This window comes from Desmodus rotundus, chromosome 6 (assembly GCF_022682495.2).
Source record: "Desmodus rotundus isolate HL8 chromosome 6, HLdesRot8A.1, whole genome shotgun sequence".
NCBI classification, from domain to species: Eukaryota; Metazoa; Chordata; class Mammalia; order Chiroptera; family Phyllostomidae; genus Desmodus; species Desmodus rotundus.
The window spans coordinates 107401156-107976204 of NC_071392.1; the positions used below are offsets into that span (position 1 = coordinate 107401156).

General features: G+C 46.7%; 6 protein-coding genes, 1 long non-coding RNA gene, 1 other non-coding gene and 1 pseudogene across 28 annotated transcripts; 6 read left to right on the plus strand and 3 right to left on the minus strand.

Annotated features, from left to right (window-relative positions):
* The first annotated feature begins 275 nt into the window (after nt 1-275).
* Nucleotides 276-171279, plus strand: CHD6 (chromodomain helicase DNA binding protein 6). Of its 8 annotated transcripts, XM_053927255.2 has the most exons (39): nt 342-429; nt 51122-51177; nt 58008-58528; nt 72025-72172; nt 74000-74149; nt 81861-81923; nt 82715-82773; nt 83502-83619; nt 87824-87910; nt 88092-88226; nt 88772-88893; nt 90099-90342; nt 91496-91672; nt 92295-92438; nt 95338-95593; nt 96399-96609; nt 108097-108292; nt 117633-117797; nt 119311-119490; nt 120483-120593; nt 122298-122500; nt 123147-123346; nt 124028-124187; nt 129302-129391; nt 131491-131594; nt 135925-136054; nt 137677-137737; nt 149893-149953; nt 150604-150820; nt 152260-152468; nt 153575-155158; nt 158067-158165; nt 158349-158500; nt 158886-159092; nt 160096-160311; nt 160393-160548; nt 162196-162387; nt 163338-163457; nt 169954-171279. In XM_053927255.2, exons 2-39 carry the CDS (start codon nt 51145-51147, stop codon nt 170848-170850), a joined length of 8178 nt encoding a protein of 2725 aa, XP_053783230.1. In that variant the 5' UTR covers nt 342-429; nt 51122-51144; the 3' UTR covers nt 170851-171279. The 8 variants fall into 8 exon arrangements, with proteins under 8 accessions (XP_024415363.2, XP_053783230.1, XP_053783223.1 ...); XM_053927248.2 differs by having other exon boundaries at nt 160096-160548; XM_053927253.2 differs by having other exon boundaries at nt 152260-152465; nt 160096-160548.
* Nucleotides 169495-169600, plus strand: LOC112304296 (U6 spliceosomal RNA). The gene has a single exon (XR_002974739.1). It is a non-coding gene; the product is annotated as a U6 spliceosomal RNA (small nuclear RNA).
* Nucleotides 171280-202436: 31157 nt separating the features above from the next.
* Nucleotides 202437-208250, plus strand: EMILIN3 (elastin microfibril interfacer 3). The gene is made up of 4 exons (XM_024559866.3): nt 202437-202750; nt 204100-204222; nt 205400-205623; nt 205899-208250. Exons 1-4 carry the CDS (start codon nt 202587-202589, stop codon nt 207683-207685), a joined length of 2298 nt encoding a protein of 765 aa, XP_024415634.2. The 5' UTR covers nt 202437-202586; the 3' UTR covers nt 207686-208250.
* Nucleotides 208242-224573, minus strand: LPIN3 (lipin 3). 10 transcript variants are annotated; one of them, XM_071221747.1, is made up of 21 exons: nt 224434-224573; nt 220762-220904; nt 220466-220665; nt 219326-219421; nt 218094-218359; nt 217795-217875; nt 217161-217281; nt 216713-216989; nt 215839-215938; nt 215533-215693; nt 215088-215181; nt 214916-214985; nt 213296-213388; nt 213175-213218; nt 212323-212461; nt 211240-211388; nt 210967-211053; nt 210349-210501; nt 210090-210204; nt 209911-210014; nt 208242-209728 (listed from the first exon to the last, which is right to left on the minus strand). In XM_071221747.1, the coding sequence occupies exons 3-21, from the start codon at nt 220655-220657 to the stop codon at nt 209584-209586; spliced, it is 2487 nt and encodes an 828-aa protein (XP_071077848.1). In that variant the 5' UTR covers nt 220658-220665; nt 220762-220904; nt 224434-224573; the 3' UTR covers nt 208242-209583. The 10 variants fall into 10 exon arrangements, with proteins under 10 accessions (XP_071077848.1, XP_071077846.1, XP_071077847.1 ...); XM_071221745.1 differs by having other exon boundaries at nt 212323-212506; XM_071221746.1 differs by having other exon boundaries at nt 217795-217878.
* A 17076-nt stretch (nt 224574-241649) lies between these two features.
* Nucleotides 241650-348655, plus strand: ZHX3 (zinc fingers and homeoboxes 3). 3 transcript variants are annotated; one of them, XM_053926198.1, is made up of 4 exons: nt 241650-241835; nt 282409-282527; nt 337371-340373; nt 342285-348655. In XM_053926198.1, the coding sequence occupies exons 3-4, from the start codon at nt 337520-337522 to the stop codon at nt 342293-342295; spliced, it is 2865 nt and encodes a 954-aa protein (XP_053782173.1). In that variant the 5' UTR covers nt 241650-241835; nt 282409-282527; nt 337371-337519; the 3' UTR covers nt 342296-348655. The 3 variants fall into 3 exon arrangements, with proteins under 3 accessions (XP_053782173.1, XP_053782176.1, XP_071077853.1); XM_053926201.1 differs by having other exon boundaries at nt 282409-282514; XM_071221752.1 differs by lacking the exon at nt 241650-241835 and adding an exon at nt 242281-242432.
* Nucleotides 313708-314357, plus strand: LOC112303787 (U6 snRNA-associated Sm-like protein LSm6 pseudogene; annotated as a pseudogene).
* A 4735-nt stretch (nt 348656-353390) lies between the features above and the next one.
* On the minus strand, nt 353391-388710 carry PLCG1 (phospholipase C gamma 1). 3 transcript variants are annotated; one of them, XM_053927050.1, is made up of 33 exons: nt 388634-388710; nt 387823-388168; nt 369081-369233; nt 368875-368968; nt 368679-368726; nt 366514-366598; nt 366338-366421; nt 366076-366110; nt 365812-365884; nt 365596-365697; nt 365254-365372; nt 365073-365158; nt 364879-364999; nt 364004-364172; nt 363731-363853; nt 363550-363651; nt 363268-363455; nt 362826-363026; nt 362632-362751; nt 362371-362551; nt 361515-361592; nt 360595-360698; nt 360333-360429; nt 360071-360140; nt 359453-359610; nt 358125-358221; nt 357742-357966; nt 357516-357664; nt 356642-356756; nt 356376-356537; nt 356201-356289; nt 355924-356111; nt 353391-355724 (listed from the first exon to the last, which is right to left on the minus strand). In XM_053927050.1, the coding sequence occupies exons 2-33, from the start codon at nt 388037-388039 to the stop codon at nt 355682-355684; spliced, it is 3876 nt and encodes a 1291-aa protein (XP_053783025.1). In that variant the 5' UTR covers nt 388040-388168; nt 388634-388710; the 3' UTR covers nt 353391-355681. The 3 variants fall into 3 exon arrangements, with proteins under 3 accessions (XP_053783025.1, XP_024415169.2, XP_024415171.2); XM_024559401.3 differs by having other exon boundaries at nt 355924-356108; nt 388544-388681; XM_024559403.3 differs by having other exon boundaries at nt 388544-388681.
* Nucleotides 388190-404833, plus strand: LOC123479608 (uncharacterized). The gene is made up of 4 exons (XR_006655269.3): nt 388190-388586; nt 389938-390053; nt 391925-392049; nt 404697-404833. It is a non-coding gene; the product is annotated as an uncharacterized lncRNA (long non-coding RNA).
* On the minus strand, nt 398588-474125 carry TOP1 (DNA topoisomerase I). The gene is made up of 21 exons (XM_024559818.3): nt 473842-474125; nt 473525-473549; nt 444158-444260; nt 433225-433348; nt 432121-432173; nt 429353-429448; nt 428300-428375; nt 425013-425119; nt 418443-418558; nt 414521-414642; nt 413653-413775; nt 411794-411981; nt 411384-411528; nt 408618-408761; nt 407490-407675; nt 406409-406477; nt 405789-405903; nt 404762-404889; nt 401398-401492; nt 401024-401173; nt 398588-399880 (listed from the first exon to the last, which is right to left on the minus strand). Exons 1-21 carry the CDS (start codon nt 473872-473874, stop codon nt 399778-399780), a joined length of 2301 nt encoding a protein of 766 aa, XP_024415586.1. The 5' UTR covers nt 473875-474125; the 3' UTR covers nt 398588-399777.
* Nucleotides 474126-575049: the final 100924 nt, after the last annotated feature.

Genomic DNA, 575049 nt, shown 5'->3' on the forward strand with positions numbered 1-575049 from the left:
CTATAGAGTGTAGGACCACGCCCCGCCCCCTAGGTCCCCTGGACCCCGGCCCCGCCCCTCCCCCGTGGCCCCGCCGCTCTGTCCCAGGGGGCGGGACCGCGCGCTGCAGCGTCTCCTAGGTGGGGGGGGGCGCGAGGCAGGGGGCGGGGCGTCCTCTGCGCTGGCCAATCGGTGCCGCGCTCACATCCATGCAAATATGAGCACAATGGAGCGAGCCCATCACTCGCCCCTGCAAGCAAGCTTGAAATGGGCTTCTACCTGAGCGGCAGCCAGACTGACCAATGACTCTATGTTTTGGGCTGGCGAAGCCCAATGACTTGGCAAGGAAGGCGGGCCCGAGCCGGGTTAGGGTGTCCTTGCAGGGTGTCTGAGCTAAACTTCACCAAATAATAGCTGTTTGTATTTTGGCTGCTGCAGGAGCCATTTTAGGTAAGTTCTTCTCTTAACTTTTTATTTTCCTCCCCGGCCTTGGGGGGCTGGCCTTGTCTGCGGGTCCTCGGCCCCGCCCCGCCGGCCGGGCTGGGGTGCCCCTATGAATGGAGTCGGGATGAGGGGCTGTGGTGGCGCCGAGGCCCGGCCGGGCCGGGGTCCGAGCGGGGCCGGCGGCGGGCGGCCTGGCGGAGGGCAGGCGGCGGCCTGAGGCCTGAGGAGAGGGGGCCGGGCGCCGCCGCCGCCGTCGCGCCTCGCTCGCGCTCGCTCTCGCTCTCAGGCCGCGCTCGGGCTGGGCGGCCGTCCTTGGGAGTGCGCCGCTGCGGACCGCGCGGAGGGGCGGGGGTCCGGGCAGCCCCCGACCCTAGGCCTGACGGGCGGGGGCGGGGCGAGCGGAGGACCCCACGGGACCGGTCGAGGAGGAACCCCCAGCGCGGCCGCGCCGCACCTTCGCGGGGGTGACCGCTATTCCGCCGCCGCCCCCGCGGAGAAGTTGCTCTATTGGCGTCCTGCGTCGGTTTGCAGGGGTGGAGGAGGGTGGGCTGGTGCCAGGCTGCTGCTCCGGGAGGGGGTGGGAGCCGCGGCGCGTCCTCGGAGCGCGCACCCCTCCGCCCCCTTCTTACGCACTAACGCCCTCTGGCCCCCAAAATTGGGACCCTGGGGGTGCCCAGCAACCCTGCAGCCAAGTTTTATACATTATTAGATTGCATGTTTGAGCTTAAAAAAAAAAAAAAAAGGAATCTGTCCCCTTCAGGCTATTTATTTCCTTTGCTGTTGAGAAGTAACGAGTCTTTGCTCCCAAATTTCCAGGGACATGCCTATCAGATGTGCAGAGGGTCGGCAGCGACTTGGTTGTTGAAAAGACGCTATTAGGAAATCCCCTCACTAGTGAGATAATTGAAATTTGAGTTTGTTTGCAGCTTCAGTTTTATTTGATCCAATTAAAAATACATAAGCAGGCACTTAACATTTGTGTACCTAAAGTATTCCTAGTTCCAGTTATGACTGATGGGACTGTGGTTTCGATAGTGTGGGATCTAATAAGGCAGTACAATTCAATTGTGAACTTCCAGGCCTGTGTGCTCCGTATTAGGGTTTATGGACCATTAGTAATCTCGGGAAGGTTTTTAGAGAATCCTTGACATCTCCAGGTATCTTTGAGGCTGTGTGTATGCATTATTCCTCACCCCCTCAAAACTGCCCATTTCTGGTGTAAACAGATCCATGATCAGAGGAAAATACACATTTAAAATATTTTTACAATTTCCAGAATGTCTGCACTACTGTCTGAGAGTTCATCGTTTCTCAAATAGCTTAGAGGAATAGCATCCTAGTAGGCCCCAAATTTTGACATACCTTGTAGAGACACACTTGTGGCCCTTGGAAAAGTCTTGACAGCAACCACTGGCTTGTGGTCCCAAGGCTAATTGTGAGTCGTCTTTCTTACTGAGGATTATACTTATTAATGGCACGTTGCGTTTGTTGGTAAGCCAAATCAGGTTGGCAGCCTCAGGGAGGTAGTTTTTGTGAACTTTGTGGCTCTCTGGCAATAAAAAGAAAGTTTGAGATCCATGTATGATAAAGTGATTAGGCATGAATTGTCAAGTAACATGGTTTATGCCAACCAGAACAGGTGGTTTCATGTAAGCCATGCATGACTGTAACTGCAGCCCTGGGAAAATGTGTAGTGATAAAATTATTAGTTTTGGACTTCTTTCTGTACCAGGGCAATTTCCAAGATGAATTATGATGAATTATTTAAACATTTTTCTTGATTAATGGACTAATAAAAGCTATCCTGTATAATTTTTTTTTCCATTTTGCGAACTTTGGAATCTCCCGTAGGGTAACCAGACTGTGACACTGTTCTTGCTGTAGGCTGGCCATGGGCAAAGTGGATCCAGACCTCGTGTGAAGTTAGCTGTGTCTCAGTGTGGTATCACAGTCTGCCTGGAGTCACATCTTTTATCCTGCAGTGATTTCTTTGCTTTCTACATTTGCCTCATTTTTGTTCTAGCACTGAGAACTCTTCCGATATAATCACTTTTACCACAACTTTTTAATATTGTATCTTTATGTTCATAATTTATCATTAATGTAGCTGGAAGTGCCCTGAACTCTTCAGTATGTGGGAACCACACAAGAAGTTGAAAGTCCAGTTGGAAGTGAAATGGGGAAGCCACGACTAACACTGCTGCACTCCTGGAAAATCCTTCGGCAGTTAGTGTTTTTGTATTTTGTGATTTACTTTTCTTATAACTATTTAAATGCCAAAGAAAATCTGAGGCAGAATTGCATCTCTTTAGAAACCAGATCTCATTTGTGACTGTTGCTGTTACATTACAAGAAACCTATCAGAAAAAAACAGGCCCTTGGGCTACAGTGTCTTAGAGTTCTCTGATTTATAGAAGTTTCACAGGAGTTTTTTGGCTTTCTTGAAAGTATGGTTTTGCCCCCAAGCAGAGTTTATGGTTATGTCCTCCTGTGCTAAACCCTGAGGGAAAGGGGTTTCACACCCTCAGCCTGCTTCTCACTGTAGGTGCCTATGTTTTTCAGCTGTCCTAGACAGATTGTATGGTTCTGACCCGGTGGAGTCCCATGTGGACCACTCATGTTCTGGACTCGTCTGGACAGGCTTTAGGATTCAGGGAGTCTGTGTGCAAAAGTACCTTTGGTATATGACAGTGACGGCATCTAGGACAGTGTCGCTTTCTAAATCGATTGAGGAGACTGTTCTCTCTCCTCTTCCCTTCCTCCCCAGTATAACAAGGTTTAAAATAGTTATATTTTTAATAATAGTGATTCTCTTTATACTTTCATTCCTTGTACAAAGTGTTAGTTTAATTTAGCTGAAGAGCTGCAGTGAATTTCATGGGAATGCCTGAATTCCCCCGTAGCAGGTTACTATGGTAGTCCCCCCTTATCCATGGGGTTACTTTCTAAGACCCCCAGTGGATGCCTGGAACCTCAAATAACACCAAACCCTATGTATGTAGTTGACCCTTGAACAACACAGGGGTTAGGGGTGCTCACCCCCTTGCAGCTGAAAATCCATGTAACACTTTGGACTCCCCCTAAACTTAATAGCCTACTGTTAACTGGAAGACTTACCGATAACATAGTCTATTAGCCCATATTTTGTATATTATATGTATTATATACTGTACTCTTACAGTAAAATAAGCTAGAGAAAAGGAGAAAAGTTAAAATCATAAGAAAATACCTATACAATATTTCTGGGAAAAAAAATCTGTATAAGTAGAACAGTGCAGTTCAAATCCATGTTTGAGTCAACTGTACTGTTTTTCCTGATACATACGTACCTGTGATAGTTTACTTGATAAAATTGGCATAGTTAGAGACTCACAACCATACTACGGTAGAGCAGTTACAGCGATATACTGTAATAAAAGTTATGTGAATGTGGTCTTTCAAAATATTTTAGTGTACTGTACTCACCCTTTTTTTTTTACTCTTTTTTTAAAAGATTTTATTTATTTATTTTAGAGAGGGGAAGGGAGGGAGGAAGAGAGAGAAACATCAATGTGTGGTTGCCTCTCATGCTCCCCCTACTGGGGACCTGGCCCGCAACCCACGCACGTGCCCTAGACAGGGAATCAAACCGGTGGCCGCTTGATTTGCAGGCTGGCCCTCAGTGCACTGAGCCACACCAGCCAGGGCTTTTTTTTTTACTCCTGATGACGTGCGATGGTACAGTGCTTATGTGATGAGACGAAGTGAGTTGAATGATGTGGGCGTTGTGACAGTGTTAGGCTACTATAAGGGTTACTTGTACACAAGCACTGCGAGATGGGGACAGTAGGTCTGATCATTCAGACAGCTAGGCTACTAAGTGACTAACAGGCAGGCAGCACAGGAGCGTAGTGTATAGAGCTCTTACATTGGATGAAGGGATGATTCACATCCCAGGTGGGACAGTGGGAGATTTTTATCACCCTGCTGAGAACAGTGTGCAATTTAAACTTATGAATTGTTTATTTCTGGAATTTTCCATTTAACATTTCGGACTGTGATTGACTACAGGTAACTTGAAACCACAGAAAGTGAAACTGTGGATAAGGAGGGACTGTGATACATTGCAAACTCTTTGAAATATGTAAAAGAATAGCTAGGGCTTAGATATCTGCTCTAGAGAACATCTTTGCAACAGAATGTGACATACTTGTGAGGAATGTAAAAAGAAGTAGCATTGAATGAGTGCCTGGTGTATGCGCAGCACTCAGCCAGGTACTGGGGCTGGAGATGAAAAACTATTCCTGTTTCCAGAGCCACTCCGTGAGGCTGGACTGCAGCTCAGAGAAATGAAGTAACTTATTCAAGGCCATGAAGCTAGTAAATGTTAGAGTCAAAATTTGAGGCCAGGTCATCAGGATGCAAAGGGAATATTCTTTTTATGAACAGCCTTCTCTATAAAGATTTTTTTTCCAAAGCTGGGTATGCGGTCATGTTTTAGGGGCACGGTGCTAGGTTAACTAACACGCTTTGCCTATATTCTTCTACACCACAACCATTTCTCCTTCATTTTAAGAATTTGTCACTGAAGAGGCTTACTGGAATAGAGTGAGGGCACCCTTTTCTCCCCTTGTCTCTCTCGTGCAGGAATGGTCCTCCTAGGACTTAGGGGTTCAGGCGTAGCTTGGTACGGTGATGAAGTGCAGAGGGAGAATGCCGTCACTTCGTTCTTACCAACACATTCTAGTTCATTTTGTGGAGGTACTGATACCCTCATGAGAAATTCCATTACTTCCATAAAAGTCCCAAAGGTAGTAAAATGATTATTTTAAAATATCTATCCCTGTTCTCATTTCTAAGTTAAATTATTGCATAAAATTTAGAAAAAAATATTTATTCTTGCTTGTAGTACCTATATTAGTTGGTTTTTATAGTTCGTAATAGGGATTCTTTACATCATCCTACATTTATTTCTTATGTCACTTGCCATTATTGAGACTTTCAGAATCTTTGATAATGTATATGGTATAAATAACTCCTGTTTTGAGGGATTTTAAAAAAATTGGTGAGCCCTTTTTTCTTCACAGTCATGATGGAGGACTTAAAATTTTTAGCAACGAAAAAGGCCTGATTTTTCAATAGACTTCCATGATGCATTTATCTGCTAGCTATTTCAGAAGAACTTAATGTACTGGTATGTAATTTCAAGAAAGTTGGAAAGTAGAATTTTAAGATAACTTCAGGAAACAAATCCAAACATAAGTACAGAGTGATGGATACATATTTGAATTTTTTAAGTAAGTAAAGGGTGAATTTTTAATTTTTCTACTCCTTTATTAAAGATGTTTCAACCCGTGGCTGGTGTGGCTCAATGGGTTGAGCACCAGCCTGCAAACTGCGAGGACGCCAGTTCAATTCCCAGTCAGGACACATGCCTGGGTTGCAGGCCAGGTCCCCATTTGGGGGCATGCAAGAGGCAACGGATTGATGTTTCTCTTGCCCATTGATATTTCTCTCCGGCTCTTTATCCCTCCCCCTCTCTTTAAAAAATGAAATCTTGAAAAGATTCTTCTAGAGAGTATTCACTGATCTAATATATTATTCTATCAGTAAATTTTTAGTATGTTTTGAATTATCTTATATATTATATGACCAAGGTATTTTATTTTTGGAATCTCTGTATTTTCTAATTCTAAGATTCTCTATATAAAAGGTCAGGCTTCGGATTAAAGGAAAGTCTTAACAACTGTGGTAACATTGACCATTAGTTCCCACCTAGTTAGGCTGAGACTTTCTATTCTATGCTTCGTGGACTCCTGGGAAGTCTCTACTCTGTAAACTCCTCCAAACAGTGTGCAGCATTTTGTGTGCGTTTTTATGGGAAGCAAACCCTTGCATTTTAGGATTCTTAAAGGGATGTGTTACCACTTTCCTCTCTTCCCACCATCTCTTCTCACCTGCATGCAAAAACAATATTGAGGATCATTGATTTAGGTCATTCCAAAACACTTGTTTTGTATGAGCAAAGTCTTTTTCCTGGAGGCTGACTTTTTTGGGCCTTGTTTTGCCCTTTAGCAGGTCCTGCGGTCTCAGTCTAGATCAGTGTTGCCTGGGCTGGGGAAGTACTTGTGCAGCCCTGCTGGGAGCATACAGCGAGAGTCCCCCGTCCCTGCCCCACCCCACCCCCCAATTGTCTTGCTTCGTTGTGCTTGGGAAGCTGTTCTACACCCTTGCCTGGGCAGCCTGATGAGTAAAGGTTGGAGCGGGAGGCATGGGGGCGATTGCAAGACAGTCTTAGAGGGTCCTGGGCCTCAGTTTCAGCCATCTGCCTCCGTAGATGGGACTGGAGGGATGCCGTGGCAAAAGCTCCTGACATCTTGCTTTGAACACTACTTGTTCATTGCTACTGCTTCATTCAATATGTTAGGAGGAAAAGGGTTTTCTTTAATATAAGAGGAACAATTAAAAAGAATTCTTCCATTTTTATATTTTCCAGACTTTATATGAGATGCCTTGTAACTTTTTTGTCAGTGTTGTGCATTTTAAGGGAATTTCTCTTAAAATAATGTTTGGTTGAATGTGTAACCTTATTTTACATGCATATATGTCAAGTTCTATTGAACCAGGTGTTACTATAGGAGAAAGGATCACATACCTAATTTCTCTGAGCCACATTTTCTAATTTACTCAGGTAAAAGCCAATCAAATTGGAAAAACAAATTCTAGAGTGGCAAGAAAATGCTGAGAGTGGTGTCTCTAGGAAGTGGCTGGACTTGAAGTTACCCTGAAGATTTTCATAGAAGTCCATTTGTGGGGCTAGAAGGGAAGTTGAAAATCTGTTTGTTTGGTTTGATATGTAAATTGGGGAAAACACCTAAGCTTTAGGCAGTTCTTTCCCTAAGTATAAAAAAAAAAGGACTCTTTACTTTGAGTTCACGGAAACCATCAGTATTCCAAGAAATCTTTTGCAAGATTATGCCCAGTAAGCCAGGTCCAGATCTTAGATTTTACTTACTGAAGTAAGTTGTCCATAACACAGAGACTTTATTAATGTTCATTGTGTATTTTGGTATGACACCCCTTGCAGTGGCCGCAGCCTACATTCCACCATGGGTTAGCCTGGAAACGGCAAGCTGTCGTGCTTGTTTACCGTGTGACAGACTTGGACCACATTATCACCGACGACACCAGCAGATTGCTTGTTTAAGCAGACCCTGTATGGTGGTGTTTCAAGGGACTCGGGTATTGTGCATAATGGAAATAACAGTTTTGCCCTGAGTTGTAAAAGTCCTCTGAGGAAATGATAGAGGCCATGAAAGAGATCATTAATGACCTGCTCCAGGCCTGCTCAAAGCTAGTCTGCAGGGCTGTGCAGGTCTGTGGACTGTTTGTGACCTGTCTGTTTGACAGGGTACGTCCAGAACTTCAAAGGAAGCATTTAGGCGCTTTTATAGATTTCTTTAAAAAAAAAAAGATTTGTCTATTGAATTTAATAATAAAGAATATAAGTTTATAGTGATCCTAGTTTTATCTTTATTTTTGTTCTTGTTTAAATTTTTTTCCTGGTAATTCATTTTTCAAGTATTTTCTAAAAGTATTGGCCTGTGATAGAGTGGGAAAACCACAAACTAGTCCTTTACCATTGAGAGCACTACTCAGGATGATAGGCAGCATCAGTGTTATCTTGGAGCTTGTTAGACACGGAAATTTTTGGCCCCCATCCCAGACCGACTGAAATAAACTACCTTGGTTGAGGACCCAATCATCTGTTATAACAAGCTATCCTGATGATTTTTGTGCACATTAAAATTTGAAAAAGTGTTCTTCTAGATCAGCACTGTCCAGCAGAACTTTGTGCTGTGGTAGAAAATGTCATATGTCTGTGTGGGACCTATTAGTCACATGTGGCTGTTGAGCCCTTAAAAGGTGGCTAGTGTGAGTGCGGGACAGAATTTTTAGTTTTATTTACTGTTAGTTGCATTTAAATAGCTCATGTGGCTAGTAGCATTGGCATTCGCCAGCAACGTTTTAGCCCATTTAGCTGCCCCAACCTCTTTTTTTTTTTCTAGGGGGAGGGATAGAATTTTTTCTTCATTTAGAAAGGAAAATATATTATGGGACATGGCTACCCTTTAGCCTAAAATGAGACTAAGCAAATCATTTAATAAAATTCAGCGTTGTTTGCCTATTTATATATTTACCTGCTTATTTTTTCATTGGAAAGTTAATTTGATGTTAAGAAAATAGTATGATCAGAAAATAAATTTAGATCTGTGTCTCATAAGGTTTTGCAAACTACAAGGTAGCTATTCCAGTGAGAGGCCTTATGCCCCTGCATGGCTGTGCCTAACGCGCATGTCGTCTTTCAGCACGACTTCTGAAGCTGTTTTCTGTCGTGTAAAGATTTGCGACAGGCAGATTTTCAGTGAATTGCTACAGGTTTTCAGTTCTCAGTATCAAAGGCTGGTTATTGAGAGTTCTCATTTCTTTAGTTAATGGATATTTTTCTATATAAAGTATTTCTAGTTTTTCATCCTCTAAAGGATGCTTTTTCAGTTTATAAAGGTAATCTTTGTTTTTAATAATAGTCACGAAGTCTCCTTGAAAGATTGAGACCTATTCTCTGTCCCCAATACATTTAAAAATTGATTTGACGAAAGGATTTCTTTTACTCACTCAGGGTTGTATATGCTTCCCTGCCTCCAGCACTTTCTACTTGTACTTCAGATTGTAAACTCTAAATCAAGGATAACATTGATTCTGATATTTTGATCAATATCCATTGCAGAAATGGAAATTATTTTATAATTGACAAGTAGAAGGACCATGGCTATAGAAGTATCCACGTGTATTGACAGAATCTTAGCTTTATAAAATGCGTAGTACAATGAATCTTTCTAATCGTACCGTAACTATTATTAAGCATATTTGGCAGGTTTTAGGTTTTCAAGCAGGATATTGTTAGTCATTTCAGCAGTGGCAGTAAGGGGTCCCAAGTGCTTTATACATTCATAGAGTGAGTCACAAGTCCTCTTAAAGATCATGGATGGGGCTGCAGTAGTAACAAAATTATTATTTATTATCATTATTTTAATCCTTACCCAAGATATGTTTGATGATTTTAGAGAGAGAGGAAGGTAGGGGGGAGAGAGAGAGAAACAGTGATTGGTTGCCTCCCATTCTGGGGATTGAACCCACAACCTAGGCATGTGCCCTAACCAGGAATCAAACCTGCGTTGCAACCTTTTGTCCTACGTCATGACCCAAATGAGCCACCTGGCCAGAGTGGAATAACAAATTTATTAATGGCGCAGTGTCCATTGCTTTGTTTATGGCATGAATTAATGTTATATTGTCTTTTCTTGGTGTGCATTGAAAACAGCACTGTTTTGCTTCAGTTCCGTGTCTACTGTGCTCAGACAAAGGGATAAAGCTGTTTTGGTAGGTTGTGTGAGCTTGTGAGCAGGGGCTTCTGTTTGGCTGAAAATGCCACAACTGGCACTGATCGGGGGGCTCCCTGTTCTGTAACACGCTTTGGGCTCCTTTGCCTTTCTCTGAAGGATTTCAAGTTACTGATTTATAGACATGTATTTGGATTACTGCTTTGGGTCTTTAAGGGCTTGGAAAACCCTGTCTGTTGGAATTGAGATCTGATAGTAGACAGATCCCACGCTTAGAAAGTATGGGAGTTCCTTGCTTCAAGTTTGTACCCATCACTGTCACTGGTTCCCACTGCTGCGCCTGGAGTGTGTAAGAGATGTTACTGATTTCATAAGCCATGCCCCAATACCAGTCTCCTTATTTGTGCACGATAGTCATACTCTATTCACTCTCAGCCGCTCTAACTGCAACGTTTCATGTTAGCGAGGCTCTCCCTGGGTACTCCCGGCTTTCTTCCACGTTCACTCTTGAACTAGGCTTTGTTGCTGCCATTATAACTGTGGTCATGGCAGTTATTTCTAGTTCAAGACTTAAGCATTATCAGGTTTCACACATTTCAGCATATTAACTAGGTTCTTCTAAACCAAGGCCTCTTTCTGGCATCTCAGAATTGAAGAAGAGTAGAGTTGGGACTCTGGAGGCCATCTGGTCCAAATTTTGTCATCTTATGGATGACGGAACAGAATCCTCGTTATGTAAATATGTTTTGAGGCCATAGAGCTGGTCTATGGCCAAGTTAGGATTAGAATTCACTTTTTATCTTAACTAAATAGGACTCTTTCCCTCCTGATGGGTAGGGCCCTGAAAACCCACATAGAAGAATTTCCCTTGAGAAGTTTTGGGGGAAAGATGGGAAAGGAGTGCTCTGAGATTAGAAGTGAATTTGGGAAAGTTTGCATACTCTTTTTTATTTTTTTAATGTTCTCCAAAATAAAATAAAGATAATTATCAGTGAAATTTTACGTGTCTTGAATAAGAATGAATGGTACTATTTTGGTAGCTCTTGTTTACTAGAAACATTTGGCATGTCCTTCCCTTTTGGTAACTCTGTTTACTATTTTTTGCTTACTAGGAACTTTTTGGCTTGTCCCTGTGTTATATCATGGTGAAATGATTGTAAATTCACCTTTGCTTTATTGTGAATAACATGCGTGATAGATTTTTTCACATCTACATTTGCATTTTAGCTTTATGACTTAGCGTTATTAGACTAGGTTTTTCCTAGACCCCCTCAATAATCATGATAATAACAATAGCAAGTATCAATCACTGAGTGCTTACTGTGTGCCAGGTGTGGTCCTAGGCTCTTTCATGGTGTGGGGGTCATTAGGGCTATTCACCAATATTCTGCGTGCATTGACTGATTGCATTTGTCCATCATCTTGAAGTTGAGCACTGCTGTGTGACTTGCTTTGGATATTGAAGTTTGAATGGAAGTGATGTGAGACACTTCTAGGCAGATAGCTTTAAATTTTTTCCTGAAAGAAATCTGCAGTGGTTACATAGTGTAAGCAAGTAAGCCAATGCTTTAAACCACTGAGTTTTTTAAATGGAGTTTTAACTGCAGCATAGCCAAGCCATCCGGATGAATATACATGGATTATTGTTGGTTCCGCTCATGGCTAAGTGCTGTTACTAAGCCCATTGTACAGTTTAGGAAATGAGACAGAGGAATCGCGTTGTCTATAATTGTAGAACTCGTAACCCAGGCAGTTTGAGCCCTGCATTCTTAAGCACTGTAGTTTGCTGCCATCCTCTATTCTGTGCTGTCTCAGTAGCCACTTTTAAATACAGACTGTGGGCTGTGCCCATGGTAACTTCATGCCAAAGCTTATGTTTACCTCTGTTTTATCCCTTCCTACAGCTGCCACTGAAGTTGTAGCTCCATGGGTGCTTGTCTCTTACCAGCATTTGTCCTTCCCACTGTGGTACTGCAGAAATCTCCATTCCTTTTCTGTCGTCTATTTTCTGTGTTTACTGCAGTCTGGAATTCGATCTTTCATTCATAAGGGAAGGTGTAATCATAAGATATTTAAAGGTTTGCTTTAAATATCTGCACATCTCTAATATTTTCTAAGTAAATTTCTCAGAAGGCCACTTTTAGCTTTATGAATAGGAGACTGCCCAGCAATCATAAAAGCACTGCAGCTAGTGGTTAAATGCATGGATTCTGCAGCCGGACCCTTGGGTTTGAATCCTAGGTCAGCCACTTACTGGCTGTGAGAACTTCTCCATGCCTAAGTTTGCTCATCTGCAAAATGGAGATACAGAATAATACCATTCTCATATGGTTGTTTTGAGGATTAAATTAGTTCATTTAGGTAAAGCCTTGGAATATACCTGGCACATTACAAGTAGGGTTTAAGTGTTGGATGATTTTATTTATTTATTTATTTATTTATTTATTTATTTATTAAGTGTTGGAGAGATGTGTGTGTGTATGTGTGTGTATTTTAATCCTCACTTGAGCATATACTTATTGATCTTAGAGAAGAGGCGGGGGGAGAGAAACATCTGTGTGAGAGAGAAACATTGATCGGTTTCCTCCTGTACATGCCTTGACCAGATTGAACCTGCAGCCCAGGTATGTGCCCTGACCGGGAATTGAACCCTCAACTTTTTGGTGTGTGGGACGATGCCCCAACCCACTGAACCACCTGGCCAGGGCTTAGTGTTGGATATTTTAAAGAATCAGATATCATAGAGTCAAGATGAATGGAGATAGGTCATTATTGATCTTAATCTTTCCGATGTTAATATTAAGATATTAAAGGTTTAATACTGCCTTTAATTAATCTTTCCTTTTATTCAATAGGGGTTACTGAAAAACTCTACAACGCACTATGCTCTGTAAGCCTGGAAGCTGCGGGGGGTGGGGGTGGTGGATGACCTGGAGCTTGCCCTCAAAGAATTTACAGTAAGAAGGGGGAGATAAGATATACTTGTACACAGATAATTGTGCTATTACAGTGCAGCCTGTAAAAAGTGTCGTAAGACAAGAATGATAAAGGCAGTTCAGAAGACGGAGAGATCGGGAGTCAGAAAAGGCTTAGAGTCGGACAGGACATGTATTAGGGTTTGGAAGGATAGGCAGGGTTTGGATGTGTGGAGACTGGGTGAGATTGGCAGGAAATCTCTAGGTGAAAGGAAGCGTTACAGCAGAAACCCTTAATAAAGATGTTCATTTACCCATTCAGCAAATATATTGGACATTTACCAAGTGCTAGGCACTGATATAAACCCTGGGCATACACAGTACACAAAATGAAGTTTTGCCCTGACCAGTGTGGCTCAGTTGTGCGTCATCCTGCAAAGTGAAAGGTCACAGGTTTGATTCAGGGTCAGGTCACATGTCTGGATTGCAGGTTCCGTCCCCAGTACGGTCATGTACAAGAGGCAACTGATAGATGTTTCTCTCCTTCTTTCTCTCTCCCTTACTCTCTCTAAAAATAAATAAATGAAAAATTAAAAAAAAAAACAAGACAAAAGCAAAGTTTCTGCTCTCATGGAGCTTATGTTCTAGTGAATATTTGAATATGCAAAACCATAATGTATCAAATGGTGGTAAAGCAGGATAATGAGACAGAATAGACTTATAAAACTAAGAAAAGCACAATTAATTTCTACAGTGTTTTTTAGGGTGTCTTTTGAGGAAACTCAAGGCAAAGCTAAATGGCTTTTTCCTTGACAAGGAGCCGTATCTGAGCTGTTATCCAGGCTCACAGTTCTCTGCCCCTTGCTCTTTGCTTCTCTGGATATTTTCCTTCTTTTGAGACTTGAGAACAAGTCCCAGTGTCTTCATGGGGCCTTCCCCGTACGTCTGCCGGAAACACTCTGTCCGCTCTACACTGCTGGGGTCAGATCTTGCCTGTATAACTAACTTGGCATTTCACGTTGAAGTGCCTTTCTCTTCTCATGTTGTTACTTGTTTACTCCACAGGGTACGATGGCCATTTATTTAGTAAACACTTTCTGAACTTTCATTTTGTTTCAGCCAAAACTAGGCACTGAGAACTTGAAGATAAATGCACCAGGCCTCTGTCCTTGAGGAATGCACAGTTTATTAGAAGGGATACAAATGTAAACTGCTACTACAAACATCATGATAAATGCCAAATTAGAGCTGTTTTGTTTGAATGCAAGAAGGAGCAAACGTCTGCCTGGGGTGGGGGTGGGGGTTGGTTAAGGCTTTGGAGAGGAAGAAACTTTTAAATTGTTTTTTTGAAAGTTGTTTTGGAGTTTCATATTTAGAGACTGGGACTGGTGTCAGAGTTTGGAGAGTTTATACATAGAAAGTGTCCGCAAAGAGATGGAGGCAAGTGGTAATTCATTGTGTGCTGGAGTGAGGTGGAGACCTGTGGAGTGGTGGTGGGCGATGGCGCTGGAGGACTGAGTGGGAGACAGTGCAGAGCTTGGAAGATCGTGGTAAGGAGTTCAGAGTTGTTTTGCCAGTGAAGATTCATCAGAGGTTTTAATGTAGGAGAGCAGCTTGTATGCTACACTTAGCCAGCAGGGGTTGGATTACAACAGTGGTGCTCAAACTTTGCTGCACGTTAGAATTCCCTGGAGAGCTTTAAAAACCCCCCAGTGCCCGGGCTGCACACAATAAAGTCACATTCTCTGGAGGAGAGAGCCAGGCGTTGGGTTTTTTGGTAACTCCCTCACGTGATTCCAGTGTGCACCCACGACTGAGGACCAGTGGTTCAGAGACGCCTGACGGTGGGCGGGTTAATGGATTCCGTGGCTGTTGCAGTGGCCCGCCCAGGATTTAACTTTTTGAACGGAAGTGTTGGGAGTGGGGACGAGGGAAGATGGAGCCAGCCATTATTCTTCCACTTTAATATTCTGTATGTTTGTCATTTCCAACAGGATTTTGACCCCCCAGGGGCACAAAGTTTAGTCTTTGTACAGTTCCTCATAGGAATTTGTATGTAGTACGTTCTCAATAAATATTTGTCGTGATTAAAGTCAGTTTTCTTTTGTTCAAGTATTCATAGTTGCATAGTTAGGGCATTTTTATTTCATTTGCTTCTTTCCTTTTTGTTATTAAATAGAAATTCCTTTGAGGATGATGTAGATGGAAGTGAAACTTTTTGGTTTTACTTCTTTATAATCCTGATTAAAGATTTAGGAAGTTAAAACTCAATAATTAAGACAGTAAGTCTGGGAATGAACTTGGTTTATCAATACTGTCTCTCCTAAGTAAGTTTTACTCTTAGCATTTGTGTAAAACCCATTAGTGCTAATGCACTGTTGATAAATAAGAATCCAGATTAAGTATCTAGATTCTTAAAGTATTATTAAGGTTTATTTTCCATAACATGTGGAAGGTTAACTTTAATAATAACACCTAGATTCTGTAATCTGTTAATCTATGTAGTACTACTCAGGAATTTGTTTTGTGGTGTAGAGACTGACTTGGTTTGTATACTTGAAATAATTTGTTTCTGCCAAATAAATTTATTTATTTGTGAATGGGGATAGTATTTAAAAATGCTGTGAAGCTTTTTGTGTGTGTCAACTCTTCAGTCTCTATTCTAATGAAGAGGAGTCGGAACATAGAGAAATTAAAACCTTTTTGTATTTGAAGGCATTTCTACCCCCCCAAGCCATTTTGTATCTTAAAAAACACCAAACCTACAGAAAGTTACGAGAATAATACCATATGCCCATCTCTTCTTTAACCTAGATTCACCAATTATTAACATTTTGCCAACTTGTTTGATAACTTTCTCTGTCTACATACATATACTGGTTTTTTTTTAAGCCATATCCTTTGAGAGTTCCTTTTGGACATTGTCACACTTCACACAAAATATTAAATACTTTTGCATCTTTATCCTGAGAGAAAGGCCACATAACTCCACTGTAGTTTATATTACTCAGGAAACTTGATATGAAACCACATGAAACATGTAGCCCATATTTAAATAGCTTTTTTATTTTTCCTGATCTAGAATTTAGTCAAGGATCATGCATTGTATTAAGTTGTCACATGGTCTTACCTTTTTGGTGTACAGGACAATGCTCCAACCAACTCAACCACATGGCTAGGGCTAGTTCATGGGTTTTACTTTTTAAAAAAAACTATTAAGGACCTCCCTACCTGTTAAACCCCTTTTAATATCCCCCTTAAATCCCCTTTTGGGCCTTGTCCTTCTTGCTTTATATTCCTTCCTTGGCAAACGACTTCTTTCCTGTTGTTTCAACTCTTGATGGGTCTAAAATCTTTATTTCTATCTCCACCCTCTTCTGTGCTCCAAACCCTCATTTGAAGCTGCATGCTTAGCAGCTTTACCTGCCTGTCCCACGTGTAAAACTTACCTTTTAGTGTAAACCTGAGCACTGGTTTGAGGATCTGGTGGGGTGTGAAGGAGACGGTGTTCTGTCAGGGCCTAGGAGCATTAGGCTCATGTCCTTTGCCAGCTCCTGCCCTTCCTGACGACCCCCCCACACCTGCCAAGGTGAACCCAAGGCAGTGAGGCCTTGCCAGCAACACCTTTTCTGGCTAAATATGGAGTCTTTGGAAGTTAGGCTTCATGAAAGAGGTTTTCTTCTCAACTTTTCCCCCCCAATTATTATATATTCCCCTGAGGAGCCTTTTTAGACTATATTTTTGCATTATTGCCCTTCTACCCATGAAATTTTAATACCGCAAATATAGTATATCAGTTTATGAGTGTATATCTGCTTAACATGTAAACAAGAGATTTTAACCCCCAAGAACCAGTTTTGTCTCCTTGGGGTTATACTGACCCGTTGAAAATGCATGTTTTAACCTAGAGACGAAGCAGGCCAGAGTCTGCTTGCTATCCCTCTTACTCACAGATAGCTCACGGAAGGCTCATATCTGACTGCTAAACTGGAGTTTTGTAATCTTGTTGTGACCGTATTATGTTGTGTGCAGTGTACATACATATGTGATGCAAGGGTTTTCATACTCAGTGTTCATTCTTCTACTTGTAACACACTTTATTTTATTCTGTATTTTAAAAAAATAGCTATTGAGATAATATGTATCATAACATTTACCTGTTTTATTGTATATGTTTTTTTAATTTAAAAAGAAATGCTGGGCCTAACTGACTTGTAAAAGCTTGACAGCCAGCGAGAAGAGCACTGCCTAGGCTTCGCTGGTGTAGAGCCTGCCCGCTGTCCACCTGAGAGGTGAAAAGAAAGAGGCGGGCAGGGTCCTCATCTTGAACCACTGTACTCACTGTGGTCATTGGGCTTTGTTTCAGTAATGCCCTTGAACTCTTGACCATACTGTCAGTTTTACTCCTCGGGATGGAATAAAGGATGGGGAGCTCATGGCAGTGAAGGTCTGCAGTGAGCTTTTTTTTGTTTTTAAAGATTTTATTTATTTACTTTTAGAGAGAGAGGAAGGGAGGGAGAGAAACATCACTGTGTGGTTGCCTCTCATGCTCCCCCTGCTTGGGACCTGGCCCACAACGCAGGCATGTGCCCTAGACCGGGAATCGAACTGGCCATCCTTTGCTTCCCAGTTTGGCACTCTATCCACTGAGCCACACCAGCCAGGGCTGCATTGAGCTTTTTAAGCCCACCAGTGAAACTGCTCTGGTGACTACCGAAGGGTGTGCCTTCCAGAAAGGTGAAATGGACATCCTCATTCTATGATTTGTAGTGCCAGCATCCCCTCTCCCTTTTGAAATAAGAAAGAAAGAGATTAGGAGCGGGGCGGGGTGGGGGGAGGGAAGATTGATCTAATGTTAAGACAGTAGAGCCGGAAATTCTTGAAATCCTCGTTGCTTAACTGGGTTTATCCATAAAAATATTTGAGAGAGTGACAATAGAGATCTGTGTATTTGATCAATTTACTGTCATTAATCTGTTCAAAGGGGAAAGCACTGAGGAAATGCAATAGGAAACTAAGTTTTCCCTAGGAAAACTGGTAGAGGGTCTTAAAAATGAGGTGCGGCTTTGCTTTGTTGGGGTGTATTCATGGTGAGAGGGAGGCCCTGCATATAGCTAGGGGAATTAGCCATGTGAAAATGAAAGCGTAGAAAGGCCCAGAGTGCCAGACAGGACAGGAATATGATAGGACCAGGTAAAGCCCAGGTATCCCCATCCCATTCTAGAGCCTCAGAATAATTAGAGCAAACATTTATTGAGTGGTTACTATATGCTAGGTACTAAGCATTTCATATTTAGTCTCTCATTTAATCCTTTAAAACTGTGTGAGATTGTAGGTTGTGTTATTGCTCCCTGCCCCCCATTTTACTGATGAGAAAACGGAAACTGAGGCACAGAGAGGTAAGGAACTTGTTCAGGATCGCACAATTACTTGTTCTCACATGTAATATCAATGCAGGACCTTGGAGACTCTGCCTTGAAGGGGATGAACCCCTGCTTCCAGGACCATGTCTGCTGCACTGTACCTCTCTCTCCAGAAGCAGGACCACAGGTTGTCTGGCAGTCCCATACTCTTCATTTAAGTCATTTAGTCTCCAGGTTGCCTCTGAAGTTCACTCTTAGAGGCTGGTGACTACCATACTAAAAATAACATTGTCCTAGAGAATATTTATAGTTTTTTTCACTCCCTCTTTTGAGTACAGACTGTGCCTTATCTGGGAATACCACTTATTTTAGGACTCTGTAATTGGACATTTAAATGGTAGGGCTTGTTTGGTGGTGGTCATATTTCAAGTCGGTTCAACAGACATTTGCATGCCTCCAAAGTACCCTGCCATGCCCTTGGTGCTGGGGAGAGAAATGTGATCACAGTCTAGATGTGTAAGAATGCCAAAATAGACGTGACCAATATTTAAACTGCAGTGAAACAAAGTAAGTGGAACAGTCGAAGGAACATAGAGGAGGGGGGAAGGTTCAGAAGTTCACAGAAGAGTTAACATCTGATTTTGGTTTTGAAGGATGAATAGGAGTTTGCCAGGTAGGTAGACAGTTGCAGAATAATTAAGTGGTACTTGCTACAGAGATGGACAGAGGTTTCCTTCTGATATTGTTGTCAGTGTTTCTAAATTCTTAATGTAGTAGAAAGAGCTTCAGTTGCAAAATTTCCTTTTTTCTCCTAGTCCCTTAAGATGCCATTGGGTTCCTGAGCCTGAACAGTAGGGCTGCTCACCTAGGGATTATGCTTGGGGCCAGTTTTAGGAGGGAAAAATCCCTCCCCGCTTAACACCTACAGGCACCCGGCCACTTGGGGCAGAAGTGAGTTTTATGCTTATGCCAGGGGATGATGGTGTTCCCTAGTCTAGCTTCAGCTTAAGACTTGGATTGCAATTGCTTGCTGAGACTTTTCTTGTATGAAAATAGTACACTGATTATTGTTACTCAAAAGTTGGGCATTCAAACACAACATTAATTGAGCACTGACTTTTTTGGATGGAGAGTGTGTTAGGACCATACATAGAAATAGGGTTTTTCTATATAACATGCATTCAGGAAAGTGTACGAGTCTCAAGTGTGCTGCTTGATGGATTTTTTACATGTGTATATATACCTATGTAACCACCACCTTCAAGATTAAGATAGAGAACATTTCCAGCATCCCAGAAGGTTCTCTCGTGCCCCTTCTCTGATAATACACATGTTCCCTTCCCACTTTCCCCCTGCAGTTTTCTGACTTCTGTCATTCAAGATTAGTTTTGCCTATTCTTGAACTTTATTTAAATGGAATCATACAGAATGTTATGTTTTGTATCTGGCTTATTTACTCAACTTTATGATTATGAGATTCCTCCAAATTGCCAGGAGCACTGATTGCCAGACACACTGTTAGGAAGAGCCCCGGAATGATCCCATATGAGTTATGCCATTGAAATTCAGTGTGAATTTATTGGTGGCATTCATTTACTCTGTACACATGTGCAAGTACCATATACCAGGTGCTTTGCAAGGGCCTGGGGCTCAAAGATGAGTAAGTTTCTGCCACCAAGACGCTTTCAGGCTTACGAAGGAAACATCACTTTGGGAAGAAACTTGGAGGAAAAGGTGGATGTGTAAGTTTGCGGTCTTAGGCTGGAGCCATGGGAGACGACCACTTGGGCGAATGGTTGTAATGTATCACTGTGGAGAAGGCAAGGAATGCAAGTGAATTTTGGTGGTGGTTGTGTAGCTAAGGAAAAAGCGGCCAGCGGTGCATTACTGTTGATGTTGTAGAAGACTTTTACGAGGTTAGATAAAACTGTAGAGATGCTTATTATGAATGTGGTATGTTTTTTCCCAATAATTGAGATGACTTCAGATGTCTCATTAAGCCATCAAAAATTCCCTAAGGGTAGCTTTAGATGCAGCATCTCTTCCTCAGTCAGGGGACTGTGTAGCAAAATGTGTTTCTGGTTGTATCGGTTTGCTGAGGCGGCTGTAATAAAATACCAGGGACTGGGTGGCTTACATAGGTATTTATTTTCTCACAATGCAGGAGGCTAGAGGTTTAGATCAAGGTGACAGGATTGGTTTCTTCTGAAGCCTCTCTCCTTGGCTTGCAGTCCTCCTCCTCACCATGCTCTCACTTGGCATTTTCTGTGTCCCAGTCTCTTCTTAAAAGGATACCGGCCATACTGGATTAGGGTTCACCCCTAAAGACCTCACTTTAACTTAGTCACCTCTCTAAAGGCCCTGTCTCCAAATACAGCCACATGCTGAACTACTGGGACTTGGAGTGTCACTGTAGCCTATGAATTTGGGGGCGACACAGTTCAGTTCATAGTAGCCATGTTTCAAACCTGCCATGACGTTGTTGGGCTGTCTGAGGGGCGTTACTGGAAAAAAGCAGGGGTCAGAACAGGGCCAAGAGGAGCAGGTGGCAATGCTGTAGACCAAAGTCTGGTGTGACCCTGTGGGGGCGGGGCTTGTGTGTTAAGTGCCATCTCTGAGTTCACACTATCTGGTCTGTGCACACACCCCCCTGAGCCTTGGGTGATCTCTTTCACTGCTGAGACGGTGTGATGTTCTATCAATTAATAAAGACTGAAAGTAAGAAGAACCTAAACCATAAACACTGCAAGAAAGATGATTTCCTGACTCTTAATAATCTGTCCCAGTGCCTAACAAACCATATCCACCTCTCTTGCCGTTTAACCCTTTTATTTGATTGGGGCAGGGTTAAACAGCCTTGGCATTCTGCTTATCAAAACATTTGAATACCAAAGAGCTGTTTCTAAGATCACATCAACCTTCCTCCTCCGTGTCTGTAGGGGATTGTTAGCTCTAGAAGGATTTTGTTTTGGCTTTTCTATTACGATGGACACCTACTGGGTAGAGGGTGGGGAGTTTTCCTTCTTTTAAGGGAGTCTTTTTTAAGGAAATGATTTTAGATTGTCTTAAACTTGTTTAATTAGAGACAGAAATCTCAGGAGGATGAATTTTGGAGGGGCTGCTTTTGTTTTAATCTGCACTGGAATTCTGTGGTAGCCGGTAAGGCTTGTATAGGTACCGGCAACTGGAAAACTTTGGTTTTCAGTGTTATGGTGTTTATTATAACGGTATATATCCTAGAGTCACTTTAAGGCCCTTTTCCAGAATTAGAACTTTAAAGCTGCTTGGCTAATAACATGCAGAACTCACGCAGAGTTGAATTAGATGGCGTTAGCCCCCACCCACTCATATTAGACCCAGCCTAATGTGGGCAGGGGCTCTTGGAAAGTCACAGCATGCACCTGTGTTTCACGGGGCACCTGTACAAATGCCTTCCCTTGCCGCCTCGTTCCTCTCTCAGCTGTGGGCTGGTTGGCTGTGAACTTGCCAGGATGGTCTGGGTCAGAAGTAAACATTTAAAAACCTTTGAACGACAGTCAGAGGTAGTGTGTGCTATGACTCTCATTTTTGTCTAAATTAGTGATGCCTGTGTTATCTTTGACTTGCCTGGCTGTTTACTGAGGGATGAAGTTCTTTTAACAGACACTACTGAGTCATCGTAAATTCTTTTAACAAGAGGTAAGTTCTCTGTTTGAAATGGTCACAGTTCAGAAGCACACCCAGAATTTTACTTCATTTTTGAAGAAACAAAACTGTCATTTTCAAAATTCTGTTTAGGACAGCAGTATTTCTTAGATCTCCAGCAAATTAAATGTTTTAACTTTATAAATTTTTCTGTTTTGGTTTCATTTTGTTTTCTACCATTTCATTCTATTCACCTTTAGATTTGACTTTATTCACTTTTTTTTTTTGTAATTCTTTACTTTTTTCTTTTTTATAAACCAGGTAGATAATACTATTCTAGAAAATTGTGTTTCAGCTATAAATATGCTGACAGAGCTCCAGATTTTGGGTGTAGAGACTGCGGCCTCTGGACCTGCAGCAGGCTGATCTGTGTACCCTGGTAGAGTGGTCTGGTGCTCGCTGGCACCGTCTCTCTGGGGAGACCGCTGACCAGCTCCTGCCACATTTTTAGACATGTCTTCTGACTTTCATAAATTCCCCCCTTTTATTTAATTAAAAATATTTCTTTTTATTTTTTTAAAATATATTTATTGATTATGCTATTACAGTTGTCCCATTCCCCCCCCCCTCACTCCACTCCATCCTGCCCACCCCCCTCCCTCCCACATTCCCCCCCTATAGTTCATGTCCATGGGTCATACTTGTAAGTTCTTTGACTTCTACATTTCCTACACTATTCTTACCCTCCCCCTGTCTATTTTCCACCTATCATCTATGCTACGTAATCTCTGTACCTTTCCCCCCCTCTCCCCCTCCCACTCCCCTATTGACAACCCTCCATGTGATCTCCATCTCTATGGTTCTGTTCCCGTTCTAGTTGTTTGCCTAGTTTGCTCTTGTTTTTGTTTTAGGTGTGGTCGTTAATAACTGTGAGTTTGCTGTCATTTTTACTGTTCATATTTTTGATCTTCTTTTTCTTAGGTAACTCCCTTTAACATTTCATATAATAAGGGCTTGGTGATGATGAACTTCTTTAACTTGACCTTATCTGAGAAGCTCTTTATCTTCCCTTCCCTTCTAAATGATAGCTTTGCTGGATACAGTAATCTTGGATGTAGGTCCTTGCCTTTCATGACTTGGAATACTTCTTGACAGCCCCTTCTTGCCTGTAAGGTCTCTTTGGAGAAATCAGTTGACAGTCTTATGGGAACTCCTTTGTAGATAACTGTCTCCTTTTCTCTTGCTGCTTCTGAGATTCTCTCCTTCTGTTTCATCTTGGGTAATGTAATTATGATGTGCCTTGGTGTGTTCCTCCTAGGGTCCAGCTTCTTTGGGACTCTCTGAGCTTCCTGGCCTTTCTGGAAGTCTTATTTCCTTTGCCAGATGAGGGAAGTTCTCCTTCATTATTTGTTCAAATAAATTTTCAATTTTTTGTTCTTCCTCTTCTCCTTCTGGCACCCCTATAATTCGGATGTTGGAACATTTCAAGATGTCCTGGAGGTTCCTAAGCCTCTCCTCATTTTTCCGAATTCTTGTTTCTTCATTCTTTTCTGGTTGGATGCTTCTTTCTTCCTTCTGATCCACACTGTTGATTTGAGTCCCAGTTTCCTTCGCATCACTATTGGTTCCCTGTACATTTTCCTTTGTTTCTCTTAGCATAGGCTTCATTTTTTCATCTGGTTTTCGAAAAGATTCAACCAATTCTGTGAGCATCTTGATAACCAGTGTTTTGAACTGTGCATCCGATAGGTTGGCTATCTCTTCCTCGCTTAGTTGTATTTTTTCTGGAGCTTTGAAGTGTTCTGTCATTTGGGCCTTTTTTTTTTTTTTTTTTTTTTTTTTTGGTCTTGGCACATCTGTTACTTTAAGGGGCAGAGCCTTAGGTGTTCACCGGGGGCGGGGTAACGCTGGTCGCTGTGCTGTGACGCTGTACATGGGGGAGGGGCCGAGAGGGAGCAATGGTGCCTGCTCCCCTCTCCACCGGGTTTCAGTCTTTCACTCTGCTACCCACAATCAAACTGGGCCCCTCTGGTGCTGGTTCCCGAGTGGGTGGGCTTGTGCATGCCCTAGGCCCCTGTGGGTCTCTCCAACGACCTCTCCTGTGAGGCTGGAGTCTCTCCTGCTGCCGCCCCAACCCCCATGGGCGTTTTCAATCAGAGGTTTGAGGCTTTATTTCCCTGCACTGGAGCCCTGGGTTGCACAGTCTGCTTTGCTCCCCGCCATTTGTCCGGTTTATCTGTGCGCGAATGTGGGGTCGCGGGGTGCTACCCGCCGCTCTGCCTGCCCCGTTCTCCGCCACTCTGAGTCCGGCCCTCTCAGTTTATCTGCGCAAATGTGGGGCTGAATGTCGGGCCGCAGGGTCTGCTAGTGGTCAGACTGCCTGCCCTGTTGGTCCCACACTCCGCCAGTCTCGGTCCCGCTGCGGCCACGCGAGTCCTCTCCTCCCCGGCTGCCCGTCTCCGCCCCTCCTACCGGTCTGGATGAATGTTTTATTTTTTACTTCCTTGGTATCGGACTTCTTTCCCGTTCGATTTTCTGTCAGTTCTGGTTGTGCGAGGAGGCGCAGTGTGTCTACCTACGCTGCCACCTTGGTTCGTAATTAGAAATATTTCAACAAAATAATTCGGATGGTATCCTACCTCTTGAGCAGAGAAGGGAGAGAGGGGATTCACAGGTCGCGTCGCATTGGAGAGTGTATTCTCCCAGTGTGGTGTGCCTTTGCTCCCAGAGACTTTTCTAATCCCTGTGTTTTCGTTAGAGTCTTTGAACTGCAAGGAACAGAAATTTAAGCCCAGTTAGTTTAGAAAAGTGGTGTAGAGTAGAGTGGTCTAGCACATTGAGTTAGTTATCGGCCCCAGTTCTTGACTCTCCTGTAGCAGTGTTTCACGTTCGTACCTTGCTGTGGTCCCATGGTAGATGGTATTATGTCCCTACCCCTTAATTTTGGGCTTGGCATATGTCTTGCTTTGGCCCAGCAGGATGTTAGCGGACATGATGAAAGAAGAGGTTTGCAGCACACTTGGGCTAATGGACGTGTCCTCCTGTGCTTTTGCGTTCACCTTGAGAAGGACCATGAGTGGCTGCAGCCTTTTCAAGGTGGGCCTCAGAGTGAGGCCATAGAGCAGAGCCACCACAGCAGACATGTGGCTTACAGTAGAGCCAGTCTAACTCAGACGCCTGAGGGAAATTGAATGCTTGTTGTTGAATGCCGCTGAGATTATGCGGTCTGTTGTTGCGTAGTAGTATTGTGGCACTCGATGACTAACAGAGCCATCTGCCGGATCCGGGGCAGCTCCAGGCCTTCAGTAGCAGGCTTTCTTGGATGGTCTGTACCAGTACTTTGCCATCATTTACATGATGCCCAGTGGCATCGGCCCCGCCCTTCTCTTCTCACCCTACATGTTGCTCTCTACTTTATAGCTTCTGCATACTTACATATCACGTTTTCCCTTAACTTTTCCATGTCAAGGGCCCCTTAAAGCTCCTCCAGGCTTTCTCAACCTCATGACTTTTCAGCTTCTACTCTTGTTGCTTAATGTCATTCTTTTGGTTCTTTCCATTTCAGATTTCTGAGAAAATCGATTTTGCCAAGCAGGGTTCCCCCCCCCCCTCAGAAATGTCATGTCCTCAGTTGTTGGCCTTTTATTAGGCAATGGCTGCCCTTGGGTTAGGGGCCCCCCTCTGGTCCAGTTAGATGTGTCTGGAGGTGTGCTGGGCAGAGGGACATGTCTTGAAAGACATGAGTGCATAGCCATATTAATAGAGGCTGTGGAAGTGTGGAAGGCTTAGTGATAAGACAGCTCTTACACACAGTGTTGTATTTCACCCAGGGATTTTAGTCTTAAAGGTTGTCAGTGTCTGGCTTTATCAGTTAACTAGAAGGGAAGCTTTTAACTTGGCTTTTACAAGCTTTCATTTTTCTGGGGCTGCATTCCATTTTTCTGTTTCCTAGTTCCAAGATACCAATCTTGCAGCACGAATTATCAGGATGAGGCTCTTATGAGGGAAAATGTGGGAGAAGGGGCCATCTACCGGAAGGAAAGCTTACTCATGCAAAACGTTCCAGTGAGTTGAGAAGAAAGTAAGTGGCTTACTCTGAAGATTTAGGCTATGTAGGCTTACAAGGTTGTGCTTAATTTTGATTTATCTCTTACGTATTTCATGTTTTAGAGTACTGTTATAAGTGGTACTTTTAAAAAATGTGAATTTATAGTTGTTCCTTGCTAGTATGTAAAAATAGAATTGACTTTTGTATATAGATCTTATATCCTATGACCTTATTAAAGTAATTTACTGGTTCTAGAAGCTTTCTTTTTGTAGATTCTTTGTGAATTTCTACATTGATAGTTATGTCAAATAGAGACAGTTTTACTTATTCCTGTTTAATGTGTGTGCCTTCTATTTCTTTTTCTTGTCTTATTACACTGGTGAGAACTCCAGTTGGATGTTGAATAAATGTGATGAGATTAGACATGCTTGCCTTGTCCCTGAGTTTAGGGGGAAATAATAGTCCCGTTAAACTGTATATATACACATTTTTTTGTCAGTGCCTTTTATCAGGTTGAGGAAGTGCCCTTTTATTCCAAGTTTGCTGAGAGTTTTTATTGTAAATGGACCTTAAAATTTGTCAGATACTTTCTGTGTATCGAGATGATGCATGTGGGTTTTTGCTTTAGTCTGTTGCATTACATTAATTGGTTTTTGAATGTTGACTCCCTCTTGCATACCCAAGATAAATCCCACGTGGTCTTGATATATTATTCTTTTTATATGTTGCTGGATTCAGTGTGATAGTATAGTTGACCCTTGAACAAAATAAGCTTAAACTGCCAAGGTACACTTACACACAGATTTTTTTTTTTCCGATAAATACAGGTATCCCTTTGTATCTGTGGGTTTTGAATCCACAGATTAAACCAACCACAGATCAGAAACAGTCTTTTCAGCCTGCAGTTGGGAATCCATGGATGTGGAGGGCCTGCTATGTGCATTATTCTATGCCATTTTGGGTAAGAGGCTTGAGCATGCAGATTTTGGCATTCACAGGATTTCTAGAATCAATCCTTACAGGTACTGAGGGCCAACCGTAGTTAAGTTCGGGGGCAGTCAAAAGTTATGTGCAGGTTTTTGACTGCATGGGGTTGGTGCCGCTAATGCCTGCATTGTTCAAGGGTATTTTGTTAGGGATTTTACTGTTTGTGTTTTGATCTTTGTCTTTAAACCATGGTTTCTTGTATTGCCATTCCTGGATTTGGTATTGGGCTAATGCTGGCCTCATTAAATGAGAGGGGAAGTGTTCCCTTCTCTTCTGTTTTCTGGAAGAATATATGCAAAATTGGTATAATTTTTTCCAGAAATAATTTGATGAAACTTGTTTGCACCTGGAGTTTTCGTTGTTGGAAGGTTTTTAACTCTACACTCACTGTCTTTAATAAATGAAGGGCTGTTCAGGTTCTTTTAAGTGAGCTGTGCTACTTTGTGTTTTTTGAGGAATTTACCCAATTCATCTAAGTTGTGCAAAATTACAGGCATAAAGTATTATCACTTTACTGTGTGTACAATAGCATTCCTAGAGATGTCTTTTTGAGTCCTCATATTGGTAATTTGTATGTTTTATTTCTTTTTCTTGATAACTCTGGCCAGAGTTTTATCAGTGTTACTGATCTTTTAAAAAATCTTTCAGTTTCATTAATTTTTGTCTTACTATTTTTTGTTCTCGATTTCATCAATTTTTGTTCTTTATGTTTTTTTCCCCCTTATCCGTGCTTTGGGTTTAATATAGTCTTACTTTTTAGTGTCTTAAGGTGGAAGCTTAATTCATAAGGAGGACTTTTTCTTATTTTCTAACAATAAACTTGAAGAAATTTTTTTTTAATTTAGAGAGGGGAAAGGAAGGGGAAAGGCAGGGAGAGAAACACCGAGAGAAACATCGATGTGTGAGAGATACATTGATTGGTTGCCTCTCAGTTGTCTCTTGCACACCCCCAACTGGGGCCTAGCCCACAACCCAGGCATGTGCCTTGACTGGGAATTGAATCAGCAACATCTCATTTTGCAGGGCGGCACTCAATCCACTGAGCCACACCAGCCAGGGCACTAATTAATAAGCTTTTAATTCTTTAAACATTCCTCTAAGCACCGCTAAAGCTGCATTCCATACATTTTCATGTGTTGTGTTTTAATGTCCATTCAATTAGAAATATTTTCTATTTTTTCTTGTTACTTCCTTTTTGACCCAAGGTTGTTTATAAGGGTGTTTTATTTCCAAATATTGTAGATTTTCCACATATTTTATTAATGATTTCAAATTTAATTACTTTATGATCAGAGAATATACTTGGGTGAGATTTCAGTTCTTTTAAATTTGCTGAGTTTTTCTTTTATGGCCAAGAATATAGGCTGTCTTGGTGAATGTCCCACGTGCACTTGAAAACAACGTGTAGTCTGCTGTTACAGGGTGGAGTGTTGTAGAAGTGTTAATTGTATCAAGTTGGTTGATAGTGTTACTTATATCTTCTGTATCCTTACAGGTTTTTTGTCTATTTGTTTTATGGATTACCAAAAGAGGGGTGTTGAGTCTTCAACTAATTCACTATACATTATATTAATTATATGTAAATGTATATATTTTATTTTGATTTCTGTCCTTTTTGGTTCATTTGCTTTGAGGCTCTGTTGTCAGGTGTATACATATTAAAGGCTATTATATCTTCGTAGTGAATTAACCCTTTTATCATTATGTGAATGGCTCTCTTTATCTCTCTTAGTATTTCTTCTGACATCTACTATGTCTAATATTAATGTAGCCTATCTGCCTTTCTTTTGATTAATATTTGTAAGGTATTTGTATATCTTTTCCATCATTTTATTTTTATGTTTTTAAAAACATTTTATTTATTTATATTTAGAGAGAGAGGAAGGGAGGGAGAAAGAGAGGGAGAGAAACATTGATGTGGGAGAGATAAATTAATTGGTTGCCTTTTGCACTCACCTCACTGGGGACCTGGTCTGCAACCCAGGCATGTACCCTGACTGATAATTGAACCAGCAACATTTCAGTTCGCAGGCCGGCACTCAATCCACTGAGCTATACCAGCCAGGACCATCATTTTACTTTTAATCTATGTCTTTAAAGGATTTCTTTTTTATTTTAGATATTTATTTATTTACTTATCTATTTATTTATTTGAGAGAAGGGGAGGTAGGGAGAAAGAGGAAGAGAAATATCAATTGGCTGCATCTTACATGTTCCTCAACCAGGGACCTGGTCTGCAGCCCAGGCATGTGCCCTGACCGGGAACCAAACTGGTGATGTTTTGCTCTGTGATACAACGCCCAACCAGCTGAGCCATGCCAGTCAGGGTTAAAGTGGATATCTTATAGAAAACATATAGCTGGGTCTTGTGATAAAATCTGCCTTTTAATTGGGATGTTTAGACTATTTTTATTAAATGTAATTATTGATATAGTTGGATTTACATCTATCATTTTGCTAGTTAATTTCTATTTGTACATTTGGTTTGCTTTCCCTTCCCTCTTTTTATTCCTCCTTTTAGATTGAGGGGGTTAAAAATTCCTTTTTACCTTCATTGGTATTTAGTTACACCTCTTTCAAAAAATTTAATGGTAGCTTTAGTACTTGTACACTGTATATCAGTCTACCTTCACGTACTAGTATACTTCACATTTCACATACAGTATAAGATTCTAATAACACAGTATGTATATTTCTAGTTTTTCCCTTCTATCCTGGGATATTATTTAATACATTTTACTTTTATATACTTTATATGCTGGATGATACACTTAAGATTTTTGCTTTCGATAGTTATCTTTTAGAAAGATTATTATTATTATTATTTTTAGAAATGTTATTTTTTGTCAACCTTGTTTCCATTAAGCTGTGGAAGAATAGCTTAAAGCCACTCAGTGGTGTTCCTCCCCATTCAGAGGCTTGTGCGGTGGGTGCTGCAGACCTGAATTCAGTGGCAGGCTGAGAGCTCCAGTCTTCAGTGGGAAAATGCTGAACGGGCACAGAGGACGCCCGCACGCCTTCATGCCAGTCTGCGACCTCAGGCTGAGCAGCGGTGAACTTGGGAGCTGGAGCCGCCCATCCACCTGAAAGGTCTTTCATACTCACTTCCATTTTTATCATTTCTGGAGCTATTAACTTCTTTGTGTAGATCATCATTTTTGTCTTGTGTCATATGCATTCTACTTTAAGAACTTCCTTTACCATTTTTGTAGGACTGGTGTGCTGACATTGAATTACTTCAGCTTTTGTTTGTCTGAAAAGCCATTATTTTGCCTTCATTTCTGAAAGATATTTTTGCCGACTACAGAGTTCTGGGTCGTGGAGTCTCTCTCCTGCCCCTTTCAGTACTTAAAAGATGTCACTCCATTATCTTTCGAATTTCATAAATTCTGTTGAGATTTTTATTTATTTTTTTGCCTCAGAAGATAATGTCTTTTTTTCTCTGGCTGTATTTAAGACGTTTTCTTTAAGTTTTAGCTATTTAACTAAAAAGTGTCTAGGTGTATGTTCTTTATTGTATTTATTTGTTTCCTTATTTGTTTATGTTTATTACGTAGCATTCTCTGAGTTTTGGAAAGTTCTCAGCCATTTTTTCATCAAATATATTTTTGTGCCTTATTCCCCTCCTCCCCTTTCTGGGACTCCAGTTACATGTCTGTGATACCATTCGATCACATCCCACAGCTCTTCAGTGTTCTTTCTGTCGTCCCCACCCCATGGAAGTCTTCCCCTCTCTCTTTGTGTTTCAGTTGGATAATTTCTAGAGACCTATCCTCCAGTTCATTGATTCCTTCCTTGATTGTGTTGAGTGTTCTGGTGAGTCCGTCAAAGGACTCTTTCCCCTACCACCCCCCTCAGGTTACATCCTGATTTTATTTCTTTTAATAGTTTTTTTATTTTATTTTATTTTTTCCATTACTATTTATCCCCCTTAGACCCTCTTTCACCTTCACCCACTCCCCACCCCTTCACAGGATATTTTTTAATCTCTGATCGCTGATCCCTTAAAGAGATAGCATTTCTATTTGCCTCTGTTGTATATTCCATCTTTCTGTTGAAATTTACCACCTGTTCATGCATATAGTCTACTAATTTTTTTTTACATAATACTCATTGTTATTTTAAATCCCCTAACTGATAGTCACAGCATCTGGGTCATCTCTCAGTCTGGTTCTATTGATTGCTTTGTCACTTCCTACCCTATCCCTTTGCTTTTTTTGTATGTTTTGTAATTTTTGATCAACTGCTGGACATTATTGTGGAATAACAGTGACTGAGGTAGACATTAAATACTGATGTTGAGACTACTGTTACATTCATACAAACGTAGAGGTAGGTTTTGAGGGGAGGGAAATCATATCTGCACATACAGAATATAGAACTAGGACTATTATTTTACTGTATTCAGTTATAAAATTTTTTATTTCTTTTAAGATTTTATTTATTTACTTTTAGAGGGGAAGGGAGGGGGAGAAAGAAAACATCGATGTGCGAGAAATACATCAATAGGTTGTCTCTTCATAGACCAATGGAACAGAACAGAGAGCCTAGAAATAAACTCAAGTCTTTTTTTGTTTTGTTTTTTTAATTGTTATTCAATTACAGTTGTGTGCCTTTTCTCCCCATCCCTCCACCCCACCCCAGCCAAACCCCCCTCCCTCCCCCACCTCCACCCTCCCCCTTGATTTTGTCCATCTGTCCATTATAAACTCAAGTCTTTACGGTCAGTTAATATTTGACAAAGGAGGCAGGAGCATAAAATGGAGCAAAAACAGCCTCTTCAACAGATGGTGTTGGGAGATCTGGACAGCTACGTGCAAAAAAATGAAACTCGATCACCAACTTACACCACACACAAAAATAAACTCAAGATGGATAAAAGACTTAAATATAAGTCGTAACACCATAAAAGTCCTAGAGGAAAACATTGGCAGGAAAATCTCAGACATTCCACGCAGCAACGTCCTCACAGACATGTCCCCTAAAGCAAGGGACATAAAAGAAAGAATAAACAAATGGAACCTAATGAAAATAAAAAGCTTCTGCATGGCTAAAGAAAACAGCACCAAATTACAAAGAGAACCAACAGTATGGGAAAACATATTTGCCAATGATACCTCAGACAAGGGCCTGATCTCCAAAATATATAAAGAACTCACACGACTCCACTCCAGGAAGACAAACAACCCAATTAAAAAATGGGCAAAGGACTTGAACAGATACTTCTCCAAGGAAGACATACAGAGGGCCCAGAGACATATGAAAAGATGCTCAGCATCACTAGCCATCAGAGAGATGCAAATTAAAACCACAATGAGGTACCATCTCATACCAGTCAGAGTGGCCAACATAAACAAATCCACAAACAAATGTTGGAGAGGATGCGGAGAAAAGGGAACCCTAGTGCACTGTTGGTGGGAATGCAGACTGGTGAGGCCACTGTGGAAAACAGTATGGAATTTCCTCAGAAAACTAAAAATGGAACTGCCCTTTGACCCAGCAATTCTGCTGCTGCGGTTATACCCCAAGAACCCTGAAACACCAATCCAAAAGAACCTGTGCACCCCAATGTTCATAGCAGCACAATTTACAATAGCCAAGTACTGGAAGCAACCTAAGTGCCCATCAGCAAACGAGTGGATCCAAAAACTATGGTATATCTACACAATGGAATTCTCCGCAGCAGAGAGAAAGAAGGAGCTTATACCCTTTGCAACAGCATGGATGGAACTGGAGAGCATTATGTTAAGTGAAATAAGCCAGGCGGTGATGGACAAATACCATATGATCTCACCTTTAACTGGAACATAATAAGTAGGAGAAAAAAAGGAAACAAAATATAACCAGAGACATTGAAGTTAAGAAAAATCTAACAGTGGGCAGGGGGGAGTGGGGAGGGGACAGTGAGGAGAGGGGATTACAGGAACTACTATAAAGGACACATGGACCAGATCAAGGGGGAGGGTGGAGGTGGGGGAGGGAGGGGGGTTCGGCTGGGATGGGGTGGAGGGATGGGGAGAAAAGGCACACAACTGTAATTGAATAACAATACAAAATTAAAATTAAAAAAAAATAGGTTGCCTCTTGTGTGCTCCCAGCTGGGGACCTGGCCCGTAACCCAGGCATGTGCCCTGACTGGGAATCGAACCCAGTGACCTCTCGTTTTGCAGGCCCGCACTCAATCCACTGAGCCACACCAGCCAGGGCTAAAATTTTTATTTATGAATCTTGTCGTCTTATAGCATCCCTAGAAGTCACTTTATCAGAACTTCCCCTTGTAGTTGCTTTCTCCTTTATTTCTGTTACTGCTGTATCTGAAACTTTTCATTAGTTTCCATTGGCTTTCACAGCAAATGACACTTGTTAGCAGGTTTGTCTTTTCTTGACTAGATGTGATTTCTTAAGAGTGGGTAGCCCTGGCTGCTGTGGCTCAGTGGGTTGAGTGCTGGCCTGCAAACCAAGGAGTCGCAGGTTTGATTCCCAGTCAGGGCATATGCCTGGGTTGTGGGCCAGGTTCCCAGTTGGGGGCGTGTGAGAGTTGTCAACCACACAGTTATTTCTCTCCCTCTCTTCCTCCCTCCCTTCCCCTCTCATTTAAAAGTAAAATAAATGTTTGAAAGAAAAGTAGGTAGCGTGTCTTACTCATATTTGGGTCTCTGTGGTCTTTTAATTACATTTGAGATAGGTCTTGTTCTGGTTAGAATTGAATGATTTTTTTATTCCTTAGCCATGAATCCACACTGTGCCCCCCATCCATCAGTTAGTTAGAAGACTGTCTTTATTTTTCCACAGTCAACTGTGACATATCTAAAAAATGCACAGGGGTGGGAAGTAAGGGCTGGCTATGGATGAATTTATGAAGAGGTAACTCTTACACAGGGAATATGCACATTTTCTCTGCTAGTTTAATATGTACATTTTTGTCTCCCTACCTTGACAGTAAGGTTTTAAGGGGAAATAGCTGTTTCCTGCTTTTCTAGTGTTTGTTAGTAATTCTTAGCACAATGTTGACCACACAGTAGATGCTCAGCAGGTATTTCTTCACAAGGTTTAATGACACTTAACAGATTTTGGAATAAGTCACTAATAGCTTTACTTCTGTTTATCCCTAAAAAATGTTGAGTAGGGATGGTGGTGATACTCCATTGCTTGCTAGCTCTGTTTTCTTTGGCAAATTACTTAACATCCCCGGACTTTGATGGCTTCATCTATACGATGGGAATGATAATGGGGCATGTCACATGCCATTATTATTTAGATGATTTAGAAAAATAGTACAATAAGTGTTAGTTGCTGCATTCCAGTTTATTATTATGGTGCATTTTAGAAAGGTAAATTCAGTTAAAACTTTTGAGAAGCTAAGTTCTTTCAATAGGAAAACTTTTAATATCCCAAACCCATCTATCTCAGTGTGGATAAATATAACTACTTCTATATTAATTAAGGAAGTAACCTGTGAATATTAACAGCAAAAAAGGAGCAGGGCTAATTAATTTCTACCTTGCTAGCAACAGTATAATATACCTTCTCTTGTGCCCCAGGAGCAATGTGCGCTATTCCCAGGGGACTAGGATCAATACAGAAGTAGATTTCCCAGATCAGACTTCCCTAGGACCAAAGGTACTTAATCTTACAGTTCTTTTTCAATTGTGTGTTAACTCTGCATTCCTCCTTACCTGTAGGCATTATTTGTTATTGTTTGTTTCTAAAGTGTCGCTTTTTTTTTTACGGCCATATTGACCAAACCATGTTCAAAGACATATAAAGCCCAGAGGGAATCGTGGAAAGGTGATAATGGTCTGGTAAGAGTTAATCAAAATATTTGGCAGACAGCTGTTGGGAAAATATTGTCAAGACTTCTAAGGTGCAATATTCTGGATTCACTGTTTTTCTTACCTAAGAAAGGATACAAAACACAGTGCTAGGTTAAAGAGAATTGTGTCTTCCATAGCTGTGCTGTGTGTATCACTGACCCCCTTCTTTGTTAGATTAGTGGTTATGACATTTGAACAGTACCCTCTTCTGTAAATGCAGTATACTGCTCTTTTATGTGGGATAGGGATAATTTTTCATGTATCTTTTTAAGTTTTGGAAAGAAGCAGGTAATATGTTTGATCTATAAATCTGTGGCATAATCAGTTAATGTTTTAAATACTCTGATACTAAGTATAAGGTGGTAATACCATAGCATGAATTATGTTAGGAGCCGTGGAAATGAAGAGGATAGAAGAAGGGAAGTTTAAATAACTTTATTATTATTTTTTAAAAGATTTTATTTATTTTTAGAGAAAGGGGAAGGGAGGGAGAAAAAGAAGGAGGGAAACATCAATATGTGGGTGCCTGCCATGTACCCCCTACTGGGTACCTGGCCTGCAACCCAGGTATGTGCCCTGGCTGGGATGCGAACCAGTGACCCTTTGGTTCACAGGCCGGCACTCAATCCACTGAGCCATACCAGCCAGGACTAAATAAACTTTTTTTTAACTACTTTTCTTTAACCATTTTTTTGTTGTTGTGCTAAAAATTATTTCTTGAACTTGTACAAAAGTATTTAGTTACAAATGTTGGAGAAGTGGAAAAGCATAGAGGCAAATTATTAAAAACTTAGAAATATATACAACCCATTAAAAATACATTTGGTAGTCAGTTTCCTTCACCAACTTTGCTCGTGCTAGAGCGGTTCAGTTTAGCATCAAGTCATCTAGTTTACACCTTGGTAATAGAACATGGCCTGATGGAAAGAAAGCACACTTCCACGAGAATGTTGTAGGAAGAATTCTGCTGACCCAAGAAATCTGCCCGAAGTATCTCACATACAGTCTTCAGAGGTCACTGCTGTCGGCTGTTTTGTGTGTGTTTTTTACATATAAGTTTCTGCAGTTTTTCATGCCTAATGGATGGTGGCCATGAATTCTGGTCTCTTCTTTCCCTTAGCCTTAATTTTTTCTTTTATTATAGAAAATTTCAAACATACACAAAAGTAGAATAATGACGAATCCTCGTGCCATTCTTGTTTTGTGTATCTCTTCTCACTTCCTTTTTGAGCTAGAGTATTTTAAAGAAAATCCCAGGCAACCTATCGTTGCACCTGTAAATATTTTAGTGTGCACATCTAGCAGATATGGACTTTATAAAAGTACATTATCATACCCAATAAGTTCCTTATAACTTTATTCCTTGATATCATCTAATGCTGAACCCCTTTCCTTTATTTGTTCAAAAATGACTTTTTATAATTAATTATTTAACTCTTGTACACCTAATGCATTTGATTGGTATATCTCTTTAATCTCTTTTAATCTATAATAATTTACCCTCCTATTTGTGGGGGGGTGTTAGACCATCTATTTTTTGAAGAAACTGGGTGAGTCCTGTTCCCCACATTATTGATTTTGCTGGCTGTATCCTTGGGTTGTGTAACGTTATTCTCTTTCCATATTACTTGTAAACAGGTAGTTAGAGGCTTAACTGTTTTTCATATTTTTGGTTACTCATTGGTGGTATGTTGAAGTACTGTTCACATTACAAGACCATACGCTTGGTTATCCCACTTTGTATACCAAGAATGATTGGTGGGTTTATTTTGACATAGCCCTTTGTTGTCAAGTAAAGTTTCCCCTATTTGACAAACAAAATCCATGGAGTGATATCCTGACGACCTGTGGATTCCCAGGTCAGTCCACCTTTCATGTAATGGTATTAATTAATTTAACATTCACTGATGATTGTTGCCTGAATCATTTATTTCACTACTGTTGCATTTTAAGAAGACTGTAGAAAAATGAAATAAAAATTTTTGATTAAGAATTCTTTTAAAAGACTACATGTAAACTCTGAGGTGTCTGGAAAATTCATTTATGCAAGGTATTTTTTCTCTGTGTCTTGTAAAAGAAGTATCATATAGAAAAGGATGTTTAAAAATTGTGTGTTTAGCTAAATTAAGTGTCCTTTTTTTTTTTTTTTAATGAGTTGTCTTCAAAAGGTTTTATGGGAACAGATTTGGAGTTATCACCCATTTGTGAAATACTTTTGTCTACAGTGGGGCTTGCTTTAAGGTTAATCAAGTCCTAAGATTACTCTGGTTGGGGATTATGGATCATGAATTCATACAAGTCACTCGAATCCACGTGGGTCATTTATTTTCACTGCTGTGACTGCACATTTTTCCTGTAATCCTACCTGGATGGCTATTGTATATATGCCAATAGTAATGTTTAACTTTATGTAGTACTTCTATATGCCAGACACTGTGCTTTGTAATTTGCATGTGCTGATTTATTTAACCCTCACATGATTATCATTCCTGTTCTCCATATGAGGAAACTGGGGTAAGAGGTTAAGTGATTTGCCCTAATCACACAGCTAATAAATGGCAAGCACTGGGATTTGGACACTAATTTAGTTGCAAAATCTCTGCTCTTAGCAGAAGGACAGAGTGGATTATGTAGTCTCTCTGTTACTAAAAGATACCTCAAGTGTACTGTTCTATTAGCCCTGGGGGATAATCTACTTATATTTGTATGTAAGTAGTCTACATATATATGTATTTTGTTTGCTTGTGTGTCTGTATATAGAGAGAGACATAGTCAAATATAATATGTGCACATGAGGAGTAAGTATGTAGGGTTTTCCCTCTAGGGGAGGTCGTCCTTATTCTAAAACCTTTTTTTGGATCTCCGAATTTGACCTTAGATAGAGGCAGAAACAGCCCCCAGACTCTACTAATACCATATTGTGTAGAGAGATTTATGTGAACAGAACAGATTGAAAGGTCACAAAGGAAACCCAGCAGACAGCTAGAGGTCACAGATTCATTCACATAGGCACAGGATAGTGTTCTGGGCTGTGGACCCTTTCTGCCTTGAAGATGAAGCTGCTTGCTCTCCTAAACAGCCACCCAGATCTTAACTACACAAACTAGTATTCAAGTACCATAAAAACAAAATTTTGAATTCTCCAAATCCGGATGAATAGCAGCCATAGGTTTTGCTTACAGAACCGGGAGTCAGGTTTACCTGTGCTGTCTCTTTGCTAAGTGATTTTTAAAAATTGAGGTAATGTCTCATTTTAACTATTAAGCAATTCTCTTCCTCTTCCCATCATTCTGTATTTATTATAGCAAGTGAATTTATTACTTCCATCAAATGTTAGTTCAGATGAGAATATTGAATAATTTTGAGGGGTCATGTTCTTTCATTAAAAAATCTCTCCATTTCTTTCTGTTTTCATATTTGAGTTTTGTTTGTTTTGTACTGCTCTGAAGAGGTTAAGCTGTGTGGATTAGAAAATGACTAGGTTCTCCAGAGTGTGAACATTGTTGCAATAATCTGAGGGTTTGTTTTGAATAGTTGGATATCATTGATTGGGATAAAAAGAAGCTTCCTCTGGTGAGGAGCTGAATGAGCTGGGTTTATCTAGTTGTCTTTGGTGGGTGTTTGACGCTTCAGGCCGTTCTTGTGTACCAGTGGTAAAACTTAACAGGGAAGTCATTGAAAGGATTGATTCTCTAGGTAGTGGATTCAAAGACAACATGTTTCTTTATTTCATTCTATTTACAGATTTAAATATTCACACTCTGTATAATTTTGGTAATCATTATTGCATGGTTAATTTTTCCCAATTTTAGAGAATTTCTTAAAGTACTTAAAACTTTTTTAATAAAGGAAAGCTGTTCATGTCTTCTAACAGAAACAGATTTTCTGAATCATCTTCCTGACTTCTGTGCAGCCCTTCTGTTTTAGTAAGTTTTTTTGAAGAAAAAAATGAATTTATTATCCTTCTGTATTAAAAAAAGTTTTCTTATTTATCTAGAGAATGGAGAACTCAGTAAAATAGGGAACATACTCATGTTTTTACGGAATTCCTAGTTTTGTGGGAGGTTTTGTACTGGAGTCATACATAGAATTATAGGATTTTAGGGCATGGGGTACTTGGGAAAGGATTTTTTAAATCTTAGGTCAAACATCCTCATTTTATAGTTGAAGAAACAGTCAGTTCTTTAGTTTCATTGGTTCTGCATATGTTCTCTTGTTGGCTGCTGAGGGAGGTGGCCAGCTCCTAAGATGTATGATAAACTGTAAAATGAGATGGAGAAATTTGAAAAGTCGGTGAATTTGGCGTAATAGAAATTCCAGGTGAATGCTTGTTGGGCACATACTAACACAATTCTCTAGAAAGTTCCTTTCCACAAAGCTATTGATGTTGCATAAATACTGTATTTTGCTGTGTACACCGTGCTTCTGTGTATAGTGTGCAATCATGTTTTTGGCCCAAACTTTCAGGGAGAAAATCTTCCGTTTTCATTTTTTTTTTAAAGATTTTATTTATTTTTAGAGAGAGGGGAAAGGAGGGAGAAAAACATCAATGTGTGGTTGCCTCTCTCATGCCCCCTACTGGGGACCTGGCCCTGAACCCAGGCATGTGCCCTGACTGGGAGTCTTAACTGGCGACCCTTTAGTTTGCAGGCTGGCACTCAATACACACTGAGTCACACCAGCCAGGGCTCGTTTTAATTTTTTGATTCAACTTTTTATTTATGTTTAGAAACAAAAACAATTACCATATTCCAGGGTATTATTTTGCTGTTACGGTTATCATTATTGCTTTCTAGAGTCACACTTCTAACGCATAAGCATAAACAAAAGAATTACAAACATTTATATAGATTCAGAATTAGTACTACCCATGTATAATACACATCCTTATTTTTCCCTCAAAAATTTGGGCAAAAAGGTGCACATTATACATGGTAAAATACAGTATATAATTTTTACTGACCATCTTTGAATTCTTTCTTGATTCTTACAGTTCTCAATTGTTTAAGGGCTTAGAAGAACAGTCACATCATATATACCGTATTTTTCAGACTATAAGATGCACTTCCCCCCAAATTTGGGAGGAAAATGGGGGTGCGTCTTATAGTTCAAATGTAGCTTGCCTGGCTCGGTGTGGGGGGAATTATTTATGTTATTAAATATTTTACCACATCTTTTGCTTCAAAATCGTTTTTTGCCTATTTTCCTCCTCTAAAACCTAGGCGCATCTTATAGTCCAAAAAATACCGTGAATAATAATTTTGTACCTTTTCGGTTTGTACATCTCATAATTTCCTCCTATATTCTCTAGGGTGTCCGGATCAATGATGGATAGATGGGGTCCTTGTCTTTCCAGACTTCTTAATAGGAGTGCCTTCAGCATCTGACCATAAGATTTGACTAGGTTTCAGTTGGCTATTTATAAGGGTCGATACCACTTACCAGATAGAGTGTCTTAGTTCAGGTCTTGACTTTGCAGATAAAGGAGGATGCTGAACATAGAAGGTTCAGGACAGAGCAGAAAATATGTGGAGTATTAAATAATAATATTAAATATCTTGGAATATATTATCCTACAGAAGGAAAAAAAAACCTATGGGATGATTTCATCATCCTCAAGTATAGGGAGGACCTATGCTGGCAAATTAACGCTTCCAGGTCATCTTTGAGAATGGTAAAAAAAAGTCTAATGCTCTGGGCTTGTGACTGGACTAGAGCACCACCATACATAGCTGTCTCTACATACTTCCTCTGGTGACCAGGGAGCAGGGGCTAAACCCGGCCAAAGCACTGCACTCTCAAACCTGAAAGACGAGTGTCCTTCCTCCTGCAGTGTCTCTCCAGTGCCCTCTACCGACGAGGCTTAACAGCATACCCTTGGTGTAGGAGAAATGCTTAAAGAGCCTAGTGCTTTACCACAGAGCAGGTACTGAAGGGTGAATTTGTAGATAAGTTAAAACAATTTCTTTGTTTATTGATTTTAGAGACAGGGTGGGGGTGAGGGAGGAAGAGAGAGAGGGAGGGAGAGAGAAACATTGATTTGTTCCATTTATTGGTTGACCTTATATGTGCCCTGACAAAGGGTCGAACCCACAGCCTTGGCATATCAGGATGATGCTCTAAGCAGCTGAGCCACCTGGCCAGGTCCTGAAGGGTGAATTTGGAGTTGAGAGGCAATAAATTGACAACTGGCGTAGAAGCCAAACAAGAATACATAATATGTAATTCCATTTTTATAAGGTACAGAAAAAAGCAAAACAAATCTGTACTATTAGAAGTCAGGCTAGTGGTTACCCTTGGAGGAAAGTGTTAATGACTAGAAAGGAACGTGAACAGGGCTTTCATCATGCTGATAATGTTCTGTTTCTGGATGTGGATGCTGGTTACGTGGATATGGTCAGTTTGTGAAGACCTGTACCTTCTTTGTAAATGCATATTACACTTCAGTAAAAGTTAGAATGCGGTACAGTCTGATTCCAAAAGTAAAACTGAAAAACAAGATTCTGTCTGTATTGGGGGAATACAAAATAATCCTTGATATCTCAGACGTTTTTTTATTTTTTGAAACCTGTTTGAGAGCTGTTCAGCTTAATGTCAGAAAACAAGTATCTCATTCATCCAGCACAATTATTAATTGCCAGAGTACCTTTCTTTTCATTTGGGATCAAATTGTTACTACTGAGGCCTTCTGTGGAGCAATTTACACCTCCTTTTGTCGCTGATCTTAGTCTTTAAACAGCAACTTCTAAGTTTTTTATTTTTAATGGACTTTCAGATACCTTTTTTCTTAGTCTAAATAAAATATCACTGCTCTCTGAAAGCATTATCTTTTCTTTTATCTTTGTCATGATGTACCCTTCTTCTTGTATCAGCTGACCAGATCTCCTTTTTCCAGAAATCACCAGATCTCCTTCCTAGCTAAGAGAGAGAGGAGCTCACAATGGTAATGCCCTTGTACGGGGTTAGTGATAATGGGAACCACGACATTTGGTTCAGGAATTGGTAGTGCTAGGAGAGACTCAGTGTGTGGTTTGAAAAAGCTGTGAGCTGAGGCAACTCAGTACTGTGATTTGTTCAGGAGTAGGTAACTCTGGGTGCAGAATCTAAGGAATCCATGATGTTGGGAGTTGAACCTGGACCTGGGAGATGGATATGGAATCTAGATAGGGAGTCTCATTTCCAGAAAGCAAGGGTTGCTAAACTACTGGCATTACACTGTAGATAGAATTAAGGGTGAATTTAAAAGTGGAGCCAGCTATTGAAAGCCCAATTGTTGTTAAATCAAATTGAAGTGAATAGCAGTAATAGATTTGGAATTACCTGCATTTGTAAACAGAGCTTAACATCTCCACATCTACAGGATACAAGGTTGCTTTTGAACTTTGAATGGCTCGTGGCTTTGGCCAGGGCAAGAGTTATCACAAACATTAACACAGAAAGCTTAGAACCTAGAGCGAGTCCCTCACAAGAGTTGTTTCCTTATATATTTTTTTACCCTTAAGCCATTTGAGAGTAAAGGGAAGAAACTAGTATTAGTGGTGAAACTAGCAAGTGGGTTTTTCATTTATAAATTCAATCCATGTACTCACACAACCAGAAATGGGTTATTTATTATATCGAAGGCCCTGTCCTGGGCATTGGAGCCCCAAGGTGAATCTGATGCCATCCCTTGGCCCTCTGGAGGGATATTATTTTATATTCTTCTCATTGAGGCTTGCCATTATTGTACTTGTCTGTACATGCAGTTTTGTCACCAGCTCCTTTAGGATTCTATTGAGCCTTCAAGAACTGGTCCTTGGATTTTATAACCAGGCTGAGGAGTTTCCCAACTTTATTTACTTCCTGTTATTACCAGCCTGGGTTTACACTGGGCCACCAACAAAGGACTTCATTTGCAAATGTAGCATCTTAAGGAAAGGGTGCCTGTGATTGCAGGTATGAATCTCATCCTCTGTCTGTATTCCAGAGTAGCAGTTTGGAAATTTGCTGTCTTCCAAACTGGTCATCTCTAACTAAGAACAGTCTTAAATTCCAGCACTGTAGTGGTTCTCAGTGCTTGTGCTGGTGCGGGAAAGGAGCATTGAAGCAGGTAATGCAAATGTAATGTAATGTAAGCTGGAGGTTGTAGGTATTAAGAAGTTAAGTTTGTATTTCAGGATGGTGGTCTGTTCATCTGGAAGTTGATCCTAATTATCAAGTAAACTAACTAGCTCTTCCCTGTGGTTCTATTGCTCATTCTGGGCTTGAATTGTGTCATCTGTCACACCAGTCTTTCTAAAATAGTGCCATACGCCAATCTGAAACCTTGCTGAGTTTTACTTCTAGTTAAGTTTATTTAGCTGTTAGAAGTCAGTAATTGTAACAATATGATGTTTGTTAATATGTTAGTTTAAAGTAGGCATGTTAGATGGACCACACACATAATGTAGATGGTATTAACAGACTTTAGCCAGTTGGCATAAATTTGCCAATGGTGGCCTCTTAAGTATTTTGCTTATTGCCTGCAGTTTCTGCTCTTGGTATAGTGCAACCAGACTCAGACAACCAGGGCCTTGTATTGGCAGGAGACTCCTCATTATTCAGCGGACTTGCGTAAGGAGAATGTTTTACTTCTCAGTCACATCATGCAGCATCTTGCTTTACGTTTCCCCCGACAGGCAGGTTCTGCATTTGTCACAGCATTCTCTTCCTTTTAGATTTCAGGGAAAGGGGAATTGAGGGTGTGAGAGGGTTAAGAACTGTTTCATTTTTTAAAAATCCAGAGCTTAAAAAATACTTCTCAATTTCTATTAAACAGAACGTCCTAGACCCTAAGGAAAATACAGGCGGTGCTAGAGCGGAACGGCTGAAATGACCCGGGAAGTCCATCAGGGTGCAGCATCCTCCTGGGTTTGCAGCAAGTGACTCGTAAGATGTGGACGTCAGGTTTCAGGATTTCGCCTTAAAACTTGATAGGAAGGAAATTTGTGTCAGATTCAGAATCCATTATTTGTCTGTCTTTAAACAATAGGGAAAAAACATTTTGGAAAAATCCTGGCTTTTTATTTTACTTGAGCAAAACAGAGTTGTAGAACTAGGGGGCAATACCATCTTCTTAGTGCTAGGAATTCCAGAAGTTTAGTTGATAAGATATTTTCAGATTGTACAGCGGTTTGCACTTGGGCTGGCTCTTCTGTTTCCTGTAGGATGAAGAGTGCAGAGTCTGGACGACAATAAATGTTTTTTTTCTTTTATTATTTATCCCAAATGAAGACTGCTGAGTGTTGCCCTTACTCCGATTCTGTTGATGTGTTTACTTTGTTTCCTGTTGTCTTGGATGGATGGCTGTCAGATGGACTTTGTTCCTAACTGTCAATTGCCCCCAAACAATTTTTTTCTAACAATTCAGAATTCAAATGGAAGTCTTTTTGAAAGCAGATAATTTAAACAGAATTACTTGCAATTATATCCCTAAAGGTTTTTTGTATGTGTATTACATGAGTAATTTGGATATTTTGTTCTCTTGTTTGTAATATTTGAAGGGTTCATCCATCTTGTCTAAAATGTGCTTAAAAGGCCTGCCATGAATGAAGCCGTTTTAACTGCGTCCTGTTTACCCTGTGGATGAATCATACCCTCCCTCTGCTACAGCCTGCTTGTTGGGGTTTTTTTTTTTAACCCCCATAAGGGATTCTTTATTTTTAAACTATTGTAATTTATCTACAGAGTAGCTTTCTAAGCTCTGCCCACTCTCTGAGTGGTTCAAATAGAGCATCTCCAAATCCTGGCTTCTCGCTCTATTTTCATTTGCTACAAGGCAGCTTGACGTAGTGCTAAGAGGGCAGAACTGGAACCCAGAAAATCTAATTTTAAATCTAATTGTATTCTTTGGGCTCTGACTCTTTAGTTTTGTTGTCTTTTTCTTTTCTTTAAGATTTTTATTTACAGAGAGGGGAAGAGGTGAGAAAGAGAGGGAGAGACACATGCAAGAGAGATACATAAATTGGTTGCCTCTCACACCCCCTCAACTGGGGACTTGACCCACGACCCAGGCACGGGCCCTGACTGGGAATTGAACCAGTGACCTTTCAATTTGCAGGATGGCACTCAATCCACTGAGCCACACCAGCCAGGGCATCATTATCTTAAGATGAAAGGATTGCATTCCCTGAACTTGTAAGTTCTTTCCCTTCACTATGTTGCAGTATTAATTGTTTCTTTAAACTTAGCCTGTCCAAAATAGAACTCTTCCATCTCCTCAACCAAAAGATGGTTTTTGCCCCTGTCCTACCAATGAAGAAACTGAGAGCCAGGGAGTTGGAATAAACTGTGTAACACTACCAGAGTGTTCAGAACTTAGATGTCTTCACTCCCTAGTCTACAGGTATTACTCTTCCTCCACAAAGGCATTAAAGTGTAACAACTCAAAAAGCTGTGTGTTACTGTTGAGATGGAATATGGAGTGTCACTTGTAAGCCTTTTGTCTTCCCACGTACCGACAGAGCTGCGTTTTCAGGTTCTGGTCCTTGAGTGGGCTGGACTGTCGGGAGATCCTTTTCTTCAGTCTTGTGTTCACTGATGTGATCGTCCCTGTTCTGGATCCGTTGACATTGTGGTATGTAGGATCTAGTGACAATTTTTAAAAAGTACAGTCAGGTTTTACTTTGTGATATATTTGATAGCTCTGGTAGTTCCTGGGTACTTGCTTCTACTGCCCTTAATAGTGATCTTATCAAGCAAGTTGATTTTTATCACCAGATTAGGAGTCAATTGATTTTCTCTGGTTGAAAAGATGAACTGGGATTTAGAGTTGATATTTCTTCTGTATTATGCAAATGCATCTCATTCATTATTAAAATCAAAGTGTTTGGCTACAGGAGACCAGAGGTCCCATTTATTTCAGATTCCATGAATGCAGCATTGTTGAAATGTTTCTAGTCAATAGAGAACTTTGTGAGTTTACACCTTTACACCATCTCAGGCACACCAGATTACAGGAAGGAATTATAGCAACACAAGACATTGAAGTCAGTAGTAATTAGTTTAAATAACCAGAGGAGATTCATTTAGTTAGTAAAAGCCTTGTTATTATGCAGTTGACCAATAGGAAGCCTTTCAAAATGGACTTTTCTGAAACTCTTGATCCAATAATGTGTTCACTAGATAGTTATTATTATTCTACTGCTTATATCTCTTCTCACAGACAAGAATTAAATCACTGCTCTTGATTTGTCTTTTGGCTTGCATCACCCACATACAGGGTAACAAAGCTTTTACTATAATATATTAAATGTTTAAAACACTTCTTTTGAGGAGCAAAGTATTTAAGTTAATGTTGCTGGTGGTAGTGTGCTTTCCAGCCAGCAAAGCAGAGCTGCCTCAGTTTGGAAGTTGACAGCACCGTGCCTTCTCACTGGTAATGTTTGGCAGATATTTCAATTTAGGCATTTACATTTTTGGAGAGAAAAGTTTTTAGTTCAGGCCTGGTATATTTCCCTCAAGCCAATGTGATCCTTCTCTTTTGACACCCCCCCCCATTGATAACTGTATGTGTAATATTAATATATTGAATTTATTCATCAAATATCGTACTAGGAATTAGCTGTATAGTGGTAGTCAACCTAGATGGGCCCCGGTCCTCACGGCCCTCTTGGTCTTGCAGCTGTGAGTGCCTTTGACGCGCGGCCCTGAGATGAAGACGGTGCGCTGTCTCCAGCCCGTAGCAGAGACAGCGGAGGTCAGCCTGAGCAGATTTTGCTCTAGGCCGAACCACACAGAAAAGATAACTTTTCATAGAAGTTGATCTAATTTACAAATTCTCTAGTTCCAAAAGAAACTTTCAGGTGCCAAAAAGAATTTATCATCTGTCTGTCTGTCTATCTTAATCCTCTGTATTTTGGTGCTTTGCCCCTTTAATGGAAAACTTCTCATCCAGAGCCTTGAAACTATAGGGAATCCTTAAAATTATTACAGACGCATTTTTCTCACACCAGTTTGAATGTTCTAGTTGTGTAGAAGTGTTTCCCCTGGATCACAGGGTCTTCTTTGAAAGGAAAGAGGGACTACTTGCCATTTGAATGACCTTCCATTGTCGGTTAGTTGGCATGAGCTTAGGAAACAAAAAAATAAAACATCAGAGTACCCTGCCCCCCCCCCAAAAGAATTATTGAATGTTAAAAATGTTAGTCATAAAAATAAAGAGGGGCTAGATGATAAAGTTTGGGAAGTCTCCTAGAAAACAAAACATGAAGAGATAAGTCATTTTTTTGAATGAGAGAAAATTAGAGGTATAGCCCAGAAGGGCCATCGTTTAAATGAGAACAGGACACCAGAGCTCAGCTCTGAAGGATGAGAGAAGGGAGGAGGGCGGTGGAAGCATTTCCCAGATGGAGGCATAGCCTTAACTAAGACCTGAGTGAACAGAGCTGGTTTCAGAGCCTGCAGGTGTTCTGCGTGGTGGGATGGTGAGTGGTGGAACATAACGTTAGAGCCGTAGACAAGGACCAGAGGCCAGTGTTGCTTATGCTGCGAGGCTCCGTGCTCTGAGCATTTCACATTTTGTTTATACTTTAGGATGAGGATAGAAGGCGTGAAGAGTAGAGGCTTGGCAACAGGTGGCATTCCCTAAGACCTCACTGCCTTCTAGAGTAACTCCTCCCAAATGAGATATTATTCCCCACGTCCCTTTCCTATTCCTTTCTAACATCCCCACCTTGTAATAATAAGGGATTGCCTTATTTGTGCCTGCTGATGTTAGAGTAGTTCTAGGAACCAACCTTGAGGTTGAGGGTGGGCATAAATAGACTATAAAAAAATACATGTTCATTGTGGAACATTTGAGATGTATCTGATTTTTACAGTTGCTTGCCACATACTCTTTGTCCCAAAAGGCCTGCCAGAGTGGAAGAGACAGGGGCCTGTTAACAGCAAAGGTCTCCATTCTTCCTGCCTTTGGTTGTGTCCTGTGTCTCTGAATATAAAGGACCATGGTGGTGGTCTGCTGTGTTGTGCACACTTCTCTGTGTGTGTGCAAACACACTTACTGTGAGACAGCTCCCTCAGACTGAGCAGGCATCGCTAGGATGGCAGAATTCTCAAGGTACAGTAAGTGTAAGTTTCTGTGGATGAATGGTGGAGTAGTCTGTACGTGATATTCTGTAATTTTTAAGTGTCTGTAACAGCACCGAGGAACTTGAAATGGCACACGCACTGCTGCAGAATTTTTGAAATGGAGAGAGATAGTAATAAAAATAACTTTCAAAGTGTTCACTTTGAAACGTGACACCCATTTTTCTTAATGGAAGCGTCATTAGGTGGGTGAGAGTAGGAAGGAATGGGCATTTTATACTGTTTTCTTTTCATGTTGTTCGCTTGCCTTCTTGTGAAGGTAGTTAAATGCTGTGTTCGAACAGAAGCACTGAATTGGGGCGGTGAGGAGAGCAGCAGCCCTGCTAGTTTCCATGTAATTCAGAAGCTGTGCACATCTTCCCCTGCTGACAGATCTCCTGGTTTGCCCACACAGTTAGGAGTTTCAGAGTCTGTCTGTATTATGTTTTTCATTCAGTTGTGGGATGTTGAAATTACTGTTTAATTTTTTCTTTATTGAGCCAAAAAGATTTAATCACAACTTTTGAGTGATGGCAGTGCAGCAGCAGAGGCTGTAAACCATCTCTAGAGTTGTTCAGAAGCATGTGCTTTAGGGTGCATCTGTTCATCTACTCCTGCTGCACAAAATTTAGCTTTGCGAAAAGGTGATATAGTTTGGAATTTTTTAAATGTGTACCATAAAAGAGATTAAAAAAGCTAAAGGTAATTTAACAGAGAGTACTCTGTAAATTATTAGGTACTATTTGGAGAGATAAGTCAGTAAATGCATATTCAGCACCTACTGATGTTGATAACATCTCTTACCCTGTGGGGTGGCAGCATGCTTGTGTGTGACAGTCCATCCAGGTGCTATAAATGTTTCACAGTCATAACATGAGGTTTGCCAAAGGTGGCTTTCAGTGAACCAGAGCAGTTACTCTTATAGTAGGGTCACTCCCACTTACCAGACTTGGAATTCACACACACACACACACACACACACACACACACACACACATGCGCATACTGTCTCTCTCTCTTAGATTATGGGGTAGGGTTATCTATTCAGCATGCATATCACTGAAGGTGCAGGTGGCAGCCTCTTACATGTGAACAAGTTGGGGGAAGGTATTTGTTTTTACCTATCTCTTTTCCTCCAAGCCTTCTCTCTTTGCTGAGTAATAGAATTCAAGCCCTACTTGAGAGTCAGCCCCACCCCTTTCCCAGTCTTTTCAGTCTGTGTTTATCTGCCTTCTCTGATCTTCTTGGGCCCTCTGATAACACAGGTCCAAGGAGTGTGGGCCTGCGTGACCTCTGTGGCCATCTCCAGTGTCCAGGCTCTGCTGGTAAGGCATTTTCACACTTCCCCTGCCTCATCCCTGATCACCCTCTCAGGCCCAGGTTCATGTCCTCCTGACTAGTGGAACTAGCAGGGAAAAGGACTGCAGTAGTTTACAGGTCGCGGGCACGTGGCCTGAGTGCTCTTCAGAAATCTGGAAGGAATTAAAAGTGCCACTAGCAGTGACAGACTGGACCTGGTTTCCCCATATTCCTGGTAGTGTTGTGGCCCTGCTTATTTGCTTGTTGGTTTGTGGTACTTCATTGGAAACTGAAAAAATGTTTTTGATGTCTTTACAGCATTATACTTCTTCTTTTATAATTGTAAAGTAAGTTTTTATTAGCATTAGTGGAATTTTTCTTTATTTTTTAAACGATTGGTTTCATTTTAGGGGGCAGAATTTTGAGTACATGTGTCTGATTATTGATAATATATATCCCTTTTTATTAGCTGGATTTATTTTTCATTCTTCATTTCAGAATTAGTGACAGTTCTTAACTTGAGAGTGTTGGTTTTCTGGGGTCTTACAATTTAAAAGTTGAGAAATAAAGGATATAAACTTGTACCGATATATTTTTATTTAGAACTTAGTCTACTATAGAGAAGATTGGGGGTAAAATTCATTTAACTGCCCTGGTTTAACAGCACTTATCATTTCTCTGGTATTTATAGTTTTCTTGAGGTGAATAATTGTTCCATCAATCGTTAATCCTCACAGTGATTCTTAGAAGCATCACTTACTAACCTGACTTTCCTTTTCCAGGTTCTTCTCTGCCCTCCTCCTCTTCCCTGGTCTAGGCTGTGGCTATGCCCACTTTGAAGCTCGTTAGTACCTCTCTGGCTGCTTTGCTATTTGCGGGTAGCAGTATCCTGGCAGCATTTTAGGGTCCTTTTTACAGAAAACGCCTCTTAACTGTTGGAGGAAAAAACCCTAAATTGACAGACATTAAACTGACAAACTGTGAGTGTGGCCCCAAGGAATCACATGTCCTTCATTTTTTTTAAGTTTGCATTCAACACACTGTGAACGGAGAAAATAGGGCCATCTCACTTTAATCTTAAAGTTCTTCTCAATTGCCTACATGGCACATTCATTTGGATACAAGAAATAATTATGAACATGAGGATAATTACGTGTCTCTGTGATGGTGTCCTGAGGGTGTGGTGATCTGTAGCTCTGTGGGATGTCTAGGAAGTCAAAGTAAGTCATCAATGTGAGGCAGTGTCTGTGTCTGGGCTAGAATGGGCAGCTGAGATTCTGTGATCCCGCCTTTGCTTGTATACGAGGAAGGTGAGAGCTTCAGACCAAGGCAGTCCCACTGGTTAGTGATTCGTGCAGCCCCAGATCCCCCGTTTCCTAGACGGGGGTTCTTTCTGTTCCCTGGGATGCTCAGTGTACTTCTAAGACCTCTGGAGCCATCGCTGGACTCTTATTTCTGTGGTGCTCCAGAAGTCATTTGTGATGAAAAGGTCATTGTCATCGAGGGCATTGTAATTGGAAATGGGGTCTTAAGTCCTGGGTAGCGTAAAAGCAGTCATTTAAAAAGTCATGAAATACTGGAATGGAACTTATTTTGTCAAGTAATGTATACACGTGATTTCCAACGTCAGATAATACAGGAGAGCATGTGATGAAATGCACGAGTGACTTGCTCTATCTCACACCAGTTCCTCTCTCATTTTTTCAAAAGAACTAATTTTAACTCTTAGCTCTCTTTTGTGTTGTGTGTATTTGTGTCTCCTGATTTGTCAATTGCTGACATCAATTTATTGATTTTCTTCCAAAGGAAACGAGGGCTTGGCTTATTTCTATACCCTTTCCTCCCCTGCTCTTAAGTCATGCCATTATTTTTGGTTTCTCTTCTGGTTTCCCTTGTAATTTAACATGCCAGCATCTTTTGTAACTCATCTACAGAGACAGTATCTTTTGGACCGCCGTACCCCATCTGCAGCAATAAATTAGGGTTTGGGGCGGGGTAGGCAGGGTCAGGGCTATACTTCGGGCTTGGGGGTTGCTGGGCTGGAAGACTGCTGGTGACAAATGTTATGTTGAAGTAATCCTTTATTTTGTGTGTTTTTCATCTGTCACAGCTAATCCTGAGATAATTTAAAATGTTTTATTTTGGATTTAACCAGAGTCTTTGCCTTTTTTATGTTTTACAGAAATAAATATCTTCCTTCAATAGATGATAATGAAAATACAGAAGAAAGAGAAGCAGGTGAGTGATCTCACGTATTTTTTAAGTGAACGCATCCAGCATACACTGGCGCTTTTCTTACAAGAGCAGAGCTGGCAGTCTTGGCCCGTCTCTTACTTGGCCTCTGGTAGTTACCCTGCTGTCTCTGCTTTCCATTCTCCATGTGGTAACTGAGAGGTTTGTTCTGAATGACTTAATACACAGATTTTTACTTAGGTTCGGGCCAGCTCTATAAGGGTAAATGTAATAGATCAGAATATTATTCAAAATTAACTATGTGGAAAAGAAACATCCTCCCCACCCACCCCAAACAGCTTTCTAAGTTTTTGTAAAGAGCAAGGTGATCAATTCTTTATATATTTATCATTTTGGATGTTTGGTTAAAATAAAAGGATTCTCACTTACAAAATTCTTATTTATGATGGTCTGTAGAAGTTTCCTCTTAGAGAAAATAGTGAACTAATTGAAAGGATGTGAGCATTAACTGTTTCTGCAAAAGGGCGGGGAGTTGATAGAAACATTTGGCCTGTCGTCGCATCCTCCAGGATCTTTCCCCTTAGGCGGTGGTTCTGTGCTCTAAGTGGTTACATGTTCAGAGGAACCCAGAGACCCCAATCAGTGTGGCTAAGGGGGTGAGATGGGAGACCTGCCCTGTCTCTTGGAAACAGGCTATTTCTGATGGGCTTGTTTTCCTTTTATAGCCTGGAATGATACCCTGGTTACCAGGGAGATCTGAATCCCTGCCCTTAACTGGCCCCCTGTGCAAATATGTTGGGTGGGACCAGCCAAGTTTCCTCTCCTTTCTGCTCCTAGGGAGCACTGACCAGTTAGATAAAGGTGACTTAGGGATTTGGTTACAAGGACTACTTTCTGGTTTGTCCCCAGTGGACAGTTCCTTTAATCCAGAACAGCCTGTTTGGGGAAATTAATGGACTCATCCGCTGCCAATTCTTAACAGGAAGAGCAGTGATTAAATACTATCTACACACTGATTTCTTCTTATCCTGGCCCTAAAAAGCCATCAGCTGGTAAACTAACACTATAGAGAACACAGTTCCATCTGTCCTATGGATATTGCTATGTAGAACATGCACTTTTTTGCCCAAATTTTTGAGGGAAGAATAAGGATGCACATTATACATGGTTAGTCTAATTCTGTACCTATATAGATATTTTTAATTCTTTTATTTATGCTTATGTGTTAAAAGTATAGCTCTAGAAAGCAATAATGATACCTATATGCAAAATAATACCCTGGATTATGATAATTGGTTTTGTTTCTAAATTTAAATAAATAAATGAATGAATTAAAAAGGTAAAACGAAAGATTTTTTTCCTGAGAGTTCGGGCAAAAACTGTGGGTACACATTACACGTGGCAAAATAAGGTGCTTACACAGGTATGTAGAACTGTATATGCATGGCTTTCATTGCTGCTTTGTTTAGAATAGCAAGACTGAGAAAGAACCACATGTCTGTTAAAAGGAGGACTATTTAAATCACAGCATATCCACCTAGTGGAATATTCTGCTGTTGTTAAAAAGATCACATTACTGAAGAGAACCCCAAATCCTCAAAACAGTCTGCATATTTAATTTTTAAGACATTCTTCAAGGTAGGCTTTTATTTTAATAGAAGCATTCTTTATCCAGATTATCCCAAAATGAATTCAAATTTCTTTCTTTTGAAATTTGAGTGGTTCATATTAAGACCTTTGATATGTCAGCCAGCTATTAAGTAGCCTCAGTTAAAGGGGTTTTCTTTTTCTTTTTCTTTTCTTTCTTTCTTTTTTTTTTTTTTTAAGATTTTATGTTTCGAAAGGGGAGGGGAGGGAGAAAGAGAAGGATGGAAATATCAGTGTATGGTTGCCTCTTGAGCACCCCCTACTGGGGACCTAGCCCACAACCAAGGCATGTATCCTGACTGGGAATCAAACCGGCAACCCTTTGGTTCGCAGGCTGGCACTCAATCCACTGAGCCACACCAGCCAGGGCAAAGGGGTTTTCATTTTAGACCTCACAGTAATGTTGATGACCAGGGCAGGGTTTTTATTTAAAGGCTAAAGAGGAACAAGTTAATTAAGTGACAACATTTTCAGGAGAAATGGATCCTGCTCTTCTGTATTTCTGATGATAGGCTGTACTGATGACTGAACCATAAGAAGTTGCAGAGCATGAAAACAGAAAATTGCGGTCATGCTAAAGCATTCTATAAACTTCAGGACTGAGCATGTGTGTAGGGAGCTCATTGCCTGACAGGGTGAGACCCACGTTCTGGAGTGAACTTGGGCTTTGATTCCAGTAGAACAGGATTGAAACTCTATAACTCTACCACTTAGCTTTGTGACTTTGGACAAGTTTTGCTTCATTATTTATCATTTAAATGGGAGTAGTCATACATGCCTCATATGGTATTGATAAAGATTAAGTAAGGTGTAATTCATCAAGTACTTGGCATTCAATATGTCATTGGCAGGAAATCTTTCAGTATAACAATAAAGTTAACCATCAAAGTGTGTCCTCTTATCATACCACAATTATAAGATGTTAGAAGTGGCAGCAAACAAAACATCCACTCTTTAAAACCCTCGTGACCCAAAAATATTAATATTTTTTTCCTCTTCTTTGGAGAGAATGACATTTAAATATATTATCTTGAAAATTCATCATTTCCTTGTCTAAAATCTTATCAAACTGAATTAAAATAAGGTGACAAATTTTTCAAGTTAATCAAAACTCAGTAATAACTATGCTGCTTATTTACCAGAAAGAGCGTAACAGGAGTAGTGTGCCAAGACAAAGAGTTCAGAAATTGGCTTTGTATTGCCTGAAGAAGTATTGCAAGAAAAAATGGACTTTACTAAAACATTTAAAAATGAATCACTGGCTATAGTCTTTGATCTATCTTAAATAAACTGCTGTCCTTTATGTGTGTATAAAAGATATATGTATACACACACGTATGAAACTTTAGTCTCTAAGATGACCAAGTAATATTAGGCAGAAAAAAAATTAGCTAGAGAAATAAAATATGAACTGTAGTCATTGAAAAACTTGTAGCGCTACAGGTATATATATAGTGCGGCTAATAATAATATCCTGATGTTACTGATGGAACAAACCTGTGGTACGGAAATACTGATTTTTATTTACCCCAACTCCTTGCTTGTTACTGAGAGAAGTACAAAGTGTGGTAATTTTTATGAGATACATGGTGGGGTTATGGTCCACAGGCAGACTCATTACCCTTAGAAACCTGAAACTGAGCTCTCCTCCTGGTTCTCACTCACTGTGGCTCAGTGAGGGGCCACGTCAGAATCACCGTTTTCAACGTGGTATTTCAATGTCCTTTTTGGTGGAAGTGGAAACAAATGCTTTATTTAGGCTCTTTGCCTTTTCCCCCACTTACTTTGAGACACATGGAAGAAAAATCTTTTGTCGTATATTTTTAATATTCTACAGATACCTTTTTCAAGCTCCCAGCAAGGTGTCTTAAAAATTTTAAAAAAAAAAATTTCTGGTCGATTATTGACAGATTATAATTTTATATTTTTATTACTAATATCTGCCTTTTGGGGAAAATCCCCCTTTTCATCACTGACTAATTGTGCTTCATTTCTTAGGTTTCCCTTCTCCCTGTAGGATGTCCCAGCTCTGCACTTCGTAGGAATGTAACCTTGACAACCTGCTTTATTTCTCTGAACTGATGATGGTCTTATCTGTAAAATGAGGGAGTAGAGTAGACCACTGTTGCGTATTCCTGGGAGTGGAATTGCTGGGACATCAGTTAGGTGTGTGAGGTCTGTCCAGAAGAATACCAGCCATTGTTGGTATACCAGCCAGTGTAACGAGAACAGTTCAATGATGACTTCACTGTACTAGTCTGTGGGGATGGTAGATGCTGTTGTGAGAGAGCACATGTACTATGTGGCCATCGCACTCGAGATGACTGAGCAAGTAGAGCAACGAATCTGCATCAGATTTCTCCGCGGAAACTGTTCAGATGATGCAGGAGGCTTTCAGGGTCGATGCAATGAGTGCAGCACAAATAAAAGTGTGGCACAAGTGCTTCAAAGATGGTCGAGAATCTGTTGAAAGTGATCCACGCTCTGGAAGGCCTGCGACAAGCAGAACCCCTGAGAATGTTGAATGTGTACGGGCTGCAGTCAACAAAGATCAGTGACTGACTGTGAGACTTAGAAGCTGATCTCGGGGTTCCAAAAACTACTGTGTCTGGGATTTTGACACAGGATCTTGGTATGAAACATGTTACGGCAAAATTTGTTCCGTGGCTTTTCCTACCAGAGCAGAAGGAACATCGTGCTGCATCTGCTAATGACCTGATTCAAACCGCTACCAACGAACCAGATTTCCTCAAGAAGATCGTAACTTTGAAGGGGGCCGAGGCGTCATTGTCCTATGTACAATGTTTCTTGTATTTTGTACCTTCCTCAATAAATGTCTCTATTTTTCTTAGCACGTGGCTGATTACTTTCTGGACAGACCTCGTATGTTTAGTTTTATGAAGAACTACCTGACCTTTTCCCAAAGTGGCTGTATACGCCATCGCACGTAACATTTCTAACTAGGTCTGACCATGCTGGTCTGGTGGTCCAGCCGTTGTTATGATTTCCTGGGATATCGTAAAATGCTCAATGAAACGGGCATTAGCTTTGGCCAGAGGATTCAGCCCCAAGCTCACTCACTAGTAGTGTGTGGCCTTGGGCACATCACTTAATGTCAGTAATCTCCCATTTCTCTATAGTACAAAATGGCACCTTTACACTAACCCTGTGGGATTGTTGAAGGATTAGAGATATCATGAAACATGCTTTGAATTATAATCCATAGTGATATGTGCCCAGTAAATGTTAGTTGCTGCTATCGTTACTGCCATTTCCCTTGAATTGAATATCCAGTTGCCTCTGCTGGAGAGCCCTGTCCTTCAGAAGAGAGAACTTGACAGGAGGTATGAGTTGAAGAGAGGGTTCCACTTGCACCTACAGAGAGCTGCCTCATTGGAATTCAGTCTTTAAAATGTGTTGTTTTTGAAAGCTCCCTTAGTAAACAAACCTGTATCTCTTGCATGTTAAGCAAAAACTTCCTTCCTGAGGACCAAGTGTCCCTGGCACAGAACTTAGTAATATACCAGGGATGGTTATGCACACACAGGATGCGAGCTTTAGCTGGGCACCTGTTTCTACACTGTTGGGCTTCTTGTTGCCTTGTATTTTCTTCTTCTTGTGGTAAAAAACATAACAAAATTTACCATTTTAAGCATTTTCTTGTATTTGATTTTTAAATTCCTTTTAAGTTTACTTAGCTGCTCCTTTTCCTAAGCCATCTCAAGAACTGAAATCAGCAGTGAGGTAGTCAAACTGAATTGTTTTTCTCTTTTTGTAAAGTAGCGAGTCCTGCCAGAATGACCAGTTTCCTCTGGATTTAGGGCTTGTTTATAAGGCTGGACTTTAGTTATACTAAAGATCCCCCCAAAATCCTTCTTTTCTTTCATCTTTTTTCTCTGGGGATTCTCAGTGTTATGTTTGGGAGTATCAGATGAGGGGAGGGAACTGTAAACAGCAGAAGGGGAAATCCGCAGCTGAAGTTTACACTCTCCATCACTCCCAGGGTAGGCCAGGAAGTCTGAGCACAGACTGGGTAACCAGAACACTGGAGGCGAACCTCCCCGCCTGGGCAAGTGTCTGCGCCCTTTCGCACGAGCCAGGCTGAGAAGGCTATGTGAGCTGTTCCTGAGCCTCCAAAGATCACTGTAACCATCTCCCTGGAAAGCCTGCTTGTCCCTCCCAGACTCTCCTTAAGTTAGTTTCTTTGTTCCTGACCCAAAATAAGTGACTTATTTTGGTTATTACAGGAGAGTGTGCTCCTCCGTGGAACTGGCAACCCCGTTATCTTCAGATCATTGCCAACCTTAGCCGGGTCATGAAATGACAAGTGTACTTTGTCATGCCGGACCTGAGAGTATGAGCTGTAACTAATGCTGCCAAGGGGATGTTTCCTTAGAAGTGTGACTTTAGGAGACTTCACCTTTATCTGATGATGCTCAAAACACAGCTTGGAAACTTCCCTGTTAGGGTTGTCTTCAGCACCTGTGACACGTTCTTTCTAATGGCATCCATCACCATAAAGCTTCCTTCTATATGGGTAGCTGGTTTTATAAGTGACCGAAGGCTGTTTGGTGCTGAGTCTGGTGAATAACTTAGGTGGTCATATAGCAGAACACCATTTTTAGTTAAAAATAAAAGGTGGAGTACTGAATGACCCAGATTTTCTTGTTGAAAATCAAACCAGCTGAATGTTAATGCTGCTTGATGATGTGTAAGAGCAAATATTTGGGGGACATAAAGCAACATACTGAGTTTGACCCTGCATCCTTATCACCCCAGTAATACCATCTTTATTCGTGAAGACATGTGAACAGAACTTCCTGAATTTTAGCATGATGAGTGCAATTCTCGGTGAGAACAGAGTGCCTAGGGTTTTGTGTCTGTTAGTGACATCTAAAGGTATTTTGTGGGAAACTGTCATTTCTGTTCTAGACGTGGAGCTTAAAAGGTGTTTCAGATTTCTGCACATAACATGGGAAATCCTTGAGGTTTTTACATATGAATGTCTTACATAATGTAACAACTTGGTATAGCTCTACCAGGGCGAGGGGAAGCATAAATTTGTGTCCTATTTGCCACCATATCCCCAAGGTCTAGCCCAAGAGGAACTAACACATAGTAGGAACTCAGTAAAATGTTGAACAAATCCATACCTTCAAGCTTAAAAATGCTCTTTTCATAAAGCATTCAGGAGAAGAGTAATACCGTTGTTTCTCTCTTTTTTACAGTTGTCACATTTAAAAGTTTTGAATCACTCCCCAATGTCTGATGCCTCTGTCAACTGTGACTGCAAATCCCCCTCCCCGTTTGAGCACAGCACTGATCAGGAAGAGAGAATTGAAGATGTGGCCAGTCACTGTCTGCCCCAGAAGGAACTGTATGCTGCTGAAGAGGAAGCTGAGACCCTTTTTCCTAGGAAAATGACATCTTATAATGGTATGGAGGACAGTGGAGGAGGAGGCACTGGAGTGAAGAAGAAACGGAAGAAAAAGGATCCAGGAGAGCAAGAGCAAGCAGCCAAGGGAAGCAAGGACAGGGAGCCCAAGCCAAAGAGGAAGCGAGAACCTAGAGAGCCAAAGGAACCCAGGAAGGCCAAGGAGCCCAGGAGGGCCAAGGAGCCCAAGGAACCCAAGCAGAAAGACGGAGCAAAGAAAGTGCGGAAGCCCCGGGAGGCCTCGGGCACCAAGGAGGCCAAAGAGAAGAGGAGCAGTGCTGACTCTACAGCCAGGACGAAGTCCAAGAAGGCCAGGTGCGTCCCTTTCTCCCTGCTCCGAGCACTTGGCTCTGTCTGCACAGAGCAGTTTGCCTTTGGGCTTAATCCAGCCCCCGGACACAACTGTACTACTTTCAGCCAAAATGAACCACTTTCTCACCTCCTAATGAGAGAAGGATCATCTAGTGCTGACCCTGCAATTTCTTGCCATTCCTTTTGAATTAAGAATTAGAGTATGTTGGCATGCACGGGGTGTAAGGGAAGGGATGCCATAGGTATGGTTCAGGGAGGGCAGTGGTTTTTGGAACAGCAGCAGTGTACAGTGGCAGAGGAGGGTGTACAGTCCTGGATTCAGTGGGGCAGGTGGCCTGGGAGAGCCATGGGTGTGCACAGATTCCAGACAGGAAAGGACTGCCAGGCTTCCCGAGGCTGTGAGCTCTCTAGTACATGAGTGTTCGCTCTGGTCTTTTCTCTTGTTCAGTGATTAACACAGTGCCTGACGCGTCCGTAGGTGCTTAGGAAATGGTGAGTAAATGAGACCAGAGGAGACCACAGTGGTTGCAGAGGGAGCTCAGGATGTGGGCACGGACTCAGTGCAGAGGGGAGTGATAACTGAGGGCCCTGGCTGTAGATCCTCTCAGCATCCAGAGACACTCTTGACTCAGGGAATTCAACATCTGTGATCTGTACGTAAGTGTAATGTTTTACGATTTGTGTCTTTCTCAATTTTTTGTGAAGAACATATTTTGAGGACATATAAAATAAAAAATATATATATCTTTTTGTGTATATTTAAGAGGAATTTAAGTTTCTAAAATCTAAGTGCAGAGGCAGAGTAGAGACTGGGGCACCCATACAAAGTACAGAGATGTGAACGCTAACAGAACATGCAGTAATAGGGCCATCAGACATGTATGGGATGAGGCATGAAGGAGGTAAGTTTGAAATAGAGACAGCATTGTAGGTGTTGTCCGCTGTGACTCAGAATTTGCTCTGTGGTTCAGTTCATTTTCAGAGGGACAGTTGGTTGGGACCAGATGGGTAATTCCATAATGCAAGTTAAGACTGTCTTATCATATTCATTCCCTTCTGCCTGGTGGGAGATTTCATCTTTTGTCTATCACAGTGGCTTGGGTGGGATCCTATGGATGTAGGACCAAAAATACCTTACAGAAGATCAAGAGAAAGAAGTAAAAATCAGGGTCTGACTAGTAAGAAATGTGTGGGCTCTGCTTCTCAGTGAACCCAGTTAGTATACTCTGATCTCTGATGCGCACAGGGCGGGCGGCAGAGTGAGTTTCTGTCTCTGCCAGTACCTTCCCTCTTCAAATTACTTTCGAGAAGCCGCAGTGGTTCTTAAGGGTAATAGCATGTGTGAAGGAGAATCAGATGTGAGCTAATGGAGTAATTTATTATTATTTTTTAAAGATTTTATTTATTTAGAGAGAGGGAAGGGAATGAGAAAGAGAGGGAGAGAAACATTGGTGTGTGAGAAACACATCGATTGATTGCCTCTTGCACGGCCCCAACCGGGGACCCAGCCTGCAACCCAGTCATGTGCCCCAACTGGGAATCAAACCGGTGACCTTTCGGTTTGCAGGCTGGCACTCAATCCACTGAGCTACACCAGCCAGGGCACAACTTACTATTTTTATCCTCACCCAAGGGCATGTTTATCGATTTTAGAGAGAGGGGAAGAGAGAGGGAGACAAACATCTATCAGTTGCCTCTTATATGCTCCCTGACCAGGGGACCAAACCCACAACCTAGGCATGTGCCGTGACCCGGAATCAAACCTGTGACCTTTCGATTTGTGGGACGATGCTCCAGCCAACTGAGCCACACCGGCCAGGCTGAAGTGACTTATTTTTATTACAAAAAACAAAGAGGAATCCTTGGAGATAATGTTTTAGATAAGGTCAAGTTAAAGAAGTTCATCATCACCAAGCCCTTATTATATGAAATGTTAAAGGGAGTTACCTAAGAAAAAGAAGATAAAAAATAGGAACAGTAAAAATGACAGCAAACTCATAGTTATTAACGACCACACCTAAAACAAAAACAAGAGCAAACTAGGCAAACAACTAGAACGGGAACAGAACCATAGAGATGGAGATCACATGGAGGGTTGTCAATAGGGGAGTGGGAGGGGGAGAGGCGGGGAAAGGTACAGAGATTAAGTAGCATAGATGATAGGTGGGAAATAGACAGGGGGAGGGTAAAAATAGTGTAGGAAATGTAGAAGCCAAAGAACTTACAAGTATGACCCATGGACATGAACTATAGGGGGGAATGTGGGAGGGAGGGGGTGGGCAGGATGGAGTGGAGTGGGGGGGATGGGACAACTGTAATAGCATAATCAATAAATATATTTAAAAAAAGAATTAGGGTAATTGGAGGAGAGTTTCACAGCTCTAATAAGGGGTTTATTTGGTCTGTGTGTAAGAAGGCAGTAGAAAGCCATAGATAGCTCAGCTCACTTTAGCTGCTGGTCACTGGTACTTACAATTTCCTTCTCTTTCTAAAAGGAATTCACATTTACTTTGTGTGTGATGCGAAACAAGTGATGAGTATACAGACAGTGCCATAAAGTCCACTTTGGGGCAAGAGGAGGCATTTCCCAAAGCAAGGATGGGTGTTAAATGTATGGTTAGCAATACTGAAGGAACCTGATTTTGATCTGATTAGTCTGAATAAAAGGTAAGTGAGTTGGTAGTGCTTGATAGTGTTTTCAAGGCCTGCTCACTTAGAAAACATAACTTCTTGGCCTGACTGGTGTGGCTCAGTTGGTTGGGCATTGTCCCACAACATGAAAGGTCACTGGTTCAGTTCCTGGTCAGGGTACATGCCTGGGTTGCGGGTTCGGTCCCCAGTTGGGGATGTACCAGAGGCCACCACTCGATGCTTCTCTCTCACATTGATGTTTTCTTCCTCTCTTTCTCCTTCCTTTCCCCTTTCTCTAAAATACATAAATAAATAAAAGAGAGAAAACAGAATCTTTTAAGGTTTAAAAATTCAGAAGACCTCCTTTGAGAGGATGCTGATGGGTAGATAGGGCTAGTTATTCCTTTAGAAATGTGGGCAAGTTACATGAGGTTTGACTTTTGGACTATGTAAGAGTGACTTGTAACATAACAGAATTCTTCTATGTAGCCCAAGAAGGGTTCTGGACTGGCAAGCCTTTTATTTCTTGTCCTTTATATATTTATAAAATTGTTATGGTTCCTTTAATTAATGACCCTACTGATCAGCAGAAGCAATTTTAGTTATGACAGGATGACATTATTAATTGGTACAAAAATATATGTTGGTAATTAAGTCCCAGTTTTTTGAGCTTTTCGATATATTCTCTTGCAGATTGGCTCAAGTACATGTTTTGACACGAGCATGTACTTGATTAGCCCCTGGCTAATGCTCAGTGGTTACAGTTACAGTGGAACATCTCTTATTCTGGTATTCGTCTCTGATCCTATCCTTTATATAAGACTCCTGAAGCCTTTGTAATTTCCTAAGTCATAAGAGCATTAGGAGCATCTTTTGTTCTAATGAGGTGACTCTGGGTGGGTTCCTGGGTGGCTCCTGGATGGGGGCTTGTCACCAAAGACCAAGCCATGATTAGAAGCTTGGTTTCAGCCATACCCCGCACCCCATCCTTCAGAGAGGGGAGAAGGGCTAGAAACAGTTAAAAATTGATCATGCCTACGTGATGAAGCCTCCATAAAATCCCAGTAGTAGGGGGTTGGGAGAGCTTTCAGGTTGGTGAACACATTAACGTGCCAGGAGGGTGATGCACCCCAGCTCCACAGGGACAGAAGCTCCTGTGCTTGGGACCCTCCTAGACCTCCCCGTGTAAGACATCCATCTGACTGTTCATCTGTATCCTGGATCATACCCTTTAGCAAGCTGATACACATCTGCTTGATGATACACGTTTCCCTGAGCTCTCTGAGCTGCGCTCGCAAACTGATTGAACCCAAGGAGGGCATCATTGGAATTCTAATTTATAGCTTGTTGGTCAGAAGCGTGGGTGAGAAGCTTGGCTTGTGAATGGCATTTGAAGTGGGGTGGGGGCAAGCCATCTTGTGGGACTGATCCCTTAACCTGTGGAATCTGATGCTATCTCTGGGTAGATGGTGTCACAATTGAGTTCAATGCTGGTGTCCGAGGAGGATTGCTTGTTGGCATTGGGGGGAACCTCCATATGATTGGTGATCAGAAGTGCCCAATATCAGTTGTTTTGTGTGAGTAGTACAGGAGACTCATCAGAGAGAAACATAGAGCAGGAAGGTGGAAAACTGAGTTTTTCCCAGTACAAGCACAGATTTCTGTGCCTCAGCTTTTTACTCCCATTTGTTTTCGATTTGTCAACTCAGAGCAGATTCTTCTCCCAAATCCAGTAAATTTAGTAACATCCTGAAAGAAAGGTTTTCCCTTTTCTGATTTTCTTCTTTGATGGTTGCTTCTAGAAAGCTAAGCCCCAGACCTTCTGAGTATAGAACCGCCTGAGCTGTGAGTCAGCCGATAACTGTGATGCAGGAGGAGTAAAAGTCCTTCAGCTCAGCTCTGCCTCCCTGTTTGAAGGTCAGTCAGCCTGCCTTGTTTAGAGTGCACATCTCTTTTGAGGTGGTCTTAGGCTCCCGAGCATCCATTGACCAGATTCTTTCCTCTGGGAGACTTGTTTTTGTATTCTAATCATTTATTAGAAGACAGAAGACAATGAATGGAGACCCTGTGCTTTGAACCCACTGGGCTTTGTTAAGTAGGGAAGGAATCTAAGTGATAATGGCCGAGGCCCACCTCTGAGGCTTCCAAGTAAGTCTCCACTCCAGTTTTCTAAGAGCCACTGGAGTGCTTGCTCTGTAACCCCCAGCATTTTCTAAATCAGGGTCCTGGTATATAGTGGGGTTTTACCTAATCTGTAAGGAAACAGTTACTAAATAATGCTTGATTTACTTATCCAGGACATTTTTAGTGCCTCCTGTGAGCTTTGCTTTGTTTACCAGTACCTTCATTGGGAGTGGGGTAATGGAGGAAGGAAGGTGTCACGGATGTTTCATCTCTGGGCCCTACCTTTGAGGGGCTGTCAGGAGTTAGAGAAACAGCCTTGCAAGTGTTCAAATAAAAAAACAGTCAAAAATACAAGTAAGCGAAAGAATCTAGTGTAACTGTATACAGAATAGCTGAACGATTTACAGGATTCTGGTTCTGGGAGTCCCTGGAAAGAGGTGAGTATTGAGCCAGGTATTAAAGGAATGTATTAATACATGAGAAAAGACAAATCAGAAGACCAAAATACATTTAAATAAATGTTCTTTGGGGGGGGCATTTTCAGTTTTAAGATGACAGACTGAGCATACTTTTATTTTCCCTTCACCAAATCTTATTGAGATGACTGGAAGAACAGAGGGGAGTACATTCTCCTAATATGAGCCGTGTTAGTGAACTTTCGGGACAAGGAAGGCCAGTGGTATCATACTGATGGGTAAATGCTATGGAGGGAGTCCCAGCTCGGAGCACGAGCAGGAGCTATGTTTGTAGCAGAGGTAGAAGTGCTTCCTCCTCACAGTGGACCTGGCAGCCTCGGAAAAGAGCTGGAGGCAGGCCAGAAGTGGAGGTGGCTGACGCGGGGTTTGTCAGCCCCAGGCTGAAGTCTGGCATTTACTCGAGTGATACTGAGCAGTTTTCTCTCGGGGAGGACCTAGGGCTCCAGGTGGAGACTGACATCCACAAAAAGAGAGCCTAGGGACACTAGCTTCTCTGCCTTTCCCTGCCCTTAGCCTAAAAGGGGGACAGAGGGACACTGCAGCCTGTGTATGCAATGCTGAGTCCCAGGCCAGGCCTCCCATTCAGAGGTGAGGCTTGTTGGAGAAAGCGACTTACTAGGCAGCAGAGAGCCTCACCAGCCGCCTGCATTGCCAGCCTCATTCACTTTAAATAGGGACAGTCCACCAAAGATCACAAGACTGCGGAGGAAAACAGGCAGCAGAGAAGAGGAAAAAGAGGAGTGAACAGAACAGCCATCTTCAGAAGAAACAAGGAATAGAACTTTTTAATAGAAGGTTTTAAGTTAGAATCCTCAGATTCAAGATGAAACTTTGTCTGCAAAACAGGAATAGGTTATGGAAAAGGAACAGTCTGGAAACAAGAAAAATTAATGAAAACTTAAAACACAGTTGCCTTGACTAAAAAGTTCAACAAAAATATTGAGTAGAGGAAGGAGCAGGGAGATAAATAAGATCTAAATTCATTAACTTTCATATCAGGATGTCAGTAGCTGTTGCTTAATGTGGATAGATAAAGAACTGGAGGCACGAACATAGTTGGAGGTAGGGAGGTGTCGGTGAAAGGCGGTTCTGTCTGGAAAGTGGGGTTTGGTGCAGGTAGGGATAACTCGCAAGTCTCATTCGAAACCTTCCTGTATTTTTTAATTTTTATTTTCATTTGCTTTTATCACTTTTCATAACATCTGTTAGAACTCTGCTTTTTCATTTTATAAGTAGATAATGTTTTTGCTTCAAGTTTTTTACTAGGGTAATGTGAACTTTGTAATCCTTGTTTTGATGAGGTTTTTTTAAAGATTTTATTTATTTATTTTTAGAGAAAGGGGAAGTGAGGGAGAAAGAGAGGGAAGGAAACATCAATGTGTGGTTGTGTCTTGCATGCCCCCAGCGAGGGACTTGGCGTGCAACCCAGGCGTGTGCCCTGACTGAGAATCACTGGTGACCCTTTGGTTCGCAGGCCGGCACTCAATACACTGAGCCACACCAGCCAGGGCATGTTTTGATGGTTAAAGGGACTGAGGACAGGGAGATTTGGTTCTCGTTTTGTCTATAGCTGACTATATCTTCATTAAAACAATTAGGGTTTTTGTGGGGGAGGGCTTGCATTTTTTAATTTTAACCAGTATCTTTAAAATCTGTGTGGCCCAACTCAGTTCTCCGGATATAGAGTATAGGCTGAACTGATGTGGACATTGAATAAAAGTTGAATTAAGTGTGTGAATGAACTCTTTAGGGGCTATATCCATGTTTTCAGAATTGTTCTCCTGGGTAGAGGATCAGAGCCTGTGGCGAGGCCTGGACTGGAAGCTCCTGGGCTCTAGGCTGGACGCCCCAGACCTGTGCGTGTCTGCAGGCAGCGGTTGGCATTGTGCGCTGTTTTCAGTCATTCTGAGTTTGGGCGTATGGCAGCTCGCTGTGGCAGTGACTGGTGCTTCCCTGCTGAGACTTTGATGGACCTGTTGTAAGCTTTAATTCTAAAGTGGGATGATGAGTCTTTTTGAAATAATGCTGTTTGTTTGATAAATACTTCAGCATCTGGCCTCCATGAGGGGAGGTAATTGGAAATCATTGTGGTGCAGTGCTGTGACACACACAGACCACTCTGCTTGTGCTCAGACCCAGCACCCAGCTTCTGTCTGCCAGCCCCAGCCAGGGGGCCTGGGGGCTGGAACTGGAGGGAGGCTTCGAGAAAGGTTCGGGAAGTCCGACTGTCTAGTGCTTTAATACCATTATGTAATCTCTCATTTGGAAGTCAAAAAAAGTACTTATTTGCCCAGTAAAAACTGCAGAGAGTGAAAACTGCATAGAATCTTGGTGAATGAAGCGGTGTGGAAGACAGGAGGAGAGACTAATAAATTGTTGTTGCTCATACCTGATAGTTGTCCTGCTGGGAGGGTGTAATTCCTATGTTGGAAGTTTTTTGCATGTCATAAGTACATGCTTTCTTTTCTTTAAAGTATGTATTTGTTTTATTATAAAGTCAAGTTTGATTTTGTTAATAAAAAAAAAATTCTTTGAGCCTAAAAAATCTTGTCTGCCACTTTTTCTGTCCTGCAAATTAGTCAGTTCTAACTCTGAAAGCTACAGAAGAGGATTATAAAAATAAGATTGCTTTGATCCAGCATCAGGTGCCATTAAGTGGTAAGGGTTTGGGCTTTTGTTGTATTCAGAACTCTCTTGGTTGCAAATGACATAAACCCAACTTGAATTAAGTTAACAAAAAATAAGAGAGGGTTTACTGGCTTAAGGAGTCAGGACCAGGAGTTGTAGTTGAGGGTCCCACCAGAGTTCTTTACCTGCAGTCCTTCCCCGTGTCTCTCTGGGTGTCGGTTCCATCCTTGCAACTACGTTGAATTGTGGCTGCCTGCAACAATAGACTCACAGCTTAACAGCTTTATAACCTAGGAGGAGCAAGATTTATTTTTCAACCCACTCCCAGAAAAATTTAACTTTTTTTTTTTTTTTTTAAGGACTCCCAAGTTGGCCTGGCTTGGGTCATTTGTCCATGTCTGGACCAGTCACTGTGGTAAAGGGAATAGGGTACCATGGCCTATCCTGGCCTTCTGCCCACTCTCGTAGTCCAGGGAATTCGTGTCGGGTTATCAGCAAAAAGGTGTTGAACAAACACAGTATCCATTTCAGCTGCGCAATGGGCATATATCAAAATAAGTTATATTTATTGTTTTTTTCCTGACCCATTTGATAGTAGGTTACATATATTAAGTCCTTTTATCCCTAAATACTACAGTGTGCCTTTTGTAAGAGTACGGTCATTTTCTTATAAAACCATTGTGTAGTTACTGCTTTTGCTCACTTGCAACTCATAAGCAATCTGTGGGGAGAAAATTTAAGATCATACAATAGCTTGCTCCTCTTCAAATTGTTCTCCCTGGATTTAGTGTTTCTTGGTGATTCTGAACGGTATTCATGTTTTCTATAGTAGTTACAAAGTGATTTCCTAACTTTACCACTCCTTCTGTGTTTACAGTTTGGATTCTGCAATAAGCAAGAGCTCTCCCTTGTCCCTCATTTATTCATTATCTCTGTTATTGGTATGGATTCCTATTGTTTATAACGACTTATAATTCATTACTGTCCTCAGTTACTTTAGTGCTTAAATGGTCCCTGTTTTGACCAAGGAGAGCTCTTCAAGCACAGTCCTATGCCTTTTTGACACGCTGCCTTCATTTTTTTGGAGCGCTTTCTTCAGATATAGCAAAATGTTTCCAATCCATCTTCATATCTTCCCTGCCTCAGCCTTGGAATCAGCCATTTCCCTGAGGAACTTTGGCATTGGAAACCAAGACCTGTGTGCTAGGTAGGCACATTGCTAATGAGGCATCTTGGCTTTTTTGGTTCTTTCAGTTGTCAAAGCTGGGGGTGGGGGGGAGTATACACAGTCATGCACATGTACATATGTGTGAACATTTATATGCACGTGTTTTAATACATACACTTATTTTAGAAAACATGAGTTCACATTGATGCTTCCAACTTAGACTCCTCCCACAGGATTGCCCGGGCCCTACAACATTTCGTATTTACATCTTCCCTCTTCCTCAGGGGGAGCCCAGCCCCTGGTGTCGGCACATTCACACGTTTGCGTAACCTTGGACCACATCTAAAGTGGCTTCAGCATTGCTTTATCTGTGTGTCTTCCAAAAAGGGGCCAGGATTTGTTTGCTGTTCTCCCCACTTCTCCCAAAAGCTGAGAGTATTTAATCAAATATTGTGTTCGTAAATTAGGTATTTTTTCCCTAGATTCAATGTTGTTATGTTATTTGTTTGAAACACACTTAGATTCATTTATTTCAGGTTGTTTTCATCTTAGTTTAAAAAAAAATTAATATGGAGAATTTTAACATGATTCCAAAAGTCAAATTCATGTAAAAAGATATCCTCAGAGAAGTGTCCCTCCCTGTACGGATCCTTTCCACCCCATTCTCTCCGCCTGTCCCTGGGGACAGTCACTGTGTTTTGGTTTATCTTTCCTGAGCTTCCTTCTGTAATATAAATAGACATATGCATATTTTATTTTTCTCTTTATTCTTTCACAAAAAGTCACATACTTTTTTGTACTTTCCATTTTTTACTTAATACTGTCTCTGAAACCATCCTATATCAGTTCATAGAATTCTTTCTTCATTGCTTTTATGGCTGCCTAGCACTCCATGATACGTAACCTGATTTATTCAATCACATACATTTGGACATTTAGGTAGTTTTCGTTATTTTGCAATAACCAAGTGCTGCAGGGAATAACCTCGTGTATGTAGATTAATATTTTGGGGGATGTTTTTAGAGTATATTTCTATAAATGGAATTGCTGGGTCAAAATGTATATGCATACATCATTTTGTTACCCATTATTTGGCCATTATTTTTGAAAAACCTGGAGCTTTAAGGATCAAACAAGCATTCATGGACCAAATCCATCTATGCACATAGCAATTTAGAGGTTAAAATATCTTCATTTGATAAAACTCTCAAACATAAGTTTTCAAAACTTACTCCAAAAAGGGAAAAAAACACGTTTTATTTAGTACTGGAGGATGAATTCAGGTGATTCTTGATGTCCTATTTGAAAATCCCATTTAGAAGCTTACACAGAGTTTTTTCTTCCTGACATTTGTCTTTATCAGAAGAGCTCCAGGAAGAACTTTTGGAACTCAAAATTGATTCTGTTGCCAAAAGTAACCTCCAGAAAATCACTTTGGAGATTTCCCAGGTGGAGTATCTTCTTATTTACCCCCAAATAAGTGAGTGGTCTCACCAGGCATTTTCCTGTTTTACTGACATGTATTTGAGGTGCTCACTCCACCTGCCCCAGCCTCTGGCTAGAAAAATCTAGTCATGCCTCAGACTTGACTTTGGAAGTGCCTCTCTTATGACTTCTTCTTACATCCATTACTTAATGGATTTCTGAAAACATGGAAGGCAAATATATACAAATCTGGTAGTAAAGTTTCATATTTTCAGGAGGTTCTATTCCTTAATTGTGGCTGGAGCTTATTTAGTATTGGGTATGACGTTTCACAGTGAAGCACACATGTCTAGCCTATGAAGATGAAACATGTATGGTCAAAGCTTTCTAATATGATGACGTTGTATTTATGAGATAGATGGAATTGACTTCAAATGTTGTGAGGAAGGATTTAAGATTTTACAGTTAAATGGAACCCCGAGCACATGATTATTATGGTGACTTTTGGCATATTAATCAGCTATCTTGAAATTTGTGTCCACAATTTAAGGACAAACCTGCTTTTGTTAAGAAGTCCATCAAATCCATCAGCAACTATAGATTTGTGCATTTGGGGTCATTGAAATGTTTTGTTGCTGATTCTTTTGGTCATTATTTTGAGTTTCAAATAATATTAAAGAAAATTTAAGGTTTTACATTTGTCAAAAGGGACTTGGGTTTAAAAAGGAGGATCAGGAGACAGGGCATGGTATGGAAAGCCCCAGGCTGTGAGCGTCAGACCCAGACTGGGGAGCTGAGGGCGGCCTCTGCTCTGCTGCTGACTTCGGGGCCTTTGCCGCTTTTGAACCTGTTTCTTCTCTGGGATATGAGATTCATCTGCTCTGGCTCCCTCATGGAGTCGTGGTTTTAACAGTCAAAGGAGACTTGGAACACAAAAGTGCTTTGTAGAATATAAATTGCTATACAGTTTTCTTAGTGAGAAGTCATATAACATGAGATAAATATTCCTGTGAAAATTTAGCAACTCTTAAATCTATGTCACTTGAGTCTCCAGTCCTGAACTGCTAAGTGGAAGAAGTTTGCTTTTTCCCCCTGCTTGAAAGTGCAAGCCTCTTATTAAAATGCATAGTTCTCTAATGTGGCAGGAACCCTTGAATGCCATTGCCTCAGGTTGGACCAAAATCATTTTCATAAAGAACTTTGCTGATAGGTAGGCCAGCCAGTCTTCAGCCTGGGGGGTTGGGAGTGGGCTAAGTTTGTGCTGACCTAATTGGGAATTCGTGATGGGTGAAGAGTGTTGAAGAGAGGCAGGCCGGTTCATCTTGGGCTGGTATTCCTGCCACAAGCTCATCACACTGGGTGTCCCTTCTCCAAACAAGGGCTTCTCCTCTGCCCCCCACACCTTCCAGTAACTCACCTGATGGAAAATACCAATAAGTTTGGCCCTTTCTTATCCTCCACATTCTGTCACTTGCCAAGAGTTACTGGTTCTGCGTCAGCTGGAACTTTAAAATCATTTTCATCTTTGAGTTTTCACAGATTACGTCTAGTCTTCTTTCCTTCTTGTGCGGGCCTGCCATCATAGCCTTCTCGCACAGAACGGGGTCTAAACTCTCTAGGCTGGTGCGCGCCTGGTTTCTTTCCAGTTCCATCACTTAGTACTTCTGTTCACTTCCCCGTCACAAAGCCACACAGGCTGTCTTTACTAAACGTGCCCTTAACACTCTTCCACTCCCCAAGAATGTCATGGTGGTTAAAAGCATGCCTGGGTTCAAGTCCTTTCTCTGCTGCTCATTAGCCATGTTGCCCTGGAAATCTACCTGAACCTCACTGTGCCTATTGATACAATGGGAATAATCAGACTGTCTGCCTTATAAGGTTGCTATGAGGGGTAAGGGAAGTGATCCGTGTGAAGGACTTAGAGAACTGTGCCTGCCTATGTTGTCATGTAAGTATTAGCTCTGAGGATGGTGATGGCACTTCCTGTCTTTCTGGCAGAATTCCATGTATATCCCCACTCAAAGGCATTTTCCCGTATCTCCCCAATGATAAGTAATCTAATCCACCAATTGACGTACCCATCTGCCTGTCTGTATTTAGTAAATATTTATTGAATACTTACTCTGTGTAAGGTATAAGACTGTTCACTGTGAGGAATACCAAACTTAATCAAGCGCATATTGTCCTCTAGGAAAAGTACAATATAAAATAGTCATTCATTCAGTAAATGTTTATTGAGCAACTGCAGAGGATCCAGGCACTATATTATTTGAGCCTGGTGTCATAGTTTAATGACTAACTTTGCAGACAAATGAGAGTTTGGATACCTTAAACAAAGAAAAGTTAAAGTGCTTTGGGAGTGTAGGGAAGAGATTCTGTCAGCTAGGGGGGTCAGGACACGGTTTTCAGAGGAGATGTTGAAAACACTAGCCATGAAAATGGCAGTCTTAGCAGGGTGGCGGGATGGGTGCACTGTGCCTGTCCCCACCTCTCAGGAAGCTTTCATCTACTTCTTTGGGCTGTAGCGCTACGTGGTCTTTGGCATTTTCATAACTGTAACTTCCTCAAGGGCAGGGACAGTGTCGTCTCCATTTTTGAGTTTTTAGTACTCATTTCAAGTCTTATACATAGACCGTTCTCAATAGAGGATGATGACAGATTAGGGAGATGTCACCTCCCATGTAACTTAAAAGGAGACTGAAATTTGATGATTTTCAATATCTGCAAAGCAATTACATCTCCTAGAGACGGCGTTTATATCAACTGAAAGCGAGTGTTTTGGCGGTGCTCATACTATTTTATTTCTTACCATGTTAATCGTAGCCATAGTAGTCGTGATAGGGCTGTAAAAAGTGAGTTGTGCATCAATTCATGTAGCTATTTCTTCCCACATTTTTGTGTATTTCTGGGAAGAAGCTTCTGTAGATTCTCCATTAAAGCCTACCCTGGTCCAGAAATTCCAGGGTGTGATATCATAACTTTCATCACATGAGAAATCTTAGTTTTAAAACTGCCCAACAGTTTTAATTCTGAATTTCTCCTTGTAGCAAGGAGCAAGGACCAACCCCAGTGGAGAAAAAGAAGAAAGGAAAAAGGAAAAGTGAAACCACAGTGGAGAGTTTAGAGCTGGATCAGGGCCTGCCGAACCCATCCCTGCGGAGTCCTGAGGAATCCACTGAGTCTACAGACAGCCAGGTACAGCTGTGGCCGGGAGCCCTGGCGGAGGTTATGGCTGCCAGGTGGGATCTTGCTGATGCTGATCCTGTCGCTCCTCTCTCCCTCTCTCAAGCCTGCATCCCTCGTGCACAGATCTGGGCTGGGCTTTCACTGTTTTGGTGGGTGAGCACCAAAAGACCACAGGCCTTTTCCCTAGCATAAAGTTCCCTGAACTTTAGTATAAGATTATTAGTATAAAACAATCTCCCAATTTTTCAGTGGTGCTTGCTTCCTTCTTGGAAAGCAGCATATTTGGCAATGAGAGTGTGAATGGGGAAAATGGGATTGTGAGCCAAGCTAGGTAAGGCTCAGGGCCCTGTTTTGCCATGTAGTTAATGCACTTGGGAAGGACTCAGAGCTGGGCCAGTCTTTGCACAAGGGCATTTTCATAATCTCAGATGCTGGGAAAGTCAGGGGTGTTTTATTGTGCCAAAACAGGAAGGAAAGTGTGTCCAAATGTGAACAAAAGGAGTTGCCCACCTAAATGGGATTCCTAAAAATGTGCCAAAGTATGCCTACAACATTGGTAGGAATGTTCTCCCTGTGTTTAAGCAGCCTCTCTTGGACGTGAGTTCTGGTGTTTGAAAGCGTTCTTTCCTGTGATATCCTCAGCAGTTTATCTGGGCTGTGCGGCTGTACGGGACCGCGTAGAATAAGACCAATTCACTGCACCTTCAAGTAACATCTGGACCCTCAGAGATGTCTAGGTGGTAGTCATTGCACGAAGGCGTCAGCTCCTGATGTCATAGTGGTAATAAGTTAGTAGTGTCTGGGGTGTCAGAGCCAAGACCCCGTCACTGCCTGTAAATTTGGGCTTGTGACTATTACATATCCTGATTGGCAGAGGCAGAAGCACATCGGGTTGCTGGTTGATGGCATTTGGTGGGGGGGTTAAGTGTTTCTAGGATGGCGATCTGTATGTGGGATTGGGGATCAGGTTTTTATGTCGGATCCCTCACGTGAAATTAAATGATACAGAGGTGACATAATAAAGAAATGGTAGGAACACTGAGAAAGGCCCAGGAAATGTCCTTTAAAAAAATAAGGGAGGTGGGGTTTTGCTTTTGTTTTTGTTTTTTTAAGGCTTAAGTATTTGAAAGTGAGCCAGCTGGTGACTGGCTCCCGGTGTGTTTCTGCTGCTGGGATGTGATGTGTACAGAGAGATGAACCGTGTGTTTTTCTGTTGGAGGAAAGCCACGGGGCTGCTTTGTTGCAGAATGTTGTCTGTAAAAGGTCATAAGCTTCTTAATTGTAGATGAGTCCTCAGATAGTGACTCATGAGTCTTGTTTGGTCACACTTAAGATGTCTCCCTGCATTTCAAGGGGTATTATGAGATTGTAATTAAATTGGTATTACTTAGTTTTTTAGGAGTTAGGTGGCAAATATCGTGAACTCAAACAAAACAGAAGTCAGTTCTCGTGCCATTGTCATAAAATCAGAGCTTCCGGCTGTGCTAGAAGGGACCTCAAAGATGATGGAGTTTTCCTCCCATTTCTGTTTTACTGGAATAGGAACCAGTTCTAGAAAGGAGGTGAGAAGTTACTGCCATTGATGAATAAAAGCACATCTCACTGGATTCTCAGGCTGTGCCTTCTCAGTTCCTGGTAGTTTGGATACCTTCCCTCAGCTAGGTCACATTTTGAGTGAATTTAGTTCTTAAAAGAGTTGTGTTTGAGGAAGATTCCTTTTGTAACATAAGAAAGGTCTCCTTTGCATGTTAGTGAGTGTAGTTGAGGGTATTCCTGCACAAAGTTTCGCCTCCGACTCACAGAGCTTCTCTCTCTGATGGTATCTTTGTCCTGCAGAAACGACGTTCTGGACGGCAGGTGAAGCGCAGAAAATACAACGAGGACCTGGATTTCAAAGTGGTGGATGACGACGGGGAAACAATCGCTGTTCTCGGAGCTGGCCGAACGTCCGCCCTCTCTGCTTCTACCCTGGCTTGGCAGGCGGAGGTATGGCCTTTGGGTGGGGTGCCGGCCTGTGTGATGGACTTGTTCTGTGGCTGTTTGCTAAAGCTTAAGTTACATCATTTAACTACTGCTGATAACCTTCGGATGGCTTCCTGTTGCATTTAGAATAAAATTCAGACCCTTACTGTGCCAAGCAGGATCCTGTACCATTGCGCTCTCTATTTCCCCCAAAACATTTTTCAGGTGAACAACTTTTCCTCAACTCTCTCATGACTCTTCAGCCAAAAGACTTGCCGTCTTTTAATGCCTGAATGAGCAGTTCTTTCCCATCCACTAGCCTTTGTATGTGTTGTTCCTTCTTCCTGGAATGCTCTTCATCACGTGCTTCACATTTTTACACGACTGGTTCGCCATCTTTTAGAGTAGGTCCCTGCCCCTCAGCCTAATGATTCTCTATTTCACTCCTTTGTGTTTGCTTCATAGTACTTACAACAACTTGTAATTTGGACTTAGGACTTCATTTTATTTGTATGTTTGTCGTTCTCGTTAGAATGGAATAGCCTGATACATGGTAAACAGTTGTTTGGTGAATAAAATTACATGAACTAGTGATTCCAATTGGAACTTGGATCACACAAATGTGTACTGAGAGTACACTGCAAGGGTAGGTCCTGGGCGCAAGGGTGAGCACCGAGGGACAGTCCCGCCTCCCAGGAGCTGTATCTAGGAGAAGGAGTGTATGGCAGTACTACTGCTACGGTGAGTGCAGCTCTAGATGAGTGTGCTGGGTACTGTAGCCACACAGAGGAGGCCTGGTCAGGAAAGGGAGGTCGGTCAGGGGTTTAAGAGGAGTAATTTCCAACATAAACTAAAGCCCCAGAGCCCGAGTGGTCCCGCAGGTTGTGACATGCCAGGTAGATGAGCTTGGCGGGATGTTGGGGTCTTAATTTAAGGAGCAGTGGGAGATAAGCCCTGAGTGGTAGGAAGTCACATAATGCAGATTCTTGAATGTCAGCTAAGGTATTTGGCTTGTATACTGTAGATCAGAGATGATAGGAGGCCTTGGTGAGTTCAAGCAGAGAAGCAGGATGGCCATATTTACATTTTAGGACTTTCCACTGGCAGCAGGATCAAGGAGGGACAGGACGGCATTAGGACCTGACGCCCAGATGCTAGAAAGGAAGAGCAGTAAATGACGAAAAGGAGGAAGTCTGTGCCAAGAAGCTCACCGAGGAGAAATGAGAAGCAAAAGGAGAGGCAGGCTGAGCATGTAGGAGGGGCATTACTGCCAGCAGCACGTTCTGGGACACAGGCGCCTGTTGTTACAGAGTCACCGTCGCTGACTTGGCAGAATCCAGGGCTCTGCATGTGCAGCAGCAGCACAAATACCTGTCCTTTCTCCTGGGCGCCAGTGTGGCTTACTGAGGCCGATAATACTTTATCTATTTAAACCACCTGGCCTCCGATTTGAAGCATTTTTACATGATATCACGTGTCCTTTCACTCTGTTGGCATGGAAGGGAGCTAGGAGCAGGGGTCGATGTCCCTTTAACAATAAAGAAAAAGGCACAGAATGATCGAGGTCATGGTTGTATAGTAGTGGTTGATTAGTGACTAGCACTAGGGGTTGATTTCATGTCTCTGTGCTAAGGGTTATCCAAATGATGCATATAAGACTTAATAGGAATAATAAGTGATGTATTCTCATTGCCGTGCTTTTCAAACAAATAGTGAAGAGTAGCCTTCTCAGACTGCCATGAGTTGATAGGATTATATTGCTTTCTAATGGGTTTTCCTTCCTTGGAGATTTTGTGGTTGGCTTGGTATTTTAAAAACTATAAGAGATTTTATTTTCTTCTACTAGCCATTTAGCCTAAGTCATTGAACATATTTCAGTTGTTGTTAAGACTTCTCCCCTGGCACCTGAAGGGCAGAATTAGCTGATCTGACAGAAACAATTCAGGACATTTTATGTACCTTAAGGCTCTTGTTATTCTTTTAAGGGTATAGCAAAGAGAGGGCTCTGAGTGTGTGTGTGTGTGTGTGTGTGTGTGCGCGCGCGCGCATGCGCACACATATATACATACACATATACATACATGTGGTGAAATACAAGGTAGAATCTGAATTTCCTTTAATCATGCCTCAAATATTGTTACTAAATAAGCAAGAAAGAGGCCTGATAATGTGGTTTTGGTGCTGATGTTTAGGAAACCAACTGGGCCCCAGGTCTGCCCAGCATGCAGGGCAAACCAGACAGCTTGTTGAGGGGTTGAATGGGTTTCAAAATCAGTTCTCCATGGAGCCCTAGCTGCTGCATAACCAAAACAGCTTCACTTTCATCTGTTGGGCTTCCTGGCGAGGTGTGAACAAAGATTTCCCAGGCTGATGTGAAGCTTGAAAGCCTTGGATCTCATCTTGGATTCCAGGCAATCCTCAAAACATGCAGTGGCACAGAAAATCAGTTGAATTAGGTGAGGCTTTTTTCCACCTTTCTCCCGAGGCCCTTGGAATGGGTGTGTGCTTGCTGGCTGGCTTTAGGTTTGGGCAGATAAGGGTCTGAAACAGGCATAAGAAAAGGCCCCGCTGGTACCTCTTTGCAGTTCTGAGCAGTGTCTTAACAGCATGCTCAGCCTGATTCTGTGACCGCTGGCCCCTGTCCCAGCCCCAAATTGCAATCTCAGCATTGGTTACCTAGTGGTGAGTTGCTAAAAACATCTTTACGCATGATTCATTCTAGCTCAAGACTGGCAGATTATCTCAGCCTACTTTAGAGTCCAGAAGACAGTCCCCTAACTAGGAGCTGGGATTCAGGGACTGGAAATGTTTCTGTTCTGACGGTAACTCCTTGCTTTGCTATTCTTTGTCTCGCTGTGTTGGTACCTGGAACAGAGGCAACTTTCACAGTTGTACATTTATAGTGTATAGCTTTTTACAAGGTTGTCTCAGTTTTTGCCTCCTACGATTTGTGTGGTGTGTATGATTTTACCTTTGGAACAACAGGAGTTGAATTTGAATGAGGATCAACCCCTGGTATTCTCTTGTGACTCACTCCTATGTCTTTGCAGACAGGACCCTCTGTTCTGTGTGGCCTTTTCCTGTGCCTGGCAGGCTGACCTCAGTTATTACCTCCCCCAAGAAGCTCCCTACTTACTCCCCCTGAGCTGGGGAAAAGTGCCCTTCTCCTGTGCTCCCACTGCCCTCCACTATGATTAACTTTTTCACTGTCCTTGTCTTTTGTTTCCTTCTAAACCATGAGCTACTTTAGGACAGGTTTTGTATCTTTTTTTCCTTCTTCTATCTCGCAGGCATGATAGAGTTTTAATAAAGTAAAATTAATATTTTACTAGGAACTATTCAGACAAAAACTCAGTTATCACACTTTTGCATCCTCTGTTTTGTAGTGTTAAGACTGTTGTTATCGGTATTTGTTATTCTCAAAGTCAGGAGTCAGCGTGTTCAGAGCCTGCAACTATTCCTATTTGTCAGTGCCTCTGACTATCACTCCCTTTTGTTCTTCCCTAAGAAAAAATGTTTAGTTGTGTGAGTCTCTGACATGAACGTGAATGAATTAAAATGGTCGTCTTTGAAGGATAATTTGAGAAAATTCCAGGCAGTTGAGAACAGATGGTTGTTATGGAAGTGTGTGTGGTAAGCAGATTTAGTTTATATCTGTGTGTATCTGTATACACTCAGTGTTTATACACATATGATCATGCTTTTATGCGCAATCTTTGTTTTGTTTAGGAAAAAAAAGTCTCAATTTTCCAGTTTCCTTCCTGTTTTGATATGGGAGATACGAACCAGTAGATGCAACATCAGGTCACCCCCAAGGAGGAAAAACACAAAAAGGGAAACCACACCTAGGCATGTGTCTTAAACTGCGGGAGACCAAAGACAGAAAGAACATCTCAAAAGCCTCTACATAAAAACTGACAGCTAATGTTATATTAAATGGTGTGATATTGAATACATTCCCTTGAACTTGGGAGTAAGGAGAAGATTCCACTATTATCGCCTATATTTAGAAATATTCTGGAGGTTCTGGCTACTGCAATAAGGAAAAAGAAGAAATAAAAAGTTTAAAGATGGAAAGGAAGAAGTAAGACTGTCATTAGTTGCAGATGACATGATCGTGTGTAGCAAATTCAACAAAAGGGACAAACCATTAGAATTAATAAATGTGAATTTAGCTAACTCGTTGGTTAGAAAGACAAAAAATCTATTTTTATAAACTAGCAAGATGAAATCAGGATACAAAAATTGTAAAATGTCATTTATAATAATATCAGTGTATTAGATACCCTGGAATAACTCTCAAAATATTATACAAGCTCTCTATAGGAAAAACATTGCTGAAAAATTAGAGAAGACATAAATAAGTGGAGTGATATATGACATATATGTATTCATAATTGTTAAGGTATCTGTAATTCAGTCCCAGCCAAAATCTAAGTAGGGCGTATTTGGGTGGAAATTGATAATTGAAATGCAACAGACCTAGAATATCCAAAGCAATCTTGAAAACGAACTAAGTTGGAAGACTTACTGTAATCGAGACTTTGTAACGAAGCTACAATAATGAAGTCAGGGTAGTGTTGTTATAGAACAAATAGACCAGTGGAACAAAATAGATCTGTGCTGCCCGGTATAGCTGTGACCAGCCATCTGTGGCTATTAAGTACTTGAAATATGGCCGGTGCAAATCGAAGTGTGCTTGCTGTAAGTGTAAAGTATGTACTGGATTTTAAAGACTTCATATGAAAAAATATATATATAAAATATTTTATTAATAATTCAATATGATTACATATTGAAGTGATAATATTTTGGATATATTGGTTTAAATAAGCAACATTAAAATCAATTTCATCTGTTTATTTCTACTTTTTCAGTGTGTCAGCAACAAAGTTTTGAATCACATATGTGGCTTAACAAATAACTAGTGGCAGCAAGTATTCCTTAAACAGGACATAAAAATATGTAAGAGAGAAGGTCGATAAGGTGGATTATATAGAGCTTTTGTTCACCAAAAGACACATTTACAGATCGAAAAGACCCATAGATTGGTAGAAAATGTTTATAATCTATATACCTGACAGAGAAATCTTATATAGAAATATATAAAGATCTCTTGCAAATCAAAACAGACGATAATTTTAAAAGTAGACAAATGACTTGAATAGGAGCTTCACAAAGACGATGGCTACATGGCCAGTAAGTACAGGAAAAGGTTTTCAGCATCCCTAGTTATCAAGGAAATGTGAATTAAAGAGGTAATACTACACATTGACTAGAATTGTTAAAATTTTAAAGACTGACAATATCAAGTCAACTGAACCACCCATGCGTGGCTGGTGGGTATAATGATTGCTACAGTCACTTCTGGAAGAGCTTTTGACAAGATGTGTTAAAACCAAACATATAACCAAACTCATAGTCTAGCAGTTCCACTGTATGTATGTATCCAGGGTAAATGAGTGCATTTGGGTAACAAAGGACGTGTATAAACATTGGAAGCAACCCAATATTCCTTGACAGTACAATGGATAAATAAGTGGTGGTGTATTAATACAACAAAATACTACACAGTAACACAGAAGAATGAACCACATAATTTTTGATTCAGTTTACACAAAGTTTAAAAAAAGGCAAAACTAATCAGTAGTGGTAGAAGTCTGCATAGTAGTCACTTCTCATGAGGGCATGAGGGTTTTCCAAACTGTTAGAAATGTTATATAACTTGATCTGGGCGGTACTTACACAAATGTGTACCTGTTTATGTAGAAATCCACCCATTGTACACTTGAGGCCATCAGTGGTATACTTGAGGCCTCTGTATGCTATAGCTCATTTATTTCTGTCAGACCAGTGCATAAACTTACGACACAATAAATAGTATGGAAGAGAATTAGGAAGGAAGTAGGAAGGGAGGAAATTGGTTTATTAGTCTAGTTTCTCTTAACCCAGCACCTGTTCCTTTGCTCACTTCCCACTTGCCGTAGAACGCTGTTGATTGGCTGCAAGTTGAGGGTAGTGATCTTTACTGCTTAAGAAAGTACACGGAGCTTTGGCCCTTTGCTGTTAGCCGTTCTGATAGGGTACAGTAGGTCCGAGTATATGGAGAAGGGGAGACTTGTTGGTTAAGTGATGCAGATTAAGACTAATAACTGTCTCAAGTCTGTGGTCCTGGTGAGTTTGATGCTTTATTTCCGTTTGTATTTCCTTCTCTTTCTCTCTTCCACTTGTTATTTAGTGTTCAGCAAACAGTTGTTGGTTACCCACTGTTGCATGGCCTTTTAGAGGCATCTAGCTCTGTCCAGCAGGTTTATCTCAAGTGGAAGAAGACAAGCAGTGAACAGTCAGCTCCCTCCTCCTTTCCTAGCTTGTGCTGAAGAATCAAGAAGAACAAATACTTAAATGGAAAACAAACGCTTTCTCCTAATGTATGGTAGGCACAGTGCACCCGTTTCTTGTTGAGCTGTGGGGAAAGACTTGTCATTTTAGATGAACTTCCGCATGGCCCCTAGCACAATGCCATGTGTCTAGGGGAATGTAATAAATATCTGTAACCTTTGGGGGCATCTGTCAGCGCCTGCTGATTTCCATACTTCTTTTCTACCATCTGTCATCTGCCCTCCTCGGTTGTTGTTTTTTTTAAACTATCCCTTTTCAGAGTAAAGCTTGATTTAAGATCCTAGAAGACATAATGTTTTCTCCAGTGGTATGGCTTTGTGATGGTTGAGCCCAGAATGGGTCGACGGAAGGCAGTGATGTGCAGAATAGACCATCCTTTCGGGAAGTTCCGATCAGGCATCCGTGTAGTTGTTTTGAGAGTTAGGATTGTTGTGATGAACGTTCTTTTTGTATACAGTTCTAAGTCTCATATCCTGATAAGTAATAGGTCAGGAAAGATCATATAGTGCATAGAAAACCACTGACATAAGACTACTTAAAGTACTGGAAAGAATGTTAAATGCAAGTGTGTTCTGACTCAATGCATCCTTTCTTTAAGTTTGTCATTTTTAATGCAGGTTTTTAAAAATCACATACTCTGTAGAAATATATTTCATGGAGATTAGAAGCCTAGCGATGGTGATGTGTATATAGGGAAGGAAAGGAAGGAATTAATTTGTTTTTGATTGGAATTTGAAGTCAAAAGTTCTTTAGTGAAACAGCCTTTTCCAGGTCCAGAGGGGAATGATGGTACAATTTAGAAGGGAGTAATTACACATTCATTTACATAGTGCTTACTCTCCAAAAATGTTTTCATGTGCCATTTTATCCTCTCAGTGACTCAGTGAGGTAAGAATTTTTAACTCCTATATTAATAGATTTGGAAACCATGAGGTGTTAGTTAATTGACTTGCCCAACGTCAATAGGTATTAAAATTGGGACCTGATTCTGAAGCCCCTCAGACTCATGTTACACCTTGCTGAAGATTGAGGCAACGTGTAGGCAGTTTTGGCGGAGGAGGGAAGTCCTAGGACCAATTTTAGTGTTGCTGAAGGCAGATCTGAAGAGAACACCTTCTCAGTGTGTATGTGTTGGAGAGTAGGGGGAATGGGGTTGTGCCCAGAAGTTAGAAGATTTTCTGTCTTTTGATCACTCTGTGGTCTGATAGGAGGGAGGCCTTGGTGTTCAAAGGTGAACTTCTGGATGCAGTAGTACCTGTTGTAGTATTTCTTAACAGAATTATTTCTTGGATTCTGTGGTGCCAGTGACTTTCTTTCTTTTTAACTTCCATCTCAGGAGCCTCCAGAGGATGACGCAAATATCATTGAGAAGATCCTGGCATCTAAGACCGTCCAGGAGGTCGGTGGCTTTTTTATATCATTGGCACTGATGATACCTTCTGTGGGGAGATGCTTGGTTAGAGAACCTGGAATGTTCATTCCTGGCTGGAGTGAGAACTAGACATGAACGTTGTCTGGCTACTCAATACTTACTTTTACCTCCACAGAAGATTTTAGGACATAAAATTTTCAAATATTTGAGAATGGCCCAAACTGATTTTTTTTCTTCCACTGTGATCCTAGCAAAAGATGTTTATCCCTTAGTTTCTGATGTAAACATTGTGGGGTCCTGTTCTCTAGGTATCCCAGGGCCGTTGTAGGGGTCCTCTAGAGAAAGGCCCTGAGGGAAAGGGTGTGTTGGTGCCAGTCAGAGCGGTACATACTTCCAGCATTTACGAAAGTAACCTTTCTTTCTTTGAGAGCGAACGCCATGGTGTTTTAGGGTGGTAGTCGAGGGGCTCCAGAGATAATACATGTTTTTACTTCTGCACCAGGCTCTGCTCCTCTCCTGATAGGTCTCAGAGCCCTGGGCCAGTTTGAGCTTACCAACTGAACATTGTCCCAGCCTGGACCTTGGAAGGACACCAGGAGTATCTTTTTTTTTTTTTTTTTTAATCTCTAGCTGTCTATTCAGCCTTGATAAACCTGCTTAATAGCTGTCAGAAAAAGACCTGGGGAAATGAACATATCCTTGAGAAATCTGTATTAAAACCAGGCAGAGGTGTTGATTTACCTGTTTTCTTTTGGCATGTAAAGATGATCTGCAGGGATCACCTTTACGTGGGTCAACTTGCTTGCTCTTGGTTACAGGTTCACCCAGGAGAACCCCCATTTGACTTGGAGCTATTCTACGTTAAGTATAGAAATTTGTACGTCTATTTAATGTATTATTTGTATTTGAATATTATATGCATAAAACTTACTTTCCCTATCACAGCATCATCCATATTTTCCAAGAATGGCCCCTAAGGCATGACTCATGGATGTTAGTGGACTCAAATTCGCCTTAGGTGGTGGTGCTCAACTTTGGCTACATACAGAACCACCCGAGAACTTTAAAATACTGGAGTCCCTGCTCCACTCAAGATCCGTTGACTCAGACCCTGAGAGTAGTCCCCCAAATTGTTTTTTCCCCTAAAACGTCCCATGTGATTTCTCATTTGCACCCAGGGCGGAGAACCACTATTCTTACAGCCTATACCTTTCCCCCTCATTTTCCTCTAGTTCTCCCCTATGTGCCCACTCTCACTAACACGTATTCCACAGTCATTGCTTCATCATTGTATGGGCCTTGACTGGGGACCAGATCTGTCGCCTTGGCTTATCGGGACGATCCTCTAACCAACTGGGCAACTGGGCCAGGACTCTGAGCCAATTTCTGTGGAAGCCACAGAGTGCTCCATTGCTTGGAATCGCTGTGCTGTGTCTTCTCTTTGGGCCCTCAAGGGCAAAGCCTTCTAGGCCCAGTCTCCAGCAGTTTCACAACAAACCACTCAGTTGCTTCTGTGTTAGATGTTTATCATGTATTGAAACACTTTAAAGCTTAGCGATAATGCCAGTTCTGTGCTTGTCTCACAATTTATGTGTCCTTGGCCAGCTCCTACTTACACTGTAAATGGGCCACAATGGAAGAGCTCGAAAAGGATCCTCGCATCGCACAGAAGATCAAGCGGTTCAGGAATAAACAAGCCCAGATGAAGCACATTTTCACTGAGGTGAAGCAATGTTTACTGACTAATTTGAGCACCGCTTTCCTTGCAGTGTTAAATACTGGGTGTAAGTTTCTTAAAATTGAAGTTTTGAGCAGATCTGTTGCTGTAGTCGAATTGCTAAGTGTGCACTAGATTTGTAGCAAAACTAGTCCAGACTTAAGCCAAAGAAAACAAATTATTCACCAAGGTATGGGGAGCAAATGTCACAAACGGACGGCCCGTAAGTGTGCATCTTGGTCGGAACAGCGGTAAACAGCTAGGGCTGAAGGAGTGTGCACACGATTCCTTCTTCCTCCCCCAGCCCCAGAAGGCAGTTCCAAAAGACCTAAAGTTTGAAGTGAAAAATAAACGCAAAGCCAAATGTTAGAAAATAAATAAATTTATATAAAATGGGAATTTATAAATATTGTGCCTATAGCAAGAGGAAGCAATGGTGGATTTGGATGTTAAACAAATCACTATCTATACATTAGAAAATACAAGCAAATCTTAAATATTAGGTATGTGTACATATTTCCTAATTGTGTGTGTATGTGTGTAGTATACATACGTACACAGTAATTAGAAAATAGGGATATGCATTATGCGTACATATTCTAATTATATATATACACATACACATACATAAACAGTATACATTTTTTATCTAGTGTGAGAACCTCCCTATTCATATTTTTACACGTACACACACATATACATATGACCAATAGTTTAATAAGAAATGCTCTTATAATTAAGAAAAATATAAAATCCCCCAAATAGAAAAAACAGACAAATTAACCATACAAAAATGTAGTTACTTTCACTAATAGTCAAGGAAACATAGATTAAGATGGGAATCTCACAGCTTTCCCTTATAAAATAAGTACCCTCATCCCTTGCTGATGAGGGTCTAGGGAAGGGCCATTCGCACAGCACTGGGTGGGAACGTAGCGTTGTGTGGCCTGTCAGAAGAACAGTGTGACAGCAGACAGCAGATATCTCAGAATTCGCATGTCGTCTGTCCCAGCAATTCAGTCTTTTATTTTAAGGAGACTGTCAAGTCTTTGTACAAAGATTTAACAATGATAAACAGTTGTTTATATTGATGAAAAATTGAAAACAAATGTTAGATAGTAGGTAATTGGTAAATTATGAGACATCCCACAGAATGGAGTACTGTGCAGCTAGTAAAAATGATAGTGGAAAATAATTACCAATGACCTAGAAAGTCTCTTTTCTGGCTGATGGGATTGTGGTAATTTTTATTTTCTTATTTTTTAATGTGTAATTTTTCAATATTATTTTGATCACTTTGGATGAAAAGCAGTAAAAGTTATTCTTAAAATGTAGTCACAAGTACTAGAATTTAAGTGTGCACTCAAATGCCGTCAAGTAATAGTAACTTGCTGCATGTACTCACCAAGTCACTCTTCATGTCGTACTCCTTTTTCTCAAGTGACAACAAATTATGTTGGGATAATGGCAGTAAGCATTCTTCTCCCAATGTGAGCGTCTTCCTCTTTAGCCTTAGTGTTTGGCCCCCGTCCTCTCCGTGGTTACCCTACAGCCTGCAAGAACTGTTTCCTGTGGCGTTGTTTCTCTGACAGAGCACTGGGGAGAGGAAGGCAGCGACGAGAGTTAGAAAACCATCTTGAAGCCCCGTTGGATACTTTCCCTCTGTTCTCGGAACATTTTTTCTCACCCCCCTTTTAGCACGTATTTGCAGTGTAGTGACTTGTGTACAGCATGTCTAGATCTTCCACTTGGAGCCCTGTGAGACAGACAGGGCCATGTCTTCCTCCCGTTTCTATTCCCGGCACTAGGCACAGGGACATGCTCAGGAATTATTTGGCTGGTCCCAGGTAAGTGAGGAAGGTTTGCCATATGCCGTTCGTTACCCTGCTCCAGAACCTTCAGCACTTCCCATTTTCCTGGAATAAAGTCCAAACTCCTTAATATAGCCTACAAAGCTGCATGTGTCTATTTCCTGATTTATTCCCAAGGGAATAAGTTCTCTTTGGTAGGGAGTAGGGAGAAGGAATTGTGTCAGGACTTAAAGAAATCATGTAACAGCACTATTGTGGGAAGGAAAGGCTCTGAGAAGACTGGAGGGCATTATGAAATTAGGGAGTGATAGTGGGGTGTAGTTCCTGTAACACTGTCTTTGGTCTTGACCTATTTAACATTTTTATTAATAATTTGGATAAGTGATATTCTTACAAAATACGTAACTTAGTTTTGGATCGAGCGTCTTCATATCCATTATTTCCCAGCTCTGTATGAGGTCACCAGGGGTGAGGGCAGCTGTGTGAAGGAGGCTCTGGCTCAAGGGACATCAAGTTCCCACATTCCAGGGGGGTGGAGGCCTTCTAACTGAAACCTGAGTTCTTTCCGAAAACGAGACCCAACTCTGGCAGAGTAAACAACAGAGTCAAAGTTCAGGTTTACCTGGACAGGTCAGGATGAATGAAGTGAAGTGGCAATAAAATGTAATGTCATGCAATTGTATTTAAAGATTTCTGCAATTTGGAGTGGGGAGAATGACTGGATAGGAGTCCTAGGGAGTAAAGGTATTTATTGCCAGTGTAATTGCAAGTTTACTATGAGTCAAGAGTAGGGTGTGGTTGCTTAAAAAGTAACATTAATCCTACACTGCACCAATGGCACAGTCGTGCTGCACCTTGCTGTTTTCATTCTTAAGTGTTACGTTTATTTTTGGGTACCAGGATTCAGTGAGGGGTGCTGCAAATCTGAGCGGCATAGCTGAGTGATTGAGAACGAAGGTGGAAGGAGGACTGCTCGGTGCTGGGAGCCTGGGCTCTGGAATAAGGACTCCCCCCCCCCCCCCCACACACACACACACAGCTGGGTGGACATGGGCCACTCGATAGCCTCCTGCAGACTCAGTAGCCTCATCTGTACTAAAACCAGAATTTCTAATAGTGTCAACCTCACAGAAAACCTTGGAGGATTGAATGACACAGTGTTTACAGAAGTGCTTAGCACAGTGCCTGGCCCATAGTCACTATTCCACATGCGTTAGCTCTGTGTCCTTAAGGGATCTGGAAACATGGCAGCTGAAGACCAGCTGGACACCGGTGGTTATTTAACCCAGATAGGGAGGAGACTGTTGGAGAGCCAACACAGAGAGGAGAGGATCAACTTGGTTACCGCTGCCATAGAGGAAGCAGTTCGCACCAGTGAGTCACAGTTACAGGATAGAAATTAGGCTGTAATTTAATAGTAATAACGATAAAGGTCATGCTGCCACTGCTGAGCAGGCAGAGGTAAAACTGTCTTGTGTAGAGTGCGGTATGTTCCTGAACATGGGAATAATTGAATCCGAGCGTGGATTTGCCGGGAATGCTGCAAAAAGTACTCCTGCATTGAGTAGAAGATGAAACTAGATAGCACGTAACATGCCTTCCAGCTTAAGGGGCAATGAGAACATTCCAGCAGTCGAGGAGGAGGGCTTCTGGGTAAGAAAGACCTGGTAAACACTCCAGTTCTCACAGCTCTGTGACCTTGGTCACGTTACCTAGCCTCTCTCAGTCAGTTTTCTCATCTGTAGAGTAATTATAGCACCTACCCCATAAAGTTATTTTGAGACTTAAATGGAAGCATTTAGCATAACTCCAGGCACATGTTAAGTATTTCTAAGTGCTGTTTATTATTGTTTTGTAAGTACCCATTTTTTTGAAGCATAATGTACATAAAGATAAACCCAGGGGCACATGGAGCTCAGTGAATTTTCACAGAATAAACACACCTGTGTAACCACCGCCTAGACCAGGAAATAGAACGTTATCTCTACCCCAGAAGCTCCCTCACTCCTCCTCCCAGTGTTAGCTGTTACTGCTGTTGGTATTAAGAAGAAAAAGAAACCGTAATTCTGAGTTTTCATGGGTGCTTTTTGGAACAGGGAGCAGTGAGAAAAGAGCGCCCTCTTTGTGCTAATTCTTGCATGCACTGCAGCGATCTACAGGAAAGCCTCGCCCTGGCAGAGGTGCAGCCCGTGCCATGTGGCTGGTTCCTTTCAATTTAGCCAAGGCGGTCAGGGTTTAGGGCGCGGGAAGAGTGCCTGTGAGGCGACTTCTGTTCTTTGGTGAACCATTTCATGTGTTTCCTGATTGGGCCGAGAATAGGGGGTCACTTAGAGATAAAACACTGCAAGTGGGATTTGGGGGCACGAGGCCACTTTTAAACTCTTCTCTGTTTGCATTAGCCTGATGAAGACTTGTTCAACCCAGACTATGTAGAAGTTGATCGCATCTTGGAGGTGGCCCACACCAAGGATGCAGAAACAGGCGAGGTGGGTGTTTTGCTGTGTTGACTCTCCGAAAGTGTTTTACTTGGTTTATTAACATGTGGTCTCTGTTTTAATGGCAGCAGTGTGTTGTGTTGTAGAGTGGTTTTCCACGGGTTGGCCAGAGTATGAACAACTCCTTTAATCTAATGGAAAGCACGAAAGCTTCTCTCCTGTTTCTCACCAGGAAGTGACGCATTATCTGGTGAAGTGGTGCTCACTGCCTTACGAAGAAAGCACGTGGGAGCTCGAGGAAGACGTGGACCCTGCGAAAGTTAAAGAATTCGAATCTCTTCAAGTCCTCCCTGAAATTAAGCATGTGGTAATCTGTCAGTTATATGTAGAAACTGGTGTTTCATATAGAAAGATAAAGTAGTAAGACTGTTATTGTGTTTATAGAGAATTTAAGGAATTTGCAATTTCGATTATACAGACTTTTTGTCTGATGTCCTGACTCCAGAAACTAATCAAAATATTTGACCCACTGTACTTTCCTGAGCTGATACCATAGGCACGAAGAAATAAAAATAAATTCTGTCTATAGAAACCAGAAACTAATGTTGGATTGAGGGGAAATTAAAATGTAGGTGGGGGTGACAGCTAAGAGTTTTAGTAAAACAATATAATGCAAGATCTAGGAGGGTCTGTTTCTCTTCTTCATTAATTGCTTACAAATTTTAGAGCGGTGTTCTTAGTTTAATCCAGTGAAACCTAGAAAACATAGGGCTTGCACGTTAGTCAGAAAAGAGTCACTGTGGTTTGAAGCCAGCTTTAGGGCAGTGTTTGGGATTTACCACCTTCCCCAATCTTGTTAGGCTTCTAGAAGATCATTCTCTACATATTGTGCTCTCTGCTTTTTCCCACTAGGAGCGTCCTGCTTCAGACTCCTGGCAGAAACTCGAGAAGTCTCGAGAATATAAGAACAGTAACCAGCTCCGGGAGTACCAGCTGGAGGGAATGAACTGGCTTCTTTTTAACTGGTATAACAGGTGAGGATCCAGAACCATTCCTCTGTTCATGGATGAATTTCTTACCAAACGCTCGCACCTGGAGGTGGGCAGCTGCCTTGGCCCACATGGAGTAGCAGCAGCAGAGCGCTGGGAGAGTGCAGCACAGCCAGTGATTGCAGCCAGAGTCTCGCACGTCAGTCATACCAGGACTTTGTTTTTATGCCAGTTATTTCTCCAACCAAAAGAAATGGTCTTTATACAGCATCGACTTTGTGCTCTTTGTTTTTCTTTGTCGGTGCATCCACAAGGTTAGGCTCTACCTAAGGCTATGCTCAAAAGATCCTTCAAATGTGTTTTCTATCTCTAAGTCTTTAGCAAAAACAGACTTTCAAGGGGGATAGATCTGGATTCTAGCCCCAACTCCGCTACTTGTTTGTGAGTCACAGATGTTCTGGACTTGTACTGTACTTCTCAGTTTGTACTCTTTGTGCCTTAGTTCCTATCAGAATCTGACGACACGGATGCAATTTGAGAAAGATGGGTTGAAACTTTCTTAACATTCTAGAATGTCTCTAGTGTTGATTTTAAAGACAGCATGTTGTCATGGAAAACACAGCAAGAGGGGACTCTGGAAACGTGTGTTCTGGTGTCGTCTCTGCCACTTTGTCACAGTGCCACTCGGAGCACGGCTCTGGGTGCCATCTGTACAGTGGAGGGTGGGACCGGATGGGACCACACCCTTTCAAATGTCCCAGCTCTGGGCAGTCTGTGATCCTGTGTCACTGGAAGAGACCAATATTTTTACTCTGATTGGGGGTTTATTGTGTGGGTTAAGCTTGATCTTTGCTAACACAAATGATAAACAATGAGAATCATGTCACTTACCATTTTATTTTGCTTTGGTTTCCATGAGGTTTGTTAGGTACAAAAACTGGCTTCGGTTTAAGGCATATTTTTGTTCTCTGTTATTTTAATTTTTAGTATTTTTAGTTTACATTTAAATGGACCCATTTCATGTATTTTCTCACAAGTTGCCATAGTTCCATTTTGGAAGAAGGCAGGGTATGAATAGTAATAATAATAAAAATGTGCCTCAGTTGCCTGTCTGGAAAATACTGGTAATGCCTTTACTGACGACCTTACATGTCAGGGTGTGCTTCTGAAGTATCTTTTTCGTTGTAATCAACCTCTACCTCTTCTACCTTGATGATGAATTACCTGTATTTTTTTCTTACTCTCTGCAGAAAAAACTGTATTTTGGCTGATGAGATGGGCCTGGGGAAGACCATCCAGTCCATCACATTCCTTTCAGAAATATTCCTCAGAGGAGTCCACGGCCCTTTTCTCATCATCGCCCCTCTCTCCACTATCACTAACTGGGAGCGGGAGTTCCGGACGTGGACAGAGATGAACGCCATTGTGTACCACGGCAGCCAGATCAGCAGGCAGATGATCCAGCAGTATGAAATGGTGTACAGAGATGCGCAGGTGAGCCCTCCACGAATCACGAAGACCCAGTGCCACCCTGATGTCTTCTGAAGGGGTAATGCTTTGTGCCTTGGGTTGCTGTTGACTGACTTTGTAGACTCCTTACTGAGGCAGACTTGTTCTTCCCTGGGAGTTTAATATATGAGAAAACACAAATTTACAGGGCTACTCTCAGAGATGTTCCAGAGGTTCTTTTTAGGACTCTGAAAACTTGGCTTCTTGGTTGGCTTATGAAGTTGCTTTTACATACAAAAATTTTATCTGTATTGTTATGTGCTCAGTGAAGAAAATGAGCAGAAAAGTCGTGTATAGAGAATGGGTATCCAGCCAGGGAGTTTGGAGAGGAGGTTAAGAGATCTGACAGGGAAGGATAGAGAGAAAACAGGATTCAGATTGTTAAAAGCACAATAGAATTTTTAAAAAGCTTTTGTTAAGTATAGGCACATTGCCGAGTATGCTTATATGATTGTCCTGGGCACAGGATTTTATAGTTGATCAAGGTGAAAACTAAATGGATCTAATCAGAGAAAAGCCTGCCAGGAGCTTCATAGACAGCGGGAGATACTTGGAAGAAATTGATAGTGTGCTTTATCTAACATGATGCAGCTCTGCTCTTTAACTGTGATGGCAGCGCTGAGACAGGCTGAAAGACAAAGATGTGCCCTGCCCGATAGCGGTTGTCCCAGGTGAATCAAGACCATTACTTTGAATATGTGCTAGAGCCCAAGTTAAAAGTTGAAATTAAGTATATCTGAAAAGTAGCAACAAAGGTTCCTCGGGCTTTCAAGCTGTGCATGGTTTAGACAGACTCATGACTGGGAATGTGTGAATCAACACCCATCTGCTTTCCTTATCTTGGCAATTAATAAATGAAAGCCTCCCTTGCTCTGCCTTCTGCACTGCTCATCTGTCTCACCTTTGTGAGGGCACTGCTCTCTTGCCTCTGTTTCATCGATGTGATGAGATCTGCCTCTTGTCTAAATAGTTGGTTCATTCTATGGTCTCTTTTCTCAAATGAGGAAGGGCAATGCTTATTGGCTTTTCCCCTAGGTCCTAGCAATTATGGTGCTGTCTCCTCTGGTCCAGCTGGTGCCCATTAGCTGAATTCTAGAGCCGTGGTGTAAAGCTTTGCCTGCTGTTGTATCATCCTCAGGGAAACCCCCTTTCAGGAGTCTTCAAGTTCCATGTCGTCATCACAACATTTGAGATGATCCTGGCAGACTGCCCGGAGCTGAAGAAGATTCACTGGAGCTGTGTGATCATTGACGAAGCCCACAGACTGAAAAATAGGAACTGCAAACTTCTGGAAGGTCTCAAGCTTATGGCCTTGGTGAGAGTTGCGAGCTCTTTGTATGAACAGAGGTTGCTTCTCTTCGCTGTGGAGAAAGCCTTCTTTAGCCATCTGCGGGTAGCTTACTGGTGCACAGTCTGTTTACTCCAGATTTTCTTTTTGCCCTCCATCGCCGACAGTGTAGGAACCAAATGTTTTTTAGTTACGAACTAGGTTAGCAGTTTGACGGTTGCCACAGATTGATTCCCAAAGGGACCTAGGGGAATCTTAAATACCATGTCATTTGTGATCTGGAAGTGTAAGGTGTTCTGGTTTGTTTCTAGGTCCCTGAATGATGTGGCACCAGAGATGATGGCCTTTTAACATTATTGTTTTGGCACAGTGTCCAATATGTGGTAGAAAGGCACTCAATAATATTGAATGAATGAAAGAATGAATGGTTGCCTTCATTAACATGAAATTGCTGCTGGAATTAGTAATGTGAAAAGAAGGTTGATCTCTCTTTTGACTGTACTCCCATGAAATGTTGACACCCGTCTTTTCATGAAAGCAAAATAGAATTGCTCACATTGAGCATAGAATGCCCTGGTTTCATTTTCCCGCCAAAACATACTGTGTGGGGAGCCCACCACCGCTCATTATGCAGTGTTCCTTTGTGCAGGAACACAAAGTGCTGCTCACTGGGACGCCCTTGCAGAACTCCGTGGAGGAGCTCTTCAGTTTGCTCAATTTTCTGGAGCCATCACAGTTCCCTTCAGAGACTGCTTTCTTGGAGGAGTTCGGAGATCTGAAAACAGAGGAACAGGTAAGCAGGGGCCTGAGGGATTGAGGGTTCATTGTGATGATTATCTTCACCATATGGAAAGAACAAGGAGTTAGCAAGTTCCGACTTCCTTTAGTTGATGTATTTGTTTGTTTATGTCGAGGAGAGTGAGCTGATTGTGAGCAATTTGTATTACTCCAAAGAATAAATGAACCAGCCTCTCAAATATCTTATGTTAACATATCAGGTCTCTAGCCATCAGTGATCTCATATGTAAGTTTGATGATTTTGCTCATAGCTCTGATTTTAGGACTGTGGTGCTTTCTTCTGCTTCTGTCATTCTTCATCCTTCCTCCTACATAATCTGCAACATAACTCCCAGGCTTATTTTTTGAGTACAACAGAATACTCATGAGCAGTGAGGAAAAGAAGGCAGTCATACACTGTAGTTGAGTAGTTGGTAAGTCCAGCTTTGTCCATATCGACTAAGTTTCCACAATTGTCAAAGATCTGGTCCTGAGCCTGGATTATTGGACTCAAAGCTGATTCAGAACAACCGACATTAATAAATAGCTATCTACTGTGGGAAGAAATCTCTACTAGGGATTACCGAAATAAGCCAGACAACTTCAAATGCCACAAGAGGAACAAAGAATAGAATCGGGGACTTCGTAGGAGAGAAGGTCACATCTGTCTGAGAGTCAGGAAAGACTTCATGAAGAGATGACAATTTGGAAGTAAACTTGGAAGAGCAGCTGAGGTTTCAGTAGGTAGAGAGAGGAGAGATGGTGACAACTTTTACATAGGAAAAACTGAAGTTTATTACTTAGTAAATGGGATTTGTTTGGGAGTAGTGAATCATCTGAGTAAGCTGGAAACCGGATGGAAGATTGGAGTATGAGGGCAGAGCGGTTTAGGATTCCAGTGTGGGAAGATCTGGGAAGACAGGATGGAGAATTCAGTAGGTATTAGGGAAGCAGTGCAAGGCTTTGATTGCAGGAGCGAACCAGATAATTAGTTCTGCTAAACTAATCTCGCAGTGGTGTGAGAGCGGGTTGGGGCAGAGAATTTGGGGACAGAGAAGGCTTGGGAATTTCACTAACAGATGTCAAGGGTACACTCTGTGGTTCCAATCTGTTTGTTTCTACTTCTGCGGCAAGTCAGACTTTGAGAGCAGTGACTAATCAAACTGAATTCCACATCTGAACACGTGCAATATCTATTGATCCTTCAAAAGCCGGCTCCAACCCTCTCCATTTTGGGACCATTAGAAATGCATCCTTTTCTCCCATTGCACTTGTTTTCTGGTGTGCATTTTTTTTTCTTCTTCCTAGACCATGACCTCCTTGAGGAAAAGGCCCACACCTTCTCCAAAGTTGTGTTTGTTGTGTTGACCAGCACAGTGTCTGGCACATAGTATACTCTAAATGATCCCAGGTACGAACCGAGTGAAGGGCAAAAGTTGAACCCAGCATGTGGCAGGCTGACATTTGGGCCTGTCCTTAACAATCACCTTGCTGTGTCTTTTCTCTTTGGGTTCTTACACAGTAATTCCTGGTCCATTTGGGGGGTTAGATTCCTAAGTGGTTGGTAAAATGAAAGTCTCATAAATGGGTTAGATTTAAGATTGGGGTTAGTTAGGAGAAAAAACACAAAAATGACATCAAATGTCTGTATTTTAAGTCACAGTAAATAAAAGTTCAAGAAAGCATCTGCCTCCAAATTAAAGCACATTTATCATTGTTTAAAACCTGCTCCAGTAAGTAACTCTTCTAAACCACTCTGTCTTCAGGAAGCATTGGCACAGTTCACAACTTCCTTATGCAGAATCTACCCCTTTTAAAATTTTTGAACAAACCTTTACGACTTGAAACTTGAACTTCTGCACTTCCATTTGCCCTTACTCTATTGTCCCACCAGGATTAGTCTTACTGCTAGAATGTTTTAGCTCAGGGTTAACGCAGGTGCTTTGACTGCGAATCCCGGCATCCCTTCTCTGTCATTATCTTCTTGGGAAAGGGAGCAAGTGTCCTGGCCAGTGCAGACCAGTGAGTGGAGAGCTGCTGTCCAGGCCCGGGCTGTTAGGAGAACAGAAAAGTCAGAGCAGAGAATACTGTCAGGCTCCAAGTGCCCCTGGTGTGACAGCTGCGTGGTGGAGTAGCACAGCCCTCCTACAGCATTAGCTTTCTGGGTACTGCTCCTCAAACGTGTTTTCTGTCGTCGTGTACCAGGTGCACAGAGAATCCGTTTCCAGATTGCTTCTACCTTTTTTACCTTGAGATATAATTGACCTGGTAGTTCCAGAGGTACGTCATAATGATTCGGTGTGTGTACATATTATGAAATGATCCCCACAGTAAGTCTAGTATAAACATCCCATCACCACACATGGTTACAAAATTCTTTCCTAGTGATGAGAACTTTAAAGATCTATTCTCAGCAACTTTCAGACACACAATACAGTATTATTAACTGTGGTCACCGTGCTGGACATCCTCAGGACTCAGTTTATAACTGAAAATTTGTACTTTTGACCACCTTCATCCATTTCACTCATCCCAGATTGCCTCTACTTCTTTGTTCTTTCAGCATCTAAATCGTCCCTTTATGTCACTTGTATCTGTTAACATGGCTTAAGTATTCCTCAGTTAATTGTTACATATGTGTGAATGTTAGAGGGAGAGAGAGGGAGGGGTTTGTTTTCTCTATGCTAGAGAATAGGGACTGTCTTCTGTATCTTTCTTTATATCTTACAAGGTTGCCACATAATTTCTGAGTAAATAAAAGTGAATGAAAACCAGATCCCTTTTTCCTTTCAGCCTCATGTTCAGGGATCAGTCACAATCTTTCATTTAGTCTGTTACCACAGTACCGTGCCCAAGAGATTGTAGCGAAGGTTGGAATACCCCAGTAATCATTAAATCAGGATTTCCCTGGACAGGTGAAGAAACTGCAATCTATCCTAAAACCAATGATGCTTCGGCGGCTGAAAGATGATGTGGAAAAGAACCTTGCCCCCAAACAGGAGACGATCATTGAAGTAGAGCTCACCAATATCCAGAAAAAGTACTACCGTGCCATCCTGGAGAAGAACTTCTCCTTCCTGACCAAGGGGGCAAATCAGCACAACATGCCCAATCTCATCAACACCATGATGGAGCTGAGGAAGTGCTGCAATCATCCCTACCTGATCAACGGTGAGCAGGGGAAGCTGGGAGCACCTCGGGCCTGCAGCGGGGCTCTGCCACAAGCAGATGATAACCAGAGACCTTAGGTATTGAGTTCCCATGAAATGCTAGGATGTATGTGTTCGTGCCTTTTCACAGGGTATTAAACTGAGGTTCAAAGTGGTTGACGGATCTTCCTAAGCAGTCTCACTATGCGTACACAGAGCCCCGAGTTTAGATCCTATCTGTCTATCAGAAGATGGGGATATTGCTCATCAGTCTGCTGACCCCTAACCTACTTGTGGTTTAGCCCGCACGTCCACTTTGGAGCAGGGGCATGCACTACCTCATTGAGTAAATGGTCATTATAACAATGAAACTAAAACTAAATAAGTGAGCAGTTGCCTGCACTAATAAGAGAACATGTTGTAACCTTTTTTTCCTACAATAAAATATTTTGATAACATTTTAAATCAATATGTGGCTTTTATTTGCTTATCACTAAGTTTTTATGACATTAAAAGATATGTCTTTTTGTCAACCTTCTGTGAAGGTTTGTTTACTTGCACGAGTCAGCTTGGTACCTCAGATCCTTTCTACCTGGGGAGACTTCCCAGGAGAGCAAAGCACCCGTTGCCACTGCAGAGCCCTCTGCTGAGGGCACGGACTAGGGGTGCACAGACTAGGGGTGCACACACAGCACTGCCTAGCCGGAAGGCCTGTGGGTCTGGGACCAAGGAGTTCACTTCATTTCCTCTAGGATCTGTAATGCAGAGAGCAGCTTTTAGCCGTAGAGTTTGTTCAAGGAATAGTTTTGTTCCTTTTTTCCCCCCAGGGGCAGAGGAGAAAATTTTGGAAGATTTCCGGAAAACCCACAGCTCTGATGCCCCCGACTTTCAGCTGCAGGCCATGATTCAGGCAGCAGGGAAGCTGGTGCTGATTGATAAGCTGCTCCCTAAGCTGATTGCAGGTGGCCACAAAGTACTCATCTTCTCCCAGATGGTGCGCTGTCTTGATATCCTGGAAGATTATCTCATCCAGAGAAGGTGAGACATGTCAAAGCTGTGTATCAGGTGCTGCAGGCACCTCCTTTTCTTTGGTACTTTTGTGACTCTTTCAAAGATTATGCTTTCACAACAACAAAGTATTTAAAAAGGGAGAAAAGGAATCTCTTCTTAAAGATCCCTAAAATTCAGAATTAAATATATGACCAAGTATATCCAAGTTTAACTCTCTAGCATGAATCTCACAGCCTATAATGTAGAGCCCTTGCTTTGCTTAAAATAAATATTCTACATGCTTATTTATATTCTCCCTAGTTGGAAGAAACAATTCAAACATCATTAGACAAGGTTAAGAAAATAATGTGTTTGCTTTTCTTGTTTTGCTTAATAATGATGAGACAAATACTTCTTGGAAGGCTTCCCTATGTATCAGACTACCAAAAGAGCATGGTCTGACAACTCACAGAAAAATAATTTGGAATTATTTTATGTCCTTTTCCAGCAAACCCTCCAGAGTTTTATGATACACTAGCTATTTATTTTCTTGTTCACACTCCTATAATTTCTTGAACTTAAATCCATTACTCATGAAGGTGAAAAGCCTACAGTATTACTTGGGTTCTGTTGTGGGTACTGCATTTATTATACATTATGTTCTGTGGGTTACATTCCCAGCCTTTGGGATACGTCAATGATCTGAAGAATATAAATGGATTTTTAAACCTCTTAATAATAAAAGACTTTTTAAGATCATAGAAACTTGTAGCCTAGTTATTGCTAAGTTTAAAGGAAATTTTTGTTTTCATAAAGTAAAATTTTAGCCATCTTAGTTGTCTTAAATATTCTTAGACCTTGAAGATTCTATTTGCTCTTATAACATGTAAATCTATAGAAAGTATTAAATAATGGATTTAGCTATGGGATATGCTGATATTTAATGTTACATAAATAATTCTCTGAAATCAGATTACACAATAAAAAAATTTCTCTGAGCCTAGGTTTTTTACATAAAGAATTAAGACGTATAATTACTTTTCCTTTGAGGAAGTTGTAATGAATAAATCAAAACTAGTAGTTTCATATTTTATAATTCACTTTGGATTAGGAATGCATTGTCAGAACACTTGCCTTTTTTTAAAAAAAGATTACTTATTTTTAGAGAGAGGGAAAGGGAAAGAGAGGGAGAGAAACATCATGTGTGGTTGCCTCTCGCACACCCGTTGCTGGGGACCTGGCCTGCAACCCAGGCATGTGCCCTGACTGGGAATCGAACTGCCACTATTTGGTTCACAAGCTGGTGCTCAATCCACTGAGCTACCCCAGCCGGGGCTAGAACAGTTGCTTCTCATAAATATATTATCTCTCTCTTCAAACTATACACAGCTCCTAATTGGCTGTTTTGTTTTTTTTTTAAAGAACCCCCCAAATTGACTAACACTATAATTAACACACTTTGACGAACTACAGGTGTCTTTATTTAGCTCCCTTTATGATATTTTTATTTATTATTTATTGCTTATTTTGTTTTCAAATTACTTAAGTGTTACAGTTTCTTTTGAAAATATGGGTACCTATAACACCACCAGCTGCAGACTTGGGTGTTTACCTTTTTAGTCCTTTTTTTCTTCGTTCATACATATATTTAGTTTTGTTGTTTATTTGTTTAAATAGCCTACACTCCACTTTGTAACCCACATTTTAATTTAATATATTATGACATTTTTTCTTTGTAATTATTTTCCTACAACACAGTTTTGGTGAACTACATGACATTCTGTCTTACAATTTGTTTTCAATTTTTCAGCATTTTAAGGAACTCTGAATATCTCTTTACATCCATTGTGAATATTTGCAGTTATTTCCTTAGGATAAATTCTAATGTACATTTTTAAAAGCATTTGGTACATGTTTTAAAAACTGCTGTAAAAAGATTCTTAAATTTTGGTCCCTTATTTTATAGTTCAGATTATTGAGCGTGAATATTTTCTCATATATATTATCTATTCATATTTCCTTTTTTGTGAGTTGTGTATCTGTGTTCTTCCTCCACTTTCTGGTGCTCTTTGTCTTTCTTGTTTATTACTGTATAAGAATTGTTTCCTTACTTAAGAATATATGGTGCATTGCTTCCCTAGTATTATTTTTGACTTTTTGCTTATGGTTGTGGGTTTTTGTATGTTTATTTTATTTTTAGAAGTTTTAAATTTTATAGTAGTCAAATATCTCAATCTTAAAATAGCATTTAAATAAATTGAAGTGCTTAAATTAATATGCTTAAAAGGCTTCTCTCACCTAACCATTGCAATCATATAAATATTGTGAAGTATTTTTTTTTATGGTTTCTTCACCCCAGTAGCATATAACAGTTCTTCTGGGCTTGATTATCATCATTACTTTTCAGTTTTTTATTTTCATTAAAGTTATGCATGCACAGAACTTAAGCAGCCACATTATTGTATTAGTCTTAGTGAAAAATTGAGTTTCCTAATTTACCTCTCCCTGATCCCTGAGTTTTCCCACTCCCAGAAACAATTAGTTTAAACTCTGTATCTATTTTGTTTGGTACTTATAGGCATATCTAAATATGTCAGTAGTTACAATTTACTTATTTATTTTTTCAGTTTTAGGTATTACCTATTTTTACTGTGGAAGATGAGTATTTGTCTGTGTTCCCCGTAAACACCCACCTGCCACTTCCTGTCCGGGAGTTCTGTGCCACATAACACTTAGGATTAGATTAATGTGTAGTGTTTGTTAGGACCTATGTAAATGCTAAATTTCAGCTTAGTCATGTAGTATCCTGTTATTTCTTCATTGCAGAATTTTAATTTTCCCTGAAACTAAAACTTATCTTTTTATTTCATTGCTTATTTTTCTGTGTAGTGGTTATAATTCAGCTCCAGAGTTTACCCTGGTTGTCTAAATCTCCTCTTGTTGCATTCCAGCACATCATTTCCATCTTCCCAGGGCCCCTCTCCTGGGGCCTTCTAACATGCTCCTCTCCGTCGGGTTGCCCTTCCCGCCTCGCACCCAGTGCCACCTGTGATCTCCCTCTCTTCGTCACGCTGCTGGCGAGTTTCTTTTCTTTCCACTTGAATCAAGTCTCCTTTTTGGTGGATCCCATGTACCTCTTCTAGGAGCTTCTGAGAAAGGGTGAATGATAAGTGAATTTTAAGACTTGGCGATGTTTGTAGTCTACTCTCATTCTTGAATAATAGTTTGGCTGGGTTTGAAATTCTAAGTTAGAAATCATTTTCCCACAGAATTTTGAAGTGTTAGTCCATTGTCTTCTAGTCTCCAGGTTTGCTGTTTAGAAGTTCAAAGCTTTTCTGATTCCCAGTCTGTATGTGTGACTTCTTTTTTTCCTGTTTAGAAGCTTTGATATATCCTCTTTGTCCCAGTGCTGTGTGTGAAGTTTTACAGTGAACTGGCTTTTTTGTATGGCATCGATCTAATTGGATACTATGTAGTTTTCATATCTGAAATGTAATTTCTTCAGCTCTGGGGAATTTTCTTGAATTCTATCTTTCATTGTTTTGTTTTGTTTTATCTTTGTAGAACTTGTGAAATGATAACCTGATTTTCTCTTTCCTCTTTATTTTCCATCTCATTATATTTTGCTATATCTTCTGATAGAATCTTTTTACTCTCTCTTCCAACTTTAACCCTAGTTTTTCTTTGTGTAGTTTTAATTTCCTAGACCATTTTCTTCTCAGATTTTCAATTCTTATGGCATTCAAATGGTTACTCGTTTTCATAGATGCAGTGTTTTCTTTTGTCTTTCTGAAATTAAGCATGGTAGATTTGGGTTTTTTTTCTTCTTGCAGTTTTCTCCCACTCAAAATTTTCTTTTTTGTTTGTTTATATCTCTGTTTTTTATATTATAAGTTGGCTTTCTCTTTTCTTTTTTTCAACACTTCAAAGTGTTATTCCACTATGTTCTGGCCCCCATGGGTTTTGATGGGAAGTTCTGTGGTCCTAAGTTGCTATTTCTTTGTGTATAATGTGTTGATTTACTCTATCTGTTGAGATACTCTTTTGATTTTTGATTCTCAGCAGTTCGACCAGGATGTGTAGAATTCATCCTACGCAGAGTTCGCTGAGCTTCTTGAATATGTAAACGTGTATCACCAAATTTGGGGGGATTTGGGTCACCGTTTCTTCTATTTCTTTTTTCCTTTTCCTCCAGCCTGTTTCTTTTTAAGACCCCAATTACCTGTGTGTTTGACCTTTTGATATTGTCCCACAGGTTCTTTTTTTTTTTTTTTTTTTCTTGTTTTTTTTTTTTTTTAAATATATTTATTGATTATGCTATTACAGTTGTCCCATTTCCCCCCACACTCCACTCCATCCTGCCCACCCCCGTCCCTCCCACATTCCCCCCCTATAATTCATGTCCATAGGTCATACTTATAAGTTCTTTGGCTTCTACATTTCCTACACTATTTTTACCCTCCCCCTGTCTATTTTCCACCTATCATCTATGCTACTTATTCTCTGTACCTTTCCCCCTCTCTCCCCCTCGCACTCCCTTAATGACAACCCTCATGTTCTAGTTGTTTGCCTAGTTTGCTCTCATTTTTGTTTTATGTGTGGCCATTAATAACTGTGAGTTTGCTGTCATTTTTACTGTTCCAATTTTTGATCTTCTTTTTCTTAGGTAACTCCCTTTAACATTTCATATAATAAGGGCTTGGTGATGATGAGCTTCTTTAACTTGACCTTATCTGAGAAGCACTTTATCTTCCCTTCCATTCTAAGTGATAGCTTTGCTGGATACAGTAATCTTGGATGTAGGTCCTTGCGTTTAATCTTAGGTAATGTAATTATGATGTGCCTTGGTGTGTTCCTCCTTGGGTCCAGCTTCTTTGGGACTCTCTGAGCTTCCTGGACTTCCCGGAAGTCTAGTTCCTTTGCCAGATTAGGGAAGTTCTCCTTCATTATTTGTTCAAATAAGTTTTCAATTTTTTGTTCTTCCTCTTCTCCTTCTGGCACCCCTATAATTCGGATGTGGGAACGTTTCAAGGCGTCCGGGAGGTTCCTAAGCCTCTCCTCATTTTTCCAAGTTCCTGTTTCTTCATTCTTTTCTGCTTGGATGTTTGTTTCTTCCTTCTGGTCCACACCATTGATTTGAGTCCCAGTTTCCTTCTCATCACTATTGGTTCCCTGTACATTTTCCTTCGTTTCTCTTAGCATAGGCTTCATTTTTTCATCTGTTTTTCGAATAGATTCAACCAAGTCTGTGAGCATATTGATAACCAGTGCTTTGAACTGTGCATCCGATAGGTTGGCTATCTCTTCGTCGCTTAGTTGTATTTTTTCTGGAGCTTTGAAGTGTTCTGTCATTTGGGCCATTTTTTTTTTTTTTTTTTTGTCTTGGCGCGTCTGTTACTTTAAGGGGCGGAGCCTTAGGTGTTCACCGGGGCGGGGTAATGCTGGTCGCTGCGCTGTGACGCTGTACGTGGGGGAGGGGCCGAGTGGGAGCAATGGCGCCCGCCTCACTCTCCTCCGGATTTCAATCTTTCACTCCGATACCCACAATCAAACTGGGCCCCTCTGGTGCTGGTTCCCGAGTAAGTGGGCCTGTGCACACTCTAGGCCCCTGTGGGTCTCTCCAACAACCTCTTCTGTGATGCTTGGAGTCTCTCCTGCTGCCGCCCCAACCCCCAGGGGCGCTTTCAATCAGAGATTTGAGGCTTTATTTCCCGGCGCTGGAGCCCTGGGTTGCACAGTCTGCTTTGTTGCCGGCCGTTCGTCAGGTTTATCTGTGGGCGAATTTGGTGCCGCGCGGGGTGCTACCCGCTGCTCTGCCTGCCCCGTTCTCCGCCACTCTGAGTCCGGCCCTCTGGGTTTATCTGTGCAAATGTGGGGCCGCAGGGTCTGCTAGTGCTCGGACTGCCTGCGCCATTTGTCCCACACTCCGCCAGTCTCAGTCCCGCCACAGCCGCGCGAGTCCTCTCCACCCCGGTGCCCGTCTCCGCCCCTCCTACCAGTCTGGATGAATGGTTATTTTCTATTTCCTTGGTGTTGGTCCCCCTTGTTGTTCGATTCTCTGTCAGTTCTGGTTGGGGGAGGAGGCGCAGTGTGTCTACCTACGCCGCCATCTTGGTTGTCCCACAGGTTCTTAAGCCATCTTCCTCTTTTCTCCCCCCAGTCCTTTTTCTTTTCTCTTGTTTTGATTTATCTGTTTCCAGGTTCTCTAATTCTTTTCTCTGTTCTTTCCTTCCTGCTTATTAAGCCCATCCAATACTTTCCTTTTATAGAGATTGTATTTTAGTTTTGAGATTTTCATTTGTTCCTTAGTTTGGTGTTTCTCTACTGTGATTTCCTGTATTTTCATTCACTGCATTCATTCCATCACTTCCTTGAGCATAATTATAATAGCTGTTTTGAAGTTCATGGCTGATAATTATAACATTGTGGATTTGACATCTGTTGATTTTTTCCCCCTGGACATTGGGAATATTTTGTTGTGGAGATTCAGGATTCTGTCATATTGCTGTGCAGGTGTTGATGGGGTTTTTTGGAGGCATTACAGGAGCTGGGACTCAAAGCGCAAATTCTGTCAGTGTCTCTGGTAGGTAGCAGCTCCAGTCTGCCCCGAGCATGTGTGAGGCAGGTCAGCTAGAGACTTAGGTGGAGTTTACAGCCAGAGTTTGGGGTGCACGCTCTCTGTCTTTATTTTCTGGAGATGTCTGCTCACCCTCTGGCAGTCCTGGTTGCCCCAGATCCCTTCCCCTTGTGCCTCTGGTTAGAAGACAGCAGCTTTTAATTAGATGGGTAGCTGCCCTGCACCTCTGCCACCATAACTGTGGCTTCTCCTTTGATCAAAACCACAAGTTTCTGTTCCTCTCCAAAATCTGCTTGCTTTCCTCAACTCTCTAGTGCCCTCCAAGAAGATTTTCTGTTCATTTATTTTGTTTTCTGTATTTCGTCTGGGCTTTGTGGTGTTATTTGCTGAGGATTGGTGTGTTAGCCCCTTGCCCCTCCATACTGGAAGCAGAACCTCTGTTTTAGATCCGAGGCTTTCCTCCAGCGCCTGGCCTGGTGCTGGAGGAAATCAGCACATGGTGGGCACCATCCAGCTGATTGGAAGCTCTGTGTATGTGGGCTAGGCTTGCAGGCTCTGGGCCTCACTGTTCTTGTGTAAACACTAGCCTTCTGGATGGACCATGTCATTGGGGAATCTCCTGTGTCCGTACTTTCGGGTGTTTCTCTTCCTGTCTCCAGCCTAAAGGATGGGAACTTGATTGTACCTGGAGCTGACTGTGGGGAAGCAAGTTGGAGAGAAGTAGGGAGGTCTCAGTATCTGTCTTTTCCCTTTTTTCAGACTAGTACTTCTATCTGTAACTGTGATTGGTACCCCATAGGGTAGAGAGAGGTACAGGTGGTGCCTCTGGTTTTGTTTTAACTCCCCAAGACTGGGGTGGTAATCTGTAGGCTGATATTCAACCAGTTCCCCTGGTTTTTAGACTCTTTGCATCCCCATTTTCAGGAGTACCTGGTGCCACCAACACCTGATCCCTGTGGGTATTCTGCAGTATTAAATTAGGTTGTTGCTCACGTGGGCTTCTGCTTTCTTTAAATTAAATACCACTTGGCTGATTTTCCAGCTCCCAGAATTTTGTTGTGACTTCTCCTGTTCTGTTTGTGGGTTTATTTGGGGGAGGGCATTATTATACATTAAAAAAAATCCTTTTCTGGTATAGGAAGATAAAAGAATTAAATATGCATGTTAATTCATAATCTTTAATTGGATTGCTTTGGGGTTTTGTGGGGGGGGTTGGTGAGATTTCAGTCTGCAATCCTGTAATTTTGATAAATAGTATATAATGGGCATCTAATTTAGTTTATTTCCAAGTATGTCTAATTTTTTATTTATTAAATAGTTCATCTTTTCCCCTACTCATCTAAAACACTATCCATAATACTGAGATATTATGTATGCTGGGTGTATCTCTAACCTTTCTGTTCTTTTGATCAATATTTCTATCCTTTTGCTCATATGTTATTGCAGATGAACTTCATACTTATTCTTTTTTAATCTATTTTTGACTACTTCAGTACCTCACTATAAAAAGTTTGTGTATATATATGTATGTGTATATATATATACACACAGACATACATATACACACATACACACACACACATTTGCCCACCTGTGTTTTATCTATATATACATATATCCATTTGTTGGGATTTTGATTGGCTTTTACACATTTAGTGTAAAGTAGTAGGATTGACATCTTTGTAAAGTTGAAGATCATTTATTCAGGTCTTTTATACGCACTGTTGATTATTTATAAAGTGCCTACCTTGGACTAGAACCTTTGTAGGTATTAGGGAGATGGTGACCAAACCAGCATGGCCGCCTGGTGTCATATTGCCAAGTCCTTCATATTTCTTACTGAGTTGAATCCTAAGTATTTCATGTGTTTATGGCTGTTGTGAATGGGAGTTTTTTCACTCTTTACATTTGCCAGCTGGTTATTGCTGGAAGACGAGAAAGCCATCCATTTTCCTTTAGGCTTGGTGAGAACATTTCCTATTGAGCCAGAACATGCCACTCCACCCCAGACAAAGCACACAGAGGTGTTCCAGAGTGCCACCTGCTTCTTGTTGATACTTGGCAGTGACTCAGAATTACAGTTTAATTACATTAACTCCTGGGGCTTTTGTTCAAAATAGATGCAGAGGGGCTAATTGCTACACTGATGTTTGGTGTGGAAAATTTTATAATGTCCGATTTCTTCATTCAGACTTACTAGCCCTTAGGATTTCCTTTGTTCTCGAGCCCCGTTGCCTCTCCAGCTGTCAGTTTGGTTTTCTTCCCGTTTAATTTCATGCCATACTCTCATCCAGGGGTGAGGGCCTAGCCAAAGGGTCTGGCTCAGAAGTGAGGGGGGTGAGAAACCATTTTAAAAGAACTGAAATAATTGGATTTTTATTTTAGTTTTGTGCTCTCTGAGAGCACTCCCTCAAAACTGAACAAGTGATGGAAATGAGAATTGATGTTCCAGTCATCCTGCTCAATTTCTAAAGCCGTTGTTATGTCATAGCTGGCAGTACACTATCTTAATTTTATGGAATTTTTTTCCCCTGGTTGATGGCCGAGCTATATCATTGGTATTCATTGATTTTTTTTTTTTTTTTCTTCCTCCCAAGGCCATGCTAATTCCCTGCCTCACTCAGATCCAAGGGCATCTCACTCCTCTCTGAGGGCTGGGGGTGTCTTGTCAAAGAACATTGAGTCCTCTGTGCCTGTGGTGTTAATCGTTGGCATGTGTGATGGTGGGGGTGGTAGCGGCAATTGTTGCATTGTATCAACCCTGCCTCCTGAGTGCAAAATCCGTGCTCCTTCCACCACATCACTTAAAACGGCCAGACTGCTGTGAGAACCCACCCAGACCAGACCTCGGTGCATTGATTTATCAAAATCACTTTGATACCTGTAGTTTCTTCTTTCATCTTCCACCAGAGCTACGGGTTTTCTAAGTTTACTGGTGTCTCTTATTTAACTTTCTCTCTGAAGTTCTCAGGGAAATCTTTCTGTCCTGCTGCATTGAAATGCAGGGTACAGTATGAAGGCCACGCAACAAACTGGTTAAGGGTGCAGATTTGAGTCAAACAGATCTGAGTTCAGTTCGTTTACCAGCTGGTGACTGAGCAAGTTATTTCGCTTGTACGGGTTTTATTGTTGTTCTTGTTCTTGTTCTTGTTGTGGAAGTCTCCCCAAGTATGAAGTGGGGACGATAGTAGCAAAACTGCCTCATAGGATTGTTGGGAGAGTTAAATATGATGATTACAATGCCTGGCACAGAAGTGGGCGGCACTTAAGTTGCTGCTAATGTTGCTGTGGCTGTTACTACTAATAATGATAATTATATCTAATTGCTTCATAGTTTTGTAGAATTCCGAATATAACCCTTAGCTTTTATCTCATGACACAGGGTATTCTTAGTCTGCTTTCATGGCATTCCTGTCTTCAGCAGTCTTTTGGTTTTTTTCCTACTGTAGTTTCATATGTTTCTCTTAAGTTTGTTACATTAAAGCAGAAGAAGAGAGGAAAACTCTACACCTGTAATTCCAGGACAGCAGCTGTCTAGGTTGCTATAGTATTTTAATTTTCTGTTAATTCACTGTAGCTTTATAAAATGTAGGCATGTTTTCGGACTTGGTTCTTTGCTGTCTCACGTGTCCCATATGAGCCTGAATGGGTCTGATTTCTTTACATGGACTTCTTTGGGTGGTTTCTTTAGTGGATTTTCCTTTTCCTCAAGGAAATCAGGGTCCTGTTGCCCAATTTGTTCTGCTGGAGTCGTTCCCACGCAGAGTCATCTAGTCATCTACTCTTAGACGGCCTGTCCTTACTCTCTTGCCAGTTATCTGAAGTTTTGGAGATCAGATTTCCAACCCTGGGCTACCGATCAGATTCTCATCAGGATTCACCTTCTTGGCTGTGTGACTTGGTCCTTTTCTCACGAGGTGGTTACTTCCACTTTACCAACCAGCTCTTACTCGGAGGTCAAATTAGGCCCAGGTTGGCGCATTCCCTTGTTAATTTGAGTTGTCAGGGGGTAAATAAGAAAAGAATAAGACTCTCAGCAGCTGTCTAGGGTGCTACAGCTTTTAACTCTCTGTTAATGACCTGATCACCACCATCGCAAAGGGACTGTACCGGCTGTGTTTTCTAATTGGATAGACAGATAGTAATTTAATCTCCTAGCAGTTTCATTTCTTGCTCTTCTTCCTTTTCCCCTCTCCTCCACTAGCTTTCCACCATTATTTCTTAACTTTCCACGCAGGTGTATGCCTTCTGAAGGATATTCAGCTTTACTTCCTCACTTTCTTTCAAAATTCTCTAGTTCCTCCTTACCCCCAACACAACACAAAACGTTTTCTGTGCTTTATCCCCACTTGCTTGGCAGTAAACTTCCCAGAAGACCTTGGTTCAGCTATAAACTTGGAGGTTTTGCTGTGCACCTCTAAAGCTTTGAGGAACTGTTAAGCCAGAAATGACCAGCCCAGGTGTAAAGGCCTGCCTGTCAGGATAGTCTTCTTCCCATTTTCACTTCACCAGACAGCAGCTACAGACTGATTTGAATTTGATTCCTTGTTATGAGCACTACTGAAAGTAGGTGGTTGAGGGTTTTATTTGCTTTTCCTGGTCTTATGATTAGATTCAATGCAAGTAAAAAGTAGGAAGTAACTTGAGAAGTTGCTTGGGCAGTGGGATTGATATTTTTTATATTTACAGTTCTTCTAGCCCTCCTTAGTTTGTGGCTGGTTTTTTGTTTTGGTTTGATTTTTGTTTGTATTTTGGGGGGGTGCATTTTGCAATGCAGTTTTAGGTATCTGCCCTGCTGCCTATGTAGAGGCTGGGTGCTCCTTCTAGACTGCTTATATTTAGTCCAAATTTAGAAGTGAGGATTTAAGGCCATCAGTCAACAGCTTCCTGCGTTGTTTGCTGTTCTCCATTGAAGTCATGATTAACACCTGGGCTTTCGTTCGTTTGGGTCCCCTCAGATACACCTATGAGCGAATTGATGGGCGAGTACGGGGAAACCTGCGCCAGGCAGCCATCGACCGGTTCTGTAAGCCAGACTCAGACCGCTTTGTCTTTCTTCTGTGCACCCGAGCGGGAGGCCTGGGGATCAATCTCACAGCTGCTGATACCTGCATCATATTTGATTCAGACTGGAACCCACAAAATGACTTGCAGGTAACCATTAGGATGATTGCTGTTTGCCTTAGCTGCCCCTGAATCCAAGAACGTCACGACCGGGCCTGGCTTGGCTATAGAGTGTCTGCCATGCTCCATGCCTTGGTGTCACCCAGGTGGCAGGCTTAGGGCCTCGGCCAAGGGGCAACTGAATGAAAAATAAATGTCACCCCTTTCCATTAATCAGAGATTGGTTCTTTCCTTTTACTTTAAATCAAATGGTATTTCACAGTAGTAGCCTCCAAATATAGATTAGAGCTACTTCCTTATTATTATTATTATTATCATTGTCAGACATAAAGTTAGTAAGCTTGACCAATCCTAGGTTCTGGAATGGTCAGCATTCGGCTTGTTCATGAAATGGTCATGTGGCATATACAGCTGGGGAGCTAACTCAAAGGGGTGGGACGGCTCCCTGGTGACAGAGGCGTCCTCACTACTTCGTTTGCTCTGCACTGAGTACAGAGTTTCTATGTGCCCTTTTAAGTGGATTTGCAGGTTATATTACCTAGTTTTGACCAAATGTTTGACTAAATAATGTTGGCTTTAAAAGATGATTGCAGAGACTGAAGTTATTACAGAACTGAAGTTAATACATTTAAAAAGCCAGCATAAGCAAACAAGAAAATGACAGAGCTAACATTTCTGGTTTGGAGTTCTTCATCAACTCTGTTTGAAAGTAAAAACAATGACCAGATTGGACAGTAAATCAGCCAGAGAGATTCTAACTTGTCAAGATCATTTAGAATATAGATTTACATCCATTGCCATTAACGATGAACTTCATGCTAAGTGTGTCTTGGGATATCTGCTGATACGCAAGTGTGAGTGGAGGGTCAGGAGAGTCTTAGCTGCCTCACAGCCTTTTCATAACACAGGGACGAATGAAGGTAGTTTGGAGGCTGCTAGTTCACAAAACTGAGGAGGTGCCCTGGGAGAAGGGAGGCAGGGAGAGGGAGCTAGGCTGATGAGGGTCGGGGCTTCTTCCTTGGCCACCACCTTACACAGAGTCATTCTGCTTTGTCTTTTTCATTTAATGAGTTCCCAAATAACATTTTATTTGAAGAAAGCACTCCCCTAGTTGAAAAGCCAGTCCTTCAAATTATTAAATTGGTGATAATTGACTAAAACTTGTGGGGGGCAGAAGTCATTGTAAACCAAATTGTGTGGCATTGTATCTGTAAACAAGGAAAAGTATATGAGTTACAGATAGCAATACTTAGTACAAAGAAATAAAACGGAGTAAGAGGATATGAATGATGGGCATTGGGTGCCCTGATTTAGAAAGTGGTCTGGGAAGCCTTTTTTGTTGTTCAGGATTCTTAGAAGGGAAGGGAGGGAGAAAGAGAGGAAGAGAAACATCGATGTGAGACAGAAACAATCTATTGCCTCTCCTAAGTGTCGTGACTGGGAATGGAACTGGAGATCTTTTGCTTTGTGGGCTGAGGCCCAACCAATTTAGCTACACCGGTCAGGGCTATGAAGCCTTCCTGAAAATAATGCCATCTGAGCAGAGACCTAAATGGTAGGGAAGGATCTTAAATAATAAGGTCAGCGGAAGAATGTTTCAGACAGAAGGAATAAACAGTGGAACTGCTTAGGGTGGGCATGAGCCTGAGCGCACCCTGCCGCAGGTGGGCCAGGCACTCACTGGGCAGCATCAGTCCCACACAGAGTGAGTCAGGTTTCTTTTGAATGCTCTCCTGCCTCTCTTTTTCACTCCCTGCTCCTTTTCTTATGCTGCCCAAAAGCATCCTTTTCCTTGTCATCTCCTCGCCTTCCTGTTCTCAGCCAGCTGTTGACTGACACATTGATGCATTTATTGAGCCCTAGACAGCTGGTCAGGCCCTGGGGAAGCAGAGGTGCTCAGGACTTTGGTTTGGGTGATTTTATGTCTGCGGGCACATATCTGTCCCGTTTCCCAAAGACATTTTACATTTCAAGAGGGGATGACACCTTTCCCCAAGGAATAAATCTGGAGGTAGAAATTTCAGATTCAGAACGTAGGTGTGCAAAAGGCAAGGCCACTTCTCGGTGCTCCCTGACTCATGCTGCAGAGAGCCCACTTCCTCTTCTGCATGAGAGGTGGCCTGCACAGGCAGACTTGCAGATGCACAGGAGAAATGTAGAAGTGCTGGGCCTGAAATAAAATGCTTGTGCATAGAGGCTGGACTGGGACATTATCCCGGCATGCTGAAAGTGGTTGGGTTCCAGTGGCACTGTAGTAATTTTTTTTAACCTCTCTGATTATGCAGATTTTTCATCAAGAAACAAGGAGTATTTTAAAGTATTAAAGAAAGTGTACTTTTTAAATGTAATAGAGCTAGTGATGTGAAACAGTAGCACAAGGGTCAGGAGAGGAATCAACATTATGCTTGGTGGTTTGTACCAGCTGTTGTGTTTTAGCATGATTGTACAGATACGGTGTGAGGTTTTGCCAAGTTCTGGACTTGAAAGTGACAGTAGTAAATTAAAGGCCTAAATTAGAAATCTCTCACCTTTTGGGCAGCTGCGTGCTCTACTCCTCCTTTCTCCCCACTGCAGTCACGGGGATCTGAACACCACTACTTCTCTTGGGCCTTTGTTCACCTCAAACATATTAAAAACTAAAGAATAAACTGGGCCTGCAAGTTGTGCTGGCGTGCGTTAGAGCTCCTTAACTTTCCCTGAGTGCGGGAGAAGCACCGCTGCCTCTGCTCGCTTACAGTCTGAGGTTCTGTATTTACACCCTGCTGGTGGGTCTTATTCAGACTTCATCTCAGTTGCTGCCCTAGTTCGGAATGTTTCTCTCTTGACTGCATTTTTTGTGTGTGAGTTCTGATTAGAAAAATTAGGAATATATGATTAACTATTTAAAACTTGACTGCAAAATGACAAGTCTTCTAAATGTGACAGGACCCATCTTGGTACTTTTCGGGTAAGTTACCTTGGGAGAGAGTGTGTTTATCTCCTGGTATCATTGAGCTGCTTGTGACAGTGGCCTCCAAAACAAAGGTTTGTTTTTTTTTTTCAGTTAACAAGAAGTCCAGAGATGTGTCGTCCAGGACTTGAGGTGGCTTCATAGTGGCATCAGAGTCCCAGGTTCCTTGTGTCTCTCTGCTCCACTATCCTCAGTGAATGTAGTTTACATCCTCTTGGTTCCAAAATGGACCCTTTATGTCCCAGGCAGGAAGGTGCGATGCTTTTTTCAGGAGAGCAGAACCTTCCCAGATGTCCCCAGTAGACTTCTGCTACATCTCACTGTCTGGAACTGAATTACCTTGCTGTCCCTGGGAGGCTGGAAGTGGTTTCAGCTGAACACATTGCTGCCCTCTGCAAGAATCAGGGTTCTGGTAGTGAGGAAGAAAGGGAATGTGGATACCAAAGAGGTAATTAATGATGTCTGCAGAGCTCCCCTTATTAGACCTTTGCCCAGAACATTTATTAAACTTCCTCTTGTAATTTACTCTCAATAGTAGATGAGCCAGAAAAAGAAACTCACTGTCAGCACTTACGGCCACATGTTGCTGTTTTAAGGATTCCATAAACCGTATATTACTAACCTTGATCCCTTCCTTTATTTACCAGAGTTATCCATCAAATCTTCCCCTAAGACTAAAGATACAGGAAGAAAGCATGGCAACTAATTGTCAGAGCCAAAGACTAAACAACTGAGTGGTCCAGTAATGGAAGACTGATTGGTTAAACCATAATATAAAAGAATGGGAAATACCGCTGCAGGCTCCTGAATATAGTGTTGGGTGGAAAAAAATAAGGTGGAAAAAGTGTGCATAGCATGCTAGCATTTATCTAAACAGGCTGTCTCTCCCCCACCCCCCAAGGGAAAAATAAAACAATCAAAACTTATTTTTAAGTGGTTACCTATAAAAGGAGTGAGGGAACAGGATGGAAGTAACGGATAGAAGCTAGTTTTCCAAATATGTCTTTTCGCCTATTTGCCTTTGGAACCATCCTAAGTATTTTATAGCATTATTCAACAAAATTAAGTCTGCAATCATTTTAAACTTTAAAGATGTTGCAGAGTAAGTGCAGAGTTCTAGGACTCCTCACCCAGCTTCCCTTAATGTGAATATTTCATATAACCATAATATAATTACTGAAACCAGGAAATTATCATTGATACAATACTCTATCTACAGACCTTCTTCATATTCCTTCAGTTTCCTGTGAGTTTTCCTTTTCTGGTCTGTGATTCTATCTAGGATCTTACATTGCCTTTAGAAGTCATGACTCCTTGGCCTTGGCCTGCTCCCATCTGTAACAGCTTCTGTCTTTCCTTGTCTTTCATGACCTTGACACTTCTGAAGGATACTGACTAGCTGTTTTCTAGAATGTCTCAAATTGTGTTTGCTCGATGTTTTCTTCTGATCAGATTTTGAAGTTATGCATTTTGGGCAAGACTATCGTAGAAGTGATGTTACAACCTTTTCTGTGTATATCGAGGGTACATGATGTCAGTATGTCTTATTTGTTGTGTTAACCTTTGATTTCTTGCTTGAGTGGAATCTGCTAGGTTTCTCCACTGTAAAGTATCTACTTTTACCTGTACAATTAATATCTTGGGCGGAGATAATTTGAGACTCTAAAGAACCTGTTTCTCATACTTTTGCCTGTTGATTTCATTAGCGTCCATCAATGGTTTTTGCCTTCAGTAATTATTACTATGGTGTTTGGCTAATGGTAATTTTCTGTTTCGGTCATTCCGTCTATATTTATTAATTGGGATTCTACTATAAAGAGCAGTTGACCTTTGCCTACCATTTCTTTATTTATATCAGTATGGACTCAAGGATACTCATTTTATTTCGTGGGTCATGATTCATTACTCTCATTATATATTTTAGTGCTCATATTTGGTCATTTAGAGGTCCTTCAAGTTGGCTCCCATGTCGTTTTAGAGGCTCCCATTGGTTTTTGAGCACTTTCTAGCACCACACGATGTTCAGGTTCATGTCCCGTTTTTCCTGCCATAGCCGTGGAATTGACCATTTCTCCAGGGGTCCCTGGTCCCTTTTATTCGAGAAAGGCATTTAGAAACTAAGACTTGGCTGCTAGGCATGCCCATTGCTACTGGAGTATTATTGCTTCTAGACTCTCGAGGCAGACAGAGCTGGGAAATGCATGTGTGTGTGCGAACACACACACTCGAATCACACATCTATACTTAATCCATTTCTATCCCCCCGTTGTGAGGTTTCTGATTCCAGTCCGACACCACACAATTCTTTCTAGTCTTCCCCTCCTCTTTACTTGTAACTCCTTTCCCTGGCCGTGAGAAGCCTGGATCTCATTATCATAACAAGCCATATTTACTCATGTTCAAACCTAGTAAACACATAAGAATACTAGTTTCAGAATTGCTAACCCACATTCTGTGAAAAGTAAATTTACCAACCTATAATATTGGACTTTTGTGTTTTTTGTGGTCATTAGTCTTAGAGTACATAATCAAAAGACCATTTTCCAAAGTTACTGGGTCTGGTTTTTTCCTTTCCCACCCCTTCATTGTGGTTAAATTAATGTAGGGATATTAGTGTTGCATTCTAAATAAAATATATGTTCAAATGAAAAAAAATGTAGGGAGAAATAAATTCCTGAAATTCTAAAGCAAAATGAAACAGTTGAATCTGTATATCAAGTAAACAGCATAATCCCAAGAGAGAGATTATTTCAAGTGTTTATATTTAATAATTTTTATATTGTCATTTTGATATAATTTCAGTTTGCAACTCCTGTACACCCTTTATCCATGTTCACCAACTGTTGACAGCTCGCCCCATTGACTTTTCTGGTTTTGCCCTTTTGGACCCTCTCCTCTGTCTCTGTCAGTGCACACACAGACGTGCACACACACACGCGCGCACACACCATTTTTTGTGTGAACCATTTGAGAGTAAGTTGCCCCTGAAGTGCTTTGGTGTGTGTGTGTGTGTCCCGAGTGCTAGGGGACATCCTCTTACATAAACACCGTTCAGTTCTCAGGATCAGGAAATGAGAATACTGTCCTCAGTCCACAGTCTGTATTCAAAGTTTGTCATTTCCCTCACTCTCCTGTATAGCTTTATCCCCCCTAAGATCCAGTCCAGGGTCACCCGTTGCATAAAGTTCTCATTTCTCTTTAGTTTCCTTTCTTGTGAATCAGTTCCTCAATTTTTCTTTTCCTTTTATAACCTTGATGTTTTTAAAGAGATACAGGCCTACTGTTTCATAGACTGTCCCTCGGTTTCCCTTTGTGTCCCCTCAGGATTGGATTTGGGTAGTGACATGCCCTTCTCAGTATATCACAGCAAGAGAAACATGTTGTCCAATAACACAGACTTTGGTCTCTTAGTTAAGTGGTGTCTGCCAGATTTCTCCACATAAGTTGCTATTTTTCCCTTTGAAACTAATAAGCAATTTTGGACAGATACTTCGAGACTATGTAAATGTCCTGTTCTTCATCAAAGTTTCATCCATTATTTTAGTTTCCATTGACTACTCTTGCCTGAATCAGTCGTCGCTATGATGGTTGCAAAGTGGTGTTTTCTGTCACCCTACATTTTGTTGGTTACATTCCACTATAAACAGGAGAGTTTTCCCTTTTCTCGCATTTCTTTATGTCAGTATGTCTCCACGGGTTCTCTTTTATTCAGTGGGTTATGTTACATTGCAGTGTGTATTTATTTTGATGTTGAATAGTCCTAGACCTAGCCAGGGGCAGCCTCCTTGAGTTTCAGTGTTATTTTGATATGTGTCCGTCATTCTTTGAGTACTTCCTTGCATTCTGACACAGTGATATGTTTCAGGTTCATCTTACACTTTGTCTACCCCAGCCCCAGAATTAACCATTTTTCTAACATGCCTTTGTTCTCTCTTATGAACACGGTATTTAGAGACGAAGGTCTGAGAATTCGTTGTGTTCTTTGCCACAGGTACGCCACTGCCTCTTGACCCTCTCAGTGCACATGGCTAGAACACATACACACGGAATATAAATGAACATACATACACAGCATGCTTTTATATGTATATGTGTGCACAGAAACTTAGGCATGAAGACACACATAGATCCACATCTGTTTCTATGTCTGTCTCTCTGTGCATGTTTATACACGCATGCATGCACGAAACCTTGAGTTAATACTGACACCTCCAAATCCAGTTTAACACCACAAAATCACTCTAGTTTTTCTTCATTTCATGTTCATAATTTCCCTTTCAACAATGAAAACACTGAGTCCTATTAATGTTAATACATGTACTAATTTGGTCAATCCTGGTGCACACAGAAAGTAGTTTTGAAATTGCTGACGGTGCCACTGTGAAAAAGAAACCTACCTGCAAGTGTGTGTTTTAAACACTGTAATATGAGTGTGCATGCTTAGTGGGATATAACCCTAAATGGGAGAAAACAAAAATTTTACATAGTTTTTGGTAATTGTGTTTTGGGAAGATTAATTGTGTTTTGGGTGCTGTTTTTCTGAGACTGTTGCCTATATTGTGGGATAACCTAATGAGTAATGATAACGTTGTGATCAAGAACTGAACTTTTAAACATTGTTAAAAAGAGATACAGATATATGGCAAATTAAATTTAAATCTCATAGTTCTAAATTTGAATTTAAAATATCAGTATGGTCTCATGATGTATTTTGTCTTAATACGTGCATACAGCTGTATATACTGTATACACACAAACACTTCCGGTTTTGCCCATTGAAAAGGCCTAGAAACAATGACTAACCTTGTAGCAGTGAGCACCTCTAGAGCATCCAGATTGTTGTCTCTAACTACCCTTTCCCAATAAAAGGAACTAGGACTCCTTGAAAACACGGCTGACTCCAGTTCTGGGTAGGAAATGTGCAAGGGGAGCATGACACATGTTGTCATACCAGAAAGCAGGGGAGCCGCCAGAGACTGCTGGCACTTGATACAGCACACAGACATAAACACAGACATGCCCATATCTTCTCCTTTGTCTGTATGTGTGTTTACACGCGCATACATCGTAACCATGAGCTCATCCTGTTCTAACACCAGAGTTTACTCTAGTGTTCCTCCTTTCCATAGTTGAGTGGATCATGTCAAAAGAACTCAGGAGGCAACTCGAAGAGGTTCTCCTGGGCCCTTTTTGAACAGCAATAAATATAGTGAGAACAGTGCAGTAAAACATTGTGTATATATTTAAATGCAACTTTATTGTGTTCCTTTGAAAAGTAAATAATAAAAATCTTCCTTGGTCACTTTTGGAGGATATTATTTTGGAAACTGATTAAATACAGAGGAAGAATTAAACATTTAGCTTGTTTCTCCTATATGAACTGTATGTCAGGGTAAACCAAAAATTTGATGAAGGGAATTGTAACCCCTAATGAATTAATCTAGGCAGTGCTCATCAATTCAAAATAAAGACAATCAGACATCATGTGCCTCTTGATGGAAATTCAACACTACCTATAAAATACACTTGCCAAAAATGACATCTTAGCCTGATTAAGTCTCAAGATACAATTTCTAGTTCAGTGGCGATAACAAGGAACTGAGGGACCTAGTCCACGACACAGCCAGAATGGAGATGGCATAGCGTAGACTTTGAGAAACTGTAAGACAGAGAGCTGATCTGTTCAAAAAACTAATTGCATTTGCATTTGAAAAAAAAAAGAGATCAAAAGCAGGGAGTATCAACCACTTACAATGTATGGTGTTTATTTGGATCCTGGTCCCAACAGGCAAGCTTTAAAAAATGTATGTGACATAAGCAGGGAAATTGGAACAGACTGAGTCTTAATTTTTTACAGTATGGCAGTGGTACTATGTTTTGTAGAAGTCCTGGTCTTTAGAAATGCATATTGAAATGTGTAAGGAAGAAACAGTACGCTGCCTCGGACTTGCTTCGTAATAATCTTGGAGGGGGGAGGCGTAATAAAGATGAAACGGGATTGTCCCTAAGAGGCTATTATACTTTTCTCTACGCTTGTCTGTGTGTGACATTTTCTATAGTAAAATGACAAAAATTAAAAAGTGGTGCTGCCAACTCTGAGGCAGTTCCCAAAAGAGCAGGACAGCACCTGGGATTGAGTGCCCCCACTAAGGTCACAGGCCAGGGAGGGGAGTGAACCGTGTTCTTCTCAGCACTTTACCCTGGCACATGGCAGTCACTCAATAAATAGTGGGTGACGAAATAAGTGACCTTGAAAGGACAGCTGACCTTTGGGTGAATTCTGTTCCTAAATCACTCCCGTGACTCATAACTGTGAGATCTGACCACTTATAGCACATGGAATTTAAGCATTTCCCTAATCTTTCGGCCACTGCCATTGTGTCTGGTGACATGATGTACATGACCCTCCTTCCTTCCCAGGCTCAGGCCCGATGTCACCGGATAGGCCAGAGTAAAGCCGTGAAGGTGTATCGCCTCATTACTCGGAACTCATACGAGCGAGAAATGTTTGACAAGGCCAGCCTGAAGCTGGGTCTGGACAAGGCTGTTCTTCAGGACATCAACCGAAAGGGTGGCACCAATGGGGTAAGTATGGCGGCACCTACTCTGGGGCCATAAGCAGTTGTCACACGGCTAGGGCCTTTAGATTCTTCCTTCCTACAGCTGTTTTAAGATTGACTTTCCTGGTTCCATTCCCAGTAAGGGCACATGCCTGGGTTGCAGTCCAGGTCCCCAGGTCTTGTGTGGGGCACACAAGAGGCAACCACACATTGATGTTTCTCTCTCTCTCTTTCTCTTTCCCTTCCCCTCTCTCTAAAAATAAAATAAATCTTAAAAAAAAAAAAAGAAGAAGAAGAAGAAGATTGACTTTCACTGAACTGAGTCAGGCCACACCACTTTGTTGGGTAATTCCCTACAGTGGAGGGTAATTCAGGATCAGCTCTCTGCATTTGATAAATTGATAAAGGAAATCTGCAGGGACAGTTATGTGGTAGGATTGCCCAACGTGCAGTAACATTTCAGTCAACAGAGTTTTTTACAGGGCCCATTGGAAGTCAGGAGATCTTAACACTCTTAACTCTGAATTCAATCTGTTGTCACCACACTTTATCTCATACTCCGGAATTTGCGCTCCTCTGGGGGTATGATGGAATGAATTTTATCTATATCCCCCAGGTCCCTAACAGTCCTTGGCATATTAAAGATACTCAATGCTTGATGGTCAGTGAATAAATGAATGAATAGCTTAGCATCTTGAAATACGGCTGTTACTAAAATCCTTTTTCCCCTTGGCGGGGGATAACAATCGCAGCTAAGATTCTTAAATTGTATTAAAGTACAGGCAAACAAAGTGGAACATCTCCTTACTCTGCGGGCTCAGGGCATCAAAGGTTGGGAATTAAAACCTTCTAAACGAGTTGTCTCTAGTCCAGATGGTCTGTGTCCTCTTAGCCGTGCACGTGTTGCTGAGTGTAACCCTTCACGTCACCAGTGCTGCGAGTCATGGAATTCCCTCTTGTGATTGATGTAAAGAGAACCAGATTCTTAATTAGAACCAGGAAAGGCTGTTTTGAACTCCCATTTCCTGTTTTCAACAAGCAATTGGGAAGATCACACTTGGCACAGGATCCTTTCTTCAGTTAAGAAATGACATCATTTCCAATACTAATGTATTTATTTAATAATGAAGAAATCATTATTCTTTAGCTTGTTTGGTACATCTGGAGGTTTTTAAAGATACAGACTCAAACTAAAATATAAAATAAACATTAGCTACATCCTCTTCAATGGTGCATAGTTTTAATGGCTTGTGACATTTGATAATAACCAATGTCCCAAAGAATGTCAGGCCACTGGGCCATGTGCTGGGTTTTGTTGTGGAGCTCCCTATACCGGATTGTCTGCCTGCCCTCTCCATAGTTCTCTTGAATGTCTTTTTCTGGGTTTTCATTTTCTAAAGCTTATTGTCCATGTCTTTATTCTTCTGACATGTGCAGTTAGTTGAGGAGCTGTGTACTGAGTCACAACAGCCAGATTTGAGGCTGTATTTTTCCTACGCATTTTCTACTTTTTGAGTAGCCTTTGGTGACCTGTCCAGGTACAACAGCTTTCAAAAATGGAGGTAGAGGACTTGCTCCGGAAAGGTGCTTATGGAGCGCTGATGGATGAGGAAGACGAAGGTTCCAAGTTCTGTGAAGAAGACATAGACCAGATTCTGCAGAGGCGAACGCACACTATCACCATCCAGTCTGAAGGGAAGGGGTCCACTTTTGCCAAGGTATAGGACCTTCTCTCCAGAGTTTGTGTTGGGGGAGCGAGAAGAAGATTGATTGTGCTCTGACCTTGTTATCCAGGCTTCTGATTCTCTAAATACAGACCATCGAGATTGTCTGGCTGCTCTTTTATTCTGTGTGACTGAAGATACAAGTTCTTAGAGCGTGTGTCAGTAGTGAGTCAGAAGCCACAGAAAGAAAGCACCACCCTCACCTCAGGGAGCTGGTGTCCAGTGGGCAGGATGCTCACCTTAGCTTTCAGTGCGCACTGTTCACTGTGCACAAGGACTGCTCTGAAACCCCTGACTTGACTCCTTTTCAGAGCACTCCCTGATCTGTATTCCAGTGAACACTCCAGTCCTCAGACTCCAGCAAGTGTTTGTTCATTTCATGAGAAGATAAGATTATACAAAAGAATCCCAGCTTCTAGTCTAGGCGCCTCTTTCCTGCGCCCTGCAGGTTGCTGGATTTAGAATCAGCTCATTAGACCGCCTGTCAGATCACTCTCTGAGTTTCCCTGACTGCAGGCTCCTTGAGTTTTGTGACCTGTCTGATTAAATCTGCTGTTTGGTCACTAATGTGGGTTGTTGTCAGTAGAACGTCTCGTGCTTTATAGCCTTTGCTTATCTTTGTCCACCTCATATTGCCCAGCCAGTGCCTTTTCTGTAGTAGACGTTTGGCAACTGGTGAACTGAAGGAAGTTTTAAGAATTTTAATTCTTTCACTGGGAACTAGGTGTCAAGTAACACATTTCCATGGTCTTCCAGGGCTTGTCTTCTGTCACCCAAGTTTTAAGTTCAAAAAAATGATCCTGTAGAATGAATTTGTAATTACCTCACCCAATCTTTTAAAAAAGGGGAACAACAACTTTGGGATTTTCACTCATGTTTTTTTTGGAGGCTGTGTTTGAGTTTCTGCTGCATTTAAAATCACATAGTAGTCTTACTAATTTGTACTTGGTTCAAGCACAGCGTTTTAACTCTTGTCTTCTTCACAGGCTAGCTTTGTGGCTTCAGGAAACAGAACAGATATTTCCTTAGATGACCCGAATTTTTGGCAGAAATGGGCTAAAATAGCTGAACTGGACACTGAAGCAAAGAATGAAAAGGTACAGCATTAAGAATGCTTTATTCCGTTGAACATTTCACTGATGTCTTACAGAACCGTAAATTCCTACAAAGCTCAAGTCATTATTTACTCCTGAGCCTTAATTCTTAAATGAGATGCTAGATGTGGTGCACTTAAAACACGCCTAGCACATAGACAGAGCTTCATAAATGTTAACTGCTGGAATTTAAAATGACCTAGTGGAACATACTGGGCACCTGGGAAATCAGACCAAGGCAGTCGGAACTGGAGCTGGCCACACAGGCCAGAGTTAGCCCTCGGACACCAGCCAGCATCCCATCCCTGGCGTGTGCCTGTTTTACCTCTGTTTCACCATTCCTATGGTAGAGACTACCTCTCATGGATCCCGGGAAGAGGAAAAGAGCATGACAAGGCAGGGTGTTGGCTTCACTTCCTGTATTTTAGTATCTTGAATTTTTCTATTTCTATACGTAAGGGAGAGAATGGTCTTGGAATAAAACCAGAGTTTGAATACTGGCTCTGCCCCTGACTGGATGTGTGCCTTTGGGCACAGTACCTGCCTTCACTGAAACAGGCGAGGAAAGGAGCTGGCAGTGCCTACTTTGCAGGGCTGGAGAAACAGTGGTGAATGTAACTGCCTAGCCCGTTGTGAGGCACCCTTACCTGTTAGTTTCCCTCCCTCCATCTCTGACCCTGCCCCCTCACTTGAGGGTGAGCATGCATCACTTTTTACTGGTCTTCGCAACTGAGTATTAAACTCTTGTGGACCCACAAACCCCAGAGACAGGTCCTGCTGGCGCCCGCCTGGTTCAGTAGCCAGCACCCAGCGTTAACACTTCTTCTGTAGGGTCACCACGGCCACTTAACTCAACTTCCTTTCTCCAGGTAGGAAGATCTGACAGTCCTTTGTCACCTGGGTTTTATAAGGTCACAACCAAGAAGTCACTCTGTATTCAGGACAGATGGCAAAGGGGGGAAGAAAAGGCTCATGCCCTATAGATAGGAAGAAGCAGTTGAAGCATTCCAAGGTGGGAAGGAAGGTGATTGAAGCAGGAACGACAGAGAAATTTATCTGGGCTGCATAGTTTAGTATTCAGGAGCTCCGCCTACCTTTGAGGAGAGGTATAAGGGGGAGGGGGGAGAACCATGAAGTGATGGAGACTAGAGAAGAAGTGATGGTTGTGGCCAAGGGGGCCACCAGAATGAATGAAACTCCCGAATATGTTCTCGGTGAAAGAGAAGGTTAGTATGTAGTGCCAGTGGAAGGCAGAAAACGGAGCAGCAGGAATGTGTGTTTGTCTTCAGAAAGTTGCTGAGCAGATGGAATTCTCCAACCCTGTCTCCAGAGTGCGGACTGCCTCTGCCTGCTGGGCAGAGCAGCTGGGGCACCACTCCAGCCTGTACTGTCAGGAGCAGACTGCCGCTCTGGGCACTGGGGGGCCTTGCCTGCCCATGCCCATTAGAGTGACTGCAGGGACAGCAGATGGTGGCGGACAGCTCTGGGGACCGGGGAACATGTCAACTTCAGCAGGGCCCAGAGAATCCCCTCTGCTTGTCGTGGGCACAGCAGGTGTGCTGGGGAGAGCCTTTCCTGCTGGAGGATGAAACCTGGGTGTGGTTCTTTCCCAAACGGGTCCTGAGTAGTGTCAACAGGATATGCTTGTGCCTTGTGATGGGGGCAGAGAGAAGCAGGGCTTTCTCCCCAGTGTCTCTCTGTTTCTAGGAAAGCTTAGTGATCGACCGGCCTCGCGTGAGAAAGCAGACCAAACACTACAATTCCTTTGAGGAGGATGAGCTCATGGAATTTTCAGAGTTAGACAGCGACTCTGACGAAAGGCCCACAAGGTCCAGGCGCCTCAATGACAAAACCAGACGCTACCTCCGAGCTGAATGCTTCCGGGTAGAGAAGAACCTGCTCATCTTTGGGTGGGTATCAGCTTTGCCTGTGTGTTGTTTCTCAGTCCATCTCAGTGTGCATCTCCAAATACCTGGAGTTACGGGCTGGTGGAGGCTCTGTTAGAGCAAGAGTGAACTGTGCTTTCTGCCCATGCCCCTTCCTGCCCTGCCCCCACCCCAGCATTGTCTGCTCCGCTGCCGTGTTGTAGACGTGCCATGATTTTCTCTCTGTGCGACTTATTTGCTGCCTGGTGCTAATTTCCTGGTGCTGTTTCACCCCAAGGATATATGAGGAGTCGGTGCAGCAGATGTTACTGCTGAGGCTCTCTGGCTCTGGAAGAAATAGGAGACTTAGCTTCTAGGAGCTCACCATTGTTTTTAAATACTGCAGCTGGACTCTTTTAATTTCAAATTTTTACTCCCCACTCCAAATATTTTTGTCCCTCTCTTCCTAACAACCTAGTGACCCTATAAAGCTCTCAGTGTCCAGGCCACCTTAGTGACATTTCGTATGCTACAGCACGCAGTCGTCCAAGGCCTTTCAGGACAAAGCCCTCCAGGTAATGAATACACCAAGCAGAGGACGAGAAGCTCTCCTGGCTCCTGTTTGTCCTGCAGTGTTGAGGGCATGCACGGCCCTTGCTCTCTCCAACACCCTCTGTATTTCCACTCTCAGCTGGGGCCGATGGAAGGACATCCTGACCCACGGGCGATTCAAGTGGCATCTGAATGAAAAGGACATGGAGATGATTTGCCGTGCCCTGCTGGTGTACTGTGTCAAGCATTACAAGGGGGACGAGAAGATCAAGAGTTTCATTTGGGAACTGATCACACCTACCAAAGATGGGCAGGCCCAGACCCTCCAGAACCACTCAGGTGAGAGGTGGGCTGAGAAGCACGAACTCTCCTGCACTCCCCTCCCTCTTCCTGTGTTGGTCCATGTTGCTGTGCTGTGAGGGGCTTCTCTTTCTTGCATATGTTTCAGAATGTTACCTGTGGGAAAAGATGATGATTCTTTAGTCCTCCCTCGGAGTCTTCTAGGGCTACCATGATGTTCTGTTTAAGGACTAAAACTGCCCAGGTGCCAGCCCTGCCCCTAACTTGAGCATCACAGGGGCTCCTCCTCTGAATAGGGGGCTCAGCTGTGTGTCCGTGGTTCATCTTTGCATTTCACAGTGCTGTCTCCGCTCCACCTCTGTCTGTGCCTTTTCTTGTGCTGTGCTTCTCCTTCCCTGTGCTTTGGCCATAGCTCACGTTTAGGTTTCAGACCTGTTTCAGGTTCCTGTTCCCTGGCTAGGTTGTAAGTTCTCAGAGGGCACAGGTTATGGTACACCTTTCTTGATCTTCACAGGGTGTTTGGTAAATTCTTACTGCCTGACTGAATGGTCCTGGGGTTTCCTAAGTGGGGACCAGGCACATCTCCACATACCATCACTGTTTGGTGCACTGAGGGCGCCACCACACAGCCTAGCTGCCTCTTTGCAAGCCCAGTGCAGCTCCAGTCTTAACACCCGTGTTTAAGTCGCCTTGTCTCATCGACCTGCCTTTCTGTTTCAGGGTTGTCTGCTCCAGTCCCCAGAGGGAGGAAGGGGAAGAAGACGAAGAACCAGCTGCTGCTCCCAGAGTTAAAGAATGCAGACTGGCTGGCCACCTGCAACCCGGAGGTTGTCTTGCATGATGATGGCTACAAGAAACACCTCAAACAACACTGCAACAAGTGAGTGTGTCCCTCTGCACCCCCTTCTGGCAGCTGTACCTACTGCCCAGGTCCTGGGACCCTGGAGGAGCACTTGATATTCCTATACTGCCATGCAAGGTCTGGAAAAGCAGAATATGGGGTCTCAGTTGGGTCATGATTCACTAGCTTTAAAGCCTCTCTAGTCCGTTTAACAGTCTTTCTTCTCCCCCAAAACCTAACCTCTCTATCAGTGCAGTTTGAACTTTGAGGGTTTTTTTAACCTGACTCTCAAAATTCACTTAGGACACTGGTGAATTCACCGGTCTCCTTTTCCTTTGCCTCCCTCTGCCCCTGAGGTCACATTAGCATGAGCAAAAAACTGACCCTGAGTATCCACTACTCTCAGCCCCCATGCCAAGTTACTTCCTCTTCTAACCAAGTTACTTCCTCTTCTAATTGGCTATTGCCATTCATGGTCTCCAGGAATTTGATAGACGTGCATTTGAGATAATGTTCTTATATCCCTAGGCTGGCATCTGGGATGGGGTAGGGAGAGACGGAGGAAAAAGTGATAGAAAATGAAACTCTATTCTTGTGGAGTTTGTTTTGGAGGACTTAAGCACTCAGCCTCAAAAACAACGACAAGTTTGCACATGGAATTTTGAATCACTGTACAGTGTATCTGTTAGAATTAAAAGAACCCTTGGAAACCTTATCCAGCTTCCTAGGTCGCACAAGAATTATATCCCAGGCATTCTGAAGGCAGTGAGAAGGCCTCTGCTTATATACCTCTGATTATAAAGAGTTTAGTACCTTAGCTCTGCCCGGTGTGTCTCAGCTGGTTGAACATCATCCTGCACAGTGAAAGGTGGCTGGTTCAGTTCCTGTTCAGGGCACATTCCTGGGTGGTGGGTTTGGTCCCCCATCAGGGCATGTATAAGAGGCAACTGATCGATGTTTCTCTCTCTCTCTTCCTCCCTCCCTCCTTCTCTCTTCAGAAGTAAATAAATAAAACCTTGTGTAAAAAAGAGTTTAATATCTTATAAATTAAGAGGTTTCCTTGGTTTTTCCTTCTTCCCAGTACCATAACATCAACGTAATGGTTCTGTAGTTGTTGTTGGGTTGCGTTTTTTTTTTTTTCTTACAACAGATGAAGTCCAGTCCTTTCCCTTCATTCTTCCAAATACTTGAAGATAGGTTTCATGCCCAATACTGTAATAAAACTACTATACACAAAAGTCCAAGTTCTTCGGGGACAGTCAGTCTTGATCTCAGACGTAAAGGTCACAGGCTGTTGATAGTAGAGCCTGACCAGTGCAGGATCCCCTGTCATGTCGATGTGACTGAGTCAGAGTCACCATGTGGGCGACAGGAGGCTGGCCAACCAAGAGGACTGCTGATGGCAGACCTGGAGAGGCAGGCTATCCGAGGATTCTGTTGTCAATATTAAGCAACCATTATTTCTTGAACAAGTGAGACGTCTGATATAAATATTGTATTTGGGGAGAAAAATTAATCTGGCAATAATTTGCAAGATGGAGCAGGTAAACCTAGAGCTGAATGGCCAACTGGAAGAGTTCTGTCATAACTTAAATGTCGATCGTAGGGACCTAGACCAGGGCGCTTAGAGTAGAATTGGGGAGAAAGGGTCAAAATGAGACACGTGACTAAGGGAGAATCCATGATGTGTGGGGAGGAGTACCAAAAGCAGCTAACTCCATAAAGCGTCAGCCCTAACGGCTGGGAGCCATGACGGAATGAGAATCGTTTTATTCACTAAAAGATGAAGAGCAAAACGAAGGACTCAGGCTTTGCCTTGTTAAGTTACAGCAGCAACATTTGGCTGTTATGTCCACAGCTATAGATGTGGGTCTGGAGCACTGAAAATAGGCTGAGCTGGAGAGGTTGACACAGAACTTGCCTCTGCGCCTGCAGAGATGATCACAGGTGACAACCAGAACCAGTTTCGGACTTCGAGGAGTTTCTTAACATTTCTCACCACCACCCCGCAAGACCTTTCCTGAGTGGATGCCTGACCCTGGGGGTCAAGAATAATGCAGTAAAGCACTTCTCCCAGCTCCAGTTTGAAGATGCTGACTGCTGTGTGTTATGCCGAATCTATTGGAAGCCACTGTCCTCTTTAGTTCTGGCCCAACAAGACCTAGAGACTCAGACTCAGGGTGGGAATTCTGTCAGAACGTCTTCCAGCCTCTGAGGAGCCTTCCTACTGATGGGAGCTTGCCATTTCTCAGCAAGGCTCATTTAATTACCAGTTGTTTCTAATTAATTATCCTTCCTTGTATTAAATTTAAAATCTGCTTCCTTGAAATTCCACCCCTTGATCTTGGTCTTAGTTCTATCCTGAGATGCAATGGAAAACAGGCAGAATTTCTCCAGCATAACAGGCCCTTGAGCTTCTAAGATTATGATTTGTCTTAATTAGCAAGTGTACTGCCACCCCAACAGCAGAAAAGGGTTAAGACAGGCTCTGGGGTCAGGACTGCCTGGATGTAAATCCTGACCCCATTGCTGACCAGCGGGTGAATTCTTTAACCTCTGTGTGCTTTGTCTTCACCTAGAAAATGGGATTCATAATAGTTCCTACCTCTTAGCATTATTGAGGATTAAGTGAGCTGATACTTGTTGGCACATAGTAAGTACTCAAAGCATTGTTTGTTATTCATTGTTTGGTATTGAGGGACATGAATTTATCGTCTAAAGAACTGTAAAAAGTTAAAAAGCAGCTGCTTCAAATCTCAGCTAAGTCGGGACAGTGATGATTCGTTCAGGGCTGGGGGTAGTGACTGGAGGGGTTCCCAGGGGCCTTCAGGGGAAATGCTCTGCTTCCTGATCTGGATACTACATGCACATGTGTGTTCAGTTCGTCAGAGTCCCATCAAGATTCAAGTTTATGCAGAGTGTACTTTGGGAAGTGTATTTCATATCAGCAAAAATTTTTTTTAAATAAAGAGATGAAAGAAAAAGCAATACTGTCCCCAAAATATTAATGGGTTTCATTTGGCTAAAGTAAGGGTGTTCCAAACCAGCTGCAACTGGGATTATCATCTCACACTGGGAGGAGGTGGCTCTCCAAGAGGAGGTGTCCATCTGCCCACTGAATTAAATTGCTTCTCGTGAGAAGTGAATACTATTGGCTTTAAATTCTCTTCTCTCGTGCTATAGATACAACTGAATATTCACACCTTGGCTTCTCTTTACTTAAATAGGGACAGGTCTGTGTATCTTACCTCTTCAGGAAAGCCTTACTCTGACTGAGGTAGGTATCAGCAGACAGGAATTCTCTACTTAACACCCTTGTTCTGGTTCCTCCTAAGGCTGCCAGCCAGGTGGAAAGATCAGTGATGGTTGTAAATTATGTTCTCTGAGTTTTTTTAAAAAGAAGAAAACTCAAAATTATTTGAGTTGATTGCCAGTTGAGGGTAAGGAATGGTGTACCAGAAAAGCAAGGTTTTTTCCAATCTAAAAGCTCACACTTATGTTGCCACCTAAAACTTGAGCCCACAGTGGCACTTTCTGCCTGCATCTAAGAACTTATGTTTTTAAATTTTTTTAGATCTTATTTATTTATATTTATTAAAATTTTTGGATTTCATTTATTTATTTATTTTTAGAGAGAAGGGAAGGGAGGTAGAAAAAGGAAAGAAACATCAATCAGCTGCCTCACGCATGCGCCTCAACCAAGGACTGGGCCTGCAAACCAGGCATGTGCCCTGACTGGGAATCAAACCGGCAACCTGTCGCTGAGCCACACCAGTCAAGGCAGAAATTACACTTTTTTAGAGGCCTCAGTCCTTTTATTATTAACATCTTTTGAATAGGTAATAAACAGATGTGTTAAAATTTTTCTCAAATGTTAGGTTTTCTGCTACCTCCAGTGCCCCCCTTTCCCTCTCCAGAGGCAACCACTGTTAACCCGACTCTCCCAGAGATACTCTGCGTGGGATAGCACAGGCGAGCGTAGTCTTCTTTATCTCCCCGAAAATAATACACTTTCCATATTATTTATTCCCGAAGATAGCACACTTTACATTTCCTTCCTTGCTTCCTTCTTTCTCTTTTCTTTTCTTTCTTTCTTCCTTTTTTCTTTCTTTCTAATTTTGAACAACTTATGTAGAGATCAGTTCCTATATCAGTATATGTAAATTGGCTTATTTTTTATTTTTAGCAGCTAGCCTTCATTCTTGACTGGTAGTGAGCGAGTTACAGGTATTCTTCCAGACCTCTTTGCAGCTCAGCTGTGAATATGAAGCATTTCCTGGGACGTGGCCAGCTTTTCTGTGCCCACCCTGACTTCCACCCTGACTTTGCGTCGGTGTACCTTTCCCTCCCTTGACCCCCTATCATCCTCCGTGCTCTGACTCTTCCTTGGTTGGTGTCATTTCACTCTCAGGCTGCTGTGGGCTCCTCAAGAGCAGGGTTAAGCCGTTTGCTCCTGTTACATGCCTCACGGTACCCAGCACCGTGCAGGGCACACAGTAGTTTCCCAGCAGATACTCCTTCGATGGCCTTGTCTTGGACATGTTTGGTGCCTGAGTGCAGCCCATGCAGAGTCAGTGAAGTGAGCATCTCAGGAGAAGACACTACTCTCTGACACTGTTGCCATGAGAAGGACTTTAAAATGTTCCTCTAACTATGTACAAGTGAAACTGTTTAAAAGCGTCATCACTTAAAATGACTCATCTTCAGTAAACTGGTAAACTGGCAACCCACCTCTTGGAAGGCAGCTCTGCCTAAGTGGCCATTGCAGCTATGAAGAAGGGATGAGTACTCTTAAGGACCAGGAGGAATGGTGTTTCTGCTTTCCCTCTGCCTCACGTGGCTCACGGGGTGACTTAACACAGGAGTCCCCAACCTCCGGGCCAAGTGTAATGCATTTGACTCATGCCGAAACCATCCCCCCTACCCTGGTGCATGGAAAAATTGTCTTCCACAAAACCAGTCCTGATGCCAGAAAGGTGGGGACCACTGATAACAGATGGCTAATGATACATTTTCTTGTGTAAAATGAGGAAATCATGTCACTAATTACATAGGAAAGCCCAGAACTTCCCTGTTTCAGTTGGAGGATGGCAGCACACAGGCAGCTGTTATGTTCTAATGTGTTTGCATTGTAATGTGTTCGCCTTTCATAGGGTACTTTTGCGAGTCCGGATGCTCTACTACCTAAAAGCAGAAATACTGGGAGAAGCAGCTGATAAAGCGTTTGAAGGAACTCCCGCCAGGTAAGATAAGTCAGTCCTAGCTCTCAGTGGTAAAGAGTTGCCGTAAAGTGCCCATTCCTGGAAATGGGCAAATATGCCTGTGCTTCCAGAGGCCTGTGTTGCCACCCACCCATAATTACCCAGGCGGGGGAGCAGGCAGAGATGGAGCAAGGACAGTTCCATCAGGTCAACTGCAGGAAACCAGGGAGAAAAACACTTCCTTGGAAACACAGTTTTGGGGGAGGTTTTAAGTTAATTTTTTGTCCCAGCAGTTGTTGTAAAATCTTTTTCAGAACAGTCATTTCACTACCTTAATTAATCATTGTAGAATGCATATTAATTACTTTGATATGCTTGATCTGATACGTATACACCAGAAGTTCTGCTCAGAATCCCATTCTTGGCCTTAGTACTCTTCTGCATGTGATGTTTCGCCTTTATTTGCTAATCTCTCATCTCCAACCTGGTTTGATCTCTTATACCTTGGTCTTGTAAAGTAGTGTTTCCGGAGCTATAGAATCTTGTGGGAACCTCCCAGCATTTGGGGGAATAAGGCAGCCAAACTCCCAGCTTCCAGTTGGTGAAGCTGTCTGATAGTCCCAGTCCATAGGTGGGATGGCCAGGCAGCCTCCTTCACCTGCCCCTCATGTGCAGTTTGCCCCAGCCCTGTGCAGAGCCCGTCATTCCCAAAGGACACCAGAAGTGTTGTGACTGAACTCTGCTTTGAGATTACCTGGGTAGGGCTGTGGTTTCTGGACACCTACAGTCCTGTCCACTGGGCAGTTTGTAATCCAGAGCCATCATCACAGTAACTGGTAGGACCTGCTCTGTTTTCTGTAGCTACTATAGTCACTTTTAGGAGAGGTGAGGAGGTTGAGTGTTTGGTAAAAAGGTTCAATTTGTGAGTCATAAATGCAGCAGAATTCAGTCCTGTCGTTTGTATTATGTGTTACCTGGCACAAGTCCACAGACACGTAGGTAGATGTAGAGAGGTGGAAACCAGGTAGAGCATGGAGAGTGTGAGTCCGTTGCACACACTCTTCCCTCCTTTCCTCTGCTTTCCTCAATCCTAGCTCTCCCTGGTCTCATTCAGTTTAATGTCTTATTGTAGAGAAGTTGCCAGTAGGAATGAATAATAGTTCATCCCAGGAAGTCATTTAGCCCACAGCACCATGCAGCAGTGCAGTGGGCCCTGCCGTTGAGCCAGACAGGGACCACTGCCTGGAGAGGTGGGGCCGGGGGATATCATCCCATAGGGGGAGCTGGGCCTGGCAAGGGACAGTCAGTCCTGTGTCACAGTAAGCAGAGCCCAATGGAACAAGAAACTTCAAATGCTACAGAGGAACCATCCCAGGAGCTGAGAGGTGGGAGAGAGGAGCCCTGCAGGTAGATGTTCTCCCCCTGTGTCCAGACAAATGAAGACAGTGAGCTGAGTGTCCGTGTGAGCTCTCAGAACATGGACAGAATTCAGAGAGGGGCTGATGGTACAGGCCTGCTAATCCCTTCGTGTCTACTCCATAGGGTGAGTTATTAGCCTTGCCTCGGCCAGGCACAGTGCAGTGTATGATCACGCTTGGCCCTACAGACATGTGGCCCCTGTTTTCTGAAGGGCTCTCCTCACGTCCCTGAATGTACCAAACCCACTCCCAGATCGTGCCTGACGACATCTCTACGTGGTGTGCCGAGATGATTTGGACACTTGTCTTTTCAGCACTTGGTCATGGATAAATTAAACCATTCGAGGGGTGTTCTCCCTTCACATAAATAATATATGGGTGGATTTTGCCATGGTTCTCAGCCGAAGGCACACATCAGAATTACCTTGTACATGCAGGTCCCAAGGCCCTACCCCAGGCCGACAGACAGTGAATTCTCCAAGAGGTGTGTCAGTCAGTCTAAGGTGGAGCCTAGAAGTGTCAAGCACGCGTGCGGGGATAGCTCACTGGGTGACAGAAAGCCCTGTTTAAGAAACCTTGGTCCAGGGCCTTCTGCATCCTTGTTACTTTGTGTCTAAGCATGTAACTAGGCATGTGGCTTAATGCCAGGGTCCAGCCAGTAGCTCTTAGGTTGTTTTCTGTCTGTGTTCAAGGAACCCTGAGTTTACACCCTTCCTTCCACAGGGAGCTGGAAGTGCCTCTGCCCGACATCGACTACGTGGAGATCCCGGTGGATTGGTGGGATGCTGAGGCCGATAAGTCTCTTCTGATTGGCGTGTTCAAACATGGTGTGTATTTCAGGGAACATCTCCCCTTTCCTGAAAACTCCACAGTCCTGTTGTAAGTCTCTTAGAAAGTAGACCCTTACCTCTGCCCTTTTGGAATTTCAACCAGGTGAATGTGAGCTATGAAATTGCAGTGAATGTTAATGTCATTGGGGAGCTTTGCGAGGGTTGCTGTGGCCGTAGAGACCTTGTGTCTTCCTTACACAGGTCTGTGTGCACCCTCGGGCCGGGACTGCCCTGTGTTCCTTTGCTCCTGGAGCCCCAGCTTCTGGCCAGGTGCCCGGCATGTGGTGGCACCTATTGTCTTCTTTCTTCTTCCTTTTAAATGGTGTCTTCTTGTTTATGCTATTACAGTTGTCCCTTCTTTTTCTCACTTGCACCTCATTTTTCTTGCAGGAAGGAATAAATGAGGGAAATGTTGAGGTTTTAGCATTTCATATGTACACAGAATTCTAAGGTCATTCCAGATAGCCTCCATATTTCTGGTTTGCCCTGTTGGGTATAAAATTTGAGACTTGAAGATGGTGTGGGCATCCTTTTCTTTCTTTTTTTTTTTTTTAATGTGGTAAGCAAGAGACTAAGGGGTCCGAGAAGTTTCTGAGCAGCTTTGAAGCTAAAGTAAGTGCCCCCTACTGTCACTTCCAGCACTGCTCTGAGCACCGGTCCTTGCTTGCAGCCAGCTGTTAAGCGAATAATGAAAGTGCCAGGTGACAGTCACTACTGTGTGCTTGGTACACACCTTCTCTGCCTGGTGAATTAACTGAAGTTTTAAACTGTATAGCAGGGTTTAAAGTAGGAAGGGTTCATTCCACCTGGCTTTTGCTGCCTGGCCTTGAGCACCTCATAAACATCTCTGATCGAATTGCTTACCTGTACAGAGGAATACCATCAAAACAACCGACCTGCAGAGTTGTTGGGAGATTAAGTAGGACACTATAGATAAGCTGCCCAGGACACTCGATGCCGTTCCACTGTGGCTTGTCACTCGCCTTTGGGATGTAAATGTTCCAGCACACGCCCTGTGAGTAGAATTCTTCAGCTCTGACAGGCCAACCAGTTGCATTTCTTCCGCTTCTGGGGGTTTCACTTTCGCAGATCCAACCAAACACAGATAAATATTTTTAAAACCCCCAGAAAGTTCCAAAAAGCAAAACTTGAATTTGCCATTCCAAGTACTACGCTGAATCCATGTGACTGCAGTGTTACTACGTAGGCTCCCCTGCTGTAGCAGTCTTTGCAAATATAGATTATACGCAAATACCATGCCATTTTAAACAAAGGACTTGAGTGTCTGTGGATTTGGGTATCCTCAGGAGTATCCTAGAACCAAGCTTCCCTGGATACAGAGGGATATTTTAATGAGGAATCCCCCCAAAACTTGGATTCTGGTGTTAAAAGTGCAGGCTTCAGGGTCCCGGACCAGTGCTGCCGAGAGCTCTTTGTCAGACCACTGGGGTTGGGCTAGAACAGTGCTACCACTGAACTACCTTGGATCGTGGAAATGTCTTTTTTCTTCACTGGAAGTCTGCTAGAGAGGAGGCTGTGGCTGTTGAGCACTCGAAATGCAACTAATAGAAATGAGTAACTGTACTTTTTATTTTTTGTAATTTTAATTAAAATAGCCATGTGTGGCTCCTCTGTTGGACAGTACAGGGCTAGAACTCAACTCTGAAGTGGGAAGAAGCCTCCCTACTAAGGACAAGGACTACAGTGTAACTAAAACCTGGTTCTAATTTTGGAAAGAACCTAGAAGTAGACAGGCTGCTGGAGGCAACCACATCCCAGAGCATCTACACTGGATGTGTGCAGGAAAGTCGACTGACCCTGCGTCTCATTTTAGTGATGACTTTGGAGCACGTTGCAAGATCTCTAATTGCGACAATGTGTCAAGGGATGTACCTGTAGTCCCAGCAGTATGGCAGACGGAATTTAGAAGCCTCTCCCTTCCCCAACCCAACACTGACGGCAGGCATATAGAAAGCCTAGGTGAATTGTGACAGTGTTACACTGCATAGCTGAACCTGAAAGAGATGAAAAAGGAAATCCCCAAATGGAGAGGTCACTTGAAGTGAGAGCTGAAAGCTCAGGAGCTGATAGGACAGCAGACCAGAGGGTCTGGGTGTTTAACACCCACACTGACACAGGAAACAAGCCCCTACAGGAAACGAGGGCAGGGAAAGGCTCTCTCACTTGCCCAGGGAAGCAGACTGGAAGAGCGTGTTTCTGAGAAATGAAGCAATGGGGACCTGAAAGAGAAGAGAAGGTGGAAGGTAGAATGAGATTGACATTGGAGGGGCGAAACCAGGTATTTCAGGCAAATACCAACAACCAAAACAAAGCGAAAACCTGGTACGGCAAAGCCACTATCGTACGATAAGTCTTTAAGGTAAAAAGCATAACTCAGAACACAAAGGGTCAATCCACAATGATGACAGGTACAATTCAGCAGGAAGATGTGACTTACAGTGTCGCTTCAGAATACGTAAAAGAGGGCGGGACTCCAAGGAGGCCCAAGACCCTTTCTCTCCTAGGAAAGGCAAGTTAATATTGGCACCACACCTGCAAGTTTCATATCCCTCCCTGATCAGGTTTTTGGGTAGTGAGATTAATCCATTTACCTCTCTTATCTCTTAGTCTCCTGTCAAAAATGGTGAAGGGTCAGCTAGATGATGTCTAAGGCCACTTCAAATTTAAAACTCTTCTGCTCTACAAAGCAGGGGTTTTGGTGGGGGTTGGAGGGAGTATAAGTTAATTCCTAGGATTTCCTGAGCATACCTGTGAGACCTTAAGATGATAACATCGCTCATTCCATTCATACTCTCCCAGACTGCTAGTTGAGGTGAACTTGGTATTCGAAGTCAAGGCCCAGGGGCAGATGCCAGGAAGGTGCTATGTGCAATGCCCTCAGTGCCCATTGTAGTATATGATGAGTTTAGCAGACACCCGCTAAAGATTGGGAAAACCCAGTGCTGTGGGCTGGTCCTGAGCCACACATGCATCCTAGCTCCCTCTTGGATAGGACTAGGCCTGTTTAGTTGGGCGGTACCTTTGAATCAGCCTAGACTTTGTTAGACAGATGCCTGTGTTTGGCTTCATGGGCCCATTCTCCTCCAGAGTCTAAATCAGACCCTCTCCTGGCTGGATGTTGCCCTTCGGGCAGCCTGTGATCATATTTCCGTAATAGCCTTATGGAATAAGTGACTAAAGAAGAACATAAAGCAGCCCACTGCCTCCTGTCATATGTCTCATGCAGGCAGCATCTGTCATCGAGATGGAACAGTCACTTGGATTAAAAGATGAGCACCATAACTCCTCAGAGAAAAAGTACCAGGTGCTGCCTACATGGTGAAGGATAGAGCTGCGTGGACAGTGATAGAACAAAAAACAATATAAAAATGACATCCAACAAAGTAAAATCAAGTCTGTTATTTCCACCCACCCAAGCTGGTTCTCTTGTAAGATACAGCATCTTCCAGCACGTGTGACGGTCTCTCTGTACATACTGTGGAGCTAGAAATTGGCTCTGTTTGCTAGGAGCAACAGGGGAAGGGCTTTGATGCTCATAAAGGGGTTCCTACCCAGGCTAATGCAGTAATGTAGATGTGGATCTTTTACATGACCAAATCCTGTCTCGGTGTAAGATTACATTAGATTCAATGAAATAATAAATTATCATGCATGGGCTTTGTCAAAATAAAAGTGTTATTTTTTTCATTGTTTTGCCTCCCTTTTGAGGTCTTTCAAAAACTTTCCATCTGTTTTGACTTTGAGGATGTGACGAGGGGCAATTCCAAAGCCCTGGCCAGTGGATTCAGGATTTTGTACTTAGGTGAATACAGAGGCAACAAACCCATTGTAATCTAATTAACAACCACAGTCCTCTTTATATTTCATCCCTTGCATCCATCACTATGTTCAGCTTCCCTTTTTTATGCATGGGATAAAATTAGACTGTAAGCAAACAAGGCTCATGCAGGAAGTAACAAGGTGTCCAGAATTGGGGGATGAGAGGAAGAAATTGTAAAACCAATTTGCCTGATTCCCTTTGCTGTCTGTCCAAAGAAGCAAGCGAGTGAGAATTGTATCCATACCTGTGTTTCAGACACACAGGATTAATACAAGCTTTCACTTTTGGTCAAGCACTACCCCGAAGTATCAACTTTAACTCAAGGATCTTCATCTGAGAGGATATCTTAAAAGATCCAGTTCATCTTAAATAAGTATTTTTGTTTTGTTTTTACTTAATAAGGGAAACGAAATGACTGTCTAGGGCCCAGGGCCGATTTTGTGAGTTCTGACCTGACTTCTGACATTTCGCATTGCTCCTGAGCAGGGTATGAGCGGTACAATGCCATGCGAGCCGACCCAGCACTCTGCTTCCTGGAGAAGGTCGGGATGCCAGATGAGAAGTCCCTGTCTGCAGAACAGGGTGTTGCGGATGGGACCGCAGACATCCCTGAGAGGTGAGAAGTTGCCTAGGCCCACTGGGATGTAACATGTCATGCCACGACTCTGTGACCCCTTCCACATGTGCCCAGCACACTGACAGTCTCTTTCTCACGGCTGGCTTCTCTGTTAAACCTTGCCATGCTGGGGCGGCCTTCCAGAGTGGCTGCTTTGGTTACACCCTGTTACACCTCAGGCCTGTTCTTTGACCTGAAGCACTTTGAACCAAGTACCAGTTCCTGTCTTTCATGGGTTCCCCAAGCTGCTCCTTATCCTCGTCTCTCGCCCGGTCAGAGGATTCTCAAAGGAGAACTCAGACCTGGTGGAAAGCTAAGAAGAGTCACGAACACAGGTGTCCTGACTCTGGAATTCCTCAGATGAAACCCCAGCACTATTTAAGGGTCGCATGGTCCGTAGCTAAGGTAGAGTTGGGAGCCACTGCCTGACAGCCACAACAGTTAAGCCTTATCCCTGAATTGGGTGTGAAAAAGTACAGAAGCCTCCTCTTTGCCTGAATTTTATTTATTATTGGCACAATCTCCAAATGTGTAAATTCATAGGAAAGCTAAATGAACAGCCAAAAACTGGTTCTTTTGCTTTCTGTTTGGTAAGCTGTTGACCTGATCTTCTCCCCCAAAGTGGCATATATTGCTTTTCATTGCCTGGGGCTGTGGCCAGGCCTGGACGTGATTGCCAGGGGCCCTTCACTACCTGCTAAGGCGGAGAAAAGAGTGAACTGCATTTTCCATCTGCTCTTAGCCCCTGCTTAACACTTTGGCTATGATAACATTCTCTACCCCAGAGGTGTTTCCTTTGGGCAGAGAATAAAGATGCAGCCCCAGAGATATTAACAAATACCCAGTGACCTGTGTTGTTGTTACATTTTCTGGGTCAGGGAAAGCATGCCTGAGTGAGGTACCTGAATGTGGCATAAGGTTCGTTTCTTTACGGGGTGGCTGTTCTTTCTGTGGTCAAGCAGTGAGAGAGGAGGTTCTCCTGCCTCCGTGGTCTGAGCAGCAAAGGTAAGAGCATTTGAGACAGGAATACTTCAAAGGCGATTTTTAGGAGGAGTTGTGAAGAGCAGGTAGACATCAGCAATAGTTAAGAATCTCACGAGAGAAGACATTAGGCATCTAACCTAGAGACAAGTGGTAGATGGCACAGAGGGCGAAATGTCCTTTCTTGGAAGTTTCGGCAGAGCTCCCTTTTGAGAAAGTGACCGCAGCCAAAAGTAAGTGATTCTGCAAGAAGATTCATCCTACTGTGACTTGGGGGTTGGCACCTTGGGACTGGCTCGCTTTGCACAGCCTTCGGTAGAGTCTTCTTTTATCAAAGCCACATATCCAGATGACCGTTGATGGGTAGTGATTACTTCTCTATGATAGAATCATTGTTGATTAGCTGGCTTCTCAACTTGACTGAGTCGAAGCTGAAGCCTCAGTTGAGTGGAGGTCCCTGCCCGTAGAAGTTAGGACATTGGAAAAACCAAGATTTTGAGGCCTGTGAGGAAAGGGATCTACTACTATTCTTTATGCTCTGTGATTTAGGGGGTTTTCTTACAAGCACCCTGGTTGCCAAAGACCTCCTAGGTGGTGTGTGATGCCTTTTTATTTATTCATTTATTTTTACTTTCATTTAGAGGCAACGTGGATAAAGAAGACAACTCTGAAGACAAAGTAGATGGCCTGCAGAAGCAAACAGTGAGTCAAATGTGCTGTCTCGTAGTCCCTACCATCGAGTCTGGAGAGAGAAAGCCCCATCTTAGCCCTGGTCTTGGGGAATTTGATTGCCTTTTCCACAGCATCTTGTACAAATTGTCAACATACAGACTGCATTGTGCTTTCATTCTGAAGAAACTTTTAACTTTGAGATAACTGTAGATTCTAGGTGTGATTGTAAGAGACAACACAGAGCGGTCCCTGTACCTTTTATATGCATTTCCCCACCTGGGAACCTCTCGTTGAAACTGGTGTACACTATCACAACCGGGAAGTTGACATTGATGAGAGCCCTGACGTTTCCATGACCACAGAGCTCCCTCATGTTGCCCTTTTAGAGCCGCCTCTCCTTCCCTCCTGCCTTCACCTCCTTCTTAACCCCTGGCAGCTACTAACCTGTTTTCCATTTCTGTAATTTTGATGTTTTAAGAATATTATATAAATGGAATCATCCAACATGTAATCTTTGGGTATTGGCTTTCATCATTAAGCATATTCCCCATAGGTTGTTGTCCGTAACAAAAATTCATTCTTTTTGAATACTGAGTAGTATTCTGTGGGTGGAGGCATCACAGTTTGTCTCACTGTTCATCCACTGAAGGACATGGAGTCGTTTCTGGTTTTCGACTGGTACCATACCGCTGTAAATATTTACACGCAGATTCTGAGTGGACGTGCATTTCTGTTTTCTGGGATAAATGCCAGGAGTGTAGTTGCTGGGTAATATGGCAGTACATGTTTAGCTTTTCACGGAACTGCCACACCGCCCTCCGGAGCGTCTGTTCCATGTTGCGTGCCCACCAGCAGTGTGCCGTCACTCTCACCAGCTTTTGTGTCGTCACCGTTCTCAGTTGGGCCGTCCACATAGGTACGTAGCGATAGCTCATGGTCTCGTTTTCATCTCCCAAGTGGCTCATGGGGTTTGATCTTCCTGTACGCTGAACTGCCGTGTGTATACCTCTTCAGTGCAGTGCTCCTTCATGTCCTTTGCCCATTTTCTAACTGCATTGTTTCTTTCTTTGTTTCACTGTTGATACTTGATAGTTCTTCACATATTCTAGATACTAGTCTTTTGTCAAATACATGGTTTACAGATATTTTCTTCCATCTGGTAGTTTGTCTTTTTATCCTGTTCACATTGTCGTTCATAGAACAAAAGTTGTTAATTTTGATGAAATCCAACTTTCAGTTTTTTCTCTTTATAGATCATGTTTTTGGTGTCAAATCTAAGAACTCTGCCGATATTTAGATGCTGAAGATTTTCTTCTATTTTTTTCTAAAAGTTTTTTAGTTTTACATGTAAGTCCATGATCCATTTCAAGTTAATTTTCATATAAAAGCAGAGTGCTGGATTGAGGTTCGTTTTCTTTCCCCATTGACACCAACTGCTGTGGAACCATTTGTTTCTAAAAGCTGTCTTTGCTCAGAGGAGTCGCGCTGGCACCTTGGCCGCAGAATCGGTGGGACATGGTTGTGCGGATCTGTTCTGGGCTCTCTGTTCTGTTCCTTTGATCTGTTTATTATAGATCAACAGCATATATATTGATTACTCTAGCTATGTATTAAGTTGGGTAGACTGATTCATCTCATTTCTTCATAAAAATTATTTTAGTTTTCTTGTTCCTTTGCCTTTCCATATAAGTTTTAGAATAATCTTACCTATATCTACAAAAATTCTTGATGCAATTTTGATAGGAATTGCATTAAACCCGTATCACTTTGGGGAAAATTTACACCTTTACTATATTGATTTTTTTTTTTTTACTATATTGAAGCTTTTACTACATATCTTCCCATTTATATGAATTCGAGGAGATTTTTGTAGGTCTCTTGAGATTCTCTATGTCAACAAACCTGTCACCTGCAAATAGGCAGTTACGTATTTTCCTTTCTGATCTATGTGCCGTGTATTTCTTTTCTTGCGTTACTGCACTGTCTGAAACACCCAGCATTGTGTGCAACCGGGGAGGATGAGAGCAGACACCCGGGCCCTGTTCTGGTGTTAGGAGTTAGGCATTCGGTTTTTCCGCATCGAGTGTAGTGATGGCTGCAAGGGTTTTGGAGATGTCCTGCACTGAAGATGAAGATACTCTCCCGTATTCCTGATTTTCTGGGATCATACACGGATGTTGGATTTTGTCAGGTACATTTTTTTGTACCAATTAATACGGTCATGTAACTTCTTATTTATTTAGCCTATTAATATGGTAGTTTACTTGGATTGATTTTCAAATATTGAACCAGCCTTACATCCCTGGATAAACTAGGATAAACTCCACTTGGTTATGGTGTATGGTTTTTGTTGTTGAATTCTATTTGCTAAGATATTCTTCGGGGTTTTTGCATCTCTATTCATGAAGGACATTGTTTCTGTGGTTGTCTTTTGGTACTGTCTTTGTGTGGTTTTGATCGAGGTAATGTTAGCCTCGGGAAGTGAAATGGATATGCCCTTTGCTCCTGTTTTCTGATGGAGGTTGTCTAGAATTGGTGTTAGTTATTTAAATGTTAGTTATTAAATGTTAGTTATTTAAATGTGTGAAAACATCTGGACCTGGAGAGCGCTTCTGGGGGAGTTTTTAAATTATAAATCCAGTTGTCTGTTTATATTGGATAAGTTGTGATAGTTGGTGATTTTCAAGTAATTGATCTCTTTCATCGGAGTTGTCAAATGTATGTGTATTGAGTTGTTCATCATACTCTGTTTTCCTTTTGATGTCTGCAGAATTCGTGGTGAAATTCCCTATTTCATTCCTGATATTGGCAGTTTTCCTTTATTTACCTTGCTAGAGATTTGTCTACTTTATCTTTTGAAAGAATCAACTCTTCGTTGCATTAATTTGCTCTATTGTTTTTGTTTTTTAAAGATTTTATTTATTAATTTTTAGAGAGAGGGGGAGGGAGGAAGAAAGAGAGGAAGAGAAACATAGATGTATGAGAGATACATCAATAGGTTGCCTCTTCACATCCCCAAGTGGGGACCCAGCCTGCAACCCAGGCATGTGCCCTGACTAGGAATCGAACCGGTGACCCTTTGGTTCACAGGCCGGCACTGAGTCCACTAAGCAATACCAGCCAGGGCTGTTTTTCTGTTTTTAATGTGACTGATTTCTGCTCTTTATTATTCCCTTCCTTCTGCTTGCTTTGGTTTTATTTTCTTCCTTACCCAGATTTTTGGGGTGGGCGCTTAGATTACTGATTTGATACTTTCTTGCTTGTTTAATGTATATATTCAGTGCTATACATTTCCCTCTCTGCATTGCTTTAGTTGTGTCCTGCAAATTTTACTATGTTGTGGTTCCATTTCCAGTTTATGCATTTCAAAAAAATTTCTGTTGAGGCTTCTTTTTTGAACTATGGGTTATTAGACATGTATAATTTACTTTCCAGTGGAGACTTACCCATTATTTTTCTGGTTTTGATTTCTAGGTTGATTACATTGTGTTCAGAGAGCATGCTCTGTATTGTTTCAGTTGTTTTACACTTGTTAAGGTTTTATGGCCCAGGATATGGTCTATCTGGTATGTTCTACGGGCACTTGAAAAAAATGTGTATCGTGCTGTTGTTCAGTGGAGTGTTGTATAAATGTCACTTTAGATTCTCTCGGTTGGTACTGTTGTTGAGGTCTGTATCCCGACTGATTTTCTGTCTAGTTGCTTCATCAGGCTTTGAGAGCAGAGTGTTGAAGTCTCCGACTGTAAGTATCGACTTGTCTGTTTCTCCCTTCCGTTCTGTCAGATTGATTTACATATTTTGCAGCTCTGTTTGGTGTATACACGTCTAGGATTTATGTCTTCTTGGTGGATTGACGCTGCTATCGTTATATGATGTCTCTGATAGCGTTTTATGCTCTGAAGTATACTTTATCTGATATTACAGCTACTCCTTGTTTCCTTGACTAATATTTGTATGATACCTTTTTCTGTCTTTTTACTTTCAACCTACTTGTATCATTATATTGGAAGTGTTACCTATAAACAGCATATAATCATGTCACATTTTTTAATGCGTTCTGCCAGTCTCTGTCTTCTGGTCGGTGTATTGGGCCATTTACAGTTAATGTAGTATTGATACCTATAGGCTGAAATCTGACATTTTGTTGTTTTCTCTGCTTTTTAATTTTTTGTTTTCTTTTTCCTGTCTTCCTCTGGGTTCCCTAAATATTTGTTTACGATTACTTTTTGATTTAGCTATAGCTTTTTAGTGATTATTCTAGGTATTATATATACATAATATATCACAGCCCACTAGTATCTTCAATTTTACCAATTCAAGTAAAGTGTAGCACCTTATTTGTAGTTTCTGTCTTTCACCCTTCCCAGTTTATAATATAACTGTGTTAAATATTTCTTCTGTATACATTTACAGTCATATCATTGTTTTAACTTTTGTTACAACTGTCAAATACAATTCAGAAAATGCTAGAGAAGTAAAGTCTACTTTATTTACCCGTATTTTTGTTCAGTATGTTCTTTCTTCTTCGTGATGTTCCAACTATTCTATTCAGAGAAATTCCCGGAGCCATTCTTTTAGGGTATTTCTGCTGGTGACAGTGATCTTAGTCTTCTTTATCTTAGATGTCTTAATATTCCCTTCATTCCTGAAGGATATTGGGTTGGCCAAAAAGTTCATTTTTTTTTTTTTCCCATGAGATGACTCTAGTAGTACTTAGTTGTCTCTAACTTCATTTGAAACAATTTTGTTAGATTGTGTTGTGACAGCTGTCATATCAGCATGCATTTAAAAAAATATATCAAAATTGGTAAATTTTTCCATAGCCATTTTAATATTGAAGATGGAAGAAAATACACAACATTTTTGGCATATTATGCTTTATTATTTCAAGAAAAATAAAAACAACTGAAACGCATAAAAAGGTTTGTGCGGTGTGTGGAGAAAGTGCTGTGACTGATGGAACATGGCATCAGTGATTTGCAGAGTTTCGTGCTGGAGATTCTTGCTGGACGATGCGCCACGGTTGGGTAGACCAGTTGAAGTTGATGGCGATCAAATGGAGCCATTAACTGAGAACAATCAATGTTATCCCACATGGGAGATAACCGACATAATCCAAATATCCAAATCAATAAGGTTATTGGTGAAAATGAAAAATGTGTCTTTTATTTTATGGAAAAAAACGGACTTTTTGGCCAGCCCAGAATTTTCACTGGATATAGGTAGGATTCTGGGTTGGCGGTTCTTTTTTTCAGCTCTTGAAAAACGTTGTGCCACTTCCTTCTGGCTGCCTTGGTTTCTGATGAGAAATCCACTGTCATTCAAGTTGTTTTTCCCCCACTGCTAAGGTGTCTTCTCTGTTGATGCTTGCAAGATTTTTTTGGTCTTTAGTTTTCAAGAAGTTTTACTGTAATGTTTTTGTGTAGATTTCTTTGAATTCATGTTACTTGGGTTTCCTCAGCTTCTTGAATCTGTAGGTGTACGTCTTTTGTCAAATTTGGGAAGTTTTCAGCCATTGTTTCTTCAAGCCGTTTTCCCTCCCCGTCTAGGTCTCTGATGATATGAGCATTAGGTCTCTTGTTATCGTCCCTTAGTCTTTCTCTCTGTTGTTCACATTGGGTGCTTTCTGTTTTTCTGTCTTCTAGCTTACTGATTCTTTTCTTTCTCCATTCTGCTGTTGAGCCTATCCATTCAGGGTTCTTTATTTTTTATTTATTTTTGGTTATTATACTTTTCCTATGTAAAACTTCACTTTGGTTCTTTGGATTTTATTTCTTTGCTGGAACTTTTTGTTTTCATTAGTGGTGAGTGTGCTCAGGGTTACTCATTGGTGACTGCTTTAAATTCTTCTGTCAGATAACTATAAAATCTCTGTCATTTCAGTGTTAGCATCTGTTGATTATCTTTTTTTATTCAGTTTGAGATCTTCCTGGTTCTTGGTATGGTAAGTGATTTTTGAGAGAAACCTAGACATTTTGGTTATTATATTGTGAGACTCAGGATCTTATTTAAAACTTTTGTTTTAGCCGACTACCTCTGACACCTCTCTTTCAGGGGAACAGTGAGTGGGTACCTCACTGCCTTGTTACCAACAGGTGGGAGCAGAAAAATTCGTGTTCGCAGTCAGCCCCTGAGGACACCCAAGGTGGGGGGTTTCTCATTACTGCTGGGCAGGAACGGAAGTTCAGCTCTCCGCGTAGTCTTTGCTGACATCATGAGTGGGGGTGGGCATCTCATTACTATCAGGGCTGAAAGTCCCACTCCCTGTTGGCTCTTTGACACCACCCCAGTAGGGGAATGGGGTTCTTTATTACAACCTGGTGAAGGTGAAGTCTAGATTCCTCACTCAGCCTTTGCTGGTGTGGGCATCCTGAGTCACAGCTTTTTCCTTGTCATTGGACTGGAATATAATGGGTATTGTCCTATACTTTGTGAATTTTTAACTTCCCCTTTCCCTGGTCCTTTGCTAGAGCGGGCTTCTTTGGAAGGCATTTTTTTGTTTGTTTTTGTTTTTGTCATTTGTCATTTGTCATTTCCAGGTAGCCAGCTTCTTTACCTCCAAATCTCAGATATATAATGCAATGAAGAAGACCCAGAGAACTCACCACTGTGTCATTCCTTGTGTCCCAAGCTCCCTACATGATCTGCCTTCTCTTTACCTTTCAGAGTTTTCTTAGGATGTTTGTTTTATGAATAGTGTTATAGTGTTCAGACACGTATAGTTGTGCTTCGAGTGAGGAATGAAGAAATGTGCATCTTCCCAGAAGCATAAGTCTGCATTGCATTTCACAAATGAGTTTGTGGGACTTTGCATAAGAGGACTGAGATCTTACCAGGCCTCAAGCACTATTTACTATATGTTCTCTGACTTTGAGGAGTGGAGCAAATGAATCTATCAGAATTTCACAGATTCCGGATCCCAGAGGTTACTACTGCGTTGTCCGCAGCTAAGCCCATTACCAAAGTAACCTTTGGTCTTCTCCTGGTCACCGCCTGAAACTTAGCAGCTCTGATTCCTGTAATAGTAATAATCACAGCACTTTTCCCAGAACAGGAAAATACTAATTTTCAAAGCTGTGTTTCCATATCTACCCCAAGGTTTGAGAAGCAGTGAATTGAAGCAAATGAGCATGGAGGTTCAGGCCCCGGACCAGAAGGAAATTGGGTTCTAGTCTTGACAGTTAACATCCCAAATTCTGCCATTTGGACCCCAACTAAGACTGTCACTTCTTTTCATCTGGAATTTGGTATATGTTTTCCCGTGGAAAACAACTTTAGTACCAAAGAAATGAAAGTAATACCTTGTATTCATATAGAACTTGACTCTTTCCAAAGCACTTTTTCCACTTCTTTCATTTGATTTTCATCTCAGCCATGTGAGGTTAACACTTCGGATGTCACCGCCCTCCTTTGAGAGCTGAGAACAGTTGGGCCCAGGAAGTGAAAAGAACTTTGCCAAATGCTCACAGCTACTAGATGTTAGAGTTCAAACTAGATGTGGCCTCAATATTCTGGCATTCTTTTTCCCAATCAAGTATTCTTTTCGTAATCACGGAAGTAGACAGCGTTTCAGCTGCACATACACGTGCCTTCCCCCAAGCAGCAGCTTCTACGAAAAGGCAGCCACCGGGCCAGCTGCAGGCCAGGCCCTGCCAAGAGCTGGTCCCAGTAAAGTCCTCCTGCTTAAGCACTCGGTCTTTGATCCTGGAGAGCTCAGGCACCCTGAGGGGGGCGGGGGGCGGGGGGAAGGGTTGCAACAGAGCTGATAGAATAACTTGTTTTCTTACAGTAAGGTAAAACTCCTCTGGAACCATGTTTTGGTTCACTTATAAAATTAATGCCTGTATTATTTATTTTGTTCTTCAAACTCCTGAAACCTGGGCTATAAATAGAATATAATCAAAAGCAGATTAAATGGAGAATGACTTCCCCCAGATTTTGAGGTGGACAGATTGTATAACAGATTAAGCTCGACTTATATAGAAGCACAGCCAACATCGGAAGCAGGCCTGTTGCCCTCTCACCCCATACCTCCTGCGCTGAAGACACTGGTTGGGTGTTTCCTTCTCCCATGTCTGTCCTCAGGCAGATTGTCAGGCAGGGTCAAAGAAGCCCAAAGAGCCTATCACCCATAACTAGGGTCATTTGTCTGAATTACACAGACATGGGCATGGAAGGATTAACAGCTAATAGAATGGAAGAATCTCAGCATTGCAAGGCGCCCTGGCACACGTCTGAGTAGCCTCCGAGTGTTCCAGCCCCTCCACAACTTCGCTGTCAGGGGTCAGGTACTTCCAGGAGTCCGTGGGAAAAAGAGGAGGAATGTGCTGCCTTCCAAGGAAGCCCATTTCGTTGTTGGCTGATACTTCCTTATGCTGACCCAGATATCTGGCTGCCAGTTGATTCTATAGATCGTGTCTAGTTTTCTTTGGTACTGCAAAGAATAAAACTCTTCTTTCTTCCCTCTCTGATAGTATTTTAAATTATTGAGGCCAGCTAGCAACCTTAATCTCTTTAAATGTCTTTGCAGGAAAAGTATCCCTAGTTCTCTGCCTTTCTTCATATCACATCGTCTCCAGACCCCTCACTGCTCTGGCGCCTTGCAGAGTACACTGTGACAGTTGTCTTCTTAAAATATGGCGGGCAGAGGATCATAGAACATTAGAGTTAAAAGGGACATTTGAGAAGATCTAGTCTCCTCCCTTTCCCCAGCCTCTCTCTGTTTCAATACCAAAAGAACTTTGGCAAACGGATTTCAGGCGCAGCTGGAGTCCATGAACTACAGAAAGCGCAAAGCAGTCTAAAAGTTTGCTTGTGTTTGGAATGGTTTGGAGCCTAGAATTATAAATGAAACTGTTCTCTACCAAACTGTGTATGTTGCGAGATTAACATGTCTTTGAACAGAAGTAGGAGCAAGTACTGGCACAACTTTCACTCATATAGTCGTGTAATAGTGCGTCTTGTCCTTGCTCCGTAGCTGTTCCGACTCGAGGTGCCTCTGAAGCAAGGTCTGTGTGAGTGGGGATGTTGTCATCGCACAGCGAGCTTGGGAAAACTCTTATGGAGAAATAGGCCTGAAATGGTCCGATCCCATTGTGAGGAAATTTCGGTTAGGAACTGAGAAATCACTCTTACGAGTCAAGAGTTTGAGGGTTCTCTGAACTCAAACAGTGGTTTTCGAATGTGGAGTACTTCACAAAGCATGTTTCCCCATCAGTTAGGCATTATTCTGATCCCTGTACTAGAAAAGAGGAAGCTCAGATAGTTATTTTATTTTATTTTTTAATCCTCACCCGAGGATATGTTTTTATTGATTTGAGAGACAGCATCAGTCGGTTGCCTCCTGTACACACCCCCACCGGGGATCGAACCTACAACCTAGGTATGTGCCCTGACTGGGAATCAAACCTGCAGCCTTTTGGTGCACAGGATGACTCTCCAGCCAACTGAGCCACACAGCCAGGATCTGAATAGTTTTAATCAGCCACCTTTGACGTGTTCCATCTTCCACAGCACCTTCTCCATACACTGCACAAATCATTTTGCATTTCAGTTGTGTTTTTACCTTTCTTGAAATAATAAAGCATAATATGCTGAAAATGTTACGTATTTTCTTCCATCTTCAATGTTATAATGACTAAACAAAAATTTACCAATTTTGATAAGTTTTTTAAATGCATGCTAATATGGCAGCTGTCACAATGTAATCTAACAAAATTGTTTCAAATGAAGTTAAAGACCACTCAGTGCTACTAAGAGCCATCTTACAGAAAAAAGACCAAATGAACTTTAGCCAACCCAGTAGTTGAAAATGGAAATACTAAGTGATTACCTAGGGGTTGGGGCTGCTCATTAGTATTTCCTCCGTCCCAGCTCCCATTTGTTGGACATTTGCTTTGTGCCAGCAGATCAAACACTTTACCTGATTGACTCATTTGCTCCTCACGGTCACCCTATAAAGTATTATTATCTCCACTTTACAAATACAGAAATGAGCTTGAGAGAGATCGAAACATCTTGTCCCAGGCCAGAGAGCAGTGGGCTGTCAGACTCCAAACCACATGTGTGCTCAAGATGGAGACGGTGCCTGTTGCAGTCAGTTTCCTTTGTTGTGACGTTCTTGTCACACTCTCTGGGACCCTTCCCTCTGAAATGGCTGGTTCATACCTCTTTGAAGGTGACGTTTCTTCCAGATTGCTTCACACAGACAGAACTTGCGATACCAAGTGTTGAACTACACACTCCGACCCCGGCCTTCGGTGTGCTCCTGTGGCCCTGGTCTGCCCCTGCTGTGCACTCCACACACCCCCACAAAGTGGTCGTTCACTAAGGTTAGGACATCTTTTTCACTGGGACTCCTGGTAAGCCAGCTAGCTCTTCTCCATTCTGTCATTTCTAGAGGGAGGAAGTGCCTCCAAGAGAGGGCAGGGTTCAGAAAAAGGGGCTTGATGTTTACTAACTGGGCACCAATAGAAACCTTTAGATGGACTGGAAGACAAAGCCGGATGCCTCACAGCAAGCTGGGAGCCAGCCCTGCGGGCTTGGGGCACGGATGCGCACGGCAGTGTCCCGTGTGCCATCACAGGCGGCATGACAGCTCTGGTGCCTGGCTCCCACATTTTATAGGCAGTAGGACATCTTCAGTCTGAAAGGGTATGTAATTACAAATTTCGGCATCCAAAGGATCTCCATAGACACTATAAGGATACTGAAAAATGTTCTGTGGCCGGAAAGGATATTAAGGCATGGTATGCTCAGTTATTTTTTGCTCTTTTTTTAGCCCCCTCTAAACAGTGGAAGGGGATGAGATGGCATGAGGTGTGCCTTCAAAATGGTGTGGCAGACCTTCTTGTGGTTCCCACTCCTCACAGACGTTAGATGGCAAGAAACAGTTTGGGCCAAGGCAGAGAGATTAAACTGGCCTTCTCCGATTCTAAGTACTCTTCTCCAGAACGGGTGTTCAGCCGGCCTCTCCCGTCACTCCTTTTTTCATAGCTGGTGGTTGAAAGTGTAGGCTCTCGTCTGACTGCTGTGTTGGAAACCCAGCTCTGCCACTTACTAGCTGTGTGACCTTGGGCAAGCTACAGAACCTTTCCATGGCTTGTGGGCTGTAAAATGTGGGTAGTGGTAGTTTCTACCTCGTGAAGCAGTCCTGAGAAATAAGTGAGACGTCACATACAGGGTTTCGTGTGGTGCTTAAGTAACACATAGTTGTCGGTAATGTCAGCTATTCTGGCAAGAAAGAGATGTCTTCAGAAAATGGGCCTCACTCCTCTTTGCCTTTTCAGGGTTTCCTCCTTCAGGTCCTTCCCCGGTATGAGGGGCCCAAGGGAGTGGTTTGAATTTTAACCATTGCCCGTTGTAGGTGTCCCTCCAGTCCTACCGTCCCTGGGGGACTGGTCCCTGTGCTTTGTGCTCATCCAGGAGGCCACAGACATTTTCTGTAAGGGACCAGAGAGTGACTGTCCTGGGCTGGGGGCCACACTCAGTCTGCCACACGTTCTTCTTTTAAAGTTCCATTGCTGAGACCAAGAAGGGGGTCGGGAAGGAACCTGTTAGAGCCAGTTTGACAAATGCTCCAACTTGGATAAGCCCATGCCTGTGATGTTACTCCAGTTTCATTTGGAGGCTTAGATTATGATTTTAATCTTAAATTCCCGGGATTTTGCACCATCAGGTCCCGTTCCTAGAGCAGTTGTGTTTTGGGAAGCGGCGTCTGTTGCTGTGAAGTGGCGTCTGTTGCTATGAAGTAAGCTAACCACAATGAACAGGAGCGTGATACTCTCCCACCACCAAATTGCGGGCACAGCCTTGTGAAATGGCTATTAAATTGCAAGTGACGGTGGTAAAGCACATATATAAATTCACAGCTAAAATAGCGCGTGTAAAATGTAATTGCCAGGGAGAACACTTCAAGTTCATCATTCTTTAAGCTGTAATTCTCTACAGGCAGAATCATTCCACACAGTTCCAGGAAATCATGCTTATTTTAAACAAACTGCTTTCTGGCTCTTTTCAAAATGTGCCTAAGTGACCTTTATTTCTCAGGGACCATTTTGGTCTTTGAGATGTTCATGGACAGGAGATACCCTCTTGTGCGTGTTAACTCCTTCTGTATAATGGCTGTCTGAGGTGGTTTCTTCCTGAGCTAGTTTTGCTGATGGCATGGCTTCCTTCATCCCTAGGAGAGTTCCAACGATGGAGGTGATGGCATTTTTGGTGAAAAGAAGGATGACAGCCAGGCAGGTGAGACTATGTCCTTCTGAAGGCAAAGAAGAGTAAGGTCCCAGTTCATAGTTATGGAGTTCATATACAGTCAAATGTTGTTTTTTAAGGAGGCTCTTTTAAAAAGCCAAGTAAGCTGACCTTCATCGAGCTCTCCTGGAGTCCTACGTGGAGCCGTATCATGGCTCTGGCAAGCTGCCTCCACCTGGCATTGAAATTCAAAAGGGAAACCCATGGTAACATCTGAAGTCAGGATGGAGTCTAAGAAAAACAAAGGAATCGTCGTTTCATTGATTTTTTTTTTAATTTAATTTTTTGGTGAGGGAGAAAAGATAGGGGGGTTTGGTTTGGTTTGGTTTTTTGGTTTGGTTTTCTGATTTCACACTTGAGTCTTTGGCAATGGGAAGGCCCGGCTACACAAAAGCCCATAGTCCTCTATGGAGAAGGCCACAAAGGGTCTGCTTGTGTCCGGCCTAGGGCAGGGTCCTCGAATCAGTTCTGCAGACAGACACGTTTGTATTTGAGAGATAGTAGCCAGCCATAGCCACGTGGTTTCTAAAGTGAAATGGTAGCCTTACCAGCTGTGCCTAGCTCCTGAGCTGATGAAGTTCTTGAGTCACCTCTGTTTTGGTTCCGTTTGTAAATACTAATGTCCTCACTGATGTTTGAAGCCCAGGATGGCTCCGACCCAGACAAATCGCCCTGGCCAGTTTCATCTGCACTGACAGCTCGCCTCAGGCGGCTGGTCACTATTTACCAGCGCTGCAACCGCAAGGAACTCTGCCGGCCTGAAATTCTGGGACCAGGTAACCAAGGATACTGGGTCCAGGAAGAGATGTTCAGGAGAACCTCAGAAATGGACCTCATCAACAAGGAAGCCCAAAAGAGGTAAAGCCAGTGGCCAAGAGGGTGTGCTAAGCTGCCCACTGGGTTAAGGGGACAAACGGGAAAGCCGGTAGCTGCAGGCCAAGTGTACTCCAGTATTAACTAGATCCAGCCTCCAAATGTTGTTGTTTCCTCTAACTGGGGAGTCCAGTGAGATCGAGGGCCCCCTCCGTTCACAGTTCCCAGACTTTTATGATTTTCCAACTTGACCCCCTTTCCTAAGTTGGACCCCATCTCTGAGGGTGGGGTTTAAGAACCCCATGCTGGGTAAAAGTGACAAAAGGTGTACATCAGACCCTGCTCTTTCAGCAGCAGGGTGAGTAGTGCGCATTGAAGCTGTCTTATAGCTACCAGTCCTTGTCAAGCCTCTGAGAACAATCAATACCATATAATGCCAGCCTAGAAGGAAGATATAAATTGCCAGGAATCACTTACCTGTGTGAAAATTAAGCTAAAATGGCTCAGAAGGCCAGCACAGGAATGACGCCACCCAAAAATTAGCGAAGCTTCAGTTCTGAGTCTATATATCTCTCCATCCTTCTGGTGTAGCATCCAGTGAATTAAAAACAACATCACGTAGCACATTCACGTACTTCTTTGCACGCCTTCTGGCTTTATGAGATTTGGTGGCCCAGGAAATATTTCCTCCCTCTTTCACAGCTCCAAAGAGAAGAGCCAGAGCCCCATCCTGCCTGCTTCCCACTCTTCCTCCGAACTCCTTGCCACAATACTCATGCCACTCCCTCGGGGGTGACGCGTGTGCTGCCCGGAGCCCCTTGTAAAAACTGGCGGAGTATAATCATGCAACTCCCTTAGGTCATTATCTTAGTCCTACAGGATATAAAAACCAGAGAACGTTTGCGCTCTAGAGAAAATAATGGATGTGGACAACCTGCCTGCGGAAGCAGGAAGAAAGCCGATGTGCGATAGGGGCCCAGGGAGGTGTGCTGCTGAGGGAGGCGCTTCCCTTCTCTGGACCAGTTTCCTCGTCTGTAAGATGAAGGAGGTGAATTTAATGGTCTGGAAGGTTCCTCCAGGATTCTGTAATTCTAGGATGTCATACAGGGGAGGAAAAATAATGTAAAATGTTTAACCATAAACAGTATTATAAAAACATCTCCCACAAGAGGAAATAAACTAGGAACTGTCTCAAGCTGATGAATCAGGAGATCACAGATGTGCAGGCGTGGTTTAGAAATTGTGAGGGAAATACCAGAAGAGAGCTGGAAAGTTCAAAACGCTGGTCAGATGATAGGCTGTTTTCATTATAAGCCTCTCAGCCCAATTTAACTTCAATAAAAACAAACGACAAAACAGACAAACTAGTCCTACCTGCTTTCTTAACTTCACAGGCACTTCTAGTAGGTATTTAGTAAGTTAGCTGTTGATTTTTCTAAAAAGAAGGAAAAACAGCTCCACTTTCCTTTCTGATTAAATCTCAGGTGGACAAGGAGGGAGCAAGCAGACTTCTACAGAACAGTGTCTTCCTTTGGTGTTGTTTTTGATCAAGAGAAGAAAGTGTTTGACTGGACACAATTCCGCATCATCTCCCGTTTGGACAAGAAATCTGACGAGAGCCTGGAGCACTATTTCTATAGTTTTGTGGCCATGTGCCGGCACGTCTGTCGTCTGCCTGCGTGGAAAGACGGTGGTGAGAAAACTCTCTGTCCCGATACCCCAGATGAGATAAGGAAAGACATGCTTATTTTCAAGGCTTAGAATTATTTTTGGTATAATTATAAAAGTGGAGTCTAGCTGAAAATTTCAGGTAAAGGCAAGTGAGTTTTCACAAATTTATGAACTCCAAATTGGGTCCACCTTCATAAAATAGAAGCCCTCTCCCAAAATGATGTAACTGCAACAGAAATGGGAATTCAGAGTAAAACCTCACAGAAATATTGGGACTCCTATGAATTACCCTTTCCAAAGTATCGTGGAGATTTATCCTTCTGTGAACTTTGCACCTTCCTTAGATTAAATCTTAATAACTTTGTTCTCTCATGTGTTGACTTGGAACTAGAGAAAGGGAGTGGCTGTCAGTGAAACATCCCCTGATCCTATGGAGGCCTTTTCTGAGAAATTTCTTCCTGGGTGGGATTCTTTGCAGCAGCCCCCTTCAAGGCCCTCTTCAGCCTCCTGCTCGTAGATAAACTTGCCCTGGGCCATGTGACTCTGTTTTAGGAAAGCTAAACCATACATTCAGCCCACCCAGCCTGGGTGCTGGGCTGTTGGCAGCATGCACAGATGTCCCAGCTTTTGCCCACGTGTGGCACAGTTAGTGTGTTTTCATTAAAGCCAGAGAGCTGGATAGATTGGGAAGATCTGGACCTTGGAGTCCCACTGACAGAACCTGGATTTGAATCCTGCTTCTGCCACCTGGAGCAGGTTAGCTTACCTGGCATCTTCCCTTATCCTTAAAACAGGACAGTGTCGGTGTGTCATAGAGTTTTTGTGAGAACGAAATAACGCGCAGAGAGTGCCTCGCGTAGAGCGCACGTAACGTGTGCTACTGACGGGGAACTCATCTCACTTCCACAGCGGAAGTTTGCGCGCTCTTCTCTGACCCTCACTGGGTCTGTCCTTGTTTCACAAAAACCTCCATTCTCTCAGCTTTTCATTTCAGCAGGGGCACGCACACCTGGTACTGCCGTGCTGAGGCGTCAGGGAGCTAAGCTGTTAGACCAAAGAGCAAGGACTTGGGGGCAGCCAGTGTCCGAGGGCTACCTGAAGTGACTGGCTCTTTGTCTGCCTTTCCAGGTGCCCCGGATCCCACCATCTATGTTGAGCCTATCACTGAGGAGCGGGCCGCAAAAACCCTGCACCGCATCGAACTGCTGCGGAAGGTCCGAGAGCAGGTGCTGACGTGCCCTCAGCTGCACGAGCGTCTCCAGCTCTGCAGGCCCAGCCTCTACCTCCCGGTGTGGTGGGAGTGTGGGAAGCACGATCGGGACCTGCTCGTCGGCACCGCCAAACACGGACTGAATCGCACTGACTATTACATCATGACCGACCCCCAGCTGTCCTTCCTGGACGCCTACAGAAACTATGCCCAGCATAAAAGACCTGACGCCCAGTCTCCAGAAAGTCTCTGTTGCCTTTACCAGACCAACTCCAAACTGTATGAATCTCTTACATATACACAAATGAGCAGGACTTCAGAGTCCCTTGAAAATGAACCTGAGAATCTAGGGAAAATAGAATGTAGAGAGGATCCCCTCGGTCCACCTGGGGGCAGCTTACCTGACATGACTTGTGAAAACTTTATTTCCAAAGTTCAGGATGTCATCTCCATCGGCCATGATGAAAGTCTGCTGCCTGAGTCCTTGGAGAGCATGATGTACGGTAAGACGGTGCTCAGCCGAGAGCCAGGCTCTCTGCAGGAGAGCCCAGGTACCAGTACAGAATCCAGGACAGATGCTGTTGCCATCTCAGCCAGCAAAGATGCCAACTGCCAGCCTGGTGGCCATGAGGGAGAAGGAGCTTCGGGCTCCTCCCTCATGGATAGTTTAGAAGCAGGAGTAGCTCAGATGAACATTAAAAATGGAAATCATCTGCCGATGTCTCTTGCAAGAGAAGAGGACCTCTGCTGCAGGGAGGCAGGGCAGAGACCTGAAAGTATCGGGCAGTTAGAAGCCAAGTGCTTGGCTTCCCCTTCCTTGGATCAAGGAAATGAAAGTGGGTTTGTTGATATGTGTAACCTTAGTGTCTATGACTCCAAAAGAAACCTGTCATCAGAGCAGCAATTAATTGATTTATTAGAAAACAAAAGTTTAGAAAGTAATTTGATTTTGAGTCGGAACCACAGTGATGAGGAGGAGGAAGAGGAGGAAAACGAAGAGGAAAACTTGGACATGGCAGCAGGCATGAGGGGAAGGCCAGGGGTTTTGCCTCTGACCCAGCCCACTGCTCATATGCCAAGTGAAAGGAGCCTAGGCTTCCATGTAGACGAAGCCAAGAAAGGCAGCCTGGAGGCTGTGAGCCAGAATGCCAGACTGCAGGGGGCTTTTCCTCAGGCATCCTGCCAGTGTCACTGCAAACACTTGCAGAGGTGGACCCGTGGCCTTGAGAATGATGAATTTGAAGTGGAGAAGCCTAAGGGTTATGACCCAGATCTGTACAGAAGCAAAACTAATAACATCACAGTGGAGCGGGAGCTCACTGCTCTTGCATCAGAGCCGTTTCAAGTGAAGCATGAACTTTTAAAAGAACCTTGGAAAGAAAGTGCAGAAGGGAAGAAGGGTTTCCTTACACGTCCTCCTGAAGGAAGCGAGCTCAAGTCAGAAGACATGGATTTTGAGAGTAAAGATGACTATGATAGAGATGGAAACTGCCATGGTCAAGGTACAGTATGGGGGACGTTGTATGTTTGGGATAAACCAGTTCTCACCTGGCAGGGAGGAGAAATGGGAGGGCAGTGCTGAGAGTTTTGCTGCTTCTGAAACAGACCTGCTCATACTCACCGTGTGTTTAAAACCAAAGGTCCGAGGTCTTGGTCTGAAACTGAGACAGAGTAGCTTAACTCTGGTCATTCCAGAAAAGTGAGGAGGGTTGTAGACAACCATTGCTACATCAGCCATGTGATTGGGGCGGGATGTGGGCTTTTTACGTGATATATGCTAGAAATGCCACTGTATACGGCACTTCAAACTATAAGCAGAACAACTGGGGAACCTCAGGAACTCCATAAAAAATACAAATAAATGTGATCCTTATTGCGATGAAGAAAGATAGCACCATTTATTCATGTCATTGTCAAAACCCTGTGACTTAATGTTGGTGCATTTGATTTAGAGTCCTTTTAGTAAGTCAGAAATTAAAATAAAATTATAAGTACCTCAACAAATACAGAAATAGATGTGATCTTTTTAAATAGGGAAATCTTAGATAAGGGTGCGAGTTAAAAGAAATTTTAAAACTTTTAAGAACCTACCCAACCTTTCGTTTTAATCACTGTGATAAGTGATTATTGTGGGAAGTCTGCTGAACCCAAATTACATTTGATGTACTAGCAAGGTTAAGGCCAGAGGAGCTGAACTGAAAGCAGCTTTTGCCCCAGCTGACTCAGGAGGAGCCAGTCTGTGACCCTACCCATCCTCCTCACTGCAGGCCACGAGGGATGGCTGCCGTGTGTTGAATTATAAAACCCACTTGGCTTATTTGAGCCCTGGCTGGTGTAGTTCAGTGGATTGTGCACAGACTGTGAATCAAAGGGTCGCCGGTTCAATTCCCAGTCAGGGCAGATGCCTAGGTTGTGGGCTGGGTCCCCAGTGGGGGACACATGAAAGGCAACCACACATTGATGTTTCTCTCCCTCTCTTTCTCCTTCCCTTCCCCTCTCAAAATAAATAAATAAAATCTTTAAAAAAATAAATAACCCACTTTGCTTTTTGAACCCTGGAGTGGAGAAGATCAAGAAGTAATCAGTGCTTGGAAACCCAGACAGTCAAACGAGGATGGGGTTTGGAAGAGTATGGTTTAGAGGAGAGCTGTCATGCACTGATGTTCTTTGGTGGCAGTGTCAGCCTTTCGAAGTTGAGGCAGAAGGTGGCAGTGGACTTGATAAGCTTTGGTGAGCTTGCACATATTCGTGAGTGGGAGCCCCTTGCACCAGTGCTTTTAAAAGTGCTTCTGCAACCCTCGGCAGGGGTTCTCCACACGTGTGCTACGTGGAATGGAATAGGTGAGGCAGGGAAGATTAGCCCTGCTTCTGAGACTGGAAATCGCAGCTGAAGGAGCGATAATTGGCACGGTTGTTAAAGCCAGCACCTCATCTCTTGGCTTCTTTTCCAGGGTTGCCTCACATCATTTTGCTTTTTCTGAAAACTTAAATCCAGCTCCTCTGCTTAAAACCATTCAGTGATGCTCCCCAAGGGATCTAGAATAAAAGTCGCATTTTATTTCATGGCCTACAGGACTCAGCGTAATCTAGAGGATTCTGCCCCTCTGGCCTCATCTTTGTACCTTTTTCCTGGATGCCTCTTAATTCCCCAGCTCATCCAGAGTGCCCTTCCCATTGCCGCCTCATCTTCTCGGGTGTTCTCTCCTTCGAGAGGCCCTCGCTACCAGCCTTCCCTCCCCCAGTAGGTCCTTCCCTCTTACTTCTGTCACGGTGCCTTGTTCCTTTCCCTTTATAGCACTCAGCAAGGCACATAACTGTTACTCATTTATTATTGCTACTTTTTTTGTATTTGCTGTTTTCCTTTCTTTCCCCGGGGAACTGTAAGATCTTACAGGCCAGGGCCACATTTCTCTTGTGGTTCCTTGGATCCACTGGCCTAGTAAGGCCCTATTCATGGTTAGGGGTCTCTGCACCTCCCCAAGAGACTCGTCCAGTCAAAAGTGAAATCAGTGTGGTGCCAGGTGGGTACTTGAAGTATCTGGGGAACCACTTGTAAAGTGTGTGACTGTCTCACCACTCTGCTGTCCACCTGAAACTACCACAAAACAATACTGACTGTAAACTGTAATTGAAAAATCACATGTTTTAAAAAGTTAAATCTCCACCTGTGAGAGGAGAGACGTTCCTTGTCATTTCACTGAGAAAAGAGCTTCCCAGCTTTTCCTGCCCCGGGCGTCTCGCTACCCTCCTTCATTCCTGTTGTTCCTGGTAAGCGGGCCTTTGAAGATCCACTGAAGCTTGAGAGAGTGAGTTGCATTTTCACTCCTTTCTGTCAATGAAATGAATGTTCTAGGTTTCTTTGCATCATTTTTACCTGAATCGCATCTGTTTTACCTTTGTTGTTCCATGACTTGTTATCCTTTTCGCTAATATCACAGTCTGTCCCTTCAAATGCATCAGAAGTGTCTCAGCGTTTACTTTCCTCTTACCCACTACCCCAGATGTGAAAGCCTCTGTGTGGTCCATCTCCGCTCACTCTTGGGCACACAGAAAAACATCCTTTCTCCTTTATTTTCTTGTTGTTTCTGTTCAGGTATGGATACAAACTCTTATCAGATGACCTGTATAGGTAGCCCTAGGGCAGCATCTACCTTTATGGCTTAACTGATACAGTTTTTCTGGAGATAGAAGGTATGGAGGTTAATATTCAAGGAGGATTGAACAAAAAGGGAAAAAGGACTCTCAGACATGGACAACCGTGTGGTGATTGCTGGTAGGAGGGAGGTATAAGGGGACTAAATAGTAATGGAAAAAAATGCAATAAAGATTAAATCAAAAAATAAAAGATAGATTAGCGTAGAATGGGAATTTGTCTTTATTTTTTAATGACTTTTATTTATTTATTTATAGAGAGAGAGGAAGGGAAGGAAAAAGAGAGAGAGAGAAACATCAATGTGTGGCTGCCTCTCACGTGGCCCCCACTGAAGACCTGGCCCACAACCCAGGCAGGTGTGTGCCCAGACTGGGAATTAAATCGGTGACCCTTTGGTTTGCAGGCCTGGCTCAATCCACTGAGCCACACCAGCAAGGGCCAGAATGGGAATTTTAAAAAGACAGATCAGATGTCCTGATCTTTCAAATCACTCTTAGCTCCCAAGTGTCTAATTAGTTTTTTTAAACCTTTCTGCCCAGATTATCCAGGGAAATTCTCTGAAGAGGAGAGCAAGAGCTCGACATCAGGCATCGCAGGAGACATTGGGGACGACCTTCAGGAAGCTCGGGCTCCCACCATCGCTCAGCTGCTCCAGGAGAAAACCCTCTATTCCTTCTCTGAGTGGCCAAAGGTATCTTCCAGTGCTTGCCTTTTTCACCCAAAACTTCTCAGCTTTAAGTCCTTTATTTTTACCTTTCAGAGTATTTCTGAGTAGCAGATTCAGAGGAATGTTTAATATCTTTAAAGGGTATTAGTATTGTAATGTTTGAACATTAAAAGTATATGCACTTGGCTAGTTAGACCATAAGACAAAAGTGTCAAATTGTCTTCATAGTTACAGCACCGTGGCTTTAATTTTTATAGTCCAGACTATGAAATTTATTTTAAGGCTTATAAAGTGAATGCTTTTTTCTAATTAGCTCATTCTGGTTAGAAAAGTCGATCTCACCAGATTTTGTGAATTTGGGTAAGTCGGTACCTATACCTCAGAGATTTTGTCTTTTTTTTTTTAACAGGATCGAGTGATAATCAACCGCCTAGATAACATCTGTCATGTAGTGTTAAACGGGAAGTGGCCCTCCAGCCAGCAGTATGAGCCCCCTGGCACACTGCCCGCCCCCATGTTAACCAGCAGCGCTGGATCTCGAAGCAGCGTCTCGGAGCCAGAAGCAGCAGAGCACAGCTTCAGCAGTGGCGCAGCACTGGTGGCCCAGATCCAGAAGGTGAGGCCACGAGATTGGTGTTGACCATGAAACGAAGAGCAGGGACGCTGCACTTCTCAACTGAGACATTCATTCAACAAATATTTGCTAAATGGATGGGCGGGGGTGTTGTTTGTTGTTTTGTTTTGCTTTCTGGTAGAGCCATTAGTGTAGGTCGAGGAATTTGGATTTTGTCCTGTAGGCAGCGAAGAGCTATTACAAGTCTTAGAGCAGGGGCATGCGTGATGAAAGCAGGGTTTTGCAGCTCAGCTGGAGTAGCGTGCAGGTTCATGGGCAGTGAGCCTCAGGAAAAGAGGAGTGCCTTGGAAGCCGGGGCGGGGGACACATGGGTGTCTGAAGAACAGATGAGGTTCTAGACTAGGCTGGCGGCAGAGTGGACAAAGACAGGTGAGGAAATTGGCAGGCATATAAGGAAAGGGCGGCATGGATGGATTCATGTGTTCAACACCTGGAGGACTGAGAGAATTATGGCACCTGATAGGAATTAGGGAAATCAAAGCAAGAATGAGTTTTATTTGAGTTTCATAAACTCAAACATAAAAGTCAAGTTGAGTTTGAGCTACACTGACAAGCACACTGGCCCTCATTCTTGACTGCACAGTGGAGTCCATTGGACTTTGAAAAGCTGCTGATTCTGATTTAATTGGTCTGGGGTATGGACTGAATATTGGAATTTTGTTTTTAACTATTTCGATATGCAGCCAAAGTTGAGATTCCCTAAATTACAATCTTCCATCTCTGTTGTTCATGGACAAGCAGCTTTAGCAGCATCTGTAAACCTGTTAGAAATGCAGAGTTTTAGGCCCACTGAACTGGAATCTGCATTTTAACAAGCTGTCCGGTTGATTTGGTGCTAAAGTTGGAGAAGTTTGAGTTAGAAGGACTTCCAAGAAGATGATTAGATGTAATACTGGGCCCATGGAGATCGGGCCTGGAGAAGCAGCTGGCGCTCAGCCGCAGAAGTGGCATTCAGACCTCTCTTTCCGCATGTGTGTGTTCACAGGACAGCTTCCTGGCTCCAGTATTGACAAAGGATGAGCAAAAGCACAGGCGTCCTTATGAGTTTGACCTAGAGAGGGACGCGAAGGCTCGGAACCTGGACCGGTTCTCCGCCCCCCATGGGCACCCCTCCATCGTCCTCAATGGCTGGCATGGGGAGTCAGCAATAGACCTCTCCTGCACATCTGAGGGGTCCCCAGGAGCCACATCCCCTTTTCCAGTGAGTGCTAGCACCCCTAAGATTGGAGCTCTCAGTTCACTTCAAGGAGCCCTCGGCATGGATTTGTCTGGAATTCTGCAGGCTGGCCTGATCCATCCAGTGACTGGGCAGATTGTCAACGGGAGCCTCAGAAGAGACGACGCCGCCACAAGGAGGCGGAGAGGGAGACGGAAAAATGTTGAAGGAGGGATGGACCTCATCTTTTTGAAGGAGCAGACACTTCAAGCAGGAATCTTGGTGGGTATATGAGGTCGTTAAATGAAAACATGGACCTTTCTACACTGAGCGGTAAACCCTTGTTGCCCAGACACAAAATTTTAGGCTTGTGGCTCTTCTCCCTATGTCAGTTGTCCTATTTATTTCCATTACGTTGTCATTATAAGTTGCCCTCAGTCTTTTCTAGAAATAGGGCCCTGAACTGGCAGGCAGCCTATAGAAGTGAGCCAGGATGTCTTGCCGGTTCAAATAGAAACCATACAAATCCTCCAGTGTTTCGGAAGAGCCGCTGGTGGAGCAGAGCCAGACAGCAGGGTCGAGTTCCTGGCAGGGTGGCTCCGGGTCAGCGGGAGCTGGGATGGGGAGGAAGACCAGGGGTCAGGACTTGGCGCCTGCTAATCCTGGCTCTACTCCTTGCCTTACCGGGCGACACTGGGCTCGTCAGTCAGGCTCACTTTGCTCCTCTGTAAGGTGGGGGTGACAGCACCTCTGACAGAGGGTCGCTGTGAGGGTTCACCAACGTGACACTAAGACATTCTAAACTCAGAGGAGACCATTGTAGACGACAGAAGGGTACAGCAGCCAAGGGCAATCCCCTTAGACTTTTGTTTAGTGTGACAAAGACCACTGACTTCTCTTGCTATTTTGGTTTTTCCCATTTATTGATTTTTGAGCTCCAAAACAGGAATCACGTTTCATGTTTTCTTGTCTTAAGAGGAATGATAATAACCAGTATTTGTTGAGAGCTTACTGTGTGCCAGGCACTGTGTTCAGGGTTTCATGTGATTGTCCTATGTGATCCTCACAACAGCCCTGTGAAGTTGGTGTTATTCCCATTTGATAGGTGAGAAAACTGCCTAAGATTATTCAACTAGTTTGTGCAGATCAGGGCACCAACCCAAAGACTTCGGTCTCGAGAGTGCACGAGCTTTGTTACTAAGCTGTATAGTTTGGGATGTGTCTTTCTCTTAGTCTTTCTGTATAATTTGGTAAGGGGAAGTGGCATGTTCTTTCCCTGACCAATCCTACAAACTTTTAAGATGGTTGTCTTTTCTTTTTTTTAGAGGTGCAAAGCCATAGTTTCCCTGTAGTGATGGTAGAATTCCAATGGAACAACTGATAAGATGTTTTCCTTGACTTCAGAGTATTTTTAAAATTTGTTAAGCAAACACTTATTTAGCATTGACATTGTACTTTATCAGCAGACCCAATTGTAGGCATTGGGAATACAGAGATGAGTAAGACAGGCATTTGAACGACAGAGGGAGAAATAGGTGAGTATATTGCAGTGAGCCATTTTCTGTTATGTGAAAAAACCTGTGAAGAGTGCTGAGGGGGTACAGGACGTAGAGTGGCCAGTGTTACCTGGGACTGCCAGTGACTGTGACCAAGGAGGTCACACTGATCCTGAGCAGACAGGATGGAATGAAAGTTAGCCTGGTAGACAAGACAGGGAGAGGCGTATTTGAGCGGAGAGAACACCCCATGCAGGCAGGAGCTTCTGTGTGGGTCAGTAGTGTTTAGGGTTCTTACTCAAGCACCCAGCAGAGGAATGTTCAGGTGGAGATAGATGGAAAGATTCAAAGAACACCTTACACGTTTTCCTTTTAGATACTAGTTTTTATTCTGCCAGGAATTACTGTACATACTTGTGTTTCCTTCATCCAGGAAGTCCATGAAGACCCGGGGCAGGCCCCTCTGAGCACCGCACACCCTGAAGGGCCCGTGCCTGCCACTTCGCCCCCTGAGCCAGCCCCACCAGCCGGCAGCCAGGCTGAGAAGGCCATTCCCAGCAAGAGTCTGCTCGACTGGCTGAGGCAGCAGGCTGACTACTCCTTAGACGTCCCTGGCTTTGGAGCAGTAAGTGTTTGTTGCTACTGCCTGAGATTGCTGTTTATTTTCTGCTAACTTGGTATTGTTTTGATAAGGAGTTTGCTAAGGGAGACCAGGAAGTTAGGGAGAAATCTCTGTCAACTGAGAACATCCTTTTAAAGTAAAAAAAAAATTATAACCCATGTTAGAATACCGTGCCAAGAGACAGGCACGCACGATCTTATGAGGACAGAATTAGCCTGAGCTCAGCCCCCTCCCCTCCTGGAGTGACCACACTATCGTCAGCTCATGGAGAAATCCTTAGGTTGCATAAACATTGCCAGTTCATGAAAGTGTTCCTGCCTACTCTTTCAAGTTAATACATTACCACTTTGCAGGAGGTGTGTCCATTCTTAGTTTTACAGTTACTGCGTGGGGACTTTTCTTCAAGTCCTCTTACTGCCTTTGCCCTCAATCCTCCAGATTAGAAATCTGTAGGGGAAGGTTACTGAGCACAGATGTCTTTTCTTGGTTTTTCCTTCCTAATGTGCTCATCTACCCACCACCGTCTTTGTTTTGGGTACATTTAGCTAATAAGAAACGGAGGTAGAGCACTCACAAGGAAAGGCAGGGAGTGCACTCACAGAGGCACACCTTCCAAGGGCAGGCAGAGCCTGCTGGGTAGGTAGCAGTGGAGAGAACCTGAGAAAGTGATGAGGAGGAAAGGGCTAGGGATTAAGCAGCACCTGGGAAACTGCCTGGACAGCCCAGGTGTTCTAGTCTGCAGGGCCAGGCTGCCCACACGGCCTGTTTGCCAGCTTGCTGTTGCTTCAGGAAGAGCCTAGGTGAGAGTCAGGTGGCTGTTTCCTTCAGCATAACCCAGCTGGGTTCTTGGCAGAGGGCCATTAATGAGAAAATAGCAAAACCAGGTGACAAGTACCACCCTCATCAGAATCTGTGACAACGTTTTGTAATGTTGATTTCCATTTGTCTCCTAGAATTTTTCAGACAAACCAAAGCAGAGGAGGCCACGCTGTAAGGAACCTGGAAAATTAGATATCAACTCTCTGAGCGGAGAAGAGAGGGTTCCTGCTGTCCCCAAGGAGCCAGGACTTGGGGTAAGGAAGAGGGACATGTCCCTGTAGAATCCAGCCTTGTGGACACGGAGAGAAGGGGAAGTGGGTGTCCCAGACGTTTTCCAGAGGATGTGGGACCAGCACAGGAAGTTTGTAGGTAGTGACAGGTGGTGCTGGGGTCATTTGTTTTCAACCTTAAAACTTTTAGTTTGCTTTTGTACTTAAACCATTACCGAAGCTTGGCGTTTTTTATGTGTAGAGTTCAGGGAAAAGGCACCCTAACTCGTCAGGAGCCTCTTTCCAGTGTTTCACAAACTTCATTACTGGAAATTTTCATTTTCTAATCTAAGCCTTTCTGGCTACCATTTAAGACAGTTCCTCCTGGTCCGTCCTCCCTGGCGATGAGAAACAGCTGACTGCTAGCGTGGCCCTTTTCCTGTTGTGGGATCATGCGCCTGGAAGAGACTTCACAGACATCTGCAAAATACTTCTAGTATAACAAATATGAGTTAATTATAGTTTACAGATGAGTACAAATTTGGAATAGAACATTTACAACCTCTAGAGGGCGGCAATATCATTTCAACCTGAAAACGCATTGAACTTAGGCAAATTATACATAAATGTGTTTCTAACGTTGTGAAGTGCCTTCTGCCCAAATGGGGAGCCTCTGAGGATCGTTGCAGGGCTCTACTCTTCCCTCGTGTCGCCTGAGCTCGCAGGCTTCCCCTGGGGCCTCCTCTGCAGGGCTCTGCCCGCTGCGGCCCTCCTGGGGTCCAAATTCCCTCTTAGTGAAATTGCCTGGATGTGATTTCCTTTTTTAGCTCCAAAAGACCACCCACCCGAGTCATTTCCTCCTCCTTGTACAGAAAGACGTTGTGACTTAATGTTCTCGAGGAGCTTGTTACTGATTTGTCACCTGCGCGCTTCCTCTTTCTAGCAACTCTTGCACACATGACCGCCGCGCTCATCTTCCCCCACTGCAGCCCCTCTGGCTGGCCCAGTCCCTGGGGGCCTGCTTGTTAGAAAGTTTGTCACATTGGAAAAGCAACCCTTTTTCCAGCTCTCTTGCTTTCTCCCCAGGAAAGGTCCCTCCCATCCCTTTTCTTAGACCTGCTTGTGTTGTGCGAGCTGATTCCGCTCCAATTCTTATCCCCTCTGCCTTTCTCCAGGCCTCACACTGCCCCCCTCCTCTGCCCCTAACCTGTTCTGCTCTCCGCGCAGTGTGGTCCTGTGGAGACCTCCAGTTCTTGCTTTGTTGTAGCTCAGAGCTCTTGGTGAAGAGACTTGTCAGAAAAACCATGTGGTTTCCTCCTTGGCCCTCTCATGTCTTTCTACATGTCGGACAATTTCCCTCATGTTCTCTGGAAATTAATGCTCACAACTCCCTACAGACACTGACCCCTTGCCAGAAAACCCATTTCTAAGCAGTTCCTGTAAGCCAGCCTCTTACCAGAGGTGCACTTTCGCTCCTTTGTTAAATAAACAGTCTCTGCTTCGGAGGCCCTTTTCCTGCAGTAAGGCAGGAACAGGAAGCATTCGTCCACCTGGTCCTGAGGGCCGTGTGGCCCCCCAATGGGGCAAAGCCGCCTGGGCCCTGACAGCAGCACTCTGCTTGGCTCCGGGACAGCCTGTTTCTCAACAGTGTCACCCGCAGCTCCTCCTGGGACAAGAGCCCTCAGGGGTTTGCTACACGCTTTCTCTCCCATAGAGACACTACCCCTTCTAGAAGCAGGCTCAGATCCCACAAGGGACTTCTCCCTTCCTTCAGCCCCTTCTGCTCTGTGCTGCGGTTGCGCCGCAGACCCAGTGTCGCCCATGCTGCTGTGAGGCCGGGGTTCGGCTCCCAGAAGGCCCCGTGTGCGGTGGCCGCTCATTAGACGTATGTGTGCACACATGCATGCTTCATGTGTTTGTGTGCAAGGTACATTTGTTCCACATTACACACATGGGGGGGGGGTTCTGTTTGTTTCTTGCTGAGCCATTCGACATGACACACCCCTAAATACTTCAGCGTGCGCCCCCTAAGAACGGTTTCCTGTGTAACTATTTCCATTATCGCACTGTGAATATCAATATCTAATATCTAGTCCATACTCAGATTTTTCCAGCTGCCCCAAAAATGTTTTTAGAGCTCGTTTTTGTTTTGTTTTATGTTGTTTTGTTTGTAGGAGTTTTAAAGTTGGGATCCACATACTGCATTTGGTCGTTAGGCCTCTTTCCTCTGGTGGATGTTTGTTGGCCGAACCTGCTAACCTTCCTGGGAGGAGTAGGGAAGTTTTGGTTACCACCTTCTTCTCCTCTACCCAGAATTAAAGTTTAGGGTTGGCGCACACAGGCTTTGTAATAAAGGCTACAGGTACTAACGAAGAAAGATGTTCTTCCTGCGTTGGAGCGCCCGTGTAGTCGTCTGCAGTGCAGCTTTGCCTCCAGTGTTGCATCCTGTCCGCCTCTCCTTCTTGCTCTCCTTGTCCTCTCCCCAGGCCTCCCCGGGAAGAGGAAGCAGGTTTGCTCCCAGGGTGTAATTACCAGGAGGGATCGCTGCCAAAGCCCGACTTGGCCGCTGTGTGTGGTCGCAGAGCTGCTGGGAGGGGCATCTGACGAGGGTGGGCAGCAGCTGGGTGGCGGGAGTGACTCTCCCTCCCACAGGAAGTGGTGAGAGCCGACTTCCTCTGCCGGCACGCCTCTTGCTTTGCTGTAGGTGAGGAACTGTTCTCCTCACGCCTGGGGCCTTTCTGCTGCTGCTCTCCAGTCTGAAGGGGAGAAGGTGACCAGGCCAGCCTGTGTCTTCTTGGCAAGTTCCCAGCTCTGAAAGGGCCCAGCATTCTCTCAGCATCAATGGTTTGTTACAAGGACAGGGAAGGGACATTTTTGGACATCCTGATGCCTGAGGAGTGCGACATGAACTTAGTGGGCAGGGCCAGAGAGACCACAGGGCCCACAGGATGCAGGCTGTTTTAAGGGCGCTGTCTGGTCCTACGTAAGCCCGGATGAGCTCAAAACCAAGTGTGTTAAAGTGCATCTGGTTTGTGGCAGGCTGTTTGAAAATAAGATGGAGGCATTATTAATTGAGGACTGGGTTTGTTTTCTTCCCCATGGAAAGGCTTCCCTCCAGAGAGTTACGAAGGAACACCTGTGGGTATGAAGGAAAAGGCACACCCCAGCACCTTTCCCTGGCTCTTACCGTGGGTGGGCTGTGATGGCCCTGGCCAGGGCCCTGGGCTATCCCCAAAAGGGACCTGAGACTTTGGTGTCGTCCAGAAAGAGGCAATTTTCCTTAATGGGCTCAAGATAGACTGGTGAGAAATTGTGCTTGTAGCCTGGACCCAATCCATCGAGTCCTACTAGCTTTGTGTAGAAATAGGAACCAGACAGGTGATGCTCTCCAAGCGATTGTCCCCAGAACCAGAGTAAGCAGCTTCCCAGCATGCCCCAGGACACAGCAGACATGCAAATCACAGGTAGCCACCTTTGGAGACAAGATACAGGTGTGGTGTGGTTCAAGCAAAGAGCCCTGGGCTGGGGCCACAAGGCCTGACCAGCTGTGCCCCCAGGGCCAAATCCCTGCCCCTCTCAATGTGTAAGAAAGAAGAGGGACAAAACCTGACAGTATCAGAGGTTTCTCCCTCTTCCACTGTTCCAAACCAAAGCCTTTGAGGAGAGCTTTCTCCTCAGTCAGACAGAGTTGACCATTATAATGCTTTTTGTCCGTGGCTAATGGTGACCTGGTTCTTCTTTAATATTCTTAGGGGAGCAGATGTGGGACTTCAAAACTAGCACTATGTGGAGGGCCTTCACGTGTCTGTGAGTTTGCAGACGCCCTGTAGAGTGGCCGTGATGACAGCACTGGCGCCAGAGGGTCGGTGTGATGAGTAACTGCACTCGTGCAGACGGAGCCCTTGGTGCAGCACCTGCCACCGGTTAAGTGCTCACTTAATGTGCTGTCACAGTGGACAGCACATCATCCCGTCACACCATCCTGTCACACCATCACGCCCCGCACAGCAACCCTGATGGCCAGTGTCCCTTGCTACTGATGGTCCTCACTGTGTGGGAATCAGCGCATCTCCGCTGCTTCTCGTTTTGGAGCCCCCGCTCATGTGTACCTGCAGCTCACTGAGAACCTGAACCAGTGCTGCTAACTCGCCGTCTCTAGGACTGCCCCTTACGCAGAGATCTGCTGGCTTTTCTAAGGGTTTGCCTTAACGGTTCAGGGAGAAGAGAGGCAGTGAGCCAGAGGGAAATGCCAGAGCAACTGGATCAAAGTTCAAAGTAGAGGTCCTTAGGCAGGTAAAGAGATTTCTCAACTGCTCTCAAGCCTGGTCACCAGACTCAGCCCTTTCGAGGGCCTTAGCTTCCCTGACTTCTTTCTCCACAGTCCCCAGGACTCCTGGCTATAACAGAAGGCTTTTCTGGCCTGTCTGGTATCTCTTGGTGAGACCTGTCCCTCCTTTCTTGCTCCAGCTGGGCTCCGCTGAGGAGTGCAACTGGGTCCCTGCCTTTGAGCCTCAAAGACAAGGAGGTACAGCTGTGAGCTGGTGTTCCCAGCTGCTTCTTGCCAAATCTCTGCTCCCCACTCACTCCAGAATTGGAGGAAAGAGGAGGAAAGGAGAATGCGGTGAAGGCAGCATGGGCTCCTCCGGCATCCCAGGAGCCAAGCCCAGTACACCCACTGTTGAGCCCCCCCACCTCCTGCCCTGTCTCTACACTTCAGCCCTAACCGTGCCCTGTTGTCCTTGGAGCGAAGCCAGGGTCACAGATCTCTGGAGGCCATGCTGAATGTTTCTAACCTCACCATTGCTGTGATCAAAGAGGAGGCTGTAGAAGAACACCAGCTTTGTGGCAGAAACCATGAGGAGGGAAAGCCAGGGCGGTTGGTTGGAGCTGCTTCCCTTCAGGGTGGCTAAGGAAGAGAGGATGGCTCCCCAGGGACCCCCAGGGGAAGGGCTTTTCCTTTACACTCCTCTGAACAAAGAAGACTGAGACTGTTTGACCACGGAAGTACAATTGGCCTTTAAAACAGTGTGCGTCCATCACCTTGATGCATGTAAAGATAGCAGTGAGGAGCGTGGGGTGTATACCAGGAGGGTATAGGCGTTTCAGATACTGAGTCCTGAAAGAAATGTCTCTCTTTTCTGTGGGGAAAACATTCCTCTCCCTTTGCTCCCAATGGGGATTGATCTGGCCATTTTTGGAACGCATTCAGAGTTAGTTACATTGGAATGGCAGTGGCTGGTTTAAGTCACTCTGCAAGGGGACTGTGAGCTGGGAGAGCAGGTTCTCACGCAGGTCCTTGCACCCTCTGCCATAGAGCTCCTGAGCCACGGTCACAGAAAGGGGCACATGCGGCTGTGGCGAGCCCTTCCCAAGCAGGCGCTTTCTTCCCCCATCTGCCTACCACTCACAGGTGCACTAGGGCAGTAGGTCCTCCTCTGTGCTTCTCCATGGCTAAATCACCCAGGCGTGTCATGGTGAAGGGTTCCGATGTGTGGTGCCAGGTGTCCTATGTGTAGGCATAGCTGTGAGTCCCAGGCGCAGTCACAGCTCAGTCCTTGGCGGGCAGAGTGCTTAAGCCTGGAGTTCTCCACTGGTGAGGAAACAAAGAGTAAACCTCTGAACAGGAAAGTAGATCATCTCCCTTAAGGGAGACCAGAGCATTGCTGCATTTTGACTCAGTTCACCAGTGATCACCAAGAATGCTTTTATTTTCTCAACAGACATGTGGGCATGTGGGCCACTGCCCTCCAGGAGCTCTTGATCCGGGGGGGGGGGGGGGGGGGGGCGGGCATGGGGCACACACAGAGCTAGTAGTGTCCCTTTAGCAGGGCTTCTCCCCGTGGGTTGGGCAATGTATTAAACGCTTCACCTTCAGTAACCCTGCAGGATGGGCGTCATGGTCCTTTCTCACCAGAATTCCGACAAGAACTGACTCAGCCAAGGGGTTGGAGAGCTAGGGTGGGGAGTCATGTCAGTCTTCTCTGAAACTCTGCTCTGTGGCTGTAACTGAAAACCTTCTGTGTCATGAGGAAGATAAATGTAGCGATCAGGACAAGGGGTCACAGCCACGACAGTCTTGACCGTGTTCACTCAGCAGCAGGTACACTAACATTGGGATGATTCCGAGGAGATTAGCATGGCCCCTGCACAAGAACAACGTGCGAATTCCTGGAGCGTTCCCTATGGTTTTTACATGGTACCACCAAACTAATTCAATGTTATATCCGTTACACCTCAATAAATTTTTTTTAAAGTCTTGACTAAGACCTTGGCATCTTTAGTACTGGTGTCTAGCTCCCAGCACACTGACGGCTTCGCCACCGGGCGACACTGCTTTTGCACAGTGAGCAGGTGGGAGGCACTGCTTGACGGGTGACAGGCTGTCAGCCTCTGAGGGAGGGAACTCTGGGAGCAGGTGCGCAGGAGGCGGTGCCATTGGGGAAGCCTTTGTGGTGCTGGGCAGGACAGCCTGGGCAGAGCCCCGATGATCTCCCATCATCCCGTGACCTTCAGCATCTTGTGTTTCCTTGTCCTTTTCCAGGGCTTTCTCCCAGAAAACCAGTTCAATCACACCCTGGCTGAGTCTGTTCTTCGAGATGCAGGCCCCCGCAGGAGGGGGAGGCGACCTCGGAGCGAGCTCCTGAAAGCTCCCGCCATGGTGGCAGACTCTCCCTCCGGAATGGGGCCACTGTTCATGAATGGACTGATTGCTGGGATGGACCTGGTGGGGCTTCAGAACATGAGGAACGTGCCGGGCATCCCCCTCACAGGGCTGCTGGGCTTCCCGGCCGGCTTTGCCACAATGCCCACAGGGGACGAGGTCAAGAGCACCTTGAGCATGCTGCCCATGATGCTGCCGGGGGTGGCCGCCGTGCCCCAGATGTTTGGGGTTGGGGGGCTCCTCAATGCCCCCATGGCGACGGCCTGCACTTCGACTGCCCCAGCATCTCTGTCAAGCACAACGAAAAGTGGTACATCGGCGACTGAACAGACTGTGGAAGACAAGCCAAGTACCCGTGATGTAAAAACGGACACTTTAGCCGAAGACAAGCCTGGTCCTAGTCCATATTCCGATCAGTCCGAACCCGCAATAACTTCGAGTAGTCCTGTGGCTTTTAACCCATTTCTCATCCCAGGAGTGTCTCCTGGACTCATTTACCCATCCATGTTCCTCTCCCCTGGCATGGGCATGGCTCTGCCAACCATGCAGCAGGGCAGACACTCTGAAATGGCAGGGCTGGAGAGCCAGAAGAGGAAGAAGAAGAAAACGAAAGGGGACCACCCGAACCCCAACCCCGAGTCTGCTCCCGGGTCAGACAGGGGGCTAGGCAGTGATCAGAACTTCCCCGAATCCAGGGCGCCTGTGCCCTCAGATAGCGAACATGTGGCGCAGTCTGGGGACGGGGGCCTCAAAGACTCCAACAGTGACACCAATTAGAACTTTTCTTTCATTTAAGAAATGATGTGACTTGTAAGTTTCTTATCCCATAAAGGTTTGTTACTTCCTTCCCTTCACCTTCATAAGAACCTGTGTTTCCATAAGTAATATTTACCTACCTGATTTCCTGTCCGAGAACTATGGTAACAGATGTTCATAGTTGCAGGGTCTTGCCACTTCATTAGCTAAGTGTCGTCGACCTAGTCTAGGAGGCACAGAATCTGCACTCTGTGATCCCGTTGTCCATTCCAGCAGTCGTAGTTAATGCAGTACCTGGTGACACGCCCTGCCCCCTTCTCTTCCGAGTTCCCGCTGACTGAGGAGGAATGCGGCCTGAAGCAGCTGTCTAGGGAGCGCCCCTTGAGGGGCTGGAGAACAGAGGCAGCAGCTCTTTTTGTCCAGGAGCCGGATTGAATGAGAGGAATGTAATGGGGAACCAAAAAGCACAGGAAAAGGAAGTGCCGGTGCACATTTTTTAGTTAAAATATTTCCCTATTTTATGATTACTAAATGAGTAGTATAGACAGAAGTATATAACTAATGGCTGAAAATGCATATATTCATTTCTTTATGAAACAGAAACCTTACTGGTAGTACATTAACTTCCCCCTTTGGGTTTTTCAGACACCTGCAGCAAGAAGAAATACTGACTAAGGCATTATTTCATAGACGTATGTTCTCTCCCGAGGTAAAGGATGATTCTCAGTATGAGGAAGCTTTACACACCTTGAGTGGTCACCGGTGACGGGGGTGGGCAAGGGGCTTGCCCCCCGTGGAGCCGCACGCTGCTCACAAGCACACGACCAGCACTCCGTTCCCCTCGTGCTGCAGAGCTGCTCTAGCCACCGCCAGCCTGGTGGGTTTTTACTCTGTGCTCTCGTTCACCATGAATCAGGAGCCTGCGAGAAAACAGTCACTCAGCACTTGACCCTTGCCTAGGTCCTTTTGTCAGCGTCATTTGAGGTTGTCAAAACACGGGTGTACCACCTTTTACATGACTGTGAAAAGGTTTTTTTCCTCCACTTTTTCTCTGTTCAGTTTTATATATTACAGTTGGACCCAGATTCCAAATCATCAGGTTAGTCAAGACTGTTGCAAATTAACTTCATTTTCCTTCGTCCTGCCTGAGCAGCACGTCGGCCCATTTCCTTTTCCCTTTCCACTCGTGTTCCACCACCACCCCAACCCCCCCACCCCCGACATCTCACTCTGTCGGCCGTCCACACTCTGAGACTTGAAGTGAGCTCGTGGTCCAGTACGCTGGGGGTGCCGGGCCGTGCGGGACCGCTGGGGATGTCGGAAGTGTTACTAGTACCAGTTTCACATTTTTGTTGTCACAATTTACTGTATTTTTTACTTTTTTCTGTTACCGTTTTTGCTAATTTATCAGAAGGTCCAAAAGTTTGACATAACTATTTCAGTTTGCATTATTTATTTATGATGGTTTTGTCATTGTCTTTTATACATTTGGGATTATAAATTATGTAAATGTTAAAATGAGCATCTCAAAGAAGTCTGTTAAATCGTGACCGGAAAAATTAATCAAGTGTATTTTCAAAAAGTGGAGTCCCAGTTTGTGAATCAGAGCTATAAATCAGAAAATCTATCACTGATCATAGAAGAAGGAAGAATCCGATGATTGAACAAATCCTATGTAATGACATCTTTATAGCATGGATGGTCTGTAGTGCTGACAACAGATTTCTTGGAAATGCTGCTCTCTCTATTTAACTAACATTTTGTTCAGTTTTGCCTCCAGTGGAAGCAGAAAGGGTTTTTTCAGCTGTTAAATCCTAAAAAATCAATATAATTTATTTATGTAAAAAAATCACTCGATCAATATATTTTTGAACCTTTTAAGTACTAATTTTCTTTTTATCAAGTAGAAAAAAAATGTATTTGCCCTAAATCCTTAAAATACAAATGCTATAAAAATTCCTGTATCTTGAAAGCCTTACTGCAAATGAGTATTATAGACGCCCAGCAGAGTCTGGGTGTTCTCTGTCGTCGTCGTCCTCGTGGTTTTGTATGGAAAATCTGCTTTCCCAGGTTCCACTTAGAACCTCCAGCAGGTCACAGGGTTCAGTATGGATTTGATTTAAAAACCCACCAGCATGCTCTATCCCTTGTTACAGCTTATCGAACCTGTATGTTAACTCTGGGTGTTCAGGCTTATATTTGACTGCTATTGTGTCCCTGTTTGCAAAATGAAAATGACACTTTGTGGATTACTTTCTCTGTAAGGCATAAGTGCTTCTTATGATTATTTTGACGTTTTCAAGAGCAAAAGCCAAATTTAAACTCTCTTCAGCCAACTTGAGCCTTTTCATCCAATTCCATGTCACACACAGCCATAACTTCCCTTGATCGTTCTTCACCCTATGTCTTACATAATAAATTGTCTGTGGTCTTGATCCTGGATTTAAAAAAAAAAAAGTTGAAAGTCAAATTTGTATGTGAGGACTTCAGTGGCACTTGGATGTCTCTTGCCGCCTGGGTTCTTTCTGAATGAATCGCTTGCACACAGGAATTCAGTCCTTCCCAGGTGCACCCTATAGGGGGCTTGCTCATATTCATTCAGAAGGGTGGACTTGACCTGTCTTCTGACCTCCCAGAGCACCTGGTTAGAAGGGGCGCGGCTCAGCTCCCCAGACTCAACCTGAATGCCTGGGCGAGCTACTTCCCTCCGCCAGTTCCAGAAGTCCCTCCTCCAGTCCAGTCACACAGATGGGATTCGGGGCACATCTAGACCTCCGTGGATTGGATCAGGTCCATGAAACAGGGATGCCACAGTAGCTGAAGCTTGTTAAGAACTTTACAGTCCTTAGTTCTGGGAAGCATCGCTTCTCCAGCCCCAGAAAGGCTGTGTCAGAAATTATCAACAAGGCTGGCAGGAAAGTATTGAAGTCTCAGTGAGACTGAGCAAGAGATGACTGACTCCCCCCTTTGTCCCCACCTCCCTTGCTGGGCCCCTACTAAGTACCAATAGATGGTGGATGAATAGCCTAGAGGGTGGGTGGGATGTTGTTTTATAAGGTCTGAGTGTCCTGCTACCATTTTCAAAGTGAAGATGTAGTACAGGCTTTGTAGATCCTGAGTCGAGACTTGGAAAGCTCGCCTTCTGGGTAGAGGAGTAATTCGTGCAGAATAAGTAGGAAAGAGTCTTGGTTGCATTCGTGGCCTCAAAGCCTGCTCCAATAAGTGCTACCTCCTTGGACAAGGGTGGAGGAGCCCAGGTAGCCCAGTACATTGGGTCAGTGTTTCAGTGTTTTGTGTGTGTGCTCCATAAGTGACCTTTGTCCTCACAGTATCTTGGTTGCTGGGTAGAGAGACACTGGCATGCAGTCTGCCTAATGAAAGCCAACAGAAGGCTGCAAAGCTCTCTCATCAATCACGGAGAACAGAGCTGGGGCCAGGCCCCTGTGCCCCACCAGCCCGAGGTTGAAACACTTTAGCCTTTGTAATAGCCAGTGGGCCCCCTCAATGTCAGAAACCAGCTCTGACCGAATCACACTCGGAAACACTGGCTCTGGGAAAAATGAAACAGTTGGGTAACACCTTCTGGAAAAGTTTGTACTTCATTCATTTACACCAGATTTCTTAAAGTGGTTTCTTGCAAGAATGACTGTTCATTTGGTCTGCAAATCCCAGAAGGATCTCTTTCTTAGGTCAGCCAAGGAGGACTTCACCCAGCTCTGCGACGAGCACCATGGCTTCTCAGGGTGCAGTCTCTGAGGTCCAGGAGCAAGAGGGCAGGTCCGCAGGACAGGCGGCTTATGCTGCCTTCAGGCCTCATCTTCCAGACTCGGCAGAGTGCCTGTGGGATGAGATAGGAAAGAAGGGAAAGGGGTAACTTAGGTAGGGGCTCCTACAAGGGGGGCTGTTCCATGAGATCGCTTTGGAAACGAAGACCCGAGGATGGTGGTGACCCAAGTGAAGTGGGTCTGTGCTCTGGCTCGGCCCTGGCCCAAGGCCCAGGGGGCGGAGGGGGCGATGGAGTGGTGAGGAGGGGAAAGGGCGGTGGGATCCTGGGGGCGGGGGGAGGGGGGGGGTGCCACAGCCCTACCTTCCACAAGCCTCAGTTCCCCCATCTGTAGAACAGGGATCATTATAACTTAGACCTACAGGGTGTTTGCGGGTCGCTTGAAGTGATCAATGTCAGGTGCTTTAAAGTCATATTTGATTTGTCTGTCTTTATTCCTTTCGAGTAGCTGGGGAGGTGAGGATTACCAGACTTCCGGAAAGATAAGGTAATCGAGCCACTGTTCTAGCAAGAAAGGATAAGGAAGCCCTTGCTCCCCGCACCAAGGTGAGTATAGAGTGGGTCTGGGAGTGGACTCAAAGCAGTGCAAGACACAGGCCTTCTGGCCTGGGTCTGTCCCCACAGCCCTTTGCACACGAGCCAGCTGGCCTTGAGTGAACTACGGGATGAGACTATTGTGTGGCTGGGAGCAGGGAGGCCCCAGACTGAGGCTTTCCTCAGTGTGCGGGAGCCAGATTTGGGGGGTTGAGGGAATGACACCTAGTTAGATTTGAATTTCCCATAAACTAATTTTCTTGGTGTAAGTACATCTATGCAATATTTAGTACGTAATTTCACTCAAAAAAGTTATTTTGTCTGAATTTAAATGTACGCATTCAGACGTTTTCTCTGGCGGCCTTACTCAGCGCACCAACACACGTACTAGGCCCAGCCTTGGTTGGGGCTGCTTCCGAGTGCCCTGTGGCCATGTTCTCTGTCCCCACGCAACTGCATGAAGTTATCGCCACTTCACAGGTGACAGGACCAAGGCACAAAGGGGCTAAATAACTTTCCCAATCTAGCTGCTAATGGTGGAGTGGGATCTGGGGACCCAGAGAGACTATTTTCAGAGCCATACACTGACCAGTAGGGCAGTCAGGGCAGGGCATCTGGTCTGAGGCCTGGGGCTGGCTACCCCTGTAAGGTACAGCTTTGTAAAATAGTCATGGAATGATGACCAAGAGGAGAAGGGCCCTCCGGGCCGTGCTGCCCCTGGGCTACGACTGCCAGCCCTGCAGCCAGAGCAGCAAGTCCCCAGGGGAGAAGGTGTTCCTTCCCATCCAGCTGCACAAGCCTAGGGACATTTTCAGTGTCTGGACTCACCAGCCCAGGTCTAAGGGGCCATGTGAGAAGCAGTGTCCAATCCTAGAAGGTGGAAAAGAAGATTTAGGGAGCGGGGGAAGCTGCCCACCTGAAAGGGCCCAGGGGAAGGGAGAGGGGAAGAAATCCCGTGGGTCTGAAAAGAGTCAAATTGTAGATGCTGTGAAGTGAGTCTCCCTGACAACAGGTCATCTCTAAAGGCCAGAGCCTCAAGTTTGAGTCATGACCCGGAAGCAGGACCAGGAATCCCAGTTGGAAGGGCTTCGGTCCAGCCTTTTGGTGTGAAAACGGCTCACCTCTCGCCCTAGATTGTTCATGGGTCACCCACCTACTGTACTAGGTGCCGCAGGGGCTGCCAGGAAGCAGGCAGCAGCAGGCCCTGGCCCAGACCTTCCTCCACGCCGTGTGGCTCAGCCACTGGGCCCAGCTCACTGTGACCAGCTCACTGTGCCCGGCCTCGACAGGTATGAGCTCATCCCACAGCATGTCCTCCAGGTGAGGACGAGGTTCCAGTAGATTGTCACTTGCCTTCAGTGGCACAGTTAGGGAGGAGAAGAACAAAAGTTTACAGGGGGGGTTGATCCCCAAAGCTGAGGCCAGCACTGTCTTCCTAGGCGGGCGTGGGTGAACCACGGCCCGTCGCCCGCCTTGGTGCAGCTTGCAAGCCAGGAATGGACGTCACATTTTCAAATAACGGGAAAATCAAAAGAAGATTTCATGACACATGAATATCGTACCAAATTCAAATTTCAGAGCTTTCACAAACGAAGCTTTGTTGGAGCCCCGCCACACACATTCCTGTGTGTGTGGTGTGTGGCCGCTTGCACACCAGAACAGCAGGGCTGCATAATTGTCACAGAGCCACGCGGCCTGCCTGCAAAGCCGGAAATGCTTACCGTCCGGCCCTTCACAGAAAACGTTTGCTGACCCCTGCTTTCCAGCGTCAGTTTTATTCATAGATTCAGTGCAGAAACTAAGTTATGTAAAATATTTGTATATTAAACATGGTTTTGTAGAAATAGGAGTCACAGACCAGGATAAGAGAGTGACATCTACTTTTAAGATGAAACAAACTTCAAAATGCCCTGTATTTCAGGCGTGCCCCTTGAGGGTCCACCTCCAGGTCCACGGGGCATCTTTCACTTCAGAGGAAAAGTTGGAGCCACCCTGCCCTCTCCTTGTCACCCCACATCCTGTTTTGGGTGAAGAAGGGGAGCCAGAGGACAGATGTGAAGCTGGTGAGAGAGGAGGGACAGCTTTTAGAAAGAAGACCCAAAAGGGGAAGGAGGTGAGTCTGGAAGACCCAGACAGGGGAGGTGCAGGACGTGGGTTTAGGGACCAGCAGGCAAAACCGCCCATTCCCTGGGAAGGGTCCAGAGAGTGAGTCTCGACCAGACAGGGACTGCGGGCTGGCTACCTGCAGATGAGCGGAAGGGGGCCTCCCAGGACACAGGCCCAGAGTATGAGCAGATGTTGGTCACTTTCCCACCTGGAGCTCCAGCAACAGGAAGGCCAGATGTGGGGGAGCTGAGTGCAAGGAAGCAGTGACTGGAGCCCAAGACGGGTGCCTTGGCCCAGGCAGGCTGGCAGCCATATCCTGGAGGCAGAGTTCAAAGGAAGACAGGAAAGAGCAGCTGGGACCAAGTCTCTGCAGGGAGAAGTGAGTTCCCATTGCATCCTGTCTCACTCCGGTAACCACGGGCAGCAGACACACCATCAGGCCCCTACCCACGGCCTCCCTAAGGCACTGAGCCCTTGGACACTCCCTCCTGCTGTGCTCCAAGCTGGGCTGTGCTCATGGAGAGAGATCAGACACCTCCCTGTCGGGGACCTCAGAGTCTAGTAGGGGGACATGACCAACCCACAGGACCACAAAATCTGAGGGACATTACCCTCTCCTGACGCAACACCGGACATTGAAGGGGTTGCTGTTTCACATTCGAGTCAAGATTGGGCCAAGGGTTTACCAAGAACAAGTCAAGCCAGACTCACCTCTATCCCCCTTTGCGGCAACTGGATGAGGAGAGCAGCCCTAGCTGTTTTTTATGGTGGTGGACAAAGTGGAGAGTTGTGGGATTTTGTTCCTGCCTGAATGGCCGTACAACCCACAGGGAACTGAGATGTGGGTCTGCACCCGCCTGGGCCCACCTCAGTGGCTCATGGCCCCTTTTCTCACTATAAGCAATGTTTGTGAACTCCCACGCCTGCCAGGTCAGGCAGCAACATGGGTCGGATTTAAGGCACTAAGAAGAGGTGGGGACGACGGACACTGGAAACCTCTTGCCCTCACTAAAAGGGTCAGCCGCCACCAGCTACAGCCAACTGGGGCCGTGCAGGAATGTGGCCCTGTGTTGCCTGACGCCCTGATGTTTTTTCCAACAGAGGATGGAAATTCAGGTATTTGTGTAAAATCCCCTGATTTTTTAATGTATGCAACCAATTCAACTTTTCCAGAAGTCCTCCAAGCAGACACATACCTGCAGGTTGGACCTAGCGAACGGAGCACGCAGTTGCTACCTGAGTGACTGGAGAGCCATGAGCCAGGGCAGGCTCCTGATGCCACCAGCAGGTGACGTGTGAGCACACAGAATCTTGTCCCCACCAGGATGTCCAGCCCAGCTCTCGGAAGCAGAACAGTAGGAGAGGTTCAGGCATTCAGGTCAGTGCAGCGCTGGCAGCCGGCGGCCCCCCACAGGGGTGAACCCTGCACCCCAGGACGGGGGTGTCCAGAGACGGATTGCAGTCCCACACGGGGCGTGAAGCTGGGCACTTGCCAATATCAGGTGGGAAGTGGGACTGAAGCAGCTTTGCAGAATCACCTTGGCCTAATCATTAGACCCCTTGACCCAACGGTCCTTGCTGTGTGTATACCTGTTGCACCCCTGCAGAAGGGCACTTGGGCCTCCCCCTTCTCTGTCCCCAGCACCTCGGGGTTCCCTGAGGATCCTTGTGGACTTCCAAAGTGTGAGTGGTCACACCTGCAGCCCCTCTGCAGGTCTGAGTGCGGGGAGGAGAGCAGGGTCTGAGAGGGGTCCCGGCTGAACAGGGCAGGCCGTGGCTCCGGGCTGCTGAGGTATTTAGCCTCTTTCCTGGCTCAGACCAAGAAGAAGCCAGAGCAGGAAAACTCAAGACTCCGCTCTCACCCACACCCCTGTCACCCCCATCCCCACTCCAGCTCTGATCCAGGCTTTTCCATCCACAGATCCCAAACTTTCCAGGCCAGCAAAGAGCCAGAGGGGCTGCCAAGGCCTGGGGAAATGCCTTCGGCGGGGGGTAGGGAACATGCAGGCCTGTCAGGTGGGTTACTGGGGGCTGAGGAAGGCCCCCATCCCCAGCCCCTGGGGCCTGCAGTTGGAAGACCCTCCTCTCCTCCCCAGTCCCTTGTGGAATTTCCCCAGCTGGAAGCAGGGTGTCTGTATATAAGGAACAGGGCCCTCAATTTGGATCCTCCTAGTGTGGGTGTGCATCTGAGAGAGGGAGCCGGGGACCATGGAACAGAGCAGTGGGTACTCTTGCTGGCTAAGCTCCTGCAGCCACTTCCTCCCTCTCCCCAGATCAGTTAGAGATAATTAGCATCCCGTTCAGGGAGGAGATGGAAAGGCACCCCCTGGACTGTATTTGGAGGCCCCTGCAACAGAACCCTCAGTGCACAACACAGCACCCAAAACAGGCCCAAGGGGTGGGGGCTGCATTCCACGGCCAGACCCCACCAGCCCAGCCGTCCAGCCTCTGTAAGGAGCAGGAGTTGGAAGTGATTAAACAGCCACTCAAAGGGGTGTTCTCTCTGGGGAGTCCGCTGCTCTGGCACAGGGTGCAGGAAACCCTGGCCCCGTGCGTTGCGGTTTTCAGTTATTCCTTGTGCCCTTTGGTGCCACCCCCTTCTGCACTATGCCATCAGCCAGGCTATGCTCATTTCTCAGGGACAACAAACACTGGAAAAAAAACCACAAGATTTTCTGCCTGGCTTTGGAGTTTCAAAAGAAGCCCGTGGCCTGGACACATGTGACAGGTAAGAGCAAAGCTTTCTGGTACCATCCTTCCCCCACCTAGAAAACAGTTCCTGGAAGGAAGAGGAGAGGGGGCGCCGGTGGGGGCTGGTGGGGTTGGAAGGGGCCAGCTCCCTGGAGCACATCCCGCTCAGCTCCGGCACCCACAGGGCCATGGGCCTGCCCTCCTCACGTGGCTGCAGACCTCCTTCAGAGCAGCTCCCAGGCCCTGTGGGCAGGCCGGTGCGAGTGGCTGCCACCTGTGCCCTGGACTTCACTCGGGATCAGATCTTCTTACCCCATGGCACAGCCCTCCTTCAAATACCCTAGGACACCTGTGAGACCCCTGTGCCATTAGGGGCAGAGCCCCAGACATCAGTGAGGAGAGAGCAATGCGGAAAGCCCACACCCCTGTGCTTCGGGGAGTGGGGGCTAGGAGAAACCAGCCGGAGGGCCCCACAGTCCCAAGGCAGGTGGGCGCTGGACAAAGCCCACCCCGTGACATCAGTGCCGTTCCAACATGGACTTCCTGCTCTGCAGTCTGGAGACTTGGGCTCTGAGCCGGCCAGGAGCCTTATGTGCAGCTGTGAGTGGGAACAGCACCCACTTCCCTGAGGATGGGCACACCCAGGGCTATCCACGGACGGGTCTCCAGGGCCAGGAACAGCAGGGTGCCCAAGAGGAGCTCAGCTCCCTGAATGGCCTGAAGCACCTCTGGGCCTCTCTTTGTGCTCAGTCCCTTCCAGCACTGTCACCCTGGGCATGAGACCCTGAGATGCTGTGTCCCCTCCTTGGGGGTGGGGGCTCCTCAGACTGAGCTCAGCCTGAGGGTGCAGAGCCCTTCCCTGGGGAAGCTCTGCTGACTAATGCTCCCATTTCATCTTGGGGCTTGGAACGGGGGTCCTGAACCCCCTCAACAGGGTCCCCACCTTCCCGTTAGGCTATCCCCCACAAGCCTTTTTGCAAAGAGCTCGGCTGAGAGCCAGGGAACTTTTGAAAAGTGTACAGGCCGAGCCAAGCTGTGCAAACCTGTGTTCCTGCCCAGGCTGACAGGGGCCAGGTTGTTCCCAGACGCATGCAGAGATGGGGGTGGGGTTAGAGAAGAAAGGGACAATTTCAGGAGGCCTCGCACACTGCCGAGCAGCAGCCAGGGGTGGCGAGGTGGGAGGAGGAACGGCCAGAGGCAGCAGAGGTGGGGGCCTGGTACCCGGTGTCTCATGTGGACACACAAGAAACACACACACACACCCAGAAGCACTTAGGTACAGAGGTAGCTACACAGATACACAGGTGTGCAAACCTGTAGGTGCATGCTAGTGTATACAGAGAGATGCGCAGGTTTATACATATACCTAGGCAGTCACACACACAGCTGCAGAGGCATGCTCACACATGGTCACACATACAGGCCCACTGACACGTGTGCACACGCATACACACCCAAAGACATATACATACAAAGGATGCAGACTCAGAAATGCTGGGCCAGACCCAGGAGGCAGGGAGAGGGCTTGACTGCCCTAATGACCCAGCTCCTTGGGACCCAGGGTGCAGACACATGCGTACACACGCACACACGCACACACCATGGGAGGGAACCACTTCCTTCATAGGAGCCTCTGGATCCAGGGCAACATGCAATCAGGACCTTGTGCTGGGAAAGAAAGTGCCTTTGCTGGGACCAGGGCTGCAGGTGCAGCTGCAGCCTCCTCCAGGACAAGGGCCAGGCCAGTTCCTCACCCCGGGGAGGAGGGTCAAGCGAGGCCAGGGATAGGGGGTGAGGGAGCTGGGGGCTCTGGCTGGCCCTGTCGCCACCCCCGGGACACTGTCTCCTGGCTGGCTGCACAGAGCCCAGGAAGCCAGCTGCTCCCAGTCCCTTGGCCCCCTGGCCGCGGTCTGGCCCTGTCCTCAGACTGACCCCCAGCCCTGGTGCTGCACTGACCTAGACTGAGGCCCAGCTCTTGCCTCAGGCTCCATGCCTGTCTTATGCCAGTGGCCTCGCTTTTTTTTAGCAGAGTGACAAAAGGTCAGGCTCTGGAGTCACAGAGATGTGAGATGGAGTCCTGCCCTGTCACTCACTAGCTGGGTGACTTTGAGAACAGACCTGACCTTTTGGAGCCTTACATTTGAGCCTGTAACACAGAGCTCAAAGGCCAGAGGAACCCCCCCCCCCCCGCCCCTTACTGAGCGCAGAGCACCATGGCCGCCTCTCTGTGCATGCATCACCCCGGGCCTGGCCCACTGGGCATCATCCTGCTGTCCAGGGAGGAGGGCCGCGCCCAGGCCCCGTCCGGGGGCTGCCACGTCTGGAGCTCCCTCCTCCCCTTTGCCCTTTCCCCACACCTCATGGTGCTTGCCTCGGCCCCACAGGTGCTGGTGCCCTCTGAACCGCCTCGTCACAGGCTGGCAGCACCCGCCCCTCCTCCCTGCCCCAAGCCCTGCCTGACCTCTGCTCTCCGTTTTCTAACGCAAGTGTTCAGCCCAGAGAGACCCTCCAGAGGCAACTTCAGCTCCTCCAGGCACTGCACTCAGACTGGTTGCAGTCTCTCAGCGAGCACATACTTACTGAAGGCCTACTGCGCACCGGATGCTTTTCCAGATGCTGGACACTGAGGGGTGAAGGCAGAGACAAAGCCCTCACCCTGTGGGCTCATGTCCTGGCTGCGTGGCTGGGGGTCTTCAATGTCACACATTCCCCTGCGTCTGCCCCAAGAGCTCTTACCGTCCTGCAGGCACATCACTTCCTTCTTCGTGTCACCACAAGACTTGGGAAGGTCGCTATCATAGCTCTTTCTGCCCCCGGAGAGGATGGGCATCTCAGGGGCAGGCACATGCTGGCACAGAGCCCAGTAGGAGGCAAGAGCGTCAGACCCAGCCACAGCTACCCACAGTTCAAGTGCACTCACATACCGCTGCCCCTTGCTGTGTTCCTGTCTTTTGTTCTTCTGTAACTTGGCACCACTCTTTCAATGTGTTTCTCAGAATGACGCAATAGCCAAATAACCTGTGTCCAATTGTTAATGAGAGTGTACGGTTTTCAGAAATAGCTTGATTGACCTGAAGCTTAAACAGCTAAGTGTCATTTCACGTGCCCTGCTCTGTCACCCACAGTACAATTTGTTTGTTTGTAAAGAATTAAATGAATTCTTGCCCCGTGCCAGACCTGAGTGGGGGAGGGAGCCCATGAAGACCCTGTCTAGAGAGGACCCCATCTAGCCAGGGAACCAAGTAAGCAACAAGTGCAGTCGGGTGAGGGAATGATGGGCAGGCCCTGCGGGGGCTTCCTCAGGGGACTGGGTGCGTCAAAGCTGGGGGTTGCAGAACGGGGGACATTTGAGCGAAGCCTTCAGGGAGCAGTTGGATCTTTTTCCAGGAAAGACGAGAGAGTGAGCCAGGCAGAGAGAGCCGCGTTTACAGAAGTCATGGAAATGGGAAGTGCCTGATGTGTGTGAAGCTGTGGGAAAATGTCAGATGTGCCCGGCCAGGCGTGTGTCGGGCTGGGCTGGAGAGGCTGGCACCACATAGGACCGGGGATGCCAGGGAGACTGGGGAACCCCTGCCACGCGCAGGGCACCAGCCTGGCCCTGGAGCTGCCCCACTGGGCTCTCCACTCCCACTTTGAGCCCTCCGGGCAGCCCCACCCCCAACCTCAGCTGCGCTAGGAAACTTGGGGCTCACAATGCTCAAATTCTCCTCTATCCTCAGCTTAGAAAAGAGATTAGGAGCAGGAATTTTTGTAAAAGCTCTTTATATGTCCAAGTTCTTGATTCTTCTTTATACAGGTCTCTTATCTGTCCCCTTTTTTCAGTCTGACCTTTATTTTGTTTTGGTGGAAAGGGGGAGCCTTATGTATTTTTGTTACCGAATCCATTGATCTGTTCATCTGAGATCTTCTCAGAAAATTGTTGCCTTCCTGAAATTGCATACATTTCAGGATTCTTCCATGGTTTTGCTTCTAACACTGAAATCTTTAAGCCATCAGAGGTTATTTAGGTGTAAGGTAGGAATCTAAGTTTATTTTCTCCAAATTGTTAGCCAGTTGTCCAGCCCATTTGGTGAGTAATCCATCATTTCTGCACTCGTTTGTTTATTTTGTTCAACATTCATTCCTCCTCTTTCTGGTTTTTAAAGTCGTACTTGGAATCAGAAAGGGAGAGAGGCAGAGACAGAGAGAATGGCAAGTGGTCCAAGCGTCATGGAAATACACGCGTAGAAGGTGAGAAACCTCCCCAGGGCCCACTTCCCCAAGATAACAGCTGCCGCCAGGCTGTTGTGTAGCCTTTATTATTAACGTTGTAACACCTATTAGGTTTCTCCTAAATGCAGAGAGGTAGGAAGGGGAAAACCCAAAGGCGATCAAAATCCCTAGGTAATACATTGCCATAAAAATAAGTTGATGTTTAAAAAAAGAGTAAACCTGGCTGGTGTGACTCAGTGGATTGAGTGTTGTCCTTCGAACCAAAGGGTTGCAGGTTCGACTCCCAGTCAGAGCACATGCCTGGGTTGTGAGCCAGGTCCTCAGGTGGGGGCACATGAGAGGCAACCACACATTGAGGTTTCTCTCCCTCTCTTTCTCCCTGTCTGTCTCCCTCCCTTCCCCTTTCTCTAGAAATAAATAAATAAAATTTATTTTTAAAAAATAAAAATAAAAATAAATTTTAAAAAGGGTAAAACATGAGATTGGAAAAGTCAAACATTCTGAAAATGAAAAATGAACCACCTCCCTCACTGCCCTCCCATACCTAGTCCTTCACCCCAAATGTAACCAGTTGACATTGCTATTTGCTTTGGTTTGAAATGATTTTCTGTACCACAATCCACATTCTCATCTGTAGAGGGGTCTATTTCTGGACCTTCATTTCTATGTGCCTTTTATTTCCCTGCTATTCTAGTGCTAGTACCATACTGTTTAAACTATTAGAGTTTTACAATATGTTTGAACAGCTGAGAGGGTAAGCCCTCCCTTATTGTTCTTCATTCACAAAGATGTCATGACCGGGTGACTTAAACAACAGAAATTCATTCCCCACAGTTCTGGAGGCTGGAAATCTGAGATCAGGGAGGTGGCATGGGCTCTGGTGAGGGCTCTCTTCCAGGTGGCCAACGGCCAGCCTCTCGCTGTGTCCTCACGTGGCAGAAGGAGGGCGAGAGAGCTCTCCGCGGCCTCTGCCACAAGGGCAGCAATCCCATTCCTGAGTCTGCTCTGATTGCCTCCCCAGGGCCTCACCTCCTGATACCATCACACTGGGCGGCAAAATTTCAGCATAGGAGTTTGGGGGAGGGGGGCGTTCAGTCCTTTACATTGACTATTCTATACTTATTTTTCATGTCGCCTTTATATTGTGCCCCCCCCTCCATTTGATTCGGAGTTGGTTGGAATTGCATTGTTTTTATGCAATAATCTGGGGACGTTATCTTCCTACCATAGTGAGCGTTCCTGTTGTGGATAAGAGCATGTCTGTCCCCTAGGATTAGATTCAGGTTCCGTGGTCTTTCCCATTCGAGACCCTGAACATCCTCCTCAGGGCTCCATCATCTGAATCCGTTGGAGGCTGTAGCTGCAGCCAGCTGAGGAAGAGGATGGGGAGACTTGGTCACTGTCTCCCGCCCCTGTGGGCCGGCAGGTGTGGAGGGAGCGGACGTGCTGCGCAAGGCTGCAGAGAGCAGTACTCCCACCAGCTGGGAGTCACCCAGGGGCTGAGCACGCCACCACTGGCGCCTTTCCCGTGTTCCAGGGGAAGTGTCGCCTCTGCTGCCCAGGGACTCCCTGGCCTGGTGGGGACAGTCGGGGGGTGATGGCTTACAAGGGCCCAGTCCTACTACTGACCAAAGGGGAAGGCCCGAGGTGCCCCAGTACCTCCTCTGTGACCCTCGCTTCACTCTTCACTGTGACCTGTAGAGGAAGAACGGTGTTAATCCGCTCCACCTCCGAGGACAGTGAGGATCAGCAAGGCCGAGAGACCTAACCAAGGTCACCCAGCAGCATTGAAGCAAGCGGATTACCGAGCACACGCCCCTCAGGCTGTCTTTCTGTGATTGTACCCTGGGAGGCCCTGCTCAGAGCCAGGACTGACCCACAGGAGGCCAGGACAACCCCCCACTCCCCCAGTAAGAGGACAGCTGCTGGGCAGGTGAGTGGCCCAGGGGGCAGCAGGGAGACCCCACCGGCTCCTCTCCCATGCCTGGGTCTACACGTATGTCTGCTCTCTCCCCAGGCCGCTCTCAGCTTGGCTCACAGTGTCCCCAGGGGGCCAATGGGCTTCTTGATTCCAGGCTGCACATCTGGAAGTTGACGCTATTAAAACAAACCCCATTATATAACAAACGGACATCTGGAACCTGTTAGCGCGGAGTTTTTAGAAAAAGAAATGGTTTTGGATGTGCTCTCTCCTAAAAATGTGGCAAGGCACCCTCACCCTGGCTCTCCAGGAACCCAGAGACCAGGCAGCCTCTCCTGGGACCATTTCTCAAGGTAACTCAGGCCAGGCCAGAGGCGGGCCTGGGCAGGGGCAGAGACAGACTCCCCCCAACCCCAACCCCTGGACAGGCAGCTTCACTGTCACCTGAGGATTCCATCCTGGGAAGGCCCCTTCCAATCCCATTAAATTCAGCGCTCGTGTGCCTACTATGTGCTGCCAGCCCCATGTCTTTCACATAGCCCCCAACCCCCCTCTGAGCCTAAATGGAGTCATTCTGGCTTTTGGACTGCGTGGGATTGTAAACCGCAATGTTCAAACAGTTCTGCACCGCGGCGTCCTCCAACTGAGCCTGCACACCTTGGCTCGTCCCAAGAACCCCCTGGAACCCTCTGACCTCTCTCTGAATCGCCCTCTTAGCCTTCCTCCCTAGACACCGGCGTCCTGGGCTAAGCACTGGGGGGGCACTGACCCACAGATGACTTGGCATGAGCCGTGGCCATTCCGTCCATGACTAGGCCTGGAGCGAACAATGAAGAGGCTCCGCGAGAAATGTCTGGCTGACATTCTGAAGTGGAAATTTTAGTTTTTTAAGTCTTTCCCCCCTAACATTTTATGATGAAAAATTTAAAACATAATGAAAAGTTGAAAGACTTGGACAATGAAACCCACGTAAACTCACCTCCTAGATTCTGCAGTTGTCGACATGCTGCTGTGTCTGTCCATCCAGTCACCCCCCGAGAAATTCCAAAGCCATTTTCAGATATCACTTCACTTCGCTCCTAAACACTGTGGGCGCGTAGCATTAACCGGAGCTCACGGTTTGTTTCTGGTGTTCCCAGAGGTGACACTGACGTCCGGTGAAACGCACAGGTCTTAAGTGTACTACTGCAGTAAGTTCCACCAACACAGACACCTGTGTAACCCAAATGACGTCACCGTATACAGTTTACCATCAATCCCAGAAAGGTCACTGTGGTCCTTCCCCGTCCATCTCTACCCCCCAATGCCCCCAGAGGCGACCACTGTTCTGGTTACGTTCACCATGGACTAGGCCTTACGGGCTGAACTGTGTTCGCTCAAAGCTCCCATGGTGAAGTCCTAACTCCAGGACCTCAGAATGTGACTGTATTTGGAGACAGGACCTTTAAAGAAGTCGTTCAGGTAAAATGAGGCCCTGTGGGTGGGCCCTAATCTAGCAGAGCCAGCGTCCTTATAAAAAGAGATTAGGACACAGACAAGTGGGCGCACAGGGGAAAGACCATGTGGAAACACGGAGAAGACAGACAGCCACCTACGAGCCGAGAGAGAGGCCTCAGAAGAAACCCACCCCGCCGTACTGTGATCGCGATCTGCCGGGCTCCAGAGTGGTGGGAAATTAATTTCTGTTGCTTACGCTCCGCGCCTACCCCCTCCCCAGTCTGTGTCAGCCAGTGCTAGCAAACTAATACACTAGGTTTCCTTCTCCAAAACGCTACACAGGCAAACTGTACACTATTTTTGTGTCTGTTTTATGTTACTTTGTTACACAAAGTTTCTGGGATTCATCGGTGTGGCTTCTATATGAATCAGCACTGTGCCCCTCCATCGCTGAGTACTATTCCATTGGATGTAGATCCCACCATTTGTTTAAGCAGGGTAATTTATCTTTTAATGACAGAGGGATGTTTTCATAATATTTCACTCTAATGTATGTCTTTTATGATATCCCAGCAACAGAGAAGATGTTCCACAGCCAGCGCCGCTCGGCAGAGAGCTTCAGAACTCTACACGAATGTCTCATCGTGCAGAAATGAATATAAAATGCATGATACCTCCCGAAATGCAAAGTTCTTAGAGATGAGATGTAAGTAGTAGCACCGTTTTATCTCCGCTGAGGCAGAAGACTCCAGGGTGTCACAGGGCCCCAGCTCTTTATCTGTTTGCTCACAGATAACATAGAGATTCTGCCGGCTCTGGTGTCTGGGGCTCTGGGCTTGAGACTTACTTGCTGTGTGACCTTTGGCAAGTCACTTAACCTCTCTGAGCCTCATTCTTCTCACTGGAGAAATGAGGCAGTAATCCCTTCCCCAAGGGTTACTTGCAGACGGAAGGGACTGATGAGTTCAGGGCATTCTAGTGGCTGGAAAAGGAAGGGCACCGGAAGCATTCACTGCTGCGATCTGTCCTGCTCGGCAGCCCTCGGAGTCAGAACCTCCCGCATGATAGGGCAGCAGAAGTGGATGTGCAGACCACGAGGGGTAGGAAATGAGCGTTCTGCCCCGCTGTCTGTCACAGCTGAGCCGGAGGACCGTGGTGGTGAGGACCGTGCTGGGTCAGCAGGCCGCTGGCCGTTAGACTGAGGCGGTCGCAGAGTGAGTGCCGTCGGCGTTTCGTAGCCCGCGCTCTGCGTTGTGGGGCCAAAGGTTGCTCGTTTGACCGTTTCTGTGTATTACTTCACTGCATCTGCGTGGGGCAGCCGAAACGTTTGTTTCACTTTGTCATCACTGTTTCTAAAAAGTGTAAATTTAAGTCGGACAACCTAGGAACCCATCCTATAGACGAGTTACTCACTTAGTACTTTTCTTCTGACAGAGCAAAAGAAATGCCTAATCCAAATTGCCATCATTTATTTTATTTCAGAAGTTCTTTTCTTTGGAAAGAAATATTTTTCAACTTTGAAGTCCTTAGGAATTGTTTTCTGGCGTCATTCACCCACTCTGTCCCAAGTGGCTTTGCAATGTTCATAATTTCTCTCAGATGACGATCCCTGTTGGCTTTTAAAGACAAAGAAAATGTCTATAGTTTCACTTTGAAGATCTTTAGAAAAAATTCCCATGACACTTACCATGTGGTAAAGAAATTTAAAACAAAAGATAAGTTCACATTTGGAAACGGCTATCAGGCGGACCACCGATCACCAGCAGGAGGAGAAGAATGCTTTCCTGCCGTTGCCCGAGGCCCAGCCGCACCCGGCCACGTCCTCACGGCTGCAGGTGTTTTCAGGAAGTCACCTTGCCTCCTCACACTTCACCTGCACCCGGCTTCCGAAGGTTTGGGAAGCTCTCTTAGTGGGTGCATCGTGTTGTGCCGAGAACAGAACTGGGAGCCTTGGAGGTCTTGTCCTCCCTCACAAAACTTCACTATCACAGCCAACAGTTATGCAGGCTCCTCACACTTCCATCAGTTGTATTCAAGTCAGTTCCCCTTTGCTGGGGTTTTTGGGTTTTGGTTTTTCTTTTGCTGATGTGTTTTTATAACGCTGCATGAGATGATTGATCCCATTCACCTCTTCAACCTCTGTGAAACCCGAGAACCTCTCCTTAAACCTCTGGGTGAGGGCTGCCCTGCTTCCCAGCACTAGGCGTGCTACTGTGGCAGAGCTGCAGGGTCGGCCAGCAGCAGGCCTGGCCACACAGGCAGGGCCTCCAAACCGAGAGGAGTGGCTGCCTCCCAGCCAGACAGTGGGGACTGGCAGCAAAGAGAGCCTTGGGTGACAATCGGATGCTTGGTTTCAGGAGAGAGGATGGTGTAGGAATTTATCAGAGAGCTGGGCTAGCAGCCTTCAGTGCTGCTGGGAGGACCCCAAGAACCCATTCCTGTCCATGGAAGATGGGGACCCAGAGCACTCCCTCCTGGGTCATCGCAAGGCACTAGCCAGCCTGCCAGCTGGACCTGCGCCCTGGGGATAAAAGCCACGTGAGAAGGGGAAAGGATCAGCTTCTCTTTCAGCGCTGCTTTTGCTGCATCCCATCAAGTGTTGATAGGTTGCGTTTTCATTTTTGTCTGTCTCGAGATATGTTTCAGTTTCCTTTCGATGTACTATTTGACCCGGTAGTTGTTCAAGACGTGTGCTGTTTACGTTCCACATCTTTGTGAGTCTGCCCACTTCCTTGCTGTTACTGATTTCCAGTGTCACTTCACTGCGGTCAGAAAAGGCACTTGGAATGACCGCAGATGAAGGGTCGGAGACAATGTGGGGCATGGGCACACACGATGGGATCTTGCCCAGCCTTTAGACAGAGGAAACCTTGCTTTTGGCAACAGTGTGAGTGGGCCCAGAAAACACTATGCTATGATAAAGAACCAAGCCAGGCACGGAAAGACAGACGCTGTGGGCTCTAAAATAGTCTCATTCATAGATGCAGAGAGCAGAATGGGGGTGGCCAAGGGCGGGGGCGGCGGGCGTGGGGGGAGACGTTCATCTAAGGGCAGGACGTTCCGCTAGTGAAGGACGGACGGGTCCTGAGATCTAACGTGCAGCAGGGGGCCAGTGTTACTAACGCACGTTATATACCTGACATTCGTTAAGAGGCCTTTTCTTGTCGTCACACGACAAAGTTAACTGTGAGGTGATGGATGTGTTAAGTAGCTTGATTTTGGCAATCACTTCACAATCTGTCGATGTAAACATCGCGTTGTACCTATTGGTTTTTAAGATTTTATTTTATTTATTTTTAGAGAGAAGGGAAGGGAGGGAGAAAGAGAGGGGGAGAAACATCACTGTGTGGTTGCCTCTCTCACGCCCCACACCAGGGACCCGGCCCGCAACCTAGGCGTGTGCCCTGACTGGGAATCGAACCAGTGACCCTTTGGTTCACAGACTGGTACTGAATCCACCGAGCTACACCAGCCAGGGCGCATACATCTTAAATAGATATAATTTTATCTGGTAATTATACCTCAATAAAGCTGGAAAAATTGGAACCTAATAATAAAATTTACATCGAGTTCTAAAAAAAACAAGAAAAGACAAAGCGAAGACAGTCAGCCCCGGAGGGAACTCAACAGTCAGGAGAGAGAGCCTGAAGTTCACCCTGAACTGCCAGTGACAAACCACAACCGGCACAACCACGGGAAAAAGAAGACAAAACAGTAAGAGAGAGCACTTCCGTGTTTTATCCTCACCCGAGGATATATTTATTGATTTGGGAGAGAGAGAGAGAAACGCTGATGATGTGAGAGAGAAACATCAATTGGTTGCCTCCCATATGCGCCCTGACCGGGGATCGAACCCAAAACCTAGATACCTGCCCTGACCAGAATCAAATTGCAGCCTTTTGGTGTATGGGACAAGGCTCCAAGCAATTGAGGCACCCGGCCAGGGCGAAAGAGCACTTTTAAAAAACCAGCACACAGAAAATACTTTCCTGAACTAGGAAATGTGATTTTACATTTAAAATGAATTGGAGGAGAGGGTGGAGTACTGGAAAACCAAGTAGAAGAGATAATGCAAAACCCTAAGCAAAAATAGAAGAATACAGAAATTGTGCGGAGAAAAGAACAGCCTAGGAGGGGAGAGACCCAGGAGACATATATGTGAATAATAAACCCAGAAGGAAAAAAGCAACAAATGGAGGAGAAGCAATATCTTTAAAACAAGAAAATGAAAAAGAAAAATTCCCGTGGTTTGAAGAAAGACTTGGGTTTGACGGGGTTCGTTGACTTTTAGGCAGGAATGATGGAAAAAAACGAACATCCAGGCAAAGCCTGGGAAGATTCCTAAATTCCATGATTAAAAGGAAAATTCTTACAACCTTCCCAAATGAACAAGTTACATGGAAAAAAGAGAGAGACAGAGAGAGAGAGAGAGAGAGAGAGAGAGAGAGAGAGAGAGAGAATAAGACTAGAACTGCACATCTCATTTGCCAGAAAAGAGCAAAGCATCCCATGCCAGCCAAGGTGTTACTCACCTACCCAGGAGAGAAAAAAATGCAAGGTTCCAGTGAATTCCCCTGTACAAGGAAACACCTGAGAAAGGAACCAAATCAGGCAATAAATGAATCAGAGTAGAGACAAGGGAGATGAAGAAAAGAGGAAGCCATGCCTGGCGAGCAGAGAACCTACCATTCATTATGTATTTAGCTCCTAATGGATAGTGATAGATTAGGTGGAATTTGTAATATAAACACTAAATAATTTTCTTAAACTGGGGATATGCAATCAGACCTATTGCTAGCCTACAACTAAAAGTGCTAAATGATCTTGGCAAAAGGTAGGACTTGAAGAGGGGAAGGGGAGCCAGCAAAAGCATTTTAAATATCTCTGCTGGGTGGGGGAGAAGGAAGAAGGGGAGGGAGCCCCTCAACGGGAGGAACTGATTGAGACCTTGTCGACAAGTAATAGAAAGGTTTTTCGTGATGAAAACCAGGCAGGGGCAGGTCGGCACGAGTGGAAGACAACAGAGAAGAGAGCTTCCAAAAGGAGAAGGGAAAGGAGGAATGACCAGCAGCGCTCGTCAGTTGTTCCACCCTTTTCCCTCTTTCTCTAACTCAGAAAACCTTGTATTATGGAAACTTCTCAGTACACGCTACAAGAGGGGGAGTAGCGCAAGGAATCTCCGTGGAACCAAGGCCAGGATTCCTTCCTCATTTTTTTGAAGGCTGGGGAAAACATTGATCGTCTCAAAATGCTGCAGCATTTCCATTTTTTGTTTGCCCAACAATTTATTCAGAATTGACACACTTTTGTAGAAATCGGCCCTCGTCCGCATTTATCAAAAGAGCTCTTCTCTTTTAGTTCCTATTCGGATCTCCAACAACTCCAAAAATACTCCTTCATAAAATGATTCACAAGTTATGCTCTTTTCCTGGCGAGCATTTTCGCTTCCCCACGGTTGACTTTTTAATGGCAGACAACTGGGAAAAAGTCACAAAATGCTAACTCTTTCTGATTCCCAAGACATTTTTCTTTTAAGATTTTATTTATTTACCTTTAGAGAGAGGGGGAGGGAGGGAAAGAAACACTGATGTGCAAGAGATACATCGATCAGTTGCCTCTCTCACGACCCCATCTGGGATCCTGGCCCGCATCCCATGCATGCGCCCTTGACTGGGAATCAAACCGGCCACCCTTTGTTTCTCAGGGCGGCATTCAGTCAACTGAGCCACACCAGCCAGGGCTGATTACCAAGACTGTTTAAAATCCCGCAGTTTGCACAGACCTCTGTGCTTCTTGATGGGCCGTGTCGACCAGCCCACCTTCTCTCCGTTTCACCTGCCTTGGAACGGTATCAGTCACTCCATTTTGATGCCAGATGTTAACCATTGTGGAAAACTCTGCACCATCACTTAATTCCCTGGGAAGCCTCTAGATTCTTGGTGATAAAAAAAAAAATGGCAATAGAGTGTGCTTAAATAATAACCATTACTGAGAAACCACAGCCAACTTTGTTCAAGACATGGAAAACTCCCGTAGGAAGTGTTCGCAGGTGGGCAGGCTGGTGACAGCGGGCCAGCGAGAAAAGGCACACGGGAATGCCAGCCTTAGCGGGACTGGCCCCAAACCTTCACAGTTTCCGTCCTGCTTTCTTTCCTTTCTCACTGCGAGAGTGTGCCTTGTTTTATCACCACACAGCAAACGGCGGAGCGCCGTGGAATCGTCCACAAACCTGGTTTCGGGCCATTTTAAGGCACTATCGTGTTTCTGCTGGCCCTGAATACGTTGTCCCCTGGGAACCTGAGTGAGGCCCGCCTGCTCTCTCCAGATCCGCACTAGAGAAGCCCTGGAGAAGCCCCAGAGGCCTCGTTCTGTGTTCTGTCCCCACTCTCAGCTGTCCAGCGAGGGCTCTGGTCAATGGGAAGTCCCTGGGGCCTGGCAGCCACCACACGCCCTGTGACCTAGTCTCTCCGAGGCCCTTTCCCTACAGCCTTTCCTCAGACCTGCACTTGGCCCCAGTCCTCTGGAGAAAACTTCCCCTGCCATTTAGCATGAGAAGCCCTGGCCATTAGAAGTCCTCCCTCCTGCCTCCCCCTCCGCCCTTTACCTACATGAGCTCTGTTCCCCAGGCCTTCCTGGCTCTGTGCATCCTCCCTTTCTCCTCCCTTGGGCCTGAGTGTAGTCCCTTTGGTGGGGGAGGGTGGGGACGGAGGGTTTCCCTCTCTCCATGTCTCCCTCTCTGCTCCTTCCCCTCTGCTTAGAAACATGCGCGGCTCCTCCCTCTCAGAACCCCAGCTTTCTGTGGGCGTCATCCACTCATCTGCCTTTGTCTTCCCCCCAGCTTCTCTCTGCCACAGTCTCTGTCTCTACTCCTCACCTCCTTCACCATCCTTCACCCTGTTTGGGCCTAGCTCAGTCCAGGTAAAGGCCTCTACTGCCTTCTCTCTGGGTTGGGAGATCCTGGGGTGGGAGGACTCCCTCACCTTTGGCTTCTCTGAGTCTTCTCTCTCTCCCCCTCTCATCACCGCCCCCCCTCCCCCTGACTGGTCTTCTCTGTTCCTCTGACCACATGTCTTCCACTGACTCTTCTTCCTTGTCGCTTTGAACATCCCCACCTTTCCTTTCACACCACCCAGGCCCCTTGGGAGGTCTCTTCACTCCCGGGTCTTAACTTTTGCCAGTGAGTTAACTTCTCTCCACTTGCAGACCCACCAGATGGGGCAGATTTTAAACCAACTTATTTTTTTATGCTAACTTTTTTTTGGTCTTTATCTCCCCCTTCATTAGGAGTCATCAGTGCATTCTGAGGTGGGTGACCCTCTCCAGGGTGGAGTGTAGACATCCCTCCTCCTGCTGGGAATGCCATGTGACCCGGCCCTTGGATGTCCAACCTCAGAGCCCTCCAGGTGGGGAAACCACTTCTTCTGTTGCTGACAGTTTGGGCTCTGGATACGATGGTTGATCATGCTTCTTCCTGATTATGGGGAAAGGAGAAGGATGAGGTTTGGGCGAAGAGAGAGGAGGGTGTCCGGGCAGGAAGCCCGGAGAGCCTGGGGAGATAGGGGACAGGATGGGACACACTGGGGACCCAAAGGTGAACGGTGGCTGGTGGTAGAGCAGCTGCTTGGGAGGTGCCCGGACAGTAGAGCAAGGGAAGGACCACCTTAGGCCAGCCGGGGTCCCAGTGCCTCACACAGCTGCCCACGTAGAGCCCTTCTGCCCTCCAAACAGGTGGCCTCGGCCAGCTGTCTCAGAGGAGTGAGGTCGCCAGGACCACAGGTTGGCCACTTCCCTATGGTTTCCATGGGAACGCTGGCTACCAGTGGGCTGGTGAGTGTGGGGTGAGTCTACTGGCCTCACCCTGGAGGGCTACACAGAGCACACCCCAGCCCCCCAAGCTGGGAAGGGGCAGTGGACAAATGGGACCCCTCAACTCCCTTCATATCCTGGCCACTCACCTCCTCCAGGGTATCTGCAGGTACCTCTGGTTTAATGTGGCTTCTCGGCACACGTGTGCCTCTCGTCTTTCCTTGTCACAGAGAAAAGGACCCCCAACCCAGAAATTTGGAGTCATCCTGTAGCCCTTCAAAAGTTACCAAGGCTTACTGGTTCTCCTGAGCTGTTAGATGCTTCCCACCCCTCCCACTTGCTACACTCCCGCCTGTGTAGCAGCAGTCTGGCCTGCACCCTCGGGCACCAGCACAGCCTTCCAACCAGCTGGCTGCCCGTTCCCTGTCCCCCTCCCATCACGCACCCAGGCACTCTGCTGTAGGTGGCTGAAGGGATAATGGGCCCTCACTCGAGGGTGGGGTGGGGGTGTGAGGGAAGGAGGAGCTGAGATTGCAGATGCAGTCAGCAGTGGGGTAGGGATGAGACACACTGGGGGTGGGGGGAGGATGCCCCAATCCCTGCTCAGCCATCCCTGGGGCGGGGGGAGGGGGAGGGATACAGTCCTACAGTGGGAGCCTCCTGCCTGCCCTTTCCCAAAGGAGCTGGGACCACCGGCCAATGCCAGTATAGCCAGGAATGGGGGAGTCACTGGCTGCAGAGACTCAACCTGGGGAAGGCCCCCTTGGGCAGATGGTGTGTGGCGAGAGCAAGTGGGTGGGCTGCTCTGGGGAGTCAGAGTGGTTGGGCCCTGGCAGGGAGCCCTTGGAATAGATGCCAAATATATCATCCAGCCCTCAGCATGAGATGGGCGGGGGAGACGGAGGCCTGGGGCCCTGCCGGGGTGTGGGCCCCATGACCCTGACCTTGGCCCTGACCCATCTCTCCAGCCAGCTCGTGGAAGTCTGGCCGCTCTCCCTCCTAACGCCTGCCCTCATTTCCAGCATCTCATGCCTGGACCCCGGCACCAGCCTCCGCAGCACACCATCCTCTTGACCACAGAGTGACCTGTCCAAACCCAGTTCACCCTGCCAGCAAACACCGGTGGCAGGTGGACTGTGCGTCAAGCAAGGACTGTCAGTCAGGAGGAGGCTCCATGTGGAAAGACCGTGACTGATGTAGGAAGTGGCAGGTGAGTGGATTCTCGGGGCAGAAGACCAAGTGCCTCTGTGTACTACCTCCCAAGGCCTCAGCCTGCACATGTCCCTCCCTGATCTGGCTACACCCTCTCCTCAGCCACCTCACTGTCACTGGAGCAGTCCCCCCACCAGGGAGTCTCCTGACCCCTCCTGGGCTATCTTCCAACTTGCGGCCACCTCTGCCCACCCCTAGTCTGTGCTCCTAGCACCAAGAAGGTGCCCAGCAGCCATCCTGGGGAATTAAGGAACTAAGGCAGAGCAGGCCTGAGATGAGGGCAGTGTCTGGGCGGAGGTCAGGTCCTGCCTATCCAAGCATGAGTTTCCATAGCAACCACCTGCCCCTACCCCCACCCCAGTGGAGGGTAGCCCCCGCCAGGCTTGGCTTCTCTGCCCCCACCCATCACATGCCTGCCTCCTCTGTCACCAGTGGTAATCCTGTGTGGTTTTTACTCCACTGCCCATGAATAGAAGAGTTAGAGGAGGGCAGGCATGAGCCCTTCCCAGGGCCTTATGCCCCTCCCCTCCAGCGTGGAGCAGCTCCCCCGGCCCCCTGGAATTGGGCCAGCTGTGCCACCCACTCTTGTCAGCAGCCGCCTTCCCTGAGGCCCCCGACTTGCGACAGCCTCCTCAGCCTGGCTGTGGCTGCCCTGGCTGTGGCTGGCACGGGGAGTGGAGGCCCTGCCCTGGCCCTCCTCTCTCCCCACACGTGGTCGCCCCTGTCCTGATGTTCCGTCTCCCCTCCTCCTGGCACCTCCCAGAATCCTTCCCACACTCAGTCCCCAGATCAGCCAGCAAGGCCTGTCAGCTCTCTGTTCTAAAAGCCTCTGGGATCTACTCCTGGGTGTCCCCCTCCATGCCGCGCCCCCCCCCAGCCTCCCCCCAAGCACTATCCCTGTCAGCAGCTGCTGCCTCCCTGGCACCTTCCCCCAGTGCTCTGTGCAGTGACAGCCAGGGCACATTTTTCAAGACAGTTCTGGATGCATCGTTCTGCTGTGCAGTCGGACTCTTCACCAGGGTATCCAAGGCCCCTCTTCCTGGGCCCGACCCCCCAGAGCTCCGCAGGGTTCCCCATGCACACTGGGCTGTCTCCTGCCTCCTGGCTTTGCACATGCTGTGCCCGCCCCCAGGGATGTTTGCTCCCCACAGGGGAGCTCCCCAGGCACCTCTTCCTCTGTGAGCCCACGCCTCCTGGACCTTAGTGCCACATGTATTGTCCCTCTCTGCTTGCTGCTGGAGTCTAGACGTGGCCTGATCCAGAGGAGCCTCAAACACACACCCCTGACGTGAGGAAGCCAGCCTTTGGTCTCTTGTGTCAGCCAGCCACCGGCTGTGGGGTGGGAGGGTTTGGGACTTCGCAGGGGAGGTGGCTCCCACCGTCTGAGGGCAGGTCACAGGAAGGGCAGCCCTGAGCATCCATAGTCATCACCCCCACAGCGAGGGGTGGTGGGCACACTGTCTGGTTTCAGGGGTCTGGCAGAGTCCCAGCAGCATCCGCCACACCGTGTTGAGTGGATCCTCTGGCAGATTTCTGAGTGAATGAGACGCATGGGGATACTTGGTTCATTAGCACTGGCCTTCCCCGAGCCCACAGCTGGGCGGCTGCCCCTGGAGGAGGTCCTGCCCACCGCAGTCAGCACTTCAGTGAGCGGAAAGAAGCCCAGACATCCACCCCTCGGAGAAGCACTCCGAGCCCCACCTGCTCACCTAGTATCCCTTTTTTGCCCAGCCGTGCAGATGGGACCATAAGCCCACGTTCTCATTTAGTCCTCATGGTGGCCATTTTACAGACAGAAAGAGGTTCAGGGCAGGGACATGACTGCATGAAGGTCATGTGGGTGTGAGAGAGGGGATTCAAACCCACGTCCAATGAACTCCCTGTCTGGTTCCTTCTCCCAGTGTGTGAATGGCCCCAGGGCGAAGCCCTTCTTGCCCATCAAAAGATACTGGAGAGTTCAAGGTCATCTCTGTGCCCCACAATAGGACTCAGCTAAAACTCAGGGTCCCCAAGGGCCACATCTGGCATTTGCAAAAGTTGGGAGGCCCGTGCATATGTTTTGCATACCATTTGCATAATGGTGGCATCTGGTTTGCATGTGTCCACATGGAGGGCCCATCAGCACTGCACAATTTTTAAGTGCCTTCTAAGCAACTCTCAATGGCAGTCCATCCTGGCTTTACAGAGTCCAGGGTCCACGATTTCTGGACTCTCCCAGGCGCTCACCTTGGGGCTGCACATCTACATCTCCAGGGACCTGGAGAAGCCATGCTTCTGCCCCATTGGAAGGGATCACTCCCAACCCCTGCCCCAGAAATGCGTGTGGATTTGACAGTAACGTTTTTTGAAGCCGTGGGGGTGTAATCAAAATGCCGGCTGGGCTTTGAGTGCGCTGATGTTTATGTTGAGGAGAGAGTGAGCCAGGCAAAGAGCCTCTCTGCACAGAATTTTCCAAGGTGGCCCCGTGTGCAGGGAGGTGGACTGCGCAGGCTCAAAAGAAAGGAAATAGGGTGGGGGTGGTGGGCAGGCACAAAGGGCTGGTGGAGCCTGGGCCCGTATCCTGGGGCCAGTGCCACCGACAGCTGGCTCTGGGGTGGATGAGTTTCCCCCTGGGGCAGGGGGCTCATCTGTGGTGGGAGAAACTTGTGCCAGAAAGCCGGCAGGGTCAGCGCTGTCTACTTCTGTCTCTTTTAGGAGAACTACATTCCGTAAAACTCTGTGAGGCTCTCACTGGGCTTATGTGGTGGGCCTTCACAAAGAGTGGAGAACACCCTTGGCGAGGTGGAAGGAGCCCGGAGAGGGGACAGGAACCTGGGAGTCTGAGAAACCCAGGGAGGCCTGCAAGGGCTCTGCCAGGTGAGCAGGACACCAGCAAGCCAGCCTGTCTCTCTGCCCCCAGCACCCCCTGGAGGAAGGAGGGGCAGTTCAGGGTCTGGCAGAGGCTCCTACTCAGGCCCCCCACCATGCCACTTACTGAGGGCCCTAAATGCAAGCCATTACACTCCCTGTCCAGGGTCATCTTGTCGTCCTGATAGCATCCTCTGTCACCAGGGGCCTGTGGGGTTGGGAAAGCATGCCTCTGCACATATGCATAGGGGATGGGGTGGATGGAGTGTGCTGGATGTGGCTGTGCAAGTCCCCATGACCCTGGGTGTGACCCCACAGCCTGCGTCCGTCCAGGTGTGGAAGGTCCAGTCTGCGTGTGTGTGGAGAGGTAGGGGGCATGACTGGCTGCCTCCCTTCCCTGCCTCTGGCCTGCATAGGTTTTCTGTCTGGCAGATGCAAAGTGGCCTCATCGTCTGCGGGGGAGACCCCAGCCTCTGGCTCGATCCAGCCAAGACCCTGAGCATCTCCCCCACGACGTCTTCTGCCCCCACCAAGAAGGGGCCTGGTGCTGGCTCCTGAAACTGTTCTAATTAAAGAGGGAACGTGGTGTTTGATGTCAGCCACCTGGGAGAGGGGGAAGTGGGTCCGACTGTCCTTCCAGCCCCTTGCTACGTGGACTTTTCCATGTTCAGACAGGACCTAGCCTCCTCCCTGTGAGTTGTGGGCCCCACATCCGGGCTGGGGAAGGAGTGAGAGGAAGAGGCGGGACCCCTCGGAAAAGGATCCTGGTTTCTGGGACGGGGAGGGGGTTTCTTCCAGAGCTGGCTGGGCAGTGTGCTGCCTGGCAGTCAGAACCCAGCCTGGGTCGAGGAGCAAGCTCTGTTCATCTCCCACTCAGGCGCTTCACACTTTCCAAGAAGTGGAAATTCAGCGGTGACTGGATCAAGAGCGTGTTATGGGTGGACACTGTGTACCTGCCCTCAGCAAAATGACTTATGACAGCCCTGTTAAAGGCTGGAGATCATGCTAGCACGCCCGGTGGATGTGTGGCGGAGGATGAAAGACTGCCCTAGACGGGCAACATTTGGTTGCCGGGGTTGGAAGCCCATTCCAGCCAGCTCGAGTGCAGTGAGTTACTCGGAACAGGCGGGAGAGTCATGAGACGGCGCTTCTCCCTGCGCTTCCCTGAGCGCCAGAGCCTCTCCACTCCGCCCGCTCTCCCGGTAGTCTCTCCCTCAGCCCCCGTGCCGCCTGCCCGCAGCGCCGTGGCTGCAGCATGCTGTGATTTGTCCTCTCACCGCCCCTCACAGCCCCTGCAGTGGGTCGAATAGTGTCTGTTCCCCAAAACGTACGTCCACCTACAACTTTACAGTGTGACCTTGTGTGGCAACAGCATCTTTGCAGGGTGAGTGCTTCCGATGAGGTCGTGCTGGGTTAGCCTCGGCCCTAAATTGAATGACCGGTGTCTTCATAAGAAGAGAGGAGACGGAGAACAGGCCACATGGAGAAGGCCACGTGGAGACGCAGGGAGGAGGACCCGTGAAGACAAATGCGGACACTGGCGTGACGCAGTCCCCAAGCCAGAGAACGGCAGCGATGGCCAGGAGCCCCCAGAAGCTGGATGAGGAAAGGCAGGGCCCTTCCCTAGAGTCTCTGCAAGGAGTAAGGCCCCGCACACACCTTGATTTCAGGTTTCTGGCCTCCAGGAGTGGGGGAGAATAGATTTGTGTTGTGTTAAGCCGAGAAGTTTGTGGTAATTTGTTATGGCAGCCCTAGGAAATTGATACAGTGCCCACCTTGAAGCTGGATCCCCTCAGCCTCTCTGTCCCAATCTCCAAGCCCAGGAGGCAGACCCACAAGCCACTGAGGCCGGGAGAGGACAGAGACATGATGCGGGCTTCAGAACTGCCCCCATTCTGGCCCCCATGGGATCATCGCTGTACCTGGAGGGTGTGGATTTTCACTTTGAAGTCAGGGTGGTGCGAGGTCTCTCCAGGTGTGCTTCAGAGTCCCTCACCTTCTGCACACTTACCGGCTCCCTGGGTGAAGACACAGAAGGCTGTGGTCACCTGTGAGGATGAGACAAAGCCAGGAAGAAGTGCCACACTGTGGACCCTGAATCGGGGTTCAAAACGCTTTTTGCAGGTCAGGATGTCAGCAAGACGATGCGGCCTGAGGGTGACTGCAAAGGCCGACGCCTGGGCTCCCAGAGGCAGTTTCACAAGGGACGTGTGGAGGAAGCCTGGCTTAACAGCAGCTCTTTGTGAGAAACTCCTAAAGCATTTCTTTGGCCAGACGCTAATAATGAGCCCGCGCCTGGTCCAGCGAGCTAGGAGCTTAGCTGCACGGAAAGCAGCAGGGCGCCCTTGGCTGGGCTGGCAAGGTGAGAGGCGTTTGGGGCTCAGGGCAGCCCCTACCTAAGAGACAGAAGTAACACGGGACCCCACCAGGAAACCAGAGACTCAGCCTAGCCACGGGACTGGGTTGCAGAGGCTTGGCGAGGAGGAATTAAGATGCCCAGGGAGGGGATAACAGTCAGCAGATCTCCTGGGCAATGCCAGGTACATGCAGGCAAAGTTAGCCAATGGGGTCGGTCTGGGACCCATTACAAGTAGGTGGCTGCGGAGGTGTTGCTGGCGCGCCTCAAAATACCATCCTCAGCTTCGGAGCCCTGGACCGCCGTCCCCAGGTGCACACCGGATTTTAAGACCAGTGTGTCGGGATGGTGGGTGGGTGGTTCCTGTATAGCCCAGCGCCCAGGCCAGCCCCAGGGGTTTGACTGGGCTTCAAGGAGGTGCACGCTGGACGCTGGCCCAGCGGTGGATGGGTGTGTTTGGGGAGTCTCCCAGGGCGCGACGGCCCGCGCCCCCACCACCCAGGGGCTGCTCCCTTCTTAACCTCTTGCTTTCGGGCGGCCCCTCGCACGTCAGCTCGGAGCCGGGGCGGGGGGCTGGAGGCAGAGAGGGGGCTGGCGGAGGAGAGCGGCGCGGCCCCAAGTTTATGCTAATCCGCGCAGAGCCCGCCTCCCGCCTCCCCTCCGCGGCCCTAGCCGCGAGCAGCGCTGGCCACTCCGCGGGACGCAGCCGCTGCAAAGCGCCAGACGGCGGGGCCAACAAGCTTCGGGAGCCATTAGCAGCAGCGGGACCCGGGCAGCGAGCGGCGGGGTGCCGAGGCGGGCGGACACCGGCGGGGCCCGGCGCGGGGCCAGGTGGGGACCCAGGGGCGGCGATGGGCCGCCGCCTACCGGTCTGGCTGTGCGCCGTCGCGGCGCTGCTCTCCGGGGTGCAGGCCAAGGGCACCCCGCTCCTCGCACGGCCCGCGCCGCCTGGTGCATCCCGCTACAGCCTATACACGACGGGATGGCGCCCGCGACTGCGCCCGGGGCCGCACAAGTAAGCGCGGGCCGCGCGGTGGGCGGGAAGTGAGAGGGATGGGCCCCGCGCCGCAGCTCCCACCTGCCCTGACCACGCATAGGGGAGGCAGGGTGCTGGCCACCGAGGCCTCGGCACGGAGGAGTTGGCTCCCGGGGGCCAAGCCTCTGCCGGCCGGGCGCCCCACGCCTCGGGAGGCTGCGGGACTGGCGAAGAAAAATAAGCTGAGGGGGCCTGGCGCGGCGGCGGGGATCCTGGCAGTGCCCGCGGAAACCTTTCCAGCGAAGTAACATTTTCCAGCTGCGCTGTGTGCAAACCCCGGGCGCGGCAGACCAGGTGGAGGGAGGAGGGAGGGCAGTCCGCACACGAGCACGCAGGGCTCTCCCACACACGGTGCCTGGGCCTCCTGTTGCTCCACTGCCCCACCAGATAAGAGATGGAGCCCTGCGCACAGCGGCCCGCCCTCTCCGTGGGTGAGCCTGGCCCCAGCAACTCCTTGGTAGCCCCAACGTGGCTGAGTCACAGAGGTGCTGGGGGTCCTGGGTCCTGGGTTCATGTTGTGGCTCCAGAGCCCAGCAGCAGTCCACAGGTAGCTGGTTTATGCCAGGCAACCGCCACCCTAACCCCTGTGGCGTGCCTCAGCTTCTGGTCCTTAGTAGGCAATGGCTTGTCAGCGGTCCTCCACCAGGTGAGATGGGGGCTCTGCCTGGGTTGTTAGCTGAGTTTGAACTCCAGCTGCATTTGGGAGGCCCCATAGGCAGAGAGTGTCCAGCCCATAGCTGACACTTAGTGGGCCTGGGCACGGTGGAGCAGGCTTCCTGGAGGAGGCAGTGGAAGAAGTGATCTGAGAATGAGGAACCAGGAACAGAGGCAAGGGTCAGAAAGCTACAAGGTGGGGTTCATTTCCCTAGGGGTCAGTCAGGGGAGGAAGAGAGAAATGTGGTCTCAAAGGTGCTGAGGCACTAAATCGAGACCTCAGAAGCCTCGAATGCTGAGATGAGGAGTTGAGAGCCGGCGACTGAGTCGGGAAAGGGTGGGAAATGTGGCAGGGCCCTTGATGGGGAATCCAGGGTGAGCTTCTCCTCCAGGCAGGGAGGGCAGAGGGCAGACCAAGGAAGGGCAGCTGCACCAGGCTCCTGGGTCAGTACAGGCTTAGCCCAGTGACCACTGGGGGAGGCTGGGATCAGAGAGACCAGTGGCAGGGCTGGACCCCAGGCAGAGGGCCCTGGCTCCCAGGCCCAAGGAGAAGTAGAGAAGAAAGGTGGGCGGTCACATCTCCTACTGAGGCCTACAGTTGGAGGCGGGGGTGTGGGAGCTCCAGTGGGCCCCACCCAAGCCAGGTGCTCCAAGGATGCCATTCTTCCCTGCAGGGCCCTCTGTGCCTACGTGGTGCACAGGAATGTGACCTGTGTCCTACAGGAGGGAGCAGAGAGCTACATAAAGGCTGAGTACCGGCAGTGTGGATGGGGACCCAAGTGCCCCGGGACAGTCACGTGAGTGCCCCTCCATCCCACCCACTCAGGATCCCTGGGCACACGCCCCAGGCCTGCCCTCAGCAGAGAGCAGCAGCCAGCTCTCCAAGGGCTGTAACTCCTTGGAGTCTATGGGAGGCGACTCCGGCCCCCACACCAGTGGGACGGAGGGGCCCAGGGAGGAGTCAGGGGCAGGATCCGGTCAGAGCCCCGCCTGCAGGGGGACCAGGAGAGAGTTTCTAGGGGGGAGAGAGGCAGCACCAGGCAAGGAAGAAGCAGTGGCAAGGGGTGTGGGGGACAGGGGAGAGCAGAGGGCCACACTGGCAGTGGCTGATGCCAGAGGGACCCTGGCAGACTCAAGCAGGGCTGTGGTGCCTGTGGAGAAGGCAGGCCGGGGTGAGGGGTGGGAGCCGGCCGGTGGGGCTCAGGCTGGACAGACGGGCCGTGAGAGGACGCGTGGTGTTGCTCCCACACAGGCGGGAGGCGCAGCCCTGTGCTTGGAGAGGTTCCGACACAGGTCTGAAAACAAACCTGTTTGCGCGGGACCCCTGGGCACATGCCCAGGCCTGCCTTCAGTAGGTGCACAGGTACATGCTGAACAGCTGAGGGAGTAGCCCCTGCTCTGCCTTCCCCCCTTGGCCCTTCCCCTCTGTGCTCAAAATCCAAGGTGCCCTCTCACCAGCCTCTGTGACCAGAGCTGTTTTCAGAGTAGGCTAGGGAGCAGTGAAAAGGACTGAGGGGAGCTGATGGGAGCCCAGAGTGCCCCTCGCCCAGCCAATGGGTGGTGCTGCTTGCCCCAGCTACAGGGCAGCACCCCTCACCCGCCCACAGGGGAGGGGCTAGGGCTTTGTCAGAATTCTTCCAGGTACCACCAAAGCCAGAGTGAGATTTCTGATGGCATATGAGCTCAAGGGGGTCCAGGGGGTCCTGCGGGCCTTCAGGCTAGATTCCTGCTTGCCCTCTGCCCTGACCCATCTCTGAGCCATGGCTAGGCCTGCTTCCACCCCATGGCCCTATCACCTTAAGCACAGAAAAAGGAGACTCTTGGGGGCGTTGTAGAGGTGGGAAGACATCTAGACCGTACCCACACATCCGAGAGTGGCCCTGAACACCAGCCAGGGGGTACGGTTACCTGCCAGCAGGCGGGCGCCCCAGCCTGCGGATACAGAGCTCTGCCCTCTCCCCATCCCTGGCCCAGGTACCGCACGTTGCTCAGACCCAAATACAAGGTCGGCTACAAGATGGTGACAGAGCTTTCCTGGCGTTGCTGCCCTGGGCTCAACGGAGAAGGCTGCCCTGAGCACCTCACAGACCACGGGGCTGCCCCACCCCAGCTGGAGCCTGAGCCTCAGATTCCCTCTGGGCAGCTGGGCCCAGGCCCCAGGCCCCCTCCTTCCAGCAGAGCCGTCCCTAGCCCTTACGGTGAGTCTGCCCATGGAGACCCCACCAATGTGGTTGGGTTTTGCAGGGAGGTGGGAATGCCACTGACCCAGGCCAGCAGAGCCTGGGCAGGGCTACGGAGGGTGCATCCCATGCTGGGCAAAAGGGTGAGTCCCCAGGCCCCCACCCAGAGCTGACGGAACTATGCCTGGCGAGGCTGGCTTAGAACAGAACATCTCTCGAGTGGCTTGGCAACAGGACATGCTGAGAGAGCCAGGCCAGTGACACCCCTGGGGTTCTCTCCTCCTGTTTCCCAGGAAGGAAAGGCCCAGGGTTGTTTGGAGAGCGGCTGGAACGCCTGGAGGGTGAGGTCCAGCGCCTGGCACAAGCATATGGTACCCTCAGTGGCCTGGTGGCCAGTCACGAGGACCCCAACAGGATGGCTGGTGGCCCCAGAGCTCCTGTTACCCCTGTGGGCTTTGGAGTCATCCCCGAGGGGTTTGTGAACCCTGGAGACAGAACTGGAAGGCCATTGGCACCTCCCCTGGACGAGATCTTGAGCAAGGTGACAGAGGTGAGCAACACGCTACGGACCAAGGTGCGGCTGCTGGACGAGGTGCACGGGATGGCCCTCGGCCACGAGGCCCACCTGCAGCAGCTGCGGGAGGCCCCACCATCTCCGCTGACCTCCCTGGCCCTGCTGGACGACTATGTGGACCAGCGGCTGCACCGACTCTGGGGGAGCCTGCTGGATGGCTTCGAGCAGAAGCTGCAGGGCGTCCAGGATGCATGCGACCTACGGGTGCAGGAGGTACGGCAGCAGTGCGAGGAAGGTCAGGCAGCCAGCCGGAGGCTGCACCAGAGCCTGGATGGCCGGGAGCTGGCCCTGCGCCGGGAGCTCTCACAGCTGGGGACCCGGCTGCAGGGCCTGAGCGTGGCTGGTGGGGACAGCTGCTGCAGCCAGCTAGCCTTGATCAGTGCCCGCGTAGACAGCCTCGAGAGGAGCCTGCAGGCCATCACCGAGACTCAAAGGGGCCGTGGACCCACCACCAGGGATGAGCTCACACGGCTCTCTGCTGCCATGCTGCAGGAGGGTGTGGATGGATTTCTTGATGGGCTAGAGACCCTCAATGGGACAGAGAGTGGAGGGAGGGGCTGCTGTCTGGGGATGAAGGAGGGGAGATGGGGTGTGGGCGGCTTCAGGACCACTCTGGAGGAGCGGGTGCAGAGCCTGGAGGAGCGCCTGCTGACGCTGGCTGGGGAGCTGAGCCACAGCAACGCCCCGCCAGGCAGGTCGGCACGGCCCCTGGTGCAGACAGAGCTGGCCGTGCTGGAGCAACGGCTGGTCTCGCTGGAGACCTCGTGCACCCCCAGCACCACCTCGGCCATCCTGAACAACCTCATGGCGGAGGTGAGGGCCTGGCAGAGCCAGACTGAGGCCCTTCTGCGCCAGGTGACCAGCCACGCAGCCTTGCTCCAGCAGCTCAATGGCACCATGGCCGAGGTCCAGGGACAGCTGGCAGAAGCAACGGGCAGCTCACTCCAGGGGGAGATCACCCTGCTCAAGGTCAACCTGAACTCCGTGAGCAAGTCACTCACAGGCCTCAGCGACTCCGTCAGCCAGTACTCTGATGCCTTCTTGGCCACCAACACGTCCCTGGATGAGCGGGAACGCAAGGTGGAGGCTGAGGTGCACGCCATCCAGGAGCAGGTCAGCAGCCAAGGCTCACGGCTTCGCGCTGGCCACCGGCAGGTCCTGAGCCTGTGGGGGCAGCTGGAGCAACTCAAGGCCGGTGTGGCCGATGTGGCTGGCGGGCTGAGCCGCTGCCAGGACACAGCCCAGAAACTCCAGCACGCAGTGGGTCACTTCGACCAGAGGGTGGCACAAGTGGAGGGTGTGTGTGGGAAGTTGGGCCTGATGGCTGCAGACCTGGACAGCTTGCCCACCGAGTTGCTCAGGCCCAGGGAGGGCCTATGGGGCCACGTGGACCAGCTGAACCGCACGCTGGCTCAGCACGCACAGGACATCGCCCGTCTCCGGGATGACCTGCTAGACTGCCGGGCCCAGCTGGCTGAGCAGGCGCGGCCCGGACAGGCCAACTAGGTGGGCTGGACAGGACCCGACCCCCAGATCCCACCCATCCTGGGGATATCACCCGAGCCCAGACCGCGCCTCCCAGCCTCTGGCCCGCACAGATGCCACTCCAGAGGCCACTGAAGGCACCTTTGGTGCAGCTCCATGTGACTCTCTGACATTAATACCCATGTTCTCAGTGCTGCGTCAACTGGACAGTCCAGGATAGCGGTCAAGGTGGGTGTGACATGCCTGAAGGCCATGGTAGACCCAAGAGACCTCACAATCCAGTTTACCAATTGTTCTTCTGCGGACACACTAGTTGGCGCCTGTGCAGACTGCAGGTTCATTCTCGGACAGTGGCCTGTCCGTGGCTCCCTCTGCCGACAGGCAATAGGCCCAAGCCCGTGGAGGCTTCTGGTCCTTTCTCCTCTTAGCTTTTCTCCCGCGCCACCTGGGCTCAGTGTCTGCAGGAAGGTGCCGCCACTGGCCCTGTCCTCACACATGGCAGCTTCACGGACGCTGTTTCTGAACCAAGGACCAGAGGTTCCCACCACCCCAAAGGCCCTCAGGACAGAAACACAGGTCAGCTAAGAGTTCTCTTTATTCCTTTCGGTCCTCCCCCAAGGTGAGGGCTTAGGCAGCTGTAGATTCCCAGAGGAGGGCATTAGGTCCAGGCGATCTATTTGGAGACTCTCCCCCCTCCCCCCACCTGCCAATGTATGCTTTTCCTTCTCTTCCCCAAAGATGTTTTCAACGTCCTGTGGTCCCCACATAGTCCTCTCCTTCCCATTTGGGGGGAAATCTTTAGGGCCCCACGGTCTGAATGAGGCCAGGCCCTGGGCCAGAGTCCATAGCTGGAAGGAGAGGGCTCTAGGCCTAGTTTCAAACATCCTTGCAAACTGGCCCCGCCTGGGTGATCACGAAGTCATGAGAAATGCAGGCAGGACACGACCGAGGGACAGTCTGCAGATGCAAGTGTTCGTCAGGCCCGCGCAGTCCCAGAGACCCCGATGCCCATCTCTGCCCGGGCTCCTGGCCTCAGTTTCCCCGCAGCAGCACGGGCCCTGCCCTGCTGTCTCGCAGGTCCCTGCAGCCCTGCCTTCTCGTTTCTCTGCCCTCCACCGTGGTGCTATTGGGGGAGGGCAGGCCTGGATTAAAGCTTTTAGCCTCTCCAAAGGTACTTTCTTCCCCAAAGGGTATCTGCACTCCACAGTGGTGCTGTTGGGGGAGGGGAGGCTACCGTGGGGTGTCAGCCCTGCTTCCTGCAGCTCCTTGGGCAGGAGCTGGCTCAGCAGCTGTGTGGACTCAACTGACCAGCAAAGGCTAGGGGAGGGCGGCAGGCCACCCCCCCACCTGTCTGGTAGGGTTTGGGGCTTCATCCTCAGGGAATGTGCTGAGACTTCTGGCTCAAGAGCTGTGGGAAGGGGCCAAGGCTGGCCCCAGAGGGTCTGGCCGCAGAGGGCATGGATAGGCCAGGCTCCCCAAAGGGGGCGGGGGGAGCATCATGGTCTTCCCAGATGCTAATCTGCTCACTCCTCACTGTGGCCGCCAGCCTTCCCCGAGCCTGCAGCTCTCAAGCCCCAGTGGGGCCTTCTGTCTGTCTTGTCAGGAGTTGAGGCAGAGTCCCACAGTGATAGGGACAGAGATGTCAGGGCACGGAGAACACTGCAAGGGCCCAGGTGACAATCATTTAATGGCCACAGGGCAGGGCCACACTGAGGCCTGGAGCAGCTGCCCCAGCTCCTGCAGCTCAGCTGGCAGAGGCAAGAGACAGGGCAGGGAGGAGAGAGGCTGCCAGCCAGCCCTCAGCCCCCCTCCTCCCCGTTGGGCAGGTCCTGTGGCACTCAGCTGCTGACCCCCTAATGCCCTGGGATACCCAGTCAGTTCTGGGCCAGGCCAGGGAGGAGGGGGCAGCCAGGGCAGGTTCAGGCCAGGGCATCAAGGTCCACAGTGGTCAGTGGCTCCCGCCAGTAGCAGAAGTTGCTGTATTCAGGGTTGGCCAGATCTGTGCTGGGGCCTCGGGCCACGGGCGGGAAGAGGAGCTCGACCACCTCACCGAGCCGCTCATACCTATGAACAGGACAGGGCCAGTACTGAGAGCCTGAGCCGCCACTGGGCCACGGCCTCGGTCACATCGGCAGAGAGTGCATGATGCTGGGAGCCGTGGGCGAGGAATAGAGTCCCTGGTGGGGCAGCAGAATGGGGGCCCAAGGGAGGCTGGGGCGTGGGGCCGTGGCAGGGTTTGGTCTCACGTGGATTTGTGGTTCTTCATGGGCTCCCGGATGAGCTCTCCCCGGGGGTTGACTGTGAAGATTCGAGATTCTGGGAGGCCCACCTGACGATAGGCGGTGACATCCTGTGGGAGACAGGGAGAGGCTGGTGGGCTGGCGGCAGGAAGAGGTGCTTCAGCCCTCGGGAAGAAGACACTCACATTGGGCCTGTTCCCAAAGGCAGCATAGAAGGGCTGTCCCTGGGGCAGGAACAGCTGCTGGATGTCGCTCAGGCAGGCAATCTTGAACACCTCTGGCTTCTTCTCAATCACCTCCCTGGGGAGCCAGGGCCACAGGCAGGGAAGACAGCCGAGGAGGGGTAGCCATCAGCGGATGGCAGGGTCAGGAGACACAGGCCTCATGCTGGACTGGCACTGGGCCTGCACTCCCCCCAGGGGTGTGGGCTTGTAGGGGGGTTACCTGTGCAGGGCGGAGAAGAGGCTGCTGGGAGACAGCAGGATGGGGCCCTTGGGAAGGCCGCAGCCCCGCTCGCTCACCCACTGCAGGTACCCCTTGGTGAGGTCAGCCATGCCAATGGCCCGCGCCGAGCAGTACAGGAACTTGTATCCATTTCTGGGGGTGGGGGACAGGGGCCACAGAGCCGTGAGGGACAGCCATCGCCCATCTTGTCCTCTTGGCTTCGGCCAGCTCAGCCCAAGTGTGGGGCTCTGGCCTCCAAACCCAGAGATCTTTGCAGGGAGGGGACATAGGGAGAACCGCTGGGCCAGGCTGTGGAGAGTCAGCCTCAGTAGGAGGAACATGGAGACTCCCGAGGCCAAGGTGGACCAAGGTGGATGAGGGTCTGAGCAAGTCTGTAGACTTCTCTCTAGCCTGAAGGTCAGCAGTTAGACTCTGATCCCAGACCACAGGTGCAGGCCCGGTGGGCGGGTCTCTCTCTCTGGGACATGGCCTGGATGCTTCCCTTGTGGGCCCTGCTGGTCCCCAAGCCTGGCTTCCCAGGGCCGAGGCCATGGTGACCTCAGGCGTCCTGGTACCGCCACCCCCGAGGCCTTGCCCAGCCCCAGCCCTGGCACTCACAGGTGGATTCTGTGGTAGAGGCTTGTGATGCCCTGGTGTGTCCAGTCTTTCCCCAGCTGGGGCAGGATGTGGCCCAGAGCATCGGACCTGGATCCCAAGAGAGGGGTCACTCTAAGGCAGCCACATGTGGCTCACATTCCACACACAGGGCCCCGGTCCCAGGCCCAACAAGGTGAACTGGAAGGGCCTCTCCCCTGTCCCCTGTCCCCCAGCACAGAGGGAGACAAGTTTCTAGCCGCCCCCCCTCCCCCAGCCCCGCCAACCAGGCCTCACTTGGTGATGGTGCCATCGATGTCTGAGATGACCACCTTGTCGTCCCACCTCCACAAGTAGATGGTAGCCCTGCAGCGGCAGGTGCCCTGGTACTGGGTTGTCACGCTGAAGACCACCTCGTTGGCACCTTCTTGCAGGTTCAGCTGCCGCTGGGGCCAGGCAGAGATGGGGAGCTGTGACCCACCGCAGCCAGGCACTGTCTACCCCCTGCCACCCCACACTGTGGCCTTCTACCCCCAGGCCTCTTGCTCTCCTCTCCCTCCTGACTCAGGACCCACCGGAATCCATCAGAGAGTGCCACACACAGACACACCCACGTGGGCAGAAGGTGTCCACGAGGAGGAAGAGGGGTGCTGCAGGGCCCGCCCTGTGCTGGGGGGCGGGGGGGATGAGGCCTGGCCTGTGGCTCCTGCTGACGTTTCTCAGATCGGCCCCAAGGCTGGCACTGCCCTAGGCAGGGAGATACTCCACTGTGAGTCAGGGCCCTGAGGGGCCATCACAGGGGCTGGGGTAACTGTGATATCCTGCAAAGGGACCCTGGCCTTGTCCTTGGTCCATAGAGACGGATAAGGGCCACAGTGGGGGTGAGCCCCAGGGTACCACACAGGTGGCAGCTGCTCGGCACCAGGCCAGCCGGTTCCCCCTGGGCGCCTCCCTGACCACAGAGTCACACTCTGGGAGAAAGCGTTCTTCTGACAGGCGCCACAGTTACTGAGCGCAAAGATGTGACTCTGGGGCCAGTCTGAAGGCCTGTCATCCACACTAGATTCCTTGCGTGTGGCTTCTCAGGGCTGGCCGACCCACTGCAAGTTGGTATTTCAGGCCTAGAGAGGACTTTTCCAGTGAGAGCATTGGACAGAGAGAAATGGACCGGCACATAAAGAAGTGAGCCCCCTGCCCCTGGAGGTATTCAAGCAGGGGCTGGCTGTTAGGGAGGTGGCCAAGGGGGATGGAGCCTGGGCTTTGGAGAACGCGTGGCTCTGTGGGGCCATTCCTTTGCCAGGACCTTTAGGGCTCTCGGACAGTTATCACCACGCCACCCCCCACACGTCTGCACACGAACACGCCTGTGCACAGACTTACAATCTGGTCGGAGGAGAGGCGGAGGGACTTCTTATAGGCAGCAGTGTAGGCCGGAGGCAAGGGTGGCAGGGAGGGAGCCTCGAGGATCACAGGGCTGTCTGGGGCATCGTCCTCGCTGCTCAAGACATCCGTCTTCTCCCTGCGGGCGGCCCAGCTCTCAGGAGCCCTCCCCCTGCCAAAGGCCCTGCAGGTGCAGTAGACACCCCTCGTCCCAGGCCACACGGAGCCTGGGCCGGTCCCTGCCCCTCCAGAGACTACCCGGGGAATCAGAAACCCTCCTCTCTCGATACCACCCTCTGGGTGGTAGCAGACTAAGGAATCGGGCTGGCAGTCTACACCCAGAAAGGTGACGGCAGAGCCGGAGCCGAGGGCCTGGGCTCTCAGCCCTTGGCGCCTCTCCATGGCCAGGATGCCAGCACCTGACTTGAAGCTGTTTACCAGAAAACCTAGAAATGTGTTTTAGGATTATTCCCAACCTCACCTGCCTTGGCTTCAGTTGACTCATCCTTGGTCACCCCCGCACCCAACCTTGGGCATTCTGGGATGGTTCATAAGTAAAAAGGAAGCAAGGCCAGCAGGCCCCAGGCGGAGAGGGGATGCCCTGCCACCCTTCATGCGGTAGCCCCTTGTCTGGGCCCCCTTCCCAGCTCTGCCATTTCTCGGCTGTGGGACCTTTAGTATATCTCCAAGTCTCAGTTTCCCCATCTGTGAAATGGGGGCATTCCTCAGGAAAGAGAAAGGGTGTAGAAGTGACTGGGCAGGGACCATGAACCACAGCTGGGGCAAGGTGCTGGCTCCGCCCTGCCCTCCGAGGGTGGACCTCCCAGGCTCCCAGCCAGAAGATCAACTCACCCCCTTGGCTCCCTGGCCGTGGTCTTCTCCCTCTGGGCATTTTGCTGTGGGGCAAACATTCATCTAGTGAACAACCAGCTCCTGCCTGGGCTGGCCCTACCCTGTGACCATAACCACCCACCTCCTCGGCGGGGAAGTCCCTGCGTCGCCAGGAAAACCACCACCGCCCACCCTTCCTGGGCATCTTCTCCTTCTCCAGCTTGTCCACGGTGCCCTGGGAGCAGAGAAAGGCCATGGCATTCACCTTAGATTGCCCTCGGGGCCACCATGAGCCACCAGAGTCTGGGGCCACCCACCAGCAAGGTGCTGCGGACCTCTGGAGGCTGAGGAAGCACACCCACCTCCATCCTGGGGTTCCTGTAACTTGGCACAGGAGGCCAAGGCCCATTCCTGCTCAGCCCCGCTCCATCCCAGCTCTGACCCCCAACCTGTGGCCCAGCCTCAGCCTGGCCTCCCAATCTTGTGAGTCAGTGTTTTGGGAGTGTCTCGAGATCTGGTACTCCCTGCGTGATGCCACCAAGTGGCAGCAGGAAGGACAATCGCTAGCCAGTACTCCCCTCAACCTCGCAGACCAACACAGGCAACTCCTGAGGTCGGTGATTCTGTCCCCTGAACAGCTCCCTCTGTGTGTTACCATTACCGCCTGGTGGGGGCAACATGACCTGGTGAAAAATACTGACCAGATTTGTACGTCCTACACACACAGAATGGTGCCCCCAAGTTAGGAGGACACAGGCTTGGGGTGGATCGGCCAGAGCACCACTTGAGCTGGGAACAGGCCGAGGAGTCTCCCAGGGGCCTGGGTGGTGGGTCTGTCCAGGTGAGGACAGCCAGGCAGGAAAGTGACCTCCTTCCTTCCCACAGGCTGTGGTCCTAGCTCAGACCGAGCCAGCCAGAGGATGGAGCTAGGCATCACCAAAGGGAGGCACCAGTGGTCTACATCTGGTTAGTGATGTCCTTTGGGCAACTCTAATCAAGTGGAGAACAGACCAGGGCAGGACCCTGGACCAGTTCCAGGAGGGCAGACAGGGCAGGGGCAGGTCAGCACTGCGTGGAGGTTCTGGGAGGGACTGAAGAGGCTGGGTTCCTTCCCACCTCCAAGCACCTATACAGGCTGTTCCTGACCCCGATTGCTTAAGGCTTCCTCACCCTTCCGATCTCTGCCCAGTGGGCACTTGCTCAGTGAACCTCCCTGTCGCAGGCTCTCAAAGCACCCCATACCTCTCCTTTCCAATGCTTGTGGTGAATTTGATCACCGGGCTGAGTCTTTAATTAACTGGCTTTCTTTGAGGGCATGACTGTCCTCGGCACACAGTAGGTGTGCAACACATGCATGCTGACAAAGCAAGCGAGCACCCACAGCCCAGTCTGGAGAGGTTCGCAGGGTAAGGTGAGGGGTGGGACCCCCACCTCCCAAGCCTCATCTCCCAGACTGCAGCCTCCTGTTGAAGGCACGTCCCTGGCGAATGTGTATCCACTCTGGTTTGTCCTGAGCTCTTTTGGAGTAAAGTCCCAATCCAGTGGGATTCAACTAAGCCAGGAAACCAGGGGAGAGTGTGGCTTTGTCCACACAGCATGGAGGAGGCCTCAGGGGGACCTTGGTCTCCTCTCCCAGAGTGGGTCTTGCAGCCAGTCAGCCCCAGGCCCATAGCTGCCCACCCTCCACTTCCTGGCTAAAGGCCTCCTACCCCCAGGCTGTGGCCACTTCCCTCAGGAGGCCCAGTGGTGCTCAAACCATTACCTTGGGCAAGTTCTTCTGGAAGGCTTGCAGGGAGAGGACCATGGGAGCAGCTACAGCCCAGTTGTAGTGCCTGGAGGGACAGAAGACAGCGCTGGGGCTGCAGGAGCTGCAGGCCCATGGAGGGGACGGGGCGACCCTCTGAGGCGGCCAGCAGCCTGGCCCTGGTACTTACTTCTCATTGACTTTCACCACCAGGTTAGGGTCGTCCAGGAGGCCAGGGTTGTGAGCGAGGTCCTGGTAGGAGACTATGTGCTTGTTGAACTTCTCTGGGCACAGGGCAGAGCGTGAGGGGGTAGGCCGACACCTCGAGTGTGACCCGCTGCCCTGCCTCTCCTGGTCCCTCCGCACCCCTACCACTCAGGCTTCCCACAGGGCCCTTCCCTTCCTGTGGTTTCGCACCTGCTGCTCCCACCCCGGGAACTGGCTGTCCTAGATTCACAGGATAAGTCACAGCTGAGCATCAAGCCTTTGATTCACAAGGGCCTTGGGAATGCCCACCCTTGCTGGCTGAGCGTGACCTCCACGGGCAGGGGCGCCTGGCCAGCCTCACACCTCTGCCGCCCACCCATCCCCCAGGCTCAGTGCCAGTCCTTGGAAGGGCTCATGGTCGGACATACCTAGGGAAATGTCCCGGCTGTCAGCCAGTCCACCACAGAGGGACAGTGCTATCGCGTCCACTGTGTCCAGGGTGGGTTCTGGCTCCTGTTCGGGGTTGGGGTCCCCCAGCATCTTCTGGCTACTGGGTTCACTCCACCTCCTGGCTCCCAGCCCACAGTCACTGGACGGTGGGGGGGAAGGGGCCAATAATGACATGAATACAAGGAGACTGGGAGGAGGGGCCTCCCCCCTGCCAGGCCCCTGCTAGCCAACCCCTGGCCCCATGGGCCCCATCCCAAGACACCTGGCACCCAGAACGCAGGCACCTCTGAGGGAAGTAAAGGGCTGCGTTCTCAGAATCCAGGGAGCATAAGTCATCCAGGTAGATGTCACTGGGGCCCAGGTGCTGGCTTCTCTTCACGGAGCCTGAGGACGGGGGGGCAGGGGGACACCTGTAGACCTGACTCGTGCTCAGTCGTGTGGGCAGCATGTGACCCCTTGCCCGTGAGCACCCTAAAGCGCTGCCGTCTAGTCGACTTTCTACAGTGACAGAGGTGCCCTCGGTCCGCACGTCCAGCACAGGCATACTGAAAATGTGGTACGATGGAGAAACGGAGTTTTAGAGGTGACTTAATTTTAACCTTCAGTAGCCACGAGTAGCCAGTGACCACCGGTTTGGGTGGTGTGGCGCAGGCCCAGTGCCTTCCCAGGCACTCAGGATAAAGCCCAGCTGGGGAGCCGGGGACTCATGTCCCCACTCCCTCTCCTATGCTCTCGCCTGCCCCGCTCGAGACACACCAGCTGCCTCGATTCCCAGATGTGAAATCTCTCTCCTTCCTCACTACCTTGGCACATGCCATCCCTCTGCCTAGAATTCTCCTTCCCTGATCCTCACTTGGTAGGTCTTCATTGTTCCCGTCTCAGCTCGAACATCACCCCCTCACGGAGGCCTTACCTGACCACATGGTGTAAACAGCCCCCGCCCCACCCAATGATCCGTCCCGTCACCCATGTACCCCCCTTCCTGGCTTATGCACACGCCATCTACCTGCCCCACTGGATTGTGAGCTCTGTGAGGGCTGGTTCCAGACACAGTGCCTGGCGTGCAGTAGGTGCTCAAAACACGCCTGATGTCTCAGAGTCCACCCAGGAGGCAACGTGAGCCCAGGGAAGCACTGGGGGCATCCAGTCGTCACTCACCCTTCCTGCTGGAGACCCGTTCTGGCTGCCCGGTGGGAGCCAGGCCCTCCAGACAGGCCCAGCTCCATGATTTTGAGGCAGGAGAGAGGCCTGCATCCCTGGACCTCTGTGTGTTGGGTTTTTCTCCCTCAGGGGCAAGGAGAGGGGGGCCCACCTGAGCAGGCACCTCTGTGTCAGGCCGAGGGTCAGGGGTGCTGGGCTCTCCTGGAGGAGGTGAAGCTGCCCTGGTGCTGCCATCAGGGGCCATCGAGGACACGGGCCACTCAGCTTTGGCCACCTTTAGTCAAATAAATGGGGAAGGGTGGGGGCCAGGCCGATGCAGGGCCTGCCTCCCACACCCCACAAGGCCTTCGGGAGGTGGCCCAAGTCTCAGTCACTCCAGTCCTTCCCTGCAGGGGCCACGGAGCCCCTGAAAGGCAGGGACGGAGGTTGACATGGAGGAACTCACCTTGGGCAGTCTCCCCCAGGACCACTGCATGTGGGACTCAGCTCTCAGGGGGCTGGGCTCGGGGGTCTTCACCTCTAGCTCCGAGTCGCTCTTAGGGGACATCAGCCCACCTGACGAAAGGCTGCAGGAAACAAGAACTCAGAGGCCCCCAAGCCAGCCTGCCGCCCACCCCAGCCGGGGAAAAAATGTTCACAATACACATATATGCCTGTGTTGGGTCCAGAATACATAAACATACAAAGAACGCCTACATTCAACAAGAAGAAGGCGGTCCAGTTAAAAAGCAGGGGCCAAGTCTGTGATGCTTAATGGGCGTAGGGTTTCCATCTAGGCGGTGGAAAGTTCTGGAACCAGACGGGGATTGTGCTAGATGGTGGCCCAGCGCTGGGAACGTATTAAATGCACTGAACAGGGCACTTTCACAACGCTTAAAATGGTAAGTTTTGTGTTATGTGCATTTACCTCCATTTTTTTTAATGGGCAAAAGACTTCAGCAGCTTACAAAGGAGACATACAAGTAGCTGGCAAACACATTAAATGTGCTCTAAGTCATTATTTATTAGAAAACTGGAAATGGAAACCACTCTGAGACCTTGGCCTCGAGGCCCCGCCTGCAGCCCACCGGGGCGCTCACCTGGCCTGGGAGGGCCACTCGCCGTCGGAGTAGGGGTGGATGTCTGTGGGCTGCGATGCGGACTCCCCCTCCGACAGGATACTGCTGAGGGGCCGCATTGAAATAAATGTTCACCGCCAACACAAGGCCCCCTGGACAGGCCTGGGGGGCCTGGACATTTGGGACTTGGGGAGGTGAAGCAACTAAAACCCAGAGAGGTCAAGCACCTTGCCCAGGGTCACACAGCACCAGCAGAGCAAACAGTCCTTGAACCCTGGTTGGCACCTCCCACCCTCGGCCCCCACCTGGTCCCCACACACCCTGGGAGCTCCAGCCTCGGCTTTTCCAGCAGGGACGGCTCACTGTCAGCGCCTGCCTCCAGGTCCTCAGAACTAGAATCGTCTGCCACCGTGTCCTCCTTCCGCCTCGCTTTCCTCCTCCGAAGCTTCTTCTTCCTCCCCATGGAGGCCACGTGCGGGGCGATGGGCTCAGGCTCGCTGGCTGTACCCAGCTGCGAGTCCGAGGGGAAGCCAGACAGGCCCCCCCAGGGTATGGGCGATGTGCACAGGCGGGGAGGCACCTGCTCCTGTGGAGAAGACCAGGGGTGGGATAGCGGGACTGTGGGGCTGCAGGTTAGGAGGGCCGCTCTCCTCGCCTGGCATCCTGAGCCCTGCCAGAGTCTCCAGGCCCACTGGGGTCAGAACAGGCCTGGAGGCCGGACAGGGGGTGCCGCAGAAGCACGGCCTTGCACCTGCTGCTGGCCTCTGAGCTCCCTTGGAGATAATGTAGCCTCAGCCCCAGGAACTGCGTGAACCACCCTGGGCAGAAATCTGGCCATCAGCCTCTCATCTTCTCTGCCCACACCCCTCAGCCCACACCTACTTCCCTTTTAACACTCAGTCAGGCATCACCTCCTCCAGGAAGTTTACCCTGACTATCCTCGGCGTCAGTCCAACCCCCTTCACTGCAGTGATCAAAGAGTTTCATCACCCACTGCTGTTTATGTGTCTGACTCTCAGACGAGACTGGGGACCTTCTTTGAAGGCAGGTGTCGCCCCTCATCCGGGTCCACCACACTGTCTGGTCCACAGTAGGGGCTCAGTCAACTATTTCAATACCTCTGCTGCTTGTGTGGGGCCTGCCTCCCTCCTGCTAACACTCCTCTCCTCACCCCCACCCACACACTTCCACGTTCCAGCTGCACTGAGCTGGCCTCACATCCAGAACAAGCCTTCTTATGTTTTCCAGCCCCAGGCCGCTCAGCACCTCCTCCCCTCCAAGCTGCCCGAGGAAGGTCTCCTTCTCACCCTCAGGGGGCCAGCTCAAGTGGCCTCTTCTGAGACACTTTCCCCAACCTTCCCTGGGAAATCAGTCAGCCCAAGCCCCTTCCAATGCCCTGCCAAATTCTACCCAGGTTCCAACAGCATGTCATAAATGCCAGCACCAGCCCATCCCCTGCATCAGACTCTCAGGGGTGGGGACAGTGACAAACCCCAAGGCCCCGCCGGGAGGGGGCACTAGTGAAGGGGCAGGGGCAGGGGCAGGTACTTACCTCATCACTCTCCAGCTCCTGGACAAAGAAGGCCTCTCCACTATCCCCCAGCTTCATGTGCAAGTCCACGGGCTCCCCATTGATCTCAATGTCTACCTGCAATGAGGCATGATGGGGCAAGGGGTGCGTGACCCCCCACACCTGCTCTCACCGCCACACTGCAGTCCACTGGGGCTCCCTGCTGCCCCTGAGCCCTGACTGTCCTGGAACTGCCTTCTGCATTTCCCCGGTTCTCCGGGCTTTGCTGCAGGATCGTGGTCGCGGTGGTCTTGCTCGTGCCTTGGTTTCTGTGTTCCTCTCTCTCCCCGTAAGAACAAGGATGTGATTCCTCTCATCACTATGGAGTCCCCAGCCCAGGACAGGGCGCAAACACTTGGTGAGTTCACTGACAATGGTGGGAATTACCATCTCCTCGGCACTTAGAATCGCCTTTTATCTGGACTGTCTCCTCCCCTTGCAGGAGCTCCTGCTGTTACCCCCACCTTACTGATGATGAAACTGAGGCTTGGAGGGGTTAAGTAACTCTCTGGGAAGTAGCCAAATGAGACTATAAACCCAGGGTCTGAGTTCACAACCCAAGCTCTTAACCGCTCAGCTGTACTGCCTCCCACACGGTGGCGCTGTCCTGTTTGGGTTGTGGAAGCTCTCGGCCACCTCAGTGTGCAGGGCTCTGGGCCCATCAAACCTCGCCACACACCAGACCTCAGTGCTAAGCGAAGTCTCCGTCCATGCGCCTGAGCTCAGGGACCACAGCGCAGTTTTCCTGGGGGAGGAACTGACCCCTGAGTGTCACCTGGCCCGGGGATGGTGTCATGAGCTCCTATTCAATCACCAGGCAGATGAAAGTGTGTCCATTTGCACAGGTGAAGCAACTTACCAAGACCACACAGGTAGGCTCTCGATAAGCTGGAGCCAGGTCTGACTCTACTCTGTTGGTTCCAGGGGAAAAATAGGGACTGTCTTGGTCCCAAACCCCAAACCAACCCCAAGCCATTCAAGAAAATACAAAAGAAGGGAAGCCTGTCCAGAGGACAGATCCCCACCTAAGGGAGATCTGGGCTTTCTCCAGGGACTGTAGTGGCTGCCCTGGCTTCAAAAGCCCACCCAGCAGTGGCCCCTTGGCCAGCCACCAGCACTTACCACCTTCTCCCGTGACCGCAGGACACCCAGCTTGCCGAAACGCACGTGGAAGGGCGAGCATCGGAAGGAGCCATCCACCTGCTTCACCACCAGCACATCGATGCAACCACTCAGCGTGGCTGGGTTCAGGCCCTGGTACAGCTCCTTCACTGTCCCAAACACGGTCCCCGCGAGCTGGCCCACGTAATTCATGGCTGGGGCTGGCAAAGGGAGGCAGGCGGTGCTGGGACCAAGGCCCGGTCCCCCTCCCTCTGCAGAGAGGCTTTACAGCCTGACCCCAGGGCCCCCGGGCTTACGATGTGTTGCCTTCAGAACGCCTTTGAAAACAGGCAGCAGTTGGGATGGGAAGCGCCCGTAGACGTGGGTCCTAGGTCTGGCTCACCCACTGACCAGCCAGGGGACGCCTGGACAGCTGCCTCCCTGCTCCAGGTGCCCACATCTGTCAAATGAGGACACAGGGTAAGGCAGTCTGGGGTTCCTTGAGCCTCTAAATGAGGTGAGTAATAAGGGCTACAGCGCTCAGTGACGGCACATATTCTCTTCACAACAACCTACGAAGCTGGCGGAGCAGGTGTCATTATTCCTGTTGACAGACAGGGGAGGCGGAGCAACTGGCCCAGGATCTCACAACCAGGAAGGAAAGGAGCCAGGATTTGAGCCCAGGCCGCAGAACCCTGGTGTGAGCCACTAGGAAGGCCCAGCTGTGGGAACAGGAGGAGGTGGGCACTCCTCCCTGGGGTCAGTGGGGGGCAGCCTCGTGATATATCAGGCCCTGGCCCCTGCTGGGGAACAGCAACAGCCCTAAAGACTGGTTATCTTGCAAGGAAATGGGGAGGCAGGACTTAGGTTGTCCATCTGAGAAATGGGTTCAGCCGTCTTGCTGTCTCTTGGTCCTAGGAGTTGGAAGGGGCCTTGATGGTCCATTATGGCTGATTTGTGAGGAACCAGAGATGGGAGGACCCCAGGTACCCAAGGCTCTGCCTTGCTCTACTCCTGGGGTCAGAGGCTCGAGGCAGGGCATCTCCCATAGCTGTGGGTGGAGGGAGCTCCCAGTTTAAGACTCCAAACTGCAAAGTCCTTCCCAGTTTCCTTCGGAGGGCGGGAAGTCCCCCCACGGCGCACAGCTGACCCGTGTCTCTAGGCCATAGTTCTCAGCCCTGACCCCCAGTCCTCAGACCCACATTCAGGCCTGGGCTGGCCTGAGGTGTCCAAAGCTGCTCCTCCTCCTCCCAGCCAGACTGGTCCCTCCAGCTTTCCCACACCAGGCGCAGCTGGGTGAGCCAGAAGCAGGAGGCCGAGGCAGCCGCAGAGAAAAGCCAGAGCCCAAATGGGAGCCGCCTCCACACTGGCACAGTGCCCGCCTGCCAGCTTCAGTTCATTGTCCTCCCTGCTGGCCAGGCCCGTGACCCACAGCCCTCTGGATGCCAGGACACAGGCCACCCATTTCCACAAGGCACTTCCCTCTCTCAGCCCCTGAATCAGAATCCCTGGAAGACCCCTCAAAGAAGTTCAGTGACTTCTCCAAACTATTAAGCTAAGAACCCGTCGATGGGGGGAGGGAGTGATGACTCATACCCTGGTTTCCTGACTCGGTACCATGGTCCCTTCCACCCCACAGTCCCCAGAGACAATACAGTTGTCTGCAGAGAGGGCAGCCCAGCCCACAGCCCCCTTCACAAAGCCCTGCAGCACCTTGCCCTTGATGGGCAGTCCCCGCCCGGCAGCGCCAGCATCACCTGGGAGCTCATTAGCAGTGTGGAGCCTCAAAAACATAAGGTACAATTTCAATTGCTGAAGTGAAAACTGGGATAAGATGAAGCTCTTTGGACCCTGAACACGTCACTCCAATTTGATATTTTATCTGCAAGGCACCTACTCTGTGCTATGTGAAAATTTCCACTTTGGTTTCTTCCTACCTAACACCAAACTCTGTGAATATAGGTCCGGGGAGACAGACCAACAAGGGCAGACATGTGGTGGGTAGGACTCCAGACCACTGTGCCTAGGAAAAGCAGGGAGGACTCTAGAAGCTTCCAGGAATAAAGGAGCAATCCTAGGAGGGGCAGGGGGGCAAAGGTCCACCCAGCTGGAGGCCCAAACCTGAGCTACCAGCCCTGCTGAGGGCAAAGAGCTGGGGGTGGGGTGGGGATGCTGTCACACTCAGCTCAACCTAGCACAGGTTTTCTCAGATTGGGCATCATTGGCGTTTGGGGCTGGATAACTCTTTGTTGTGGGGGGAATGTAGGATGTTTAGCATCATCCCTGGTCTCTACCCTCTGGATACCAATGGTACCCTCCCTCCAGTTGTGATGATCCAATTGTCCCCAAACATTGTCAAAATTGGCCTTGGTTGAGAGCCACTGAGGTAACAGAAAGAGCTTAATGGCAGAGGTGTCACCCCTGGAGGCCCTGATTCCTACCCTGATCCACCCATGGGGTGTCCTTAGGCAAGGACCTTGCTGGCCTCAGTTTCCTCTTCTGTGAAACAAAGTCTCAATTTTTCAAACCCTTCTCAGCCTAGAATCCACTCCTGAACCTGTTCCCCCACCCCACAAGTGGAGGCCCCCACATCTGCCTGCTTGGCATTTGGAGGGACTCCAGCAAGCCAGGCCCTGTACTGCCCTCCTCTGCCTGCACCCATCCCTGAAGGCACCTCCTCTCCCCAGGACCCAGCTCTGCCTCCCTGGTCTTCTCCAGATGGAGGGAAGCTCTGCATGGCTCCCCGATGCCACCCTGCACCCCAAACTAACGTGCCTAAAATCAAACACTTCACCTCCTCCCCACCAAAACTTCAGTCAGGACCCATGGGTACCCCACCCAAACCCTCTCAATCTTATTCCCCAATCTCCTGCTCGACCGGTGCCTCCTTTCTCCTCCTGCAGTCCTAGGTCAAGGCTGTATTACTGGGTGCCTAGTTCCTGGAGGGGTCTAACTGTGGGTTAGGCACCAAACTGTCTGGATTCTAATCCCTCCCTGACATGTACTAGCTGTGACTTTGGGCAAGTCTCTTCACCTCTCTGAGCCTCAGTTTCAGCCTCTGAAGTGGGGATAATATAAGGGGTGCATGAGTAATTAATGACACACTTCATGTAAAGCACTAGCATGCAGTAAATGCCCATACATGTTGCCTATCAGCAGCAGCATCTTTTTTGGCATCGTGACAGCCCCACTCACCCAGGCTGGTCCTGACAACCCTGCGGGTCAGACTCTAATGCACTGTCCCGCCCACGGTTAAGAGTTTAGACTTCTTAACTCAGCACTCAAGGGCCTGCATGATGGCAGCCCCACTGTTTGCAAAGTGAGCAGGTGGGCTCCAGGCAGGCCTCACAGGGTGCCCAAGCCTCAGAGGCCACTCTGGGAACATCCACTGGCCTCCCAAGCCAGCACACAACCCCACTCAGGGAGGCCAGAACAAGCTTCCCTGGGTGGGAGCTTACAGCTTTTCTGGGCTCCTAGATTTAGGGAGCAGTAGGGGCAGGGCTCTCTACCTAGCATCAGAGGGAGCGGGAGGATAAGAATTCCTATAGCCCTGGAAGAGAGAAAACCAACCCCAGCTTCCCAGGGGCCTTCACAGCTGCCCCATCCGACAACGCCAGTCTCAGAGCAGACACGGCAAGAGTCATACCCTGTTTTGCAACTGAGAACACTCAGGACCAGAGAGGGTGGGTGTCTTCCCCAGGGACAGACAGTCAGCCTGGGAGAATGCCAGCCAGCCTCTCCTGAAAGGTTTTTGTATCTCCTTAGCTCCTAATTCCACATTCTGGATGTCTGGGGCTCCCCCCGCGGCCACTGGGCCGGGAACAAGAGCGAAGTGAGCTCCACAACCTCTGAGAGTTCCCTTTTGATGGCTGGAGATGGACTCAGGCCCAAGAACAGGAAGGAATGAGCGTCGAAAGGCAAGACGGGTGGGCGGGGCAAGGCGGGACGGGGAGAGGGGTACCTCTTCGCAGGCCCGAGTTGGGCCCTACCTTTGAAGCTGCCCACTGGACCTCCGGGACCTGGAGCCGCCGCCTCCCTGAGTGCACAGGGTCAGCCGGCAAGTGTCTTGGCCCCACACTCACTGGGCGCTTCCGGCTCCTTTTGGACTGGGTGAGATCCCGGCTCCGCCCCTCCCACGAGTCAAGGGAGGGCTCCACCCCCACACCGAAAAGACCCCGCCCCCCTGCCCATTCTCCACGCTCAAGGCCGCCCTTTCACCTATAGAGTTTGGGCGGAGTCAGACTTCAGGCTCCGCCCCACGCCTATTCCATCCCTGCCCGGCCCTGCGCCATAGAGCGGTTAGGAGCAATATGCGGGTGTCCCGCACCTGCCGCACTGCTAGAATCCCCGGGAAAGCGGGGCCCGTCAAATCCGGTGGACCTAGGTCCTCCTGACTTTGCTTCCAGCTCGCCGTGAGACTTTGGATAAATTTTCCCCAGTTTGGGCCCGTTTTCTGCTTTGTCAAAGGGAATAGTCACATTACGTGAAATGACTGTGAGGCACCTGGGGCTCAAATGTCCCCCCCTTTGGGGGCAGCTTCCCCCGACCCCTCTATCCTACCCCACTCTCCAAACTGGACAGGACCCTCACATCTATCATAGGCTCACATAGCCCACAGTTGTAATTTCATATTTGTTTGACTGACTATATGATCATTATCTGGCTCTTCATTTGAATTTGAACTCCGTGAGAGCGGGTTGCGTTTATTCTTAACACTCCAGCTCCCAGTTCAGTGCCTGACATACAGCAGGAGCTCAGTAAATGCTCGTTCCCTATTCGACGCACTGGAGGAGCGTCAGCAGGCTCGATACCGCCATTGGCCAGCAGAGGGCAGGCGGTGACCAGCCTTCTCGCCGAGCTGAGCGTCCTCCCCGGCAGGCTAACGCCACGGGAAGGGAACAGGTGAGCACACGTGAGCGCACTTCTGCAAAGATCGGTCGTCCAGCCACAGGCGAGGCTCTGGCCAGGGAACATTTTTTTCCCTTTGGATCTGTGATTCGCGGCCTTTCCTGTATCAAAGACCCCCTGACAGCGTGTGGGGATGTGGCCTCTACAAAGAAAATGCGCCGAGAAGGCTCAGGTGGTGAGGGAATTTGATGTAAAGAGGTCTGCACTGGGGAAAGACTTGGAGGGTTGGGGCACAATGACAAAGAGCCAGACTTAGAAAGTACTGGGCAGTGAGGAGGGAGAGGTGGCCGCCATTGTTCTGTGACCCAAGAAGATAGGACCTGGCTGGAACCTCAGTTGTCTTTGTGTTGGCAAAAGTCATTTGGTGTCAGTCCTGGTCTCTCAAAGTCCTGTTGGGAGCAGCGCTATCTCAAGGTGGCCAGAGGGCGGTGCCACACCACACATTTCTGTGGAAGCATTATCTGTTACTATCACACATAACAGTGAAACCCTGGAAACATCGCAATCCCTCCAGTGAGCCTGGGAAGAAAGGAAGGAGACGTCAGAAGTTGTGCCACAGTTACTTCTCTTTCAGCCTCAATTTCCTCATCTGCAAAACGGAGATAAAACCTCCCTTTTGGGATTGCATTGTGAGGATTACACAGAATGAACTAAATCAGGGGCTCTTAACTGTGCTGTAATCATCGTGTCTGCGGCAAATACTGATACCTGGGGTATTAGAATTAAAACAAAAAATGAAGCAACAAAAACCTCTCCAGGTGATTGTAATGCGCGGACAAGGCTGAGAACACTGAGCTAAATAAAATGCTGATCACAGCACAGGGCATACACTAGGCATTCACTAATGTTTATGGAATATTTTTTTAAGATGGAGCACAAATTGTTTTCACTGTTCTTTGTTAGAGGGGGAAAAAATGTTGTTGTAAAATTTGTTGCAGAAATTGAATTCCTGACTGGCTTGTTTCTGGAACTACGAATCATGAGAAATTTGGTGATTATGAAGGTCAGGGCAGGGGAGAGGCAGCCTCTGGTAGTATAACCCCCCACTGCCCCACTGAGCTGCACGAGGCAGGGCCCACCCTGTTCTAGCCTGTGGTTTATATCACCACCTCCAACGCATCCGTTTAGCCTGCAAGCAGCACGGGTGCTCGTGTTTGCCCCTCTCTGGGGTTAAGGATAGTGGCTATTTTCTCCTCTGCCAGGGTACGCTCACCAGATGGGGCCAGACCACTAGCAACTGTTGGTTTCTTGATCAACCCGTGAGTGCAGGTGGTACTTCCTTCTTTATGGACCTAGGTAGTCTTCTGTGCTTTGTTAAGTCACAGACCCAATGGTTAGTTACTGTGTCCCAGTGCTTTCTTGCTGGGTGAACCTGGCATGAAGTGGAAGGGACCCGCTCACCCAGGCCCACACCTTCGACTACTCCTGCTGGCCTCATTGAAGGGGGGAAGGGAGGTCGAGGAGCCTGAGACCTTCTTCCTCCAGCATGCAGACTTGGGGGGTGGAGGGTTAGGCAGTTGGTATCTGGCTAGAGTTGTCAAATTTGGCAAATAAAAATAAAGGACGCCCAGTTAAATTGGAATGTCTGCTTAAAAAAAAAAATAAGGGTTTTTTTTTAGTGTCCATCCCATGCAATATTTGGAATGCACTTACACTAAAATTATTTGTTATGTATCTGAAATTCAAATTTAAGAAGACAGACTTTATTTTTATTTGCTAAATCGGGCAACCCAGTGCCTGATCAAAGAGCCAAAGAGAATCCAGCATGTGGCATTTACTGCCAGCAACGTCCTCCTGCCCAGTGCTGCCACGTTCGGCTTCCACCTGAACCTTGCCCTGCTCCAGAACTCTACGTGGCTCCCAGCTGCTTCCACAGCGCAACCTGGACTGCCTGGCTGCTGCTCTCGGCCTTGGCTCTTCAGTCTGCCCAGCTGCCCTGCTTGGGTTCCTTCCCTCCTCTGCTCCTGCTCATGTTTTCTCTGCCCGGCATGTCTCCTGCCCACTCCCGGCAGCAACTGCACTTATTGGGCACCTACTGGGTGCAGGTACAATGCTGAGTTCTTCACTTGCATTGTTTCTCTGGATTCTCACAAAACCTAGTGTGGCAGGAACAGCGGTTACTTTAGCAATGAAGAAACTGGCGCTCTAATTAATTCTTAAAGTTGGTCTCTGGGCTAGCAGCACCTGGGGATTTATTAGAAATGAAAACCCAGGCCAAACTGAATCAGAAACTCTAGGGGTGGAGCCCAGCCATCTGCATTTTATGCCCCCTCCCCAACCAGGTGATTCAGATGCACACTCTAGTTCGAGATCTGCTGCTCTAAGACGCGAAGCGGCTGTAGGAGTCTTCCATCCAGGCAGAGGTGTAGAGGACCTTGCCCGGGCCAGACACTGGAGATGCTGCAGCCACAGCAGTCTTGGGGGGAGGGGGAGGGGAGGAAGGAGGGAAAGAAAGACAAGAACAGACTGGCAGCCAGGCCACTGCGAAGTGGAATGATGAGGGCTGAGGTACGCCAAGCCCTGGAGCCTGTAGCAGGGTGGGAGGGGTCAAGGAAAGCGTTCCTGACTAAGCCTGAAAAAGAGGTTGTAATTTGTTAGGTGAATGAAGGTGGGAACAATGTTGCAGGTGTAGAGAGACTAGTTTGTACAAGGTCCTGGGGGTCGTTCACTGTTGAGAATGGAAAGTGAGGTGAGGTGAGGGGGGGTGAGGTGGGGAAGGAATCTGATAGTGTCAAAGTCCTCCGAGCAAATGATAAATGAGTATAGAGAAAAAGCCCCCTGGCTTCTGGAGGAGCAGGCACTTGGGAAGATGGGGGACAGGAAGGAGAGACTGAGAGGAAGCCAGGCCTTCCTCTGCCCCTAGAGCCAGGCTGCTTCTGCCCTCCAAGAGATCTGCAGAGATTGAGCTTCCTATAGCAGCAGTGGGCAGGTGCATGGGCCCAAGGCTGTAGTCTCTGAGCCCGGGCTAGGGAGTTCTGGGGCTGAGAGGTGGGGCTGCGGAAGCAGTGCAGGGCCCCGCTGGCCCCGCCCACTGCCTCCGGCCAGAGGAAGCTGGACTGGGCTGCTGGCCGGGTTTTTCTTTCCTTTTCCCTTCCCTGTTCCCTTTACCTGTTGATGTGGCTAAAGCTGCGCAGCTACTGGGGTCTCTTCTTCCAGCCTTTCAGGGACTAGCCCTGGATGCGATCAGAGATTCCTCGGCTGTAGGGAAGGAGACTGCTGTTGCTATTTCCTACCCCTTCCAACGAAGCCTTTGTGCCAGCCAAGGACTGAGCTGCCCGGCCAGGTTGCCTGGCAGTGTGGGCTACCGCTGGGCAGTTCCCGCTCCAACTGCCCTTCCCGGAAAAACGTCAGTTTGACCGAACTCTTTTGGAACCCGCTTGTGATTTCCAGCCTAGGGAAGACTACTCAAAGACCATAAAACAGTGTATGACGTGGAGCACCCAAAATCCCTTGTAGGATTTGCCAGCTGCCCCAGGAACTTGACCTTCGGCAAGGGAACCTTTTATTCTTCCTCTTTTTGAGTATACCTTGTGCTCCCCACCCTGGGTCTGGCATTCAGGATCCTGTCTCATAATGCTTTGCAGTTCAAGGGGGGGGGGGGGTCTAGTGTGGTGCTCTTCACTTAAATAGATGTTTAAAAATATTGCTTAGGGAAGATCAATATATTTATGCTCAGCCTGGGATCCTCTGTAGATTTTGGAGTGTATACAGGAGAGGCAGGGGCTGCCTAAGTGGGTGGAAGTGGTGCATGAAGGCATGGATGGATGCTGGAGAGAGGGAGTGAGCACAAGGAGACAGCCTGTCTGGCCTGGAATGGGGGCAACACCGTGGGACCTGAGTTGCTGAGCAGGAGAGTGACGGGAGAGTATTGCTGTCAGGGTACTAGATCCCAGCTCCATTGTTGCTTCCTCAGGGAAGCCTTCGGGGGTAGACAGACTCATGTCTTTGTGTTACCCCTTCCTCTCGGATGTGGGCGGGGCCTGTGAGTTAATTTTAACCAATAGAATGTGGCAGAGGTGCTGGGCTGTCCCTCCGAAGATTACCTTACAGACTGCGGGCTGCAGACTGTCCTTGCTGACTCCCTGAAGTAAACAGCTTACGTGGCAAGGAGCTGTGAGTGGTCTCTAGGCGCTGTGGCAGCCTCCAGCAAGAAGCTGGAGTCCTTAGTCCTACAGCCACAAGGAGATGAATCCTGCCAACAACCTGAGCACCTCGGAAGCAGTTCTTCCCCAGTTCAGCCTCCAAATGAGAATGCAGCCCAACTTGATCACAGCCCTGTAAGTCCCAAAGCAGAAGACCCAACTGGCCGTGCCCAGACCCCTGACTCACAGAAATGGTGAGATAATACATTTGCTGTTCAAAGCCTTGAAGTTTGTGGTGATTTGTTACACAGCGATAACTAACTAATACACCTTCTGGCTAGGTCGACTTTCCCTCACATAGGCTCTCGTAGCATCATGTGTCTTCTCATCCTAGAGTTTTAGGTGACACCTCAGTGTAAACACCTTAGTGTTTAGGTGAGGATAAGCTCATCGCTGTATCCTGGAACCTCACTTAGTGCCTGGTACAAAAAAGCATCAGTTGCATGTGTTAGTGAATGAATGCTCTTATTTGATCTCTCTAACAAGCTGGCGAAGGAGGAACCATTGTTACATATGAAGAAAAGGAAGCTAGTTATTAACTTAAAAGTATACTGAACAAAATCTTATCCTATATTCAACAGAATTTTGGTTATACATGCCATCCTATCCTAATATTTACTGTGACCCAAGAATTATTTTTTTTAAAAAAGATTTTATCTATTTTTAGAGAGGGAAAGAGAAGGAGAGAGGGAGAGAAACATCGATGTGTGGTTGCCTCATGTGCACCCCCTACTGGGGACCTGGCCCACAACCCAGGCATGTGCCCTGCCTGGGAATCGAACCAGCGACCTTTTAGTTTGCAGGCCAGCACTCAATCCACTGATCCACACCGGCCAGGGCCCAAGAATTATTTAAGTAATTTGGTAGCAGGGGGTAGATTGCATGGTTGCCTGGTCTGACATCCTTTATATAGTATTGTATTTTACCAGAGAGCACAACCATCCAAAAATTATTCTGGGCTCCTTTGGTTTCCCCAAAGGCTTATCTCACCTTTTACTTAAATCATTCTTCTGAAACTCCTGCGCTGTGACTATCCTAACACTGCCAGACCCTCATCTGCCAACGCTGTGTGTGATTCCAGCTCTTCCCAGCATCCCTCTCATCGACTTCCTAACATTCTACATCTTTGGCAAGACTTCTTTCTGCACAGCAGTGAGAGCTATGAAGTAGCTATACACACAACGGCCTGGATGGAACTTCTATTGTTAAGTGGGGAAAACAGTAAAAGATTTAAAGTGCAGTATTTTTCCAGTTTTATTGCGGTACGACTGGTGTACAGTAAACCACACGTGTTTAAAGTGTACCTTTGAGTTTTGACAGGTGTAGATACCCATGAAACCATCACCACCACCAAACAGATTCATTCGGTACTCCTCCTGCATTGTATTCTCAGAGGACAAAGCCATCTGACAGTGGGATGCTGCTAAAACCAAAGTCAAGTCTGGTTTGGTCTCCGTGCAAACCCTCCGTGGCTCCCTGTCTCACACCTCCCTCTTCTCCGGCCTCCCACTCAGGTCTCCCTCACTCACTGCCGCTGCCACATCCCCTCCCTTGTTGGTCCTCAGGCACACCAGGCACACTGTCCCCTTTGTCCTGGCGGTTTCCTCTGCCCCTGAATGCTCTTTCCCCAGACATGCACATGGCTCACTCCCTCACCCACCTCCAGATGACTCAGATGCCACCTCTCTACCTGACCCCTCCTGTCCAACTTCCCAGGGCTAATCTGTTCTAGAAGCCCCAATCACCTTTCCATAGGCTATCTAACTTACTTATATATGGCGTCTGGTGTTGGTCTGCCTCCCCCCCATGACAACATAGCCCCCAAGGGCAAGACATTTGGTCTGTCTTCACTGATCTGTCCCGAGAACGGTGTCTGGCACAGAGTAGGTCTCCAGTCAAGATTAGTGAGTAAAAGTCTTCGCCTTTGCTGGTCTTGCCTCTTCCTTGAAGTCTCAATCCCTTGCTGCCATCTGTCTTCCTCTGGCCCCTCTCTCCGGGACTCTGGCCCCTGCCCAGGTGATATGACTTGTTGCTGGTATCTGCCTGGTTCACTGGGTTGCCAGTGTCTTGACCTCATGGTGTCCCCACCAAGTGTCCAGCAGGTGTGAAATACTAAATTCCAGCCTTTTTTGTTCGTTTGTTTGTTTTTATAAGGGCAAGGGAATTAAAGAGGAAGGAGCAAGGAGAATAAAGGCAGATGCTGAGGGAAGCAATAGGAAGAGTAAAGACAGTCACAGATTCTCCCGGGGTCCCACCCAGTCAGCTTTCCAAGCTGCTCAGAGGAGTGGCCTGGCAGTGCGTGAGGGGTGAGTGCCACGTGAGTGGCGTGCCACATGGCAGAAGCATCCCGCTGGGTCATGGGACACCCGGCCACACTGCCTTGTGGAGTGTGGTGTGTGGAGTATTTTTGTTTTTCACAGCCCAGCTGTCTGCGTAATGACTTCCTTCCCCTCGGCCGTGCTCGCCGAGGTGTTCCTGAGCAGCCAGCTGAGTCACTGCATTCCTTGCTGCTTAAAGCATGGGCTGAGCGTGGAGACCCAGCTCCCTCATGGAGGTGGGACCTTCGACGGTGGCCAGGGAGTGCCCTGGAAAGACAGGCTATAGAGCTTCTGTCTCTAACCTGCTCCTGCCCCCCAAAACAGGATTAAGAAACAAGTAAAAGAGACGAAATTTCATCTGTTAAGCACTTATGGAATGGCCCCAGCCATGCGCTTGCTGCAGCCTGAAGAATTATTTGTCAGCAACCGTGAAGTGGATCCCAAATTGCAGGAGGAGGCCAGGGACCCGAGTCTTTGCCCTCTGTCTTGTTGCGGCAGAAGCTTGAGTGAAGCGACGGGGAACCTCACACCCAGCTGGCTGCGGTGGAAAGCCTTGCTCAGCCCTTCTGTAAAATCGGCAGGCAGTTCTCAGTAAAGTGAAGTCTGTCCAGGGCGTCATTCAGCCATCTCACTCCCTGAAACATATTTTGAAGAAAGTTTGCTTAGCTACCTAGGGTGACCAGCAGGAGGTTACTGACGAAAGCTTTGTCTGTGGCAGGAGGCAGGGTCGAGACCTCCTTGCACTAAGAACTGTCTGCTTATTTTACAGCTTGTTTCTACACGGCAGTGAGAAGCTACAGAGTAGACATAACTGTCCAGATAGGACACTTTCACGCGTCTCTTATTGCTACTCTTCACGTAGCTCATAAGTACAGGAGTGGTGGAAGATTGTGGGGGCAGAGGCCTGTTTAGTTGTGCTTGGTTATGAGGTTTATATAAAGGCATCATTGAATGTGGGTTCTTTTGTGTCGGGCTTTTTTTCACTCCACGTTATTTTACGAGCATTGCATGCAACTGTAGCCCATTTATACTCAGTGCTATGCACAGCAGTCCATTGAGTGAATATTCCACAATTTATCCCTTCTCCTGATGATGGACATCTGGGTGCTTTCCAACTTGGAGCTATTATAAATAATGCTGCTATGAACATTCTTATAGACCTCTACTGCTCTAACTTAGGCATGTATTTCTCTTAGGTGTATACTTTGGAGCAGAATTCCTGGGTTATAGGTATGCCTAGGCTTCACTTAAAAAAAATAATGCCAACTGCTTTCCAAAATGACTACAAAGCACACTCCCCCAGCAATGTGTAAGAGCCTCCGTGTACATTCACCAGCAGTTCTCGCCAGCAGTTGGTGCTGTCGGACTTTGCACTGTCCGCTCTCTCCTGGGTCTGTAGTAGTTGCTCACTCGGGTTCATTTCCTTGATTCCTAGTGAGGCCAAGCACATTTCATATACTTATTGGCCATTTGGACTTTCTCTGTGGGAGGTAAAGAGCCTGTTCTTGCCCATTTTTCTACTGGTCTGTCTTTCCATTATTATTATTATTATTTGTACATTCTGGATGTTTCTTGAAGTCCAATTTATCAATCTTCCCTTTGTGGTTAGTGTGCTCTCTTGTCTTATTTAAGGAAACTTTTTCTGCCTGAGGTCACGAAGATATTGTACACTATCTCCTAAAGCTTTATTGTTTTGACTTTCACATATAAGTCCATAATCCGGCGGAAATTGGTCTTGTTCTTTGTAAAATAAATGAAGTGAAATTGGAACAACACATCCCATCTATACACCCATTCATTCAAGAAATATTTATTATCTTCTGTGTGTCAGCCCACATTTATTATTTTCCTTTTCATATTTAGGTCCATAATCCATCAGAAGTTGGCTTTGGAGTCTGGTGTGAAAGACTTCCAGTGTTATTTTCCCCATTTGGATAGTCAGTCAGCTCAATACCATTTATTCAAAAGACCGTTTTCCAACAGTGTTCCGCAATGCTATCTTTAGCGTTAATCTGCCTTGGGGCTCCTTTCGGCCTGTTGGATTTTGTTGGCTCTTGTGCTGGTATCAGACTGTCTCAATTTTTGGAGCTTTAGTACAAGTCTTATTAGCTGATAGAGCAATGCCTCCCATCTTGAACTTCTTCAACAGTACCTTGGCTGTTCTTGGTCTTCTGCAGTTTCATATAAATTTTACATTAGAATCATCTTGTCAAGTTCCCTATGAAAAATCAATTGGGGTTGCTTTGAATCTATAAGCACCTAGAGAGAATACTAGCTTCACAGTAGTGAGTCTTCCGTCTCGGTTAACTTGGTGTCTCCATCATTCATTCTTTGATATCTATTAAAATGTTTATGGTTTCCTCTACAGAGGTCTTCTTACGTGAATTTTGTTAGGTTCAGTTATACGTACTTTTTTGTTGTTGTTATTTCAAAACGATTTTGACTTATTCTTTAAAAAGCTTTTCTGACATTGGCTGGAATGAAGACATCAAGTTGCTTTTGGTATAGTGTTGCTTTTGCAACCCAAAAAGGGGCCTTCACCAGAACCTGACCGTGCTGTGCTGGCACCCTGGGTCTCAGACCTCCAGACTCCAGAAGTGTGAGAAATACACTTCTCTTGTTGATAAGACCCAGTCTGGGGTGTTTCAGGATAGCAACCAAGACTAAGACAATCATTTATTGGTCCTAAAAGTTTAAGATTCCTTAGGATTTTCTATCTACTCAATCATGTTATCTTTGAATAAAGAGAGTTTTACTTTTTTTCTTCCCTATCTTTATCACTTCTCTTTTTCTTGCCTTGCAGTCCTGGCTAGAACATGTAGTAAAGTGTTGATGAGAGGTGGTGACAGCTGACACTTGCTCTGTTCCTGAACCTAGGGCAGAAAGTGTTCAATATGTTGCCATCAAGGATGATGTTAGCTCCAGGTGTCTTCCCTACATACCCTGCATCAGACTGAGGACGTTCTATTCCTAGGTTGCTAAGAGCTTTTACTGTGAATAGGTGTTGAATTTTAGCAAATGCATTTTCATCATCTGTTCAGATTTTGGTTGATTTGAAGATGTTAAACCAGCCCTGGCTGGTGCGGCTCAGTAGATTGAGTGCTGTCCTGAGAACCAAAGCGCCGTTGGTTTGATTCCCAGTCAGGGCACAGGCCTGGGTTGCGGGCCAGGTCCCCAATAGGGAGTGTGTGACAGGCAACCACACATAGATGTTTCTCTCCTTCTCTTTCTCCCTCCCTTCCCCTCTCTCTGAAAATAAACAAATAATATCTTTAAAAAATAAAATGTTAAACCATTTTGCATTTCTGGGACAAACTCCATTTGGTTATGGTTTATTCCCCTTTTTATTTATTGCTGGGTTTGATTTGCTAGCATTTTGTTCAGGGTTGTTGCATTTTCAGTCATGAGAGAGAGGGGTCTGTGAGATCTACTCTCGTGTGCTCCTGCCGGGTTCTGATCGTAGGATCATGCTGACCTGACAAGTGGGGAAGTGTCCCTCCTATTTTCTTTTTCTTTTTAATATGCAACATGCTTAGACTTTTATTTTGTTTTTTAATTACTTTATTGTTGTTCAATTACAGTTGTCTGCATTTTCTCCCCACCACTCCCCCCTACCCCAGCCAAACCCACCTCCCTCCCTTGCTTCCACCCTCCCCCTTGGTTTTGTCCATGTGTCCTTTATAGTAGTTCCCGAAAACCCTGCTCCCCGCTGTCCCTTCCCTCCTCCCCTCCCCCTATTTTCTTGAAGAATTTGTATAAGGTAGGTATTATTTCTTATTTAAATATTAGCTAAATCTCCATTCTTTTATCGTTTTTACAGGCTGCATAATATTTAGTTATTTACTTATTTAGCATTTATCCCCCCATACCCTCTCTTCCACCTCCATCTGCACTTCCCCCTCATTCTCTTCATTTTTAAAAATCTTTTAACCTATATGTCCTTAAATTAAAGTGTGTCTCTTATACACATTGTACAGTTGAATCTTTTTGTTTCTTTAATTCAGACTGTCAAACTTTTTTTTAAATTAAAATATTTAGTCCACTTACCTTTAACGTAATTACAGGTATGGCACCAAATCATTTACTTCTGTAATCTTGTCTTCTATTTGTCCTACCTGGGTTTTGTTCTTGTTTTTCTCTTTTTCTCCCTTCTTTTGGGTATTTGGTTATTTCATTTTATCTTATCCATTTGATATTTTTAAAAAACTGTGGTAAAATACACATAACAAAATGTACCATTATAGCCATTTAAAGTTTTTTTAAATTCCTCACCTGAGGATGTGTTTATTGATGTTAGAGAGGAAGGGAGAGAGAGAGAAAGACTTAGATGTGAGAGAGAAACATCCATTAGTTGCCTCCTCTATGCAACCCAACCGGGGATGGAATCCACAACCTTTATGTGTATGAGATGACGCTTCAACCAACTGAGACGCCTGGCCAGGGCTATAGCCATTTTCAAGTGTACAGCTGAGGTGCACTATGCAGTATCTTTGGGTAATTCCTATTTAAGTGCATTCAATCCCCAGAATACATTTCATCTTGCAACATTGAAATTCCATCTCCATTAAACAATAACTCCCAATTCTCCCTTCCCCCGCTCCTGGAAACCACCAGTTTATTTTCTGTCTCCGTGAACTTGACTGCTTTAGACACAGGTATACCTTGCCGTATCTCACCGTGCTGTATTGTGCTGTGCAGATACTGCATTTCTTTCACAAATTAAAGGTAAGACCCTCCACCGGCAAAAAGATTATGACTCACTGACGTCTCAGATGATGATTAGCATTTTTTAACAATACAGTATTTTTGAATTAAGAAAAATACATTACCTTTTTTTTTTTAAGAAATAATCCTATTGCCCACTTAATAGACTACAGTGTAGTAGAAACATAACTTCTACATGCACTGGGAAGCCAAAAACTTCAGTGTTATGTTCACTTTATTGTGATGGCCCGGAACTGAACCCATCATATCTCTGACGTTGCCTGTAGTTCATATTAATGGAGCCACAGAATATTTGTATTTCGTGATGGGCTTATTTCACTTAGCGTTGTGTCTTCAAGGTTCATCTATGTCATGGCATGCGTCAGAACTTTCTTCCTTTGAAGGCTGAGTAATACCCCACTGTATGGATATGTTACATTTTGTGTTTCCATTCACCTGTTGGTGGGCATTTGGGCTCCTTCCACCTTTTGGTTATTGTGAATAATGCTGCTATGAACATGAGTGAATAAGTATCTGTTTCAAACCCTGCTTTCAATTTCTTTTTTCAATGGAATTTTAGATAAACCATTTATATACTTGTAGTGCTTACTTTAGAGATTATGAGATACATCTCAACTTATTACAGCATGACTTGAATTAGCACTTTCAATTTTCCAAACAATGTGAGAGCCTCGTAACAGTGTAATTCTCTTTACTGCTCCTACCCTCCATGCTATTTCTGTCACATGACTTACTTCTACCTTTTACAAATCTCATGATACATCGTTGTTGTTGCTTTACACAGCAATTTATTTTAAAGTAGTTTTCATATTTGTCCGTGTATATACTTTTCCAGTGATCTTCATTTCATCCTATCGTTCTGTGTTTCCCCCTAGAATTCTTTTTCTTGAACTTGAAAAACTTGTAGTGCAGGCTTGCTGGAATTGAATTCTCCAATTTTTACTTCCTGGGCTGAAAATGTCTTTATTTCACCTCAATTTGTGAAGGCTGTTTTCACTGAGTACGGAATTTCTCATTTGACAGTTTTCGTCTCCCTGTAGGCTTTAAAGATATCATTTCAGTCTTCTATCTTCTTTCTCATGAGAAGCAGGCTGTTAGTCTAATTGTTTCTCTGAAATATGTTTTGTTTTTAGTTCTGCCTGCCTGCTTTTTTAAATCTTTGGTTTTTAGTAGTTTGATTATGTTGTATCTAAGATGTGGCTTTCTTTGTATTTGTCAATGTATTATTTATTAGCTGAGCCTCTTGAATCTGTGAATAGGCTACTGGGCCTATGCATGTGCTACCCCTTCTATAGGGGGCACCCTCCTTTTCACTGCGTGCCTAGTGTTATGGACTAAAGGTACGTGTCTCCAAGAACTTCGTATGTTGAAGCCCCAACCCACTGTGCGGCTATTTTGGAGCAAGTAATTAAGGTCAAATGAAGCAATAAGGGTGGGGCCCTGATCCAGTAGGATTAGTGTCTAAGAAGAGATGCCAGAGAGCTCACTCTCCCTCTCTCTCCCCACACACACACCAAGCAAAGGCCATATGAGGACGTAGCAAGAAGGTGGCCTTACCAGAAACCAAAGTGGCTGGAACCTTGATCTTGGCTGTGCAGCCTCAAAAACTGTGCGAAAATTAATTTGTTTTGTTTAAGCCAGCTGGTCAATGGTATTTTGTTATGGCAGCCAAGTAGACTAATACATCTAACTTAACCCTGATGTTTCCCTGTAGATCTCATACCTAATGCTTCCCTAAACATATTCAAGCCAAAGCCTCCTGTTTCTGGACCTCCTGGTACCAGACGCCGTGTGAGATTTATTCTGTTGATTGCTTGACCAATGTCCGCCTTACTTATTCAACTGAAGCTCCATGCAGGTCTCTGGTTTAAGTCACAGTTGCATATCTAGAACCCAACAGAAGCCCAGGTACATGGTTGGGGCACAGTACATATGTATTGGAAAGTGGTGGGTGGGGACAGACAATGCCTTGAACTTGGAGATTTCATGGACACTCAAGCTCATCTCTGGTCCAGCAGAAACTGCATATATATTTTTTAAACATCTGGGTATATATTTATTAAACAACCTGAGGGTATTAACATTAACAATAAAAACCATATCTAAATGAAGCTGCCTTCACATCTGCAGATATGTGACATCATCCAATAGCTAGCTGACACACAGATTGAAACTGCGTATTTGGAAAAAAAAAGATGTGACTCCAGGTCCCAACCTGCAATAGGACTGGGGCTCCTGCCCATCATGCCTGGCTCAGGTCCTGGGCTGGGCTGGGCTGGGCTGGGCTGGGCTGCCTGTGCGGGCAGCAGAACCCCAGCTGTGAGGGCTGGCAGAGGACACGCTCTGACATCAGGCCTCATCCTGGTCCTTCCCTGTGTTCTGCCTGCATTGTGATTCACTCATTTGTGAAAAGGAACTGGCATGTAAATCAAGTAGAATTTCCAGCTTCTCTTCCTGCCATTGTTCAGAGCTTTCCCACCGGGGAGTCTATAGCACTGGTTACGACTCAGAGCTGTGCAGTGAACAGTCATAGTTGGAATGCTTTGGGTTTCAAGTATAACACAGACTACAGCTTAAATCAGAATCAACAACAAAGGGAATTGATTGACTTACGTAACTTTGTTTGGTAGAAGGATTCAGGTAGGCCTTGATCAGAACTCCAACTCTGTTTCTGTTCAGTTCTTTCTGTCTTTCCTCATTCCATGTACTGACTTCATCTTTAGGCTGGTTCTCCTCCTGGTCACAAAATAGCTGCCAGTGGTAAATGGTTCCTTAATGACATCGAGGGAGACAGTGAGGGTCTTATGCAATTATTGTGATGAGGTGAATGAATATTGGGTAGTGATAGATGTAGGCCAGGGTAATAGGGCTACCCCTGAAGCAATCAATACAAGGTGCATGAGATTACTTCAGCTGGCTTAGACCACAGTCCACACCCACATTTAGGAGATGGGGGTCCATCCCACTCAAACTGACTTGATGCTGTACAGTGGGGAGAGAGAAAGACTGGACATTAAGAAGATGCATCTGTCATGATAGGCTGGGTTTTGCTGTGGTAACAAGCAAGCACCAATCTTGTTTTATAACGGCAAAGGTTTATTTCTTGCTTATTTATTTATTTCTTATTTCACCTCACCACTGTGAGTCACCTAGGGGCATTATTCCATGATTTCCCACTCCAGGACCCAGACTGATGGAACTAAACTGTCTCAAGCATTGTCTATTGCTGCTCCTGAGGGAATGAGGAAATTAAAAATTGCCTACTAGCTCTTAAAATTTGGACCCGGGAGTGACATACGTACTTTTACTCCTACTTTATTGACCACAGTAAAAGCAAGTGACACAGCCACTCCTGACACCAAGATGTGAAGAAGTGCAATCCTATCAAGTGCCTGGGAAGCAAACTCAGAATCGTTGGTGGCCTAGCATGAATGCTACTGCCACAGGAGGCCATCAGAACACCCACTACAGAGGGCTTATGAAGACCACTCCAGCGTTTGTCCACTTTTTGCTGGGGGAAAAAAACGTCCTGTTTTGATTACTACCTAAAAAAAGGTCTCCCTACTATGCAGAAATCAGAAACTCAATAGTCATCTCCTGTGTCACAAATGTCTCCCAGATGTTTGCCCATAAAGTGACATCAATGGTTCTTTGAGGGACATCTATTAAAATATCTCCTCTACTCAAAACAATTCCCTCTTTTTGTGGTCTTGATCCACAGAGGTGGGTTCCTGGTAACCTACGTCACCTGTATGGTGGCCATGATTGTTCTGGAGGAAGGGGAACCTGACTCAAGCTGGGCCAATGAGAGCCTTTTCTCTGGGATTTGGAAATTGGAATGATTAGGGATTTTTTAGTCTCTCTCTGGGGAGTTGGAATTGTCACAGGACTTGGGAGTGGCTGGCAGACATATGTCTCATTTTATTATCTGGAAACAGAAAACAAGTTTGCAGAGAGAGAGAGGTTCCTTCTGGTAAACCTTGCTCTGCTTCCAGTTCATCCAGAAGTCCAGCTGGGTTCTTGCCCTTGACCTGAGAGGACCTTCTCCTTCTTTCCCCACAAAGCTTTAAGTTCTCTCTTTGTTTTCCTTAAACTGGCCTGATGGGTAACTGGTACTTGCAGCCAGCAAACTCCGAACTGATACATGCTTTGCCTCTGGACCCTGACAGCAAAAAGTCACAGGTGTAGCTCATTCCAATAAAACTGAGCTCAGGTTGTACCTCTGTTGCATCAATTATACATCTGACAGTTTCCCGCTTGAGAAAGTTCATCAGAATGTGAGTACAGGTGACATTATAGGGACCACCTGGAATCTGCTTAAATCTTTTTTTTAAAAGAAATATTTTTATTTTTATGTGCCTCCTTGATAAACGCGTGACACACCTCCACAAACTGGTGTGAAGTGCATGCTGTTTTGTCTGCCTAGAGTCTTGCCCTTATGCTCTCCATAGGTCCAGCCCAATGTCTGCTCAGCCAGCTGCTAATCGGCAGCTGGTGTAATGTAGGTTCAGGATTCCAGCTCTGGTTCCATCAGACTGCAGAGCTCTTTATTAATCACTAGATCAATCACTAGATTCTACAGGTGGGGGCCCCTTTCTGAGCACATTTGCTACAGACCTGGGCTCCGTGACAAAAAAAAAATGGTGCCTGGAGCGTGTGACAAAACCTCAGAAAAGGGCCCACTCCCACCCCAGGGCTGCAAGTTACACAATAGAAACTGTGAAAAAAAGGACAGCGTTATCGTACCTGAAGGGGCTAATTGATGCTTTAAAGTTCTCAAGTACCTGGAGATTGAATGTTAGGAAAGCAGTTATCAGAAATCGCTGATCTGTTTAGGAAACAGGAGAGTTTCAAAACTGCGGTGACGTGCTTGTTGGTGGGATAAAAGACAGGCTGACTCCCAAGGTGACGCAAGTTGGGAAACACTGGATTAGCGGGGGGGGGGGGGGGGGGAGGGGACGGCCTCTGGCCCCTGCCCTGCCTACAGCCTTTTGAATGTGTAACCTGGCGTGGCCTTCCTTAGTTGTTCAAGTAGAAAGACCAGGATACGGAGTACAAAAGCCGGGAACCTCTGGGGCCACAGCATCCGCCCCTGCCCCTTCTCTCCCGAGTGGCCGGGAGTCGGTTGGTGCAGCTGCGTCCCCGCCGCTCAGCAGTCCGCGGCTCCGGCGTCGCCGCCGCCGCCTCCGCCTCAGCGGGGGCCTGCGCCGGCCCGCCGGCCGGCCGCCAGGAGGGAGGCCCGGAGCGCGGCGAGAGCGGCCCGGCCGCGGGCGCCGCCGCCGCCGCCGCAGCTGCCAGGTGAGCGCCTGCCGTGGCCCGCCGGCCCCGTGTGCTCCCCGCGAGTGTCAGTTCCTGTGTCTGTGTGTCTCTCTGCCTGTCAGCCCCTCTGTGTCTGCACGAGCTCCTTCCCGCCACGCCTGACCCTCAGCCCTGCCCGTAGTGCCCGCCAACCCCTCCCGCCGCGGCTGCCCCGGGTCTTTCTGTCAGCCGCCAGCACCCCCATGCTGAGAAGCTCCGCCCCTTCCCCCCGAAGCCCCGCCCCTCGCCCATCTGTCATCACCCCCTCCCCCAGCTCGAGTCTAGGGCGTCCTGGGGGCGTGGGGTGCCCCCTCTCCTGGGGGCTACCGTAGCTCCCGTCAGCCAGCCAGCTGCGCAGGGAGCGACCAGGGGGTTATGGAGGGGAAGTGGGGGTCTGCAGATGTCCGCCTGCCGTGTGCGGGTGCGTGTCCGAGGGTGCGCCGGGTGGGCGCTGCGTGTGCGCCCGAGAGCAGGGAGGGGAGCGCGGGGGACGGCCTGATGGACGTGAGGCGGAGATGCTGGGAGGCCAGGGACACTTGCTGCAACTCCCGCCAGCCCGTTTGTCCTGCGGAGCCGGGTGGCCCCTGCCTCTGGGAGGCAAGTGAACCCAGACTCGACCCGTTGGGGTACAGTAGGATCCTGAATCCTGGGACCCTCGTTGGCCACGCGGGAACAGAAGACCCGGGCGCCAGGTTCCCGGATTCCGCGAGTGGAGTGTGAGCGGAGTTTGGGGCTAGTGAAACCTTCCGGGCTTGGGATTTTCATTCAGAGAACCTTGTTGGAAGTGGTTGGGGAGCGGGTGGGATGTGGCGCTCAGGTGCCTGTGTGAGAGCTAGAGTCCCTTTGAGTTGAGTGGTTTGCATTTCTGAGCAGTGATTGCCTTGGGCTGGTGCCCTGGGAGTAGCTGTTCTGTGATGGCGGGGGGGGGGGGGGGGGGGGGGCGGGGGGGGGCGGGGGGGTTCGGCAGAGGAGGAGGGAGGCCAAACTACTTTCTGTTTTTATCTGTGTTACGTGAACACATAGTATATTTATTCATGAGACCTCTACGCATTCTCACTTTAAAAAAGGATTACTGTAGTTTCCACTTATATACATGTTCTTCTATGTTGTTATCTTGATGTTCTTTATTTGTAGTAACTTAGTATTGCAGTATTTCAAAACGAAGAGCAAATGCGTCCCAAAGCAATTTGGTATTTTGCCGGATAATTCTCAACCACGGGGAAAGAACCAAAAGAGCACTTCATTAGCTGGAACAACTTATTTGGGCTTAATTTGTTTCTAAGAGACATACAGTGGAAAAATCCAGAAGCAGCAAAGTAGTATCAAAGAGTCTTAGGAAATTAATGAAAAGGGCTTTCTATTGCTGCCGTGGAAAGATGGTAATCAAAGTTGCTTTAGAGGACAGAGCTACCATGTAATGATAAACATATTAACCAAGTGGGTTTTGTGACCTTGATACATGGAGCAGTGCTTGATTTGTGCCGTGCTCCACGACAGGCAAACATTGCATGCGCCGTCGGGTAATTTTGGAGAAATGTTCTCCCGTTTTGTTTTTTGGTTTTTCATAATTAAGATTTCAGACTGAGGTAGTCTCACGGCGGGAGTGGGGTTTTTTTTTCCCCTCTTAAGATAACATTAAAAGTTACAAAAGTGATTCTTGTGTAAGGCAGAAAAGCCTAAGAAAAAATTCACAATCCCACAAACCATAAGTAAGCCAGTTTGGTATTTATCTTTTTAGTCTTTTGTTCCCATGTGGAAGTATTTTTGCTTACAAAAAATGCAACCATACTATAAGATTGTTTTATTGGATTTTTTTTACTTATAAATAGATTATGAGCGATATCTATTTGGTTTGTTTTTATAAGTAAGAACTTCGTTCCCTGTATGATCTTTTAAAAAATTTAGAACCTCTGCTCAGAGCAGCGAATAGCTTCTCATTTTATAGTATAATCTGAAGTCCTTGCCTGCTGGGCTGCCTCCCTGCCCTCATTTTCAGCCCCGCTGGACAGATCTCTTTGCTATGCCTTAAAAACCTTCAGTGCCTTTACATTGCTGTTCCCTCTACCTAAACTCTGTTTCCTGGGTATCAGAGTTCTGGCTGTAGGTTTCGGCTCAGATATAACCATCAGCCTTTCCCTGACCATTGTGCGTAAAATACGCTCCATTCTCCAACCCTCCTTAACCCACCTTACTCGTCTTCATGGCACTTACCACCACTTGGTAGATACATAGGTAGTTATTCGTTATTTTATTGTCTCTTTCCCCTGTTAACCCAGTAATGTGAGACTTTTTCACTGATAGAGCCCGAGGGCCCAGAAGAGCACCTGACGCCTCATGGGTGCTTAATCAACATTTGTTGAACGAATGAATGAATGAATGAATGCTCATTATCCATCTGTTCACATGACCTTCCTGGTGGCCTCCTAGGCTTTTCCGTAGCTAGATCATGAAATGGGGTAACAATCCCTTCAAAGTCAGCATAGCCCTGTCCTTTACATGTCTGAGAAGAAGAATTTTACAAAGTGAGCCTTGATTGGAAGAAGAAGTCTTGATTTAACTTCCCCGTTGGGGTGAGGGGCACTTTTTGCAAACATTACTGACTTTCCTTCCTATACACCGTCCTTGTGTCACAGCGGAGATCTCTGAGACACAAAAGTGTCCCAGCAGTGTTTACAACTGCGATTTCAGTTTGGTAGTTCTTAAGTGAGAGTGGAAGCCTCAAGAACGTAGTGAGTTTTTTGGGTCAACAGATACCCAGAGATGTAATTACAGCTGTGATGTGTTTTCATTTGAGGAGTAGCTGTTACACTTACATTTTTTTTTCCTGGCAGTTCTACCCTTTTCAGTTCCTTGCTTATCAGTTTTTGGATGGCTAGCAGGTATACTTAAGGTTTTTGTTCTTGTTTTTCAACCTTTTAAAATAAATCCTTGATCTCTTGGGCATTTTACGTCTCTCATGTGACTCTTGAACTGTTTGAAAGGACCAGTTTCATCTTTCAGGATCAAATGACATCAGTAATAAAACATATCATTGCATTTTTATTATACGGATGGGAAAAACCGAGCCTTAAGGTAGAATGTTTACAGAGAGGACGTAGAATGACAGTAAGCTTTTTAAAGCCTTGAATTTCAAGTAGGTAACTTGTAATTTTAGTGAGTTTTTGAAAAAATCCTTGCTTTTGCTCTTAAGGAAAAGGATCCCTCTGAACACAATCCAGAGAACTTCAAATATTTTTTATTTTCAAAACATTTAAAAAATATTATATTTATTTATTTTTAGAGAGAGGGGAAGGGAAAGAGAAAGAGAGGGAGAGAAACATGAATATGTGGTTGCCTCTCACACGCATCCCCCCCCCCCCCCCCCCCCCCCGCCTCCACTGGGGACCTGGCCCGCAACCCAGGCATGTGCCCTGACTGGGAATTAAACTGGCAACTTTTGGTTCTCAGGCCCATGCTCAATCCACTGAGCTACACCAGCCAGGGTCAACACATTTTCTTTAAAAAGATTTTATTGATTAATTTTTGAGAGAGGAGAAGGGAGGGAGAGAGAGGGAGAGAAACATCAATGTGAGAGAAACATCAATCAGTTGCCTCTTGTAGGCCCCCCGACTTGGGGACTGAACCTGCAACCCAGTCATGTGCCCTGACTGGGAATCGAACTGGCAACCTTGTGCTCTGTGGGACAACACCCAACCGAGTCCACACTGGTCAGGGCCAGATTATTATTTTTTAATTTTCTTTTTTTTTCTTACGATTTTATTCATTTATTTTAGAGAGAAGGGAAGGAAGGGAGAAAGAGAGGGGGAGAAACATCAACGTGTGGTTGGTTCTTGCAAGTCCCCTACTGGGGACCTGGCCCACAACCCAGGCACGTGCCCTGACTGGGAATTGAACCAGCTACCCTTTGGTGCACAGGCCAGCACTCAATCCACTGCACCACACCAGCCAGGGCTAGATTATTTTTCTTATGACCCAAATATACAAGAACTTGTAGAAAAAATCCTAAGTGAAAATTTTATTCTTTTAAAGGCCTAAAGGGAATGTGTTAAGAATTTGTTTTTAACGTTTCTACAGGCATTTATTGCAAACATATTTAGAGCACTTCTGTGTGTTTTTGTATGGGTTACATTACTATGCTCAGTTTTAGGTTACCAAGTGATTTCTTATTATGTCTTTTGTCATTTGATTACCTCCCTCCCCTCATCATATTTTCTCCCGGAACGATCTCACTTATTCCCAGGACTTTAATATCCTCTGGATACAGATGACTCCCTCAGTTATACCTCCTGCCTGGGCCTTTCTCTGGTTCCAGACTTGCATTTTCAACGACAGCCCTCCTGTTATCTCGACTTACTTGCCTCACAGTGATCTCAAAGTCCACATATCCAAAATCAACCACTTCCAAGTTATTCTTCTCATTTCTGACCCCTTCCTCCTCTCTCCTCCAGCCTTCCCTGTCTTATTGTCACTACTATTCACTCATTGTTCAGGCGAGACACCTGAAAGTCATCTTTGATTTTTCCTGATTCTTCCCCCCACATTCAGTCCATCAGTGTGGCCTGCTGGCCTACCTGCCAGAACACCACAGATCCTCCATTCCCTCCCCACTCCTAATCCACTCAGCATCCTCAGCTGGATGACTGCCCCTACCTTTTATTTCGATACCTAGCTTCCACTCTTCCCTTCTCCTAACCCATTCTCCCCTGTACAGCCAGAGAGACCCTACAAAAACGTAAAGCAGGTCACGTCAACCCCCTGCTTAGTGGCTTCCCGCTGCACTTAGCCCACATCAGCACTTCTTACTCTGAGGTGTCCAGCCCTTGTCATCCTCTCCAACCTCCTGTCCTTGCTCGCCATGCTTCTGTCAGGTTGGGGCTCCATCAGTTCCTCAGACATGCCGAGTGCCGCTCTGGAGACCTCCTCTCTGCCTGGCAGCCCCCAGCCCCATTCCTCTCATAGAAGGTTCCTTCTCAAACATTGGTCTCAGCCGAAATACCCCACAGAGGGGCTGTCCTGTTCAGCCCTTCTACAGCACTTGTAAGTTTCCGCCTCAGCCAGCATTCCAAGATTTCATTTATATGTTTGTTTTCTTCTTTATTGTCTACTGCCCCAGTAGACTGCAAGATCTACGAAGGCAGGGGAAGCCTTGTCCTGTTTATTGTACAGTCCTGGTACCTGGTGCTCTTAGGTCCCTTAGAGATCCCTTAACTAAGGTGGTGATGGTTATTACATGATTTCTCTTTTTAGTTGAGAAAAATTGAGCTTAGAAAAGTTAAGTAATTTTTATTTATTTTTAATTTTATGTTTTTTCAAAGATTTTATTTATTTATTTTTAGAGAGAGGGGAAGGGAGGGAGAAAGAGAGGGAGAGAAACATCAATGTGTGGTTGCCTTTTGCACGTCCCCTACTGGGGACCTGACCCGCAACCCAAGGTATGTGTCCTGACTGGGAATTGAACCGGCGACCCTTTGGTTCACAGGCCGGCACTTGATCCAGTGAGCCATGCCAGCCACAAAAGTTAAGTAATTTTTAAAGTTAAATAGCACTTTTAAAGAAAGTGTTGGAGCTAGGATTGAATCTACATGATATGACTATAGAAATGTGTCTCTTATGCATTACTGCCTCCTGATATACCTGTAGGAATGAATGAATATAAAATGTGCAATAACATTAATCTTTATGATTCCTCATGTTTTTATTTCTAAGCATACATTGGAGTATAAAAAATTAGAATGCTTGGGTTTGGATTTTCTATTTCCTGGGAAGTGTCTGATAATAACCACTATGCCAAAGCACATAGATTAGCTCATGTTTGGTCTCTGTGTTTTAATTTTACCTTTGCCACTGTCAGCTGTAAGCCCTTGGGCAAATTACTTAACATGTCTAGGTCTGTTTTTTCAGCTGTAACTGGAGAAAAATAACAGTTCTTATCTCACAGGGTCTTTGTGAGGAACATAATTATACACACACACACACAAATCAATATTAGCTTAATATTATAAGGAGGGGGAAAAAGCCCCCAGGAAAAGACTTGTAGCCCCATCAACAAATTAGAGTTTTGGTAAGAGTGAAAAACAGATCATAACGGAATTTGTTTCACTGACTCTGGTTTTGAATTTGTAAAATCTATCAGGGAATTAATTGTTTGGCTTGGGATTTATAATTACTCTATTGATGCATAGCAACTTTCTGTTTGGATTTAAACTTGTTAAGTGCTTGTAGGCAAGACAGCTTTCTTTCTTTGGTTAAACCCCTTCCTATTAAACTTCCTATTAAACTCCTGAGATAGGAGACCGTGGATTAATCGGGACACCAGTAGCAGGCAACTGCCTGATTTTAGGAGCAAAGAAGATGTATAGTTGGATTGAGCCAGGGTTGGCAGTTGCAAGGGGTGAGCAGCGGAAGGACAGTAGAGCAGAGGAACTGAGTGCATTGGCCAGGGAGTGAGTAACATGATCGGTAACAGTGTCTAGGCTGGATGGGGTGCAGAAGAGGACCAGAGGTGTTGATGAAGTTAAGGAATGGGTATACTGCAGTGTTAGAGTAATGGGAGGGTGTGGTTGGGAAGGAACACTGAGTGGAGGATTTCAGAGTTGGAGCAATAATTACTGGACATGACAGGCTCCTGGGTTTTGCCACTGACATGAATGGCTGAAGTGAATGAACTCAGTGAAGATCACTGAAGTCAAGGAGGATAAGTAAGCGAGAGGCTAGAGAGTTTGGGTCATCCGTGTGGTCAGAGAAACCATGAGAAGGATGCCAGGACATTTGGGGTGGAGAGAAGGAAGGTGTGCCAGGTCTTCAATGAACGTAGACCAGCAATGAGAAGTGTGATGGTCAGCCTGCAGAAGTCTCAGAAGGTCAGGGGATTTGCCTGAGGGCAGTGGGAGAGGAGTGACCTGGAAGCTTGATTGATTGATTATAAGGTCTCTCTAGAAGGAGTCAGCTTTGGCCCAGGTTCATTTTGCTTCTGAAGGAATCCTTACCCCAATGGGCAGCACTGATGGCTTTTAGAATTGATTAAACTTGGTCATGAGAACAATTTGAGGGTGTATGTTAAAAATACAGATTCCAAGGCTCCATCCCAGGCCCACTGAATTAGATTTCTAGGAGAGGGGACTGAGAATGTATATTTTTACCCTCCTTCCCCCTCAATATACACAGCTGGTAGTTCTTTATAATTAAGCACCTTCAGAAGTTCAGCTGTAGTGGATGAAAACATGGGGTCTGGAAGCCAACTGCCTGGGTCCGAAGCTGAAGACATGGGAATGAACCTTAGTCCCTGACCCTTAGCAGACTGCCTTGCCAGGTCTCTCTGATATCAGAAGTTATGGATTGAGGGACCCTCCATTAAGGACAAGCACAGTGACAAAAGCAAGAAGAGACAGCTAGCTGGTGATGAAAGAGGCAGAAATGTTATACAAAATAATTCAAAGTGTAGCAGTCTTGTTAGCCTCAGTGGTCTCTGAATACAGTAATCAATCATCATTGTTATTCTGTTCAACAAGAATAGGTCAGATTATGATTTGGTTAGTTCAGAAGGAAGTAATGCATTTTAGAAAGCTTTTCATCATAAGGTTGCATGTTCTGTCGCCTCAGTTATCCATAAAATTGACATATGTGACACAGTTCTGTCTCAGAAGATACTGGATGGAAAAACCATTTACTCCCTTCTCTCTCCAGCCGAGCTCAGGAGCTCAGGGTGTGTTGCCTGCCCTCCGGGGCCCTCGTGGCTGTGTTGTTGCAGCTTCTCTCTCGTTGTGCCCTCTGCAGGAAGGACTCTGGGAGACCCGGGAAATCTAGAAATGAAGTCATGTGGTAGGTAGAATATGTGGTAGGAAGGCGGGTAGTCAGTGTGAAGAAAACGTCAGCCTGATTCTGAATCTCTCTGAACAAGAAAACTCTTCCTGGAGTAAAACCATGGGAATACAGTCTTCATTCACTATTCATCTCATAATATGCACATCGGATGTCAAACTGGACACAAGCCATACAAGTATCAGAATCGTGGAGAGAAGCTGTATGTACGTAATGTATTTGGGAAAACCTTCAGTTTTCTCCGATGGATTTGAAAAACAAGAAAGAAGTCACAACGGAGAGAAAACCTGTGAGTGTAAGGGATATGGTGAAACCTTCAGTTTTTCACTGTCACTTCAGATACGTGCGAGAATGCCCACTGGAGAGAAACTCGATCCACGTGATCAGTATGGAAGTCTGTAGATGTCATCCAACTTTCAAACACGTGAAAGGACTCACGCCGGAGACAAATGCTGTGAATGTGAACAATGTAGCAAAGTTGCCTCAGTTTTCTGCGGACACATGCAAGAACCCACAGTGCAGAGAACCCCTGTGAACGTAAACAGTGTGGTGAAACCTACGTGTATCCGAGTGCCTTACAAACACACCAAAGGACTCACGCAGGCGAGACACCCTGTGAAAGCGATGTGGTGAAACTTTGAGTTCCAGCTAGGATTCCAAAACCCGAAAGAAATCACACTGGAGAGAAGCCCTGTGCGTGTGAGGAATGTGGAAAAGCCTGCATTCACCACACAAAGTTTTGAAGACATGTAACGATGTCTTTGGAGGGAAACCTTACAGAATTGCAGAATTTGGGAAAGGCTTCAGTTACCCTAGTTCCTTTCCAACACATGAAAGGACTCTCTGGGTAAAACCTCCTGAATGTAAAGAGTGTGAGAAAGACTTAAATCGGCACACGCCATTATTTGCGAAGACGCCCATGGAAAAGAAATAGAAATAAAAGTGACAGGCGAAAGCCTGATCGAAATTAAGCCATATACAAGGTGACAGAGAACTTCCAACACGGAAGTTCTTGGTAATGTTGTAAATATATTGTGTTGGTTGAATCTCCAGGCGTGAGCACATCACTGGGCTGAGGGTTTCTACTAATTTCAGAAGTGACTATTCACGTGAGATACTTCAGAGAGTTTTCTTTCAACAGCAGTACATGAGATTAGTAGGTGGTGCTTTTTCCTTAAAACATTTACTATTTTCTCTCCATTTTGAAGCCTATTAGACTTGTGGGTGAATTGAAGTGTATTTTTATATGCAGTTAGGTTAAGTATCTCTTTATAATGTTTTATTTGTTCTGTGTTCAGGGGCCATTGAAAAAGGACTGTTTGGTATTTGGGTTTTCCTAGTGACCTTGTGACAGCCCTTTATATCCCTAGTCCGTCATGTGTGTTCTACCTTTCCCTCTGATGAGCTGCTTTTTTGGGGGGAATGGGAATAGGAGCCTTTTTCTGTTTTCCATACTAATAAATAATTGGAATAAATTCTATGTATGGCAAGTTTATGAAAGAATATAGTTTCATGTAAAACATTTTAATTTTTGGCCCTTTGCTTTTTGTCTTTTTTTTTTTTTTTTGCTGGTATTTGGTGAATAAATTTTGATTTAAGATGATGGATCTGTGATAGGACAACAAAATCTAGAGTTGGAGACATCGTCCCCTGGGGGTAATGTTAGGAACTTGATTTTCCAACATCCACCTTCATTGTGCTTCCAGGTTAGAATTCATGAATAGCCACACGTGCATTAGATTGGAAGGCAAAGATGAAGAAGGCATTAGTCAGGTGTTGGAGCCACCATGAATACAGACAGACAGACAGACACACACACACACACACATAGTGGCTATGGGAACGCCATCTTCCAACCTATATTCTGGGTTCTTTGACCTTCCAGTCAGAACCACCACCAAGTACCTGACATTGTCGCTTCACATTGGTTTCTTCACAAGATCCACATCAAAGACCCATCGGAGTTCGGATTTTTCTGCAAGCCCTCTTGTATCCACCAGGAACCTGATTCAGACTTCTATGCTTACATCTGAATCCTCTCTCCTCTAGATTGTATCTGTATAAGGTCTAATTTGTGTAGGAAACATCTTGTGCACTCAGCAGTGCTAGCGAGTGTGCTTTCCTGATTGGCCATGCCGTCTGCAGCCGCGCAGTGAGAAAGGAGGCCTGGGAGTTTGTTTCTCTGCTGCAGGTGCAGTGGCTGCCTTGACCTAGACCTTCCTTCTGTAGGGAAGACGGTGGGTGTTTCCTGTTACTTGTAGCTGAATGTAATCCCTCATTATGTGTTTAATTATGTTTGATTGTGATTAAAAGTATGTGAGGGTTTTTTTTTTTGTTGACCAAATGAACACTTCTCTAGGTGTTTCATAAAAAAAATTTTATTAACTGTTTCTAAGCTGTTGTATGCCAACAAATATATTGTTTTTCATTTCCTGAGAAAAATGTTTAAATGTTCCATTATACTTACGGATTTTCAAGTAAACTTTGAAAATTATCTTTATTTAAAAAAAAACATATTTACTCAATGACAAGCCAAAGATGAGCAGTTTCCCCCCAGGGTCATGGACATGATTAGATACTTAGTATCGTGATACCAGTAGCGCTACCCTCCCATTCTCCCTATTTTCACCCAGAAACTTCTGTTCCTTTTCACCACAAGAAGAATCCTGCGAAACAAGAGCTGCTGGGGAGGGAAGCTGGGAGTTAGCTGTTCTCAGCTGACCGGTTAGAATCCCCTGTTGCTGGTAAGGAGCTTTTGAGTTTGAGGTGCAGTGTTCCACCCAAACACTATTAAATAAAGCTTTGGGAAAAGAATGTTGCCATCCCTGCTAGAAGTGGTTGCTATGGACCTTGAGCCTAAAACTTGATTTGCTCCAGCATGTGTTCCATTTCTAATTTCCTCTGAGCACTGCTGGTCCTGTGAAGCCTGGCTCTCAAACTGGTGAGTGGTGCGCCAATCACGGCGTGGCGTCTCGGTTACATTCCTGTCACTTACCGCATCCTTCCACTCGCCGGCTCATCTCCCTGGTGAAGTGCAGGGAGCCACTTGAATGCGTGTCTGAGACCTAGAAAATGTGGCAGCGGAGGTCAGCAATGCCAACTGAACCCGAACTTTCAGTGTGCAAGTTGAGAGTTTTAAAAAGTAATTCTGTCTTTTTTAAATTGGATTTCAGAGTATTTTTTCACTGTTAGAAAAACATTTTCTTCTAAAGCTGGGAAATACTGAACCAGAGGCCAATGAGTATTTTAATGATAGTAACATGTTCTCTAATGTCACACTTTCCTCCCCACAGCGCTCAGGGACCCTTGAAGGTTCTGCTTTATTCCAGTGTTCTTTATAACGTTCGAATCACTTTAGAGTATTTCTTTTGTGAAGTGTTTATGTGCCTGCTGTGAACTAGGCCCCTTGGGGTTAAAAAGGAAGGTCCCTGGTCTCAAGGAACTTATTTATTAAAAGTTAGACAAGGTGCATTTAAATCTCTAACCTCAGGCAGAACATGCTGTGTGCTACAAAGCAGGTGCAATCAAAATGTAGGATCACAGACAAAAGAGGTTATTTCTAGTGGTGGGTGCAAGTGGCGAGAGGGGGTCAATGGGTGCTTTCGGTGGGAGTGTTTGTAATTAGATTGCATCTTGAAGGCTGGGTAGAATATTGGATTATATTTGATATTCTCTGTTTACTAAGGCATGCTTTATTTCAGTAAGACTACAGAAATATTTTGGTGCTTAACGAATTAGTTTTCACTCATCCAGAATGCCTCATTTCTCAATTATTTTTGGATAACTTGTCTTTGTAATTAACATATGAAATAATAAGGAAAGTATGGTGGAGAAGGGCTTTTATGAAAGCCCTTAAAAATAATTTGGGATCATAGTGAATGTCTCAAGTGGTGGTGAATAGAAAATCAGAAGGATAATGGAAGGTATGTGTTCCGATACATGACTTATGATTTGGGGGAAGATGGAGCTCTAAGTGATGATGGCGAGGCCTTCGTAGGAAAGGAATAGTCTGCCAGGCAGGAGGCCTCTTGAACCCGCACCATCTCATTTCTGAATGTCTGTCTCAGGGATGGTTGGCAGTGAGGGCAGGAGAGCAGTGTGGGCTGGGGCCCTAATAAACTGAATTGGGCCAGCTCCTCCTCGTTCTCCCTTTCTCTAGCTAAGCAAGAGGGGTTTACAGCAAGGCTGCGAAGCCATGTCCAGGATTTCTCTTCCCGCCCCCAAGCCTCTGTGTGCCTTGTTTCTGGGCGTGTCTCCTCACCACGGAGCGGATTCTCTCCCGCTGACGCGTGCCCCTCTGGGTGAAGCCTCTCTCCTTTAGCAATCCCATTTCCTGCCATGGCAAGTTAGCTGCAGTTGGACCATTGCGCCAGTTTGCCAGTTTTGCAAATAGTTGTTATGCCTGAAATCTGGCAATTTTTCCTTTCCCCTGTTAAGGCTCTATTTTCCTTTCCTTTCCTTTCTTCCCCGCCCCCTTCCTTGTTACCTGAGGATATGTTTATTGATTTCAGTGAGAGTGGGGGTGGGGGGAGAGAAACTGAAATATAGATTGGTTGCCTCTCATATGTGCCCTGAGTGGGGATGGGGAATTGAACCTGAAACCTATGTATGTGCCCTGACCAGGGATCAAACCCACAACCTTTTCAGTGCATGAGATAATGCTCCAACAACTGAGCGGTGTGGCCAGAGCAAGGCTCTATTTTCAATCTTCCATTTGCCCCATTAGTTCAACACTTAATTTTCTAGGAACCTGAAAACCACGTCACCTGTACACATTGTGCTGAAATGGGGCTCTGGCTCGGAATTCTGATCTCCTTGGGAATCGTCACATTTAGGTTTGAAAGACAGTGTTTTCCTTCTGTGTCGTGGTCATGCCAATAGCATTTTAAATCCAGCATATTTGGCAATGCTATGTGGCCCATTTTACCATGCAGGTGACTAAAGCAGCTCTAAGGAAATGAATTCAGTTTCTCACCAACAATGCTCTTACCGTGTGCCTAGTATGTGTCCAGTACTGTGCTAGACACCATTGGGGGGTTCGTTAGATGTGGTCTCTCAGCCTCGCACCACTTACTGTCTGGTGGCCCCATGGCCACGGGCCACAGTAGATTCATAGCATAGCTGCCATCCAGGGGGCAGAAAGGCCTGGCCTCTAGTCCTGCTTTTGCCTTTTATCAATTGCATGACCTCATGAGTTTGCCTATTTTCTGTCAACTGGGATAGGACACCTTTTAAAAAGATTTATATGAGTTTTATAATGCTGAAATGACACTACATAGAAAGAGCTTTGAAAAGGTCAAGTTACTATAGATGCAAATGTAAGTGGGGGTAATCAGCCTTGCCTTGTTTAATTGGAATAGCTAATGGGGGTTTCCAGTACTTCATGGCTTCAGAGAATCACCAAATGCAATACTTGGCCTAAATATTTTAATTTTCACTAGTTCTAATGTTTACTAATAAGTAAGACAACCTGCTGTTTTGGGGTGATTTGGTTAACATAGGCTACTTAGTCATCCCTAAAGAACTATAGATTTAATACATATTGGCATTATTTCAGAAAACAATGATCCTAGATATTTATTTTATAACCAGAAATGTATTACTACAACAGTGGATATATGATAATGCTAATAATCTAATATATACCTGGAATTATAGTGCAGTAAGACAAAAATGATCTGAACCATAATTAAAAAGTATCCTGTGTAAATAGTAGAAGATATCTTTAGTTTTTGCAGATTTAGGTGCATAAGGAGCTTTGAATTTATTTCATGGTCCCCTTGTGGTTCTGACCATCTGTTATTTTATGGTCCCTCTCACCTGCACATCACTGAGGAACTAGGACCTTTCATTGCAGAAGTTTTCTCTAGCAACCTAGACAAGCCCCTTAAGTCTTTTTGAGCCTCAGTTTACTCATAAATGTGGTCTTTTCTTTACCACGCCAACTTCACAGGGTTGGTGAGACACTCAGATGGAGTATTGGAATGGATGTGCTTCTGGCTGCGTGGTGGTCCTCACTCAGTCAGAGTTGTAGTGGTCAGGTAATTCTGGCAGAGGCATGCCGCAGCAGGGCTGGGTCTTGGTTTATAGCATGGCCTTTGTTCAAGTTTCCCAGTTCTTCCGCATCATGACTCAGTGGCTTCCACATCCTTTTGTTTCATTCTCACTTAATAGCACTTCACTTCCTACCTGCTTGGTCGTTAGCTAATATCTGAGCTTCTGCTATGTGGCATGTTGTAGGCTGCAGGGGAGATAGAGGTGAGAGGGCCAGACCCTGACTCCAGAGCATCCTTTTGAATAGTGTACGAGCTCAAGGCTCCAATGGCTAATTCTTGCCTGACTTTTCAGCCTGTTAGCCTTCCTGTAGATTTCAGACTTGCCAGTCCCTAATCGTTACGTGAACCAATTCCATAAAATTCTTAAATTGTTTGTGCATACATGCATGCATACATACCCACCTGCACACATGTATCCCATGGGTCCTGTTTCTCTGGAGAACCCAGGCTGATAGAGTACTCAGCAAATGCTCTCATACTCAATGCAGAAAGAAGGGAAACAAATATGGTAAGCAAGCTGCTTAGGTAGTTTTTGCCATGTTGAGTTTGCAGTGCCGTGGAATCCACATGGAAGAGCTTACTGGCAACCAAATGTAGCCCAGGGATGGAGAGTTCATGCGAGTGGTCTGGACTGAGGATATATAAGTTTTCAAGTCCCCAGTGTGTAGCTGTCAGTTGACGCTATTTTTGTGGATGATTTCAAACAGACAGGGTATGTAAGAGGAGGCATCCAGATGGAACCACAGGAAATACTAACATTAAGGGGAGAGGTGGAGGGAGAGAGGCCAATAGGAAACCAAAAAGGAGTAGACAGAGAGAGGAAGGTCAGGAGAGAGTGGGTCTTAGAAATCAAGACAGGGGAGAATCTCGGGAAGGAGGGAGTGCAGCCACAAACAGGTTGAGAGAGATGTTGGTTTATGCCCATTGAACTTAAGCTCCCAGGTGGTGGTGTCAGAGGTCACTATTTCAGTGCCACGGTGCATTCCAGAGGGTGGAAGAGAGAGTCCATGGCGATGAAGTGGAAATGCGTGTTGGCTGCTGCTGTTTCTTGAAGGAACTCAGTTATGAAGTAGGATGAGGGGGGCTGGGGCTTCCTGAGGAAGGGGTGATTTTTAGGATAAAAGGGACTGTGTGACTATAGCACATCAGAGGCTGAAGAGATGGAGCTGGAAGAAAGGAAGAAGGCAGAGATTCCAGGGAGAAAAGGACAGTGATTGATCTAGGCCTCCTCCCTGGAGGGAGGGACATGCACAAGGGATGGTCAGTAACATGGTCAGAGGAGGGATGCCTTTTTCACTTGGTGTGGAAAGGAGGAGGCTATTTGGGGATAGGGCAATGTTTATAGACAGTAGGGTTCTGGAAAATTTGCCATCACAAAAGCTTCTATTTTCTTTGCGAAGTGAACCTTTGGCAACAAATGATAGGCAAGAGGAGATGGTGCAGTCAGGTCTTTGAAGACAGAAGTGGGTATAAAATTACTGCTGTGGGGCTTGAAAGTGGAGGCTGATGATTGTTCTCATTGTCTATGGAATGTAAGTTATACTCCACAGTCTGATGTTTATAAAGTCCTCCGCAATCTGCTTCTAACCAATTCTGTTAGACTCCCGATCTTCTTTGTTTCATTCCAGCACCCTTGTACATCGGCCAAGAGTATCTCTGCTGTAGCACTAGAATGTGGCTTTGAGAGACTGGAGGCTGTAGTGAGAATGCCATTGGACCATGGGTCAGGAGCTGTGGTCCAGTCTCGCCTCCTCCATTTCTAAGCTATGGGACCTTGGACATACCTTAACTTCTCTGTCTGTTTCTTTTTTTCATTTGTAAACTATTAATTATAACAAAAACAAAAAAAGCGATGATGATGATAGTTGTGACCGATGAGGAGATATAATTTAAAGTACTTTGAAGGTGATAAGTTTAAGTATATAAATGGAGCTGGTGTCATCAGCCATGAGTAATCCTAGCTCCAGGCTTTCGTGTGAACTTTCTTCTTTACTGCGAGAGTCCTCCCCCTGCTCTCCAGAGATCTAAATTCAGCCTGTATTACATAGAGAAACGCTAGCTTCTGTAACAGATAAACGCTGCTGAAATCTCTTTTACTTTTTAACCTTTTTTATTTTTAGTTTCTTCGTAAAGTGAGGAGTTGGGTACAGAGGATCTCTAAGGTCCCTTTTATAATTTTTTATTTTTTAATTACAGTTGACATACATTATTATATTAGTTTCAGGTGTACACCCCAGTGATTACACATGACTTGCTAAGCGATCATCCTGATAACCTCGCACCCATCTGACACGTACATAGTTACTAGAATATTATTGACTGTGTTCCCTATGCCGCGCTTTACATCCCATGACTGTTCTGTAACCACCAATTTACTTATTAATCCCCTCACCTTTTCCACCCAACCCCCCTCCTATACGTCAACTTTCAAAATGTTCTCTGTACCAGTGAATATGTTTCTGTTCTGCTTGTTCATCTTGTTGTTTATATTCAATTGTTGATAGATACGTAATTATTGCCATTTTGTTGCTAATATTTTTGATATTCTGTTTTTGTCTTTTGCTTAAAGAAGACCCATTAACATTTCATATAATATTGGTTTGGTGTTGATGAACTCCTTTAGCTTTTCCTGCTGAAATCTCAGTGGCTTAAAACAGTGGCGCACTTCAAATTCGGTCAGCAGTGGGGGTGGAGGGGTTCAGCTGGTGGATGCTGTGCCTCTTCAAACCATGGCTTCCAAGGTGGCCCTGGGTGTCAGTGTCCAGCCAGCAGAGCAGGGGAAGAGAGAGAGTGGAGGATTATCTGAGAGGCTTTTATGCACCAAACCTAGGATGGGAGCTGTTGACCTAGGCCAAAGGAGAGATGGATGAGAGGAGGCATTCACCGGCTGGGAGGTGTATTTGGGGTGTGTGGGTTACTGGGCATAGCACGGTGGAGGGGGAGCTGAGGAGAGTGAGGCAGGACCTGTGCAGCCCTAGGACAGAGCAGAGAGGCCACTCCTCCTGCCTCGATGGACAGAGATTAGGAAGGGCTGAGGAGCTTAGGGCTGGTTTCCAGTGAAGGCAAGTGCTACAAATGTGGGAAAGAGGCCCTCGGGTCATGGGAGATAGGTGGATGAAAACTGGGCTGTTGACACTCCTTCTGAGATGAGCTTGCTAACATCTGGGGAACTGGACACTGTTTATCTTTTTAAGATGAGAAAACTGATGAGGTGGTACCTTGATAAAAGCCACACATCTAATAGGCAGCAGAGAAAGGAGCTAGGTCTTGAGTCTTTTGCTGTCAAAGCCCCTGCTGGTGAGAGCCTGGATATGTCCCTCCTGGAGAGCTGGAAAACCTGGACTCTGAAGTTGCTTTGAGGTGAACCCGAGCACAGGGTGGAGGAAGAACTGTGGTGGCTGTTCCTTTATAAGTGACTCACCCTTTGGCAGCTTTGATTGGAGGAGGGAGGGCAAGAGAGGAGTATTCCAAGCAGAGGGAGCAGCCTGAGCAAAGATCCTAAGGCAGAAACGTGCTTAAAGGGTTTGTAGGCTGAAAGAAGACCAGATTGGTCCAAGGCCAGCAGGAGGGAGAGGTGCATGAGAAGATGCTGGGGAGGGGAACAGGGCCCAGGTCACAGAAGAACATACAGGCCAAGGCAAGGAGTTAATTTTTCTAAAGGCAGCAGGAAACCATTGTACATTTTGAGTAGGGGCTAAGATGGTCCTATTTGCAATTTAAAAAGAGCACCCTGATTATTGTATGGAGAATGGGTGGTGGAAGGAAGGCCAAAGTGTATACTGAATGTAGTGGTAAGGGAAAAGAAGGAATTCAAGAGAAGTGGTCTGGAGCTCAGAGCAGAGAGGTTCAGGTTAGCGAAGAAAATTTGATCCTCTATTTCCTGTCAGCTCACTTCCTGTTCTTAGCCAAGCTTTCTGTGAGTAGCCTTATCCACAGTCTCTACTTCCTCAACCCAACTCTGTGCTCTGGCCTCTGTCATTTGCTGCTTCTCTGAAATGTCTCAGCAGAGGGCACCTGGGGCCCTTTATGGTTAGCCAAGTCTAGGCCTCTGGCCCTTGCCTGGCTTGACTGGCATCCAGTGATGTGAGCCCCTCCTGTCTTGAAATGCTCTCCTTCTTAGCCCTCTGTGTCTCTGCTTCCTTATCCTATGGCCCTTTTGTGGTCTCTCCTCCAAGTCCTCTGGCCAGCACTGAAATGATAACATCCCCGGGCTTCTAACCTTGGTCCTCCAGGGTTTCCTCTGTGCCTCTCTGAATAGAAAGAGCCCCTCCCTCCATCATCAAGCCAATTTCTACTTGCCTTTCCAGCTTCATTTTAGGTGCCCCCTCTTCCAGGAAGCTTTCTCTAACCCCTCAGACCGGGTTAAGCACTGCTTTTCCTCCTTTTCCATTTCTCCTGGAGCATAAAGTGGATTTGATAGGTAGCACCCTGCTTACTTATTTGTCTCCCCAGTCTAATAGTGCTTGAAGGATAGGGTTACAACAGAGTACCGGTGATCTAGGTCAAAGATTGCTTTCTCTAGTTCAGATGAAAGCCACACTTTATAACGAAGGTATCTACACCTGATTGTATGTCCTTTGGTAGACCATTTCTCACTGAGTCTGAGGGCTGTGAATTCTGGTATAATATCTCCTGTGAACAAATTGAACAAAGGAATTAATTTAACTCAAAAGAATTAGTAATTGTCTCCATCTTGTACAAGGAAAAAAGATCTGAAAATTTAAGAATATTAATTGCTTCAGAAAAGCTTGCAAAGACCTGTATTACCTGGTAATTTGGTTCTCAGCTCCCTTGCTCCCACCCTGAAACATAGTACATATCCCTCATTTTGTGATCCCACAGTTTTGGGTTTGACATTACAATTGCCTCCATGGTGATGAGCACTAATGTTCTCCTGGGCTGAATTGTGATAGCCGTGGAAGGCAGCAAATAGGCTGAATGAACTCCCTCCCTCCCGCTAACCTGCTCAATGCGTGCAAGGAGAAAGAGCTGGGTGGGAGCAGTGCAGTGTACACACACCTAGGTGTGCAAGTCACACATCTGGGATTTCAGGGAGGTTCTGGGTGGTCAATGTCAGTAAACTCTAGTGTTTCTCTTTCAGCTGTCTTTCTCTACCCTTTTGAATTCTTTATTTTTGTCTTTCTTGCAGTTCCAAACCCACTTTATCTTTTTTGGCAGGTGGAACAAAGAAAATAAAATGTTGAATTACTTTCTTCCAAGTGGCTTGATTTTTAGAATCTTTCTTGATTTTTTTTTTTCAGTGTTTAGTTTTCTGAGCTTAGCAGAGTAAAAAGCAGAGATGCCTTTGACTAAACAAAACTCTTAGCTTCGTTAATCAAAATAATGCTACGGATTGAACTTGTGCCTTTTTTGTTTGTTTTGTGGTACTTGTGCCTTTTTGCTGTAGTGTTAGGATGATTATTTTTGAAGAAGGAACACTATGGGGTTACTTATTTTTTAGCCATAGACGTCTTGCAAGTGAAATAAGACTGCCTCTGTATGTATAATAAAGGACTCCATTTGGTCCCATATTACTGCCTCAAGGGTTTATTGCTATGAGGGCGAGAAGTGCTTACGTACAGGAACCAGACTCTGTCGATTCCACCTTGTTTGCTTCTGGTGTTCAGACAAAACATTAGGATTTCAGACTGTCAGGTAGGAAACAACACAGGGTTTTGTAGCACGCCCAGCAGTGTGATGCCAACTCCTCTTGTTATGTGGGGGGCCCCTTTGTGAGCCTGAGCACATTCTTTCTCACAGGAAGCTACAATCTGTGCCTTGTGACCTTTGACCCACTCGCTAAATGAGTCTTTGCCTTATACAACATACGCCTCCTCTCCCATACTTGAAGGCAGCTACCACCTCCCCTTTCATCCCCCAGTGCCCTTCTCTCCAGACTCTCAGTCCTGGGCTGCTTCAGACAGAGCCTCCTTCCTTATTCTATGTTTTGTGATCCTAAGAGATGAGCCTAAGATTTTGTTAGCTTTTTTTTGTTTGTTTTTGGTGGCTTAATCTCATTTTGAACTTTCCTCATGGACCCCACCTCTGAGTGGAGGTTCTAAAATGTCTTATTTAATGGAATATTTTTATCTCAGTCGTCTTACTTAACAGTAAAGCATTTTGTTACATTCAATAATATTGTAATCTACTTCTCTCTAAAAGAAAACAAAGGCTTTTAAAAGTCCTGGAGTGCAGGTAAAAATGCCAGTAAGGCCGTTCAGTTTGATTTCTAGCCAGAGGAGACTTAAGCGAATTCAGCTGGGTCTGGTACTAAGCACTAGCACTGACTGAGCCCTCACAGCAAACCAGCCACTGTGCCAGGGACGCTTACACGTTCCACGTCGTTCAACACTCAGAACAGCCCTGGTTGATAATGATGTCGCTACTAGTAGACACTGTTAGTGACCTCAGCTTAGGAAGGTCGGGACTCGCCCCATGTTTTCACGTGTGGCGGTGTGACCTAGGCCTTGAGCTCTTTGTACACCACTGTGCTGCTTCTCTGACACCTGGGTAAGGCTCTGTGTGCAGCTCCCTTCTCTTGTGTCTCACATTTAGCTCTCTGGTACTTTTAGTTAAAATGTAAATTTAAAAAAGAAAGAATTGGATGGTTTTTGCAACTCACCATGGCGCCTAGAAGATTGCTCTTCACATGGCAGGTGCAGACAGTGGAACCGAGGTCCTTGATTCTGTGTCTCAAGGTGGCCTCTTCTAAAGGACAGTCCCTTCTGGTTCCTGATAACCGCTTCGCCCACTTGTCCTATTGGAGCTAGGAATGGTATTCGCTTACTGGGCGGACCCAGTAAGAAGGGATTATACCCCTGTCAGTTATTTAGTCTTGGGATGGCTTGGGTCATTCCAGACCTGGCAAGTCAATCTTAAACCAAAGTCCAATGCCATCACAGTAGGCTAGGACTAAACCTTTGATATGCTTTTGGGCAACTGGCTAACACAGACCACATGGGAGAGACGGTGGCTGTTGTAGTTGAAGTTGGAGTGGTAGCCAGATAGATACCTGTATCCAGTCCTAGCTCTGCTTTACACACTGACCCTCTGTGGACCTCAGTGTCCTCTTTTCCTGGGAGTTGGGAGGGAGAGAAAGGTATGAGGGTAGGGCAGTGGGTTATTCCTTGTTCTTTCCCCACTCTTTCAGAGGCTTAAATAGCCCTCTTGGTTGGGGGGGGGGTCAGTTCTTGTGCCCTGTTTCCCAACTCCACGCTGGGAACAGTGGCACAGTTGGAAGTTTGGGTCCTTGGGAGGTTGCCGTTTCCTCTTTCCCCATCCCTAAGAGACTGGTGAGTTGGACACCATGATCAATTTGGGGGTAAAACTGGGACTTTGTAACTGAGCCTGGACTGAGGAATTAAAATATGGGAGAACCTAGAACTCCTCCTCTGAGGGTTTAGGAACTGACCTTAATTCCCCTGTGGTGTGAGGAGAGTGGCTCAGTTGTGGGACGGCCTCAAGCCTATTGGGGAAGCAAAGTCTTGTCTTTTGAGTCTGGTAGTTTAGAAGCATCTGGTCCTACCTGTGTGCACATCTCCTCCTGAGGTGAACTCTAGAACTGCCCATTCTCCCTGTGATTCAAGGTATACATAATTCTGGAATGCTATAGATGGGGCTTCATCAGCCAGAGTCCCAACAGGAAAAGCTGGAATTTTAACTTAGGACAATCCAGAAGAGTTTACTTAAAGAAGTAAATCGTTCCTTAAAGAGAGTTCACTTAAAGAGGCAGGTAGGATGTAGAAACAGAGCAGGAATCCAGAGTTATGGTTCTAGTGGAGCGAATACCATTCCTAGCTCCAATAGGACAAGTGGGCGAAGTGGTTATCAGGAACCAGAAGGGACTGTCCTTTAGAAGAGGCCACCTCGAGGGGAGCAGTGACTCTGGTTGAGGGAAACACCCAGCCTAAGTGGAGTGAATTCCCAACCTCACCCCCCACCGCTACTCTGTTTGCTTCCTCTGATCTCTTTCCGGGACTCAGTTTTGGACAAACGCAGAAGTCAAAGGCAACAGGGCCTGTTGATGTGATCTGTAAGGATCAGCCTGCTGGGGCAGAGAGCGAGGCAGAGAAGGGTGAAGAGTGCGTCTGGAGGAGCGAGCAACAGGAAGATATTAGATATGAGGGCCATGCAGTTTGATAATGGGCAGAACTCTGTGTGTGTGTGTGTGTGGTGGACGGTAGGAAAAAAAGGATGAGATAAGCATTTCTTGAGCATCACCTAGGAACTTTCTCATGACACAATCACATTTTGGGGTAAGAAGTAGTATTTCCAAGTTGTAGGTGTGGCAAACTTGAACCTAAATCTCTTGGCCTTAAGTCAGCTAAGGTGATCCCCATGGTGACAGATGGTAGCCAGAGAGCCTCACATCTGACTCTCTGGAGCCGTTGCCAGAGAGCCACAGTTCATGGCATTGCCGGAGAACAGGGGAGGACTGTTCAGAGCTGCTGGGTATTTTTTTTCCTTCATCTGTGAACTTGAAGAGAAGGAGAAGAGGAGGAAAAAAACCTCAACTTGGCATGAATAATGTTAAGTGAGATCAAATAAGGTGAAAAGCAAAATAGAATCCAGAAATTTAGTTTTGCTTTCACCCAAAGTTCATGGGCGGTTGCTGTACAAAGTCCTTTTTACTTTCCACAAGTGTTAAGCACTTTTCATAACATGAATCTCATTACCTTTTACTTTTGGTTGTTTATGAACTTAAATAGCTTCACAAAAGACAAAGAACTAATTGAACGCTAAGATCAAACTGTGTGTTCCTTTATTTTACTTCTTGCTAATGTACAAATTATTACACTTATGAGTTAAAATTATTTTGGTTCCTGATACGTTTATTGTAAAAGTATTATTGAAACATCAACAGTGAAGTAAAAATTTTTAATAAAAAAGAGAGGAATCATAACACTCTAGAAAGTAAATATTAAAATTTTCTCTGTTCTAGTTTTTGTTGTATGTATGCATAAATTTTACATGGCTAGAATTGTACAAGTTTATATATAACCTTCATAATTATTGAGGATAGTTTGTCAGTTTACCATAAACATTCTCTGACTTGTTGAATATTATTATTTATTTATTCTGTTTCATGCCATGAAAAAGACTGGTGGTTTTGTTGAAAATTTAAATGGTTTATTTATTGTTTTTCTTTATAAACATTGTTCATTTGCATCTTCACAAATTTAGTTTCTCCTCTCCCTCTTTTATTCTTTCTGGCAAAAAGAAAGGACTTATTATTTTTTAAGGATATTTTCTCAAAAATAGGATGAGCATCTCTGAAGGTATATCAAAGAACATTGAAATAGTCGTTGTAGAGGTTGCTGAGAGAGGCAAGGTTATAATTAAAATGAGTCATTAAGCAGTGTTATTGCTTAAAATGTTGATGTTGATTTTTTAATTAAATCCTAGGTTTTAAAAATTATTGTTGAAAGAAAAGTTGGACATCACTTATAATTTGCACACAAAATTTAGCTGAAACCCTAAATTGTGATTAAGCTTTAAAAAATGTGTTCTTGGCTAAATTGAATGTAGTGTAATTCTGAACAGATCTTGCTTTTGAATTATGATATTGGCCCCACTTATCTTGCAACCCTGTAATATTAGCATTGGCCTCGTAGTTCCCTGGGCTACTCCCTGGGAGGTGGTTGTCCCCTCCCAAACCCATCCTGCTCAGCCCTGGGGGGCCTGGCCCCTCTGTTCTGTTCACTCCTTTACAAAGCTTGAGCCCTCTGTCCAGCAGAGTTGCCTGGTATGGCGACCTTGCTCTTCCACTTGCCTTCCGTTGGCCACAGTTCTGCTTTCCGGAGCGACAGACAAGCTTCTTCCACTAGTCATGAACCTTCAGAAAATTAGAGATCAGTTCTGGTTTTCATCCTCTGTGTCCTTAGCTTCTGGCATAGAGCCTGGCACATAGCAGATGCTCAAAAACTCATGTTCAGAATGAAACGTCTTGAGACAGTCCTTCAAATGTGTGAATACAGCCACAGTGTTCCCACTTAGTCGTCTTTTCTTCGGGTGTAATGTCTTCCAGTTTAGCCATTCGTCACAGTAGAATCTCCAGATCCCTTTCTGTCCCAGTCACTTTCTCACCATTGTCTGTGGCCACAGTTTGCTGCCAGTCACTCTGTTAGAATATGTGGCCAGATTTACATCCAGTTCTCCAGAAGTGGTCTGATTTGCAGGAACACATTTAAGTGTCCATTACTTTTCTTTCTGTAGCAAGTCCCTGGTTGCTTCTATCTTTTCACGTGATCTGCTGTCAAGCTGGTCTCTTCCAAAGAGATGCTTGTGTAATTGTTGCCTTCTAGATTAATGGCACTTGGGATTTGATGAGGGCTCTTCAATATCCTCTTGTGAGTCTCAGTAAAAATGAGGAACAGGGGGGGCCCCTGGAAGAGCCCTGTGGAAATCTCCCTCCAAATTGGCAGTAATCCTCTAATCCCATGCTTTTCAAATGTGATGCACACGCAGATTACCTGGGAATTTCATTAAAGTGCAGTTCTGATTTAATAGGGCTGAGTGTGGCCTGAGATTCTGTCTTTCTAACAAGTTCCCAGGTGATGCTGATGCTGTGGGGTCTCTCAGGTCATACTTCGAGCAGGAAGGCACAGTTTTTCGGTGGCCTTGTTCATGAAAGCAAACCCTTCCAGGTTTGGGTAGCTGTCCTGTCCCATTGGAACCCCCAGCAAGTACCGTCTGATGCAGGTTCTCAGAGCGTCATCTCCTGCCTCACTAGGTAAATGGAGAAAACCAGGGTGGCGCAGTTTCACCAGCTTCCACGTGGTTGTGGGCCTCTCTGTGCACGCTAGACTGGACCCTTTATTCCAGCCCAATAAGCTGTTATCCAACACAGTTGGTTCTTTTCACGTTTCTTGTTATCTGGACACTTGATAAAATGCTCCTGTATACTGAGCACTTTTTAAACCAGAAAGTTACCCAGGGAGAAACTAAATAGTTTTTTCAACATTGGTTAGAAAGTACAGTGTTACTGATAACATTCTTTTTATAAGAAATGTTATGGTGCATCCAATTTTTTTTTACTCTATTGGAATTTGGAGAAAATGGGTGCATTGTTGAAATTACATTCCTAAACTGAAAGATACTCTTGCAGCTGGCAGCCTTTCAACAACAGATTAGCATGTGAGCTCTGTAGAACACAGGGTGGGGAGGTCATGAGCACCTATTCCCCCTCCCAGCCCCTCATCTCCTGGTCTTTTAAAGCAAATATTTCAGATATCCTATCATTTCACCTGTACTACGTCAGTATGTAACTAAGCATAAATATTTTAATTTTTTATTGAATTATAGTATACCTAAGGAAAAACAAAAAGGTGAAGGGATTAAAGAAAAAATAAAACAACATCATAGACACAGGCAACAGTATGGTGATGACCAGAGGGGAAGGGGGCTGGGGGAGGGAGGAGAGGGGTAGGGGGATCACGGTGATGGAAGGAGACTGGACTTGGGAAGAACAATGAACATGAGTGTAGAGGCTGGTGAATCCTTACAAACTGGATGAACCTATATGACCAGCATCCAGATCAAGAAACAGAATATTGCCAGCACTATACAGTGGACTCTTCTGGGAGAATTCAATGTTAATCTGCAACTTATCCTTTACTGAATATTCTGAACCTATTCTGGTGCATAACTGAAGCTTTTATGGTATGTCTACAATTTTTTTAAGAGCCATATACTATCCTGACTTTATTATTTTTTCCTTTATTTTTATTGTTGACACTAATACAGATGTGCCCATAACCCTCCCCACCCCCAACCCCCCCCCCCCCATCCCTCCCACCAGCCTCCATCCGTCTCCTTCCCTCCGGCCATCACCAGGTGTGTCTGCAGTTTAATTAGGCAAATATATATACGTTTTCACTTCAAATATATACAACACAATTTGTGTTAAAAAAACCCCAAACCAAGTATTATTAGTCTCAATGAGTTGATTATTTTACCCATGTTCATTAACATGTTTAGATAATTCTAACTCCTAGATACTACAGACTGTGTTTTCTAAATATGTCACAACATTGAATCCTGTAACTTGAATACTGTAACTAGACATTAAACTAGGAAATCCCAATCAGAGGAGAAATACAACAGCAGCAAAAATTAAGCCTTGACACTGAAAATAATAAGGCTGTTTTAGTTTTAGTGAGTAATAATGCCCATACTCAATTCAGGTTGAAGAGAATGACTTGGATGTGTTAACAATGATTGAATAATAGAACTTAAAGAAAAATCCCATAACTACAGTTCTATTTATATATCTAAAAAAGCAATAAGTTGTTTAGTATCATCTAATATACAGTATATTAAAATTTTCCTGATTGCTCAAAATATCTGTTTAAAAAGTTCATGTTTTAGTGTTAATTGGTCCATGTAGAAATTATAGGCTTAGAATATATATATATTTTAACCTATCTTTTATTGTTTTTATATCACCACAGCTTTCATGTAGTACTTGTGTTCTGTGCTTGCTAAGTTGTTAAGAAAATATAGTCATTTCTGTCATACTTACTGCACTTTTGGTTAGAAGAGAAGGTGTTTTACAAAGTGATCCAGTCAACCTTTCCAAACCAGTACTAACCTGGTTTAGTGCAGAACCTACTTACAGACCCTGCTATGGCCTAACTTTCGAGAAGTCATTTGTATTATTCTGGATTTGCTTTTCCCTGGCAGCATCTCTCATCTATCTCCACACTTTCTTAAAGTTTAATGTGAATTCTATTTTCTGATATATCCTTTTTCATGTGGCTAACCCACTTGAGGTTACGTCACTCCCCTTTCAGTGGCGAAGGGGGGCACTACATGGGGGAAGAAAGGCCTGAGTTCAGACCTCAGCTCCCCCACTTGCTTAACCACATGGCCTGGGGCAGTGCACTTAACTTCCCCGATTATGAGTAATATGTTTAATTGCTTTTCAGTGGCCTGCATCAAACAATACCACAAATTGTTCAGAATATCCTAAAGCTCTCCAAACTCGTAGGCAGGGAGGAAGCAAATTATTGGGTCACTGCTTATTTTCCCAAATTGCAATTTAGGGAGCATTGCCCAGGGAGCTGGGACAGGAGGACCATAGATGAAGAAAGTGGGAGAGAAGACACAGGAAGGGAGATAGCTAATATTTACTGAGCGCCTGTAACTACTTTTTTACATGCTCAGTCAGACCTCACAGCTACCCTGGCAACATTATGAGCAGAGAAACTTTGGCTCTGCCAATGTAACTAAGTGGTTAAGAGCAACAGTCTGGGTTGAATCCCTGCCTTGTCACTGTATGGACAGTGACAGGCAGGGACAAGGTCACAGAGAGGACAGGTTCCTCCACCTCTCTGTGTCTGATTCCTCATCAATAACATGGAGATAACAACCATTTGCTTCATAGGGTATTTGTGACAATTACATGAAATAAATGTCAGGTGTCAAACACAGCACCTGGGACACGATCACCATCCAGTAAAGCAAACTGTTATTTATCCGTAACTTCCTCTTAGACTTAGTCTTTTTAAAGGAAGCTGTGGAGTTTTAGTAGCTTAAGTAACAGAATTGTGATGACAGAGTTAGCAGATTTTCCAACAACCGTAACAGAACTTTGTCAGACGTATGAGTGTTCTCCTTTCAACCTGGACCTCTTAAGATGCTTTTATTCCATTGTTGCCTTTGCTCAAAATGTGTTTGGACTTCTTATTACTAGTTTATAGTCTATAGGCATTTTTGTAAAATTTTTATTTATTTTTAGAGAGAGGGGAAGGGAGGGAGAAAGAGGGAGAGAAACATCAATGTGTGGTTGCCTCTTGCGTGCCCCCTACTGGGGACCTGGCCTGCATCCCAGGCACGTGCCCTGATTGGGAATCGAACCAGTGACCCTTTGGTTCTCAGGCCGGTACTCAGTCCACTGAGCCACACCAGCCAGGGCTATAGGTGTGTTTTTGATAAAATTACAACTGGGATAAAGGTGAACATGTACATCATTAAATTTAGTTGTTTATTCAACAAACTTTTACTGACCACCCACTATGTGTCAGACATACTGTTAGGCACTAGGAATATAGGAGTGAACAAGTAAAGGTCATTTCCCGGTGGCATTTGTAACCTAAGAGGCAAAAAGCTCTCATCAGCACTGTGGATTTTGTCAAAATGTGACATACTGAATAACATCGTCGGAACTGATAAAAGAAAAACTGCAAGTTTGGAATGTTTTACAGTTACATCCAGTACTTTTATTGGTGCAAGACCACATCCTTGATACCTAACCCAGAGGAAGACAGACGCCTTCTTTATGAAAAACATGAAGTGTACCGAGGGAGACATCAGTCTGTATCCAGTTCAATGATGTAATCAGCCCTTTACATTCAAATTTGGAATAAAACAAGGGTCTCTTTTATTTTCTTTCTGTTGGACTGTGATTTTGGAGTTATTTATGAACTTGAAATAGGAAGCACAGGTACATTGAACAATACAATTGAAACTAAGTTATCATTCACCAGATACCTATTGATTATTGGAAATGGTTATATATTCAGTAGTATTTGTTAGGTTTATTAGTTAGCAGGTCTAAAGTGTGTGTTGATTTCCTTTTAAAACTTTGCAAATGTTTGTGTCCATTCAACTTAACACCTATATTAAAGAGCAATATTAAAAATTGCAAAGTATATACAGTTAACTAAACAAAATTATAGAGTGCTAAAATTCAAAGGGGCTTTAAAGATAATTCAGGATAGTTGCCCTTCCAGTGCAAAAATGCCCCCCGCCTATGCCCAACACCTCTGGTGATGAAGAATGTTTAACTAAAGGCCACGGGTCATGCGCATATAATATAAAGGTGGAGTTTGTCCACTGTGAGACAGGAGTGGTAGTTAACTATGGTAGTTAACTATGGTAAGTTAACTTTTGGGCCCTATATCTGTAAATACAGTTTCTTTTTTCTCTCAGAATGTCATTCTGGTCAACTAAGACTTGTCTTCTGCAGTCCAGTCTTTCTGCCTATGAACCTTCAGTCTGTCACCCTTCTGGTAAAATTTGGCGTTGGCTGGGTAAATATCCCAAATTCTTTCTAGTTTTCTAAATGTATAGTTATTTAGAGCCCACTATTCTGACCATGTAGTTATTTATCAAAAATTTGATAAGTGTCTGTTGTGTGCCAGTCACTGTTCTAGGCAAAAGGGGTGACAGCGCTGAGCACGAAGTCACTACCATCGTGAAGATTTCAAGTTGGTGAATGAGTGGCTCTCAAGTTGCAGTCAAACCTGAAAGAAAGGAAATGAATCAGGTCTGAGGGAGATGATGATTCTGGTTTGGGACAAGTTGAGCTTGGGAGGCAGTGGGCCATTCAAGAACACATGTTGTGTGGGCAGCTGGCTCTGTGGTCGAGAGAAAGCCGGCTTTGGGCGTTGTTGGCACGTAAGGTGGGTTTTGAAGCAATCGGAGCAGAGGAAGTCAGCGTGGGAAAGGGAGCTGTCTGAGAGCAGAAGAGTCTCGGACGGCCTGATTCTTGGTGCCATGTTAGTACCAAATACATGTTATGAATTCATTCATTTGATCAACAGCCTTATTCCTTTTTAAGTAATTATGTAAAAAGCATTCTTTATTTGGTAATTGTAACATTATGAAGCCAGTACAATTTTCTCATTACTTTGGGGGAACTCTTTTCTATTACAAAGGTTTGAGAAGTGGAGGTTTTTGTAAGATTACCTTTCTTTTTAAAATTATGTAATATACAAACATGTATATTACTTATTAACAGCCCAAATATATGCAAGTATTGAGAGTGAAGTTTGTGCTTTTTACCTCTCTCCTCATCCTTTCCCCACCCAAGACTTCATTTTCTATTATGACTTCCCACGTGCTGTTTTTCCAAGAGAAACTGCTCCAAACAGTCTCAGTTAGTCTGGAGAATGCTATTCTTCATGTCTGTCTTTGACTCCCAGTGCCCATGAATGAGTTGGGTTAATGCTCACTGACTGCCTCCCCAGGAGATGCACTTGACTTCGCCTTTAGTGGTCGGTGACCTTGCTTTGTATAGGAAGTCATTCAACTGCATAGTTAGTAGACAGCTGGAGCTCCAGATTATGGACTTTTGCAAGCTGTACAGTAGCTGTACAGGTGCAGGTGAAGACCTCATTTCCAGAGTATAGAAAGTCACTGGCATGTGAATCATGCGTGTGCGTGCACATGTGCGAGCACATACACGCACACACACACAAATAGGACATCTAAAGAATTGTGAAGTATCTTCAGCGATGCACTTGATTTGGAGTGGTATTACCTGTACCACTCTCTAGCTGATCAAAATAATTACCTTCAGGGAGTGTTAGTGAGAAGCAGTCATGAAATGTTTTGTTAGGTTGCTATTTGCCTGGTTTTGCTTTATGAAATGGATCTAGACTTCTAGAGTTGATGTGTGGCCATCATTTAGAGTGGGCCTCTTTAGAGGCATTGAAAGCCTAATTCTGTCCAATGAGAGGAGCAGTTATGTGATTGCCCTTGGTGCTGGCCGCATACCCTTTGGTTCTCTGACTCTTTTCAAAGGTTCTGATTAATTTTCTGTATTTCTATGCCTGTTTTCTTTCAAGAATTCTTATTAGCAGTTGCATTGCACTGTCAAGATTTAACCGTAAGTTTTACTAATTTCTTCGATCAACACTGCTTCCTGTATCCCAAATTGAATTTTATTTCTACTACTTTTTAAAAATCCTCACCCCAGGATATTGATTGATTTTAGAGAGAGATGAGTGAGAGGGGAGGGGAGAGGAGGGGAGGAACAGACAGACAGACATTGATCTGAGAAAGAAACATTGATGTGAGACAGAACCATTGATTGGTTGCCTCCCACATGTGCCCAGAGCAGGGATCAGACCCTCAGCCTAAGTGTATGCCCTGACCGGGAATTGAACCTGCAGGCTTTTGGTGTATGGGGTGATGTTCCAACCAACTGAGACATCCCACTAGGGAGACTTTCATTTCTTAATGCCTTTGAGGTCCATCCATGTTGTTGCAAATGGCAAGACTTCATTCTTTTTATGGCTGAATAATATTCCACTGCAGACCACATTTTCTTTATCTGTTCATCCATCAGTGGACACTTAGGTTGTCTCTGTATTTTGGTTATTGTAGGTAATGCTGTAATGAACAGGGTGGTATGTATATCTTTTTGAATTAGTGTTTTATTTTCTTAGGATAAATACACAGAACTGGAACTGCTGGATCATATGGTAGTTCTAGTTTTAATTTTTGCTTTCCATAGTGGCTGCACCAATTTACACTCCCACCAGTAATGCACAAGGGTTACCTCTTCTCCATATCCTTGCCAGCTCTTATTTGTTGTTGTTTTTGATAATAGCCATTCTTACAGGTGTGAGGTGATATTTCATTGTGGTTTTGATTTGCATTACCCTGATGATTAGTCTGTTGAGCATCTTTTCCCAGACCTCTTGGACATTTGAATATCAACTGGTATGTTTCACAATCTCTCCAGGTGATTCTGATAAGCACGCAACCTGTTGAGAATCTCGGTTGTGTGCTCAGAGTGGTAATGTAGCAGGTTCCCTCAGCATAGGTGGGGTTATTTTTCCAGAGTGCGGGGTCCCTGGTCCTGCCGAATGGTCAGAATACCCCTCCAGGGTTCTGGGTGGGCGTGCGCCTTGTCACATGTGCTGCTGTTTCTTCGTCCTCTAGTCTTGGCTCTCATGTGGGTGGTCCCTTGTTGCTGATCCCCCACTTTATTACAGAGAGTTGCCCTCACAGCTTAGCTTTCTCAGAACATTGGAGGAGACAGACCTCAATTATCCTCCTGGCAATCCCTGGCCCACTCCCATATCCAGTTTCCGCTGTTTCTGAATTTGCATGTATTTCTCCCTGAGGATCTCTTGGGCACACTCACAGTTTCAGAAGTCTCTGCTTTTGCTTGATTCACAATGACGGTTCCCCTTCCAACTGCCATATATATAGTTCAGTTCTGGTGGCTTTTTGTTTGTTTTTGCCTGGGATTCCTCACCATTCTCCTGATGGCATATTTCCTGTTGATCTTGTGATACTGTGAATTTATTCTTACTGTTAATATTTTTATAATATATATTTTTACCGTTATAATAAATAATTAGGTTTTTATATTTGTCATATTCAAGAAAGGGGAGAACTACATTCTAATGCTCCATCATTTGTCCTGAGCCAGAAGTCCCTACACACTTCTTGGTTACCTCTGAAAAGTGTCAGATAGCCAAGGAATTTAGCAGACTATTCATAGAAGTGGTTAAATCAAATGAAAAACTATTTCATTCTATTAGTGAAAAATGCATTTAAAGTTGTTAGATACCATTTTCACAAATCAAATTAGCAGTGTGTGTTTTGAGGGAGTTATGGTGGGTGATATAGTTTGGGATGGGGAGTATGTGTGTGTGAGACAGACAAGAGCCTTTAAGGCTAGAAAGGGAGAAGTACGGACATTCTTATATGCGGCTTGTAGGTTGCAAATTGATGTAACTCTCAATGCAGTTGGGCAATATGGGCCTTAAAAATGTTCACACTCTGACCTAGGGATTCACATACTGGCAGCCAATCCCAAGGAAATAATCATAGGTTAAGCAATGATTTATATACAGAGATGTTTATCTCTACATTATAAAGTAAATAAAAACAAAACCAAAATGAACATGTTCAAGTGCCTGACACCGAGTAATTGTGAAATTATGGGACCTTTATGTGGCTAACAAAATTCCACAAGCAAAATGAAACTAACAAAAATAAATGTTTAGAGAGACTTTAATAACAAAGGGAAAATGCTCATGTAGCTTTTAATGATGCTAGGTGGGAAAAAACATATTCAAAACCAGATTTATCCAGAACACCAATTCTATAAGAAAAATGTACATTCAAAGAAAAGTAAAATTTAATAGTAGTGATTATTTTTATAAATTGGATTATGTGAGTTTTCCCCCCATAATCTTATACTCTTCTGTATTTTCTACATTTCTGCAGTAAGTGTATTATAATCAGGAAATAAATCAATATAATTTTTTAATTGCCAAGCTGTCTCACAGAGAAATAAGAATGGCCAGAAATTACATGAAAATATTTAACATCAGTAATAAAAAATGCAAAGAACGCTCAGTGACACAGAAACTGTTACATATATATGTGAAAAAAGTACACTATGATCCCAATTTAGTTAAAATTGTGTGTGCATATCAAAATGTTGACTGTAGTTATCTCTAGGTGGTGGATGTTTTCCAGGTGCTTCTAATTTTCTTCTTTATGCCTATGATTTGGCTTATGTCAGTCTTCTCCCCTTATAGTCTATCTCCTCTTCTGCATTCTCCAGCTTTCCTGCAGTGATGTGTATTACTCTTAAAATAATGGGAATTTTTTTCATACATTAAAAAAAAAATCAAGTTACTTTTCCCAACCTCTACACTATGCTCTTCTGCTCTTAAAACATGCTTAAAATATTTCAACTTAGATGTTAGGGTAGGAGAAATCTGAGAGAATTCTTTATGTAATTCAGTCTTAAAAATGAAAACGTTGATATAAATTTCTATACTATTTTAAAGAGATTTATCTTTCCTTTGTCTAAGGAAGCACGTTTGAGCCCTGGTCAGTGTGACTGGTGTGGCCCAGTAGACTGGGTGTCGCCCTGGGAACCAAAAGGTTGCTCGTTCCATCCCCTGTCAGGGCACATGCCTGGGGGGCTAGGTCCCCAGCTGGGGGAATACCAGAGGCAGCCAATCAATGCTTCCATCACACTTCGATGTTTCTCTCCCTCTCTTTCTCCCGTCCTTCCCCTCTGTCTAAAAATAAATAAATAAAGTCTTACAAAAAAGAAGTATATTTGAGTACTTCAAATATCTTGCCCCTTTCTCAAAATGTTGGAAACATAGGTGCAACATGACGCAAAACTGTCTTTTTGCCACTTTTACAAAGACTTTAAACTTTATTTCTAAAAATTGAGATATAATTTACATACAGAAAAATGTACAGCTTTTAAATGTATAGTTCAGTAAGTTTTAACAAATGTTTATACCCATGTAAATACCACCTAACGATAATCCGATTTTTACCACCATAGATTAGTTTTGACATTTTTCTAGAATGTTATATGAACAGAATCATATAATATATTGTCTTTTGTGTCTAGCTTCTTTTGCTCACCATGATTATGAGATTCATCAACATTGTGTGCATCAGAAACTTACTCTTTCTCTTTAATTGCTGAGTGGTATTCCATTGTATGAGTACCGCTATTTGTTCATCCATTCTCATGATGGCAGACACGTGGGATGTGCCCAGGTTTGGACTATTGTAAAATCGGGGATGGTTGGTTTGTAGCTGTGTGGTAAATCCCAGCATGCCCCCCTGCTTCTCTTTTCCTGCGTAGCAGTGCTTACAAATCAGGCATTTGCCGGACAGTTAAGGACGCGTTTCCAAGAGCTTGTATCCAAGACCACCACAGAACTAGAGAGCAGAGAACAAAACTAAATCCAGGACAGACGCCTCCGGAGTTCAGCCCCTGGGCATGGAGTGGCAGGCCTGCAAATGAACTGAGAGCTCCTTTTACAGAAAGAAAAAAAAAATAACAGAGTGGGGTGGGGTGCTTCCTCACCCCAGCTGGCCCTGCAGCAAGTGTCACTGAGTGCCCATCTGGGCTCCGTTCTGCTGGGCTTCTGGGGTAAGGAGTGGTAGGGGACAGGAAGCATTTGCAATGCAGCCCCTCACTGCTCTCCCAGGACAAGCTACAAAAAACCTGGCATCTTGGGGCAGATGATTCAGTAACTGGAAAAAAACGCTCCCTAGATGTAAATGATTGTCATGCATTCAGATATTCAGTGTATTACCCAAGAGCAGGGATTGTGAGTTCTGGGTTTAAGAAGCCCAGAATGTGTCCCTCTGTGACAGAATAGGGCACAGCGTCCCCCCATACCCATCTCATTCCTTGTAGAGTGTATTGCCCCTTGTGCTACCACCAGCCAAGGAAAATAGGGCCTTCATTCCATTTCCTCGGGCACTGCCCCTTTATCCCACCGGTCACCTGAATCATGACACAGAGTCCAGGTTAACTGGGTGCAAACAGAGCTGAGGAAGTATGGAGGGAGAAGTACAGTTATTCAATTAGTATGTTGAAAACACTCTTAAAGGATGGGAAATTGTGTGGGCCCTGAAGGCAGGGTCCTCATTAGGCAGTGGCAGGATCAAAGGAGAAGGTGCCCTCTCCACCTGCTGGTGGAGTTCTCAAATTTATGGCAAAACTCATGCCAAGAGTAAGTCTACCACTGGTGTTATGCTGACCAGCTTTGCCAGTAACTGTACTGAAAGGGTCTTCCGGTGCTCTGTGGCAGACTCAGTGGACAAGCAGCCCACTCCACGTACACCCTGGGCCAGCTTGCCCCCAGCCTGCACTGCTGTTTGTTATCTCGCTGCGTCAGCTGCTTACCAGCTCCCCTTCTGGCCCCCCACATCTCAATTTTTTCCCTTGCCTCCCTTTTTCTTGTTTTCTTCAACTTAAACTTTCTGGTAAGAACAAAAAATAGGTAACATTTCCTGCCAAGGCACTGACCCCAAGCACCTTCCAGAAGACATTTTTATTGACTTTAGTTTCAATATAGATGACAAAATACATGGAATTGCATTTCTTTTTCCCATGATTTGGCTGTGAGTTGTTTATTTCAACATCAGATGGTATTTTCTGATTAAAATTATTTAAAAGTGATTTGATTCTTAAAGCCCTTTTTGATATTACTGGATCACTTTGGACCATGAGTCCTATGTACCCTGTACTGAGAAGAGATATAAACTGAAGCTTTGAAAAGTTGACACCAAACATAGGAAGTGAAGCAATCCCTGCCCCTCAGACTAATAATCTATTGGTCTTAAGATGACTTTCAGTTTGGGGGAATATATAATTTCCTTGAAATTGCTAGTCTTAGGAAAAGCCACAGTTATTTTTCCTGGGTTATATGTTGTCTTCAGTTCTAATTTTGATGTGAGAGTAAAGAATAGATTGTGTCCAGCCCAAGTTACATTTATAACTTCTAACAATTGTTCTCTCACAGACTTCAGCAAAAAAAAAATTTATAGAGAAAAGACTTTTCAAGCCTTCCCCCCAGCCTTCTCAATTACAGTTGACAATTTAAGCTGTAGCAAGTGTGTTCAAGCGCAGTCTTTGGTAAAGTAGCTTGTGTTTCATAATCAGTTTTGGGGATTTGAACTATAGCAGAGAGAATTCATGATGCCATTCTATAAAGTCTGTTCAACAGCTTACTCTTATCAGTGAACATATGAGGATCAGGAGTATCAATTCCTCTACTAGGAACTCAAGATCATGAAAATAAACTATGAGCCAGGGAAACCCAATCTCCACCAAAATCCTGGCAGCCTTTTTTGCAAAAATGAAAAAGTTGATCCTAAAATTCATGTGGAATTGCATAGGACTCTGAATAGTCAAAATGATCTTGAAAAAGAAGGATAAAGCTGGAGGACTCATGTGTCCCAATTTAAAAATCTACAGAAATTGGAACATTGTGGTACTGGCATAGGGTAGAGAACCCAGAAAGAAACCCACACTTCTCTAGTCAATAGGTGTTTGACAAGGACGTGAAGACCACTCAATGGGAGAAGGAGAATTTCTTCAGCACATGGTGCTGGGACAATGGGATAGCCACATGCAAAAGCAAGTTGGGTCCTAACCTCACACCATATACGAACATGAACTCAAAATGGAACAAAGACCCAAGTGGAAGAGCCAAAACTCTTGGAAGAAAACAAAAGGCTAGATATTCATGCCCTAAGTTTTGTTAGTGGATGCTTAGAAACGACATCAAAAGCATAAGCAACAAAAGGAAAAATAGGCAATCTGGATTTCATCAAAGTTTAAAACTTTTGTGCAGCAAAGGAAACTATTAAGAAAGTAGAAAGTCTACAGAGTGGAAGAAAATGATTTTCAAATCTGATAAGGACCTAGTATGCATAATATATTTTTTAAAAACTCTTACAACTCAGCATTCAAAATTCGATTCAATTAAAATATGGGCAACAAACATATGAAAAGATGGTCAGCCTCATTGGTCATTAAGTAAATGCAATTTAGAATCACAACGCGATAGGTGCCTCTTCACACCCATAAGGGTGGCTGTAGTTTTTTAAACCCCAAACAAACAGAAAATAAGTGGTGGTAAGGATGCACAAAAATCAGAACTCTTATATTTTTGCTGGTGAAAGAGTAAACTGGTGTAGCCACTGTAGAAAAGTTCGGCAATTTTTCAAAAAGTTAAATACAGAGTTACCATATGATGATGCAGCAATTCTACTTCTAGGTACATACCCAAAATAATTGAGGACAGGTATTCAAACAAATACTTGTGCACGAGTGTTCATAGCAGCACTATTCACAGTTGCCAAAAGAGAGAAACCACCCAGACGTCCAGTGGGTGAATGGATGAACAAAATGTGATATATCCTTAAAATGGAAGGTTTTTCAGCCATAAAAAGGAATGAGCACTGACGATGTGAAGAACCTGAAAACATCATGCTCAGTAAAAGAAGGCAGACACGAAAGGTCACATATTGTATGATTGCATTCATGTGAAATTTCCAGGAGGGTAAATCATAGACACAGTCATCAAGCATATTGGTCGTTGGAGGGGCTGGAGCAGGGGAAATGGTAGTGACTGCTTCATGAGTTCAAGGTTCCATTTTGGGATGACTAAAAACGTTTTGGAACTAGGTAGAGGTGATAGTTTTACAACATTGTGAATGCCACTGAGTCGTATACTTGAAAATAGTTAATTTTATGTTAGGTCAATTTCACCTCAGTTTTTAAAAAATTACATCATATAGTTTTTGTGATCTCATAAATAACAGGGGCTTTGCTGTCATAGTTACCTTGTGACTGTTGGAACCCACGTGCTTTATAGCATTAGTACACTGGGAAAGTCCTTTCCACTGTGGGCAGGAAAACTTGAAGATGGATTATCCCAAGTGGGTTTCTTTTTAATATAACGATTAAGGAATATAGTTTTGCTTTTTCACTTTTATTTGTAGAAGCTGGTAAAACTTCTATCTTGAATGAGCCCCAGGTTTTACAATGTAACCTAGCCTGATATCAGGCTTTATTTACTTTGAAAAAGCACATTTAAAATAACTTTATATTATTTGGAGATGGAGCAGCTTCTGGTTTTATAAAAATTAAGGGTCATTTTTAAAAAAGAATCTAGGATATACATGTGGAATTGCGGTAAGATTTTTCTGATGGTTTGCTGTTCTGCTCTGCTGAAGATTTTTGTGACACTTTATCTAAAACTGTCACGAGTGCTTTTTATTGTCAGTGGAACTGATGTCAGGAATAAGAAATTTCTGTTTTAGATAAATCAAGCAGAGCTTATGCAAAAACTAAAACCCTTAGTTTCTTATTCTTATCTTACACTTGCTTTGTTTTTTGAAGGAGGGACTTTAGGTTAGGTTCTGGCAAAAAGACTGAGATTGAGAAGTGCTTCTTACTGAGAAAGGTAGAAATGCTTTGCCATTGATAAAGAAGCTTGTCTTTTTGACTGAAGTTAATGCATCTGCCCCACAGCCCTGCTTCTGCCCGTTTTACGGGGACTTGTTTCTCCAGCAGATGTGTTTGTGCCAGTTGTCTTGCGCACTCCCACCTGATTCCGGTTATGATCCAAAATATGCCACTCAGGCTAAGAGTTTGTAGACATGAAGCAAACAAAGCTAACTGGGTTGTGGTAGATCGAACCCACAGCGTTTGGCATCATTGGCATCGTGGCCCAGTCAACAGAACTAGAGAGTGAAAGAATCAGTGCCTTGTTGAGTCAGAGCTTTGTGATTGTACAGTTAGAAGGAATCTGGGAAGCAGAGCAGAGTATCTGGAATAAATCTAATAAGCTGAAGGAGTGGGTGAATGTGAGTATTCAGCTTAAAATAATTATTGCTTCTGACTTCCATAAAATTAAGATTTCCTTTTTGTGATGTGCACTGGATAATTTTTTAAAATAGGAAAAGCTCAGTCTTTAAGTTGTGGAGAATTAAAAGTTAAGTTTTTATCTCTGGCCAGTGTGGCTCAGTGGTTGAGTTCTGGCCTGCGAGACAAAGGGTCACTGGTTCGATTCCCAGTCAGGGCACATGCCTGGGTTGCAGGCCAGGTCCCCAGTTGGGGGTGTGTGAGAGGCAACCACACATTGATATTTCTCTTCCTTTCTTTCTCTCTCCCTTCCTCTCTCTAAAAAATAAGTAAAAGAATATTTTTTAAAAAGTTAAGTTTTTCAATAAAGTATTAATCCAAAAAGAGCTAATTTAACCAGACATTGAGCTACTATTCCACGACAGCAATAGAAGGAAGTGAAGTAGGTGGATGAGACTCACGTGAGATCACAGTTGCCCAGGAACCTCTGCCTATGAACAGTGATTAGTGCATTTCTTGCCCAATTTACTTAATCTTTCTGTGCCTTAGTTTCCCCATCTGGGCAATGGAATACTAGAATCCACCTCATAAGAGTTGTTATAAAGATGGAATTAGTTGATGTAGTTAAGCTCTTAGAACAGTGCCTGACACAGAGTTAGACTGGGTATGTGTATGTTAAAGACATAAGAATGATGGTGAAAGGTCAACAGGAGCTGCTTCTTCAGTGAGGGGTGCTTTTTGAGGGGCAAACTTGTTTACATTCACAGATACCCATAGTCCCAACTCTCTAGTGTACTGGTGCACTGTTCTGTTTGAGGTTCTGAGACCCTCTGGCACACGCTCTTTAGGGCTATTTTACTGCTAACGGACATCTCAACCAAAGAAAATGCTTTGGGAAGGAAGTAATTTTAAGGTCGCATGAAGCATCTCTGGTGGGTTGTTGAAGACACAGTGATTGTCTAATTTTTTCACCAAGAGTTACTCTGTGTCCATCATTGGCACTGGGCAGAAGGGGATGACACTGGGGTATCGGTCAGAAACAAAGACGAAGATAACATAGGTTTGGGGCTGGAACTCACAGCTTAGACCATTTTGGTACCTCTAGATTCCATGGCAGGAAAACCCCAGGGCTTTGAATGGAAGAGCATCAGAAAATAGTACATCCTTGATGATGTGCATCCTTGAAGCTGTAAGGCCACAGGCCAGTTAATTTTATCATTTCTGCTAAGCCATCTCAAACTTAGCTAGGAGGGAGAAACAGAAACTCATTGGTCAAAAGAATGTTAAAATTACAGCTTCTTTTTTTAAAGATTATTTATTTATTTATTTTTAGACACAGGGGAAAGGAGAGAGAGAAGGAGGGAAAAAGCAATGTGTGGTTGCCTCTCCTGTGCCCCCTACTTTGGACCTGGCCTGCAACCCAGGCCTGTGTCCTGACTGGGAATCAAACCAACGACCCTTTGGTTCATAGGTGGGTACTCAATCCACTGAGCCACACCAGCCAGGGCAAGATTACAGCTTTTAATGAGTCATCTTGTTCTGATCTGTTATCAGAGACAATTGAGTTTGCCTTTCTTCCATTCATATTTTTCATTTTCTACTAGCATTTTAAATAGTTAAAAATGGCTAGTTTGTATTTTAATGACCTCTTTTGACTCTCCTGACCACAGTGGCTTTTCTGTTTGTGTACAGTTCTGGTGAAAAAGAATTAGGAAAGGAGACTGATGAGACTGGATAACTCAGCTTCCTAGAATACACTTTATCTCTTTTCGTATGAAGTGATGATGTGCTGCTTCTTTTATAGGACTGAATTACAACTGCAGAAGCGACCACAAGCGAACCTTTAAAGATGCACACGGGCTGCATAAAGTGAAGAGACCAACTGGAGAAACTGATGAAGTAAGAAAAAAGTATGTTTCCCAGGTAAATAGTATGCTCCTGAATTTTAGCAAGTTTCTTGCTATAACAATTACCATAATTGTTATAATTTAGTCTTTGTATTGTCGTTAAACTGTTTTTAATTTTCTCCTTCAGTTTTTATTGCTGAGCTCTTTGATCACGTGATTCTTTTTTTTAAAGTTAATCTAAAAAATCTGTATTGAACATGGGATTTATGTTACTTCCTAGGTCACCTAGGGACCTGTTGTGTCTGAGGTTGACTATTGGGTATTATAAAAGCAGAGGCATGTGTTGTGTCTCTGTGATGTGCAGGTTTAGTCCAAGGCCAACTTTTTGTTTGAGTGAAGAACTTACACTTCTGCTTTATTACATGACTGCCTTACAACACTAGGGCACTAGTTTGAGTACCAAGTTTCCAAGCTACATTCTGCAAGATGGGTGGCACTGCCCTCAGAAACAGGAGACGTTTTTCAGTGCCTTCACTTGATGAAATAGATGTGTCCCAGTAAAGTTTTATTATTACTTATTTTAGTTGGGAACTCAATGTATTCTGTTATTCAGCCATTTACAGACTTAGATCTTGGGGGTTTTGGTGGTGTTTGTCGTTAACATTTTTTAAGCAGAGGAAATCTACTACCTTACTTTTCATTATAAAGTCAAGAGCCCTTTTCCAGTATGCTGAGTAGAAATTTGGGGGGAAAAGCAGAGGAAATTGAGTCAGAGTCATCGGTGGCAGTAGTGCTGGGAGTTCTGTGCACGGCGTTCTCACTTAGACGTGGCAACATCGCTCCACAAGCCCGGGGCCACCCAGCCCAAGGGAAACTGTAGCTTCTGGGGCTTCCGGTCTGATGGTGGATTACAGCAGGGTTTACTGTTGGATATGTGACGTATTCCAGCTAGCTCTTTCTTTAACTGAGTCATCAAGCTGAGTAAAAACTATTTAGTGGTCTTGTGTATCAGGCCTCGAAACTAAAAATGGCATAAGACAAGTTTATTTGCAGGTGAACTTGCACACACATTTCCTAATGCTCATCATTATGTTGACTCCTGCCTCAGATCTGCTCCTGGGCAGCCCGCCCGGCCTCCTCCTCCGTCAGGTTTCTGTGAGGGGGCAAAGTGGATGGGAGGGCCAAAGCCAGTTTTCTCTTACATCCGTGTCTTTACCCAGTACCTGGCAACACGAAGCTATCTTGCCGAGCTCCACCTTACCTCATTGTTCCCATTCCACTCCTACCCATCAGGTATGATGTTGTACTTATTCTATACATCACGCGTTTTCTGTTTCACCTTTAAGATCTTTTCATGTTAACCTTTCACTCTTCAAGGCACATACCATTTAACTCAAATTGCATTTCTAGGAGCTTATCTCACATACAAGCTCATACAGGTAAGCAGGTAATCCTGTGCCTCCTCAGCCTCTGTTAGACCCTCATGCGTGCTTCCTGGCTCATAGCGCTCGGACAGAGGCCGTCTCTCGCTGCCATCATTCTGTCGTGTCCACAGGCTGTGTCCGCCTCCATAGGCAGCAACTTCCGCCAGCGCCCTGTGGTCCTTCCAAAGTATTTTGGTTTTTCCTTTCAAAATATCTAATTCTTTCCTTTTAAAAAAAGTTCCTTTGAGTTGTTTCTTAAGATTATTTAGTTGTATGTTTATTTTTTATTTTTTGCCAATACTTAAATTTTTATCTATTCTTTTTTCCCCCCATAGGCTATAGGTTTTTTTGTGTAGAGATTTTGGTACATTTTCTAACTTCCTTGTATCTTGTAAACTGAATAGTTTTGAATTTTGTCTTCTGTTCAGCTAACCTGGAAGATTCTATAACTTATGTGTGAATTTGTTATCTTTTCACAAATTTATGGTTAATAGTACATTTGTTATGCTTTCTGCATACAATCTGTTTTTTAATTTTTATATTTCTTGTCTCTTTTCTGTTACATGGAATGTTTTCTTCCCTCCTTTTCAGCTTAAAAAATTTTAAAGGCGAACAAACTTTTGAATTCTCTCTTACTGCTAAAAATAACATTTGTTTCTATATTTATTTACTGTCATTAAAGCAAAACAGAACTTCCCTTTCCTTTCATACAAGGAAACTCAGTTTCTCCCTGTGGTGGTATTCCCTCTTCCTATTCCATTTCCTTTTACATTTTACATTTGCCCAGTGAGATGTGCCGATTCTTCTGAGCTTCAGCCTGCTATTCATAAGTGTGTTGCTATTCTTGATTTAGTGAACAACCACAGAGGCCTCACTCTGAGCTGGACAGACGCTGAGCTAGGTGCAGGAGCTACAAAGATAAAGGCAGTCTGTTCTCGCATTCAGGTCCCCTTTCTGGTTGAGGAGGTGGCATGCCTGCAGATCAACAGTGGCAAAAGGTGTGATGTGTCAGGTGTCCTGGAGACACAGAGTTGGGGGAAGGGGGAGTGATGTTTGTTGAGTCAGTGAAGGCATCCTGGGATCTGGGTGCTACTGTACCTGTAGGGCTTTGTGAGATTATGGATAAGGCTGAAAGTACTCAAATTCATTGCCCAAGTTCATCAAAGCCTAAAGCTACCAAGTGGCTGGAAATGAGAATGGACAAAGGGATGTCAGGGCCAGATGGTCAAGTACCTTGGATGCCCGGCCAACAAGTTTCAGTTTGTATGCTGTGGGCTACACCACAAAGGCTTGAAAGCAGGGTAGTATCATGCTCAACTTTGGTTTTAGAAAGCGAACTCTGTCCTGTGAGACATGCAGGGAGGAAGTCAGTTAAGCAGCTGCAGCAGTTGCCCAGGTGAGGGGTGATAGAACTTGAACGAGGTGGTAGCAATGGTGATGGAGAAGAGAAGATGAGGTGTTTTGAAGCCGTGTAAAAATTCTAGTGTTTAATTCAGTTGAGATTGGGAATTCAAGGATGACTCAGAGGGTTTTCTGTTTGTTTTAGGGAAGGTAATAAAAGATGGTAGAAATATTGACCAAATTATGGAGCGGGGGTAAAGTTATGTGGACAGGGAGGCAGAAACTGATTTGAAGAGAGACAGAGAAGAGTTTATTTTAGGACTTGGTGAATTTAAGAAACCTTCAAGAGATCTAGGAAAACACATCTAGGAGCAGTTAGTAATAAGACCAGAAACAGGCAAGACTTGGGGGCTGGAGATAAAGGTGTGAGATGCACTTGTCCCAAGGAGAATGTCAAAGCCGTAAGAGTAGATATAAAGTCCTCTGCTGCCCCCAGGCAGAGTATGTAGACAGAGAGTAAAAGAGCTCAGGATGGCCTCTTGGCAAGACCAGTCTTTGTGTGTAGCAAAGAGAAAGGCACTGAGCACTGGAATACATGCCCAGTGTGGGGTGGCGAGAGCTTTTTCAAATGGCTTACTTTATCTTCTCAATAGCCCCGTTTATGGGTATTATTACTACCCTCCCATTAGCCAGGAAACTGAGACTCCCAAGTACCAAGCTAGTAAGTGGGATTGCACGCCAGGCCTGGATGCATGTAAGTGCTAGGGGAAGAGGTGAGGCAGAAGCAGAACAGAATGGTGTAGAAGACATGACTTACTACAAGGGACGGTAGCCAGCAGTGGCCGTACATCCAGAGGTCCAGGTGGATAAGGAGGAGCTAAGCCACTGTTTTTGGCAACTGGAGAACTGATAGCCATCCCAGCATGCTCAGTTCCCACTGTGTGCGTAGTCAGCCGGCACATAAATTAGAGGAACTGAGGGAGTGCAGACAGCGGCTGTTGACTGCAGCTCGCTTGGGGACAGCTTGATGGTGGAGGACTGACAAGGGCACCTGATCTTGGTGTGTGTTTGTTTACAGAAGACAGCTTGAAGTGTTCTGATTTGCTCATCCTTTTTTTCTTAGATATAAGATTATATTGTCTCCAGATTTGTGTTACTAAGAAGAAAAAAAGAATCAGAGTAACTCTGCTGGATTCCTTTTCACATAATCTGCTTGTTTAACTTGTTTACTCGGAGTTCTTTTTTTTTCCCTCTCTTTTCCTACAGCACATTGTTTTCATGTTTCCAGGCTCGGTCTTAGTGACCTTCCTTGATTGCTCATTATGTGTGAGGCACTGGGAGCCTCTCCTGGTTCCCCTGTCAGGTTTTTCCTTGCTGGAAGTGGTATTCTTCTGTCATTTAAACCTTCTGTGCAATTCGGCCTCCTCCAGAACTCTAATTCATAAACTGTGTCTCCTCCAGATGACAATCTGTTCTTGTGCTCCTTGACGACAGGGGAGTGTGGTGCTAAGAGCGTGTGCTCTGGAACCGAGCTGCCTGGGTTCAAATCCTAGGTCTGCCAGCTACTAGCTGAGTGACCTTGGGAAAGTTGCTTAGCTTCTTTGCGCCTCAGTGTCCTCATCTGTAAACTGGGGGTAGTAATAATACCTACTAGCTGGGGTTGTGATGAGGGTTAAATGAACTGCTGCATGAGAGATGCTGAGGATGAGCAGAGTCAAGTGCATGCACTTCACCGTTGTTAACTGCTGTTGCTGGGGGGCGTGGCGGGGGGAAGACAGTAGGAGAGGTGACCTTTGCCACATTGTCGTTGGAGCTTTCCTGGATAAACTAGAAATAGAGAAATCCTGGGAACCAGGCAGCATTCCCTCACGTTTTTAAGGAGTTCAGCAATGAACAATTTTAGTCTTGGTCCAGATGCTGCATCTGGCGTTGCGGGTGTCCACTGTGTGACCTCACCTTCCCCATGGCAGCGTTCAGATGAGTTTTCTTAAACACAGGCCATAAAATTTTTATTTCTACCTTACTGAATAGTTCTTTCAAAAAATTACTTAACTTTGCTCATCCCATCTGCAAACAATAGGTGCTGACCACTCAGCACCCAAAATTAAGTACTTGCCTGAAGTCCGTGGTGAGGCTGGGATTTGATGAAGCCTATGGTTTCTGACTCCGGTGGTATTACAAAGAGGAGAGAAGGCTCCCTGGAATGTATTTATATCAGGCTACCTACAGCACTGTCTTAGTTCGAGCTACTGTAACCAAATACCATAGACTGGGTGCCTTATAAACAACAGATATTTATTTCTCACAGTTCTGCTGGTTGGGAGTCGAAATCAGGGTGCCAACATGGTTAGGTTCTGGTGAGGGCCTTCTTCTGGGTTGCAGATGGCCTTTGTCTTGTATCCTCATCTGGTGGGAAGGGATGAGAGAGCCCTCAGGGTCCCTTCTATAAGGGCTCCACCGTCAGGATCTAATAACCTCCCAGAGGCCCAGCCCTCCAAACCATCGCACTGGGGGGTAGCATTTCAACAGGAATTGGGACGGGGTTGGGGGAGGGACACAAACACCCATCCATAACAGGTACCAGTCTCTAAAGGTGCGCTTATGAGCTCTTCACAACTGTTTTTGACCATGAAGGTATGCTATTTTTATAAACAGAAGAAAAATAAAACTCATTGAACAAAGTAATTAACAGCTCGCATGACAGAAATAGTAAGGGGAAATCATGTCACCTAATCTCTTAGAGTTTTTAAGGAAAGTGAAGAGGCTTGTGAATGAGGGAGCCAGTAGTCCTTTAAGAAATACTTGATAGGATTTGCACGGTTTCAAATAAACTCCTTCAACATACTTATTAACGATAAAGGAAAGGAGAAGCAGTGACTTTGCAGTGGAGAACCTCCGTAGCCAAGTGGCCGAGACGCACATTACTGGTGACGGACATAGCAACGCACAGTGCAGTAAGAAGAGAGCAGCATCATTACGTGGGAGTGTGCCCAGAATGCCTAACCCTGGGGTAACCGTGAGAAAACACTGGGCAAGCCCACACCAAGGGACATGCAACAAAGTAATTGGTTAATACTCTTAAAAGTGTCAAGAACAGGGGCGGGGGGGAAAAAAGTGTCAAGAACATGAATGACAAGGAAAGACTGAAGAACTGTCACGAACTGCAGGATTCTAAGATAAAATGACCAAGTACAGTAGGGTTCCTGGTTGGGATCCTGGGACAGAAAGAGTCTTCAGTAGAAAAAACTGGTGAAATGTGGATAAGCTCGTTGGTTTAGTTAGTAGTATTGTTCCAATATCCCAGTCCTGTTCCACGTACTGCAGTTACGTATGGTGTCAACATTAGGGGAGGCTGGGTCACAGGTATGTGGGAGCTATCTGCATTATTTTTGCAACTTTTTTATGAGTCTAAAATTAGCTCAAAATTTAAAATTTGTTTAAAAAGAAACTTTTGACAAGATCCCACACAAACATTTTGTTTTCTCTCTGTCTCATTTTTTTGTTAAGTAAAAAGCCACCATGTGTTAGAGAAACTATTATGGTTCTGGGTAGAAACTGGCTTAAGAACAGGAAAGAAAGCTTAGAGTTAAGTCTCCTTCTTTGAGGGGGTAAATATTCATGATGACCTTCCATAGTGTTGCTCATTTCATATGTCGAATTTCCTAGACTTTTCTAAAGGGTATACTAGTGAAAAGCTAGGTTGATGGGAGACTTTTCTGAAAAGTTTATGAGACCAAGTGGGCAGAAAATTCATCAATGCAAGAAACTGCACTTAAATGAAAAAAAAAAAAGAAAGAAAGAAAATCCCAAGTCAGACTTATACAGAACCATGGATCCAAAGATGTCATTTAGTACCTTGGAATTCGCTGAAGATATTGCCACAGTGTTTTCTGCTGAGGGCAAAATGGCTTGAAAATTGGGGTACATCCATGCAGAGATGATCAGACCTAAGCAGTCCTCTGCAGGCATATGTAAATGAAAGCCCCTTCTTAGTCATTAGGGAGCAGCCAGGTTAAAGCCTTAAATACAGAAGAAAAAATAAAATCTTAAAGGCTAAGGGTTTATAACGTGTTCAGAGGAAGAAAGTTGCACAGGAAATGTGAGTCTGTATGGAGTCTGGGAGGGTTTGGAGGGTGAAGCTCAGCGTGCATCTTGCTCTGTGCCCAGGAGGGGAGAGACCACACTGGCCTGGGACACATATTTTCATTGCTACAGAGCTGGATTTGCTGCATAGGGAGACTGCAAAACCATCTCAGAAGCTCTAAATGTGTTCCTTAGGCGCAACCTGACGAGGGATTCTGCTTCCCAAACACAAATGTCCTGATATCAAGGAAGGACAGCGCTGGCTAAATGACAGGAACAGTGAGGCTCCTGGAAAGCTATACCCAGGGGGCAAATGGGGGCAAAAATCTAGTGTGTCTCCAGTGGGTTGGGTTGGTGTTAAACCAGTTCTACCCCACCCAACAAAAATTTAATCTTACCCTGGACAGTGTGGCTCAGTTGGTTGGAACATCGTCCCATAACCAAAAGGTTGCAAGTTTGATTCCCAGTCAGGAAACATACCCAGGTTGTGGGTTCAACCCCCAATGCAGGCACATGTGAGCCTAATATCCCTAGTCCGTGCATATGGGAAACAACCAATCGATGCTTCTTTTTCACATCATGTTTCTCTCTCCCCCTTCCTCCTTCTATTCCTCCTTCTCTTCCTCTCTCTCTAAAAGCAGTGGGGAAAAAAAATGTACTCTGGTGAGGACTTAAAAAAATTAATTGTAATGAACTAAAAATAAAGTGTATTTCTGAACTTAGAAAGCTGGGAGACAGACCATTTACTTACTTAGTCAACAAATCTTTTGTGAGCACCCATAACATGCCAGGCACTGCACTGGGCTCTGAGAGTACAGCAGCAAGCAAGATGGCCATGGTCCTGCTCTCATGGAGCTCGCAGACCTGGGGTTGGTTCCTTTGAGCCTGAGTCAGCCAGCCTACCTACCTCGCTCCGAGGTGTCTCTGCTGAAAGGCTTGGTTTACACCAAGATAAAAGTCTACCTGTATATAATCCAAAAATTTTTAAATCTCAATACATATGTTATTTCCTTCCAACTATGCGGCAGAAGTGTTTTAATGGGTACTTAATATGCTGAATTTACATAATTTTGAAGCAGTATTTGAAGCCTTTAAATCATAAAACCTGTTTCTCTCCTGGCCACTCCTTTCAGGCTCTGATGTTGAAGACATTTTGGTAAGGCTTAGTGGTTTTGCTCAGTGCTTATGACAATCACAAATGTGTTTATCAAGGCACAGTGAACTCTGAGAGGTGCCGCAAGGCCAGCTGGGGGCGTCCAAAGGGAGCCAGCTCTTCTCCTCTGCCCTGTGGATGTTTTCCCTTCCTGAATTTAATCTCTTGGGTCAGATTCCAAGTTGAACCTCAAAGCAATGAAGCAACTAAAGTGGTGCTAACTAACTTGATTTTATGACACCATTAGTAAGCTCTTCCCTGGCCCTTCCCCCAGAGATTCCGGGCCTTCTGACTGAGTAGAGAGATGTATTTATGCCTTCAGTTGGTAAAATGGTTATGATTGTGAATTTTTAGTTATTTTATATAAAGAGTGCAGTGGATAAATGACGAGCAGTATTTGTTATTTCTCAGATAGAAAAATCAAGGATAAGTTAATGGTTGACAATTAATTTGGAAGACTCAGCTCTGTTTACCCCAGTGGAGTATATGAATGCATGATCGTTTTTTCAGAACAAAGTCTACATGTATCAGCAGAGCTTTCTTTCCATCATCATATCCCCATCCCTTTCCAGCCACAGTCTTGCAACCTACCCTTACCTACCTTTTATTAAGCTCTAGTAGGCTGTGCCGTGTACTTTAACATTATCAAGCTTTTTCTTCCCCTGCTCTACTTTCAAGTCCCAGATCATCAAATGCCACCCCTTGAAGTGGTCTTCAGTCTTCTGCAGTCACTAATACCAGTCTGTTTTTCCGGTACCCCAAGCCCAAGGTAGCGTGTCTCCTACGGCTCACATCACACTCCACTTCGTGATGCTTCTGTTGACATGGCTTTCTCCTCTTGCAGATCATCAACTCCTTGAGGTGTCGGGGACTTAACAAATTTTCCTGATATCCTCTGAGTGTCCAGCGCAGTGAATTTGCTAGCATTAATTGTTTATACCTTGTCAGCCACTGCCTAAGCACTTTATATGTATTATCATGTTCAATTGTCATCAATTAAATAATTGTGAGAGACACTTACCATCCTTTTTTTTCAGATGAGGAAACTGAGGCACAGGAAGGGTAAGAAATTTGCCTGAATTTACAAAATGGTGGAGTTGGGACTTGAACCCAGGCACTCAGGAGCCAGGGCTTCTAACTACCACCCAATAATGGAATAATATGCTATAATGTCCCTGCTCTGTACTGCATGCTATACTGGCATAATGGCAGCTAGCATTTATCAAACACTAGCTCGTGGCAGGAACTGGGTTAAGTGTTATATGTGTATCATCTTAATCCTCACAAAAACCCCATGAAGCACACAGTTACTATTCTGTGGATGAGGAAACAGATTCGGTGGCCTTGAGGTTAAGCAACGTGTACTAGGCAATACCACGGTATGTGCCTGGTATTTCCAGGTAGATGAGCAAGTGGCTGTGTAACAACAGGGAGAGGGTGTGGGAAGAGAAGTAACCTGTATTGAGTGCTTTTCCCTTTTTTCTGTAGGAAATTCTTCTCCAACATTTTATTATGAAAAATTTAAACATGCCGCAAAGTTGAAAGAATTTTACAATGAGCAGCAATACACCCACTACCAGATTTTGGCCATTAACATTTTACTCCATGTGCTTCCCAATCCTCTATCTGCCCAGCCATCTGTTCATCCTATTTTGTATGTATCCCCCTCTGTACTTCAGCATGTGTGTCACTAAGTAGAGATCACTATTTGTGTTATAGTTTTTTCTTTGGGGATAATTTTTGTACATTTGTAGTTAAATTTTAACTGCACATTTGCTGAGTTTTGACAAATGCATACACCTGTGTAACCAAACACTTACCAAGATATCATTACCCAGAAAGTTGCCTCATGTTCCTTCCCAGTAAATGCCCACTTCTGCTTCCCAGAGGAGTGTCTACTATTTTTATGTTGTATGTTTATATGCCTTTTTTTATTCCAAAAGAGTTTAAGGTGACTCATTCAGGTCCATAAAATACAGCAAGAAAACATAAATGAGAAGCAAGTGGAGAAAAGAAACTAAGTTAGGAATATGAAATGGGGCCAGGAGAGCACCTATGAAATGCCAGGCATTTTTATAAGTAATATATTACTTAATCCTCACAAGAGATACACATAATTATTTTCAGTTTATAGATGAAGAAGCTGCAAAGTTGTGTAGCTAATAAGTAATAGGAATACTCTTTGATCCAAAGTCCATGATTTTTCTACTCTAGCACTCAAAAAACAAGACAACAGTTGAAATAAAGTTTATTTTGCGAGTTCATATGGTTTCAAATATAATATTTGTTCAAGTACTTGTAAAATTGTGTTATCTCAGTATATTGAGTTTAGCAATGGGAGATGGCAAAAGGTCGGGGCACTAAAATAGTCCTGCAGTATTTGCACCTTAAGGTCAAGGTTATCGTGTAACCTTGAACTTTGAGTTATCTTGTATGGCCCTAGAGATGGAATTCCATGTCTTCACAAAAATGAAAAATTGATGATAAAAGTGGGGAGTCTTGAGACGACCCCACTGACTGTTAAATAGGGCCATAGCAACATCAACAGGAAGCATTTTATGCATGAAAGGATCTTGGTCAGAGCTTTCAACTTTGACTTTAATTGGACTCATTTGTTAGTTGTGTTAAGAAATATTACTGGTAAAAGAATTATAAATCTCTCATAGGAGGCCTATCTGCTATTTGTATCTGCTACCTTCTGCATTCTATGTTGAATCTGTCATATTAGTAGATTGGATATACAAACAAAGGGCAAGAAGGAAATAGGTATTACTTTGAGATTTCTTACTTGAAATGTCAGAAAAAGGATTGGGCCTGTTGTAGTAGGAAGACTGTCACAGGGCTTCTGGATAAAGTTAGGGAGGGTCTTTGAAAAAGAAAGGAAGCCCTGACCAGTGTGGCTCAGTTGATTGGAGCATCGTCTTGTAACCAAAAGGTTGGGGGTTCAATTCCAGGTCAGGGCACGTATGTAGGCTGCAGGTTCAATCCCCGGTCTGGGCGTGCAGGATCCCTGGTCTGGGGGTTAGCAACTGGTTAACTGGTTCATGCTTCTTTAGAAGCAACTGGTTGATGCTTCTTTCTTGCATCGATGTTTCTTTCTCTCCCTTCCTCTCTAAAAAGCAATGAAAAAATGTTCTCAGGTGAGAATAAAAGGAAGGAAGGAGGGAAGAAAGGAAGATGAGGATGTTGCACTGATACTGACTTGGCAAGATAAAACGGAAGAATTTCCTGTTTGGACTGTGGTCCCCAGCATGGTGGGGTGATACTTGCGTTAGGCTCTGTTGGGCTGTGAGGATCGAGACCTGCTTATGTGGCCTTTGGTGAGGGAGTGCGGAAAGACGGGAGCCAGCTCAGTGGTCAGACCTGTGGAGACCTAGAGCAGTGACTCTGGAGGCCACTGGAAGTGAGGCAGGTGTCTAGCAGTCCTGCTCTGCTGACCCCATTGTCCTGCACTCCAATTTGTCTGCTTCCTTACCACTCCCTCCCCCCATCCCCGAATACCATGCCCAAAGCTTGCAAAGAGAACATTTTCTGGACATTCCAGGCCTTCTGCCTATGCCTCTGGTCCTCTGGGGGGCAGGGAAGGGGTGGACAGCCAGGTAAAAAGATTACCAGTAGAAAGATCCATGTTAATGGTGGAAACCAATGATAAATATTAGTTTCTCCTCCCCAGGCAGCAACACAGTTTTCTCTAATAGACTGCTTTAATTGGAGAGAACTTTTTAAAAAATTACATTGTTTTCTAATTATAAAAGTCATTCATTCATTTTTTAAAAAAAGATTTTATATTATTTTTAGAGAGAGGGAAAAGGAGAGAAACATCAATCAGCTGCCTCTTGCACGCCCCCAACTGGGGACCTGGCCCACAACCAGGCATGTACCCTGACAAGGAACCAAACCGGTGACCTTTAGGTTCACAGGCCAGGGCTTAATCCACTGAGCCACACCAACTAGGATGCCATTCCTTCTTTTAAAAATTATTATTGAATTTATTGGGGGTAACATTGGTTAATAAAATTATATAGGTTTCAGGTATACAATTCTATACATCATCTGTATATTGTATTGTGTGTTCTCCACCCCAAGCCGTCTCCTTCCATCACCATTTATCCCCCCTTTACCCTCTTCTACCTTCCTCAACCCCTTTTCCTCTGGTAATCACCTTCATTCTTATGATAGATCATCTGAAAAATATGGGAAAAGCATAAGGAAGATAGTTGAGATTCCTGTTAGAGATATCTTGAAAGCATTCTTATTAGGCATTTGTTTAAAAATTGTTTCCATAGAGTTGAAGTGATTCTATATACACATTTTGTATCTAGCTTTGAAAATATTCACATATTTACTTATTTAATTACTGTGTCTTATAAAATATAATAGACTAAATATTTTCCTATATTAGTAAAATTAGTGATAAGTATAATTTTAAATTGCTATTGACATTTTATCTATCATATGGATGGTACTCTATTTTCCGCCTGCCTATTTCACTGAATTGTAAGTGAGTTTCTTGTGGGCAGCATATAGTTGAGTTGCGTTTTTATCCACTCTGCCGATCTCTATTTTTAATTGGTCTAGTTAGATCATTTACATTTAAGGTAATTATTGATGTATTAGGTCTTGAATCTGTCAATTTATTATTTGTTTCGTTTCCTGTTTCTCTTTATTGCCTTTCTCTGGGTTGCTTGAATAGTTTTTAGGATTTTATCTTGATTTATTTTGTAGTGTTTTTGAGTGTATCTCTTTGTATCATTTTCTTAGTGGTTACTGTGGGTATTATGGTGTGTATAACTGACTTATAATAGTCTTACTGCTTTCAGTATTTTACCACTTTGAGTGAAATGTAGAATATTTACCTCCATCTAGGTGTCCCTTTTCCTCCCTCCCTTTAAATATAATTATCTTGAGCATCATATGGTGTTTTGACTTTTTAAAGTCATTAAATAGTTCCCCCCTATAAAACTCAAGAAGAATAGACTATTGTATATATTCATATCCTTTTTGTGTTCTTTTTAAAATCTTTATTTATTGATTTGAGAGAGAGAGAGAGACATCAGTTTGTTGTTCCACTTATTTATGCACTCATTGGTTGATTTTAGCGCGTGCCCTGACCCAGTATCGAACTTGCAACCTTGGTGTATCAGGACAATGTTCTAGCCAACTGAGCTACCCCTCCAAGGCCTTTTTCTGTTCTTTATTCCTTCCTATTGCTCAAAAACTTCTTTTATCACTTCCTTTGTACTGAAGAACTTCCTTTAGCCATTCTTTAAGGGTGTATCTTCTAGAGACACATTCTTTTAGTTTTTCTTAAACTGAAAATGTCTTTTCCCCTCTCATTTCCCTAAATATAGTTTCCCCAAATACAGAATTCATGGTTGACAGTTCTTTTATTTCCACATTGAAAATGTTGTGCTACTTTCTTCTGGTCTCCATGGTTTCCAATGAGAAATCTGTTGTCATTTGAATTGGTGTTTCCTTATAGGCAACATGTTGTTTTTCTCTGCTTTCAAGGATTTTTCTTTGTCTTTAATGGTCAGAAGCTTAATCATGTGTCTTGGCATAAATTTCTTTGGGTTTATCCTTTCTGAGGTTTGCCCAGCTTCTTGAATCTGTAGGTTTATGTTTTTTTACCAGGTTTGAGAAATTCTCAGCCACCTTTTTTAAATACTCTTTCAGCCCCTCCCTTTCTCCTTTCTTTCTGGGACTCCAGTGCTATGAACATTTCACTTTTTATTATTGTTTCAGTACCTGAGACTCTGTTCATTTGTTTTCAGTCTACTCTCTTTTGTTCACATTGGATAAGTATTACTGACCTACCTTCAAGTTCACTGATTCTGTGCTGTCATCTCCACTCCATCTAGCAAGTTTTTATTTCTCTTATTGTATCTTTCAGTTCTATAATTTTCACTTGGTTCTTTTTGATAACTTCTGTTTATTTGATAAAATTTTCTGTTTTTCATTTGTTTCAAGAGAATTTGTAATTACTTGTTGCAACATTTTTAGGCTGTTTGCTTTAAATTCCTTTGTAAGCAACATCAGATTTATTCAGGTGGTGATATCAGTTGATTATGTTTTCCCATTCACGTCATGGTTATCCTGGTTCTTGGTATATTGGATGATTTTAGGTTCTATTCTGGACATTTGTCTGTTGTGTGAGGAGACTCTGGGTCCTATTTAAATTTTTTATTTTACCAGGAAGTCACCCTGATTAAGTTAACACACAGGTTGTATCTACTTTTGTAGGCCATGGTCCTAATGCCAGCTTACTTGTTGGAGCCTTCGCTGGTCCTCTCTTGGTCTGCTTGGCTATCTGGTGCAGCAGGGCTCCCACTGGTCCCTGCTGGTGCTCTAATGGGAAGAGGAGTTTCCTGAGGCAGTGCCACCTGCTGCCTCTAGGGGAGAGAAAGGAGCCTCCATCCTGCAGGGATGAAGAGTACTTCCTGGGGGCCCTGCGGGGACAGAGAGTGCTTTCCCAGCATGTTTTATTATCAGTGGTCTCCCCATCTATCCTCTTTGTTGGTGTTTCCAGCTGGCCTGGTACTGTCAGCAGAACTCCAGTTCTGCCATGGGGAAGGATGAGCCTACCTGGGTTACCTTCTGTTGCTAGGCTGGGGCTTGGGGAACTTCGGGCCTGGGCTACCTTTTTAGTAGGATGAACTGCTGTGGGGGTGGTCATAAGATGCCCTGCTGCTTTGTTGTTCCTGCAGCTCTGGGATCCCTAACCTGTTCACCTTCCTTTTTCTACCGTTCAGACTTCTTCTTTGGTTGCTGCTTGTATTTGCAGGGTTTAGAGTTGTACTCAGCAAGGATGCTGGGGGAGAAACAAGTTACATCACCATGTCTGAAACATGACAGTGTTCTACTTAACCATTCGTCTTTTGGATGATTAGGTTGTTTTAAATGGTGAGTACTGTAGACATCATGATGGGGGCCCGGGGTGGGGTGGGGGGGCTGGCTGGAGTTGCTTCCAACAGTCTCGGAATCTGAAAGGCTTCCTGACTCCACAGACCCATGGGCTTGGGCCTGGTTGGCTGCCCAGTACAGGCTGTTATTCATCTGCTCGCTTGGCTGGTGATGTCAGTTCTTCATGTCTGCTTTAAAGGCAGGCATTTCTTGTTGTTCTTATGCTCGTTGAATAATGCAGTAGTTTGTCACACTTCTAGCATGATTAAAACAGATTAACTATCTCCTTTGTAGAGACTTCTCTTAGTCTATCCTTTTGTTCAGTTTTCTCTGTCTTTTGGCAAAGATTCTCAATTAAATTCAGCCATGTAAATTGTATTATTTAACTGTGATTTAACTATGAGCTATTTAATTTTTTATGTGACCATTTCTGTTTCGGGGCTGTAAAACAATGACCAAGATTTTTCATAAATTAGTGTGGGAAGGTTTTTGACATGTTCCATTTGTGAATGAGAAATTTGAGGTCATCTGAGTTCTTCCACAGTAAATGTGCCTTAAAAACATCAGAGTGGGAAATTCTTTGTATTGGAAGTCATGGGTGCCTTTGTATAGTTTACAATAATAGTTTTGCACGAATGATTTCAGGTTACTATTGCATACTATTTATTCCCACCCGCTTCCTCTATTGGCTGTGACACACAGGGATTACGCCCATTGCTTGACTAACCTTTTTGACCTTTTGTTACTTGGCTATAAATTGACTTGGGTCTTTTGCAAAAACACTTGTCGGGGGGGAAAATCTTTTTGTTAGAACCCAGCCAATTCCTGCTTCAGTGCAGAACAGTTTGTTCTCCTGAAGAAATGAGCCAGTTCAGTGAACAGAAAAACATAGCCATAAACTGGCATCGCTAAAAACTGCAAAAGTGATTGCCCATGATCATTCCACAGAATGGGAAACTTTGTAAAAGAATGAGGCTTTGGGGAGAAAAATACAGTTTTCACTTCCACAGGCTTTAGGTAAATGTAATTGAGTTGTTAGAGTTGTAGCCATATAAAGGGTTTCTTTTTCTGAATGCTAGCAGCCCTGGCATTTTGACATGTTAAATGGGATGCTGTCGAATTCTCCCTCTGCCTACTCTCACAGTCGCAGACTGTGGTTGTACCCTGTACACCTGCATGTCAGGTGATCTTCCCACTGGGCTGGAAGCTCCTTCTGTTCAACAATACAAATATTTCCTGAGCGACTTCTGTGTGCAAGACTGAGTCCTGGGTCCACCCCCCAAAGAAGACATTTATAGTGGTCTAGTGAAGTACAAACCCATGAGAAATAATTACAGTATGGCAGGTACAGTCACAGAAAAATGTACAGGCACAGAGTCAGTACTTTGCATACTGTCACAGAAAGGGAGACGTTAGAGTGAAGTTTAAAGACTGTCTAGGAGTTTGCCAACTAGACAAGAGTAGAAAGGTGTTCTGGGCAAGAGAGGAGTATGCGTGAAGTTGAAGAGTGAGGAGACAGCATGGGGACTCCAGGCACTGTACGTATAATTGCTTGGTCTAAAGTAAGGAGGGAAAGAAGTGGTGGACAGTGAAACTGGAGAGGGACAGGGACTGGATACCATATGTCTCATGCCACTTGAAGCAGTTTGAAGTTCATACTGCAGGCTGTATGTTAGGCTATGTTAGGGCTTGAGATGGGGGGGTGGCCCACGCAGGGGTGGAGTGGGAAGACAAGGGTGCGTAAAGAACCAGAGGCTCAGAAAGGACCAGACTGAGGACCAGGACACCAGGCTCAAGTGGGCAGACTTTGTCCTGCAGGGAACCTCTGAAGACAGTGATCTATGTGTTTTGAAGAGGCCGGTGTGGTTGTGAGGCAGAGGACTGTGCGGGGAATGGCGTGTGTGTGTTTGCAGGCAGTGTAGGTCACGGAAGTCACTGCGGCCATCTACACTCGAGAGGAGGAGGACAGTGCTCACAAACCTTGCACAGGGGCCGCTCTGTGAGTGGGGATTGCAGAGAGCCAGGAGGGAGGCAGGAAGCCCATGACTTCTGCTAAACTCTCAGTGCACCCTGCAGGGGCTTTCACATATGCTCCCTTACTTAATTTTCACAGTGAACCTTACCCTGTGTCCACTGATAGCATTCCCATTTTAAAAAACGGCTGGGAAGTTCAGTTCTTCATCCGAGACCCAGTGACCTGCACTAGGAAGTTGCCGAGTCGGGGTGGAGCTCAGGTTTCTCTGACTGCCACCGTAATGACCAGCCACTTTTGAACGACACTTGCTGTGGCGGAGCCCTCCAGTGTCAGCAAGTCTCACAGCGCCTGACACACTCTCTGTGCGAGCTGTGCCTATGAGTACTGCTAGTACCAACCTACTAACCTTCGTGTTTTAGTATGAATGCTAATACTAAATATTTTTAAAGCCTAATTTTTTTCTTCGTAACCTGCCATCCCATGGAAACATCAAATAATGATTTTATTTCTTAATAGCTCACCATTTTGGAAAAACTGGTGTGGGGGAAGGCCCAACCAAATTAGCAAAAAGTATAAATGATTGAATATACTTAAAGAAAATAATTTTTAATGTTCAAGTGGTGTGTATATGTAACAATTTATATTAGAATAACAAACTATGCCTTTCAGTAATTAAAGAAGCTTTTAGGACTGGCATGCAGTTAATATGGTAATTTTTAGTAAATGTGTGTTTTTAAAGGCCTCAGAAAACATTCTTCATATAACAGTACTAAAGCTAAAGAAGAGATTTATTAAGCAAAAACCACCTTCAATCAAGTCCTAAGACAAATGAATGTTTCTTTCCATGAAACATTCTATCTATGGTCATGGGGTCATGCATTCCAGGGTTAGGGCCTAGGAGGCAGATGGGAGAGAACCAAAAACAAACCTGACCTACTCTGTATCAACAATAGATTTGTGGTTAATGGATCAGCCCCTATTAGTTGCCAAAGGGAAATACTGGCCCATTCAGGATTGGAGCCTTGGGGCTCCAGCATCCAAGTCTGTAATCACGGAGTGTGGCAGGCTGTCTCTTCAGCATCTCATTACACCCTTCCTTTGCTTCTCAAAGCGGAGCTGGGAAAAAAGACCGTTTTTGAGGTAGGAAAATGCTGGAAATGTGGGAAAAGTGTCTAAATCTTAAGCTAAGTTTGAATTATTCTTTTGTGGCATCAGTAGTTTAAAAAAATCAATTGCTGGGCTTTTAAGAAAAAATTAATATCTGATGTGACAGAGCCGTGGGACTGTAGCCTGCTGCCCTGCCAAAGCGGATTATATATAGCACAGGAAAGGAAAGACAGCCTTGCCCTCCTCAAGTGGCTGCTGAGCATAGCGAGAGAGCACTTATGTAATGGGCGTGCTCATTACTACTGCTGGAGATTCACACAGGGGGGCCTCGGCAGGTCCTTTGTTCCCTCACTGTTAACTCTCGCCTGCTTCCTCCGTGGCTGTGGGGCCTGTGCCTGGAAATGGAGCGACACAGAATCCAAAACACAGTCCCTGACCATCTGGTCTGGTGGAGCAGACAGACAAGAAAGCAGCTACAGCTCACATGGAGCAGAAGCTGTGGAGTCTGGAGCCCAGAGGAGGCTCAGCATGGAGGAGCCTGCCAACCATGCCTGGGGCCTGTGGTCATACTGGGAGGCCCCTCCATCTGTCAACAAAGAGAAACCACTTGCCTCCCTACACCTCCTATTCCTCTGCTATAAAAAGATAATAATACCCACACCATTCATAGGTATTAATGTGAAGCTCTGAAGTAGAATGTCCATGCAAGGCACCTTTCCCAGAACTGGCACTGAGCATTTTGTAAAGATGCATTTATTTGCCTCTTTCCTTTTCTCAAACCCCCAGGCCCAGTTCTACTCTTTCTTCTCTTTATTGATCAACAAGGTCTCCTTTGTAAACTTTGTCAGCACATCTCTCTTGAACTTCAAAATTCCCTCACTTTCACCCACTTCTCCTGTTTCCTTCCTGCCCCACCAGGAGAAAGTATCCTGATTCCTTCCTCCTTTTCCTGGCAACAGCACGCAGTCTGAGGGTGTGCGAGGTGCAGGCATGGGACATGGCCTGTGAAGGAAAGGATGGCATCGCAATCCTAGACGCATCCCAGCTCAGTAGTTCTAATCCAGACCCCCTCAAATCCTCCCAGACAGGTTTGGGAGTTCGGGCTCCTGTAGCACCCCATGCCTTCCTCTCTGGCTTCTGTTCACCAGAAGGAGAAAAGAAAGTAAGGGTTTGACCTTTCCAAACTGCCTAGGCCTAGAATCTTCCTCTCTTCCTGTAGACGTTTTACTCCCAGCCAGGCTTCTGCTGGGCATTCTTCAACGGGACCTCGTTGTGGGATCACTTTTGGCTGCATTTTTCCTAATGTCATCAGGGCCCATAGCTGAGGGAGTTGATTAGAAGACACTCAGGGCAGACAGTTTTCCCTCTCCCATCTGGCCATGGTCTCTCCCTCTTACACTACTCCTCCCCAGCCCCCACACCCAGCCAGGCCCCAGTGTTCATCTAAGGCAGTGGTTCTCAACAGGGGACATACGGTAATGTCTAGAGACTTTTAAAATTGCCACAACAAGGGAGCGGGTGGGAGGTGCTAATGGCACCTAGTGGGTAAAGGTCAGAGCCATTGCTAAATTTCCTAGAGTGCACAGGACAGCCCCCCAAGGTTGAGAAACCCTGATCCAGGGGGTTTCCCACACATCCCTTTCTATATGCTTGCCTGCTTCCATGTCTGTGTTAGGGGCTTTTGGGAACCTCAGAAGCTCCTCCTGCCCAAGGGATGGCCTTACCTTCTGAGGTCGTTCCTCATCTCTACTCCAGTCAGAGCGGGTCCTCACCCTAGGATTTCCAAACTGCCTGTGTCCATTCATTGCTACATTTACCACCCTCTGCCTCTGGTAGCCTCCTTTAACATGTTTATCTTTTGAGAGCAGAGTAAGAGCTTGGCTACAATGAGGATGACCACACCCCAGTTTATATAATAACATTCCAAGGCCCCAACCCTTGGACTAGGAGAGTCAATGGCACCATGTGGAATGAACACCAGACATCAGGAAATTCACTCTGGTACCCAACTATAACATCCCAGCTCTGTGACAATAGACACAACCTCCCTGAGCTTTGGCTTCCACACAGGGAAGGTAGAGGTAATAATATCCATTTCCCAGGACTGTTTGAAGCTGTGAGGAGATGTTGGCACGGAACCCTGTACACACTGGTCAATCAAATGTGGATTGAACCTGAAGAATGAATCCAGGGTCCCAGATGTGACCCTGAAAACAGAATTGCTTCCCATTGCCTTGTAGGCAGCAATCTCAATTCCAGATAGCACCTCACCATGACACCTTATGAGAATGAGCAGAGCCCTCAGCACCAGGCCAGCAGCACATCCTGTTCCCTGGAGAAGTACCACAGTGCCGAGACTTCCCTAATCCCATGGAAGCAGAGGAGATCCCACACATTCCTGACTTCCCACTGCTTGATAAGGAGACATGTCTACCCATCTTGTATCACTGGGGCTCTAGAACCCTGCCCTGAAGTTCAGGAAATCTGCCCCCACCCAGATCACCGAAAGTCAGCTGCTTTGTAAGGATGGGGGCTGCCGAGGCGTGAGAAGAACACTGCAACCATCCACTCCTACGGCTTTCTGGCACACGGAGACCAGCCCACAAGAAGTAGTATTGCATTTTCTTCAGACATTATATTACATTTACCTTTTTCCACAGTGTAAGAGCTTAGTAACAATTGATCCTGTGGACAAAGGCAGTGTTCATATACTCCCAGACCTGGGGTTATAAAAACCATATAAATATCCAAGAGTGCAAATACCAGCCTGGGTTTGCCCAGAGAATTTCACTTACTTCCTCTACATATGGCCTTATTTTTAGAACAGAGAGGAAGTCTGTGCACATCAAAGAAAACTGATCCCATCCTTGGGATAGCTGTGAAATGTCCTAAGGCCTGCAGAGATGTAATTGGCCTTCCATTTTTATCAGCAGCTAATGAATGAAGAAATACTACATGAGTAGGTCGTGGGTCAGAGGCCTGGGGACAGATGGTAAATGATCCATTGGACATCAGCATCCACAGGGCTCACACCACACAAACTCATCATGTGAGAATGAGCTCATTTTTAGAAATTTGATACATAAGAAGGAATCTAAGATAAGTCAGCCCCTATTCTTTGCAGTAAATTAGATCATTTGAAAGGAAAGCATCTGGACCATTTCATCTCAGCCCTGTGCTGAGATAATTTCACTTGGTTAAGATTTACTGTCACCTCCTCCGCCTTCTGGGGGATCAATGGAAGGATGGCCTTTTTGAGTGTGTTTCAATATATCTTTCCAAACTTGGCCTGCTCTCCTCACCTTTACCAATTTTCCCTTACATAGAGTTCCAAGACATGATTCTCTTTGAGTTAACCTCCCAAGAGAATTGGTCTCTATATAAGAATAAATATTAGTCTTCGTTAAATGATCAAGTGTCGCTCAAAATGCACTTCCATGTTTGCCTTTGATACTGGGATCTCAGAGTCAAATTCAGTAGCAGGTGAGGTGTGGAGGACATAATAATTGTCCTCATCCCAACATCCCTTTTACCTCCCACTCCCTTCCATAGCAGACAGTGTTTGTTTACGTCTTCTGGTAGAGAAGGATTGGCCACACCCTCAGCTCCAGGGGTGAGTCTCACTTATCTAACAATCAGATGAAAAACACTTTACATGATGCTGCAGTGATTAACCCAGTGGCAGTCAGTGCCAAGGCGGTGGTTAGTTCAGCACTGGCCTGTGTGACCCAATTCAGGCTATCAGGAGGTTTGCTGAGAACTTTGGAAAGAAGTCTCCTTGGTCTTTTAAGAGGCCTTCCCAAAGTCAACCCTCTCCCAGTCCTGAATGGCGTGGGGACATGGAGCCTGGGACTGCTGTAGCAGGTTGCCGTGATTAGGAGGTCTACCCCGCAGTGCAGCTAACAAAGTGGAGGGAAAGAAAACAGGCTCTTGCTTTCATTATAGAGCACCTGAATCAAGCCAGCCTCCAGACTTTCCACTTAACGTGTGCCAGTACACCCACTTTATTATGTAAGCCTTTTTGAATTGGCTTTCATTACTTGTACCTTAGAATCCAAAAGGAGGGGACTTCTGGTCAAGATGGCAGCATAGACAGACATGGCTTGCCTCTTTGCACAACCACATCAAAATTACACTAAAATATAGAATAGCCATCACTCAGAACTGGCAGAAATCGAGTTGAATGGAAGTCTCACAACTACTGAATTAAAGAAGCCACATCCATCCAGACTTGTAGAGGGGCACAGATGCATAACGGGCTGCTCCCTCACCCACATATGGTGGATAAAAATTTGGAAGGGATATGGGAGTAAGGAGTCTTAGCCCCATACCAGGCCCCCCAGCCCAGCGTTCCAGTGCCAGGAAGGTAAGTCCCCACAACTTCTGGTCACAAAAACCAGCAGACATTGAGTTGGTGGAAGAAACTTATAGAGCCCCAAGCAGTTCCTCTTAAAGAACCCATATGTGGACTCACCTACTCAGACTTACTCCCTCTGAGCTTGAGTACTGGGGTAGCAGCTTGAAAGGTCCTAGTGGTATACAGGGAGAACCTGAAGTGCTTGGCATCAAGGCGAGCAGAGGCCATTGTCCCTTACCCTCCCCCCACAGAGCTGGGAAGCTGGAGCCATATCTGAGACTCCATCGACCTGGTTAACACTGTTCGCCTCATGGGTTGCTAGAAGGAAAAGAAAAAGAGCAAGAAATTGGAAATCTATCTGAAAAAATAATGAAATAAAACTTCCCTAATCTGGTGAAGGAAATAGACATGCAAGTCCAGGAAGCATAGAGAGTCCCAAACAAGATAGAAGCAAAGAGGCCCACTCCAAGACACATCATAATTAAAATGCCAAAGGTTAAACATAAAGAGAGAATCTTAAAAGCAGCAAGAGGAAAGAAGTTAGTTACCTACAGGGGAGTTCCTATAAGACCATCTGCTGATTTCTCCAAAGAAAATTTGCAGGCTAGAAGAGATTGGCAAGAAACATTCAAAGTCATGAAAAGCAGGACCTATGGGCAACTTTGCTCTACCCAGCAAAGCTGGCATTTAGAATTGAAGGGCACATAAAGAGCTTCCCGGACAAGGAAAAACTAAAGGAGTTCATCATCACCAAACCATTATTATATGAAATGTTAAAGGGACTTATTTAAGAAAAAGAAGATAAAATTATGAGCAATAAAATGGCAAAAAATACAAAGCTATCAACAATCGAATCTAAAAAAATAGCCAAACTAAGCAAACAAGAAGAACAGAGATGGAATCATGGATACAGAGAGTGTTTTGATGGTTGCCAGATGGGAGAAGGGTGTGGGGAAATGGGTGAAGAGGAGAGGGGATTAAGAAGTACAGATAGTTACAGAATAGCCATGGGGATGTAAAGTTTAGTATAGGAAATATAGTAGCCAAAGAACTTATACACATGAACCATGCACATGAACAATGGTGGGGGGATCAGGGCCATTACCTGAGGGAGTGGGGGTGCTGGGTGGAGGGGGAGCAAAGGGGGAAAGATCAGGATAACTGTAATAGGATAATCAATAAAATATATTTTTAAAAGGAGATAAATTTCCTTTTATTTTGTGTATTTTAGTGATTCTAATCTGTGGACCAAGTTTCTACGTTGGATTTAGGGGGAAGGGGGTTGGAGGGTTCCATTTTGGCAAAGCATGAATTACTTATGTATTCCTGCAAATTAAAGAAATTTCTTACCTATAAATATTTTTCAAACATCTGAAAGTTTTGATTACTGAAATACAAATTTAGGTAAAACAACTGAATTTATAGGTTTCTCTTATGTGTGTTTACAATGGACAGATGTTAAAAGTATCATGTAAATTTATTCCATAATGGTTTATGGTAGGGAAGCCATTGCTTAGGTGAGTGTTTTCTTCTCCCTGCCCTCTCTCCTCTCTCTCTTCTTTTCCTCCTCTTCCTTTCTCCCTCCCTTTCTCCAGTTTTTTTCTCTAAATTTTTCATCACCTAATTTTTATCCTATTTAGCCTTATCAGTTGCCTCAATCTCTGTTAGAAATACTTGAAATATAAATTCTAGTTAGTTTTATTTAGACGGCTTCATTGAGGACTTTTGAGACCCTGTACCTGTGAGTTCCATACACACATACAAACAAACACTGGGTATTGAGCATTTTAGTATCCAGGGACCCACACTTGATACTAACTCCCACACAACAAATTGGTTATTGGATGGGCCTTGTAATTATAGCCCCATTTCTTGCTAGTAAAGCAGAACGGTGCAGATGAACTACTGTAATTTGTTTATTTAATAAATGCCAACTGGCTCATATCACCATTGCTGAAGCTGAATGGTTCAGCACCGAACCCTTAACTCAGAGATCTCCCATTTTTTTGTAGAGAAGAGATGTAGACTAGACACTTACATGAGCCAGGGATTTTTTAAAATAGAGGAACATATCAGACCATTCTGGAACCTTCTTCTTCGAATTGCTTTACTAGAGCTCTCTGGAACCTTGTGTTTAATAAATGTCAGTCATTGCTATTATGAGATGTGCTGTTTGCTAATAAAACATGTTCAAATGCCGTTTTTCTTACCTTCACTGTTCTACCACTGGTTCTTGATCAGTAATTCTCAGCCTTTTTTTTTTTTTTTTTTTTGAGCAATACACAGAAGTTTTTTGACATAGAAGCAAAGTTATGACACCCCTCCTGGCCATGCTCCCAGAATTTCCTGCAAGTAAAGCATTACAATAATTCATAATGAGCCCTGGCTGGTGTGGCTCCGTTGTTTGGAGCGTTGTCCCATAACTGAAGGGTTGCAGGTTTGATTCCCGTTGAGAGCAAATAGGTAGGTTACAGATTCTACCCTCGGTCTGGGCGCATATGGCAGGCAACCAATCGATGTTCCTCTCCCTTTCTCTCTCTCTAAAAGCATTGGAAAAATATCCTCAGGCGAGGATTAAAATATTAATAATAATAATAACAATAACTCATAATTATAGCTCATGGAAAAGAGGCTGCTGCTGGCTCTATGTAGGTATAAGCAAGCTAGCTGAACTCTATTCATTTCTTTCCTACTAAGTAAAGTACAGCTGAATGCAAGGGAGAGAGACTTCGTACAAGGACAACCTTGAATGGTGTCCCAGTTGGTTCAAAACAAAACATATGAACTCTGGTATTTCACGTCTGCTTCTAGAATGCCACAGGAGGGCCAGGCTGAGGTGGCCAGCTGGCTGTGGAGCCCTTATTCCAAGACTGTGCTGCCACTTTCTTGTGACACTGGAGTCAAGCAAAAGGCACTAGCTGCCAGAACCCAAAGGGCTGTACTCAATCAGTGACCTATTTTTATACAGTAATCGGGTTGGGTTTCTCTGTTTCCCTCGCGAGGCAATAATCTCACATTCTTCTGAGTGTGCGAGAAGCCAGTTTCCTTGTTACCTCTTTGGCTTGGTGGTTTCATTTTGACATAGGTCACTCTTAACCGGGGACAAGAATATCTGCCCTCTTTCCCAGTCAGAGGGTAAGAGTCAATTTAGGAGACAGTGAAAGGATAGGAAAGCATGAATGGGATGAGGAGGGATAGCTTATAAGGAAGAACAAAACAAGGGGAAGTAGTTAGAGGAAGGTGTTTGGGATTGCCGGGCCAGACCTCTGCTCTTTTAAATCCTGGCCATGCGTATGAACTAAGCACTTAGTCATTAAATTTTGTTTGAGCTCCACATTCGCTGAGTGATAGAAGCGTGGCGATAAGATACAGCTTTCGCTTCAGCCCATCGTCCTGTGGGAGGGGAAGCTTGTACCCGCGTTACAGTGCATCGTCTCCAGTGTTACCAGGGAGATGGGCACGGAGCAAGGCTCCCAATGTCAGAGGAATTCCTGCTTGAGCTTCCCAGCCCGACCTCTGGCCTCCCAGTGCTCTCCACACCAGCCTGTTCTGTCCTCTGTCAGACCAGTGCCTGGTGTGCTTGGGTTTTGTTTGCTTGTTGCCACTAGGTATGTGCTGTGTATAATGTGTAGGAGTCAGGTTGTTCAGGTGTTCACGTCTCCTCAAGGAGACCTTCGAAACAGGAGGAAGTGTGTTACATGGCTCCATCCTCCAAATGGTGATGTGCTAGGTGGGGGGGGCATACTTTATTTTTTAGGCCTTGAGGTCTTTACACTTGAAATGGTATGTGATCCTGTGTCCTCTGCCTGGACAACACCTTCTCACCCTTTAAGACCTGCTTCCACAGGATTCATGTCCTACTCCGATGTCCTGAGGAATGCCCAGGTAGCTCTTCTCTGGTGTTTTCACCGCCTTTTACTTCTCCTGTTAGTACTTACAGCTTTGAGCTTCAACTTAATCTGTTTTTACGTGTATCTCTGTCTCCCTCATTGGACTGTGGATCTCAGACACAGGGCCTGTGTTGTGTTTATCTAGGACACACCAGCTGCTTAGCAGTAGTGAGTCATATGAATAAAGTATGTGTGTCACTTAAATGAAGTTCCCACCCAGCACCAAGATGGCTAAAGACGTAGGGAGGAGCTCAAAACATTCTCGATTGATTCTCAGACTTTTTTAGGTGGTGGGATGCCTCTTGTACTTAAAAATGAAAGGAGAGTAGATAGAGGAAGTTTTCAAGCATATAGCCAAGAGGATGTCCTGTTGGCATTCAGGGTACAGAAAGATCCGGGTTGATGAGGGAAGTCTGTGCACACCATGACAGAAAGGGGGACCTGCTGGAAGCATACCCCATTCAGGCTTTCCCTAACTTGTGTATATAATGTACTCCTTGTTGCAGGGTAAAATTGAAATGATCTGGTAGACAGCATTGTCAAGCCCCAGCATGAGATGTTCATGTGCCAGCTGATGTGTCCAAATCTGAATTCAGCGTTCAAAAGTGGGTCGGAGGTAGCCCTGTTTAATGTTTACAGAAGTTGAGCTTGCCTGTGCAAGAGTCTTCCTGACACCAAAGGAGGAAATGCATAGTAGGTGCTTGATAAAGTTGGGTGTAGCGACTAAATGAATACTAGGAGCAGCCTGGTGTACATTTCTCTCAACTCTATCATGGTTTGGACCTTCTATTTTGAGAAATACTGATACATGTCAAGGATCTCGCTTGACTGAAATACAGTTATGTACACCAGAGGGTGCTGTGTTTCAATTTTCATATCTTTAGGTCTTTTCCACTCCTATGGCTGTATGTTACTTGATTCATCTGAAGATGAGCCAGTTGAGGATATGCCCTCAAGCAGGGGTTGTGAAAGCCGGACCACCACTACCAATTTGCTGCTTTCTTAGCATGATAAAGGCATTTGGACTGGCTACCACACACTCCTTGGGTCTGCTTTGCTGTGTACTAGTTCTTAGCCATTAAGTCCTTTCTTTAAAACTGGAGTTTTCTTATGGCGCAGCTTAAGTCCATTTTCAATATTCTCTTTGGTGGAAACGAAGACCATCTGGTCACCATCATCTGTGTAATAACAATGATTGAAGATGGTTATTAAGTCACCCTTCGGCCTTTTCTCTTGTCTAGGCAAAACTGTCTCTGTTCCTGTGGCCATTGCCCATAAATCTCATGTTCCAACTCTTTAATCATCTTGGTGGCTTTCTTTGGAAACTACATCAAAGGCTCAGTTCAGTGCCTCCATTCTGGTGGGGTCTGGGCTGTCAGCTAATGGGTATGGAATGTGGTTGCTTTAACCATCCAGTTTCCATAGCCAGTCCCCACATTTCCAAGGCAGTCAGAATCCACTAACCATTAAAGGGCTGATTACCATCACTAAATTGTGACACGCTTTGTAAATGTTACCAAGGTGTTGATTTGATATAAAACACAAATTTTAGCTTGTAAATAAGTCTGGCTTTTGATAGATACACTTTTGCAGCTGGTGTGTTGCATTTAGGATACTTTCCTGAGCTGTGTGATTGTTAAGTGGGTATGTTGTCTCTTATTGTGGTATAATCTGAATTTTGGTGTGTTTCCTTCATTCATTTATTCGCTCAACATATGTGAGTGCCTACTAAGTGTCAGGCTCTGTGCTAGGGATTGAGAACCCAAAGATAAACAAAATACAGTTTCTTACTTCAAGGAGTTCACAATCCAAAATTTAAAGGGAAATTCAAACACATAATCAAAAAGAAAAAATTACAAAGTACTATGAAAGGTGACTTAAGTGCAGTGGAAGTTTAGAAAGGCGTCACTGAAGATGTCATATTTGAGTGGGTCTGAACGTGTATTAGCCTTTAGGGATAAAGGAGTTAAAGAAGTCTCTAGTGGGGGACTCTAGTAGACATGCAGGCGAGGTGGCTGGTGTGTCAGGGTGCATGCAATGAACTAGGTGTAGCCAAGCAAGAACTTGAGTGGCTGGAGAGGCAGGCCGATGCCAGACTGAAAAACTGCCCGTGTCGAGCCAAGAGGTGTCCAACAGAAATATGATGTGAACTGCACGTGTCATTTTAAAATTCTTGGAGCAACATTTTTCAAAACAAAAATAAGCAGGAAATGAGCTATCAAGCCTTGAAAAGACATGGAGGAATCTTAAATGCATATTGCTAAGTGAAAGAAGCCAATCCAAAAAGGCTATGTACTCTGTGATTCAAACTCTATGACATTCTGGAAAAGGCAGACAGTAAAAAAGATCATGGCTGCTAGGGGTTAAGAGGGAGGGAGGGAGGGGTGACTATGTAGAGCACAGAGGACTTTCGGGGCACTAAAACTACTCTATATGATACTGTAGTGGTGGATATATGCCATTAGAAATATGGCCAACCCTTAGAACGCACAACAACAAGAGCGAATTATAATGTAAACCACAGACTTTGGGTGACAGTGACGTGTCCATGCAGGTTCATCGGCTGTAACAAATGTGGCGCTCTGGTGCGGGAATGTTGGCAATGGGGGAGGCTGTGCATGTGTAGGAACAGGGGCGATATGGGAAATCTCTGTGCCTTGTGCTCAATTTTGCTGTGAACCTAAAACTGCTCTAAAAAAATCTATTCAAAATAAACTAGTCTAATTTTAATAATACATTTTATTTAACTCAATCTTTCAAAAATGTTAATATTTCAACATGTGATAAAGATTATTAATGAGATATTTACATCACCTTTTTATAGTAAGTTTTTGAAATCTTGCCTGAATTGTATACTTAATAGCACATCTCAATTTGCACTAGCCACATTTGAAGTACTCAATAGGCTTATGTGGCTAGTGGCTGCTGTATTAGACAGAGCAGGTCTTCAAGACTGAAACCAGAGCTCGCCTGATTCAAAGCCCTCAATTGTTGACCTCAGGGCTCTCCTGCTCCCTGAGCACTGTAGTAATACAGAAGGAAGGGAGCTTGCAGACTCCCTCTTAATCCTGTGGTGTCTCACACTGCCTGGCAGCCCAAGTTCTAGACTACCGCTGTCCAGTAGAAATACGATGCGGGCCACATGTGTGATTGAAAATGTTTTAGGAAACACATTGAAAAAATAAAAAGAAACAGATGTAGTTAATTTGAAGAATGCATTTAACCCAGTATATCCAAAATATTATCTTAACATATATCTATCTAATATTAAAAATTATTAATGAAGACATACAGACCAGTGAAATCGAATAGAAAGCCCAGATATAAACCTTCACACATATGGTCAAATGACTTTGACAAGATTCAATGGAAAAAGGATATTCTTGTCTTTTCTTTTTTTAAAATTTATTTATTTTTAGAGAGAGGGGAAGGGAGGGAGAAAGAGAAAGAAGGAAGCATCAATGTGTGGTTGCTTCTCACATGCCCCCCTTGGGGACCTGGCCCACAACCTCCACATGTGCCCTGACTAGGAATCAAACTGGCAACTCTTTGGTTCGCAGGCTGGCACTCTATCCACTGAGCCACACCAGCCAGGACGGAAAAAGGACAGTCTTTTCAACAACTATTGCTGGGAAAACTGGATATCTACATGCAAAAGAATGGTGTTGGACCTTTCCCTTACACCATCTATAAAAATTAACTTAAAATAGATCAAAGACCTAAATTTAAAAGCTAAAACTATAAAACAAAAGAAAAGGGAAAAGCTTCATGACATTTTTTAAAAATCTTCACCCAAAGATATGCTTATTGATTTTTAGGGGGAGAGAGACAGAGAGAGAGAGAGACAATGAGAGAGAGACAGACAGACAGACAAAGAGAGAGAGAGAAACATTGATTGGTTGTCTCCCATATGCACCCCAAATGGGGATTGAACCCACCACCTAGATATGTGCCCCGACCGAGAATCGAATCTGCAGTCTTTTTGGTGTCTGGGACGATGCTCCAACCAACTGAGCCACCCGGCCATGGCAGCTTCATGACATTTGATTTAGCAGTTATTTCTTGGCCATAATACCAAAGCAAGGCAACAAAAGAAAAAAATAGATAAATTATATTACATCAGAATTAAAAACTTCTGTGCTTCAAAGGACACATTCAATAGCGTGGAAAGCCAGCCCGTGGAATGGAAGAAATTACTTGCAAATCATATGTCTAGTAAGAGGTTAATATCCAGAATATATAAAGAATTCCTACAACTCAACAACAAAACACAACTTGTTAAAAATAGGCAAAGGACTTGAATACACATTTCTCAAAAGAAGTTGTATAAATAGTGAATAAGCACATGAAAAGATGTTCACTATCACTAATTATTAGGGAAATGCAAATCAAATCCGCAACAAGATACCACCTCACACCTGTTAGTATGGCTACTGTTAAAAAAAAAAACCCAGAAAATAACTAATGTTGGCATGGATGTGGAGAAATTAGCACTGATGCAACTTTTATGGAAAACAGTATGGCAATTACTCAAAAAGTTGAACATAGAATTACTATTTGATCCAGCAATTCCGCTTCTATGTAAAATTTATTTATTATTTTTATTGCCTTTTTTCCATTACCATTTACCTTCCTGGGTAAAACTTTACTTCTGGGTATATACCCTAAAGAATTGAAAGCAAGGACTCAGGGAAATATCTGTACACACAGGTTCACAGCAGCATTTTTCCCAATAGCCAGAAAATGGAAGCAAATGTCCATTGATGGATGAATGGACAAATAAAATGTGGCAGATACAGTACAATGGAACATTATTCATCCTTACAAAGGGAGGGAATTGGCACATGAATGAACCCTGAAAACATTGTGCTAAGTGTAATAGACCATCCACTAAAGGACAGACACACTGCGTGCTTCCACTTATATGAGGCACCTAGAGTGGTCACATTCATAGACAGAAAGCAAAGTGGTGGGTTCCAGGGGCTGAGGGGAAGGGAATGAGTGCTTGTTTAGTGTGTACAGAATTGCCGTTTTGCAGGATGAAAAGAGGCCTGGAGATGGCTGTTGGTGGTGCTCACACAGCTGTGTGAGTGCACTTAGTGCCCCTGAGCTGTCCACTTAAAATGCTACCAAGGTAAATTTCACGTTACGTGTATTTTACCATAGTATTTTTTTAAAGCCCCCTCCTTCTAAAAAAGATGTAAGTACTTCTGAGACCATAAAATTTCAGATGGGAAAAGAGAAAAAGAAAGGAGCCCTGAGGAAAGGGACTAAGAAACAATGAGAAACTGCCCAAAACTATAAGCATGCTGATTTTAAAGGATAGCTTAAAGGTGATCTGAAAAATACTGGGTCAGGGTTTCATCCCACTGCCGGCAGAGGCCAGGCTCGTGGGCCGCCTAGAGCCGGGACTCTGGGTCCCAGGCATGAGATTTCTGATTGGGATTGTTCAAATGAGTCTTGGGACGCAAACCCCCAGTGACTTCTTAAAGCAAATCACTGGACGACCAGCTGTGATAAAATGAAATTCTGGACCGGATTATCGAGGGGTCCTGGCTTGCCTGGATAGCTACATGAATATAGCCTTGGAGCGCACAGAAGAATGTGTAAATGGGTGCATTTATTTAAGGAGACAATGTGTTACACATAAGCACACAGAAGAGAAGGTTATGAAGACATCAAAAGTACAGTACTTTTCATACTTGGATACATATTTTATGAGATTTTTTGGTTCTTTTTGATATAATTTGTCATATTTCCTAAGAGCTGGTGATTTTTCACTAACATGTGAATAAAATGTATAAAATTGTGGATGTGATTGTAAAGAATTTTTTCATATTAAAGTTTTAGTCATTTTCTTTTACCTCTATGTTAGTGTGCAGAATGCAAAAAGAATTTAAAAAAAGATATAAGAGCAGCATTTGCTCTGTTCTCTTTAAATAAAGAACTCTTTCCTATTAAAATATTATTGAGCCCTGGCTGGTTGGTTCAGTGGATTGAGCCAACCTGTGAACCAAAATGTCACTGGTTCAATTCCCAGTCAGAGCACATGCCTGGGTTGCGGTGCAGGTCCCCAGTTGGAGGCGAGAGGGAGCCGATTGATGTATCTCTCACACATCGATGTTTCCCTCTCTTTTTCCCTCCTTTCCCCTCTCTCTAAAAATAAATAAAATCTTTAAAAAAATTATTGAGCTATTTTACATTCCTTTTCATACTATGTCTTCAACCTAGTGTGTATTTTATCCATGTTGTACATCTCAATTTGGACAAGCCACACTTAAAGAGCTAAACAGCCACATGTGGCTAGTGGCTATTGCATCAAACGGCTGATGTGTAGACTCTTCTGATTGGGGTAGGAAGCCAGCTGAAGTTCTTTAAATCAAGCAGTGACATGAACAGATCTGTTTTTGAGTATGTTGACTCTGGTGGCAATGTTGGAAACGGGAGCCTGAAGGGTTGTTGCAGGACTCCAAGCCAGAACTGATGAAGGGCCGAATTACGGTAAAAGACCCAAGGATAACGCCAGGAGTCCTTGCCTGTGGCGTACTTGCCATGTGTCAGGCATGGCGTTGCACTCCTCACATCCATATCTTAATTCGTGCAACAACACTGAGAGATGAAGCCTGTTTTCTCCACTTACAGAGGAGGAAATGGAGACAGAGAAGGCAGAAGCACCATGCCTTGGGTGTCAAAGCTCGTAGGTAGCAGAATCAGGATATAACCCAGGCCTGTGTGGCTCCAGAGCTTAAGCCCTTAACCATTGGATGGTGTCTCACAAAGATGGAGACAATAGGTCAGATTTTTGAAATATTCTTAGATTTATAGGATGTGATGACAGCTGGGTAAGGGGAAGACATGAGAAGGCTGCATAAAGGATGCAGGAGTGATGGAGATCGGATCTCTTGCTTGGGAATGTGTACAGATGGTGAGAAGCGAGATGGAGATCTAGGCAGTAGAACAGGACAGCTGAGTTTTTTGTTTGCTTATTTTGTTGTTTTTTTTTTTAAATATATTTATTGATTATGCTATTGCAGTTGTCCTATTCCCCCCCCCACTCCACTCCATCCTGCCCACCCCCCTCCCTCCCACATTCCCCCCCTATAGTTCATGTCCATAGGTCATACTTATAAGTTCTTTGGCTTCTACATTTCCTACACTATTTTTACCCTCCCCCTGTCTATTTTCCACCTATCATCTATGCTACTTATTCTCTGTATCTTTCCCCCCTCTCGCCCTCCCACTCCCTTAATGACAACCCTCATGTTCTAGTTGTTTGCCTAGTTTGCTCTCGTTTTTGTTTTATGTGTGGCCGTTAATAACTGTAAGTTTGCTGTCATTTTTATTGTTCCTATTTTTGATCTTCTTTTTCTTAGGTAACTCCCTTTAACATTTCATATAATAAGGGCTTGGTGATGATGAACTCCTTTAACTTGACCTTATCTGAAAAGCACTTTATCTTCCCTTCCATTCTAAGTGATAGCTTTGCTGGATACAGTAATCTTGGATGTAGGTCCTTGCGTTTAATCTTAGGTAATGTAATTATGATGTGCCTTGGCGTGTTCCTCCTTGGGTCCAGCTTCTTTGGGACTCTCTGAGCTTCCTGGACTTCCCGGAAGTCTATTTCCTTTGCCAGATCGGGGAAGTTCTCCATTATTTGTTCAAATAAGTTTTCAATTTTTTGTTCTTCCTCTTCTCCTTCTGGCACCCCTATATTTCGGATGTTGGAACGTTTCAAGGCGTCTGGGAGGTTCCTAAGCCTCTCCTCATTTTTCCAAGTTCTTGTTTCTTCATTCTTTTCTGGTTGGATGTTTGTTTCTTCCTTCTGGTCCACACCATTGATTTGAGTCCCAGTTTCCTTCTCATCACTATTGGTTCCCTGTACATTTTCCTTTGTTTCTCTTAGCATAGGCTTCATTTTTTCATCTGTTTTTCGAATAGATTCAACCATGTCTGTGAGCATATTGATAACCAGTGCTTTGAACTGTGCATCCAATAGGTTGGCTATCTCTTCCTCGCTTAGTTGTATTTTTTCTGGAGCTTTGAAGTGTTCTGTCATTTGGGCCTTTTTTTTTTTTTTTTTTTTTGGTCTTGGCGCGTCTGTTACTTTAAGGGGCGGAGCCTTAGGTGTTCACCGGGGCGGGGTAATGCTGGTCGCAGCGCTGTGACCCTGTACGTGGGGGAGGGGCCTAGTGGGAGCAATGGCCGCCCGCCTCACTCTCCTCCGGCTTTCAATCTTTCACTCCGATACCCACAATCAAACTGGGCCACTCTGGTGCTGGTTCCCGAGTAAGTGGGCCCGTGCACACTCTAGGCCCCTGTGGGTCTCTCCAACCACCTCTCCTATGAGGCTGGGAGTTTCTCCTGCTGCCGCCCCAACCCCCACGGGCGTTTTCAATCAGAGGTTTGAGGCTTTATTTCTCTGAGCTAGAGCCCTGGGCTGCGCGGTCTGCTTTGCTGCCCGCCGTTCGTCTGGTTTATCTGTGGGCGAATGTGGTGCTACAGGGTGCTACCCGCTGCTCTGCCTGCCCCACTCTCCGCCACTCTGAGTCCGGCCCTCTGGGTTTATCTGTGCGAATGTGGGGCCGCAGGGTCTGCTAGTGCTCGGACTGCCTGCCCCGTTGGTCCCACACTCCGCCAGTCTCAGTCCCGCCACAGCCACGCGAGTCCTCTCCACCCCGGTGCCCGTCTCCGCCCCTCCTACCGGTCTGGATGAATGTTTATTTTCTATTTCCTTGGTGTTGGTCCCCCTTGCTGTTCGATTCTCTGTCAGTTCTGGTTGTGCGAGGAGGCGCAGTGTGTCTACCTACGCCGCCATCTTGGTTCTCCAGTGGTCTATCTATTTGCTTATTTTGTTTAGGTTTGATTGTTTTGTTTTTGTTTTGTTTTGTTTTGAGGGGTAAATGCCAAGGTAAGGGAAGGCAGAAATTATGTGCATAGCTTTTAAAAATCTACAGGGGCCAATGGCAGTTAGAAGTGATGCATTTGGAGCTTGGCAGATAATTCAAGCTTAGCAAGGGTAATTTGGAGGTCACTTGGGTACAGGAGATTGCAAAGTGCTGGGCAGGGGTGAGTTTGCTCACTTGTGGAGAGCTTTTAGAGGCACGAGTCTTGACCTCCTTTGGGGCCTAAATGACTTTGAGACTCGCCAAGGAGTTGGAGAGAGCCACTTGACTGTTGACCTTGGTGCAAATAGTTTGGGCAGAATGGGAGGATGGAATGGAGCCTTCACTGTGCCAAAGGCTGATTGAGCAAGGAAGTTAAATAAGTGGGGCGGTAGAGGCTGGCTCTGTGGGAGAGGGCCCATGAAGGGAATGATTTCTATTCCCATGAAAGTTAAGTGGTATTTTAAGTAAAGTCAGATGAAATTTTATTGTCCAAGGTTATCACAGAACCACCACCACCAGAAAACCAACACATAATATTAAATCAGCCTTTTGGTTTAAAAACCAATAAATGTAACTTTTACCTAATTTATGATGGTAAGCACGTCACATCAGCGCTCGTATATGCCATCAAGAGAAGTCCTTAGAAACTTTTTATTTAGGCTCCCAAACTCTCATAGAAAGAAAATAAATACGCTTACCAGTTTGCACCAGAAGTTACACCTCCCCACACTCTCCTGAGGGTGTCAGTGGTGAGTGTGTGTGTATACGTGCATGCCTGTGTGTGCACCCTCGCATGTCTAGGAAGGGGGTCGAGATGGGAATGGGGGACATGTACTTTATTCCTGGCTTGACAGTGGTCGTGAAGAAATAGTTATTGGAGTTTTATGTTTTGCACAATCATAGCCACTCTTTCCCGCAGTGATTGACTTCACTGCTTTATAGACTAGAGAAGGCTCAGGTGCTGAGGCCTATTGTTCCTCCCTACCCCTGGGTGACCTTGGCACCCTAAGGTCCCTCAGGACATAGCCAAGCACCCCCAGAGGCCCTCAGTGCTGCGTCTTCCATCTGGTGCTTAACACCTCTGTTCTGCTGCCCCTCAGGACAAGGGTGTGAAAGTGCCATGATCCTAGAGTTCTGGGAAGATGTGGAACTTCTTCGGATCAAATCCAGTTGGTCCCTTCAGTTGGGCTTCATTAGATTGGAAGTGGATTTGCATGGAAATATCCTGGCTCTAAGTCACAAGGCTGATAAACCCAATGAATGTTTGTTATCTTACTTGTGATGGGAAGCTAATAACTTCTTGATGAAGTACTAACAGCATTCAAAACATTACTCATAAGGTGACATTATTAAAATTGTCATGGGCCAGCTGAGGCAGTGCCACAACCCTGCATCGTTCTGGGGCACTGGACCCTAGTTTTCTACAGCTCAGTTCTGCTCAGGTCTGGGCCAGTGTCCCCCTCTGGGTCAGGGACCTGGAGATTTTCCAACAGAGAGAGATGGAAAGGCTTAAGAGCTTCCTTCCCTTCTTGACTAGGAAATAAATTCAAAATCTGACCTGTGGAATTCACCTAAAAATAGAGGATCCGTCCTGGCCAGGTAGCTCAGTTGATTGAAGCACCATTCCATACCTCAAAAGGTTGTTAGTTTGATCCCCGGTCAGGGCACATATGGGAGACAGCTGATAGATGTTTCTCTCTCCCTCCCTCCCTCCCTCCCTTCTTCTCTCTCCAAAATCAGTGAACATATCCTGGGTGAAGATTAAAAAAATAAATAAATAAAAAAACCTGGAGGACATCTGAAGGGACTAGGGAGCGAGCTTGAGAGGGAGATAATTTTGTAACAAGAGCAAAGAGGTGAAGACTGGTGGGACTCTCCTGGCATCATTGGATGTTGGGAAGCTTAACAAAAAAGTGATGTATACCCCCCAAAATTGAAAGCAGGGTCTTAAAGAGATATTTGCACACCCGTGTTCATAGTAGCATTATTTGCAATGACCAAAAGATGGAAGCAGCCTAAACATTCACCAACGGATGAGTTGATAAAGAAAATGTAGCTTATACAATGGAATATTATTCAGCCTTAAAAAAGGAAGGACATTCTGTCACATGGTACAGCATGGGTGAACCTTGAGGACATTATCATCAGTGAAATAAGCTAGTCGCATAAACACAAATGCTGTCTGATTCCACTTATATGAGACATTAAAGCAGTCAGACTCTTAGATACAGAAAGTAGAATTGTGGTTGCCACGGGGGAAGGAAGGGGAAAAAAGGGAATTGTTGTACAATGGATATAGAGTTTCAGTTTTGCAAGGTGAATAGAGTTCTGGAGACTGGTTGTACAACAGTGTGCATGTACTTAACACGGTTGTACTGTACACTTAAAAATGGTTAAATGGCCCTGGTTAGTGGGGCTTAGTTGGTTGGAGCATTGTCCTATACCCATAGGGTTGCTGGTTCAATTCCCTGTCAGGGCGCATGCCTGGGTTGTGAGTTCAATCCCCGATCCAGGCGCATACAATTTCTGGGCTGGGTGTGTATGGGAGGCAAACAGTCGATGCCTCTCTTATGCATTGATATTTCTCTTTCCCTTTCTCTCTCTCTAAAACCAATGGAAAAATGTCCTCAGGTGAGGATAAAAAAATTTTCTTAATGGTTAAAATGGTAAATTTTGTATGTGTTTTTTACCACAATTCAAAAAAAGCGAACAGGAGGAAGTAGCCAGTTTACCTTTTGCTATAACTGTTAGTTACTTGTCGTTCTCCAGGGACCAGCCTCTGAGTGGGAGATGGCGGAGGAGGGAGAGCAGCAGAGTAACTGTGACTCAGGGAGTGCTTGCTGTGCACCCGGTGGCGTACTGTGTCTTCTTGTGCGCGTCGCATCACGTCCACTCTAGGGGGTAGGCATCGTTTTCTCCATTTTACCATGGAGGAATCAGATGGTGAGAAATGAAGTCATTTGCCCAGGAATACACAGCTTGTAAGATGAGGGCTCTTGGATACAAACCCAATTCTGTCTGATATTAGCGTTCTTAACCACATGCTCAGCTCCCATTTGTTCATCCGTTCATTCACTGAAAATTACATCGTGTGTCAGGCACTGTGCCGGATACTGAGGGTACTGTGGACATAGGCCCTGACTCTGCAGAGCTAGCCAGGGCGAGCGACATTAAGCAGAAGCAGCAGCAAATAAAGATCCAGTGATGAATTTGCATAAATGTAGAGAAACAGTTAGGGTGCTGTTATAGAGGACAACTAATCAGTGTGGAGGTTGGGGACCAACTTAGATATTTAACATGGGTGTTCAGAGAAAATCTCTCAAGGGCTGTGGTTCTTAGGGAGAGAGGTGTTACAGACATGGCAGGGTCTCGGATGCCATCACCGCTGAGGCCTCTGGGAATCTGCAAGAGCCTCATTGGCCACTGGCTGTGATCCTGGGTGGCATGGCTATAGTAAAGAACGAGAAACTGAAACATCTCCTTCTTAGACAAGAAGGTAGACTTCCGAGAGGCAAAAGGGAAGAAAGCCCGGAATTCCTCTATCAGAATTGTAAATGAGTGTGTGAAAATGTGTCCTCACATGGCCTCGTGATGAAAGAACCCCAGTGCTGCCAAATTCCTGCAGCGCTGCCTTGTCCCGCTGGGTCTCAAATTTCTCATCTGGCTAGGGAGGAGAAGAAAACAGAACTGCGACTCACATAGATTTCTCGTACTGTTGTAGTGGTCGTAGAATGATTAAAACACTTTCTGTTGAATTCTCTGGTTGGGCTACCTTTGAGTGCTTGTTCAGTGCTAATTGCCACATTTTGAGAGCGACGTGGACAAATTAAATGTACTCAAAGAGCAGGTCACTAGGGAGTGTGGAATGAGTTCAGATGGTTACGCTGCAGAGGTGACGGTGAGGGAGGAAGTGACGACCATCGACCCTGTGACAGGCTGATGTATGGAAGGAGAGCGGGCGGATCACACAGTGAACAGAGCTGACTTGTTTGGTGTCAGTTCAAAGGGCAGCTCTAAAACCTGGGGATCGGGTCCAGCTAAGAGAAGAACTTTTAAGTTGTACGTGACACCGAGTCTCGGACCATGGAGATGCTCAAATGGAGGCGGGATAACAGGTTGCTGTAGGATGTTTTAATGGGGAAAGAGGTTGCTCTGCATGGATGATTGTCCCTTTCCTCTGTCTTGGATGTTTCTGAGTTATTTTAGTGCTCTGCATGTAAGCTGGAGGCAGATGGGATATATATAGTTGCGCATGTTATATTTAGATGTAGCTGAAGTACCCACATGTACCACTACAGAAGTTAAACCCAAAGCCTGTATTAGAAGTTTGAATGTCAAGTTCTACTGGTATTCTACCCTGGTCACAGGTCCTTTAAGGACCTTTGCGTCCACCCCATTTAGCCACGCACCTTTTCACTTGTTGCTCTTTATAACAATCCACACACTTTGGAAAACATGCCAATGTTTTTTTCCATTTATATATTCAAATTTTAACTTTTTGTTTTGAATACATAGCACCCTCACATTGTTCAAAATTGTGAAAAGTTCACAGGGAAAAGCTTGCCCGTTTCTGTTCCCCCTCCCCGAGGTAGTCGCTGGTTTCTTGTGTATTTGTCTAGAAGTATTTTAAGTGTGTATGTACATAAGCACAACTATATGTTGCTTTTCAAAAATAAGATGCCAAGATATCTTGAAGATTAATCTGTAGCAATATAAAAAGTGCTGGTCCATTTTTCCCAGGTGCATACTATTCCATTCCCATTTGTGGACAGTTAAGTTGTTTGTGGACAGTTAGGTTATTTCCAATCCTTTGCTGTCACAGTGTTGACAGTAGGTAACCTTATACATGCATTAACGCACACGTGTACAGGTATATCTGTAGGCTACATTCCTAGAAGCAGACTTGCTGAATCAAAGGGAATGGGCATTTATAATGTTGTTAGCTATTACTATATAGTTCGCAATAGAGGTTTTATTAATTTTCACTCGTGCAAGCAGTGGGTGAGAATACCTTATTTCCTCAAACCCTTGCCAACTAAGTATATTGTCAAATCTTTTGAGCTTTTCCCAAGTAAGTGAAGGAGAATCGAAGTGATTTTAATGAGTATTTCTCTTACTGTGAGTGAAACTGAGCATCCTTTCTCCTGCCTGAGATCTTGATGGGCTTTGCAGTGAGGCCATTGAAGAAGGTCATCAAGGCAGACTGAGCCTCGGAGGAGGGGGAGGAGCGCTGTATTCCCCCGGGAGAGCCAGAGAGCTCCTTTTTCAATGAATGTGCTTGGGAGGTGCAAACAGGCCCACTAGCCTTCAAGCTATTTAGCCTGTAAACTCTCTGGCCCACTGGAAAAATTCAATTAAAACAAAACAAATGTGATTCAGAAGTAAAACCACATCCAGAACAAACCACTTATATTGCTTTTAAAAAATTTTTTAGTTTTAGACAACACACTCACAACTATCAACAACTGAACCTAAAAAAATCCCCAAAAAAACAAAAACTAAGCAAACAACTAGAATGGGAACAGAATCACAGTAATGGAGATCACATGGAGGTTTATCAATGGGGAGGGAGGGAGGTAATGAGGGGAAAAGGTACAGGGAATAAGAAGCATAATAGGTAGGCACAAAATAGACAGGGAGAGGTTAAGAATAGTGTAGGAAATGGAGAAGCCAAAGAACTTCCATGTGCAACCCATGGACATGAACTAAGGGTGGGGGCAATGCTGGAGAGAGTGGGGATGCAGGGAGGTGGGGGAGAAAGGGGAGAAAAAAATTGGGACAGCTGTAAAAGCATAATCAATAAAATATACTGTTAAAAATTTTACTTTTAATTAAATGAAGTAATTTGCTTTTGTACTTGGAACAAGATTTAGGATGCAAATACATTTTAACAGAACATGTTTAACTTTGGAAGGAGCTGTTGCACACCTCTGAGGACCTTGCTTCTGACTAGTTGGCTTTCAGGGTATCCTGGGTTTGCTCCCAGGCTCCCCTGTCCTCACCCCCCTCACCCTCTCCACCCTCCCACCCCTTGCCGTATTTTCTGTTGGTTCAAGCCGATTTTGGCAAAGACCAGAGTCTTTTCCCTGGCACATTGGCATTGTACAGCCACCCCGCTCATTAGCAGCCTGAGCCCTTAGTTCTCTGAAATGCTTCTCCTAGACAGGGACCGTCCAGGCTTAGCAGTGCAGACTTGCCTTTGCTTTTTGCAGTAAGCTCACAGGTTCAGACCTGTCTTGGTTGGTGGCAACACCGTACTTTCAGTTGGTTAGGTCAGGACTCTCCTAGTCATTCCTGATTCCTACAGATGCACTGATCACACGCTCCATCGGTCCCTTAGGAAATCTTGTCGGCCCTACTTCCAAAATGGATCCAGACCCCAGTCACTTCTCTTTACCTGCATCTCTGCCACTGTGGTCCAAGCTGCTGTCATCTCCTGCCTGGGTTGCAGCCATAATCTCCTGACAGATTCCTGCTTCTCCATTGTTTTTCCTGTGGTCTGTTCTCAACACAGCCAGGAGAGGCATGCTGCAGGCCACAGGTGGGGTCATGTCAGCCTCTGCTCCAGGTACTCCCATGGAGCTCCTGTGGCGCTCGCTGCCCATCTCAGAGAGACCCAAGGCTCTGCACAGTTGACCTCCTCGCCTCTTCCACCTTATCTTCTGCTCTCCCTGCGACTTCTACTCAGCTGGACTGGCCCCCTTGCTCTGCTTTGAACAAACCAGGCACGCTCCCACCTCCAACTCCCACCTCCCATCCTCTCCCCGGGTTGTGCCTCTGCCTGGCACGCTCCTCTCACACATCCAGATGGCTCACGTCCTCACCGCCAGGTCTCTGCTCCGTTGTGCCCTCTCAGTGACGCCATTCTGGCCACCATGTTGAAATTGCAACCTCCCCACCCTCCACACCGTGGGTCCCCTTTCCTGTTTTATTTTTCTCCATTCCACTTACTACTCTTTTAACACCATTTCATTTACTTATTTGGTTTATTGTCTCTCTCTCAAACTAAAGTGTAAACTCCAGGAAGAGTTTTTATGGCTCTTTTTTCTCACCCATATTCCAGCATGTAGAACAGTGCCTGGCACAGGGTGGGCGCTTAGTAAACATTTGTTAAATAAATGATCTTTCTTTTCTCTACTAAACTTATTCCTTGAAGTCTGCCAAACCTCAATTGAAACAACACGTGGTGTGTTTTGATACCAGTACTGGTTATGTGAACTAAACCCTAGCGTACTCATCCATATTTTTCTGGGGACTACCACAGCATGCCTAATCTGGCGTCCTTTGGGTAGCAACTCTTACAGACAGATTAAGTCTAACAAGAGAAACGTCATTAAGGAAAGCGATACCTACATTTGGACTACGTCTGGAGACAGATTTAGACGCAGGCCCCACTTCTAAGAGGGCTGTCGACAGGGAAGAGCACGTTCAGAGAAGAGCAGCAGGGATGGTGCGGATGTTCCAGCCCGTGACACCCAGTGCAGCAGCGAGGGTGGCAGGCTTGGAGGGTGGGAAGGAGACTCTTGGGGAACGTGATTCCTTTTTCCAAACGTGGGTAACAGTGTCACGTGGAAGATTATAAGGCCAGCAGATTTGCTCCATAGATCTGTAATCATGTCATTGTTGCCCTCCACCCCATCCAAAGCAGATCCAGCGTTTGTGGAATCTGAACATTAGGAGGGAATTCCTCTTAAGGTAAAAAAAGTGTAAGTTTGTAAAAATATACGTACAGGCCTTGGAAGGTGCCCATGCAAGTGAGGGTCCTCGAAGCTTCAGCTTCGTTAGCTTTGCAGTAAATCCACCACGTTTAGGCTTCCTGTATCAACAAAGCTGAACTCCTTCTAGCTCTCCAAACCTGTTTTCCCTTCCCTCTGGCTTTGCATGAAGTGTTCCCTCTGTCTAGAGCACCCTTTTCTCAACATGTCTACTTGGCAGCATCTACTTGTCCTTCAACCTCCAGTTCAAAGTCTTCCCCCTCTGTCAGGCCTCCCCCAGTCCTCAGACAACTTAGGTGGGTGGTAAGTCTTTTCTTGCACCCCCATGAATCTCGTGCATGTCTCCACTTACAACTCTTGGCTCAGTGTTTGAGTTTGGTGAATTTGTTTGTCTGGCTGTCCTTAGGCTGTGTATTAGTCAGGATGGGCTGAATTACACTGTAGTAACAAGCAACTCCAAAAACCTCAGTGGCTTGAAACAACAAAGGCTGTTGCTTGTTCACACTGTGTGTACATTGTCGGTCAGCTTTTGTTCTTCCTTTTTAGGACCCAGGCTAGTAGAGTAGCTACAGTCTGGAACATTGCCAGTTGCCAGGCCAGAGAGTAAATTGTGAACCAAAGCATGCGCTTTCTCCTAAAGCTTTCCCCTGGAGATAACACATTTGCTTACATTTCATTGGTTATACCTTACTTCCGGTGGACAGGGAAATCAATATGTCTAGAAGGAGTGCCTGCTCCAGGGTATTGATGAATGACCCCATATCCACAACAGGCTGTTAGTTAGCTTCTTGACTATAGGGTGGCATCTATTTAAAAATCTTTGCATATCCAGTACCTGGCCTGTAGTACTTAGCAAATAGTAAGTCCTCAACTCTTTTTGAGTAAGAAATTAATTTAGTAAAACCTACAGGAAGGTAATTTTTTGAATGCTTATACAAAGAATCATTTCCAACATCGTTTCAACCTCAGAAAGTGCTGACTTTGCTGTCTTCAGCGATTTTCAAGTACAGGCTATCATAACCACCCAGTGATACATTCAAGATGATTCACGCAAAGATGAGTGGTTGAAATATGTGGTCTCTAAAGCCCCTTTAATTCTGAGGCCTCTGTATTTATGTCATAAACACCTTTCTGAGCTTGAGAGAGAATAAATTAGCATTCACTAAAAAGGTGATAACATCTGAGGGGGCAGGCTGTTTCTGTTGGCGCCTTCACAGAAACAAGACTGTTCGGGGGTGGTGGGGGGGGGGGCGGGGAAGCAAGTGGAGAGCCCTGGCCCCAATCCCTCAGCTGGGTGGTTATTACTAAGTGCAGAAAGCACTGTGACCCTTCGGTGTCCAGACAGCAAAATGAGGCCAGCTCTGGGCTGGACGCTGCTTTGACACTTGAGGATTTGGGCTTAGAAACAGACCTGAATTCTTTATAACTCCTTGGTTTCAGCAGAAATATGAAGAGTCTAGCCAGCAAATTTGCTGGGCCGCCCAAGCCCTGCCCACACACATTCCTGAGGGTGGCCCGGGTTCCTTGTGTTTGCTTTGTTATCGATTCCCGCTGACTCACGTGGGTCTGATCACTTCGCCCCACTGTGAGAGAGTTCTCTAGTGAGACGTGAGAGTAAACAATACATCCCCTCTTCTGACTGCAAAAATGTTCTAAATGATGAGGCTCATGATAGCCCTGGCTGGTCCTTTTAATTTAAAAGAACAACACTGGAATGACTGAGGTTTAAGAACTTTGAGTTCTCTGTAGGAAGGCTGAAAATAATATAATACTAATGTAAATAATGTAAAGATAATGAAAGATAGTTTATTATTCAGTTGGTATTCAGAGTGACTGTGGCCTGGAAAAGAACACGGGCTTTAGAGTCGGAATACCAGGCTCACATACAAATCTGCAGTGTGACTTTGGTCATGTCATCTCCGTTTTCTTGCCCAGCAGCTCCTTAATGCTAGGATGGGGGAAGGGGCGATAATAACCAACTCAGGAGGCTATGCGGTGGATCACAGGACGTGAAAGCACTCTGGGTGATGGAATTGAAGAAAATCCAGTGTCCTGGTTGGCCATGGAAATTTCTCAGACTTTCCTTCGACCACAGCAGTGGCTCTGTCAGTGCAAGTTTGCCCACCGGTGTGTGGTGTTATCTCACACTGCAGAAGTCTTTTGAGGTGGAGGAACCCACTGATTAAATTCAGGGTTAAGGGCAGTGGTTTGCAGTACCAGCTACTACCACTGTTGGGATCTCTTGATCCATGGCAGACATCAACTCCGAAAGGTACCATGGACTCGGTCACTTTTAGCCTGGATTCAATTCACATGAGAATCTTCTGGGTTCTTTGTTTTGGTTTGTTTGCACATCTGGCCCCGGCACAACTTTTTGACACTTCCAGTGCATGGCGTCCACTATTTGTTTCAGCTATTGTGTGCAACTTCACACAAGTATGTATTTTTCAGGATGTTTGTAACTAGGGCTCTTTTCAAGTGTCAACACTCTGCATTTCCTGAGGGTTCTGCCTCAATCAAATTGTGCCCCTATGGATTTCAGGGTGTCAAGGGTCCACTGAAGTGGCCCAACTTGTTGACGGTTTGATATTGATACAGTTGTCCCTTGGTATCTATGGGGGATTGGGTCCAGGACCTTCTACCGATACCCAAATCTGCAGACTCTCAGGTCCCTCATTTAAAACAGTGTAGCGTTTGCATATAACCTGCACACATTCTCCCATGCACTTTAAGTCACCTCCAGATTACTTATAACACCTAATGCTGTGTAAATAGTTGTTACACTATATTGTTTAGGGAATAATGACAGGAAAAAAGTCTGTCCATGTTCAGTATGGATGCAACTATTGTCAGCATAACTATAGGGTGCATGTGAGCAACAATATAACTTTTTAAAAATATTTTCGATCCCCAGTTGGCTCAATCTGTGGATGCAGAAGCCTCACACACATATTTGATTGTAATATTTGAAAATTATGAGTGGTCAGATTCCCCCCACCTCCCTGGTATAGGTAGATCCGTAACAGTTATCATTCATTGTTCCCATTGAGTTCCTTCAACAAGACAGGTTGCCAAGTCAATGATAAGACAGTGATACCAGTCAGGCCTCTGTGCGACGAAGCCTTGGCGTCTGCGGGGTATCAAGACCCTCTCCTACCGCTCTCACATGCAGGACGCCCGTCACACCGAGACCTCCCAGCTCTAGAGAGCAGCTCACAGCCACTCCGTAGTCCCGGCCACCCAACCAGCATTGTTAATTTTATTTATTTTAATCTTTACTGCTACTTTAAAATTAAAAGCAGCACATGACTGTAACAATTCAAACAATATAGAAAGCATAAAGTTAAGAAAAAGTAAACGTACTTCTCCTTCCTAATAAAGTCACTTATTATTTAATGAATTTGTGTTTATCCTTCATTCTTGTTTTTTTGTCAATGAATTTTTTTTTTCTTTAAGATTTTATTTTTATTTATTTTCAGAGAGAGGGGAAGGGAGGTAGAAAGAGAGGGAGAGAAACATCAGTGTGAGAGAGGAACATCAATCGCTTGCCCCTTGCACACCTGCAGCCGGGGCCCTGGCCAGCAACCTGGGCATGTGCCCTGACCGGGAATGGAGCCGGTGACCATTTGGTTTGCCAGACGACACCCAATCCACTGAGCCACACCAGTCAAGACTATCCTTTGTTCTTTTAAATTCTGTTCATACTCAAACAGAACAAGTATACATAGGTTGTCCTTAGTAAAATGACCTCTCATTTTATTACGCAGCATATTACATATTTTATTATATAAATATGTGTGGAGATGTATTCACATTGGTACACTTAGGTCTGGTTCCTTTCACATGGCTGGATTTCAGTCATTAGTACACATGTTCTATTTTTTGTTCTATCACTGCCTTACCAAGGGACATTGTGCTAACAAATGATGGAATGAACAAGCTTGATTTCTTTGTGATCATGTGCATGTATGTTTGTACTTCATCAGACTATGTGGGTTCTTAGAAGTGAGTAGCTAGATAAAAGAACATGTCTTTTTAAATTGTGACGGCTATTGCTAAATTGACCTTCATAATCATTTTAATTCGTGCTGTCACCAGTGGTTCATGAATACTGCATAGTCTGTCTTTCTGATTTCTGCCAGTCTGTGGGAAAGAGGGGGGAATCTTCTTTTAATTTAATTTTAATTTCCCTAATTACTAGAGAGGTTAAACGAGTTTATGGCTTGTATATTTTGCTTGTTCATTTTCTTTGCCCTTTTTTCTAATATTTTGTCTTATTGTTTTTGAAATATATAACCTTTATTATATTTTCTTCCACTACCATTTAGTCCCCTTATGCCCACCTCCCCTCAGCAATTACCACCCTATTGTCTATGTCCCTGAGTCCTTTTTTTTGTTCAATTGTAAACATTAGTTATAATATGTTTTATAAATTTTCTCCCAGGGTGTCACTTTGGTTAAACCTTACTTACAGTTTCCTTTAGTATTCAAAAGTTTGTAGTATTTACGTAGTCAAATCAATCAACCTTTTCTTTTGAGATTTCTAAATTTTGAGTCTTGTATAGGAAGAACTTACTCAGCACAACTTAAAACATTCTCCTATATTTTTCTAATATGTTTACAATTTGGTTGTTAAATTTCTCTGTTAAATTCGCTTGGAAATTCTTGTTCTTTAAAATGTGAGAAGGATTGAACTCAGTTGTCTTAATACATCTTCATTTGTTTCTCTTTCCCAACTGACTTTAAGCTAGCACAGCTTTCATATTCTGAAAATCCCAAATCTACAAAGTATATCTAGATGATTTATTCATATGTTTATCAGTTTTTATGCTAATAATACATTATTTTAATTATTCAAGCTTTAAATTATGTTTTGCTATCTGGCAAAGCAAATTCCTCTAAATAGTTCTGTTTTAAAGCTTTTAAAGCTATTTTGTACTTTTTCCCATCTAGAGGACTTTCAGGTTTGGCTTTTCAAGTTCCATAAAAATCCTGCTGTTGTTTTCCCCAACGTTTTTTAAATAAAAAAGTTTCAAATATTCAGAAAAATTTAAAGAATTTTATACTAAACATCCATCCACCTTCTAGCTTTTACCATTAACATTTTACAACTTGATGGCATTTTTATTGTGATTATAATTGCACTGAATTTAGAAATTAATCTAGAGAAAACTGACATTCGTATAATTTGAATTTTAAACTCCAGGAATATGCTATGACTCACCTTATACCTAGGTCTTTTTGTTTTTGTTAAAGTTTTATAATTATTGTCCTATAGACTTTGCACATGTCTTAGAAGGTTTATTCTGAGATCTTTTCCAGATTTGGTTGTTAATTTGAGTGAGCTCCCCTACTCAGAACCCCATTACCTTCTCTAATTGATTGTTTTTGGCATGTTGGAAACTTAATAATTTGTGTGTTGCAAATATACCGCATCATCTTAGTTCTCTTATTGTCATTTTTCAGGCGATAATCTCATATGCAAATAACACTGGTTTGTCTCACCTTTTTAAATGTCTGTTCTTCATATTTCTTTTTCTTTTTTTAAAAATATATTTATTGATTATGCTATTACAGTTGTCCCATTTCCCCCCCACTCCACTCCATCCTGCCCACCCCCTCCCTCCCACAGTCCCCCCCCTATAGTTCATGTCCATGGGTCATACTTATAAGTTCTTTGGCTTCTACATTTCCTACACTATTTTTACCCTCCCCCTGTCTATTTTCCACCTATCATCTATGCTACTTATTCTCTGTACCTTTACCCCCCTCTCCCCCTCCCACTCCCCTATTGACAACCCTCCATGTGATCTCCATCTCTATGGTTCTGTTCCTGTTCTAGTTGTTTGCCTAGTTTGCTCTCGTTTTTGTTTTAGGTGTGGTCATTAATAACTCTGAGTTTGCTGTCATTTTTACTGTTCCTATTTTTGATCTTCTTTTTCTTAGGTAACTCCCTTTAACATTTCATATAATAAGGGCTTGGTGATGATGAACTTCTTTAACTTGACCTTATCTGAAAAGCACTTTATCTTCCCTTCCATTCTAAGTGATAGCTTTGCTGGATACAGTAATCTTGGATGTAGGTCCTTGCGTTTAATCTTGGGTAATGTAATTATGATGTGCCTTGGTGTGTTCCTCCTTGGGTCTAGCTTCTTTGGGACTCTCTGAGCTTCCTGGACTTCCCGGAAGTCTATTTCCTTTGCCAGATTAGGGAAGTTCTCCTCCATTATTTGTTCAAATAAGTTTTCAATTTTTTGTTCTTCCTCTTCTCCTTCTGGCACCCCTATAATTCAGATGTTGGAACGTTTCAAGATGTCCTGGAGGTTCCTAAGTCTCTCCTCATTTTTCCAAGTTCTTGTTTCTTCATTCTTTTCTGATTGGATGTTTGTTTCTTCCTTCTGATCCACATCATTGATTTGAGTCCCAGTTTCCCTCTCATCACTATTGGTTCCCTGTACATTTTCCTTTGTTTCTCTTAGCATAGGCTTCATTTTTTCATCTGTTTTTCAAATAGATTCAACCAATTCTGTGAGCATCTTGATAACCAGTGTTTTGAACTGTGCATCCGATAGGTTGGCTATCTCTTCCTCACTTAGTTGTATTTTTTCTGGAGCTTTGAAGTGTTCTGTCATTTGGGCCATTTTTTTTTTTTTTTTTTGGTCTTGGCGTGTCTGTTACTTTAAGGGGTGGAGCCTTAGGTGTTCACCGGGGCAGGGTAACGCTGGTCACTGCGCTGTGATGCTGTACGTGGGGGAGGGGCCGAGAGGGAGCAATGGCGCCCGCCTCACTCTCCTCCGGCTTTCAATCTTTCACTCCGATACCCACAATCAAACTGGGCCCCTCTGGTGCTGGTTCCCGAGTGGGTGGGCCTGTGCACACTCTAGACCCCTGTGGGTCTCTCCAACAACCTCTCCTGTGATGCTGGGAGTCTCTCCTGCTGCCGCCCCAACCCCCACGGGCATTTTCAATCAGAGGTTTGAGGCTTTATTTCCCCCGTGCTGGAGGCCCTGGGTTGCGTGGTCTGCTTTGCTCCCCGCCGTTCGTCCGGTTATTTGTGCGCAAATGTGGTGCTGCGGGGTGCTACCCTCCGCTCTGCCTGCCCCCTTCTCCACCACTCTGCGTCCGGCCCTCTGGGTTTATCTGTGCGAATGTGGGGCCGCAGGGTCTGCTAGTGGTCAGACTGCCTGCGCCGTTTGTCCCACACTCCACCAGTCTCAGTCCTGCCACAGCCACGCGAGTCCTCTCCACCCCGGTGCCCGTCTCCGCCCCTCCTACCGGTCTGGATGAATGTTTATTTTCTATTTCCTTGGTGTTGGTCCCCCTTGCTGTTCGATTCTCTGTCAGTTCTGGTTGTGCGAGGAGGCGCAGTGTGTCTACCTACGCCGCCATCTTGGTTCTCCCCCATATTTCTTTTTCTTATATTTTACTATTAAATAATAATAGTGGAACTCTTTATCTTGTTCCTGACTTGAATGTTTCACTATTAGGTACAGTGTTTGCTGTGTTTTCTACTAGAGATTCTTTATCCAGGACGTTGTCTTCTTTTTCTCTTCATTGCTTTTGTTTGCTATTTTTTTTTTCAAGAATGAGAGTTTAGACTTGAGCAACAGCGAAGGACAATTGGACCTTACAGACATATGCAGAACATTCCACCTGCCAATAGAATATATAACTTCTTCTCAAGTGCATGTGGAACATCTCTAGGAGAGATCACATGTTAGGACACAAAACAAGTCTTAACAAATTTAAGAAGACGAAGTCATACAAAGAATGTTTTCTAACCACAGTTGAACAAAACTAGAAATTAATAGCAAAAGGAAAACTGGAGAATTCACAAATATGTGGAAATAAAACAGTATACTCTTGAATAAGCAGTGGGAGATCAGAAAACATCTTAAAAAATAAAAACAAAAACACAACATACCAAAACTTATGGATACAGCAAAAGCAGTGCTAAGAAGGACATTTATAGCTTTGAGTAAATGCCTACATTTAAAAAAGAAGAAAAGTCTCAAAAACCTAACTTTATACTTCAAGGAACTAGAAAAAGAAGAACAAACTAAACCCCAAGTAGCAGAGGAAGTAAATAATAAAGATTAGAGCAAAAATAAACAAAACAGATGCAAAATAGCCCCAGGCATGGAAAGTACAGCATAGAGAACATAGTCAATAACATGGTAATAACTATGTATGGTGCCAGGTGGGCACTGGAAATGTCGGGGGGATGGAATATTTTGTAAAGTATATGGTTGTCTAACCACTGTGCTGTACACCTGAAACTGATACAAAATAATATTAAATGTAAACTGTAACTGAAAAAAATTAAACAGAAGAGATTATGAAAACTAGACAAATCCACCAAGAGTTGGCTTTTTGAAAAGATCAACAAAATTGAGTAACTCTTACTCAGACTAAGAAAAAGAGAGAAGATCCATTAACAAAAATAAGAAATGGAGAAGGCAACAGTACAACTGATGTCACGAAAGTAAAAAGGATCATAAAAGCCTATTATGAACAGTTATACATCAACAAATTGGATAACCTAGAAGAACTGGAGAAATTCCTGGAAACATACAACCTACCGAGACTGAATCATGAAGAAAAAAATTTTGGCCAGACATATAACTAGTAAGGAGATTGAATCAGTAATCAAAAACTTCCAACAAAGAAGAAATCGGGATCAGATAGATGGCTTCACTGAAAATTTCTACCAAACATTTTAAGAATTATTAACATCAAATATTCTCAAACTTTTCCAAAAATTGAAAAGGAGGAACACTTCCAAACTCATTCTATGAAGTTAGCATTACCCTAATACCAAAACCAGACAAAGTACTACAGGAAAACTACAGACCAATATCCCTCATGAATATTAATACAAAAATCCGCAACAAAATCCTAGCAAATTCAACAGCACATTAAAAGGATTATATATCATGACCAAGTGAGATTATCCTTGGAATACAAGGATGGTTCAACACATGAAAATCAATGAATGTAATATAACACACCAGATTAACAGGACAAAAACCGTATGACCATCTCAATTGATGCAGAAGCAGCGCTTGATAAAATTAAGCATTCTTTCATGATGAGAGCACTTGACAAAGCAGGAATAGAAGGTATTACCTCAACATAATAAAGGCTACAGATGAAAAACCCACAACTAACATGCTTAACTGTGTAAAACTGAAAGCTTTTTCTCCAAGATCAGGAAGAAGGCAAGGACACCCATTCTCATCACTTGTATTCAACACACTACTGGAAATCTTAGAAGAGCAATTATTCAAGAAAAACAAATAGGAGAGAGCTGTGGTAGCAGCTATGCCTGGGTATGTGTCTTTAGCCACCAGAGGAAGATGAGGTTGAAGACCAGATTTACCTTATGCAGTACATTGGTGGTGGGAAGCTTCCTGTGGCTAGTGGTCCTCTGGTCTTCACGTCCCCATGGCTGGATGACCCAAGCCCACTGAGCAGGATGAGGATACAAGTATTGGCATTATTGTGCAAACGTGTTCCCTTCCAGCATTGTCATTGTCTTCCGTAATGAAGGATGGTCAACCCTCATGAGAACAGTCCACAGTGTAATTAAAAGGCCTCCAAGGATATATTTAGCAGAAATTATGTTAACTGATGATTTCAGCAATAAAGAGCACTTAAAAGAAAAACTAGATGACTATATTAACCTGTGAAGTAGCCTAGGGAAGGTGTTTCAAAATGAGAGAAGGTTTATTTCAAGTATAAAATATTGGTGCTCTGAAGGCTAAACTTGGACAGGTTTTGTGCAGGGAAGGAGACAACGGAGTGCGAAGGCCGTGCGGTCTTCCATAGACGCTCACGGAGTTACATCTCCACCGCCAGTGACAAGGGTTCCCATCCCTCTGCACCCTCACTATGCTTGTGCTTGTTCTGCTTTTGACAGTGGCCCTCCTGCTGGGTGTGAGGTGATCCTGTGGTTTTGATTTACATTTCCCTAATGACTAATGATGTCGAGCACTTTTTTAGGTACTTAATGGTCATTTGTATATATTCTTTGGAGAAATGTCTTTTCAAATCCTTTACCTAATTTTTAATTGGGTTTTTTGATTTTTTCATTGTTGAGTTGTAAGAGTTCTTTATTCTGGATACAAGCCCTTTATTAGATATATGATTTGTAACATTTTCTCTAATTTTGCAGGTTGTCTTTTTCACTTTCTCGATGGTGACCTTAGAATGCAAACGTTTTTAGTTTTGATGAAGTCTAATTCATACGTTTTTATTATGTCACTTATGCTTTCAGATACTCTATTTTATGTCTTCAGAGTTTTATCTGGAAATCCGATTTGCTCACTAGAAACACAACGGCATTATTCCTAGTTTTCCCGGTTTGGAATTATAAAGCCCTTGACTTAAAATATTTGGCAACAGTATACAGAGGAACTCAGACATGTTGATCCTCATTGAGCTGATAAATACAGTCCTGGGAACTTAGCCTCTGGAAACAGTTTAACAGAAGAAATACAGCCGTATGCCCAGGGGTCATTTCCCTGTCACCTGTGAGGGCGGGGTGCTGGGGGCCTGTTCAGTAGCAGAGGAGGGTGAGTTAAGTCCGTAGTGATACATTACGAAGCAGCTATTGAAGGCTACAATTATGAAGCTTATTCAACGACAATGGTTATGATGTCATGTTCAGTAAAAAGATATACAAGTGTGGGTCCATCCTGATTAAAAATATCTATGAAATTTTGCACTAGATGGAAGGCTATGCAAAATCATAAGTGGTTTTATTCTCTTAAATTTTATTTAATATTGATATTTTATCTTTACAATTAAAAATTAAGTAAAAAAACCATGTGCTGACATTTCCAACTGGTGGGCGAATGGTGGCGGGTGGCTAGATCCTGGGCATGCTTATTCTTTTCTCACCCTATTTTTTAATAGTAATTATTTGTTACTATAATCACTGGCATTAGACTTATAAACAGAAAAATAGTTTGCTGTGTTTATGCACTAAGAATTTGAATAAGGATATTTTAATTTTTTTTACATTTTTATATCAAATCCAAACAGTGATGATAACATGATTTTGGTATTAGAATTACTATTATTGTAATCATTATCAGCATTACAATTTGCTACATGAAAGGTAATGATTATGGTGATATTATGTTAATAATAGGGATCACAGTAACACTTTCTCAGGCATCTCAAGAAAGAATTATAATAATAATTATTTTAATCAATCACCCAAGCTTTTGAAATAAATTTCAGATGGATCAAAGACTTAAAAGTTTTTATTTTTAAGGAAGGCATCGAAACAAATAAAAAGTAAGCACACTGCAAGGTTACATGCAGTTTGCGCACCAAGGTGAGACCACGCTTTGAATTGTTGAGCCCCGAGAGTGCACAGCTGGCGGGGCCACAAACTGGGTCCGTGGGTCCTGTGACCCTGTGTCCTTTGGCTTCACTTGAGTGACAGGGGTCTGGGGCACAGCCAGCAACTGTGAGGTGGCCCCTCGTCTGTGGCCTGGAGTGTATTTGGTAGGGCAACAGGCAAGGAAGGGCCACAAAGAGAGGCCCCGCTCCTACAGCCAGCTCCTGCCCCAGCCCCACCCCCCCTCGGCCACCCGCTGGCCTGGCCTGGCCTGGCCTGGCAGAGGCAGAGGCGTCATTTTGTTGTCCTGTGTGGGAAGGCTGTGAAAAGAAAACCCTGGTTGGCCCAAACATTTAAACAAGAATTACACTAGGATCTTTTGTTCTCCTCTGGACATGGTCAGAATTAATTTGGTGTTTCAAAGGAGGATTATTTTGTTATTAGCATTTTCAATTTTGAATTTGAGTTACTTAACACAATGATGCAGAGGGAAATACAAAATAAAAACACACGGCTGAAGTCTGTCAAACAGTATTGGAACATCCCCAGGTCATTCTTCAGGACACCGTTTTGTTAGTGTTTGGGGGCTCCTGACTCAAATTTGACACCCAAGCTGCTGCTAAACTCCCTGTGAAAAGGTCCCGGTCACCGAACTCAGGCAGTGGAGGGGGGGTCTGGGTATCTGAGAAACACACAGAGCTTAAGAGATAGTAATCACTTTTCTCTCCCTCAGGTTCAATAAGAAAAACCTGCTTTCTGCAAACAGTTGGAAAAGCCGCCCTTGGAAACTTTCTTTGGCCCTCATGGAGCAGCTGGGACGCGGACTGTGAGGCGCTCGAGGGACAATATCTCACGGAGGGCCCACCCAGAGCGATCATTGCCATGGCCAGCAAGAGGAAATCCACCACCCCGTGCATGATCCCTGTGAAAACCGTGGTGCTGCAGGACCCCAGTGCGGAGGCCCAGCCCCCTGAGGCTTTGCCCGAAGGACCCCCGCAGGACCTGCCCCCAGAAGCGCCTGCCACCAGCAGCGAGGCTACCCAGACCTCCAGCAGCACCGACGGCACCAGTCTGGCCAATGGGCATCGGAGCACGTTGGACGGCTATTCGTATTCTTGCAAATACTGCGATCTCCGGCCCCAGGACGTCACTGAGTTTGTGGGGCACGTGAACTCGAAGCACGCAGACTTCAGTAAAGACCCGCTTTTTGTGTGCACTGAGTGCGGTTTTCTGGCAAAAACTCCTGAGGGGCTTTCTCTGCACAATGCCAAGTGTCACTTGGGGGAAGCCAGCTTTGTGTGGAATGTGGCCAAGCCAGACAATCGTGTCATCGTGGAACAGAGTGTCCCCGAGAGCACCAGCACTCCTGAGCCACTGGGCGAGCCCAGTGCTGACGGGGCTGATGGACAAGCCGAAATCATCATCACCAAAACCCCAATCATGAAGATAATGAAAGGCAAAGCTGAAGCCAAAAAAATTCACACGCTCAAGGAAAACGCCCCCAGTCAGCCCGCTGGTGAGGCCTTACCAAACACGCCAGCTGGGGAAATGGGTCTGAAAGAGGGGGACCACTCCTTTGTCAATGGGGCTGTTCCGGTCACCCAGGCATCTACCAGCTCCACCAAGCCTCCCCATACGGCCAACGGGCCCCTGCTAGGGACAGTGCCAGTTCTGCCGGCCGGTATAGCACAGTTCCTGTCCCTCCAGCAGCAGCCCCCGGCACATGCCCAGCACCACGCCCACCAGCCCCTGCCCACCGCCAAGTCCCTTCCCAAAGTGATGATCCCCCTGAGCAGCATTCCGACGTACAATGCAGCCATGGACTCCAACAGCTTTCTGAAGAACTCTTTCCACAAGTTCCCCTACCCGACCAAAGCCGAGCTCTGCTATTTGACTGTGGTCACCAAGTATCCGGAGGAGCAGCTCAAGATCTGGTTCACAGCCCAGAGGCTGAAACAAGGGATCAGCTGGTCCCCTGAAGAGATCGAGGACGCCCGGAAAAAGATGTTCAATACGGTCATTCAGTCTGTCCCTCAGCCCACAATCACCGTTCTAAATACTCCTCTGGTTGCCAATGCTGGCAACGTCCAGCATCTCATCCAGGCCGCCCTCCCGGGTCATGTTGTGGGGCAGCCAGAGGGCACAGCAGGGGGACTTCTGGTTACTCAGCCGCTGATGGCCAATGGGTTGCAGGCACCAAGCTCGTCTCTCCCTCTAGCAGTTACCTCTGTCCCCAAGCAGCCAGCCGTGGCGCCAATCAACTCCGTGTGTTCAAACACGACGTCCGCGGTGAAGGTGGTCAATGCGGCCCAGTCACTGCTCACAGCGTGCCCCAGCATAACTTCCCAGGCCTTCCTCGATGCCAGCATCTACAAAAATAAGAAATCTCACGAGCAGCTATCAGCTCTGAAAGGTAGCTTCTGTCGGAACCAGTTCCCGGGACAGAGCGAAGTTGAGCACCTGACCAAAGTGACCGGCCTCAGCACCAGGGAGGTGCGGAAATGGTTCAGTGACCGGAGATACCACTGCCGGAACCTGAAGGGCTCCCGGCCCATGGTGCCCGGAGATCCCGGCTCCATCGTCATGGACTCCGTGCCAGAGGTGCCCTTCTCCCCAGCGTCCAAGACTCCTGAGGTGACCTGCCTCCCGACAGCAGCCACCCTGGCCACCCACCCTTGTGCCAAACGACAGTCCTGGCACCAGACTCCTGACTTTACACCAACCAAATACAAGGAGCGAGCCCCTGAGCAGCTCAGAGCCCTGGAGAGCAGTTTTGCACAAAACCCCCTTCCTCTCGACGAGGAACTGGACCGCCTGAGGACCGAAACCAAAATGACCCGAAGAGAGATTGACAGCTGGTTTTCTGAGAGACGGAAAAAAGTGAATGCCGAGGAGACCACGAAGGCCGATGGGAGTGCCTGTCGGGAGGAGGAGGAGGCTGAGGGGGACGAGGGTGGAGCAGAGGAGTCCCCCTGTGACCTGAGGGTCCCTGGGGAGAATGGCTCCCCAGAAGTGCCCGGCAGCCACACCTTGGCTGAACGCAAAGTCAGCCCCATCAAAATCAACCTCAAAAACCTGCGGGTCACTGAAGCCAATGGCAAGAGCGAGCTGCCCAGTCTGGTGGCCTGCGAGCCCGAGGAGGACGGGTCAAATAAGCTGGCTGTGCAGACGCCTGGCAAGGTGAGCTACAAGAAGACAGCACAGCAGCGGCACTTGCTGCGCCAGCTCTTCGTGCAGACTCAGTGGCCGAGCACCCAGGACTACGACAGCATCATGGCCCAGACGGGCCTGCCGCGGCCGGAGGTGGTGCGCTGGTTCGGCGACAGCAGGTACGCCCTGAAGAATGGCCAGCTCAAGTGGTACGAAGACTACAAGCGGGGCAACTTCCCACCAGGGCTGCTGGTCATCGCCCCTGGCAACCGGGAGCTGCTGCAAGACTATTACGTGTCACGCAAGGTGCTCCACGAGGAGGACCTGCAGAGCCTCTGTGACAAGACCCAGATGAGCCCCCAGCAGGTCAAGCAGTGGTTTGCTGAGAAAATGGGCGAGGAGACGCGGGCCGTGGCGGACACAGGCAGCGAGGACCAGGGCCCGGGCGACCCTGCAGCAGCTCACAGAGGTCCAGGGGAGACCTGTTCGGAGGTGTCCGAGAACAGTGGGCCATGGGAGCCCAGTGCCCCCGAGGCCAGCTCAGAGCCCTGTGACACACCAAGTCCCCAGGCTGGACGTCAGCTGGGTAAGGAGCCTGCAGAAGCCGTGGTGGTCCTCCGTGGGGGTGGGGAGGGGCCCCCATGGGTGGGCACGGGACTCACTGCATGGGAGCATCTGCTGTTTGGAAGGCTGCCTGGTTGCTTCGGGGCGACTGGCAGAAGACGTCATCAGAGAATAACATGATAACGGGTTGAGAGATGTTCATTTCATCTTGTGGCTTTTTTAAAAAAAAACAAAACTGGAGCAGGGGAAGGAACATAGTGAACCTGCAAGGGTCCAGACTTTTCTAGCCATTTCTTGGCAATGGGAGAACAGAGGAGAATGTCACCTGAGGCAGGCAGGACGCAAAGGCTGGACAGGGGAGAGCGGTAGGACTTTGGAGGAAATGCAACTCAAGTTGGTGAACAAAAAGGAAAGTCTTTACTCGTCCTTAGATACATGAAGAGGTTTTTTAACGGTGAAAACCCTGTAATCTGCGTTTCAGTTGCTCTCCCTGATGAAGAAGTGATGCAAAACCTCTTCCCCCTTAGATGTCTGTGGAGTCACAAGCTGGGTCATGGTATTAGTACTTGGCAGAAAACTCTACGTGATTATTTTATTAAAGATGGTTTTCTTGAAGCTGCAACAAGTCACGTGATCGGGTGTTGATTTCCAGGGTCTTGGGCCTGGAGTTCAGAGCCTCGCCCTCCCCCCTTGTTAGAGGCCCCTCCCCCGATGGCCGGGAGCCATGGGGGCTCAGTTCCTCTCAGCAGCCTCGGGAAACTGAGGAAGTGTCTGGGTTCCCCCATTATCTGATTTGTGGGCCTTGAGAAGTTGGTTCCTGGACCTGGCACTTCCAGGCTTGACCTTGGTTTCCTCCAGCCCCTGTGTGTGAGTGAGGGCCTCCCAGGGATTGTCCTGGGCACCAGGGGTGGGTTTGGCCTCTTCCCCCTAGGGACGCCCACCTAGGCTTCGGCTTTGCCAGCAAAACAGCATAGATTGCTGGGAACTAGAACAAATTAGTTTTTTTTTGTTTTGGTTTTTGTTTTGCTTGCTTTTTTAAGCTAAAACTTGACTAAATTATATTCTTGGGCAGTGGGAAATAGGGTGGTAGTTACACAACATTGTAAATTAAATGTACTTGATGCCATTTAATGTACACTTAAAAATGGTAGGATTTATGTTCTGTATATTGTACCACAGTTTTAAAGAAAGCTAACCTGGAATTGGGGTGAATGGGTTTGAATCGCAAGTGTTCGCTCCCCTCAGCTGCTCAGTCCACCAGAAAGTGAAGAGCTGTGTCCTGGGTGGGACTGAGCAGGAGCAGCTGGGGCGGCCCGGCCCCATGGCCGCGTCCCCTTTTCCCCAACGCGGGTAATGGTGTGTGGGCAGGGTGCGTCTCTGTGCCTGCACCTGACTGCTCACGGCCTCGTCAGCAGCCTCCGTGCAGGGCCCCCCCCCCCCTCTGTGAGCGGCACAGGTGGCCAGCCTCTCGGAGCAACCCCACTGCCTTCTACTTCAGGGTGGGAACGTAGAAACGAAGTGAAGACGTCAGTAGAATACACGTCAGAAAGTAGCCCCAGCTGCTGTTATTTTAGAACTGTGTGTTCTAGAGAGCTGGAAGGAGAGGGCCGGATGGGGTGGGTTAGGACAGCACTCCAGAGGTGGTGGCGGCCTGGGGCACTGGGCCACGGGGACAAGGCAGGGGCCTAGAGAAGACATACTCCCGCACAGCTACGAGGCCTGGGGTTTGGCGCTGGTCCCTGGCCAGCATTAGCCAGCATCCCGTCCTTAACTCACAGGCCTTCTTCACGTTCCCTCAGGCTGCGAGTTGGGGGTGGCTGGCGGGAAGCCATTGCTCATGGAATTAAGAGGTCCCAGAAGCCAGGGATGCTGCCCTGGGGGCTACACTGGTGGCAGCTGCCATGGAGGTGACAGGCATGTGCTTTCTCCTCAGAAACAGACTGAACTTGAACCGATCACTGTGAAGGACTGGCCAGTCTGGGATGCCGCCTGCCACGTGGAAGGGCCCACCCACCTCTGCTGCCCCATCGGTCCCCATGCCGGCCTCTGGGTGCACAGAGTTTCTGGACGCCTCACAGACAGCCCAGATGCTGCCCTGTCACCTTCGGCCACCACCGAGCAAGAAGGGAGAGCAGAGTTCTCGTCAGTTTTTCCTCCCACAATGTAGGACCTTTCCTTTGCCTTCCAGTGGATAAAGTACTTCGGATTTCATATTCATAGATACAGAATCACGTTTTTAACATGTAAGTCCGCCTATACACATTTAATGAAACATTGGATTGTAAACACTTTTATTACATAGAAATCTTGGTTAGCAAAGCAGTGCATTATCTGTTACATCATCTCTAAAAATGCCTTGTGTCTGCTCTCTGGGCATTACTGGGGCCATGGTGCCTCACCTTCCAGGGTCAGGCCGGGGTCATCAGCACGCTCAGACCACGTCCAGCGCCCTGGGCCCCCTTTGTCCTCCCCAGGGAAGGCAGTACCTTTGAGGGGCTCTCTGCTCCATTAAGTGGTGACCAGTAAAATGTCCAGCCGGGCTCGCCTTGCCTGATGGGACAATCAGTGCAGAACCCACTGTCACCGCGTTTAAAAGTGGACTGGTTATGTGATTGGCGTCTGATGCTTACCCCTCTCGTGTTTCAGTAACTCTGCTTTTTCACGGAAATCTGAATCATGGACCATTGCTTTTCAGTTATCAGATCAACTAAAGAAACGTTTGCTGTTAAGCCTCATGTTCTGACCTATGTGCCCACATTTTAAAAAAAAATCTAGACTTGTTTAGAAGGAGAGGAAAATTGCAAACGGAACCAGGGTGGGGACACAGTGAAAATGCAGGGCCACAGCCGGCGGCTTAGGGCGCCATGGCGTTCAGAGACCTTTAACCTGACTCCCTGCAAGACCGCCTGCGGTTTGGGGAGGAAGACCCCAGACTGCCTGGTAGCGGGAGTGAGAGCTGATGGGGTTCGTGAGTTTCTGGAATTATCGGCACAAAGACCTGCATGTGAGGGTTCCTGGCAGAACACCCAGAGTACTCCTGGCCCCCATGCCAGGGGCCCAGCTGGCATGCTGGGCACTCACCCCAGGGCTGCTGGGCATAACTGGACAGGTCTTTATGAGGATGTATAGTTTCAAAGGTCTGTATTTATAGCTGCAAAGTTGGAAACAAGATGTCTGTCTACCTTAGCCTAACCCTCGTATCCATTTTTTTAACTGAGAAAAATCACAGGAAAAGGTGCCTTTGAAACATTGGGAAACTTGCTTACAAAGCTAAACTGGATGGTAACTCTGTTTCCCCAGCACTGGCTGCTTTGAGAGCACAGTGAGGCAGGCAAAAAGAGGGGTCGTCTGTAGCGCTGCTCACCTGGACACCATGTGCTTCCCAACGCACCAAGGCCTTGTGGGCACGCCCCTCCTGGCCCAGACTGGGTGGGCAGCAGAAGGAGGCCCCAGAGAGAGGGCAGAAGCTTTAGGCAAGAAATGCTGGTGCTGGATTAGGCATGGTCCTTCCCCTCCCCCCACCTGGGGACCTGGACCGTGCAGAGCCCTTTTCTGGCTTGCCTCTGAGGATGAAGATGCTGGCGGCAGCACCTCCCCCGCCAGGAGAGGGCTGGTTTGCAAATCACGAGCCCTAGACCGGTGTTCTTCTGAAATGTTTCCTCCTGCCCTCCCTGTCCCAATAGGGACCACCTCTTCTGTATTTCAAACAGGTGACTTGTGAGTTCTTTGCAAGTTTTGCCCCTGTTTTTGTATCCTTTCCATTTGGGGGTGTGAAGCTATTTAGCCCCAAAGACCTCTTCACGGAATTGCCAAGAATGGCGAGTTAATGCCTTCCTTCAGAAAGACACCTGGAATTTCTCCTTTGGGGTTTATGTACATACAGATCAATTTATATATACACACACACAGTACAATACTCATTTGATACTTTGCCCGTGAAACGGACATCGGACGCGTGCACTTGAGGAGCCCAGTGGCACGTGGGTGTTGGAGAAAGTCGCCTGTGTTGAGGGAATGCTGGTCGGTCCATTGGGCGCACGGGGTGGCCCAGCACAAAGCCATCTCCAGCATCTGAGACGCACCCTGTGCCGTCACCGTGGCGCCCTGCACACTCTGGCCGAAGGGCCATGTCTTTAGAGGTGTTTGTCTTGGTTATTTGTGCTCACATTTCATGTACAACCCAAACAGCAAGATAGAAATCATAAATTACATGGTGAACACGTTCTTGCAGGACAGAGAGAGTGACCCAACCTTGGCACCAGCTCGGCTGTAGAAGGTGGAAAAGCTGGCAGGTTTTTCTCACATTGTCAGCCCTGCCCACCAGCCAGGGCTGTGCAATGAGTGACAAGACTGCCCGGGCAAGGGCCAGCGAGTGGACAGACCCTCCTCCTCCCTGTGCCCTTGGACTGGAGCGAATAAATGGGGTGTGGGCACCAGGCTTGAGAGAATAAGGTCAAATGTGATGGTCAGAGAGGGCCAGGTCACCCAACTGGTGCTTAAAGGGACATTGCAGGTACCCAGGGCTTTGTTTGGTGTGGGTGCAGAACTGTGAACACAGCCAGCGGGCACAGAGAAACGGCCCCGCGAGCCCAGAAATCGGGCCTGCACCCACAGTGTCACGGGAGGTGGGACGGCAACAGCCAGCCTCGCGGCCCCGTCACAAGACGGATCAGACGGTTTTGCTCACCACCAAAGGGGTGGGCTCTGCACTGTGGACACAGCAGGAGGCAGTGCACCTGCACCGGCTGCAGAGTTGGGGGTGGGGCAGGGCGGGGCCGGGCCAGGCAGGGCCAGTCTCTGGGGAAGAAGCAGCCTGTTCAGTAAGGTGACTAATCTCTCTACTCCTCAGTATGCACTTGGACTCGTCAGAGACAGTAAAGTATTTGTTTCTTGTTGCCTATATCTTACCCATGTTTGGTTTATTGTACTTTTCTACATGGGGTTGTAGATCCAGGTTTAAGAGGTGAAACCAGGCCATCATCCTGATACAGGAAAGCTGGGTTCATGATACATATACTCTGCATTTTTTTGATCACTTGCTTAATTGACTCTTGAGGAGCCTTTTGATTGGAGGGAGGTCCTTGTCACCGGGAGCTGTGGGCTGCTGGGCTGAACTGCCTCAGTGGGGTGACCGCCAGCACTTGGGGCCCCTGCAGCACTCTGACTTCGGCCCCTTTCTTGACTGGTGATGACAGCTGTGCAGGTGGACCAAAGCGCCTCCACCCAAGGCCTCCACACCCTGCTCTTCGGAAACAAAAGGTGGGAGCTCAGCAGCGTGTTGGGTGGAGCCTGGTGGGCTCCCACCTGTACAAATGGCCTCGTCCCGGCCGGCCGTGGGAGGCTGTCCCAGCAGGAAGTCTCAGTGTGTTCCCCAGGCTGAGATGCAGCTCTTGAGGGTTTTATCCTGCTTGGCCAGTGGTCCAAGGACAGGCCCTGTGTCACCTTCCTCTGACTCTGGGACATCAGTGCCAGGCTGCCTCCTGCGCAGGGCGGGCGTCGGCCTTTCTGGTCGGGTGCTTGTGCTTCTCTGCACATCTGCCCCCCAAGCTCCCTGCCTGTGCTGCTCTCTCTGGGCCCCGTTGCCTCGTCTTCCTGTTTTCTTCTTGGACCAAAATTTGGGGACTGGAGCAGCTTTGTCCGTTCGAGCATTGCAGCCCAAGTGGATAAAGGCACTTTGCCAGAGAGGAGGACCAGCCAAGAAGAAAATCTGAAATAAAACCAAACCTGAAGTTTGGGCTTTTCTTCAAGTTTCTCCTCCTTCTTCCTTGCTCAAAGTTTACCTGGGGCAGGTTATCAGTTTGACTCACCTTTTGGATGAAGTTTAAATGTTCACGTATCCCATAGATTTTTGCAAGGCTCAGTTGTACGCTGTTGAGGACAAGTCCTTAGACATGTGGAGGTCTGCACAGCCAGCTGCCTGCCTGGTTCAGGAGGGTAACGGGGCCCAGTGCTCCCCACTCTAGATATGAGTGCTCCCTCTGCGGGGTCCCCTGGATCGGCTTCCTTTGTGGCCTTCCCCTAGGAGCGCAGACCTTCCCAGCCTTCCTGGTCAGATCTTGGGGGCCATCTCCATGTGGCTTGGGGTGCACCTGCCCTCAGCAATGCTCCAACAGCTGGGAAAGGGGGTGTGGAGCCCAAACCTTCTCCCGAGTAGTCCCCTCCTCAAGCCTGGCTTCTACCTGAGGTGCCCACCATGCTGTGTGCTCTGGCCCATTTGTGGTTGCTGAGCGCTATGATGTCAGGGCTGTGGAGCCTGGGGCGACCTCTCAGCAAAGTGGTGGATTTGGATTTGGGCCGAGGGATTGGAGGCAAGTGGCTATCGTGGGTGCTGCTTGGCTTGCTCCCAGCTCAGCTGTAGGTGCAGTGCCAGGTCACACAGGGAAGGGGGGAGCTGAGCCCCGTTCTCCCCGAGGTGACCTGTGAGCAGCAGTGTTTGACCCTAGTCTGCTGTTTTGGTTCCTTAGTCTTGAGCACACTTGTCAAGACGAGCCGTTCTATGACCTGCTAGCACACCTGGCCTCTCCTTTGAATGGGGCCCTAGTCCTTCCGCAGACTGGGACATGACAGCCTGGAGCCAACAGCAGTCAAGCATTCTACCTGCCTCCAAATCCGGAGCAGAGGGTGGGGGAGACCCACAGTCTAGGATGGACTAGGTAGGCCCTGGTTACCACATGGACAGGGATGGGGCAAGCTCCTGCAGCCTTGATTTTTAAAAATCAGACCTTTTGGTTTGCAGGAATACAGGATTCACACAGTAGGCACAGTGCCTGCTCTGCCGTCACCAGCTGCGAGGCTCTGGCAGCCCTCAGCATTGGTCCTCGCTGCAGCACAGGCCTGAGCCAGCCCTGCAGAAGGAGGGGTGAGCACGGAGGCCGGGCCACCTGATGGGGGCTGGGGGCGTCCTCTCTTCTGGCTGCTCTGTTGTCTCCCCGGCTGCGCAGGCAGGCGAGTGGCCCACCAAGGTTCCTGAGAGGGGTTGGAGTGTTTACCTGCCGTCAGTGCCTCTTCCTTCACGAGAGCGGCTCTGTGGCGTGCACGTGCGCACGGGAGCACCGGAGTGTATTGATGAGTAGCTTTTCTCAGCAAATGCTTTATACCTTCTGTTCCCTTCCCTAATTAATGGAGGATTTAAAAGTACTCGGTGTGACTGGAGCCGAAGGTGAGATGTCTAGGATGGTAAAAGTTGTTCAGTCACTGAATATAAAAAGCTACAAGGGCATGGTCTTTCCCAAGCCAAACCCCAGCCTAGACACAGTTAGGGTGCGAATCTACCCATGTGGTACCTGTTAGCCCTGGAACTTGTGTTTAAAGACAGATGATGTCACTCACCCCTGGCTCCTGCCCATACAGCTGTCTCATTCTAGCAGTTCACTTGAAATGTGGGCCTGGCTGGAGCCCAGCTGATGCCAGGAGAGCCAACGGCCACCCTTTCCCTGAGCAGGGACCCAGCTCCAAAATCCGGCTCATCGGTGACAGTGCGGCAGTGCTAGGGGAGAGGTGGTGGCCCCTGGGTGGAGCTCCCGCAGCGCTGCTGGGCAGTGGCTTTGTTCAGCTGTGTCAGGAGGGCCAGACCGTGCCATAATTGTTATTAAAAAGAGAAAACACGCCAACCTTCCCCTCTGCCCTGCCGGTCATTGTTCATTGAAAGTTTACTGAGTGCAGTCTTTGTGGAAGTCAGGGAGGCTGCCAAAGTCCAACAGATTCCTTCCCGACAGTCCTGACGCCTGGTTTTCTGCCACCAAGTAGATTCTGGTCTCAGTGCAAACCCTTCGTTCCGGAGGGCAGGCTGCTGAGAAGTGAGGAGGGGACTGGCTGTGGAGTTGGGGGCTTCCTGTCCCCCAAAGACGGCTGAAGAAGTGATCATCTTGGTGCTAAGAGGCAGCTGCCCTGTTTCCGTTCAGCCAGAGGCCAATGAAAACATTACCGAGCTGGGTAAGAGGGTCCTATCTGCCGCAGTTGCCGAGTGTGAGAGCGCACGAGAGAGGCCAACTTCGCCCTCTGGGTCTGGGTGGAATGCGGGTTCTATGGTGGGGAAATGGTTTCAACTGAAGAATGAAACTTGCCTTTGAACCACGGCTGTGCCGAGGTGGGCGGAGGGGCCACCCTCTGGGCGGCCTCCAGGCCTCACAAGGTCCCCTGTGGGGATGCTGCTATTTCTAAGATGCAAATTGCACATTTCCTAGATTTTGTATCTGTGGACGTGGACAAGGGAGGGCCACAGGGACACACTGCCTGTACAATTTGAAATGGGTCGAAATGGTACTTCGAATGTTTTGATTGTTCCTAAATAAAAACGTAAATACATTTCACATCTGCGGACTTTGTTTTATGGGGGAGTCAGAAAAAAAGCTAGAAACACTTCGCATCTGCTGGTTGATTTTGTGGGCAAGACTGACCGTAAACTTGAACGGATGAGCAGGGCGCTTGCCCTGCACCCAGTTCAGAAGAGCTTCTCCTCCACCACTCGGTCCGTGGTAAAGGCTTCTCTTGAAAGAAATGAGACTTTTTTAGAAGTTCCTCCAATTAGAGACCAATGAGTCAAGCCAGCAGTCACCGGGTATCTGGTGAGGGGACATCGGCAAGTCTTTTCCTTTTTCTTGGGAAAAGTACTAAGTAGAGCTTGTCATTTACTTGGTTGGGGGGGGTGTTGAATATGCATAAGGACCCAGGGGACTTAAAGGAATAGGAAGCAGCTTTGTGTTGAGCAAGTCCCTGGGAGCTGGACCACACAGGTGTGGAACCCGAAGCCAATCACCTGACCCCCAGGACAGGTGCAGACTCAGGCGGTGGCTCACTTAGGACACAGGTATGGATGGAGGTGGCAGATGCGGCCCACCAAGGGGTGGCTGAGGGGCTTCCAGGCAGGAAACAGAATTTGAGGGACCCCTGGGCACCCATGCCCTGGGGGGTTATCAGAGGATGCCCCAGTGAGGAGGGTTCTCAGGCTGAGTCGGGGCTTCCTCCTGTAACTCAAACGTGGAGGAAGCATGACCTCACTTTGTTCCATGAGCTGGCTGGCTGAACTGAAATGGTGAGAAGTGATGGGCTCCAGTTGAAAGACAAGTATCTAGCCCCAGGCTCAGCCCTCGGGCCATGTTCAGAATGTGCTTGGTCTGGAGGGGGGGGGCCTGCCTCTGCACCTGGCTACAGATCCTTATCAACGGCAGTGTTGTCGCTGAGGCAGGGACCGCTTCTGCCTTCTCCCCACAGGGCAGCCTTCCAGGGAGGCACTCTGACCCCATCCTGCACTCAGGCTGTCAACACTGGCCTTGCAGGCAGTGCTGTGTGTGCGCCTGTGCCCACTGGGTGAGGCAAGGCCTGCCGGCCAGTCAGGAGCACAGGACCTTGCAAGGGAGCCAGTCTGCTCCTTGCCGTTGACCCGGTACCACGGGCTTCCTCTCCCTGCTCTGCCCTCAGCCCTGGCCACTCATTCAGATCTGCTGGGGAGCCTCCCGGGGCAGCCAAGGACCATCAGGTCGGTCTGGAAGAACTGGAGGTGAGACTGATGTGTGGATTTGCTTGGCAGAAGGCTGCCATGTTTTCTACTAGGGAAGCAGGATCGACACCTGCAAGGGAAGGCAGGGGCAGGCAGGGGCAGGCAGGGGCGTCGTAGCAAGGAGAGCCCCAGGACAGGTGTGCCTCAGGTCTCTGTAGCTGCTGCTCCCACAGAAACACTTGTTCAGGAAATGGAGGTGTGTCATGATAGAAATGAAAGTGGTCATCAGCAGCATGGAGTCACACAATGACAAAGCCCCTAACGGCCAGCAGACTCTCCCCTCACTGGTTAGAAAAGCTCTCTCCTGGCCACAGGAATCTGGAGCTGGAAAACACAGGTCGGGAGAGCCCAGGTTCACACCCCGCCCCTTTTCCCCCAATTACGGTTTACATTCAGTATTATTTTGTATTGTTTCAGGTGTACAGCACAGTGGTTGGACAATCTTATACTTTACAAAGTGCCTGCCTGGCATTTCAGGTACCCACCTGGCACCAGTCATCGAGATTATTGACTCTGCTCCCTATGCTGCACCTCACATCCCTGGGGCTGTTTTGTGACTGCCAGTCTGTACTCCTGCACCCCCTCCTCTCTCACCCAGCCCCCTACCCAGCAACCATTTCCTCTGTGTCTACGAGCCTGTTTTGTTCGTTTTTGTTTTTTGAACTCCACCACTTACAAGTGGAATCATGTGGTGTGTGTGTTTCTCTAATTTCACTGAGCGCAATGCCCTCTAGGCTATTGTAACTAATACTGCAATGAACATACAGGTGCGTATTTCCCTTAGTTTCCTCAGATATATACCTAGAAGTGGAGTCACTGGGTAGAAGGCACTTCTGTTGTTAATTTTGGGGGGCAACTAACTCCATACTGTTTTCCACAGTGGCTGCACCAACCTGCATTCCCACCAACAGTGCACAAGGGTTCCCTTTTCTCCAAGTTCTTGCCAATGCTTGATTTATTGGCAGGCCAGATTGACAGGTGTGAGATACTTCACTGTGGTTTTACTTTGTAACTCTCCGGTTAGTGACATTGAGCATCTTTTCCTGAGTCTATTGGCCATCTGTGTGTCCTCTTTGGAGAGGTGTTGGCTCACGTCCTCTGCCCAATTTTTAACTGGGTTTTTTGTTTTTCGGATGTTGGCTTGTATGTGTACTTACAGATCTTGGATATTAACCCGTTATTGGAGGTGTCGTTGGAGAGTGTTTCCTCCCACTCAGTAGGTTCATTTTGCTGGTCTCCTTTGCTGTGCAAAACCCTTTCAGTGTGACGCAGTCCCATGTTTTTTGGATTTCCTTGCCCAAGCAGATATTTCAGAAAAAATATTGCTGATAGAAACATCAGACATTTTACTGCCTGTTTTCATCTAGTTTTATGGTTGTGAGTCTTCCACTTAAACCTTTAATCCATTTGGAGTTTATTCTCGTGTATGGTGTAAGGCGGTCAGTCTCACTTTTCTGCACGTCAGTCCAATTTTCCCAACACTATTCACTGAACAGACCAGCGATTTTCAGAGCACACATTAACCAATTAAAATTCAGCAGCACACCAAAAAACACAATTTTTGCTTATCTGAACCAAAAAAAGGCATCCTTTTGATTGATTTACAAAAAAATAGTAATTGCCTACTTCTTGCTTGAAAGTGTTTTTTTATGAACTTGGGGTGCATAGGTTCTTTTGGATTCATGTTTCAGGGTTCTTAGGATATAACCCTAGCAGTAGAATTGCCAGGTCAAAAGGCAGTTCCATCTTTAGTTTTTTGTAATAGCCAAGTGCTAGAAGCAACTAAGGTGCCCATCAGTAAATGAATGGATCAAAAAACTGGTACATTTACACAAGAGAATTCTACACAGCAGAGAGAAAGGAGGAGCTCCTACCCTTTGCAACAGCATGGATGGAACTGGAGAGCATTATGCTAAGTGAAATAAGCCAGGCGGTGAAAGACAAATACCATATGACCTCACCATTAACAGTAACCTAATCAACAAAACGAACAAGCTAGCAAAGTATAGCCAAAGACATTGAAATTGAGAACAGGCAGACAGTGACCAGAGGGGAGAGGGGAGGGGATAATGGGTGAAGGGTTTACAGGAACAATTATAAAGGACATATGGACGATAACAAGGCTGGGGGGGTGGAAACAGGGAAGGGAGGTGAGGAGGGCTGAGGTGGTGGGGAGGGCTGAGGTGGTGGGGATGGGGTGGGCGGAAAAGGCAGAAAACTATACTTGAACAAATAAAAAGTAAATAAAAATAAAATAGTGATTTAAAAAAAATACCAGGTGCCTATACTAGTAAGGATTTCTGGTACCAAGAATGAACCAATCAGACACAACCTTATATACCATGTGAGTAGTAAGATGCAACTCTATGACCTATATATTTATGGTGCAAGACAGGGCATTCACACCAGGCAGCTACAGTTGTATTGGTGGCTGTCGTTTTTTAATTTGACAATCTAAGGGAAAGGAAGTCAGTGCCGCTGACTAAATAGCAAGGTTATTGCATGTTTTAAAATTCTGTGGCACGCCAGTTGAAAATCGCTGGGATCGACTGTCTTTACCTCAGTCTTGCCTCCTTTGTCAATTGTTAATTGACCATAAAGGTGTGGGTCTGTTCCAGGGCTCCCAACCACCAGCCTCTTGTCTGAGGAGAGGGCCCACCCTCACCCCTGTGAAAAGCACCAGGAAGCTCTAGGAGGAAAGCCTGCGATAGCAAGAACCTAAGCGTGGCAGTGTGACACTGGCTGTCATACCTCTACTTCCGTGAATGACGGGAGAGGTTTTAAATGGTAACCCCAGGCCTCCAAGTGGGCAGTGCTCAGAGGGGCCTGCAGTAAGCCAGGCCGGGCCCATCTGTGAACTTGGGAATCGTGTGTCTTTGGTCTGCCTTGTCACATAGCAAAGGGATGCTCAGAGCCTGCAACTCTAAATCACCTTGGGCTGGTCTTAAAAAAACCTTGGTCCAGAGCCTCCAACCATGCCTTGGAACGTGCATTATTGGACCAGGGGTGTGTTGCTTACCGTCTTAAGAACCAACTAATTACACTTACCTGCATCTCCTCAATGACAGACCTTCTCAGGCTCCCTGGGATGGCTTACATGCCTGTCCACCCACCCGTCCACCAGGCACTCTCTCTCTGCACGGCATCATGGCTGACCCACACCAGCACAGACCGTGATGGAAACAGCCTCAGGAAGGGAATGTCAGGCCCTTTCGACCGTATTCTGAGCAGAGATTTTGGTTGCAAGCAACAGAGGCACCTGGCACCCTACGTTTGAATGCTACGTTTTCCAAGTCCCTGTGGAACTGCCCACCACCACAGCCAGCTAGCCTCTCTCTGTCCAGCCACACGCTTGGTGGACAAGCTGGAGGAGAGGGTGGCCTCGTAGCCCAGAGGCAACAAGAGCCACTTGACCAGGGAAGTTACCGGAATCCTCCTGCCTGCTTCTACTGCAGAAGAACCACAGGCAACTGTCCCGAGGTAACAAGTCTCTAGACAACACGCTTTCCTGAGCCCACAAAAGAACACACAAGTTAAAAGAAAAAGGAGACAAAGATAATTTATTTGGCAGTCAGATCTTACTAGGGCAGCAGAATTAGCAAGTGGCTAACCCTGAGCCCAAATGCAGGCATTGGGTTTGCGTGTGCTGGGTGCTATGCTGGGTACCCACGGGCCTGGGCCCCAACCTGTCCTTCCAGGTGGGGCTGCCTTCCCACCCTTCTACCTCCTTCCTTGGATCTTTTCCCCAGCTAGACAGAAACTGCCATCTGCTTCACTCAGCACCGACTGCCCATCCCATCTCCCTTGTCCACCCCCCACCCACCCTCGCCCACCCCCAAGGTAGGCAACTCCTTAATCCCTCTTCCATCCCTAAAGGAAAGCATAGTGAGTCTTTTTTTTTTTTTTTTTGGCCTTAAAAAAAACCACCTCACCAGAATAAGCTTTGCTATTTTCTCTCTTCCCAACCCATTCCTGACGGTGCCTTAACACTCCAAATTGAGCCCCGACAGGGCAGCTGCCCACCTCTCAGAGGCTGCTCCTCAAGGTGAGGGGCAGGAGGGGTAAAATAGTTACGCCACTGAGAAAAAAATACTGCTTTTTAAAAGTCCTTTTTAGAAGGAAAGCTTTTCCAGTAAAATTTAAATTTTTTAATATTTAAATTATAAACCAAACGTTGGCAACCACACATAGACATGTTTGCTATGGACAAATTAAGATTGTGAGGTCATACTTTCAAATACAGCTTCAGAATTAGTTTAAATAAATCAATACATTTCCTCAGAAATTGTATGACTTCCTTCAGTTTACAACTCATGATATGGAAAGTTTAATACGATGTTAAATAATTTACTCCCTACCTTAAAAACTATAGAAAACTAATCACTAGTAGGACCGAATACTAACAAGGCTTTAACGGCTCAGTGGTTTTTCTTAAGAGTATGTATAAATCTCGAAAAGGCAACACTGTTAGCGGAGCTGCAACATCCATAAAAGTAGCAGTTCTGCTGCAGCGCACAGACGAGTCCTTTCATTCTGCTGCCCCAGCCCCCTCACCAAGCAGCTTCAGGTTAGAAATGGAAGACATAGAAAATCATACATCCTACGTGAAATAATGAAGATAGTGAGAAATAGTGTGTGCAAAAAATAAACTTTAAAATTCTATACTCCAACACCATGTATGTCTAGTAATAGGGTTTCCAATTGAGTTAATACTTGAGATAATCAGAGGCGCCCTCTCGCAGACTCAGACCCCCATCTTCCACTGCGACAGGGAGCGTGCCCTTCGGTCGGAACAGGATGGAGTCCGTAGCTGGTCTGCCGGGGCCTCGGGGGAAGCCTTGTGGAGGAGGGCACATGAACTGTGTGTAGGGCTTCCCTGGACGTACTGGGCCAAGTCCTCAGCTCGGCCTCTGCCTTGGCGACTTGCTCCTCCATTCTGGCCACACTGGCGTCAACCATCCCGACGAAGGCCTTGAGTATATCCACAAACTCGTCTACCCTGGTAAGCAGGTCCTCTAGGCTCGAGTCCAGGGCGCCCCCCCCCCATCCCCGGCAATGGGCAGTGGCAGATAGCGTGGCCCACAGTGGTGTGGCACGCCCAATTCTGGGCCCACGTCCTTCCACAGCTGAGGTGTTGCGGTGGCTCTGGGGCACACTGCCGCGTCCCTGCTTCAGGTGGCCCCTCTCAAGCTGACCCTCCATCACCTGCGATGCCCAGTACTGCTACTCTTAACTCGATCCCCTGTATCTTTCAGGCTGGGCAGTGTGCCTCACCATGGGCAGTGTGCCCTTGTGCTGTGTCCCCGTCGGGCAGGCGCTGTGCTCCTAGGCCCTGGCTCCAGGGCCAAACTGCGGGCATCTCCCCTCCCACCCTGCCCGGCTGTGGTTTTAAAGCTGCAGGACAATGTAAACTTTGTTTTCCTGGCCCAGCAAGGCTGCTGCTGCTGCTCCTCCTCCTCCATTCTCAGGAATGTCAGCAGCTCCTCAGAGCCTCCTGTGCTGCCGGCTGAGGCAACCTCTCTCTCCAAGGGGCTGCAGCCGAGGTCCTGGCCCCACAAGATGGAAGGATCCACCTCCAGAAGTCAGGGCCAGATGTGTGTGCTTAATGCGAGACACAGTACAGTTTCTGCCCCCACCCCGGCTGGGTGTGGAGGCCCCGAACAGTAATACATCTCACTGATGGCTTGTTTTTTGTCTAGCATTCACTGCTGGAATCCAGGCTCCAGGCTGCGAGACCAGGAAGGCTGCCACGCAGGCCGCTTCCAGCAAACCCAGTTCACGGCATTCCAAGAGGCACGCAGCTACCTGCTGCTGTCCACGGGGCTGGGGCACAGCTAGAGGCGGTTGTCTCCATTGACCCGAGTCCTTCGTGGGGCCCTGAACAGAGGGATAGGTGTCCTTACTGGCAGTGGGGCCTTCCAGCCCCAGGGCACGGCCTCAAGCCAGACAGTTACTGTGTAACTCCGGTACCCAGGAGAAACAGGGTGCCAGAGGATGATGGAGCCACTCCTTTCCATCTCTCCGGCACCCCCTCTGCCAAGCTACACACTGGCCACCTACCTCCCCGCCCCCTCACCTTCGTTCCCGGCTGTCAAAATGGTCTGCAAGATGCTCCTGGGAGATGCGAAAGTCCTCAAATGGCTGCTGGTAGCGTGCTTCAAAGGAGCCTTCCCGGGCCCGGCCATGAAACAGCTGACCTGAGGCATCAGAGCCCCGTTCCCGCAGGGATGTACCACCAAAGGGACTGAGGTCACCATTCTCCTGCTTCAGCGAAGGGAACGCACAGGAGGTCAGTGATTCCCCTGCACTTCATAAGACTGAAGCCCAGGCAACACCCCAGGCGCTGCAGTTACCTTGGCAGGGAAGACGTCAATCTTGACCAACAGGGAAGCCAGCTCCAGGTCTTCACTGTAGTTGTTCTTCAAAGGCACCGCTCTGTACCCTGGGAGAAAGCCTGGCCCTCAGCCTGGGAGGGGGCTGAGCCCGGGCCCCCACCCTCCAGCCCCTGGTCACGGGCAGGGTCCTCACCTGTCTTCAGGCCTTTCACCGGGAAAGTAGCCTGAGCCAGGAAGTTCTGGTCACTAAACATGTCTTCCTCATATACCACAAAGCGCAGGAAAGCGAATTCAGGGTTACTGATCTGGAAGTGGAATGGCTTGGCGGGCCACACGGGATTCAGGCCATTGTCCACTGTGAAAGCAAGGGCAAAAGGCCTCAGGCCACCAGCAGGAGAAGACAGGGCCACGGGTGCAGAGGGGAGAGATGAGGACAGTGAGTGGGGAAGGAGGGCTCACCCACAAACTCTGTCTTCTGCTTGGTGCTGTCGTACTCAGCTCCGGCCACCTCGATCTCCACAAAGGGACACACAATGCCTCGGCCATTCTTTGGCAGATGCCGGGCACCTAGCACCTGTAAGGCAGGCAAAGATGGGTCCTTCCTGCTTCCGCCAAGTCCTCACTATGCAGTGGAGGCAGTGCGCCCTCTGCTGGGCTCCAAGGACACTGCCTATTAAGTTCCTAAGAGCAAGCAGCTCTAACAGCAGAAATTCAATTGAAGATATCTTAGCTTTAACCAAAATTTTCATGTGAGTTTTTGCCATCTACTTCCCATTAAGTCCATGTCTGTTTTAACATAGAAATCAAATTCTTCCCCCTGGGAAAAAGGAATCTCTTCTCTCAGGTGGGTGCTCACCCCATGCTGCCCTCCTCACTCCTCCAAGACTCTGCTCAGGCCCCAAGCATCCTGAACCCCACATCACCAGTGGCCTGAGGGGTGCTCACAAACCGCTACAAAGGTGTGAGAGCTCTGGGGCTGGGGCCCGGGGTGTTGCTTCTGCTGCACCCTGTTCTCCTGAGTGCAGTGCTTCCTAGCTTGCTCCTGTGATGGGCCCCTGGCTCAGCACTAGCTTCCTGCCTGTCTTCCGCCCACTCCTTCCAGGCAGTGGCAACCCTCGGCCTGGACACACAGGCAGTCTGACTCCTTAGTGCCGAGAACCAGCCATATTCAGCCCCTGGCCAGAGCCACTCAAGAGCCGGCCCCACTGTGGAGACTCACAGCTGTCTTCCTCAAGCTCAAGAACAGTCCAGTGCTCCTCCCCAGTCCATTAACCAGCACCACATCCCTGACTGCGGAAACGGGCCCCAGGGGAGCAGCCCCTTCCCATCCTACCTCGATGCAGATGGCGCATGGCTCCAGCCCGCGAAGGCTGCTCTTGTCGAAGGGGTCGAAGGCCTCGTCCCGCATGGTGCCGGGCTGCCGCACATAGCCACAGTGCCCGCCGGTCATGAAAAGGGCCTGGTTCATCTGCATAGGTTTGTCTGCAAGAGCCAGGTTAGTGGCTCCCAGCCCCACTGCCCAGAGATGCCCCTCCCCATCCCACAGGGCACCTCCTCACCTGGGGTCTGGAAGTTGAGGGCCACCAGCTGACTGCCACAGATCCACATGGGCAAGGGGTCGTAATTGGAGGAGTCCAGCCGCTGGCCCTTGGGGTAGATGCGGGAGAGTTGCAGTCGGTTGTACTGGAGGAACTTCTTGCCTTTGGCCTTGTTCACATACTTCTCAGCCTTGGTTTCCGGGAAGGACGACATGTCCCGGTAGCAGGCGCGCTCTGTTCCAATCTCTGAGCCAAACAGGGAGAACACTTTCAGAGCCCCACCACCCAGGCCGTGCTGGGGGGCTGGCTCCCAACCCCCCCACATAGAGGGACTACAAGCTCCTCTTGCACCCCCCACGGAGGGCACCCAAACACATGCAACCCCGCTGGGCCTTGGCCCTTACTGTCTTCATCGAAGGGGACAGGCCGGCAGTAGACGACGAGCTCGGAGAGCTCCAGGGCGATCTTCTTCCTCCGCTCCATCATCTTCCCCTCAGTGAGCTGGCGGCACACACAAGGCCCTGTAGCCCCGGGCTGGGGCCCCACCCAGGAGAAAGCAGCCCTGCCTGCCTTGGGCAATCCGCTCTGTAGGTGCTCTGGACCCCTCGCCCCATCTTCCAGACACCACTGAACCATAAACGAGAGCCCTCCATCCTCAGCTTCACCCCAGAACCACACTTCTCTGCCCAAGGACACACCCAGGGGGAGGAGCCCTCACGGCAGCCCATGCCCCAGTGACAGCTCAGGGTCCTGGGCTTGGCTACACTACCCAGTGACACTGCCACCACTTGGTACTGAACCTCTGAGGTATAAAGGCCACCTACTGGTTCCCCTGTGACTTCACTGGGGACTCGAGACTCTGGCTTAGTCTTCTGCACCCCAAGGATCATCTGCCACCCTGACCAAAAAGCTCCTCCCACTCCAACAGAACCATCCACTTCCACATCTCAGTGACAGAAGCCCACTCTCCAGTCTCCACCATGCTGCCCTCTTACCCCTGGAGGGCCACTCCCACCAGGGGTCCCCCTACACTCTCAGACCCTTTATCTTCCGCTTTCAGCCTAGGCCCTGGACCCTCCCCTTCACCCACCCAGTCTGCCGGTGCCTTCTCCTTCCAGGCCACACCTCTGGCACGGCCCTCAGCACCTGTCCCCTCTCTGCTTGGCTCACAGGTGCCCGTTGTCCAAAGCGGCCACAGGTCTGTTTTGTAGCCCCCCTGCCCCACCCCAAATGACCAGGGCACATGGCCATTAAGTAGTAATTCCCTTACCCTTGTAAGTACTTCCTCCTCTCCGCCCCCAGGCTCAGTGGAAGGGGCCCTCCATCCTCTGGAAGGCTGGCCCTTCCAACCAAGGTCCTGCTGCATCTCCTCCCATCGGCTCCTTCAACGGCCGGCATAACGCCAGCCCTGGTGCCCTCTGCCCTCTCCCAGAGCCTGGCCCCTCCCCAAGGCCCACTGCCAGCCCACGTGCACTTGCAGGCGCTCACTGTGCCTGTGCCTGCCTCCCCACCCACCCTTCCCCAGGCTCCTCCTCCTACCCTGCAGTCCTCAGCCCTCCTGGGCACCCACGCCTGCCCCCAGCCCAGGACTCCTCTTACCTTTGCCCTGTGGAGCCAACTGCCCACTAAGCAGGCCCACCTGGATGTCCCACGTGTTTTTCAACACACCCTAAACATGCCATGCCGCTGGCCACATGTCTGCTTCCCCGGATCGCTGGCTACAGGCTCTTACCCTGGCGTCCGCAGTCTGGGCCACTTCACGGATCTTTTTCACCCAGTCCTGCAGCTCCTCCTGTGAGTCGGCAGCCACATCCAGGGACCACTGCGCCACCGATGCCATACTGATGGAGAAGACGAAGAGCCGGTTGTTCTTGCCCTCGGGACGGATGGCTGAGGGAACGAGACAAGAGCTGGGATCAGACACTTCTACGCCCCCTGCACGGCCCTGCCAGGACCGTTTACAGCTGAGGACGCTGCAGCTCAGCGACCAGGCACTGCCAGGCCAGAGAGGCCAGGGCTTGAGCTCTGTCCGTCTGATGTAGGCCTCTACCTTGAACCCTGGGCCTCTCCCCACCCTACCTCCAAATCTCTGTCACACCCTGGGACCCAACCCATCAGGACTGTGGATGTCAGCTAGCTGTCCCCACCAGCCTCAGTGCTGGCCCAGGGTGAACACACAGGGTCAAAGCTGGGTGCGGAAGAGCACCTGGGGTGGTATCGAGGGGGTGCCCAAGCACGGACAGAGGGAGAGTGAGGGCAGCCTTCGGAGCCCACCACTGGAGCACAGAGACAGCCCCAAGAGAGCCTGGCCCTCAGGGACAGTGGTCAGGAGAAGGGGACAGGGGCTCACCAATCTGACACGCTGGCACATCCAAGACCCCCCGCAGCAAGTCCCCCAGGGGGCTGTTCTCATCCAGGTGCTGTGGGAAGCAAAGCCGTGGCTCGTCAGCACGCCTCCTGCACGTGTGTGTGAGGGGACGTCTGGTGCATGTGACAAATAGTCTTACAAAAGTGCACACGACCACACAAACGTGGCCTGTGTGTGCTGGGGACCACAGACATCTGACTCTGATGGGGGGAGAACCCTGTCCCGCCAGCAGCTCTCGCCTCACCTCCCTCTCAGGCTCCAGGGCTGCAGGGCTGACCATCTCCTCCACGTAGTTGGACGGGAACCAGAGCTGCTTCTTCCCACCATAGTCTCCCCGCCACCTGTAAGAAGAGCCAGGGGGTGCTGATCGCCAGCAACCACCCAAACCCCCACAAGGAGGGCACCTGTTGTCAGGGGCCCCCACATCTGAGCCTGGCCAAGGCAGGCACTTCGGGCACACACGTGGGACAGATGGACCCGTGCAGGGCCCCGGGGACCTGGCTCACCAGCCTCCATCCTGCTTCTCCACATTCTGGATGATGGCGCTCTTGGTGAACGTCAGCTCGTCATCTCTCTGGGCCTTGTAGTCGAAGAGGGCTTTGACCGCACACTGCAGAGAAGCACCCCTGAGAGCGCAGCCCCTGCCCGCCACGGTCCCGGCCGGCCTTGCGTGCACACACATGCACCTGGGCTTCCCAGCTGGGGCTCAGGCAGCAACAGGTGGCACTCAGTCCTCACCACTGCCCTGCAGGAGGCTCAGGACAGGTGTCACTGGGGACAGAGCCAAGCCTCTGCCAAGGAAGCCCCTTGGGGTCCAGGCGGAACCTCGTAAGCCCTGCCTGGGCCACAGGGAACACGTGAACGTGCCCGAGAAGTCGGGGCTGGCGGGCTGGGGGTGTCCGCAGTGCCCTTGTGCCTCCTCGGGACCCAGCCGCCTGTGGCCATGGCTGGGACCCCAGCCTTTCTCGTTGGAAAACTGAGAAGGAACCTGCTCCCAGGGTCCCTGGCAGCTGAAGGAAAGTGGGAAAGAAACAGGCCACACCTCTTACCTCTTAGAGAAAGAGGCAAAAAGAGGAAGATCTAACAGATCTTCACCAAGTGAGGGAGCACATGACAAAACCAAAGTTTTCTAGCAAGTGGGCCCCGCCCCTGACCCACTGCTGCCTGAGGAAGAAACCAGGGTTACCCCGGGAAGCAGCCTGCAGGGTCGCCTGCCGACCCCCAGGGACGGGGCCAGGGAGGGGTGGCCCCGAGAGTGCTGTGGCCACTCACCAACCACACATCTCTCACCACCTCTCAGGCCGCGGAAAACCACAACCACCACTTCTCCACAAAGACCACAGATGGGCCCTGAGCTGAGAAATGCAAGCCCCAAGCAGCTGGGGACTGTCCCCAGCTTCCTGTGCCCAGAGGCCTGAGGCCGTACCTTAAAAGTCGGCATAGGGTTTGCCTCTACATAAAAGCCAGGGTTGCGTCCCTCATACAAGGCCCCATAGTCAGGCTCCTAAGAAAGGGGACAGAAAGGGGATACGTTAACGCCCAGAGATGAAAGGGATGCCGACAGCCATGTGCCCCCTTCACTGACGCCTGGTCTACCACGGGCTTCCACCTTAGTGGGGATGGCCCCAGCCCCACCTCCTTCCTCTCTCCGGAGACCCACCCCACCAGGTCTCTGCAGCACAGCCCCACAGGCACCATGCCCTCAGGGCTCCGCTCAGTGCACGCCCCTCACTGCTGAGCCTATCCCCCAGCACACTCTTCTCTGCCACCCAGCCCCAACAGATGGCAGTCCTCTCTCTGGCCACCTGTGCCCACTGATGACAAGAGTCTCAAGGGGACCTCCTGAGCCAGACTTGCTCCTTCCTTCTACCCAAGGCTGTGATCCTGGTCCAGAACCCTCTGCCCTCCGTTCCATTGGGTCCTGCATTTTCACTGGTCTCACCCCGGTGGTCTGGCCCCCACAGCCCCGCCTCTGCAGCCTACTCTCTCCGGACCCAGGGACAGAGTTCAGTCCACACCCAGCGGGATGAGCCTCAGCCTCGGGCCCACGCTCCCTGTGTGGGCTCTAGGACCTCCTCATCCTGGCACACAGGGGGACCTCTCTGACCGAATGCCTGTCCCCCACCTCTTCATCTGCCTTTCTTGTGCCCAGCCTTGCCCCACACATCTGGATCTTCCCATGAGTGGTGGATTCGGGGCCCGCCCAGCAGTGAGCCCAGGAGTTTCAGAAGGGTCACGCTCTCCCCCCTGCCTGCCGCACCCCCTCAACCACTGGCCCTCACAGCTGTGCCGATCTTCTCCAGTGCCTCCTCGTTGATGGGATAGCGCAGCTTCATCTTACGGTACAGTGGATGTTTCTCGTAGTAGCTGATGAGGTCGACTAGGCTGTCGAACTCCGAGTTGCCCAACATCACTGTCTGGCCCTCCTGCTGCACACGGCAATGCTTGATCTTCCCTTCAGCCCTTGACAGGGACCGAACAGTCACACAGGGGCCCCACTGGAGCCCCTCCCCACCTCCAGCACCCCAGGCCACACCCCTCACCGGAAGGAGATGGCATAGGAGTTGGGCTCATTCCGTTTCCGCACCAGGAAGGCCCCATCACGGGGGACACGCATCAGCATGTGTTCGGCCTGCGCTCTGGTCAGGCTTGCGTGGTACCACCTGAGGACAAGCCCGAGTGAGGACCCTGCCACCACCACTCAGGCCCCCACCCGCGTCCCCATCCCTGCCCTCACTCTTTGCTCTCATGGGCATTGGTCTGTGGGACGGGCTCTGAGAGGCGCATCTCAAACTCGTTGCAGCGCAGGGGCACCTGCTGGTAGTGTGTGATGAGGTCATAGAGGGAGTCAAAGACAAGGTTGTCTGTCAAGAAGAACTTAGGGGTGCCGGCATCCTGCCGGGAGTGGATCCGGCAGTGTTGGACTTTGCCGTTCCGCCTGCAGGAAGAGGGGACGCAGTGAGCGGTGGGCCCAACCCCTAAACACCACGCACCACCCCAGGCAGGCGCTGAAGCTGAGGGAGGGAATCTCAGGCCCAGGGCCCCTTCGAGAGGGCGGCCACACGAACTAGACAAGCATGTGTGTCTCACCCGAGAGCTCGGGACAAAGACAAACTGCAGACCGCAGCTGTGTCTGGGTGGCACTGCACCTGCATGTGCAAGTCCGGGGGGCGTGTTACCAGAAAGAGAGGGTGTAGTCGCCCACAAAGGTCTCGCTCTCGCGCACGAGGAAGGAGCCGTCGGGGGCTCCAGTTTCAATGCAGTACTCGGTCAGCAGGCGCTCGGCGATGTGCCGCCCATCCCGTCCTGCCCCGAGCTTCCCGTGGAACCACTTCTCGTTGGAGTGTAGCTCTGTGCTGCCACTGGCCTGGGCAGGGGAGGGTGACAGCAAAGGCACCCAGTGACTCTGAGCCCCGCCCTGCCCCCATCCCCCAGCTCCCAGCCCCGGGCTGGCCCCTCACCTCCTTGGGCTCTTCCTCATCCTCGTTGCCCTGGTCATTGCTGGTCTCCTCTGAGTAGTAGATCTTGCTGCTGGTCAGGACGAAGTAGTGCGGGTACCACTCCTGGAGATGAAACGGGACCTGTGACAGGGCCCGCCCACCACCTGCCCCCAGCCCGGCCCGGGCCCGGCCCAGCCCTCACGTGGTTCACGGGGTCCTCCAGGTAGAGGATGCCGTTCTTGATGGAATTGCTGATGTCGTTCTCGGAGTACATCACGGATGTGGGCACCTCCTCATAGGCACTGCCCTCGGCCAGCTTCTTGTGCTGGGGTGGGTGGGAAAGGGGGGAGTGGCAGGACATGGCAGTGCCGCCCCAGTCCTGGAGCTGCCACTCCTCACCTGGCCTAGACCGACAGCTGGCACAGCAGCCATGGAGCTGCACTGGGAGGGGGTTCCCACAGCCCATCACCCCTACCTTGATAAGGATCTTCCTCTTGAGCTGGTTGGGCGAAGGGAGCCCGTCGGCGGCGATGTCCACGGGCTTGGTGAGGAGTGTGTCCCCGAGGACCTTCTTGAAGTACTGGGCCATGTTCCTCTGCTGGGCAATGCTGCAGTGGTCCTCAATGGACAGGATGACCGGGTACCTGCAGGGTCGGGGACCAGTGGGCTGACACAGGCCCTGAAGTTGGTTCTGCAGGGCCAACACTCAGTCCCAACAGCAGGAGCCCGGGGCCTGTCTACAGGGACGCAGGCCCTGGCCACTGGAAGGGTGGGTGGGTGCTGCTGGGGCACCTCTGGGACTGCTATGGACGTGAGTCTCAGAGTCAGCTTCATTATGGAGGCTGCCCTAGCAGGGCAAGAGAGATCCCACACCAGACAGGTCAGGAGGGATGAGATGCAGCCTTTGGAGGGGACCCTCGTGATCCCTTCAGTGAGGCAGGAGAGACCAGTGACCTGGCCCCTGCCGGGCTCTCAGAGCCTGTCCCATGGTGACTGCAGGTTAGGGGTGGAGAGGAATTGTAAGATGGGACGTGGGACACACACAGTTCCCTGGGCTGTACAGGAAGAGCTGGCAGGACAATGGCCTAAAGAGGTCAGGGTTAAGGAAGGATCTTGTAAGGACCGGAAGAACTTGACTGTGTTCCACGGGCTAAAGAGAAGGACCCACAAAGGGGGGGGACAGGGATGCAGGAAACAGGGAATAACGTGGGAAGCAATTCAAGCAGCAGGAGAGGAAGGATGGAGACGAAGGCAAGTGGAATGGGGACAGGGCTTTCAAGGGGACCCTCTGCCTTCTGTCACAGGAGGGAGCTGGAGCCCAGCTGACCCTAGGTCCTCCACCCCACTCACTCTGAGGCCACAAAGGCATGCTCCTTGATGGTGTGCAGAACGTCTGAAAACTTGATCTTGGTGGTGAGAGTGTGTCCATGGTAAATGACTGGCATCCCGTCAGGGCCGTCCCAGCAGTCCACTGGAGAGCCACATGACCACGGTCAAGCGGGCAGGCCTCCCACCCTCCTCCCCCAGCCACGGCCCCAACGCACGTTCAATGCAGCGACAGCCCATCCGCAGGCAGCGGGCATAGGCTTCCAGGGAGGACTCGCTGGAGAACTGGTCCCCGGTCAGGTACCTGGATGGCGAAGGACAGGCAGGGTGGTCAGGCGAGCGCCCGCCCCGCCCCCCCCACCCCAGGTCGGGCTGGGCGGGGCCCAGGGAGCTGCTCACGTGTTGTGCGAGGAGGAGATCCAGTAGTGGGAGAGAGGGTTGTTCATGGCGTCCGGGCACACGGCATCCAGCTTCGCGTTCCACACGCTGTTCTCTTTGGAGAACAGGAAGGTGACGAACTGCCCGGGAACACATGTGGAAGGGAAGAGAAACTGGGCTGCTGCCCTGGCCCACCAGCATGGGGGTTGTGGGAAGGAGGGTGCTCAGTCTCAACTGGGGTAGACAAGGTGGACACAGGGTGAGCACAGTGGCACCCCTGGCAAGTCGGCTCCTGGAAACCCAGCGGCGTCCTGGCCAGCCCCACCCACTCTCTCTGACAGGAGAGGTGGAGGCAGATCTCACCTCATCCAGAGAGAAGTATGGCTCCTCAATCTCTCGCAAGGGGTCTTGGAGGAAGTCAAGCATGAACTCCTGTACCTGGAACCGGTCAACAGCCCACAGCTCCTGATATGGGTGGGCAGGGTTGGGGGCATGTGAGAGGTTCCAGCCAGTGATGAGCCCAGTCCCCCACCTCCACCCCCAGCCAGGCACCCTGGCCCAGGCCCAGCCCAGCCATACCCCCTGGTACTCGAGGAGGAACTGTTGGAACTCAGGAAGGGACACTCGGCAAAGCTCTGGCCGTTCCCCTGCCCTGCAGGAGAGAAGGGAAGTGCCTGGAGGCCAGCTGGCTGGTGTGATCCGCAGACAATAAGGGGACCCTTGGAAGGCAGAGCTCAGCTCCCAGCCAGCAGAACTGCCTGGAATGATCCCACATGGCTCACCCCTCCCACACATAGAAGGCATCGCCCAGGGGGGACCCTGCCTCCCCACTTCAAACCAAACCTCAAGGCGCTGGCTTCCAAGAAGGGGAGGTCCATCTGCAGGAGACAGAACCTGGTCAGAGTGAGAGCCCCTGGGGGGCCATGTGGGAAAGGGGCTCTCGGGAAGAAAGGCTGGGATAACAGGTGGGGGTAGCCCTCAAGAAGAGGAGAGCTGGAGGAATGGCACCCCAAAAGCCCCCAAGGAGGGCAGCAGGACTGAGGCAAGCAGGGCTGGGGCAGGAGAGCAGGGGTAAGGGCCATGGGAGGGCGGGTGGCTCAGGCACCGTCTTCTGGGCGCTGTACATGAGGCTGCGGTACAGCTGAGCGAACTGCCCGTAGGTGATGTCGCTGCTGCGCTGCTCCAGGTCCTGCATGGCATACAGCAAGACTTCCGGTCAGGCCCATGGGCCAGGAGCTCCGGCCTCCCTGCCCGCCCACAGGCAGCCGGGGAGGTCCTTACCGTCAGCCGCTCTCGAAGGAAGCGCATGTTGGGGACCCGGTAGTTGACCTGGGACAGCATATTCTTCAAGTCCTTGGCTGAGATGCTAAGGAAACATGAACATCTCCAGTGGTATCACCTAACCTCTTATGACCTCTGACCTGTGGACTGAGCCCACCTGGCTGGACAGGTAAGTAACACTACTCTGGAACCTGGAGTCCAGAGGGTGAGGCTGGAACAGAGCCCTGGGGTGACCAAGGGAAGTCCCTTCTTTTCTCCGAGCCTCAGTTTCCTCATCTGAGCAAAGAAAAGCCCAGGATTCTGGCAAGACAGGAGTGACCAGGCTCAGTAAAGCCCTGTCCCCACCAGCACCGCTGCAGCCTACACCTCTGGCCCCTCAGCCCTCTAGGTGGCAGCTGGCCCATCTTGGCATAAGGAGGCAGCGGCTGCTGCAGGTGCAGCTCATGCAGGGCTTGCCCACAACCTCCGTGGGAGGGAAGCTCAGCATTGAGCCTTTCAAGGCCCTGGGATGCTAGGAGTCTGGGCCTCAGCACAGACATTGCGGAGGAGGGGGAAGGTCACTCTCAGCTGGAAGCATCCCTGCCCTCCAAGAATGCCCTGCTGGAATATGGGGCGAGGGGACACTGCTGGGCCTAGCAACAGAATGTGGGCAAAAGAGGCTTTCTCTCCTGGAAAGGGGTGTCAGGGGTCAGGGACGGGAGCCCCTCCTCCACCCACTCGAGAGCCTGGCAGTCAGCACGAAAACTGCCCAAGGGGGTTCAGCTCTGCACTGAGTGGCCCTGGCTGCTACCCGCCAGTGCTGTTCAGAAGCGCTGGTTCTGCGTAGGCGCTAGCTGTCTGGCCCTCAGTCACTGGGAGGTAGGCCACCAGGGTCCTCACTTTGTGGGCACGAATTTGCTGCATCACTAAGCTTTCCTCCCGGGGACTCTGCCATCAGCATTACAAGCAGGTTGTTCTCTCTGCCACCAAAACACCTGTCTTGCTCCTGCATACCTCTTCTACCCCGCCCCCTTCTCCGCTCCCCTTCACAGCAATGCCCTGAAGGGGCCATCTAGGCCCCCACCCATCCCCTGAGCCCCTCCACTGCCTGTCTCAAGGCCCCCACCCATCCCCTGAGCCCCTCCACTGCCACCTCTGTGCTATTAAGTTCAAGGGGCACCTATCTCCCCCACACTTGATAAGGCCTAGCACAGTGACCAACTACTCCCTTCTCCCTGGGCTTCCGGAACAGTACGCCCCCGGGTTTTCCCCTTACCTCACAAGCTGCTCTGTTGCTTGGTGAGTTCCTTCTTACCTCTCCAATCGCCAACAACCAAGCAGGCCGGGATCAGCCACTGGCCCTCTTCCCTTCTCTGGTTACCCCCAGGTGAATCCAGCCTCACAGCCTTCCATACCACTTTAATGCTCTCTAGGTAACACCTCCACCCCAACCTCTCCCCCGAAAGTTGATCTGCCCACCTGCCTACTGATATCTCTACCTGGACATCTAAGGGCATCATGAAACTTAACACACCCCAGATGAACCGCTAAGCCCCCCACCTGTGCCCCTCCCACGGCCTTCCCCATGACTGCCACCCTCACCTCTTCTTCCCCTCACACCCCCAAATCTACCACTTCCTCCCACCTCCACCCTGACCCAAGCCCTCTCCTCTTCCACCTGGAGCGCTGAGGTTGCACTGGCCTCTCCACCAGCAGCAAGCGGTCCTGTGTAAACAAGGTCAGGTCGGGCCACACCTCTCTTCCAAACCCTCCATGGTTCTCCATCTCCTTCACAGCTACAGTCAAAGGTCCTTACCGTGACCTGGGCTTTGTCCCCCATCTCTCCTCGGGCCCCCTGGTTGTCGCATGATGGCCTCAAACACATAAGCTTCAAGGTCCCCCTTATGCACACTACAAGCCACCCTACCCTCCTTCCGGACCCCCAGAGCCAATTCGGCACTTGCTGTCTCTGCTGGTCATGGCAGGGCACACAGCTTACTGTCCCTGGCCTCTCCTGCCAGGTTGTACCACGGCCACCAGAGGGCTTTCTGCAGGAAGCTGCTTGTGCTAGAACCACTTGTCCACCCTTGAACCCTGCCTGAGACAGGCCCCCCGGGGCCTCTGCTTCTCCAGGCAGCTGCTCAGAGGCAAGGCTGCTGCCATGGATGCACCAGCGCAACACTTACCGGTCCTCCCGGTTCCGATCCACTGAGTAGAACTGCTTCCGCAGCCACCTGCAGGGAGACGCCTGCGGTGAGGGCCATGGCCCAGGCCCAGGCCCAGGCCCAGGCCCAGGGAGGAGATGAGCAGGTGGCGTCCCTGCCTCCCTGCCCCTGCTTCCTAGGCCCCCAACCCTAACGGCAGGGTCAGGGTGGCTCTCACCTCTCGATCTGCAGGGGTGTGGCTGCCTGCAGTGTGTCCTCTGTCAGCCACGTCAAGCCCTTGATCCACATGTTCACTTCATCCTCAGACGTAGCTGTGAGTGAGGGACCAGCAGCTGAGCTGAAGACTTACCTCCCGCCGAGCCAGGGACCTGGGGACATTCCCCTTTACTCCTACCCTGTCTCCTCCAGCCCTTCAACTCCCACCTTGCAGGCTCAGGGTCTTCAGGCGGAATTCCATCCCATACAGGATGACAAAGCAGTGTGACTGGTCTGGTCGGAAAGCAGGGTCCTCTTGGTAGCGGTCAAAGTCCCGTGAGGTCTTCCCTGGGCGGATCTCCTTGATTTCTCGAATGTCAACTAGGAAGGCAAAGAAGAGGCCAAGGTCAGGCTGGGGTCTCTGAGACTCAGCACCCAAACAAGGGCAGCCTGGTTTCCTCACTTATCATCACACTCTCCCTCAGGAAGGGACCACAAAGAGAGACCCCCTCGAGGGGCAGAGGGCGGGGACTCCCCGCAGCTCCACGGCTGACAAAAGAGCAGGGCTGCACCCGAGCGCAGGCCTCTGCTGGCAGCTGCCAGTCTGAGCGGCTGTCCGTGAGAATCCAGGCGGGTCACCCTGACTGGAAAGCAGCTGGACTCGGACGCACGGCTGTTCCGCAAGGACCGTCTCCTGACACGGAGGGCTCAAACCAAGGCACGTAGCCCCGAGGGTCGGTGGTGCTGTGCAGGCCCACACCACCGAGTCTCAGGACCCACGGGAGAAGCGAATCAGGCCCAAAGAACGGGTGTACCCCTGAAATGGCCCACCCCCAAAGTCATCCACAAGCAGGTGTCAGCGAGAGGCCTCATCCCCTGAGGCAGCGGCAGCCGTGGGGTGTTTCTGGTCCTGGCTCCCAAGGCGGCGCACGCCCCTGCCTCAGCCCAGACTGGGGCACACATGCCTGCATGGCAGACACCTGCCCAGGCCGCTAGCTCCAGAGGTGACACTCAGGGACTCATGTGACTTTTCAGTCTCAGTTTTACCATCTGTGAGGCAAAGGGCCAGACTGAACTTCTCTAGAAGGTGGGGTGGTAGAAAAACCCACATGGGCTCTGGAAACAAACCCCAGCTCAAGTCCCATTGCTGTGTGACTGCAGCAGCGTGACGACTCTGACCCCACTGCTTCGTCATTTGGGAACCTAGGTGACCAAGGGCAGCATCCTGAGGTGTTGGTAAGAGCAAACGTCCTAAGAGCCAAAGTACCCAGGCCTGCAGGCAGTGTAGCAGGGGCTCACTCAGTGCCTACCCACCCCTTCACCAAAGCTGGCTCGGGCACAGGGGTTCTGACTCCAGGCCCGGAGGGGACTGCCCCAGCCACACGCCACTCTCCCCCTGGTGCTGGCTGGGGCCTGGACAGAAAGCAGACTTTCCAGGCTCAATAAAGAGGCACCTAGGGAGGACCAGGTCAAATGGAAGAAACCTGGCTCAGCCGGCAGAGACACCTCTCTCCAAGCACTCCCTCAGCTCCAGAGCCTCTTTCCAAATGCTCACCCAGACTGGCCCGGAAGATGCAGGACCGGGAGCAGTGCCATCACGCTGCCCGGCTGGCCTCTGCCCTGGCAGCCCTCCTGGCCCACACTGCACACCGCCCCAGCTGGAATGTCCTACAGGGCCAAATCCCCAAGCTCCTTCCCTGTCCCTCTAGCCACAGCTGGGGTCCATCCATTCCACCTTGAAGAGTGGCAAGGCCCCTGGCCCCGACCCCAGCGCCCCCTCCAGATGGGACTGGTTCTACTGGGCGTGCTCCAATGCCCTCAGCAAACCCCACGCGCCTGGTTCTCCAGCTGAAAGCCTCCACGCCTACCCGCCGTCCTGTCCTCCCATTCTGAACAATGAGCATCCTTCCCGAATCTTCTGAATCTTCACAGGACATTGTTCTGGCTGCTCCCCAGGTTGCTCACTAAGAACAGTCCTCTTTTCTGGTCTTCCAGGCCCTTCCTGATGGGGCACAATGATTTACCCCCAGCTTCTGTCTCCCATCTTCTCTGCTCCATCCACCCTAAGCTGCACCAACGGCAAGAACAGCCAGTACCTGCCTGTCCCCCATTTAGTCTTGGTTCCCAGCTGGGGACTGTCTACCTCCAGGACTCCAATTTTACCAAGACTCAACTTGGAAGCACCTTCCTGCAGCGGTGGTACCCTTGAGCCCTAGTGGCACTGTGCGTACACACGCCTCATCTACCCCACCCAGGCCAGGACGTTCCTGCTCAACGACTGAGCGAACAAATGAAGAAGGCAGACACGCAGGTGGGGGGAGGGGCAGCAAAATGGGAGTGGAGTTTTAAAAATGAGTTATACTCAAGTAGAAGCAGGGAGGGGGAAAATTGAGTCACAAAGACCTAGCCCGGAAAGACAGCGTTTCCAGGGATGGAGGGAGGAGCTGAACAGGGGAAATGCCCAGATGAGAAACTGCAGAACCACCACAGAATCTGCCCTTTGAAACAGAAACCAGCAGGCTTTTCCGGTGCAAAGCTGCTGTCAGCCCTCCCACACCTCTGGTACCGGCACACAACCTCACATGCACGAGTAAGTGTATGTAGGTCAAGGCCTGCGTGGTGCACAGCCTGGGCCCTGGGCCTGGCCCCTTCCTCGCAGCACCCCCGCCCCCCATCATTAGAGGTAGTCCAAGGTGTGGCAGCTGGAGGGCCAGTCCGAAGCCTGCTGCCAGGCCCATGCAGCCACCCCACACGTGTGCATGCACAACACACGGACAGATGGCAGCCCCTGCCATGCCCTGTGCTCCTGGGCACATTTCCACTGAGCCCAGGCAGGAGGCGGGACAGGCTCCTGCCCAAGACAGGCAGGCACACAGCAGCTGCAGGCCAGGCATCCAAGCCTCCCAAGCTCCTGCTGGACACACCTGGTCCCTTGCACTTCCTCCATAAGGAGGTGCCCGCCCAGCCCTGATGCCCTCCAAGTCCACCGAGCTAACGGCAGGCTGAAAGGACGTGACACCAAGGTGAGGCACTCTTCTAGGTTCTTAAAAGCCACATCCTGTGTGACCGCCCCCCCCCCCCCCATCCTCCTGCCTCCTGGAACAAAGAAAGCTGGGTCCCCTTTCCCGAGGGAGCATCAGGCCTGGTCCCCAGGGACTGTCATCATGGGGAGGAGACTCCTCGGGCAGGCATGGCCTTGGCCCTGGTTTGTGGGCCAGGGAGGGGCTGAGCCACCCCAGCACAGTCTGGGTCAGACCCACAGCAGAAGAGAGCCCCTCCCAAGGGATGGAAGGGGAACTGCTTGGACAGGCAGGACGGCGGCAACACCCTCTTCCCACAGACCCTCGCCCAGCACTCAGCCCGCTCAGATCCACGGAGAATAATGCTTGGGGGAACATTTGGGAGAAGAAGAGCCAAAGGCACTGAGAGGTCCCACCAGGCTGGAGACTGGGGGGTGAGACAAGGGATCTCTGAGGACACGGGCACTGAGTTCGGACCAGTGCACGCAGACGTGCTCCAGGCCAGAGGCCACTTCCCAAGCCTGCAGCAGCCACGGCACCTCGGCCTGCACGCTCACCGGCAGTCTGAGGTGTGTACACCCCACCACCTCGCACAGGATGGGATGCCAGAGTGGGAGACTAACAGATCTGAAATCACAAAAACCAACTTTCAAGTTCTATTCCCAAGCTCCTAGCTGGAGCCTTAGGAAAGCCCACTCTCCTCGCTGGTAGGCCCTGGGTGAAGGCTGTAGTGAGGATGGGCCCACCAGAACCTTCCACATGCAGACAGACTACTTATGGAGAGAGAGCCACGTGTGAGAGTCAGCGGGCCTGCCCTGACCGCCCCAACCTGGACTGGTTTCTGCTGTGGTCTTTAAGAAGGAAACGCTTGTGGCCTGGCGGCAGGGGGTCTGTGCACCGAGGCCCAATGCCATGGGGACTGAATGTGCTTGGTGATCTGGCAGGCAGACGCCCCCTCCTCTCCTCGCCTGGCCCAGAGACAGGCTCCTTGCTTGAAACCAGAGACTAGAGACCAGCGGTTACTCAAAGCCAAGTGCTAGGTCACACAGATCTGAGGAGCCATCGATTTCTGGATATACAGTAATGGCAGTCACTTTCTCTTTAAGAGAAAGATCGAGTTCCTGGTCTGAGCCACAGAACTGATCTCAGGCACTCTGGGAGCTGCACAGCTAGACAGCAGCACAGGGTACTGCTGCTTGCAGGGCCAGCTTAGAACCCGCCTCCACAGGAGATCTGGCCTCCACTCCCAGGACAGTACCTGCTGTCCCGGCTGGGGGAGGAGAGGGTGCCAGGAAGGGGACACGCTAACTGGCAGGCAGCCAGTCTGGAGTCTGGGAGGGGGAGAGGACAATGAGCACGGAGGACCTGCCTGTGCTCAGCCCCTCTGAAGGCAGGGCTGCTTCCCATCTTGGAATCCTGCTCCGCAGCCCCTCCCAGACATTAGGCTAAGCCACAAGGCTTCCACTGTCCCTTGTGCCCAAGGCATCTGGAGGGTGACCCAGGGGCATGCATAGGGGCAGCATTCCTGCTGACCAGGCAGAGTCCCAGGACAAGCAGAACCCCCTGGAAGAGAAAGGGGTGGTAAAAGGGGGACACCAAGACTTTTCAGGGTTCCTCAGTGGGCATGGCCCCAGAAAGCCAGCCCACCCTGCTGCAGGGGTAGAAACATGGCTTTACCCTCAACATGCCACATGGGCTCTGGAAGTAGAAGGGAGAGTCCAAGAATCGCATCCAAGACTCTAAATTAGACCCAAGCTTCTTGGTCAGGAACCTGTGTCCTACGTCCCCTGCCTTCCATGAAGCCACTTCCCAAATGGCCCCGCCCTGGTGGAGGTCCTCCGAACCCACTGGCCCATCAACCCCCATCAGGCAAGAAAGAACACCGAGAAGCATGAGCAAAAGCACCTGCCGGTAAGCAGGAGGCGTGGCCACCTCTGAGCCTCTTCCCTCATCTGCAAAATGGGATCAGGGCTCCTGGGCCCTCCTTCGCGAGCTATTGGGAGATGTCAGCTAGGCGAAAAACACAAGGTGATTTTGCCAGAAAGGGACCGGAGGACACACCCAAATGAGGATATGGCCAAGCAGACCACCACAACAAAAAGCAGAAGGAAAAGGTATATATCACAAACTTGTGGACATAAAACATGCTTTCAATGAAATATTTCTTGAGTTTTCCCTTTACAAAGTAAAGCAATTGTAACGGTAAGTTAACTAACGTGAACTAACTAACGTTTCTATTGTAACGTGAAGTACAATAGAAATTATTCATATAAAAATGCTTGTAAACACATTTTGCAATTTAAAAAAATTGCAACTCATGATAAACAAACATAAAAGGCCTTCTTAAAATCTGACAGTTTGATAGAGGTGAGTGAGTATTCCCCAAACAGGTCCCTTCTCTCTGGGGCTGTCAGTGCTGCCCCTCACCCCACCCCTCACCTCCCCAGGGAATGTGAGCCCTGCCCAGCCCCGCAGAGGGCGCTGGAGGAAAGGGGGGGAAGCGCAGCCCTCCTTCAAAGGGTGCCAGGCCAAGCAGGGCAAGGTGACCAGCCTCCCATAGGTCCCCAACCCGCCCTCCTACCGCTAAGCCTCTGCCTGTGCCAGGGCCCCTCACCGAGCAGTCCGCTGGGCCCAGGCCCGCAGCACACCTGGTTCGCCGCGACTCTCCTCACACCATCTAGTGCTTCCTGGTGTCTAGGCCACTGGCCTGGGAGCTCCCCGAGGAAGAAACCACTTTGGACTCCTCTCTCCATTCCCCAAACCCAGATCCTGGGGAGGCCTCAAAATGTTTGCAGAGTGCTTAGGAATGAACACATGAGAGTCAAGACTCCAGAGCTAATGATCTAAAAGAGGTAGCAGAGACCCCAGGTGCTCAAAGACGGTATGAGGGATGAAGAGGCCGTGCAGAGAACAAAAAGGCTGAGGAGCTACACCAAATATGCAAATGCAGTGGTCAGTGAGGTGACTCTGGGGACCAGAAAAAGAAAGACCACGCACAGCTAGGGGGAGGCGTGGCCCCAGAAACCTGTGCAATCTGGAAACCATGGGAGGTCCCCGCACAGAGGCTCCTGCAGCGGGTGGGAACTGAGGGAAGCCATGAAGCTTTGAGGAAGCAGGATAGTAAAAGCTGCAGGGCTCCCTGGGCACTGCACCCTGCTTCATTCTAAGCCAAGGCCATCAGGAGATTCAGAAGAGTGGGCCCCAGGGGCCAGGGGAGGTGGGCGCACCCGCCAGAAGTGCTCTCTAGTCAATCACCCTCTCCACGCACAGCCCATGCAACAGATGGGCCGTTCCCAGTCCCCACCCTTCAAGTCGGCCTACCACTTCATCACCCTCCACCCTGGGCATGCCCAGGGAGGAGGAAGCACAAATGAACTTGGCCTCCTCCCCGAAAGGATGCTGAGATGCAGAAAAGATGCCTCAAGGGGAAGCGACTGCCCTCCGGACCAATTCCTAGCCCTGCACCCCTGCAGCCTCCTTCACAGAGAGCCAGAGGCAGAGGGGCTGTGTCCCAGGGTGCCTGTCCTAACCAGGAACACATGGCTTCCACAGAGCCTTCAAATCTCTGAGGGCCAACGATGGAGGTGGCCAAAGAGACACACTGAGAACCTGGGCTCAGGAGGAAAAGGAACCTGACGTTGCAGGAGCCAGGTGCACGGGACGGCCAGCAGTTTCCACAATGGCTGCCCAATGAATACCATGGCCTTTAGAAGGAGTGGGGGGCCCCTCCCCTTCCATTCCCTTCTCTTCTGAGACTACGACCTTCCCCCACCTGCCCTCCAGCAGAAATAGTGAGGAGCAGCTCCCAGCTCCCAAGAGAGGAAAGCAAAAGCAGAGGGTTGGGTAGCCATCTCGATTTTACGAACTATCTCCTTCCTATTCCTGTACAGCTGCCTTCAAACCACACCAGCCGGGGAGAGAGGGATGGAGCCCCTTCCCAGGATGCACTGTAGCCAAACCCTGGGGTCCTAGGAATACCAAGGGCAGAGGTCTGCCCCTGGCTGGGGTTTCATCAGTCACTATTCCCCAAACACCTGACCGAGAAGAGCATCCAGGCCTGACTCAGCATCCGGCCCTCTCCCACCTTAATAAACAGGAAGAGGCCATTCAGTCAGCTGGATGGAGCAGATCCTCCTGCAGGGAACCCCGAACCTCTAGGTACTAACTGCTTCAGGGCACAGCTGCAGGGGTCCTCACCAGTACATGCTGAGTCATCTAGAGTCTAGATTCTGGATGGATCTCCCCTGTGGAGCAACAGGGAAATTGAGGCTCCACAGGGTCTCACATGGTCACATAGCATAGCAGTTCACGGCAGAGCTGGGACCCTCCGCAGTGGCCCCACAGCATCCGCCACCCCAGACGTGAGCATGTGGAGACGCAGCAGGGCAGCCCCAGCGAGCTTTCACACCTTCCAGGCGGGCAGCCGTCGGCCCCAGGATGCTAGAAGGAGCCTACCCATTTTGGAGGTAGGCACAGCATGCCCAGGCCCCAAAGGATGAAGGGAAAGGAGGCCCTGCCCAGTTAACCCAAAGCTGGGAGATTATTCACGAACTCCATCATCCAATCAAATGCCTACCTGCTGTGTCAGGCCCTGGGTTGGGTCCTGGCTAAATGGAAATCAATAAGGCACTGGAGTTCCTGCCCCCGAGAAAGGCCCTGCCTGGTGGAGGAAACAGACGGGGAAGCAGATAACTGTGAGGACCTGCCAAGAGTGGAACAACAGGGAGATGCACGTCTGTGGCGCTGAACGTGAGCAGTTCTACTGCAAAGTCTCAGGCCACTCTGCAGAAGGCAGGGCTGGAGGGCCGACCTGCCCACGCCACGGAAGCCAAAGCAGCCACTCAACAGTGTGGCTGTTCGGGGAACAGGGCGCTTGTTCAGTGTTTCGTGGATGAAAGGGGAAGGGGAGGAAGGGGGGCCTACAGCAGTCTGCAACACCACAGTAGGGAAAGTCGCAGCAAGGAGAAGGGGCTTGTCCCAATTTTTCTGCCTCAGAGTAGGTGACTCCCCATAAGTAAGCCTCGGGGGCAGGGGTCCTATGCACTTTGACCTCTGCCTCCCCCGGAGGCTGATGCTGCCCAAATTCTAGCTGGCCTGTCTGCCAGGTCGCAGCCACAGGAGAGAGGCTGAGGGCTAAGCAGGGCCAGGTCCCAGAGCTGGCCAGATGAAATGCCCCCAGTATATTCAGGCACCCTGGGGGACCAGAGTGCTCAGCTTAGTTAACTTTTTTATCCTCCTCTTTCCAGAAACTCAGAACAATCAACATGGCTGACCATGCCTTCCATCTGGCTTGAAGCCCCACCCTTGACCTCTCTCCCTCACAAGCTCTCCCGGTTTTCCCACTTCTCCTTAGGCTTCAGGCCTCTCCCCACCACAGGCGGACTCTCATCGTGGCCCAGGCCCAGGGCCTCTGCTCCCCTGAAGCTCTACCCGCTCTCCAGTCAGCACCCCCACACCCACAGCCTTAATGACCCACCACAGACCACTCACAACACAGCTCTGCCCTAGTCCTCAACTCTGACCTTCAGGGCCCTTCCTCTAACTTCCTACTTGCCATCACCACCTGTTCGCCCCAAAGACAGCCCCTCGAAAGCACACACTGGTTTCTCTCACCAACCCTCTTGCCACACCTCTCGGGTCAGCTGACAGCATCACCTCCAAACGGGTCCGTAATCTACACACTTCAGAATCACCGTTAACATCTCCTTTTCTCTCACCGCCCTCCCCCCCAAACCTAACCCTTGACCAACCCCTACCAGCCTTATTTACTATTCACAGTTAGGTTTTCTGAGCACCCAGAGGAGTGGTAACCGTGTGTGTCCTATAAGACCAGGGGGCTGACGGTCAGCACCACCGTGTACGCTCCCTGAGGGCGTGGGCCACGCCTGCTGGTGTCAGTGCCCCGTGCCTAGCAACACATGGGATGAGTTAGGAGAAGAAGAAATACCTGCCCTCCCCCCCCGCCCCCCACCCAGGAAACAACAGGGGCCTCTGACTGGGGGTCTCAGTGGCAGGGGCTGAAGCCAGGGTACAGCAGAGGCCTCCCCGAGCGGAGCTCGCTGAGCGCCAGGCAGTCATTCTCCCCATCCGGGCCCTGGCTCCCCGCCTCGTTGGTTTCCGTGTTTCCACCTCCACAAGCCCTCCTGCGGGAGGTGGGGCGCCGGCCCCTAAACCTCAACAGAGTCAGTTTTGACTAGGAGGTTGGGGACGTTTTAAGCAGTGGCGTCACCCTCACAGGCCTGCTCGCCGGGATGCCTCTTTGGCCACCCCACTAGCCTCCCCCGTTTCAGAGCTGCTCGGCCCAGCCTGTCCTCAGTGTCCGGTCACACTCCCTCTGGGCTATGCCAGTCCAGGTTAGGCCGCTCTCCTTGCCCTCCTCCTGCTTCTCGGGGAGGCAAGGCCCCAGCGAGTGTCTGGCCTCTGCCCTCACTCCCAGGGGACAGGGACTCACCCGCTCCCTGCCTCCCTCCCCAGGAAGCCCAGCTCTGATTCTTAGACATGGCCTCCCCTTCCTGATTTGAATGCCTCACTCTACCCTTCTGAGACTGCCTGTGGCCTCCCCTCCACTAGCACACCTCCCGGGAGAGCTGCCGAGCCACCCACCACTGGCCAGCAGAGCCTCCCCCTTCCAGGGTGGGCCAGTGCTGGGCCAGGCACCAGGTACCCTGTTCTCACGGGAAGGGAGGCTCTCTGTTCACTGCTGGCCTTCCTTGAGAGGCCCTAAGGAAAGTCCCTGACCAAGTGACATACGTTCCCTTTTCTAATCTCCTTGGTGGTTCTGCTAGGAGCTGCCAAGGAAAGGGCCCAGGCCCAGACAGGAACCCACAGGCAGACACAGGCATCTCACGTTCAGATGCTGTGGTGGGTGGAGGAAGTGGCTGGGGTAGGAAGAAGACTGACTCCAAACGGCTGGACTACCAGGTGGGGGAAGTGGTCCACAGAGCCTCAGGGAGGGACCCATCACCTCCCCCCCCCCACCCTTGTCACTGCTCACCCTTCCAGCTGACCTCCTGCCCCCAAGTAGGCTGAGAAGCCTTTTGGACCTGTGGCCAACTCCTCCCCTCCTTTCTAGGGTTAGTCACTCTGCGAACACTCCCTGGGCCTAATCAGTCCCACAGGGTTAGAATTCCCCCCACCACACACCCAAACCACCAGAGTTCCAGTGTGGTCAATGCCTTACTCCCCCCACGGGCAAGGCCAAGCCAAGGACACGGTGACCTGAGGGCATCCCTTAAACAACCACTTCCCTCAGGACATTTCGGCTCAGCCATATCCCCAGGTGTCCGAGAAAACAGGAAGCCACCCCCAAAGTGAGCGGCCCACCCTGACTGAGTTACAATTAGATCTCACACAAACAAGTGGCCAAACTCGCCATGGCCCAACCCCTCACCAGCCCCGGTCGGTTGTTTGCTGCCAGGCCCTGGGCTTTGGTCAGACCGGCCCACTCTTCAGCGTGCCCACGCCTTGCTCCCAGACCCCTCACAGCCTTTGCAAAGACCCTCTAATCAGCAGCGGCAAGCCAGCCAGTAGGGGAGGGACCCCGGGGTGGCAGGCTGGGCTGCCACAGAGAGGACAGATCATGCCTGGACCCTCAGGCTCAGCCTACAGCACTTGAGGCACAACTGCCTCCTGCCAGCCCTGGGCTGTCATGGTTTTCTGCCTGTTCCAGGTCACAAGCGTCCCAGGATCAAGGACTGGGTCACCTCCTTTTCATTGCTTCCTAACCCCAGCCTTCTCTGTGCCAGGCCTGGGCTCAGCAAAGGAGGTGCCAGTCTTCTGCAAGAATAAAGCCCCACCCCATTTATTCTGCATCCTGAGTCTGGCTGAAGCCAGGGCCACCCGCCAACACCGGGAAGGGCCCGGAAGGAAGCAGCAGAGCCTATACACAAAGCCTACATGCGGGCTATAAAAAGGAGCCCTGCCTGCTTCCCCCAGGATGGGCCCAGTTCCTAGGAGGTGACGAGTGAGGAGAGAGCGAGCGCCTGTGCCTGGGCACGGAGCCACCGCAGCCTCTCAAAGGCTGGCCAGGCACCACCTCGAAAGGAAGGAATCTTACAAGGAGGGAGGGAGAACGTTAAGACCTGAGCCAGGAATCCAAGCAGAGATTCCCGGAGCTAGGTCTCTTGGGACCACAGCCTCCCCACAAAGCGACTAACTCCACCTCCACTACTGCCCCTCCTCCCAGCCCCAGAGGATTCAGGGACCAGGCCTTCTCTGCCATCTTACCCTCTCATCTGGGGGCCGAGGGCACTCCCCACTCCCTCCGAGGCCCCAGCACACCAGCGAAGGTGCACTAGGGAGCTGTGGCCACAGCCAGCTAGGCTTGGGGAACCCGACTAGGGGCATGTGTGTTGGGGGTGAATGCAGGGAGATGAAGGGCAAAGGCACAGCTGAATGCCTAAAAGTCTAAATACAAGACCCCTACTTCAAAGACCGGAGCCAAAGCGGCTTCTTGACCCACTCAGGCAGTCGCCCCCTCAGCTGCTGTAGCACAGCTGCCCTCACCGCACCCAGGCCCAAGTCACAGAAAGTCACTCCTCCCCGGCCCCCTTTCTCCGAACCCCTCCCCAGCCTGGTTTGCCCAGAGTGCTCAGGCTCTGCACCACAGGGCTGACCCAGAGCTACTGAGGCCACTCTCCAGGGACAGCTTGTCATGGACACGCACACGCAGTAAAAGGGAGAAATGAGCCTTGGCTGTTGCCAGCCACTGGGGTTCAGGGTCATGTGCTGTAACAGCACACCCTCACCTCCTCTGACTGACAGAGAGGCCCCTGGGCTGTTTCCTTCACCACTCTCCCCAGACCCTGGGATCATTGTTTTCTGCCTGGCTGGCTGTCCTTTCTGGCTCTGTCCACCGTAACCTTTATGGTCACCACTGGATTCCGCGGTGCACGGCACGTCAGCAAGCGCCATGGTGCAGAGCCAGGGAGCACAAGCGGGGTCTCGCTTGTTCAGTGTGCCACAGAGGCCCAAGAGAGCTGGGCTTTCTCCTTTTTGTCTTTTTTAAGGAAAGAATAGCTATGATGGGTGATACGGAAAGCTCACCAGGCTAGAGAGCTCCAGCCACCGTGAGGAGTAATCCCGTCCAGTCTGGCATGTCCAATGCACAGCCGCTGGAGCCACCACACGTGTGAGGCGAACGCAGGAACACATGGATGAAGGCATGCATGCGAGCTTGTCGTCAGGGGTCCCGGGAGGCCCTTCTCAGAGCACCCAGAGCTCGGAGCCCCCAATCCCCATTTCCCCGGTAGAGGTTCAGGGACAGCTGTCAACATCGGCCAGGAAGGGAGAGTCAGAGCGAGGCTCTTCTGCCCCCTCACCCCCGATCAGCTGCTTGCTCTCCCCCTGCAGCAGTGGGAGAGCACCTCCGTGGGGCGCAGCAGCGAGACGAGGGTGGCGGAGGGTCTAGATGGAAGCACAGAGCCCAGTCTGCCCATAGAGAAGTCAGCTGGTAAAACCCGTCCGGCTACAGGGCCGAGTAGACACCAGGTCAGTCCACATCACAAACAGAACGGCTCTGGTCCCATAGAACAGTCCACCCGGCTGTCATTTTCTCCAGGGTGGGAGAATGAACTGAACACTGTCGGGGGAATCAGACGCCTTGTGCGGCCTTGGTCTCACTCCTGCCCCCCTCAACTCATGGAGCCGCAGTGGGACTCAAACAACACAATAGTTGGGAAAACGACCCTGAACTCTCATGCACTATTCAAGCCCCTAATTTATCTCACGCCCCAGGCCTCTGCACAGACGCAGAGAGGGAACAAAGAAAATAAGTAGGAAATAGGCGTCTAGCTTAGGTTATCGAAGCAGCACTGGTGGCCGAGCCTGGTGATGGAACTGGAGCTCTGTCACCAGTTAAAGTGAAAGCAAAGAAACGAAACAAATTCTCATTAGGTGCCAAATGCTGTGCAGAGCACTTTCACATAAAAGCTCGGACTCTCATATATGATCTCACCCGACTACGGTTCATATGCAGTTCTGTGAGGGAGGAACTACTTTTACAGCTAAAGATCAGTTTCAGATCATTTAAAGTAGCTTGCCCAAGGTCACAGGAAGAGCTGAGACCAGAACCTAAATCTAACTAGTTCCAGCCACAAACCTCTGGTCACTGCAGCCCGATTACCAACCACTGCTGGAGGCCACCGCTCTGTCCCGAGCCTTGTCATCTGTTACCATCCACGCTGCTCGCAAAGCGCCCCCCACTGCCCAGGGAAGCATGGTGCCATGCTTCCCTGAACAGAGCATTCTGCAAGGAGAACCGGAACATTCCCCCCTTCCTATCCCACACCCATAACTCCCAGGAGTCCTCAAAGTCCCCACAGACTTCTCCAGCTCTATAAGAGGGAGTGGAGAGCGGAAAAAAGGTCTCTCTTATCCTCTCCTATCAGGCCTTGCAACATTACCCATCTCTGGCTTCCTGGAAGCCATGTCCCAGAGGGAGGGGCACAGAGTGGCAGAGATGCTATGAGTTAATGGAGAGGGACAGTGACAGCAGAGGCACAGGGAGGCCCTACCCCACCGAGGTGATGGCATTAAAGCACTTCCTGGAAGAAGGGGGTCTCACACCAATCTGCTCAGATAGCTTCGCTCTGGGCTGGGTACTTAAACATAGGCCAATCGGACACCTTCACGTGTTACCAAAGCAGCTGCTCCCGGCCAAGTGCCCGATGAGCCCGCCGAAGTCAGCAGCAGAAAACCACCCTGACAACAGAGACCTCCTGAGAGCCTGGACAGAGAGGGGTGGGCCTCCTTGTCTCCGAATCAAAGGGCTTGGTGGCCAGGCACCAACCCGCTCCCTCATCTTCCCCCTTGTCAGAGTTCCCACACATCGAACACTTAACACAGCGCCACACTCCATGCGAAGCACTTCATACGTGTTCTCGTCAAAGCCTCACAGGAACCTTATGACATACATGTAGTTCAGTATTCCCCTTTTACAGATGAGGAGTCCAGAGAGGCAAAGTCCCATGCTCAAGGTCACAGAGCGAGTGGCAGACAGGATTTTTATCCAAGGCAGTTTGAGTTCAGAGCCCAAATGCCAAACTACAGTTGACCCCTGGCCCCCCACCCCACCCCACGCAGGTGAAAATATGTGTATAACTTTTGACTCCCTGGCCATCCCTCAATATCCATGGGGGTTGAACATTCCAGAACCCCCAGCAGATACCAGAATCTGCGGATGCTCAGGCCCCTCATGTTATACGGCATAGAACAATGCACACAGCCGGCCCTGCAAAGCCACGGATCAGAAGTACTGTTTTTACCTGTAGCTGGTTCAATCTGTAGATGTGAAACCCAGGACCCAGGGATACAGAGAAATGACTGTATACACGTTTATAAAAATCCACGTAGAAGTGGACCAGAGCAGTTCAAACCCATGTTGTTCAAGGTCATCTGTACTGTGCTCCACTGTCTCATCCCTCCAGTTCCAACACCGCCGCCACCACCCCCGCCGTATCCCCGCCCTGCCTCAGACGAAGCCTTGCCCTGCTTGTCAGCTGTCCCCTGAAAACTGCAGCAGCTCACTGGTCTCCCTCCTCAATTTCTCCCAGGCAAATAGGCACACCGTCCCACCATCCACAGGACCGACTGCAGCCCCTGAGCACAGCACAGTCCTCCCTGCGCTACCCCCACCCAGCCCTGGTGGCCTCATCTCCACCCCGCCTAATGCATGGCCGACCCCTGAAGTGACCCTCACGCCTCAGCCAGGGCACGGGCAAGATCCCCCCCCAATCACTCAAGGCTCAGTTCACAGGTCACTTCCCCTGGCTCTCCCCCTCAACTAGCTCTCATTACAAACCTTTATCACAGTACATCGCACAGGGTTATAATTACACGTTCCCAAGTCTGTCTCTTCCAAGAGTCTGGGTGTTCTTCAATGACACGGACCAAGTGTTACGCATCTTCTGAACCCTCAGTGGGCTAATAGGAGGTGTTCAAATAATACTTATCCAACAAATAAATGCCCCTCATTCCAAGGGGCTACCTAAAACAAGGCCAGTGGCCGCAATCTCTAACTGCGGACTCGAGCCTGCACACCTGTGCAGTACACACAGGGGAAGTTGAGCTGGAGGTGCTGGGGATGCCCGTGCTGGGTGTGTGCTCAGCTCCTCCAGCCATCTGTGCAGCAGGCCCCCTTCCTAGGTTCACAGGAAAGAGAGCCCCAGATGGAGGGGGGCCTGGCAGGGCTGGCCTGGGGCACCGAGCAAACACCAAGAGGCCTGACTTCCCCTGGAAAAACTCCAGTCAGACAGGAAACACACGGGCAGGCACGGCTAGCTCTGGAGATCCGGACTTGCGCTCTTGCCCCTCTCCCACGGGGAGCAGCCGGCCAATACAAAGAAAACCCCTGGTGACACCGGCCCACTGGCCTGAGCAGCCATGGGGTCCGTCTCCTCCCCAGTCCGACAGGGGCCAGGCCCCAGCCAGCTGTACCAACATCATCTCCTCCCCCGGCCTGACCGCCTGGCCCAGGCTCTTTGCTCTCTTTTACCCCCACCCTGCTCACCAAAGACACCACTCGAAACTGTCATTGCCTATTTTAGTTTCCCTGGGGCAAGGACCTGTTTTCATTCGCCACTCAAGGGAGCCCAGCATCTAGAAGATTATCTAGAAGAATCAACAACAAAAGCATAGGGCTCCCAAACCCCCCCAAACCTGCTTGGCTGGCACGCAGAATTCTCCATGGAGCCTCCACCTGGGCCCCTTGCCCACAATGTCCCTTGACTGAACCATCTCACCCCAGAAGACACCAGAAGGAAGCACATGGGGCAGCATCAGAGAGGCTGAGGTCGTCTGATGTAAGACCTGAGCACAAAGGTCTCTCCTCGGAGGAGTGGCACAGACTGCGGGCACACGGGCCTGAGGTCCACCTGCGGCACAGCCCCAGGGCCAGGTCCTCTGGGGATGGGTCAGCCAGCGGCTGCCTGGAGAGCTGGGCCCGGCTGAGGCTGGCCCACACCAGCACTGTCCTCCTGGCACAGTTCACTCCCGTATTTCCATTTCCTTATCTGTAAATGTACAGGCACTCCAGTCACCCCCTTGGGCCTCTGTAAGGATTAGCCAAGAAAGCATAATGAAAAGTCTCTGCAGCACTCAGCAGCACGTCTGCAATTGCTTTATTTTCACTTATGTCAGTATCTGCAAAAAAAAACAACAAAAAACTAAACATCACCCTGGTTCCTGTCATACCACCATGACACCGGGCACCAAAGCACTTCTCCACCCCTCCTGTGAGCCAAACTATCATCCTAGAGACCAGCACGGTGCCAGCAGTGAAGTGAGAGGGCACGGCAGGGCCAGAGCGAGCTCCTATTCAGGGCTGCTGCGCGCTCTCCCTGACCCACACCATCTCTCCTTCGGGGCCAAGGACGCCCTGAGGGTAATGATGTCTTTCTCTCTCTCTTTGGCCATGCTACACCTGAGGCACCTGGGCAAGAGGCCAGGTGGCAGGGGACCCAGTTGGCAGCCCAATCTTCCTCAGAGTCTGTGGAGTGGGGCTGCAGGGATCAGGACCCACCAACGAGGTGCACCCATGAATGGGCAGAAGTGGGCCAGCTTCAGCAGGGGGCTCCATTTACAAGACCTGAACTCCACACAAGTGTCTCACTAGCTTTTTACCCAGACTCCTTCAACCAGGGCCTCCAAAATCACAGGGCCAGGGCCCCTTCTATACCCTTTACGTATGCCCCAGGCCTCTCAAATCCCAGCTAATTAATGAGGTCATTGAATATGTATCCCTCTGGTTGACCCACCCATGGGGGCTGGGGTTAGCAGGCCCTCTGCATTCCTGCCTCCACCCTCCGAAGACCTGAGACCATGGACTAGATTCATCCCTTTCCACACCCCTTCCTTCTGTTCAGGCCCCAGCTTACAAACATGAAAGTTGGGCATCAGTTGTGTAAATCTCCATATACTCTACCCACTGTTCTACATGGTAAGCAGGTGAGTGAGTAGATGGGTTGGGGCAAAAAAAAAAAAAAAAAAAAAAAAGAAAAGAAAAGAAAAGAAAAAAAACACTTCCTCCCCTTTTCCGGGTCGTAATCTAAGTGAAACGTGAACTCGGTCCCCATCCTCCTCCCTTCCTGCACCCTCACCCCCTCCTCCAGCGACACTCTGCCTCTACAATCACAGTCATAGTCTATTATTGTTATTATTAATAACAGCTCACATTTATTAAACATTCATGTGCCAGACACTGTTAGATGTTTTACATCAATTTTCTCATTTAATCTCCAGAGCAACTATACAGTGTATAGTAGACAGACATGTTATTACTCCCACTTTACAGCTGAGGAAAACTAAGGCTCAGAGGAGGTTAGTAACTCACTGGGGGACACACAGCTAATACACGAGCAAGGGGCGGGGGGAGGTTCAAACCCAGCCTCGCCTTCAACCACTGTGCTGCACTTATCGCCTGCTGGTCACATGAATGGTTTGAAATGAGCCTGTTGCCCAGGAGATCTCTATCTGGGAACCTCCAGCCAGTGCCACAAATTCACAGGGAGCATCTAGAAGCAATCAAGGGGACATCTGGGTGACGCCCCCAGGGCTAGATCCGCTCTCTGCAATGTCTGCCCTTCCTCCAGTTTAGAATCCTGTCTCTCAAATCAATATTTCCTCCCAGTGGCTGACAGGGCCCTTAGGGGCACAGAGGAAGGCAGCTGCCATTTCTAAGTTCGGCAGCTGTATCAGATCTGGAGTTTGTAGTTGAGGATGGCCACCTCACCACAAGATCTTCCTTCCTCCGGTCTCCTCACCCATGTACACCATGCCCAAGGACACCTGTAGGACCTTCCCCTGGACCTAGTTTGGAGCCTGGCTCTCTTTAACATCAGTCTCTGGGGGTCCTTGCAGGAAGCAACACACGGCACGGGTTGCACACACATCGACTCTCACACTTGAAGGCGGGGGAAGGAGAGCTGGGCTCCCATCCGGCCACAGCACAGGCACATGCTAAGTGGAATGACATTCTGATAGATCTGGGGTTTTTCAAAATCCCCCTCCTCCCTCCTCCCAACTAAGACCTGTGCAAAAAAGCAGCCACGCACAGGCCTGGGAGGGCAAGGAGGCAGGAAATCAAGAGTAGCTGCCCCTGGCTCTCTGCAGCCACAGGATGCAGAACACAAAGGGCTAGACCCCAAATGGGTTGCCCGATCTTGAAAAGAGTACCTGACTCCAAGGCACTGGGGCGAAGCTTTTGGAACGTGCTCCGGAGGGCAAGGGGTGCCTGGCTTTGTAAAAGCCAAGAGTCCCTTCCCTGACTTCGGGTGTCTGCCCACCCACACAGATCTCCAAAATTCAGTTTCAGGACAAAAGCAGCAGTGAGGAAAAAGCAGCCACTGCCTTCTCTCAGGCTTTTCCAAACCAAACAAGACCCCTTCCGCCTTCTCCCAAGAGGGAGATGAGTAGGCTCAGCTCTGCTCCAAAAGCAGCCCTACCCCAACATCTGCCTAAGTTCTGCTCAGAGAACCCAAAGGTTCTTTTGCAAATAAGAGCCCAAGCTGGGGGCCCACAGTTTCACCAAGACTGCTCTTTTTGGGGAAAGGGTGGAGGGTGGCGACCATCTTGCCCGACCCCAACCAAGTTCAGAGGCTGGGTGGGGGCGCTGCCTAGGCTCCCCTCACCTCCATGGACACCATTCCCGGAGTGTGAGGGACCCGATGCCTGCTCCGCGGGTCTCCAACCCGCTAGGATTTTTAGGCCTCTGGGCAAAGCGCCAGAACATTCCCCCTAGTTGGGGGAAGGGGTGTCCTGTCAGGTGACTGAGGACCCGGATGCCCCCCGCCTGGGGTGACCACCAGGGTCGAGGAGGGGGCGGAACCTGGAGGGAAGGGCAGGAAAGTTTGCCCAAGTCGCTCCGGCAGCGGGCCCGGGCGCGGGGGAGCCGGGTGCGGATCCCTGTCCACACTGCGCGCGCACAGCGGGCCCCGGGCAGGGGGCACACTTACTGGCCCCCTCGATCTTGTCGGCGCCGCGGCTCCACGTGATCTGCCGAGTCTCCAGCTTGACCTGGAAGGTCTTCCGCTCCGGCCGCTGCGACTTCTTGGAGTAGAACAAAGTCATGACGGTGCCCACCTCAAGGCTGCGGCAGAGGTTCAGCACCTCGGCGTCCGAGGGCGCGCCAGGCCCGCAGCCATTGGCGCAAGGGGACGAGACGCCCGCCATGGCTTCGGCGCTGGGGGCGGCAGCGGCAGAGGCGGCGACGGCGGCGCAGGATCCGCCGGCGGGAGTAGGCGGCGGCGGCGGCTAAGGCGGCGGCTAAGGCGGCCTGCGAGTGGGCCGCGGCGGCAGCTCCTGCGGGCGGAGACGGGGCGGGGCCTGAGCGGGGGGCGGGTCGGCTCTGCAGGCCCCGCCCCGCCTCGCGCGCCGGGAACAAAGACGCCCGCGCGCCCGTGGGGAGGACCCCCGCCCGCCGCGCCTGCGCCCCGCGACCCCCGGCCAGGCCCCGGGCCGGGACGCAGGATGCAATGGCGGCGTGGGGACGCGCGCCTCGTGCGGTCAAGCCCAGTTCCTCCATCCCGCAGAGCTTCCTCGCGCGGCCCGGGACACAGCTTGGTGGCCACGGCCGACCTCGTCACGCGCGGAGCCGCGCGCCGGCCCGGCAGTCAGTCGCACAGGCTGACGACCAGCCCACTGTCCCGTACAGGCCAGCCGCAGCCGTTTCCTCACCCCTACTCCCCAAACGCCGCCAGCTCAGCAACTGGAAAGAGAGGTGAGGGCGCTGAGCGCCCCCGGGGCCGGCCGGCCAAACCCAGTTACCTGGGCGGGCTGCCCGGCGGAGGGAGCCAGGCCGGGCCGCCTCACCCGGGAGGCAGCGGCGGGTCCTCTGCGCGCCCTCTCCGGGGAGGGGCGGGGGCGGGGTTGCCTTCGGATTGGCCGCTGGGTTCTGATGGACAGCAGGCTTGTCTCGCCCCCTCTCTCTGGCCGCGCTGGGCTGGCCCGCAGGCCGCAGACCCACGTTTGTCCTATCCCTGTGGCCAGTGTTCCCTTTGTGGGTTCCATCATTTGGAGAAGCACCCCCAGGACTGAGCATCCACTACAGGGCCTTCAGACCCGCCGTGCCCCGTGGCCCTCGCCCCAGGCCCTTGCATATGCCACTGCTCACTCCACCTCACCGTCTGTGTCCATGCGATAGGACGTGGTGAGGTCCTACTTCACGGCGCCCCTCCTGTAAATGCTCTTTTAAGCTTTGGTTTTCCTGGCCTGACTCCCCTTGTTTTCCTCTTTCTCTGGCCTCTGACTTTCGACTTCAGAAGCTTCTCTTCCTCTGGGCTGGGTCCAGGGCCAGTTCCCAAGGCGACCTGACATTTCCCTTGGATTCACCCCCGCCCCACCCCAGGCATCCACAGCACCAAGTGTCTATCTCCCCTGCATCCCGCTGCATCCCACTGCCTGCTCCGCGTCCCCGCTTGACGCAGGCATCTCACTCCCTGCTCAAACTTACTCCCAGTCTTAACTTTCTTAGAACATGGCACTTAAATGCTAAGGTGCTTGGGCCAAAGCCCCTGGAGTTATCTTTGATTCCTCTCTCTGCATCAACCCCACAGCAATTCACCAAGTTCAGTTCATTCTGCCCTTAAATATCTCCACCCACCCACAAGCCCAAGGCCCGTCTTTTCTCATCCAGACTTTACCCTCCTTGTTCTTGCTTTCTTTCATCTTTAAAAGGAAATTAAATCATGATTCCTTTCCTCCAACCTCAAACCCTCCCTGACTTTCCATTGCAGGTAAAATCCACACTCCCTACTTGGCCCCACAGGTCTGGTATGGCCCGGCCCCTTTCTCTCCCACTTCATCTCCTACCACCTCCCCTTCGCTCTCTGTTCTCCAGTCCCAAAGCCTTTTTGTGGTTACAGGTGGACCTCATTTTAGTGTGCTTGGTTTTATTGTGCTTCATAAGTGTTGTGCTTTTTACAAACCGAAGGCAACATTCTCCACCAGCAAAAAGATTACGACTCGCTTTATCACCATCCCAGCTTCATTATGGTGGTCTGGACCCAAACCCACAATATCTCTGAGATATGCCTGTATTTGAATAATTCACATTCTTTGTCTTCCTGAAGCCATTCTCTAGATTCGCCCATCACAGAGAACTGCACAAACTGAAGACACTTGCGGTCACAGTGTAGCCAATCAGACAGATATTGAGCCAGTCAGGACAACTTACCACATTTCACAGGTGAGGGGCCCAGTGGAGCACCCGGCAGATGCCAAAGAAAGATCCAGGTTTCCTGGAATTCATGAGTGTATAACTGTGTGCTCAGCAACCTACCCAGCAGGGTGCTGACTCCTGTCTGGAGCTGCCTCTGACTCTGCCTTGCTGTAGTGGTAACTTGCGTGTGTGTTTGTATGTTTTGATTCCCTCAAATGCAGCCCCTAAGAAACTGAGGTCCAGTCCCCAGTGTTAAGGAGGCTTCAGCCACCTGAGGGGAGGTGAAGTGGCTGAGATGGACTGCCATCTAGTGACAGGCCTTTAAAGTGGGAAGGAGAGAACTAAAGTTGACCTGTGCCTGACTCAGCGCTGCAGGGCTTATGCATCACACACCTAGTCCTCGTAATTACTCTCTCATCAGGGATTATTGTCCCCAGTTTACTGATGAGGAGACTGAGATTCAGGGAAGTTCTGTAACTTGTCCCAAGGCCACATAACTAACAAGTGGGGATTTGAACCCAAGCCTGTCTGGCTACAGAAGCCACCGGCCTAAGTAGGTCAGTGGGAATGGAGGCTAGCTGGGTAATTGGTATGGGTGAGGGGAGGCCTTGGGTGTGCCTGGCGCAGGGCACACGGAACTCACAGAACAGGAGTGCTCATAAAGTGTGGCTTGGGCTGGCTTGGGTTTAAAATGGTGCTGCCCCTATCTGCAGCCAGGAGGCATGAGCTGGGAAAATGAGAAACCCAGCGCAGGCCCTCCAGGAATTCACAGGCATTAAACAGATAAACACTAGTATGTAAGGTGAACTGTGATGAGAACTACAGAGAAAAAGAACAGAGGACTATGGGACAAGCATTATGGAGCCCTACTACTTCAGATCTAGTAGAAAGAAGTACCTCTCTAGGACTCCATGGAGGCCCAGAGGGTGTGAGTAGATGGCCAGGTGCGTTATTAGGGGTAGGTTGGAGGAAAATACTTTCCAGGCAGAGGTGACAGCCTGTACAAAGGCCCTGAGGCCAGAAGGAGCTTAGGGAATTTAGGAATAGAAAGAAGGCTAGAGTTTACTGAGTGTGGCGAGCATTCAGGGTGATGTAAGGGAGACCCCTGGTGGGGACCCTGCCGGCCTATCTGATCTTATCCATTTTTCTAGGAGGGCCCCTCCTAAGTGCTGCAGTCCTCCTTGAGTTTCATATGTCAACTTGGGCAGCCTGTTGGCTGCGATGCACTTTTAAAGTCATTTATTCCATTTTCTGAAGCTCCCCAATATGCAGCCCATGCCTCCTTGCTTTTGCTTGTGTTTTTGCCTCTGAGGCGGGGCCCCTAGGGGCTCCAGAAATGCCTGCCAACAGGAGCTCATATTTCCAGTCTGCTGCCAGGCCCTTCATCAGGAAAAAGGGCCCCATATCCTCCTGGGACTTCTGAGCCAGCATCCCAGGCCTCAGGGGCCTCCCTCCACCAAAGGAGGTTCAGGAAAATCAGGACGCGCAAAGGGTGTGGCCGGGATGGGCTTCCCCCAGCTCAGCATATATATATGGGTACGTGGGTGTCATTGGCAATGGGTGCAGCTGCACTGGATGGGAGGGAGCAGCCTAGCACCCACACAAGGCACATGCCTGTGACATCACCCAGGCTAGTCCTGCTTGGGCCTATTTCTGCCAATACTCAATGCTTCAACATGCCCTGGCCCACACCGATACCTGTGCCTAAAGTCTGGGGAGGTGTCTCAGCTCACATGACCTTCCGGCCCGGTGGGCCTGTGCTCACAGCTGTTCATCTACAAACACTTGGAATAGCACTTAACATATAGTAGGCCTAATATAACTGCTTTACCCACATTGGCTCATTTACTCCTCATTACAGCACTGAGGTAAGTAATCTTACTATCCCCATTCTATAGATGAAAAACTGAGGCACGGAGAGATTAAGGGACATGTTCATGGACACACAGCTAAGAGGTGGCAGAAATGGGATTCAAACCCAGAGAGCCTGGCTCAAATCAATGCTCTGTTCCTTCCTACAAAGGTAAGTATGAACATTTTATTGTGTATCCTTACCCCTTTCCACAATACCCATACCTGATATGTCTTCTATTTTTCAGTTATTTGGTTAAATGTTGTCACAAGTTGGGTTCCTTGGGAAGCAGACTCTAAAGAGGTTAGCGCGCAGAACGTTCATGAGGGGGTGCCCTTGGCTGGGGTCAGCACTGTGCAAGGAGGCGGCACGGGGAAAAGTCAGGCTGGGAGGCAGGCCAGTCCCCGGCGAGCCCCACCTCAGTCAGCAGTCGGACGTGGCCGGCCCTGGGGGGGGGCACAGCCCCAGCCAAATGGCTCTCTGCCACTGCAGTAGCCTTAGGGGGCTGGCAGCTCTCCTAGCAGCTGGAGCTACGAGTACTTCCTTGAAGGGGAACTGGGTGGCAGACATCACTGTGCCCACCACAAATGTATTCTTTTCCAGTCCTTTAAAGAAGTGTAGGGTACTGAAAACAAAGGACAAAAATGTTGTAGTACAGAAATGGGATTTGCAGTTATAAGAGGAGAAATACAATATGGTTGATATGAGTTAGCATAGCCGCTGTGACTAGAATTAGATGTGGCTGAGCTTCCTGGTAGCCAAAGCAAAAACTCTTATAATGATGATTTAGGGGAGAAAAATTTTCCTGGGGATAGACTATAAAAAAAGTTTCTCATATGGACACTTATTTGATTGAAATAGTGGAGAATGTTCTCCACGAATTAACAGCAAATGCTAACAGTTTATTTGTTCCTAGTAATAACCTTGAGTGTTTATATAACGTAAGGTGTGATACAAACGTATACCTCAGTGAAGCCCCTTCCGCAATTAAAGGTAAGCAGATTTATAGATTGGCAGTATCTAACTTGATCCATACATAAAACTTCATCCCTTTTCTTTAAGCTATTCTTTAATTTTGACTCAGTAGTTTCTTATGTTAGGCATCTAATCAGCCCTTCTCAAAGGTTTCTGAGCCAGCCAGCCTGCACCTCAGCATACAGCCGGTACTTAGCGAGACTTGACTGCGGTGCACCTGGAGCTCCACCCCACAACCTTCAGTCTAGGCTCCTTAACCGCTGGCCCCATTATCTACCCGTACCTCCAACTTAGTCGTTGGGCCTCACACTTTGGTGATGTCCTCCTGCTTTCCTCCTCACACCGGGGATGTACTCCCAGCCCCTGAAGAGCCTATCAGTCCGGCAGAAGAAGGCCTGGCCCAGCCACTGCCGGGGACTCTGCACTCTCTGCAGACTCTGCTTTCTCTTTGCTGAGGGGTCTGTATACCGGGCCCAGAGAGGTAGGTGGGAGAGCTGGGCTCCAGGCGCACCTTCTGTAGGAAGGTGGCAGGGATATGTCATTGCTTCATTAAAGGAAAGGAAGGTTGAGCCCTTCTCAGCCTCTGGCCCAGGCCGGGGCAGACCTAGTTTTTCACGTTCTCTCCCTTTATTCCAACAAATACACCTCCTCTGTTGCAGTAACACAGCAGAGAGGAATCAGACCAAGTTCCCACTCCACTAGTGGGTACAGAAATGCCAACAGAGGACCGATCGGTGTGATCAGGGCCCCTGGATCCCTGAGAAGGGACACAGACCTTACTTAGCCCTTCAGTGGCTATGGGGATGGAGCAAAGTGAGAAACGGTGTCCTGTGTGCTTGAAGATACGGCTGGTCCAGAAACAAGGTGACCGTTCAGTTTGTAGTGTTAATCCAGGCATCCTGTGGCTTTTTTTCAACTAAAATATAAACATTTTTAGAGATGCATGATTCAAATGTCCACATATAACAGTTTATTTAGTTACACGTACATATTCGAAATCACATATTATTTAAAACAATACATTAATTTATGAATATTGACTCTTCCCACTCTTACCTTTGCAGTAACATTCAAACTCTTTACATAAATCTTTCTTTGTAGAAATCACTGGAGTCACTTTTTGAGTCATTTAATACAATTCCTGAAAGCACACTCACTGCCTTCTAAGCTGTCTGAGAGCGCACACTATTGAAAAACCAACTTTATTGTGGAATAACTTACATATAATAGAAGGCACCCATTTTAAGGGTAAAGTTTGGTGAGTTTTGACGAATATAAACCATCCAATCAAGATGTAGAACATTTCCATCAGCCCCAAGAGTCTCCTGGTGCCCCTTGGCAGCCAGTCTCTCCACCCGCACCCGGCACTCACTAATCCACTGTCTGATACTGCAGACTAGTTTTGTCCACTCGAACTTCTTGTAAATGAAGTCATCAGTGTCTGCACCCTTGCGTCTAAGTTCGGCATGTTGTTGAGATTCAACCACGAGGCTGCAGGGAGAATACTTTTTGAATCACTCTTCGATGCTATCACTGGAAACTTTAACCTAAGCATGAATACCTTTTTATATAACATTAAAACAGGCTTCTTTTCCATCCTCCTGTAGCCGTATGTCAGTGTTCAGTGGGTCAGGCTACCCACAGACCCTTCCATAATGTTTTGACACAAATCTTAACTCTCTGATGTTATCTATAAATACTTCAGTGTTTTTCTAAGAGTCTTTAAAAATATATACAGAACTACAGTACTATTATCAAACCTAAAAAAACGAACACTATTTTGCTATTTAAAGTGATCATTTAGAGGCTTGTTTACATGTAATACTTAGGATTGTGAGAAGTAATTACTAAGCCTGTGGTCAGTTTCTTTTCCTCCTTGTTTATTGATTTTGTCAGGGGACTACTTACAAGCATCCAAAACTAGCTTGACTGAGGTCATTTCAGGGTAATGTGTTTTCTCCAAGAAGCGCTTTTTGGTTCAAAAAATTGAGAGAGCTTCCCATTATGTGAGGGATTTTGTACGAACCAAAATATAAGTAAACTCTTTTATCAGAAGAAAAAAAATAATTTAAGTTTTCTGTGGGGAACTACTTGTACTTGGTGTATATGGTGTTTAGGAGGTGATTTCAGAGTCACCGATTCACTGGACGTGGAAGTGAGAGAAAGGCATGAAGGTGACGGCCACCCGCAGTGCCGGCTGAGGGACTGAGCCGTGCAGCCCAGCCCATCGAGCTCGCTGCCGGAGAGTTGAGGTTGCGCAGCCCGTGGACACCCCTTGCAGAGACGAGTCTGGAGCTCAGGAAAGGGGTCCAGGCTGGAGACAGAGATATGGGAGTCATCACGTTCAGGGTGAAGGGAAGCAAGGGCCTGAGAGAGAGGGGGAGGAAAAGCAGAAGGTGGCGCTGTGGAAGCCAGAGAGAAGTGCTTTAAGAAGGGCATGGTCATGTATTGTATGACTCTGTATGCTCGAAGTCCTGTAGAGGGAATTTCTAGGAAGTAGATTTGTGAAGCTGGGGTGGGGAGGAGGGGCGTGAGGGATCTCACTGGGTGGGTGATGTTCAAGGCTGATTTATGGCACTGGCTACCCCACTCAGTAGTTACTAAATACCGCCGCACCTATTTCAATAGGTAGATTTTATGATCTGTAAAACATACTTCAATAGAACTGTTAAAAAAGAAGTGGTCAGCTGTCCAGTGCCACAAAGAACTTAAGTAGGATGCAGAGCCCATGCACTATTGGTTTGGTCCCTCATTCATGGGCGGACTCATCGGTCAGGACGGAGAGGGGGCAGCATGGGGCAGAAGCTAGTTGCCGTGGGTGGGGGAGTGACAGGGTTGTGTCCATGACTCATTCCAGGGGCTTGTTTGTGCAATGAAGAGGGAGGAGGTGGTGGCCAGAAAGGGCTGGGAGTTGTGGTTTCTTTTTTCATGTTTTAAATGTGTAAGAGGCCTCAGGTAGATTTGGCAGGGAGAACGGACAAGACCTGCTGACTGGATGTAAGGGGTGAGGAGGAAAGAGGAGCCATGGAAGCACCGAGCTGCCTGGTGTGGGTGGCACATGGAGGCCGTCTCCCTTTGCCCACAGTGGGACTCAGCATCACAGAAAGGCCTGACAAGGAGTAGTTGTCAGACCCTGCACATCTGGCCTTTCCTGGCCATGGCTGGGAGGAGGGGCCAAACCAGTGGGTGAGTAGGCAAGGGCGTGGTCTCTTGACTCCATGCTCAAGCATCCTTCAGGGCCCTTACCTCCCTGTCTAGCCCCTTCCCTCATGCCCAGTGACCAGGTCAGCTTCCTACTCTCTGGCTCCGTCTTCAAGGGCTGCCACCGCCATCCAGAATATGCCTTTTGCAGTTGTTCTTGACCCACATCTGGCTGCCTGTACCTGCCCTCAGAACACTAGCAGCGAGGTCCTTGCTGGACAAGGTAGGCACAAGTTCCTGTCCAATACAATCTTCTGCCTGCAAGACCTCCTGTCCCTGATTGCTAGCTGTGGACCAAGTCTGTGCCCTAGTTGTGGCAGGTTCTGCTCAAATCCCAAACCCGAGGTCCACTTGTCGTCAACCCCCTGCCAGCCATAAAGGTTATCATCAGTTGGGCAGTAGCTGGACCACTGAGTGCTGTTCCTCACACCCAGTGGTCTAGCCACACCACCATGGAAGTCAAGTCAGAAATACGTGGCTGCCTTTTCTTGCTCCAAAGCCATGATGGCTACATAACACCCTTTATTCCCTGGGGCGGATGCTACCTCCCTCACTGGCCAATAAAATGCAGGCTGCCAAAAAGGTCCCCCCAGGATTGTCTGCTGTGGTCCCAGTACCTGTCCAACTCCCAGCCCCAGGGAGTTCAGAGACCATCAAGGAGATGGCTCTGCTCCAGAACGTATACATACTGGCAAGCTAGAGGGCCTATGGCTAAGTGACCAGTTCTGGCCACTCTCGACTTCCTGCTCCACTTGACCCTGAGATCTCACTCCTCACCCTGAATGCCAGAACTTAGCTATAACCTAGGATGAGGAAAGGAACAATTTTTGTAGAGTCCATGGCCAGCCTGGGTACCAGAGCACCTGGAAGTGGTCACAGATCACTCTTTCAACCAACCAATCGATACAGGGTGGGATCGGCATTCTACCTGTGAAAGGGCTGCTGAGGCTCCAGGGTCCCAACCAACCTAGTGCCCTCAATTCCTGCCATCCTGACTGTTAAGCACAGCCACACAAGCAAACTGAGAGAAGCTTCCTACTGCTTCTGCCCAGCACATGTGGACAGTGGTCCTGAAACCTGCTTCCCAAGGTGGGACTCAAAAAATCCCGGAATTGATTTATAAAAAGTTGTGTATTTAGTTTTATGTTTGAACTTCACTCATCTCCAAAGCACTCACCATTTGATACAATACACCTATTGAGACATTTTTTCCACTGCTCAGAACACTTTTTGAACTCGAATCTGATGACATTTAGTGCTTCTGTCATTTTTTGTTTCACCTCTTACACATTGGTTTCCCTTAGAGGACTTTTTTTCATCCAGGGGAAAAAAATCGCTTAGGATGAGATCGAGTGAATGCCATTTTTGGTCAAAAACTGCTGAACGCTCAGCACTGTGTGATAAGGTGTGCTCGTAAATCACCCATCATGAAGTGAGCAAACTCGCGGTCTTCAAAGAAAATTCACTGAAGCCAAATGCAGCCTCACACCACCAGCTGGTACACTGGTACAGATGGGTTCCTAGAACACTCACCTAGCCGGGAAACCTGTACTACAAGGGACCCCACCCTCATATACTTACTCCATAAACATCACCCATACTAGGGTTCTATTGGGTTGGCCAGTTGTTTTTTTTTTTTTTTCGTAAAATGGCTATAGTAGCACTGAGATGTCTTGAACTTCATGTGAAAATTTTTGTTAGATTGTATTGTGACATCATCATGCATTTAAAAAAAAAACCCAAAAAAACCCAGCCCTGGCTAGTGTGGCTCAGTGGATTGAGCACTGGCCTGTGAACCAAAGGGTCGCCATTCTATTCCCACTCAGGGCACATGCCTGGATTGCAGGTCAGGTCCCCAGTAGGGGGTGTACAAGAGGTAATCACACATTTATGTTTCCCTCTTTCTCCCTCCCTTCTCCTGTCTAAAATAAAATATTAAAATACACATTAAAACTGAACTTTTGTTATTGAAGATGGAAAAAAATAGCAACATTTTTAGCATATGCTTTACTATTTCAAGAAGGGTAAAAATGCAACTGAAATGCAAAAAGATGTGTGCAGTGTATGGAGAAGGTGCTGTGACTGACTGAACGTGTCAAGAGTGGTTTGCAAAGTTTCGTGCTGAAGATTTCTTGCTGGACGATGCTTCACAGGCCAGTTGAAGTTGATCATGATCAAGACATTAATTGAAAACAATCAATTGAGTATGTCAGGAGACAGCCAACATACTCAAAATATCAAAATCAATGAACTTACTGGTAAAAATTAAAAACGTTTATTTTACTGAAAAAACTAAACAGACTCTCTGGCTAACCCAATGTAGTTCCTACACCCCATCTGTTCTTGTAGATTTTCTGCACCTTCCCTCACTTCCTGGGCCTGCCTTTATCTGAGGGTGTGGACTCTGGCTCCCAAGCCTGTGGCAGGACCCATGGGCAGGGAGCTAAGCAGCCAGACACAGCCCACAAGAAGTCCAGGCCCTAGGGCCCCACTGCGGTCTGGGGCCCGGGGTAACAAAGAGGCAGACACTAAGTTTCCGTTAGGTTGTAGGAATTTATTTTAAATAACCTACAATTGATTAAAAGGGAGTTCATGATAAAAATAGAAGATACTTGAGGAAAGATGTGGGAAATGGACTCTGCACACACACACTAAACTAACAATGCCTCTAAAACTAATGATTATAGCAAAAAATGTTTTCACATTAAAATTCTCCTTTTTATGTTTTTCCCCATTTTTTACACAATTACAAAAGAAAAAATAATAGCCCTAAATCTTGATTATTTCTTTTTTGGACCAAATACTCATTTTCCTCTAGATTTATTGACCTGTGGAACTTTTTTACACAGTAAAATCTTTCAAGTGAAAGACTAGGGTTTAAAATGAAAAAAGATGGATATCTGGAAGAGTACAGAAAATGCTCAGAACAAAGAATGATGGGAAAATGGTTTCAGTCACTGATTATTTCATTATCCTTAGACTCACTCACCCCTCTTCCCCCCCATCCCCAATCTACACGATCTTTAAGATCAAGAAAAATGTTTAAATATTTTAAAATAATTAAAAAGAAATAAAAATTCACATTTAAAAAGGAACACTCAAGTCAGGAAATATTTTCCCATCATGCTTTTCTGTGAACAGGTGTCTGAACCAAAACACTGCGGATGTCACAACTGCTTCAAGTTTAATGAAAATTGATTCCCATGACAATAGATATTGATGACTCTTAACAGGTGCGCTGGGTTTTTGTTCTACTTAGTTTTAAATTCCTGAAATGGGGGATAGGGGAGGGAGTTTAGGAATTCATTTCTATTAAAATATAGAAGTTATTGCAAAACCCTAACTGTAAAAACGCACCAATATAATCGGACTTCGCATACAGTAGCTAAGAGAATCCAAATGCTTCAGTGAAACAGTGAATTTGCCTGGCAGAACTCTGACAAATTCCCATCCACTTGCCCTCTTGAAAATAAAAACAAAATTCAAAACAAATCATACAGCTAGAATTTTGATATCTGAAATATTTTTAAATAAGTTGTCCATAGGACAACTGGCTCAGCTCTCCCTTATAATATCTTCAGGTTTATCTTTTCTCAAAGATGTTGGTTTGTTAAGACTTGCCGCCTCTCTCCCTCAGGTGTGAGGGCAAGCGAGGCTCACAGTTTATCCATCTTCCCCAAACCACACTGTTCCTTTTCATAGAAAGCTGCTCCTTGAGACTGGCTAGAACTCATAGTCCTCATCAGCCATGTCGATGGCCCAGGCAAACTTCTCCCGCTGGGTTTTGTTGTAAATTTTCTCAATTGGGACCCCCCACTTCTTGCACCTGCAACAAGCGAGAAAAAGATGGATTAGTGTCTCCGGGAACAATGGCCCATACCTGGGCCAGGGGCTTGGATGCCTTCTCCTTCACATCCATCTGGTGAGAATGAGAATGCAGGTGCCCAACTCATTTAACCTTGACAACGACCTCTGCAGTAGGCACTGCTATAAACCTACAAATGAAAAGATGAAGGCAGAATGGTGGTTTTCTCATGCAGGGTGAGCACAGAGCTGCGAACTAAACCCAAGCAGTCTGGCTCCAGAGTCTGCAGTGCCTTTCAAGCTAACCAATCCCCTAGCACCGAACAGGGCACAAGAAGGGTGTGGAAACCTTGGTCCAGAGCAGCAGGTGCCACGGGGGGAATCTTCCACTTAGGTCTAGAACTTAGCAACTCAAGGTAACTAATAAGCATCTTCAAAAACCTACTTGTTTTAAGATTTTTTTTTTTTTAAATGACAGTGTGGATGTGTGGCGGGAGACAGCAGGAGTGAGCAAACAATAGAAAACGTATCTGCCTTTGTTCTCATTTTTATTTTTTCCCCCTTGTTCCTACCTTTCTTTCTTCACTTGTAAAAAAAAACTTACTAAAGCATTTTGTTAGCACTTCCTGGTGTGGCTCAGTGGATTGAGTGCCGGCCCAGTGAACCAAATGGTCGCCGGTTTGATTCCTGGTCAGGGCATATGCTTGGGTTGCGGGCCATGTACCCAGGAGAGGCAACCACACACTGACATTTCTCTCCCTCCCTACCTCACTTCCCCTCTCTCTAAAAATAAGTAAGTAAAATCTTTAAAAAATTTTTTTTGTTGTTAAAGTGAAGGGCTCTTTTATATTCTTCCTTCAATACAGGCAGAGTTTCCATTCCTAAAGTTCCATAAGGGATGGGGACTGTACCTGCCTTTTTAGGCCGGTACTCAATCCACTGAGCCACATCAGCCAGGGCAAGTACCTGCCTTTTTAAAACAGACATAAACACACTCTCAGGTAGTAGAACAGCATGGACTGTTGAGGACCATCCAGAAGGTTCCAACGCCTTTGAAGCATGCACACCCAAACCCTGGCAGGTTTGTCTCCCAGAGGACCAAAGTGCGCGGTGCAGTCACGACCCCGCCCCCCCTCCAGCCAGCAGCAAAGGGCTCAACGCTTACCAAGCCACTGAGATCCGCGGGTCCAGATAGTTGAGTTTGGAGGTTCCCAAAGCAATTTGTTTATTCTCCTCTCTGTCTGTGGCCTGAACTTCAAGCTTCATCAACTGTTCCTCCAGTCTCTGCACAGCCTTCTTCTTTGACTCTACCACCCTGGGAGAATGGATGTCATCAAGGACCAGGCCTGGCCTCTAGACAAGAACACTGCCGCACCACCCAGCCACTGAGGGGCCAGTCAAAGCAGAAAGCCCCAAGACACAGACCTCCAAAAGCCATCACTGAGGAACCCTAGAAGAGTGGGGCCCTGGGGCACCTGGCTCGTACTGCACACGCTTTTCTCTCAGCCACCCCCAGCTTCGCACACCACCAGCACATACTTCCTGGTCTTGGCATCCTTCATGACCTTGGCATCGGCTTTAGCACTTTTCAGGTCTCTCCGAGCATCTGCTAGCTGTTCCTTCTTGGCATCAATCTGGGTGGGGAAGAACATCAGTTTTAGGAATTACAAAAGCCCCCAAAAGGAAAAGAACAGCCACATTAGAGAAGATGAAGCCTGGATGTTGTCTCCACCAGGCAGGCAGGCCATTTCTCTTCGAGGTCTGACAGGTAGCCTCGTGAGAGCACAGAGGAGGTGCACAGGGACCGCTCAATGCAACTGTTATTGGCTGATTACATTCTTTAGTGACCCATCAAGAAGTAAGGCAGATGCTCAGGGAAAAGGACCCGCTGGGACTGGGAAGGTGGGTGCTAATCCTTCAGAGATCAGTCTGGCTTTAGACACCTCAGAGGGCTACAGATGACAGCTGTTTACCAAATGGAACTGAGGCCAGGCTGTAGCCTTCATTCCGAGAACACCGCAGAGAGACACTACGCAGCTGAGACAGGGTCCTTACATCTGCTGAGTTCCACTCCTCAGATTCTGCCAGCACTCTGGGAAGGAGCTGCCAGCTTCTCAAGAAAAAGGATGCTTGAGGAGAATATCAAAGGGACTAAAAACATGGCAATTACAGGTCAGCTAGTCTGTTCCAAGCTGGTACATGGCATGGCCTGCCTTTGGCATTATTTTCAAAAGGAGAAGGAGCTGAGATGGGAAGAAAATTAGTTTTTCCTCAAAAACAGAAATTTGGAGCTCATGGAACTGCAGCCTTTCTTGCTTGAGAGAGCCCTGGAAGCACCCCTTGAGAACCCGTGGCTCCGCAGAGTTCCTGCTGGAGGCTGGCAGCAGGCAGCACCGTGGAACTAGAGCCCACCCCTGGGGGCTGGTGCTGCCGAGAGCAGGGGCACCCCTGACCTGCTCACTTTGCTAACCTGTGAGGTCGAGGGAACCTCTGTAGAGCGAGCACACACAAGCCCAACTCACACACACTGGGCTGCCGCTCTCAGCCTAGAAACGTCTGTTAGAGATACACACACAGCCCCAGATTGGAAACAGAGAGGTTACTACTGTGAGACAATCATTAAGTGCATTTTACTATGAATGGCTTACTCCCAACATTTATGTTGTCCAAAGGCAAGCTGAAGGAACTGATTCCACACACAACAGCATCACAGACACCACTAGCCAGATTCTTCTTCAGCTAGAAATGCAACACACCACAATCTTTTAACCATTTCTGCAAACGCTAAATTAGCAGGCTGTGTCAATGCTCCCAAAGCGTCAAAGGCTCCATTGAGTCACTTGGCAGACAGAGGCGTGTGTGTGCTCGGTGGGCACTCAGGAGAGCGTTCCTGGGCTCAGAGGGCTCGCCTGGCAGGCAGCCTGGGCTGCCCAGACAGTGGTTCCAGAGTGAGGTCAACAAAGACCTCCTCATGCTCCGGGGGGGAATCTCCTGAATCAGGTAAACACCCCCTGAATATTCATGCTTTTATTTCGGGCTCAGAACTTGAGGAGTGTAAATGGTACTGGGTGAGCGGTCTGTAGGGTTCTGTGCCTGCCAACCACAGGGACCTGAGAGCTCTATGGACACACACTCGTGTGCTGTGGCCGTGGGCACCCCGTCAGGAAAGCCAGACGGCACTGCAGCTGTGTGTGTCTCTGACCCAGATGTACTCCTGGGTATTTATCTTGAAGATGTTTCAACAGAATGACATGGCAGCACGTGCCTGAAAACGTGCATGTGGTCTCACTCCACGGCAGCTGTTAGACTCCAGCTGTCCCAGTACACAGGACGAGAAAGAAATCACATCTGTAATTTCATCAACCTCTAGTTGAAATTCATCATTTCTCCTTCAATTATGTGGGTGACAAACTATAGTAACACCAGTATTAACTGTATTATCAGCAACAGAGAGTACGGTTATTTTCATAATTATTGCAGAAATATTGAAGTATCATTTATATTCACTATCTTGAAGTTTACAGAGATTATTAGAACAACCTTAAGACCTCAGTAAGTTAACAAGGAAGCATACCTATCACCATTTCTGACTTTAAAATATGTTTGGCAAGAATATTTGAGATCATTGGTTTCCTCTGTAACCCTGTGTGTCTGGTCTGCAATGAGTATCTGCAGATTCTCATTGTGGGTTACTACTGGGTTGGCCATAAAGTTCATTTAGTTATTTTCCTTACCATGGCTCTAGCAGTGAACTTCATTCAAAACAATTTTGTTAGGTTGTATTGTGACAGCTGTCATATCAACATGCATTTTTAAAAAAACCACATCAAAACTGGTGAATTTTTTTGCAGCCATTTAAAAATTGAAGATGGAAGAAAATACACAACATTTTTGGTATGTTATGCTTTATTATTTTAAGGTAAAAGTGTGAAACAGAAAAAAAAGATTTGTGCAGTGTATGGAAAGGTGCTGGGACTGACTGAATGTGTCAAAAGTGGTTTGCAAAGTTTCATGGTACTACTGATTTTGACCAAATAATTCTTTGCTTTGAGGCTGTCTTATGCATTGGAAGATGTTTAGCAGCACCCCAGGCCTCTACCTATACCTGAAGCCAGTAATGGGAGATAGCCGAATGCTCAAACTACACAAACCAATGAAATTATTGGTGAAAATGGAAAATGTATCTTTTACTTTATGGAAAAAACACCATGGACTTTTGGCCAACCCAATATGAGAGAATGGATTGGTTCTGTTAGCCATTGCTCACACAAAAATGTTCCCCATCCACTGTTAAGTGTCTTGTGGCTTAAAAGCTCATTACCAGGCAGAGCTGGAGGGAGGAAATGAGGAACATCTATTTGTACGTCAGTTTCTCCCTAGTATTCAAATGGTGTTTGATGAACAGCTGTATAAAATAGGATTCATGTGGAATGTGTGCAAATAAAAACAACTGTGCTAGAACTGGGGGGAAATTATCAGTTCATCATCTTCTCAATTTGAAACAATCTAATTTGGAAACAGTTTCACTTCGGGGTGTGGCAGGATCTGTGAAGACTCTCTTCATATCCACTATCCTCTCGTATAGTAAGGACACCTATCAGCAGTATTTCAAAGAGGATATATCAAACTTAGCTTTTCAAAAGGGCCAGCAAAGACCTGTCAGCAGAGTGAACACCTGAACAATGGGCACCTGATATTCAGTATCTCGATCAGGGGAACTACTACCATAGTTCCACTTGTTTAGCTTTAGTGTGGCCTTTTCTTCCAGAACAGACTCAGAACTGGCCTTCTGATATCCCTGCTTGGAAGGCTGGATTTTAAGTGCCTCTCGTTTTCAGGTGATCAGCCCGCAGCAGACACCATTCTCTTCATTTTGCCACCCTACCATCCAGATCCAAGATACCTTAGTTTGCAAGTTCATCATGGACTTCTCAAAAGTTTTTGGTGGCGCCCTCTGATGGTTACAAAGAATTGCGACAGCTCGGTTGGCACGGTTGTAAGACAGGATCTTCGCTGGGATGTTCTCATCCGCTGCACAGAAAAAACGTGACAGCAGACAAGAGTCAGTCTGCTTCCTCAGTGCTGCACCCTCACGATGTTACCGCCCCTCGTGTCCTTGGATGAGCAATTCAAGTTTCCCCAGGCCACAAGGTCAAGTCTGAGCCACACACTCAGCTGCCCGCTGCAGTGCCGGCCTCTGCAACCTCCCCACCAAATGTAACCTGAAGAATACAGGGAATTGGGACAGACAAGGCCTGCAGCAGAGGATAAGACAAAGGGACCATGAGCTTTACATTTTAAAATCCCAAGGTAATGTAAAAAATAAAGAAGTATTATTCAAGCAATATCCTTATGTCATTCTTTATCCTACGCTAAAATACTGACCCTCCATATGCCCATCTTTGGCTTTTCTGGCTCATATTCTAAAGCCATTTGACCTATTTATAGAGGACAGTGGAAATCAAGCAGTAACAGGGCTCCAGGGAAAAAAGCGTGCAGCTCTGGGTGATACCGTCTGCAGCTGTTGTTGAGAATGCTACCTACTCTTATGGGGGAGAATGACAGAAATCTCCAGGAAAGGGTTTGCTCTGGTGTTTTTTTAGTAACCACGACCACCTTACTCTCTCCAACTTAACAGGACATTACAGCACTAGGTCTTCTCTCTGAGCTTTTAAACAACGCACAAACTAAACAGAAAATGCACAGGCATTTTCAAGGCAGAAAGCAAGCCCCTGCCAGCACTCCAGAAGTTGAATCTAGAAGCTGGGATGAGAACGGGGAAATAGTACTGATTTTACATTTATACAAACTAAGCCTTCCCTATCAGAGGAATGCAGGGGAAAAGTGGAACAGATCTAGGACTCAGCTAGAACAAGGACAGTGGACTGTAACTGTAGGGTGTGGGCCCTGTGTGGGCACGTGGTACTTACGGGCTGTGAGTTCTTTGAGCTGCTGCTGTAGCGTGATGGAGGCGTTGTACGTACGGAACACCTTGGCTGTCAAGCCCTCCATGAGGTCCTGGAGATGCTTATTTAAAATAGCAGTCTGGACGAGATAGAGCAACAAAGAGGATGTCGGGATTCAGGTAGAAGCCATGTACCCCAGCCCTTCCGGCAAGCTCTAGGCCCCCGATGCCCATGCAATCACCACTTGCCACATTTCCTGCTCTGCCAGTGGGAGACTGAGAAAGGGGGCAAGAGAATTCCAAAACATAGGGTTTCGTGACACCTCCCTAGGAAGCACTTCAATCTCAAGCAGGCTGATAAAGCACACTGGTCCTTCCCTGTTAACATCATCCCTGATCAGGTATCAAGGACAGGTCTTGGGTCTCCAGCAGAGATGGCTGGCATCCAGCCAAGGCAAGGGAAGGCTCCGCAGGAGTCAGGCGAGGATAAAGGCAGGGTTTGCCTGCATCTCAGGGCTTTGGCCCCGGATTCACCGTGTGCAGGGGGAAGAAGAGCATACAGGATGCCACAGGACGAGCTGAAGGGAGAGCCCAAGCCACGCCCAGGCAAACCCCTCCTCAACCCAGTGCGCTTGGTCCACTCACATTGAGTCTATCAAAAAGGTCATCCTCAGGCTGTTTGTTCTCCATAAATAATTGTAAGTTCTTAAAAACCTAAAAGAGATAAGCAGCGCCTAGTTATTATTATTTTTAAAACCTATACTTTGGAAACAATTGCAACTTTAAAAAAAAACCCAAAGCATAAGGAACACTCATGTCCTTCACCCAAATGCACCCACCATTAACGTTAAGACCTGATTTACCCGTCTGCAGTGGGCCTGTCTGCTCGCTCTCCTCTCTACATATGCGTGTACGTATTAGTTCCTTGTTCTGAACCACCAGTGGTACTTACATAGGGTGTATGTGTTCCCAACACCCACAGTACTCATCAGCTTCATAAATTTACACTGACACCTACGTTTATCTCATCTACTGTCCACATTCCAATTTTGTCGGTCGACCTAATTATGTCTGTGCCCCAGGCCAGTGTGGAATCCAGTCTAAGCTCAGGCACTGCATTTAACTGTCAGGTCCCTTTAGCTCTGTTTCATCTGAAGTATGTCCACAGCCAGCCAAGCCTAAGAACTCATTAAACATCAGACTAAGGGGCTGGATTTCTGGGGTGCAGTACTCTGCAGATCTCTGGTTGAGGCCAATATTTGGGGGGAACCATCAAGCTGCAATACCCTCTTCAGCGCCAAGCTCAGAGGTCTAGGGGCCAAAGGGCTACCTTTTCATTCAGTCAGGAGCTGGGGAGAAGTTGAGCAAAGCTACAGGTGACAGATGTGCAGTGTGACCAGGAGTACAGAAATGCAATTAAATCATCACAACAACGTGGTAGATTAACTCTTATGCTGTTTTTCGTGAGGGCACACCTCCACAGCATCCTCTGTCGGATGCCGCTGTGTGAGATGGCCCTCATCCTCAGGAGGTAGCACCAGGGTTGGAGGTGAGGGCAGGAACTAAAAGGAGGTACACGGGACACCAAAGAACACCTCTCCTGTCTCTTTCAAGTCATTTTTTCTAGTGCCCAGCAATGCACAGAGCACACAAAAAGCACTCAACCAACGCCTGCTAAATGAATGAACGGGTGGATGGATGAAAAAAAGAGGCCACCTGAACTTACTCGCTTCTCAACAGGGACTTTGTTATAGTATCTGATCGAGTCCTTCCCAAGGAAGTCAAACTCCACCACGTACTCCTGGCCATCCAACTCTGGGTGCAAGTTGATGTGCTCCACGCGAAGCGAGCAGCAGCCCACAGTGTCTGCGGTTTCTCCTTCCTCCTTCTCATTGCCTGCTCTCAGAGCAAGCTGTCCAGGGAGGAGAGAGAAAGAAGGGAAAAAAGGTAAGCATAAATGAAGAAACTTGAATCTCATAGGATCACTAGGAAATCCAAATCGGAAGCCCCCCAATTCTCCCTGGGAACTAAGGCCTGGGAATTTTGAATTCTGCATTGTTGCTTCTTCCTCTATGAAATGAAGTATGGAGAGTCACGGGGACATTGAACTTCCCTATGAATCCAAGCTTCTCTTCATCGTCTTTTCAAATGGGAATGCAGGAAAGGAAGAACCTTATATATATATATTTTTAAAGCAGCAATTGAGGGAGTGTTTCTAGTCTTGGCAATTAAGACTCAAAAAGCTAGCCCCTTAATTTTCCTTAATTTTTGAGACAACTCAGAATTTGTGCTCAAATATAAGCAGTGCAAAACTGGAAAAAAAACAAAAACAAAAACAAAAAACAAAAAAACCCCACGAAATCTTTTTCTCCTGTAACACCAAGAAACTGATGTCCAGAGTGCTACCTTTCAAACTGCAGCTGTGATACACTAGCAGATTGTTTAACCAACTTTAAGTGTCATAATCTTTTTTTTAAAACATGAAACAGAAAAATACCAGAATTCACTGTTCACGGGAAAGCTAAAGCATTGTTCCGTGCAACTTTTGTTTCAGTTACACAAACACAAATATACTTGTGTGTTGGGTCATGATGTCAAATCATTTTTGGTGGCTCACAGAAGAGTTAAAATGTCACAGTATTTCTGGCACATGCAGATGCAGGCAAACCCTACTTACGAGGCTGTATTCGGACAGCGGCAGGTGCTGACTGACTGCCCCCATCCCTACCGGACCAGACACTGACTGAGTCAGCGCTGCCACCACCTCCCCAGGACTTAGCACGGGGCCCAGAGGAGAAAACGCCCCCTACGTTTTTGTGAAGCTGAACAAAATGGAACAGGAGGACACTCTCACCTTGTCGATGAAGTACAGGGCCACCGCCCTCTGCCGGACTTTCATCTCTTTGGACTTCCAGTCTTCTCGATACTGGTTCCGGATCTTGTCCACACACTTCTTCAGCCGCCGGGCGGTCTCGTATTTCTGCCAGTCTTTCTCACCCTGCAAAAACCCAACCCCAAAGGTGGACTGCTTAGGGATGGTGGGGTAAAGACAGACTCTAAATATCCAAATTCAGCACTCTGAAGAGAAGGAACTTGAGCTTAAAAAGCAAGGTAGAAAATAAGAGTATTGAAGAGAAATCTTAGAGCATTGAACCTAGTGAGAAATCATGTTGCTCCACTTCACTGTCAAGCACACCTGGCTCTATCTAATGACTAAGAAAACTTCTGGCTTTCAGCCTGTAAAGTGTTTATGTTCTTGGGAAAAGCCCACCTGGCACGTCCCAGACGCTGACTTCTATCACCACAAAGGGTGCAGACCCCCATCGCAGCTTGACTGCCGAATCTGTGACCCAAGAGCAGTTTCCTGCTAGAGCTGCAGCTCGTTAAATTCAAGGCAACCATTTACAGTGTGATGGAGGGAACGGCCACGGAAGCAGAATCAAAGGAAGAGTTTAAAAACGTTACAGTGTGTAACTACAAAGGAACACAATGATTTCTAGGAACAGCCATAATTATTCACTGTTTTCTAATTCCTGCATTTAGAAGTATTCTTGATTAGACTGAGGAAACAATGTTCCAGGGAAGCCTTTTCTTTTTAAACATTAGAGCTTTCTGTGGAAGGTTTTAAAATTGAATTCTAAAGCCGATGAAAGGTTTTAGAAGTGTGACAAGGCTGTAGTCAACAGGGATGGGAGATTTCTGCTAGCAAGGGCTAGCAGTATTAAGTGATAAAGGTTAAGGAAGAAAAACACTATCCGAGATACCTAAGAAGGCCAGGGAGTTTACAAGGCCTAAAACAGACCATATGACATGAACACAGGGGTGAAATTTAAGAACCCAAGAATCCCTGCTCTTAATTCCTCCACCTCACATCAAGAAGAGGAGCAGCGAATCCACCAGTGTACGCCTGGTGTCTGCCTATGACACAGACACGTGGTCCTTGGGGCCTGAGACTGTGGTTAAGGCAACTGTCCTTCTGAGCACAAGGTTCTAGGCAGGGCCGACGCTGAGTGACTGCTACCCATCATGCAGAAACCTGCACGAATCCCTATGGTGCCTAGGAGTTACGTGGATATTGTCTGCCATAAGGTGGCTGGCGCTCTGCCCTTGCGGTATTCCACTGGGCTTTCCTAGCAAGGGCCGCAATGCTCAGAGACGGTCCCACAATCCCTCTTAGAGTAAGAGTGCACAGTGCACATAATTTGGGATCTGTTCGCCTCTCTCCCTCCCTGCTGCCATCATCTTGTTCTGGCCGTCACCGTTCCTTGCTTGCAGTACAAGAGTCTCCTACTGGTCTCCCTACTTCTTGTTTGTGTCGAACCCAGTCTCCGCAGAGCAGCGGACAGAATGATCAATTACGTCCCAGGTTTCTAAAACACAAACCTGGTATGTAATTCAGCCTCTTTCAAACCCAGTGGCCTCCGATTTAGGATAATATAAAAAATGGTAAGAAAATGCCTGAAGATCTGGCCTGAATCCGTCCCTATCCTCCCCTGAATTCCCTTCATGAAGTTGTTTCTGATCTCTTAACTGCTGAGATGACTGATTCATTTATCTAAGCCACCTGACATTTACCTTTCTTCTAATACACCGGAATTCTCACCTCGTGGCATTTCAGAGGGGAACACAGCAAGTTTCTTTACCCGGGTGATTTTTGCTCGCCATGAGGTTTCTCTTCCTGATTCTACACTTACTCTCAACTAGAAAAAGTGGTGTTTTTGAATTGAAGAAAACACAGAGATGGGTAGTTTTCATTAGAACACAGGACTATAGGCTAGAAAACATGTAGCCTTTTGAGCTTAGAGGCTTTCCCGTTTTAACGAACTTTCATGACCTGTAAACCGAGGCTAAGAAGGTCTTCCGTCCCAGTCCCTTGCACGTAAGCAGTGGTGGTCTACGCAGAACTAATCCGTGACTCTTTTCTTGTGGAGCTCATCTCTCTTTCAGGCTGCTGTTCCCATTTCTGCAGTGTATCTGAGGGAGGAAGTTCGTGGGACTCTCCCAAGCAGGGTGCGCCTAGCTGGCTAACAAGAACTGACTGCCCTTCCAAAACTGTTTCTCCTTTCAATCACGGCACCGACACCTAACAACGCGTGGATACACAGCAGTTTGTGACATGCTTTCATGCGCATTCTCCCATGTGGTCCTGGTGGGACCTGCCCAGATGAAACCTCGGGAAGTCAGAGGATGTAAGATTTTACAGCTTATTTCTGGATTCACGGTAATTACATTCCCCTCCTCAGAGCCAGGAAAGGTGAGAAGGGGAAACACACGTTTATTTACCGCATTCTTCACGTTCTGACTACTGGACAGTAAGCGGCATGAAGGTGGAGAGCGCCTCTGTCTTGTTTGCCAACCCAATTCCTAGCATCATGCATACACTGTGCCAGGAGCACACTGGGATTTCAGAACATACTTGTGAACGAGTAAGACTGCAATGGGATGCAGAAAACAGGTGCATCTTAGGGAGGTCGCCAGATAATGCTAACCATGGAAGTACTTGCCTTCTTTTTGTGCGGCGGGTTTTTGTCTAAGTGACTCTAGAGGCCGAGAACATTACATTTCAGTAACAAGAGACTACCAGCCCCACTAACTAGGGCCGTTCTGAGCCACCCCTTACCTTGATTCGTGAGCTGGGATTCAACATGATGTATTTAATGGAACCTTGGATGTTCTCTGTCCAGGAGACCAGCCAAGTGACCTTGTTATCATGTCGGACTTCTTTCCATTTATGTCCTGGAGGAGGAGAAGGAATCTTGGAATCTCTGTGGAAATAACCAAACGGAAGGGCCGTGAAATGAGGAGAGGCGAGGAACAACTTTACCTTCGTGACCTGATGTGGACAAATCTGCTGAGCTTTGACGTCCAGGTTTCCTCACGGAAAACACGTGGGAATCTGCACGTGGGAACACTGTGCTGCCCCAGATCGGTTCTCTCTAACATGCAACACCTACCCAGCTACTAGCGACAAAGGAAGCCCCTACTTCATTTCTGGCCCCGGGGGGAATGGGGCGGGGGGGGGGCACTCACTTGCTGCAGTTGATGATGATGTCCTCGGGCATGATCCGTCGCTTCAGCATGCCCATCTTGGGGTGGTTGCCACGGCCACGGAAAAGCCCAGGTGGTTCGATCTTGAAGTTGGCAATCCTCTCTCTGTGGTTATCCATAATGCAGAAGCCATATTCTTTTAGTAATTTTTCGTTCTCCTCTTTGATTTTCTGGAAGATAGCAAGGAACAGGTCAAAATGGGCCCAAATGTCTGTTCTCTACTCGTATTCTTATCTTTGTGTGAGAACAGGTCAAGATCAAGAAAAGTCTAAAAATTACTAAGAAATGAATTCAGTAAGGGAAAACCTCTGAGTTTTCAATCTTAAATGCGATAAAAGTACCCTGAAGATTTACCTACAAGGATTTATTTCAACTATAAATTCAAAACTGATTCTCTCATCTTTAAGGATGTATGTTTATGAATATTGTACCTAGGCATTTTAAAATGTAACTTCAAAAACTAACAGCTTTGCTCAAGAGTCAAAGTGGGGGGGGGGGGGGCGGCGAAGAGCCGCTCTGACTGCCTCCGACGCAACACCTCCACGCTCTCCAACAGGTTCCAGAGGTGTCTGGTTGGACAGCACTGCACACGGGTTCTCCAGCTCAAACCAACCTGTTACGGAGTCTTTCTGAGATACGCGGTGAGGCACGCTGGGACCCTTGCTGCAGAAAGGCATGGGAAAGGACGTAAAGCCCCCTGACCCTCTGCTGCCTCTTCACTCACGATTATACTCAGCGATCCAATTTAACCAAGTCCCACTGCCCTGCGGTGGGACCAGACTCAGAACCAGCAGGCAGCAGCTATCCTCCCTCGGCAGGGGCTCTGACAGGGTAAAACTCACGAAACCTCCCTACCTTTGGAGCAACATTCCAAGAAGAAAACACCAAGGTGGTTTCGACTTTAAAAACACCACTGAAGTGCGTAAGAAACCAAACTTCACTGATCTGGAGTACTGGGGAGAAGACTCAGCCAACGTTGAAAAGTCTGATTCTCATTGTTACAGTAACTCACCGTTTTAAAGCCCAAGGTCAAATAGGCACCATCAAACAGTGAGTTATAGAAATACAATGGCCTAAGTTTCAGAAACATGCAGGTCTTTTAAAATATTGGAACTGCAGGGCTTTGAAGTGCAAAGGATTTCTGAAATTCTCAACTTCTGGACCTCCAAGTTGAAAGAATGAAACCCCAGCCTGCACTCCTCTAGACTGGGGGCAGGTAAACGCTTTCTGGATAGAAAACACTTTAGCTTCGAGGGCCACAAGGTCTCCACTGCACCTACTCAGCTCTGCCCCATGAGCGCGCCCGCAGATAACACATAGGCAGAGGTGCCTGTGTTCCAGCACAACTTTTTCACACAGACCGGCAGCCTATGGATGCTCTAGGAAAAATGACATCCCAGCTGGACACTGAAAAGATCCTTCAGGAAACAGGTTGGTCACGGCTAAAGATGGACATAAATGGGCATGGCTAGATTCCAGTGTAAGCAGATCAAACCACAGGGAGGTATGTGACCAGTAGTACTTCATCTGTCAGAACTCTCTGATATCCAGGGGCTACTGTGGGGCAGATCTGTCCATCCTTAAAACCGTATCATTGGACTGTCTGCTTTTTAGGTCAGCAGCACCAGAGTTCTTATACTGAGATAGTTAACAAATTGCTTATTCTCAATTTTCAGTCTACATGAAACCCTGAAGAACATTTAGACTCCACTAGGTAAAGAACCCTAAATCTTTAGTACAGAACCATGTGTTGAGCACAAAAGTCAAAGCTGTCTTATAAGAAGAAAGCTGGATGAACTAATCACTATTCCAAACTCCTACAGAGGCTTAAGAAATAGTACCAGTTTCTCCTCCTTGCTCATCTGTTTCCGAGCTTCCGACTGGGCTTTGAAATACTGGCTCATCTGGGTAAAATCACATTTACTTAGGTTGGTGATAGTATTCTTCTCTTCATTAGTCATTTCCTAGTGAAAAAAAAAATAGAAGAATAAGGTAAATACACTAATAAGCCCTCAGGCTTCCTTGCAATTATAGCAAAGCACCCTTTTTTTAGTCAAAGGTGTTAATAGGTAAGTTAATCCAAATTAATGAGTTTTGGAAAAAAAAATTTGGCCCGTCATTGCGATCCCCCAGGCACATGAATGCCACACCTGGAGAGACGTGCAAATGTCACTCACTTTAGTAACGAGAGAAACAGTACTATTCTCAGTCTCTCTGTTCATTTATTGAATCTTATTTCCAAAACTATTCAGAATGCAAACTTCAGCTCAGCCTCTGTCTACATGATCTGGAATGAGTTTAAAACCACCTAGGCAGATATAGGATATGTGGTTTCAAGAGCAGAAAGTACCTAAAGCAAATAGCAAGAACCAAGAGGGCCTGGGACACCACACTGACATCGCCCCACAACGGCAGCAGAGCACCGGCCAGCAGGGACGAGCTCTCCCTCGCTCAGCCAGACCTGAGGCTCTCTGTTTGGCCTAAGCTAATAAACTCCCTCCTGCAGCTCTGTGACAGGTGGGAGGAAAGACATGTAAGCATTCTCATTGCATAGAAACCCTATATAATATAGGAAATGTGCAGGAAAAAATTAACATATATAATTCATGAACTCAAAATTTATATCCAAGGGTTTCTTGTAAAATTAAAGTTTATTACTTAGTAGTTGATCAATATTTTCGCAAGGTGCTAGAAGATTAATACACATACCTTTCTCCAGTCTTTAAAGAAATTTTTCCTAAATATTTCCTTAGTAGTATATTCATGGTCGAGCATTTTTGCAAAGAACGTAGCTACTTCCTCCGCTTTGGGGCTCAGCTTCATGACTTTACCTAGAAGAAAAAAGTGGTCCCAAAAACAATGAGGCCCAGTATCTGTGTTCTCAGTACAAACACTGAGCTCTGGAGAAATCTGCTTTAATGACGGTTCACCTGCCCACGGTACAGAAAGGTCTGGTGACACGGTAACGACAACAACACAGACAGTATTCCGACTTTTATCTACTTGTACAAATGTCCCTTCTCTTCAGCAGATATTTACCTGGGTCACTCTCTGGAGACTATGTCAGTAAATTGTTCCCAGATGCCTGCTCAGGACAGGGATGACCTGGGGGAGGCCCGGTCACTCTTCCTTTTCCTTTCAGCAAGCAGGGTCCTTTACACCTCTTCAATGGTTTTTAAAAATCAAATCCTCAGAGGGACTCCTGCCACTGCTAAGCTAAGCAGCTTCTGTTCAAGAAGGGGAGGAAAGGATAGGGCAGGGAGTGGAAGAAAGGAATTGTGGGGAAAAGAAATAGGCATCTTTCTTCTTTCAAGTTAGGTGGGTGGAATATGAAAAAATATATATATCCACAGCAGGCAAGCCTAGATATCCCATATGACAAGTCTCAAGTAAGACCTTCCTCTACAACGTTGCTACTCAAAGTGTGGCTCACAGGCCAACAGCGTCGACATCAAGTGAAGTTCCGTTTGTGAGCAACGCAAAATCTCAGGCCCCACCCAGACTTGCTGCATCAGCAAGTGCACCTTAACGAGCCCCCGCGGCTGGAGCGCACACCCGAGTTGAAGCACACTGCCTGGCAGCACCTGTACTGTGAGGCGGCCTAACTTGGGGAATCGGGGCTCCTCTGGAACTCAAGGGATGACGGTGCCCCCGGCGTCCCCGGCACGGTGCCCGTGTTTAGTAAAAGCTCTTTTGAAGGAATCCTGGTGTTATACCCTGTTAAGTGCATCTGAATGGGGCCTTGGGGTTGTGTGTACCTTAAGTAGTTAATAAAGGGAAAGTACTTGGGAATTGAATCTACTTTTCAAATAGAATACTTTTAAACAGTAGTCTTAGGGCCCATTTCCATTTATTTCTTGAAAATCCAACTTTACAATACCACCCTTGGCAAAATAATTTGGCTATATTAAAATTAGGTTAAATAATATACCACTACTTTGTTATTGCATAGGTACTAATAATTCACCAAGGGTTTCCACATTTACTATAGAAAACTAAAACTTAATTAGAAATCCAGTCATTTCAAAACTCAGAGGACAGCCCTGGCTGGTGTGGCTCAGTGGACTGAGCACCGGTCTGCAAACCCAAAGGTCACCAGCAGTTCAATTCCCAGCCACGGCACATGCCTGGGTTGCGGGCCAGGTCCCCAGCTGGGGGTGTGCAAGAGGCAACTGATGGATGTATCTCTCGCACATAGATGTTTCTCCCCCTGCCTTTTCCCCTCCTTTCCCCTCTCTCTAAAAATAAATAAAATCTTAAAAAAGAAAAACCCAACCCAGAAGACATCTCATCTCATGGCTGGCAGGTCATCGCCCCTGACGTAGGGATGTTGAGAACTGCAGCACAAAACTGAAACTGCCCTGGTACACCCAACCTGCTTGGAATCCACGTAACTCAAAAGGCCAACAGGTGGCGCTGCTCCCCCCACCCAACCTCCCAAGCTCCCAAGCTCCAGCCTTTGGGAGAAGACATTGGGAAGAAGGATGAGCGTGGCTTTCAAGGGTCTTCTGCACTTCTGCAGATCTCCCCATTCAGGCCTCTGAACCACAGTTACTAATAAAGTTGTAACATGCTTCCAATATAAAGGAAACCAGTAAATCACCAAGAAAAAAGTAAATGGCAAGAAAGAATGCGATCTGTTCTTAGGTCTGTTTGGTATTTTCTTTTAAATGAAGACTCACTGGGCAATTTTACTGAACTCTGTCCCCATAGAGGAAGCAATTCTGACACCTCCTGTTTTAGATGAGCCATCAAAAGATGAAATGATAGCTCCCAGCAGCAGGTGGTGGGAGGATGACTCGAAGGTTCCTGGCAATGGCAGTGCTGTGTGGAAAGGCTGAGCTCAGAAAGAAGAAAACTGCTGAGTCAGAGCTGAAAACTGGGGGTTCTTAGAGGCAAGTCCCTGCTGCAGCCAGCCGGTGCCCCACCTCCTCCTCGGCAGGTTTCTAAAGGAGTCTGAGAATTCTCTTCCCTGGAGAGAAGGCAGGACTTACAGGACCAATAGGAACCAGAAAGACAAATGCGACATCATGACTCACTGCAGAGTGGCAGCTTACATAACCAAAGGAAAGCCATTCCAGAGGAAAGACTGAGAAAGTACTAGAGCCCTGGAGCTGGAGCTCCTGTCTTGTGATGGAGGACTGGACAAGAATGGGGGGAGGCACCACGGTGACCAGTTCAGGCCATGGCTCCCCGTCCTCAGAAGAGAAACCCAAAGATTAGGGAATCTAGTTTCCCCACAAATCACTCTGAATCTCCCAAGTGAGGCTTTACCAGTTGACGTTTCTAAGAGCTCTCAGTACACCCAGACTAGGGCTACAGAATAACTATTTTATGACTGTCTTCTTCGAGGTCCTAGGCTCATTCTTTTCTGTGGAGTTTTGGCCTTCAGTCACATTGAGAGTCTCCAGGAATGACCCCTGTGAGGGCAGATGAACTCTGTGCCATGCTCCCTGGCGAACACAGGGCAGCATGTCTATTTGTTGCAGCCATTTGTCACTGCGGCTCTGCAGTCCTACTGGACTGCGGACACCTTGAGATCAAGGATCAATCAAGACTGACCACTGCTGGGCCTTGAATGAACACAGTTTTAAAAAACAAATTCCAGTATGCCGAGTCACCTACTTGAAAGATCCAAACCTTCAGTGAAAACTTTCTACCTCGACCTACAGGCACGCCCGGCCCTGAGGCCACTCGGGCTGGAGAGACGTGCTTCAGAACTCTGATGTTCACCCTGATGCTCTCGGCTGTTCTCCAAAAGCATTTCTGCTGAGCATTTCTCAAAGTTTGGTCAGGAGACCAGTTGCTTCAGAAGCACCCAATACCACTCCATACCTATTAAATGGGCCCAGATTCACCTGGGGTTATTAATTAAGCACATAGGAGTTTGAGGAATAATGGTCTAGCTACTTCTGGATAGAAATCTTGGAATAAGGGGAATCAGTTGAGCCTTACTATCTGCATACTGCTACATTGCCAAGAGGAGGAGCGTCAAAGACTACTCTCAAACTCTTCAACCCAAGGACAGAAATACTATGAGAGTTAATGGATAATTCTAAGGGTTCTACGAGAATTAGGTAGGTCTTCAAAGCAGCTCATCAGACTAGGCTGCACGTACAGCAAAGGCACAGTGTCCTGCTATGTGGTGTAAATGACAAGACACCCACCAGCCCCACCTCGAGGCTGATGGCAATCCTCACCCAAATAACCAGTACTCTTTCTAATGATGAACAGCTTGTCAAATGTGCATTATATTGCTAAAATAAAACATTATTATTCCAGTAAGGCTTCTCTAGTAACTCTTGCAAAGAGTAGCTCCTTAAAAATAAAGTTCAGATAAAAGCGCTCAGCCTGTGGACGCAGTGCTGTGCGCTATGTAGAGGGACTGTTTTGAGACCACACAGGTACATTAACAGCTCCTTTCTTACGGCACCTTTTCAGCATGGAATGGGCCTTTGAGTGTTAAGTAAGTCCCTAATGACCCTTTCCCCAAACTGTACGATGACAATAAAACAAAATGCAATAAACAGAAAGGTTTATACAGCACAGAACCCTTCCTCACTTGCTATTCCTAAAATAGAATCAAGACTCTCTTCTTGGCCAAGAAATGGACAACCTTGGAACAACTCACCATCATAGTAAAACTTGACACTCTCTGGAAGAGGTTCATATGGTGGAGCAAATACAGGACCTTTATGTTCTAGGAACTTCCACTTGATGCCCTCAGGGTAACGCTCTTCTTCCCACCTTTAGAAGACAAGGTACAATCTCATTTAGTGATTGCTTTACCTACTGTAGATTATCACCTATTAGATGCCAAAATTATTATCTGTTCAATTGACTGATGCTTTAGAATGACTCAGAGCCCACATTCAAGGCCTGCGTCAAAATAACCAGTGTCTTTCACAACAAATTAAGATGAAAATGGAGAAAAACACATTTCAGTAGTCTGGTTCAAAGATGCCGCACACAAGAGGCCATCACTCAAGGAGCCCAGCAACAAGTGGGGATGTGGGAATGAACACAGGTGTCTTCTCACAGCAGTGGGACAATAAGCCACAATGGAGCACGGGACATTTACGCTGCTGATACGTAAGAAAAGGCCTCCTGGGAGTGATGCCAGTCGAAGGCACAGAGGAAAACCACCCCATGAGAAAGTATACAATGGGACAGAAGACTGGGAAATAATAGTTCAGCTGGGTTATGTTGAGTTCTGGGTGCTTATGGGTTATCAAGAGCTACCTAGCAGATAATGATAAGTGAATGTAAATTCAATAGAAAGCCTTTTAAAACCCTTTTTATTTAAAAAGTCATCAAATACAGAAAAACAAATAATAATGTATAGAACACCATATACCATCACCTACATACAAAATGGTTATTATTTTACTCAATTTCCTATTTTTTTGCTGAAGCATTCAAAGTAAATTGCAGCTGTATACTGTACCCCTAAATATTTCAGCAAATATTTCAGCAAATCCCTATAAAAATAAAAATACTCTTACTTAGGTATAAAATAATCACATGTAACAAAATGAGTAATTTCCTGGTAGCATTCTAGTACCCAGAGCATATTATGAGCTCCAATTACATCCAAAATGTATTTTATAAACTCAAGTCTAATTAAGGGCCACACGCTGCCATTGGCTGGTGTCTCAAAGTCTCTCTAGAATTAGACAGACTGTCTCACCACTGCCAGCAGCTTGTTCTTTTTAAGAGTCAGGCAGTTCTCCTGGAGAGACTTAAAACTTCAGACTTCAATCTTCACTATTTCTACTTTAAAATAAAAAGCCTTACAGTTCTGCAGAATCATCCCAAAGGCCAATTACCCGCACTCTATTACTTTGCATCATCTTCCAACTTCATAAACAAAGTTCAGAAACATCAAATAAAACTAGCATGTATCCATCTGTGTGCTATAATAGTGTATTATAATATCAAAGTCAATATATATAGTCCAATGATTTCTGACAGGGTGCCAAGATCATTCAACGAGAAAGGACAGTGTTTTCAACACATGATTTTGTTGAAAACTGGATGTTCACACGCAAAAGAATTAAGTTGGCCTTTTATTTACACTATATATAAAAATAAACTCAAAATGTATCAAAGACCCAAACATAAGAACTAAAATTATATAACTCTTTTTAAAAAAACATAACGCAAAGCTTTATAACACTGGATTTAGCAATGATTTCTTGTATGCGACACCAAAAATACAGGCAAGTAAAATTAAACTGGACTACAAAATTTAAAGCTGCATTAACCAACAGAGGGGAAAAAGCAGCCCACGGAATGGCAGAAATATCTGCAAAGCAAATATTTTGATAAGGAGTTAATACCCAGACTATATAAAGAACCACAAACTCAAAAACAAATAATAACCCAACTAAGAAATAGGCAGAGGACTGGAACAGACGTTTCTCCGAAGACACACAAATGACCAGTGAACATTTGAAACAGTGCTCGACGTCACCTCTAATTAGGAAATGTAAGCCGCACCCATTAAGACGGCTATTATTAAAACTAGAAACAGAGTGGAGGTCAGTGCTGACAAGGATGTGGGAAACTGAAATTCCTGGGCCGTGTCGGTGGGCGTGTGAGCGGGTGCAGCTGCCGTGGCAAACAGCACGGCAGGTCCTCAAGAGTCAGACACAGATTTACCGGCGATCCTGCGATTTCATGAGGAGGAGTGTCACCGGAAGACCTGAAAGGAGGTGTTCAAACAAGTACTGGCACACTGATGTTCTCAGCAGCACTACTCACCACCGCCAAAAGGTACAAACCAAGGTAGACGAACGGATGAACAAAATGAGGTCTATCACTCAGCCTCATAAAGGAAGGAGGTTCTGACCCATGTACAACATGGGTGAACCTTGAAGACATTATGCTCAGTGAAGTAAGTGTCACAAGAGGGGAGATGCTGTAGGACTCCACTTGCATAAGGTACCTAGGGTAACCGAACTCAGAGAGACAGAAAGAAGAACGGTGGAGAGGAAGAGGAAAAGGGTCGGACGAGGAAGAGCTACTGAACGGAGTTCCAGCTTTTGAAGAGGAAGAGCGCTGTGGAGCCGGGTGGCGGTGGCGAGGGCCGCGCAGCAGTGTGAACGCACTTCATACCGCCACCTAACCGAGCACTTAAAAATGGCTAGGATGATTACTTATGTTATTTTACCACAATTAAAAATAACTTGAAAAAATGAACCTCATTGTCAAGATACTCATAAAGTCTTAGAAAGAATATAAACACCCTCTATGACCACCCTACCACTTAACGGATATGAAACCAGCAGGATCTCCCAGCTGGACGTTGGCACAAACAGGCCCAGATGCAGGCCCTGGCCTGTGTGGTTCAGCTGGTCGCAGTGTCATCCCATAAACTGTAAGGTCGTCAATTCCTGGTCAGGGCACATGCCTAGGCTGCAGATTCAACACCAGTTAGGGGCTCATGCGGTGGGGGGTGTGGTCGGGGTACATGCTGAGAGGCAACCCATCGATGTTGTTCTCTCCTTCCTTCCCCCTCTCTCTAATCGGTAAGCATGTCCTTGAGTGGGGTTTTTCTTAAAAGGCCTGACCCTGACCAGTGTGGCTCAGTTAGCAAAATAAAAGGTTTCCGGTTCAATTCCTGGTTGGAATACACACATGCCTGGTTGTGGGTTTGGTACCTGTTGAGGCGCATACAAGAGGCAACCGACTGATGCTCCTTTCTCACATTGATGTTTCTCTCCCTCTTTCTCCCTCCCATCCCCTCTAAATAAATGATTTTAAAAAGGCCTGCACACAGGAACCCATTCAAACTCCTGAGTCTACTCTTCTTCAAACCAGCTCCAACAGAACAAACCCTCCCACAGGCCGACATCCCTGGATCAGCAACTCCCCCTGTACACACGTCTCTGACAGACGTCACCCTGTCAGGCCCCACAATGGTTCCCAACAGAATTAAGGAAAACATGTGGACATCAAATTGACTTCTCTATGGCTGGCTTGACTTCCTAATTCAAATTAGTTGTAAGTGGCAATAAAACGGGCTTGAATAAAGGAAGGAGGGGAAGTGCTGGAAATGTGTGTAAGACAGTAAACATCCGCACGCTCTCTGAAATTAGATTCCCTCGCAGTTAACACACACCTCGCAGGGGACTGTAAAATACACATTTAATTTTTAAAGTTTCGGACATAAACGTCACACGCTACAGTTTTCTGGGAGCTGATCTGGGCACTCGAGGACAGTTTCTCTGGTGTGAGGAGAAGGTCAATCCGTATTCTGTGTCTTATCACCATTACTGCTTGTATTCGTGTGTCCTGGTCCCTCACCACCAATTCCCTACATTATAATCCTTTGAGGCTCTTGGCTAAAATCAGACCCCAAACTCCATTTAAAGTCACCCCTAACACATGCAACGAACTCCCTAGTTTCAAGGTCTTTTGGTGAAGAGTCACCTGTATAGAATATACACAGGACATGTGCCCCAATGGGTCAGCCCTGACACAAAGGTGTACTCGACTGGAGGACCGGCTGGAACCCTAACAGCTACCCCAGGTTCCAAGCAAAATAGTGGGATCTGGTTTAAAGAGGTTTTCATGGGACTGAGCCTGAGCACATCGCCAGCACTTGTGACACTGTTTCTACGGGGAACACAGGATCCGGTGAAGAAACCCTGAGGGGAGGGATCCCGAGCATTTCCCTACCCCCACAATTACCAGAGACAGGAAGGCAGGGAATCAAAGTTTCTTTTTGGCAGGATGAACAAGTCTATGGACTGGGGTGGGGGGAGCAAAGATCTGGATGTTGGCCAAGTGAGTAAAGTGTGTAATTCTTTTAGGGAAATAGCAAGAGAACAGTACAAATGTACTGTTTGAAGAGCATCTGCCCTTCGAGTCCCCTGACTACACTGTCAATGGCAGTCACTGAGGATGGGTCACTGTCTTGAGAGTGTGACCTGACAGCGACGGAGGAAAGGGCAAGTTCAGTTAAGAGGCCAGTCATTCCTGTTCCCTACTTCTACAACTTACACTGTACCCAGAAGCACTGTGCTTAACGATCAGACTGGAGAGAAGCCCGCCAGGAGGCTACAGCGGAGACTGCTCACCCCCCAACCAACCGCCTTCAGTTAGAGACTGACCAGGCCCACTCAGACAAGGCACAAAGCAACAACCAGCACCACAACCACCACCACGACAAAAGTTGGTCTCTCAGAACCCCAGTGTGGCAACACCAATAAGGACTTCAACCACAGAAGCAAACTGGGCTTTTAGACCCTTCAGGGCACCTAATGCCACACACATGCACACACACACACGGTACCTAATACACCACCCCGTGCCGGCCCCCCCCCACCCCGGAAAGAGACATCTTCGGGACCCAACAAGAGCCAAGGCTCCAAAGGAAGGGGAAAGACAGCAAGCAGCTGGTGATGACAAGGAAATGAACTTGTTCATTCAAAAACACAAACCCTGGCCTACGGGCAGCTCAGCTGGTTCGAGTGTCATCCTGAGACACCAAGGTTGTGGGTTGCTCTCCAGTCAGGGCACATACAGGAAGCAACCACTGAATACATAAGTAAGGGGAACAACAAATCAATGTTTCTCTCTCTAAAATCAGTTAAAAAGTAAAACATGAGCCCCCACCATAGGAACCAGAGACACAACCGACTGATGAATTACTAAGCATTCTCGCAAGTCCCAATAACAATCCCTGATTTACACAATCGCTTCATTTTATCAAAAAAAAAAAAAAAAAGCATTTTATTAAAGGACCTAAAAGCCTTGCAATATTCCATCATTGAAAAACTTCTATTAGTTATGAAGAAAAAAATGAAAGGAAATGGAAGAAGGAAAAATACACCTCTCGTTCCCTGACTCTGATCTCTGGAAAGGCCCAGGGTCCTTGGTCCTTGGCTGTGATCCCTGTCTCCGCGCCCCTTTCCCCCGTGTGTGCTCACAGCAGCACCACCAGTCCCACGGCTCTGCTCCTCTCAGCCACCTCCCTGGTCGCTGACCGCCCCCTCCCGCTGGTGCTGGGGAGACTGTCGCTCTCAATGACCAAATCCACAGAGGAAGCACTGCCAAACTACAGACAGTGGTTGCCACGGAGCGGGAAAGGAAAAATGGGAACAGGAGGGAAGGAAAACTGTCATTTTTCTCTAGCCCCTATACTTCTGGACCATTTGAACTTTTCAACATAAATACAAATCGTGTATTACTGGTATAGTAGTCAAATAACAGAATTTTAAGTAAAACCAGCATTAGAAAAAAAATGCATGTTTATTTCAAAATTCTAAATATCAAAATGTCTTAAGTAGAAAATACAATTTCCTACCTAAACACACTCTGCAAAAGTCACCTCGGTACTTGCTGAACAGCCCTCACACAACCAATCGCCTGGAGGCCTGTTCTCTCACAACCACAACCCCAGATGGTGTGATACTTGCTAATTTTTCCCAGTGTGAGACATTGAACAAAAAGTTTATCACTCATTATTTCTCTCTGAGTCGTTGTTACTTGTGATGTTGATCATATCTTAAACTGTTTACTAAGTTTGTTTTCTTTAGTGAATTGTCTGTTCCTTGCTTTTCCGTCATATTACTCCTTTCGTATTTGTTTTAAAAGACCTTTTTTCATATTATTTTCACCTCGGCCCTCTGTATTGCAAGTATTTTCCCTTGAGATTTTTTTTAATGGCATGAGTTTGCTTGCCATACAGAAGATTTAACTTTGATGTATCAAAGTTACGAATCTTGTCCTTATGGCTCTGGTGATATGCATGTCATGCTTCAAAGGGACTTCGCTACTCTACAATTATAAAAATGTTCGCCGAGTTTTTCTTGGGGAGGTTTTTTTCTTAAACAGGCAGTTTTCCCAACATTATTTATGGAATAATCCACCTTATTGAAAATAATCCCAAATCCTTTTGAACGCAATGTTCTTCACATGATAAACTCCTATATACACAAAGGTCTCCTTCTACACTTCATTCTATTCAATAGGCTGGGACCTAGTTTTGAGATCCAATAGGTTAAGAGCTAGTCAATGCTTTCACTAGGACCTGGGAAATTTATTTCAAAATGTTATTTTAAAGAGGTTCCTTTAAGTACGTCCCTCCTCCCCCAAATACCAGGGTATTAATTTTAGTAACTCAACATTACTGCCTCATTAGGTTGTGGCATCAAAGAGCTGACATAACCCAGTGCTGAGATGTTGTTACCATTTCCACTTCTGCTCCTCTTCCTTCTTCGGCTTCTTTTTCTTGCTATCTGGCTCAGGAACTTTTTTATCTTTATCTTTATTCTTGGGTTTTTTCAATTTACCATCCTACAAAGAAACACGGGGAGAAAGCACTTAAATAAGGACTAGTTGCCTTTCTACATATAGTTTTGGGGGCCCATTAGGAAGAAAACCTGGAATCAAACAACAGCAGAACTAGAGACAGTCTTAGGTTCAATCTTCCCTATTTGACAGTCAGGAATAAAAACGTACTTGTGCTTTTCTCTAGAGCAGCAATTCCCAAAACTCCCTGACAAATAATTACGCAAGAGAGCAGTCAAAAACACTCCCTCCGCAGAGGACGAGCCTGGGCAATGGCACTCATGTTCACCCTGGGTGGGCCTGGGGAAGCACCGCGGCCATAGAGGGTAGCCCAGGGCACGGTCCTCGGTTATTTTTAAATCCACGTGTCTTTAACCTCTTCCAACACCACCAAATACTGGGTAGACAAGGCTTCCCATTAGATGCTTACTATACAACGTGAAAGGAAATCCCTGACCGAGTCTGGGGGGAACTTTCTATTGCTGTTGTTTGCGTACCGTCACAAAACAGTGAGCAAGTGTTTGGGACGCCCTAGAGTGACTGCTGCTTCTTACGGGGGTGTTTCTTTGTGGCTCTGACCCTAGGTGAGCTGTCGCAACGGCACAGAAAGAGATCGTCACACATAAGCAAGAGCAATTCACCAGTACAAGAGATAAATCTCAAAACATACACACATCTGGGCAAAAATGTGTTATTCAACAGGTGGGGGTCCCTCTCAAGAGAGCTGGAACTCTTTTGAAGGTATTTCCTTTGTCCTAACCACTCAAGAAAATTTCAGTCTTTATTCAGCAAGTTTTACATGGCTGTGAACGGTGGTTCTGAGTTACGTTAAAATCGGTTCCAGAATGGCAGAGCTTGAAAGAGCTGTAGAGACAGTTTGGTCTGACCCCTTCCAGTTGGAGAAAACTCTGAATCAGAGGTTTTGTTACTTCCTCAAAGTTACATCGCTGATATTGACCATGATGGAAGCCCAAGTTTACCAGAAAAATAAAAGAATGTGACTCATGGGGATGACTGGAATAAGCCAAACATTCCCAGACTAATTGATAGGATGGCAATTAAGTTAAACTCAGGATCTTTAAGCAAATGACCTTTGGGGCACAAGAAAGAGGAAAGACTACAGTATCAAACATATTTAAAAACAGGAATGGAGAATATAAATGTCTAAGTATGTTTGTGAGGAGAAAGTACTGGAGGATCACATTAATTTGAGAACGGTTTACTATTTAGGCTGAAACACACCACAGGAAAGGGAAATGTTTTTCAGTTAAGACATTCTCTGAATAGCTGTTGAACAGGCCTGCAGATGGTCCCATCAGGAAACTACTGGCTACACTGTATATTTTCAAACCTTAAAATGGAATAATCAGTCACTGAGAGACTGCAGAACAATTCCCAGAAATGAAAAAAACATAGCCAGCCAGTGAGGTTTAATGACTGATCCCGCCATCTGGGGTCCTTGCCACAATTAACACTGTGTTAATTCAGTCTTTTAGCCTGAACTTTTTTTCTCCCCCTGCAGAGAGAGGGGCTGCTAAACAGAATAATTTTAAAAAATGGGAGTCAACTGTTCTTTTTTCAAAATGGCCTCACAGTTATGACTAAGGTCTCCAGGGCCCAGGAAAGGCAGCCATGTACATAAACGCAACAGCAGCGGAAGCGTGGAGAGCTGAGCTTCGCGTTTCTTTACCGGCTAGTCTGGTGGTCCACTTGAAAGTGGAGTGACTGACTACCGTACTCACTACTCAACACCGCACTACCAATTCCTTGAATTGGCTCTCATAAACTTGAACTTCTGCCAAGAAGAGAGTGTCAGAAAAACAGTAATTCTCTAAATCCAGGACCCAGTCCTCTCTCCATGGCTCACCTACCCATTAATATTTTATATGATTCATTAAAGACACTCCTCCCTTCTTGTGGAGTTGAAGGGTCAGCAAAGCCCCCCAGGAGGCAGGACAAGGGTAGCTATTAGGCTGGCTCATGGGGTCAAAGCCCAGCTTTACCACTTAGTAGCTGTGTGACCTTAGACAGAGGAGTTGGAACTCTCTATACTGATTCTGCATCTGTAAAATGGAGATAAAGTAGCAATTATTTGTCTCCAAGGGCTGATCTATGGATTAAACGAAATGATAAAGTGTTAAGAATAGTGCCTGGCACACAGTAAGCACCTATGACATGCCATTTTAATTGTTACTGCTATTCTTACGCCATGACAGACTACACTCTGAAGACTCCCGGCCCCTCACTATCACTGTGTCTACTGGTGGTACTTCCAGCTATTGTCTTTGTGCCTGCGAATCCACTTTGCCCAAGGCAGTGGCGAACCTCAAATGCAGCACTGGACTTAAAAATAAATCACTCAACCCTTCTTCTCTTAGGAGAGTGCAGAATTGAGACCCCTGTGAATTTCTAACATGTTTTACTGAATTACTTGCTAACAAGTCTCCAGTATAAGAAATAGAAAAGTGTCAAAAGAAGGAACCCTGTTATTGTATGTTAAATCTACCGAAAACATCAAACAGAACCCTCAGGAAAGCGCCTGAGTTGCACTGAGATTTTGAAGGAAGCTGCTAAGTCGGGAGGGGAAGGAGGAGCGCGTGTGCTCCTGACGGGGAGCGGCGTGTGCAGTGAGTGCTACAGAAAGCTCTACAGCACGGAAGAGCCGCGCAGAGAAGAAACGCAGGAGGCCAGTGGGACAGAACAAAGCAAATTAGGGAAGAGGCACAAGATGAAGAGAGGCACAAGATGTGGGGCCAGACGGGGCGGAGCTGGGGTAGAGCTTGGATTTCACCCTGTATCCCAGTGGTTCCCATTAACAGATGTTAAGAAGGAAGGGTTACCCAAAGTGAGGGACGAGCAAGCTTTGTTAGATATGAGAGAGCACGAAAAACACTCCTCTTCTGGAAGTGTAAGGCAAATGTGATTTCTTGTTGACACATCCTCTGCATGTATGAAGAGGGTGGAGCTTCTCTAAGAGCCTCGTTGGGCAGCACAGCCACGGGTAAACACCCAGGAAGCCTGGGAGGGATGTCACATGAACAGCGCCACTGCCACTGCACACGTGCGAGAGGTTTTCTCCTCCAGCAGACCAAGTGAATCCCTAAACCCATTTGCCTTCAAAGTCGTTTCATGGAAAACTCCCTACTCCAAACTCAAGCCTCAAAGGGCCTAAGTCTCTTTACTAACCTCTTCTTCCTCTAGTTTTCGTTTCTTCTCTTTCTTGGTATCTTCTGTTTTAATTTTCTTAGGTTTATAATCAGCACTAGAAAGGGGAACATGAATATGCAGTTAACACAACTGTGACTCAGCAGTTCTCACCAACAGGATTAGGACCCCCTAACTTCTCCTGGAGGCTTCTGAGGGAGGTGTGGTTGCTATCTTTCGTGGCTGAGCATTCTAGTCAAGAATGGGACAGAGAAAGGCGGCCAGACCAAAGCCCAATCGTTGCAGCCCTACAGAGAACAAAACAAACAACCCTGCACTACACGCAGGCCGGGGGAGTGGAACCGAGGGACGTATGCATGGAGGACACCCCTAGAAGACGGAACCCTGGGGACCTGCAGTGCGACAATGGCTGCACCAAGCAAGGACTGGCTCCAAGGGGGGGGAAAGAAATTCCGCATGAATTCTGAATGAACACAGTGAGCTCACCGAGTACATTCCTGCTCCCTCTCCACCCACCACTTTCTACCACAAATCCTTGGTGATAAGCTATATGAGACTGAAAATAATGAGTAGAGTTTGACCTTGCTGACTGAATCTGAGAAAGAGGTACATGCAAGCTTCAAGTAACTGTTTCAAGTAAGAACAATTTTATTACGTCTTCTATACGGTGAAACTTCGCTTAGAATGTACTGACTGGCACAGATCCTAGGAGACACTGCTTTAACAGTGAAAACTTATCTGTGGAAAGTGATGATATACTTAAAGTAACTTAGCTAATTTAAATATTCTTTGTGAATTCTGCTCAATGTGAAATTCCTCCTAAGACGCATTACCTTTCAATAACAAAAATGGAAATATAAAGTCTCCATTTAAGCATCAGATACACTACTTATTTGCTTAGCAAACCCTACTCCTCATAATTCAAAGAGAAATCAAGTCCCCCAGTCCATTAATCACAAATTCCAAATGAGGGAAAGTCAGGGCGGCTGTTCTGAGTATCATAGAGACACACATCACATTTACTCTTTCAACAACTCCTGTTCATTTTCAAAGTCACGGTAAAGACAGACTCACTCATCCTCATCTCGAGGCCTCTTCAATGGCTTTATATCTTCTTTAGGAGACGCAAAATAGCCGTCATCGTCAGGTTCATCTTTAATTCGTAGTGGACTGAAAAGAAAAAAAGTGTGAGTCAGTGAGTGCAGGGACAGCTACATTACCTAACGGAAGGAGGGGTGAAGCATCTCGCTGAGAAGCGGCTGACAGAAGGACAACAACGCGCATCTGCACGCACTGACCACAAAGCCTTTCCAGGAGCACTTTTCTCGCTCAGTTCTCACTTTAACCCTGTGAGGCAGGCAGTGTCGTCCTCCCTTTGCAGACAAACGGGCATATCGAGGTTCGGAGCTAGGACTCCTTATTCTAAGTCAGTATTCTTTTCTGCCACGTCTTAGCTGCCTTGGCCAGCATGACCCAAACCACAATGGGAACAAACTTAAATTGAATTGTTTCCTTACTTCACATGAGGGATATACTATGTATCTGACCCAGGGAATGATCAAACTGATTATTCTAGTGCATCAAAAGCTAAAATTCAGTTTTTACAAGGAAAGGAATAAAAATTTATTTCCCAAACTTGGTACCTTAAGAGTCTAAGTGAAAATAACCTTAGTTACAAGGGAAAATAACCAGGCTGCATTACAGCAAAGGGCACATGCTAAATGAGAGGCTCAGGATAGATTCAACTCATTCTAAGCCAAGTCTTTGTTCAATATCTCCCTTAGGTTTATCTACTTGATACACAGAAGACTGCCTTGCCTTAAACATAATTCTCTTAGCCCAGGCTAGGCCAGGCGGCTCAGCTGGTTGGAGCATCATCCCATATGCCAAAAGGTTGCGGGTTCAATCCCCAGTCAGGGTGCATACAGAAAGCAACTGATCTGTTTCTCTCTCACATCAATGCTTTTCTCCGTCTCCCACCCTCTCCCTCTCTCTTCCTCTCTCTCCCCCCCCCCTCTCTCTCTCTCACACACATACATCTATAAACATAGCATTGGGTGAGGATAAATAAAAGAGAATTCTGTTAGACAACTACCTTGAACCAAAAAGAGGAAGGAAGAAGTGAGAAAATCAAAGGACCAACAATCACCACGGCCTTGGGATGTTCCCTGGTCTGGCACATCTCATCAGACCCCCACTGTTGACGGCCGGAAGCACGTGCAGAGCTAACTAGTTCAGTACAGGGAACGGTCTCTGGACATGAAGCTTCCCATCTCTGAGAGACCCAAGACATAAGCTTACAGACTCGGCTGCAAAGGGAAGTCCGGAGAGCCCCATGGTTTTAAAGGTAGACGCCACCCCACCCCCTTCAGGCATACTGGATCACCTTGCTTGCAACAGAACTGGATGTTTACAGAAATCAGCTTTTCCTCCTTATTTCTGCACACTTCCCAAATGCCAGCCTCTAAAGCTGCTCCCCCCAACCCTGTTAGTCAAAAAAAAATGACTAACACAGACTCAAGGGTCCAAAATCCCCAAAAGCCAGAAAGAAAGGAACACCGCCACTCACCCAACCAGCAGATGCTAGACCCTGTCATCATTGCAGGTGGGGTAAAAACACGTGGGAAGGGTGACCAGGCCTGACGGTGCTCTCAACAATTGACCAGAACACGGGGTTCCACCCAGCAAAGCACCTGGATTCTCTGCACCCACACACATGTGAGCTGACAAGCAGCCCAGCGAAGTGAATGCAGAAACCACTGCCTCGAAAGGCGCGTTCCGAATGCTCTCAACCCAGAAAGTCTGAAACTGAACCCAGGACTACACCAAGTCCAGAGTCTATTAATGACTCAGTTTAATAAAAATCCCAGGCAGTCAGTCTCTTGGCAGGAGATAGCCTCCCTGTGCTCAGTGCTTTTATCTAAGAAGCCAGACTGTCGAGGGCAGCTTCCAGGGAGTTTTATTATTCGGCATTCCTAGAACAGTTACGAAACACGCCTGAAGAGGGCTCCTGCTTCTCCTAGTCCAGGGGACCTGTCGGATATGGCACAGCTTTCAAAACTTCTCAAACGAAACTGAAAGTTCAAAGTTTCAAGGAAGCAAAACTTTCAAAACACTTTGTCCTAGTCAATAACGCAAACAATCCCAACAGTTCCTAGTAAATCTGTTCTGTCATCTTGTGGAGGCGAGTGAGAACACATGACCATAAACGTCTAGTTTTGTGAAACTAGAGGGAACTCGTGGGCTTATTTTGAAAAATTGAGGCTGATGAGGAAAACAGGATCGTATCGGCAGAAATAACACAGGAAAGCTGACCTCTAGACTGTGCATATTTTCCTTTCTTTCCAGAAAAGAGACACATTTCTACTCAAATATATGCCCTTCCCTAAAATGTAGCTCATGTAGGAGTCTATGTTTGAGCCTCCGAGTATTACTAACAGTTACTACTGAGTATGGAGTTTCTTTTTGGGGTGATGAAATGTTCTCACGTCAGGGCGGTAGTGGGAAAGGTGCACAACCTTGTGAATACTCGAAAAGCCACTCTCCTCACTTTAAAAGGGTGAATTTTATGGTATGTAAATTATGTCTCAATTTAAAAATATTTCTCACTGTCTGCCTTTCCCACCCCAAATAACTCCCGAGCAGCGTGCTGGTCGGCCTCGCTAAGCGGCACTGCAGAACTGCTCAGGCTGGCTTAGACAAGGCCTCTGCCTGCCAAGTTCCCTGGGAACCCGGAGGCGGCCAGGTCAGTGTGTGGGAGGTGCACTCGGCAACAGCACAGCCGGGGCAGCGGCCACTGGGCAGCGGCTACTGGGCAGCGGCGAGAGACGCGGGGGCCTCACCTTGAGAAGCCGTTCTCCTCCTTCTTTACCTTTGCGTCCCCAGAAGCTCTAATCTGCAAGGGGAAACAGCAGTAACTGGTCAGTACCTCGAAAGGACTACGTTTGAAGAATCCTCTCATTTGATAGTGTTTGGCCTCAACTCTTGGGGCACTCTGATGACAGACGGACTCTTCCTGTTGAGCAGGTGAATTGACAGTTTTCCTGTTTTTCTAAGACTCGTTTTTACAATTTTTCAGGGTGAATTTTCCAATTCACTGAGAAAAGTTTCCCTAAAATTGTAGTTTTTCACCTTTAAATTATGGCAGGTCCCTCTCCCTCAGTAAATATACTCCGCCTCCCAAGGATTTGCCCTTGGCAGTGCAGAGAGGAAATAAAAGCAAAACAAAACAAAAAGAAATAGTCTATTTCCTGTGAAAGGATATTCACAGTCCTCTCCTTCAGCTCCCCATGTTCCACCTCGTCAGACTCAGCTGTCTTCCCCCAAGTGCACAACGGGGCGGGGGCACAAACAGGTGTGTCTACAGAGCGTGCCTCCGGAAGAATACAGGAAGTACTACAGTGGCTGCAGGGATCAAAAGGAGATGTATTTCTCACTGTATTCCCTATTTCCTATTGTCTGAGTTTACCAAGTACAATGTTACATTTTCGAAAACTAAAATTATAACAGTTTGTTCGCAGCCAGAGGCGCCAGCCACTTGGAGGAGGCTGTACTGGTCGTGCTGGGCTGCAAGCTGGGGGAGGTGCCAGCACCACCAACTGTTCCCCGAAGAAGAGCCTTCATTCAACAGAGAACTAGCACAGTTAAGTCTTTCCTCTAAAGCAGAATTCACTTTCCTCGGGAAAGAAAACAGACATTCCCAGAAACACTATATCCTCAGTGTATCCATTTGCCATATGAAATTATGACATGAACAGACACGATACTGTCAATACAGGGACTAAAGGCTTTGGTTTTCATGGTTTAAGACTATGGTTGACTCTCGAGCATCCTGACGAAGACCCTTCCCCTCAACAGCCCAGGGGTCTACTCTGTGGGGAAGGGACTTTCATACTCGCTCTAAAAGGTGAACGAATGCGAAGTCTGCCCCACTGGAAGTTCTGTACCTTTTCCTCCTTCCGTTTTTCCTTGTCTCTGTCTTTATGTTTGTCTTTGTGTTTTTCTGAACTTCCATCTTTGTGTTTGGTTTTCTCCTTCTCTTTGTGTTTCTTCTCAGAATCTTTATGTTCACTGTGAAAAATAAGACACAAAGGGTTAGGCCAGAGTGTAGAGACCACAAGGGTTCAGTTCACAAGATCAATTCACAAGATACACTAAGATAACATGAACCATGGAAACTTACAATGCTTTAAATAAACGGTCCTGACAGAAGGTTAAAGTAGAGGCTTTCATCTACACTGGTCTTCATCCTGTTGGATGTTTTTATTTTTTCAAAGGAGCAAAGGAACCAAGTAGAGAAACACAGTCATTCGAAACAAACCAGGACATTTTTAAAAAACTGTAAGAATATGCAGCAGGTTCTACTGCATTTCTAGAACATTCTACCAGTAAAAAACTATAATGAAAACTTCAACTTGAGCATTCACATCTGATGAGAGGGGTAAAGACAACTCACCGAAAATGCATCTGGTAGCTCTGTGCCAGACCTGAGACGGATCATTCGTGGAGCCGGCCCAGCCAGGGCTCTGGTGCTGCGAGCAGCCCAGCACCGTAGATGTTTCCGGCTAGACTTTACTGAGGAAAGTTAGCTAACGCTACATGGGGCTCATAGATGCATCTACAAGCAAAGGCGCGCCCTGCGCTAAATGTTTAAAAGCCTTGCTTTTCAAAGTGTTTGTGGACACACTGGTAGCACTGTAAAAAGGCACTGTTCCTCTGGAAAACGGAATCTGACATTCAAAGCAAGAGCCATTAAAATGTTCACACCCTGAGATCTAGGTCCTGGGTGTTTCTCTTTGGGAAATAACATTCCACGAAGATGTTCACTCTGATGCTTCCCGCACCAAGAAGCAAACAAAAAGAAACCACCAAAAAGCTAGATACAAGTTCGTAACAAGAGGAAGACACGGTGACATATTAAAAATTTGGTAACTAATATGCTATAATTTACAAGTCCTATAAATACACATGGAAAATGCTTATGACAAATGGAAAAAAGGGAGTACAGTTGTCCCTCTGCATCTGAGGGGACTGGTTCCAGGAACACCACCTCCTCCCAGCACAGATACCAAAATCTGCGGGTGCTCCAGTCCCTTATAGAAAAGCGTGCAGGACGGTGCATACGTGTACAAAGCGACTGCAACTACACAGCAACGTGCATGTGGACAAAGACTAAAGAGGCAGCAGGCGAAGACCGCACGTTACACCGGAAGGCGGCAGAACACTGCACGACTGCTTTCGTCAGTGCACCGGGAAGATGGCTTGGGGACCGTGCCCACTCCACTACACACTCCACAAGGTAACAAAAGGAAGCTTGAATGCAGTGCGAGGAACTGGGGAGGGGCGGGGAGGAGTCCATCCCAGATGCAAAACTCCTGACGGGACAGTCAGGCCTATGGGCAGCACCAGCTCTTGCCTTTCCCACCACAGACTGCATTTCCCATCTGTCATGTTTCACACCTTCAGCCCACAAAAACGTACGATTTTACCAGCAATGAGCTCACTGAGCTATGTCCATCCCATGAAGTGTGTCCTAGAAAGATTTGGCTAAACTTGGCTGCATCAAAGGCCAAAAACATAATCAAACAAGAGCAACCAGTCAGGTGAGAGGCACAGACCCCGGATCGGGAGCACATCTGCTGTCACATACACCTTTGCGCACACACAAAAGGAGCCCCAACTGACTCCAGCGGGTGGGGAATAAGCAGAAACTCTTTGAAATCTAGCCAGAGGATATGGGGACCAGAAGAAACAGGACTGCAGGTGACAGTTCCCAGGAACTGTCTGGAAAAAACAAGGTCCATCTGCCCTTGTTCATATACTCTTCCCTCATTAGGTTATTTAGAGGCACAAGTTTCTACATGAACAAACTTTTCTTCTGAACCCACGAGGGCTGAGCCCAGCTTCAGCCGTAGCTGGAGGGACATGCGACCAAGTTTTCCCACTGTGCTTACTCTCAGCATCAGTCTGATGTCACTCTCTACACCACGTGTTCTCCTAATATTTCTTTCCGAGACGCAGTGTTTTATCAAAAACTTTATCCTTCACTTTGTACAAAAATGGCTCTCAATTGCATAACATCCAGCCTTAGAATGACAAATAGCGAAGTTGCCAAGACTGCAACTGATCCTTCAAGACTTACACGTGGTTTGATACTACCAGCAAAATGTGTGCTAATATCACTGTTCCATTATACAAGCATTGTAGCTTCAGCTGGTTTTTAACGTTAACTGTAAGAAGTATTAATGGTCATCTACACAAGTTTTTTGCCTAAAAGCAAAAAAATATGGAACAATTACATCTATAATATTGATGAATGTACACCCCCCCCCCCAAGAAAGGGGGAGAAAGCATTTCTAAGCAAACAGCACGCTCCCCTTCGACTGATTTAGAAACAGAGAAGCCAGTGGTTCCGTCTTAAAGTTATGTTAGAAAGAAGCTAAGTTAAGACTTAAACTCGGCATTTCCACCTCCAAGTTCAAATCATCTCCTACTGACTCAATACCTTTACAATTCCATGAAGTTGATACCTACAATTTAAGGAAGACTACAGTTAGAGACAAACGCATGGCCACACCGAGATTTGATGTTAAGGTGAAAACTTTATTTTACCATCAAGTAGAAACTTTCTAGAACAGAGATCTTGGATAACTGAAATGACAAAACCTTTGGGATTGCGGCTCCTCCTTTTGTCCTCCCACAAAACTACAAATGGCTGCTTCAGCAATCCACGTTTAGAAACGCTCCATCCTCCTTCACGTTCCACCTCCCCCCCTTGCCCTCTTTCTCAATGAAAGCAATTCTTACGACATTAGTCTATTTCACTACAAAACTGGCTTTCTGGCCTTTTGGCAACCATGGCATGGGCAGTCGGTAGGTGTAACACACAGCCCCTCCAGTTTTGAGCTCTGCTGCTCATTATCACACAGAACAGAGAGGAGGGGAAGGAGGCCAACAAACAACAAGGTAATGAGACAGAACCCAGGCCCCCCAGGTAAGGGAAAACAGTCAAAGATGCTTCCTCTGCCTACTAACCAGAGGGCGATCTATTCAGGAAACTCAAAGTTCCTGCTAGAGTGGTAACCCCTTTGTAGGTCAAAGTTAATCACAAAGAACAGAATGAGATGAAACTATCAACTTGCCTCTCCAAAGGGAACTCTCTCCCAACTTTTAGATGTAAGAGAGCAGGTTTACATTTTTATATTAAGTGAGCTCAGATGATTCAGAGTAAGGACAGCTTGTGGTGTACAAGGCATTCCATTGGGAACTGTAGAAATTCGAGTTTGAGGAGCCCTATTAAGCCTCTGAACACAACACAATGCAAACATCCTATCTATATGCGTCTGTCCCTGCCTCTAGAAATAGAGAGCAGAGAGGACTGGACCCTACCCCTCATCCATAATCCCTACACGGGCAGATGTGCTGGCAAAGGGCAAGTGCATCTGGGGAACAGAGTCCTGTGATACAGATGCGCATCGAAGGCTTTGCCATGGAAATCAGAAGCAGTGGTAGAAATGGAGCGAATCTGGGATCAGTTAAGCTGACTCATCATCATCCATGGTTTCCTAACATGTCCTTCTTTTTCCAAAATGTTTAAAACCAGTCTGGCTGTTAGAGTGGCTTAAAGAGCAGCACCTTGCCCACTGGGAGATGATGGGAGGTGTGACCAGTGCAGAAGAGGAGCTTGTGTGCTGACTGACTGCCTGTTTTAAGAGAGGTTACAGTTGTCTTCATCCTGATCCCACTACTCTTTCATACACGATATCAAAGTCACAAAAAGCGCTTTAAATGCCACAGAAGGCTGCAAATACTGGCCATTTCAGTGGCTGTAGAACTGGTGAATGAGATACTGGAAAGGCTTCAGCGGGGCTAAGTAAGACAAAGAAACCAGAAGAAAGGCTTAAAACTGATGATATGAGGACCAAAAAGATGTAAGGAACAAATACATTTTAAGAATGAGTTTAGTCTGGGGTCCACTGAAGGCCAAACACAGACAGCTCCAGAACCTCCGTAATGGTCACACTTTTGGATGAAACAGGAATTTCATCATCAGCAATCGAGAGAGAACACACCCAGTTAGTGGCTACACACACACGCCAGCCAACTCTTTGGGGCTCAGGGCTCATGTCTGTCTGGGAATAGACCCACCGCACCAGCAGTTGGGAAAGCAGAAGTCAATGCCAAAGAGAACAAATGAGAGAGTCAAAGCTACCTCTCCAGTGTTTGTGCCTGTCCTATGCTTCAATTAGCTAAATTCCACCACGGAAAAAAGTTACCGACACTATTTTTAAAGTGATGAGGGTGAAACCTTTGGTCTGTGACCCTTGTTGGAGCTGAGCGGACAAGTTCAGCCAGGGTTCTTCTAAGGCACTCAGGCAGAAAGGTGGAAGTAGGGATATGCCAGGAGAGAACAGTCTTTTCCTTCTGCCCAGTGATGGCATTTGTTACCTCTTTGGAAAACAAAACCAAACCAAAAAAAGCCTGTGTCTGATACTCTGGAAATAGGATGTTGGCTATGGGAAAACATTTAAATCTGTTAAAGAAAACAAACACACAAAAATAGCTTCTTCACTATCACCAATAAAAGTATTTAACAGATACCTGAATACCACCAAGTGCCTGGCACTCTTCTAAGCAATTCAATCCCCATAACAAAACTGAGGTAAGTTACATTATCTCCACCTTACAGATGTGCAAACCGAGACGTGGTAGGTAAGGTTAAATAACTCACCCGAAGAGACACATTTAATGAGAGATACACAGGATTTAAATTCAGGCCGTCTGGCTCCACAGTGGACCGCTCTGGAAGTTACGGGAACTTCCCAAAGCAGGAAAGCACCACTGCTGAGGGCAGAAGGAGCCTCTTCATTGTCTGAGACTAGGACTTACCCACTATGGCTAAGGGAACGGACTCACCCCAGCCACCTGGTTGCTCCAAGACTACCCCCACCTTGCAGGCTGCAGTCAACAGAATCATAGGGGATTCCTACGGGACAGCCCTGAGAGCTCAGAGCTGTTGACGGAGGAAACCCACAGCCCCTTCAAGAAGAGCGGACAATTAAAGCTTAAATGTTTGCTAAATAAAAATTCTAAGTGAAAGCAAAAGTTGCCTCTGGGAAAAGAACGCAGCAGAAAGACTCTAGGAAATCAAGAATTCTTAATGCTTATCAGTTCATGCTCAAAATCACAAGAATTATTGGCACTTTGAGTTGAATGGCATCGCAGAAATTTAATCCTTTGTTGGCAGTTGGCAGGCCAGAGAGGATAAAGGCATGTGCCCAAACCCAATTCACATCCTGAACTGCCATTCCTCCCGTCTCTATGTTCCTTATCTCTATTAACAGGATAAACAGCCACCCAGTTACCCAAACTAGGAGCCCTTTTTCTTAGGCCCCTCATGCCACGTGTGACTGAATTCTCTACCCTCCCTTCTCAGCTATCTCCAATGGCCACTTGTTCCCTTCAGAATCAAGTCCCTACTATTGTTTTATGTCCCAACTTCGAACCCCGGCACTCACCCAACTGCACGGATGTCCTCCCAGAGCAAAGCTCATTACACACACTTTCATGTTTCCTTTATGCTCTTCTCATTGTCCAAAATGCCCCCCTTTCTAGCCATCACCCTCCTTTGTCAAGATTTTAACCATCTTTCAATGGCTAGCTCAAATGCTGTTTCCACCATGAGATCTTGAAAACAATAACTATAGTTCACTGTAAGAGAGCTAGGTATCATTGAAATCTAGGACTCCAAATTAGATGCTATCAGTACGTTTGGATCCAACTATCAACAATGGCTGCTCCGATTTATCTGAATGATCTTTGCCAAGCTCTGTGCTGATTGATCATCATCGTCACTGCCACCATCATCAGCATCTCAACTGTTTCACATGCTGTTGTCTCCAACTGAATTCTCCCTCAACAGACTGGAAAACTCGACCGGGTCAGCACTACTCTCAGCACTTGATCAAAATGGAAAATGAGACCCAGAAGTTAAACGGCTTGTATTAGGACACACAGCTGGTAAATGTGAGGCGCACAGGCTAGTAACGGGCAGACTCTGGCCTCTCGAGTTCTATGTGGTGTGCTTTCACCACATCACATGGACTCTCGTGAGAATGGTCGTGGTGCTCAGTTCCCTCATTTCCACACTATCCAGCCTTCTTCTCTACCTAAGTTAATTAACGGTCCATTTCCCCCGGAAAGGATAATACAGGGATGTAGAGTTAAATAAAGGGCTTCAGCAGGCAGCTCACAAAAAAACAGACTTGATTACGTTCAGAAAAACCTCCCCTAATCTGAGAACCAGTTGCTTAACTTCTAGTACATTCTCCTAAGACCCTACATTCCCTCAGTTCGACTTCAGGCAGGACTTGGAACTGAAGGGAAAGCAGGACCCAACAGCACCCTTGCTGTCAGAGGTCTCTCCCACGGGCTGCACAGACGGGTGCTGCCAGCGTGGCTGCAAAAGCACTTTGTGTACTGCTTCACCAGCGCTTTCCCGTCTCCCCTGGCTTTCCACAAACCTGTCACTCCAGCTTGGTGTCAGGTTTGAAACCAGCAAGAGGGGCACGCTGTCAAAAACCAGCAGGAGGAAATCTTGTTTTCACACACATGACAGTCCTTTATTTTCACCCCCCCCTATTGCTCTTAATAATGTTGTTTATAGAAGAGGTCAAGTATTAAAGATAATTTATGGCTAAGATCGCAAACTTTCAAAGAAATATCTGGTGAGATCCTTCCTACAAGGCTAATGATTCCTTAGCATCTAATAAGAGTATTCCTTTTGCTTCTTTTAAAAGGATTTACGTATTTTTTACCAGGATCTAGAGTTCTAATAGTAATGCTAACAGAAAGAAGCAGTGTCAGAGATAAGCAGAAGAAATTATTTCTATTTGACTCTGATATAAGCTCTTCCTGTGATGTTATAAATCAAACAGGAGATAAAGTTTTCATAGGGTCAGAATTTAATGAAATTAATACAACAAGTGCCAAAAACTTTAAAGATCTGGGGCTCAGGGTGGGAAAGGCACTGCCTGAAACGTTCTGGCATTTTAAACCCTGAGCTGCCTATAGCATGCACGTGAGAAAGAGGTGCTTGTACTGAAACACAGACAGTTCAGCTACACCACTGACCTTCCGAGGAAGGGGCTTGCTTCTCTGTGTGCGTGCGTGTGCGTGTTTACTGGAAGGAATGTCGTAGTGGGAGAAAAACAGGAGAAAACCCAAGCCCTGGCCTCATCCTCAGTCTGCCACCCTACTGCCCTGTGACTCTGAGCATGTCACCAAGACTCCTGTGCACACAAAGAGAAAAGGCAGAACAGTCTCTAACACCCTCTCCCCTAGTCTGCACCTTCAGTGAGACTGAAGGAGGAACTGCAGGAGTAAGATGGGATCCCCTGAGGGGTGGGTCCACATCTCATTCTCTCAGCAGAAAGGCTGGTTTCCCATTCTCTGACACTCCAGGTATGCGGTGGATATTACTACGCAGGAAAAAGATGCCTCCTGGATTTGGGTCCTCAGTGCAGCCCAAGGAGAAATGACTGATGCTAGTATCTAGCAGAGAAAGAAGGAACGCAGACACACATCTGTTAGCCGAGTGTTAGAATAAAGCGAAGCATTTTCAAACAGAACATGCTGGATCTTAATTATTCTGGGCTTCAGAGGCGACTAAATAAGCTTCGAGGTTTCCTTAATCTGCTAGAGAAGAAAAATTAAGAAACCCAAAACTATTTGAAAGGTCAGAAGTCACTTAAAAAGAGAACACGGTGTACAGGATTTTAATGGACTATAACCAAGACACTTCCTTTGTTGCAAAAAGGTAGTGTATAAATAGAGGTCAACCAGGAAGTATTTAAAAGTCTGCTTACAACACATCATCTGCTTAAACTGTCTTAAAGTTATTTACATGTGAATTAGAGATCCAAGGGCTAGATTTAGTCATGCGTAAACAGAAACTGAGGCCAGGTTTTCCAATGCCTCTTGGCAAACAGGTTATTTTCTTAAGCATTTTGATTAGAAATGAAGGAAGTAAGAAAATATTAAAAGGCACAAAATTACATGATAAATTCCTGAATTTGCCTACGCTATCATCTTGGAAAAGTACGCTGTGGTGGACATATCCACCACGTCTGTAGAGCTTTTATGCTTATGGACTCCCAGGTGGCCCCTCTGAAGCATGCATTAAGGTGAGGACACAGAGGAGGATGAGGAAGCCTAGGGAAGAAAGGTTACTTAACCTGCCGAGATCACATGAGACCAAAGCAGATGGACCAGGACAAGAGGCCTTCTCCTAGAAGAGGCAACTAAGATATTGTGGCTTTTTCAAGAAAAGTAACACCAAAATCACACTCTTTATTTTTAAAAAAAGGAGATTCTGGTAACAAAGGGCAGGACCAAACTCAGGCCCCGAAGTGTTTCATGTCGCTCCACCCAACCTTTTCTCCACCACAGCTGCAAATCACAGCTGGCAAAGTAAATGTCCCAGGGAAGCAGGGATCGATTCCTAAATGCTTAGGTTTTCAATATTAACCTCTATCTTTCAAAAGTCTTTTTGGACAAATTTCTGGTAACATGAAAATTAGCATTTCTTCATCTGATCTATAGGCATTTTCCTCCGATCATAAAGTTCTTCATGGTCAAAGATTATCTCATTTTCTTGGCACTTCACTTCATCTAGCCAAGCATAAACACGGCAGGCAGGATCCAGCAATTCTTCTCCTATATGCACACGCCAAAGAATCGAAAGCACAGACTCAAACAGATACTGTACACTCACGTTCATAGCAACGCTATTCACAACAGTCAATAGGGAACTAACAACCCAAGTGTCCATTAACAGATGATTGGGCTTTTTAAAATTTTTACAAACATTTATTTGGGTTTATTTGAGCCAAAGTGACTACAGTTGCCGGGAAGCAAGATCTGAAATGCTCCCAATGAATGGATTTTTAAAAATATGGTACAGACATACAAAGGAGTATTATTCAGCCACAAAAATAAATAGAATTCTGATGTGCAACAGCACGGACGAGCCTCGGAAACATCATGCTAAGGGGAATAAATAAGCCAGGCACAGAAAGGACAACATTTAAGATTCCACTCACACAAGGTAACAGAACAGGCAAATCCACAGAGTAGAACAGAAGTTGCCAAGGACGGGGTAAGAGAATGGGGAGGCATCGTCTAACGGGGTCAGAGATTATCTGGGATGATGAAAAAGTTCTGGAGACGGACATTGCTGATGGCTCTGTGATACTGTGAACGCACTTAATGCCACTTCCAATGGCAAACTTCATGTTATGTACATTTCACCACAAATACAAAAGAACTTGTTTGAAATTTAGGATGGCCGAAGGGAACTACCCTGTAGAATACTGTGAATATGTGAGAAGACAGAAGATGGTAACTGGTGTATTGACAGGCTATCCACTCACTTCATTCAATAAACATGTACTGTCACCTACAGAGCCTTGAGGATGTAAAATGAACACAACAGACCCCAACTCTGCTCCAAGGGACCAAAAGAGTCTAAGAGATGCATGTGAACTGAGTTTGGATTCACCTACTGAGATTCAATTTGGTGGAGAAATGAAAATGGAAACTATATGATCACATGTTAAGAAATAAGTAGTAGGGGGAGCGGGGGGTGGGGAAGACCACAGAAATGGTAAATGATTTGTGAAGAAACAGTCCCACTGGAGAAAATTAACCTGGTTATTTTAATAGTTCAGAAAGACTTATCCATTAAAAAAAAGAGAGAGAAAGCAACTTTCACTTTAACTTGTCTACAGACAGTGAACCAAGCTAATGAAGTATAACCGACCCTTGAAAAACTCCCCATCCCATGCACAGTCAAAAATCCATGTGTAACTGTTTGACTCCAAAAACTAAACTACTGACAGCCTACTGTTGACTGGAAACTTAACCGGTAACATAAACAATAAACACGTATTTTGTATGTTACATGCATTATATACTGTGTTCGTACAATAAAGAAAGCCAGAAAAAAGAAAATGTTATAAAGAAAACACATTTACAGTATTTATTGAAAAAAATCTGCACACAAGTGAACCAGTGCAGTTCAAACCCAAGAGTCAAGTGCAGTTCTAAGAGAACCCAGGCTGGAGCCACTTGTTCTAATAATTGATTGATCTCTAGGTAAATTCCTTTCCAACAAAACTTAGGCCACTATAGGAATACAGCTTCCTCACCAACTGCCTTTACTCACAACAGAAGCATTAGTCCTCATTTTCAATAAGCAGTACTATATGCAAAGATACCTTACACACCTTTGGACTTAACCACCTGCCCCCTCACTCACACACACACACACACACACACAAATGTGTGTGGAGGGGGAGGGAGGGAGCAGCAAAATGAACAAGAAAACATCTTTCTGAGGCTTGCGTCCCAGAGGGCAGCACCACCGAGTTTCATCCATACATACTGGCGGTCACTGGTTTGTGTGAGAGCTGAGCCCCCGTAACCTGATGAAAGCCAGGAATGCCCTCTCCAGGAGGAAAAGTACAGAAGGAGGAAAAAAGTCTACCATGTCTCCAGTCGTCACCTTTGGTCAGGGCAAGCTCCCTGACCACTTGATTGAAGGCCATCATATTATCAGGAATCCACAGCTGGCTTACTTAAAAATGACACTTTAACGAGGTGTATACTGAGAGAGAATTCACCACACCCATGTCACACATCCTGATGTGCACAATGGCGTCGCCGGTGAGGCCATCCCGTCAGTCACTGGAATCAAATACAGCCTCTGCTCACTCTGCTCTCCAGCTGTTCACCTGGGGCTCAAGTCAAGGCCTATTCTAGGTGAGCCAAGCCAGTCAACCCACTGCGGACGGAAGGGGCTGCTGGTTCAACCCTTACCTGTTGCTATGCTTGGACTTTTCTCGGTCCTTCTCCTTGTCCTTCTTGTGCTCTTTGTGCCGGTGTTCCCGATCTTTGTGTTTATCTTTGTGTTTATGAGAATCTGCAACCATAAGAGATGAGTCAGTTAAGAGGAGTGAGAGGTGTCTCCTGCCCACCTACCTTGACAAGCTGGTCAAGAAGCACAGTGACAGGATTCAAATGGCATCTGTAATACATGTCTTGGTTTTAGGGGCAGGGTAATGGGCTGCCTTGTCTGGACCGCTTTGCGAAATCTTTCCTGGGAGATTCCAGTGGAAGGAAAGATATCCAAAGCAGTCCAGACAAGGCAGCCCATTACCGGGCCCCTAAAACTAAGACATGTTACAAACGTGCAGGCAGGAAGGGGAGACAACTCTACAATAAAAGGAAGGAACGGTTTGGCATTTGCCTGCTAGGTCTGGTATTATTAAGACTCAGCTATAAATGATACAAAGGAGTAAACCTGAACACTGACTCTCAAGATTAGACGGTTACCAGTGTAATGTCTGGAAAATCCAAACCTCAAGAGAAGTGTTCTACGTCAACTTTAATGAAGTATACAGTTTCTACATAGTAAAATATGCACATTTCAAAGACAGTGTGATATAACTCTAACAAAAATATGCCCAGGTAGAATACCCACCACAATCAAGATGTAGAACGAGGCCTGGCCAGGGAGCTCAGCTAGTCAGAGCATCACTCTTGTGCACCAAGGCTCGTGGTGCGGGTGGGATTCCCAGGCAGGGCTCACTCAAAGATGCGAGCGATGAATGAGCAGATACATGGAACAAATCAATGCCTCTCCCCCTCTCTCTCAAGAGAGTAAATTTTTTAAAAAATTCAGATTTAGAGCAATACCATCACCCCAGAAAGTTCCCCTCTGCCCGTTCCCAACCTATCGCCATCTTCCGCCCCTAACCAGACGTGCACCACTGCTCTGGCAGCGTGTGATGAAGCCCATCCGTCTGGATCACTACAGTTTCACATAAAGGAAACCACACGGGATTCCCTCCTTTGTGTCTGACTTCTTTCACCCAACACAGTATTTTTGGCACTCATTTATGCTGCCGGATCTATCAGCAGTTGGTCAGGGTTTACTGCTGAGTGGCACTTCGCTATACGGATGTACTGCAATTTATTTATCCATTCTCCAGTTGGTGGACATGGGAGCTGTTTCCAGGCTCGGGTTATTCTGAATAAACCTACTATGAACACTCATACACAAATCTTTCTACAGACATGTTTTCATTTCTCTGGGGTATGTACAGTGCAGACATTACTGGGTCAAGTGTATGTTTAACTTTATGGGCAACTGCCAAACTGCATTCCAAAAGGGCTCTGCCATCATACATTCCTACCAACAACGCATTAGAGTTCCAAACGCTACAGATTCCCACTGACACCAGGTATTACCACCCTTGAACTTGCACCATCCTAGCAGGTGTGCAGTGGTTCTCTCACCGTGGTTTTAATGCAAATTTCCTAACTAAATGAGTATCTTTTGCTGTGTTTATGGGCCACTCATATCTTCTTTGATGTAGTATTTCCTCAAATCTTTCCCTCAGCTTAAAAATGTTTGTCTTGTTATTACTGAATTATAAGAGTTCTTTACACATTCTGGATTACACTAGTTTTGTTAGATGTATGTATTGTGAATATCTTTTTTCCCAGGAGTTTTACAGAGGTAAGGGACGGGGCACATTTTTAAATCTATAAAGATATCCAGCTGTTCTATCACCGGTTTCTGAAAGAGAGCCCTTTCCAACTGAATTGCTTTGACCTCTGCATTGAAAATGAAATGACCATCTAGTCATAGGTCTCTCTCTGAACTCTATTCTGTCCTTCCACGGACACAATTTGACCACCAAAGCTTCACAGTGAGGTTCTTTTTGATAGCAAGTCTTGAAATCAGATAATATTAAGTACTGGGTTGGCACAAAAGTCCACGTGGTTTTTTCCGTAAAATAAAAGACACATTTTTCATTATCACCAATAAGTTTATTGATTTGGATACTGTGAGTAGGTCAGCTATCCCCCACTATTGGCTTCTAGTGGGTAGAGAGGCCAGAGGTGCTGCTAAACATCTCCCAATGCATAAGACAGCCCCACAGTAAAGAATTACTTGGTCAAAATGTCAATAGCATCACGAAGCTTCACAAACCACTTCTGATATGTTTGATCAGTCATAACACCTTCCCCATATACTGCATAAATCTTCTTTGCGTTTGTTGCATTTTTACGTTTCTTGAAGTAATAAAGCATAATACGCCAAAAATGTCGCTTATTTTTTCCATCTTCAATATTAAAATGGCTGCACAAAAATTCACCAATTTTGATACGTTTTTTTAAAACGCACGCTGGTGTGACAGCTGTCACAACACAATCTAACAAAACTGTTGGCAATGAAATTAGAGACAACTAAGGGCTACCAGAGCCGTCATACAGAAAAAACCAAATGAACTTCTTGGCCAAACCAATTAGCTTTATTCTTTTTCAAAATAGTTTTGCCTATTCTATGTCTGCTGAATTTCTATAAGTTTTAGATTGCTTGTTAATTTCTCTTTAGAAGGAAGGAAGGGAGGGAGGGAGGGGAGCAGGGAGGGAGGAAAGGGAAAAGGAAAAGGAAAAGGAAGGAAAAGAAAAGAGGAAAAAAAAAAAAGAAAAAAGGCCAGCTGGGTATTGTGTTTAGAGGACAATTTGGAAACATTCTCATTTCTTTTAATCCATGAACACAGTTATCTTTCTCCACTTATTTAAGTCAGTGAAACTCAAAATTTTACGGCGTATTAGAATTCAGTGAGGGCCTGTTAAGAATGAGGTTCAATGGGATCAGGTCATCTCGAACTTGAACATTCATCAGTTGAAGTTTCTGTGTGCAACGCATGCGTGGTGATTTTAAAATTTGTCCAACAGAGTCTTTGATACTACTCCTTTCAAGAGACATGGCCTAATTTCCTTCTTGAATATGGACTGGACTTAGAGACTCACTCCTAAAAACCAGTGCAAATGTTGGTGTGTAACGGCTGGCTCCAGGTCACGGAAGGCACTGGATGTTTCTCCTTGCTCTGCGGGAGGCCACCTGCCACACTCGCAGGAACTTGAGCAGCCCTGTGGAGAAGCCATGTGGCAGGGAACTGAAACTTACTGACAACAGCATGGGGTGAGCCATCGTGGAGTAGGTCCCCCAGTCTCGGGCCTTCCTGTAACTGCAACCTCACAAAGACCCTGAGCTGAAACCACCCAGCTAAGCTGCTCCTGGATTCCCGGCTCACAGAAACTGTGAGAAAACAAGTGTTTGTTGTTTGAAGCCGCTACATTTCGAAGTAACATGTTTCATAGGAATAGATAACTAATCATGATGTATATAGGCCACGTGTGTGTTCATCCCATTCCTCACAAAATGTGGCAGAGCCACTAAAATCATCTCTTCTGTGCCAAACCCTATGGGAACAGAAATTTACATGGCCATACCCCTACCTGTAAGAATTTCTCATCCCACAGAGATGGGGCAAATAAAATCATATGGCATCAGAAGGAGAACTTGAACCCAATCTTGCACGAAGACGCAGAGAGTCCAACTTCTAGAAGTCTCAAGTCTAAAACTTTAAAATGCTGAATAAATTTAATGTACAAAGTTGGTGGCCCCCGATTACTTCACAGTAATAAAACCCTCCAATTACTTCTCCTCTAAACTGAGCAGTTGTGGTTAAAATCATAATGACAAAATATGCCGCCAGCAGTACAACCTGGAATGAAGTCTGTGTTTTTCTACGTTGTTTACAGGCCATATTTGACAAACAAGAAACAGAACATTATGATCTGTTACTGTGGCCCAAGAGCATTGCAGGGACATTTTTTTTTAATTACTCTTGTGTATAATTCAACAAACACAAAAACAAACAAGTACAAAAGAAACTAGAGACAGAAACCAAAATGTTAAAAGTAGTTATCTTTGGGTGGTGATTTTATGAGCAACTTGACTTCTTGTGTATTTATTTCGTCTTCTTTTACCATCTTTTTCCCATGTGAATCACTTTTGGAATAAAAATAATAAAGTTAATTTTTTATTACCATGCTTTAAGAATTTACTTTGACAAGTATTGGTGTACACAAGGAAAACAGTAGTTTAATTCACTAAAAAGCACTAAATTTAAAGAATAACAAAACTAAGTAAAAGATAAATTGAAAGTAATTCCAGGTAGGTTTCAGACAGCCAGTCTGCCAATAACACTGTCTTTTTAAATGCACAAAACTTCAAAACTGATTTTAAAGCCAGATCTCAAGTCTTTTAAAGCAACTGCTGATCTAAAAGTGCAAAATCAAAGTGCATAATAAGAAACTTAAGGCTATAAATAATCCACTGATACAATAAGACCTAGGTCAAAGAGCTAAACCCCAAGCATCCCTAATTTTAAAAGAAGTTATTACATGTCTATTACATGTTCAAACTGTGATATATGTGCTATGCCAGATACCAGATAATAACTTCAATTATCTGAAAGGCTTTGGTACAGCTCCACATGTCAGGCAGGGCCGTCTCAGGATAAATGAGAGGGGAGGCAACACAGAATGGAGTGCCTCCGGAACACCAAAAGTGTGTAAGTGAGGTACCCTTGGCTGGGTACCTCAATGGGTATAGGGTCATCCTGATACACCAAGGTTGTCAGACACGAGAATCAATCAATGAATGCACGGAATAAGTGGAACAACAAATCAATGTTTCTTTCTCTTTCTTTCTCTCTAAAATCAATAAATTAAAGAGAAATTTTATGTGTAAACAAATGAGATTATCAGCTGACAGGGAAACTGTAAAGATGATCTGCACCAGTAAGCTGACATAAATAATCTTTGAAGATGTATATGAACTACTTTCAGGTAAATGATTCCTGGAATTTGCTTTAGAACACCCTCAAGTGAAAAAACAAGTCGGGGAGCCTTGGCCGCTTTGGCTTGGTTGGTCAGAGCGTTGTCCCCCAGTACACCAAAAAGGGTGTGGGTTCGATCCCCTATTGGGAGCATACAACAGGCAACCAACTCATGTTTCTCTCTCACATCAACATGCCTGCTTCTTGCCCCCCCCCCTCCCTCCTTTCCTTCTTTCCTCTTTCTCTAAAAGTAATGAAAAAATGTCCTTGGAGAATTAAAAAATAAAAAAAGGAGTGGGGGAGAGATATGGAGATGGGTAAAACAAGACTGGCAAAAGGTTGAGAGTTACTGAAGTGGACAGATATGGTAGGTACATAGGCATTCAACTCATTATACTACTCCCTCTACTGCTGTACATGAGGTCTGTCTGGGAAAAGTCCAGCCATTGTTAATACAATGAGAACCGTTTGCGCAACATCGATATAACCTGGCATCCCAGGAGAGTGGACTGGAATGTGCCTGCACGAACGATGACGACTTCACTGTACTAGTCAGTGGGGGTGTAGACGCCTTTGAGTGAGCATGTGGACTGTGTGGCCATCACGCTGAAAATGACTGAGTGAACAGAGCAACGGATCTGCATCAGATTTTGTGTTAAGCTTAAACGTTCCTCTGCGGAAACTAGTTGGATGATTCAGAAGGCCGCGGCTGTGGACAACTGGTGACTGGCAGCATCATCACAACAACACACCCGCTCATGCATCACATCTCATGCTGAGTTTTTTGGAAAACATCAAATTACCCAGGTGACTCAGCCACACTACAGCCTAGATTTGGTGCTTTTCCCAAACTAAAATCACCTTTGAAAGGGTGGAGATGAGACTGTCGATGAGATTCAGGAAAATACGATGGGGCAGCTGATGGTGATTGGGAGAACTGTCCCAAAGTGCCTACTTTGAAGGGGATTGAGGCATCGTTGTCCTATGTACAATGTTTCTTGTATCTTCCTCAGTAAATGTCTTTTTTCATATTACATGGCTGGGTACCTTCTGCATAGGCCTCAAATGCTTGAAACTTTTCATTAAAAAAAGTTTCAGCTTCTTCCCTTCCAATCCCTTATTTTTTCTTATTATATAAGGGAACAACAAGGAGAGGACTAGTCGAACCCGAGAGAGTGTTTGTGCTAAGGAGCAGTAAGAGATAAAATTGAGCGAAGAGACAGGGTGTCCTGCTGTAAGGATAACAGGGAGCCATTTTGAGCAGAAAAGGAACAGCATAAAAGCCATCCTTAAGGAAGGTGAACGGAGGACAGAGTGGACAGAAAGGCAAAGGCAGTGTAACCAGCCCGTCTGGGACAAGCAGTCCGGAAACAGGCGACAGCAGCAGGTCCGCGAAGAAAGGAGGAAACGTTAAAGCTCACTGAGGCAAGTGGAACTGTAACTCAGCTCCAGGACTCACGGGCTGTGTGTAATAAATAAACACAGGAGGGGAGCCAAAGACTCAAAGACTTTGGGTCCCCCGACTAGGAGAACCAAGTGGCTTTGAAGACAGGAAAGCTGTGCAGACAAAGGTGGGGAGAAGGCAAGACTGGTGAAATGATGACACTAACTGAAGCCATACTGTATTTCAGGTAACACTTGACTAAAGATGTGGGTCAGAAAAGAACCCAGTAAGTGATAAAGCAAAGCCAATAAAGGCATATTGATCTATATCCCTCACGGTGGAAATGTAGATAGCTTACTAATGGCTTTGAAGATTACTTTTAGTACATACCCTTCCCCCGAACTGGAATTCATCTAACAATAGGTACTGTTAAAATGTTTTGGAGAAAGAATCTTGCCACTTCAAGTATTGGTTAAATCCAAAAAGAACTGTATTGAACTTGAGTGACATTTAGAAGTGAAAGATGCAAATCACTACATATTAAATCACCATAAAACCTCATTCATTGTGAATTCAGGTCACCTCTTAACTGACTGGTAACAACTGTTTCAAACCCTAGGATTAAAATATTTGAGATGAAGACATGGGAGAGGAATAAGGCAGCTTTGAGAAGACAGAGACAGGTAACAACAAATTCCTTCCATTCTAACTTAACTGAAGTTACTCCATAGGACAGATAAGTAAATAAACAGGCAGCATAGCAATCAACATCTTCTGTTACTGTTATCTGAAGTGTTCCTTGAGGATCAGAGGATTTTAAGAAAAGAGACTTCCGAATGATAAAAGAGGAGAAGTACCAGTGCCTTGCCTCCCTGTCGGAACAGTAGCTGGCTGGCACTATGCAAGGACGTGATGGCTAACACGAGCAAGAAAAGGAGCCCTTTTACTACTGGATTCAGAATTATACTCGGAGGTCTCATTCAGTTTACAAACATTTAAAATATATTCTTAAATCCAAAGCACCCTCTTAAAGAGTTATGAGACACTGATTCGGCCCTTAAGGAATTTACAACCCCACAAGGTCGTAATTACGGCACCGAGAGAAAAAGGGCCCTCACGTGGGCGGGTGCCAGAGCCACGCTGGAGTCCTGAACAAACACCGTCCCATTCCATTTTCTCACCGCTCGAACGGTCAGGAAATGTCATCCCCCTTCCACCAAAGACAACGCTAAGAGCCACTCCTTACTGAGCGGCTGCTCTGCGCAAGGCAGTGCGCTCTTCACAGCTCTCCGGGCGGTACCCATCGCATCAAGTCTGTGACACATTTTTGCCTCTTAACATCTCTGAGGAGGCGCATGTAGTTCACATAATCCCCACGGAGGGGGAGTTTAACAGCATCTAAAAAAACTAATGTAAATTACTCTCTTTTTGACCCAGCGATTCACATCTAGGCATTTAAGCTGAAGATACACTTCCAAAGGCAGAACATTTAAGCTGGTTTATGTATACATAAAGCAGAGAAGTTAAGTCAGAAGAAGAAATCTTTCTTTAATTTTAGACTTGCTGGAGTGAATTAAAATTCCTTTCCTACCCCCAAAATCTCAAAGGTCAAATGACTGACATTAAAGTAACAGTGTTTTTATTGTATCTTGATGCTCCTATATTTAGAAACTATGGAAAACTTCTTATGGAAGTAACAGACATTCTCCCGAATGTCTGTACGTGAAACATGTGGGTGTCATTACCTCCACCTCTTACCAGAGGGCAGAATTCCTGCCCTGCTATTTCTCAGTAAGGGTAGTAAGGCAGCAGGGTTACTTAATTTATGGGCAGCTTGAAGAAAAGTCTTTAAGAGTAAAAAAAATAATAATAATCTGGATTAACTGCTTCCTTTGTTTCCAAGTGAAATGTAATGAGGGAAAACAGCTTGATTCCACCAGAGAACAAAAAATAAAGAGCCTGGATCTAAGAGGGCAGTGAGTGGCCAACACCAGCTCCCTGGAGGAGGCAGTGTTTGAGCTACATCTTACTAGAGGTGAGGAGGGAGTCGGCGAAGCAGAGGAAGGAGAAAGGCATTCTTGGCACATGAGCCATAAAAATCAACTATCTATTATTACTACTGTTGCTGAAAACTTGATCTTGTCATGATTGAGCAAAATTAAGTGAGATCTACTTCCTGCCAGCTAGGAAATGGTCGAGTTGATTTTTGTCAGCAGCATATTAAAAAATGAAATCCAGGAGTCATATTGTATTTGCCTCTTTAAAGGCATGTATCTCCAAAGCAGTTCCTTAAAAAAACAAATAAACTCATGCTTCTTGTAGTTTGGAGTCCAATCCTCTGCTTCGAGAGAAGAGACATAAAACACCTAGGAATAAGAAACTTCAGTATCAAGTAAGTCCAGTAAAATCTGATCCAACTGTTACAAAGTCCCCGAAAGCTGGCATAATCCCAGTATGACAGTGAAGCTGCAGGTTTGGGGACCAGGCGCACATTCGGCCTCAAGTAGCCACCAAACTCAGCGTCAAATCAGGCATAAGATGAAGAGTTCATTCCCTACAGGGGAACCAGACACATAATAAATAAAGGAAGTCAAGTTCATAAAACACTTCGTTAAGTATGTTCAAGAATGATGTGGTTTAGCACAAAAATTACAGGTGAACTCTCACACCGATCAGACATCACAGAGTGGCACAGAACACTAGAAGGGACTTCTGAAGGAAGCCTACTGGTTCAACGGAGTGAAAAACATCTGATTCGAATCCTCGTTTTACCACTTACTGTATGACCTTGGGTAAAAGTCACTTAGCTACTGGGTCTATAAGAAGGCAGCATAGGTCATGATTAATCTTCTAATCGCTAGTCATTGATTTGATAATTGTGACCTCTCTTACAGATGACGAAATGAGTTCACAATATTTAAGTGACTTTAAAGAATTTGACTTCAAAAGTCAAATTCTTTGTGTATGGCTGTACAATTCCTTACTGATCTCCACAAAATGACAAACATGTTGACAACTGTCGATTAAGTGCGGTTATTACTGAACCCTCTTCACGGTTAATTTACACGGGGCCAAATCGAGCCAGCCCAAACGCTCCAGATAACGTGGAGGTCAGGTTATATGCATGCATTTAAGGCAGCAACCACGCCGATTCGCCCTGCCCGAGGAGCCCACAACAGAGTACAAGAAACCTTTAGCCTGCTCTAACAATCCTACACCCAGAAGCCTAACACACCCACAGGTTTTTAGGGGAGCACCACACCAGTTTACACTCCCCAGGTAGAGAAACACTTCCATTAGTTTAGCTGCAATCAGTAGGTGGCTAACAATGTTGCCAAACCGATTCCAGCCAGGGTCTCTAATGCAATCACAATTCAACCAAAGTATAAACATTTATACTTTCTTAAAGAGAGCAAAAGGCTAAGGAATGACAAAGATCACTGATCATTTTATCAACTATTCTATCATCTTAAGGTATTCTGCCACTCCACCATTCTTCTAAATGTTTAGGGGCAATCAGATCAGAGCAAGAGAAGTCCTTTGCTTTCTTACAAACAAAGGCTGCGAGAGAAAGACTTTTCTGGGGGTCAAGGAGGGGCTCTCTGCCCTGTTTTGAGCCAGACCTGGCCACACTGATTCTTGTCCACAGGTTTTGAGATTGAAAGCAGCCAGGCTGGGCTCCTCCCCCAAAGACAGGCATCAAGTCGTGTGTGGGGGACGGGGATAGAATGATTCAACCTCAGCCGCCTCTCTCAAAGAGGCCCTCAATGGGACTCTGTCAGAGGTTAAATCCTGCTGATCTCTGACCCACAAATACACAACCACTGCGTTAGGAAAGTGAACAGTGGGACCACGTGGGTGAAAATACTGGGTAAAGGAATTAATGTTGTAAAGAAGATAATACCTGCTCATTATTAAATCACTTCTCCTGCGACAAATACTTGCATCTCCTCCTCCTCCCCGACCCCCAAACCCTCAGATAACACATCCCCAGAAGCTGGAGTTTAAACAAAATCACCATTGCTGCTCAACACTGCACACTTAGGAGAAGACTGTTTCTGTCCGGGACAGAGAGCAAGCTGGTCTCGGTGATAAAGACTGGCACCCGGAGTGTGGTCAGTGTCAGGGGTGTGCAGATCTCCCCAGGAACTTAATGCTGAACTAAAAGCAGCCAAGAAGCCTAAAAGCCCTTAATTGGAGGCGGGATGGGTTGAGGAGGTGAAAGAATTCTACCCTTCCCTCTCCCCCTATACAGCTGTCTAAACTGACTTCACCAGTGTTGGTCCATGTTGAACCCAGGAAACCCTCTCTGAGATCCCTCTTTATGGTGGCTGGCTTTAATGTGTAACCCGCAGTCGAGTAAGACCCCTTATCACTATTTTACAGCGATTTTCAATGAGAACATTTCCAGAAGCAAGACAGAAGCAGTTTTGGCTAGGAGCTCAAAGAGCTTCAGAATTTAAAAGAAAAATGCTGGGAGAACTCAGCTCTTAAACAAACAAACAAAAATCTTAAAACTCAAGAATGAGAGAAAGAACTAGTAACCTATCTAATTTTCAAAGTCCAAATGATCATGTTCTCCCAAACTTGTGCTGTACGTACATCAGCAAGACCTTCTGTCCTGGACCGACTTGCTCATTACCGTAACCAATGGGCTTCACCCTTTAGGGACCCAGCACTCTCAAGCTAACAAAACAAAACAAAAGCCTCTAGTCGAGAAGATGACAACTGGAACTATAAATATTTTTTCTCTCCTTAAGGAAGTTGGGGTTCACAACATTCATTCAAATATTTGCTGAGTGCCAGGCCTGTGCCCTCATGAGGTTCCACAGTAAGCACTGACGCTCACCCCTTCAGCAGCAGCTGTCCAACGAGTACCTTGGAAAAGAGAGGGAAAAGGGGTCTGCCATAACTGCCCAAGTTTTCTTGGACTCGGCCCCATTAAGCACCAGAATTAGACTTACTGTTACAGTTAGAAAAGACCTTCATAAGAACTTATAAAGTCAAAGAAAGGGCCAAACTTAAGCACATAAATGTTCCCAATTATTTTGCAAAGTGCCTCAGTCTTTCTCCCCCAAGTTCAATGCTTGGTAAAATTTCCACACCAGAAACTCAGAAGTACACTGCAGTATTACAGGGATCCAGAGTTCTCAAACACATGCCCAGCATGCTCAATTTTGTTTTTATCAGCTCTGCAGGACAACTTCAAATTTCTCAAACCTGTTACATTCCCCAGTGTCTACATATACAGAAGAAATGCCACAAACTGCCTTAAAAACACTTAACCTACCTTGGTTCTTCAACATCTGCAACTCTGAGACAGTGCCAGATGCAGTCCCGAGGGCCTTGCCCTGCAAGACCCAACGTGAAGCAGTCAACTGGTTTGCTTTAGGCCTCAACCCCCCACACAAAAAGGGGCTAAATGGCTGGTTAAACGGTCAGAGGGCGTTTTCTCTTCCAGTCCACTCCCACATTTCAATCTCTTGGCTCCTTTTATACTTTTACAACACTGCAATTGCCTTGATCTTTCCTTTTAGCCCCTTTGGGTCTGTGTACCGCATTTTAACTTACTTTACCACCTTTTTTCTCCCATCCCACTCCTTCCATTATTCTCCTTAAATTCAAGTGCATCTTCCTTTCCTCCTTTGCTTCTTATTCCCGGGGACCTATTAACTTTTGTTTTTTAAAAATTCAGATGCAAGTGATGGGACCACCAAACTGTCTTCAGAAACATAATTAACTATAAGGTCTTCTGAGCTGAAGTTTCTAGACACAATCAGAGGTCAGAACAAGCTGCTCCCTGTTACATAATTTTGCCGAGAACTGAATGACGTGTTTCAGAAGTCAATTCCACTTTCTAACAGTAAGAAGACAACATCCTCAGAGCAACTCCGAGTCTTTTATGTAATGTCCTGATGAGACCCTAGGTTATTCGTTTCTTTGCTCTGGTCTCAGTTTTCTAATCTATAAAATGACCTCTTCTAGGCCCTTTACACTCACAATCACAAGAATCCTATGGCCTTTAAAAACTGTTTTAGTTCAAATGGATTAAGGTAAAAAGAAAAATGTTTAATGCTCAAGAGCAGTGGTTCTCAAACATTTCTGTGTACCAGACCCGGGACTCACCAGATGCGTGTGTTTTCCTACAAGCTCCCCAGGTCACTGGGGTCCACATGGTCCAGACTCGCATTCTGAAAAAACCTGCCTGGTTGTTTCTTGGTCCTTTGACCAATAAGTAACATCAAACACCAGCCACCTGCAATAATAAATGTGCTACTGGTTTTATTTTAATGTTTCTAGTTCAATTCTCTCTCTCTGTTCTGTAAAAGGCAGGCACAAGGTGCTGAGTCAGTTTGAGGATTTTATCTTTAATTTGCAGCTGAGACTCTTGAGAAAAAGAGGCTATTTTCACCTGCTGCTCTCACAGCCCCTATTTAAGAGAATCAAGAGCCACATGAGGGGTGGGTGACACAGCCACCCCAGCTGAGCCAAGGAATAGGGTAGTCAGGCTCCCTAGAGGAGAAACTGTGTGTGTTGTTCGGGCATCAGAGGGCAGACACGCTTAGAGAGAAACCGTGAACACGAGCCCTGCTAGTGGAACTCAGTTGGGAAAATGACTAGAAAAAAGATGGATTCAGGCTTAATGAAGCTGCGAGCCCACAGTAAACTGTGACACTTGGCCTATGGATTCTTTTGGGAGCTACAGGCTACCGGGCAACACGAGGGGTCCTGTGAGCTTCCCGTGATGCACGCAAGCACCGCCAGGCAGGTAAGCAATGGCACTACCAACCGTTCCAAGGGCCAGCAGAGTCTGCTGTACAGGGACAGGCAGTCCACAGCTCAGGCTCTGCGGCCCATCCGAACTCCACCACAGGCTCTCCACTCTGCCGGTGGGGCACCACGGTGGCCCCAGGCTTCGTGGAAATGAATGAGCACGGCTGCGTTCCACCCCACTTGATCTATGGGCACTGGAATCTGAATTCCATGGAACTGTCCTCTATCGTGAAATAATATTCTTTTTTAAAAACTGAGGCATAATTGACATATTAACATTATATTAGTTTCAGGTATATTCAAATAGTATTCTTTCTTTATTTTTCCCCCAACCAGTAAAAACCACGAAAACCATTCTTAGTTCATGGGCTGTACAAAAGATGGCACTGTTTACGGAACGCCCCACTAGCTAGTAGTGACTAGAAACTATCCCCCACACCCTGTAGACAGAGGTGCCCTTCTCAGCTCAGTGTGAGTGAAAACATCCCCCCTGCTTTACCTGCAAGGTTAAAACTCTACTCCTGCTCGGCAACACTGGACAAAGTAAGTCACATGAATGAGAATTCTGAAGGGGAGGCCAAGGCCGAGCCCACTACTAATTCTGCTTCTTAAGCAGCAAGCTAGTTAGGTTTGTTATTTATCCCCCTTAAAGTGGAAACAACATCACACTTGTTCACTTACTGTGAACCACCTCCAAAGAAATTCCTCAGTAAATATGCAGACCTCGGAGATCCTTCTGAAGTGGGGGAGGTGGGGTTGGTTCTAGTTAATCCTTGGTTAACAAAAAGATCCTTTTTCTGGAGTACTTAGATAAAGGGAAGTTTTACTGATTTCTAGAATAACTGGCTCTAAGCACAAGCTGAACTGTTAAAAAAATTAATTATTCAGCAGTCTTTGCACGGCGGGCAGGCGAGCTTCCCTTAAGAGGGAAAGGGTCACCCATTAAAGAGCAGCAGAGCCTGCTAGTCACTGACAGTCGTCGGGTCAGAATCCACGGTAAATACACCAAGTGCTCTACGAAACGAGAGCTGTTGTCTGTCACTGCATGAGTAGCAGCTCCACTACAGCCCAGAATGCCAGGAAGCGACTGAGTCACCGAGACCCCCCTTTCCCTTGTTTTACGCCCCACTTAAGAACTGGATCGGCCTCGCAGCTCTGCGGGTTACTTACATACCACACAGCCTTGAGCCTCAGTTTCTTCAAAGATAAAAGTGGAGACAGTAAATGTTCAAACTATCGGCTATTTCACCCCTATTCCGTTTCTTCTACCAACCCTCAAAATAACCAATCATAATCTGAAGCTAAAGCTGGAGGAAGCTGAATCTGTTCCCGATATTTAAGCAATTCACTCAAGGTGCTGAGACCTCATATGTCCACTATGTCAGTGGTCCTCACAGTGGCCAAGGATACCACCTCATTTTGTTCCTGCAGACCACTATGTGTAGCTAACTGCGCGCCAGATCACTTGTAAGTAAGACGCAGCCTAACACTCAGCATGAGCGTGCAAATGAGAGGAAGACCCCCCACGGAACCTTGGGTATAAAAGCAGAGGTCTGCCCTGCTTTTACTGTCAGCAACGCCTTGGCTGAGTTGACCTTGAGTGCGGTCCGCTTACCTGTACAACCTTCGATTACAATTTAACAAATACATATTTAACTTCTTCCTATAGCAACATGTTAAAAACTTGTAATTTCAAATGAAGTTGTAGGCTAACATCAACCATTTTAAAGGCTAAAGGTGCATGTAAATATAAGTGAATCTGTTTTGTCACCCACAAAATAGACATGACCTACCTCATAGAGTTAAAATGAGAATTTATTCAATCCGAAGGGCCTTAAATGCTCACCTTGTGTAGCACTAAAGGGGTCAGTTCATTTTTAACCATGAACTGTCTGAGCTTGCAACCGCTTTGGTAAACATGACCTCACTCACCAGTTGGAAGTCCTCTTAGAATGTCCCCCGGGTTAAGGCAATGCACGCATACCGAAGGCAGACTGACTTAAACTCAAAACACACCAAATTTACACCTGTTTTGAATTTTTTAATTCCAAGAGCCCCAGCCACCCACATTCCATGCAAATCTAAGCCTGAATCTCTTTGCTCCTACCTAAATTTTATCTAGAGCTATGCTGTCCAGTATGGCAGCCACTAACCACATGTAGCCAATGTCACCCCAAAAACCTTAATTTTAAAGAAAAGTCTGCCTGATTAAAGTGGCCATCTCAAAAGCAGGCCACTGCCGCACAGAGTCCCTGCAGAATCAGAGCCGCAAGGAGCGCTGCCCAGAGAACATTTCAATGACGGTCTCAGTCCACCGCGCGGAAGTCAAACCCAGATAGACTGATTGGTTTAAGCTCCAGAAGTATGGCAAACAAATCCCGTTTTACTAACTCACCTTTGTTCTCTAATATAAGACAAAGTTGGAATTTTTTACTATTTCCCCCCAGAAGTAATTAACCAGTATAAGAGCCTTACGAGGTGCCTTTGCATTTCGTATACCTCTGCAGTGATGTCACAAGGGTGTCCCTGCACTGAAATGCTTCTCCTTCCCAGGACGCAGAACTCGAAGGGGAAAAAAGACTTGCCTAACCTGAAAAATGTACTTTTCTCAGGCCAGCTCAACTGGGACAAGCCCATTCCTGCTGGCTTGTGCTCCTTTGCTTCTATTAAGTGAGCCTGTAATGCCTGTGAAGTAGTGAAAATGAGCACAAACCCTCTGCCTACGCTACATGGGAATCCACAGCTTGGCCCAGGCCTCAAAATGCCCCTAAGTCCACAACCTGTCTGGCCATGAAGGTGTCAGGTGTGCTGATGTCTTGCTTCACACACCCTGTTACTACCAATTCAATCACTGGGCCTTCATTGTCTGGCAGGGTTCTGGGGTCTCTGGGCCACACTGGAAGAAGAAGAGTTGTCTTGGGCCACATATTAAATACACAAAGACTAACGAAAACCGATGAGTGAAAGAAAGGTTTTAAGTAAATTTATGATTTTGTGTTGGGCTGCATGCGGCACGAGCGCTGCAGGCTGCACACCCTCGGTCGTCCGCTACGGACTGTGCTGGAAATGAAACGCATGGGACAGTCTCTGGGCGACCCGCTGTGCAGCAAGACTATGCTTAAACACATGTATTTTCTTCAGAAGCCTTTCTGGTGCTAAGCTCTGGAGGATCCTCCTCCCATTGTGAATTACTCCAGCTTCATAATTTTAAGGAAGTACAAGTACTGGACAACTACTGAGGCCCAGCCATCGTGCTTGTGAAAAAACAAGGAACATTGCTTAGGCCGAATCACTATAAACCTAGTTTTAGGTGTCATGTAAGTTTCATGACTATGAATCTGACCAGAAGTTTATTTTAATCAGTCGACTTATCTTACTTGTGTCACTTATCTGACTTTGGGGAAATAGTAGTACCAGGTACTAAGTGCTCTTTTATATGACTCCGAGGTAGCTGTTATCCCTACTTTTACAGATGACAAGACTAAGATCAGAATTATGACTTGCTCAAGGCCAGCCAGCTAACAGGAGCCGAACCCACGTTTATCTAACTCCAAAGTCTGTATTTCACTGGTAAGCACGTGGACTTTGTCAACTGTCTCTCATTCCTCCTAAAAATGTGAGGCTCGACTGGAGAAAGTGAACGTCACACCTCACTCTGTCCCACTGATTCTGGAACATTAGTATGTGTCAGGTCACCCGCTCGGCTGTTCAAACCTAGATGGCTGAGCCCCGGCTCCCAGAATTTGAGCCACTAGGTCTGGGTGAGGCTCAGGAGTTTGCATTTCCAACAAGTTCTCAGACAATGCTAATGGGTTACTGATCAGGAAACCACACTTTAAGAAACAAGGCTCTATTCAAATCCTCCCATTTCAATCACTGTCATCAGCAGCTTAAAGACCCCCAATTTAATCTAAAGGTAGTGACCTTCAAAGATTAGATCCACAGCATTCCAGTACACTATGCTGACAGGGCCTCCTCTGACCTTGGAAAGCCCGGCCTTACCCATCCTAAGAATATTAGCATGAAAACAACCTCTCACTTCGTGCTGCCTTTACTCAGTGGCTCCTAAAAGATGACATCAGAATCAAATAATGGCTTGTTAAAGGATTAGGATTCTGACAAGACACACACTAAAACAGCTGCCAAGGCAGTTAACTACCACCGCTATTTAGGTAAATACTCATTGAAAGACAGAAGATATTTGTTTAGAGTGGGGTAAGGATCAAGCTTCACTGAACATACTTTGGAAAACACTGTTCTGATCCTTTTTTAAAAATCCTTTAAGCTTAATAGCTCAACCAATGGAATACCTTAATCAAATGAGGCAAACACACATCTTAGCCATTATGACATTAGAGCCCAGATAAATATCTCGAAAGGGGCCTTACGGGCCACTTGTATTAATCAGAATCATTTGTGACTGTTAAAGATATCTTTAAAATGCAGATTTCTCAGTACATTTCACTTCAAAACCAACTTGGAGGCATAGAACTAGAAATATGTATTTTCACCAAACACTCCCAGGTGATTCTTACACGTCAGCTGGAGAACAGGGAAAATTTAGTGGAAAGCTCTCAATGTTTCTCACTTTATCTTCAATCAGCTGGTGAGCTAGGAGAGGGAGGGTTCCCATTTCATAACATTCGTCGGAAGCATCTGTATTGACCATATAGGACGAGACAGCCCTCGTGCCACTTCCTAGTGAAGTAAGCAAACATGTAAATTCCTCCAGCCTACAATGACAAATTGGAACGGGACATGGAGGCAGTGAAAGTGAGAGAACAGTGATCACTTCTGTCTTGGGGGGGTCAGTGGTGACCACAGACAGACTTCGCTGGAAAGGAAACAGTATCTCTGACGATGGCTTCAATACCAAAACAGGCTCTGAGACGTTTCTAACCCTCCAGGAGTTTACGATACTTACCGCCTTCCTAAAAAATAGGTAGTAAAATGGAGAAGTACTGGGTGTACTTATTTAAACCCGAGAGTCATTTCCAGGGTTTGGAAACACCTGAACAGAACAGAACAGGCTCACAGAGTTGTGGGAGAAGAATAAACACTGAACTTTATTTCCAGAAAATAAGGTTGCTGGAGAAGGCCTTTTTTTAAAAAAGTCACATTTTCAATGAAACTACTTAGCAACGTACCTTCACTTTTGTGCGACAGCACCTACAGGCATCATACTTAGACGTGCGCCGTCGCTGTGGGTCCCGCTTGGTGCTCTTCCGGTCTTACTTAGGCAAGCATTTTACTGTTTTCAGTCACTTATGGACACATTTCATCACATTGTATTATAATTCAAAACTGCTTCCCCCCAAAATACAAGATCAACATACACTATCTGACATCTAAATTCTGGAGGGTAGCTCCAGTCCTAACGGAGCTTTATAACATTTTCAGGACTCTAAGGAGAAAATGTTTAACTTCCTGTTTGCCCAACTAGAATCTGTTTTGCCACAGAGAACACAAGCATCCTTCTGCTAACAGACCACTTCCCAGGCATTCTGAGATCTGGGTGGTGCTAACATCGGGAAAGGGTTGCGAAGTTCTGCTGCAGTGCCTGCTTTCATATCATGCCGCCTTCAAGGGAGGAAGAAGGCGATCTGATGTTTAAGGGGGAAAAAGTAATACCATCATGAAACTATCATGAGCTCCACCCCCACTGATCCCACTCCACATGCCCAGGACTCCTGTGCTGCTCAGGGAGCTACCTGGGGGACTGCGTAGAGTTGGGGTACCTAACCTTGGAGAGCTTCTTGTTTGGAAGTGTAACAAGCTGGCAGTTACAAAGACTGGTCAATTTGTGCTCATCCTCTTTGGTTTCCTTCCAGGTTTACTGGAACCATGAAAAATTAAGAAACAGATCCTGAGGTATGAGCAATTCCCCCAAGAGGCTCTGGTTTCTTTATTTCCGATGTCAAATAGGAAGAACTACTGACATTGCACCCACTCCTGCGAAAACGCACTGATTGTAAGAACAGGCGCAGCAGGTCTAACAGTCAGTCACAAGCCCAGTACTGACATCACTCTAATACCACTATGTACTAGGACCCCCCCCCCCCCCCGAGTTAGGCAGCTTCCGTGTACTGCCCCTAGCAAGGCACTGCATAATTAGGAAGGAGTAACAACAGTAACACACTCGGACTGTTTCATAGAGTTAGTCTCCCAGGAGTTTAAGTACTGAGCCTCATCTCCAAATTAGTCCCTCAAATTTACAAAGACAGTGATTTCACACTCTCTATTGTATTTCTAGTCACTGACAAATTTACTTGTTCAGGGAAACCTGAAAACTACTATGCTAAAATTCATTCAACACGGGGGTTTGATACAAAAAGATACTGAGAAATAAATTTACAGAACTTTATTCTATTATAGGTGGAAAGGTGTAATGAGCTTACAGATATCCTAAAAACAAACAAACAAACAAAAAAACACCTAACATTTTCTAGAACAGTTACGAGTTTGAACATCTTTGGATTAAGAACCTGAGTGTCCAATTTTTGTAAGGAAAAAAATCCCTCCTAGAATTGGGAACACGTGGAGATACCACTCTCACTGCTGGTGGAGCATGAACTGCCACAAGTGCGATACCTTCCCCCATCCACCCTGGCAATGACAGGGGCCTCTGCACTGCGTCCCAAAGAAAACTGCGGAGATCTCAACGGAGACAGTGCCTGCCTGTACAGACCTTCGGCACACCAACCTCGAAGTGTCCAGAGAGCCATATGCGTCTCCCTCATTTACCTGTGTCTGGTCATTACTGGTATTTATTTTCTGAATGTCTTAATTAATGAATGTGGCAACTTCAATTTTCTACTTGCAATGAAATGTGAAATTCTTAGCTTCCTAAGTAAGCTATAAATATCGCACCATCCCAAATGCAAAGGGGGGAAAGTTATTCACTGACAAAGATTCTTAAACTGTAATTTAACTTGTGAGTAAAAAGTGGTCTGTACGCGGCCACAAAGTCAAGGCAAGCCTGCACCCTCCAGCGCCAGCCTGTCTCAGATTCACGGCAACAGTATCATATTCAAGGCTCCCCAGTGACCTTCCCCTGTGGGTAAAATTTCACAATACCTAAATTTGAAGATATTAAGTAAGTTCCCTTTGTACAAAAGACTAATGAAACAATCTCTGAAAGGGTTTTTGTGGGGTTTTTTTTTAAGGATTGGCAAGGAACTGCAAATTTTCTCCTAAACTCTACCTTTCCTAAAGTGACCCTCGCGTGCTCTGTAATCTTCAACCTTGTGAGGTTCTACGTGTTAGACCTACTTCACAGGCAAAGCACTAAGGCTCGGAGTTGAACTTGCCCTTGACTCAGAGGCTCAGTCCTTTCCACTATGTCATGGCTGCCTGATTTGGGGCATGCGGGAGACACACCCCCCCACTGCACCCCTCCAAACTATTCACATTCTGTATCAGAGAAAAATGATATAAAACAAAAGAGGCCAAAGTTTTTAAGACTTTTGAGACCAATCCTACCTTGGACACTCACATACTGAGGGCAACATAGCCACGTAGTATTAATAAATAATCAAGCCATGTAGCATTAATAAACAATCACTGTCCCACAGGTTTTTTCCACAGACTTTAAGAACCATACATTCCTAAGATGATTATCTTTTGAAGACTCTGCCTTTGAAGACTCTTTAAAATTAGACCCTACTCCATAGTTTCTATCCTACAATGTTAATTTCTCGGGCCTACCTATAACTGAATATTAACTCTGAAGTCGGTTCTGCTGGGATGCTTCTCTGATGACCCTTTTGATCAATGGTGTAAGATCTCTACTAAGATCCATTTGGCTTAATGTAATGGACCTTAGTGCACACACCCCAACTGACTGTGGTGTATTTTCTTTAAGTAGCACTCCCAAAATAACAAATGCAAGGCAATTCAGCAATGAACATTAGCTAGACTTAGGAGTCATTACTGAAACTTCTGACTAGATAGCACTTTTTCATGCAATCTCTCATATGCACTCATACACAACCGTAGGCCCGGCGTTCACTACTTATATTCGCATACCTACCTAAGCTTTATTATCAAAGGGGTCCTTGTTCCCAGGAACTACTAGTTCACAGGTAGTTGAGTTGGTTACTTTAAGCAACCATCTGGATAAATGAAAAATTAAGGTCATTCAGGTGCTTTAAGTCTTCTCAGTTTAAAAATTTTTAGGGGCACCCTGGTCGGTGTGGCTCAGTTGATTGGAGCATCGTCCCATAAGCCAAAATGTTGTGGGTTCAACTCCCAGTCAGGGCACATGCCTAGGTCCCATCTGGGCACACGGAGAAGCAGCCGACTGATGTTTCTCTCTCTCTCCCCCTCCCCCCCCATCCTTCCCTCTCTCCCTCCCTCTAAAATCAGTAAGCATGTCCTCAGGTGAGCATTAAAAAAAAAAAAAAGTTCTGGGGGGAAGTAAAATAGTGGCCTTGGAAAAAACATGCTAACACAAGACACACTGAGCTTTGTGGTTAAAAAACAAAATCACAAGTAACGATCTTGGCACTTCATTTATTAAATGCATCTAAAAGGTAAAGCTCTGGGTATCCTTTATAGAAAAATCTATAGTTCTATTAAAGAGCTGAGAAATTAGCCACATCAATATACTTCTTTAATTCCTAAGCCTACCTTCTGTGTAGCTGAAAGAAGTTCTTTTAGCAATAACCCCCTTGCCCCAGACTGGCTCTCAGTAAAGCAGGAACCTAGATATACTCAGTCGGCCAAAAGTCTGTTGGTTTTTCCGTACGACGGCTCTAGTGCTTAGTTGTCTTCAACTGCATTCAGAACAATTCTGTTAGATTGTATTGTGACAGCTGTCATATCAGTGTGCATTAAAATAAAAACTTACCAACACCTGTAAATCTTTGTGCAGCCATTTTAATATTGAAGATAGAAGAAAATACACAGCACTTTTGGCGTATTACGATTTATTATTTCAAGAAAGGTAAGAATGCAACTGAACCACAAAAAAAGATTTGTGCTGTGATTGATTGTATGTGTCAAAAGTGATTTGCGAAGTTTCTTGGTACTATTGACATTTTAGCCAAATAATTCTTTGCTGTGGGGCTGTCTTATGCACGGGAAGATGTTTACAGCACCCCTGGCCTCTACCCACTAGAAGCCAATAGTGGGAGATAGCTGATATACACAAAATATCCCAATCAATAAAGTTATTGGTGAAAATGAAAAACGTCTTTTATTTTATGGAAAAAACCACACGGACTTTTTGGCCAATCTATTACATACACCACCTAGTCGGAAGGGTCAGTTCAGGCCACGCGGTTCAGTTCGGCAGAGTCAACCAACTCCCACTACATGCCACCATCAACTCTGTAAAGGTCGGAGAGGCGGAAAACATTAACAGGGACACCAGTGAAGGAAGGAGCCACCAAACCTAGCGTTCCAAACCAAGATCCATTTCAGAGTATGTAGAAGCTGTCTGACCACAGCTGAAACTTCACAATGTGAGCAGAAAGGCTCGCCCATACACTCATGCAATTGTCAACAGTTTGTGAAAATAGAAGTATCGTCCTTGTTTACACACGACAAAGCACGGTGCAGTGGCCAGGGCAGGTCTCACTGTGAGAAGAGGGACTGATTTACCCAGGGTTTTCTGATTTCTACTCCACTTTTCCATTTTACCACACAGGCTCTCTCTTCATCACTCACACCCTTCGATATCAGCCTGGTTCCAGCCTTAAAACCAAAGCATCTCTTGAAGACCGAACATTCCAGGTGCAAGGGGTCTAAGCTCTCTCTACCAGCAGATAATTAAGGGTAGGCTGTGATTACAACATCAGTACTAGAAGCTGACAAATTCCAGCCTGAGTGGGGTTTCTGGAATCTGAAAGGCAGTATATTCCAAACAGGGGTGGTGAGAAGGTGTACAAAATGAAAATTTTCCCTTTCCTGTCTCTGGTCCTACCACAGACCTATACAATCTGGACTGCTTGCCTTAAACTCAGATTCAATGCATACAAAAATGTGGAGCTTACTAAACTCTCAAACTTAGTTCCCTTCCTCTCACTTCCCCTTCTGCTGCTATACAGGAGCTCAGATAGCTATTTTTTCTCCAGACAGCCATTGTACAAAGAAATAAAGGGATTATAGGAGTTGGGTACAGGAAGGGATCTTAGCCAATGGGATCCCCTAATCCATCAATCCTGACACCTGCTGATAAGCCTTCTGCCCAACCAGTATTTTGTCTATGAAGCTTTGCCTATGTGTTTGGGCATTCTATATGGTAGTAAGCTTAAAACCTGGAATTTTACTAACCAGCAAAAGGGTGCATTTCTAGTGTATTCTGCTGTAAGACTAACCTTCAACTTAAATTTTATTTATTTATTTATTTAGGTAAATTCTAAACAGTCAGATATCTCCTCCAATAAATCTCCTGAGCATCTAACTTTGCTAGGCTGTGCTGAGAAAAATACAAAGAATATTGGATCCAAGGGTTGGCAGATTTTTGTCCTTAAAATACATATAGGAAAGCATCAGAATACCCAGGAATCTATTAGACTTGTCCTCAACAACAGAGAAGTAAAGCCCCCAATACTGCTAATTGCTTTAACACCCTTTGTTGTTGCTTATCTAGGTGTGTCTCAGAAATGCTAATGAACTGAGTTCTTTGGTTCCTTAAATCCACAGAAACAGTTAGTCAACTTCAAAGGCTCAGAGAGGAATTAACAGCTTGGTGGAGATGCACCTTAACCCAAATCTAATGGGAAGGGCAAAAGGGAGATAGATGTAAATAAAAATATTTGCTATACATTTCAGAAAAATTTTCAAGAATAGTGTATAAGGTAAAGGTGACAGGGAGATAACTGCGTGGATCTAAAAACTTAAGACAACAAATTAAAAATGAATACCTACCAAAAAGAAAATTAAAACTTAAATTGCCTAGCTTCCTTCGAGTTTGTTTCTTTACTAAAATTTAGAGACCTAAATGACAGATAAAGACACTTAATACAGATTTTTTATAATGGGTGGTTGAGCTTGGTAATATTACAACCTATAAACCATAGAGATATACTCGAGATAATGAGCAAAGTCACCTCTCCCCCAGTTTGAAAAACAATTAGAATCTCTTGAACATACAGAGAATATCATGTTAAACAATATCTGCTATTAAATCATTTCGGCAAGCTACTAGTCACTTCCTGTAACACTACCAAAAATACCATTAATATCTAATAATAGATACTCCACTATAAACGATAAAGCTTTTCCCACCTAATATACTCAAGGCTACCGCACCCCCCCCCTTCAGTGTCCCCCTCCACAGTTCCCACGTCCCATGCTAGCACACTGCACACCCCTAGCTAGATGGGCGGGTTTGTGAGGGAAGGGCTGGGGCTGGCAAACTGCTTTATTGTTCCATGCCGTTTGCCTCTATTTCAGATTTCCTACTTCGGCTACTGACTTGGAGCCATGGGGATGGAAGGCTGCTTCTCAAACTTCAGATTTACTAGGCATGGAAATAGAAAGACCTGGTCCAATTATTACTGCTCAAAGTTTAAACACAATACCTCAGTCACATCTTAAGGGCCAGTAAGGAACTCCCATCCCAAACTCTCTCTACCTTAAGAAGTCAAATTCTCAACTGTCTGCCCAATGCCTTTATTGTGATAATTAAGGGGGAGCTAGATAACCTAAGACAGAAGGCACAGAAAAGTCACTCAACTGCCTCTCTTCCACCTTCAAATGCAATGAAGTGACTCTATTTTACCTTTCAAGAGGGTTTTTTTAACCGGGGTCCCGCATCAAATACTCATTTCAATCATTTCCATAGTCTCATTCAAATGTAAATAATTACAATTGCATCCACTTTTCTAAGTAAACCTAAAGCTTTCAAGACAGATTCATATGGAAAGGATGCGATCCCTCACAAAGCACACTTCTGGGGGAACAAACAGGGTTGAGGCAAACCAGTTTTATTGTGCACTGAAAGCATGGCCGAAGTTGTTATTAAAGACCTGTAACACACACATTCATTTCACCCCCAACTAACACGAGATAATTTCAGTACAACCCGAAGGCTCCTAACATGAAATAACAACACCCAGAAAGTACAGCAGAGTCCTTTCCCACACCAGTAACAGGAGAGGATAACTGTTACTGTAACGTACAGCACAGAGCTTTCCCTAATATATTAGACTCAAAAAGCAGACACTTTTGCACACACACACTCCTCCACATACCAAAAACAAACAATAAAACCCAACAGCTTAATTTTGGAATATACGCTTTAAGACATGTTAAGACTCTCTGGCACTGTATAATGTATAAATGAATCCTAATTCATAATTCACTAAGACCCAGAACTAATTAACAAATCCCTTTTCAAACTCTCACAATTCCCCATTTTTATGCTGATGTTAAAGAAAAAAGTCAGACTCAATTCTTTTTTTTTTTTTTGCTGCTACTGGTTCAAATGAGATTTGGGGACTGACCCTGGGTTCGTATTTTCCATTTTACTTTACTTACCAAAGAAAAGTAAGCATTAGAGACAGCATTATCTAGTGCTCACCTTTCAAACCACGATGTATTTCAGATTCCTTTACTAACTCCTGGACTTTCTTGTTTTACCGGGAATATAGAAATCAAAAATTTGTTTGCGTTCTTACATGCTAGTAATACAAAAAGCACATGCTGACAGGCAATTCTGCTTTATATCTAAGTGAGGTATAAGATTCTACAGCAGCCGGCTAAATCTGAAAACGTGCTCCAAGAAATCTGGCTGCTACAGTGCAAAGAAAGGCAACACTGGGGCCCAATGCTCCAGTGTTTCTGGATTGAGCAGCAAGATGCGCCAGATCTCATTTTTGCAGGTTTTTTTTTTAATGTGAAGGGACTTTTCAGATAGCCACATCATCAGCCTTCCCACCCCCCACCCCAATCCACACCCAACAGCACAGAAGTACAACTTATCTGCTAACATCAGGAGCAATTTATATTTCATTCCCCCATCCGATTTGAATCCATTAAACTAACCAGAATCAACACAAGATGGTTTCAGACGACCATCCCATATAACATTTCTCAGAATCACTGATGGAATCCTGCATTATACTTTGCTCATGCTGGGGAGGGAAGAACCCCACAACTCTACAAAATAGATAGGCAAAACTTCAAGTCCTTGAACCAGCTACAGGATCACTACCCCCAACCTGATGTTACCATTAGCAACTCTACAGACAGCCTGGCAGTCTGCACACTACTGTGGCAATGACTCGCCCCGCTGCAGCGAGTGCTACCAGTACTTAGAAAGAAGTCTTCTCACTTAGGGAAAAGAGGTTATAGTTTCTGCTCCTGAACTCCCAGCTCAGTCAGTATTTTAAATACAAATACATTTCACAGATAACAGATTTTCCCAGCAGTTGAGTATCTGTCAGAATGTTCTAAATTCTACTAAGAGCAGCCAACACTTTTAACTATTGTAAAGAATGAGCTCCAAAGGGCAAAAGTCTTTTAGATCTTTGGAGATGGGGGCAGGCAAAATGAGGGACGCTTGTTTTAACATTACGAACTTGCACAATTAATCTGCAAGACGGGTTTAAGTTAGGTCCCCTTAAAATCAAACTTAAGCAAACTCTTTATACAAAGTTCAATAATGACATGTCTGAGCATAATTAAACACTGATTTTTATTTTTTCAAAACGACTAAGAGTTACGTAAATCAATCACTAATTACCAGTGCGTTACTTACCAGAGCAAGCACACAGTCACTAATTCTACATCTTTCTTCTACACACTACTTACAAAGATAATCACTCCAGTGTCAGACCCTTAGGGAAGTGTGGGGGCAGCTGAAGTGCTTCTTCCCTTGAAGGAGCAGGTTTAGATTAGAAAGTAAGCAAATGACAAACTATCAAATTCTGCCCTCTTGCCTTTTTCAGCTCTGTGAGAAAGCAGAGACGTGCAGCTTCTAGCAGAATCGAACCAGAATCACGCGTATAGCAGAGTGGCTAAGCTTGTGAGCTCTAGAGTCCCCAAATCACTGACCTTGGGCAAGATGGCAAGTAAACCTAAGCCTCGATTTCCTCGCCTGTAAAACGGAGAGGACAGTACCTAAATCATAAGCGCCCTCCTGGGGATTAAGTTAGATAATCCATGAAAAGAGCTGATATTCATGCCTGGCAGACAGGATGTATTCAATAAATATTAGCAATTATTGTTATTACGAGTGAACAAACACACTCTATGAATCAATATACCCAGTTTACTTCAGTCTGTATAAAAATGGCACTAAAAATCAATAACCTACCCAGCCCACAATCACTCACATATTCAGTATTTCCTTTGTATAATTTAGGTGAGAACCATATCAACTTTCTGAGAGGGGACTAAACTCTGTTTCACTACTAAATATATTACCCACTCAGCCCAGCCTGAAAGTTAAAAGAACACACTTTCTCTGTATTAAGATCCTACCTTCCTCCAAGAGAAGTTGAAAGGACTTCTTACAAGTACCACATCCTTTCTTTGCTCCCATATCCCAAAGAAACATTTATACTCTTTGCAGTTTTCTGAACTGCAAGGGCCTCAATACCCTTGTAAAATCCTGATCGGTTTTGGCTAAACACAGTTAAGAAATTCTCTGGCCCCTAACACTCAGCATCTCTCTAGTCTTGCCTAACACCCAGCTCAGAAGTCACCTCCTGAGAAACTTTCCCCACGCCCACCCTCCCCCCGGACAAAATTAAGTCCCCTAGTCTCCCAGAGCATTTGGGGTATAATATACCCTAGCACCTACCTTATAATTAACTAATTAGGTCTCCCCCAATAGACTGGATTGAGGGCAAGAGCAGCGTTGTGGCCGAAGGTTCAGCTGCTAGCATTAAGCACAGTGCTTGACATAATAGGTGCTCAAGAAATGCTCCACTTTAACTTAACCAGAGTATCTCCTGGCAGAGTACCATCTCTTGCTGGATGTCCCCACTTCAAAATCTGAACATAAGGCTGCTCTCAGTGGAGCAGGCTAACATGATGGACTGCTGATTACAACATCAGAAAAGCTACTCATCAGCTTCTTCCATTGGACAGGTTCCCGGAACCCAAACTCAATTGAGCAGGATTATGTACCAACAGAATCAGTGGGAATTCCCAGCACATCACAGAGAGAACCTTCTCTCTCACTAGGACTGCTGAAAAGCCCAAAGAGTGAGCCTTTTATTGGGGGGAATCTTCACTGGATAACTAAAGTGGAAATATTCAAAGAATAAATGCCTTGATTTGGCTAAACCAGGTTTCTAAAACATAAAGATCTGGAAAAAGCAAGTCGCTCTGGATTTCTGAGAAACAGCGGCTTTTGAAAAAGAATGAACAGGAAGCAGGGGTGGGTGATGGCCACTCTTTGTTTCAATAAATAAAATCATCTTCTTCTCCACAGTCCAAAAGAAAATGCCAATACACCAGGACCATGATGAGATGCTCAACCACCTTTTCCCCCTGACAAATACACTAAACTGCATTTCTACAAAAACACTGCCTTAGGAACCTTAGCCACACTGAAAAGTTCTAGTAAATAACACTTTAATTTTTTAAAAATAAATCAGTATGCTGGAGTCCAACATTCACACTGGATGGCCCACCGAGGGCTTGCAAACTTTCTGAAGGGAGGTACTACTACCTTTGCAAACAACACAACTTGGGGAAAACAATCCCAAAATATGAAGAACTCCACAAAGGGTAGCTTTAATTTTAGAGCCATAATTCCTATCATAAACATCTTACCAAAAAAAAAAAAAATCAACAGTTGCCAAAGGAGAGCTTTCATTCTGGAAGCAGAAAAGGAAACAAACGGAGCAGAAAGGGAATAACCCGCAAAATAAAGTTCTCTTTGGAAAAAATAGTAACAATTCAGTCTCCCACCCTTCCCTCTCTGGTGAGGTCTGTGATTTATATGGCTTTGCTCTGCAGAAAGCTTTCTGGGCAGCTCAAGGAAGGAGCCGAGGGAGGGAAGAGAAAGAGACACAGGCACAGAAAGGAGAGGAGAGAGAAAAAGAAAATGGCGCAGAGACTAAGTCCCGACTGTCGACAAGGCGACTTTCCCGGGAGAAATCCGGGCGCGGAAAGGCTGCCCCAGGGCCGGCGTTAGGCGACACGGGGTCTCCGTTGCCCCCTCTTGGGAGGGCCGCGATCTGGGGGGGCTGGGATCCCCGGAAAGGGGGTTTAGAGGCGGCCCGATGGGAACAATGGGGCCGGTGAGCGAGGAGCCGGGACTTAGTCTCTGGGACGCCATGTCTGTCCTCTGGCCGGGCGCGGGGGTAGGCGGCGGGCGACTGGGGGGCCCGAGGTCGGGGCGGGGGTCACACTCACCATTCAATCGGAAATCCGCTTCGATCTGGAGAGAGAAAAGGAGGGAATATGAAACAACAGGCACATTAACTCCGCGGGTGGCGACCGCGCGCGGCCGGGGGCCTAACCCACCCCGCGCCCCCAGGGATTGGGGCGCCGGGAACGGCCCGAAGGGGCAACCATCCCCCCAAACTATAACTTCGGGGCTTTCGTTCGGGGCCTAGAGATCCTATTCCCTCTGGCCGGCAGCCCCTGGCCGGGGAGCTCCGGCCTGTCAAAGCGGCGGGGTGGGAGCCGGGGTTGCGGGGTCCGACAGGGGCCGGGAGGTCGGGCTGTACCTGGGAATCATTGTGCAGATGGTCCCCACTCATTTCGGCCGAAGCGGCGAGCGCGGCGTGCGGCAAGGGGCGCCGAGTAGACGCAGACGGTCGGGGCCGGCCTGTGCGGACGGACGGGTGCTCTCGGTGGCTCCCGAAGGCGCGGGTAAGCAGCAGCGGGGTGGCGGCGGGCCTGACACCCCCAGAACCGCTGAAGCGGCAACAGCGGCTGCGATGCTTACAGGCTGCCGAGCAGGCGGAGAGAGCAGACCCGACCAGTTGTGTAACAGCCTAAGTTCGCATTTCGACTCACTGCGCCTGCGCGGCCGCTTTTAAACGGGACGTCGGCGACGTCAGAGGCTCGCGGAAAGAGGCCGGGGGTTGCAGGGGCCGCCCCCTCGCGCTACCCAAGGAGGACCGGGCTTTGCACCGCAAGCCCCGCCCCTAGCCCACGCGCGAATCTGTGATTTGCATAAGGAGCCGACTCCTCCCACGGCCGCCCACCCCGAACAACCTGCCCTTCCTCTCCCGGCGCTTTTTTTCTCGGAACCTGGGGGCCCCTCTTGCTAAGCAGTGCGCAGGCGCAGCCTGGACACCGCCTCCGGACCCGAGCCGGCAGCGGGGCCACGTGGTGGGTCTTTAAAGACAGCGGCGGGACCGCGCCAAGCCCCGGCGAAGCTGGACATCGCTTCTGCATCTTCCCGGAACTGCGGGTACCTCGGCGGCAGGGGTCCCCAGAGCTCCCACCACTGCTTCCTCGCTCGCTAACCAGACCCCGAGGCCTCTAGGCGGGAGGAGCCCCCGCCCCAGCCTTTGTGCAGGCTTTCCAACTTGTATATATTTCATGCCCACTTCTTAAAATTTAATTTTACAACCGACCAAAGGTCTGGTTCAGCTTCAGTTTTCAGCCGGGTACATGTAGCGTTGGGTCACAAGAGACCTAATTTCATTCGTTCATTCTACATACATTTGAGCAAATACTGTAAGCCAGGAATTGTACTGAGGAAGTGGATGGCGGACGCCTGGCCCGGGGGAGGGGGGGACCAGACCTGGGGTAAACACGACTGGGCTCTAACCAGCGCTGAATCACTAGCTCACTGTGGGGCAGAGGCAACCAGAGCTGCCCTTTATGGAAAATGTACTGTGTAATCTGCTCTGAGTATACACAGTAGCTCTGTGAAGTCGCTTATTTTAGAAAAGTTAAAAACTATGTCAGAGATAAGTGACCTACCTAATATCTGCACTTGGACACCTCGCAGGCTTCTCCAGGGTTGAGCTCACCATCTGTCTCCTCCTCCACCCAGCTAGAAAAGCTCCACCCTGGACATCTTCCTGTCCCTCATTTCTCATTAGTCCCTCTGACTGCATTTCTTTAATCCATCTACTTCTCTCCCTTTCCCACACACCTGTCCAGTGGGCATTATCTCTTGCTTGTATTATTAAAATAGACTCCTAACAGGGGTGCCTGCGTCGTTTCTGGCTCTCTTACAAACTGCTCACCAACAGTAGCCAAAGTGGTGTTTTCATTCAGAGACTTAACGATCATCCCCTTCCCATAATACTTTCCATCACTCCTAAATAAAGCTCAAAATTCTTAAAGTAGCTGGCAAGACACTGCATAACCTGCTTAATTCAAGTGTGACCTTTGTGAATTTTGTCATATCTATTACCACTTCCACTATTATTACTTAATATTTAAATCGATACTCTTCATCCTAAAAAATAATAGTCTATGAAATCATTTACAAATAAATACAAAAAGTGTTCATCCATGGACCATTGAAATCATCTCTATCACATTTACTGGTAAATACTTTGGGATTAATTCTTGTGAATGCTTCAAAGCTAAACCTTAATATCATTTTCTCAAAGTGACCCCCACACCCCCAGTACTCTCTGACTCCCTCTTCCCCAACTAGATCAAGTGCCTCTCATGGTGTCCTTTTCATTTGCAACATTTATCACAATTGTTAATAAGTTACCAAGAGGGGACAATTAATGGTTTTATGTCTGTCTTCCCTGTTGAAGGGTGGGGACCTATCTTGCTTAGCACTCAATCCTCAGCACCCAGCAACAGAGCCTATAGAAGAGATGTATAATCAACAAATGAATGAAAAAAGAGAAAAGAAGAGCCTGATAGAGTTCAGGGCCCAGGTTCTTATCATATCCCCTGAGGCCCTATTTCACTCCTGTTCCTGTACCTTTAAATAAATCCCCTCTCCCCTTTTGTTTGATGGAGCTCTGGTGGGTCACTAAGACCAAGAGCTCTAAGTGATACAGTCCCAACCTGCACTTGATTCCTGGGCACTCTCAAGGCCTCTATTTTCCCTTTCGTCCCCTGGGCCTTTCATGCTGTGCTACCCTGGGGATGCAGATATTAATAAGACCTGAACATCATTTTGGAGGAGCTCCTGGTCTGATAACAAGAGAGACATTCCCCAACCGTCACCATATGACACAAGGAATAACAGGCAAGAGGTGGACAGCCACCAGTTGCCGTGGGAACACTGGAGTGGGGTAGGCACATCCAACACACCAGTGGTAGTAGCGGGGGCAATATTAGGAAAAGCTTCCAGTTTGATGCCATTCTTGAAAGATGAAGAGCAGCTGGCCTTGGAAGAGGAGGGAAGGCTTTGCAGCAAGAAGAGCATCCTGAGTAAAGGCAGAGTCAGGGTCATGAATAGCTTTGGTCAGAACAGAGCAGAGGGAAATTCCCACAGGCTGGGAAGATGGAGAGTCCTCCCCAGTGACAGCAAGTTACTGCAGGGTGAGCTATGCCAGGGGTTTGAGCTGGCTTGAGAATGTCCATAGGTTGGGGACAGTTCTGCAGAGCTGACACTGGAGATGGGAGATTACTCAGGAGGCCCATGGAGACCGCTGAAAGTGTTTCAGAAGCATCATTAACCACGGAATGACTGTGAGGACGCAGACTGTGAAGGGGACTGAGGATATTGGCCTATGTCCAGGGTACAGCCCAAGGAGACATTAATGACAGCAGCTCTCTCTAAATCTCCCTCTCACAGGGTATGCTGCTGGGACACTGTGTTACTGCTCAGATCCAGCTGCCTCCACCTCGAGACCAGTGGGCAGGAGAGGCAAAGAGGCAGGAACTGGGGCTCCAGGAAATACTGGAATATTCTGTGAGTGAGAGAACCCCCAAGCTGACTCAGCATGACTCTCCAAGAAAATAGAACAGAAGTGGCAGCCTCACTTAATAACCAGCAGGTGACAGCTTAGCTATGATCAGGTTTTAAAAATATCTACCTTCTCATGCCTCAAACAAGCCCGCCAAGTCCTCAATCCCATCCCCACCACCTCCCAGAGCCTGACTCACTCCAGCATCTTCTCTTCCTCTTGCACAGCAACTTCACTTGCTTCCTCTCCCAGTGTCCCCCCTTGACTTTGTTAAAAATAACATGTCACATTAACTGATGTCTTACCCATGTGCTCTGCCCTATGCTAAGTGCTTCACCTACATTATTTCTCACTAACCATAGGAAGCTGGTACTACTTGCCCTACCATTTGACAGACCTGAAACCCAAGCCTTAAGAAGGTTAAGTTAACTTGCCCAAAGTTACACGCCTATTGACTGGAGGGGCTATGATTTGAATCCAATTAGTCTGACTATGGAGCCCAGTCTCTGCCTCCCAAATTGTCCTTAGGTCAGTTTCCCTCACCTTGTTTGAAATATTTGGAAAGGGTAGTTCATGCTTGCTACCTTTTCTGCCTTATTTTCCACCTCTTAAAACCCTGTTGATGTGACTTCCATTCTAATCAGAGACTGCCCAGGTTCCAAATAGAGTAGCCGTACTCTCCCGAACCTTTCTGCAGCACATGGCAGGATGAGGAGGGACTGGCCTGAGGTAGAGAAGGGAAGGCCCCGTGGATGTGGATGGCACGTTCCTTGGGTGCTTTCCATTGGACTCAAGTGACTGTAAATCCTCTTGGTTTTCCTCCTACTTCCACAAATGCCGTTTTTCTGCCTCCTCCTCTTCTCCCAGCAGAATATAAGTATTCCCAAAGCTTCTGTCGTCAACCTTCTCTCTCCACACCTGCCCCTTGGAAGCTTTATGGATTTTATATTGACTTCTATAGATAGTTTCTCAAATGGATGTCTCTATCCTTGATTTCTTTTTGAAGCTATAGAATCTGCCTATTGCATGTGTCTGTTTGATGACCCCTACAGACCTCTGCTCCTGAGTTCACCTTTTTCCCTGAACTTACCCTTCCCTTCTATGGTCCCTGCTTGGCAAATAGCTCTACTTACTTCCAGTCATGCAGGCTCAACGCCCAGGAGCCTCTTCCGTTGACCCTGTCCTCCACATCCCATTGTGGCTACTGCCTCTAAGAGTCTGCCAAGACCTACTTCTGTAATTATCTCTCCCCAGGGTTCTCACTGCACCAACGGTGAGCCAGATGCCATGGCTGGTGCTAAGGATTCAGCTGTGCGCTCAACAGACAAGGTGCCTGCCCTCAAGGGCCTACTAGGTGGGACAGACACAAGAATAAATAATTGCCACTGTTATGATAAGTATTTTAGGGGGAAAGTACAGTGTGTTTGCTATAGGATCCCTTTAGAGGAGGTGCCAGAATTGAGGAGTCCAACAAGGCTTCCAAGTGGAAATAACATTTAAACTGAGGCCTGGAAGTGGGAATAAGACGTTATCCAGGTGAAGGTTAGGGAAGAAAAAGAAGGCAAGTGAAGGAGATGAGCACTACAGGTGGATGGCAAAGACTCGGACATTGGGTAGAGTATGGTTCATTGGGGGAACTACTAGTAATTCAGTATGGCTGAGGGTTAGGGTGTGAGCAGGGGTGATGAGAGATGATGCTGGGAGGGTAAACAAGACCCAACTCATTCAGGGTCTTTTGGTTATGGAGTTTGGAATTTATCCTGAGACCAATGGGGAACGACTGATGAGCTTTGAGCAATGGAGGAACATAATATGCCTTTCAGTAAATGTTCCCTATGGTGTAGAAAATGGATTTGAAGTAGTCAAGACTAGAGGCTTGCTAGAGCAGAGTGAAGAAGGTTGATGTCATCTAGGCAAAAATGATGGTGATGATGGCCCTGATTGGCACGAAAACTGTGAGGGTGGAGAACAGTGTATGCATCTGAGGGATATTCATGATATGGGGTGGGGGTGATATGTTAGTGATCGATTATATATGTCAGAGAAAGGAAGATGGGAGGAATCAAGGATACGGATGGAAATGCCATTCACAAAGGAGGGAACCTGCTTCTGGATGACCCGCCCTGGTTTGGGAGAAAGATGAGTTCAGCTCTATGTATTTCAATGTGAAGTGTCTGTGGATTACACAAGTCAAGAGATCTAGCTGGCAATTGTATACATGTGTTTGGAGCCCAGGAGAGCGACTGGAAGTTGTTGGCATACAGTGGTACCTAAGTAATTAGACTTGATGAGGTCATGGGAAGGCTTGGAAAGAAGGCCTTATTTCAGGGATGGGCCTGAGTGAGGAAGTGGAGGATAGCAAGTTTAGACAAGTTGTTCAAAGGTTTAGCTATAAACAAGGGGAAGAACATAAAGCAGTAACTAGAGTATCCTGGGGTTAAGAGAGTTTTTGTTTGTTTGCTTGCTTTTTTTGTTGTTGTTGTTGTTCTATGATGGACAAGACGTGCAAATAAGAGGGCCTGGTAATTTCTAGTTCAGGGCCTTTTGGATCATCCCAACACCTCTGGCAAAGTGCTAGCACCATGGGCTGATATATCAGGAATTCCAGATAAGGAGAGGGATGTCTTTGGCGAAGACACTCCTCCTGGCCTTCAGGAGGTCACAGGCTGCTTCAAACCTCACCTCCAGGGTAAGGATTGACACAGAGAACTCGGTTTTCAGGATGACGTATCCCGGGATATTCTCCCAAAGGGCAGAGTCCACCGCTACAGAATCTGTCTCTACCTTTGAAGGATTCAGGATGCAGCTGCGGGTGCCTGGGAAGGAGTTCAGCAGAATAGACACCAGCTCTGACGATGAGCCAGAGGACACGCAGAGCCAGGTGGATGGGTGTCCCTTCTCAGATTCTGCAGTGCGGTTAAGTTCCACTAACACTTTCTGATGCCTGTTGGGTGCCAGGCCCTGGTAGCAGCACTGTGATGAATTACACAGGGCTTCCACCTGGAGGAACCCACAGTCCCGGACAGCAAATAGACAAGTAAACCATCAATTATAAGACACGGCCTGGCAAACCGGGCGGTCTGTTCCACGGGAGCCCATCCTCAAGGGTTTCATGGCAGAAAGCTGAAGGCTGCAAATCCTCCTTAGGACCCAGAGCTCGGCCCTCCTGTTATTTGGGGATAATGGCAACACAATCTATTTTAAATGGATTTTTTTTTCCTTCTGCGGACTTTTCTTCCTGGGGAGCATGTGCATTCAGAACTGAGTGACAGAACACTGAAAAAAGTATCTGTACGAAACTTGACAGAATGTCCACGTCTAGCCTTGGACTCTCCAATGAAAAGCAGGTGAGGCCACCATTGCTGGTTGGTGGAGGAGTCCTCAGATCTCTTCTGTTTGTTCTCTTAATTCAGTATCCCACCCGCTCTTGTGGCTTTACATACCCGTTGCATACTGAGGAGCCCTAAGTTTATGTCTGTAAATCAGTAGCTTGCCCCCTTGCCTCAGGCTTGTATATCCAGCCACCTACCCAACACAGCTACTTGCATTTCAAATGGGCTTCTTAAACACACGACCTCAAACCAATCCTCTGTTTTTCTTCCCAACTGCCCCCCTTACCCTTGGTGTTCCGTGTCACAATTCAATAGCTCAGGCGAAGCCTTGGAGTCATCCTTTTTTTTTTTTTTTTAGAGTCACCCTTGACTCTTTCTCTCACCTGCCTACCCTCATATCCACTCTGTCAGCAAATCCTGTGGCCAGCATCCTCAAACATCCAGATGCTAAACATTTCTCACATTCCCTCTGCTTCCATGTTAACCGAAGCCTCCATCCTCTTCACCTGGCTTAACGCAGCAGCCTCCCAACTGACATCCCCTGTTTTCATGCTGTCTTCCCATGGGATATCCTCAGAACACGTGACCCTTTGAAAATGTGAGACCTCATCATTCCTCTGCTCAAACCTCTCCAGTGGCTCCCATCTCACTCAGGGTAAAAGTTGAAGTCCTCGCAATCGCCCCCCAGGCTCTACCTGCCTTCCCCTGTCCCTGGTTCCCCAGCCTCATCTGCTAATGCACTCCGTCTCCCTCAGTCCTCTCCAGCCGCCATGCATCACTCACCCTCCAGCTTCAGCACTTTTGCCTTTCAGGGCCTGTCTACCCAGAACATCCTCGGCCCGCCCCCATCTCCATGGCCTACTTTCTCACCTCTTTCAGATCCTTCCTAAAATATCTCCCTCTTAGGGAGACTGTTTCTGACCACTGTATTTAAAATCACAACCACTTCCCCTCATCAATTCCCCACCTTTCATCCCTGCTTTGCTTGTTTCCAAAGACCTTCTCAGTATTTAGTCACAAAGTACTGAACGCTGTACTTGTTTATTGTTTATGTACCTCCTGCTAGAATACAAGCTTGATAAAGGCAGGGATTTTTTAAAAATCTGTTTAGCTTAATGCTGAATTTCCAGCATCTATAGCAGTGCCCGGCACACAGAGGATGCTCAAAAAATACTTTTTGAATATAATGATGGACTGCAGTGAGCTCCTTCTAACTTGTGTTAGTAGGGGCCTGTGATGTGCCAGGAAACTCCTTAGACTGAGTGACACTACAGATGACACTGGAGATTGCAGAAGTATGAGTGTCCTTCCTCTCTGTTCCCATAGCAACCAGTGCAGTCCTTATCATTCTGCATTGTCGTTGTCCCCTTCCTCTACTAAATGTAAGACTTTTGAGCTCAAGAACCATCTCTTACTCATGTGGCATCACCACCCAATAGAAAGCTGGGCACATAGTTGGTGCTTGAGAAATATTTGCTGCTTTAAAAAGTGAATGAAATGGTCAAATCAGGACACAAACTCACAATCGTTGAAGAGCAAAGTCTCTACCTCCCCCCACTCCACCCCGAGGTGTCCCTGAGGCAGCCGCAGAACAGCAGTTACGAGTTTCTCCCCCAGGCAGGGTGCCTTCTTGCACGTCCTCGCCTGCACAGCCAGAAGTGTTTCAGGTAGAGATCTCTGTACACTGGCTGACGGTTTTTTCCCATTGCACCAGGCAAGCGGAAAGAATTTGCCACTCATTCCTTTCACAGTTCCCCAGACATGCAGTCCAGGTCTCTTAATTTCCCCCACCTTCCCTGTCTGCAGTTGACCCCACTAGTTCCCCGATGCTCAGCTACTGGGTTGGGCTGCCCACCCATCCGTCCACTTGCCCAGCCTTCTCTGGCCACAGTGAGAATTGAGCTGAACCCCCAGTCTCACCCTCACCCCCCCCCGTGAATTGGCTTGGTTCTCGGAGTCTTCATCCCAACAGTTTCTCTCTCCTTTGCCTCTTCTTTTTAGACTCTCCTCCATCCCTGAAACCCGTGTCTTAGGTCCACGGAGGCGGCTCCCGTGATCCACACGTGACGGTACGCCTCTTGTCTCATCTGCGTCGCTCTCTTGGCCCTCAATTTCTCTACATCAATAATTCTTTTTTCTAATTTTTTTCTTCCTTTTTAAATTTTTTTTTAGATTAATAATTCTTAAACAGCTGGGGTGTGGGGAGGGTCATACACTCCTTTCAGAAACTGATGTGGGCTATGGACCCTCTCCCTCCAAAAAATCATAGGCTCATAAATACAGCATTTTGCATTGAAATTCAGGGGCACCTGCACTAAGAACTCCTCTAGGTGGTCCTTCTTCTCCTTCTCTGCTGCCCTCTAGACTTCTGGTTGTTTCTGGCTCCCAGGTCAGCCTTTCAGAAGCAGAAGCTTCTCCCTACCACGCTGTTGCCAGTATCGTTGTCATGAACGGCAGCTACGAGATTTGCACCATTTTTCACACGCATCAACGGGTTTCATCCTCTCAACAACCTCCAGAGGATGGAACTGTTATTGTCCCATTTTTACAGATGCAACAACGGCTCAGTCAGGTGTTTTGCCAACACCACCTCGCTCTAAGCCCAGGGTCTCTTTCCTTGGCATCATGGTGTGTGGCCTATTATAAACCGCTGTTACCTTTGATGTTTCCCACCTGAAACCTGCCACCCCCACCTTCAAACCTATGGTATGTTTTCTGTTATTCTTAACTGCTGTGCTTTTTTTAAACCTCCCCCACTCTCTGTCCCCTGAAATGCACCTCCTTCATCACCTCTGCCACTTCTCTGAAGCTCCCTCTTTCGCCCCCATCCATGACTTCAACTGACCACAGGTGGCTTCTTTGCAGTTACTTGAGCACATGTGAGCCATGCAAGGTTTCGTTTCCCCTTCTGTCATCAGCCCAGCTGTGCCCGCCTCTGAGATTGTTGCCAGCTCTAAATGGGGTCCTCCAGCCTCTTCCAACAGAAGGCCTTGGCACTTCTGGGCCTGCCATGCCTGAAATCCAGATAAGAGGAAGGGAGGGGACACCTAGTTGAGCGCCTACTTTGTGCCAGGCCCCATGAATGGCATGGTGACGCAGAACCCAACCTTTAAAGGCTCCTGCTTCCAGATACTTCCAAGTTCACTACTGATGGGCACCTAGAGGTTCTAAGACAATTGATCCAAGTTCATGTGCTGCCTGTCCATGGATACTTAGGGGACTCTCTGCAACATGGCTAACCTTCAGCTGCCCTCTGAGCCAGCAAAACTGCTGCTCAGACCCTGCACGAGAAACACCTGGTTGTTGGTTAACCTCTTCCTCCTCAGCTCAAATCTCAGACCCGCCTGATTGTTTTAGTCAGGTTAATCACAATCACACTTTTGCTCTTGGTGTGATAAAGTCGTAAATCGTTACAAAAGCAACTTCTAAATGTGTTTACCAAAGTGTAATATACGCACAGTAATGTGCACATATCAAAAGCATGCAGATTTGCAGATTATGAATTTCCATCAACTGAACACATCTGTGTCACCTGCACCTAATCAAGAATCAGAATTTGCCAGCCCCCCTGAAACCCCACTCTGCTTCCTTCCTGTCATTACCCCCAGGCTAACCACTGTCCCGATGACTCTAACAGCACAGACCGGGCTTGTCTGTCTTTGTCCCACAAAAACAACTTCAAGGCAGACCATCCTCTTGTCCACTGCTCAGACATACATACATTTTGATTGGTTGATGATTAATGGATTCAATTAGTCATTGACCAGATGTGGACTGCTTAAAAAATAGATTTAAAAATCTTCTGAATTGAACCAAGGACCTGTAGCCTCAAAGGGGCTTTGGCTGTAAACTGACCCTCCACTGGGCCTCCAGAATCCCGAAGTGTGTTCTTAATAAAGGGTCCAGAACATGTCTGCATGCACATATGATCACTTTCCTCTAAAGTTCACGTTCTCATGCCCACTGCTGGCTTTCTTCCTTTCTGTCTTTTTGTTCTGAAGAAAGGAAATTTGAGACTCTGGGGAAGACCCTTCCCACCTCCATCCCCCAGAGATCCAGCCTTAATCACTCCTAGTGATGGAGAAATCATTATTATAAGGCTACCAATTGCATTTTCCAGACAGATCTGGCAAGTTTACTTTAAACTGTTAAAAACTCACACAAAACTCCAAAAACTTTCTTCTTCTATTTTTTTAATCCTCACCCAAAGACATGTTTATTGATTTCAGAAAGAGGGGAAGGGAGGGAGAGAGAGAAGGAGAGAAACATCAGCGTGTGAGAGAAATATCGATTGGTTGACTCTCATATGTGCCCCAACAGGGACTGAGCCCACAACCTAAGCATGTGCCCTGACTGAGAATTGAACCCGCGACCTTTCAGTTTAAGGGGCAATGCTCCAACCAACTGAGACACACCAGCCAGGGCCAAAAAACTTTCTTGTTTGAGCTCAAATATGCTGCAATTTTTACTTACTGATTGTAGGCCTGCCCTCTGCAGCTTCCCACAATTAGTCAATTCAATCAGATTTGGGGTACTTCCTCTGTGCCAGGCTCAGAGGCACATGAAGTAGGCTGCCTGAACCCCAAGTTCTTTCTGTGGGGATCCCTCACTCATTGACTGAGGGATATGGCTAAACCAGCGTTGATTTTTTAAAAAGATTTATTTATTTTTAGAGAGAGGGTAAGGGAGGGAGAAAGAGTGGGAGAGAAACATCAATGTGTAGTTACCTCTCATGGCCCCCCTTCTGGGGACCTGGCCCAAAACCCAGGCATGTACCCTGACTGGGAATCAAACCAGCAACCCTTGGGTTCACAGGCCGGCACTCAATCCCCTGAGCCACACCAGCCAGCGCTAACCCAGCATTTACCAGGGAACATTCCACTGGACACTAATCCCCAGCAATGCTTTACAAAAACAGAGATCTGAGCTCAGATGAGTTATGTAAATGCTACATGTTCTGTGGTCAGTTCCTAGTATCACATCATATATTAGCACAGATAAAACTCTGGGAGGTCCTCAAGCATAAAAATCCTGCTTCACTTTGACAGTGTTTTTAAGACTTATGTGACTGAGGATCCCTTTTTTCTACGGAATGCCTATGGATATTTCTCAGAAGTAGTGTCTCCCAGAACAGGATACAGACCAGTTAGCTTTCAGCATCCTCCGAAACTATACTGACCAGTCTTGCAGCTACTAGCACATGGTGATGCTGAGCACTCAAAATGTGGCTGGTCCAAGCTGAGATGTGCTGTGAGTGTAAAATAGACACCAGATTTTGAACTCTCAGTACAAGGAGAAAATAAAATATTAAGAAATTTTATATTGCCCTGGCTGGTGTGGCTCAGCGGATTGAGCACCAGAATTTGAAACAAGGGTCGCTGGTTTGAGTCCCAGTCAGGGCATGTGCCTGGGTTGCAGGCCAGGTCCCCAATAGGGGCCACGTGAGAGGCAACCACACATTGTTGTTTCTCTCCCTCCCTTTCTCTCTCCCTTCCCCTCTCTCTAAAAATAGATAAATAAAATCTTTTAAAAAAAGAATTTTTGTATTGATTATATGTTGAAGTAATACTATTTTTTGAAATGTTGGATGGAAACATGTTATTAAAATTAATTTCATCTATTTCTTTAAAACATAATTTTTATTGATTGACTTTTAGAAAGAGAAAGGAAGGGAGAGAGACATTGATTTGTTGTTACACTTAGTTATGCATTCATTGATTGATTCGTTATGTGCCCTGACCTGGGATTGAACTTATACCCTTGACGTATTGGGACAGTGTTCTGACCAGCTGAGCTACCTGGCCAGGGCCTCATCTATTTCTTTTCACTATTTAAAATGTGGCTGCTAGAAAATTTATAGTCACACATGTGGCCTGCATTTCTTTTCCATTGACGAGTGTTGTCCCAACATTCGGTGCCGGTTGTGAAAGCTTTGTTGACCCATACAGGGGCACGTGAGAGGAAGGGGACGGGTAGCTGGGGGAGGAGGTGCAGGGGAACTGTGGGAATTCACTGGAGTGACAGCTCTTGAAGCTTATCAGAGGGTAGTCAGGAAGTGGTGACGAAGCTGAGACCTGAAAGATGAGGAGGAGTTCACCAGGGAAGGCAGAGACAGCAGCACGTGCCAAGGCCCTGAAGCAAAAGAGGAACTGTGAGCATGCAGGACATCTCAGGCTGGGGAAGGCAGGCACAGGGAGTAGAGAGTGACCCAACCTGAGTCTGGGTTGAGCAGCAAGGGCCAAGATTTGGGGGACCTGTTAAGCCCAAGTAAGGAGTTTCTCTTGGGGGCACTGAGAAGCCACTGAGACATTTTCAGTTGGGTGAGACTAGGAAGACTGGCATTTGAGAAAAAATTACCCTAACATTTGGGTGGGGCATAGATGGGGAAAAGGCTAATCTGGAGTCAGAATGGCCTATTCAGAAGCTATGGGATCTCTGGATGGTGTGGCTCAGTGGTTTGGGTGCCGGCCCGCAAACCAAAAGGTCGCCGGTTCGATTCCCAGTCAGGGCACATGCCTGGGTTGCAGGCCAGGTCCCCACTTGAGGGCATGCAAGAGGCAACTGATCAGCATATCTTTTGCACATAAAGGTTTCTCTCCCTATTCCTCCCTCCCTTCCCCTCTCTCTAAAAATAAATAAATAAAATCTAAAAGAAAAAAAAGCTGTGGGAGTCATCTAGGAGTGAGACAGTGAAAGTCTGGACTATGCTCCAAACCCTGGAATTAAAGAAATCCAGTGTCTGGGAAATAGAGTCACAGATGGGACCACTGGTCCAGGCTGCTACTTGGAGATGGGACCAGAGAAGAGGGTAGAGTCAAGGTTGGTATCCTGGTTGCTGAGTAGTGAGCCTGTGATGGGAAAGCAGAGGTCGGTGTTTAGAAGGAGGTTATGAGTTTACGCTCATTCAAGTTGAGATTTTTTAAAATTTAATTAATTAATTAATTTTAGAGAGAGAAGAAGAGGGCAGAGGAGGGGGGGTGAGAGAGAGAGGGAGAGAAACATTGACTTGTACATTCACTGGTTGATACTTGTATGTGTCCTGACTGGGGATTGAACCCACGACCTTGGTGTATTGGGACAATGTTCTAACCAACTGAGCTACCTGGCCAGAGCCTCATTCAAGTTGAGTTTGAGGAGTGTGTGGGGTATAGAAGTGGGGATGTGCAAGGCAAAGTAGACAGCCGTGTCTGGAGCTCAGAAGAGAGTTGCGGGGAGGAGGTAGAGTTGGCAGAAAAGCTCTCTCCTATCAGCCCCAGGTTCCTCACATGCACAATGGGGACATGATCTACTTCCCGCAGTTAGTATGATGGCTAGAGGATGTAGCAGGCTGAATGTGCCTGGTCCTGTGTAGGCACACCGTAGGTGCTCAGGAAGCATTGGTTCTTTATTCCAGAGGGCCGATCATCCCCATTTTCTATGTGGTCAAAGCCAACAAGATCTTTACAGTCCCCACAGGCCCCACACCTGTGTTTACTAACTGGCCTGTGCAGTGATGGAGAGGTGCTGCTGGGAAAATCTGTGGGAAAAAGGGAGTGACGGCAGCTTCCCCTGCCTGGGTGGCCCTGGAGTAGGAAGGGAGTGAGCACTTGGTCCTGTGCTGTGGAGAAGGCTCAGAATGGGGAGGCGGAGTACACGTTATGTCCTCCCTTACTATTTCCATAGGCTCTTGGAACTATGGCAAAATGACCTAGAACAAACCAATTTTACCACATGCTGACTGATATAGACAAGAGTGAAGTTCCTAGGGCATCTCATTGACATTATAAAAAGAGACGTTGCCTGAAATGAAGTTATTTGAGGTCCTGCTGTAGGCTACTTGCCCTGCCCCTGCCACCAGCAAATTAATAAACCTTGCCTGTTCTAAGCCTCAGTTCCTCCATTGGTTCAAGGAGGGGCCTGCCAGCTCCCTTCTCCCAGAAAGCCTCTTGCCTTCTCTTGACCCACAGAAGACATCGCTTCCTTGAAGACTTGGCTCACTGTGGGCCTCCTGGCGGCTCCTTCCTGGGGCAGAGGGCCAACATACTGACAAGATTAAGAAGAGGCTTTGGGACGGGGCCAGGCTGGGAAAACAGGAAAGATGACGAACCCAACTCCCCCTGCCACTTCTAGGAGTTGTTTATTCCAGTGTTCCCTCAGCTGAGTTTTCTGGATGCACAGTGAGCCTTGACTTTCAATCCTGTGCCCGGCCACTGGCCCCACTGACTGCACCCCTCAGTCTAGAGCTCGTAGACGGGACTGCTCCTGCGTCCACTTGGCCAACTGCACCGGACTCCTGGAAAGCAGGAAGGACACATACATCTTAACTGAGTTTCTCACTTCACGGGAGTTATTGTCCTATCACACAAGTCCCTTCAGCTTCCCAGGGTCAGCAATGTCCTTCCCGTTTCCAGCCATGGAAACTGAGGCTCAGGGAGGTGACCCAAGCCACCCAGCATGTTGGTAGTGGAGCCAGAAATAGGGAGGGGGAGAAATGAAAAGGACGTCTTATCAGTCAAGAGCATACTCTTTGGAGGCTGATTGGTCTGGATTCTGATTCTGCCACTTCCTGCCTGTGGAATTCTGGCAGACAACTAGTGGGAGGCGGTCTGGGGTAGTGGTGAAGAGCGCAGGCTCTGGGATCAAATGTCAGTTCTACCATCTGCTCGTCTGTGACCTTGGGCAAGTTCCTTCACTTCTCTGCACTTCAGTTTCCACAGCTGTGAAGCAGGATAATTTTAGCTCCTACCACACCGACTTGCCTCTCGGATTAAACGTGTTAATCCATGTGGAACACTTAGCACAGTGTCTGGCCCAGGGGCTGCCGGCCCTATGCATGTCAGCAATGGTATGAATGTAGACCTCACTGACTCTGATTGCCACCTGCTCTCCAGCCTGTCACGCCTCACCAGGTGGCTCTCTTAGCCCTTGACGCGTGGTAGGTGCTTACTGGCTGGCCGACCGAAGGAAAGCTGGGAATTGACTCAGTTCCTGAAAACAGGCTTCTAACAATGCGTGGGAGTAGGATTCTGAAGCAAGATGATTTTCAGGAGTTTCCCAACCAACCAGCAAGTGATTGCTTTTTGCGTGCTAGTAGATTCTGAAATGTTTTCAGACTGCTTTTTCCTCCCTTGAGTACAGAAGCAACTTGTGCTCATTGTGAACCGTTCAAAAGTTACGTAGAGACTGAAAGTGGGGAGTGGAAGTCCTACGTAAGCCTGTTTCAAAGGAAGTGCCCCTGTGTATCTGAGCATGTCCTTGCAGACTTTCCCTATGCCTCCCCCTAGTTCTTGTGCTCTGCCGTGCGCTCCACGCTGTGCTAGACAATGCAGAGCCTCTGCAGACATAGAGATGACTGTCTGTACCTTAGGGGCGGGCACAGTTGGGCTGGGACGCAGAATTTCAGGAAATACTTAGTCAGCAATTGAAGTCACCATTGTACCAGTGACTAATTTGCTCAGCATGCACTTAACATTCTGGGCTCTGGGGCCCGGAAATGACATGTCCAAGGTCCTACCTGGCTTAGGAGGGAGACCTGAGATTGAATCAGCGGGGAAACCCTCTGGTGTACTTGCTCCCTGATGATGTGCCTGTCAACCAAGCCTCAGAGAGAGGGCAGAATGGGTGACATAGCCCCCCCTTCCCAGGGAATGGCATTTTCCTGCCTCACTCACTGTGTGTAGGGAACTGAGCCGAAGGAACCAGACAGGCTGGGCCCACCACAGGTGGTTTCTGTGACCTTGGGTGAGTCACTTCCCTTCTCTGAGCCTCAGGTTCTTCATTTGAAAAGTGAGGAGTATCTTCCTGCCTTCAAAGGTACATACCCCTGCCCTGGCTGGTGTGGCTCAGTGGATTGAGTGCCTGCCTGCGAACCAAAGGGTTGCCGGTTTGATTCCTAGTCAGGGCACATGCCTGGGTTGTGGGCCAGGTCCCCAGTAGGGGGTGCCTGAGAGGCAACCACACATTGATGTTTCTCTCCCTCTCTCCTTCCCTTCCCATTTGTCTAAAAATGAATAAATAAAATCTTTAAAAAAGAAAGGTACATACCCTCATTCATTCATTCCTTCATTCCTTCATATAAGATAGTATCTTCTAAGAGTGGACAGGGATTACCCAATAAACATGGCCATCTAGGAAGAGTCAGGTCCTGTGGTAGATTATTCAGCAAATGTTTACTTCCCCCCAGCCCTCCTTATCACGGGAAGAATATACTTTTCTAATCTGTTGATACTGGACTTAGCCCATGTGATTGGCCACAAGAATATGTGTGGAAGTGACAGACGCCAACTCCAGGACACTGAGTGTTTCTATTCATCCTTCTTGAGCAACTGCCCCCGGCCACAAGAACCATGTGTCCCCAGTAGTGGGGCTCCTTCAGCCCGGACTCAGCCACAAGAACCATGTGTCCCCAGTAGTGGGGCTCCTTCAGCCCGGACTCAAGAGTGGAAGACACTTGAGGCAGCCCTGCACTCCACCCAGTGTCAGGAGCCCAGTCCAGCCCAGCCTAGCCCTGCCCTGCCCTGATGAACCCCAGCTGACCCACTGACCCCTGGGTGAGAAATGAATGTTTGCTGTTGTAAGCACTGAGTTTCCAGAAGAGTGTGTGTGTGTGTGTGTGTATGTGTGTGTGTGTGTTTAAGTGCAGCATTGTCACAGCAAAATCTGACCAGCAGGTCCCTAGCTCACTCCTTATGCTATCTTTAGTTTGGGTCTCAGGAAGGAGTCTCTGATTCAGTAATATTTGACCTGAGATCTGAACGTAACTAGTTATGTGGCCATCTGGGGTGGGAAGTATTCCGGGCAGAGGGAACAGCAATGTCATGGTCCTGAGTGGGAAGAAACTTGGCCTGTTCAGGGATAGAATGAAGGTCAGAGGGCTGGACTGTTTAGTACGGAGGGCAAAGACCCATATGTTCAATGGGGCACTTCACATTTACAACTGGATGTCTCTCAGACACTTCAAACTCAAAACACCAGATCCCAAGCGGAACTTGTGGTCTTCTCTCAAACCTGTCCTTCCCTTTTAATTTCTCCCTCTCCATCAGTGGCACCACCATTTACCTACCTAGTCACCTAAGCCGCAAAGCCGAACCTCACCTTAACTCCTCCCTTCCCCTCCCCTCCACGTTCAGTCCCACCTCACTTTCTGCCGGTTCCACCCCACTCACTGTCTCACATTCGTCCTCCTCCCTCCACTTGCACTCCGTCCACCCCAGTTGAAGTCATTGTCATCTCTTGCTTGGATGGCAGCATTAGCCACCTCCCTGGCTTCCCGGCTTGCATTCTGAGTCCTCCTCCCATAGATCTTCCACATGGCAGTCTGCGTTCTTACTTAAAAACAAATAATCGCTCAAGAAGTGAAGGGATAAACAAACCATGGTTATCCATAAATTGGAACGTTATTCAGCAATAAAGAGGGACGAGCTAAGTCCCGGAGATGGATGGTGATGGTGGATGCACAACAATGGAAATATACTTCATTCCACCAAAATGTACACTCGAAAATGGTAAAAGAGATAAAATTTATGTTATCCCACACACAAAGAATGAGCTGTCAAGCATGAAAAGACTTAAAAATATGGAAGAACCTCAAATGCATATTGCTAAGTGAGCAAAACCAGTCTGAAGAGGCTACACATACTGAATGCTTCTAACTATGCGACCTTTTGGAACGGGCACAATCATAGGAGACAGCAAAACGATCAGTGGTTGCCAGCAGCCGAGGGTGCGGGAGAGGGAGGAAGAGGTGAAGCGCCGGTGTTTTTAGGGCAGTGAAATTATTCTGTATGACACTCCAGTGGTGAATTCATGTCATTAGACATTTATCAAAACCCAATGAACTGTGCAACGTGAGCAAACCCTAATTTTAACCAAGGATTTTAGACAATCAAAAAAAAAAAAAGCCCTAATGACAGCAGATCAAATTTCATGAGTCCTCTGTTTAGACCTTTCAATACCCCGGACCCAACCTGGACAGGAAGGTCTGTCCCTCCTTCCTGTGGCCGACCCCAAGTCATTCTTTAAGGGGCGGCTTCAACGCCACCTCTTTAGAGAAGCCTTTCCTCAATCCCCAAACTAGATCAGGCTCTTCTTGTTTCCCTTCCCTGTAGATTCTGTTCTTCAACTCCGCATTTGCACATCTGTAATTAGACAGTTAATTGTGTGTATTTATTTGCGCAATGGCTGTCTCAGAAGCCCATAAAAGCAGTGATCATATCTGTCTTCACCATCTTATCTCTACCACTTAGCTGGTGCCTGGCTCAAAACAGAGCTTGGTCAATCTGTGGGCACAGTTTGGAATAAAAGATCACATAATGCACGGTGCTATTACAGGGAAGCTCGAGAATAGGTAAACGCAGAGACAGAAAGCAGATAAGTGGTTGCCACAGGCTGGGGTGAGGGGGAAGGAGGAGTGACTTTTTAATAGGTACGGCATCTCCTTTTGGGGGACGAAAGCGTTTTGGAACTTGACAAAGGTGGGAGCTGCACAAAATTGTGAACGTACTAAATGCCCTGAGCTGTGTCCTTGAAAATGGTCGGTTTCACACCACGTGTGTGTCTCCTCTACTGCAAAATCGTTCGAAGTGTTTCCTTTTTTGTACAAAGGCTTTTATCCCATCACCTTTCTCAGGTTTAGACTAGTACCTTTGGCCTCGGAGGTGGTTTTTATACTAGAAATATAGAAAAAATATTAGCTTTTCTCCCCTTAAAACTTTTTATTATAGAAAATTTTAAGCAGTACGAAAGTGGAGAGCATAGTATAATAATAAGCCTGCATGTACCCATCACCTAGCTTTCACGTGCCCATGTCCCTCCCTCCTCTATGGGGTTATTTTGATGCAAATATCAGCCATAATATCATTCAGACTGCGAACACTTCCTTGGGTCTCTCTAAAAGATAAGAACTTTAAACATGTAACCGCAATACCACTATTATGTGTTAAAAAACAGCAACAAATTCTTCTTAATAGTATCAAACATTCAGTGTTCAAAATACCCAATTTTTACATAATTGTAAATGAATATTTGTGTTTTTTTGAGTCAAGATCCAAACGAGGTCTATATATTGCAATGATGAATGTCTCTGAAGTCTCTTGGAATCGACAGATTTTCCCTCCATCTCCCTCTTTCTCTGAGCATGGAGTCGGCATAGACAGGACCTGGGGTGATTCTCCCTTACCGTCTTCAGCCTCTTTGTTGAGAAAGGAAGTATCTGTCTTGTAGGGGCTCCTGTCTTCTGGATTTGCTGACTGCATCTCTGTGGTGTCGTTTAACATATTCCCCTACTGCTTTATTTTATGTGACTAGTATCTTAATAGTCAGGTTAAACATTTTTTAGCAATAATGTTTCACAGGTGACTTTCTGTATCTCTACTAGGAGGCATATCATGTATATTTTTGTCTCTCCTTCTGAGCTATTGATGATCATAGCTTAAATTTATTGTTTTGTTAAAGGTTACAACATTCAAAATGCAAGATCTTTAGTCTCTTTTCTTTTATTTATTAGCAGAAATACTTTACCATGAGAAACTTTCTCTAACCAATTATTTAGTTACAAGACCCAGTTCATATAGAACAAGCAGGAAAAATGGGTAATTCTTTCTCTTTATTTAGCAATTTTCAAAATGATGAGTCACTTCCCTAACAGGCTCAAAGGGAATCCAACGAGGCTTTCTTTTTTCCCTTTCTTTTTGAGTATCCTTATAAACTTACGGATGTTAAACCTGTTTGATTTTAAACCTTATTGATGCTCATCTTTGGCCAACTAGAGCTGCTTCCAAATCGCTTTTGGGCCTTTTGGCCCGACTCTGTACCTCTCTTATTTTCTGGAATAGCAAGAAGTTCTAGGTTCGTCTAGTAGATTTTTTTGCTCCAGACCTTGAATTAGCCATTTCTTCAGGGAGCCCTGGTTCCATCGTGGGAAACGGTATTCAGCTCTTTCGCAATCTTCTCTCTAGGGGTGCCCATAGCTATTGCATCGCTAATTGTTTCTAGGCCCTTTCAATAGGTAGAGGTCAAAATATCTGAGGCCTGCAATTCACACTGATCTTTTGATCTTCAATTTAGATTACAGAGTTTTTGCTTCTTTGATTTTATATTTGTATTTCTTTTCTCTGAGGCCAAGAGTCTTGGCTCCTAATGGCAATAACTTTGGATTTATTTGTTTTTGGAATTGTGTACCTGAAACTTGTGTAGTTTTGTTAACCAATGTCACCCCAATAAATTCAACTGAAAAACATTAGATATATTTGCTTTATTCTATCATGTATAAAATAATGATTTTTACTATAATAAAACTACTATCGAGAACAACTGTAAAGGACACATGGACAAAGCCAAGGCAGGGGGGTGGAAGCAAGGGAGGGAGGTGGGTTTGGCTGGGGTGGGGGGGAGTGGTGGGGGTTAAATGCAGACAACTATAATTGAACAACAATAAAATAATTTAAACAAATAAAATAAAATTACCAAAAACATTTTAAGATTAAAACCTTTTTTTCCCCTGTTCCTCTTGTCCTTTGAGTATATCCTGATGGGAATATATAATCAATTTACTGTGTCTAATGTCATTTGAAAGAATTCTTCTCTGAGTGGTTACACTATCGATTTAATTCATAGTTTGATAGATCTGTTTCATTTTGCTATCAAATTTTAGGGATTACTTATTTAAAATTCAATTTTGCTTTAATAATTATGTAGAACTTTTATATCATTCCTCAGCCAAATCTTCAAAATAAAGTATTTTCAGGTAAGTGTATTTTTTACACCTGTTCTCTCTGCTCTAGTCTCATCCTCTCCAATAGGTAGTCATTTTTTAAAGAGACTTTTGTTTTTTTAAATTAAAAAACATAAGCATATATTTATATTTATAGTGTTTACATCCCCTTTTTCTTACATAAAGGGTAGCGTACCCCATACACTTGTTTCATTTAACACTATGTTCTGAAGTTCACTCTATTACAGTGTATAAAGATAGCTCCCGTTCCTTTTCATGGCTGCATAGTACTCCATTCAGGGCGGCTCAGGATGGCTATGAATGTGGCCCAACACAAAATCATAAATTTACCTTTTTCTTGCTCATCAGTTTTCATTAGTGTTTGTGTATTTAATATGTGGCCCAAGACAACTCTTCTTTCCCCAGTGGGGCCCAGAGATGCCAAAAGGTTGGATGCCCCTGAATGTACCATGATTTATTCACTTAATGCCCTGTTGATGGACATTTGAGTAGTTTCTAGCCATTTGCTCCTACAAAGAGTCCTGTAACAAATGGTGTTGTCGTCTTGGCTGGTGTGGTTCAGTGAATTGAGCGCCGACCTGCGAACCAAAGGGTCGCCAGTTCAATTCCCAGTCAGGGCACATGACTGGGTTGCGGACCAGGTCCCCAGTAGGGGTGGTGTGAGCGACCACCATACACTGATGTTTCTCTCCTTTTCTTTCTCTCTTCCTTACCCTCTGTCTAAAAATAAATAAAACCTTTAAAAAAAACAAAAACAAACAGTTCTGTCATAATTACTCTCGGAGTTTTGCCAGCATATTTTTGGCGTTGATTACTAGACATAGTATTGCTGGGTGATGCATATTTAACATTAGTTTTTAAGGTCTTAGCCCAAGAATATTCTCTGTGTGAGTGTATTCACACTACGTCTCTATGCCTCAATTTCTCATCTGCAAAATAGTATTTACAACAGAGTTGTTGGGGAGACTAAATGGGCTCAGAAGATGCCTAGGACACAGGAAGTGTTTAATAATGTTAACGATAATGTGTGCGGGATGCGGGCGATATGGTAGTATGTGGCAGGTGGGGACGATAGAGTTAGATGCTGGGATGGGTCTTTGAGAAAGGCTTCTGTACCTGCCCCTTCTGCTCTGCAGGTGTGGTAGGAATAGGAGGATCCAGAGATGAAGTTTGGAGATTAAAGGAGAGATTGAGCCCTGACCAGTGTGGCTCAGTTGGTTGGGCATCATCCCGCAAAGTGAGAGGTCACTGGTTCGATTCCTGGTCAGGGCACATGTCTGGGTTGTGGGTTTGATCCCCAGTTGGGGCACATATGAGAGGCAACCAATTGATGTTTCTCTTTCACACTGATGTTTCTCTCCCTCTCTTTCTTCCTTCCTTCCCCTCTCTCTAAGTAAATTTTTAAAAATAAAGAAAAAGAAGACAATGAATAAATAGGACATGGACTAATAGCTGGATGCCAGCATGGACAGTAGCCCCTCAGGCCCCAGATGCCCCCTCCCCATGCTTGGCTGACCTGCCCTGAGGCTGAGATGCACTCTGAGAAAAGAGGAAGGAGGAAACCCTCACGTGACTGCTCTTAACCTGAACTTATTCAGAGTAAATCTCTGCCGGGAGGCAGGACGGGCACTTGAGATAGACATTACACTCAACTATAGAAAAATTAAGCATTTTATATATTTGTTTCACGTGAGTTTTTGGCTTGTGAAATTCACACCCATTGCCACATAGTTTTTGACTGGTAGTTTGAGCCACTGGAAGAAGAGGAGGATGTGAGAGAGTGGAAGGAGGGGAGGTGGCTTTGCCCATCGTCTGACACACGGGTCTAGAGCTGTGCTGTTCAGTATGGCAGCTACTGGCCTGTGTGGCTAATGGCTGTCACACGGGAACACCTCGCTCTAGAACCTTGTCATCCTTGCGGAAATTCTAGTGGGCAGGGCTGGTCTGCTCTAACCCTCCATGGACCAGCATATATGGAAATGTTGATCGGATGTGCGTGGGGCAGCAGAATGCAGACCCAGGTGCTGGAGGCCCCACTCCAGTCCCCCATCTCTGGGGTCCAAGGAAATGGGACAGACTAGGCCTCTGAAGGTCCGGGGCAGCTGCCTGCATCCATGTGGCCATCCAAGTCCGTGTTTCAGGCACTTACTCCTTCCTCCCTCCTCCAGGGGGTACCTGCTCTCTGTCCCCTCCTCTCCAGCCTGTTTTCCCCAAAGTCATGCCCAGGTCTCTTTCCCAGGATCCTAGCAGGCCTCACCCCAGCTGGTCTGCTTGGCCTTCATCCTCTGCCAAGGTTGGATTGGGGGAACTGGTGGCTGCCTAATGGTGGTGGAGTCAGACAGGGCAGCCCCAGCTGGTTCCTTCTTAATCTCTGCTGCCTCCTATTTCCTGTTCCTGTCGCCAGGTCCCCGGGCCTGTCACTGTGCTGCGGAAGCCTGTCCTGTCCTCCCTACCCCCCACCGTGTTTACTTTTGAAAAAGGGGAAGTGGGTGAGCTGGGCCGGCAGCAGCCCTGGAGCCCTGAAACTTCCAGTGCTCAGTCCTACTCAAGTGCCCACATACACCCACTTCACCAACAGCCCCGACAGAGGCTTCCTCCAAAATCACAAGGTCTGGGAGCCTGGCGCTCCAGTCCCAGAGGCAGTCCGCCTACTTCATTCCTCTTGGTTCTGCAGGGATGATGTGACCACCTTGCTACTATCCCACTTCCACTCAACAAGTACTTATTGGTCATCTACTTTGGGGTCTAGAGAACACCAGATGAGACCCATGCCCTTTGGACACCCATCCTAGTGGGAAAGACAGATAACAAACAAGAAAAAGGGGGTCTTGCCTGAGGTTGGGAGATGAATTCGAATGTTGGAGGTTCTTCTGGGCTTGGAGGGCACTGTGGATGGCCTTGGCAGGCCGGGGGTGGGCGTAGAGAGAAGCGAGGAGGTGTGACTATGACATGAGCCTCATGAGGACAGGGGCTCTGGCCTGTCTGCCGCCCTTGAATCCTCAGTTTCCGGCCCAGAGCAGGAGCTCATTAAACAGTGAATGGATGAATGAATGAATGAATGAATGAAATAATGCGGACTGATATGAGGGACAACACTGGGGGCTTCTGAGCTGGCCTTGCTTCTGTGGTCCCCTCTGCCGCCCACTGTACTGTGGGGCCTGGGCTCCGAAACCCAGATTGGCCAGCTCTGCTCCACTTGCTTTCACTCTCTGGAGTTCCCCAGGCTTTCCAGGAGTTGTGAGCTCCCACCTCTCCCAGTGCAGGGCCTTTGGCGGTCCAGGCAGCTCCTCGCTTAGCAGTTTGTCGAGTGGAGACATCAAGTGGCCAGACCCTGGAATGGCAGGGGTCAAGCTGCAATAGCCCTCTGTCACCGTCAGGTCTTGACCCTGTGTCCACACTGACCCTGATCTTGGCCGAGCCTAGATTGCAGCCCTGGAATAAGCTCCAGTTCTGGTCACAGACTGAGGTCCTGTCTCCTCAAGCAGCAGCCTAATTTAAAATCTGTATCATAATGACCCGACACCAGTTTTAAAACCTTTCTGTTCAAATGTAGCCTACACCAAGAAAAGTGCCCGTATCACCAGACCTTTCAAAACTAAACACATCCATGCCATCAACACTCATTTCCAGCGCCCCAGAAGCCCTCTCACATTTTCTTTTTATTAATAAAAAGATTTTATTTATTTATTTTTAGAGAGAGGGGAAGAGAGGGAGAAAGACAGGGAGAGAGACATCAATGTGTGAGAGAAACATTGATTAGTTGCCCCTTGCCCGCACCCCAACCAGGATGAGCACCCTGACTGGGGACCAAACCTGCAGCCCAGGCATGTGCCCTGACCGGGAATTGAACCGGCGACCTTTTGATTCGTGGGATGACGCCCCACCGACTGAGCCACGCCACTCAGGGCTGGCTCACTCTTTCTCGTGGTCATAACCTCGCAAGGTTAACTGCTATCCTGACTGCTAGCAGTATATATTAGTTTGGCCTGTTTCTATACATTCTGCATCACACAGTGTGGACCTTCTGGTGTCTGGCTTCTCTTGCATTGTGTCGGTGAAGTTTACCCACATTTCCATGTGTAGTTATTGACAGCTCGTACTCACTGGTGTGTCGTGTTTCCACCAGCTCGTGGAGAATCTAGCCAAAGGAATTGAACTCGACTTTGATCAAGCCTCTGGATCCAGCTGCCAACTCGCAGGAAGCACAGAGGCCGAAATGTGTACATCCCCCAAACCCACAAACTCCTAAGGGGTGACTTTGATCACTCAGCTTCTTATCCGTAGTACCCCTCACCTGAACGGGTATTTTGTAGCACTTAACCTGAGAGGACTCACCAGGAGGGACCTGTTCTTACTAAACTGGACTTCAGCATCATGCTGTGGGCCTTCGTTGGGAACAGTTGTGGCAAACAGACCTGGAAAGCCAGTTGCTGGATTTAATGTGGGGATCTTGCTGAGGACAGGGTTCATCCATTCTGCCCACGGTGGCTCCCCACAAGAGCTCCAAAATAATTTCTTCCACATCTTACTAATAGGAACTGACATTTTCCTTGTGGGGGGAGGAATGGTTTTGTTAGCTGGCAGGCCTTATGAATCATGTGGTGGACACTGTTCCCCTTTTTGCAATGGTTACTGGGGAGCTCAGAGGTAGGTTTGTGGCCCATGCTTTCTTTCCATGTGCCTAGGACTCTGTGAAGCTGTGTTGCCTACACTAACCTCACTCCTGGTTGCCCTTGGCTTTCCTTCTTCCACTTCAGTCTTGTCCCTATATCTTCACCTTCTTCTTTTTAAAAAAAATCTTTTACTCTTGAATTGTCAGTTTTTGGTGGTTGCAGTGAGGTGGCCACCTCAGGAACATGAAAATGGGAAACAGGGCTGCCTTTGAGAGTGAAATGCAGGGCGTCAGCCCAGTCTGTTTGCAGCAGAGACACGCAAAGGCTCCAGGTGGGGACAGGACAGGTCCAGGACAACCTGGCTTGCGAGGTCCCTCATGGGCTGTCCTTCCCCCAACATGCCGCCCCCTCGGCTCTCCTGCCCAGCAGTTGACAGATCAGGTTCTGATCTTGGTGTTTGACCGACTTCCCCTTCCTACTGTGACGGTTGACTGATCCCTATGTATTGTGTCTCCGGCAAGCAAAGGCAACAATCAAGCTGTCAGTTAGACAAGAGGAGATTTACGACTTTCAGCTAAAAGAACTGTTTTTATTAGAGGGATACTAGCAGCCGTGGCTTCCACGGACTGGGGGTGGGAGGGTGTCCTGAGTACCTTTGCCTGGTCCTTCCCACACGGTCTCCGTGGCTGGGAGTCCAGACCCAGAGCCAGACAGTCAGATAAAGTGGCGGTGGGGGTGGGGGGTGGGGGATGGGGGGTGAGGACACCATTGCTTTTCTCCTTTGGTCTGTTTAATATGTTCTACAGAGCTGGTGGCCATGGCATCTTTGGGCCACCTTAGTTGATTAAAAAAATGGTCTTTTTAATCCTAAGTGAGTAAGGAGGCCTGTTGAAGTCTTTTATGGTCTGGATTTCCCCCAGCAAACAAAGCTTCATACTGGTCACCACCCCTTGGGACCACAGGGAGGTGAGCATAACGTCCTGTGCACACCCTAGAAGGAATGAAAGGGATGCTTTACTTCTTCTCTTTATGTTCTGATGGGATGTTTTATGAAAATTTCTTTGGGCTGAGAAGCAGGGCTGTTTCCCTGGTTCACAAGTTCTTCTCTCGGTAGGGCAGAGGGCAGGGCGCTCACGCCATCCGACGATTTTACAAGGCCAGGCCCCTGTGCTGGGCGGCACATGGTCTCCCAGGGACATTTGCATCTTAGTTCCGGGAACTGTGAGTATGCTACCTCACACGCAAAAGGGACTGTCCAGATTTGGTGAAGTTAAGGCTCTTGAGACGGGAAGATTATTTTGGATTATCAGTGTGGGTCCAATAAGAGAGAAGCAGGAGCAGAGTCAGAGAAAGAGACAGGGCAATAAAAAGCAGAGTCATCAGCTCTGGCCGGGTAGCTCAGTTGGTTAGTGATGTCTCAATATGTCAAGGTTGCACGTTCGATTCCAGGTCAGGGCACATACAAACATCAACCAATGAATGCGTGAAGTGGAAAAACAAATCATTGTTTCTCTCTCTCTCTTCTTCTTTCTAAAAATCAGTAAAAAAAAAAATACAACAACACAAAATCTATGGGATACAGCAAAAGGAATTCTAAGAGGGAAATTCATAGCAATACTGGCCTATCTCAAAAAGCAAAAAAAAAAAAAAGCTTCTAATAAACAACCTCACCTTATCACTAAAGGAACTAAAAAACAAACAAACAAATCCAAAAGTGAGTAGAAGAAAGAAAACAATAAAAGTCAGGTTGGAGATGGGTGAAATAGAGTCTAAAAGAAAAAGAGGCAGCAGAGTCTTGTGACAGTTGCGGATGGACAAGGGTCAGGAGCCATGGAAAGCAGGCAGACACTAAACGCCGGAGGGGGCAGGGGACAGACTCTACCTTGGAGCCTCCGGAAGGAGCGCAGCTCTGCTGACCTTGACCTGTAAGATACTCTGCATTGCTGAAGTGGTTCTGTTGTCACAGCAACAGCAGGAATTTAACAACAGGAATGGCCCAAACACACACACACGCACACATGCACACTCAGCATTTGAAACAGGCCTCGTGGACTTTCCCTCAGCTGGCAAACATATTCAGCAATAGGAAGAAAAGAGGTGTTGAGGGGGCTGGGGCTGGGCTGGCAGAGCCCATCGGGCACGTTCTGAGGACGGGGGTCGAAGCTGGTGGACTTCAGGTATCCTGGGAGCTGCTGGTCAGGCAGCCCAGGCAGAGTGGATCCAGCCACCCCAGCCTGATGCCACTGAACACCCACGTCCCTGGTTCTGACCCAGGGGTGGTGTGTGCTGATCGGGCCATTGAGAAAATGCCAGTGCCCACCGCCCACTGCACATCCCAGTCAGGCCCCTGGGTCCACCTCGGCCCCATGTTCTATGATAACAGCAAACGTTTAGTGGGTCAGCTCACAGAATTCTCACCGGGACCCTGTGAGGCTGGCAGTGCTTGAGCCTGGGCTGTCGGTGTGGACTTCAGAGTGGCCATCCGACCCTGGAACTTGGTCCCTTAATGGTGGCTCTGTGCTGAGAGGTCCTTGGGTGCCATCTCTTTGATTTCTGAAGTTGATATTCCTAAAAGCTGCCTTCTGGAACAATGTGGGAATACATTAACAGATAGAGGATTAATTTAAACATCTGACTGTGGACTGGCCACAAATCGGTCCTCTCGCCCTAACCTCACGCTAAACTAGCTCTCTCCACTGCCTGACCTCTGGCCCTGGCCCCGGACTGAGCCCTGATCCCACATTGACTGGGTCCTAACTTCGGACAAGCTTCTCTCAGTTTTCAGGAATAACTCACGGAGGGTGCAGGGTGGGCTGGGCACTAGTCTGAGGGTTTTACATTCATCAACAGGCTCGATCCTCCCAGGGCCCGGGGCAGACATTAGTATGACTCCCGTGTTAGAGTGGAAGACGACGTGTTTTAACAGTATTGTTGGAGCCTTGGACTCTGTGTGAAATAGATCAAAAGCACTATATCAAATTCATTCATTTGTTTAGTAAACATGGATTGGGCCCCTGCTTTCCGAGTGCCCAATGACGGGGATGCCATAGACCAGGGCAGGTAAGGGAGGGGCCCCAGCCTGCAGGGCTGGCTGATGGCACAGTTTCACCTTCTCCCCACTTGCCCAACTCATTGGTGCCCCCAAACCCAGGTGCGGTTGCAAGGTGGGCGGGGATGTCAACTGACCTCTTAGTTCCCGAACAGGACCCTTTCCCAGACCCTTCACTGCTGAACAATCTGGGAGGTGTCGAGAAACAAAAGTGAAACTTCATCAAATGAATTTCCATGTCCAGAGTTGGGGACATGGCTGTGGTTGCAGCTTCTGAGAGCACCGTACGGGCCCTGCACAAGGGCCCCGGGGCGCGCTGCGGCTGTACTCAGCTGGGTACCGAGACCAAGAAACACCTCTTACACATGCTCCACCCCCATGTCCTGACAGGGCAGGTGGGTTTGAAGTCAGGCTGTTTTAACTCAGCTGTTTGCAATCAACTCAGCAGGTGTCAGCAACTGTCAAATGAACAGATGAGCCTCGCTCTGGTTTTGAGCCCAGCTGGGCAGCTCAGCAGCTGTGTGGCCTCGGATGAACTGCTTTTCTCTCTGAATTTTCCCTCTGCCATCCATCAGAAGAGACCAGTGAGACCTAGTAGGGCTGTTCATTCATTCAGTCATTTCAGTCTTTTATTTTTTAAGCCTTTATTACAAAGTGAACAGAAACAGAAAACCACATGAGACAAATGGGTGTTTTAATGAGTTATCTTAACGCAAACACCTCTGTAACCACAACCAAAGTTAATAAAATAGAACTTGGCAAGCACGTATCTCCCCAACTCCCTGCAAGCACCCCTTTCCAATCTGTGCCCTCTCACTGCCCCTGCACTGAATTTGTAATCATTTTCTGGGAATACTTTTATCACCTAAGCAGGTACCTCTAGCTACTACGGTTTAGACTTGCTCCTAAAAAAAAAAAAAAAAAGACACCTCTTTAAAGTCACTTTTAATCAATAGGCCCCCTCGGCCCTTTCTTTCATACAAGCTATGTGTTGAAGAACCTAACTGTTTGGCCTGTCGACTTTTCCACGGTTAGAGCAGGGGTGTCAAACTCATTTTCACCGGGGCCACATCAGCCTCGGGGTTGCCTTCGAAGGGCTGAAATAATTTTAGGACTGCATAAATGTAACTACTCCTCAACTGTTAAGGAGTTGAAATCACATTCGGCCCTATGAAGGCAACAGCTGATGTGGCCCCCGGTGAAAATGAGTTGGACACCCCTGCTCTAGGGGATTTGACCTGAAGACTTCTCGGTTGCTCGTTTTTGTGTGAAGTTACTTTTGCTGAACGTACTTGTCCAGGAAGGCTTTTCCAGCCTCAGGAGCTCCCTCTCACCTTGTTTTCATGCGGTTCGCACCAATGCGGTGGGCTGTCCTCTGACCTTGCGGGCTCCACCTTCTCCTGCCACTTTGGCTTGGATCTGCTCCTTCCTTCCTCTTGATTGTCCTGACTATCCTGCCCCATTCTGACCCTGCTCCAAGCAGCTCCTCCTTGGGAAGTAGGGGGCGCCGTCCTGGAAAGAAGCCCAACCAGGTCGGCGTGGAGAGTCTGGCAGGCTGGACTGCTCCAGCCCCTCAGTTCTTCCAGAGGACTCTTGACCTCACTTGCTATGGGAGTGGGCAAGACCCCTCCCGGTTTCCATTGCTCTTATCAAAGCAACTGGGAATTGACCTGGCAAGCTTTTGCTTTGTGGGATGACAACCAATCAGCTGAGTCACACCGGTCCAGGGCTATGTTGCCTAATTTTGAAGCAAATGTCTGTGGTTTTGCTTCTGCTCATTTTACCTGTTTATTTTTATGTGGGAATTGGGAGAAATTAAAAAATGATGCGTTGCTACTGCCTGCCCAGCCAGTTCACTATTTTTGATGGCAGGTCTCATTCTGAGCCACGGGGAAGATGAGATGAAACACTAAATGTGTGTAAACGCCCTGCAACCACGCCTGACCTTCTCCAACTTGTGCAGGTTCGACCTCCTGTCCTTGTGCCTGACTCAGGATGTGGCACGCGGTGGCGTAGGTCCCCGGACCGGTTGCTTTGAGGCTGGGTGACCCGCTGGACGTTATGCCCTTGCCTTCCCTGACTGGGAGCCTCTGGGCATATCCTCTGAGAGCGGATTTTGAAGAAGAGAACGGAAAGACCCGGCCACTTGCCAACCCTGCACCCTCGTGAAAGAAGTGGTCCAGGCGGCTGAAAAGCCTGCCATGAGCCTGCCGCGCCACCTGCTGGCCATTCGTTTAATTGCAGAGAGGAGCGGCAATACCTGCCGTGGTGGGAGCAGCCTGCCCACACCCTTCACTCCCAAGCCAATGAGGTGGGTTAATCCTTTTTCCCCTAGTTGAAAAAGATGTATTTATGTTAAAACAACATCAATAAAGCACAACTTAAAAAACTAAATAAAAGTCAATTTATCTAAAGGGGCTGAGATGGTGTTTCCTGCCCTTCGGTTTCCAGTAAAGGGGTCCAGAGCCCTGGGTATTTACATAACAGGACAGCAAGGGGAGAAGGAGCTCCGTTTCTGCAGCCTGAAACACTTGGGCTTGAATTGAACCCCCTTCACCAGTCACAAGCTGGGAGGGGTAGGCGAGTAAATTCACCTCTGTTTTTGAATCTGTATTGGCTAGATGCCACAATGCCGTGTGGGTCTCCCCCACCCCCCCCAAATGTCCATGTTCTGATCCCTGGAACCTGTGGACCTGGTGGAAGATGTGATTAAAGATACAGACCTCGAGATGGGGAGATTATCCTGGATTATCGCGGTGAGCCCAATCTAATCACATGAGTCCTTAGAAGCAGAGAACCCTTCCTGGCTTCAGGCGGAACTCTGGGACATTGCCAGCCTTGAAGATGGAGGAAGGGGCCATGAGCCAAGGACTGTGGGCAGCCTCTGGAAGGCAGGAAAGGCAAGGAAATGGTTTCTCCTGAAGAGCCCCCAGAAGGAATGCAGCCCTGCTGACACCTTGATGTCGGGAGAGGGACGGGCGTTGGACTTCTGACCTCCTGAACTGTAAGATAAGCCAGCTCTGTTGATTTAGGCTCTAAGTAATTTGCTGCTGTGGTGATAGGAAATGAATACACTGTGTGCAGCATGGGGTAACGTGTAGGTTGGTGGGAGAATGGAATGAGCTCACTGTGAGAAGTGCCTTGTCCATAGTGAAACAATTTACAGGTGTTTTGAGGACTCTTCTGGGAAGATTACTCCACAGTTATTTTCAGAGCGCCTTCTATGAGCCAGGCACTGTGCTCAGTGCAAGGGGTATGGGGGTGAACATGATCTCTTCTTTTATGGGGCTTACAGTTAGGAGGGTGTCGGGACATTAAGAGGTCACACAAGTACTCATGTCATGGAAATATCACTACCACACATGTGATGGAGGGGTCCATATGTGGAGCTGGGACCCTGCCAGGCCTCGGGCTTCGGAGGTCAGGCTTCTGACCTCAGGTTCAGGCAGTGTCTCCAGGTCATGGCTCACGTTCCCATATAAGCTGGCCTGTCTCGACCAGAAAGTGGGGAGCTGAGGGCTGGAAGCCAGGTCAGGGCAGCATCCTGGGGCCAACATATGGATCTGTTGTGCTGGTCTAGTGATCTGGAGTCTCCCAGGGGACCCCCTGTGCTGATGCATAGGGTACAGGGGTCTGAGGCCAGGGAAGTCAGGGCAGCCTGGAATGGTGGGCAGGGAAGAAGTCAGGGCTTGGAAAGTGGCCACAGACCACTGACCCCTGGGCTTCCATCTACCTTCCCAGGCCAGGCTGGGCCCAACCAATGCCATAGCTTCAGGGAGTGGAGCTGAATCTGGGTTCAGAGTCTTGTGGGCATAGTGGGGAAGGGACAGAAGCTAGGACAGGGAGAATGGCTACTTTACTGGGTTCTGGAAATCCTCTGGGTGATGCACACTGGCCTGAGTCTCCTCATGTCACCTCCTGGGTTTTCCAGGGCTGTCTGGCAGCCCCGCCCTATGCCTCCAGTGTGATGGAACCAACGGGCTCTTTTGGTAATAGAAGAGTCTCTGTGCCTCAGCTGACTGCAATAGCCAGCTGGAGGGGTTTTCTGATTGGGGAAAGGGGGCCCAGAAGGCATCGCAAAGCTGAGACAGGCAGAGGAACCACAAACAGGTGTCTGGATGCAGATCTGCGAGTCCTAGTGAACCGCCAACCCAGTGAGAGACCTGGTCCAGAGCCCGTGCTTTTCTGCCACCTGGCGGCAGATTTTGGAACTGCTGCTAGATAATCAGTCCTGTCTCTTGGGGTGCGATTTTCTGTTAAGTAAGCCCTGCTAGGTTCAGCTCAGCTCCTGACAGAGTCATCCAAGGAGAGTGCCCAGTGAATGAATCTGCAGAGAAAGTGGTGAGGCCTGGCTGTAGAGTCCCTTTCACCTTCCACTGTCCTCACATCTACCAGGCTTTACCATAGTTCTGAAAATCAGGGACCTTTTCAGAAAAGGGGCTGTTGAGACCTGGGGAGTCACCCCTCACTCAGCATACACACACACAAAGAGGGACCATCATGGGCCTCAGGGTCTGTGTCAATGGTATCTCCCTCAGACCTGACACACTAGTAACCTTGAATGTGGATGGAGTTTACGCATGCACCCGGAGCTGGGAGTGGGGCCATATCGCACGATGAGGATAAATGGAAGCATGGTGCTGGCCCACTCAGGTTTGCCTCACAGACTGGACCACGTGCAAACAGGTGCCTGCCCTCTCTAGGTATTGTGCATCTGCGGGTCCCGTGGTATAGCTTCCCAGGGTGGGATAGCAGGGGGACCAGGGTTTGCCACCTGGCTGAGACCAGCCACCCGGAGGCCTCAGAGCACTCAGCTAAAATCCTGAAATCAGGCTTGCAAAGGTAGTCCTGTTTACAAAACAAGTGATTAAAAGAATACATACAAAAAACAACACTTAAGTATGTGCCTTGAGAAGTCCACCATCTTGGAAAAATTGTAAAAGAAAAAGGAATAAAGAACAAGGCCCACAGAAACGTGGGGAACATTTTGGCAAATATGTTCTACAACCTTATCGTGGCTTCAGCCGGGGTAAATGAACTAGGAAATGAAATTGTTTTTGTATACATTTTAAAGTAGCAACTTATTTTCGCCTCACCCCCGCCACAATGATGTTAAAAAGATTTAGAAGAATATGGCACATGCCGCAGGGGAATGAGAACATAGATGCACGTTGAGGCGCACGTGCTTGGGGAGGCGGGCTGTGGCGCTGTGTGTAGGAGCGAAGATTTGGAAACAACCCCGCGCCTTCAGCAGGGCCATGGATAAGCACGCCGCGTGCACGTGGGGGAGACGGGTGGTACGACGGCTCTCTAGTTAGAACGAATGGTTCCTGGTGTTGAGCTGAGGAGCGGTGCGGTGTTAGAAAGCAAGTCACAAAAGCAGATGCTCAGTACAGTATTTATGGATTTGTGTATTTGGAACAAAAAGTGAAACCGCGGATGGCAGGCTGGCGGTTTTCATTTGCTCATGAACGCCTCCCTGCCTGGGTAGGACCTGGCCACCTTCCAGACCTCAGCTCAGCCTGTCACTTTTTCTGGGAGTCCCTGACCCCCAGGCCAGGTGGACCCCCAGGTGGCCTGCCTCAGAACCCGTACCTTTCCTTCGTGACTCCTGTGATTGTCCTGTGTTTATGTGTGTGGTTATTTGATTAATGTCTGTTTGTTTCCCCCACAAGCCCCATTCGGGCCGCCTTGTTCACCACGGCAGGCAGCCGCAGCACCTAACAAATGAACCTGTGATTTCTGTTCCCCAAGTAGGCTGTAAGCTTCACGAGGAGGGAGGAAGGGCCTGTTGTCTTTCTCATGAAATCCCCCAAGACTTAGCGATTGGGAGGGAAGGTCGTGGCATCGGAGCTCAAATTCTAGCTCTGCCACTTGCTAATGGTGTGACCGTGGGCGAGTAACTTTGTGTCTCTGAGCCTCAGTGTCCTCATCTGTAGCAAGGGTAGCAATACCTTCTTTAGAGTATTGTTAGAATTCCATGATGTAACGTAGGAAAACAGCCCATCAAAGTACTTGGTATTAGGACCTCGATTAAACTACTGAATGTCTAAAGGTATATAAATGCTGAATCACTATATTGTAACACTTGAAACTAATGTTATGTACTAACTATACTTAAAATGTAAAAACATTAAAAATAAATAAATGAGTAAATACCCCTAGTGAGAGAAGCACCTGGCTGGCCTCTGGGGCCAACTGGGCCATCTTCCATATTGCCACTAGGTGGCGCTATGACCATTCGCAAGGGCGAGGCTTCGCCCATTAGTTTGCAGAAATCACTTGGAAGTGATTTCCAGCTTCCCTCCCGCCTGGGGAGCTCCCTGTTCCAAGGCTGGAGACCCGTGCAGGGCTGGCCTGAGAGCCCCCATCCTTTGGGTGGGGGCAGCAGCAGCCCAGGGGAGCCCAGATGGAAAGCAGTGGGCAGAAGAGGGTCAGTAAGGCAAATGAGGTGCCCAGGTTGCAAATGGGAAGGTGCTACCTCTCGGAGTGGCCTCAGAGAGGGACGCTGTGGGGCCGGGCTGTGGGCCAGTCCGAAGCATCAGGGCTGCCTGCCTTCCACACACACAAGGTGGAGAGTGCTCACCTAGCGCCAGGCTGTACTCACTGGTTCCTCCGAAGTACCCCAGCAGGTAAGCGCTAGAATGATAGCCATTTTTCAGGTAAGACGACTGGCACGGAAGCAAAAATGTGGCAAAGCCGAGGGCTGAACCCTGGCAGTTTGGCTCTGGACGCCCCCTTTGACCATCCTGCTCTGCTGCTGTGCTACTTGGTCCTTCCTCTCGCTACCAGTGCCCCCGTCTGTCCAACACCTAGTCACTTCAGTCGCTCTGTTCCAAGGAACTTACAGTCCCTCAGGTGAGGTCCTGGCTCTCACGTCCTTACCCCATGACCCTGGACAAGTCGCTGAACTTTGCTGTGCCTCAATGTCTTCATCAGGAAGTGGGTGTGATTGGTCCGACCTGCGGAGAGCCAGAGCCAGGCCCATGGGAAGCTCCTTCCAACCCACCGGGCCCAGAGCTCTGGTCTCCGGGAGCCAGGCGCCTGGCTGCCAAGTGGAAGAGACCAGCAAGAGGCATCTGACACTTCTGGCCCTGAATCTTGCTTGGTACTGTGACTGTCCCAGACAAGCTGTCTGGCCTTTCTGAGTTTGTTATTATTATTTTTTTTTCTGGAAACTAGGAATGACTAATACCAACCTCGTGGTGTCTTTCGGCTTGGTAGACAAGTAACCCGGTTGAGATCTTGGCACATGATAGGGGACCTTGTAAAATTTAATTTTCTGTCCTCAAGAGGAATCAGACAGCTGCAAAAATCCAGAGATCAGCACACCTGGCATTTGGTTGTCTCCCCTTCTCCAAGGAAGGCGGGGACCTGGCAGGCTGCAGGATTCTATTTTCTTCTTCCGCTTCCCTTCTTTGTTTCTGTTTGGATTTTGTTCTTTGAGGAAGGGGGGAAGCCTTTTACAGTTTTCCGTGCGTGGGATGTCCTGGTGCCTGGCAGAGGGCTGCGTCTTGGTCTCTTGTCACCTCAGGCAGTTGGAGGGTCAGTTGGCAGGTGTGGGGGTCCTGGGCCTTCCTCTCTGCCCCTGAGGTCTCCTGAGAAACCAGGTAGCAGGTGGGAGCTGAGGGCTGAGGGGCTGCTGATGGCTGGGCAGCCCTACGTAGTCCAGCCTCCCCCAAGGTGCCCTTTTCTCCCCTCCCATGCTGCTCCCGCCTGAAGACCAGCAGAGGGGGCAGAGCTGTGGCCCTGTCCTGGGGGTGCTGGGACTGGGGGAGGCGGGCAGTGTGTGGTGCCCAGGGACCAGCTGGGCCCCAAGAAGTCACCCCTTCCCACTCATCCCCGCCAGGGTCATGCTGCCCCAGAGCTGTGTACGAGGGTCACCCGACACTCCTCTCGTCTGGGTGCTTCCACACACACTGTCGCTGACACCATAGTCACACCTGCCTGTCCATTTCAGAGACCCGGTCACTGAGCCTCAGCAACTGGACTGAATGTGACTGACCCAGGGTCCTGAAGCAAGGGAGTGTCTGAGTCCCCGGGGGGCATTTGCCCCCAGCTCTGCCTGCCCACCCTGTGTTGTCTTTCCCCTCTCCCCGCCCCCTCGCCCTCCCCGACGCTGGCACTTAATTTTAATGGCCCCTTGATTGCATGCCTCTTCTCAAGGAGAGACTAGTCATTATTAATGAATTTGGGCTCTTCCAGTGTAAATGAGCCAGTGGGCCTGCCGGCGGGCAGCAGGCTGAGCAAGGAGCAGGCGGTGGGTCTCTCTCTCCCTTCCGGCCACAGACAGCCAGGCGCAACTTCTTGTCAGCTGCTTGTTTCAATTCCCAGTTAAACCAGACTCAGTTTGAAGGGGTGTGGAGTCTTACTGTTCTTCTGTGGCCGGGCTGCTGGCCTTTACCCTGGAGAGGGGCTAGCTCACTGAAGACCAGGTGGTCCCAGCCTGAGGCAGAGCACCTGAACCCCCGCCACCCCCCCTGCACTGGGACTGCCTGAGTCCCCCACCCTCCAGCAGCCCCCTGGGCCTGCGGGGCGGGGACAGGGCAATGGGTTCCACTTTGCACCCTACACCCTGCGCTGTTCTCTTGGTGGAAACAGATCTTAGGAAGAAGGCTCATGTGGCCAGTTTTCGATTTCTTTTCCAAAAGGAAAGAGAAATCATCGTAGTGGGGAAACAAAACCCCCAAAACAGGAAGCAAAAAAGGAAACATCTCTGTCAGGGCCTCTGGGTCCTGAGCCCTGTTTGCGTGGACCTTCTGCACTGGGCCCTGCGGTGGCGGACAGGGATGGACTCAGCCCCGCCCCGCACCTCTCCGAGCCTCAGTTTCCTCAGCTGTAGAATGAGGGTTATGTTCTACATCCGGGTTTGGGAGGCCAGCGACTGAGATGGGGGTGATGAATGTGTTTTGCTAATGAGGACTTAGGATGATAATTTCATCCTAGGCAGGAGACAGACACACTCAGTCACACGCCCCCAAATCACTAATGGGGCCTCCCTCTGAAGGTGCTCCTAGCTTCTTGAGACAGCGTGATTACTCAGTAGGTGCTGTGTAATTATTTAATCAGCCCGACCACATCCTCCGTGAGGAGCCTGCGGCTGACCAGCCCCGGCCTCCCTCCTCCCAGGGGGATAATCAGTTAGAGCTGGGCGAGGGGGTGCAAAGGCCCCAGCCTGGCTTCTCTTTGTGTAACCACGGGACTGGGTGGAAGGGACCTCGGATGGAGGGGGCTGGGGGCTGGGTCACCTTGGGGCTCGACTGGGCTGAGGACGGGGCAGGAGGGGTTTGTGCAGCCTCCTTATTTCGCTCTGAGGTTACCGAGGATCAGAGGGGAGAAGGCAGCAGGGAAGTCCCACAGCGTCTCAGGCCAGACCTGGCTTTTGGGCTCCCTCCCTCCTAGCTTCCTGTTTCCCCTCCCACTCTCCCCATCTCTTCTCTTTTCTTCCCTCCCGCCTCTCCCTTGCCCTCCCCCGCTCTCCTCTCCTCCCCTCTCTCCTCCTCTTCCCTCCCATTTCTTTGCTCTTCCCTTTCTTTCCTCTCTTACTACACTGACCCAGTGATTCTCCCTGGCAAACATGCAGATCATACCCTTCAGGCCACAGTCTCCTTTGGCCCCTTCCCTCCCCTTTTCCGGAATCTCACCTGCTTCTCAGAGGCAACCGCAGCTCCCCGGTCCTGCCTTCCAGACTGTTCTTTATGCACGCCCACACTCACCCAGGTTCCTCTAGAAACACTCGTTTTGGTGTTTGCTTGTGCTCACGGGAACATGCTGAGGCTGCCCAGACCAGTGGTTCTCAGCAGGGGCGACTTTCTCTCGGGGACATTGGGCAATGCCTGGAGACGCGGTCTGTCACCACGACCTGTGTGGGGGGGGGCGTTGTTGGCATCCGGTGGGTAGGGAGAGGCCGGGGAAACAGCCTTCAGTGCCCAGAACAGCCCCACAACAGAGGATCATTGGGCCCACATTGTCTGTAGTACTGAGGCCGAGAGACCCCAGTGTAGAATGTTCCTCAACTAGCTTCCTTGAATATGCCTTCAAAATCTTGGCAGGTTAGTAAACACCTTTCCTTTCACTTAAGTGTAGCTTAATTGCATCCCAAACTGCTGACCTAATTCTTTCTTAATAGATTTCCAGTTGCTTTGGATTTTTTGGGTTAATGGAAACAGTGCTGCGGGGAACACCCTCGTCCCACAGCAGGTGTGTGAGCCCCACGGTTCCCTCCCACACCCTCTGGGAGTGGGATCCCTGTGTCGAAGGGGAGGTTGTGGGTCCACTGATTTACTGGCGTTTGCTTCTGTGTGCCGGGCACTATTTTAAGCGTGGCATCCACTTGCTCTCAATGTCAGTACATCCTGTGTCATGCTCTCCTGCAAAGGTGGGGCCAGCTTACCTTCTGACTTTTCCCACCACGAACCCAAGGTTTCCGGAAAGGGGAGACACAGTTTGGAGTTGTGAGTGTTATGTCTCCAAGAAGACTAAAGGGAACCCGACCTTCACCGGGGTGGGGTGGGGGGTGTGGGGGGTGGCCGTGACAGCCCGCCGCTGAACACCCTCCCAGATCCCTCACTGTCCTGGGGCTGAGGTTGCCAGATTTTATAAGACACCCATGCAGTATTTGGAACGTTGTCACATGAAGAATTTATTCATGGTTGGTGTGGGATTCAAACTTAACTGGGTGTCCAGTTTTACCACACCTCGGCCCAGGGTACCAAGGAAGAAGAGGGAGCCCTCTGGCAGGTTCCCGCTAGCCTGGGTCTTCTCTTCCGGCTGTAGGCTTTTCACCCCTCCTCTCTCCAAACCATCCACACCCTCCCGATCTTGCCTTAAGGCCCCCTTTCCCTCCAGGGAACTGGGAGGAAGCTGGGGGAAGAAGAGCCCCTCCCTGCACTGTTTGCTCCAGGGACAAGGTGGGTGAGGGGGTGGGTGGGTAAGGCGGAGATGGCTAGGCAGCCCCTCTGTTTCTCCTCTCTCCCCCTTCCCTGAGATCCTGGACCCCCACTTGCAGAGAGCTGGGTCTTGCTTGCCAGTGAGTGGCTAAGGCTGGAAGGGGAGGGCGGTGGGCGTGTCCAGGGCAGTGCTTGATGACCACATCGACCCCACCTCCCCCTACTTAGAACCAGCGGCCGCTGCAAGTGTAATTAGTTAATAAATCACCCGTAGTGATAAATAGAATGATAGATGCGGGTTTCACTTGATCACTTTTTTATTAAGGAGAAATAAATCAGCACCACATTGTTGCTATAAACCTTTCAAACCGGTCAGATCCTGGCTGGTAGAAGCTGATTAACATGGCCACATGTAGGGACCATTTGTAGCTGATCATTGAGATCAATCAATCCCTGTCATTTGCCTCCTTGGAGGAGGTGGCAGAAGCCAGGTGCCGCTCCATCATTCGATGCTGCTCTGGCTTCTTCTGGCTGCACAGGCGGTGGGGGGAGACAGTGAGTGTGCCCTGATGCCCGACAGGCCCGATCGAATCCCAGCTGTGCCACCGGCCGGCTGTGTGAACCTGGGGAGCTGTCTCCCTGTCTCGGAGCCTCAGCATCTTCCTCCCTAACGGGAGGTGGACAGCAGTGCCTTCCCTAGAGAGCTGCTCCGGGCGCCCGATAGAGAGCGGGTACCCCACTTCCCAGGCTTAGGACCCCTTTCCACACCTGAAAATTACTGAGGACCCCAAAGAGCTTTGGTTTATGTGGGCTCTATCTACTAATATTTATCATATTAGAAACTAACACAGAAAGTAAAAAAAAATTATTAATTTATTTAAAATAACAATAATAAATATATCTCAGGTCAATGTAAAGCACTTTTATTTAAACAGAAAGCATCTATATTTTCCAAAACAAGAAAAATGGGAGAAGAATGGCATTGTTGTACATTTTCCCAAATCTTTTTTACATCTCTGGCTTAATGGGAGACTGCTGGACTCTCCTCTCTGCTTCTGCAGTCCATCTACTGTGGCGGGTTGTTTTGGTGCAAACGTGTGTAGAGTCTGGCCTCACTCAGGCAGGCAGTTGGAAGAGGGAGGAGCATTTTAATAGCCTTTTCAAGTAACTGCAGCCTCTCATGCAGCCTCTGGAAAACCCCCTGCACACTCCCTGTGAGAGCAGGAGAGTAAACGGGCAAATAACTTCTCAGTATTATTATGAAAATAGTCTTGACATTTGACCCCCTGACAGGCCCCCAGGACCCCTGGCGTTCCCCAGGCCACACTTGGAGAATCCCTGGAGTGACGGCTGCGGCTGCTGCGTAGAGAAGGGCTGGAATGCAGGGTGGTAGTCCTGTCCCTGGCCTACCTCAGGTCAGGTCTTGGAGAATCCGCTTTCTCCTCCTGAAGCCCACCTGAGCTCTCTGGAGGTGGCACTGGAGGTTGCCCCTCCGCCCTGCTCTGACCTTGGGTGGCTGACCTGGAAGGACTGCATCATGGGCTTTGGGCTTCGCTGCCTTCCACCTTCTGGATGTGCTCAGCCAGCAGGACGTTGCTGATGGCTGGAGGCTGGGAGGAGAGGGGCATCAGGGCCCCTGATTTCTCCAGCTCCCTCCCCACGAGGTTGGTGGCCGACCGGAGCCACAGCTGAGGTCAGTGGCCATCGCTTTCCGTGTCTCCACACCTTGTTCCTCTCTCTTTCTGCCCCTCAGGCTTCAGCGTGGTAAGGGCTCCCCACTGTGGCTCTCCCCGGGGCTCAGCCCCATCCTGGTGCATTTTCCTACATCGCTGAAAAAAAAATTACACTCTCCTCAGTTGCCATCTGTTTCCTGTGGGATTCCAACAGATGCGTGGTTTTCTGGGAAAACTCCCTTTCCTGGATAAAGCTGGAGAAAACAGACAGAGTGGGGAATGAGAATAACCCCACCCCGCTGAAGTACATGCTTGGGCTTTCCAGTTCACAGAGAACCTTCCCAGATCTTTCAGGATCTCCGTGCCAGGAGCTCTGGGAAGCCAGGGTGAGGCTCTTACACTCACCTGGCTGTGGAGGAGCCAGGCTCAGAGAGGACAGACCTGCCTAAGGCCACACGTCGGAGACATGGTCTTGTCCTGTGGTTGGTCCAGGACGCCTTTGGGACCTACGTCACTTCTAGGAGCCGGGAGGGTCTAGTGGAGGAACTTTGTTTCCTTCGTGGCCCTCCTGCCTCGACTCCATCTGTCCTGGAGCCCCACCCCGTCTAAGCCCCTTGCTCATCTTCTGCCGCCACCGCAGGTGTTCATCCTCAGCTCCTGGCCTCTTCCTAGCAGGGTGCTCCTTAGCTGGAGCTCCACCTCTAGCTCTGCCCCCTCGAAAGTACTAGAGAAGCCTGAGGCTCCCTGCCCTTGACCAAGCATGCTCTCTTTTCATGACTTCACACCTTTGCCCCATTCTTTCTTCTCTCTGGTGGGCTCCTCCCACCTGCCTTCCCTGACAAACAGGTGCTCATCTCTTTTCTTCTAGAAAGCCTCCTCTGACCGTGGCTCCTCTTTCCTCCCTGCAGAATGAGTCCTCCTCCCTCGGTGCTCGCGTCCCTCCCTCTGTGCACATCTTGGATGAGTCAGCATCACCTTAGCATGAGCTGTTCCCTCCTTTCTCACTATGCTCCCCCTGACTCTACCCAGGCTGTGTATCAGTTAGCTACTGCTGGGTAACACGCCATTCCAAAACTCAGTGGCTTAAAACAACAACAGCTGTTTACCTAACTCATAATTCTGTGGGTCTGCAGAGGGTTCTGCCGATGGTGGCCAGGCTTGGCTGAGCAGTTCTCCTCCTCTTAGCTGGGCCTCCCTCCCACATCCACTGCTAGTTGGCTGGGCTAGAATGGCCTGGGCTGGGATGACTCAGTTCTGCTCTCTGTGGTCTCTCATCCTCCAGCAGGCTGGGCCAAACTTGTTTTAGTGGTGGCTGCGCAGAGTCCCAAGAGAACAAGCAGGAACATGCCAGGCTGTTCGAGGCCTGGGCTCAGAACTGGTGCAACGTCTCTTCCAGCACATTCTGTTGGGCCAAACAAGTTGCAAGGCCAGCCTGGATTCAAGGGATGGCGAAATACACTTCATCTCTTGATGGGAGGAGCTGCCAAGTCACATTGCAAGGGATGTGGATACAAGGAGGAGAAAAATGGGGGTCACTTTTGCAATAAATCTATCACAGCTGAGGCTAGTGGAGAGATGAATGTTTCAAAGACTGCCGTGCATGTGGGTAATTTTTATAGTCCAAACTCTTGACCAGGACCTGCGAGGATGGGGCCTACCAACTTCCTCATCCTTAGCTTGCACTACGCTCCAGCCACATGGCTTTTGTTCAGTGCTTTGCCCTTAAAACGCTTCCTCCTGCCACAGGGCCTTTGCACGTGACGCTTTCTTAGCTAAGACCATTTTGCTTCAGTGTTTCCCTTAATTAATGCCTCCTCTTCCTTTGCTTTTCAGCTCAAGCCCTCCCTGACTTTCCTGACTCGGTCGAATCCTCCTATTACAGGCTTTCAGAATACTACACACTCTGATTCTTACAGTTGCAGCTTTATATTTGTATTTACTTAACACTTCCATGGGGATTGCCACGTACCAGGCTCTGTTCCAAGGGCATTATAAATATTAAATCATCTCATCCTCACCACGACTATGAGCTGAGTGTTAGTGTCATCCCCGTTCGACAGACGCGGAAGCTCAGGCGTGATGAGGTTGAATGACTTGGCCAAGGTCACCCAGCAATTAAGTGATGGAGCAGGGACTCAAACTCAGGCAGGCTGGCTCCCCTCCCTCTCCTGTCTCTCTCAGTCTGCTGGGACTCTTTCATTCAAATCTGTTTCTCAGCCACGGTGCGAACCCGATGCAGGCGGGGGCCACAATCTCTTGCTCACTATTTTCCAGCCTTGGGGAGAGCACAGCATCTGGTACATGGTAGGTGCTCAACAAATATTTGTAGAATGAATGACCTGGAGACAAGTGGCAGGGTCCTGTACTCTCTGAACTTGATTCTTGATTCCACCCTATGGGGGTCCTTTTCGTGCCCTGGTGGCCCTCCCATGACCCAAACCCTCCGTTTTGCAGAATCGCTGAGCCTGGGGGAGCTCCCTTTCCATGCGTGTCTCTGGCAGCCATCCTCCCTGCAGTGGCCCGGGGGACATCTCCACAGTGCCAGTTCCCCCGCCGCGTTCCAGCCACCCCGAATGAATGACCCTGCTAAGAGTGCAGTTTTTGCTCCCTCTCGCCCTCACTTTGATTTGATCAGGCCAAATCTGAAATGATGTGTGAAAGTAATGATATTTTGTAATTAAATCTCTGGTGACGGCCACCGCAATTTGTGCTACATGCATTGTTCATAAGGAAAAAAACACATCAATTCATTTTCTGACTGGCTACTCCAGGGACTGGCAATTAGGAGCAGCTCATCTCTCCTCGCCTCGCATATTAAAGAGCTAGTGAAACGCAAAGAGAATTTGGGAGGGTTTTTCTCTCTCTTTTTTTTTAGCCTTCTAATAATGTTAGCTTAATGAGAGAGGCTTAGTGATAACAGGAAAGTTTTGGGTGATTTGACCATATTGTAGTGAAGGGGAAAGAAAAAGCAAATAAAGAGAAACGAAGGTGTCGGTGAGAGGTGGGGTGGCTGGAGATCAGGAATGTTCCATCCCAAAAGGCTTGACTCTCTTGGGCCAGGGCTCGCTGGGGCTAAGGACAGAAAGCCCCCAGGGCAGGCCGGGCCGTGGGCGAAAGCCAGGTGCTGCTCTCCTCACGCTCTGGCCGGACACCTTCTGTTTTATGATGGAACCTTGGAATGCGTCTTTTTCATTCGCCCCACCACCCGATGGCCCTTCCTCTAAACCGGTTCTTGCTATTATTAGCATCTGGTCTGGACCGAGGCGCTGAGAGACTGTTTCATCCTTAAGTAGACTATTTTTTTTTAGAGCAGTTTTGGGATCACAGAAATACTGAGCAGAAAGTACGGAATTCCCACACCCGCTGCCCCGAAGAGCCGCTCTCACTGCCGTCATCCCCACCAGAGTGGCACATTTGTTACCATCCACGAACCGGCGTGGACACCTCGTTCCTGCCCAAAGTGCACGGTCCCCATGAGGGCCCACTCTCGTGCTGTGCTTTGTTCGGGTTTGGGCAGGTGTGTAACGACTTGTATCCGTCATTATAGTGCTGTGTTGGCCCCAAAGGCCGGATGGCTGTTTTCCCTAAAATAAAAGACACACTTTTCATTTTCACCAATAACTTAATCGATTTGGATATTTTGAGTATGTCAGCTATCTCCAACTTGGTATAACATTAATTATTCTCAATTAATGTCTCGATTTGATCCCTATCCACTTCAACGGGTCTCCCTGACCGTGGGGCATCGTCCAGCGAGAGATCTCCAGCACGAAACTTCGCAAACCACGCATTCAATCAGTCGCAGCGCCTTTTCCATACACTGCACAAATCTTTTTTTTGTGTGTGTGTGTTTCAGTTGTGTTTTTACCTTTCTTGAAATACTAAAGCATAACATGCTGAAAATGTTGCGTATTTTTCCATCATCAATATTAAAATGGCTATACAAAAATGCACCAATTTTGATAAGTTTTTAAATGCATGCTGATATGACAGCTGTCACAATACAATCTAACAAAATTCTGAATGACATTAAAGACAACTAAGTACAACCAGAGCCATCTTAATGGAAATAAGCCAAACGAACTTTTCGGCCAACCCCGTCTCATAGGGACTGGTTTCCCTGCCTTAAAATCCCCCTGTGCTCCACATGCTCATCTCTCCTTACTCCCAACCCCTGGCAACCACTGATCTTTTTACTGTGTCCGTAGTTTTGCTTTTTCTAGAACGGCACATTGCTGGAGTCATACAGTATGCAGTCATTTCAGGCTGGCTTCTTTCACTTAGTGATAGGCATTTAAGGCCACCCCTTCTTCAGGCTTGCCCCCCAGAACCCAGCAAGACCATTCTCTCTGATACCCCAGTCCCTATATGTCTGAGTTCTTGGTTGTGTTTCTGCAGGCGCCTGGGTTTTCTTGAAGGTGTGGGCAGAGATCACGGAGGACGGACTGGGGAGGGGCCGTAGCCAGGGCGCACGGATCGAAGAGGAAGGAAGGCAAACCATGTGCTGGTCAACATTGCTTGTGCTTCTAGGGTCAGCCAGACACGATGCTGGTCTGGGCAGTTTCACATGTAACTTTTAATTTGGTGCTTCGGATAATCCTGCTGCCCAGGGTGAGTTAATTAATACAACCTGTTTCACAGGAGAAGAAACTGAGGCTCTGGGAGGCCAGGTGCCCTGTCCAATCTCACAGCAGCAAGGGCAATGCCAAGTCGACCCCAGGTCTGTCTGACTCCAGGCCAAGGCAGCATTTCCTGTGCTGATGGCAATATTTTGTACCTGTGCTGCTCAGCGTGGTAGTGGACTATTTGGGCTAGAGTAACAAAATACTGTGAACTGAGTGATTTATAAACAACGGAAATTTTTTGGTCATAGTTCTGGAGGCTGAGAAGTCCACGATCCAGGTGTGGGCCTTGTGTGATGAAGCCCCGTTTCCTGGTTCACAGACAGACATCTTCTTAGTGTCCTCGTGTGGCAGAAGGACGAGGGAGCTCTCCGAGGCCTCTTTAATGAGGGCGCTAATCTCATTCTTGAGGTTCCCACCTTTGTGACCTAACACCCCCCAAACACCCCACTCCATATTCCATTACATGGGGGGTTTGGTTTCAACATATGAACTTTTGGGGGGTGTTACAAACATTTACTCTACAGCAGGTAATCACCTGCCACGAGTGGCTCCTGAGCACTTAACACGTGGCTAGTGTGACTGAGGAACTACATTTAATTGTATTTAATTTTAATTAATTTAAATTTAAACAGCTATGTGCTCAGTGGCTACCAGATCGGAAGGCAGAGTGCTACACTTTTGGAGCTCGGGGTGCAGCCCTGCCGCTGCCTCCAGCCCATGGGGCTCCTGTGAATGGCGACCTCAGGCGGAGTTGTTTTCTTACAGCTTTTATCTTCCTGGGAGCAACTTGGCGTACCCCACTGTGCTAAGTCTCCCTCAACACTGCTTGGATCAACACTGGTTGGATCTGCTAGTGCCAAGGGCTTAACCTGCAAGATATCAATCAATGGTTCTCAACAACGCCCTGTACCGGGGCCATTGTTATTCCAATTTCAGAGTAAAGGAGAAAGAGGCTTTGCAAAGAGACATCTCCTAAGTCACAGGGCTGGTGTGGGGCGGATCTTCATTACAACTGCTAACCTGATCCTCCTAAAGATGCAGCTCTCACCCTCTGACTTAGTGGACACGGATCAAATGCAAGTCGTTGATTTGGGAGTTGAAGACAATATGGGAGTTAGGGTGTGAGATGAGGGGGGAGACAGGTAAGAGAGGGTGCATAATCACGCTAGCTCCCACGGGGTGACTGAGGCTTAATTCTTCAGGAGACTGTGGGGCCTGCATAGGACACCACAGAGTCATTTCCCCCAAGGGGGGCAGGAGCTGGGGTATTTGTCCACCAATGCTCACTGCTCACCGTTGCTGGTTGAGAGCTGCTCTGAGCGTGTGGGTGGCACTTCTGGCCTGTCATGCAGGTAGACAAAGTAGACTCAGGGGCCACTGAAAGTCCTCGGGCCAAGGAGTGGCAGTTGGCAGCCAAAGCGAAACCTCGTGGAAGTCCCTCACACTTGCAAAGATCCTGGGGTCACCATAGCCCACCTCCTCTCCTCAGAAGGTGAGGTGGTGCTTTTCTCTTCCTGCTTCTAACATTCTCCATCATGCTTAGAGACCCTGGGTTGTCTTTTAAGAGGTTTAGCCATTAACAAAGCTGATGGGTACTTTGCTGATAATCTTTGAAAATTGGAATCTATTTGCCATTCAGAAAGCAGGGTGGGGATCTTTGCATATGTATCAGGAAGGTGTTTTCTAAGAATCTTCGTGGTGTAAAAAAAGTTTAGGTGCCTCTATAAACCTACTTTGCAAGCGTTCCCAAGGTCTTTAGAAATGCTTGTCAGCATGTAAACAACTCAGGGATTACAAATTATTCTTCTAGTTCATTAAAGCATGTCCCCTAATCACTGATCACAGGCAAACCTTAGCTTAGTGTGAGTGTAAGCACTTGAGAAAAAAGAGGGTTTTGTGTATGTTTGATATTGGAGGCTTGTTTCTAAAGCCAGCGTGGCCTGTCTGTTCTGAATTCAAGTTGGAACGTAGGCCGCTCTTTGGAAGACATCGTCTTTTCTGTGAAGCCGTTCAGACCCAGTTTTCTTCCCAGATTTTAACGGAGTCAGAAGCTATCGTTCAGGCTTGCTGGACATTTCGTCTTGGGTTCTCACTTCTTGCTGTCCTCTCTTTGGAAACTAACACTTACTTAGCATCTATTACATGCCCAGCTCTGACTTAGTCTGTTGGCCCATCTCACCCCGGCTGCAACCTTGCAAAGGAAGTTATGTGCACTGCAATTCTGTAGCCCCTCCCTCAGCCCCCTCCCCCAGGGAAAGCAGGCAGGAAGATTTCAGGGCATGTCCACAGGGTGATGTGTGCCAACAATTGGGGTTTAGACCCTACTGGATGCACAGTAGGGCCACCTGGGCAGCTTAAAAAAATACTGATGCCCAGGATGCCCCCAGACCAATGAAGACAACTGGGAGTAGAGCCTGGGGAGATTTTTCAAATCTTTCAGGCGGGGGGAGTCAGCTGAGAACCATGGCATCAGCCAGCATAGGGCCTCTCTCCCGATGCTGAGCCCTAACAGCCAGTGCAGTCGACACCAGAGCCAGGTGCCCTGGGTCTGCATGTTGGCTCTGCTACAAATTAGTAATGGGACAGGATTTTTTAGGCAAGGTATCTGGTCACTGGGAATCCCTTTATGAACTGAAGATGATAATATTAATAATAATTAATGATCCGATTTGACTTGCAGGATTGTCTTGAGGATGCAATGGGACACTGAGGCACTCAAGATGTGTGGATAAGTGGCACTCCTCTCATGAAGGGCCACGGCCCCAACCTCTGCCAGCCTGGTCCCAGGTGGCCCGGCTGTCACCCCGAGTCCCAGAGCTGGCCACCACGGTGGAAGCTGTCCCCGTCACTGACGCCCGGGATGTGCTCAGCCGTGCCCATCTCTCGGGGAAGATGGTATCGACATTTCAAAACAGTTTAATTATTCTGCGGCTGCCTGGCTATTAGCTGTGACAAGAGAGCTCAGGGCTATTTTTCAGCATTAATTTTCCATTTGAAATGAATTCCTTTTGGTTACACTTTTTAAATGTTTCTTTTAATTAGACGCAATTACTTCAGAAGAATTGCTTTTATTCCTCAGCCTGAGATCCCAGTGATAAAGTCGCTATCTGGCCCCACCGAACGGCCGGGACGGCTCATTTAGTCGCTGCACTAAAGTATATTGAACTAGGAAATTATACAGCGAATCAACTATTAATTCCTTTTATGATCGTTCACTCTAACATCTTGAATGAGATCTTCAGGGGGAAATTCAGTCACAATAGGGGTCATTGTTCTCCACCTCCAGCCGCCTGCCCGTGTGAGAGGGGCTGGCAGCTGCAGGCTACCCTGGCACTGGGCCTGGTGTAGGGGCAGGATGGCATGAGGGCTCCCGACTTTCCTGGGGCTTGGGGCTTGGGGCCTGGGGACAGTGTGGGGCAGTGCAGCTAAAACCCCTTGGCCAGGCTGGAAGGGGTGCCCCTCGGCCCCGTGAAAGGGAGGGGCTGTGGCTAAGTGAAGGGAGAAAGGAGACAATTGCTCACGTTGCAAGTTGCCGGCTTTGACGGTGATTCCATTGGTGGTTGGGTGTTCTGGAGGGAGCCTGGGGCTCAGTAGGTGGCGCTCTTCCCTCTGTGTTGGTAAGCAGACCTCAGGCTGATGAGAGGCCCTGGAACAGCTTTCTAAACCAGAATTGGAAGAATGCTTTCTGTAGAGGATTTAGCCCAATCCACGCTTAACAGATGGGGAAACTGAGGCACAGAAAGGCACACAGTCATACCTAGAGACAAAGGCTGCACCAGGTCTCTTGGACCCTGGCCGGTCTCTGAAATGGCCCCTGGGGTTTTCTTGGGGTGGGAAGCCTTCCCTCAAATCCTGGCTGGCTGATGGCTTCTTCTGGAGGGGCGTGGATGGTGAGGGCCACAGTCCCACCCACCTAGGGCTACTCTGCCACCTGTGCACCCAGAGTGCTGCACTCCCAGCCTGCAGGATGAGGAAGGGATGGGCAGGACCACAGGGTGTCCTCAGGTGTCCTCGGCACTTGGGAACCACAGGGCTTCAGGGGCTCAGGGCTGTGGTGGGGCAGAGGGGGCGCAGATGATGGCAGCGAGCACGGCACAAATGCCGTGGGACAGCTGCTCTAAGCCAGGCACTGGGGTGAGGGTTGGAGGGATGAGAATGAAGAAAACACTGCCTTGGACCTGGAGGAGACTCTCAACAAATCAGGACACAATGAAAGTACGAAATTTCTCTTAGAGGAGCGGGCCTTTGAAGGATGTCTAGGAATTTGCAGGGGAAAGGGCGTTCTGGGGAGAGGGCACCGCGAGTGCAAAGGCGTGGAGGTGTGATGGCAAGAAGGCTGGGTGCACGGAGGGAGTGGCTGGAGGGGTGCGTGTGACTGCCGATGGAGGCTTTGTGTGTGATGGCGGGGAGTCTGGACTCTGTCCAGAGAGCATGGGGAACCACGGAAGGCTTTCAACAGGGGGGAGACACAGTCACATTTGTGATTTGGACGGATCATGCAGGCTGCAGGTACAGGTGTCTATGGAGGATGTGCATGAGGATTTGAGATAGCAGGCTGGGAGTCCTGCTGGAAGGCTTACCCCACTGTCTAGGAGAGTGGTGAACGTGGCCCAAAATAGAAGGGGCAGGGGGTGCAAAAAGGCCAGCCCGGGTGAGTTTGGGCAAAGCTGCCTTACGGCTTCCGAGGACCTCACACACTCTGCCTGTGTGAGCCCTTCCACTGTAATAGACAGTTGTGGATCCTAAACGTCTCATTTATTCTGGTGAGAGAAAAAAAGTCCAAACATTTTTGCCTACTCTAAAAGTTAAATTGTTTTCTGATTTTTAAAGAAATAACAAGTATGGCATAGATACACAATGGAATACTATTCAGCCTTAAAAAAGAAATTCTGCAACTTGGGACTGCACAGGCCACCTTCAAGGACGTTGTGCTGCGTGAAACAGCAGACGCAGGAAGGCAAACGCTGCGAGATTCCACTTACAAGAAGCATCGGAAACGGCCAAGTTCACAGGATCAAAGAGTGGAACAGGGGGGTCAGGAGCTGGGGGGAGAGCGAGGAATTACTGATCAACGAGCATAAAGTCTCAGTTAAATACACCTTAAACTTACATGATGTTATATGTCAAATATTATTTCAATAAAAAATTTCAATTAAGATGAATAAGTACTAGGGACCAGCTGTACAACCTTGTACCTCTAGTCAAGAATTCCGTATTGTGCACTTAAACATCTGTTAAGAGGGTAGATCTCCTGTTAAGTGTTCTTACCAAAATCAAATAAGATAAAGAGAAGTTAAGACATTCTGGGGGATCCCTAAAGTATTGTGGGCCTTAGGCGCAGTGCCCCTGAGCCCAATGGAGAAGTCAGTTCTGGTTCTGAGGAGGAAGAGAGAGGATTTGGAACTCATGTCTCCCGCTTCTTGGCTGAGGGAGGATGTGGGGCTGTCCCCTGCCTTTGCCGGGTGCCTGGGAGGATGACAGTAATGACAATGATTACTGCTTAATGAGCAATGTTGTGTCCCTGTTCCATTTACTGCTCACTGCAGTTCTTTGCAGTCGAGAAGATTCTTCTTTTCACTCTGCAGATGAGAAAACGGATGCTCAGAGAGGGCACCTGGGCCTGGGGTGGAGTTCCTGCCCCAGAGTCGTCCCAGGAAAATCTCTCTTGAGTTTATCTGAGGGAGGGGACAAGGTTACTGCTCGGTTTTCTTTCTGTCCCCAAGAACCCTGCTGTGGACTGAATGCTTGTGTCTCTCCCCCCACCTCTCCAAATGTATGGAAGCCTAAATCCCCAGTGTGATGGTGTTAGGAGGTGGGGCCTCTGGGGTAATTAGGTCATGAGGGTGTAGCCCTCATGAATGAGATCAGTGCCCTGTAAGGGGATGAACAGACCAGAGCTCTCTTTCTCTCCACCACTGCATAATTCTTTATGCACAAGAAACAGAGTAGCAACGGCAACTCATCTCATTTAAACAAAGAATTATACAAAGCACGTGGGCTGATCATACTCTCAGAAACCTCCAGGGAAAGCAGCCCCTGGTAGCAGTATCTCAGGTACAGTCTCTTCCCTGCCTGTACGTAATATCACCTGGGAAATAAAAAAAAAAAAAAAGATTTTCAGGCCTCACCCTCAGAGATTCTGCTTTCATGAACCTGGGCATCAGGCATCGTCCTTTTAAAAGCTCCCCTGGGGATTCTAACAAACCAAGAATGAGAATTGTTCTATGTAATCAAAGCTCCCAATAATGTCTGTCGTCCCAAAGGGACTGTAAATATTTGTTGACTCAAAAATGAACGAATGGAGGAGGCTGTTGTAGGCAAGCCTTCTGTAGGGTGCTGGGGAGGAGGTGCGTGGAACCCACTGGCCTGCCCTGGATTCCCGACTGACCAATGGGAGCCGGCCCTTCCCGTGGAGGAGATGGCACTTCCTGTGGGTGTGGAGGCTGTGGCATGCAAGGGTAGCTCATAGAACATCAAGTAGCCCAGGCTGATAAACTTGAGTCGAGGGAGCAGGGTACAGTGCTGGACAGGGGCTTCGAGTGCCAGGGTTAGGAGTTTGGACTTCTTCCCCTGCTTACTTCTTCTAGAATCATTGCTTTTCTCAGCTCTCTCCTATTGGAGCTCAGCTTCAGGGTAGAGAAGGTTTGGGGGCAACTTCTCCTATTGATACCTGCCCTGTCCTCTGCTGAAGCCAGGACTAGAGGGGAAACCCACTCTCCAGCTGGACTCCTGAGAACTTTGGAAATCATAACAAGAGGAAGCCATCTTCTTCATTAATTGATTAATGTAATTAAAGAAAGATAAGTACATCGATGCCGACCACATTAGAGTTAATTTGTACAGGCAATTAGCTGCGCTCCCTCCTCCTTGCTGTCTCCGACGTGCTCCTGCCCTGGGGAACATCAGTGGGTGCTTGGTTCAAAGTTGGCTCTTGCGCCCAAAGGAGTGCTTGAGTCCCCAGACCTGGGTTAGACATGAGCTCTGTGACCTTGGGAGACATCTCCTAACTTCTTTGATCCTTGGTTTTCTTGTCTGTCCCATGGGACAGTGACACTGATCTCCTGAGGGAATTGTGAGCATTCAATGTACAGATATATATATGCTAAGTCCTTGGGAGGGATAGGACATCCCCTCCCATCCTGTGGCCTTCTAAGGACGTCTCCCTTTTCAGGCCTGGTAGCCAGCCCTGGGCATCCCCTGCCCTGGATCTTTAGCCTGAGATGCTCCTGTAAGGCCACTGGGGACTTACTTGACCCTGTCTCCATCCCCACTTGCTCTCTGGTGGCTGTCTCCAAGGCCTTCTCCTTCTCTCTCTCTGCTCCTCCTAATAGTCTCCCTCTGGGCTGAAGCACTCAATCTCCAGGAAGTGCTAAATCTCTCTGTCCAGCCCAGATCCCTCCTTGGTCATCCAGATCCAAGGACCTAGCTGCCCGTGGCGTGTCTCCACCAGATGACCCCTGCATTTTTTCCTGTCCTAACACCCCAAATCAGTTTCCTCTCTAGAGCTCCTGAATTTTGTCATCTTTCCTGCCTTGCCTGTGAATCCAGCAGGCCACCAGGGTGATTCTCTCGCAGCTCACCCACCAACCTGCCTTGCAGAAATCCCACCCCAAGGTGACTTCCACCTTGCTTTTCCACTCCCCTGGCCTACCCTTTTCTGCATCTGCCTGCAAGGCCCCACCCTGCCATCTTCAGCCCTGCCCAACCCCTCCTCCCCCAGCACAAAAGGATTCTTGTCCCAGGATTCTCCTCTTCTTGTTCCTATCCTGCACACTTGGCTCACTGCTCTCCCTGCATGGAGTGCCCACCCTTACCCCTCATGAACTGTGACCTCTTTTTCAATTACAGACTCCTATATACAACCATCTTCTCTACATTCTCACTGTAACATCAACCTCAACGTGTCTAAAACTGAGCTCTTGTCCTTGTTCTCTCCGACCTGCCTGCAGCACCCGCCCACCCCAAACATCTTCGCTCTTGAGTATTCCCATGTCAGAGAATGGCACCTCCATCCAGTGGCCCCAGCCAAAAACTTGGGGGTCGTGCCTAACATTTCTCTCTCCTTCACCTGCCACATCGAATTCATCAACACGTTCTGTTAATTTTTTTCTTTTACTGTTTTTTTGAGGCATAATTGACATACGATAAACTGCTCTTATGTGAAGTGTACAATTTGAAAAGTTTTCACATAGGTACACACCTGGGAAACCATCACAATAAGACCGTGAACATATCCATCTCTCCCCAAAGTTTATTGCTCCTTTGCAATCCTCCCTCCTTCCCCTTCCTGCCTCCCTCCCCGCCTCATCCCCAGCCAGCCACTGATCAGCTTTCTGTCACTGTAGATTGCTTTGCTTTTCTAGAATTTTATATAAAAGGAACTACACAGCACATCTTCCTTTTTTCTGACTTCTTTCACTCGGAGTCATTATTTTGAGATTCATCCATGCTGTTGCATGTGTCATAATTCATTCCTTTTTATTGCTGACTAGTATTCCATTGTGTGAGTATGCCCTGACTTTTATTTTATTTTTTAAAATTCCTCACCTGAGGATATGTATATTGCTTTGAGGGGGGGGGGGAGAGAGAGAGAGAGAGAGAGAGACAGAGAGAGACAGAGAGAGACAGAGAGAAACATCTATTGGGTGCCACCCCCACATGCCCAGACAGGGAATCGAACCTGAAACCTAGGTATGTGCCCTGACTGGGGACTGAACTCACAAGCTTTTGCTCTATGAGATGATGTTACAACCAACTGAGCCACCCAGCCAGGGCCACAATTTTTATTTATTCACTTACCTGTTGATGGAGAGTTTGGTTGTTTCTGGGTTTCGGCTGCTGCCGTGCACATCCCCGTACAAGTGTTTACCTGGACAGACACCTTCGTTTCCTTGGGTAAATGCGTAGGAGTGAAAAATTGGGACTGCATGTTGGCATATGTTTAACTTTTTAAGCAACTGTTAAACTTTCCCCAAGTGGTGCTATCATTCTACACCTGCCCAGAATTGTAGGAGAGTTCCAGTTGCTCCACATACTCACCCGCATTTGATATGGTAGCCTTTTAAATTTCAGCCCTCCTGATAGGACTGTAACGGCACGTTATAGGGGTTTTAATGTGCATGCCCCTAACGAGTACCAGTGTTGATGTCATTTTTCCACGTGCTTATTTGCCACCTGTATATCTTGTTGGGTGTAGTGTCTGTTCACAATTTCCCCCCGCTTTTATTGAATTTTGGTAGTTTTAGTATATTTGCAATATAAAATCTTTATCAAATATGTCATTTGCAAATATCCCCTCCCTGCAATTCGTAGCTTGTCTTTTCATTCTCTTAATAGCGTCTTTCAAAGAGCAAAAGTTTGTCTTTTAATAAGGACCAATTGATCAATTGTTTTTCTTATATGAGTCATACTTTTAGTATCAGCTATAAGAAATATTTGCCTAATTCCAAAGTACAGAGATTTTTTCTTATATTTTTTCTGAAGCTTAGTCGTTTTAGGTTTTATATTTAGTTCTATGATTTTTTTTTGTTAACAGCTTTATTGAAATAAAATTCGAACACGATACAATTCACCCACGTTAAGTGTTCAACAATTCAGTGGGTTGTAGAAAACTCAGGGTTTTGCGATCACCGCTTTCTAATTCCAGAACATTTTCATCATCCCCAAAAGAAATCTCGCACTCACTAGCAGTCACTTCCCATCCCCTCTCTTTCCCAAGGCCCTGGAAACCACTAATCCACTCTCTGTGTATGAATTTTCCTCGTCGGGCATTTCATGTAAGCGGGATCATACGATATGTGGTCTTTCGTGACTGGCTCCTTTTTCCGAGCGTAATTTTCTCAGGGCTCCTTCATGTTGCGGCGTGTCAGCGCCCCACTGTTTATCGCTCATGTTCCATTGTATGGATGTGCCCCGTTTTGTCTATTCATTCATCAGTCGGTGAACGTTCGGGTTTTTTCCCATGTTTTGGCTGTTATAAATAATGCTGTTATAAGCCATTGCATTCGAGTTTTTGTGAGGAATCACTATTTTGTTCTTGTGTATATATACTGAGGACCGGAATTGCTGGGTCATAGGGTAACTATGTGTTTAACTTTTCTTATTTTAAAGATTTTATTTATTTATTTTTAGAAAGAGGAGAAGGGGTCGGGGGGGAAGAGAGGGCGAGAAACATCAATGCGAGAAACATCGATTGGCCGCCTCTCACACACGGCCCACCCGGAAACAACACCTGGAACTCAGGCTTGTGTCCTGACCGCAAATTGAACCGGTGACCTTTCGCTTTGCGGGATGATGCCCAGCAAACTGAGCCATTAACTTTTTGAGGAACTTCCAAGCTGTTTTCCAAAGCAGATTTACCAGTAATGTATGAAGTTCCAGTTTTTTAAGTTTCCTCACCAACCATTGTTATTGTTTATCTTTTTGGACATAGTTACCCTAGTGGGTGTAAAATGGCCTCTGACAGTGCTTTTAATTTGCATTTTCCTGATGACTAATGATGTTGAGCATCTTTCCATGCGCTTATTGGCTCTTCGTGTATCTTCTTTGGAGAATCTAAGTGAGACAACTTCGCTCTTTTCTTCCTTACCTGTAAAGTGGGGATCATAGTGTTCAGGTCACTGAGATGTTGGAAGGATTCCATTTAAGTGAGGCTTTGTCATCTGGGAGGTCCTTAGGATTTGGTAGTTCAAGGTCCATCTGCAGCTGAAGGTCCCATCCTCATCCAGGAAGCCTTGCCTCGAGGGCTCAGCGCACCCCCATCCTCACTCACCACGAAGCACACCTTGTGCCTCACCTACGGAAGGAACAGTATCGATCACCTAATATGTGCCAGGAATGGTGCTAGGCACTGGGGAACACAGCTGCCAACGGGCCAGGCAGTGCCCTGCCTACATGGGGCATACAGTCTAGGGGGAGACAAACAACGAACAAATAACCAAATAATGAAATAAATCATCGTTACTTGTTCACTGTGATTGAGCAAAAGATATAGAGTAGGCTGAATGGTCGGCCCCAATTGCCCACCCCTCTCTATATCAAGACTTGACCGTATAATGCTGTAGTCCCTCCCACCTGTGAGTTTTGGCCAGTTTGGGCATCGCTTTGGCCAATGGAATGTGAATAGTCATGACATAAGCAGGAATTTGAAATATGCTTACACAATGAGGCTTGTCCTCTTATACGTCAGCCTTTGCCATGAGAGCATGCCCTAGCTTGCCCCTCCTTCCTGCTGTGTGAGGTCGAGGGGCTCTCTGACCCAGCCAGTGCATCTCTGACCCATCCCTCTGGGTTTCAGGGTCCCATGTTCTTTGGCCTTTGCACCACTGATGATCTTTTCTTTTTCCTGGGGCTTGAAAATGATCATCAAAGCTAACGTTCACTGGGAATGTACTCGGATCCCAGCCTTGGACTAGGCCCTTTTATAAGCCCGGTTCAATTCTCCTAAGAGCCTCAGGAGGTAGACAGCTTTATTACCTCCATTTTACAGAGGAAGAAACTGAGGTTCAGAGAGGTTGAGTCACTTGTTTGATGTTGTGCTGCTCTTGGTTTCTTCCTATGGAGACTCACACATGTTTGGAGACCAGAACTCTCCCCCACACTAGGGGATGGTTCCCCTGAGTCCTGGTTCTCTTGGGCTTGCTGCCCACTATCCTTGCAGCTTGGGATAGATGGTCATGGGGCGTGATTCTCCAGAATCTCAGGGCTGCCTTAACTATAGGAAAAGAGGAGGCAGCCCACCTCCAGGGATCATTTCTAGACAATGAACTTGAACTTACTCTATTCATGTGTCACAGAGACCAACCAAGACCCCAGCTGACAGATTGAGTCTGGGTTCTGGTCTCTCAGAAACACTCAAGACACCTTCGTTGCTATAAAACTCATGTTTTTAGAGGATTTTAGGAAAAAAAATTCCTAATGTGAAAGAAAAAAAGCTATGTGATTAAAAAAAGCAAAACAAAACATCTGAGAGGCAGCCGTTGCCATCTGTTGCCTGTGCAGCTGCTTCTAGGTTACAGACCACTCCCCTGCTTCCCCTGCTCAGCCTGGAGAGGGCTGCAGGCCCAAGGCTGGTGTGTTGCACCTAAACCCGATACGTCTGAGCAGGAAGCCCAGGACACCCACGCAAAGTCCTTTGAGAACCTCCATCAAGAGCTCAGCCACCTCTCCCAGCTCCCTAACTGCATAGTCCTGACTTAACATAGTCAGATCTTAGTTCTTCCATCTGTAAAAAGGGATAACATTTTCAGGTACCACTGGCCCAGAGAACTCGGAAATGGGGACCAGCTCTTGCTTTCGATTATAAAGCCAAAACTCCGCTTGCCCTCAGGTCTCTGCACACATGGGACCAGCAGTCATTCCCCTGATATAAGTTACAGAAAGAGAGGCAAATCTATATTTCCAACCATGATTTGGGGGCTTCTTGCTGTAGGAAGAGGAGGCCACTGAGAGTGAACATGGTGGTGGCTTTTTCTAGCTGGATCTCTTCAATGGTATTGAAATAGAGTTTTCTGTGAGGACTCCTTGGGGCTTGTGGACCCCAAGTTAAGGTCTGCTAGAGCAGGGTTTCTGTGCAGCACCAATACTCATCGTTTGGACTGAATATATGTTTGCTGTCGGAAGCTGTTCTGTGCATTGTAGGATGTTAAGCAGTGTCTCTGTCCTCTACCCATCAGATGCCAGTAGCACCATCTTCCCTAGTTGTGACAACCCAAAGTCTCTCCAGCTTTGGAAATGTCCCTGGGGATTGGAGTGGGGGGTACAAAATCTCTTCCAGTTGAGACCTGCTGTACTAGAGGATGGTGGAGTCATGAGATGGAAGGAGCTTGGGTCCACGATTCATCATGGGGTCAAACCCTGCCCACTGACCTGTGAAACCTGCAATGGGCTCTTGCAAGAGTAGAAAATAAACATTTACTGTGTTAAATCCCTAAAATGTGGCAGAGAGAAGTGTACAGGGGACATCATTCTACAATTACAATTTGTCTATTTGCTTTATCACATATCTATCCAGACTGATAATTTTTATATGTGTATATCTCTAATCAACATAACAAAGTTTCTGTCATCTCAAAGTTCCCTTCTGCCATTTTCCAGACAATACCCCTCCCCAACTATTCATTCTGTCTCTTATCCCCACAGATTAGTTGTGCCTGTTCTTGAATTTCATGTAAATCGAGTCATAAAGAATATACTCTCATGCATTTGACTTCCTTCTAATGCTTCCTTCGTAATGCTTCTGAGATCCAACTGCATTTGTTGTATGTATCTGTAGTTTTTTCTTTTCTTTTATTCCTGAGTTGAGTTTTATTGTATGGACATACCACAATTTGTTCTTCCATTGTCTTATGATGGTGTTTGGGTTGTCTGCAGTGACTGGCTATTGTGAATAATGCCATTAGGAACATCTTTGTACATGTTTTTAAAAGGACACAGGCACTCACTAAGAGAAGAGAACATTGCCATGTGCAGTCTGAGGTGCCGCTGCTCTGGACAAAGCTGTGGAGAAGGGGAGGGGATTTGGACACCTCATACGTCTGGGTCTGGCTTGCAGTGCTGGGACCGGTCTGTTGGGGACACAGGCCATGAGATCTGCACTGAGTAGCAGGCTTTCTGGATGGCTGGGCCAGGTGGGGCATTTCCCTAGTGATATCGAAAAGGTGGCTCAGTGAGGGAGTTGGATGCAAAGCAAAACGTTAGTTATAAGGAGCGTGACAAGACCAGGACCAGGACAGTGAGTTCAGAGAGATGCTGTGGCAGTAGGAAGGGAAGTGTGTGTATTTTGGGTGAGTGGTTCTTGGAGGAGGCCAAGGTCAGAGGTATGTATATAGTGAGAGATACCTTCAAAGCACTAAAGGTCCACTCCCTCTGCACAATGGGGTGTCCTTTTCAAGTTGGGTCCAGTTTGGAGGTTAATCTCCCCTGACACCCAAGGATTGGAACACCTAGGGAGTCCCTTCCCTTGGTGACAGCTCAGCTGGCAGACACAGGGAACAGATCAGTGGGAAAGAAGAAGAGAGACCTCATTCTTGGGTGGAAGTAAGTGGAGGCAATTCCTGTCTCATCATCTGATGGAAGAGAAGGTTGTTCTTGATTCTTTGACCTTGAGAGTAGAAATGACTGGAACTGCAGATAGTGGTGAAGGCTCTGCTAAGAGTGGGAACAATGAGCAATTGCAGCTGAGTCTGAGAATTTTGTGCAGTTGAGGTTAAAAGATTTCATACAAGGTTGAGACTGTCCCATGCAACAAGTGGGATGGGACACCATCCAAGGGACAGGTGATCCCACAATGGCACTTGAGGTGCAGGTGAAATCCTGAACCAGGGTGGTGACTCTTTTTCCTCTACTTATTGGGAAGTCAGCAATTCCTTAGCAAGGAGCAATTGGGCAACAAAACCAGAAATGCTCTGAAGATTCATTAGAGTTCTAGAATTTGTCATTTAACTGGTTGGCAGATTTCATGGAGATCTTATCCAGATAGGTCCTCATGATCCTTTATTGTCCATTAAAGTTCCGAATTAAAGGACCCCTCTAGGCATTGCTATAGGTAATGTTTCCTGATGTTTTCTTTTCCCATAGAACACTAGATTTGCAGGATGTTAATCGGTGTTCTAAGTGAAATAAGTTCTGTGGTTAAAAAGTGAGGGATGTGCTGGTTAAATAGGTTTAACAGGGTTTTTATTTGCAGGACTGCTCAGTGGCATTGACATGTGAATATGCACTGAGGTCTCCACTTATGGGGCCCATGGGGCCTTTTCTTTTCCTGGGCCACACTGTGGGACTCTGTGTTGGCCACTCTTTGGGGAGATGGGCATCCACATTGGGTGAACCCTTGCTGGCAGACACTGGAGTCCAGCGGGGACAGAACAGATTAGCAGCCTCCTTTTGAAAATGGGCCAGAAGCAGGCTCATTCTGGTCCAGGTGCAATCCCAGTTATACCAGGACAGGGGCCTGGCCACCGCGCTGTCAGAGCAGAGGGGCGGGGGTTAGCTCTCTTTGGGGAGGTCCAGGAAAGCCACAGTCAGGGAGTCAGGTTTGTTCAGGGCCTTAACCCTGAGTATGCTTGTATATGGCAAGGGCATGGGGGACATTGTAGACACAGAAAACAGCAAATGCAAGGGGCCTGAGGTGTGAAAAAGCAGATGTTTTGGGGAGAAAGGATGATTTCAGTGTGCTTCAAAAGGAGTGTCCTGGGGGTTATGTGTCAGGAGACAAAGGGGCACAAGCTCAAGTCAAATCATGAACAGCCTCGGGTGTCAGGCCAAGAGGTTTGCTTCTTGGGCAAGAGGAACCAACAGAGGCTTAAAAAAATTATTACTAATCAGTTAGAATGGGTTACACATGCACACAGTAAACAGTGGACAATAAGCCTCCTTCCTAATTTGTTCCCAGCTTCCAGATCCTTCTTCCCTCTACAGAACCAAATATTACAAAGATTGTCAACCCTCCAGAGAGATCCTCCGTGCATAAAAGTGTAGATGTATATGTCTCTATCCTTAAAAAACCCTCCTGAATAGCAACATTCTAATCACACTGTTCAGCACTTTGCTTTTTTTCTCTTAACAATATATCTTGGAGATGGTTTCATATCCGTCCATAAAGAGCTGCCTCATTCTTTTTTAACAGCCGTAAAGATTTCCATTGTACGCATGTATGGCAATTTATTTAAGCAGTCCCCTGTTGATGGACATTCTGGCTGTCTCCAATCTTCTGTTATTATGAACCGTGCTGCAGTGAACAGCCTTGTACATCCAACTCTGCATACATATGTGCAAGTGTGCCTGTGGATTACATTCTAGAGCAGTAGACTTTACGGGTCAATGGGTGTGTGCATCAAACATTTAGACAGAGTGCCGCATTGCCGTGCACGGAGGTCGTGCCAGTTTATACCCTCCCCTACCTTCGAGAGGGTGACAAGTTCAGGGTGTGTGGACAAACATTCTGACCTTTGTCAATCCAATAGGTAAAAAAGGCTATCTCGTTTTTTCTTTTGCATTTCCTTTTTATTAAGACTAAGGTTTAGCATCTTTTTGTACGTGTAGAGGCCGGATTTCCTAATCTGAGAACTGCTTGTTCACATCCTTTGCCCATTTTTTATTGGCTCATTGGCCTTTCTTCTTCTTTTTTAAAAAAATGTTTTATTATTAATTTTAGAGAGAGGGGACAGGAGGGAGAAAGAGAGGGAGAGAAACATCAATTGGTTGCCTCTCACGCCCCCATTTGGGGACCTGGCCCACAACCCCGGCATGTGCCCCGACCTTTTGCTTTGCAGGACGATGCCCAACCCACCGAGCCACACCAGCGAGGGCTCGTTGGCCTTTTTTCTTATTGAATTGTTACAACACTAGTATAGTGGTTTAACTCTTGCCTGTTGGCAAATTTCCTCCAGCCCATGTCCCCCTCCATGGTTACAACATGTGTATGCAAATATCCCACCTCCAGCTGAGGCGGCAGTGGCAGTGGCAGTGACCAGGAATGGCGGAGGTTAGACAAGTGGGGATTCGGGATAGCTCTTCCGTGGAGACGTGGCCAATCGAGCCATTCTACTCCTTGGCAGAGGAACAGACGCTCCCAGAAGCCTCTGTCTAGGGCCAAGTCTCCTTCCTCTGCTCCCTACCAGTATTCTTTTCTTTCTGGTCTAATTCTACGCCACTTCCCAGGAGTCCTCTCTGCTCAGCTTCCCCTTTCCTAATATTAGCACAGACACAGCCCTGCCCCCCTGTCACAGGCAGTGATTATATAGCAAATTAACCACAAGCTGTTCCGTCCTCATCCGGTGGCAGTTGGGGAGATGCTACTCTGAGTAATGACTTGTGTGGTCGAAGCTCTCATGTGTAATTTGCGTGTGCAATAAATGCAGAAATAAAGCCCCCACCCATATGAAAAAGGGACCAAGGGGGAGGAGTGGGGGTGGGGGAAGAAATCCTGAGTTTTGTGGACTGCATCTTGCAGTCTGGCTTCAGTTTCCTCTGGAGTAAGGCAGTCATCGGCTACGTGTGATTGATGGCTGTGTCTGCCTAAAGGAAGGAGGTGGGCAGGGGAGAGTCAGAGCAGGGCTTGACCCCTGACTCCTCAAAGTGTGTCTTTGAGAAGGGGACAGTTTTCCCCTGAGCTTCAGTTTCCTCATCTATAAAATGGGGATGCTAATATTTACCTCCAACCAGGCATTATAGAGCCTCGATTCTGGAACATGGTAAATCCACAGCAAACATTACTTTTCTTCCCTTTCTTCCCCATGCTTCCTCCTTTCCTTTCATCACATCAGATAGGGTATTTTTAAAAAAATGAAAGTTTTCATTTGGAGCTAATTAGTGATTCATATGAAGTTGTAAGACATAATAGAGAGAGATCTGTGTATCTTTTAGCCGGTAAAACTATAGTGCGATATCACAACCCAGTTGTTGATGTTGGTACAATCTACAGGTAGATCTTACTAATATTTCCCCAGTTTCACTTGTGCTTGTGTGTGTGTGTTTGTGTTTATTTAGTTCTATACCATTTTATTGCATATGTAGGCTCATATTTCACCACCACAGTCAAGGCAGACAAATAGTTTATGACCACAAGGATCCTTTCTGTTGATTTTGAATAAACACCTGCCTCCCCCCAGCTCCAGTCTCCCACTCCTGGCAACCACTGATCTGTTATTTCTAAGCCCTGTCTTTTCAAAAATCTTATATAAATGGAATAATACAGGATGCAACCTTTTGAGTTTGGCTTTTTAAAAATTCAGCATAATTCCCTGGAGGTTCATTGAGGTTGCGTGTACCAGTAATTCCTTCCTTTTTGTTGCTACGTAGTGTTCCTTGGTGCGGGTGTACCAGAGTTCGTCCAACTACTCATCCGTTGAAAGACATCTGGGTTGTTTCCAATTTTTAGCTATTACCCATAAAGCTGTTATGAACATTCATGTACAGGTCTTCAGACAGTGTCACTTGGGCGTGAGCATAAATTTTCATTTCTCTAGGATAAATACCCAAGAGTGCAATTGCTGGGTCATATGGTAATTGTAAGTTTAGTTTTATAACAAGCTGCCAAAATGCTTTTCAGAGTGGCTGTATCATTTTACCAGCCCACCAGTAATGTATGAAGCATCCAGTATCTCCACATCTTTGCCATCGTTTGGTGGTGTCACTACTTTTTTTTATTTTGGTCATTCTTTTTTTTAATTGGTGAATTTAGTTGGACTTGGTTTTTCATAGGAGAAATCTTTGTTTCCACTTTAAACAATTCTTACCATATCCTTAATAGAATGACAAAGTAGAGTGTGTATGCAAATTGGACCTAAAAGTATAAAAACAATTCTGTATTCATCTTGAGTGTAAAACTAGTTTGCAAAACATGAATAATATAAGCATAGACATGAAGGGTAATAGATAGCATTAAATATGAAGTTTCATAAAGTGTAGTGATTTATGCCCAGTGGGAATGCCTTTTATTTTAGAATGGATAGCTCCTCAACTTTTGATTTGCATTATCCTGGTGACTAGTGATGTTGAGCATCTTTTCCTGTTCTTTTGGCCATCTGCATTTTTTTTTTTTGGAAAAATGTCTCTTCAGATCCTTTGCCCATTTTTTATTGATATTGAATTGTGAGTTCTTTAGATATTTTGCATATTAATCTTTAATCAGATAAATGACTTGCAAATACTTTCTCCCATTTATTAGGTTGACTTTTCATTTTGCTGATGACTTTCCGTGCAGTGCCAAAGCTCTTTCATTTGATATAGTTTCACTTGTTGATTTTTACCTTTGTTGCCCTTGCTTTTGGTATCAAATCCAAAAAATAATTGTCAAAACCAATGTCAAAGAACTTACCACCTATGTTTTCTTCTAGGGACTGAAGGTTTCAGTTCTTACATTCAAGTCTTTAATACATTTTGAGTTAATTTTTGTGTATGGTGTAAAACAGTGACCCAGTTTCATTCTTTTGCATGTGTCCAGTTTTTCTGACACCATTTTTTGAAGAGACTATCCAGTTTTCCCAACATCATGTATTGAAGAGACTCTCCTTTCCCCATTGCATATTCTCTGTATCTTTGTCATAAATTAATTGAATTTATAGGCATGGGTTTATTTCTGGGCTCTCTATTCTATTCCATTGATCTGTACGTCTGTTTTTATGCCAACACCATACTGTTCTGATCACTATAACTTTGTAATATATTTGACATCTGTCAAATGATCTAGAGATGTGTGCTAAACCCAAAGCTTGCATCAGGCTGAAGCTCCAGGGCAAGCAATTAGGTCTCTTTGACAGAAAGACTGGGGGTGTGTCCCATTGGGCTGTCTGTGCCTGGGGCTGGCAGCCTGTCAGGAACTATTTCTTGAATAGTTACAGTCCTGGAGACCAAGGAAAGGAAGCCCTTTGGCAACCAGAGATAGGCAATCAAGGGGTGTTCCTGGGGTAGGAAAGACCAGTGTTCTCGGTGTGTGTAAAAATTCTATCAGGGAGATACTAGCACTCTGGATCTCGGCAGAGGCAGCACCCATGTGAGAAGAGCGCCTGTTCTCTGAGGTCTTTGGAAAGGATTCCAGTCAGCCTCTACACGTGTTTAATCAGGAGCCTACCTCTCAGGCTACAGCCATGGTCAGAAGCTAATAGGCTTCTATCCCAGGATGACTGAGCTCCCGGGTCTGTTGCCTCTGGCGGTGCCCAGGAGGTGATGTCCATTTAGAAACTCTTTCTCTGCTGGTTCCAGGCCCTGTGGATCCTGCAAGAGAAAGCCCCGCAGGCCACTAGAACCAGGCCATGGAGAGGTGTCACTGGTGGCAGCAGCAAAAACCTGGCAGCTAGTACTGGCACTCTGGAGCACAACAGAAAACCTAGACTTAAAAAAAAAAAAGATGGCACCTCCAGAAGGAGCGAGATGGAGAGAGAGCGTGAAGACAGTGCCCTCCAGGCTCCATCCCAGAGAGCATCCAGCAGGCCCCAATGTGTGTCCCTCAGACCACGCTCCCTGCGCAGGCAGAAGGCAGGGGCCTGGCCAGATGAGTCCTCACATGCCCACCAGTGCTCAGTTTGCCCCAGCCTGCGGGTCTTGCTCTTGGTTTGCATAGCTAGATGCTTTGGGGGCTCATCCCTCAGGTGCAGGTCTTAAAAATTGGGGGTGCCCGATGTGGGGTTCAAACCCTTTTCTCTTCAAGGAGCAGCTCTGGGCTTGAGCTTGTTCCAGACTGTGGGCCGCGCTGGAGGTGGGGTTTGTGGCAGGGTCGTGTCCCAGCTTCTCCTACCTGTTCCTATGGCAGCCTTCTTTCAGTAGCCCAATGCGAAGGAGTCTAGGTGTTGACAGACAGTTTTTAGGGTTTTTTTTTTTTCCCTGGAGGAAGTTGTTCCATGTGTAGATTTCATGTGCAGATTTAGTGTGTGGAGGTGAGCTCAGGATCTTGGCACATCGCCATCTGAACCAGGACCCCTCTGTTTTGCTCATTGTTACAGGTGATGCTTATTGTGGTTTTACTTTGCATTTTCCTAATGAGTAATGATGCTGAACATCTCTTCATGTGCATATTTGCCACCTGTATATCCTGTTCTGTGAATTGTCTCTTTGTATTTGTCTCTTTTGCCCATGTTCTAATTGTATTGTTTGTTATTTTACTGTTGAGATATTTCCCCCCCAAGCTCTCTCTCTTTAAAAAAAAAAATAACAGTTTTTTTTCTGGTATAAGTCACATCCGTGAATCTCACCTGTTTAGATTGTACAGTACGTTGAGTGGTTTTCAGTATACACTCACAAAGTTGTGCAAGAATCCCCGCTATCCGATTTCAGAACATCTCATCGCTCCAGAATGAAACCACTTAGCCGTCACTTCCCATTCCTCTTTCCCCCGCCCCGGGCGAACACTGGCCTATCCTCCGCCTATTCTGGACATTTTATATAAGTGGAAGTATAAAATACATTACCCTTTGTGTATGACGTCGTTCACTTAGAATATTTTTCAAGTTGCATCCGTGTCATAGCATGGATGCAGAGCTTCATTCCTTTTTGTGGGTCAATAATATTCTAAATATGTGGATATTACCACATTTGTCTATCCATGCACCAGTGGATGGGTATGTGTGTTGTTTTCATTAGAATTTCTTTTACGTTTTTCAATTACAGTTTACATTTAATACTATTTTGTATTAGTTTCAGGTGTACAGCATAGTGGTTAGACAATCATATGCATTAGAAAGTGGTGTTTTCATTCTTGACTATTATGAATAATGCTGCTATGGACATTGTGTAGAAATTTGTGTGTGAACATGTTTTTAACTCTCTTGTGTATATTTGTAGGAATGGAATTGCTGGGTCTTATGGTAACTACATTTAGAGGAAGTGCCAAACTGTTTTCCAGAGTGGCTGCATCATTATATATTCCCGCTAGCATTGCCTGAAGGCTCCAATTTTGCTACATGCTCGCCAGCAATGGTTATTCCACACTTTTGATGATAGCCATCCTAGTGGGTAGGAAATGGTGTCTCATGGTAGCTCTGATGTCCATTTCTCTAAAGCCTGATGATGTTGAGTATCTTTTTATGTGCTTATTGGCTTGCAGATGTGTGTATTCAAAATCTTTGCCTATTTAAAAATTGCCTTGTGTTTTTGAGTTTTAGGAATTCTGTATGTATTCTAGATCAACTCCCTTATCAGATACATGATTTGCAAATATTTTCTCCCATTCTGTTGAATGTCTTTTCCTTTTTTTGAGAGAGCTCTTTGCTGAATGAAAGTTTTTAATTTTGATGAAGTCCAATTTATTTATTTATTTATTATTTATTTTGTTATCTGTGATTTTGGTGTTATATCTAAGAAACCATTGCCTAATTCAAGGTCATAAAGATTCATTCCTATGTTCTTTTCTAAGGCTCTTGTGGATTTAGCTTCTACATTTAGGTCTCTGATTGATTTTGAGTTAATTTTAATATGGTGTGAGGTAAGGGATGAACTTCATTCTTTTGCATGTGAGAATCCAGTTGTCTCAGCACCACCTTTAAAAAGATTATTCTTTCTTTATTGAATTGTCTTGGTGCTCTTCTTGAAAATCATTTGACCATAAATGTAAGGGCTTTGTTTTGGATTTTGAATTCTTTCCCCTTGATCTATAGTTTCATTTTTACTCTAGTACCACAATTTTCTGTTTACTGTGGCTGAATAGAAAGTTTAGAAATTGGGAGGTGTGAGTTCTCTAATTTTGTTCTTCCTTTTCAAAATTATTTTGTCTATTTTAGCTATTTTTTTTCTTTAAAAAATCTTTTTATTCATTTTTAGAGGGTAAGGGAAGGGAAGGAGAGAGAGAGAGAAACATCAATGTGTGGTTGCCTCTCACACGCCCCCTGCTGGGGACCTGGCCTGCAACCCAGGCATGTGCCCTGACTGGGAATTGAACTGGGACCCTTTGGTTCACAGGCCCGCACTCCATCCACTGAGCCACACTAGCCAGGGTTTATCTATTGTTTTTTTTTTTTTCTATTCTTGCATTTTATGTGTTTTTAGGATCAGCTTGTCAATTTCTGCAAAAAACAACAACTCAGATTTCCTTGGTAGGGATACTATATGTAGATCAATTTGAGGAGTACTGCCATCTTAATATTGTCTTAAAATAAATGAACATCAGATATCTTTCCATTTATTTAGGTCTTTAACTTGTTTCAATGATATTTTGTAGTCTTGCACTTTTTTTGTTAAATTCATTCCTAAGTATTTTTGTTTTTGATGTTTTATAAATGGAATTGTTTTCTTAGTTTCATTTTCGGATTTATTCATTGCAAGTGTAGAGAAATACCATCAATTTTTGTATATTGATCTTGAATCCTGCAAGATTGCTAAGCTCATTGATGATTTCTTTCAGAAAATTCACTTATATTTCTAGTTCAAGTGTTTTTGTCATAAAAGGATATTGGATTTCGTCAAGTGCACTTTCTGCATCTGTTGAGATGATGATATGGTTTTTGTCCTTTATTCTATTAATATGGTATATTACATCGATTTTTACATGTTAAGCCAACCTTGCACTCCAGGATAAATGCACTTGGTAATATGTTGCTATACTTGTCTTGCTGAAGTTTTATTCTGTTGAAGGTTTTTGTGTCTTACTATTGAATTTTGAGAGTTCTTTACATATTGTAGGTACTAGTACGTTCAGGTAGGGTTAGGTTACCAACTAAATTGAGCAAACTCTGGCTAACCCAAACAAAACCAGGGATTGTTTGGAGCATGGGAGGCCAATCAGTTCAGCTCTAAGGGCAGAGTCCAGTTATCAAAAGTCAACAACCAGTCAGATCAAGGGGCTTCTCCCCTTCTGCCCTTGTGCCACCCATTTGACACTCTAAGTCTGAATGAGCTCAGCGGGCTCATTCAGGGGCATGTGACCAGGAGGGCTGGACACCTGAATGACAGACACAGAAGTGCTGCTTGTCATGAGGGCAAGTGTTTCCTGAGGCAAAATTTGGTTGTTGCTGTCAGGAGGAGAAATTGATACTTGGCAGGGTCTGTCTAGTAGGAAAACTTCGAATCTGAGATGCACATCGTGAAAGAGTTTGGCATTTCGAAGTAGTGGAGACTGTGGTCTTTGAGATCGTTGAACTGCGCCTGAGTCCTAGTGCTACCATTAGTGTCTGTGAGATCTCGAGTGAGCAGCGAAGTCCTTCTGTGCCTCAGTTTGCTCAACTGTACAAGTTATAGTGGCTCCATCATAGGGTGTAGTGAAGGGTGAATGAGTTAATGAATATAAAGAGTTTAGTATAGTGTGGTATAAAATGAAGCTCTGAGTAAATGGAAGCTGTTATTAATAAATTAAAAATATTTTTTATACTATAGTAAATATATGGGAACTGGAGGAAAAGTGTCCATACTATGTCCTAAGAAAGCATAGGAGGTGGTATCAGGGAAGGCTGCCTGGAAGTGGTGGGCTTTGAAGGTCTGATGGATTTGGAGGAGCTGCTACAGCTTTCTGCTGGAAATAAAAGTAGTGGTTTTATCCTAATACATGCGGGGAAGATATCAAGGGGGTCACACTGTGCTTTTCCCTCCCCCATCCTCCCGTGAATTCCGTGGGGCTGAGACATGGCCCTCCAGCTGGGAGGACTGAGTCTTTCACCCAAGATCCCCCAAATAATGCCCCACTAGAACCCAGCCTTTTCATTTAGCAAAGGCAGACCCAAGCCCCATGGAAGGTCTTGAAAACTTGGTATTCATCTCAGTGGGAATTTCTTTCTTTTCTACATAGTATTAGCGGGCCAGTAGAAATTTATCTCTTTTTCATAAAACAGCTAATGCATCTTTCATTATAAAATTAATATTTCTTCATAATAAATGTGGAATATATAGAAAGTATGAAGAAGTGAGTACAAATTACCTGCAAATCCGCCACCCAGAAAACACGGCCGCTAACATTTGGAGAACGTCCTTTCTCTCTCATCAACATTTCTCTGTAAGTGTATGTGTGTGTATGTCTGAAAAAGTCAGGATCACACTGCACAGATTATATTGTACCTGATTTTTTTTTACTTAAAAATATACCATAATTATTTTCTCATTTCTTATGTCATTCTTTATGAATGTGATTTTTAATGAGTGTAAGCAGTCTGTTGTATGGATGTACCATAATTCGTTGAAACTGATCTTCGATTATTGGACATGAAGGTTGTTTCCAGCTTTTCATTATTATAAATAACATTATGACAAATATTTTGGACCCTAAGTTTTAGCACCTATCTCTGGTTAATTAATTCCATACGATGAATTTCTTTAAGTGTAACTGGGCACTTTTAATGAAAAATTTTAAGTGTTTCATTTTGACAAGTTAATACATACATACACATGATCAAAAATATCCAAATAGTTCAAAAATATATTCATTAAAAAGTAAGTCTTATTTTATTTTTAAGACTTATTTTTATTAATTTTTTATAAAATCGATGGGGTTTTTTTTCTTTAGAGATTGGAAGAGGGAGAGACAGAGAGAGAAACGTTGGTTGGTTGTTCCACCCATTCGTGCACTCATTGGTTGCTCCTCGTAAGTGCCCTGACCTGGGATTTAACCTGCAGCCTGGGTGTATCGGGATGACTCTCTCACCAAATGAACTACCCGGCCAGGGCAGTTTTCATCTTTCATTCCCCAGAGAAAATCAGTGTGACCAGCTTCTTATGCAGAGCTCCCCAGGAATACAGATATGGATACAAAAGGCATATTTGTACATACATCTCCTTTTTCTTACTACCCTCTACTCGTTTTTGGCACCTTCTTTTTTCACTAATATATTTTGGAGATTATTCCTTGTTATTACACGTTCTGCAGCCATCCCATAGTTTTAAATTACTGCATAGAATATATTTTCATGGGTGTACCATAATTAGGAAGTTTGTAGTGGTGGACATTTCATTTCTTTACAGACTTTTGCTATAAAAGAATGCTTTAATAAATAACCTTGTCCATATACCTTTGCACACATGGATGAGACTGTCTACGGAATGAACACCAAAGGCAGACTCACACATTTAAACGCGAATACTGCCAAAAGAGCTCCCGAAGGTAAGCCCGGTGCACGTATTCCCATCAGCACCCTCTCCGTGCTTCCTCCTGCTCTCACCGGCAGCGCGTTATTCAACATTTGGTCTTTGTGCATCTGCCAGAAAAGCAGAGGTTTGAAGCTGTAGTTTTAATTTGTATCTGAGTGAGGTCGACCACTCTTTAGCCACTGCATTTCTTTTCCTGGAACTTTCTGTTCTTTTTATAAAAACAAACTCCGTTTTCTATTTTTTCCCTTTTATTGATGTGTGAAAGGCTGTTTATGTAATGGAAGAATTAGTCCTCTGTTTTATGTTGCTTATGTGTCCCCCTGAGTCTGCTTCTCTTTTTTGTTGTGCTCGCCATGCAGACAGTTAAACATTTTTAATGTAGTTAAATCTCTCAATCTTTTCTTTTAGTCCATGGTTCCTGGATCTTGTGCCCAGAAGGCAACCCCCAAACCTTTCCCCATTATGAAATTCGAAAAACTGTCCTATTTTTTTTTCTGGTACTACTCTGATTTCATTTTTGTATTTAAAGTTTTTGATACATCTGAAATTTATTTTGGAATGAAGGCTGAGGAAAGCATCCACCTTGCTTTCTTTCCAAATGCCTAGCCAGTTTTTATAAATGAGTAATTCAAGAATGGGCCACTTCTAAAGATGGCTTGAGTCTGTTTAACAGTCCTGGTGGCCTTGGGAAGCCAGCATGGGGTCATTCAGGGCCAACAGGTGAGACTCACCTGCTGCCTTTTTGCAGAGAGATTCTGGGCAGTTGGGCCAGGGGCAGGTTGCAGGGAAGTGTCTCTAGGTTTAAAATGGTGTGGAAGGATGATAGTGTTTAGAATGCTGAGGAATTACTCTTTTTAAATATATTGTAGAGTGATGTTCTTGATTCCTTCCATGGATGCTACAAGAAATAGCCTTCTAGAACACCCTGCTGCATTACCCAAAGGGCTATTTTAAGACCATTAACACAGGAGTTATCAATCAGAGGGGTTTTTGTGTGTGTGTGTGTGTGTGAAAAAATGTGTATGACTTATTTGCAAGATATTTTGCAATGGAGTTTTACAGTTAAAAAAAGATATGAAACAGAAGACAAAGATATGTGTAACTGTTGGCTACATAGAAATAATTAGAAGCACTGAAGAAAAACACGTTTTCACTATTATAACTTTTTAAAACACCTGGTGTGGGGGTGGGTACCTTCCAGTGTGCACCAGGTTCGAAAGGCTCCCAAGGATCCTATTCCCACCAGAGGATGTCACCTGTCAGAAAGGGTTACTTGACAAAATACGGGATTCTCAGTTATATTTGAATTTCAGATTAAAAAAATGAATAATTTTTTAGTATAAGTATGTTCCAAATACTGCATGGGACATACTTACACTTCAATATTATTTGTTGTTTATCTTAAGTTCAAATGTTACTGGGTATGCTGAATTTCTGTGTGCTGGATCTAGCACCCCCAGCCCAAGGGACACCGACAATGACTGGGGACGTATTTGGTTGTCCCGACTGAGGAGGGGGTAGTGCTGTGGGCATCGAGTGGGGGGAGGCCATGGACGCCGCTGTATATCATACAGTGTACAGAACAGACCCCCCAACAAAAACTACCCAGCCCTCCGTGTCAGCAGTGTTGAGGTTGAGAAACAGTGTAACTGGCTTCACACAGTCTCTGGGAAGAACTCCAGTCTCTAGTAACTCTCTAATTAAGAACTCTCTAGCATGAAATGTCCTTTAGAGTCGAAATTGAAGAACCGTCAGAGGTCCCCAAGGAACTGTTTTTTTAAATTATTTTATTGTTGACAGACCTAAGTAACTAATTTTATTTTCCTTTTCTCTTTGACTATCAGGAAGCTCAGACTGAATTAAGGCTCAAGCATGAAGACTCTCTGGGATCTTACTTGCTGCATAGGTATTTCATTTTTTTCCTTTGGTGTTGGTATTTGGGACTAATTTGTATTTCCCTGGTCTTAATTCTTATTCTTTATCCATTTTTCACCATTTGCTCTAAAAGACTCAATTTCACAGGATAAGTAAAATGTACTGGGTAAGGTGGGATACACACACACACAGAAATGGACACATTCATATGAATGTGTTTGAACATGGACTTAATCAGACATTTGATAGGCCCTGTCCTATACCCATGGGAACCAGGCAGAAAAATGGGGGCAGCCCGGTCCCTTCCCAACATCCCCCAGGTCTCAGGAAACACCTCTGCTCGTTGGTTTTCTCTTCACCTTCCAGCCCAGGCTTTATGACACCTGTGGCGGTTAGCGCTGGAAAACCAGAGCTGCCGTGAGACTGGACTTTGGGCACCAGGAGAGTGGACCCTGGCTTCTTGCAGCTTGATCTTGGGAGCTCCTTCCTGCTGCCCAGAAAGTGAGGGGCCCTCGACAGAGGCCAAGCAGGCAGGGCCGCGCGAGGCATTGCGACGGCCCACGCAGACACACAGTGGGAACGAGATTGCATCTTCCCCCGGACCAGCGAGATTCTATAAACATAATCAAAATGTAATAGAAACTTTTTGGAAATGCTGTTATGAGGAGAAAGCATCAATCTTGATGGAACTCTGCTCAACAGGCTTTGCGGAGCTAATCAATCATGGTCAGGACTCGGCCTCCCCATCTGTCTGCGCCGGGGACCGTGCGGAGCTTGCTCACTCCCCGGCTGGGGCCGCGTCCCCTCACCAGGCAATCCATCACGCTGTGGGGGATGGCGGGAGGGGAATAATAGCACGCTAATAAACTAAGGGCTTTTTTCATTCCCAACTAATTTTTAGTAAATGAGCCCAATCCAGACAGAGCAGGAAAAAGAGCCCGAGGAGATAGTGCTTCCGAGCTGCGCCTGGCTGGCTAGGGACAATGGCTCATGGGCCCGAGGGGAAGCAGAGAGCCAGCACGGCCCAGGGTCACTCGCAGTGTTCAGCTGAGGCAGGACCTGGCCCATGGGCACATGGGGAAGAATGAGGCCGGGACGACTCCCTGGCTGATGGATGGTGTGGACTTCTGGGGCTGGCTCACAGTGCTGATGCCAAGGACAGAGTGACAATACCTGGGTTTGGTTTGGGGCTCGAACTTATGCTGGAAGTCAGAAGTCAGAGAACTGGGTCCAAGCAATGGTTCTACCTGCCGATAACTGGAAATGAACCCAGGGGTCAGAAGCCCAGACATAGAATGAAGAGCAGTGTGCAGAATGGGCTCTGTGGATAATCAGAGGTGCGTGGGATCCCTTTCCATCTGCAGTAGCTGCCTTGGGGGTGAACCTTCCAGGCCGCAGAGCAAGACCGGGCTCAGAGGGGAACATTCATAGAGAGGCCTGTAATTTGGGGGACAATGTCTGTTTGTAATCATGCTTCTGTCTCCAGCACTTTGCTTAGTGCATGGCACGTGGTAGGCACTCATAAATATGTGCTAAATGAATACACACATGAGAATTGTCCCTAAGATAGCAGATTTTGAAGATCTGGTCTGACACGTTCCTTAAATTCTTCAAGTTCCTATCCTGAAATACATCACAGGCTCAGTCCCTGGTTTCTTCCCACCCAGGCCCTGCTCTGGGATAGCAGGACAATTTGGGGAAGGTGTATATATTCATAATCTATTGTGTAACGGATTAGCCCCAAACTAAGTGGCTTTAAATAGCAATAATCATATATTGTCTCTCACGGTAGCTGTGGGTCAGGGACTTTTCTCTGGACTGTTCGCTGTCCTAGTAAGTCTTTGTGGGGTGTGGTTATCAGTTCTCCTCCAGGAACTTATGGATGACTGCAATTTTTTTGACACTCCCTTCATCAAGACACGGGGACACCTTCTTCTCCCCGTGGACCTGAGCTGGCCAGTGACTGTTTTGACCTTTAGAGGAATACAAAAGAAGTGATGCCATGCAGGCCCGGGTCTAGTTTTTAAAAGGACTGGCAGCTTCCGCCTGGGTCTCCTGGAGCCTGGGCTGCCATCTAAGAAGTCTGAACACACTGCTGCACACACTTTGTGGATGGGCCCTGAGTCTACATGGAGAAGGGGAGGCTCCCCATGGAGCCCGGCCTACTAGTTCCTGCCAAGGTCCAGACGTGGGAGTAATGCCATCCTGGACCCTCCAGACCTGCCCACCAAGTGGCCACAGTCAATGCCGCACAGAACAGAAAAATGGCCCAGGTGAACCTTGGTACAAGATCATGAGACATAATAAAGTGCTGGTTGTTTGAGGCCACCAAGTATTAGAATAGTTTGTCTATCAAGAGATAATTGAAACACCAAGGATATAAGGAAAGATTATAGACCACAGCTTCGCCAGCTGCACGCTTCTGTGTTTGAATTACTTCTGTGATGTTTTCCTTAGACGTCATTGCCTAAATCCCTAGGGGGCAGGACAATGATTGTTCTTGGGATTAGCCCTTTCTGCCCCAGGGCAGTCACGGCTTTCCTGTCTTCTTCTTTTTCTCCCTCCACCCTCCCTTTTCTCTGCCTCTTTCCTCCCTGTCTTGCCTTTTCAAATATTTATTGGGGTGAGGATCAGAAAATAGTTCTAAGAGGAGGTATTTTAGGGTTCTCCAGATAAACAGAATCAATATATATATTTATTAAAGGCATTGGCTCACATGATTATTGAGGCTGAGGAGTCCCATGACCCACCCTCTGCAAGCCGGAGAACCAGGAAAGCCAGAGGGTGTAATTCAGTCTGAGCCCTAAGACCTGAGAACCAGAAGCTTCGATGGGAAGTGTCTAAGGGTGGGAAAATATGGACATCCTAGCACAAGAAAAGAGAGAGAATTTGCCCTTGCTTTGCCATTTTGTTTTATCCAGGCCCCCAGTGGATGGGCTAACGCCTGCCCACATTGGTGAGTTCAGTCTGCAGGAACACCCTCACAGACACACCTAGAAATAATGTTTTACCAGCTGTCTGGGCGTCCCTTAGCCCCATCACGTTGACACACAAAATTAACCATCACAGGAGGTGATGCCTGAGCTGGGCCTGGACCGGAGTGCAGGAGTTGAGTGGGTCAGGGCTCATGCTAGGCAGGGCTGTGTTGGGAGTGCCTGGTATGGAGCGGGTGGTAATGGTGGGGCTTGAGGTGAGAGGCAAGGTAGTCATAATAGGCCTTAATGCCACTTAGGACTTAGTTTAGACTTTACAGCGAGGCTGAGCAGGAAGAGATTTCCCTTTCAGAAGCCACCTTCTGATTGCTGGGTGGGTGGTGAGTATGGTGGCAGGGGGACCAGTGAAGAGGTAGATCGGGAGACGGTGTGGTTTGGACCAAGGTGGAGGTGGTAGAGCTGCAGGAAAGTGGGTGGTTTGGAAAATATAATGTTCAATGCATTCCTGGAGAATATGTAGTTCTGCTATAAAGGACAAGAACAAACAAATAGGATGGATGAAGTTCCTAAGAAGTGTTTGGCGTGGATAGTAAGTACACAAGCTAGTAGCTTATGTGGCAGAAGCGAAACTCAGAGGGTGTGTTCAGTATAGACAATGAGTAAGCTGGTGAGACTCAGGCAGAATTCATAGATGGGTTAAACAGAGACAGTGAGAACATTAGTAACATGCTAATCATATATAGACTAAATGGCTTATATGGTAAAACAAACAAGAGTAATATAAATAGAAATGGGTGGAAAGATCAGCTAATGACTGGCTACTTCTGGTCTGACGGCTAGCTAGGTCATCCCTAATTTGGCCACCCACTGATGTTACCAGTCCTGGTCTCATTCTGTCCTCATATATGCTCTGTCCAAGAAATGTAGATAAAACCCATGGCTGGTCAGCAGGCAAGTGGCCAAGCCACAGCAGTGGACAGCAGTATGTCCTTGTTTTTGTCTCTTCAATAGAGCATGTGAGGGATGAGCCCCTTGCTCAAACTGCAACTCTGGTCCTCAGAACCACGCATCAGCAGGCCAGGCCAATGTGATAGACAGATAAATATACAGAGAGAGAGGGAGAGAACATATGAACTTTGCATACCCCAGGGTTTCAGGGTCATTTGGTACTTTCTCTCACTCGTACCCCACATACCAACCAACCTCACCTCCTTTCTTCTTGATTTTTTGCTTTGTGTCTAAACTGATTTAACAAATATTATGATTTGAGCACCTCAATGTAGTCTGTGAGCCTTCCTGTTTGTTCTGTGGCCGACGAGTCACTTGCCTGGTGGTGTTCTTGTGATGGGAGAAGGCAGACCTTCGGCAGGGACAAAATGGATTATCGAGAGCTCTCTTTAGCTAAGAGCCTCCATCTCTGTTTGAGAAGCACACATTTAATGTTCTCCGGGAGGGTTCTGGGCAGGGGTGGGGTTGCAGGGGAATGGTCAGGGGCCCCAGCCTCAGCTCTGTGGGTCTATAACATCCTCAAATTAGTCCAAGATCAATGCATGCCAACCAAACCCTCCTTAGCTGGTGCCTACTCCACTCTCACTTTGACCATTGTCTCAGCCTCCTGCTCATCCCTCTTCCCATAGCCTGCCCTCTTCAGCCTACCCTCCACCCACAGGGTCATTCTAAAACACAGATCCAAGCTGTGATGTAAAATCCATGTGTTTGGAGGTGGGAGGCCTTGGAGAGTGTGGACAGCATGAGGCAGGAAGAGTAAATAACAATATACTTTGTATTAGTTTTGCTGCGTAACAAATAATCCCAAACATTACTTTTAAGCTCACAGGTCATCTGAGTTTTAGTTAGCCTCAACTGGGTTTGGCTGGGCCAGGCTGGACTCCAGGCTTCTATTGGGGCTCAAGCCTGCTCCGTGTGTCTTCACTTTGGGATCCAGGTTAAGGAGTCAGCAGCTGTCTGGGACGTGATCATCTCTTGCCATTTCTCTTGGGCCCAAGAAGCCAAGCCAAGATGTGCAAGCACATTTAAAGCCCTTGCATGCATCACATCCTTCTGCTAGCATTTCACTGGCCAAAGTAACACATGGATAAGCCCAATATCAATGGAATATTATTCAGCCATAAAAAGGAAGGAGATTCTGACACTTGCTACAACATAGATGAACCTTGAGGACATTATGCTAAGTGAAATAAACCAATTGCAAAAAGAAAAACACTGTGTGATTCCACTTATGTGAGGCACCTAGAATAGTCACATTCACAGAGACAGAAAACGGAGAGGGAAGAATGGGGAATTGCTGGTTAAGTGATCCAGAGTTTTAATTTTACAAGATGGGAAGAGCTCTGGAGAGTTGTTGCACAACAGTGTGAATGGACTTAACGCTATTGACCTGTACAGTTAAAAATGGCTAAAGTGGCCCTGGCCATGTGGCTCAGTTGGTTGGAGTGTTGTTCTGTGCACTGAAAGGTTGCTAGTTCAAATCCAGGTGCCTAGGCACATGCCTAGCTTGTGGGTTTGGTCTCTGGTCAGGGTGTGTACAGAAGGCAGCCAATCGAGGTTTCTCTCTCCCAGCCATCTCTTTCTCTTTCTCTCTCCCCCTTCCCATCTCTCTAAAAAAAAAAAAATGGTTAATGTGGTACATTTTATTTTTTCTTGTTTAAATAACTTCAAATAAAAAAGAAAACTCCATTTAAACACCAAATGGTATAAAATAAGTGCAGAAACAAAAGTAATATGTTGTCCATAATCCCATCACAGAGAGACAGGCACTATTAACCCCTGATGTCCCTGCCAGGCATTTCTCTACTTGACTATCTGGTGGAAGAATGTGTTAACTTTCTTTAACAGAAAGAATGCTGCTCTGCATGCTCTACTGTGGCTAATTTTTTCCCAGCAAAATTGCCTTGTTTACTTGTTCCTGAGTCAATATATAGAGCCTCCATCATCATATTTAATAGCCCAGTAGTCTTCTGTGTTTTCTGTGCTCTAATTGTATCGGTTCGTAATGCTGTGTAACAAAACACCTCAGTGGCTTAAGACAACAACCATCTGCCACAGCTCACAAGGATGATTGCAAACATGTTTTACTGGAGAAGTAAACATGTTTTATGCTCTCAGGAGAAGGGAAGTTAAGGAAAGCGGAGGAAGAAAGGTGAGTCAAGATGTGATACTAGCTCGAGGTAAGTTTCAGCCTCACTCAGTGGAGAGTTCTGGAGCAACAGGTACAGCCCTGCATTGGTCTCAGACCCTTTAACTTAAGACCCTTTGATGCATCCCTCCCTTGTCAATCAATCACTGGCCACAAGCTGACAGGTCATGTTTGGCCAATGTTAATTCTGCAGAGAAAGGTGGAGGTGAAAGCTATTAGCAGTCAGTATTGATAGCACCCTGGTGAAAGAGAAAGCGGTACATTTTATGTGTATTTTAATGCAATTAAAAGAAAAAAAACTTAAAAAAATCAGCGGAGTGGGGATGTACACTCCATGTGCAGTGTGAGGCCCTGCGAAGTTATAAGGAACAGGGTATGGGTGGATAATCCTGATAGAGTGGAGTAAGAATTGGGCCCAATAATCCAATCCAGCGTATACTAAGTTTCGTGTGGTGGGGAAACTTCTCCTACAGGCATTGTGGGGGACGAACTGGCCCCCAGTGAAACAGGAGGAGCCCCAGGCCAAGGCAGGGGCCGTGTACATGGAGATGGGCTAGAAGGTGGAGTAACTGCTCTGTGGTTAAGGACGTACTTTGTCTGAAATACCACGCCCCGGGCTTTGCAACGGTCATCTCCTTTAGCCCTTCAACAACTTGAGGACGTAGGTCTACTGTGAATCCCATTTTACAGATAAGGTAGTGGGAGGGGAAGTGTCTGTCTTAAGGACATACAACTGGTAGGAGCTTAAACTGGCCTTGAAACCCACATCTGCCTGCCTCCAGAACCTAAGTCTTTAACCGCCATGCCTACTACCCTGGCTGAGGGAAAGAGGCATCTGATTTGACCTCTAAGTGTGGTGACAGGTGGATGGGGACCCAATCAGCTTAGGCTGAGCACCACAATTTTGAGATCAACTGGGGACAGCAATGTAGGAGAGAAAAGTGGTGAGAGACTCATTTTGTAAGGAAAAGAAAAACTCTTGACTCGAAAAAAAAAAAAAAAGCAAGCAAGCAGTGCTTTCCTCTGATCTTGGTTTTCTCCACCATTTACCTGCAACTTCTTCCAACTCCCACTTGCCAGGGACAGAGAGAAGGGGAGGACGGGAATCCTCCAGGGGCTCAGCTGCTGTTCAGCTCTCAATGTAGCCTGACAAATCAAGTGGGTAAAACCCATTAATTAGCAGTTTTGGAAACAGTTGCAAAGTTAATTATTCCGTTTTCTGATGAAAGAAAGCTAATTTTTGGCATTTACACCGACAGTGACATGAACTAACATTTTTCGAGTTGACATCCCTCAAGATAAATGATGCTGTGAGGCGTTTGTGCAAACATCCTGACCCACAGCTCACTGCTGAAGATTGTCTGCTGTGGGTGCCTTTGCCACGGTTATTGCCTGGCAAGTCTGGGGGGTGGGTGAGCCAAGAAACGAGGTTTATCCGTGTGTGGGGGGAGAATGAAGAGGAGCGCTGGTGACATACACAGAAGACTCAAAGTCAGGGAGCCGTTTGCCTCTGCGGAAGGCGTTGCTGTAACAGAGAGCAGAGGACTGCATTAACATCTCTGTTCTGTCTGTCGGTCCGTGATGAAATTCATACCAAGGATGCACCTAGTTTTTCCAAATGGTTGCTTCTCAGTACTAGATCTGTGTATCCGTCTCTCTGCTTGACATCTCCACGTGGCATCTCACAGGCATCTCAGACTCACTGTGTCCCAAAGGAACTCCCAGCTCCCCACTCCAAAAGTTCCCCCTCCCCTACATCTCCCATTCAAGGAAATGACACCATCATCCATCCACACACTCACGCCAGAACCAACGCCATCATCCCCAATACCTCCCTTTCCCTCCCTCATTCCCGACATCCAATTTATCAGCAAGATCTGCCAACGCTTCCCCTTTCACTTTGCTGCCCCGGCCCAGTCTGAATAACAGCATCCCTGTAAGTCACTGCTGTCCTGTAGAAACAGAAGGGGAGCCGCACATAAAAGTCTACGTTTCCTTGTGGCCACATGTAAGAAAGTGAACAGAAACAGACGAATTTAAAATTTTAGATTAATAAACTTTATTTTTAAGAGCGACTTTAGGTTCATAGCAATGTTGAGTGCAAAGTGCAGAGACTTCCTGTACATCCCTCCCGACCCACACCCCACACATGCACAGCCTCCCCCCCTCTTGACCTCCCCCATCAACAGCACATTGGTTACAATGGATGAACCTACACTGACACGTCATTATCACCCAAAGTCTCTAGTTTACATTAGGGTTCACTGACAAGATGTGCCCTCTATGGGTTTTGACAAATGTGTAAGGACATGTACCCCGCCCCACATTAGAGTACCATACAGAAAATGATATGTATGATATGTACGTCCTAAAAATTTCCTGTGATCAGCCTGTTTATCCCTTCCTTTCCCCCTAACCCCCGGAATCCACTGATGTTTTTACTGTCTCCATAGTTTTGCCTTTTCCAGGGCTGTTTGAAATGAAGTCCCTCCCACTCTCGCCTCTCTGTCCAACCCATTCTCCAAGGAGCAGTCAGAGAGATCTCTTAAATATGCAATTAGACCATGCCATTTTCTGCCAGGCCTGGAATGAAAATGGATTGGCTTCCTCAGCCTCCGAGGCCTTGCACGATCTGGCCCGTGCCTACTTCTTGTCCCACCACCTCATGCCACTGTCCCCTGCTCAGTACATCCAGAGATCTTGGGCTTTCTTTTAGGTCTTCAAACACGTCACGTTTGGCATTGCAGAAGTGTAAATTGGGAAGGGGTGTGCGTGAGTGTGTGTGGAGTAGGCACTTTGCAGGCTGGATGGTCCTGGGGGTACATGGGAGCCCCGTGGCGGCACTGTGGAGGGGAGTGGGTGAGCCAGGGCTGTGCTAACCCTTTATGGCTGCCTCCCTCTGCCTCTCCAGAATGAGCTTGAAACCTGTGCTCCGGGCAGCATCCCTCTTAACACAGGCAGATTAATTGGGAACAGATGTCAAGTGGTGGGAGTTAAATACAGACATCTCACCAAATGTCAGCCTTCCCCTGGGCCATGATGGAGTCCTCGCTTTTCATCCTCACCAGGGAATTGGGGAAAAAAACCTCTTAGATGTGCTGGTGGAATTCATGGCCCCAACAGTATTTTAGCTCTTTTCAAAAACCCAAGGCAGATGATGACTCTGAAAATCAAAGACCGCTTGATGAATTTATTTGTATCAGATGCATACAAATGAAAGGCACTCTCAGAACAGCTGACTCTTGGAATAACCACAGAATCCCCACATTGTAAGAACTGGTGGGGATAGTCCCATCTCCCCATTTCAAAGGGTGTGAACCTGAGGCTCGAAGCGTGGAAGGGACTAGTCTGGGGTCACTTAGCACCTGTGGTTCCCTCCTGCTGGGGGTCCCTCCTAACTCTCTAGCTGCTCTGCCTCAGTCTCCTTTTGGACATCCTCCCCTCTGCTCATGTGTTCTTGGCTATGATTGCTCGTGGAGATGGCCTGGCCCTCTGCCCTCCTCCTCTGGATGGCCCACTCTGCCTGGGTTAAGTGTCATGGGATTCTGGGCCTTTGCCTATGTGGTTCCCTCTCTCTGGGACACTCTTCCCCTTGTTTCTGGCACAACCAGCTTCCTCTCAGCCTTCAGGTGTTAGACCAAGCATCGCCCTCGCAGAGTTCTTCCCTGGACACCTGTGCCTGTGAAAGCACGCAGCTTGGGGCTGGGCACTGAGCGGCTGGCAGGATTGATGGATGTGTGGGAGACTGAAGGAGTAGGCAGGCCCTGGGCAGAGCAGAGCATGGGGAAAGTGGAGTGCAGGCCTCTTTAGCACAAGTGCTGACAGCTCCTCCACCGTCATCGGCTGGGCGTTCCCCCAGCCCTCCATCCAGAGACAGGCAGGCCCCAGTGTTTTTGGGTTATTAACTCTCCTCAGTAAACTTCCAGTGAGTGTGATAAAACACTCAACAGAATGCAGCAAGAGCTCATAAAAGCAGGATTTAGTGCCATTTTATAGATGTCAGGGCTGACTTCCACACTCAAGCAAGTGTGTATTTAAAATTCATGCCTGACTTACTGCCTTCAGGAGGAGGCCTGAGGCCTGGCGAGAGGAGATGACGTGGCTCCTGTGCTTACCTCGCAGGTGTGGGACAGCTGGAATGGGCCCTGGAGCGTGAAGCTTCCCAGGAGGGGGCAGGCCCAGCTGAACTGGGTCTCCGTGACCTCTTTCCTAAAGTGGGTTGAGAATGGGCTTTGGAGCCAGACAGACTTGGGCTTGAGTTCTGGCTGGGTGACCAGCGGGCCCTGTTTCCCCGTGACAGATGTGTTTACCAGGATGTGGGACTTTGTTTTGCCAAATGAGAATGAGTTGGTCATCCTAGACGTGGCTCCATTATTGCTTTGCTTTATAAACTTGGGTGGATCGCTTCCCTCTCTAAAACTCATTTTTCTCCACCGACAGAAAGGAACAATTAAACCTACTTCATTAGTTAGGTTAATTCACATGAGCTGCTGTAACAGACAATCCCCAAATCTCCAGGGCTTAATACAATGCAAGTTATTTCTTGCTTCAGTCAGAGTACAGTTTGGGTGAGGTGGCCCCCTTAAAGAAGTGATTCAGGGAGACAGGCTCTTCCATTCTGTGACTGTGTCATCCTCAGACACTTCCTGAGGGTTCTCTGCTGGATCCTCTGTTTTATGACAGCTGAGAGTGAGGATTTAGTGGGATGTTTTGGGCAGAGGTTGGAAGCTACACCCATGAGCCAAATTTAGTCTCTAGTTTTGTAAATGAAGTTTTATTGGAAGAAGCACACCCATTTGGATACTTATTATCTATGGCTACTTTTGCTCTACAGTGGCAGGGTTGAGTAGTTGTGACAGAGACCACAAGGCCTGCAAAGCCTGAAATATTTACTACCTGGCCCTTTACAGCAGGCCTTTGCTGACCTCAGTTTTGTGGCTTAGGCCTGAGTGTGGTACTCATCACATTCCCTACGGCCCACTGGCTACAGCTCAGTCTGATGATCCCTAACTAGCTGCAAGGGAGGCTGGAAAGTACAGAGGCGCACACGGATATTGGTATTCAGTGACACTCCCTATTAAACCTGTCTCTCAGTATCATTATGAATATGTTATAAAATAGTGCTTGGAAAGTATTTCTTAGAGGGTCTGGCGCATGGTAAATTCCTTAATGACATGCTTGGTGCCCCAGGTCTCAGGGATATACTAAGTGGCTGGGATGTAGGATTGGGTGGGAGGACCCCCTTCCCACCCTTGAAAAGAAAGAACTAGGTTGCTCAGGTCTCTTGGTGGTAGGACATGAGCTGAATGCCTGGTTCCATTTGATCTGAATTTGGGGCTCTGGCCATTTTCCATGTGGCCAGCTGGGGGCAGGTATCGGGAAGAACTCAGGGATGCTTCTCTGGGCTATAAACCTTATACATCCTAGCAAGATTTTTCTCCTGCTGGACAGGTGGGTGGCTGCTATGTGTTCACCAGATACAGCCCTCAGAACGTTGCATGATCTCAGTGTAAGCTGACTGGACATTCATGAGCTGACTTCTGCTCCCCCCACCCTCCGCAGCCTTAATAATCATTCTTTAAAAAAGTAAACTTGGAAAACTTAAAGTTGAACATATGTTATTAATGATATTTTCACTTTGGAAAGTAACTATAATAAAATTTATTTGAAGCATCGATTGAAGGTTAATTAGTAGGTAAGCTACCAATTTTAAAGTTAATTCACTAATGTGAGGATTATTCACTAATAATAACAAGGTAATTCTCATGTTACATTCAAGTTTGCTAAGTGTCCCCCTTTTCGTATTTGAGTTTCATAAAAGTTGAGATCCCTAATGTATAGAAATGTGACACTGAAATCACATAGAATTGTCAGGACATCTTTAAAAAAATAATGGAAGATTTTTTTTTTTTTGTAATAAAAATCTGGAACTACTCATCTAGAGAGATTCCTGACTATTTCATTTTAAAGTCGTTTTCTGGAAATAGAAGTCAATTCTTCTTATAAAATAAAACCAAAATCAGCAATCCCAGCACCCCAATCCCAGCTGCTGTCACAGGTGCTCCCAACAGCGCCTAGTAAAGCCCCCGCAGCACCAGGTCACCAGCTGGGGGCGTGCGAGGGGCAACCTATCCATGTATCTCTCACCCATCCATGTTTCCCTCCCTCGCTTTCTTCCTCCCTCCCCCCTCTGTAAAAATAAATTAAAAAAATAAAAAAGCCCCCTCAGTGATCAGTTTAGGCAGTCACTTGCCCTAGAGCACTCGGTCACCGTCTGAGGAGACCCTTCTGCTGTCCTGCCCCAGGCTCCTCATTTCCTCTGCAGGAGGAGATGCCCTCGTCTGTCCAGCAAACACCTGTCTGCCTGCGGACTGAAGGCTGAGCCCACTCTCCAACTTGTTGTTCCCATCTCCGCTCCAGGATGGTGTGACCCTGGTGGTTGACGGACTGCAACACAGCTGAGGGTAGCCTCAGGCTGAGCAAAGCGTTCGCGTGTAGTGACCTTGATGCACTGTCCTGATTCCTTCAGAACCCGCTTTACTGCTTCTTTTTTTTACAGTTACAATTTTGTTTTATTTGTTTCAATTACAGTTTACATTCAGCATTATCAGCATTATTTTGTGTGAGTTTCAGGTGTACAGCCTAGTGGTTAGACAATCATCTTCTCTACAAAGTGTTCCCCCGATATTTTCTGTACCCGCCTGGCACCCTGCACAGTTATTACAATATTACTGACTGTATTCCCTGTGCTGTACTTTATATCCCCGTGACTACTTTGTAACTGCCAGTCTGTACTTCTCTACTCCTCCCCCCTTTTCACCCAGCCCCCCAGCCTCCTCCCTCTGGCAGCCATCTGTCTGTTCTCCGTTGTACTGTGTAGCTGCCTGTCCCCACCGCCTGCCCTGGCTTTGGCTGTGATTTTCAATGGCCAGCACTTGTGTCTCTTCTGTTTTTAAGCTACTGGAGTTACTTTGTCCCTGTGAACACAGCCAGCACTTTCCTGGGAATCCACAGTTTGCATCCTCACCTCACCTCCACCCATTCTCCTGGTGGAGCTCTGCCGTGTGGGCCAGGGCCACCCAGAGCTGTACCTTACTCTCTGGAGCTACCTGGCAGAATTAGGCTGCACCACACCTCCCCGTCCCAAACTGCTCCTCCCAATCTTGTACTGGCTCCTCCTGGGGGCACTTCTTGCACCCAAATTCTTGTCCCGAGGTCTGCTTGTGTGGAGCCGGACCTAAGGCTTGAACACTGGCAGGTTAGTGCTGCCTCTGTGAGGAGCAGTGTCATTTGAGAGCAGACCCCCAGCCACGGGATGGGTAGGGCAGTTAAGGGCTCCACTTCCAACCACGGACGACTTTAGACCGAATGGTTATGACTACAGGCTTTCGTGCTGGAAAGACCCGTGCTGGTGTCCGCATTTTGGCCTCGTGTCCGTCTGTGCAGATCAGATCGTTGTGACTCCGTGTGGCGAGTGCCGAGGCCAGTGTTCCCACAGTGCTCTGCCAAGTGAGAAACCGTCTTCAGCCTCCTCGGCTCTCAGACTGCTGGGCCTCAGGGCTGAAGACAGTGACGGGAAAGATCTGACGTCACACGGCCAATTCCCACTCCCACAGAGAAGAGCGGGTTTTCCAGGCTTCAAGAATGGGAGGCAGTGCTCCTTTCTGTGGTGGCTCCTGGCCCCCGGTTGTCCTCGGCTATGCTGCCTGGCTCCCTCTAATTGCTATAGTGGCCTCACGTTGGGGGCTATCTGTCCGGCACGGCTTTGATGGCTGCAGAGTGGCATTCATTTGGGGGTTCCAGTGCTGCTGGGCCACCTTGGAGTGAGCAGACCTCCCTGCAGCTCATGGTCCATTTTGGGGGATCCGGTGGAGACTGTGGTCCCCCTCCCCAGAGAAACACAGCCAGACTCTCACAGATAGAACATCCCTGGCATTTGGGATGAAAGCCCTTGTATTAGGTGAGTCTGCTCTGTTGTCATTTAGTTTTGGGGTCCCTGTTCGGTGTCGTCTCCCTTCCTTTCAGGACAGTGTTTATGGCGCTGGTGCCAGTACGGCTTGAGCATGGAGAGTGACAGGGAGACACGATGATGGCAAGTTCCTCTGTCTGTGGTTGGCTGTCCTGGTGCCAACAGCGTGGATGTTGGGGACAAGTGTCTGAGCTTCCCTAGTGCCAGGCCTGGGACAGGACAAAACAGGGCTGAAGGAGGGGGTGGGGAGGAGAGGGAGGAGAAGGGGAGGGAAGAGGAGAGAGTCTGGGAAGGAGGAAGAGGGAGGAAGGAGACCCTAGAGGAAGGGGGCAGGGCAGGTGGGAGGCAGGGGCAGAGGGAGCAAGGGTCCCTGACTGGGGGGCATTCAGGACTGGGTGACACGTGAGTGACGCCCGGTGACTTAAGAGAGGAGAAGTTGGCGGCTGAAAGGGAGGGAGACAGAAAGCAGGGCTTTTCAATATGAGCATTCATGTCCTGGTGACAGCAGTCATTTATCACACCCTGAATGGGAGTGCGGGCCAGCGCTGCCGCCAAAGGCCTCTGGTTAAAGTTTTACCTGCCCGTGAAAGGGGCTGGGGCCAGGCTGAAGGCGGCCCTTCTAAGACTGTGGGGGTGGCCCCCGGGGGCCCATCTGTTTGGAGCAGAAAGACTCTGGCACCAGAGGAGGGGCCATGGGGACAGGATGTTTCCGGGTGCAGGGACCCCTCCAGGCATCCTGGGGCCAGCGGGGGAGGGGTCTGCCTCACACAGGGGCCTGGAAAGGCCTGCCCCAGACACTGAATTAGGAACCTATTCCCAAATCAATCTTGTGAGCCTGCCAGGGGGCGTGGGATGGGGCACATGGGGGACACCTTTTGGCAAGGGGTGTCACTGGTGCCCAGCTCAAGTTTAAAAAACACCATTTAGTTCTTAACACGTGTCAGACGTTATCTGTCTCTATCTCCATCTCTGCCTCCTCTATCAGCTCATCTGTGACATATAATTAGGGCGACATCCCCGTTTGCTGTCTGAAAACTGAGGGGTTTCCTGGGACACAGGACTTGCAGTGTTAAATCTGGGATCATCCCAGACAAAACAGGGCAGTTGGTTGCCCTAATAATATTAATTTGTTCGATCTCACAGTCGCTTCTGGAAAGAGGCATGGTGTTTACTTCCATTTACAAATAAGGACGCAGGCAGGGAGAAGGAAGTAATGTGCCCTCGATCCCAAAGCCGGGGAGCGAGGGAGCTTGGATTGGGACATGACCAGTCTGGTCCCCCAGTCTGAGCTCCCGGCCCCTCCGCTTTGCTGCTGGAAACACCAGTGAGGCGAGCAGCTTTTCCTGCTGAGAACTGAGAACCAGGGCAATACACTCTGATGTGTTCGCTGGTCCTTAGCACCCAATCTTTGACATGGGGCCTGTCTCCGAAGTCTTGGTCTGTTTGGTCCCCAGAGGGGCCAGGCAGGGGTGGGGTTGAGGGGGGCAGCTAGTCTGTCCTTGAGGTATTCAGTGTTTTTGTCCAGGAACATAACTAACGACCCTGAGGTCCTTGCCCAAATTCCCAGGCTGGTGAGGACCAGAGGGGGAGGACAGGACGGTGAGGGGACACACATGTTGGAACTTGAAACCCCAGCAGGGCAGGGCTCAGAGAGCAGGGAGCAGCCTAGGGTGCTTTGCCAAGAGCCCTGCACCCCAGCTACGATCAGACACCTGGGTGGTGATGGATGAGCAGGGACAGAGGGTCAGGTAGTGTTCTTGGGCAGGAACCACTCTGGCCAGCTTTCTATCCTAGGCTGTGGGACTGCTCCCTTGTCCCTGTGCCCAGCTCCTTCCAGAGACTGGCTGCTCACTGGATCCTGTGAGTCAAATCTGCGGCTGAGGGCCATTTGGGAGAAAAGTGAAATATCCCCAAATTCTCGCCTCTGGGAGAACCTGAAGTCTCTCTCCTGTGGACTGTGCTGCTGGAGTCTTTCAGTGCAAGTATTTGACCAAGTTCACAGCCAGCCCAGTGAGTTGAGGTCTTAGTCCTGGGAAAACAAGTGTGTGTGTGTGGGTGTCTCTGTGTGAGTTGGGGCAGGTGGCAAGGGGGCTGGAGTGTCTTCTATTTCTGCTGAGAGAACAGCATAGCTGGGAGCATGGAACCGTTAGTAGGGTCGCAGCTGGCCCACTCTGAAAGCCCCGCCACAGAGGCCTGGCTGGCCCCAGGCTTCCCCTACCAAGCTGGGACTTCTGTCTCCTGCCGTCCTATCACAGCGCCTGCCAGAAGCCCTGCCTTATTGGTCCATTCCAGCCCCAGCCCAGACCCCTCCCCTCTCTCCACGGTGGGTGGGATGTTGCTGGGTTAGGTAATTACACTGGGAGACTCAAGAGTACACATTGTAACATCCCAGAGCTGACTGATGGGGGACAAGTGATGGGAAGGCAGAGGTCTTGGGTGGCAGAGAGAAAGGCCACCAGGAGGAAGTGTGAACCTCCTGAAGGACCAGGTGATGGGGGATTCAGAGAAGCATGAGGTGGAGGAGACTATAGGAGGACACATCTAGCAGGAAGCCGGGCCCACTACTGCTTGCCATTTCTCTGTCTCCCATACAGTCAGCCATGCAAACCGCATGCGCTGACACCCACTGTGTGCCTGGTCTGTGCTACACTCAGGGTATGCAGGAGAAAATGTGACGTGGCCCCTGCCCCAGGGAGCTTGTATTCCCAGGCAGGAGGCAGGCATGAATCAAGTAAGTTCCACACTGTTGCTAGCATGGTGAAGCTGATAAATACGATGCTGAGATAGTGAACACAGGGGGGCCTGGGAAAGCCTCTCGGAGGAGGTGACATGTAAATGGAGCCTGAAGGATAGACAGGGGCCAGTCAGAGAAGTGGGGGAGCAGCGTCCAGGCAGAGGGAAGAGCATGTACACAGCCTCTGAGCTTGCCGTGTTTGAGGAACTAAAAGACAGCTTGTGAGCTGAGAGCCCAGTCGGTGGCACGTGGCCCAAGAAGGAGAAGTAGATGGAGACCGAGTCCTTTGGGGCCCCGAGCCCTGTGCTGAGCACACGGGTTGGTGGACAGACTATTCTACTAGAATAGAGCCTGTGAGTCTATCGCCAGATTTCAGGGTCAGGATAACACAGGAGGTGTTCAATACATGTGTGTTGGAGAATGAGTGGGGATATTCCAGGGGAGCCGGTTCCGAACTGAGGGGCGTGGGAGGGGAGAATGGCCGTCTTGGTGGGTGGGGGCAGGGGCAGCCCTTGCACCCGCTCAGTCCCCTCTGAGCTGCCCCCCTCATTCTCCTCACCCCTGTCCTTGTCCCTCCGTCTGTCTTAATTGCCGTGGAAGAGCTGAACAGGGAGCTTGCGAGGGCCTGCATTTGTGCCTTGCTCGGGGGACATTAGGTGAACAGAGTCCCTCTCGGTTTCTCATGTCATTAATTGGTGATCTTCAGACTCTGAAATAGCATTTTCTCTCTCTCATCCCTTATTTCATTAGCCTCAGTTCAACACACATCAGTGCCGCACGAGGCAGCCTGCCTGGATATATTAGGAATTATTTAAATGAGATGGGGATGTATGGGTAGTTAAAAACGCAGTCTTCTATTCTGCTCTAATTATGTATCAAATTATGTTACAATTATTCCCAAATATAAACTTGCTGAGAACCTCAAACGGGGAGGTTCTGGGAGCGTCGGGAGAAAAGCGGAATAGGGCGGAGTGGGAGTGAAGGCCCTAGGCCCCGACACCCAGTCAGCGTGCGTGTGTCTGTCCATATCTTTGTTCCTGTCTCTGTGTTATCAAGTCCACTGCCAGGCTGCGTCTGTTTGAGGTGTAACTAGATCAGGCCTGGGCAGCCACGAGTGAGCAGAAGAAAGTCTTGTCTAGCATCTCTGTCTTGTGATCTGCTAATGAAGCAGGGTGCAGCCAAGAGGAGGGCCCCAAGAAGGGATTTGTAATGGGGTGCAGGACTCGGGGTGTCCAGGAAATATTAGAAAAATGTATGTAGGATGTCCTCACCCCCACAGGCCTGAGCCAGGGGGGATGGGACACATGGAACAGGGCCATTCAGAGCTGTTTTGGGTAGCAAGAGCTTTGCAGCTAACCCCTGGCACAGTCATTTAACATATCTATAACCTTTAACTGGTTTCATGGATGTGTTAAGTAGCTGTGGCCATGCTTTGAGCCAGGGGGATGGGACCAAATTCCACCCAGGATGGGACTGGGAAGTAACTCCCCCTGGTTACAGGGCCTGCGGGAGAGCTTGGAGATGATTGGCTCCATGCCATGGGGCCACACCTGCCCAGACTTACTATGGCAGCCCAGTAAAGCTGGAAGAATACAGGGATGCTGGCAGGTGTAGCTGACTGTAGGAGGAGTCAGAAATGGGGCTGCAAAGGAAGATGGGCGCTGGGATTTAAACCTAGGCCCGGCAGCCATAGAAAGGGAAGCGACCATGCGGCTCTGAAGTAAGGAAGAGACCACGCGGCTCCAAAGTAGTAGGGAGGACCACAAGGTTTTGGGGGAGAAAAGAGGAGAGTACCACGAGGTTCTGAGGGGAAAGAAAGAGGGCCAGGATCAGGCAGCTTTGGTGAAGTAAGGAGAGGACCATGCGGTTCTGAAGGGAAAGGAAGAGGACCACGAGGTTTTGGAGTGCTTCTTTTTGCCACACGGCTTAGGCAGCAGGAGAGACTCTGCCGGGAAGAAAGGGGAGGAAGGACTCTTGCTGGTGGGCCATGAGAAGGTGCCGCATGGCTTTGGATTAACTGGAGATTGCAGCAGCCACACAGCTGGTGGTGCCGGGAGCCTGAATCACGGACTTCTACTTCTTTTCCTGAGACACGGTACCCCGGACTGGGCACAGGGAGAGGGAAGGACTGTGCATCTGTGGGTATTCTAGAGGACTTTAGTATCTTATTGAAGACATTAGGTCATTATTCTAAGTTTGTGTAACTTTTAAATAAACAATTCCTTTCCTTTTCACCAGTCTCTGGCATTGAGAGACGTGTTTCCTCTGGCGGCGGGCATTGCGAACCTAGCAGGTGGGCGTGGGGGAAGGAACCTCCAGAGACAGAAAGGGGGATCCTTTCTGTAGTAATTTATCGTGAAGGAACGACCCCCCCCTTCTGCTCTGTAACACTAAGACTCTCCCATTCTCCAGCTGTGTGATCCAAGACGCATGTCACCTCTTGGAGCCTCGGTTTCCTTCCCTGTAAAGTGGGGGTGATACTAGCAGCTGTACCCTATGGCCCCTGGCACATAAGGAGCCCTTTGGAAGTGGGATAAGCTACCATTCTTCCTGCTGCCAGGTAGCCGGTTGGGCCTACCATGGTCATCAGATTCTCTCTCGGGTTCTCTGAGGCTGCCCTCTCCTTCTGGCTCTCACTTCCTATGCCTCACAGGTCACCATGCCTCAGGGCTCAGGCCGCAGCAAGGCTCTAGCCTCAGGCCTTCCCCAAAAGGCTTGACAAGCACAGAGCGCCCGCTGTGTGTGGACACTTGGCAAATGCCTCTTATGCAGTGCTTGCCACATCCTGGGACGAAGGGAAGAGCCTGCTCAAGATGTCCCAGCCCAGACGTGGTGGAGCGGGATTCACACTCTGGTCTGCTTCTGAGGCCCCAGACCCCAGGCGGCGAGAGGGACCCCTTGGTCCCCAGGCTTGGGGGCGGGTTTCCTCTGAGTTATTTTCATCCATTTGTTTCCTGCTAGGAGCCAGTCTTCCCTGCAGCTCTCAGGAAGGGTACAGAGAAATCTTTATTAATAAGTTATTAATAATTATTAATCATGATGAGGCTACGGATGTCGCAGTGTTCTGAGTTTGGCCGCTCCCATTTCTCTCCTCCTGCACAGGCAGCCACTCCAATTTCAGGCCCGAGGGTGGTGGGCGGGGGTGTTCCCATCTGGGGAGTCTGGCCGAGCACATGGTGCTTGGCATGAAAGATGTGGCTGGTCACTATTTATGTCTCTTTTCCTCCTGGGGTCCAGCTCTCCAACCCTAGAAGTCAGACCACCTTGAGTGACCCTCTCATTCCCCAATAAGAAATCTCTTCCCAGTGAGATCTGTCCTCCAATTACCTCCTGGATTCCCCAAGAGACGCTGGGATCTCTGTGCCTGCCCTTGGAGACTCTTCGGTTTATAAGATTGCTTATTTCCATTTTAAAGGAAACATTTCTAATTAAGGTAACCAAAGCCCACATGCTATTTTTAGATGCAACTTCCTTTTTCTCTTTTTCTTTTTGGGTAAGACAATTTGTGCTAATTAGATGTAAAAATCATTCCTGGGAAAATTATATAATTTGCATGCTATTGGCAAAAGAAACCTTTGATATCGTTTGTGCTGCTTTGCCGTGAAATTAGGAAACAGCATAAACACTAGACCCAGGTGAACGTGTGCTAAGGGAAGGAAGCCCGTGGGTCCAGATCTCGGGTGTGGCTCTCCAGGTGATGCGCCAGTTCTCATGGCGGAGGCCTCTTCTCCCCAGAGGCAGCCCAGGCAGTGCCAGCTGACACTAGCCAGGCCCCCTCCCACCCCCCCTTGTGCTGGTTTGCAGTTTCAGGATGATTCACGTGTGGCTTGCTCTACGTCTCAGCTCTGCTGCAGTTCAGGAGCACACAGGTATGAGGAAGGCCTCTGGGGAGATGCTTTAAGGGCATGGGAGAGAGGCGTTCAGTGGTACTCAGATGCCTCGGTCCCGGGTGGCATTTCAATGAATGACTCGGACAAGGGCTCTTGGTCGTTGATCAGACTGGTAGATGATATGAAAGTGGGAAGGATAGTCATCCAGTTGGAAGACAGTGAGGGCCTGCCAATCTCCAGACAGGAGGGAGCTCTGTTCATATCTCCCAGGAGGAATCAACAGTTGCACTGAGATTAGAATAATCATCTGCTAGGTTATTCAGTGGGAGGAGCCCTACCAACTGAGGTCTCATCAGGAGACAGAGACTATACCAGGTATTGTAACAGAAAGTATTTCATAGAACAGTTACTCATTGGAAAACCAAAAGGGAGAAGGGGAATGAGACGGTATTGTGGGGAAGGGGAAGCAACTGCAGAAAGCAGCCATCTAGGGCTGAGGGAACGCAGGGAAGAGGGCACGATGATTAAAGGCAAGAAGCTGAAAGGAGGAGCCCAGGGAGGCAGGACTCAGACCTCCAAGGAGGCAATGCCAGCTGGCAAGGGCTGGTGTCTCTGAGGAGACGTGATGAGGCTGGTTCTGCAAGTGTTGGAAAAAAACGACAAACTGGATGCAGTTTCTGTTACTGGGAAGAAGTGCCGCTGCCAGGATGAGGGAGCATGCCGGAGCAACGCTTCCCAGAACAAGGGCTAAAACAAGAACAGAGAAAACGTGAAGGAGCATGTCCCGTTTTCCTCCTGCAGCCTTCCAGTCTTTCTCTAGGGCCCTTGTCGTCAGAGTCTAACATGGACCCTTCTCACCAAGGAGAAGGGTGGTTTGTAGAGTCCCAGCTTCAGCATCAAACTCAGAAAGTACAGCTTTGAAAGTGATAGACAATCACTTAATAACTGACACAGTAGGGGTCAACAAAAATTTAATATAGTTCTATTGTGGTTGCATTATTAGAAGTATAGAGCCTAGATCGAGGGAGGTGATGGTACATTTTACCTTGAACTGGTCAGACCCATTACGTGTGGGTGTGTGTAGTACACTCTAAATGGGATCTAGACCTCCTGGAGCCCACCTAGAGAAGGGGGCTTAACCTGGGGAGGAGACTCAGAGCCAAGGCAACATCAGGAACTCACGATCGGAGGAACTATTGCTGACAGAGGAAACGAATGCTCTCTTCACACCCCGAGGCTGACTTAGTCCAGATGGTTCCAGGTGGGGAACGATAGGGGGTGGCTCTAGAAAGGCATGTTCTAGCTGGAGAGAGAAGAGTCTGTTTTCCTTAAAGAAGAAAAATCAAACATTTCTCCTCTCTGATTGTAGAAGCAACACCAGTTCTTGTAAAGCACTTGGAACACACAGGTTGCTGAGATGTCACTGGGGTGCAGGGAGAGAGACATTATCTCTCAGAGCTGTAGGTGAAATGAGCTAGACCTTCTGTTCCACGAGTGTTGGACACTTACGCAGCACTTGCCAGGAGTCCTGTGCATTCCCGCTGGTTCTCCCAGCTTCCCCTGCTTCTCAGACCCCTGCCCACGCTGCCCTATGGTAAAGCTAGCCTGGCCTCAGTTTCTCTCTTGGGCCAGGCCCTCCAGCATTCAGCATCTAGCCCATGGGCACACCAGGTGTTGCTCCAAGGCCAGATTCTTGCCTAAGAGGAATTTTGGCACCAGCTCTTAAGATAATTATATTTTTCCACCTTGTTGCATACAGAAAAGTTTATGAGAAGCAGATAAAAATCATTTGTAATTATACCTCCCAAAGATGACCACTGTTAACATTTGGCCCTTCTCCCCCTATACAGATATATTCATTTTTAAGATAATTGGGATCATAGTGAATATATAATTTTGGATCTTGCTCCTCTTTCCCCCTTACTTAACAGAGGAGGCATTTTCCAATGGCCAATATGTGTTTTAAAAAAATCTTTTTGCAGTAGTGGCTGACTACTCAGCTCTTTGGCTATTTCATAACTTGTTATGGAATATTTTGCTTTAACTGATCTTTTTCTCTTATGAGCAGTTTTCTTGTTGATATCTTTGTACCTAAGTCTTTTTGTACATCTTGGATAACTTTCTTAGACTAGAATCTCAGAAAAGATGACTAGCTTAAGTGATATAAACTTTTATCACTTGTTCAAGTGATAAAATACATTTTATTAGGGAAAAACTTTGAATAAAAACAAGAGAGAAGAGTGTATCGGACACTCCTGCGTTATCTCCCAGCTTTCATAATTACTAGCCTTCTGACAGTCTTGTTTTACCTATCCCACCCCATTTTGGGGGGATGATTTTAAAACAAGTCCAAGATGTTCTATCAGTCCCCCTGTAGATGTTAGGTTTCACATTTCAAATAGGTAAAATAGCTTTTTAAATCATAATCAGATTGCCATTCACACACCTGAAAAAATGAAAAATAGTTCCTAAATGTCATCTAATACCTGGCTAGATTCCGTTTTCTCCAATCATCTCAAACATGTCTTCTCACAGCCCAGGTCCACGGTTTGCATTTGGCTGATAAATCTTGTAAGTCTCTCTTAGTTGATACCACTTCTGCCTCCTTCTGAAACAATGTGCCCTGTGTATTGAGGAATCTGGTATAAAGAATTTTATAGTCCTCGATACATATTAGAGAACCGATTTCCAGGAGGCCTGTAACACTTTGTGCCTCCCCCAGCTACGTGAGCGCACATCTCATCCTCAGCATTGGGTGCCAGTGAGATTTTTAAAAATCAATTTGATGCGGGAAAGATGATACCTATGGTTGCTTTAACTTACCTTTCTATAATTGCTGTAAGTGTTCGAGCACGATCGAACATTTTTTGCATATACATAGTAGCTGTTTGTATTTCTTCTTTTGTGAATTATTTTCTTTGACTTTTGCCCTTTTAAAAAAATATATTGATTATCATGCTTGAGTCTATGACACAGAGAAATTTAAAATTTAATCTGTCATATTCATTATTTTTTCCTTTGTGAATCCTTGCATTGCTTTTATGCTTAGAAAATTCTTTCCCTACCCCAAAATTCCACTTGCCTACTTTTTTTTTTCTAGTTTTCTTCTTTGATTTTTACTGAGATTTTAAAATCTGAGCTCTCATATAGTTAGGCCATTGATCTAGTACTGCGGATCGAATAATCCTTCATTTCTTCACTGGTTTGTGGTATATCTTTTCCATGCTCTGATGTTATTTACACACAGGTGTGTGCATACACACACACATACAGGATGGTCGATCTATTCAAGAAGAACTTGCACTCACCAGCTTTCCGGGGCCTGGAGCGGTGGTGAGCGTCTCGTTGTGGGAGGCGTGCACGCCGGGACTGGGGAAGCACCAGATCAGACCGGGGTCTTGTGCTCCTGGCGTTCTGGGGGTTCTGACTTCCCTGTTTTGGAAGGCCTGTGCATGCCTCGTCAGCTCTGGGAGGACAGAGGCCTGTGGTCCCCTGTCTGGCACAGGGCAGGTGCCCCAGAGTTCAAGGCCTAGACGACAGTCCCCTGGAACTGGAGGGTGAAGCCTACGGTGACCTTATAATCAAAGCAAAAAATGAGAGACTGTCATCTGACCAGAACAAAAGCTCTTTTGGGAACAAAGGGACAGAATATCTGAAACTGAGGTCCGTCCCAGAAAATCCAGAACAGCTGGCTGTTGCAGGAGGCTGTCCCCTGCATCTCAGGTCTGGATGGAGCTGTGAAAGTCACCTGTCTTGACCCTGAGCTGACATCTGACCTCTAGAGCTGATTATTTCTTCTCTCTCTCCACGAGCACATTCCCGACAAAATGGGGTCGAGAGACATTTGCATCCAAACCACCAAGCTCTTTAAATGCTCAGGCCCAGAGGCCCGATGGGTTTATTAGATTATCATTGCGGAAGTTAATAAAGAATTAATTTCTCTTCATGTGACATCCAAAGGCAGTTATTTCAGGAGCCTGTCCATTTACACAAAGCCAAGTATTTGTCAAGTGTCAGAGGCAATTCCCAGGTCCCAGCCCCCCCTCAATAATTCTGGATTAGGGACAGCCTGAAATGACATTACACAAATTTTCTTTCAAGATGCATGGAGCTCTGGGGACCACTCAGGAATTTCAGGTTCCTGAAGGTTATACTGTCAGCAAAAGGACTTGGGGGTGGGGGGGGGGCGGGGGTGGGGGGCAACTGCAGCTCTCCAGCTGGGCCAGCTCTAGATGGGGGGAGGGAGGGAAGCAGGGGGGAGGCCATGGTCTGCCCTTAGTCTGTCGGGTTCATTTCTTCCTGAAAACAACTTATGGCCATTTGCATCACAACCCTCACGCCCAGCTTGATGGTTTTTCCTTGTTCTTTGCTCAGGCCCAGGGAGGGGCTGTGGCCTGAGGGGGCTGCAGGACTGGCCCAGGTCACGTTGTGGCAATATATTAGGGAAGGTCAAGACACCATCAATACCTGTCTTGGAGTTAAGTGCTGGGAAAGGGGGGCACTGTAAGGATGAACTCCCTACTACTAGTCCTTAAAAGCAAGGCATGGAACAGCCGGGCGCCCCTCGGAGCCACAGGACAGAAGTGTGCCGTTGGGCTGGGCGACGTGGGGCTCCCTGGAGCAGCCCAGCCGGCCCTCCTGCCAGACTCCTAACCACCTCCCTGTGCGCGTCCAACAGCCCCCTGACACTCTGCGTGTCCCAAACTGAACTCGACCTCTCTGAATCATCTCCCCCATGCGATGCTCCAGCCAGGCGGAACTTTCTCTTCCTCCAAGTGCACCGGGCCCTTTCAGACCTCTGTGTTGGTCTCTTTCCTTGGGACGGCTCCCCCTTCCTTCCACGTTTGTTGTTTAAGATCTAGCTCAGATGCCACCTCCTCTGTGCAGGCCTTCCTGACTACCCTCGGAAGAGCCGGTCTCCTGCCAGGGCCACTGTGTTACTTATGTAGTCCCTTTGTGCAAATTAAGGGACGAATGCCCCACCACTTCCCCTGTTGGTCACATCTTTTGCCAAATGGAAAAGTGTCTATGTGTGTTAGGAAAAGGTGTCTCCCACCCCTTCCCCCAGCCATAGTCCTCATATGTTCTCTCACATGGCTCGGTTAGAGCAGTGTGGGCTACATTTTAGCTCCAACGACCATACAGGGTGGTCAAATTATTCAAGAAGGCCGATCTTCTTAGCTGGCTGTTTCTGGGTAGGGCACAGCCTGGACACCCACAGGTGGCAGCCCAGCTCCTTCCTCTGACATCCTACGACGCCCAGTGCATAACTGAGTGACTGTGTGTATTAGTTTCCTTTTGCTTCTGTAACAAATTATCACAGACTCAGGGCCTCAAACTGATACAAGTTTATTACCTTAAAATTCTGGAGATCAGAATTTTGAAACGGGTCTTACAGGGCTGAAATCAAGGTGTTGGCAGGGACACCTTCCTTCTGGAGCACCTGGGGCGAATCTGTTTCCTGCCTTTTCCAGCATCTACAGGCTCCTTTGGCTTGTGGTCTTTCCCTCTATCTTCAAAGTGAGCAGTGCAGCCACTTCCTCTCTCTCTCTCTCCCTCTGTCACCCCTGCTTCTGTCATTACATCTTCATTTTTGATGGTGACTCTCCTGCCTCCCTCTTTCCCATACCAGGAGCCTTGTGATTGCATGGGGCCCCGTCGGAGAATGCAGGATAATCTTCCCGTCCCAAGATCCTAACCACATCTGCAAAGTCCCTTTTTGCCGTGTGAGGCAACTATCCACATTTTTAGGTGCCATTATCCTGCCTGCTCGACCACGCGGCCTCATGATATCAAAATTGTTTCTTTCGCTAATTGTAAAGTCCCTGAGAGCGGAATCACCATTCTATTCTGTATTCTCCTTAGGGACCATCACAAGTCTGGCACACAATACGTGTTCAAAGGGAGTTTGTTGATGAAATGCACAAGGGCATGGACACGTGGTACCTCCTCTGGGAGACAGAGGCCTGGGGACACCGGCACCCAGCTCTCCTCGAAGACTTGGCTCCACCCCTACATGGTTTACCCACCTGGGGCAGTCTTGCCCTGCGGGGGACACTTGGCAATGTCTGGGGACAGTTTTGGTTCCCAGAGATGCTGCTCAACATCGTGCAATACATCTGGGCATTAAAGCTTTATCGAGGACTGGATGTGGAGGAAAGGGAAGCCTAGTGCACTGCTGGTGGGAATGCAGACTGGTGCAGCCGCTCTGGAAAGCAGTATGGAATTTCCTCAGAAAAATTAAAAATGAAACTGCCTTTTGACCCAGTCATTCCACTTCTGGGAATATATCCTAAGGATCCTGAAACACCAAATCAAAAGACTATATGCATCCCTATGTTAATAGTGGTGCTATTTACAATAGCCAAGGTTCAGAAACAGCTTAAGTCCCATCAGTAGATGAGTAGATAAAAAACCTGTGGCACATTTATACAATGGAGTACTATACAGCAGTAAAAAATGAAGGAATTCTTACCTTTTGCGACAGCATGGATGGAACTGGAGACTATTATGCTGAATGAAATAATCCAGTCAATGAAAGACAAATATCATATGATCTCACTTATAAGGGGAATCTAAGGAACAAAATAAACTAACCACCAAAATAGAATCAGAGGCATAGAAACATGGAGCAGACTAAGAAGCGGGCAGAGGTGGGGAAAGAAGGTGTAGGGATTAGACAAAGAGCATGTATGAATGACCCACGGACATGGGCAGTGGTGTGGGGACTAACTGTGGGAATGGGGGTGCGGACTGAGTGGAGTGAGGCAGAGGCAGAAAAATTGAGACAAGTGTAATAATGTAGCATAAACAATAACATATTTAAAAGAGAAAACAAAGACTTACCAAGGCCCAAACTCGATGCTGCTGAGGTCGCGACTGAGTGGCTGAAAACCCAGGAGGCAGCCGTGTGCTGGCACCTGTGCTCGATGCCAGGCTGTCCTGTTCTTCCTCTACAGGCCAGGCTCCGCCAGCTCCGTGTGCGCCTGTGAAAAGACCCCTGGGGGTGCGGCGACCTGCCCCAGCTTCACTGCTGGTCCCTGCTGGGGGGAGACTGTGAAATCAGGTTCCCTGACGCACACAGTTGGCAGATAGAAGAATGATGTGAGCGGCGGGGTTGCCTCCCTCTGCGCACGCTGGGCTGGCCCGGCTTTCCCCCTGCCCCTCTGATCCCTCCTGCTCTGCTTTTCGGAATCCCTCTTTCC

Coding starts and splice junctions, on each gene's coding strand:
- CHD6 (XM_053927248.2), top strand. CDS start 51,145: ATGATAATGAAAATACAGAAGAAAGAGAAGCAG. Junction 119,491..120,482: donor AGGGGTCCACTTTTGCCAAG/GTATAGGACCTT, acceptor TCTTCTTCACAG/GCTAGCTTTGTGGCTTCAGG. Junction 131,595..135,924: donor GATTGGCGTGTTCAAACATG/GTGTGTATTTCA, acceptor GCTCCTGAGCAG/GGTATGAGCGGTACAATGCC.
- LPIN3 (XM_045194791.3), bottom strand. CDS start 220,657: ATGAATTACGTGGGCCAGCTCGCGGGGACCGTGTTTGGGACAGTGAAG. Junction 210,502..210,966: donor CTCTACCACAGAATCCACCT/GTGAGTGCCAGG, acceptor CCCCACCCCCAG/AAATGGATACAAGTTCCTGT. Junction 210,205..210,348: donor CTCTTCTCCGCCCTGCACAG/GTAACCCCCCTA, acceptor CTGGCTCCCCAG/GGAGGTGATTGAGAAGAAGC.
- TOP1 (XM_024559818.3), bottom strand. CDS start 473,874: ATGAGTGGGGACCATCTGCACAATGATTCCCAG. Junction 425,120..428,299: donor GAAAACTAGAGGAAGAAGAG/GTTAGTAAAGAG, acceptor GTTTCTTTGTAG/GATGGTAAATTGAAAAAACC. Junction 408,762..411,383: donor ATCCCAGCTCACGAATCAAG/GTAAGGGGTGGC, acceptor GGGTTTTTGCAG/GGTGAGAAAGACTGGCAGAA.
- PLCG1 (XM_053927050.1), bottom strand. CDS start 388,039: ATGGCGGGCGTCTCGTCCCCTTGCGCCAATGGCTGCGGGCCTGGCGCG. Junction 360,141..360,332: donor CCCTGGAGCCTGAGAGGGAG/GTGAGGCGAGAG, acceptor TGCTTCCCACAG/CACCTGGATGAGAACAGCCC. Junction 355,725..355,923: donor TTTGACAGCCGGGAACGAAG/GTGAGGGGGCGG, acceptor CCCTCTGTTCAG/GGCCCCACGAAGGACTCGGG.
- ZHX3 (XM_053926198.1), top strand. CDS start 337,520: ATGGCCAGCAAGAGGAAATCCACCACCCCGTGCATGATCCCTGTGAAA.
- EMILIN3 (XM_024559866.3), top strand. CDS start 202,587: ATGGGCCGCCGCCTACCGGTCTGGCTGTGCGCCGTCGCGGCGCTGCTC. Junction 202,751..204,099: donor CTGCGCCCGGGGCCGCACAA/GTAAGCGCGGGC, acceptor TCTTCCCTGCAG/GGCCCTCTGTGCCTACGTGG. Junction 204,223..205,399: donor AAGTGCCCCGGGACAGTCAC/GTGAGTGCCCCT, acceptor TCCCTGGCCCAG/GTACCGCACGTTGCTCAGAC.